Here is a 574,607-nt window from a genome sequence, read left to right as displayed (position 1 = left end):
CATTGAATAATCCTCCTTTCTCTTGCTATTTTAGATTTGACTGCCATTTTAGCAAAGCTGCATTGATTTTCTAAACCCTGTGCTTTTAATTTATGTTTTTTTTTTCTTCTTTTCATAGACATCTCATCATTAGAACTGCAATAAATTACCAGGGTTTGCCTCCACAACCCGTAATTTATTGGTTTCATTAGCCATTGGGCAAATAATCTGCCTTTCTGTCTTATTTTTTTCACTAAGAGTGGCTGAGTCATCAGTTCAACATTTGTGTATATATGTAACATTCTTTTCCCACAGGGCGGCAGCTTACAATCTTCAACAGCCAAACCACTATACAGATTGGGGGCTGGGAGCGAGACCGAAGTCGATCGTTTCAGGGCCAGCTTTCGGGCCTCTACTATAATGGCCTAAAGGTGTTCAACATGGCCGCAGAGGGCGATCCTAACATTAAGATCCAGGGCAGCGTGCGGCTCGTGGGGGAGTCGCCCTCCTCTATCACGCCACAGTCGAGCACCACAGCCAACCGCTCGGAGACGTCCACGTCCATCATGGAGATCACCACCACCACGGCGTCCAGCAGGCGAGTCAAGCAGACGACCCCACGAGAGCCCCAGCAGGTAAGATCATCTTGAAGCGCTTCCGCTTGGAAGCGACAGTCGCACGTGTCATTATCGTCTCCACTTGATCCGTTTGGAAATTGTTACAAAGCACAGCATGAAGTTAAGCACATCCTGGATTAACATAATACATTTGATCACCGGGCTCTTGAGGAATATATGCCTTAATTTATTGTGTCACATCTTTCTCCTCCTTGAGTTTTCTGACACAAAATCCGAAGAAGAATAAATCCATTGTTCCACAGATATAAGAAGCAGCACAGCGCACAGCTGAGCATTTTCACCCCACATATGGCACCACCGTGGCCTGTGCAGCAGCGGCGTATTACTTCGCCAACGTCACAATGTGCGACTAGACAATGCAAAACAAATTGTGTGTCCTATCAAATGAAATGGTCATCAGACCATTTCTCATACAGTCTCTGCCAGAACAGAAGACATGTCTTCCAACACAACAGCAGACATGGATTTACAATCCAAAATTGTTTCCATAAGGATTAATCACTATGCCATTCACAAATATCTTTGTGTCTTAAACTAATTCAAAGTAAAACAGTAGTAGAATTTATTCCGCTGAGTTCTTGAGTTTCTCACAGTAGAAATGTGAATCGAAGAGTTTTCTTTTTCACTTCCTGGAATTCGCAAACAAACCAGTGTCTTTATTTACCGGCAACAAGCATTGCTGACAGAACCTCATTAGAATCGAGGATTACCTGCGCACTGAACAAAAGATAGTATTGACTCATTTAGGTCACTAAGAAGAATAGTTTCTTTCAATTGTTTTTTTTTTATTTTTTCATCACAACCAATATAATAATAGTCAGAAAATTAGAAAAGGCCTCCATGAGATGTTGGTACGCAACAAAAATAGAAGCATCACGACCCACAGGAAGTGTCCATCCTGTGCAAACAATCAAAAAGCAGCCTCATTGATAACTGAGAGACGTTCTTCAGTTGTTATGGAGCCATAGATCCTCTGTGGTAGCAGAATTGAACACACATACAAAGTTATACATTTAACTCATTCTGGATTAATCGGATTGGGAAAAGGAAGATCATATCATCTCCGGGTGGGGGCGGGTTTATGACTTCATATTGAAAAATATACACGGCATCAAAATTATTTGATTTTAATTCCTTTTTGACTTTTCTTGTATTTATAGTCTCTCCAGAACAACTCTCACATCTGTTTATTTTAAAGATTTTAGAAGGAAAAAAAGTAATTCTGTGTTGATTGGTTTCGTTCTCCAGAAGTAACGCCCATTGAAACCAGTATAAATATATAATGGATCTAATGAAAGCATTGAATAGTCAGGAACCATGAATGCTGATGTGTCTACGGAGTCAGATTTCATGTGCCCTCAGTATGCTTCTTTGGATAGTTTGTCATATACCTTTTTGTGCAGTTGAAAGTTATGCAAAGTTACAAAGGCAAAAGTCCTTCTCTCCCACAGAAAATACTGCTCCTCAAGTGCCTGTAACACGTCACTCCTGCTTTTGTATTATGGAGCTTTTTAAAAGGATCAATTATATAATAATTATGATTATAATTGGGTTAAGCATATTGTTTAACGTACACCTCATATTATGATACGACAAACTCCCTCAGATTTCAGTTCAGCAGCAGTAACAACCCCACATTACTGGCTGTCCTCTACACTCCCTCTCTCCCTCTCGCTGACCTGAGACCATCATAACAGTTTGTGAAGGGGTCGGCAGATGCTGACAAATAATACAATCATAAATATCGATCCGGTGGAATGGTTATTCTCTCAGGCTCAGCATGGTTTCTGAACCGTTGCAGGAGCGTGTAATGCAGGCGAAATATCAGACGATAGACTATAATTATATCCCAGCTCCATGCACTGCTATAAATTGCCACCAGGGAACCAAGAGATTGGCAGGAAGAAACAGGCTGGACAAGATGGATGCCTGTCTTTTTCAGGTCTTTTCATCTGGAGAGAAATAAAGTAATATAAATGGCCGTGACGATTTACAAATAAAGTGTATTGCAGGGATATGCAATATGTGCATATTAATGCGCTTCTTTTGTGCTTTGGTTGTGATTTGATTTTTGGATATCAGCCTTCATGCGTATCAGATTTGGCTTGAATTGTTTCATCAGAAAGTGTTTGTTTTTTTGATGTAGGCAGTGTACAGTTAAATCTCAAGGGTTTATGGAGACTTCAGGGTCTACTTGTGCCTCTTGTTGTGAAAGTATTCAGGTGGTTTGTGTTGATGCGAGTTTACTGAAATGCATTTTGAGACAGGTGGTGTGCAGTCACATTATGTTTTAAAGTGGAACATAAAGGCCTGGGAGGAGGAGAATAGTCAAGGCTAACTGTCTTGGTTTAGGTGTTATCTAATGCATTCATGCAGACAAAAGGTCATTGGTTTAAAGAGTTGCTGTGCAATGTAGGCGGAGAGATGAATGAGGCATGCAAAAACGTGTGCGTTGGGAGATGTCAGTGCGTTCAGTTTGATTCAACGTGACACTCTTCCCACGGAGAGCTCCTGCGGTTCGACATCACTGTCTCAGGACACCGCGTTTAGAATGACAAGTCTGGACTGTGTAAAAAGAGATGGTGCGCTCACCGTCCTCTCCCTTGAATAGTCAGCATTTTAATCATTGTCCAGCTGTTCCACCTCCCCTCTGATGGCGACTGCAATCCAGTGGATGGTTTTATATCCTAAGAGCCTTCAAATACTGGGACATGCACGGCTTTATACTACGGCTGGCCTCCGTGAAAATGGAACGGCGACAGTAGTGCAGTAGGCCCCTAATCACTGAAGCTTGGTGAAAGTGGTGCTCAAGAAAATGTATCTCTGCCTGTCCAAGAGGGCAGCTGAGTTGAACATGAGAAGAAAGAAAGATCTTAGTCCTTTTGTTGCGCTGTCCTGTTGAAGTTACTCGTTGCTTTCAATATCACCCCTTACAGTAACGTTGAAATGGCAGTTAAAGCGCCTTTATCCTCCATAGTGTAAGATGTATCCAAGTGAAAAAAGGTTTGTGGGCCACATGTAATTAAAAGGATGATTTGATTCAAGCAAATTTGAATTGGATTGGAGCACTCAGATTTTGGAATGAAAAAAAAAACACATTCCTAAGACTTCCACCATCACCAGGAGAAGAACTTGTTCCTAATTATATCTTTCTGCTTGCTTAAACAACTCACCAGCTGACTATTTTTTACAATCTGGTTGGATCTACAGTAGATCAATCCAGTCAAAAATGTAATCTGACATTTTGACATTAACCAAAAGATAACTAAACATTAAAAAAGGTTATGTCCACAGCAATAGTGAGGGTATATATGTACATCTTTAATAATGTAATTTGTTCACTGATGAGTACACATGCTCCTATTCTGTGAATGCTGGTTTACCCTCCTCAAATTCTTGCTGTGCAAGAAAAATGGTCGAAATGGCAACACAATAAAAATCTTCCATGTGAAGCCGGCCCTATACGGGGTTTATCTATTTGCAATGGCCCACTTATTTCCTAGAGGGTATATAGTCAGTGCTAATCATCATTAGTATTAATGATTTTGAAGGGTCTGAGGGGAGTATGCCGTCTCAGGTGTCCCATCAAATAAGTTCTGGAAATGCTCGACTGGGATTATATTGTTATTGAATACTGCGAGCCTTGGCTTATGGGTAACATTACATTAATGTCATTCCTCTCAAAGCACTGGGTGTCCACTCATGCTTTATTAAGAAGGTTATCATCGTAGTGGATGCTGGCCTAATCAGTGAAGAAATGCACCATAGGGGGGAAAAAAAATCTGATAAGTCAGAATTGTTATATTAATAGTGGGTTGAAAAAGTTAATATGCTCAAGGGGTGATTAGGTTGATTAGATTTCAGGATTTTCAACCCACTCAAATACAGCTATAATAAGAAACAGCGACACTCGGGCCTTGATCGTACCTTTATTTTGATCAAATCGTAATGTTCACGGACTGAAACAATCTACACTTGGCTCAAATGTCCTCTGTAGTGGCTGTGTGCTTCTTGCCCTATGTGGGGGTGGTAGGTTTCTGTATGGGCCTCACTGTCATGCCTTAATGAAGTGTCTGCTCCCTGTAGCAGTGCCTGGTCACATCCAATTAAACCATAGAGCACTTGCATACGCCTCAACAAACAATGTACCCGCTGCTGTACATATACACCGAGACGTCATACTCACTCCTCTTGTCTGCTGATATGAATTGGACTTACTGCTTCCTGCAGCTTCATTTATATTTTGTCAAGGGAAATAAGTGATTCCCCCCATTGCACCTAAAGAAGCACGTTTTGTGCTAATTGGAGAGAAATTTGAGATATAGAGCACTGGATATGTGCTGATGTGAATTTGCAGCCCAAACTGCCAAGCCATACAGGTCTAATGGCAACGCTAGCTGCCAATGGTCGGGCACTTTCAGCATTTTGGTGAGCTAGCTCTCATTATTCTGCCTCTGTGGTCCCCAACAAAATGTATATATATATATATATATATATATATATATATATATATATATATATATACATATACAGTATGTATATATATATCAGTTTCAAATTCTAAAATACCTGGATATTAGGGGGTTAGGATATTGTGTTACGTATATTTTAAATATTACATAACATTTAACATATAGATAGATAGATAGATAGATAGATAGATAGATAGATAGATAGAAGTACTTTATTGATCCCAAACTTGGAAATTCCTGTGAAATTCCCATGATAGTAATCGGATATGATAATTATATCCACAAATATGCTTGTGATGTTTTGCAGTAAACACTGAAACATGGAAGCCAAAGCTTGGAGGGACAACAAAATGGACGGAAATGCCAAGCTGCAGACCGATAGCCTTTAATACCAGATGATGTTTAATCAAACCCCCACTCAAGGATATTAAATGGGGCCCCTGTGTAGCTGTTACCCTCCCAGAAAAAAATAAAGGAAAATAAAATCTTGAAAGCCTGCTATCTGGAAGAGCCATTGAGAGCTCTTGACAGTGATGGATCCTCATCTGCACTGCTCTGTATTATCAACCCTCGCCAGCACACATACAGTGTATAAATCTTACGAGTGGTCATAGTGTGAGGCTGTCATCCAGCACCAGGGCTGTCTGCAGGAGCCCCCTCTTAAGTAGGTGTTGGCTCCAGCGTCATGGAGAGACAAGGACACAATATTCCAGAAAGCAACCATAGTAAAGTACGGTGGCATGTGGTATACACTGGTGTTACTTGTGTTAAAAAAAACTTTTCAAGTGGTTTAAGAATAGAGGGTTTTGTTTTTTTTCAGCCTGTGTTAATAACCATTGTCCGAGTTTTAATAAGACAACATTAAGTATTTCTCTTGTTTGATACACACACAACAGTAATATCTGACTGTTTATGGTTGCTATGTTTCTTTTTTTATAGCTTGTTGCTGTTGGAAATTCCCAAAAATGCAGATTATAGCCTGTTCCTAGTGAGAATGAAGTGCCACTATGTCACATCATTGCCACCAAATAGCCAAGTGGCCCAACTATTCCTGAATTAACCTTAGGTGAGGCGGGTGTAACGACCGCTCAAGGGGAAACGAGGAACATTCAAAACACATTGTGCGGGGCCATTTCATTTGCACTCGCGGCACATGGTTCAGCTCCAGCTGAACTGGCTTGTAGTGGCTGTGTTTGTCTTGGTCCCTGAGACGAGGGGCAGAAACCTGGCCACTTTATAATTCGCAGGGATAATCGAATATTTGACATGCTGCACCGCTACGCCTTCAGTGCAGGGCTCGGCCGCCCCCCGTCCTCCCTCACTGGCCCTTACAAACACACTGTAATAAACTTAGTGTCACAGTAATCTTGCGGTGAAACATCTTCTGGAACTTAGCACCCAATACCTGTCCAGTCGGCAGCTTCTCTCCTTGTATTATCATCCATGCACTATTTCTCTTTATTGTATCCGGTACTACCTTAAGGGATCGTTGTGATTGTCCTGATACTGGTAGGGATTATTGTTTTACAAGCTAAGGCTGCCATAATTCTGCACAGCCTAGATTTAATACTAATCCTGCATTCATCAATATTCAGACCTGAGACTTATCTTGGGTATTAAGCACTCCTTAAGCAACTGCACACATGCAGTGCAGGTTCTTTAATTGTATTATATGATACCATTCTTGAGCTTAAAGATGTTTTGTCCCGCATTAAATCTGCAATGCATGATATCGGCTTTTCAATTTTGACATTGCCCCTCTGATCTTGAGGATAAATTAGACTGCGAGCAATTGTCTCTCAAAGCCAAATATACAACCATCATCATCCTGCAGCTTCATGCTGTAGATCTCACCTGCTAGTGGTGGATTTAAACTTGTATACATTTATGGTTAAGAGCTATGACAAGCTCTTTTTTTGCTTTTTAAATATGTTGCTCGTGTTACATTAGAGCCAGATCCGACTCATCTGGCTCCAGTCAGTGAACTATTTTTGTTGGTTCAGGTCACTGCAGTTTTTTTGTAGCTGTTTTCCACAGGAACATCATAACCTGTTATCCGAGGCCTCTAATAGCCTAAACTTGTGAGATGCAGTATAGTCTACATCCTGGACTCTGCCTTGTTTTATCCTTCTGTTTTACAAACAGTCTCATAGGGAGCGTACATTACCGTTCTGCGTAGACACTCTGTCAGTTTCCTAAACCACTATTTTACAGAATCGGCCATTTTGTTGTTGTTTCTGCATCTGCAAGTTTCTGTATCTCTAAGTTTCTGATTGTCTGAGATGGCCATCAGTCTCCCTGCATTTCAATTTCAGTTTTTACCAAGTTACTAAGCAACAGACCGCTCTCAACGGTACAGTAAGTTTTTGGATTGACAGGCAATTAGTCAAAAAGCTCTATTAAAAAAAATACAAGTATTTGAAAGGAAAGTGTATTTGTTAGATCTGCATTGTGAATTTGCAGGCAGTTAATGGTCCTGCTCAATTTATTGCAGGATGAAAAGCATAGGTTCACTTTGTTTGTTCATTCTGTGGTATTAGGAGTTGTACCCATCTGTGTTTGTGCCGCTGTGTAATCACGGCTCGTATACACTCCGCTCCCACTGCTGGATTACGTGAGAGCTGGTTTTTCTGTATGGGATTTTAGTTTGTTTGTTTGTTTTTTAAGTTGTCTTTTATTGCTTTTTGTTTTAGAGAGAGGAAAAATACCAGGATCTTGCAGCCGAATGATATGCAATTTGGCCACAAGTGAAAATGAAGTCTGACCTCCTCTTTCCCAGCAGATGTGGCAGTGATACACAAGTAAAACCACATCCTTTTAGAATGACATGAAATAAAAGGAAATTGTAAGGAGTTCCCTATAATATTAGTCCACTCCCCATCTTCCTTGATGTTTAAGATCAAATGTATTTCCTTCTCTTCAGTAGCATTTCTCCTTTGTGATTGATGCAGATCACAAAGAAATATTTTGATTGCGTTTGTGATGAAATACCATAATAGTAGTTTTTGTAGTTATACTTTTAAAAGTTATCCTTCGCTTGGATTCATCAAAGTAAGTGCTTCTTTTCCAATTACCTTGACGCAGAAATAGTGCACTTCTTTGTCAAAAAAACAACTGGGAGTCGTCTCAACACGCTTCCTTAAAAAGTGTAATACACACAGGTGTAACACAGACTGAAACATACAGTAGAAAGATGTTGAGTCTTTACACAGTGTAAACAGATACACTTTTGTACATTAGTATTCCTTCACTGTGTAGAGCAAAAAGGGAAATTGCTGATATGCAGAGGTGATTGTACTTTTTTTTCCCCTCTAGACTCCTTTTTCTTATTTGTGTTAATAGGAGCATTGCTTGTCACATTGTAAACCAAGTGGAACTGTTTCCCTCAACTCGTCTAGAGGCAGATCTTGTTGTAAGAAGATTTTTCCCTCTGTGTGTTCAGCAATTTAAAAGAAATCAGACACATGGATTAAGAAATAAGGAAGCATATGCTAACAGGGACAAGGTTTCATCTGCCAGGGTTCAGTCGTGTTGGGTGAGTCTCATTCGGGATATGCAACTGTTTAATGGACTCAAAGACATTCTGCAGTGTTCAGTGTCAGTACCCTGTGTGGTTGTGGTGCCTTCAATTATTCACAGAAAGAAAACATCCTTGGGATAAGATTTCCCCCTGCAATGCAGATGTATGGGCTTGTCCATCATGCTACTGAGACACTGTGAGCTTGAGGAGGAGGGGGGACCAAAGACTATCAAACAATTCACTTCAGTCACAGGTGCACTATTGATTTTTCAGGTTTTATTATATTTATTGTCTTTTATTCCCTTATGAAAACGCCTGGTGTCACCAGAAACAGAGAGGCCAGCGTGGATAATCCAATAGCCACATGACTGATAACAACAATCATTCAGTTTGAATCGCATGCACATGCAGACGGACCGCCCTCCCGAGCAGCAGTTGTGTGTCTCCCTGACCTCGCCGCCTTGCCCCTGAAGTTAGGTGTGTGTTTGTAGGTGGCCCTGGTGTGTGTCTGTGTGCTGCCCCAGCCCTGGTCATGGGTTTGTGCCCACCCAGTGCTGACAGATGGCAGTGGAGGTAACGCTGTAGACCTGCGGTGGCCCCGGGCCCGCCGCGTTCACTCCTGGCGACAGACCGTATCCATCATCTCGGCCTCACCGGGGGCCATTATGGAAACTGCCCTTCAACACAGAGCTCTGCTCACAGAGTCCACGTGTCTCGCTGATCCAGTCCACCTTGGCAGGGGTAAACACATTACATGCCAGTTCTTGTTGTCGTGCGTTCACATGACTTGACGAATGTTTTACTTTTATTTAATTCATGCTTTTGATTGCTGACAGCAGAAACAGGCTTGTGTTATTCGCCCATTGGGGCCCCAGGAGGCCTTGTCTTCCTTTCATGGTTTATTGTGTGCCCGCTTGTTTTAAAGGTTTAGAAATTCGCTGCAGCCCAGATCATCATACTTCCTGCTATTATTAGGCTAGTCGACAGAAAAAGCATCTTTGTTTGTGCAGGTTTCACACTGCTGGCAGCGTCACAGAGGACCACAGATTGTCCCACTAAGTCTGTTTGGATAACAACAATGAAGCCTACGCAGTGTGAATGTTTGTCTCTGTTGTTTTGTAAAGTGTTGGCTCTTGCGTGGAGGAGATACTGACACTGACAGCTTTACAGCATATTTTATAGACCATATTGTTGTCTCTCAGGACATTTGCTGTTATGATTTATTGAAACGGAAAATAGTCCTGGGCCAACTGTTGAACATGAGATACAATTTGTCCTCCGCTGCGGTGCTCCCACCTGCAAGATTGTGTGATCGGCTTGTTTATACATTACCGTACGTCCACGTGCACATCCCGTTTCCAACTGCTCATTGAGCTGTGTGCGCTCTATTTTTGAAAATGATTTGAAAAAAAATCTGGTAGATAGTTTCAGGCACATACTGGCACATGCATTGAAAATCCCCTTTATTAATGATAAAAAGCACTGCAAGTCAAATTTAACATTCACCGAAACGCTAATCATTTAATGTTTAATCCACAGATAAACTGAACTGCATATGGTTACCACTGCAGTATCTTGATTATCTTAATTCTATTTTTCTGTATCTTGAGAACCAGTGTGATAACTGGGTCTACATCTAGAGACAGCCTTAGATTGTGCTGTACACACATGGAGGTGGCTGGTTCTTGCAAGGAGCAGCCATCTTGATTTGGCAGACCCACAACATGATGGCCAGTTTAGGGATGCGGGGGGATAATTCAAAGTAACATCATTACCAGATAGATTTAATTAAGGTAAAAATGAATTTATGAAAGTCATGCTAGTCAAAGAAGCCTGTTAATTTGCCAAACAAGTGGACAGGAGAAAGGGAGTAACAGAGAAATGGCCTTTGTAGGAGAGTGGTAACGATCTTCTCCAACTCTTGGCAATGTTGTGTATTTATTTTTTCTCTATTTGCCAGGTTCATCGCTAAATGGCAAGTCAAAAATAGGAATGAAAACTGTCTGTACAGTTAATTAAGAGCAGATCAAGCCACGATTCCCCTGAACTCTGGCGTTAGCGCTGCTGGTGATTAAATTGTTTTAATTGAGAAACTTCATGAATGGTTCCGAATTCAGGCTTTCTACTAATTATTAGTTATTTTCATAATTTCCACCCTGAAATCCATCCACACGTCTTTTGTTTCCTCTCTGCTCATTATTTGATGGCGGTCACGCTCGGCTCTCTGTGAGTGACACATCTTCAGGACAGGAATCTGATTACGGTGGCGTTCTGAGGGAGCCACCGGCGACCTGGTCTGCTGGTGTAGGGCAAAGATGCTCTTCCTCTCTCTGCATGTCATGTTTTTGCAAACGTTACACTGGGGAATTAGACCCGAGTACATTCATCTCAGAAGTGATGGCATCTATATTAGGATGACAAATTTGCCCCTGTCACCCGATGAGGGACTGGGACTACATGTCAAGACACAGGTAAAGTCAGGAAGACAGTGATTTGTGGCCACGCTGCATATCTCCTCCTCTTCTGCTCTCGCTTTCATCAAAACACACACGGCCCCATGGTTAGATTTGTCATCTATTTTTAGATTTGTAGGGGAAGGGAACATGAAAATGAGGAATTACGCGGTTGCTTTGGATTGAGTCCAAATTATTTCCCCAAAAGGTGAAGTTGTATTTTAGAATTTTGAAAGAAAAAAGGCATGAGTACCAGGCATTCTCCAGTAATTGTTATTCCTCCCTCACTCCCCAGGTTATCCTTAGTGATATTCCTCCTGGGCAGTTCTCTGCTCTCAGGCCAGATTACTACCAAGACGAGCTACAGATGCGCGCAGAGCTCCAGATTCGATTTCAGATAACGAAAATATCAGGGCATCCAGAGGGGAAAATGCTTCAATGCCGACAGATTTCATTTATCTGAGAAGTGTGAAAGCGAGGATAAGGGGGAGGGACGAAGTCGACCATGTAATGCGGTACACTTCTTTGGAGCAGTGTTTATGCATAGGCGAGAGAGGGAAGAAATGAGAGAACAAGGGGGGGGGGGGGGGGGGGGGGGCGCGTAGGAGGTAGTAGGAGGCAGATAGTGTCTTATGAATTTCATATTAAGATTTTATCATTTAGACTATGTAGCTAACAGAAGGCATCCAGCCTTCTCCGCTGTAATCTGCTAGAAGCTGTATGCCTCGTGGCAGCCGCTCTCTCAGCTCTGCGAGGTGAGGGGACTGAAGCACTTGTCCATATTGTGCGCACATTATTTATGTGCGCACAATAATAAATAATAAGCACCATGCTTAATTAGCTATCAAAATATCAACAGATTATCATACGGCGCACAGAATGTCTTGAGTCTTGAGTTGTACGCGAGGACAAATTGGGCATCAGTCACACATGGTTCCCTCTGAGTCGCTGATTGACATGGCGACAGTGTGATGCCGACGCTGAATGGGAAATGGACTTTGTGTTTCCTCCTACGCAGCCAGACAACTTTTTCTGGTTGCCCCGGCGCCGGAGACGGAGCCGGATCATGATGCGCCGCAAGTGTTGAATTATCATTGAGGCCACGCGGGCGACTGTTCCTAGAGAATAAGTTGATGGAGGTCCTGAGGGGGACAGGAGGAGCATCTACAAAGCGGAGCAGCAGTGCCTTGAAGCAAGCACATTAAAGGAGTCCACACACAGCTCAGTGTTCCCAGGTCTCCAAGCGGGAGCGTGTTGTTACCAAGGGCATAGACGTGTACATTTCGAAGCCGCTCTACAATGACCTCATATCCACATCATCTGGTACAGCACACCCTAATACTCCTACATAAGTCCCTGCCTGTCCCATTGTGTTCCCCTCTTAATTGCAGCCTTTCGTTTTCCACAGTAGAAGCTTTTCGCGGCCTTGCAGCAGTTGACCTGTCACTTCTCATTGAGACGTGATGATGATGGTGTTTAACAGAAATAAATTCCTTTTTTTGTAAAGTAATTGTTTTCTATAATCTCTGTTCCTACTAAATGCATTTTACTCCTAATTTTGAAGTACAATGTATGGTTCAGGCTATAATACAAATGTCATCACCAGTCTGCTTGGGCGTGTATGTGTTTCTGTGTGAAACTATGCTTGTATGTTTTCACACTGTGCGCTGTGGGTGTACCAGGTGTGTGTGTGTGTGTGTGTGTGTGTGTGTGTGTGTGTGTGTGTGTGTGTGTGTGTGTGTGTGTGTGTGTGTGTGTGTGTGTGTGTGTGTGTGTGTGTGTGTGTGTGCGCGTGCCTCCCAGCACCTTGTTAGACTGTCTGGGGTGCGGTGACTTAAGCCTCGAGGAAGATGTATGGCAAGACAGAAACATGTGGGTACCAGGGGAGGAGATGCAGAGCCTCCGACCATTCTTTTTTTAATGACACTCTGATACTTAGCCTGAGGTCCAGTTGCAGCAACAGCTGCTTCGTTTTAAATAAAGCAAAGCCTTCCTCCCAACAGGGACAGTGTCTCGTAGCTGAGCAAATGAAAACAGCTGTCCAGCCACTGCCAGTTTTACACCATGGCATACACAAGCAGTCAAAACAGACAGAAGTAGATGCCAATTATTCGGCGATAATTGCCTTTGAGCTTTTTCGTATGAATTCTCCGTTGCTCTGAGGATTCACACGACCTGCAGAGTGCACTCGCTGCCCTGCTTAATGTCAATAATAATATAATCCATAACATAATGCCTCAGGTAAACTCTGGCAGCTCTAAATGCTGAATAAATATCTGATGTTCCTTAAACTACATCTTTGGAGCCATATAAACCAGGGTTGGTGTTTATCATTAAATTATGACATTCCTAATGCAATTCCGAAATGGATTTGGAAAGCTGTTCATCTCGACCATGACTATTATTTTCCCAAATTATATATTTATTGATGTATTTCTCTTTACTATTCATTGGAATAAGGCCGCAGCATATTAACTTCCAGACAGGTCAAAATCAAACGGTGTGACGTCAAGATGACTCGCGTGTTCCTCATCTGCTGTTAATTACGTGCAGATTTTGTTTAATAGCAGAACTTTGCTGTCGCGTCTGTGAACAAACGGCGCAGGAGCCATCTGTGCTCAGCGGAACACTCGTTTTACGTCCGACAGCATTTCAATAACATCCCAGCACTTCGTCTTTTCCTGAGAAAAGCCATGAAGCACCTGGTCTTGTTTGTGGCTCTTGTGTGTACATATTTTTAGTTTGTTCATTGACTGACGTGTTGTTTTTTTTGGCAGTGCCAGTCCTGAAGCCTCGTTGAATGCTTTGCTGAGAACTGCTGACGTTAATCCTCTTCAGTGAGGACATCTCCATTTCTTCTTTTTGAAACTGGCTGTTTGTTCATCTCCGCAGTCTCAGTGACACCATGCCGCCACACGTTAGAGCTTTTCTCTAACTGTTAACAAGCTCAGAGAATCCAGATGTTTTCAACATGTTGGCATCTCATTTGGATGACAAGTTCCCCACTCGCCATTCCCCATCTGGGCGATCTTGTGTTTCCCTTCTTCAAGCTTAGGTCCTTCACCAGAGGCCTAGCCATCACCATCAGTTTGGATCTGCAGGTCCCACGGGATTTTTAAAGGTCGTGAAATATATACACACACACTGTACTCACAAAAATCTGTTAGTGTTTGTTGCACAGCCGAGCTGTGATCTAATTCTAATGCTAATCCATTGTCTTCCAGCCCAGCTCAAATTTGTATGTCCATGATGTTAACAGCTTGGCAGACCAGCAGTAGGAAGAGTGTGGGTGAAGGCCAGGCAATACACTGAGCTGAACTCACAGTCTTAGAGGCCCACACGCCTTTATTATGCAGTTGGAATCTATTGAGCATCTGGGTCTAAATTATTCATCAACGTTGACCTAGTTCCAGGGTGCTAAGTTAGATACTTGGATGTCATCAGGCGTTCTGATAAGAGCTGCTGCTGCAGTGTGATGGCTGCCACGGCTAAACAGAGTCCCGTGGCAGCTCGGATCGTAAAGAGCACCGGCCACCATTTCGTTATTGTGGACTGTAGTTTTGTACATCAGAGCCTCTAGGTGCGCGGAGCTCAGTATAAGAACAGGGAGGCATTCTTCACCACGTGAGCCATCTCGATCTGCTCTCCCCGCCGCCTCCCTCCCTCACTCGCACTGGCACACTAATGATGTGTTGCTGCAGGAGTGAAGCTTAGGACAACAAACTCCTCCCAGTTAGTCTGTGCAGACTACAACTCTGCTCAGATCTGGACACCAGCAGGCCACTATCAGTGGAAATCAGTGGCAGCATGAGGAATAATGGCACACAGTCTGAGCAGGAGCCTGTGCAGAATACTGACTCCTCTGCCTTGAGAGCCATTTGGAGCTTTTGCTTGAGAGGCTGGTGCCAATTATGGACAAGCTATAAATAACATTTTTCAGCTTCAGTATTGGCCTTAAGTGGAGTCTTGAGTATACCCTTGATATGATTTATCCAGGATTATGATAAGATAATGGCAAAAGAAAAGAAAAAACATGAGCGCTATGCCAAGAACAGTATGAACAACCTTGTGGGGGACAGATTTTTCTTTTTTTTCAAACATTGCACTCATTGAGCTAATCATTTTCTCTGATATTTCAGCAAACACACTCACCATTATGCTGATGTTCCCTAAGCATCCCAATATTTTTCATTATTTCATTAAGTATTTCCTTCTGTGATTAAGGAAACCTTGCTCTGTTGGTATAAAAGCTGGTTATAGATGGGGACATAATTATTAAAACTGGAATAATAATTTTACAAGTAGTGTGGAGTTTTTCAAGATAGAAATATTCTGAGATTTTCATGCACATTAAGATCAATAATTGATTGGCGGATCAATATATTCAGAAAAGGTATTGGGATTTACACCAGATCTTAAGCAACAGATTTTGGACATTGAGTCAAAGTTATCGAGTTATTGTCGCCGATCAGCAGATGAAAAGAGAAATATCTTTTGCTAAACAAGAGCTTACTGTAAACGTGGACCAAAACAGTGCTTGCCAAAGAAAAAAGAGACAGAGAAAGTCGAAAGGCAAAAGAAAACAGCAAGCATCCTCAGAGGAATACATTACCGGGACAGCGGAGGCATGCTTCGTATAAAACCCTTCAGATGCCTCCGGTGTCCTTCTGACTTTCAGCACGTCTCCAAAGAGACATGTTGTGTGCCAGGGAGCATTCATCAAATTAGAACAGAGTGAAAACAATGTGAAAACCAAGAGGCTCTCCGCAGAGACATGCCGACAGGTTATCACAGAGAAGGTGTCTCATGCTCTCGAGCACCGGGGCCAGAAGCACACAGCATCCTCCCTGGAGAGCAGCACTCCCCTCCCTCCCGCTCCCTGCACAGCCCCGGATAAAGAGGGGAACACGTGCATTCAAGGGGGAAGTGTGCAAGTGTAGTGCATTACAGTACAGCCACATGCTCCATGCCGTGGTTATTAAAGAGTGGCATTGGGCAGCGTGTGGTTGGGCGATCGCGGGGGTGCAGACGCGTGTCTGTGGAGTTGTGGATCACCTGGTGTCCAGCAGAATGGGACTGCTGACCAAGCTTTGGAGAGCACGTGCGGACCAGCGCTTGGCCTGCACATCTCATTAAGGGGGCGCCGTTATCAATCCACAGAGATCGAAACCAGCATGACGGTGCTAAAGAAAAGCACCGGGGCAACTTAGGCTGAGTCAGGCTGGAATTTCCTGGTCCGCATCCCCTGTGATGTTTCAATCAGTTCATGAGTCAAGGTCAGTCGATAGCTTCATTTCACTATGAGGTACTGAGCTCAATTCATCTTTCTGTCTTTGTTAATACGTCTCCCCTGACACCCTACGTATTGGAATTGAGTCTGTTCTTGGAAACTATGAACATAGTTTAAACCTTTTGTATGAACACTAAATGCAGGGTTGTTGTTTTTTCCTGCAGATTTTCCTTCTCCGCTTTTTCGTGTGTCGTACTCCCAGCTGTCTCCGCAGTTCGTCTCATGCTCTCTGCAGCTCTGAGCAGAGGCAGATAAATGAGCTGTGTTGTAGGTTCACTGTGGCTCCTGCGCTTTACCGCTAGATTAATGATGCTTAACAAGCCTCTGAGCCTCTGCGTTTAGCATTTTAGAAGGTACATCTTGCTGATACGCTTATCTATTGGAGCGTCTTTCTTCGCATCAGTAACCCTGACTCTTCTGAGCTAATGAACCCTCCCGAAAACACATTCGTGGAAAACTTTGGGAAATACCATTCATGTGAGAAAAGCTTCTTTTTTCTTTTTCTTTTTTTGCGTTATTGAGGACGTCTCCCTTCGAAAAGATCTCCTGAGATTTCAGTGTGTTTTTTTCTGGCATCCCAGCCGCGCTACCTGTCAGTTTTCATCACTGTGGCTAAATTGCATGGTAAGCCCTTCGCACAGCCCACATAGAATCGTCACGGGTGAAAAAGAAGGCAAGTGTTGGAGGAGGACACCATGAATTGCTAATGTTATTGGATTTCAACCAGGTCATGACCACATCAAAATGTTGACCTACACACTAATCCTGGAAGGCAAACTGATGCCCAGTAACACATGAATTCATTTTAGTGTTGATTTAAGAAGGCTTACGTCCACAACACACACACACACACACACACACACAGGATTCATTTAGAGGTGTAGCATAGGGTTGATATTTTGATAAGACCATAGAAGGATTGGACTTTAAGGTGGCTTACAGGCACAATTGAGCTACAGTCACACAGAACTACACACAGCCTTTGTCCTTGGTGGGTGAAATGACTGACAATTTTTTATGGCACTGTTATGAAATTATATATCATGGTTCCCTGTCATTTATTTGAAAGTCTCAATCCAGCTGCAACCATACATTTACTCTGTTCCTTACAGTTATTGGTACAGTCATGAAATGTAGATTTTTAAAGGGCAGACCTGATGATATAATTTCCTAATTTTAAACTACATATCAATATATACTCTAAAATGTAGACAAACCATAGCTTGAACATGTACATGTATCTCATAAACAGCAATGTCTATACCTTTTATTATAAAATCAAGAGTTCTCTTGTGAAGAGGTAGACCAACATCTATATTCATAATTGGATTTCATTGTGATGACGGAGTTAGAGGCCTCACGCTGTAGTTTCCCAACCTGAATGAAAAGACAAGAAACATCTAAATGTGAACGGGCGTGCACCTCCGCTCACGTTGTTCTTCAGGGAGTTAACCCACATCTACTACACCCACATCACATTGCTTCCTCTCCTCCTCTTTCAAATAAATCTGAAGGACAGAGTTGAAGGGAGAGAGGGGAGGGATGTGAGAGGTAGAGAGAGGATGAGAGTGGTAAGGTGGGAAGAACAGAGAGGGAGTATTGATTCCTTGATTCTCGTACCTCTGCCAGTGAACGGAGAGTGTCAAGATCTCCCGCCAGGAAAAACAAATCACAAGGCAGAAGTGATGGATGTGGCACTCCTGGATCCGGCGGTTTTGCCATCTGGATGGCCGACACTGTATATCAGCCTCATGCACAGCAAATTAAATTTACATTTGGACGACTTCCCCAGGCCTCACCCGGCACAGATGCACCAAAAACAGCCCTCCACCACGACTCCCTTAATGGGTTTGATCTATCATTTCCAGGTCTATTATGTAAAGATGATGTTGGTCCATGTTCTGAATGTCAAAATGATTTTACAGTCACAATAGAATTACATTATGTGCTGCCAAATGGATGTTGAGCAAAATGACATCATCTTTAATTTCCTTCAGATGAGTCAATACTAATCCAACTTGCAGAAATATTTTGATGCACGGAAAAATAATAACACAAATTCAATAAAAGCCTAAATCCATCTTCATTTTGGGAAACTAATGCATTTCTTACCCTTGTTATTGTGTTATGGTTGTCGTACACATGCATACTGTATACCCTAGAGTATAAAATATTTAAGTTCAATGAATATTGTCGAGCATGCATTTTGGGGATTTAGAAATATTAGCATAAAAGGGATAAGTAGAGGTACAAGGCTAAATGTATAGCAGCAGGTTATTCTGCTTAGAGGGCCATAACCGAAAATCTAACGCAGCCCAAAAGAGGCTTCCATGCTTAAATGAAATGACCTTTAACGCAGAGCTGATCAAATGGCCTGAAGCAAGACTATAAAAGAACACTGCAGTATAATGTTTTACAGTGTGCTTTTTTTGTCTGGTCTTTTGTTTGCCCTTTCCCATTCTCTAAGAGTAAAATGTATTGTGTTTGGCAGGTGATGAAGTGCATGGGAATTGGTATTAGAGTAGAAGTGGCAGTAAAATAATGAAGCACCTCCATATATGTCATGGTTTTGTTGGATGCTTGTTTTGTAACGGAGATATTTATTTCGCATTGAAAGAAATAACATGAAATATTGATTCAAGCCTCCACTGCTCTGCCCTTCGCTCCCCAGTCTCTCCTCTTATCTTTCATGGCTGGTTGTCCTCTAAATGTCAGGGGTGTTTTGCGATGGCCCTAAACAATCGCTTGCAGGGCTATGCAAAGCCACACACTGCAGCACCAATTGAGCATGCGACTTGACAATCGTGCCTTGAACTTCAGCCTCCACTGTTCCTCAATAATCAGATCTCCTTTTTTTTTTGTAAGTTTAGTGTTGCCCGGGAAGCAGTGCAACAGCTGCTCCCACGGCGGGCGACGTGTGACCGTGTTGACAGATAGATCCAGCAGCCAAACAGTTTAGCTGTCTGGATTCACCAGACAACTCATCTGCCCCTGCTCTCCTTGACATCACCCTCTGGAAGCGCCACTATGCTGGATCTTACTCCATTGATGCAGCTAAGTATTTCACGGCCTCACCACTCCACTGTGTGCCTCTCTCTTTTCAGACCAGCGAGGACCCGCCGGTGGCATCAGCTGAGTGTCCAAGCGATGATGAGGACATTGATCCCTGTGAGCCGAGCTCAGGTGGGTTAGGTTAGTCATCTCTTTTTATTCTACTTCTCTCTGGGTGTGCCAGTGTGTCTCAGTGTGTCATAACCCACCCCCACCAAGACACCCTAGGCGAGCACAGTGTTTAAACGAGCAGATTGGAGTTTTAGTTGAAGCTCGAACACTTCTCAGAGGCAGAGCGACTCTTCTCTTGGCTACGACTGACTTCATGGTGCAGCAAGCTGGAGGCTCTCCATCAGTTCGGTCTGGGAAGCCTCCAATCTGCCAGAGTAGTTTTACTTGTTCTTATATTCCAGAGTCCCGAAGCGTCAGATGTAAATGCACTAAACATTTTACATTCATTCATGACCATAATATTCATGGTCTATTAATGTTAGCAGTTTACCCATCTACCTTATCTGGAAATCATTTAGGAAAATATGCTTATTCACTTTCTTGCTGCAGGTTAGATCAGGTCAGTGCCACTCTCATATCCGTTCACTACATGAAATCACAGCCAGCGTCTGGTTAGCTGAGCTGAACATACAGTACAGACTGAAGATTGGAGGAAAAAGCCGTCCTGAATCAGCACAAAATATGCCTGCTAGTACGACCACAATTAACATGATGTTTTCTTTGTTTAATTTACAAAAAAACTGAGTCTAAAAAGAAGTGCAGTGGCTTCCCTGTTCGTATTCTTTATGCTTTTAGCAAGAAAACTACAGGTGTTTTGTATGTGTCGGAGCGGCTGTTATCTATGTGTTTTAATTGTGCCCCTATTCGTCTTCATCGACTCGTGGCATTTGTCAATGCGCAAAGGCGGCTGTTCTCAGAAAGCCAGAGAAAATGCGAAAACGCAGAGTTGTAATTATCAGGTCCACATGACTCCAACACAGGATCAAGGAGGGTAAGCCCTGTGTGTGAGGGCTGATGTTAACTCATGTGTTTGTGTGGACATCCCCCATCGTTGTTAATTAAGTTCTGCAGTGTGCAGTGGAAGTTCATCCTGTTGTTTCTCAACTGCTATTATTGACGATATCGGCACGCAACAGCCCTCGGAGTTTACGATTGCAGCACATGTCAGCCGTTTCTCTTCATAAAACAGACATAAAACAAATCTATTTTGTTCTACAAGTTGTAACTGTGTGTTCAAGAGCCCTGATGAATTCAAAATAAAAAAGAAGCACTTCTTCTTTTCCCCTCCAACTGTTTGAAAATGCCTCTGCTTTATCAGCTTTTCTCTGACAAATTGGGATTGTAAATGTTTGTTCCCTTCAATGCCGCCAGACTTCTAATCTCTTACCTTGCCACACATGGAAGGCAATTTAGTCTGACCCTAGCGCCCGCCTATGAATAGAAGGATTTTCGAATGCGTTCTGAAGTGATGAGAAGCGCAGAGAACAATTAAATCCAGACCCAAGGCCCCCCAATCCATCTAGATGTGCTATCGATCAGTGTGTGGTCATAAAACCTTCACTAAATTAATGTCTGCCCCACAGCAAAGACTCTCAACTTTCAAGTCTGTCTCTCTTCCTGCTCCTTTGGCCTTGCAAGATTAGCATTTGCCACAGTTACTCTCTTCCCATAACTCTCACACTGCACGTTTGAGTGATATTCCCACTGGGCAGCGGCACAATAGGTGCTTCCAATGTACATCTGCTAACTCTGCTATATACCGTACACAGGAGATTGGTGCGCGTACTCATTCACACCAGCAGCTTGCATTATGATGTTTTTTGACAAGGGCATCTGCCAAAACATCCGCCGTGAACTGTGTGATGCTCAGGGACGCGCACTCTCAGAGCAGAGTTTCCCTCTCCCTCTGTGATCACTGAAGGGGATTTGACACCAGAGCTGCTGGCTCCCAGGGTGGCAGCTGTCTAACACCGCATCCTGATTAATATCTACATTCAGAGCCATTCACACGCCCTGCCGAGCACCCACCACGTCTCAGTGGAAGTTGCTGTGCACAAAGAGCTGGATCCACTGTTGCCCATAAAGGACCACTTCCTCGTATTACTCTTCAGCCGACTCCTTTTAATGACACAGGCAATATATCATTTCTCAAGCGACACCTTCCCAGTCTGCTCAGTCTGCCAACTCGACAGCAGAGGGCCAGATGCGTAAAACCTTTGATTTCTCTCTCGCTTTCTCCCTCTGACTTGGGCTCAGGCTCCACGGCACTTGTTTATACTGTAGTATAATGCTGGCCCATAAGTGATCCCAAGAGGTGAGCTTTGAAAAGGGACTATTACGTGAGCTTTGTATAGCCCGAGGTCAGCTCTAGATCGTCCTGTGTATCGCTGGTGTCTCGTCCCACAGCAGTGCCTATCAGCCGTTGAGTGACATCAAACGGGTAAACTCATTCATTGCCAATGCTTTATTTCTCTTACCTCTGGAAACCATGGAAAGCAAGCAGTACCAGCAGAGCTTTATCAACCGGCAAGGCTCAGATTAGATCATACTCAAGCAAATTGAATCCTTCCCCCTGGTTCTGGAAACCACAAAGGAATATACAGGCCCATGATGCTGTAATACATCTGATCAGTAATAGGAGGCTGATTCAGTGTGCATATAGGACTCGGCAGCTGAACACCACTGCGTCAGGCGCACATTAGTGCACCCGTGTTTGCTACGGGGGGCTGCACAGTGGTGTAGTGATTGGCGCTGTCGTCTCACAGCAAGAGGGTTCTGGCTTCAAGTATCCAAGCAGGGCCGTTGTGTGTGGAGTTTGCATGTTCTCCCCGTGTGTGCGTGAGTTCTCTCTGGGTACTCCGGCTTCCTCCCACAGTCCAAAGACATGCAGAATGGGGTTAGATTCATTGGAGATTTGAATTGACCGTAGGTGTGAGTGAGAGAGTGAATGGTTGTGTGTCTCTGTATGTTGGGCCTGCGATGTGCAAATACTCTGCTTAAAGCAGTTATAGCAAATGCTATTTAAATTATGGCATTCAGCTTAAATGAGTCCTGCAGTGTTTATACTGTATATACACCGGCCAATCAACTGGAGAAAATATAGATGTGGTCTTGGTTGTGTGAAAATTGTCTGGTGAACACCCCATCGAGAGGGTGTGGATTTTCCACCGGCAACCTCAGCTTTTGTGGTAAAAGTTAATGGAACGGGTTGCTGCAGAGCTGCAGGGAGTCAGATGGAACGGATATCTCTTACCTACCGCCTTCATCTCATGGGCGTCATGCAGGCCGTTGATGGAGGGCAGCTGCTGCACACCGGCACATATTCAAGGTTACATCCAGCACCTGCCTTTGTCCCTTGTCATTCTGTTTTTTTCTCCACCGAGCATTTAGCGTTGTGTCCTAGTGTTTTACTTACTGCATAGTTTGTTTACTTGCTTGTTTGTTTTAACCAATAATTCCACTCAAATATTAAGCATATTATTATTTCGCAACATTTTCGCGAAATATCTAACTATTCCTTGAATTACTTGGGTTAGTATGTTACTATGGCTAAGAGAGGTTGAGTAAATGCTCAGTTTAGAAATCTTTTATTGCTATATGACGATAAACTGTAGGAAATGGGCAGTGAAGTGACCAGAATATGATGTAAAATGTTAAAAATTAAATTAAAAATGTGCTCAGGGAGTGTTTCTTGCTCCTTCCCTTTAAACCTGCTGTCCTCTGATCTTTGCCTCCAAACTTTTTTCGTCGCAGAGTTCGCAAAAGCAGTGACATATCTTCACACATTATTGGATGCGTCTGTCGGATGTTGGTCTTTTATATGTTGGCAACTTTACCTTTTTCCACTATTCCACCGACTCTTATTATGTAGAATGAGGCCAAAAATGGACTAAGTTCCCACCAGCAGCCTGAGTGAGAGTTTTGATATAAGCAGCCTTCTTCATTTCACAAATAATCTCTCAGTGCCTTCTCAGCTCCAGCTGCCCTTCACTGTGGATTGCCCATAGGGAGGTTGAGGTTAATCATCTCTAGTTTCCACTTCTCTCTACGATCTCTCATCCTTCTCTGTCCTGAAGCATTCTGCAGTGACATTAGCAGCTACTAATGTGTTTGACATTTGTTTTAATAGATTTAATTTATGGCTGGGGAAACAATACATAGAGTAAACCAATAAATCAAACGGCAAATGAATGCTCTCTTTAACCCAATGGCAATAGCTGGAACGCACTCGGCTAGGAGGAGGGACAAAAAAAAATTAGAGTAAATTATTGTTTTAAAAGTAGCTGTGAGATTAATGAAACATCAAGAGCACTGTGCTGGCTTAAGAGGTCAGTGCCCACATTTAATAGGTTATTCAATCATACCCCGCTGGAGATCTGTGCGTGTTCATTGCTGAACACAGTGGCATGCACCTCGCATGCCAACACAGTGCCGCCAGAAGAGATGGTTTAACAAATGAAAAACCCTCCTGAATGTGATCAGAGCTCATGCCACTCAAAACACACTGACGACCTTCAAGCGTAATGCAAAACATATTGCAGTGGCTGTTGCAGACTTTGCCAATTTAAGCAGACAATCTCAGGGAATTTTGCCATTTTTGTTCTCCTGAAGTCTTTCAGGGAGGATTATGCCGTCCAAGTCTTCTCTCTACATCCTATTTTAAATGAAGTGTGTTCTGTGAGGAAACAGGCTTTCACACCCACTGTCAGTCTTTCTCTTTACTAATCCACCCATATTTATATTTTCAATTATTTTTATTTTTCCACCACACATCTTTGGCGTTTGCTGACATTGATGCTAACACAACGTGTCCTTTTATCGGTCTAAGTAGGGCATGAAAGACTTTGCGTTCCCAAGAAAAGAAACAACGCCCAGCCAAAGGTCAGCTATGATATTAGAATAAGTAAATTAAGGCTTGGAAATACTAAGCAACGATTCACAGTTGACCAAACATTCAGTCAATCAACTCTTTCTTCTAGCAACAGTAGGAAATATGTTTAATATCATAATACATTATGTGATGTTGGCCATTATGTTGCTGTGAGGATAAGAAATAGTCTCAGAAAAGAAAAACAAGCTTTAACTAAATATAATGTGAAATGTGTATTTTAAAGTCAAACTCTTGTTTTGTTATTCTCCTTCCCAAATACAATGAGCATAAAAACACCAGTGATTCACATGGATTAAAAGAATACATGTTTTTTGGATATAAGAACAGACATATAGGAATAAAAGAAAATCTGCATTCAAATTTCATAAACAGTTTGGGTCAGAATTTTTAAATAAGAGAAAGTGTTAGAATGTAGTTAATATGTGCGGCAGCATAGCAGCACAAGCAAAATAACTCAACAGCACATGGATGCATTTTCACCTAACGTGGGGGGATATGGAAATATAATCATCTGGAAGGGTTTCTCCGGATGAAAAGCTATGGAGCTGATAAGTCAAAGATCAAGGCCAACAATAACACATTCTCCAAGAAATTTTTCGCAAACAATTGGGCAAGAGAGACAATCTAAAGCTGATATTGGACAGACAATTATTCCCCTTTGTATCAGCGACATGATCGACACATCAATCTAACGATGAACTCATAAATTGAAAAACAATTTAACATCATATGAATAGAAGGACTTCATTGTGATGTCAACTTGAAGTCAGACAATGACACCATATGTGTCATGACAACATCATTATTAAATGGAATTATTACAGTATAAAAAAAGGTTGCACCGCCTAAATGGGTATATGCAGCATGCATGCAGGGTATGCATCGCCCCTGTATTGCTCAACATTACCTGCTTGCAGGTTTTGTGAGATCTTGTCGAGCCGTGTGCCTGTAAACCCTCTGTAAATGATACAAATATAGACCCTGAGAACGTGTAACCTGACTCAATCTGATCAAGAGATGAGCTCCAGACTCGTGGTGTTCAAGCTGAGTAAGCGTCGTCCTCTTCTTTCATCTCACCCTTTTTAGTGGAAACCCTCTGGGCAAGGGCTTAAACTGCACGATACCTTTTACTGGGCTAAATCCAACACCTCTTAATAATTCTCATTTGGACCTCATTTCATGCTCCCTCGGCTCTCTGTTCATCATCCACCATCAGCATGTGCAGAGCCACTTCAGACCCACACATGCATGCTGTCATCGGGCCCACTGCCAGCATGTCACAAGTACAGGATGGCTTGTATCACTTCATGAGGACACTCAGATAATTAAAGAGGGAAGAGGGATTTAATAAGTGCTCTAGCCCTGCTGCAGTAGATACAGGGTCCTGTCTGCAGACTGATCCCCAACTATATGATGGCTCAGACAGCTTGTGATTATGGGCGGATATGTGCAGTGAGAAGATGGTCTAACACTTATCTGGCTGAATTACAGCAATGTGTCAATCCTGGGTCGCTCAGAAGGCACCACAACACCACACCTCCTTGAGCCCTCGAAGATGCATGATGCACTGCTCACGTTTATCAGCCGCTTCAGGTTGAAGGGGGCGGCTCAAACACAAACAAAAAATCTCCTTTTATTACCATCTTACGAAATGCTATTCGAAGGGAATTCTTTCAATTATCCTGGGTGATAGATAAAGTGCCAAAGTGCGTCCATTTAACAAAAAGCAGTGTCCATATGTGCTCTGCATAACTCGCTCGACCTATTACCACCACCAGTTAATGAAAGGTCAAGCCCACTCTGCCCATTCAATATATCCTAAGTAGCGCGGGTTGCTCCATTAGCTTTCAACAATCCTCATGCACACCTGAAGTTACAACCCCCTCCTCTCTCTCTTTCATCCATGGCCCCCATCAACCTGCTCACCCTGTTACAAATTACCAAACAAATGAACCCTCTCGCTGGAGACAAATGAGGAGAAATGGTCTTTGAAGAGGCCCATTTATTCAAATCCCACCTGACAGTGTGGAATCTCTGATCCCGTTCCTCTCCTTGGGAGCACATGGCCAAAAGAAGTCAGGCAAAAATAAGGGGAATCACATCGGGCATTGTACAGGCTTTTTAAATGACAAGTTCCATTTCACAAGCTGTCCGAGGCGAAATCACACATCCATCCTGAATTCAGGTAGAATTAAGAGAAGAGATGCTATCATATAAACTCTGGCACACTGAAGCCAAACCAATCTCAGTGTTGATAGACTCCTGGTCAGGCCATTTCATTTTCTTCACTAACATTTGCTGCCTGGGTCTGGGTCACATGTAAGATCATTTATTCCTCCTTTTTTTCACGGTTTTCCTTCTGGGGAAATCTCAGCGAGGTTTGGTGAAAGCCAACGATTTGTGACGAAATGTTAACTGTTGCCCTTATGAATAAAACAGGACTTTATGATGTTCTGAAAGTGATACTGTAATTTAAGTCTTGCTGTGGGATGAAGCAGAGAGGAGAAAATTATTCTGGCAGCTTTTACATAACTGCAATCCCCCCCCCCCCATGAGTTTACATCTATCGCTTCATAAAAACCACCCCCACTATGCTGCCATGAAGCTAGATGCCCCTTTAAGGTCATCTTCCCCACGTCTAATTCTACCGTCGGGGACGCTTGAGTGGAGCGTATAAGAGCAGCCATCATTTTAAACACTTGTTTCAGGCGCTATTTCTCTCTCAGTTTATGTGCCTCCAGTCTGAGGTGATGGACTGCTACTGAACAGACTGGCAGATGCATTTTGACCGAGATCTTATGAGGCTCTCTCGTAGGCCCCCGTGTCTGCCATATTACTGTGCTGGAGCCCGACCGGAGGGCGAGCGGGGCAGAGAGCACAGCCAGGCTTATGGGTGACAAATGAGCCGCATCATCAAGTGCATCAGGTAATCTTGGGGGATACAAAGGATCCCTGCCTGCCATCAGGTGACTGTCTCACATACACTGCTGAGACCAAATGCAAACTAATGAGCTGTAATGAATGCTAATGTTTTTGGACAAAATGCGGCTGTTTCAGCACTTCGCTAAATGCAGTGTTAATGCGGTAATGAAAGAAAATTTGTGGTATGTTGATTAGGGTTTCCCAGGACTCGGTGTGAATGAAGCCTATTGGGAGCCAATCAACAGAACCAGGCAAGAGGAAATAACAACGCCAACAGCTTGATGTGTTAGATCGCTTAGAACGGTGCGCCATGGTGCTCTTATCACATGACTCACCTCTGATTGGGCAGTCTGAGACCGCCTGCCTTCAGAACTCCTCCAGCTCTGGCACCTCGCTGTAGGAGCCAGCCGGGGTCTCGTATACAAGCCCTCAGCTGCCACGTCCCGAGCGCCCTCCTCCGTCAACCTGCTCTGCTATCTACACTTTCGACTTTTTGACCCCAAACAAAGGATAGAGAGCGAATATGAAAGTAACTCACCGTTAATGCACGTGCAGTGGCCTGCCGGGGAAAAACCCCTGCCAACCGGTGGCTTTTGCCTACAAGGCAAGAGCATTCTTCACACCTGTCTGCAAGGATAAGTGGGCTTGTCACGAGCAGAGCTAATCTGTTGCAACGCTCAGTCACACCCGATCCCCCAGTGGTACTTTTACGCTTGTCCTTGAATGTCTACCGGCATTGGAAGCGTACTCAGGCTGCTGATCAGTCTAACCATGGTGGAAAATGTCAATGAACGGCTGCAGCATCTCCACTCTTGGCGGACAGCTTAAGAGAACTTTTCCCCTTTAGAGTTTACACTTTCCTTGCCCTTTAGTCTGGCATGAATGAGAGGTACCTAAAGTAGACATTTGGGCCATCTGTTTGGGTTATTAGCGAGTGTTCTGCCCTGCAAAGTGACGTTTGTGTGGCCATTAAGCTGTCACCCAAGAAGAGATATGAATGCAATAAAAAAAATTGCTTTATTTGACCATCAGTAATGAGTTAGACACAACAGAGAAAGAAAAAAAAGGAATCGTGAGAACTGAAGTGTTGCATTATAACTTGGACAGCATTCAGAATATGAAGTGGGCATGCTTATGTGCACTAACTCCCCTATTCACTGGTGGAAATTATTCCCAAAAGTGCTTTGTGCACTCAGTGTAACTGAACATTGAAAGTTAATTAAAAAAGGAGGTTATTATATAAACATGGGATAGTAACAATTGTTAAAATAATTGTTATTGTAAAATAGGTGTGAAATAAAGTATGGTAAGGGGTAAGTGTAATGTATACAAACTGTTGGGTGGCAAAATTTAGCTTTTAATCATGTAGAACTTTTGAATGCATGCTGTATGTTTAGTTTTAGAGTTTTAGATATAAACATTGATTTTCATTCACGCCGAGATGACTGGAAATTCAAATGGCAGGCCTCTTAAAACTGGAGTAAACAGCAAACATTAGGTCTGCATTTAATTTGATCAAAGAAGCAATATTCTGAATTCAAAATTAAAATTCAAGCATGTTTCAAGAGTCTGTTAATATTATAAAATTCTATCCAGCCAATGGAAGCCTGGAAATTGCTGTTTGAAAAAACTAAAATTAAAGGGTCAGCTTCGGCACAGCTTTTTATTTTTAAAAAAATGGAGTTGCAGTATCATTAATCTGAAGAACAGGCACACCTCCCCTGAAAGATCTCAGAAAACTTGAGTTTATTTTGTATTTGTTCAACATTGAGAAATTGCCACAAAGTATTGTGTAGCAATGGGGTTTGCTGTATCATCTAAATTCCGCCCGTCCTCCACGGATCAGGAAGAGACAACCTTTTCATTTCAACGAGAACAAGAACTTCCCTCTTTGCTCATGCTCAGGGAAGTTAGTCTGTCATGAAAAAATAATGTGACATGATAAGACAAGGTGATTATGACAAACTTCAATAGCAGCCAAATTTTGTTTTTCATGTCTTTTCCTTTTGATGTAAGATAGATAGTTGTTATGTACTGTGGATACGGGGTTCTAGCTAAGGAAGAGAGCTACTCGTGTGGAAATGTTACTGTGACTGACCAAGATCAAAGGATTGAATAATGAAGAGACAATGTCTCGGTTTCTGGTTAGAGAGGAGTTTCTTTGCCTTTTTTTAAAAAAAACTGGTTCAATATCAAAGCTGAAGAATGCAATTATTTTCGAAAACCAAAATGGTTTTGGAAAAAAGAAGAGTGAAAAGTGGGGCATCAGAATGGGAAAGTTTCAATAAATATCAAATACCCATGTTGTTGAAGTCTAAAAATGTTGACACCTGTCGTAGTAAATGAAAAATCAAATGATGCAAACATCTCATGACTTGCTCACATGAATATTAACGAAAATCCGTATGAATATTGTAGTAACGTGTATCCCAATAGGTTTCTGTTCATTTGCTCATATAGCCATGTCTCAGTGTTCATTAAATTGTTCAGTGTGCTGGGGAGTATAGCATCGCCTGGTGAATGTCACTTAAACTGATGGTTCATGAAATTTTTAATGTTATAGAGTGCAGTAGCTCAACTGTAAGAAAAGAAAAAATAACACTGTTGCCTTACAATATTTTCCCAAACTCTGAGGCCCAATACTGTACTTTTGCCATTCAACACCCTTAATCATATATAAATAACAATCTCTGACAATATTTAAAATTCTCTAAAAATATGTCTTTTTTTTAGCTACAAATCAACCTAAAACATTACAAATGAAGGAAATCTTACACATAAATAATCACCATGCTTTAACCCACTTAATATCACTGCAGTATACATTTCAAAAGTGCTTTAATAGTATGACACATACAGCAGCCTACTAGTATTGTATGTTTTGTAAATGAGGAGTTAAGAAATGTTAAGTGCACATCCAGGGCAGCAGAATTGCAACACATTAATTACCATATGCAGTTAAAAATAATAAGTATAATGTTATTCAATGTAAAACACGTATGCAATTAAATGCTGACATATTCTGCCGTTATCATCCAGTCGCTAAACAACACAAAATACTCTATTGTCCTTTGTTTGGAAGACATACACTTTTATGCATCAACACCTCCTGCCAACATTTCACTTTCAACATCTCTCAGCATGATTATGGTGGCCTTACCCCTTAAATGCCTACCTATTTTATGCCTTAAAATAACTAAGTCCCCATACGCTCGACCCTACTGTGGGTCATTTACAGGGAATAACAGGCGGAGCGGCAGCAAAGTGGAATACTGCAAAGCTTGTTCGAAGTGTTAAACATAACTGTCCAGTCAACATAGAGGAACTAATTCTTGACCTACATCACAACACAGTTCCTGTTGTTACTGTAAGTTTGTCCGGGGTAAATGCAAAGCGAAGCATAACATCCCCACGTCAATATAACTATGATCTGGACCAAGCTGTAAATGCCTCCAGTATCTTGTGCCCCAATCCAGTGGAACCAGAATGCTTTCATTTCCAAATGTTAGCGTTGCGTATTTGGATTTCAAAAATGCAACAAAGAGAGCTTAAGCAGAAATGATGACTCCTACAAAAAACACAGAGATGTGCCAGGAGGACTGAATAATATCAGGGGGGGGGGGGGCTGATGTGTTTTCAGAATATGCTCCATTGAATGGCACCTTTTCAGAACAGACGTGGGGACAGCCTTTGGCAAAATCTGCTGAGTCAATTGAAGAATTGTTTTTTCCTGAAAGATTTATTTTCACAGACTACGTGATGCAGTCACGCTGCTTGAATCCATAGCAAATTTTGGAATATGACATATTCATTCATGACTGTACTATACAACATGTAATGAGCAGGGACCTTTCCACTGTCTTCTTTAGTCTTCATGGCAGCTTCCCTTCTGAATTCTGCAAGTCTCTCTCACCTTCACTCTCCAGAATACCATCAATACAGTTCAATGAATGTCACCAGGACAATGTCATGCAGAAATGTAAATGCTCGGCACTAGATAAGGCAGGTAAAATGGCATGTATTTAAGGTAAAGGTCGAAACAAAAATGCTTCTTCGTTTATTTAAAAATAGATTCTTCATTTTTGTCACGGTGCTGTAGGATTGACTGGTATTTGAAAACAATTTTCAGAGTAATCATGGATTTTAAGACTGCCAAAGGATGTGTAATACAATCTTTTATTTGAAAATCGCCATAAGACTTTTGTGTGTTTTAACTGTGACGGTCAGTTTTGACAGTTTTAGCTGGTATTTAATTGGCTAGATTCTACTATTGTATTCATTTAATTGAGTTAGTCAGAAAGAACTTGAGTGGGAACCCCTCATCCTGACCTCTGTATGCAATTTCATTCCGGATCATGAATGATAGTCTTTGTTGGTCTTTGTCTCTACTCATTGTCTAATTGCACAGGTTTCTATAAAGCAGGAACTTCAATCCTATCATCCTACATTAATTTTTTTCGCCTCAACAACCTTTAGGGACGATGTCTATGCCATCACTTAATTTTAAACTGTGATATTGATCCACACATGCTGCCAGAAGTAATGCCTTCACTCACTTCCATAAATCTAGGTATACTAATAATGATCAAAATGTAGAAAACGGTGGGCGAGGTACATTTGTGCTTATCATATCTCTGTTTCCCTTGCAGCCAATCCTACTGGTTCTGGGCCAAAGAGTTTTCCAGGCACATCGGAGGTCTTCAGGGAGTCCAGCAGCACAACAGGGATGGTGGTTGGCATTGTAGCAGCAGCAGCACTGTGCATTCTGATCCTTCTCTATGCCATGTACAAATACCGCAACAGAGATGAAGGTTCGTACCACGTAGATGAGAGTCGCAACTACATCAGCAACTCCGCACAGTCCAACGGCACCGTAGTCAAAGAGAAGCCAGTGAACACTGCAAAGACAACTGGCAAGAACAAGAAGAACAAGGACAAGGAGTACTACGTGTGATGCTCAAACCTTTGGTCTTTGTCAGACCAACTAAAACATTTATCAAAAAGACAAATCAGGACATCAACATGTGTACAGTATAATAACAAAGATGAACATTATTTAGTCATTTTTCCTAAAAGACAATGCTCTGAAAAGTAAATATGAAAAATGAAAAAATAACTTTCTTTAGACTGAAGCACTGGCGATAGAAAACATATACAGTCCATGAAGAGAAAGATGGAACATTGGCCCTGGCAACCAGTTGAAAATGAACTAAAATCCTATCTAACATGTCAACCAAACAACATTAACCCATCTGTGACTTTCTTCCTTGGCCAGGATCATGTGAACTAACTCCCTTGTTTCAGGTAAACAAAGGAGCGCAGATGCACTTTGCCAAGAGAGGTTCAGCATTACAAACTCAATGTCTTCATTTACATTGCCTGTGTTTGTGTTGTTGAGACTTTTTCTAGGAAAAAAATGACACAATGCATAGTTAAATACTTACATAAACACGCCAAATATGTAATGTGGAGGAAGAGGGGGAAAAAATATCAGGGGACAGTGAACTCATAGAGAGAAAAATCCCAGATGGTTGACCGTTGGAATCAGCCAAAGTATTCACTGAAGAGGAAGTGATGGCCGGCAAAGACTAACACCTGGCTGACTGAGCTGCCACAGCACAAAAATGACAATGGATGGCACTTTCTCTGGAAAGACTATGATTTAAAAGAAGAATATGTCCATTGTGCCAGTAAGGAATCTGGAGGCCTTCGTTTTCACACCATGTGAACTCAAAGGTGAGAGTTTCCTCAGACTGCTGACGACGTCTCAAAAGTGATCATTCGGGAGCCATGCACGAAAAATTATCTTATTACAGTACATATGTTTATATACAGTACAACCACATCTATATGTGCTTTCTGGACTGTGACAAAGTGGTGTTTTATAGCCTGTTGTATAGATGATGCAAACTATAACTGCTCCTCTACCATTTTGGAATAAAACCAAAAAAATGGACAAAAAGAAGACATAAGTGTCAATAAGTGTTGCTAGTCATAGAATATTTTATGAAGACATCTGCATTTTTTTCAGTTGAATAATAATTTGATTTCTTCCCTGTTTTTACATGTGTTCCTACATAGTTTTTATACAAATGCCAACCAGAGATAGATGATCCCAGACCAGTAATAGCCTAACCATTCCTAAAAACTGTAAAAGAGTGGGTGGAAAAGTGTGACGTGACAACTGACGTGGATCTGTTAAGGTTACTGGTAGAATCACTGCCTTCCTTCTAACTTACATGAGTGAGAGTGAAGACCAAGAATGATGATGGATGATGACAATGATTAATATAATTTAACTTGCTGTGCGTGTTTCCAAGTGGTATTATAAGATTGTCCGATGTGTGCTTGGACTGATGCGAAACCAGAGGAGGAAAAGCTCAAACACGTCTCCATTTCAGCTGTTCTGTGTTTGTTCTGTCATTCTGTCCTTCAATTCTGCTTTCCAGAGACCTGTACTTTGACTGAGTATGAGGAACATGACCTTGAACTATAAATGATGATTATAAATTCTCTGTGTTTGCCCCTCTCTTATTTCCTCTTGAGTGTTTTGTTTTTTGTGTTCAATTGTTTCTCTAACTTCTTGTACTCCACATAAAAAAAACATTATAGAAAACTAGATTTGAAAAACCGAATGAACAAAATATTACCTGAGCGGGCTTAAACCAGTCTACTGGCAAAATGTATCAGAGTAACATGCATGTTTTATGATTTGCATTTAGCCTCGTACAGACACCCTTTTATTGGCCGATTTAGCAATGTCTGACTTGTGAATGTGATGGAACGATTAAAGTAGTGTTAGCATTCCCCGAGACTTAACAGATGTTCATGGGCGAGTTCTGCTTCAGAGCATTAATACTGACGTCTGTGCTTTTGAGCCAGTTCATTTTTCTTTTTGTTAAGTTTAGGCTCTTGATGTCACATTTTGCAATTCCATCCATTTATGCATTATGTCATTTGCTAAGAGAAAAGCTTTTCCAGACAGCCTAACATTTTAACTGCCTAAAATATGTTTCATTTATTTATATGATTTTGATTTTTTTTGTTTTAAATCATGTGTTTAGGCCCTAAACAGGCCTTTGTAGGCACCATATTTACTGCTTTTAAACATAGCTGACATTAAATCGAAGACACCTCTCCAGGCAAGATGTTAGTTTTTATCCCTAGATAAACTATGTGTACCCCATCAGATAAGATGTGTCCATACTCCCGTCTGGCTAAATTAACTTTTAGTACTGAGCTATTACTTGACTTTAAATTGAAGTTGCAAAGTCTGAATCTCGCAGTGGAGAATCTACCCAGAAATCTAGTAATGGTCTGACCGAGGATCCGATAGAGTATGCATCACTAAGCACATAGAGTATATCTCTACACGGGCGCAAATAGAGCCAAAGGTATGGAGGAAAGTTGTGCTTGAACTGTGGGCCCACTGTTGTTCAACAAAAGGTTTACATCCTACTTACTATAAGGACTTGGCTCGCTTTTTTAGGTAGTAGAGAAGGTGGACTGGAACAAAAGCATGAAGGTGTGACAGACTATGTGCAGGATTCAAACCCTTGCAGCAAACAGATGGTTCCTCAAGAGGATCTGTCACAGCTCTTCATCAGCTGCTCAAGCAGCTTTCTAATGTGATAACGTGTGACATGTTACTGATGTCCATATGGAAATTCATCTTTTCTGTTGGCTGAGTCTTGCTCAAGGATACTTTTGCAGGCTAGGCGCTCATTGACACAATATCAATATCACACATGAGGCCACGTTCATACAAAAAGGAACAAAGGCACCATGTTAAAATGCTCAGACCCATGCTGGTGTGGGCGTGGTGCAACAAGTGGCGGTGAGAAGATGAACTGCAATGCAGAAAGTCAACTGGCAAAATTTTTGATTGGCGCATCTGACATTTTCTTATCCATACTCATCAGAATTGCACAGACAGAAACACAACAGCATCTACCTTCAGGTCCTTTAAGTAATACATTCATGAGTTCAACGGCTTGTCACATGCCACAACACCGAACAGCACCTTATGAGATACCCGAATAACAAACAATACAATTGGCCTTACCAATGAAGTGTATTAACCCAATGGCACAAAGCTAAGTTTCAGCCTTCAGGTTTGTGTCAAAATGTAATCTTATTATGATGATCCAGATATTACCCTTTAAATGGAAGTTTGGGTATGTGTGTAAAATGAAAAAAGAACAGAAGAGTTGAGGTTGTGTTTTGTTTTTTAGTTAAAAAGGAGATTTAAGACTACAGCTGTTTTAAGTTAATCTAGAAAGATGCCTGTCTAAATCAGTGGTTAAAAATAAGACTCTGGGATTGTTTTCACTGCCACTAACAATCTTTTGTAAAGATCTGTTGTGTTTTTTTCCACATTCAGTCACCTCTGCCACATTGTCTTTTTAGCAGACAAATTTGCTTATTTTCCGAAGCATTCTTGTAATCCGTGATGTCTTTTTAATGTTCACAGGTGCCACAAAATTGAGAGCTGTTCATAATTTGTGATCGAAATGATTTATTTTCTCTTGGATCGATGTGCTTTCTTCATAGACAGGCTGGCAGAGCGCGAGGTTCAAGAACGTATTGACGGCAGATGGACCTAAAAAGCATCTTTTGATAAGACGCTTGTTTCATTCTTCATAAGTCCAGTGATGGCAATGTTAAAAAATAAACAGTTGTGATCTGATATATTTATGTGAACAATCATATTGATCACAGTATTCAGCCCTCTGGTGGAATCATATGCCAGTAAAAAGACTGCATGAGTCAATGAAATCCTTAGCCTTGCAGTCCAGGGGTAGATCAATATGTAAGTTGAACTCGCCAGTAATAAAAAATGCTGTCTTAGTGATATAGCGAAGTTCGAAGAATTCAAGCAGAAGTAAAGCTGTGTACTTTGGAGGGCAATTGACAGTGAGCAACAACACTGGAGTTTGACTCTCTAGAATAATAGCTTGGTACCTAAAGGATGAGAGGGTGTCAAAACTCTTACGATTGTATTTAAAAATATCTGAAATAATGGCGGCCAGTCCTCCACCTCGCGTCCCCTTGCGAATCGAATGATTAAATCTTTTTTTTTTCAGTCAGGAGAGAAGCTCCACCAGTATTCAGCCATGTTTCAGTGAAGAAAACAAAAAATAACTGGTGATCACTGATAAGATTTTTTTTTTTTAATCTTATCAGTTAGTGCCTGGATGTTTAATGGAGCTACACATATAGCTCCTTTTCATGCGTGATATTTTTAGATGAGGTGGGGTATTTCCGAGGTATCGGGATAAGATAAGAGTTTTGCATTTTTATTCTGATTTTTTGAAATTACATTTTTCAGTATTAATACATTGCAATTAATAGTTTCAGCGTCGTAGGGTTTTAGGAAATGAGCCGGTTAAAGTGTTGATACCAGGGGAGGACAGTAGGGGGGGCTATAGCGCTGGGAACACCGTCCTGAGGTGGAACGGGAGAAAAAACGGGAGAAGAAGAGGCAAATGCCGGGGCGAGTGTGTCACGTGTAAACAGTCCTGCGGAGAAGACTGCAGACCGTTAGCAGCTAGCATTCTTGAGCTCAAGTCAATCCCCAAAAAACTAACAACGTGAGCCCTTCAAGTGGACCGAGGTGTAGGGATTCTGCTGAAGCACCACTGTGGGAATGGGGCCAGAGATAACATCCTTACTGCTACAACAGCTAAAAGAAAAGACAATCCCATTTGGTCTCCTCCAGCTGTTGAAGAGCCCGTTGCCGGTTGTGGACGGTCGAGGCCGCGGGCTGCTGCAGGGAGAGGGGGGCGTCCTTTTCGGCCGGCGGGTTGTTCTCCGTGTCTCTGGGCAGGTGAGACCCAGAGCCGTCTAATGAGAGTCGCGACAACGGAAGTCCAAAATGCTTGCACGTCAGAGAGTTCCCGGAAGTTCTTGGCGCGCAATTCCAATCCGTTATTCAGAGCGACAGAACTGGGATTTTTGGTAAATAGTAGTCAATAAATGTATCTATTTACAATATAGCAGACCGACATGCCTCTAATGTCCAACTCGGACTGATAACGACTTCATATTAACTTCAGCTGAACTTTACCAAGCAATTTTTTTTTTTTTACACAAGGAGTAACAATGTACATATTGCTGTGAGAGAATTGTTTTAATGCAGACTTTGATTTTTAAAATAAATGTATGTGTAAGAAAAAAAAAAATTAAAATAAGAAAAACATAATTTAGAAGGAAATTTAGAAGCAATATTTCACCGGGATCTACATGACCCAATCTGCGCGAACATGTGACAAATAAATCCTTATAAATTACTTTATCCAGCTGATAGTTGTTTTTTTAATTATAAATAAATCATAAATGATCATGAATCAAACTGCTTTAATGCGCATGTTGATTTGATTCAGATGTGCTGATAATAATATGATGTAATAATAATAATAATATTTTTTATACAGCACCTTTCAGAAGTAGCTTCACAAAGTGCTTTTACAAAAACATACAAATCACAGACAATTGAAATCAGTATTCCAACAATAATACAGTTTTCAGGTCACATATATGTATATATATATATATATAATATTATATATCATATACTATGATATATAATATACAATCTGATTATTTTAAACGTCTTACCCTTCATAAGTGCAACACAGACGGTCCAATGATCCATTCTGCTGCTACTCTAATGCGATGCTGCTCACTTCCAGGAACTATTAAGAGGCTCCATGATCCGCTATGGCTGGAGAAAAAACAGGTCCATTGGCGTGAACAGAGTTGTCGCGACTCTCATAAGACGGCTCTGGTGAGACCTTCAGAACTACGCCCCATCACGGCCTCCTTCAACAGCCTGCGGCGAGAAGAACGGGAGGACCCGGCCGCTGGAAGGTGTGGAAGCTTCCCTCAAGCGGAGGAAACTCCTGCACATCCAGGATGCCAAACCTGTTGCCCAGCTGGAGGCCCAGAGGTGGAGGAGGGGGAGATGGGCGCTTTGAAGCCACCGGAGCTTTCAGCCAAGCGACGCCTTTCTTCATCTTTGAGATGGTAAGGCAAGATCCACACTCAGATCCCAACTCAACCACCATGCTAAAAGTTAGTCCGTAAAGATGCTAAAGGCTTAAAATATTCAGTATAATCCCTGAGAATGATTAAAATCCCACAAACGCGACAAACTAAGTTAGTGACAGGTAAAAACAAAAAACAAACATTAACCTGAAGCAAAACAGTCCAGTGGGCCACATCCAGCTGAATGTATCCATTTAAAAGGACTTAGATCATAAGATGACCAAGAGCTTTCACCATGTCAAATTGTTGAAAATGAAAACAACCAGGATCCAAAGGTGATTCATTTTGCCAATTGGTTATCAGCATCTCAGAATCTCCATGTCCAAACATGGCATTCCTCACACCTCTTTCAAAGCATCCGTATTTTCTGTTTTCTTCTGGCTGGAATCTTGTGTTGATGTGTTGTTTTATTATAAAAACACAAGAATGCTCTGCTTTCTGGTGATGTCTTTGTGTTTGCCCGGCCACACATGAAATATCCATGTTTTTTATTTTGCTGTGCCTTGACTCGCTGTTCCAAGAAGATTTGCACTTCCGGGCTTTTTGTGTGTGTGTGTGTGTGTATCTTGACCTCCACATGCAGCATCACAACTAAAGACTGCTGTTCCCTAGAGGTAGTTCAAAGCTCCCCTTCTTCCCTCCTCTGTGTTGCAGTGTTGTGCAGTGTACACCGGGAGACTACCGTACTTCTCTGTTGGCCCCAATGTTGTACTTTATGTGTTGAACAGGGCAAATACATTCGGCTACTCTGTCTTTGTTACACATGTAATGAATAATATGTGATAGTACATAATAATTGTGGTACGGCATGATTGGGCCCAGTGTTCACACATGTCCAATTTTAGAGGTGTAAGGACCTCCTACGTTGTGTCAACAGAGGTTAGTGTAGTGTATTGCAGTCCGCTTTTTTGAGCACAACAGTGCATCCTGATCCTCCTTTATCCAGCAGCATGATGGTGATATTCTGGTCCCCACTAATCGATGTCAGAGCCCTCCTCAGTTCAACGCTTGGCTTGCAAGGAGGTGATTTTTTTGCACTGGAAAAGGCTACAGAGACTGTTGACCCGCCTCTTCTTTGTTGTTGTTACAGGGAGCTGATTGTGTGGCAATGTTAAGATTTGCCGCTGGCACAATAAACTACTTGGTTGGTTCACACTCTGAGTGGTTCATTACCCGCTTTTCTCAATCCCTACTCTCTGCCCTTACACTGTCACTGGCTGGTGACAACAAAGGGCTGAACTTTTCTCTTCTAACCCAAGCTCTGTTGTGCTAAGTGTGCATGTTTAATGAACAGATATTGTACATTCGCTGTGATGTCAGTGGGGATTTATACTGGCAACATGGTGCAGTTGGCTGTTCCTGCGCTTTAGGGCATGAGAGATGATGTGGACCTGTCTCACTTTGCTTTTCACTGAGCATCCTACATCCTTTTATCGTGTATCCTGGGCATAAACTGTTTTAGGGTGAGACCAGAATGTCATCAGCTTGAATTGTTTAGATAACCAGGCTAGGGGCATGGCTGCAGGGTTTTGGCAATGTATTAAGGTGTATTAGTGGATTCACCAACTTGGTCTAGACTGAAATTTCTCAACAACTATTGCATGGATTAGAATGAAGTTTGGTATAAATATTTATGTTCAGCAGGAGATTAGGTTTGCTTTCCCCCCAATGTCACATGTTAGGTTTCAGGTTTTTTGATAATGTATTCCTGCACTAATCTCAGGGGTTAATATGCCACAATGTGTAACACTTCTCAGTCATTCAAGTCACAGAATGTGTAAATACACCTAAATACTGTACTCAAGAACATTGTTACATTACTAATAGGAGTATAAGCCTGACCACTTTTTCCTCAAGGTAATCATAAATTCATATAATTGTGCCACAGCTAGAATACTAGATGAAATAATGGGGTGAACAGTTGCCCACTTAAAGGGAATTAAATATCTGTCAGCAGGGGAGTACTATAGAATATTATATTTTCCTTGTGTGCCACACTATATTTATAACCTCCTGTAGATGTTGTAGGCAGAATAGATTTATTCACTTGTTCCACAACAAAACCAGCAAAGCTAGACAATACATACTTTCATGGTCCCCTTGTGTAAGTTACTATACGCTATTTTCTTAAGAATACACAACTTGAATCTGTTAGACAGTGTCTCAAGGCCGAACAGATCATGCTTAATCGATGTCCAGGCTCTGGGATGTTGGGAGGGAGCATCTCATGCCACAAGCATGGAGGAATCTCAGATAATATGATAAAAGCCTTTAGATTTTTAATATTATTATTTTTTATCTGGAAATATTTAAGACTGGGGAAATATTCCCTAAAAGAGAGCCCAAACTTTTTTTGCACTCCATATATCTCACCAAAATGAATTGTAACTAACTGATAAAACTTTCAAAAATAATTTTCTCAGCCTGCATTTTTTGCATCTAATTGAGACTGATGGATTTTTCATTTTTACAAAACAGTACTGCTTCCAACTGCTGATTGTATTGATGCTGTATTTGCTGCAATCAAAAGTACAAAAGTTGTTAGAAAGTGTCTCATCATAAGCTTGATGTTTGTCCATAAAATGGAACCGGACAGTTTTTCATGTTTTGATTGCATTAGAGATTCTTAATGACATAATTGTATTGCTGTTTTCTTAATTTGTTTGCAGTGGGTCGATTGTGCCCTTTTGTTATTTTCCTTTTCCCTCCTGGGACAAAATTCAACGAATAATGAAATAACAATAACAAGCTCACACAGCTTTATTTTGGCAACCATCGTCTACGCCAATAGCGGAAGAAAAAAAAACCTCATGGGGTGGTGAGGTATTTTTAGCAACATGTTTATCCTTTTCTCTCATCCTCCCTTGCATCTCTCACGCTCACACACAATGTATTTGTCCCTGTCTTTTGCATTCATCTAATGCCATTTCCCCTCTCTCACTCATGCTCTTTGCTTCTATCTCAGCTGGATATACCAGACGTCCCTTTAATTCGCCACACTAATGTAATTCGCCTTCTCTATAATCATCCATTTTCCCATTTTCATGCCCTCTCCCCGAACTTGAGACACGTCTTGTGGATTCTATTTCACAGCAGTACACCCGACTACATCGGTTTTCAATTAATTTATTCAGTATTTGTTTAGAAACCCCATGCTGGTCTGCTATGCATCGACATTGCTTAATAGGTACTACTCTCACTGACCAGGTTAAAGTATATATAATTACGCATGGATCTGAAACTATAATTTAATATTAATGTTCTGAAACAATTGAAAATGAATCGGGGGTTCATGCGGCTAAAATGTTAAGTCTTAGAAGATTACGGAGGCGCATTCATCTTACAATCTAAAACTGTGTGCTCGCTCTGAACGCTCAGTGCATCTGTAAGTGTGAGGCTGCCGAACCACAGAACAACTTCTAACTGTCTGTAATGCTTGGTTTGAAGCTATGTTCTGTGCTGGTACATGCATCATATTCTCTTTTTGTTATATCTAATTGTCGTGAGTTCCCTGCATTGCATTGTTCTTTGGACCTACATCACTGTCTAGTTTTTATTACAGCGAGGGATACCTTATTGTTTTCATGAATCTCTACTCATAATTCCATCTTACATATTTTTCTATTGCAAAGATGTGAGTCATTTCAAGTTACCATTGTGCACAATCCATTCTGCTTCATTTTGTAAACAACTACTTGAAACATCGTGGTTTGTTAAGTAGGGTCACATTGTGAATGTAATTGTCATACTATTATGTACTACATGTTACTGAATGGTATCTGAGGGCACACCAGACAGATCAGACCATATAGAGCTGTTGCATAATGTAAACAATTAACTTGGTGAAAAATGGTCTCAGTGGACCCGTAATAGACAAAAAATGTCTTAGAAGCTCAGTCGACTGATGACCTGTGGACAAAATATGCCACTAGCACCACCACCACTCTATTTTTCCAACATTATGTACTGTGCTAGGGTGACTCTGACCTGTGTCCATTTATGTTGGGTTTCCACACTGACCTCTTAAATGTTACTGATCTGTTTCCAGCTATTTTGACAAGCATGTGAAACACGGTACTGATGTTAATTTGGGTAATTTATTATGTTGTCTTTAACACTGTTCACCATACTTCCCCTACACTGTCCCTACCATTCATACACATATTCCATCTAATCCTCATGTAGTGTTGATTTCTGAGGATTTGCACAATAATGGGCACATGAACGCAGCTGTATCTCAGGCCAATGTAATTTTGATGTTCCAATGTGACCGCAGAAATACTTTGTGAGGCAGTGGAGGATTCTGGAGAGGAAATAGTAGAGCTCAAAGAAGCAAAGCATTGATGCAAGACACAAACGCTTGCTCCCAAAGCCACACATTAATATGAAACTAATTTTTCTTTATTGAGTTAAAAGTTTACGTCCAAATAGTTCTGTTCTTGTGCAGTTTTGCAAAATGAATGAGACAGAGTGAAGTCTCTAAACTACTCTACTTATGACACACTGTGTGTGCCCTTTGACAATACAGTGCAGAGTTTCAAAGATGAAAAGGAGCTGATTCCTCTATTGTATTACTTTACTCTCTTTATTTACTAATTCTTATTGTCGTGCATTTCATAACATTTTGCCATGGCAATGGTGCAGCATGAAGCATTTAATTTGCCCTACATGTTGCCTTACTTTATGACTTGTCTGACCTGAGATCATTATAGGATATAATCTGATAGCGGAACATATGTAGATTAAGTTAGCCTGTAATTGCATCATAGTATTATACATTACCATAAGTAGGTACACAATCACATGGATGGATGGATAGATGGATGGATGGATGGACCATCCTTTAGCTATATCACTCATCCTTGGAGGTGGTGGGCTGGAGCGGATCCCAGCAGACATTGGGTGAGAGGCAGGTGCACCCTGGTTCACCAGTCTATCACAGGGCAGACACTAAGACAAAGGACCATTCACATCCACAGTCACACCAATGGGCAATTTAGCATCACTGGAGAGTCACCAGATAGGCCCCTGCTGAACTGAGGTTTGAAACTAGAACCTTCACTGTGCCGCCTAGCAGGAAACTATTATTAGTATAAATAAATCCAATAGAACACTGTCAATTACATAGCAGGCCTTTGGTTTTATGTTATGTGGTGTCATGTCAAGCAAAACATGATCCTTCTACTGGGTCCCTCCTTTGAGGAATGATTATTTTCCTCTTCCACATGTTAACCACAGTGCAAATTAGAATAAGTGAGGCATTGTGAGTCAGAAGTCCTGGCAATCTCAGAGCCGCCTCCATCCTGTCAGTGCTTAGCGCTGAGTGGAGGGCTTAAGGTTGGACCTCCAGGCCAAACCCAGTAGTCGAGAGCCTGCCCTCAGGAGATGGAGTCAACATGGCAAGGGCACCAAACACATTCAGGATGCATAGGTGCCATTTATCATGGTTGACAACTGCACCTCTCAGTGCCATTTGGGTTTATTACTGGTACATTTCTCCCCACATAATGAGGTTTTCCTTAGCACTTGTCCTCTGTGACCAGCCTCAATGAAAAACTGCAGTGAAAACATCAAGGTGACAGTCCCCCCATCCCTCTTTTTCTCTTTTACATGAAGTTTGCTTCATGCAACTTCTTAGGACATAGAAATGAAACACAGAGGAAGTGGAGTCTCTTACTTTGGCTACAATTTTGATGATTTAGGCTGCAAATCAGTATCCATGTAGCATGGACTTAATACCTGGGAACATTGGCAGTAAGACTGCCCTCTTATTTGGTGAATCAAATCCAGGGAAGGTTTGGACTTGCCAAAATAGACGTGCTCGGAATGCACAGGAATTTTGACACAAAATAACCGATTTGAAAAGTTGTCATCAGCAAACATTGCAATGAAATCTTGTAATTGTCCTGAGAGCTGTAGCTACATCACTGATACACATCTGCTCCCTCTACTTCTTCTTCTTGTCTTTCACTGACTTACACTTTCTATTTATCTGCTGACTGTACGTAACATTTGTTCTTAAAAATTGATTACTCTGAAGATATTTTAAGAAAACATCTAAGCAGGTCTAGTTATACCAACATTCACCTGTATTGTCTACACAAGACAATATAAAAGGTTACAGTCAGTGAAATGATGGCAGCCTATAATATAACCAGTGTTCATCTTTTGAATATTTCTGCACAATGACAATGTCTGCAATTTGGTTATGGCTAGCTAATATTTTGACCAGCAAAGTCCCCCGAAGTAGCCCCAGAGAGTGTTCCTTGCTTTCATGCTGCTCTCCTGGGTAAAATCATTCTGGTACGTCAAGTCGTCCTTTCCACTTGGACCAAGAGTGAGGCTGAGTGAGGACAGCTGTCTGGTCAGACTCCAGGATAACGTTATCTCCTGCCCTCTGCAAGTGGTAAATTTACAGCTCACAGCAAAATAATGCCATATAGTCTTTGGCTTCTGTAAGATATCTTCTGTCTGCAAAAAACATTGTTGCACATTGTTTTCAACCCATTGTGTAGTTTAGCACACAACATAAATGTTCAAGTATTTGTACTGAACAACCAAATCTGATTTGACTAGAAAAAATGATTTCCTTATCTCAATATCATGTTAGTTATTTTTGGCTATCTGTTTTGAATCATGTGCCCAGGACTAGCAGGGAAACAGTATTGGTACCCTAAGTCGATTATGTTGGTGTTATAGAGTAAACTGAATTGACATTTTTATTTCATTGCATGTGTAGTCAAACTTGTCCTAAAATTCAGAATAAAAATATCTTTGTTCAACTAAAGTCTAGCTAGTGACTCATCCATTCAAACTTTAAACTCCTACTTCTTACCACAACACCATGAACCATCCATGACACAACAACATTTACACTATAAACATTTTAAAGGAAGCTTAAAACATACCACGATAAATCATTAATGGTAGCTCAAGCTAATCTAATGGTTGGCTGCCGAAAGCAAAACAAGTTGCTGATGTTGAAGGAATGTGTAAAATCCAGCAAAGACAGACTAAACTACATTATGTTGAACACCTTAATCTAATATTTTAATGCTTGAATAACTATTTTTTTCATACTTCCAATTTGTTAGAATACAATAAGCTGAGGTGCTTGTAGTCTGCACTAGTCAAAGTTAAAGAGTGTTTGCACATATCTGCTTTACCCAAAAAACTTTTCGAAACACAATTTGGATCCTCTCTCATTTGGAAGTGAGGGTAGAATTTTTCAAATGATTGCTGATGTTCTATGATTAGCAGCATAGGTCACAATGCAAATAGATTTAAGCCTGCATCTATTTTTTTTTAATCTGAAGAGTAAATGCACTTTATCTTTGTCAGCTAACTAATCGTCGCCTTAGAGGAAGGATCTCATTAGCACAAGTCATTCTCTTTGCCTGTGAGATGGTGCCGATCATTATCTTTGTTGTGGTGGTGATGAAAATGATGAAACAGCTGATTGATTTGTGCCAGCGGGTATGATCTTTGTTCACAGAATTATATATGCTCTTTCAAATGAAATTTATTTTCTGCTTCTGGAATCCATCATAATGCTGAAATCAATATTTAATATCCTTGAATCAACATTGAGTGAGGTTTTATTTTGCATTCATTCCGTCTGTACTCCAGAGTAATAATGTGAAATAGTGAAAGTTGACTAAAATGGCAGATTTTCTGAATTGCATTGCACCCATGTCAATGCTATGTTCATTTTCTTGGTATCACATGTTCAAGCAATTACTCATTTGGTTTTTGGGATGATTATACATTAATGCTGATTACAAAATAAATGTACAATAATGGTGTGCACTTTAAAAAAGAATAGAATATTAGAGTTGACCATTCACTAAACCCCATACATTGGCAAACGCAATTTGGCACAGACGGTTTGTGTGGGTTTTTCCACATGTCCAAACGCTGTTCATGTGGCTCAAAATCGGAGCAACAAATATACTTGGAAATCTTGTAAAGGCTTTTTAGCCTTTTCTTTTGGAGACCAAAAACACAAATTTGTGAGCGATTCAAATCTGCTCTATCATTTGCAAATTGCATTACCGACTAGTTAGCTTACTATCTAGACGGGTTCTAGATGAGAATGGAATTAGGTTTTTTAGCCAAAATGGGAATTAAAGTCCTTTAGAACCTTGTTGCTATATGAGTCATATGGAGACACAGAAGTCAGTGAAGGCCTAATGCAGCTTTGAGTGGTAAATCTGCCACAATTGCAGTGTGTGCATTGCTAGCTTGACAGGCATAGTAACAGTTAATAAACAGACACAATATATTGCTTGATGTTCAGATAAATGTGTTTTAGTCTCTCCTGTGTACAATAACATGTGTTACTGTAAAGGTGTTATGCGATGCTGCTTAGCATTGGAGGGCTGGAAGGAAACGGGTGGGGGTGGGTGAAGGATCAGTAATGTGCCCACAAGTTCAAATGAAATATAAGCCCTTGCATCCTGTAGTTTTTATAGTCCAAGACAAGGTCAGAATTTATTATTTATCTTGGGAAGGAAGTGCATTCTTGTGGTTGTTGCCTTATAATTGAGTCATCACTGCCTGAGAACATAAAGGCAAGGCCATTTTCTGTCCATGGTTTAATGGGATGCTCAGCTATACTCTCTGTCTTTAAAATAGGCAGAGCAAAGCGCAGACATGCTGTCAACGTTGCAATGAGTCACCATAATTATTGCAAGTCTCCCCTGTTCACAAGTGCATCCTCATGTAACTGCAGTCATCTTTGCCTCCATCAGCTGTGCAATATGTTGTAACAGATCAACAGCACGGTTTACAAATCACTTTTGTTTTATAAAAACAAGGCTAGCAGGTTATTGATTTTCAGCCCAGATACAGTATCTACATTTTCCACAGCTTTTTGGTTTGAACAACAGGTAAACTATGACTAAACACAATCCAAATTAGAATTTCCAAACAAAATGAGGGCAATGTAAACCAGAACAGCATACTTGTTTTAATTAAAATAAGACAAAGTCAAACTTGAAGCACACAGGAGCAACAATCTAATTATTTTTAAGTGAGTGAAAATTAGTTGGCAAGTGTGAACTCTTTCTTGAGAGTTTTCTCAGCATTGTATAATTGTTATTACTTAATTGCCAGTGTCCCGACTCAAGCAGCTCTATGTACTTCTGGCTGTTAAGGTAGTTAATCACTTATTCACTCTTTTTTTTCCAGGATAGAGTGCTCTTTCAAGATCACAGAAATATATGGGTGAATTTTTCCCAATGGAGTCACATTCATTCAAAGGCACTAATGTTCTCAGTTAGGACTACAGTGACACAAAATCTCCTTGTGATACCGCATAACTAAATTGGCCGACTTTGGCATGTGCACATCTGCAAGAACAACAACACAGTCTGATATTAAGCTGTGCCTGCTGAAACCTACAAAGACTGGAAGAACCTCACAAAGAGGTTGTTTCTAAAGGAGCATGACATTTTCGACTGAGTAAACAGTAAACAACACTAAACATTCAGTAGAAAACTGGATTTTAATAATATAGCAGCAGACAAAACCCTCCATATTCTGTGAGAACACCAATGGCCAAAACAGACTTTCAAACACAAAAACGGCAAGAGAAAGGCAAAGACACAATTTAACACAATGTCGTCACCCTTTATCCTCAGCTCTGACCGCTTTACAGTCTGTTGACTGTCCAATTCCATGGTACAACCACCAGGATTGGTTCATATTGTTTAAGCTCTTGAAGAAATGTTCTGTAGTTGATATGGTTGTGAACTGAAATTGTACCATATCCAAGAAGTATCACGTGAGGCTGAGACATTTGACTACAGACTGATAGCTGTGATCAGGGCAGAGTATTTACATTATTCTTTGATTTATAAGAATTTGATTTAATGCAATAGAATTTTAAACATAGCAAGGATATTGATAAAGAATCACAAAATAAGACTTACAATTAAGCCGACAGACAATAAATTAACTACAAAAAAAAACCATATGAACAAATGAGTTCATGGCCAAAATTAGGTATACTTCTGCTGGGAGTTGAACTGTCATCTTAGGTGCAGGAGAGTCAAAGCAACCACATTCATACAAGGAAGTAAAACAAGAAAAGCAACACAAAACATATGGCAGACAATTAAAAATAAAGAGCAGAAATGCCTATTTTTTAATTTTTATTCTCTGCACTTAGTGTCTGCAGACTCTACACCCGCGGTGGCTTTATGGATGTCGGTTACATTAGCCCGAGGCTAGAGGCTGTTTCAATGTAGACAGCTCATCAAGATGAGTGACAAGTGTGGGGGCGGGAACTTGACCAGCTGAGGGGGAGGAGGGCAGGACTAACAATATATTTTCTACCTCAAAGTGAAAACTTGCATATTGTAGCTATAACTTGGAATCCAATGTGTGTGAGAAAGAAAAAAAAAAAAAATCAAACTGCCTGGTGGAGCTCCAAAATAGGTGGCAGACCATGGCCAACAGTTGTTCCTTCAGTTTCTCAACTGTGTTATAGTCTCCTCATTTAAATTTTGTTCCATAAAAACATTGCTGGCATTTCTCTCCACAGATCTCACCCACATTTAAATCAGTCAGTAACTTTCATTAATGTCTCTGGTTAATGTACCTTTTTTCATCTCCGTCTGAGGAGATCCCTTGAATTGGCTGACTGACTGTACAGATGGAACAGAAAGCTGCAAGTCAGAGGATAACTGAAGTCAGTTACCTCACAAGACACAAGTTATTTGAGGAAAAGGCCAGTTGGATATTTTCTATCCTTTATTTTTCCAAGATCAATATCTTTGCAACAGATTTGTAAGACTTGCGACTGATCCACCACCTCCTCCCCTCATACTCTTGAGCTGGTTGCTCTTGGTGAGAGTCTGAAAAGCACAATGTACCTTGTTTCTTGGCTCAAGGACATTTTCTGGATTCCCCTGTTCTACTGTTGCAAGTCACAGCTACAATACAAAGGCATCATTGTAAAGGCAGTAAGGGCCTTGCATCACTGTGATATGTACAGTTGTCAGGGTTATTTGTGTTACTTCAGTACAACATGGTGCAGATATCATCTGTGCGGAATGGCTACCAGGGAATGCAGTCACTTCAGAGGTGTTTCAACAACGTTGTTATGTTCTTCAGAGAAGAATTTGTGTTCACATGGTGAAGGGAAACCTCGACTCATCCTCTCACTGCCTTTTTCGCAACATCACTTGATCTGAATGAATCCATATTGGCCTTACAGCCTCACCTTTAGACACACTTAGATCAGTAAGGTACCTCTCTTCTTGACCTACAGAGGTTGATAACTGCAGAGGAGCAACAAAAATCCTGTGTGCAGCAGCAACTTGTTTAGATCTGTTGGGTCTTCTGTGCTCTTTGGGGACAAAACTGCAATGTGTGTGTGTGTGTGTGTGTGTGTGTGTGTGTGTGTGTGTGTGTGTGTGTGTGTGTGTGTGTGTGTGTGTGTGTGTGTGTGTGTGTGTGTGTAATTGTAATTGTAATTGTATTACAATTGTAATTGTATTGGGGTCATTCTGCAATTCAGAAAGACACCAACTGCTTGCAAGAAAAAACAACAGAAAGGTTGAAAATGCTGTCTCAGCATGTTCCCATTGTTGTGCTTTACTTTTTTTTTGCCAAAACAGGAGAGCTGAGGATGTCAACAAGGCTGGCAACTGTTAGGCACAGGACACATTGACTGCATAAGATCTGTTGATAGGCATATTGACATGATGCTAGCAACAGTTCATGAAAGTGACACCTATCAATACATTTCAGTGTCTAGGATGAATGGCAGTACTTTTCGAATTCAGTAGAAAACCAAAAACAGGAGGGAGCAAGCTCTACATGTTATGCAGCATAATGCCAGAGGTTTAGTGTTAATTTGTTTAGGTATTTTAGCAGACTCAATTCAAAGGCTATGTAACCACTGCTAATGCATGTTTACATACATTTGTAAATTATAACGGCCACACACTCAGGGGTTGGACTGACATAGCTAAGTGGTATCAGACAATACCAAGGATGTATTTGCCGTAATAAGGGTGACATTAAGTAATGACTTAATTTTCAGATTATGTTGACCAAATGAAGCTGCATTCAAAACATTAAACCTGACGAGAAGTTGCAATGCAGGCCAAGGTCAAGCTCGTCTAACAGACTAGGCGATGAAACCGTAGCTAAGCTAGCTTTCATTTCCAGCATTGCGGAGGCAGCACAAGTTGTCCAAATTTAATAGGCTGGCTTTGTACTGTTTCGTTGCATACCTCTGCTAAGGCTAATGCATTTTCACCAAACACACGTTACTCGCACAAGTTTGGCCGCAACATCATTTGGGAATAAACAAAACACAACTTGCAAATATAAGCCGGTTCGCTTTTGGACGCAGACGTCAGTGACTTCAGGAGAATCTCAATGCTAATCGGCTTTTGCAACATCATGCCATATGGATATTCCGCTCAAGTTGAAATATTTGAACTTGAGCAAGCGAAGGGAATGACATGAATTTACAGCTTGCATCTTTGCGTAGCCTGGCAGGAGTGATGGAAAATTATTATTAATACAGTCTTTAAATTGTAATCTCACTGCGGGAAAAATTTGCTTCGTGTTTGGTGTGAACGCACCATAAGACCCTATTTCACCATATTAAAGACATTGAAAAGAGATCCTGGATATGCCAATTCATCCAGTTCCTCGGGTCATGCCACAAAATTTCACGGGAACCAGTTTGGTAGTTTTTGAGTAATCCTGTTGATTTACTGACAGACCGACATCTTTACTAGTTATTGTTAGTAGAAAAGAAATGTTTAATTCATCGTGCCACTTAAAGGCTACAAGTACAACACTGGAAAATTAAGGTGGTGTTACTCAATGCATGAGGTGATGGTATGAATCAACCAATACACTTTACATGTCAATATGACAACTCAGATGTTTGAATTACTGGCTCCTCTTGTGTGACTTTTGCTTTAGTTATGATTGGATCTTCGCTCAAATGGATATGAATTTCAACTGGATTATGTGAATTGCAAATATTCTGTTTTCTCACTTGGAGAAAAAATACGTAGTGCTGTGCTCTCTATTGCAGCACAGCACTTACTGTAAGATAACAGCCCTATATTTACAATATAGTGGAGTCCAAAATGTAATGGAGTGCTCTGTTTGCAAAGAGGACACAGTGGCACTAGCTTATTGCTCCTCATCATAGTGGTGCATTGCCGGACAATTAAAAAGCCATCAACTGACTCTCATCTAATTACCTACAGTGTCATCTAACCTTGTAGTTGATATTAAATAAAGTACTTGTCTGTAAAATGAGGTGAACGGAGTAAAAGCATATTCTCAGTTTGCTGGAGACTGGACCAGGAGCATATGCTGCTCTTTATTACAACGCAGCCATTACTGTGATATGTATTAACGATCAAGCAAAGAAAGAAGAAATGAGCCTGTGTGCCCACAGTACGTTTTGAAGTGAATGTTTCAGAGAGCATCACATGGCAGTAGTGGAGAGGAATATTGGGAGGAGATGGAGTGGGTCAGTGATGCATAATGCTGGTTCAGTTGTATAAATGAGATGTAATGGAAACAGACTTATGTCATTTCAGACATAGTACACATGAAAACAACAATCTTATTTTTCCATCATATAGGCATTGGTGTGGCCAATTATAATTAATCTCCTTCTGCAGTCTGCAGCAATAAAATCCTGCAATTAGATAAATAAGTTGTTTTTGGAATCAACCTCTGTAATACAATATCTTGGTTATTATCCAATCCTACAGCATATACCTCCCTCATCCCAAGATAAATTGTAGTCATAATTAGTCCTTTTGTGATTGAAAAAAATTATTAGTTGGAAGAATCTGTCAGGGTAAAAATCTTTTCAATAATTGGATTTTATCCGGGATGACAAAAACATCTAGTCACTGAAACTATGTGAAAATTCACATGATTGTTCATTCAAGAGGGAGTTACATTGCTGTGACTTTTTGTGCAATAATGGTTGAGGTGAAAGAGAAGTTTTGTGTGTTATGTTAAAAAAAAACACTGTTTTCGAGAACTAAATGTATTATCATTTTGAAAGGCGGGAGAATGGGTGAGTAGTACATTTATTAACAACGTGATATATTTTCTATTCATCTGTGACTTCAAAACAAACCTCGCTATGCTTTGGGTATTTCAGCAAATGTCAGACCTGGTTAGACAGATTAGAGCAGGACAGAGCCACTGGCCACTTCCACAGCGCTCAGAATTAATTTACTATGAGTTGGACTTCAAAGATCACTGTGTTGCTGTTCATGCCACCACATCACAGGTGACTGTTACCAGCTGTGAGACAACACTATTTTTTTCCTTTAACATAATTTTGTTGTTGCGTGTAGACTTGTTGTCTGCATAAACTCCTTGCCCAAAACATGATATGGGTTTTTATTTAGAACACTGGAATAAAAAATCCAGAGACACACCTAGAAACTGCAGTACTCTTTTGCAGTACTCTGCAGTACTCTTTATCCAAGTTCACTGCACTGCTTTTTTCCTCCCTCTGATGAGACCGTATTATTCCTCTTTATGTCACCACCTTTCAAAGTCCCTGTGCTCTTATCAGAGGCGGTGTGCTGATGGAGCAGCTGGGCTCCTCGCTGCTGTTGGGCAGCAGAATTAGTTTGGTTTCACTGAATAATGAAGTAGAATGTGTACCCAGTGTTCTAATTAAAACCCATGGTCATTCATCTATCTAATTGATACACTGCCTTGCAGTATAATTTTGTCCCAAATGTGCTATTGCAGTCTCTGTTCCCTGCTCTGTGAGACTCTGCTGAGCAGAAAGGCACCGTGCCAAACCTACGTGGGACGAGGCAAGAGCGACTTCTCATCACACTCTGTCTTAACCCACCCAAAAACATATGTGCACTTAACACACAAGCAAACAAGAGTTTACAACCAATTTACATAGCTAACATTTTTATGAGCTAGTTAGCTAGAGCTCATGAATTCTGTCACCAAGAGTTGACATTTCATCAACAAAATAGTTGGTTTTGGGCTAACTAAGAAGCCCACGTTGTTTACTTTTGAATAAAACTAAAGCCAGAATGTTTCAAAACATTTCTACAGATATTTTTTTTTGTCGACCACATAGTTCCTAATGAGACGCATTACAGTAGAAGATGTCTTAGGTATGCTGGGTTATGGTTTGCATTAATTATTAGAAAGGAAGACGGTGTATTTGTCTTTTCTATCTATACCAAATTTTATACAATATGTTACATTTGACAAAATACAAAGACTAGCAACACCGTTCAGTCCTGCTTTTACAACCCCAGAATTTTTTTTAATTATGACATATTGTCAGCACCGTGGTGAAAATATGAGCCTAAAGCTTCCCCGGAGAAAACATATCTAAAAATAGTCAAATAATTCAAAAGTCGGTGAATTCAAACAGCTGTTTTACAGTTTACGTTATATATATGTAACATACATGTAACGTAATGTATGTGTGTACGGATGGGTTCATGCACTTAATATGAACACCATTAAATTGGACATCTAGTGGACAGCTGCCCTCTCTGATAACATACAAACTCTTCGGAGACAGGTTGAGCCCATGTTTATGAATTATATATATATATATATATATATATATATATATATATATATATATATATATATATATATATATATATATATATATATATATATAATTATAACATGTTGATTATGTATTCTGAATGTGTAAAAAGCAGTAGAGTGGTAGGAAGGAGCTGACATCTTAAGTGGCATTTTGTGTCTGCTGTAATTAAGGATTCGGGATTATTCTGGTGGTTTTGAACATTTGTTTTTTCATTTTTATTATTTTTCTAGATTAATTTCTCTCCTTACACTAAACTGAGAGGAAATGTAACCTCTCTTGCACCAGCAGCAGAGTGTTTAAAAGCCCAGTCTTACACATTTTTGGTCTTATAAAGGAGCACATTGAGGTTGAGCATGCTTAAATTATATCTAACATAATTCTCATCTGAAACATGGTAATGAGGTACTGATGGATAATCGTGTCACAGTAAGATGTATTGTGCTAAAATTCAAGTCTCACTCTGACAAAAATAAACAAAACCAGTTGCTATAGGTTGAGGCAAATGAACAAGAGAAACCAGAAATGACAGAAAAACTTGAAGCATCACTGGCCCTGACTGTCAATGTGAGGCCAACATTGTGGATAATTGGGTTTATTTACAGTAAGCAAAGCTTGCTTTTGTGCTCCGTCTGCTACACTGAAATAAAGCCCCATTTGGATTGAGGTCCCCTCGTTCTTCATTTGATGAAACAATAAAGAAGGAATGCTGTCTGCCTCACTTTATGTAAAATAATAAAGCATAACAGATGTAAATGCAGTGACAGCTGTTAACATTTAAGTATCTATTTATTGAAAACCTTAGAGCTCCAGAATGACTAAATTGCACCTGTTTTTTCACAAGACTGGAATCTGTCTTAAATAATAATGAATAGTGAATTGGCGCAAAACTTGTTTGCATTATGTCACTATACACAGTATGTACAGCAATTGTTTCACATTTAAAACAATATAATAGGATGTAAGAAGTGTAATAATGCCATTAACTGCCTGAGACAGTGCTGCATTTTATAGCTTTACAATTGCACATGAAACAATTGGAGCAGGCTAAAATGGCATCACAGAGACTCGACTATTTTCCCTGAGGGACTCCGTGTTTCTGTTTCATAAGCAATGAAGTAACAAGGGCCACAGTTCCTACACGATTTCATTAGTAGGAACAAACTTTAAAAAGTCTCACTTGAGCTGCTGTACCTGCACATTCATGGCAGCAATTTAGTTTCATATTGTACATTTGGGGGGGGGGGGGGGAATCCAGCCACATTTTGAAGATTACAATAAAACTTGTCAAATTGCAGCTATTAGCTGTGGGGATATATATAGAACCTGTAATATAGTCCATTATTCAATTTTTTTCCTTTCTTCCTCGTGAAATAATACATTTGATCCACACACAAAAACTGATATCCCATTTTCTTACTTAGTAAGATGAATGCTTGCTTTTACATACATAGCAACAGCTCGAAAACAAAACACTATGACAAATATTTGCATTACAATCAAATATTACAGACAATCAGTTGTTACTTACTATTGCAATGGTCTCTTTTAAAGTAAAATAAATGATGTTCCTCATTTTGGATTACTGGTAATAACCACAGAACCTTAATGCCTTTTGCCTTAATGTAGAACTTCATTGATGAGTGTATTATTTTAATGTTTTATATATATGTTCTAGTATTACATTAAGTACATATAATACATATATTAAAATACATTTATATACTATGTTGCATATATTAATTGTGAAAAGTGCTGATTTATTGTGCTAAAATATATTGTATCTGCAAACTTGAGGATTTAATCAATAAATTGGTTGTGAGAATACTGATAAAATAATAAAGATTAAAGTAGTGGATGAATGACTAATGGAAGTTGGCACATGGTTAGATTTGCTAATTGTTCATTTACCAAGCAGTTAAAGTTATGAAGAGCTTGTTCACGTGTTAAAAAAATAAAGTTTTGGAATTGGTTTAATGTATGATTGCTCTTGCTTGTTTGATTCATCATTATGTCCAGCACCCCCAGCGGCTTGTCTTTTACTGGTCAATAAGGCGTACTTTGTGGGCATCAGCCAGACCAATTTATTTCTAATTATTTGTTCAGCCATGCTTGTATAAAATGGGGCAGCTGCTAGCTGGATAGATTTTAAGCATCACTTGAAATTCCAGGGATCCTCTTGCGATTATTGACATGCAGGCACACGTGAATAAGAGTATTCAACATATTGAAATTAGCATCTGTCAGTCATTTCAGGTTTTCAGGCATTGCCAATGTGTTGCCTACAGATGTCTCATAGTAAACAGTCTATGTTCAATTCCACTGTACAAACACTCAAATGTGCTCAATTGCCCATGATGCACATCTCGTCTCTTTCATCTTTTAAATGTCACTGTATTATAAGCAATGCTCATGTTGATGTGTGCTCATAAATCACTTGTAGCCAGAGGTGGCCTAAAAGCTAACATGCTGCTTTGGGGTTAGGTAGAAACTCATCCATAATTTCCCAGAATGCAGGGTGAGGGGTGTGGGCAAGGGAGGTTGCTCCTGCTAAAATGCCCCACGCTACGGGGGGCACATGTTTACTGACATCCCCACAGAGGCTGCGAACAATCACCTCCTATCACTCGTTCCTTTAGGGGCCTTGCTGTTACATTAATGCATTGAGCTTCATCTCATTATTCATAGCTGTTGACTCCAGGGGGAAACTGTTGGGATAGAGTCACTACAGTAGCAAATGGATACTGGGTCATCTTTAGCATTCCAGGTGGTATTAAGCCTAAGGGAACATGGCCCATAGAGAGAGCACTGTAGCTGCATGTCATGCAAAATTGAAAGCATGTTTAAATTTAGCCTAAAATGTACTGATTACAATATGATGAATATGCTCAGGGTTAATGAGCTTACCTAGTCCATTTGCCTTTATTGTCCTAAGGTAAAGAAAGTCCTTCAAGATACCAACTAATGCCAGAATTGTTTATGAATAAAAACCCGTAAATCAATAAATAAATGTAATTCAGGACCTCAAGGGCATTCATTTGTAAACCCTAGAAGGTCAATAGTTAGTCTTTCTCCAACAGTCTTGAAATGCAAATTAAATATTAATATGATATAGGTTCATACTACATCCATACTAATAAACTAGGTGTTAAATATTCTGATGTTATTTATTAGGTTTTCTGTCCATCTGTCTTGCGCTTGTCTGTTGGCTAATAATTGGCAGTAACAATAGTGTAAGTTTAAAATTCAATATTTAGAAGACTGGTGCTTTGACAAAGTCTTGTTTGGCTTGTTCACTAGCTATTAAAAGTGTGACTCAACTTAATTTTTGTGGGACATTTAAAAAACACACACATTCATAAATAAGTTTTACCAAAGTACTTGAGACATATATTTGGAGGGGTTAGTTGCAGTTACTTAAAGAAATAAGAATATAACTTGACAAGCAGATGAAGATAGTACTGCAGAACCACAAAGTCTTAAAATGCAATGTTTTCTTCAATTGCAATTCATTTATCAAATGAAAAAGATGAGGAGGCTTTGACCAAAGTGGACTACCGTTGACGACACAGTGGGGAAAACATGGAATTGTGTAAATAATAACAAGAATGTTGGCTAATCTATTTAGCAATGTCAGTTTCAGGGTCCTGGAATTGTGCATGCGAATTTACTGTCACTGTCATGGTTAATTCTGAATTGACACAGTGTTGACTGAATTGGAAGAAAAGGAACAAAAGTTGACCTGATTCCTGTCGCACCAGATGAAACAGTCTAAACACATCTGTGGTGTTTTGTAGTTGTAGCCATTCATTGATTAGTAAAAAAAAATGTACAAGTCAACATAGCTTTATGTAAAATTAGTTGAATGGATTGTATCATGTCCATTGATTCTTTTCACCAAGTGGGAGCCAACATTGCCGTTAGGAATTCCTGATATCTCTGACTCTTTATTAAAGTGTCAGGCTGACGTGATGGCTTTTTCTTACTCAACTGCTTGCAATTACAGTTTAAATAATTTGACATGAATGTGGCATCACTGTGATGTTTGAACAGAACTGAGACACTGTTAACTGTATTAATAACATCTGTACTTTTACTAATTTGACAAGTCTAAATTTCTGCTGTGAAAAAGGCCTTCTACATATGCTGTTGAAGAATTGCTTTATTCTCACTGAGAAATATGAGTGATTGGTCATTATTTTTTAAGTAATTTGCTAAACACAGCTTATGAATGTCAAACCCCTTTCTGAAAACTCACACGGCACAGTGCTATGGCTGAATTACTGAATGCTGCATCCCAGCGTGCGTCCTGAAAGAGTTCTTTCTCTGCAACTTCAAAGTGAAACGATTCAAAATAAGCTTATACAATGAAAAAAGAAACACAGGCGTAGAGAATCAGGTTAAATAAAGCTAATGTCCCTTCCCTCGAACTTCAGCTTTATTGATATTTCATGAGTGGAGAGAGGACTTCAAAGGGAAGCTGGGTCCGATCGATGAGACAGATTCCAGGGTATTATGTTGACTCTTGCAGCTGCCGTCAACAACTTAAAGGACGAAAGGAATGATTATTCCTTGCCTGCCTCCCTTACCTACCGAATATCGTACTCTTCATCCCTCACTTTTGGGTTCAAACACCACTGTCATCTTAAAATTCCTTTATCTTTTATCAGAGATGGTCACAGGGTGTTAGTGGAGCCCAATGAATCACTGCATAGGTATATAGAGTGTGTACTTATATATTTGTATGGTGGAGCATTGTTATTTTCCTTAACCCATTTGAAAATGAGCCCTACGCACTGTCTGCAAACACAGAGGTGGCTTTCACTTCTTTGTGGCAGAATTTAAAATATTCATAACTTATTCTCAGTACTTTCGACTCTGCAAGGGGAAGGCATGGAAACTGCATAATGGTCTATAGCTTCCTAAAAAGACAGTGTGAAATAGAAAAGTGATTCCACATCCTGAAATGATATTTATAAATCACAGCAGCATGTTGGCAGAAAATTCCAAAAGTGGATTGAATCAATCCGTGAGCTCTGCAGACGAAACATCCTCCACACACGGTACATGGCTTATACTGTAGGCAGTCATCAGCAGGGTACAATGTGATAAAATGTGATTATGTTCTTTAGAGAAAAAAAAATTGCTTAGTTTTTTTTCTCTTTACCTGCTTTTGGTTCCATCTGGAGTGAACATTCAAAATGAATTAGTGAGGTAGATAAAAAAAAATCCACTGGTTGAGTCTGACAAGAAAAAAAAATGTTTTTCTTTTAACCACATACCCTAAAAATTTCAATCAACTTTTTTTTTTATAACTGAAGATAGGCTCAAGTAAACAAATGAGCTGGCTTTTACATGAAGTTACAAATACTGCGTTTTCCTACTTCACAAATAAACACTCAAGGGCACACTGCACTTACAAGCCAGTGAGGAAATCCTAGTGGAGCTTCAAGCGAAAAGTTTCTGACAGGTTCATTGGGGGACCTGGATGTGAGCCCACGAGTTGCTAAGAACTGCTTAATACAAGATTGTTAGAGAAAGCGGGTGAACTCTTTTGACGCAGAGTGTGGAGCCAAGAAAGGCCCTGTGAGATAAGAACGGAGCCGAGTCACAGTGGTAAATATTCTTATCATTTCAAAATGATTCTTTTTATCAGTCTCTCTGCCTTTTTTACCTGTGGACAGAATCCATTTAGGAGGTGTACCTGCTAAAATTTCTTGATGGTATCAAAGTCAACATCTGTGCTAATGGCCAAGCTTGGCACAAAGTGCATCTCCCTGCTAAGGTATTCATCTGCCTTTTGTATGGTTGTTCTTCTCTTTAATAGTCCCTGTACTCCGTCTTTTGTCCTCTGAATTTAGAAGTGCATTGAAGGGCCCTTTTAGTCTCCAATATGAATACTGAATACAGTAGGCCAGGTGTGATGTTTAAGGTACATGGGCAATTAAAAGTCGTGACAGCAGAGCATATATTTACCTTAAAAATACCCTTAGAATTTATATTAAACAAGTCTTTTGGCTCATGGGTGTTCACTGAAGTTGTTGGTGTTGTTGCTTAAATTAGCGTTAAAAAGACATTCTATTTATGACCGAATATGTGTTTAAACAGGAAAACTGTATGAGGAATAGGCCCACTTGAGGAAAATAATGTAAAAGCAGGATCGAACAGTGACAAAGGAAGGATGAGTGAGAGAGGTCTACATTTTATAAAAAGAAATTAATAATAACTTTCTCCAGCTAATGTATATTTTTGCTATCGAATTGAGGCAACAGTTTCTAACCCAATAGTCTCTATTACTGGATAACTAGAGTCTTAAAAATGTTTTTGTTGCTGTTTAACTACATAGCTACAAAACCAGTAAAGTAAAAATAACAGCATTTAAGTACATTTGAACTAGTGTCTCTATGTTATGCTACTTTATACTACATTTCAAGAGGAGATATGTTTTTCTTTTTTTTTCTGAAATAAAATGTGTTTACTCTAAAACTAAAATACAAAATGCTGCTTACATAACAATGTATCACTGGTTAACATTTGTAATTTTACTTAAATAGAAGTTTGAATGCAGAACCTTCTCCTCTAATGAATATTGTTGCATTGCACCGCTGTAGAAAACAACACTATATTTAAATAAAATCCGAATGAACAAAGTCCAAATTTAGATGTGGTTGTTTTGAGGCCCCTCTGTGGCTGTGGAACATTGAGCGGCGGCTCCTTCGTTTGTTCATAGAAAGCACATGAGAATCATGGAAGGTTGTATGGAAGCCTGCCATTCATTTAAACCAACCTGTTATTTTTACAATACTCCACCATGAAGCTGGACATTGAAAGGATTTAAACTTAACGGATCCAAGCTTTAAGGAAGGTGAGGCATGCAAGGCCATCAGGCAGTAAACCATCATTTCAGTCTAAGCTGTAGAAAGTGAGAAAGCTTAGCAGATCAATACTACATTCCCTTTGTGCAGTGAATCAACAAATATGCCCAAAGGATCACAAAGGGACACTCGTCCACGGGCTTGTGCAGTGCAGTTCAGATGCCTAGTCCGTCAGGGACGATGGACACATACATCAACACTTCAACTATGTAGCTTCTGATGGCATGTCTGCGAAAAGTCAGCCAGTTTCCTTTTAAATACTGATTGAGTAAAAACCAGGAGAGACATGACTGCTGCCGAAGGAACACTTTAATGCTGCTGAACAGCCTCTGCAGGAGCAGGTAGCGTGTCTTGCGCTAATCTACTTCCACTGAGTAGTGTGGAAAAACTCATGAACAGACAGGTAGCAGCTATGGATTACTGTGTTGAATATGGTAAGTTATTTAAAAATATTAACTACCCCTCCTGTGAAGGATGTATTCATAGCCACACAATTGAAATAACATGGTAAAGTTCACTCTTTCTCACCACACTCAATATATAGATTCAAGATTTTTGGTTTATGGTTATGTGGTTATTATGCGATTCACATAATTATCACAAGCTTTGTTATTTTCTCTGCAGTCACTTAACCTGTGGTGTATTCCTACATTTTGACATAGTCGTGGCGTTCCTTACCTTGCGGTGCCTACGCGAAACATTTTCATATGGCGTAACATTCGCAAACGACTCTGATGTGGTACTGTTTTTGCTAAAAGGGGCGTCACTTCTTTCACTGACGTGTTGGCCGTACACTCGTCATGCAGCTGCCTTTGGTGCTTTTTCAAGCGCCGATACGTTGGTTGGTGGTGTTGCATCGGGAAGTAGCGACTGAATGCTTTGCACAACAACTTCTCTTGTTGCACATCTGTCGGCTCAAACCCGAAACACTCCCATACGTCAAACGTTGCTTCTGGCTCCGAGGAGGACACTTCACAAATGCAATGTTTTTCTTTGGTCCACCCGTTGATGGGCGTTGTTGTTGGTGGGCGTATACACAGTTGCCCTGGGCAACTTCTGATTGGTGAGAATGACTAGTACGTGTGCAGCAAATTCCGCTTAATCGATCAGCCCTACTGTGAATTACTTTTTTCAAATCAGTTTTTGAAAAGTAATCCTGTGCTTGTTTGTCCTTTTTACGGTCTGGGTGGGAGAAACATGGATCTGTAACGGATACAAATAAGAGAGGCTATCAAATATTCAGGTGTGATAATCTTCCAGGAAACTGCTGAAATTTAATTTTCCAATTCATCTGTCTCTTTCTTCACGTGTTTTGTAAGTTAGGCCATAAGTATCGCGCTTGTTAATCAGGTCATGTTTTTCCCTTTTCCCTGCTCAGCCAGTTATGAAAGAAATATGATCCAATATGTGAAAATGCTATTTAATGAACCTTTTCTCTGCCCAGTCCAGAAGACTAGGATGTAGATTACAGTAATGAATAAGAGGATAGTGCTTCCTTTGAGATGAACGTCGCCAAAATGCATATGATGTCTTGAAAGCTGTTAAAGTGAGTTTAATTTATCACGGTCTATTACAGCATGTACAAGCTTTCATGATCAAGGCAATGACCCGTTTTTCCAAACAACTACACAGCATGTGGTTTGAACACACTGTGGGAGTGAAAATGGATTGGGCTTGATTTATCAAGCAGAGTAGAAATATCAGTGAGCTCTAGTGTAAAAATATGTAATCTACATCCTGATCTACCACTTCACAATTTCAGTTTATGCTCAGTTATGCATTTCTATCCTTTCAGCAATATGTTTAAATGCATCATGGTATGCATGAACTGATATGTTGATATCATGGGGAGGGGATGATAAGGTGTATTCTGTGTGCTATTGCATGTTCTTGCTACAGTTGTGGCCTAATCGCTTTATTTTTTCTTTCTATTTTCTTTTCTTGTATTCTTTATCTTAACAATAATTTGCCTCAGTATAGCTAAAAACCTACGCTAATAACTAACAATAAATTGAGCAGGCAGGAAAAACATGCACAAATAGGCCTACATAAATCAATATCTATAATCCAAATCCATATCAGTCGTTTAAATATATCTACCCTTGCTGTTTATCGGCCATCATCAAAATTGCTCTTACACTACAGTACAGATTGCTGTCCTGTTCTTTATAGATTTTTGAAGTATTTAAGTAGATTTCCCCCCAAAATGATATCCTTCATGTATTGCAAAAGAGGGAAGAATAGTAAATTGATCCTAATGTAATAAAAGCTCTTGAAACCAATTCACAGTAATTCTGAACAGGAAGGGGATGCAGGGAATAATCATGCTGGCCGTGTCCTTAAAAGTCATTCACTGAAGTCTGCACATGATAATGTGTTTGACACGTGGGTTTGATTATTCTTCTATCACGTCATCCCTGCTTGATGGCTTTGATATGATGCTCAATTCTTTGGACTTGTATAAGGGATCTTTTGCTACTGGCTAATAATTATGTTTGTATCACTCTCGTCTGTTTGTAAGGTTTCTGAGAAGGAACTTTCATACACTTAAAAAAACACAATAATGTTCATTTTTTATGAAGCTGCCATGTGTTGGGCGTCGTTTCTCTCTTCTGTAACACAGCGTCGAAGGCAGAATTGCCTCTTTAGATGCAGCCTTAAAGCCCCCTGGGGTAACATTTTACGAGAAGTGCAGCTCCTCACAGTTTATCAAGGAATTTTACTCAAACGTCCTTTCTTGTGAGGTACTTAAGATTTTTTTTTATATATATATATATATATATATATATATATATATATATATATATATATATATATCTATACTGGAGGCCGGTCGATCCAGAGAAGACTCAAAGTCCCATCAGATCTGGAGCTTTGTGATGGCTCTGCAGAAAGGTTATTTTCATCTGTGCAGCCATAGTGCACTACATTTTCTATTTTAATTTGAAGTCTCCTTAGAATCTTTGGCACATTTGCAAAATGCCTACACTGGCTGGAAGCATAGGGTAGACTGGCAACTTCTTGAAGTAAACAAAGTCAAAACCCTCTGAGTGCAAGTAATTTACATGAGACAAGCCAGTGCCATGCATGTATGTTTATGTCATCCAACTCATTATGATTGGTTTAAGCTCATTTCCATAATGCAAGGCTGCAAAGCCTGCAGGGGTTTCTGTGTGGGAAATAAGAAATATGAATCGAAGATAAAATGAGAGAAAGCTAAAATGGCTTGCAAGAAGTAGATTATATGTCAAAACACTGTTGCTGACAGAAGAAAAGAAAACATTACTGATGTTTTAAATATCATATCATTATCTGTATTTACGCCTCTAGCACTGAAACTGTATTGGGTTAATATCTGATGTGCATGCTTTTGTCATTTGGTCCAATCCATTAGGTTGTTGAGCGGTTCAATGTGAAGTCTTTTGACAGTTATTGGAAGGATTACCATTAAATCTGAAACAGACATTTGTGAGGTCCAGATTGCTCTGGTACCACAATGGCAAAACCTTCCAAGTGTCCAATACCTTAATTCATGACTGGAAACATCTAAATGACCAAGTCTTGTCAACCACACGTTTGAGCTTAAGTTAGATTAAAGCATCCAAATGAAACACAGACCCTGTCAAACTGAGTCAGATATGTCAAGGTAACCGCAAAGTGGTGAAGAAATACTCTATGTTGTTTTCTCATTTGTGCTGAGCAGCACACCTCACGGGTGCTAGATAGGCTATCAACTTTTACTCTTAATTACAGATGATTTATTTTTTACAACATATTCACTTATATATCAAACTGTTTCCTCAATTATGTATGTATTGTAAATGGCTGTACTTGGCTACACTCATGCATAATCAATGATCTGTGCTAACACATTTGTTTCATGTCAGATACACAGCCTTACAAATGTGTAGTTTGAGCTGCCACCACATGCAAAACATGAACTTTAACATAGTGAGTAAGTCAAGTTTACTTTAAATGTCACTGCGCACCTTAATACTTTATTTTGCTCTCATTTTTGGATTAACTTTATAAAAAAACTATATCAGCTACTCTCTTATGGTGATGAAAATCTTCTTTTATTTTACTATAAAAAAAATGTTGTTTTCAAATCATTGCCCCAATACAGTAACTCTGTGCAATCAGGATTAAAATGTCACTTTCCATAAGTGAACCTTCACATTTCATTTACATTACATACATCATTAGGGAATTTGGATTAGGGATTATGCTTTCCTGTCAACTTTTTACCCGGGGCGCAACACATCCGGTCATCCACCCTCATGTGAACCCAAGGTTGACGATTCCGACAAGGTCAGTCTTTTTCTAGTTATTGATCACTCTGTAGATCAGTGCCAGCAGCCGATAAAATGTAGAGTCAAGGACTGCTAAATCCAATCACTGGAAGCCAAAAGGACTATATCACTCCCTGCGTCTAAGGACTTTATGATTTGGAACCAATAGACTCGTATGTGATGCTGTAAAACAAAGTGGGTTGTTCAGATATATTCAACATCAGGCCTTAAAGGGCCCATATTATGCCCCCTTTTACACAAGTTACATTGGTTTTCAGGTGTGTGCACTACATGTCTTTGCCATTCCATGTCAAAACACCTCAAGGATCAAGCCACACAGCACCCTCCTCTTTCTGTATAAACAGCCCTGTGAGACTACAGTCAATTCCAGCTCTTTCCTGCTCACTCTTCGCCCCCCTCCCTTCGTGTTCCGCAAAGCTCCTCCTCGCTCCTCCCCGGGTCTGCTGCCATGACAACAGTCGCACCTAACAAGGCACATACACGACGTAGAGACCTGGGAGGCCCAGAACACGTTCTCCATAATTACACACAGAGCACAAGGGGCTGGGCGATAGAACGTTAACGACATCCCGAGTCTAGCTCCGCCGGTAGCCGCAAGCCGGCAGCCGCGACCGAACGCCGGCAGCCGGGAACCGCGACCGACCGCCGGCAGCCGGGAGCCGGGAGCCGCGACCGACCGCCGCAAGCCGGGAGCCGCGACCGACCGCCGGCAGCCGCGACCGGCAGCCGCGACCTCCGCCGCAAGCCGGGAGCCGCAACCGACCGCCGGCAGCCGGGAGCCGCGACCGACCGCCGCAAGCCGGGAGCCGCGACCTCCGCCGCAGCCGCGACCGACCGATAATGGAAAAAAAAACCATGCTTAATTATGGTAATTTCGAAAACCGTTTCAGTTTTCAATATGTCTTTATAATTATAAAAACTGATAAGAAAACGGGAATTTTTTCCTGAAAGCATAAAGTGCGGATGTAGGAGCAAAGAGGAGAGAAAGAGACAACAAAAATAAACTTTTGTCAGAAAATGAAATTGTTGAAATCAGGAACTTGCTCAGCCAACAGAGACTTTGAGTTGCCTGGCTGACATGGAAAGTTGAGAGAGAGCAACAGTCTTTGTAAATTGCCTCAGTCTTTGTTGACTTGACAGCTGATCTTTTCAGGTTTGACAGCCTCCACAGTGCTGGAAACCATTTGATTTTTCACTTTAGGTCTTTCCCTGAATTGACTGTTTCATATGTTGTCATATGCTTTCATTGGGGTAATATTCGTTACTTAATATTTAATTCATATTTAGTCTTTTAAGTGTTCATGCAATATGTAAATGGTTTTATAGCAGTTGAAGTTATCAGATGTTGTCAATCATGATGCTGTGATGTCTCGAGACTGAAATGTCATTGCAACTATTAACTAGCCTAATGACTAGTAGGCTAGTTTTTAGTTATCATGACATTTATTATAAGTGCTATCATCAGGTCAAAATTTGTTGTTTATGAATAAATATTAGACTATAATATTAGACTACTTTCGTTTATGATCAAATAACTACAAAACTAGATCATTACATTCCCATCATCCTCAGCTGTGTATGGTACAAATTAGTAACTAACCCTGGTCCCAGAATGCAGAACTAAGGACCACAAACTTGCTTAAATTAGCAGTTGCATTGCACTTTTTTCTGAGTTAGGATTGTTCAGGCATTATTCCAGGGGTGATAAGCCCTACTGCTAATCTTGAAGTCTCCCCAGATAAACAGTCTAAAATTGTTGGGTTTTGTGTTATTTGCGGTTTGTTACAATACGAAACCACATACTTCAAACAAACGGCCCAGACGGGAATTTTTTACTATATTTCCACAGCAGCCATTTTTCTTCTGCCATCACGCTGGCCGCTGTTATCAAAAGGATAATGTCAAAGTAATTTTAAACCAGTCTACACTCAGCAGCCATCTTGGCAGAAGGCTAACAATAGGCCCTAAATTAATGAATTTAAATGGTGATTGCATGTATGCATGACATAAATACTGCCAGTTATCACCAGTTTAATCTGATTTAAACTAAGTTTTAAAGAAAATGAGTGGTTTGTCATTCTCCTATAACGTGTCATACTGCGTTTTTTATATAAACATAAGGAAATCTGAAAAATTGTCACCATTGTCAATTGTCACTGGGCCATATTTCAAGGATACAAAGTTTATAACCCATTACAGTAGCTACTGTTAGAAAAACAATAGCTAACTTAAGAGTTCAAACATTACAGTTTAACTGTGTCACATGATAGAATATAAAGCACATAAATTATTTTACAATATCAACGCATATCATGAATGTTATTGAGCTAAACTACAGGATAGGTTTTTCTTTACAAACATGTAATGAGAAAACGGATCTTTATATATCACTCATTACAACTACGGAGTAATTTTAAAACACATTGATAGATTTTCATGGTAAATACCTCATTCTGTCCTTCAGGACAGGAAGATAGTCAATCAGCAGTCCCAATTAGGATTCACAGAAAATACAGAGATTAATAATTTTTGTTACCATCAGGTTTTGTGTAAAAATGAAAGCCGTTTGCTTTACTGTATATACCGTGTATGAATTCAAAGGAAAATGTTCTGTTGACAGACTTGAAAGAATAAGGTATCAGTGAGTGTTTAAAAGGTTTTGTGACTGAAAAGTTTGTCACTGACTTGACAACAAGGTCACTCAAGATAACAGCTTAACGTGACCCATTATACTTGTGTCTGACAGGGGTTGGTAATCAACTGTCTATTAGCATCATGGTTGGCAAAATGGATAAAATACCCATCACATAGCCATCAGATAAATCAAACTGCCTGTCTCTCCCTAATTGATTTAATTGGTCCTCAGACTGTATTATGTCCTGTAGCACTGCCTTGTCTAAAAAAGAACAAAATAATATACATTACATTAGGGCAGGAAAATTCCACTTTGTTAATTTTAAGCTAAGCAAATACATTTCTAAACTGATTATTTTATTTTATTCATTATTTATCTGTATTATTTTTGGATAAATAAATAAACAAATGCAAAGGGTTCAGGAATTAGCAGGTGTGAAACATCTCTTACAAAAGCAATAACCAGCCCTGGGGTTGAGGAACCAAAGATGGGCCAGTCCTCCCAGGGTGCAGTTTCATCTCACAGGTATTGTTTGCACGGATAAGATCAATTGAAAACTTCTTTGCCATTTGCCTTCTTCCCAGTCTTAACATAGTTTGAGTCCTCAAGGGAAGACAACTGGCAGAGAGGATAAGCCTTTCAGTGTTGCAGATGAATTGTTGCCTTAGAGTGGGAGAAATCAGAAACCAGCCAGACTGTGACGAAGTGATGCAGTGGTACACAAAATAAAGCTGTTCCTCTTAGACTCTTGAGTAAATGGTGTGGGATTCTCTTTTTGAAAGTTAGGGCTGATAAAGATGATGGCTTTTAGGAACCGGACAAACACAAACCCGACCAATTGGAGTATAAAGTGTCACAATCTTGGTAAAGAATCGAAACAAAAACAAAACAAAACTGTCATGAAGCATTAAAAAAAAAAATATATATATATATATATATATATTCATTTTCACTGTGAACATTTTGAACACTAAGTTCGTCCTGCATTCAGGGTGTCCTAGATTTTAAAAGGAAAGCAAAAGGGTCCAGTGTGGTCACAATAAAATTATATTTACATTATAAATTCAAGTTTATGGAAAAAGACGGTATAATGATATTGTAAATGCCCTTGACAACTATGTCCCACAAGGAATTCTACTTGCCACGGAATCATCTAACAATTATATATATGGTCTACTTAATGAGCTGCAATTTTCCTTGCAAAATATCACATGCATATTTCATTACACATTTTCAGGAACATCTCTGCAGATTCAGTAATTTTTTGCAACAATAATCACAACAAAACTCTTGAGAAGCATAGGATACAGTAACATGAACACCTAATCCAATAGCCGTGCAATAAATGCTGCCTCAGTGAAGCTTATAATACTCAATTTGTGTTGACAGTGTGTCAGAAGTGCTGAATAATTAAGCCAAATGCTTCAGAAATGTGGCATTTATTGCAGGGTTATTATTTGCTGCTGCAGGTGTTCGTGTCATTGTCCAACCCCCTGCACGTGAACATGGAAACATCCTTATTATACAAGTTTGTTGGCAGAATGAAGAGCTGTAGAATGCTCAACTTCACTTCAGACAGGAAATTGATTCTTTACTAAAGTAAACTTGGTATGTTTAGTTGTAAGTGAAAAGCTCAGGGTGATTTTTCATTAAAAACAATGATAACACTGTTTTGTTTCCTCACAGAGAAACACAGCCTGCTCCATGAATGTGATTGCCTCATTGTCTCTTGGTGTTGTTTATACTGAGGTGGCATTCATGAGTCAAATTAATATTGCCACTTAGAGTCCATCACTTATAATGAGCAATATAATCAACCAATTACTTTTATAATAGTCTATGCTGATTTCAAATTTACTCACATGTAAATTCTTCCCCAGGTTTTGCAACGTTTGAGTGGGGGAGCTATCAGTTTATCAGATACCATGTGGATTCACCCCAAAAGTGATTCATATTTGAAAATATTGTATCTGTTAATCTCAAACAAGGAAAAATTACAAAACTGTAGGTCTGGTGCAAGACACCCTTACATCAAACAGCGTCCCCCACTGAGTACTTCCCCTCCGAGGAGTTCAGTGTAATATGTATAACCAAAGATTTTATTTTGTAAACATGCTGCTTTATCTGGCAGCCATCACATTAGGTGTGCCTCCACAGAGTGTTATCAAAAAGAGATTTGAGCATCCTTCCTCCTCCAATGAGGAAAAACGAGTTCAAAGCTGATGTTTATCACCTCAGCAAAAGGCAATGTATGTTGCCATAGGCAACACTCCACAGATAATGTGATTTCTTAACTTTCCATGTCCTTACTTTCCTGTTCAAATAATATCCATGTACAGTATGAGGAACTATAACTAAGGACTTCCTTACGAAGAGAATGATTGAAAACAAATAATTTGAATATGGTTGCATCACCGTGTACATTAACTACAACATCATTTTCTAATACAAAAAAGTTTAAATTTTAAGTTTATGTTCAACAATATAAATGTGGCTGTAAAAGTGTTAATGATATTACCATACATTATATTAGAACCTGGTTGTGTTTACAAACTCAAACAGTAATTTTTGTTTAAGTGTGTGTTCAAATGAAGGAGTTAATGCGTCTTAAAGTTCTCCTTAACTGGTTAAATACCCCAGTGATTTAAATTAGGGCATTTTATATAACTGAGAGATTTTGAGGAGAAACACATTTTTTCCCAATTCAAGACATGTGACCTCATTTTGCAGCACAACAGTAATTGATCATTGTGGATATTTATATTATAACAAGGTGCAACCATGGCAATGACATATACTGGATGGTCTCAGACATGGATAATACCCAACACACGTCTTAGAAACCCAGACTCAGAGGTTACACAATACAACTGTCTCTTAATGGTGGTTTGTGTCACTATATATTTTTTGTAGTTATATTGTGTCCTTGTACTGGTTTTATATATACAGTATTTTACTTGTTTTAAGTCTCCTTGTGGGTGTTTTGCATCTCTGCCTTAGGCTCCATCCATACAATGTTTTTCATTTTACAACAGCGTTTTAAAAGTGAAACTATGTCCGTCAAAACAAGCATATTTAGCTCTGTATCAGTGTTAGTGTCTGTCCTAACACACCTGAAATGCATGTGCTTGCCGGTGTAAACAGGAAGCAGATTGTCTAATCTGCATTTGGTTGCTAGAGTTACAGAACATACTACGAATGGGAAACAACAGTGGCAAAAGACGAGGGGTTTCTTTTCTTGTACTGATTACAACATCAGGCCTTAATGATTAAGATGTGAGATTCAGCAAAACAGCAGCTCTAGTTGATTATTACTGGATTAGGAAGATAATCCATATTTCATAAACAAGGGTGTTGGTGCTGAGTAGATTTTATGAGGCGTTCATTATTCTGTTCCTGAACAAATGTCTAGTCAGGAATCAATTGTAGACCCCCGCTTTAAATGTAAAACAAGCAAAGGAAATCAACCTTTAAACTGTTTTTTTTTTTTTGCACCTGGATAATGGAAAAAAAAACCATGCTTAATTATGGTAATTTCGAAAACCGTTTCAGTTTTCAATTTGTCTTTATAATTATAAAAACTGATAAGAAAACCTGTTTTTTTCCTGAAAGGATGAAGTGCAGATGTAGGAGCAAAGAGGAGAGAAAGGCGAGTTGTCACTGATAGGCACCAATCAGGAGGTGAATTCAGGTGTCTGCGTCATAGTTTCTATGATTTTGGCACTCAACAACTTCAGGGTAGTATGGACTCCGGCGTTATCATAGCAGCAGTGATGCATTTTAAACTGAACACGTGGATGTAACCATAACTGTATGACAAGAAATGTTGACAGTCACTCCAGATTCCCCCAAAACCTTGAGACCCTGGGCCTGAACCCAGTATGTACAGTTAATGTATGTTCATGCTTGACTAAGGTTAGGGGGAAATTGTTGTAAGTATTAATGAAAGGTAAACATTTATTGCATATCTGACACATCAATGTGTGCGGTGGACATTGAAATCCTGAAGTGCGAATTTGTCCATGATGGAAACAATTTCTAGGGATACTGGTCTGCTTATGTTTCCAGTTAGTGTAGACCACAATATTTCTTAACTTCAAAACCTACCATCAAAATGGAGATCATGCTAAAGTTGCTTGGAGCAAATATTTTAGTAAATGACTAAAAAAATACCCAGAATGCTAACTAACAAAACACTGACATATTATTCCCTCATAAGAATTGTATAGCAACCTTGCTTGCAAACAATTGCCCATTAAATGTCCAGCAAGCAAAGAGCAGCATTAGCATTAATTTGTAGTTACCTGGCAAATGGAAGTCCAACATTCACTCTTTTTTTAGCTCTGTTGTGGTCTCCTGTGGACAATATCAGGCTGTTTAGCTGCTAAATGCTCCACTTGGTTCACTAGCTAGTCAATAACTGTGGTTTCTTGCTGGGCAGGTTGAGCACAGTGGATTTATTAGAGCCTTTTCACTGAATTAAGCTGTCTGCTGCTTGGTAACAATGCTGATAAGAGCTTAAGTATTGAACCAAAAAAGTGAAGTTGCAGAAGAGACAATCAAAACAAAGAGCTAAAAGACGCTAAAAGATCTGGCAGAGCTGAAAGAGACTCTAGGGTTCAGTAATACTCCACAGTTTTGTCACTTTGAGCAACAGCTTTCACATCGCAATTAGGGTCTTAATCCATTGTGCATGTAAAAGCTTTAATTAGTTCAGAGTTAATTATTGAGGGGCAGATCGGAAAACATTCACATGGTTTCTTTTTGCACATGTTATGAATGCAACTGACAAACCAATGAATCAGTTTTTTAAGGTATTACAACAGTTCAAACCCTCATTGTATCAGAATACAATGTCAGAGTTACTGAGTGTAGAATTGTTCCAGAATACGTGACAATATTTTCCTTGCTGTCCAACACTTTGGCCATTTCTGTGTGAACACAATGCTGAGGAGATTTTTTTCAAAAGAGTCAAGAATAAGCTTCTGCAAGTCAAGCAGCCTCCCTGGGAGAGGAGGCGTTGGGACTGACAGTACAGTGAGAGGTGGTGTCAGGCCCACAGAGATTTAAAAAAAGTATATGCTGCAACAAATGTGACTTTTTTTTCCTGAATTCTTGGCTGACTCCGAAGAACATACATCACACATTTTCCTTTGTGCTGCTTGATTCTCTTCTCAGACCTCTGTATTGTGGAACACTTTGTTTGTTGGACATTTTCATGTTTCAGAGGAGACTCACAGAAATATACCCAAGATGTTCAGTTCTGTTGTAGATGCCTTGTGTATTTACATTTAATTGCCCACTACATTCATTACATTTAATCTGCACTCCATATCCTTTAAATTGCACGTTTTTAATTTATTTAGTTTCCTGTATATTAGACATACTGTATGTACAGTATTTCCTTTATTTTTTAAATTTTAAATTTCTTTAGCTTTTCTATCCTGTGTGGTTTTGCCTTACTCTTAGTTTTGCACTATTTAGAATTTATTTATTACTGGTTGACCATGGAGCTAATGTACAGACATACATATTAATGATATTACCTTAGGTCAAAGAGTCTTAATTTTACCTTAAAATTTTGGAAATGTTTTGGTGGACAGACATCAGGAACTGTGAGAAAATATCAATATTTCATGAAGGTTGCCCTCGCATTTTAAAAATATCTGTTGTGTGCTTTTTTACGGAGTTTAAACAATGTATTTGGTCTTCATGGGAAAATAAGCATACAATGTAAAAGATCAAATTGAAGGGTTCCATTTTCCGTGCTGTGTAACAAGAGGCATCTTAAATGCCCACAGCCCACGATTCTTCTTTGGAAGAATCATTTCCTTGTGTAGGCCTATTTGCAGAGAAAAAGTGTTATGACCAAGAGAAAATGAATAGACCTCGATAGATACACTCACATTTTCCTTTTGTCGACAGAGACAGTGGGCTTGTTGGCTGTAAATGGTTCTTTAGACCATTAAGAGAGGTTTCATTTATACTGCCTGTGGGTTTGCACAAGACCCAGATACGCTTAACGATATATACCCACACTGCACTCATGCTGTGAGTCTTAAAGCTTCCTCCGATGTGAAAATTTGGGGTTTTGTTGTTCCTCATGTCCTCATTCATGTACATCGTCCTGACCAGAGCAGCAGATGGAGGACAGCCATGAAATGGAGCATGATTTTGACAGGGCTAGAGGTGGTTAGGGGAGACCTTCAGGTTGGAGGGAGAGGAGGGGTGATGTAAATGATTCTGAAATTGGGTTAATGTTCTGCGAAATGTCCCCTGCACAACTTGTTGATTTGGTTGTGGGCAATGACATATAACTGAGGCAGGAAAGAGGAGCCGTCCCTCTGTGAACCTCTCTGCATGTCACACATAGAGACGGTCATTGTGACTCTGATTTTGGTTCATGGGGGCGATGCAGCAGTTTATAACTCTGACATGAATATAAATTAGTTTTCTGAAGGACCTCTGTAGAAAATGTTTACTGCCAGCTGCATTTTTTTTTTGTATGAAGGACAAACAATGACATAAGCATTAATAAATAGATAAATGTAGAAATAAATTATTGAAAACTAATGAAAAAATAAGACGATTTCTGTCTAAGTACCTTTATTTATTTCTACATTTATTTATTTATTTCTTCAATTATTCCTTTCTACATTTCTACAATCTATACTCTATTTCATACATCTATTTCTGTTTTCCTGTGACCATATTTTTATTAGGTAAGCAGGTTTAACTCAGTCTGAAGTGGGATTGGTTACACTGGTGTGATCATTGAATCTACTACTTTTGTCTCGACTTGGCCAGTACGAGGGAGCTTCCTTTAGCTCAGTATGAGGTCTGAGCAGGTCTGTGTTTGATACTGTGCATAAGGCCAGAGTTCAGCATGCTCTTCAATCATGTTAAAATGGTCAATAATTTACCAATCGCAAAGCTTCACCCTCCATAGTTACTGCTGTACTGGCCAATTTAATATAGATCACAATCATAACAGTGGCTGATTTACCACTTGAAATTCTTAATCTTTGTTTTTATTTTTAATTAAATGTGTCTCCGGTACCCACGTTGAGATCCAATTGTGATCTGATCACTGTGTCAAGCCCAAGTTACATACTGCTCTCATTTGCACAGGTCCAAAAACAACAACAGTAAAAAGATAGAAGAAGATGAATAGAAAGAAATGGTGGCCATCTGTTTACGCTGCGTTTGGTTGCGTTTCAATTGGTCTCATCTTCCATCCACAGGTGTCCTGAATAAAGTGAGGGCTGTGTTTACTGTTGTTAAACTCTATCTGATTGTAATCTGATCCCCAAAAATGCTACATTAGCCTAAACTCTAATAGCAGCCGGGACTGGAAATGCTACACAGTGGGTTGTGCAGGTCATGAAAGTTTTAAAACAACCTGCAAACCGCACAGGCTGTGTAGTTCATCAATAAGATGCTCCTATTGCCTTTGTAAGTAACTCATAATTGTATTTCCTGTTAAATCTGAAAAACGCCCGGTTTAATCCGATAAAATACAATCCAAATTATACATATACTGTGTGGTACAATATCTGGTATGTTGGCTTGCTCCGTACACATGTTTAACTGTTGTTGACAGACGAAGAACATGGCACCCATACATTTCTTCTATTAACTTGTTTTCTGGTGTCAAACATGGCATTGGACAAGTCTCTGGGTGCATTTAGATTTCTTGTTTTGATTTGAGTGTAGATTGATATTTTCATTATGATAACGGATGCATGGGACCTATAGGAACTTACCTGCTACTAAAGTCATATGTTGCCTCTGTTTGTTTTCTTAGATAAGAGAGAGTTTCACTCAGACTATGTTTAAAGTGTAATATCCCTTGATTGATGGCTTAGAAGTGTATCATTGACTGTGATTGGAGGGTTGACAATTGCAGACTGAGTCAACCACAGTGGGTCGGCTGGCCGAGGAAAAACAAAATCAGCCAGGTGAAATTCCAATTTCACAAAAAAAAAAAATTGCAGACAGATTTAGAGTATATCATAGATAGGTGTTTTGTGTACATGTTGTGTATTTTACAGATTACTTACAAAACTGACAACAGACTGCTTCTGCATACTAGGTTTGCCACGATCTCTGCTGTGAGAGTGTTTGATTGTAAGTGTTTGCGGACACAAGGATAATGATTCATCTCTGACTTCATTAAGTGCCAGTATAATGAGGCATCGCCCAGATAGTGTTTCCCAGATAAATCCATTTGCTAAATGTGGAATTAATTTATCAGGATGACGCCTCAATGTGGGTTACTGTAGATAACACTAATATTGTAAATAAGATAAGAATGCATTATCCTACATACAGTACATAACAGGAATCTCTATTTGAAGCAGTGCTACGTCCTTGAAAAGAGTACAATAAACAAAAAGTGTATTGCAACTTAAATATTACTCTATAAGCAGCCCATTGTAAGTAGACTTTCAGTAAGGATAAACATTGAGAGAGTCATTTGACTGCCTCCTTCAGATGTACTGTTTGATTGTGATGAACATATATTTCCAGTGTTTTATCATTTTAAAAAGTAAATTTAAACAGCTGGGGAACAGATGGTTTCTATTTTCTGCTAAATAGAAACTTGTTTTTTTATTGCACACGTTGAGAAATTCTAAATGCTTTTAGTGTGATTGCATGGTTCCGAGACAGTGTACGCCTCCACACATGTACAGTAAAAGCAGCATCAAACAAATGTTGTCCAGTACATTGCTACAAGATGAGTCTTGTCTTAATCTTTTCTAATCTTTTTATAATTTTTTAATAGTTTTTTAAAGGTATAAGCCATGTTTGTTGAATATATATAATTTGGGGGGAAGCATTCTATGCTTGTATTTGGTATAATAATCATTCATTTGTCAAGTGTGACAATTACACCATTTTTCAAAAGTAGAATTTATTGTCAGATAGTTTGATAGATAGATGTCCTTATTGATTCCCAAAAAAGGCCTATATACTTTATTTTATTTTTTGGTAGAGACACGTGGCTACACATCTAAACAACTTTTTCTCACATATTTCAGATACACATATTGCCAGACAAATTAGAGTTTCTTTCAAAAATGTATAAGTTTAGCATTCATTTGACTTGATGATATCAGATGTATTGGTATTCATCACAGCACACATTGTTGAATTGTGTGGTAGCGAGCATTTAATAAAACCATAATTGTAGTTTCTGAGATACAGACATTCCGTTTTAGTTATTAGTCACAAGAGGTTCCTATGATCACATGTTCAAAGCATATATGCACTTAGTTTCCAGATCTAATCAAATAACAATTCATTAGAAAAAATATTTTACAATGCACTTTTTGGGTGAAATCATGAGAAATATGACTCTGTGACCATTAATTTCCATGCATTTCTGTGGGATTCATGACTTCTTGATAACTGTGCAAAAGGTATCCTATGTTCAATTGTTTTTCAAAATATCTAACTTTTAAATTAAATAACAAATTGTGAAATTGCTTTTCTTGGTCATGGAGCTATATGTGGTCTATTTGGTCAATAATTGCATCATTGTTTTGAAAATGTGATCATAGAAACCTGTATTTCACTGCAGATTTCCTTTGGTTCCCAAGATTTGGAAAGAAAGGAATTTGGTTTAGAACTGGGCCCCTTATGATGCCTCACAAATAATTTCTGTGTTTGTACTTTGAACAAATGGACACACAACAGCACAGCATTGAAGCCTCCTTGTATTAGCCTACCTATTTTTCTCAACTGGAAAATCATATTGCCTTTGTGATGTGTCACTGAACCAGTAGAGTGAGGTCCTTTCTCTGAGGTCGTGCAAAGTCAGTGTGGGAACCGCAGGAAATCACTGACTGAATCAAAAGCATGTCAAACAGTTTGAGGAAAATAGAGTCACAGGAAAAAACTAAAGCACCACCACTGATGACTGAACTGAACAGTGTTAAGAGGATAAAAAAGGGGATGTTTCATATAATAGAGAAATGTAATTGAGTCATTGACCTTGGTGGAAAATAAGTGTTTCCACAGCTATAAAGTTTTAAACCTGGAACACAGGTCTACAGAAATGTGGTGTCTGACTCAAAGTAATGTCCCTTTACAATACAGTTTTAACGTGTTAAAAATTCAGCAAAGAATGTCTGAACGCCTGAAGCTTAGAAATTGCTCTAACTGACTTGGTTGTAATTTTAGCCTTGAAGTCATGACCAAAGGATGAAAAAGAGATGAAACCTACTGCCTTCAATTAATTATAACAAGCACACATGAACAGCATGGAGCTTCTAAATACATTCCCTTCACTAATTTATTCTCCTTATCGTCTTTATTGGGTGATCATGCTTGGGGGAATAAGAATGTTTGGTGTGCTCTTATGGTATAAAAGCCCCTATGTGTAGGATCTGAAATATTATCAGAAGTATTGTTGCTACAGAGAGAAATTCAGTTTTATCAGGATTGTCTTATTTTTCCCCAAAAAACAAACACTGCTTTTGTAATAATGAGAGAAGAGTTGTGTGTGTAACATAGTTACAGCTCTGTTGTAACAAACTTTTTCATTTAGGTCATGTCCAAATACACTTTTTTCAGGTCAAAGTGCAAAAGTGTGTTGTTCAAGAGGGCTTATTATTAATTAATCATGGGTTCATTTTTGGTGTTACATGAAATAAACCAATCAAAGAGCCATCTCCCATTCCCTTTAAAGATTGCTATTTAATGGTGGTATGCAGATTTTTTTGCCTGCATGCTCACTTTTCATCAGGCTTTTGTTAGTCAGCCACACAGTCGCTTTCCACTGCCTCAAGGCAGCAGTGTGCCTGAGCATTTTTAAGTCCAGCACGCCCATGGGTGCGCAGGTGGGCACAAGTGCATTTGCTATTTAAACAATGTGGGTGCAGGATGGGAAAATGACAACTGCGTCAGTCTGTCATGTGCAAAGACATTTCTGTTGAGCTTAGTGTTGCATGCCGTGTAAGATAGGGTCCTTAATGTATATCTCTCTATATCTATCCCTTTCTCTCTGTTTTGCTCTCTCTGTCCAGCTTGGTCGGTCTCGCTCCCTCTTATTCTGCTGCGGCCTCCCCCTGCTGGGTTGATAACAACCTCCACAAAATGCCCTGTAGAAAACACGTTGTCCTTGATCCGAGATTGCAGTATCCTCTCTGTTCAAAGGCATTGCTTCCTTTCTAGGAGAGTTGGTTACCAAAGACGGAAGAGAGATTACAGGGTGCTTTATTGATTCATTGACATAGCTTACGCAGTCCAACCTTGGATTTGTCTGAATTTGACGGTGGAGCGTCGCACTCCATGAAGACGCACTGTGGGTAGACCGTACCTGTTGCTAAAAGTGTTCACTGTGTCTGTTTCCATGGTGGATTCCTTTGGTAATTTTCTTTCTTTTTCTACGTGTCATGCACCATTATGTGCTCATCCTGCATGAGTTTCACGGGAAAAGAACAGCTACACACACGTCCACACATACCAGACTGTCAAAACCACCAAATTAGAACACAATCCTTCTCCTTAGACATAACACATGTAAAACGATGTTGGTGTATGTAACACAAAATGAGTAAAGCGATAGACACTTGGCTACATGCAAGAACATTTTCGTATTATTAGCCTAAAATTCTCCTTCATTTGTTTGTATTGTGAGTTCCATGAGTTGGAAAGCTAACATGCAAATCTTTCTTCGTGAAAGAGGTCTTGCCTCCTGAACAGATTCTGTTGATGTTCTCTCAAAGATGTTTGTCAAACCTGAAGTGTCTCACATAGGTTAGGGTCTCCGAGAGATTTTTCCCACATCCCAACTTGACAAGTGCTAAAGACAAGACACACAGGAGAGAAAGACAAACGTTCTCATCCCTGACAGGAAGGAAATGTGTTGATTTTATTTTCTTCTTGGAAAGCACTAAGATGAGAGCTATACTGACACTCCAGTGTTTTTAAATGAGAGGTACGGGAGACGGAAATGGACATGAACAGTGATGTCATCGTTCCTGCTCATTAGGAACTTTAGCCCCAAGATCATACTACCCACAGTGATATACAACACTATAACACCTTCTTTCTTAATCATTGTGTGATACAATAGATGTTTTACTTATTTACTTGTGACATGAAATGAAATGGTGGCATGTGAGTCCAAGCAACCCTCTCTCCTTTCACATCCCCACCCTCCTTCCCCGTCGGTGAAGGTGTCTTGAAGCTCTCTGGTGGCGGGATGCAATAAAAACTTCACTGCGGAGCACAGGTTTAAATTTTAGGAGATTAAAAAGTGATGATGCATAAACAGTGTATGTTTGGAAAATGCTGCACTGGCTGTGCCACCTGCGCATTGTTATTTATTCACAGTCACAGTGACACTCTCAGCAGAATAAGATATCAGCGGTGCAGGATACAATGATAGCAACACAATTACAATATGTCACTTCTGTTTTACAGAAAATAAATGGACCATTATTTATAGTGTTTCATTTCCACGATTTTTAAAAAAAAGTATAGTAAGTATCTAACCATCATTTTCCATCATTGCATAAAAGCTAAGCTGTTCAAAAATCGATGCAGTGAGCAACAAAATAGAGCAGTATTGCATTTTTGAAAACGTGTTTTAATGTAATGTATTGTAATAGGAAGGATATCGATTCATCCATCATCTGTAACGCTTATCCTTTGAGTGACCGGGGGCTGAGAGGTGGGGTACACCCTGGACAGGTCGCCAGCCCATCACAGAGCCAATATACACAGACAAACAATCATTTACACTCACATTCACACCTATGGTCAATTTAGAGTCTCCAATTCACCTTAGGTGCATGTCTTTAGATTGTGCGAGGAAGCCGGAGTACTTCCACGCAGACACGGTGGGAACATGCAAACTCCTCACAGAAGGGCCCCCGTCGTCCATCAGGTTTGAACCCAGAGCCTTCTTGCTGCCAGGAGACAGCGCTAATCACTGCACCGCCTTGCACAAAAATAAAAAAAATGATTTGAATAATTTTGCATCAGTCCTCAAATTGGAAACACATGAAACTACGCTGATGTGATTGTCAGGCGCTGTCAAGCAGAAAATATCCCGAGCACATCCCTCAGGAGGCTGGTAAGCTTCACTGAAACTTGTCCTCGATTGATATGAAATAATGTCTTGCAAATTACCACAACTTTCAAGCTGAAACCTGATTAAGAGGCATTTCCCAGTTCCGAAAGATTAAATGACTAAAATTGTGTGAAAATATCAACAGATCAAAGAAAGAGCTTTAGTTTGATGAGAGCTAGAAATGTCAGTTGTGGATGAGCCAATGGAGAAGGAAGAAAGTGAAACTCTTGCCAAAAAAAGGAAGAAGATATTTCTCAAAGAGTATGCATCAGATATTTTAAGAAGTCAGGAACTGCTGGTCTACATCTTATCATTGAAATAATACAATATTATTTACTGAACATTAAATAAATAAATATTTATTAAATATTTAAAACATGATCGTTGAACAACTTTTTTTTTTGCATTTTAATGTTTATGAAGAAATGAGACATATTCCACTCAATGTACTGTATTAGCTGAAGATGGTGTCTGGAGTCTTTAGATAGTCATCACCTGGGTCTCCCCTTCGAAGATCTTTGTTTATTTCCCCTGGTGAACCAAAAAGAATCAGTCCTTTCTACTTGTCAAGTCACATGTTATGCATTGTTGCATTCTTACCATATACCACATTCCCTGTCAAAACAACAGAATTTTCAATTGTTTGCGTGTTTATATGATGACGATAACATGTTTGCTGTGTTGATAGAAAGTGAATAGTAATTGTTGTTATTTTGTAACTCATTCAGTGTCATCACAACATTTTAGTGCTTTAGTATTAAGTATTATTAAGTTTAGTATTTTTCAATAAATCATGTTGAATTCAGAGATACTCATAACCCAGATTTCCAATTTGAACAATATGCCATCAGATCTTTGCTCTGCACTGCAGTATTGTTTTTTTTTTTCTCAGATTGTTTAATTTTAAGTCATTTTGAAGTCTGGAAGAGGCAGAAATATTCGGTATTCCTTGAGAAACGGGACAACAGCCTCATTAACACCTCTGCAAAATAAATGCTAACATTAGCATCCTATCATAGTCGCGATGACAGTGCTAATGTGTTGCTGTTTAGCAGGTATCGTCTTGCCAGGTTAGCATGCTGAGATTTGTTTATTTTAATTAGCACAAGCTGAGGTTGATGGAGATATAATCCTTTGTTCGTCCCACTGAAGGTAAATTTATTAATTATTATTAATTAATTACATCATGGCGTCAGTAGAGCGCACTAAAGCCAAATAATTGCAAATTTGTTGAGAAATCGACAAAAATTTCGACATTTCACAATGTTAAGGAAAGTGATATATAAGAAAAAAAAAATACTGAATCCAGTTCAGAACCAGATACCCCCCGGATGGGGTTAAACTTAAGTGTCTTTACTTGTCGGGGTTGTGGGTGATTCGCACGTAACATGCAACATTCAAATATCACAGCAAAGTTGTTTCAGAAGCCCCGGGGAGATATTAGCCTGTGAAGGCAGGAACATCTGTATCTCCGCCATACATCTTAAATGCTGATGCAACCATTTTAATAATCTGCTTACATTGTGGAAAAATAGCTCTGATTGTGGAGCTTTGCTACATATTTACAAAGGAAAACCTCTGTGTATTTAGGTTTGTGAGATATTTGTCGCTTGAACTCTCTGAACCATCCTCGCACTTTACTAGACGGTGAACTCTCCGACAGCAGCATGGCACTAATCTAGATGCCATTCCAAATGAGATATTAGAAATTAAATCCCCCTTTTCAACTTGTGTGTGCTAATCACAAGTCTTTGGCTTTGGGTGGGCCCACGACTGCGTTTGCCAAGCAAGTGAACAAATAGAGGAATTAGAGGAAGAAGAAAGGATATCCGAATAGCAGGATGTTACTTTGCTCTAGATAAATAGCAGGTTTTAATCTGAAAATCCTCCAGCAGCTCCTCAATCGTTTAAACAAACCTGAATCCATGTGCTACATGCACATATGCAATGACTCAGCTGCTGCCTGTCTGAACCCAAGCTTGAACCTGTAACGACAAGATCCTGTGAGTGTTTTACTAAATGGCCGGATACCCTTAAATTCACTGGCTACATTCGCTGTCCCAAACCGTCCTCTGCCTTCTCAGTACAGTTTGAATTCTGTGTCCTGGTCTGGAATTAACCTTTTTTTTTTTTTTTTTCTCCTCCGATGTAAAAAGGCTTCAGCCTCTATTGTCCTGTCAGCTGTGTTTTGCTATCTATCTGTCAAGGAGACAACTTCTTCCCTGAGACACTGTCATTGGTAATTATGGCCTGAGATAAACTCTGCTGGAACAGCTGGAGCAAGCTTCCAACTTAGTGCACCAAGGTCAAGCTCTGAAGGACACGCAACACAAATGGGCCACCTGAGGAAAACGGTCACAACAGTAACGCTGTGTGCCAAGATTTTTTTCCCCCCACCCATTCAGCTTTCAATTTTGCTTCATTAAAATATGTTTTTGCATTACTTTTGACAAACTACATTTTATTTTCAAACTTCCTGCTCATCCATTTCCAACACATCTCTGTTAGCTCTGTTCTAACGGCTTTATGAAGCTCCAGGTTAACAACTGTTTTATCCCAGCATCTGTGATGGAAGATGTTCGGCTCAGGACTGAGTCAGAGACTTTACAGTGCCGGGCTGGGCAGCGCTTAGAGTTGGGGTTGTAATTCTGCCTCCAGCTGACAGATAAAGTGAGCAGGTAGTAAATAATAAGAAGCTGTAGAAAGACCTTGGAGGTGGCCACTGAACTAAACTAATGTCCCTTCTTCAGAATTTAAATTAGTCTCTTATCCACAACTGCTTTTTTTTTCAAATCACAAAAATATGCTCCCAGTGCTGCGGCACTCCAGGGCTGAAGCACAATGTGTAGACCGGTAGTCACTGCTGCACGGCCCACTTTGCAAAGTAGGGAAAAAAGCAGGGAATAAGATACTCCATCACAGATTTTGATTCATTGGAAGAACCCTCACTAGTATTAAATATTTATGGAATGAGACTTTCTATCAATAACTACAAAAAAGTCTAAGCCATCAATCTTTGTCATTTATCAGACGGGTGCTCTCTTTCACTCTGTAGAAATGAGGAACTTGGGCATATAGATTTCTATCTGAAATCAGTAAGAGAGAAGTAGAAATCAATAACGAGGTTTGTTTCCAGCAACATTTAGAATAAAGAGTGAGTGGCACCAGCCAGACGTCCAGCAGAAAGAGAGACGGAGACAAATTATGAAAATAATCTGTCTCCTTCCGTTCATGTGTTTCTGTCTCCTTCATTTCAACACTACAGAAAAACATTTTAAACCGTTTCCCTTGGGATGGGGAACAAACCAGCTTTTCATTTAATTTTCTGGGAATATGACACAAGCAGCATATCAGCAGAAACTCTGTCCCGCTGTCCTACATCTGTCTGTTTCTTAAATACTAGAATTATTAATCAAATCCATACATAATTTGTAATATAATTTCTATGAGCATATTTCTAAATTTAGACTAATATACTCTAAATGCACAAATTAGTGGAAGCATGAGCATGAAATTAAATTCTAGACCTTCTGAACAAAATTAAAATTCTAAGAAATATGGAGTACAGAACAAAGCCCTGAGGGAGAGCATGAGATGTGGTTGAAATCGCAAGAAATACTTAGCAAGTGGTCCTTTAGCATTGAGTATGTTGTCGAACTTTGGCTTCTAGGCCGTGAGACGTGGCTGAAATAATCATATAAGCGGAGTATTTGGACCAGAAGCAAAGGGCCACTACACCAACTATATTTTTATAACATTGTTGTCTGTGAAAAGGTTGTATTCATCTGCGGCTCCTTGTAGTCCTAGAAAAGTTGCTCCAGCTTGGGTTTTGAGAAATGTTAAACAGAAAGTGTCGAAAGACTTGAAAGTGTGGAGTATAAAATTATTCACTACAGACAGGGAGGGTCTAATGAAATATGCTGTTGTGTTGCATTATGGGAATAGCAAGGTAGATCATTTTTAACCATTATTTATTTAATCGGTCTCCCGTAAGCCACCCCAACTTTCTGAAGTGCAATACCTAATTATTGGAGTTACACCCGACTCCCACCCTTTTGCCCTGTATAGATTTAATAACGCATAGCCAGGTTAAATGGATTCAACTTGTGGAGCATGAACACATCATGTCCTTAATGTATTGTGTTCACTCTGTTTGAATTTAAATGAGGGTAAATGGGCGAGGAACATGCTAACATCCACGAATAAAGAGGAACCAAGGTCATGCAATGAAAAATTTTTACCCCGACCAAAATGAACCCAGCTGGCATGAATCATGTAAAGCATTTGCGATTATTTTAGTTCTTTAATTGAAAGGCTATGGTCATGAGGAAACCAGCAGGAGCTACCACGATGAGCAGTGTTGGCTTTTGATGTCTGTTGATACAAAGGACAATGGCACGTAATGGGGTTGCAGTGGTGTTATCATGCAAATCGGGAAGGGCAAAGTAGGGTGAGCGTGGCAGAGAGCGCATTTCAAACGGCCCGTGGGGGGACAGCAAGAGGACAGGTGATGTTGGTATCCCAAGCCACCTGCTGCCTGCTGTGCAGCGAGGAGTCCAGCGGATCCCTCCGCTAATGAAATTTGACATAGTGGAGATGACAGGTGCCATGACAGCACTCTGCCAGGATACAGTGGAAGGGGAGGGGAACATGAATTCTTATAAGTTACCACACCTGTGCACCCCTGCTCTGCTGCTCCAAGGTGAGGGAGAGTGTGTGATGGAAGCGCTGGTGATTTCTAAGTCGACAGGTGATACATCATTCAGCAGTGGGTCCGCAGAGGTGTACTCTCAGCAGAATAATGACAGGTGTGATGACAGTCGCACATCTGAATAATCGTGTGGCATTAATGTATGAATGTTGAATGATCTTGACCTGAGGTAGTTTATACCTTGTAGATTTGAGTTTAAAATCATCCTCCCGACCACAGAGCTGCAGAGAACTGACAGCGCTGAGTTTGTGCAGTGCGTGTGTGCATGTGTGTGAGTGTATGCATCCGCGCTCACAGCGGTGTGTGTCTGATTTGAATGAGGTTCCTGTTTTTACACAATTTTGCGCTTCTGTTGTCAAGTCTGCCCTAATTAATTTACAGTCGGATTCTGTCTCAGTGAATCATTTATCCCCGCACTCATTTCACTCACAGATGCGTACCTCAGTTGCTGTCTTGGAATTGTCACCGCGTGCCGCTCGTGAGGATGACAGGTTTTTGACGTTTAATTTGATTTTGTCGTCTGTCTTTCTAATGTTCTCGCAGTTGGCCTGTTAATAAGCATCAGGTTTTTTTTGAAGTGAATTCAAAAGAAAAACTTTTTTTCCCAGAAGAGCAGGGATTTCTTCTAATTGACTGATGATGAGGTGGAACCAGTACTTAACATAAGTGTTTACAAAGTTTGCCTTCATCGCTGGTAGTAGCTTCATGACCGATGAGAAACGAATGCGGGTGACTTCATAATCATTTCCAAAAATCGCAATTTTTGCAGGGCCAGACCACAACACAGACCCGGCGTTTTTAAAAAAAACTAAAACAGGGTGAAAAGTGTTCCCAAACTTTTCTGTTTTAGGCGCTCGAAAGCTCCGGAATAGTGTGGAAGGAAGGCGTAACCATGGAAATAGTGATGCATTTAAAAAACTAAAATGTGAGTAACATGGATGTAGCCTAAGAATACCACAACAACAAGGCAACATTTTTACAAATTGTTGACACACTAGATTTTTAGAGTATAACATTCAGATCAGATGATAAATTACAAAGTTCAGGTTTTGGTATCTATCATGTGTTTGTGCGCACCCCATGAAATACGATCTCAAAAACCTTGACAATTGTTTAGAGGTTTTAATGATGAGGCACACAGACTTCCTTTTGTCAAGACAGACAAATAACTCATTAACTCAAATTCTTTATTGTGATATGCCAAAAAAATCTAATTGCAGGGACTGGAGAAGAAAAGAATGTTAGTAACACATGACTGTAACCAGTAAGGTGGAATAAAATGCTGCTTAAAAGACTCTCATACAAAATATTGACGCTATAGCCAAGAATATCTAAAATAACAGTAGAGCATGAATTAAACAAAACAAAACTGGATCAACCTGAGCTGAGGCCACTTGTGAGGAGGCAGACTGAGGAGCACAGCTCACCTCAAGTGCAGCACAGCAAACATCACGGCAAAAATGGTGCCGAGGCCATTTACATCCCAGTGCTTTTGCTCAAGTGTAGGGACCTCACCAGGGGTGCCCAGCCTCCCAGCAACATGGCCCTCAGCTGCACCGAAAGAAATAGGGCTAATCAAAAAGAAAGTAAACAACCCAGTTGATTGGACGGAAAGTGCAAAAGAGTAACCACCACACCACAATGATGACAAAACAGCAGCAGGTGAACTTCTGGGAATACGTTTTGATGTTGTGACCCTACTTATCACCTCTGACACGGGGCATCAACACACAGGTCACTCAGAAGTGGGCAGGACATAAACAGGGTTCAGATCAGAGCCAGAGTGGAGGCAGGGAGTTAAGAAGGTAGTATAAAAAATGTATTGTTTAATTATATATCTGTATCACCAAACACTGCCAGCCATGACGGAGACAGGACAGGACAGGAATAAAAAAAAAATTACACATGACAATGTGTGTGTGTGTGTGTGTGTGTGTGTGTGTGTGTGTGTGTGTGAATACATATATAGGGGGGAAAAAACTTTTTACATCCAGGCTCCTTGCTACTTGGGCATCTTCTCTCTTTGGTGTTGACGCGTAGGCCAGTGTATTTAGTAACCATGGTTACATCAGAGTCACTTTCAATCTCCATGATGTGCATATAATGACAATGTAGACATTGTATCAAGTCGTTTCATGCAAAGTGATGCACGGTCTGCTACCAAGGTCCTTGCACATGCTCATGTGAACATAATAAACTGTATGCATGAAAGAAATAATACAATTAAAATAGTTCAATAATCTTCAACATTTTGCACTGATGTCCTAATGAATTTGTCACAGTTAACAGCAAGCTCACAACAAGTGCTCGAGTTATTCTTCCGTGATGTGATTAGTGATATATCGGCTGCTTCATTTGTGAATCTAGCCGCCGCAGAAGATCAATGGCAGCTCCTCTAACGTCAGTCCCTTTTTTCCTATTCCACCACAGACAAGCTGGAAACTAGAGCCATTCTTCCTCATTCTAACACTGTTTTCGCTCCAGCTGCAGAAATTGCTTCATACATAATACATCCACATTTAGTTATTTATTCATAACAACTGTTAGCATCGTTAGAGAAACACACTTTTTATGCCGTCCTCATTCGTTCCTTTTTTCTATGCCATTGCTCTATGACACCAGTTTACTTGATTTTCACTTATTTTTTCTTCTGGTGTGACACGTTGATTTATCTATTTCAATTTAGACATCAGGCTCTCTGTCTGGTGAATGATGCACAGTGTTGTTTTTTCTTGCCGGTAAGGGAGAAATAAACATGTTAATAACATCACAAACACAGGCCCCAAATGGGGAAATGGTCGGAGTTCCTGTCAGCCCCCTAGTAAAATTTCTGTAAAATGTCAGAGTGAGCCCATGTGAGAATACAGAACAAACTCAACAGAAGATTCGCAGTGAGCGGATCAGCGATCGACGTGCCACCCATCGCCTAAATGTTCTGGAAATTTTCTTGCTTTCGTGAATGCCTCTGACTTGGACAATCTGCAATTCTTCATATTTGAAGCTAGTGGTCAGTTGCTCCACATCTATTGGATGGATTGCCATGATCCGATATTCATGGTGTCCAGAGGAGGAATCCTACTGACTCTGATGTGACCAAAGGGTCAAAATCTAGAGTTATGCAGTGGAATATCTCAACTGGTTCGATTGGTACAAAATTTTGTCCTTTCCTGTGGCAGAAGAATGACTTAAGCCCATTATATTTAATTTGTAGTTGATGATGTAACTGAGAAAAGGCACCATGGTGAGATAGTAATCGGAGCTATGATAATAACCATGAAACAAAACATTCAGAAGTTTTGCAGCTAATAAAAGAAATGCTGGATCGGAACGTTCCTGTGCAGCGTATCGGCCCACCTCTTATTGCTTTTATCATCTCTCATCCGGATTTCTGCAGCTTGCTCCTGACCACCCTCTTGAGATAACCTCGGCAGCTCTCGAGTCTTCTGCCTTCCCAAATTATTGAGTGCCTAAGGGTCTCCTGTCCATGGCGTGGTGCTGCAGTTCCTTTCACTATTATGGCCAACGCTACCGATCAGACTGAGCTCTCTCTGGTGCATCTCCAACCGCCTCACTCTGGCACCCCTTTGACTGCCAGGCAGTGTCAATATTTTATTTTGACAAATTTGTAATTCTCTTCTCCACAATAGCAAGCAGTTATTGCAACAAATTTTTGCTGCTACAAGCAATTATGGGTAAAGGGCTCCAAATGCCAGGCTTAGTGAACTATTGTTGGAAGCATCAATCCCTTCAAGAATATGAGATTGAATGCATGAGAGGTGAGACTTTTCATTCCACTCTACAGCAATGAAGCTTTGTCCGGTGTATTTGTTTGGGGTGAAGGTATTGTGTTTTCTGCCATGACAATTTATTCCTTGCCCACCTCATTTAAATTGTCCCAAAGATAACTTGCTTAACCATACAATGTCTTATTGCATTTTTGCTGAACATTTGCCGCTGTAAGGTGGATTTAGTTTTTCCGCAATTGTGTGCATTTCAGAGAAACAATGCTCGAATCGTGACCTCTATTTATTTTACATTTAGTTATCGTTGTGTTAGCAAAAAAATTTCAGAATTTCTGTAAAAAAGAAAAAGTGCAAAAAGTAAATCTTTCATGTTAAAGTCAACATTGGAAGGACCTCTGTGTATCCTCTGCAGGACAAAAAACTGCTGTGTGTTTTCAAAAGCACAGCAGATCATACTTTGTTCATCCCCGCCCCCCACCCTAGGCCTTGATGTGGGCATTAGTATACATTATATGGTATATGGCCATTGTCTGGCTCTGTATGGCCTTGGTAGATTACAGTAAAGATTACAGTTCTTATTTTCAACCCTACTGCTGAAACTGCCACTGGAGTGGAAGTGCTTCCTTTTTTCAGTTACTGAATGAAAACCCTGGATCTTGGACTCCACAGTGTTCAGGAGCAGATCATTAGGATCTGTGCATCTTCAGGGTCCAGTGGTCATGGTCCACTTTGAAATGAACAACACAATGGAACACTGCTACTCCATCTGCTACCCACTGGAAAAAAATGATCCTGGAGTGAGGGCTTTGGTGAGTCCAGAGACAAAAACTTCAGTTTCTTACAGTACATACACATTCAAATGGTCTGGTGTTATTAAGCGTTGCTTTTCCAGAAGCACTTGAGATGATAAGTGTTGCTTGGAAGGTTGGTGGTACTTTCACAGAGCTGGTTTAGCTATGGGGCAACTGGATGTTGCATTAATTTTGTATAAACACAAGCACAGTGTTGATTTTAGCTTTTAGAGTTAATTAACACAGATTCGTCTTTTAAAAAATACCATTTACTTTCAGTTCTCTTGATTTTAATACAAAAACTAGTGCCACTACTTGATGGCACAGCCAAAACACTAAGGGATTTTACATGGGTGGGTATGCCATTTGTCTATTCGTTCATTCACTTTCACTGGTATTTTATCTTCAATTCAGGGTCACAGATTTTGAAAGCCTACAGTACCAGAGGCTTTGAGAGGAAAGCAACCCCAGAGATTTTATACAGGGAACTGTAGATTGTAAAAGCAAGTTGTGGCATTTAAATGTGCACACATAGTATTTAATTGGCATTCAGCAGCATCATAAACACATACAATTCTACATTGTAATATATCTTATGTTTTGACTCCAAAGCTGTTCATTTAGGATATGTATAAATGAAAACAAATGTCTTGCGATAATAAGAAAATGTAATATATCCCTCACCATATCCTCACATATATTGCAGGCAGAAGTCTCAAATAAATTCACCAAAGCTACAAGAAACCATGAAAGCTTAATTCCCATTCCTTAATCTGCATTGTTGGTGACTATTTAAGGTCATGCATATTTATTAGAGTGAAAGTAATGAGAATGCCTTGCATTTATCTTGTTATTGTCACTTTACAATAAATGCCAATCTGGTCCCAGAGAGGAGAGGTAGTTTTACAACCGACCATGTTCCACTTAGTCACACGCATTTCAATCCAAACACCCTAAATAAAAGATAACTAATGTGTAAAATACTGATACAATGAAAAACAGCGGAATCAGATATTTGAGTTCCTACCAGTTGAATAGTGTACATATTAATAAAGTTTAAGCCTAGGTATGTTCTAAATGTGAATATAATTTGAAAGATCAGATCGTATCATAATGATAGAAATAATTCTTAAAGGAGGTACTGTTGTCATTGTTTACCTTATGGATTGTCAAGGGGCCAGTTTTCTTCTTCTCTTCAAGTGATTGATCAAGAAACGTCTTGGACAGTTTGATGGGAGCTTGAGTGATGAGCATCCCTGACCATATCCCAGCTGTCAGGGTGGAATGAATTGTCCATCCCATCAAAGATCACCTTTGGTCCTGCTGGTGGAGATAATGGAAAGGCACAAGTTGAAGACTCAGGTGTTGGGGGGGGGGGGGAAAGCATCAAATTATGTTACACCAGAGAAGAAAAAATAAACGGTGACTCCTACACCCTTTTTTCAGTCAATCTCATTCTATGGAATGCTCACTCTTCCAAGTCATTTCACATGTGGAGTTGATATGATATGGTTTAAATGTCTTTCACAACATTCTCACATGATATGTTTGTATTTGGACACGTTGAAAAGACGCCTGTCTGACTGACTCAAGCTATAATCAAAACCTTAACTAAGTAAACAGGGTTTGTGCAGATGTGTCAAATGTTAAATCAATCCAGAGTGAGCGTGACCTCTTCAACCTTCAAGTGTTGATCTGTAAATATGTAAGCAAACAGGACTTAAAGCTGTAATCTGTCATGGGAATTTAAGTTGCCAGGCAGACTTAAACATGATAATCCCAAAAACAAATGTTGCTTCTCATTGCAGAACCCGACTAACCCTCACTGCTTGCTAACAACAAACACAGGGAGTAGGATGAGCCTGGATGGCTGCCTTTCATACACAGAGCAGTGTTTGGAAGCCCTGATTGATAAGAGCTTCATGGCACTGCTTGAAAGAGAGAGGCAACAATGCATCTGGGTGGTGTAGAGGAAAAAAAAAACACTCACCCACTCTGCTGCAGGGACCTGGGTGCAGTCGCTGGCAGCCTCAGGGTGTAAAACAATAGACGTGGTGGGAGGCCAGCGAGGGATCCGATCCCGGTCACTGCTAGCATCTCATCCAGGGTTGACTCTCACTCCTACTGGGTTGGTATCGCTCTCCCAGTGCGGGTTTCTGTTGTGGCAGTTCAGGCCAATGGAATTGAATTTTTTAATACTATCAAAACCTCAAAGCTGACTGCAAGCCAGGCACTTTGTCATGCATGCTGCAGAAATCTGTTAGTGTAGCCTCACAGTTGGGTAATGGGATATTGAAAGAATCAATGACTTTTTCACAGAATTTTTAAAAAAAATCAACCAAATGCCCTATTTAATTGCCCATTCTATCTTTTTATTTGTTTTGTTTAGCCTCAAGTGTCGCCGATTTTGTCGGCATGGATGAAAGAGAACATTCACCAATTTGCCTATTTGTCTTTTGGTGACAACTCTTAACTCAAAACATTCATATTTATTGCCTCTTATAAAACAACAAAAAATGAACAATACATAATCCTCACAAACATAAAACATAGTTTCTTGAGCTAGACACTGCTTGAGCTAGACACTGATGCCAACTCAAGGTTCCAAACAATCTTGTGACAGCCAGGCTTCAATTTTTTGTGTGTACCGCACGTTCATGCACACGCACCTAATGTGTTTATACAGTAGCCACAGTTTGTGTTTAGCCATCAAAATATGGTCTTTGATATCGGCACTTCCACTGTGTGCGACCAAAAGTCGCAGTCCTCTTGCTGTGGGTACCGGGAACTTTGCAAAGGAATGAGTTAGCGTCCTGGAACTCTTTGGAAAACATAACTTTCTCTCCGCATGAAAGCGAACCACAAGCCTACTATCCTTGACAACAACACATTGATTCACTGACATACATCGAGACAAATCAGCGATGAACACGTGGTGCTTTGTTTATGTTTTCGTTATTGGTTTAGGTAATTAAAAGTCTGTCAAAACATGAATAACATCTATGTATGCATACCACTAATTGTTATTTTTATTGCGATGAAAGTTAATGTTAATGTCTTACAGATATTTTCTCATGACATTCAGTCTTACAGCATGTTACAATGTAAGCTTTAGTTCCTTAGCTTGTTGAAAGGAGAAAGTAACGCAAAGTAGCCTACTACAAAATCTGAAATCATTTAAACCCATTTGAAGAACATAGACTTTTTTTGTGGTGTGTCACAAAGTGCAAATCTTCCATTTCTCTTTTGATGAGAATCTATGAATAGCAAAGTTTTCACCAAGATTTTCCTCCTTTCAGCTCTTTAGTTTTGAGGTGGGTAAAATTGACCCCAATGTCCCTAGTTAACCTCAAGTCTTGTTCATGAATAGATCTACAGATTGACTTTTCGTTCAGATACAGCTACAGTATTATGGTTCAACATGCATTTCTGAGTAAATAGTAGTAATAGTAGCAGTAGTAGTTGTTGTTGGTTTTGGTCTTGTTGTTGTTGTTGTTGTTATTATTGTTGTTGTGGGAATTTTTGTTTTTCCTTGTCTTTGTCATTAACTTGTTGTTGTGAGCCTGCAAAGCCCTTTAAGACATATTGAATGTGATTCATGGGCAATACAAATAAATTTGACCTGACTGGCTTTGCTATTATCAGAGAATGGTGAGAAAGGTCTGCACATCTCTGTTGCTTGGATTGTTTCCAACCTACATGTCATATATAAATGCAATGCATTTATTCCTGCTACACAGTTATGCAAAGACCAAATGTGACATTTGTTTTAAAAACCATTTGTCACTGTCATTGCATATCATAATCAATATATGACCTACCAAGACCTTTAATGCCAAATTCGGCTCATCTGATTATTTGTGCCTGTTTTTGATTTCATTATTATTATAGGTAATCTATAGTCATTATAGTTAACCACAGCTATCATTTCTCATAAGCTTTTCATTGTCATTCCTGAATTTCATGGTCAGACTATGAGCTGGAATAACAGTCATGCTGTATATATAACATTGGAGGAGACTTGATGGTGTCTCCTTTGCCTCTATTTAATATTTTTAGGGGTTAAAATGCCCATAACCCATGTAACAAATAACCTGGATATCTTGTTATCGGAAATATGCATTGAAAGCATATTTTTACTCTCTTGAACAACATTGCATTTGTGGTGTTCCACGCATTTTATAGAGGCTTTGTATATTGTGAAATGTCCCTTTTTGTTGTAGCAAGGTTTGTTGGGGTTTGTAGTCGATTCAACTGGACCTGTTCTATCCAGCTAGGTCTTATACGTAGGAGTGCAAAACCATGTTCATGATTGATGACTTTCCAGCCAATAAAAAACTAAATCTGAAAAACCTTAAATGTCTGGCTATATTGCAATATAGACTGTTGAAACTGCTGCTGGTGGAAAAAACAGAACAGTGGCTCCTTGACCTGTTCATTGGATCGCTCCATGTATGACGGCTGCAATTGCTGAGCCGTCAGTGTAAGCTGGCAATTATAGAAAAAAAAATATTTTTTATGCTTTCTACTTACATCAAAACTGTATTACACATATTTGTACTTGACAGCTGATTCTGATATACTTTTCATATCTCCATGTGATGCAATGCCATTTAAATTTATGGAACAAAAAACCCATGCATTGTATACCACAAACGGCTGCAATTAAAAGTAGTCCCGGTGTCCTTCCTGAGGATCTAATATGTCCCACCATACATTTTGTATTTATCAATTCATCAATCAATGACTGCTCATAGACTTAAGTCTTGGTCATCTGTCACAGTCAACTGATGTGTTTACCAAGCACACAGTTCTGTCTCTACCAATTCCCCAGTGCAACGAGGCCACAGCAAGGGCTCGACCTCCATCGTCCCTCTTAAGCTGTCGTTTCTTCAGTCTCATGGTTCTGACCAACAGAAGGCGAAGGTAAAGACTAATGAATTAACTGTCCAATTATAGATACCGCAGTTGCACAGACATCCCCTTTTTTTTTCTTTCATTTGCACACCGGATTACCTTGATATCTCTGTTTGCCCTAACAAGAGCACATGCGGCACGTTTTTCAGAGAAAATGACACAGAAATAACAACATTCTGATGAAAACGAATCTTCTCAGGTGTTGCACACAGGTTGGTTGTGATTCCAAAGGTTGATAATTGTGTTATAAAAGATGTCGGAAATTGTCACATAGTCAGATTCTTGAATACAAGACATTAAATGCAGATGCTCTTATTTTATTTCATGTGCAGGTGTTGTGTGTGCATCTGTGGAGGCTGCTGAATTTTCTTTTGTTCTCCACTCTGACAGTTCAGACGGCATCTTGACTTTATTTCACACCACGGCAGCTTGTGTCTTCATATTTGTCCCAATAACTCCTTTTAAGTACCTGCCGCTATGTGTTGTTTTCCTCTAATTATAGGCAAATTACTGTCGTATCTTTGTTCATTGTGAAAAAGTGAACCTAATGCAGATCAGCAAACAGCCTGAGGCCCCTACACACTTGAGCCTGTCTTCCTGTCAATCACATATAATTGGATCAACAACAGAATGGACAACCTATGAATCATTTCAGGGGAAAAATGCGAAATCAAATTGACACACACACACACACACACTCATGCACACAGGGATGTCGATATACTGGCATGTGCACAACAAATGATGGAGAAGGTGTTGTATTTTAGAATATACTGTACCACTGGATATAATACATGTGAGAGAGGAAATAGCTTGACTACAAACCATTGAAATAATCGTGGGGTGCCATCCTTTCCCATGACTTCCAAAGCGTAAGGACACCTAAAATGCAGCAACAGTGTCCATCACTGAAAGCAAATATGAGTCTCAAACTGACAAAACCAGGACAAAACTGTAGTGAATGCTGTAAAAGTCTTGATGTGTAAACGTAACCCAGAGCTGGTGGTGAATCATCCCACTAAAACAAATTCAGAGTTGTAAACTGAATCGCTTTCTGGCAATTGCGAAAACACATTTAGAAATTGCTTACGATGTGTGCAGTTTCTTTGAGATAAACTCATGGGGGTAAGTGACAAGTGTAGTATGGTTTGGCATTTAAAGCTACTTTTATGTTTATAGTATACTAAAGTTGCAAAGTTATAGGACAGCGAAGCACATACACGATCTAAAATCAGCCGTGCAGTGGAACTTGAACAAGGGAGAATTACACCCTACTGGTAGCTCGTCAGGTATCTTCACATCTACGACGTATGTAAATCCTGGAAATGAAGCAGTGACTGTCACAGCTTTCAAAACACCATTCTGTAGAGACTTCTTTCAGTGCAGGAATGAAAAACACACCTTGCTTCGGTGCTCTGTTATTGTCATCTACTTTAATACACTGAGACCTGTCTAGCAGAATCAACACTTATTCATCATTCAGCTGTAACAAGTCCATCAGCGACATCCTACAAAATGAATTCTGTTTTATAACAGAATGTTGCATCAGCCAGCATCTGCTGTATTGCTTTTCTAGGTTTGAAAAACACAATTTAGGCATCTCAAGACATTGTAATGCTTTAAGGATGCTGTAAAACAGAGCCAGATGCTAACCTGTTTTTAGGTACACTCAGTTCCATATATCTTCCTGAACCACATCAAGGAGGCATTTTCTACCCATGGCTTTCATTCCCCTAGGTCTATTTTTAAGTGAAGAGTTTCCATGGTAACCCAAGGTGCAGGTATTGCTTGTTGAAAGTGTTTTTTGAGGTCTAGCCATGATTTTTGGAATTGAATAAAATAAGAAACAACAACCTTACCTTGTATTTTTTTCAACTTCTCAGTTCCATAGTTGGTGGTGACATGAGAAAGAAATGTTTGAACTAGTGTGAAGGAGAGGTGAGGGCACCAAACTGTTGCTTGATAAATGCAAGATGAGATCTTGGCAGCCTGTGTGAGTTAGATAGAAGCTTTGTCTTAATATCACTTTGTCTTCAGGGCGGTTTTCTGAGCTGGCCCAAATGTTCATCATGGTGTGCACAGACAACTCCGTGCTCTTAATTTGAAGGGCATTTCAAATTGACCCGGACACACGGGACAAATTAATAAGCATGTTGTGTTTAAGGCAGAAAAACTGAGAAATAATAGATTGATATTCATGCGCTGAAGTGCAGAGCAGCCAGTCTTTCTTTTCCAAAGCCTTCAGGATGAAAGAAATGATGACTCGGATGTCAAACGGCGTTTCTTGGGTGCTGTGACTGTGTTGCAAAACTGGTCAACAGAAAGGAAAGCTGCATTGATTATATTGACTGACAGCAGCAACAATGACGGGATGAAATTAATAGTCCTGGGAGTTATTCAATAATGAAATGAAAAGCCCCTGCACCTCAACTACATCATATAGACGGACTCCAAGTATCCTTCACTGATAGCTGTTTATGTGCAAGTATCCCTCACACCTTAGACTAAAAATCCATCCACATACAGTATGTTCACACACGTTTATATCAAACAGTAGCATGTGTCTTTAGATTTTTATTGTAACATGGATTTGATTTTTTTATGTAACACCCCCACAGTAGAAAAATTTCATGATTCTATGATATTGGAAAAAATAAAGGTTTGGACCTAAGTAGGAGAATAATATACAGCAAAATCCGTCAGTGTGACTTCCAAAAGCTCCAGTGGCCCGTGCAGACACTTGACTGTAATGCATTCAGACACAGATGACACGTAAGCAGTTCATGTTGGAGGTTGTAATGGTCCAGAAATATAAAAAAATTCAGTGTAGCTGCAACTATTACTAACGTAAAAGCCAGGATGTATGTGATGCTTCTGCAACCGACACACAGGCGTGTTGGTTGCTGGTGAGCTACAATAAAATCTTTTGCACTGACTTAAGGTGAAATAATTCAATGTGGAAGATGCAGCTTTCTATTGTGTCAAATATAGATAATCTATAAGCAGGCTGCCCAGGCTTGCTGAAAGGATACTGTATATACTGTAGATCAGTGCTTCTGCAGAAATCTAGTCTACCCTGGTTTTTCCCTCTGTTATATTTAGTCAAAGAGCATTATGAGTCATGGCCATTGTTTAGCGCATCGGTGCCTCTTGTGTTGCTAATCTGGCCGGCTGCTAAATCTCTGTGATTGTCCTGCTACAGTGAATCAGTCAGTTTCCAGGTATAGATTTCTAATGTTTTGTTCTTCTCGTGGTAATCTCATCTTCCCTCTTCTCCATTGCTTTCCTTTCCCCGCTCGTCTCCTCCACTCCTCACCAACCCCACAAAGGCGGGAGTATTAATCAAAAGAAATACGTCTCCCCATTCCCTCCTAATAAGTAGAGAGTGAATGCATGGCTGCCTCCATCACAAATAGCAAGGAGACCTTAGACTCCATTACCACAGGCCTGTTAATTCATAAAGTGGGTTTCTTCTTGCCACACACCCCCACCCCGAGGCACGGCCCTCACATGCCCTCTTATCTTATTCTCCTTGATTTCTGATATATTTTGTACCCTCACACATACACTCCTCTGGTGTCATCAGCTACTTGAGGCAGAAGAACATGGTTTTGTTTGCGAGCGCTTCCAGTGCAAACCATGTCCCACTTCATAATTCAACAGCATACAAGATACAAGTTATTTGTGGACATTCAAGGAAGAACAGATTTTGGGAAATATGCTTGCAAGGACGCTGGAAGCTGGGGTGTAACTGCAAAGGCAAAAGAAATGTATATTTTTTAAAGTTTTATTCCAATAACATTTTGGGAGTAGCCTATGTAGCCTTTTTATAATATTTGATTTGATTGCAGGACGTTCAGTCTATTTCCTGTGTAGCTCATGCACAAAGGTAGAACATGACGTAAGTAACGTTGAACCTTCAGTCCGCGTGTGAACTGTCCGTAGCTGAATGGTACTATGCTGTCTATTGTTTTTCTAAAATGTTCCAAAATATGGAGTAAGATGTTGTTGGAAATGAAAACTACATACTGCGCTGATGCTCTTCATTTAATATGACATCATTATATAAACTTTATCTCTAAGTCCCAGCTCTGACTGACTCCCAGCATGCCACCTATTTGCTCCTCTGCAGCTCAGTAATTAACATTTTATTTCTTTTTTTTCTTTTTTTTAATTTTCCAAAAATAGAAATGCAAAAATCATGCTGTCTATTTGTGAAGGGCGTTATGTGTTTATCGCACGTCTTGACCAGGTGCAGTAACTTCCTGGGGTTACCTGTGGAGGTGCTGGTAGGTGGCCTTTTGGTCAGGCTGGCTGTGTCCCACTGCCTTTAAAGCCATTGTGCCAGGCTAAGCTAACCAGGTAATAGCAGCGGCCCTATTTTGGGGCGAAGTATTTTTTACCAAAATGTCAAGACTGTGTCAAACGTTTTAAACCGCCCTTTAACCTTGGAACCTTAATCACCTCATATTTGTGTTGAGGGCATTACTCTAACTAAAATAGTTTTTTGTTTCGTAATATTCTTTTTTATGAATGCATTAATAAATATATAATTTTGCTATGTTGGTGACCGAGGCTACGGGTGTGGGCAAAGACTGTTTCATTTTCCTTGGACTGTTGAACCTGCTGCTCTTAATACAATTATATCTGCTACCTGCAGCCTCTGGCCATTGCGCCTGAGCCTTCTCCTGCTCTCTCGCTGACATAGATTGAGAGCCCCGGCGATATTTGCCGAGCTCATTTGGACTCTGTGTGGCACAAGAAATTGCCACTGAGTGCAATCTTGCAAGCTCTCAGTGTCCTCACATCGACAGTGCTTGTTAAAACCGCTATATGAATAAGTCCTGGGATAGGGACACGCACCTCATGGGACTCCGAGATGGCTAACAAGCACATTAGGTATGGCAACTATGTAGTGCACATTGTTTACAGCCACACTCAAGGCACACATCCACATGGACACCCAGGCTCGCACAAGCACATTCACCTCCAGCTGAAATGTTGGAGGGATCGAGAAAGGCCTGAACAGGAGTAAAATTAGCTTATTAAGCTAAACATTTCACACCGGCTTCAGCCTCCAAGTTGAGGATTGCACGCAGCAAAAGTGCCAACAAAAGATCAGGTAGTCAGGATAACGATTGTAAAGTAGTTTTGAGGTAACAGTAAGCTGTCAGCCGCTGCAATAAAAGCTGTTCATCTTGTCTGATAGTCTGTACCAAAAGAAAATCTTGTTCACACAGCCCCCCTCTCCACTTATATGCCTCCCCGCTCCTCCTCTGCACTCTGGTGCGTTGCCAGAAAATCAGATTTCTCACATGGGCAACTTTTCTCCTACTGAGAGATTATTTCAATAAAAAATAAACAGTCTTCCCCCGCAAGGCATGGTCGCAGGCCAAAAGATCCACTCCGAGAATGTGGCTTTAAAAATGAATAATGCATATGTTCACTGTTAAATTGTATCTAGCTTACAAGAAAAGGGGGGAAATATCTGTATCGCTGCCAATGTGAAATGTGTTGAACCATCAAGAAATTTTATAATATATTTTATTTCTGCTGCAGCTGAAATAAAACTAAATGTACAGTTAATACAGAGGAGGCTAAAGTAACATAATATAACAGTAAAAAAAAATACATCTCATATGCTCAGTCCTGCAGGCTTGTGTTTACGACCTATGTGCTTGTCCCTGTGGAGGCTCTATAGTTAAAAATGTAAGTAGTAAATGTCCATATAGACACACACATTTTGTTTTAAGGGCGTGTTGGATTATAACCAAAATAACCTTCATAAACTAAGTGTGGTGTCAATAAAGGATAATGGGTTCATTAAATATCTAAATGTACTTAAAAATGTTCCTCTGAGAAGCTTTTAACGGACACACATGAGCTACAATGCAGCGGGGGGAAAAAAATACATTTGAAGATTATATGGCCGCCTCCCTTATTCTCCCTGAGTCTTGATATATTTTGCACAGCTCGCACATTCGCTTCTCTCATTTCACTGTCATATTTGAGGCAGAAGAACAAGGTTTCATTTGGGAGTGCTTCCCGTCCAAACCATGTCCCACTTCATTATTCAGCAGCATACAAGGAACAAGTTATTTCTGGACATGCAGGGATAACAGGGGAGTAATCATGACACTTTGAGAGCTTTTTTACCTGATGATGGGCGTAAAAGACTCATTGTTTTTTTAAGATTCAAGTTCCCTGATGTCTTTTTTTAATCTCCAGAAAATATAGGTTTACAGAAAAGGGAGGATAGTCTTCCATTTTAAAGTTGACACAGTGGTCCTCCATTTGAAGACTATTCTTCATCCCTGACTCCTGGATCCCGGTGTTTTTAGATTAGCACCTGCACTCTTAACATATTGTGGCGTTTGCGGCCCGGCACTGCGGGGGCTGGCTAGTGGAATGATGAGGACACAGAGTGGCTGACGTTAAACCGGAGAACCGGGCTTTATTACCCTCCTGAACAGGCTTTCCCATTAATCCCCATTGAAATTTTGGCAGGTGAGGATAATTTGGCGCAGTCGCGGTCTGAATGGTAACAAGAAGGCGAACAAATTATTGTCACAAGCCATCACGAGGACTCAGGACTGGGATCATCGCACTCCAAGTGACATGTATATCACAGTATTTTAAAAACTCACAAGTGGAATATTTTGCAGTGAATGAAGTCCCTTTATTATACAATCAATTCATTTTACTTGATTACATATGAGCAGATTACACATGATGAATTAATAAGTAGTTTGACGGAGACATGCCTCTGAACTGTAGGCTGCTGCTTTTCTCATTTTCTCTTTCCACTAGTGTTGAATGCAGAATATGTGACCAGAAGGTGTGGAGACCATAAAACAGTGCTACAAAGCAATGTTGACAGATTCCAGCTGCATAATTAATGTAGCATGTAACTATGTAACATATACTATTCATCTAATAATATGTTGTAATTGATTGATATGAATAATTGATTCTGTTTTTCAACTAACGTCCCCAACACCGACTATCGACGTATCTCTGGCTTAGCTGTAATCATTCACAGTATCAATATTAGTAATCAAAAATAATACTAGTCATATTTTATTGTCACAATAGCAACAGCAAAAGAAGGCCCATGCAGAGATTCAGTTATGTTACCTAGTAGCTATTGTTCCCTCTGTTGATGCATTTCCTTGGGAAATAATTTCCAAATAGCCAAACTGCCACCAGTGTAAGTGGGGTGGGGTGGGGGACCAGCCAAGCTTCCTGCCAAAACAGACCATTAGCAACTCATACACTAATAAAAGCCAAATCCTCATTGTCTGAACCGGCCTCTCCATTTCTCATGCAGAGCCGTCAGAATTGTCATGCATATCTGCCATCTTTAAGCCACTCATCATTATTCAGCTGATCTGATTACGGCCTGCATCTTCAATTAATTCTACAATCTAGGAGGGGAGGGGTTGGGTGGGTGGGCTGGGGGGTTTGGAGAAAGAGAAGCTGATTTTCAGATTGAGTTAGAAATGTGCCGCGATTGTAAATGAAGTGAACGAGAGCTGGATGAATGGAAGAACGCCAGAGATGCTGCGGTCCACAGGCCAGGAGGAGCACATCTGGAGCCCCTCCAAGTGCCCTGGGGGGGGCATCGCTAAGAGGAACTCCACTCGCTGGCTCAGTCAGAAGCAGCGAGGGGAGAGAGAGTGAAAGCATTTAAGTAAATAAGAAGAAGAGGAGAGAGAGAGAGTGAGAGTTGGCTGGCAGGGTCTGATTTCTACTGTTGGGCAGCTGTTCTTTGCAGAGCTTCCTGTTTTATCAGCCCTCAAAGAGATACTTTGTCACACATCAACAATAGCTCACAGACATGTTGTTTATTCATACAGTGTTTATCTGTCGCTCTATCCCAAAATACTAACAACACTGAAGAGAAACTGATCATCTGACTTCAATTTAAGGAGATGGAGATCACCAAAAATCTGCACCTTTTTCAAAAAAAACACTAGGTCGGATTTTTTTGTTTGGATTTCTTTGAAAAACGTTCAAACAGATGGAGGGAGCAGCTCGTGAGGAAGAGCGAGTATTTGCAGAAATAGCGCCGAGCTCAGGGCACGCAGATCATCCTGTGTGTGCGAGAGGTGATGTGGAAAAAGGGTCTTTTTAGAGGCACAGAAGACGGCGCCTCATTTGGATGCAGTTAATTAGAAAGGTTGATTGATTTGATGGCACTGGCAGGGCGGGACAGCAAAGTGCACTGGTGTGTGAAGGAGTCCACGCTCAGGTCGATATTTACGCCTTCCAGGGAAGCTTTAATAACAACATTAAAGGTTCTATGGCAAGGACTCATCTCCTTATTTTTGTGTTTGTCTTCCCAGTCTCCACAAGATTGCAGGGATCCTTTTTGCGAATACATTTCTGTTTGCTCGCGCCACGACTCTGCTCCGAAGAGCTGGTGAAACACTGTCGTTTATAGTTTCTATCAAAGGGAATTGATTTTTATTTGAGAGACAGAGATAAGTAATTTTAATGAAATGCTGTTTATGGCACATGTTTGTTGTTTGTTCATGCTACATCTATTTATCACTTTGGGATTAGCCTGCATATTGAAGCCAGATTCCTGTGGAGCTGCTCTGACTCTATACATTATTTTCTTTACTTAGTTACAATTTAACCCCTCATGTATTTACATAATAAGTATAGAGCCAACTGTGAATACGGCTATTCCTGTGACATCTGGTTGTTACATTAGCCGACATAGACATACTGTACAGTGAATATTAGCCATAAGATTTGTCAATACTGTTGGATGAAAAACTCTGTGTTCATTCCTTTAAGTTGAGTGAAAGAATTGTGTGCCTTTCAACTATTTTTGAGCAAATTCTGCAGCCCTCAGGCTTCTCAGTGTTTCAAAACCAAGCACAGCAGCAAGCGACAATACAAGGCTTGTGCACATATTTTGGAAGGGCCCAGGTTAAATAATTGACACAAACACACCAGATCTAAGGAATCACGCACTACAAGAGCAATACACGTTATTGCTCTTGAAGGGAAAAGTGAAATGCCCTCGGGGGGTCTTGTACTGGAGACACGTGAGGCAGGGACAAGTTTTCAAATTTTGGACATGAATGTTTTTGCACAAGAAAATGTAATGTTCTGTCTGTCTTTCTATGATAAATACAGACAGATAGACAGAGACTAAGGTATATATATATATATATATATATACTATCTCCCTTTGTCTCGCTCTGGCTCTCTCTATCTCTCTCACACACACACATGCACACACACTCAAACAGTAAAAGTCAATCATTTTCATCTGACATCTAAATTAAAACTAAGCGTCCTCCAGAGGATTGTATTACCAGAGCAGTGTGTGCTCATGACAGCTCCATCACAGAAGTATGAAATGCAGACCAAGCCAGAGGGACACTATTGTTTACCCCCAAACCATTACCAACTATTCTATCGTATAAATCATTCCTTGCATTCTCTCAGCCTGTTTTGTTTTTTCATTTTTTTTCATTCTGTGTCTGGTGGTTTATTAGTACTTGCACCCTTCATGCTTGGATGAACGAGTTGAGTCCCAGACTTCTGGCCTCATCCATGCACCTTGTCATGCAGAATTGATTTTGCTTTGTTGCTTTTGGGCATCTACTGTCTGACAATGTTCAAAACTATTGGCAGATGCCTCATATGTGTGTACAGTGTAGTGTAACAGAGACAAATTTTCTGACTTTGATCCTGCTGCATTCATGCTCCACGTAATCAATATGAACACGTTTCTGCAACTCAGTCTCAGCCATTAGTTTCATGAACAAAGTTAAAAAATGTTTTTTTTTATGGTGACGGTTTAGTATTTTTTAAAGTCGATTCTGTTCTCATTTTCTCAATGTGCTAAATTGCATAGAGAATACATTTTTCTGTCAACATTCAATTTTCATGAAGCATTTTTATTTGGGTACATATTATTCCCATTTCTAAAAACAAAAAAAGAAGAAAAAAAAGTACATTCACATTTTTGCCTGATTTTACTCAATTTGACTACATGTGTAGAATATGTTTCCAGCTTGCCACCAAGACAGAAATGTCTGCATTAATTATAACTTATTTTTAAAAAAGAAGCTTGAACTAAGGTTAATGTGTTTTTTTTTAATGTAGATTAATTGTTATGCATGCAACTTTTGTTTCCTTTTTGTTTTTATGGCACAGGCAATAAAGCTATCATACTATGTGAACTTCAGATAATGTTAAATTTCCAGACAGGGCTTTTGTTATCTGCCATATGGGATCATAAAAAGGATCCTGAATTGCTGAGACTAAGAAAAGAGACTTTACAATAATGAGCCGCTCTTTGGTCAGGAGATAAAACTTGCCTGACATGAATCTCGAAACAACTGAATGTTTGCATGATCAATTAATTTCATCAATATCAGCAGCAATCAATACTGAGGTGGCAACATCAGTGTTTATTATTTGAGCAAAAAAAAGGAGCAAAACTGAAATTAAATCACATGTTATTTCTACATCGTGAGATTGTGAATTGAAAATAAAGATGTCAGGTCTGAAGCAGATGCTAGTGTTCCTGAAAGCACTCATCATTTATAAATTCATATATAATGCATCAGAAAATGTATGTGTCGACTTTTGTCTTAACTATAGTGCATTGTACATGTCCTAAAATAGTGGGAAGCCATGGTGGTGACTTGTAATCCCTATTGTTTATTTATGTGGTTATATTAAATCATATTTCTTCTGAATACACAGTGCAGCTTTGCAACCTTAAAGTGATTGACAACTTGAGTCTTTGTCTGGGAACTCTTCTTTCTTAAACGCTTTGTGTTTCTGAGATAACCCAAGCAGGTGAGAGCTAATGTCAGCATGATGACTGTTTGGGAGAATTGATGAGATATTGGCATTTTTTAAAGTCATGCATGTTGATTGGCTGTTTATTCTTGACGGCGCCTGTGACCTTTCCAGTCAATCAGAGAAGAATATGGGGAGGCCCTACATGATGCTCTGGGTTGTATTGACTGTTTTCAGCAGATGGTGAGAGCCATTTCAAAATCCCAGTGGAAGCAGGCCCTACACTGCCCTTTGTTCCCTAACACACTGTAGCACATACACACTTAAGTGCTGATGCAATAAAAATCAATCTTGCTGTGACAGTGCTTCCCCCAGCAACTAGGTGCCTAAATATATTGGTCTAAATCAGGATTTGACCCAACACCTTTCTCTCAGAGGAGACGGGAGGCAGTACAATTTGTAAATCAAACATCGGACAATAATGTTGGTAAAATGAAAATAAAATGTTCCCATTGGAGCAATATAATACTGACTGATGTGGAAACATGGCTATTTAATACAACCATTTCTGCCCTTTGAACTACATAATGGAACAGTTTATGTTTTTAGTTGTATATAGCAGTGCAGTGGCAGAGAGGGAGCATAAGGTTAGATGTTTGAGGTCAAGTAGATGGGGGCTGACCCAGGAGTCACTCTGCATACATGCATTAAAGTGACATGAATGTTATTTGGGCAGCTATGGGTAGCCAGTCGAGGTGAATAAGCACGGGAGTGCACTTGTAGGCTTATCAAAAAACCACTGCCACATTGTGGACCATATGAAAGGGTTTCGCTGTGCGTGAAGGGAGACCTCCTAGGAGGGCACTTTGCTAGTGAAGGCAAGCGATAACCACAGCCTTTACTAAGAGTTGGGTGGCCCACTCAGTCAGGTAAGGCCTGATATTTCTCATGTGGTAGCGCAAAGCTGCACAACCTGAAGAAAGGAGCAACATGGTCAGAGAAGAATAGTCGGTCATCAGTAATGAATCCCATGTTTCTTACAACTTTGATTGGGGTGAGTGACAAAGAGACAATTATGATGTTGATATTGTGATGGAGAGACTGATTGGCTGGGGTTGCCACAGAAAAGTCTTGAAGAGGTTTAGTTGAAGGTGGCATTCCATCATCCACTTGGATATGTCTGAGAGATAAGCCAAAATCTATACCAAGACCGGGGGTCATCTAGTGGGAATGACAGATATACTTGGGTATTATCTGCATGGCAGTGATATGAGAAGTCATTCAAGTGGATAATTTGACTCAAGGAGTTGGTGTATACTGCAAAGAGCAGGGGGCCCAGTGCAAAGCCCTGGGGCACCCCAGTGGGGAGGCAATGGGAAATATATATTTGTCCTTGCCGTGAGACATTCAAAGGGTGTTGAGGTAGGATTCAAATCAAGAATGTAGAATTTTCTCCAGATGCCCATATTAGAGAACATGGGAAGCAGGATGTGGTGGTTCACTGTGTCAAAGACTGCTGATAGGTCCAGCAAGACAAGAGCAGAGGACTGAGCTGCAGCTCTAGCTGCCCCCTTTGGGGTTTCTGTCACAGACAATGTAGCCATTTCAGTGGAGTGGCCAACAGATTTGGATCAAATAGGGCATTTCGCTAGAGGAGTTTTGAGACCTGTTTGAAAACCACCCTCTCGATAGCCTCAGTGAAAGCTTATTGAGCAGAGGTGTCGCTCAAGCCCGTTTGAATGCAGTTTGAAATGTTCCTGAAGCCAGTGTGAAGCACTTATCACACGTGATTGCTGGAACAGTAGTGGGAGATATGGCTTGAAGGAGGTTGGTAGGAATGGGGTCTAGTGCACATAGAGTATTGTGGCTACAGCTACAAGTCAGTAGTATGAGGGGGTAAATCAAGGAAGTGATGTTCCATTGATCAGGGCAGACAGAGAGGGACAGAGACTGCTGCACTCAGCCCAGAGAGTGAGGGAGGTGGTTGACCAGAGGCAGAGAATGTTATAGTGTCATTAATATAATACATACCATAGCACTTTGAAATTGTATTAGCAATGAAAAGTTCTCTATAAATGAAATCTATTATTATTATTATTATATAACATTGGACTTTATATTGGAAATACATTTTGAATTGTATTTCTCTTTATTTTGCTCATTATAATACACTATTTATTTTCTTGATGCACTCAAACCATATCAGAAAATGTTTAATGAAGGTGCTCAGCGGGGTGCCTGCATTCAAATGGTGTCCAGAGCTTCCTTTGTGGTGGCGAAAAGTGATCCACAATTGCTCAAATAGAAGGGTGTGCCGGAATCAGATCAAAACAAGCCTCCTTATTACAGCCTCCCGGCTGTCATCTCCGTCAAAGAAGCATCAAAAACTATTTGCCATCCCTCAGAATGCATCTAGTTAGGGCAGAGCTTGTGTGAATGTGTCCTGGATGAAAGATTTAAAGAGGTCCAAATAAAATATTTAGTTATTTGAAAAGGGCCAAATTAGGTCAACAAGACAATCTTCACACTATCCATTATTGTTGTTTATCTTTCTACTTCTCATGTAGGAGAAATCAAATGAAAGTAGATATTTGTTCCACTGTTTCTTCCTTAGATAACAGTTTTCTTGTCTTTGGTTTGTTATACATTGTTCCAATATAGTTTGGTTTATTTTAAGTAATATTTTTGTTAGAAAGAAAAGATACGGAGGTGGTAGACAATGAAGGAAGGAAAGCCCATTGGAAAGCTGACCAACTAGAATAAAGAAAAAGTTAAATATTGGTTTTTAAACACTTGTCACGCCAGTTCACGCCATTACATGTCATTCTAATAATGATAACGACTATGAACCATTATACAGACTTGACTGGATTCTGTATTATTTGTAAACATATGTTGTTGCTAATGTAACCAGGTGGTCTCTTTTGAAAATGATGGAATATCAGTGGAACTTTACTACTTAAGTAAAGGAACCTCAAGTTAAAGTTCCTTCCATTCAGTTTGCCTCATGTGTTTGACTATTGCTTCACCCATTTAATGTTCTTGCCACCATGCTGAGTTAATTTGTCCACTCTAGGTTGATATACTTGCAGTGAAAGCTGGTAACATTTCATTGCACTAATAGCATGATTCTTAATTGATCTCTGCAGGGAAATTGTAAGGTCAGATTTCAGGGAGAGCTTTAAACCCCCGTTCAAAGACACTGACGCACAAAAGCATGTTCAATTTTGTCAGTTTTTTTTAGTTCTTTTACTTTTAGGTATTTTTTAAAGTCACCTAATTGCAAGAGAGGTACAGTACTCATCTGTAGCACTATCACCTCGTATTTACATTTAATATCTCCCATCTCTCAAGGCCTCTCTCCCTGCATGAAATAGAATTGATAAATGGCAATGATTATAATGACAATAATAAATATATTCTGAAAAGCACTGTAAATACAAACAAGAGACTACCAAAGATCAAATTTAACAACTGTAGTACATTACTCTTCAAAGAAAAGAAAAGAAGAGAAAAGGATATTTTTCAGCTGTTGCTTATTCATAATGTTGTTAACTACAAGCCAAAGTCCAACTTGGGTCAGCATTAAAATTGTCCATTTATTTTCCCATTGAGTGACTGACGCTCCATTATTTTTACATAAATAACAACAATGTTTTCTTGTGCCCTCCTCACGTGGAAAGGCTGGTGCCCAGTGAGCCTGAATTGAATAAATGCTTCACTGGCCTCCTCACACCTGTACACCAGAATCATCACTCAGGCAAATCTTTCAATCTATACCCCCTGTAGGTCTAATTACGCCAATAATTCCAAACCTTCTCCATGTGTTTTCCTTCATTCAGCTGCAGTCTGCTGGTTTCCCAGCCCCTCAGAGTGGTGAGAGTGAGGAGAGACAGAAAATGCTGGATAAAAATATGATGAAGCAAGGTAAAAACACAGAGGGCCAGGTAATAGATGGCCTTAGACACTTGTTATGAAACATGTCATCGATATCACACGCTCACAGCCCGCCCCCTCAGGCTACCTTTGCCAGTTGCTCAGTAGGGGGCTGGAGGCGGTGAACTATTGCCAGTCCGTCGGATCCACAGATGACCAGTCAAGCACGAGGACCCCCAACAGGACTTTAGACAGTAAGAATGGAGTTAGGCACCCCGCCCTCTATCTTGCAGCGCGACTGCCACTGCCCTTGTCGTCTGAAACATGTATTAGATTCAAATATGTATCAGCACTTATTGGTAAGACAATCACTCTGCCTCTCCCTGTTTTCGATTTCTGAGTTTTCCTTTTCAGAAACACGAACGGATTCTCAGATCGCTCTGCATTGACATTTCAAGGGAAGGAGACGTATCAAGCCATTGGTATGATAGTGTGATAGCATGAATGGTATCCACTGCCAACAGCATCCCAGGATGGATCCAAGTTCAACAGGCCATGAAATATTCATCCATAATTCCAAAATGTCTGTCATGAATACTGTACAACACGGCCCCCTCCTGAATCCTGCAAGACAGAAAGAGCAGCACATTTCAATGGAGCCACATCAGTGTAAGATACACTTGACGTATGTGTTTTACACTGTTCAGGATGCAGGGCAGTCGTTTAGCAGTATGTGAGAATAGAGCATAAAGAAAGTCTCATTGCCTCAGCATCTTGTTTCCCGATAAGGCAGAGCTGTGACAGTCGCACACTTTGTCCAGCAACGTGTTTCTGTTGCACATACCTCTGAATTCAAGCCAAATCCCTCGACTACATGCCATCAGACATGCTACAGCTACTACATGCCGTAGATATCCGCTTCCTTAGTACCCATTAGCAAGCAGCCAAGGATTTATCACAAATGTCAGGGAGGCATTAGCAGACCTAATGAAATTTCACGTTGTTCTTCAAGCAATATTATCCCTGTGACCCCACTCTTTTCACTACAGCAAGGTTTAACTCATGAATGTCAAATAGCTGGCCAAGCCCGTGGCATCAAGCGTAGTTACGTATTTTTTCAGGTTTTTTTTATCTGTGCTCATTTGGATTTGTGCCACTCTCAGAATAATAGAAAATAATGAGTGTGTGTCGCCCCCCCCCCCCCCAGCCTCTTTCACTCTGAGGTGGGCTGCAAGTTAATGACGTCGGGCCATGTTGCACTTGGCTGCATCCCCACACATAATTATTGTCTGATTGTCACAAAAATCGCCGCTCACCACTACAGCTGCTGTAACCCCCCCCCCCCCCCCCCCCCCCCCCCCCCCCCCACTCAAGATTAATGAAAAGGCAAATTATCTTTAGTTTGCTGGGGCTCTAACCATAACTGCCCTGGAATGAGTAATTCAAATTTAGCTTCATAACGCTAGGTGCAGCCTGGAAATTAATAGCCATACCTAAAATACATATTCTTATATTGCACAAAATCAGCCACCACAGAGAAAAGGACAGTAGGTATTAGTAGTGAAAGTGGATTTACTGTATGTATATATATGATATCATAGTGTTTTTAACTGTGTGGGTGTATGAACGAGTGAGGAGAGAGGAGTGGGACCTGTAAACATGGCAATTTAACTGAATAGATTATACTTATAAGGATGTGAGTCCAGAATAGGCTGTTTGTTTCTTGTAGGCTTTTTATTGTTGGCTTTGTTCTAACTTTCAATAAAACACAATATATTTGCTGTTATTTTGTAATTTCAATTAGTTAATGTTATTGCCTAGAAACTTTTTCAATGAAGGACACAGCCGAGTCCATAGATTCTGACTGTGCACAGAGACGATAAAGTTTGCTTTGTTTTGCTCCTCCAAAGTAAAAAGCATTTTGAGAATAGACCTCCACTGTGGCCAACAGTAACAAAACCAACCACAGTAAACAAAACCAAATGAAGTCTTTTCTGGCCCTGCGTAACTTCTGATGGAGGCTGCTCTACCGGTGCATTTCTAACTGTGCCAGTTTTCCACTTTTGAAAAATCAGAGGTTGTAAATCAATTCCCAGGAAATGAGAAATTCAGCTGGATTTGCCACCAATGCAGGCAGTCTGAGGTTCAGAGTGGATACCTGATCACATTCTGGGTCAGGGCAACTCGAGTTCAGCCATATCAAAGACAATCCATTAAATGTGCGCCACACGGGGAGGTGTGGCGGCTAGTTGATGAGGGTGAGAGAACGCAGGGAAGCAGAGGTTTTTAATGAATAAACATTGTTTGGTGGGATTGGTGTGGCGGGTACAAAAGCAATTAAAACCCTAAAGCGGTTTTGTATTGAATATTTTTAGGTAGTGGTTTCCAGTTTCCCACTTGTTCTTCACTGTGTCTTAAATGGAGCCTCCCAGTGGAGCCACCATTGCACAACGCTGCGAAGACTTGTGTGTCATGAGAAGACACGTAGAGGACGTTGCAAACTGTGAAACCAGGACACTAACACACCTTCTTTTCCCGCCTCTCTCTCCTGCAGACCTCTCCTGGGACTTACCTGCCAAGTTCAGGTGGTTGGTCGTCATGGTAACTGCTGAGAGTGAAGGCTATTTGCATTGTTTCTGCTTTCATCTCCAAAACCACGTCATTATCCATACAGTACAGGTACCCTTGTTTATTTGTGTGCTCCAGTCTGCCTGATTGTCGGCCTACTTCTCTGTCTTCTTATCCGTCTCCGTCAGAGTCTGCCTGCCTTCTGTCTTTGTGTTCTCTCTGTGTCGATCGCAGCACGTCACCGATTTATTTACCATATCTGCCCTATCTGGTGCACAGCTGGAGCACTACATGTATCTGCACCTACTTTGTTCTGCACCTATTCTCCATTAATTATTCCCCCCCCCCCCCCCCAACACACATACTTAGAAAACCTCCACATTCAAATTACATATTTACACACCTGACAGCATCCATGTAAAAAAGCCAACCCCTGTATTGTGCCTGTACTACATTTACATTTACATATACATTTTGCAAGGAAACAAGCTTGATGACAATAATGTGATCTCAATGCTTTGAGCAACACCCTGGTTTTGAGGAGCACTTCTGACATCTGCTGGCCTAGATGTGAACATCACACAACTTAAAACAAATGGACCAAAGCTTGACGGTGGCAGGTAGAGGCAGAAATGGCAAATGTGGATGACTAACCGGCTAATTAATGCTCTGCAGAAAAGAGATCGACTACAATTTATCATTTTATAACATGCAAATATTGGAAAACAGCTATTATTTCCATATATTTCATCATATATTTACAAATGCAATTTAAAATTCAACAATGCAACAATGGAACTCGCATCTGCATCAAACTGTTATCAATCCTCAAACACACCAATACGTGAATAAAGACCCTAATTATGTATGCAGAATGTGTATACATTAACAATTTCTGCTTGAGGAGAAGCACATGGTGATTATGCTTGAATTCTGAACACTAAGACTACTTCCTGTGAAAGATCTTTCCCTTTAAAAAAAAAAGAAAGAAAGAAAACTGCTCCTCCACAGTCTCACTGCTGCACTAATTGGGGGGATTTATGAGCTTTCAAAATGAAAGCTATTTTTTCTGTCTGTTTCCGTTTCACTGCGTCCACTCTACATAAAGGAAACAGGTCGGTTTCAACATTAAAGTCCAATTATTTGGATGTGCAAATATCTGTCAGGAAAAAACTGGAGCAAACATCTCTCCCAGGACTTCATATGTTACAGCACAAATTTGAGAGACTAAGGCCTATGAGGCTGTTTTAATCTGTCCATATATTTGAGATGAACGTGAGAATACTCTGTGGACACTGGAGTCCACAGTGTTTTAATGTGCGTTTGGACATATGCCATATAGAGGACGAGCAGCTGGTTGCTCAATTCACATATCCATATCCAACTGCTCAGTGTTTTGTCGACACCTATTCCCACCTTGCCACAGCATGGTTCATTTCAGAATAGCGGGGCTTCATAAAGTCATTGCTGCTGGAAAAGTCAGTTTAACCTCTATATGTTTCTTCTTTTTCCAAGAGTAGCAAACTTATTGGACCTAAACACCATTCGCCAAGTTACGCTGTAAAACCAACATAATGAGCCATTTGGTTTACGTAGAACGTTATCTAATAATACATAGCTGCAAAATCAGATAAAGTAGCAATGGGCCTCTCAAATGATACGTTTTTTTTAACCTAAAACAAATAGAGTAAACATATGCCACACAAGCTCACAAGATATTACACATGCTGTCATTCTGTTCCAGTTATAAGCAGTCTAGCACATCTTTTAAGGTCCAGACTCACATTTTCACATAGTAACATGACTTCATTAAATATATCAACTTTAAAATGTAATATAATAGCATACAAAACCGTTAGGAGGTGAATGATGCACTGGTCAACGTCAACTGATTTGTTTGTCCAATTAGGGGCAGCGGTGCAGAAACGTTGTGCTTCTGTCTGCCTGGAGAAGCCAAGTCCAATATTCACTCTCGTTTTAGCTTTGTTTTGGTCTTCACCATCTCCTGAGGGGAATATCTGGCTCTTTAGCTGCTAAATGCTCCAACGGATGCTAATTTAAAAAACAGTCGCCTGTAGTGTTTAAAAAATGTCACTGCAGAGAGCAGTGAAACTTAAATATGCTAAAAAACCTCCACAGACCTGGAGAAGGGAACTACAGAGACGTGATAATTATCAGCAAGAACTAGTTAAGGTCTAAACATGAACATGAAGTAACTTTTGTTTTCTGTATATATATATACCTGTAAATATATTCCTTCCTCCCACTGAAATCGTCTATGATTCCTCTCATGTACTTCCGAAGCATTTCAGGCCACAGGAGCAGTGGACCCACAAAGAAAACTCATGGGAAAGTGAGTCATCGAGTGGACGCCGCAGACAGGATGTGAGGATATGATGGGCTGTGAAGAAACATGTGCCGGCAATGAGAGCTTAATCCGTCTTATCGATGACAGGTCAGTGTCTCCGTGGAAGTCTGCGATCGATGGCACTTGACCCCCTTTAAATATCAGATGTGCCGACATCCCTCTTGTCTACTCGTGTCGCCCAATCAGGATTGATTGCTGCACACTGACAAATGGCTGCCCTGATTTCATTTTTTCATGCAAATTTAGCAAGACCATTCTCCAGCGTGTTGTCAGGCTTCCTCGAAAAATCTGTCCCCGTCGAAACCTCTTGAAAATATGAAGCAGTTTTTAGATTGATGCTGAAAACAAACACCAAGGGCACATTAATAAAAACTAAATTTCTCAAAGATTGGGACATTTCTGGTTAATTATATTCTGGTTTTGATGAGTTGTCGGGTGGACACAGAGGGACTGTAAATTTCTTTCATCCCATCCATTCTTTTGATTTGACTTAAGAAGAAAAAAAAATAGCGCACATTCACAAACAACCAGGACCCTCACCAACCTGAACCACACAGTGTGGATGTTTTCATTGTTAGGCTTAAAAGTTGTTGGGTATTAGGAATTTACAATGATGCATTATTAAAATACATTTTTATCACAGATCTACCATCACATGATTTAAATTCTTCAAATTCTTAATAGTCTGCAGGACTGTGTAATTCAACTGATAGTGATGGTTTGCCCACACTCCTGTCCACTCATATTTATCCACATGAACAACATATGGCATTAGATGGAAATGCATCAAAGGCAACGGTACAGTGTAACTTACATTATGACTTGCGTCCCTTCTCTGTTATATTCATACACTTCTTCTATTTCGGATTTTAATCATCTACGTTCATGCATAGCACGTTAAATATTCCTGCCGCAATGAATTGTGGGGCGTCCATATCCCCTTTCCACTCGCAAGATCCAGTGTAGCTTATCCTAAAGGACATAGGCAAGAGAGCTGAAACACTTCTGGGTCTTTTCACTCTGTTAGGAACCTTCCTAAGCCAAATTGACAATTTGACCGCACCCCTGGACTTATTCACGGGTAGTGTTTGGGTTAGGGGAGGGGTTGTGATTAGCCAGTGAACCTATGAGTGAGGACAGACTGATTGGCTCACAGGCTAATCACCACAGTAGCAAATTCGAATATGCTGATCCTCACGTTTAAAGTTGAAGTGCCTCAGATCTTAGATTTGGTATAAACCGTGGTCGCTATTTTATCTTGCCGAGGAGTTGGAGCTGTGCAGTCAACTGTGACTGCCCTAGATACCTGTGGCCGGCGGCGCTTACCACCGTGACAAACACATTGTGTCTCCTGTGGGTGCCAATCCCAGCTTACATTGGTCAAAGGTGGGGGTCGCGGTACACCCTGGACAAGGGGCCAGAGCTGAGCTGCTCTCAGACATGCACCGAACTCCGGACAATGTCCTGAACTTCTCCGGAGGGCCTGTGTGTGAGAACACAGCTGTCCGCAGATGTTGCTCTGGACATTCTCCAGATTTTCCCCTGCCAGCCCCCTCATAAAATCTCTGGGGGATGTCCAAGTGAGCCCATGTTGAAAATAGAGGAGGAGTATCTCCTCTCCACAGTTATCGAACGAAAACCTCCTACATGCTGTGCCCAGACGCAATAACATGCTCAGGGGAATATCCTGCTGTTGTGGACGCAGCACGCAGCATACGTGGACTCGTATCCTACGTGAATGGCAAACTCCGAAGAATGTCCAGACCCAATTCTGACGACATTGTCCAGAGTTCATGTCTGAAAACAGCGGGAGAGACAAACAACCATTTACACCTAGGGGCATTTAAAACCAATTAACCTACGTTGCATGTCTTTGGACTGTGGAAGGAAGAATCTTCATGCTGTGAGGCAGCAGTGCTAGCCACTGCGCCACCATGCCGCCAAATCCCAAGATTTGAAACTCTCCTGACATGCCTTTCAACAAATGACAGTACATTACATCTTTTCTGACGTGGTTCGGGTGTTCTGACCTGAAAGACTTTCTGATCATTTTCCGAGTGCGGAGCAGCATGGCGTCTTTTAGTTTGTATTTGTCAAATAAAGAGCTCGTGTTCAGTGTCCTCACAGGGCCTCATAACAAAGTCATTGACCTTTTCTCTGACACCGACTGTATTTCAGTTGGCAGAATGCTCAAACAGCCAGCGCTGGAGCCCAGGAGATGTGGGTTGCGTGCCATGATTAACGCTCCGCTCTCCCAATCTCTGACAGGCACAAGGGCCACCCTGCCTGTGTGATACACTCCTTCCCAAATTGAATCCTCCCCTCTTTTTTCTTTTCCCTGATGTAATCGCACTTGGTGCGACCACTTCTCACAGGACACCTATCCACTTTTCATTTCCAGCAATAAAGTATTATGTGTGAGCCGACTTCGGCAGCAGCTCGCAAAATGCGTTTGGCGGGTTTTGAGGTCAACGCGGGTATTCATCAGCGGCGTTCCCTGCTGAGGTTGTAATGATCAAAGTTTGTGTACCACAGACATAGCACAATTTACAGCACCCCCAAGTGCCCTTGCCCATCACTCTGCATGGCACTAAGCTTATCATTGTTCAGACCAATTATATGACCCGGTGAGAAGAATACGATTGCTGTTCTGTACCAATGGCTCGCCAAATAAATAAGTGCTTAATGACCCTCTCACTCCCGCTTTTCAACTTAATTAGGTGGGGGGACAGATTTTCTGGATGGATGGCTCTACAGCAACAGACTGTGAATCTGAAGCAGAGGACTGCCAGCCTGTCTTTCCTAGTGTGTATTGGTCTGTTCTGCAGTTGTGTGATTGCTGCGCGGGCTACTAACGCTGACCGCCAGCAGAGCCTGCTGTGTGGCTGCAACACATCTGAGAAAACGGACAAGACGATCATGTAGCCAGTGCTGCAGGTTGTTCAACTGTGTCTCTCTGATTATGCGCGTGTGTGTGTGTGTGTGTGTGTGTGTGTGTGTGTGTTTGTGTGTGTGTGTGTGTGTGTGTGTGTGCGCGCGCACGCACGTGTCACTTATGGATTACATCCAAATATATTTGACAACAGGGGACAGTAAATGAAAGACTGCAGGCCTGTGGTTTTTACAGAGTTTACAGATGACATGTGAAATAAAAGAGCTCATAATTGGTCACATTTGTTGGTAAACGTGTCGATCAACGTGTATCCCAGGCTTTTAGACACAACAAGAAATGATAAATGACAATAAATTACATAAAGGCTCGACTTCCAAAACATTAACTCAAACAAAAGAATGACAGTGAGACAAGTGAATAAAAGTGGGGTCTTATACAAGAAAGACAGTTCTTTGCTCATAGCGTAAAATGTAAAAAAAAGTAAGTCCCCCAGTAAACAGTAATCCTCATAGTCGTTCACTTGGCCTTTAATCACTTGAGATCCTTTGAATATCAGCAGAACTGTGGATGATCATCATATATATATGTTAAAAATTCAACAGGGTCTGAGAAGAAATAGAACAACATTAGAGGACAGAGTGAAGATTTCTTCTCCTTTTTTTGTGCCAATTACTATTTAAATCTACACCAGCCGTTTGACGGACTTCTTTGATTTTCTGCATAGCTAGGAGCAAAGTCGTATGTTGTCTTGAACCACATGCTCCTCATGTCTTTATTTATTCTCATCGCAGTTCTTTCAGTCAAACTGCAAATGTGTTTGTAATGTTATTATCATGTATATATTACTGTATATATTGTATATATATTGTGTTTCTCTAGTTTGCTGACTTTTTTTCCCTAAATTCTCTGCCAACCCATCATCTGCACACAGGTGAGTCCACTCATTGTTCCTGATTGGAATCATTGCAGGAGTGTGTGATGGACCGACCGACCGATTCACATCAAACAATGTTTTGCTTTTTTCTGACTTCATCACCAAGTTCACAGTGAGGATATGAGAGGATATGAGGGCAGAGAAAGACGTGGAATGCGACACGACAGAGGTGGAGTCGTGGTGACATGGAGGACGGTCTGCTGAGCATCCCTCGACCCAGCTTCGACCTGCAGTGGAGGAGGTGTGCAAACCTTTTACTACAATGTTCATTTCTAACAGTGACCCAAGCTTTGTGTGTGTACCAAAAGAATTATGTCAGCAAATCCATAATGTAGGAAACAACATTATTGGTGACGGATCAACTTTAACATTTTACCCAAGTGGCAACCCAACGTGAGGTCACCCAGTTGTTTGTGAACTACCACTTTAATGCATCAAGTTTTGCATTTTTCGCCAGCTTCATTTTGGTGTTTTGAAATCAGATGAAAGCATATCACCATAAGCGGAGGGGTGGGCCTGACTCGTCCACTGCATTCAAACCTGCAACCTGCAACCATTGGCCAGTAATATCTGTCAATGTGGACTGTATTGAAGAAGCCTTGATACTATAGATTGAGACCATAAACTCCCTGGGAAAATGTTTACTGACGTTATGAATCAAGTGAGAAACAAAGTAATTTTATGCAACCAGTTCAGTCGCTCACTGCTGGTCATTCAAGGCCAAACTGGTTTCCGGCACTTCTGCATTAACATCGATGAAGTGAAAATTATGCATCATGGCAGATTGTGTTTTAATTCAGCGCCACAAAGAAATCCCTTTGAATGTAACAGAGGCCAAACAAACAGTAATTAACCTTTAGCTGATCACTCTACATTGTGCTTTGCCCAAATTATGTTTTGCGGGCTTAATGTTTTCCATGGGATGATTAAATGTCATATAATGATTCACATCTCATTATTGTAGCGCTTCTGATTTTCAATTTTTAATTAGCATATTTGGTTGCCACCAGGAGTCCCAGCTGCTTCTGTGTCTTGATGGGCGACACCAGCTGCTGGTGCAGCGTGCACGTGACTCTGTCTTATACACAGAGACGTGAGAAACAGTGTTTTCCTGCTTTATGGGCCATTCATGTTTAACTAGCAGCCAAATTATTTATATTGTGGTTGAAGACGGCACTGTATCTAAGACTGTGAAAGTCGATGAATGGAACAGATTTAACCATAATCTCTCTTGTCACATTTTGGCTGATGCAGAGTTCTCTGTCAGAGGTATTTGCTTATTATATGATTTATGATTTTCCGATAAAAATAAAGAGTAGACTGGTTAGATAAAAGCAGACCATTCCTTACAGCTATGAATCCAAGGTGCTAAATGTCCAGGGCCGGATTGTGCCCAGCAGGTACAGAGAGTGCTGTCCTCAGATGTCACCTAGAAAGTGAGTAGCCAGTGGACGGGTGGATCGGCCCGTCGAGCTGCCCAGCGGCGGACATATCTGTCCTTCGGAGCGAGATGTGTCCTCAGTGGACAACAACACCTCTTCTTCTGGATAAACGTCACAGCATCCACAGAAAAAGGTATGTTAAGATGTGTTTATCAACACAAATGTGCCAAGGGCTGGGCCTCAGTCCAAGTCTCCCCCTCTCTATCTAACACACACGCACACGCACACACACACACACACACACACACACACACACACTTAGCCAACCCCACTACTGACGCTGTAGTCCAGCTGGCACCGAAGTGGATGCTTTGATGTTGGTAGAGGCCAAAAGAAAATATGCTGGAATTGCATGAAGTGTAGAAGTTCTGATCGATTCAAACATATTTTAGCTGCTGTGCTGGAGATAATGTTGACACATTTGGAACAAAGGCATTTAAATGACTGCAATGGTGTGTGTGTGTGTGTGTGTGTGTGTGTGTGCGCGCGTGTGCGTGCGTGCGTGCTTGCGCGCGCGTGTGCGTGCGTGCGTGCGTGCGCGCGCGCGTGCGGCATTTTGACCGTCAGGGTGCAGACAGGACACTTTGTGTATTGTAGACTGATTACCACCCAAATAAAAGATTCAATATTGAGGACATTTGTATTTAATACACGCATTTGAATATTGAGCAGAACGGTCACAAAATGTTCTACCTAGAATTCTACCTCTTTTAATGAGTCTCAATGAGGCTTTCGGCAAACGTATAAAACTATCTACTATGTGACAACACTGATTATTCTTTAGCTCTGGATCAGAATGAATCTGTGATCAAAGACCAGCTGGCTTTTTTTACAGTAGGAACTCTGAGCTGGATCTCAGCTATGAAAGAGACATCTGTTGATCAGACTGAAGAACTGAAGCCCCTTCTGACGAGGGCTAAAGTAAGAGCATCAAACCGCACAGTGCATGTTTCAACATGGTGGAAGAGATCATGGTATATGAGAGGATGAGAGCTTTTTTTTTTAGCTCATGCAGTGATGTGGAACCCTGTTGTTACTCAAATACTCTTTGTTGTGAGTTTACGGTGGACAGGGTTCCTGTCCCGTCTGGTTGTGAACGGGTTAACTCTCTTAATGCGATATCTCTGTGATTTATTTCTGATTTGTCCAAGGACCCGTGAATTACTGCCCTGATAACCCGTCAGGAGCATTGCCCTGTCTACAAATTGTTAAGTTTGTGTGCGTGTGCATACGTATGTGATTGGGCAGTGCAGTAAGAGCGGACAGCCTCAAGGTCATAAGCCATTAAAAACAAGGCTGCATAAATTCCCTCTAATAATTCAGAATAATTCTGTTTGTTGGTTGCTTGTTTATCCCACGTTCATTAGCATGCCAGCCTCATGGTGCTCATACTGCAAAATGGCTTCTGAGTGGGAGTGATTAGAGGGCATATGGAAATGATTATAACCTGCTGAAGTGGAAGTATCGCAGATCCACAACACTCAAATACAAGCCCCTCATGAACGGCAAGGATTAAGACAGTAGATTAGTGTGTGTGTGTGTGTGTGTGTGTGTGTGTGTGTGTGTGTGTGTGTGCGCGTTCTCACTTGGCTCTGTTTCAGTCTCCTTGACTGTCACTTCCTTGTTGGAGATATGAGTCTTCTGTGGTGCCTTTGAGTGTAGAGCACGTGTCAAATTCAAGGCCCGCGGGCTGGATCCCGCCAGCCACTTCATTTTATGATTAAAAAACCCATTTTATGTGGCCCACGAGAGCTTAAAAGGCATATGTTTGTCTAAAAACCAAAGTCTATGCTGCTGTACAGTGACCATAAAATACATCTCCCACAATGCATGTTGACTTTGTGACCCGCAGTCAATTGGCTACTTGCACAACCATTTCCTGGTTCTACTTAGTACTGCTCGAGTGTTTCCAGTCCTGTTCAACAATGGCGCTGTTTCGTTAGCCGGTAACGAAGTGTCTGGTAGAGTTGGACAACAGTCGAATTTAGCTACTTCAATCTCTGTTGCTTTCTGTTTCACTGTCCATCCAAAGTTTTTTGTTTCCCTCTTCTCCTTTTCACAACACGGTTTCAGAATATCTTGTGCTGGGTGATCCTGATTATGGCCCTGTAAATGAATCCAGTAATTCAGTGAGAGCTGTTGATATCGCATTTCTCCCATTTCCACTTGTAATGTCGCTGTTGGTGTTGTTCTAAATGCACAATCTCTCAAGCCCGGATACTGAATAATATCTATAAATAAACAACCATAATCCAGTATTGATGTAATTAACCCATTGTATATTGCTTTCAGAGCTGTTCTGCCTGCCCCCCATTCGATTCCAACTAAACACCTCATTACATTTATTACTTTCATGCATTTGTCCACTATTTTCTGAATATGAACAGCCCATGAAAGTTTTTCATCCGACCACAACCCCAGAAACTTAAAGTGCTTCACTCTCTCCAATTCTTGATTATATAATTTTAGTTTTACCTCATTACCCGTTCTTTTTCTTGAGAAGAACATTGTCTCTGTTTTATCAACTGAATGTTTAAACCCATTTATATAACCACTCTTCTACTTTCCTAATGGCCCCCTTTACAGTAAAATCCCCATTTCTTCCCCTCTTCCAAATTGCCCCTTCATCCGCAAAAAAGAGAAAACCCCATCCCATTCTCTATTTCCATAAATACATCATTTATCATGATAGAAAACAATGAAGGGCTTCTATAAGGACTAAATACTTATTTTCCTATTCTGACTTGTATTGATCTTCCTTGTAGAAAGTCTTTAGTCCACCTATATATTCGACCTCTGATACCTAATTAACACCGTCTGATTAATAATCCTCATGTTTAGTAGGGCCTTGGTATCTTGTTCATGCTGTAGTCGTTTTTCACTCTCTGCAACTGTAGTTTCCCTTCCCCTTCCCTTCTTCACTAATATTGTCTGGAACTGTGAATTTTAAGAAAAGTCTTTGCCATTATCTCTGCTTTCTCCTCATTACTCACTGCTGTTATTTCACTCATTCAATCATTTAATACTGGGTACACATTCTCTTTTTTTAATCCAATTCATTCTTTTTATCATTCCCCACATTTTTTTCCAATTTCTGTCTTCCTTCCCACAGTTTTGAAATTTGCTCCAAAAGTCCTTCTTTGCAGTTTGTATGGTTCTCCTTACATTACCTTGCAACTTCTTATCCTCAATAATATTCTGGAAACTGTGCCTCAACTGTGAGTAACCAAACTCTGCAGCTTTACTGTACATAGTACTGTTGTCTACCATCTCATAAGTGTAAATGGTCTGTGGTACTTCACTGTCTTCTCAACTCTTCATGAACTTTTTTTTTTAGACATATTATGTCTAAAAAGTTTATTTCGAGATTCAATTACTTCAGTACATTCCTTTGTCCGCCATGGTACAATCTTACTTTTATGCTTACCTCCCTTCTTCGGCCCTGACGTCTTTGCTGCCTCTAGTATAGCCTTGCAAACAGAAACATTTAAATTATCAGCGTCTTCACTAGTATCAATTTTTAGCATTTCTGATACAAATATCAGCTGATGCCTGCAAATATCAGCACTGAATGATGAATACAGAACGTTACTATTAATGATGTCCAAAGTTTATTGCCTTAAATGTAATCCTGGCCATGCTTTTTACTCATTTAACAAATGTTTCCCCCCTTTTCTAAAACTGTGCCCCAGTCTGACACCCCCTCACTCCCTGTGCCCCCACTTCAAATCTTTCTAAGTCTGCTCATGCCACCTTATTAAAACAAACTGTTTCAAATGCAATTTAACCGTGTATTTATATAACAGTGTATTATACACAGTTTCCAAAGTTTCAGCGTTAGCTGTTCATGTATAAATCCAATGAAGCAGGCAAAGGGCTGTCTCCAGAAACACAGCTAATGCTTGAAGAGCCGCAGCAATCGAACAATCAGCTCAGTGCAGCAATTAGTATATTGTCGAGCATTCATGAAATTTTAATGTGATGTAACTCCAATCTTGAAGTTGTGTCATGTTTTGTTTTTTTTCTTGAATGTCACTCCCTGCTGCGCGTGACCTTTGAGGTGTGATGTGATTCACAGCATGGCGGTTCGTATGAAGACACAGGCTGATTCACAGAGGCCCCCTTAGTCTCTCTGTCCCTGTCAGTGTGGGTTTTTCTTTCTCCTACAGGGTTAAACACACTGGAACTTGACACTGTGAGATGCTGGCGAGGAGTCTGGGTAAACAGTAATGGGCAGTAACCTCTGCGGGGAAGTGCGTGCGTGCGTGCGTGCGTGCGTGTACTCCGCAGCAGTCAAAGGAAGGTGTTGCTGCTCTGTTGACTTGGGTCACAGTGGCACAGTATATATATAAATGGGGTCAGGGTCACTGAGAGCAGAGGACATTCAGCTCACAATGTTGGTGACAAGACACTTTGCCTCTGACAAACTGGTGTAAACGCGACCGCCGCTCGCGGTTGTGATGTCACCGGCAGTGTGACGTGTGTTGAGGTTGTGATGTAAAGCGTGCGTGTGCATTTTACAGCAGCGACGCTTTGTTTTTATTTGGGTTGTTGCTGTATTAAGCTGTTTTGTGGTTGGCCCACGCTGACAAGGCACCCTTGGGAAAAGGGTTGACCAGTGGAACAACAGAAAGAAGCATCCTGCTCAAGATTCATCTTCATCCATTCGATATGGTTAAATGAGGCCGTCGTGCCTTTTACTTAGTGCAGTCAGACAGACTCTGTTGTAACAATTAAATTAACTGTTGCACTTTCAAAGGATAAAAATCCACTGTCAGCAAGTAGATTTCAAACTGCCTCACATTTTTTTTTCACTTTTTAGTGTTACTCCCTATCTTCATATTAAGAGGCCAAAAGTAAAAATACAGTTGCAGCTTCAACAGCAGCATAATTTTTGATGAAAGGCTTCTTCTTGTGTTCTCTAACATCAGGTTTCATTGCTGTCATTTTGAATGGTTCACTTTGAAGTTTTTTTCCACTTTTAACTAGTATTTGTATTTATTTTTTTTTTCTTTTTGATAATTGTGCTTCCTTTTGGGGATATTTACACCCTCACTGGAATATGTGGGGTATGCTGCACTCAAGTGCACATTTGCTTTTCGAAATTTGTTTTTGCTTCGGGTGAATTATAATTTTTCCAACTAGTCCAACACCCTGAACAGCAGTGGGTCTCCTGTGTCAAAGTCTTGTGTTTCATCCACCCATCAATTCAATTTGAAAACTAATTTTGCTCTCTTCTCCAAATTTGGACATTCACTGTCCATCCATTGGTTTCCGTAATTTCCATATGAAATACATATATTTGTGCAGATATTTCAATCTACACTTAAACTAGATATACAATTATTATTTGACACAATTGGCCGTCTTACATGGTGTAGGAAGAACATATTCTTATTAAACAAAAGTACAATATGCAATTGAATGGATGTGAGTAAACATGTAAAGTCTGCGTGATTTATAGCTAAGGAGCAAAACATTTGCAAGCACATTGCTATGGAGAGTTGACAAATAATTTAAAAGGTTTTCTCCAGATGGCTTTTTGACTGTAAAATTATTGCCATATGGGTTTTTCAAAATATCTTTACCGATGGCACAGGCTGGTTATGTTCAGACCCTTATCTCTGTCATTTCAAATGAAGCCTTTTTGTCTGAAAGGTTTCTTAAATCTTCTTTTGAACTTTTTTCTTTCTTCCTGAATATTGTTGATCAGAATTTTATAATTAGTTGTATGTGGAGGCTATAATAAACAATATTTTATCCCGGGGATCTATACTAAAATATATTAAAAAAATGAAAGCCTCATTGGCAATACAAAAAAAAAGTGTCTCCCTGCCTTGGAGAAGTCATCTATTAAACACAAATATGAGGGAAACGTGACATCACCTCCACCCACTGAGCGTCACACCTCCGCAGCTCCGCTGTCAAAGACAGAGCTATGGTTGCGGCCGTGTTGTAGGGCCACAACAAGATAAGAGATAGCAATGTGATTGGTTGTACAGTAGATTTGTATTTTCATTGCCTCTGACAGTGGCAGATATTCAAAAATGCCGGACAAAAGTGAAAGAAGAGAATTACCCCAAGTTGACGCAATAACGATGATTTATTCTTGGAACCAATCAAAATGAAGGATATCTTCATTTTGATAGGTCATTAAAAAAAGTTTATCGCTTGCTGTTCGCTCTTGTCTGCAAAGACAATGAACCCTAACTCTAATCCGATTGGAGTTCAGCGCATCATTAAAATTAGTATCAAATCATAGAAAATGCATCGTCCGCCATCTTTAGAATTCCATGAGAAACGTGACAAAACGCATGTGCAAGCGGTGAACCAATGAACGACCTCATTCTTATCGCGTGGTACCGACCACCTGGTCTCGGCCTCCGACAGACCTCCAACGAAAGTTCCGCCCCTGTGTCACTTAGTTGCCGCTTCCCGGACGCAGCGCAAACAAACCTCTCGATTACGGCAGCACCTGAAGGCAGCACTGGATCCCGACACGCAGTGGAGCGTTTGAGCGCAGGTGGAGAAAAGAAACGCAAGATTATTTACTTTTGAACTTTGAGCAGATTTGACTGTTTCTTTTTCTTCTTCACACACATTCTTTTCTTCTCTTTTGGTCCAACACATGGCTCAGTGAGTGGGCCGGTGGCACACATGCCTCTCTGGGCGCTCTGCCTGCTGGTCGCCCTGTCCGGTGTCCTGGATGCGCGCTCCTGCTCGTCTTTTACCTGTCCGGCCATCTGCCGCTGCAGCGCGCACACTCTCCAGTGCAGCAGAGAGTCGCAGCTGGCCTCCCGGCCGGACAACGTGTCCGTGTCCACACTGTGAGTAACCGACCTCTGCAGCTTCACTGTGCATGGACTGTCGTGTTGTCTACCATCTAATGAGTGTCAATGGTCTGTGGTGCTTCACTGCCTTCTCAACTCATCAGTGGCTTTCTGCCACTTCATGGCCTTTTCTTTTCTCTCCTCTGGGACATGTTGTGTCTGTCTCTCTCTTAATCTATATTATATTATGGATCATCAATGTAACAGCTGTGGAAGGGTAAGCTTTTTATTTTATTTGACCTCTAGAGTGTAAATGTGGACTTAAGTTCATTTCTGATTGTCACAGATGGCTCCCTCATCTGCCCTTGACAGCAGTCCCCACTCATGCCTTCAAGGAGCTGATCAACATCACCCTCATGTAAGTCGCCATGATTGTTGATGCATTTGTGTTGAGGTGAATTAATGATGTATTAAGTTTATTAAGTTACACTGTGCATTTACCTAATCAACTCAGTTAAATGTATTGTTTATGCTGCCAGCCTTGAATCATGACAGAATTTGGGCATTAAACATTAACCACAAATATATTGTAAGTTTGAACAACCTTAAATAAATCTTTAAAAACATTCACAGAAATATTATCAATATTATAAATGTCAACAATATTATAATCTGCTTTGGTAAAGTGGAATGTCAATCCAGTGGAAATGTGATATGTATAGGGCAATGGAATAATAATGCGTGTGTGCGTGTGTGTGTGTGTGTGTGTGTGTGTGTGTGTGTGTGTGTCTCAGTGTGTATGTGGGTCAAATTGACAGGCGCACACGCACACACACACACACACACCCACAGTACATCTGCAACATAGTTACAATCCAGGCACCGAGAAGCTATCTGGCCCTGCCTTCCCGCATTCATTACCCTCCCTGCAGTGTGGGAATATGCACAACATTCTACACCTGAAACATTTCCTCGAAATTTCCAAAAGTGAATTAGACATTTTCACAGTTGTATTGGCATTGTTCCACACGTTCATCCCTACAATAGAAACACATGTCCTTTCAATCCCTTTTTTGGCATTTGTACAGTAAACGTATAAATACGTCCAAGGTCAAATTTGCTCTCTTGTATTGAGAAGAATGTTTGTACACATTGTTGGAATGACTTTGAATTTGCTTTGAACATCATTTGCATGACTTTATAATATACTTTATCATTGCATTTAGAAACAATGGATGCGTGATCATAGTAACAAGCTTTATTAATAATACCTATGGCTCGTTTTTGTAGAAAAACTATTAGATTCATGGCCGTTTTCAAGGTCGACCCCTACAATTCCATACAGTAAGTTATGTAGGCCAGTATAAGTGAGCAGTATATTATATGCAAGGCCTTAGAATTGAGTATATTCCTAGATTTATACAGGATTGCTATTGATTTTGAGATTTTTCCTTTAATATAATCAATATGTTCCATGTTATTTTATGATCATTCTCAACCCCCAGGTATTTTGTCTCAAAACTCTCTATTCCAGAATCAGGGATGTTTGATTTAATATCCATATCAATTTATTTTTGCCTGCCAAAAACCATACTTTTTTTCTTCTTAATATTAAGGGACAATTTATTAACATCAAACCAATTTTTAAGATTTTCAAGCTCCCTTTCAACAGCAAACAGATGTTCCTATAAATTTCGCCCAGAACTAAATCATTTTGTGTCATCTACAAAAATAACACATTTCAACAAGTCACTAACATCACAAATGTCATTAATATACAGGATAAACAGTTTTGGACCAATTACTGATCCTAGGGGTACTCCACAGGTGATCGTTCTAAATCCAGACACTACATCTTTAATTTGCACACACTGCTTTCTGTTCTGTATAAACTTTGCAGCCAAGAGTAGGCTATACCTCTTATCCCATACTTCTCCATTTTTTAAATAACTGGTTTGATCTATTGTATAAAAAGCTTTCTGTAGATCAATTGATTATCAAATTCCATCTCTATCTAAAAGTGGTTTTAGGTGCTAAAATGTTTAAATGAAGTGTCAGATCCTTGATATTTTTTTTTAAATTTTAAGCCCAGAGCAGCGTAGCATGATGAGCTGGCGTGGGGTTTGTCAGCTTCATGTGAAAAAGCTTTTCATAAGCTGTGAGTGTTAATTATGACACTCGACGCAGCGCAATCACAGGGGGTGATAAAATAAAAAATATATATAAGAGCTGTACTCTACAGATGGAGTCATTTAATTGTTTCTCACTTCGCAATGAAAGCACAAGGACCTCAACCCTAAAGTGTCGGCTGACTATTGCAGAGCTGGGGACTGAATCGGTGATTTAAGAAAAAAAAAGATGTTGTTTGACTCTGAACTGTTTTGTATGTCTTTATCAATCAACTTTTTCTCATTTCTGAAAAGGCAGTAAAGTAACTGGTGGAAATGAATCCTTAACAAGGACTTTTCTGCTCCTAGAATTTGTTTCACTAAAAATCCATATTTGCTGGCTGGATCTGAGAGAATTCAAGAGTCATTTGTTAATCTGTTGACTGATGTGGAGCCACTTCTTTGTTGTCACAGTGAGATTTCCATGAGCGACAGCATCACACGGATACAGAGACAAGCCTTCCTCTCCCTCCACAGCCTGGAGCAAATGTAAGTGACACGTACCTTCCACCACACATCATATTCAACTGCGATGAGAGCAATTATCAATTTCAACAGCTGCCGTGTGTTCATTTCATTTAAGTTTCACAAGATTCGTCTCCCAATTACACAGCGGCGTGTTTAATCCATGACTTTCAGAGCAGCTGATGGAGGCATGGCTTTGTTTGTTGTCAGCAGCGGAGACAACAATTGTAATTACTGATGTTTTTCCTCGTTTGTCTTCCTGCAGTTCAGTGCAGAACATCAACAGTTTGAGGGTCATTGAAAAAGCGGCCTTCACCGACCTGCCCAGACTGAAATATTTGTAAGTCATTTTGTTTTTACATTACTGTTAATTATCACCTATATATACTGTACACCCCACTGACCAGCCAGTGGGTTTGTCATTAGTACAATCTCATTATGAATTCATATGAAATGTAGTGGAGATCCTAAAGTTTCCAACATGTAGACTTTAAGGTTTTTTTTGGAGGCACCAGTACTTGAATAACACATTTTTATGTTGCTGGAGTTTTAGACGCCTCATCAATTCAAATATTTATAATAGAGTATAGGAATTAATCTTACCAAGCCCTCACCTGTATCATGATACACTGTGATGGTGAACATGGTTAAAGGGATAGTTCAGTGATTTTGAAGTGGGGTTGTATGAGTTAATTATGCGTCGTTTATATGTTACCTAATGGAGATGGTGATCAGCAATGTAATTTTTACGGAGATTGGAGGAGAAGTGGATGCAGCGAAAGTCGGAGTCCCACTGTTGCAGAGGCGCCCCATTTTTAAATGCTTTACCACCAGATTCCCAACGAAAATTTTAAAAATTACACTGTGGAGTTTAAATGAAAAAGTTGCCTCATGGGAACACTGTCAGTCTTGTGTCTTGAACTGTTAGTTAACTAGAATTTGAGATTGCAGATCTATGCCAAAAAAATACTCAATATGAAGATGGGTTTTTTTTATCTATCATTTATTGCTGCAAGTTAACTGTGGAAAAAAAGTTCTCAAAGGTTACAAGCATGGTGACATGAGATAAACCATATTTAACCGCAAACGTTTTCCAGAACTGGCTCCTGAAATTTTCCCCAACTGAGACTTGCGATTGTCTGCCTCTGCTGCTTGTCTCCACAGGAGGATCTCTAACACGGGACTGTTGAGCTTCCCAGACTTTACAAATGTCAATTCCTTGATGCCAAATATGATTATGTAAGTAATTCAATATAAAAACTACTGTTTCTAAACTGGATTAGTGTTTTTCTGCATGTTGCAAAGCTGCACGTTCTTGTTCTAACTTAAGTGGAACCCAAGTTGTTCTTCCTGAGGCCAGTTCCATGTTTTATCTATCAATGTCACGATGCCACCAACCCCACTGCAAATCCTCCTTTTCTCTATGTTTATACATCATTGTGTCTAACTGAGTGTTTAGCCAAACCATCTGAGGGAATTGTGGATGTTATCTCTTCCATGCGCAGAGAAGTGATGGACAACGTAAGGATCGTTTCCATTCCTGCCAATTCTTTCCAGGGTATCACAGAGGAGTATGTCGACATGTGAGTACAGGAGCCGGATTCTTTTCTTACAACACATTTTATTAGAGCTAGGAGCAACAATTTGTCACAATTGGTAAAGAATGTTTTGTGATGTGTCTTATGCTTATGTAATTGAATGTTCAGTTATCTGACCTTGGTGATAGATGCTTCTGTCAACAAACTAAAATTTAGAACAATGTGTCCTTGGCAGGACCCTGGTTGGAAACAGCATCAAGGAAATAAAAGCTCATGCGTTCAATGGAACCAAGCTCAACAAATTGTAAGCATTTTGGATCATCAAGATTTTTCCCTTATACAGTTAAGCTATAAGCAACAACATGAGTTGATACTGTGTGTTGCTGTTGAGTATGTTTTCAGATTTAGGGCTTTTCTCTTTCTAATCGTTAAAAACGGAATGTACCAGTAAACAAACATTATATAAGACTAAACAAAGATTGGATGCCCTGTTGTTTTCTCACTCTGCCGCCGTACTTCTGAATGTTGATGGGGATGAGATATGTGCAGACACTGTGCATTCTAAAAATAATGCTCATCTTCCTCCGTGTCAAATTGAGAAAACTAAAAGTAGCTGAAAAAGTGGTTTTGGGCTCTGTTGGCCATTCACATGTCATTTTACATTTTCATTTCATATTGCATGTTAACTGAAAGGCTACAGTTCTACAGTTGGGAGTGGAGGTCATTTGTTTGACTTTTGATGTCTTTTGTAGAGTTTTGAAAGATAACGGTCATCTCAGTGACATTCATGAAGATGCCTTTGAAGGAGCCATAGGACCGACTTCACTGTAAGTAACTAATTCAACTTGATAAAACCGAAGTGAACATCATGACTGTTTTTGTCTTTTGGAGTCTGTTTAAAAAATCAGTGTTGGAAGAAGAATTTTGTTTATTTAATACTGCCATAATCAACATTTTCATTTCAACAGAGGATCACATGACTACTTATATGTAGTGCTCCATATCTGTTGGAATATGTTAAACGGGAACTGCTAGATAATATGTTCTATCAACTTAACTTTCATGTATATTCTTTATATTGATTTTCCTTATTCTTTATATTTTTTGCACTTTGTATATTTATACATTTGTATGTAATACTTTATAGTGTATATTTTGTAAGGTGTGTTGTGTGATACCTGCTGAGCTTGGGATCAATTAGGTACCGATCTTATCTCATCATTTCTGCTGCCCCCAAGTGACCAAAGCAGTTACTTCATGTTTAAAATACTACATTTTTTCTAAAAGTTGTGCATTCAAAATGTTAACGGAAATGACACTATCATCAATTAGTTAAAGTGATTGTCAAACTAAATAACCCTTTTTAAAAGGTTATTATTTTTTACTCTCATTTAAAGACCCCCTCCTGTCAAGTATATCAAAATAATCTGCTATGCCTAATATTTTGTTTAACATTGTTTACCCCAAAACAATCTTTGGAATGGGGCTAGAAACCATCCACACTCTCTCCCTCACTGAGGAATTCTGAGACTATGAATATTAATGATATGCAAATGACACAGGCCGCGCCCCGCTCACCACAGCTGCTCGCGCTCGGTTGACCGGTGGAAGAATGTGCGCAATCAGACAACAACGGCGATATTCAGCCATAACACTCTCACAAACTGCTAATGCTAATGCTAACTGTCTGCTGACACAACTGCCCTCCTCTCGTGGACGCGCTGACTCTGCTGCACTGGAAGTTTCCAGTTTCTTTGCCACATTTGCATATTGAACAGCGATAGGTTTTCTGTATTTGTGACGTACCAAATCTAGCTTGCCCAGGATTCGATTGAATTTCAAATTTCAGAGAAGTGCACAGACTTCTACTACTCCAGGAGAGGAATGTGAAAACACCTCTATCGTGACATGTGTCTCTGATTCCAAGCTACCCCATTTTGTAGATATGAAATTTCCCATTATCTTGGTTATGAATTAGTGTTTGTGGTATTCACTGTATCCAAGTAGTATCCAATCAAGAGCAATGTAGAGCCTGAGGATTATTTTGCTTAGGATGAAATGAATTCAGTCCTTAGTAAATGGCAGTGTAATTACGACTTCCATTCTGTGATGAAACATTTTTGCAGTGAATGTGCATCTCCTTAGAAAAACATCATGATTTACTCATTGGCTTAATGAAGACGAAACACTGAATTAGGGCTTGGCTGCCAGTCACTAGGACTCGGTGAACACCTTTGGGAGATTTAGTAGATTTTGCCAGGAGCAGCATTTCTACCCACGGTTAACAAAACACCAAACGATGGCCCTTCTCGTGGGAAAGCCTGGATTTGTATTCCTCCAGCAGAGATGAAATTACACGAGATCAAAGACGTAATAGACGTAATCTGTCCTAGTGGCTTGTATCAAATTTTTGATATTGTATTTTTTGTTAGTCCTTTCTCATCTTCACTTCATGTATGTCTACATTCTGTGCGTATGTGATTCAGGGATGTTTCCTCTACAGCTCTGAGATCCCTCCCATCTAAAGGGTTGAAGCAGGTGAGGTTCCTGAAAGCCACCTCCGCCTTTGCACTGAAGACTCTCCCTCCACTGGAAAGCCTGACTGAACTGATGGACGCTGAGCTCACGTACTCCAGCCACTGCTGTGCCTTCCACAGTTGGCGTCAGAAAGAACGGTAATAACCAACAACTGCGCCCAGAAGCGCAACAAATGCTTTCACATCTGCATTTAAAAATGTCAAAAGCTCTGTCCGATGAATACAGATAATAAGTAGCTTGGTCATTATCAGTTGAGTTTATTGACATTATGTGGTCTAACCTTTTCCTTTGCTTTTTTTATTTAAAGGGAAAGGGCCTTAGAGAACTTACCAACGTTTTGTGATTTCTTCGATCCTGAATTGTAAGTTATATCACTGCCTCTGGGACTATACTGAACTATTGGGGTTGGGGGAGTGAATTTCATATTTCAATTTTTAGTCCCGACATAATCAGTATTTCTTCTTGACTAATCCATACAGGCAAATCCTACAAAAGGAGTGGAATTAAAAAATCTTGGAAAATAAAATATTCCAGGTTTCTGTATTTTAGAACCAAGCACACAAAATCAATGACACTTTATGTCACATGTTTAACTTTACTGTAGTTTTAAATAATTAACTGATTAATGGCTAATGAAAAAATTATCTAATACAGACAGAATTTCTTTTTTCAATCAATTGTTCTAAATATTTTATCTTTTTAATATTCAAATATAATGAATAAATCAATTTTATTTGTATAGCGCTAAATCACAACATACATCATCTCAAGGCACTTGACATAGTGAGGTCGAGACCTCATAATATAACAGAGAACAGTGCCGGCTCTAGCTATTTTGATGCCCTGGGCCAAATTATGACTAGGAGGGACTGTTTGCTGCTCGAAGAGATTATTTCCTGAGGATATTGTAATGGTTGAGAGCATTTTTCCTCAAATTTCTAAGACCACAATTCTGTCTGTATTATGATTTTCATTTATTTACCCAATCATACTATGTTTTGTGATCCTCATGAAATTAAGATAATTTCCAGCCATACATTTTATATATAGGGGCAGCAGAATGTAAATGTTCTCTGAGACATTTTACTGATCTTGCAAGAAAGCTGTCTGTTGTTTACAGGTCAAGAAAGTGCAGTGTTGAATTTGGACATAGTGATGACCATGATACATTTTTAATAAACAGCTGATCAGCACTCTGGAGCAGCTGCAGCTGGGACTCATCAATGAGAAACGTTGTCAATCACGACAAAGGCGTGTTGTTCTCCGGTTCACGGTTCTGTCTGAGTCGAACTCTGAATAACAGGGTGAACAGCTGAACTCTGAGGACTGAGTCCTGCATGGGGCGCGCTCCCCCCTGCGGATCCCACAACGCCTCCTCTCCCGTCCCTCGGTCCGTCGCCCCCCTCGCCGATCTGTGCAGCCTCACTGGGGATCGTCACTTCTCCCTCGGGTCTCTCTCCCCGCCCAGTCTTGCGCGTCCTAGTGCCGCTCCCCTGTTGTACTCCGGTAACAGGGGGAGCGCGGCGCACACTGGTCTCGCTCTCACTTGCTGCATGCGGACTTATGAAAAGGAAGAAAAAAGTCATCCTTGCGGCGCCCCCGGACATTCTGCGCCCTAGGCTGCCGCCCACGTCACCTATGCCAAGAACTGGCCCTGACAGAAGAAAGAAGAAAACTAACCATTCCCACAATGAGAAAAAACTCCCTTTTAACAGGAAGAAAACTCTAACAGAACCGGACCGGTCATACAATTCAAGAAAAACATTTACCCACCCCCCTCTCTGCCTCCCCTCACCCTACTTTTCATACCGTGGTTGAAGCAGATAGTTTTCCTTGATCAATTGGTAATCTGTGTATCAACTGTGTATCTTTCAGACAGCCCTCTACAGATGGCGTGGATTTTATTGATGACTTTGAATATGAGTATCCTGATCTGGAGTTGTATTGTCTCACTGTCAAAGACCCCTTCATCAAGTGCACCCCGAGGCCTGATGCCTTTAACCCCTGCGAGGACCTGCTGGGCTTCCCCTTCCTACGCGCTCTCACCTGGATAATTGTGGTTTTCGCTGTGACAGGTAACCTGGCTGTAATGGTTATTCTGCTTATTAGCTACCATAAGCTAACCATCTCCAGGTTTCTCATGTGTAACCTGGCGTTCGCTGACATGTGCATGGGGCTCTACCTGATGCTCATTGCCTTCATGGATCAGTACTCCCGTCACGAGTACTACAACCACGCTACGGACTGGCAGACGGGGCCGCTTTCATTATAGTCTGTTACTGTTACATATGCATATATCTGAGCGTTCGCAAACCAGAGCATTCGTCAACTCGTCACGGAGACACCAAGATCGCCAAACGCATGGCTGTGCTCATTTTCACTGACTTCATATGCACAGCGCCAATCTCCTTCTTCGCCATTTCTGCTGCCAGGCCAGCGTCGACTTCTACAGGTCACAGACTCTGTCCTCAAACCTCACCTGTACCCAAAGACGCCCACCAGAAAACCTCACTCACTTGGCTTCTATACCGATCACATCAGAAGTGTGATCAAATGCAAGTCATTGTTTTAGCTCATCAAAGATGAGTTTAAGTGCAATCAACTGGCACTGGATTAGGGCCAAAATGCATTTCTGATCTTTTGCTTTGCTATGAACCCCCCAGACCGCTCAGATCGTCCATGACTGGTCTGCTTTCTGTCCCCTAAACATGGAGAGGCAGTGTTGAGTTTTTATGCTCCACATATCTGCCGCTGCCTTTCGGTAAATATTATCTATGCATTTCTTATACTGCACTGTAACCTTTATCACCTGTCTTATTCTACTTTAACATGTTTTGATTTTCTCTTTTTAATCATTGTATTTTAATGTGATTTTATCTGTTTTTTCCCAATGCTTTTAATCTTTTGTGTAAAGCACTTTGAATTGCCTTGTTGTTGAAATGTGCTATACAAATAAACGTGCCTTGCCTTACTGGATTGTGTTACTCAGGAGACTCGAGAGACTGCAGACATGTCGGAGAACTCAGAGGAACTCAGTCAAAACTGGAGCCTGTTACTGCTGTTTAAAATGTCCTGGATTTTCACAATAAGACATTTGATTAACAATAAAACTGTGTTCAATTGTGTTAACTACATTTTCAATTTGTTTACCCTTTCAGAAACAGCTGTTGAGATACATAAAGATTCACATGCTAAACCTCCATTTCTTTTTTTTACCCTTTCCTCCAGAGAAACACTCATTCATCTCTGATATATATGATGATATATCATTGTATTACAAAGAATTAGTTATTTCAATGTGATGCATTATGTTTTCTAAAATAGTAATACAAAGCAGTGGATCCCAACCCCATTGGCTCGTGACCACGTATGGTCTACTTGTGAACTTGAGCCATCAATAGCCAAAGTGTTTTTCAAGAATCTTAATCGTTTTGTGACTTGGTAGTCAAACCCCCATCCACATTTGTTTCAAGCTGTAAGTAACGCTGCAATGCTGCAGGTTGTTCAACTGTGTCTCTCAGATGACGTGTGTGTGTGTGTGACACTGATGGATTACAACCAAATATATTTGACTGCAGGCCTGTGGTTTTTACAGGGTTTACAGATGACACGTGAAATAAAAGAGCTCATAATTGGTCACATTTGTTGGTAAACGTGTCGATCAACGTGTATCCCAGGCTTTTAGACACAACAAGAAATGATAAATGACAATAAATTACATATAGGCTCGACTTACAAAACATGAACTCAAATGCCAAAATTGAAAAACAAAAGAATGACAGTGAGACAAGTGAATCAATGTGGGGTCTTATACAAGAAAGACAGTTCTTCTAAAAAGTAAGTCCCCCAGTAAACCGTAATCCTCATAGTCGTTCACTTGGCCTTTAGTCACTTGAGATCCTTTGAATATCAGCAGAACTGTGGATGATCATCCTATGTATGTGTAAAATTCAACAGGGTCTGAGAAGAAATAGAACAAGATTAGAGGAGGAGTGAAGAGTTCTTCTCTCTTTTTGTGCCAATTACTATTTAAATCCACACCAGCCGTTTGACGGACTTCTTTGGGTTTCTGCATAGCTAGGAGCAAAGTCGTATTTTGTCTTGAACCACATGCTCCTCTTGTCTTGACGTCATTCAGTTTTTTCATCCCAGTTCTTTCATCAGAACTGCAAATGTATATAATGTTTTTATCATGTATATATTACTGTATATATTGTACACTTGTTTTCAGTATCTATCTAGATACTGTGTTCGTGGTGACCACCTCCCGATAGTCTGGGAATCTGCACGCCGACCACTCGCACCAACATTCTGTGAAACATGTTTGTTTTTTCCAGTATTTACAGTAAATGAGACTGATATCACATCAATACTTGCCGCTACCTGCTCAGCAACAACCATGGAAACAGGAGGGGCCTGAGCAATGAGACCAGAGACCTTATTCCAATGCAGACATTTTGACTTGCCTAAATGACCCAATTTACTTTTCTTTCTTTCTTTCCATCTCGCAACCGTTTGGTGCAAACCCTTTCTGTACCTTCTGCGTAATCCTGCCGACAAATAGACGAACAAGCAAACAGACCTATGCAGCAGAAGTAATGATTGACACGTGTTACTGTAGTCTGCAAATGAACTAGGTTTAGGCCGACTCTTTTTTTTTGTTTCAAAATCCTCTGCCAACCCATCATCTGCACACAGGTGAGTCCACTCATTGTTCCTGATTGGAATCATTGCAGGAGTGTGTGATGGACCGACCGACTGATTCACATCAAACAATGTTTTGCTTTTTTCTGACTTCATCACCAAGTTCACAGTGAGGATATGAGAGGATATGAGGGCAGAGAGAGACGTGGAATGAGACACGACAGAGGTGGAGTCGTGGTGACATGGAGGACGGTCTGCTGAGCATCCCTCGACCCAGCTTCGACCTGCAGGTGAGGAGGTGTGCAAACCTTTTACTACAATGTTCATTTCTAACTGTGACCCAAGCTTTGTGTGTGTGCCAAAAGAATTATGTCAGCAAATCCATAATCTAACAAGCAACATTGGTGACGGATCAATTATAACATTTTACCAAAGTGCCAACCCACCGTGACGTCACCCACTGGTCAGTGAACTGCTCCTTTGAAGCCTCAAGGTATTGATTTTGGCCAGCGTCGTGTTGTGAAACCAGCTGTCCTCTGAACACTCCACACGTCTTATACACAGAAACGTGATAAACAGTGTTTTCCTGCTTTATGGGCCATTCATGTTTAACTAGCAGCCAAATTATTTATATTGTGGTTGAAGACGGCACTGTATCAAAGACTGTGAAAGTCGATGAATGGAACAGATTTAACCATAATCTCTCTTGTCACATTTTGGCTGATGCAGAGTTCTCTGTCAGAGGTATTTGCTTATTATATGATTTATGATTTTCTGATAAAAATAAAGAGTAGACTGGTTAGATAATAGCAGACCATTCCTTACAGCTATGAATCCAAGGTGCTAAATGTCCAGGGCCGGATTGTGCCCAGCAGGTACAGAGAGTGCTGTCCTCAGATGTCACCTAGAAAGTGAGTAGCCAGTGGACGGGTGGATCGGCCCGTCGAGCTGCCCAGCGGCGGACATATCTGTCCTTCGGAGCGAGATGTGTCCTCAGTGGACAACAACACCTCTTCTTCTGGATAAACGTCACAGCATCCACAGAAAAAGGTATGTTAAGATGTGTTTATCAACACAAATGTGCCAAGGGCTGGGCCTCAGTCCAAGTCTCCCCCTCTCTATCTAACACACACACACATACACACACGCACACACACACACACACACACACACACACTTAGCCAACCCCACTACTGACGCTGTAGTCCAGCTGGCACCGAAGTGGATGCTTTGATGTTGGTAGAGGCCAAAAGAAAATATGCTGGAATTGCATGAAGTGTAGAAGTTCTGATCGATTCAAACATATTTTAGCTGCTGTGCTGGAGATAATGTTGACACATTTGGAACAATGGCATTTAAATGACTGCAATGGTGTGTGTGTGTGTGTGTGTGTGTGTGTGTGTGTGTGTGTGTGTGTGTGTGTGTGTGTGTGTGTGTGTGTGTGTGTGTGTGTGTGTGTGTGTGTGTGTGTGTGTGTGTGCGCGTGTGCGTGCGCGTGTGCGTGCGTGTGTGTGTGTGTGTGTGTCATTTTGACCGTCACGGTGCAGACAGGACACTATGTATTGTAGACTGATTACCACCCAGATAAAACATTTGTGGTATGGGTCAGAAAAACTAGTCAACTAAATCATTGGATCTATTTTCTGAGGTAGGGTGAGGGGAAATGTGCTCCAATAATCAGTTTTCTCTTTACACCACCTATATAAAATTACTAAATATTTTGTGCTGACTGGTTTTAGTCGTCCATACTGATTTCTGTACATCACTCTGTGAGTCTAGATTATAATTTGGGCTCACTGGCCTCCGCTGAGGTTGTAACCATGGGCTTGTGACAACACTGATTATTCTTTAGCCCTGGATCAGAATGAATCTGTGATCAAAGACCAGCTGGCTTTTTTTACAGTAGGAACTCTGAGCTGGATCTCAGCTATGAAAGAGACATCTGTTGATCAGACTGAAGAACTGAAGCCCCTTCTGACGAGGGCTATAGTAAGAGCATCAAACCGCACAGTGCATGTTTCAACATGGTGGAAGAGATCATGGTATATGAGAGGATGAGAGCTTTTTTTTTTAGCTCATGCAGTGATGTGGAACCCTGTTGTTACTCAAATACTCTTTGTTGTGAGTTTACGGTGGACACGGTTCCTGTCCCGTCTGCTTGTGAACGGGTTAACTCTCTTAATGCGATATCTCTGTGATTTATTTCTGATTTGTCCAAGGACCCGTGAATTACTGCCCTGATAACCCGTCAGGAGCATTGCCCTGTCTACAAATTGTTAAGTTTGTGTGCGTGTGCATACGTATGTGATTGGGCAGTGCAGTAAGAGCGGACAGCCTCAAGGTCATAAGCCATTAAAAACACGGCTGCATAAATTCCCTCTAATAATTCATAATAATGACTCCCCTGTTTGTTGGTTGCTTGTTTATCCCACGTTCAATAGCATGCCAGCCTCATGGTGCTCATACTGCAAAATGGCTTCTGAGTGGGAGTGATTAGAGGGCATATGGAAATGATTATAACCTGCTGAAGTGGAAGTATCGCAGATCCACAACACTCAAATATAAGCCCCTCATGAACGGCGAGGATTAAGACAGTAGATTAGAAAGTAAGTGCAAGTCCTCGTGTGTGTCTGTCTGTCTGTCTGTCTCTGTGTGTGTGTGTGTGTGTGTGTGTGTGTGTGTGTGTGTGTGTGTGTGTGTGTGTGTGTGTGTGTGTGTGTGTGTGTGTGTGTGTGTGTGTGTGTGTGTGTGTGTGTGTGTGTGTGTGTGCGCTTTTTTTCTTGGCTCTGTTTCAGTCTCCTTGACTGTCACTTCCTTGTTGGAGATATGAGTCTCCTTGAGTGTAGAGCCTTGATTTTGTCAAAGTTTTGAAGCCAGAACAGATTACTGTGGTCCTCACCGTTCTTCCTGATTATCATTTGGGCTCTTACGACATCATGAGTATGTTGAAGTTACAAATCACTGCAGAAGGATTTATTTAAATGTCACTGTACAGTGTGATGCAGTGTTTCATCAAGTTAGTGAAATAAATTACAATCTAAATTTAATAGTGAGCTCATTCATTTGACTTAGAGCAGGGATTTTCCTCAGAACACACTCAGTAGCCACGTTGCCAATTAACTCAAATACCACACCGATGTGTGCTCGCTCTTCAACTCGCTCCCTGAAAATGTCACTTCATGCGGAAATAAGCAAACAGCATTTGACACCAATTGCTGCCTCCAGCACTTTCAAGAAAGACTGTTGTGACTCTGAAGCCCTGATGTGCTTCACTGATGTTTGTGCTCCTTTGGTGTAACTGCATGTTGTGTTGCTTGTGTTCCACTGTTTCACGGTAGCCATGCTACGGCTGGGTTATGTACAGGGGCGATTCTAGGATCAGAGCTTAAGGGGTGCTGATGATCCAATGATCCAAAAATTGCCCTTTATTTTTATTTTTAAAAAACTGTACATTTTAACATAACTTTGGACTATCAAGATACACATACAGACAGTAACACCTTGGCTTTAATATCAACATGTGATAGCAATTGCGTGCGTGCGTGTGTGTTGTTTGTGTGCGTGGGGGGGGGCAGTGGAAAGGTGGGGATAGAGAAAGTGGACCAAACCATATACTGTCTGTGGTTTTGACCATCTTTAAGCTTGTCAAACATTGACTTGCGTTTAAACGATTAAACAACTTATTTTTTAGGGGTGCTGGGACTCAATTTAGGGGTGCTTGAGAATGTCATTCTGGGTTGTGTTATGCTTCTCATGCTCTCCCGGTGCGCTCTGACAACCAGCAGGATGCTGACGGGTCAACAGCCTCTCACCCAGAGGCAAGAAGCACCTTGTCCCTAAAAAAGGAATCTCTAACTACATACAGTAACAAAGCAAGTGAAGGCGACGCACACCAAGAGTCTGCTGTCAGGCCACATTCACACAGGTCTGACTGACTCCTCTGTCCTATAGCAATAATGAACTGTAGAAGTGATATTGCCGTCACTGTCGAGGGTGTTAATCTCACTTGCCTCAAACTAAATTGGAAGAGAAAGTGCGTTGTAAAAAGGACGAGGTTACGAAGAGACAAGAGCAACAAAACCAACCGAGCAAAAAGACCACAAGGAGACACAAAAGGAACAGAGAGAAAAAATTAGCTTGAATTTCTTTTTGAAACACACGTATCACAAAATAACCACAAGGACACATAATGACCACGAAGAGACAAAAAAATGACCATGATCTCATAATCTGCCCGCAGCTGCAGGCTGTCTGCAGTTACAAATATCAGCACTGAATGACGAGTACAGAACGTTACTATTAATGATGTCCAGAGTTTATTGCCTTAAATGTAATCCTGGCCATGCTTTTTACTCATTTAACAAATGTTTCCCCCCTTTTCTAAAACTGTGCCCCAGTCTGACACCCCCTCACCCCCTGTGCCCCCACTTCAAATCTTTCTAAGTCTGCTCATGCCACCTTATTAAAACGAACTGTTTCAAATGCAATTTAACCGTGTATTTATCTAACAGTGTATTTATTATACACAGTTTCCAAAGTGTCAGCGTTCGCTGTTCAAAGATAAATCCAATGAAGCAGGCGAAGGGCTGTCTCCCATAACACAGCCAGTGCTTGAAGAGCCGCAGCAATCGAACAATCAGCTCAGTGCGTTAGAATATTCTGTCCAGCATTCATGGAATTTTTATTGTCATCGTTGTCATCTCATAGCCCAGCCTAAGGAACCACAATAGCTGAAAGAAGCCTTTTTAACTTTCCGTCTGAAAGTTTCTTAACTCTTAGTTCTTCTTCTTTTGAACTTTTCTCCTTCGTCCTGAATATTGTTGATCAGAATTTCATAATTATTTGTATGTGGAGGCTATAATAAAATGCTATTTTATCCCTGAGATCTATAGCTACTAAAATATCAAAATGAAAGCCACATTTGGAAAGTCATTTATCAAACACGAATATGAGGGACAGCATGACTGTATGTTCGTGATCTCCACCCACCGAGCGTCACACCTCCGCAGTCGAAGACCTCTGAACACACACTTCTGAACACAGACCTCTGAACACACACTTCTGAACACACACTTCTGAACACACACCTCTGAACACACACCTCTGAACACAGACCGCCCCTGTGTCACTTAGTTGCCGCTTCCCGGACGCAGCGCAAACAAACCTCTCGATTACGGCAGCACCTGAAGGCAGCACTGGATCCCGACACGCAGGGGAGCGTTTGAGCGCAGGTGGAGAAAAGAAACGCAAGATTATTTACTTTTGAACTTTGAGCAGATTTGACTGTTTCTTTTTCTTCTTCACACACATTCTTTTCTTCTCTTTTGGTCCAACACATGGCTCAGTGAGTGGGCCGGTGGCACACATGCCTCTCTGGGCGCTCTGCCTGCTGGTCGCCCTGTCCGGTGTCCTGGATGCGCGCTCCTGCTCGTCTTTTACCTGTCCGGCCATCTGCCGCTGCAGCGCGCACACTCTCCAGTGCAGCAGAGAGTCGCAGCTGGCCTCCCGGCCGGACAACGTGTCCGTGTCCACACTGTGAGTAACCGACCTCTGCAGCTTCACTGTGCATGGACTGTCGTGTTGTCTACCATCTAATGAGTGTCAATGGTCTGTGGTGCTTCACTGCCTTCTCAACTCATCAGTGGCTTTCTGCCACTTCATGGCCTTTTCTTTTCTCTCCTCTGGGACATGTTGTGTCTGTCTCTCTCTTAATCTATATTATATTATGGATCATCAATGTAACGGCTGTGGAAGGGTAAGCTTTTTATTTTATTTGACCTCTAGAGTGTAAATGTGGACTTAAGTTCATTTCTGATTGTCACAGATGGCTCCCTCATCTGCCCTTGACAGCAGTCCCCACTCATGCCTTCAAGGAGCTGATCAACATCACCCTCATGTAAGTCGCCATGATTCTTGATGCATTTGTGTTGAGGTGAATTAATGAAGTATTAAGTTTGAATTGAACTGCTACATACATTCAGTCCTGCTGACACAGGACAATCAAAGGACTTCAAAGGAATTCAACCTTGAGCAAGGAATAAGATATTACATAAATTGTGCACTTACCTAATTAACTTAGTTAAATGTATGTTTTATGCTGCCAGTCTTGAATCATGACAGAATTTGGACATTAAACATTAACCACAAATATATTGAAAGTTTAAATAAACCTTTAAAAACATTCACAGAAATATTATCAATATTATAAATGTCATCAATATTATAATCTGTTTTGGTACACACCTAGTTGAAGTGTGATATGTATAGGGCAATGGAATAAAAAAAACCAAAAACTTTCCAATGTGACTGTTGCAAATTAACCTTCAAATACAGTAAGAGATATTTTCCGAGTAGCACCTTCCATTGGCCTGTGTGCAGAACATCACAATATCCACTTTGGAAAAAAAGGGTTGAATCAGGTCCTTTATTTAAATATGTAGAGCATTTCACAGCAGGAAATAAAGCAGGAATGTTTATTTGGAACATGTACAGACGTTTGCCATTCTCTCTCACCTCACATCAGAAGCCTGGAAATTCGTGGCCCAAATTTGGTCATATTTTAAAGTTGTATACAGTTCACTGTACAGTGAACTGTTATCAAATACAGAAAAGCTGATTTTCCCATCCATGTGATTTTGTGTCTATTAAAATGACTTCTTTCTATGTTAAAATATTTTATAAATACCATCTTTCCAGCAGTAATATGAGAACTATGTAATTTTCTTACAGCAGTACAAATTATTCTGTATCATCAGCCTTCAGACACTAGTCCCATTGTGTGGTCATGAAAGTGTACGTGTCTGTTACGTATGCCAGTTATTCCATTCCAAAAGGTGATTTACCTTTATTCATTCTAGTGCCTCGTCAAAAACAATCGTTTGAAAAAGCAGACAGCTGCAAAATAAAATATCTCATAGTGGTGAAACCGCGAAGGCCACCTATGTAAAAGCTGGATACGCTGCAGTCTAATTTTTTCATAACCAGCTGAATTGATAGTCCTAATAGTTTGACTTTATCTCAGCTGTTTCTTGGTTCAAATGGTTACCAGGCCAACATGTTTCAGCTAAATCTGAATACAACAGAATTACATATCTTACCCAAAAATATTGTCTTTCTAGGGTAAGTTGCTGATAAAAATGCCTCATCTTTATTAGGTTTCCAGCCACTAAATACTCTAGGCTTAAAGCCATAACATTATGCTGACTGGGTTCCACTAGTTACCAAAAGCAGATATGAAATGTTTGTTAGGCTGTGGTGAAATCTCCCTGCTCCTCAGGGACTTGTCTTATCAGATACTAAAACCCGTGTCGAGGTAGAATGACATGAGGAGCTGGCGTGTGGTTTGTCAGCTTCATCATGTCAAAAAGCTTTTCATGAGCTGCGAGTGGTAATTATGACACACGACGCAGCGCAATCACAGGGGGTGATAAAAGGAACTATATATATATAAGAGCTGTACTCTACAGATGGAGTCATTTAATTGTTTCTCACTTTGAAATGAAACAGAATGACCTCAACCCTAAAGTGTCAGCTGATTACTGCAGAGTGGGGGACTGAATCTGTGATTAAAGAAAAAAAAGATGGGAGAGCGGCTCAGTAAAAGCCAAGTCAGCCATCAGAAAACAAGTGTTCAAGGACAAATCAAGAACTCTTGTTGACTTTGTTTGACGCGTCACTTAGTCTTCCTGGCCCAGATGCATCTGTGAAGTATGTTCTGAGCTTTTTCAAACATGAGGTGAAGCGCTCGTGTGTGTGTGTGTGTGTGTGTGTGTGTGTGTGTGTGTGTGTGTGTGTGTGTGTGTGTGTGTGTGTGTGTGTGTGTGTGTGTGTGTGTGTGTGTGTGTGTGTGTGTGTGTGTGTGTGTGTGTGTGTGTGTGTGTGTGTGTGTGTGGTGCCCTACAAGTATGAATTGTCAATGGTATTTTATATATTTTAATATTTCCCTAACGGTTTTGTATCTCTCTTTACCTCTTTTAAAGGCAGTACATTAAAAAGTACGTGTGTGGAAATGAATCCTAACAAGCACTTTTCTGCTCCTAGAATTTATTTCACTAAAAATCCATATTTGCTGGCTGGATCTGAGAGAATTCTGTTGACTGATGTGGAGCCACTTCTTTGTTGTCACAGTGAGATTTCCATGAGCGACAGCATCACACGGATACAGAGACAAGCCTTCCTCTCCCTCCACAGCCTGGAGCAAATGTAAGTGACACGTACCTTCCACCACACATCATATTCAACTGCGATGAGAGCAATTATCAATTTCAACAGCTGCCGTGTGTTCATTTCATTTAAGTTTCACAAGATTCGTCTCCCAATTACACAGCGGCGTGTTTAATCCATGACTTTCGGATCAGCTGATGGAGGCATGGCTTTGTTTGTTGTCAGCAGCGGAGACAACAATTGTAATTACTGATGTTTTTCCTCGTTTGTCTTCCTGCAGTTCAGTGCAGAACATCAACAGTTTGAGGGTCATTGAAAAAGCGGCCTTCACCGACCTGCCCAGACTGAAATATTTGTAAGTCATTTTGTTTTTACATTACTGTTAATTATCACCTATATATACTGTACACGCCACTGACCAGCCAGTGGGTTTGTCATTAGTACAATCTCATTATGAATTCATATGAAATGTAGTGGAGATCCTAAAGTTTCCAACATGTAGACTTTAGGTTTTTTTTAAGAGCCACCAGTACTTGAATAACAAATTTTAATGTTGTTGGAGTTTTAGACGCCTCATCAATTCAAATATTTATTATAATGAGTATAGGAATTAACCTTACCAAGCCCTCATCTGTATCATGATACACTGTGATGGTGAACATGGTTAATATTACACCTGCATAACAGCATCATGTCATTAGCAGTTAGGCTCAAAGCATTAGCTCGTCTAAGTGCAGCCTCCCAGATCATGACTGTAGATTCTTAGTCTTGATATTTGTTATTGTTTGTGTTTTTTTCATGTTTGCCTGTTGAGTCATGTGTATTTTTTACAACGGCACATCTAGTGACCGATTTTGCAAACTAGTTATCGTGCATAAATGCTGTGGCATGTGGCAGTGGTCCATGCTATGTCCCTATGGAGATAAACATCAAATAGATAAACAATGACGGGTATGGAACAAGCCCATATGACGCTGTCACACAGAGTCGAAGATGAAACGGTGTAGATGGGAAACTGCAAAGGGGCAAACTGGATGTTCAGGGGCAGTAAAAGGTCACTGTAGCCACTGATATCATCAAACTTGTCCTGAATTAGACACCTGCCACTTGGCTGGTGGCATGGAGTGTGAAAAGTGAGTGCATTCAACTGGCAGGGAAGCTTAAATGAATAAGTTACATTATGGGAATAAAGGTTTTTTAGGCTTGACCTATATTAGGAACTAAAAGTCAGGATGTCTGCATGAATTTTCAGAGTTGTTTTTTAAATAGGTCAAATGGAAGTGTATTTTTCTCCATGCTGTAGTTAACTCTTATTTTTCAGTCAGTAAATTGTGTCAACTTCCTGTTGTTACCTAAAAACACTGTCAGTCTTGTGTCTTGAACTGTTAGTTAACTAGAATTTGAGATTGCAGATCAATTGAAAAAAAAATACTCAATATGAAGATGGGTTTTTTTTATCTAGCATTTATTGCTGCAATTTAACTGTGGAAAAAAAGTTCTCAAAGGTTACAAGCATGGTGACATGAGATAAACCATATTTAACAGCGAATGTTTTCCAGAACTGAAATTTTCCCCAACTGAGACTTGCGATTGTCTGCCTCTGCTGCTTGTCTCCACAGGAGGATCTCTAACACGGGACTGTTGAGCTTCCCAGACTTCACAAATGTCAATTCCTTGATGCCAAATATGATTATGTAAGTAATTCAATATAAAAACTACTGTTTCTAAACTGGATTAGTGTTTTTCTGCATGTTGCAAAGCTGCACGTTCTTGTTCTAACTTAAGTGGAACCCAAGTTGTTCTTCCTGAGGCCAGTTCCATGTTTTATCTATCAATGTCACGATGCCACCAACCCCACTGCAAATCCTCCTTTTCTCTATGTTTATACATCATGTGTCTAACTGAGTGTTTAGCCAAACCATCTGAGGGAATTGTGGATGTTATCTCTTCCATGCGCAGAGAAGTGATGGACAACGTAAGGATCGTTTCCATTCCTGCCAATTCTTTCCAGGGTATCACAGAGGAGTATGTCGACATGTGAGTACAGGAGCCAGATTCTTTTCTTACAACACATTTTATTAGAGCTAGGAGCAACAATTTGTCACAATTGGTAAAGAATGTTTTGTGATGTGTCTTATGCTTATGTAATTGAATGTTCAGTTATCTGTCCTTGGTGATAGATGCTTCTGTCAACAAACTAAAATTTAGAACAATGTGTCCTTGGCAGGACCCTGGTTGGAAACAGCATCAAGGAAATAAAAGCTCATGCGTTCAATGGAACCAAGCTCAACAAATTGTAAGCATTTTGGATCATCAAGATTTTTCCCTTATACAGTTAAGCTATAAGCAACAACATGAGTTGATACTGTGTGTTGCTGTTGAGTATGTTTTCAGATTTAGGGCTTTTCTCTTTCTAATCGTTAAAAACGGAATGTACCAGTAAACAAACATCATATAAGACTAAACAAAGATTGGATGCCCTGTTGTTTTCTCACTCTGCCGCCGTACTTCTGAATGTTGATGGGGATGAGATATGTGCAGACACTGTGCAGTCTAAAAATAATGCTCATCTTCCTCCGTGTGAAATTGAGAAAACTAAAAGTAGATGAAAGAAAGTGGTTTTGGGCTCTGTTGGCCATTCACATGTCATTTTACATTTTCATTTCATATTGCATGTTAACTGAAAGGCTACAGTTCTACAGTTGGGAGTGGAGGTCGTTTGTTTGACTTTTGATGTCTTTTGTAGAGTTTTGAAAGATAACGGTCATCTCAGTGACATTCATGAAGATGCCTTTGAAGGAGCCATAGGTCCGACTTCACTGTAAGTAACTAATTCAACTTGATAAAACCGAAGTAAATATCATGACTGTTTTTGAGGAGTCAGTTTAAAAAATCAGTGTTGGAAGAAGAATTTTGTTTATTTAATACTGCCATAATCAATATTTTCATTTCAACAGAGGATCACATGACTACTTATGTTAAAGTGCTCCATATCTGTTGGAATATGTGAGAAGGGAACTGCTAGCTAGTATGTTCTATCAACTTAACTTTCATGTAAATTCTTTATATTGATTTTCCTTATTCTTTATATTTTTTGCACTTTGTATATTTATACATTTGTATGTAATACTTTATAGTGTATATTTTGTAAGGTGTGTTGTGTGATACCTGCTGAGCTTGGGATCAATTAGGTACCGATCTTATCTCATCATTTCTGCTGCCCCCAAGTGGCCAAAAGAAGTTATTACATGTATAAAATACTACATTTCACATAAAAGTTGTGCATTCAAAATGTTAAAAAAAAAATGACAGTATCATAAGTTGGTTAAAATAATTGTCACACTAAATAGCCCTTTTTAGAAGGTTATTATTTTTCTACTTTCATTTAAGTATGTTTGGCCATTGACAATGTAAAGCAGAAAGTTGACAGGAAATTAGTGCACCTGTAATGTGTTAATTCATATCGTAAATTTAAAATAGTTTGAGGTTAAATATGTAAGAGGACAATCATATATTCTCTATCTGTATTTGTTTGAATTAACGAAATTAGAGTGATTACATGTGTACTGGGTCAGGCAAGAATATTCATAACTGTTTATCATTTTATTCTATAAACAGAGCAGTGACAGCCGGTCTGTGTAAACAACCAACAAGGCAGCCAGGACTGCTGAATACTGATCAGAGAGCAAACAGTCTGAGGAGCATGCGACTCGCAAGGTCTCTGATTCCAAGCTACCCCATTTTGTAGATATGAAATTTCCGATTATCTTGGTGATGAATTAGTGTTTGTGGTATTCACTGTATCCAAGTAGTATCCAATCAAGAGCAATGTAGAGCCTGAGGATTATTTTGCTTAGGATGAAATGAATTCAGTCCTTAGTAAATGGCAGCGTAATTACGACTTCCATTCTGTGATGAAACATTTTTGCAGTGAATGTGCATCTCTTTAGAAAAACATCATGATTTACTCATTGGCTTAATGAAAATGAAAACACTGAATTAGGGCTTGGCTGCCAGTCACTAGGACTCGGTGAACACCTTTGGGAGATTTAGTAGATTTTGCCAGGAACAGCATTTCTACCCACGGTTAACAAAACACCAAACGATGGCCCTTCTCGTGGGAAAGCCTGGATTTGTATTCCTCCAGCAGAGATGAAATTACACGAGATCAAAGACGTAATAGACGTAAACTGTCCTAGTGGCTTGTATCAAATTTTAGATATTGTATTTTTTGTTAGTCCTTTCTCATCTTCACTTCATGTATGTCTACGTTCTGTGCGTATGTGATTCAGGGATGTTTCCTCTACAGCTCTGAGATCCCTCCCATCTAAAGGGTTGAAGCAGGTGAGGTTCCTGAAAGCCACCTCCGCCTTTGCACTGAAGACTCTCCCTCCACTGGAAAGCCTGACTGAACTGATGGACGCTGAGCTCACGTACTCCAGCCACTGCTGTGCCTTCCACAGTTGGCGTCAGAAAGAACGGTAATAACCAACAACTGCGCCCAGAAGCGCAACAAATGCTTCAACATCTGCATTTAAAAATGTCAAAAGCTCTGTCCGATGAATACAGATAATAAGCAGCTTGGTCATTATCAGTTGAGTTTATTGACATTATGTGGTCTAACCTTTTCCTTTTTTTATTTAAAGGGAAAGGGCCTTAGAGAACTTACCAACGTTTTGTGATTTCTTCGATCCTGAATTGTAAGTTATATCACTGCCTCTGGGACTATACTGAACTATTGGGGTTGGGGGAGTGAATTTTATATTTCAATTTTTAGTTCCAACATAAAAAGTATTTCCTCTGGACCTTACCCTTAAGTCAAAAAAATATAACACCATTACAACATTACAGTGATGCAGCTCATTTTGACATTTCTAAAAATTACCTGAGAATTTGAAAAAGAGTACTAGGCATGGGCCCATATGAGATTTTGACGGAATGACAACCTTGGGCAGAAATATCACGATCTCACGGTATCGCGTACCTCTAAAATATCAGGGGAAAATAAAAATATTTGCACATTTTTTGCAAATTACCAAAATGTACTTTATTTTTAAACAATATATTAGTTAATGTTGTATATTAACATGTAGAACATTATTGAACTATTTTCTTGAAAAAAACCTTCTAGTTGAAATTAAAATGAATGCAGTCTCTTGAGTGTTGTTGATGGTGATTGTTTGACTGCTCTGCACAGCTCGTGTTGGAGACACTTGTTCCTCTGCAAACTACGCGACCTGGGGGACGCCACTGCACTTTTTGGTTCCTTAAGTAGGCTATCTGTGGTTCTGGCTGTCAGCTGGAGGACAGAGCCAGCTCGGCAGAGCAGTGCCTGGTGCATGATTAGCACTGATACGTCTTCTTTAAACTTATGGCGCTGCGGCATTTAATAGTGAGACAGACTGTAACCAGCACTGCACGTTAGCACATTAGCAAAACTAACGGCACGCTCGCTCACACAACACCGGGCAGGGCACAGGAATTAAAAGACAGTTCATACCTTCTGGGCGGTATGACAGGAAATGGTTTCGGAACCATGGCTTTTTGATACCGTGAAACCAGAAACTGACCCATGCAGGCAAATGGCACGAAGTAGTGGATTGGCAAAATCTTGTTGAATAAAATATTACATGTTTTTGTATTTTAGAACCAAGCACAGTCACTGTGTTAAGTAATTAACTAATGGCATTTAGATGATTTTAATGAGAAAAATAAACTAATAGACAGGATTTTTTTTTAACAATTGATCCAAATATTTTATCTTTTAAAATATTAAATAAAATTTTATTTGTATATCGCCAAATCACAACATACATTGTCTCAAGGCACTTGACATAGCGAGGTGGAGACCTCATAATATTACAGAGAAAACTCAACAGTTCCCACAATGGGCAAAAATTCCTTTTAACAGGAAGAAATCTCTAACAGAACCGGACCGGTCATACAATTCAAGAAAAACATTTACCCACCCCCCTCTCTGCCTCCCCTCACCCTACTTTTCATACCGTGGTTGAAGCAGATAGTTTGCCTTGATCAATCTGTGTATCAACTGTGTATCTTTCAGACTGCCCTCTACAGATGGCGTGGATTTTATTGATGACTTCAAATATGAGTATCCTGATCTGGAGTTGTATTGTCTCACTGTCAAAGACCCCTTCATCAAGTGCACCCCGAGGCCTGATGCCTTTAACCCCTGCGAGGACCTGCTGGGCTTCCCCTTCCTACGCGCTCTCACCTGGATAATTGCAGTTTTCGCTGTGACAGGTAACCTGGCTGTAATGGTTATTCTGCTTATTAGCTACCATAAGCTAACCATCTCCAGGTTTCTCATGTGTAACCTGGCGTTCGCTGACATGTGCATGGGGCTCTACCTGATGCTCATTGCCTTCATGGATCAGTACTCCCGTCACGAGTACTACAACCACGCCACGGACTGGCAGACGGGGCCGGGCTGTGGCATAGCGGGGTTTCTGACAGTGTTTGCCAGTGAGCTATCAGTGTATACACTGACTGTAATTAGTGTTGAACGCTGCCACACCATCACCAACGCCATGCATGTCAACAAGAGGCTGCGGATGCAGCATGTGACAGCCATGATGGGGGCAGGTTGGGGTTTCTCTCTGCTGGTTGCCCTCCTCCCTCTGGTGGGGGTCAGCAGTTACAGCAAAGTGAGCATCTGTCTGCCCATGGACATCGACAAGCTGGGCTCTCAGGTCTACGTGGTGGCTGTGCTCATCGTCAATGTTGGCGCTTTCATTTTAGTCTGTTACTGTTACATATGCATATATCTGAGCGTTCGCAAACCAGAGCATTCGTCAACTCGTCACGGAGACACCAAGATTGCCAAACGCATGGCTGTGCTCATTTTCACTGACTTCATATGCACAGCGCCAATCTCCTTCTTCGCCATTTCTGCTGCCCTGTATAGGCCCCTCATAACAGTGTCTCACTCAAAGATCCTGCTCATCCTTTTTTATCCCATCAACTCCCTCTGCAACCCTTTCTTATACACCATCTTCACACGGGCTTTCAGGAAGGACGTGTGTCTACTGCTGAGTCGCTGCAGCTGCTGCCAGGCCAGTGGCGACTTCTACAGGTCACAGACTCTGGCCTCAAACCTCACATGTAGCCAAAGACACTCACCAGAAAACCTCACTCACTTAGCTCCTATACCTGTCAATTCAAGATGAAGGGTTGCTTTTGTCAACAAGGGAACCACATGCCTATCAACATAGAGATTTTTTATGACCTTGCTAAAAATGTGCCATCTCTCAAGATTTTCGGTCAGATTGTGAGTTTTGTACATGTCAGACAACAGGTGCTGCAGCCTCCATTTCCCCACAGGTAATGTGGCACAAAGAAGCAGCTCAATGGAGCAGGAATGGGGAACAAATAAAACAGGCCAGTTTATTTGTAAAGCTAATGGGCACATGATTGATGGTCATGTACATAGGCGTGTCTAGCCCATTTTTAGGGGTGCTCAAGCAGTTGGTTTTTTTAAAAACACAAGTCAATGTTTGACAAGCTTGAAAATGGTCAAAACCATAGACAGTATATGGTTTGAGCCACAGCCCTGCAGTAGCCAGCGCACACACAGTACATCTAGTTCGACTGTGTGGTGCGGTGGTTCCAGTAAGTAGCTCAAACAACGATGTGTTACACATTTCTTTACTTTTACCACTCGATACCAATACGTTATAATCATCAGTCTCACAGATCACTATGTTGTTAGGTAGGGTGAGAGAAGCTAGCTGTTGTGCCATTGCTATCACGTGTCGATATTAAAGCCAAGATGTGTATGTCTGTATGTGTATCTTGATAGTCCAAAGTTATGTTAAAATGTACAGTTTAAAGAAAAATAATGGACAATTTTTTGGGAAGCTTTTTTTTTTAAGCTCTGATCCTAGAATTGCCCCTGGTCATGTTTTTAGATCAGATAGTTCTATTAAATGATGAATAAGTGGAAATTATTTATTCTGTCCTTAGAACGCTTGAGATTTTATGTTTAACTCCAATGTAGAAACTGTGATGCACGTCATTGTTTAAGTGCCATCTACTGGATTGTGTTACTCAGGAGACTCGAGAGACTGCAGACTTGAAAACTGGAGCCTGTTACTGCTGTTTAAAATGTCCTGGATTTTCTCAATAAGACATTTGATTAACAATAAAACTGTTAAACTACATTTTCAATTTGTTTACCCTTTCAGAAAAAGCTGTTGAGATACAAAGATTCACATGCTAAACCACCAGTTCTTTTTTTTACCCTTTCCTCCAGAGAAACACTCATTAATTTCCTATATGATATATCATTGTATTATAAAGAATTAGTTATTTCAATGTGATGCATTATGTCACTTAATATTTTGTTTTGTGACTCGTTAGTCAAACTACCCTCCACATTTGTTTCAAGCTGTAAGTAATGCCTTTGGTATCACAACCACAGCCAGAAATTAAAAAGCATCTGGCATTGCTGCTGGAGTTTTCCTGTTAATTCATAAATAGGAGGCAACAGGGACCTTTTTGATTTCAATTGCAAACTGAAAAAAACCTAATTGTGAAAGCTAATATGACAACGGCTTTGTACCGAGCTGCATGGGAAGAAACGAGCTCATCGACTCCACTACAACAGTTACAGCTGAGTATATTTGATTTGTGATCAAAAGGGAAAAACATTACAAGGCTAGAAAAGCAAACAGCAGGAGGCACCTTCAAAGACAACATTGTCATGACATTAGAAAAACAAACTCCGGGTCAAATAATGTTTGGCTCCTCTAAATAAGAAAACCATTTAACGAAAAATTACACAACATAAATTCATGCTGTTTGTCCCAGTAAATTGGCTTCACAAGCAACACTAAGAAATCTTTTGTAGCATCGTAAATGACTTGCAGGATTGCTCTGATAATTACATAACCTCTCCCCTCACAAAAAAAACAGGTGTCAGTAATTTTGCAGTTGTGTTTTAACGTACTGCTCTGTGAGCCAAATGAAACCACCAAGAGGTTATTATTATTATTGTCTTTCCCTTTTAAATCATTGTTTTCCCTCTTTCAACATGATTATCTGATGTGTTCAGGAGAAATAAAGCTCATTACCACTCAGCTTCCCCAACCGCTTTGGAGAACACGTAGTCCCTGCCAGCGTAACACATCACTCCATCTTTCAAATGAAACTTCCAGCGGTTCTTACTGCGGTGAATCTGCGATAGAAGGCACATTTTACAATGTGAACAGTCGATATGCAGCACTGGGCTTTGCGGAGACGTAAATAATGACCAGTGGGGAGCTGACATGTTCTTACTTTGTCGTACTGGCAAACGATTACGTTGTCGGTGTCAAAGAGATCCGGGATGTCCTGCTCAATCACATCATCGCCTGAATTCAAAGGATCCTCAGAAAACAGAAAGTGTGTTATGAGAAACAAATTGTTAAAATGTGCAATCAAATAAATGCAGTTGGGGAAACCGATGTGTGCTACCTGCAAACGTTACTGAGGCTCAAAGTTTAGCATGCAGAGCTGTTTTAGTGCAAAAAAGGACTTAATAATGATATGACTCTCGCTCACCTCCTCCTCTGCATTTTTATCTGCTCCCTCGCTGTCACTGCTTGAGATGCTGTTGCCGTCACTGCTCCCATCTCCTTCCTGCAGCACCTTTATGGCCTCTGCATTGATTATTCCCAGAAAGTCGTTTACTTCCAGGGGAACTCCATCGTCCACCTCGACGTCAGAGTTGTCTGCAGCACCATCCAGCTGAACGATGTCGGACAGTTCACTGTAACTGTAGTCCAGGTCCAGCTAAGCAGGAATTGCAACAAGAAGCGTTTAACAGTTGAGCCATGATAATGTTAAGACATTTGAACTTGGAATGGGACTAACTGCTTCAGTACAACTACTATTCTTTGAACAACTCATTTGCCCGCTTAAATAAGCTTCAGATGAAGATGAAGCTGGGACATCTTGACTTTTACTCCCTAGTATGGGTCAAACTCCATAAATATTATTGCCTTCACTTCCCACAGTGCAACAAGTCTTTCATCACAGCCTCTATCTGGTGAACACCCATGTCTTTTGAATGCCACAGCTACATCCTATAACACTGTTATTTACTAAAGGTCTTTTAAAAGAACTCTTGGCCAGTTCCTTGCCAAGAGTTGGAAAAAAACAGATCGATAGTAGTTCATTCCTGCCCAGTAAATATAAAGCTACAGCCAGATAGCGTAGCTTAGCATAACGCTATTGGTTTTGTTTGGGTCTTGTATTAATTAGTGCATTTTAGAGGTATTGTAAACCAGATCATGTAACCACTGGACAGAGCCAGACTGGCTGTTTCCGGCTGTATCATTATGCTATATAAGGATATGAGTTGTTAAGTCTGATCAGAGAGCTTTAATGGATGTTATGTTGATTGATATATGTTGATGATTTTACTATCGATACTGTCAATTTACACTTTCATGTAACTTCACTTCATTCCCCTTCTGTTTTATGATGCATTTGTTTTCCCTTTCCGTTAAGCACTTTGTAACTTAGTTAAGTGCTATATTTGTCCCTTAATTATATTTCCCAAAATGTAGAATTGTTCCCTAAACGACACATCTGCACCACAACATCTGGCCTGTACCTAATACTGTTTCTGGTGTTCTCTTCAAAAAAGGATTATTCCCATCAAATTACCCCGAGAACAGCTTCAGACTGATCCTGAGTCTTTGCCGGTGCCAGATTCCTTCTCCTTTCTGCTTTCTCTCGCTCCTCCTCAATCACTTCCTTCAGGATGTCATCGATGTCTCGGGTCTTCAGCTGTGCCGTCTGTGTCAAAGCCTCGTCTGTGCCGAGCGGGAAGTCTAATAACTGACCGCAGGGTGAGGTGGTCATACTGAAGTTCACTGGTTCAAGTTGGGCACTGGGCTCATTTTCTCCCATCGTGACCTCAGGCGGTGGAGGGTGGACCTCCTGAAGCTGCGAGGCGTTGGCAGCAGGGACTTGTGGCTGTTGAAGAGGGCTACTCTCCAGACGGGGGGGTAAATCCGGCTGCTGTGGCAGCTCTGTGTCAGAGGCAGCGTGAACAGGGGGTGGCTCCACCTGCTGGGGATAGATGGTATTTGGTGGGACTGCAGTTGGCTGAGGGGCAGGAGCTTTCTGTGTGGGCCGGGATACAGGTTGCTGACCAGCTGGGGCCTGAGTGACCACAACAGGAACATTGACCTTGTAAAGTTGACCTTAGTAAGATAAAGGAGAAGAGTTGAATGTTAATTTAAGTTAAGTTAGTTTAATGAAAACAATAAGAAATTTGGGTCCACAGCAGGTGAAGTCATTTCGTACCAGAGGCTGTTTGTAGAGTGACTCCTGCTGGTATCTGCACAGGGTACGCTAACCCAGCAGGGAGAGAAAAAGTAGCAAGTGTCTCCGAGTTGTTCTACAATCAAACATTGTGAGTAAAGGAGTTAAATATTTGACAATATTTGACAACCATCTAATTAAATATGTGTGGTTCAGATTCGGTTCTATCACATTTTTAAAAATATGGCTTTACAAACTGCTAGATTTCAGAGGAAGATTCAAGTCTCCAGTGCTTTAAGACATGATATCCAATTTGCTTGAATTTAATGTTCTGATATATTTCAAGCTATGGTTGCTAATATTAAATTGGTTAAATTCTGACACTAAAACATGAAGAAAATATTAGGACAAAACACTGTCAACACTGTGCATTCAGTAGTGATAAAAGTCAACATGCTTGTCAAATTAACATCATTAACAGCAATAGGAGGAGATGTACTGTAAACCTAGAGGACACTTGCCTTGAAGCTGTGGATATTCTGACTTGCAGGGATCACAACTGAGGCTGAGAGCAGTAACCAGAGCAGAGCAGGTGACACACACACACACACACACACACACACACACACACACACACACACACACACACACACACACACACACACACACACACACACACACACACACACACACACACACACACACACACACACACACACACACACACACACGAGCAACGGGATTTATGTACAAAAATGTCACAAATTATTGTTGTAACTTTACCCACACTGTGTCATTAAACTACTTTTAGTTTGACCAACTGCATTCATCATCTGGTGACGTCCGTTACCTGTGAGTTCTCGATCGGCCGACTGTCTGTAGTTGTCGGGGAGCTGGAGCACAAAGTTGGAGGAGCTGATGTTGTTTTTCCTGAAGTCTTCCATTGCTTTCGACTGCATCATCTTTGACTCCCAAAGCTGCATAGCAGAAGACACAGCAGTCTGTCTTCCTGCTATGGTGCATGCTCCCATACTACACTATCCAACTTTGCTGTAACTGACAACTTTAATGCAGATGTGTGGTATAGGTTGTTTTTATTTATTTATTTATTTTTTGGTTTTTTCCCAAAAGTGAAGCAGGGTTGTGTAGAAAAAAATACTGCAACTCACATGTCTTAAATCGTCCAGGACGCGATCTTCAAGCCCCTCGTCCAAGAAGAGCTCCCTCATACTCTCGATCACATCGTCAATTATGGACAAGTAGAGTTTGGCCTAGAGTTTGTTACACAAAAAACTGCAAGTCAGAAGCCGACGAGCTTCTCTGTGAGGATAAATCACTGTTACATTACATTCATTTTGCTGTGGTGACTTTCAATCACACATCAGATGCAGGCAGGTAGCATTAAGGGCCTTGCCCAAGGGCTCACACGGGATTTTATTTTATTTCAGACGAATTCCTGAACGGGAATCAAACCCCCGTCTTCTGTACCAGAGTCAGCGGCGTAACCCACTATACCAGCTGATGACATATAACCGTCACTCTTCATTTTGGCTCACATGTAATAAGTCAGTAGCCTAGAGTATTACTTTATTTGTTCCACTACATTTCAGGTGAGACTCACTCTGCGTTTCAACTCATCTCGACCGAACACCAAGTGTTGCGGACTCACCTGAGCGGACTCACCTGAGCGGACTCCTTAAAGAGCCAAACACACAGGCCAATGGTTACAGCTGGCGATGTACAAAGACATCGTTCGCAATTCTGAGATTTGGCTCTTGACAATAACATGATTTAAACTGCGCCGAGCTACAATAATTGAGTAGCCGGGGGCTAATTTCCCAGTTATGAGGCTTCCTCACGACCAGACTTCAGGGCCTTCGTGAAGTGACGACACCATTTGCAATTAGTCGGCCTGTAGCGGAGCTGGTGTAAAAAAGCCAGACTTACCACCGGGCCCGTGTTGGACAGCATGGCTCAAGGCGAAGCTGACTGCGGACCAGTGGGCTTCCATCAAAGTGGAAACACGTACAGCACAAAGTTAACGCTGAGAAAAGTCCGCGGGGTTTTCGGCCGCAGCAGCTTGACGGAGCGCGCGCACACGTGACACACGTGACACAGGTGCCCGTGATGAAGCTCCGCGCGGAGGCGTGGTCGCGGAGCCGGGGCGTTCGATGCTTTTTAACAATGCAACGTCCATAATTTAACAAGGCACGTCCATTATCTACCCAAATGAACGCTTGAAGCTTGCGTAAAATGTTTACTGACGTCGTCGATCAAGTGAGAAGAGCCATGTTCTCGTAGACTCCGAAGAAACTGACCTGTTTTTGCAATCTTTTTGGAGACGCCCTCTGCCGGTGATTCCAGAGAATGCAGGTTGTAGGCACTTCCGCATTGGCTTCTTCATTTCCAGACCCGGTGACCGTGTCTGTTTTTATTTACAGTCCGTGATGCTGTGCTCCAGTGAAATATGGCCCTCAACAATTGTCTGGTCATCTACTGTCTGCTGGTTTCGCTGCTACTTTGTCTGTCGTTTTTCTCGACAACCACTAATTTAAAAAAACAAAAAAACAATCACAGCGCGCGCTGCAGCTCCTTGGGTGCTTGGCAATACACCCGCCAAATTTGGATTAACGGTTGTTGAGAAAGTGAAATACTGAGAGAGATTTCTTTGAAAACTTCGGACATGCCTGCACACCTGGACATCTTACCTTCACCCACAACTTTCTTCAAATATATATATTTTTTTCACAGTAAAACCTGCACAAACAAAAAAATTACACAAACATCCTAATGCTGAATATGGTTTCAGTACCGTGGCAGTAGATACTCTCAGTTTAGAGAGGACTGTGGTCGCCCAATCCGTGAGAAATATTCCTGTCCAACAGAACATTTCCATCTTTGTGGGTTTCTTCCAACAGAGAGCTTTGCACAGCATTGCACTTTTCCACAGTCCTGGGGCCTCAGCATAAGTACAGTCCCCTGCTCCCATGAGCGCAGAGGGCCAGTTTTAAAAAAAATAGTTTAACCTTTACAAAACGCTTCGTTTTGAACTTGGTGATCAATAGATTTGTAGCGACCGCAGCAAGCCGTGACCCCCCGAGCCTCCTACGAGCATCTGTTTGGCAAAGCTGGCACTCTTTCAACACTGTGGGATGACTCCTCTCTGATGAGTATGAGAGCGCAGAGGCTGAAGAGCAGCAGCATCACACACTCTACTTGAAGTGTAAGAAGATGAAACTTCATTTAAAATATTATCCTCTCTAGGCCTGCTCAGAGCCTTTATGAATTGCAAGTATGGTCAATTTAGAGCCACAAACACAAATCCCTATTATGATCAGATATAACTAACTAAATGCTGTCATGGTTAATTATATAATGGTGATGAGTAGAGAAACAGTTGAAAACGATAGGGATTAAATATTTTGATACACACTGTATGGTTAATATTCTGTCTTTTTAATGTTTAAAGACCGGTTTTACACCTGATGCAGCACTTCAAGATGATAACCCTGTCCAGTGAGTAATCGCAATGTATTATTGTGGTGTTTCAGCATGTGCAGTATCTTCAGAATCATGGGGCCACAACTGGGGTTTTGTTCGGTCATTGTTTGGTTGTTGAAGGATTGCTTTCTGAGCATATCACTTCATAATACCCTGCCTGTATGTCACAGACGTTTCGTTTTTAGGTGTTTTCCACATGCCAAAACAGACTTAGTGAGGTATAAACTCAAATTCTTGTTCTATTTAAGTTTTAGTAGAGTGAGTACCAGAGAACAGGACATCTGCAAAGAAATACCACGAGTCATACAGGTCTAATTACATTTTTTATCTTGATGTACATAATATCCAGCTTGAGCCAGGTACCTCATACATACAAGTCATCATTGAACCATGCTCACCACAAAGCTTCACCACAAAGCTTTATCCCCCCCGCCCATTCAACCTATTCACAACCCAGACCCAGAAAGATCACATAATAAAGATTTGTTTAAATAACGTTTACAGTCCTCCAGAACACAACCTTGGTATTAAGTCAAAGGTCAGCTCGAGGTAAGCAACAAAAGTAATGAGTTGTAATCACGTGAAGAAAAGAGAAAAAAGGTGGGACCTACTGCAATAGGGTTAATTGGTCGTATTAATGTGGTTCACCAAAAATTGCAACTGCTATTTCACTTTGTAAGTGCACTTTGTGTTTGGCAAAAGCAAGAAAGTCACCCGTCAAAATATTTAATTATTTTGTAGCCACTTGTGAAGCAGGCTAAACAGTATGTAGTCACTTCAGACAAATGTTGCTCCGTGGGACTCGGCACCACGTGACCCACCTGAGAACCAACAGTTTTGTGTTACTATAATAATTACCACTTCCAAGAAGGTTATGTTTTCATTGTCGTCTGCTTGTCTGTCAAGGATTACTTGAAAATGGCTGAATTTCCATGAAATTTGGGGGAGGGGTGGGGCATGACCCAAAAAAGGGACCATTACATTTTTGCAGAGGACCCAGGTCTTTTTTTTCCCCCCCCCTTTAACTCAGTGAGATGGGGCATTAGCCTCGGCGGAGGTATGCGCTCTCGGAGTGCTCTGCTAGTTAAGTTACTGTGTGCGATACCTACAATGTATTGCGTCGTACCTGAATGAATCAATTTGAAGGTATGTGAAGTTTTAACATTGCAGGGCAACACAAAGGGCCTGACACTAAACATCTGCTGACAATCAGTTTTTCTCAAACAGTGAATATTGCTCATTACTTTTGCTGTTCATCTCATATGTATGCCCGTCTAGCACACACTTATTGCCAATCTTTCTGGGGAGCAGTGCAGTAGATGCAAATGTAAGCTTATAAACAGTACTCATATAAACTGTAATTTTACAATTAATAAATCTATTACATGTAAAGTGCTAGTTAAAATGACCATGTAAAAGTTTTGATTAGGTCTACACTAATTCAGTCTCAAAGGATACAAAATCGGTTACCAGGCTACAAGGCTACAAGGCTAATTGGATGAATTTGACACCAGAAAAAAGCAGAAAGTCCCTCATCGCCCTTGGTTTTGTTCATGTTTTCGCTGTTAAATAGATTTTGGCAAATGTCTTGGACCAAAGGTATAACGTCGTCTTCAGTTCCTTTAATCATCACTGTGTCATACAGCCAGATTGCCTTTCTGACTCCGTTTCAATCCACTTCTTCTCCACTTCAAGCTAAGAAAAACAAAAACCCACAACATAAGGTTAGTCCCAAAAATCGTTTCCCAATCCACAACTTAAAGTTGCCGGTTACGTTGAGCAACACATTATTACACCGATGAAACACCTCACCTGACAATGATAGCGCGTCCAACTAGTCGAATGTTTCTGCGGCTGGATGTCGTTCGCGGTGCCCAGAGACTTCACCCTGGTCTGTGACACGACAGAGCCCATTATTTCACATTCCATCGTGACGAAAGGGTACCAGTCATCTGGGATCTCTTGATCAGATCCCAGCTCTAGCTTGCAGGAAAATGAATGGGGATGATCCACTGCTGCAAAGGAGAAAACAAAGGTCACCTGTAGTGAGAGTGTTGCACCACTGAGTGGCAAACGTACTGTAAATATGCACAAGTAGCAAAGTTCCACAAGCTAATGAGAAACGTATGTGTTTATCTCTCACAAAAGTGTTACCCATATTTTTCGCGGGCAGCCTCTCAATCCTCCATACGATGGCCGAATATACATTCTCATACTTGACAGTGCCGATTGACACCTGCATGACAGGCTGGGAATTGGCGGTGCCGACAGAGCCCAAGCAGGCGTTTCTGTTCATACGGGCCTTCAGTGACTTCTGTCGCAGCAAGGCCACTGTCTGTGTCACTTTGACCCAGTCGCCTGGCACCGGCACCCGGATCACTACATTCTCACACACTGGGTACCTGTCGGACCCGCCCACCGACGAAAGGAAGGTTGCTGACATGTTGAGAAAGGCCTGGAGTTCCACGTAGGCACCTTGGACTGTGACCACAGCTTTTATCGAGAAAGGAATTTCGGTGCTACCCAAAGTTGTCGTCTTGTACCGCATCAGCTCCACTCTGCAGGCGTCAGGGGGTGAGAACTTAATCAGCCGGGACCTCTGGAACTCTGACTCGTTCACACATTTGTGAAAATGGCAGTCGGCAATCTCCATCCAGAGTTCACTGCCCTCTTCAGACCCGTAACTGGAGTCATAGCGCAGCAGCCCGAGATCATTGAGGGCAAGAAAACATTCCCCTAGTCCGTTCAGAAAAGCCAAACAGTGAATCTGGGTGAAGGCTGTCCGCTCTATGACTCCTCCAGATTTATCCAGTTGTACCCAGATGTGATCAGTGATCTGCAACGACAGCTCCTGCTCCTCGTAGTGCCGCCTCTGCTGATGGGGCATACACAGTCTAAAGATTTCCTCTTCCATGGAGACTACCAGGTCCTCCATGTCGTCGTGCACTGTGGAGCCAAACTTGAGCAGCTGATCCGCCTCTGCCTCATGACTGACCTCCAACTTCGGGTGATAGCGTTTCTTCTCTGTGAAGGAGAAATGCTCCACCCTGACCGTGAGGACTTTGCGAGGCTCGCCATAGCTTTCCAGTTTAAGATCAGAGAGCCTACATTGAGGGAGAAGCTGGAGCTCCTTATATGGCTTCTCCAGCCCTTTCTCATAGTACATCTGCAGCACACCTCCCGGCAACAGGCGGAGGTAGATCGGCCCCCACTGTCGCGAGGACATGCGGTTCTTTTTTTCAGGAATCCTGAGCATGACAGACCAGCCGTCTCTCTTCTGGCTACGGAACAGACCCCGGGGAACAAACTGAGACGCAACTTCGCTTAACACCTCATATTTGCACCCTAGACGCCTCTCCCCATCATGTTCTGTCGCTGTCTCAGGGTCCGTTTCTGTTTGTAGGCTTTCCAGTTTGTGGCAAACGTAGGAGAAGGTGTTCTGGAGTTGGTCACGTGGAGGCTCGCTGCCGTCTTTGGTCCGAATAAAGAAACGTGGTAGGCTGTTGTCACATTCTGAGTCTGAGGAGGAACTGTCCACATCAGCACCAAGTCCAGATCCATCCCAGAAAGGGTTATAATGTCCTGAGTTCCCCTGGAAAGAAGGGAAAGGGCTTGGTCCATCTGAGGTTTTATTTGGGGCCTCTGGTGCAGGAGAGGAAGCACAGCTGGTCGATGTGCTTGACAAACAGCGTAAGAAGTCGTTCTTTTCCCATGTGTTGGAGGGGACTGGGGTCACGCTGCTAGGTACCCCACTCAAAGGAGTGCTAAAGGGTGTGTTATATGGTGCACAAGAACTTCCACTAAGACCTGAGTGGCTTTGAGGGGATTCCAGGGAAGAACTGAAGCTCCAGGAAGTGTCTCTGATTGGAGGAAGCACTAATTTCAGACCGTTGGGACGTGGTACAGATGCTTTGATAAACCCTGGTGACTGCAGGGGCTTCTGAGGTGACGGGAGTGGTGTGTTGTCATCTTCAAATGTGACCCAGTTTGAATGATTGGTAGAACACATGGCTGCGGATTACTGATGTCCAGTCCAAACAAAACCACTTCCTGCTTTGCTGGATTAATTATCCCCCACTTCAAGACCCTCTCATCTGTAAGAAAACACATAAGAAGAATTATGAAACAATGAAATGACTGAAGATATTACAAATTTAACACATTTTCGACAGATCAGTTCTCAATCTGAAAGTATGAACAAGTCCACTTATCCTATAGGCAGAAAAGGAGCTCCTGGGCATATGAATAAAACATATTTCCTTAAAGTGGTCCATGAAAGCTAAATGAGGCTGACCTTGAAAACCTGGAACAAGTTCATATCTGTTTACACCACAATTAACTCAGGTTCATTTGATGCGAAAGCTGAAGCGAGCTCCGCAGTTCAGAGACACAGCAGGAGATTTTCCGCTGTCCGGCCACAGATAAGATCTTTAATTAATTAATTCAGTTTTTTGGGACAATCTTTCATGCAAACATTTATTAACTGAGCTGCGAGTTCACGATCAGAACAGTGTCAACGATCTTTAACAGAGTATCTTCTTTTTAGCTATAAAATGAGGAGATGAGGGCTCCTGGGAGTTTTTTTTTTAATTTTCACAAGTTTATTTTCCCCCGATTTTGTGGCAGTGTTTTAATACAGGCTGCAATTTATGCAAGTGTGATTATTCAACACCAATTTCAACTGCGAGGAACGAGGAGTACTATTCTTAATATCTTGATACATGGGCGAGAACAATAAAACACTACTGTTGTTCTTGTTGTGCAGTACAAAATCAGTTTTTCCCATTGAAGCCTATGAAAGTCAAAGATTGGCCCAAACTGTTTTACTGAACCAAATCTGCATAACAATTCTGACAAACACTCGCTCTCACTGCTTTGTGATATGCAGCAGTGATGTAGCTGAGGCATATTAAAAAAGCAGGGAGGGACAAACAAAAATGGTTTCAGAGAGAAGGAAATATTGCTGTTTTCAAAGGGAGGAGAAGTTCCTAAGTTCAAAGGTTGTGTAATGTAAATTGATGAGGTAAAAATGCTATATTTTATCCATATTGTGCTTTGAAATGAGCATAGTCTAAATATTTTATTGCATGGCTGCTCTAAAATGCCTGTGAGAGACTTTGGCCATGGCGGCAAAGATCCTGCCTCATTAATCAGCATGAAGTCGGCGGTGAGGGGCACGGAGCTTCACAAAGGTACAAAGCTAGCCGGGTAATAGTGTGATGGCATATATGGAAAATTTATGTTTAAGCCTGTCTGATACAAAAGATATTTCAATACAGATATTCCTTGCTGGAAAAAAAGGTGTGGGAATATTACGGAACACTAATGGGAATCGGGCTAATCTTCCAACCTTTATACAATCTCAAAGCATATTTCCCTGCTAGTCAATCACAATCTGTCTTCTGATGTGCTTTCACTAACATCCGCCTCCGAGACTTCAGAGAAGCCACTTTCAAAATGCTGAGGCCTCATGTCCCCATGAAACAGAAAAGGAAAAAATAAAATAATTGAAAGCAGAAAGCTTCAATTACAGCCTCCCTCCTCCCTCCAGGATCACAGCCATGTGATTGCATGAAGGACACATCCAGTGGCAAGTTGCTCCAAGCTATAAATAAACAGGGAAGTTGGGGGCTCTGGTTCAGGCTGGTGGATTGACAAGCCTTCAAACACTGGAGAACATCTTTGTAATGAGAGCATGTTTGCAGCGGCACACAGACATTTCCACAAGTTCATCCCTGCTCTCTCACTTATAGATTCCCTCAGCTTTGATTCAAAGAGGAGGGCACAGTGAAGTAGGAGTTCGTCATAGGGAGGTTACTGACTACCGAGTTTTTCAAACTCCTTTCCAGTCGGCCGTCTCTTCCCGGGGCTCCCTAGCAAGGAGTTCAGAAATGTGAAGCTGCTAAATCTACAGAGGACAAAAGAATACATTCCACACATTCCTCGGGGACAAGCAGCATTGCACACAGGAAATAGCAGCCTGCTATATCCGTGTGAACTGACAACAAATATTATCTTAATGTCATCTTATCACATTTCAAAAACGCACCAGATTTACAGGTCGCGAAATTGGGCCTCGTCTGGTTTGTTTATCGCTGTCAAACTTGACAAAACCGTGACAAGGAAGGAGCCTGGGGATTAGGATAGGTGTATCGATTGACTGGAATTGAAATGAATTAGGTACTTTATAAACATGAAGAACTACTTTTACAATTTCAACCTTATTTTTCATTGTTAGTATCATTTCAAGACTTAAGGTGTTAAGAGGTCTCACATGGTCACAAAAATTTTAATCCTCAGGCGCAACTTTGTTCAAGTTTCTCTTTGTCCCTAGTTAAATTGCAGAACTGCAATTAAGACAAACGCAGGCCTATGCCATGCAATGTCTCTGGTTTATGATCACTGATTGTTACTTTACTTAGGAAAAAAAAGACTACACTTTTACCACAAAATTGTAGGAAGGAAAATAACATACACACCTCATGGACAATTGCTTAAAGTTGCTGAAGTCACTTAATCATACTAATCATGGGATCAAACCGAGTCATAAGATGTTGCCGAATAGCGGCATTTGTCGGCTTTCAAAAGAGACAAGTCAGCACTTTGATATGCAAGCTCCTGAAAACTGCACCGTCAAACAGTCTGAAATATCATGAGAACTTATTACAGCGATCCACAAAGTGGAACAGCAGCCACAAGCCGAAACTAATCAGGATATGAGAAAACAAATCCTGCAACTTGGCACTGTCAGATATGACTTAGACCAAGGACTGGATCACTATCTTTTTGTTTTTGTTTTTTTAGAAATGACTGGGCTGAGAGCTGCTGAATTAAAAACACACACACACACACAAACACACACACACACACACACACACACACACACACACACACACACACACACACACACACACACACACACACACACACACACACACACACACTTTAACTCAGCAGACAGATGCTTCCTGATGAAACGGGATCAGTTCCTGTTGGATTCTCTGGATATTCCCTTTACGCACTCACACAATGCTGATTATTTATGTACTTCTCTAGGAAAAACAAAATAAGACATTTCCCATTTAGTTTGACAGGAGAGCACCACTGTTGTGACCACAATGACTATGTACTGTCGGCGCGGAGCGGAAAATCAGATGCAGCGTTCACAGTCTGCAAAGTGATATCTGTTCTCCCTCCAGACAAAACAGAGCAGAAATTATTTTTCTTGTTGTTGTTTGGTTTGGTCTCCTCACACTGAGCTAATCAATGTTGTGTTGGATAATCAGACCAGTTTAATTACAGGGGCCCCTGCAATGACTGTCGAGATATGATCCACTTCAGAGAAACACAAGACTGGGAAGAGAAGGAAAAAAAGCAAATGAGCAGCAATGAATGAGAGACGTGTGTGTGACAGACAACACTTCAAAAACACTCATCAACTATTTGCACGGGATGTGTTTTTCTCAAGTTGCGATCTCTTGTCACTCGGTCATGAACTAATTCACTTCGTGTGTAGTCGAGCTGGAGAAAAGTGTGCGAACACATCTGCTGTCGTCTCATTCTACCTGCTGGGTGATTGGTGCTAAACGTTGAGCTAACGTTAGCTGACCTCGGCTGTGACAGTTTGAACTACTTGATATCAAACAGTCCGAACACACACATGACGCGCTCTGTCTGTCTTTCACGTCAATTTTAAAAGCTGACCCCCCGAAAAAAAGGTCTTGTTTCCTGCCGAGCCCATTATGAAGGACACATGTTCGTGTATCGATTGGCAGGACGCGGGTCAACATACAGATGTGCGTGTTCAAATAAAGTGCCCCCTTCTTTGTTACATCACACACAATTTGGACAAACACACGACGACTTACCACATAACCCAGGGAAGTGTTTGTACACTCTGGAGAAAGAGAACAGTTCCCCGCGCGCTGTCACTCACGACAGAGCCGGGGCCCCGGTCCACGTCCCCGGGCACGGAGGCCCACTTCCTCCGGGAGACCCTCCGGGCCGCGCCATTGCTGTGATGCGAGGCCAGTTGTCAACCCCGCGTTACTTTGGTCGCACTCGTACTTTTTTTTTTTCTTTTCTTGCACACGTTTCACGGAGACTCGCCGTGGAGCCACTCGACTCCCGGGGTCCAACAAACCGAGTCAACGTTCACCAAAACAAGGGAGGGTTTTTGTTTGTTTTTCAAAAGTGTTTTTTTTCTAACGCGAACCTGAACTATCGACAGCTCACTCCTCCACCAACACCCGGGAGATACTCACAAGAGTCACAGTGGCAGCTCCGGGGTCCGGGTCATGACTTGTGTTCGTGTGAACTCCTGATGTCGGCCTGGTTCACATCAAAATGGCAGAGTGTAAATCCTGGGAGTTGGAACAGTGGAGCGGTTCCCGTTCCCCTCCCGACTTCAGACCGACTGTCCGCCCGCGGGACACTGCAGGAATGAACGCCGCGGTGCTGCGTTCACGACGGTAGGAAATGTCCGTATCCGGAGATGGGCGCGCTCAAAACAACACAGCACAGCCAACACACAAAAACAACACAAACCTACATTATTAAGATGATTGGCCTGTTGGTTTATGTTCCCATTGTTTGGAATAAACAAATGATGATCATGCTCTGATTTGCTGATTCATATGAATGCTACTGTGCTTGATGTAATAATTTTACAGTTCAGGTTTTGTGGGCTGCGATTAAAAGCTTTCCAAAAGAACAGGTCAAAAATTAGTTTTCGGTTCCGACGTCATAATTATGCTAAACAATAAGCAATATAGCCACCCAAGCAACTAATTTAGCATATCGCATAAACACGATAACTGTACATGTCCAGTATGTCCTCGTATTACGGGGTCGTGGCATTTAATGCCAACACCACAAGCTACATTTCATAGCCCAGTCTTCAACGATTCCAACTGTGTTTCTTATCACTCTACGACAAACCGCTAACTAACAAGCAGCCGAAGAAGAGAAAAAAAAGCGTTTATATCAAACAGCGACATAAATAATAATAATAATAATAATAATAATAATAATAATAATAATAATAATATATTTGATTTATAAAGCGCTTTTCATGTACCCAAAGCGCTGGTACAAAAAGAAAGAAATAAAATAAAAGTCTAACCTCTGACGTTTTGTCATTATAACTTGCGTTTTAATCCATAAATCGTGTCATCATTCTGATTGACCAATGGGCTGCTGAGCTTTAGGCCCGCATACAGTCTATGCTGATGCCGCACTACAAAGATCGCTTTTAGAGACAGATGAGCACACATGTTTGTTAAGAGGGTTGCATTAGATGTAACCGGATGTAACACACACTTACAGAGACATATAAGTTAAATTAAATGAGTGTCACTGTGAGAAACCTCACATTGGACAACAGATGTGCCAATTTGGAGAGTTCGTCTGATCACGTCCCTGCTCAGGCTTTAACAGTATGGTATGTGGCACAGATAATGGTTCAGTCGTTCTTCTATGGATTTCAAGAGGAATGGGCTTCATATGCCTTATTACATAGGGGATATTCACTCTGTAAACGTATTTATTTTTCAGTTGGCCATGAACTCTTTCATCTATGTTTCGTTCCGTCGTCCTTTACTCTGACCTAGTAACATCTATAATGAATTTTACACCTCTGTTAGATTATTCCTATAGACCTTGTAGTTGCAGAGATATATTCTTTTCATTTTGGGCACATCATTTTCAAGTGAAGACCTGCAAAATGGGGCGCGGGCTTAATAAACTATAACTTTTAACATGTAATTTACAGAATATTCAGGCCAATATATAGCATTCAATTACAACTTTCGCTTTAGGTCGAATCAAAGAACCTACAAGATTACACTGAATCATTAAGTGGGCCATATATTAAGAGGAATAAAAAGGAACCACCTGTTTTTTTATTTCATTATGTTGCCTTTTATACAAAAATATATTCGAACGAGACGTATATGGCAGGCCACCACCACCCTACATGTATATGTATTCATATTAATTCTGCAGCAACTGTCCTGTGCTTCTTTGGTTTAAATTTTTGTTAACTGTTTTGCTGTGGTCCATTTATCAGTATTCATGGGCAAATCTTTTGCATGTATAAACATGTTGCAGTTTTTGCTACTTTTTAGTTCTTTAGCGTCTTAAGTTGAAAACCAAAAGTACATAAAATATGACCAATTCTACTAAAATGACACTTGGCCTTCCGAAACAAAGTGACGACATCGCACTGTAATCGTCCCCTTCTCATATGTCCTGTTAAATGGTCCTGCCTCGATTCCCAGAGGTTAGGGTGTGCTACAGCCTGTCTTATTTTTTTATTATAGGCAATTTTAAAAATCCCAGTCCCCCCGCCACCTCCCAAAAATGTAGCGCGAAAAGTTAGGTCAGACAGTTGAAGGATCATTTCTGACCAGATTAAATCGAAATACATAACATTCAAGTGTTGAGCAAGCTCTTTATTTTGTTACACATATCTTCATGTGCTTTTCAACAGGTTACACTGAAAATACGAGCATTAATTCAAGGGGTGTTGGCAAATCTTTGCGATCAAAGGTCTGCTGGCAGGTGACGACTGGCAAACAAGAGGACTTGTTTAATCTTGATTACTTGAATAATCACTGCTAGGCTTCTCGGTCAAAAGTTTCGTGCTGCTACAAGCCGGAGACGTCCCAATTTACTGTAAACTTTAACTGCACTTTGCCATGACTCATGAATCGGGTTGCTAAGCACCAGTTACAGTATGTGCCGAACCCTTTACAACACCTCCCAGGAATCAGGCCATGTAGGAGACAAAGGACTAGCAGCAGATTTTGTTTTCCCAATTTTGTGTAAATTAAAAATTTTTAACCTCTGAATAAACACCTTTGTGTGTGTGTGTGTGTGTGTGTGTGTGTGTGTGTGTGTGTGTGTGTGTGTGTGTGTGTGTGTGTGTGTGTGTGTGTATATATTTTTTTTTTTTAAATTTAATTTATTTATTAATCTAATTTCTATTATACAGTCAAATTATTTCATGTTTTGAAATGGTGTATATTCATATCAACCCTTTTTATCCATACATATTACAACATGAATGTAGAGACTCTTGCCACACTGGTGCGCTTCCACACTTACTTTGGTGATAAAAATTACTTCACAGACACAGACCGACACCATTCTACGAGCTCCGACTTGTCCATCTCACCCTTGTCTCGGTAAACACAGTAAATCAGAGCTTAAAGGCAGAATTCTTTTTTTCCTGTTCTCCACTCCCAGAGGATTGACATTTTTTGAATTCACCTGTATCTTTGTTATCTGTTCGTTCAGGTTTTAAAGCCCTTCATGATATACGTGTGTCAGGGATGTATTTATGCTGTATGTTGACAAACAGGCCCTTGGAACCATTTGCATCAATAATCTCAAATTTGATTTTTACAAAAAAAATCTCAAGTGTAAAACATTACTCGCGTGTTGTCAAGCCCAGTGCCACATCACTCTGCACACATACAGCAACACCAACATTTGCTCTGTTCGACTGCTCCCACAGATGAGCAGTGAGGATGCAGCTTCCTTTCCTCGCTGAGCAGGAAAACAACACACACACACAGATCTACAGGGTTTGGTCTTCAAGTCTTGACTTCAGTGAGCATCACCGACTTCAACTGTTGTCAGCCGTTCATCTTCCTCATTTTTAGGGGGGAAAGCAGTCTCTCTCCCACCAGCCTTTGTCCAAAAAGTCGAGCAACAGCTTCTGGTACAGTTTCAGAAAACGTATTTTTTTTAGCAAATCACGTTGTTATAACTGGTGCCGTGACAGGGAAAGAGGGGGGGGGGGGGGGGGGGGGGGGGCTTTTTCAGTCAATCATGTTACATCCTCCATGCAGTTCATTTGTACTACCACTGTCTGACAGCAAAGGAATCCGAGGCTCGTGTAGCCGTCCTGTGGTTTGTGGACAGTGGTGGTGTTGGTACCAAGACGCTGCTGGGAGGCTCCGCAGTCCAGCTCAGCTCTCTCAAGCTGCCTTGATGCCAAATGGAGCCAGAGTTTTGAGGGCAGCTCTAGCGACCTTTGTTCTTTTTGGCATTTCCCTAAAGGAAACAAAAAAGACAACAACTTGGTTCTCATATGCAGGATTGGTACAAAATCCAAAGTACCGTGTTGCGTTTAAGTCCAGTAGGATGAGGGAGCACATATTTCATTTGCATTCAGTTTTAAAAAACTCGAGACACGCTGGGGCTCGTTTCTGGACTTCAAGAGAAAACTGCACCGATCGTGTTCCGTCCTGCAACTTCCCAACAGGCAACCACATGTGTGCATACATGCAGGAACACGCTCGCTTGAAACGGGCCTCTCCGTTTCTGCAGCGTGAACTTAACGACTTTTTCAGGTGGCTCCTGCAGGTGCTTATCCCATCAGACCCGCAAGCACAACCCCACAGCTGACCTCCACAGTTCAACTCATAACTGACAGGAACTTTACAATGTCACATTTCACTGCCAGACCTGAAACGATCCCTTTGTTTTATCGTCCCTCTTCAGAGATGGAGCTTTTAAGATTCATTTCTACAGAGAGTGAGAGTATGTGGCAGCTGAACACAAATTTGAGAGCAGGAACTTGAATTTAAAAGGGGGAACTTCACAGAAATCTTTCACAAAGTACCTTGCTGCTAAGTTTAAGTGTGTCGATTTCCTCTCTCTGCTTGCTCAAAGTCTCGTTCATGCTGCACAGGTGGTCGCTCATCATGCTGAGCTGGTCTTCGTAGCTCCTCTTAGTTGTAGTCAGCTCATCCTGAATGACAGAAACCACAGGTACAATATGGGCAGGGAGGAGGTAGGACTGGAAGCTCTTTAGTAAAGGGACGGCGGTTTTACCTGCAAGCGCGTGATGTTCTGATTGGCCACTTTGACCTCCTCGCTCAGAGTCTCCCGTGATGTTTCTGCAATGGCTAATCTCTTGGCCAAAGCTCGACACTAGGGAAAAGGGAAAAGGTAAAGTAAACATGTGCCATCCCCTAGATCAACATCTAGCACAGTTGTCAAGTCTGTTTGAAAAGCTGCAACAAATAATTCTTTAAGTAATGCATCCATTCAGCACGGTGTCAAGAGGCGAACACACAGAGTGGAAAAAGTGACAGTTTAATACCCGAGAAACTGACTCAAGATCAGCAGCGTTCCTATTGCTACGATACAAAATGAGGATGACTGACATGCCAGTTAGTGACGATGCTGCAGGAAGTCACTTAGACGAGTATCTAAAATCAGATCAAGCCTCAAAGCAATGATAAAAATATTAGGGCTCAGTTTCTCAGTAAAAAGGACAACTTGGTAATAATACAAGAATAATAATAACAAAGGAGAACCAAGGTTCACTTCAGCTTCAGTTTCTATACTCTCAAGCAAATTAAAGAGGCAGACAAAAGTGATTATATTTATAGCCTGGAACACATGAGGGAACGAGGCAAGAGGCTGCTCTGTAGTAAATGTTTAGTGGAGGTTATGAGAGTTTCCATATCTCTTCCCAGATGACAGGCAATATTATAAAGGCTTTGTGCTGCAGTTAGTGAGATAAACATTCTAGTGAGAGCTTCACCTCAGAGTGAAAGTGCACAGCTTTGCTGTCTGAGATCTGGAGCTGGGTGGTGAGTTCTCCCACTCTGGCCATGTAGTGAGTCTTTATCAGCTGCTCCCTGGACTCCTCGTCTCCCACCTGCACACACAGACACAACATCCACCAAGATAAGATGCTTTAAAAGAAACACCTTTTCGTATTTAGGAACTCTTCATTTCAAAGTGTACGCCAACTCACATGTTCAACTGTAGGTGTGGTGCACAACATGCCAACCTGGAAACGGGAGCATAAATCAGAGAAACATGTCAGAGACTGAATCATGGAGGAGATGTTCTAAAATCCACAGACAGGCCCCTAAAGCTGCTGGGACAAAACTAACCGTCCAAGAGAAGACAACATTAGGAGCTAATCCACAGGTAGTACAGAGGGAAGTGAGTCAAACTGCTCTGGGTGGGAGGCTTTGTGAACTCTGCACCAACTTGTACCAACAACCGCATTATTCCGTTCTGCCACATCAGCACATTGGAAGTCAGAGTTTTTATTTAGCAAAACTTGTGAAGCGGGGGGAGCTACAAGAAAAGAATGATAATACTCCCTTTGTTGAAGCAAATCAGACGCCAGTGACACGGACTGGAAATCTCCCCTGCAAGCGAAAAATGAACAACAGGCGGTGGTGGGACTGTACCAGGCTGGTGCACAGCGTAGAGCTTTCGGCTTTCTGCTCAGTCTCGGCCTCCTCGTGGCTCTGCGCGGGTGTGCCGGCTGCAGCCATGAGCAGCCGGCAGTTTGGACTTTCCCCGAGGGCCGCCGCGAGCTGCACTTCCAGGTCCGCAATGCGCTGGTTCTCCTTTTCCAACCGCACCTTCCCCAGCTGGGCCTCCAGGAGCCAGTGCTCCTTCTCCTGCTCCAGCCGAGCGATCTTCTCCTGGCTCTGCTGCACCTGCGGGAGGCCAGTGGGGAGAGGAGAGGAGTGGACAGTGAGCTCTTGGGAAGAGGGCTGAGCGGAGGTCAAGAAAAGTGAAGGGGCTACAGTGTGTTCAGGAGGGAATGGGGGGAAAACTATATAACAAATACAAATTTTACAAATTCAATCTGATCAATTACTTTAAATAACAGACACTAGATTTATGGGCTGTTATGAAGATGATTCTTCTCTTTAGACTGCTCCAAGATTAGGAGGCTCGAATGGCAAAAGTCCAAAAAGCTTTAATTTATAGATTAGTTTCAGGATTTTCTACTTGTAACAGTAAACTTGGTGCTGATATTTAATAAGCCTAATATCGACCAAAGGATACAATTACAAAAGAAAAATAAACAATAGACATTTGAAACTCGCTCAGGACAGAACATGAACAGCTTCTTCACGCCCGCTCCCTAAAGAGCAACTATCTGCACCTCATCTGAAATATCACATAACCGCGTTCTTTCACTTCTCAACAACCACTGGTGCTGTTGTTCTGCCGTTTCCAGTTTTTCTACAATAACAGCTTGCTCTTCAATCTTTATGTGACCAAATAACCATGCCACAAAAAAATATAATTGCATGTGGCACCATTTTTGTTTATACTTATCTCTGTGTTATTACACCGTTGCATTTAGGACTGGCACATTGGCTCATTCATGGTTATATTTTGCCCACATAACACTTACTGTGTTGCAGCTCTCAGACGGATGTAACCCCCTTTAAATCTTTGAAGCAAACATCTTTAAATGAATCCATTCTAAACAGAAATATTTCATAGGGAGAGTTTCTGAGTCGAGTGTCATACCTGTTGAGTCAGACCCTCTCTGCTCTCGGTGGAGCTGGTGAGTATGCGACGGTTGGACAGGGCTTCTCTGTATGGGACCGACTGTGGCCTGGGCTGAAGGAAGAAACAACACAAGCAGTTTAGTGGGAGAACAGGCATTTATTTATAAATTATTCATCACCTTAGTATAGATGTGACATAAAACCAGATGGAACATAAGACTTTTTCCACAAATTAATGTTTTAAGAGGCTATTTAAAAAATATATTACTGATGCTTTCTTTGTGACCTCATTGGGCAGTGGGAGTGCTCAGAACTCTGGGGGTTGTCATCAAGAGATCTTGGTAATATACCCGACAGGTTTCAGCAGATACTTACCTTTTTGACAGCATGAATATAGGCAGCTGCTTTCTTTTTGTTGGCCAGCATACTCTCTGCTTGCAAGGGGTTGAGGGCAAGTGTGCTGCCTCGTGGACTGTAGCCTGAGGATGTGAAGAAGTCCAGGTTGTTGCTGAAGAAAGTGGCAATCTGCAACAAGACAGTGATGATACTAAATCAGAAGCATTTTATAAACGTAGGATGAAATCCTTGAGCTGCTTCATATTGTTTTCGGGGGGGGGGGGTCCCAAACATTTACAAATAGGCAGAGCAATATAAGGAATACTACCGTTACAAAATGAGGACAAAATGAGTAGAAAACAGAAAACTAACTAAATAACAAAAGAGATAAAAAAAGAGAGGTTACAACCTTAGACTAGACAATCAGAAGGAAAGAATGATGATCAATCTATGAATAAATAAGAAATAAAGACAGTGGTAGCAAAACTGAAAGCATAGGCAATTTGTTTTGAGAGAACAAAACATTTTTGAATGAGACAAAAGAAGAACAGATATTTAAAGGGTCACTTAAACCAATCGGAACAAGCACGAACCATAAAAAGCTTTTTTTTTTAACCAATTTCTGTAAAAAATTGTTTAAGACAATGAGGAAAATTAAAGTTAATGCATTTTAAATATAAACTGATACTAATGAAATACATGTGTTGTGCTATAGGGAGCCACCTGAGTGTATCCAACATTGTGCAATGATGTGTACAAATAAATCTGCAGTCTGATCATAGCATAGTGCATTAGTGGTAATATAAGTTGGTAAACAAGTCTCCAGATCGGATACAGAGTACCAACACCGGGGTTTAATTTTTCATAACATCACCAATTTGTGGTTTAAAAGTGAATACAAAACTCATATACAAAGATATACATTTTTCTCCACTCTGAAGAGTCGCTGTCACATCATTCTAACAAACGAGAATGAAACACTAGTTCATTCTTACGTTCCTCTGTGCAGATTCACAGCATTCCTGTTCTGCCTGAAACTAACCAGTGTGTGTTTACAGCAGAGAGATGATTCCACCACAAAGTGTCCGTGGGAATAATTATCTGCGCTATTAAGCTTTCGCCTGCAGAGATGATCGCTCGCAAAATGTAAGCTCGCTCCACACATTGCGTGCCAGCGTGTCGTTCGGCGCCACAGCCCACCAGACTGTGCCTCCCGTCAGCACACGCACATCACCGCCAAACGGTTCACTTGATTCACATAGAGGAATCATTTAATCCCTTTACTCGGACTGGGGAGCAGCTGTACAAACTGTGATTTGGACAGTATCTTTGAACATCTCACCGCCGCCCACCTGAGTCCTGCCGTCCTGCGTTATCGCATCAGAGGCAAATTACCGACATAATCCACTTGCAGTGAAAATTCACCGCCATTTACAATTAAGCCTTTATGAATTACAGCTTTCAAAGAGCGTCCATCGGCTGAGCACGCATTGTGGGCAACATAAACCTGGCGGCTGCCTGCCCTCTGGCGGCTGTACCTTGCCAGTGCTGCTGGTCAGCGAGGCCAGAGATCCCAGCAGACACTCGGTGGTGGTGCGAAGCTTCTGGGTGATGGTGGGGAGCTCCTGCTCTAAGCCGGCCTTCTGGTTGTAGTGCTTTGACATCTCTGGACGCAAGGGGAGGAAACAGAAGAGCAGGAGAAGTATTAAAAATCTCTGTCACTTTCATGAGCCTCACATGACATGACACCCCCCCCCCCCCCCCCCTTTTTGTGTCACTCTTCTTCTGCACTGGACTGAGATGAAATTTGCACAGAAACACTATATTCAAAAATCTTACTAATACTGTTGTTGTTATTATTTGTTTCATGATTATATACAACTATGTTATATTATAATTATCAACATCATTAGTAGTAGGAATGGTATTACGTAATTAATTTTATATTCGTTCTTTCTGCCTTGCTCAGAATTGCTGCTACTTCCGACATTGCTCTACGAATCCTGTAAATTATATTCTATCTATTTGTTCTATATATTCTTTTTTATTGTAAACCATTTTATATTATTCTTATCCTATTATTATTCAAACCTGTACTCATTCTGTCTTTGGGCTGCTGTATTACCCGAATTTCCCCCACGGGGTTGAAAAAGGATTATCTGATCTAATCTTATCTTACATCTTGCAGTATTTTCATAGTTTAAAATGGCAGACTATCTGTATATTTGGCCACAATCACAAATAGACAATGGTAGTCATTAAATAAACATGAACCTAAATATGTTGACTATACAAATCGTCTCACTGGATATTTACTCTACAAGAAAAGGACTGGCGGTGTATTGTTGCGAGAACACAAAATGAGTGTGACTTTTAAGAACGGCAACAGCAGTTGGAGGGTTACATGAGGGAATGGCCCTGCGGGTCAAAAGTGGCTGACAGTGCTGCTCACCTTGAATGACATCGTGAAGACTGTGAAGGCAGGAAGCCAGCTGAGTAAAGACAGCGGAGGTGCTGCTCTGTGGCATGGCGTCCTGCTGAACACCTGAGACACGTCACACACAAAAACAAAAAACATGCATTTAAAATATTCTAATCTCGATGGAGCTTTGAGGCAAAAGGAGCTCAAATAGTAACATACTGGGTAAGGCCAAGAGGTTAAGGTAGCTCTTCAGTTTCTCAAACACTGAAGTGACTCTCTTCACGTCACTCTGCAGCTCCTGGTTTTTCGCCGTGAGGACCGCAGTACAAAGAGTTGCCTCACACTCTTCTTCCAGGCTGAAAGGAAAAGAGAAGACTGCCATCAGTACTCTCTCCTCCGCTGCATTCCTTTATCTCACACACACACACACACACACACACACACACACACACACACACACACACACACACACACACACACACACACACACACACACACACACACACACACACACACACACACACACACACACACACACACACACACACACACACACACACACACAGCTGACCTTTTCAGCTGGTAGGGAAGAATCTTTTGCAGAAAGTGGGTGTATGAGGAGAAATTATCAGCAAAGCTCTTCAGGTTGACCACAGTTTCCTTTAAATTAAACAAAAAAATAAACACAATCAGTGGTTATTTACAAACAAGCAACCCAATGTCCCTGTCTAAACCAAACACCCTCACCAATACTGTGACGGTGTCTTCTGTGATGCTTTGGTGTAGCTGCAGAAAGCTGTCCTCCAGGGGGCGGACATAGGCTGCGTTCTCATGAAGGTACTGAGAAAACTGGGTTGAGAGAAGAATAATGCTTTTAAGTTTTCCATAAATACCACTCCACATGTAGAAACAGACTTAACGTCATATTTGACAGGCTGCTTCTACGCCTTGTGAGGTATGGTTGCCTCACCTTCTGGTTAAGAGGGGAGATGGGCTCAATGGAGGAGTCCAATGGATAGATGTGTACTCTCTGCTCTGTGTAGGAGTGGAAGTTCAACAGAGCAGCAACCAGGTCCTGAATAAAGCCCAGCGCCTGACCTGCCACGTCCCGCGACTTGAGCTGTACGCACAGGAGGAACACACAATCCACACACCACTGTTTTAGCACCTTTGCAAAGGCATATAGTTGTATGAATTAACCTGTGACATGTGGCAAGTATCTATCTACAGTAAGTTGATATTACTACATTTATGAATACATGAGTACACAAAGGATTGTGGCTGGTCAAAAGCTTCAAATGATAACATTTTTCAGTCTGGGTATGGGAACAGAATCTCTGGGTTTTAAGGCCAAACAAAAAGAATAAATGTTAGAATTAGTGGGAAAATACAGAACTCCATCTTTAACTCTGTGTTAACAATTCAACCAGTAACACATTGGTCTGTTCCCTCACTTACCTGGTGCCGTCGATTGTGTGATGGAACATTGAGGCTGTTGTAGTCGCTAAGTTCTAGGGGATGAGAGAGAAGAGCATTCAAAATCAGAGTAGATGCTCAGTCCATGCACTGAACTTTATTGTCTCGACAAACATAAATGGTTTATGCTCCCTGCCTCCTTGTGTGCAATATCAGAGTGTGGTGTAGCATTACATGGTTTGCTCCTGGGCAGAATGTTTTTATGGTATCAGTGACATAGACATCAGCGTTCGCAAAGAGACGCCTGCTCCATAACAGATTGCATTTTGTCCAAGCGATACTCACTGGTGTCATTGAAGGGCACTTTCTCCTGGATAACACTGCTGCTTTGTTTCACCTGTTTGTTCAGCTCTGACTGACATCGCCTCAACTGCTGCTGGCTGCAGAGGGAGAGAGAGAGAGAGAAAAAGGGTGATGAATGGATTAAATTGCGCTTTTCAACAACTAATACATAACATATTGAGGTTTAATTCAGTCTGAGAGTCAAAGCTACAATGTGAACATCCAAGGCTTATGTTAAAAAATATATATAAGTCATAGTAAGTAAATCATAATCAGGTTCTTTAAAAATTAAAGGATACTGATCTCTTATCAATGTCATAAAGCTTCATTAGCAGATCCCCCTTTTGGATTCTTCCACCACATTGGTGGATTAAATAGTCCTCAAATTGTGAATAAAAAGTAGGTATACCACTCTTCTGTTCGCATTCTGCACTCTTTTGCTTCTCTCTCCAGAGTCTGTGCTTTCACCTATCAGATTAGAGGAAAATAAGCATTTTAATTTACTTCATTAAAACCGAACCATACTTCCTCCTCCCCTGGGTCATCCTCACCTCTAAACGTGCCTTGTCGCCCTGCAGCCGCTCAATCGTTTCCATGTACTTCGTGGTGAGTCCGTCCACAACAGCCTGGTGCTGCTCCGAGTCTTTCTCCACCTCGTCTAGTCGCGCCCTCAGGTCGGCCTCCTGCCTCCTGTGCTGCTCATCTGCTTCATAAAACTAATGAGTGTACAGGAGAAAACAGAGGCATCACATGCATGGCTGCCCCAGTGCATTAACTCTAAACACTGTATGCAGAATGTCTGTGGAGATTCTCACAGGTTACTTGCAGAACAACTACAGACCAATACAAACGCGACAAGGTTTCTTACTTGGATATGAAGTCGCTCATTTTCTTCTATCTTTTTCTGCAGGTCCTCATCGAAAACACTCTGTGTCTGCAGCCCATGCTGTGACGGAGAATCTACTTTACTCTGCAGGAATTAAGAGATACAAATAGGAGCTGTTAAACATGGTATTTTGGATCCACAAGCATTAGTGTCTAATCATGATCATTCCTGAGTTTGCAAATTTCATAGGCAATCTTAAAGCTTGTGTTTTTGCTATTGAAATGCATTTTATGTCCATTACAAAGCGACACAATACATCCTTTTCACCCTTTACCCAACTGAGCAGGCCCACCCTTTGTTTCCCCGCATGCTCACCTTCCCCTTTTTGCCCTTGGCTTCACTAGCAGCTAGCTCCTCTTGCAGCAGCTCCACCCTCTTGGCCAGCTGTTGGTTCCTGAAGCTGAGACTGTCCATCTCCTGCTCCTGCTTCCTCAGGCTCTGGTCCCTCTGCTTCAGCTGCTCCTGTTGAGAGAGAAAAATGTGTATCGTGACCAACACATGTTGCAAATAACATCGATGTCCATGTCTTCATGCTAATGATTTACATCAATTAAATCAAAACTTCGAAAAGCTATGCACAGAAATTGAGAGTACTTGCTTTGATTGAAAAAAAAAAGGTTCTCTTGCAACGATGGTAGTGTTTTGATTGTGCAAATATAACATAACTAACAGCATCATTGCAACAAGTACTAGTTGACCGTCTGAAGTTGTTTAACAGATATGATAATATAGGTGTTTACAGCACTTTCCGTTAACTCTGATCCTAATAATTATATCGTTTTTATATGTTACTCTACCTTAAACGAGGCAGAGTTGGCCTGTTCATCCACGACTGCCTTCTTCAACACCTGATTCTGGGCACGGAGCTGTGAAAAGACACATGGAATACATGTTGACACATAACACATAAAAATAAAAGGTCATCAGTGGTCAGGATTGAGATGCAAAGGCAGTTGTGGTATGTATGCTGCATCTTAAGAATGTATTTATATTGAAAATCTCAGTCAAATGCTTGTGTGTAATCGCTGTTGTTTTTCTTCTATTCTGCGCCAAAATGTGTAAAACTCAAGGCCCTTTGCTCTGTGGATATTAACCACAGTTGCAGGAGGTGTGACAGTGACACAGTCAGCACTTTCAGAGCAGGAAAGAGGTGCTTGGCTAACAGGGAGATCAGAGCAGAACAGGAAACTGTACACAGCACTGTCAGCTGTCAGCTGACACAAAAAACAAAAGGGCACACACAGCTCACAAGAGACAACACAGGCTTTACTGTTACTCATTGATAAATAACCCTATTGCACTAGAACGCAGTGTTCATCTGCAACCTGAAATGTGACCACACCGATGTATCACCAGTCGGACTAGTATTTACACAGTTTAAAACAATGTTTTAGTGATACGGTTTCTATATTTGGGTCCGGTGGGGAGAGATCGTTACACTTTATGATGATCTCTTGGGATTAAAATGCATGTACAGTTTACATATATTGAAATTTAGGAAAAAAAGTTATCATGATTAGCAAAATACCTTGAAATAACTGGTCAGTACATCAATATATGTACAGTCATATGTCTTACATCCTCCTAACACTACTGCAAAAACCATGTGATGAATCCCAACTTCATGCGGGCAATGTTATACTTATATATCAAAGGCTGAGTTTGTGGTGCACTATTTCTAATATTATTTTTCTTATATCTACTTTAGTTGACATAAGTCGAGTGGGATGTGTAATATTAACCACTCTGTGTAAAACAATGCAGTTAAACATCTAGTTGACCTCCGTGTCACAAATGACCACAACGTTTTATATATTAATCATGTCTTGGTGTACACCGACAGCTGAGAGCCTCTCTTTTATCTGATGTTTGAACAATACGTGTCACTGACTTCACATGCACGACAATGAAACATCGTCGAAATGAGGCTACGCTAACAACACGTTGGCGATTTCCGCCTTCCCTCTTCCTCGCGGCGTATCAATGACGGCTACCATCACTTTATCGACATCGACACGGGCAGCACGAGTGTTTGTACCTTGGAGTACTCCTGCGCCAGCTTGCTGTACTTCGTTTGCAGGTCCGTGACGTTAGCCATCGTCGCTGGGAGACGTCGTCCCGCCGGGGTTATCCGAAGTGGCCGCCCGTTAGCCGATGCGCGCTCGGGTTAGCTTGGCGCTCGAGATGTCGACGGCGGAGCCGGTGACACGGCTGGGCTAGCTTGTTCCGTTACTGGGTGGAACCGACCTCGGACACATTGCGACAGGGGCACGTCGATGAGCCCCGGAGAGAGGAGCGGTGGCCGGCCATCTGGTTGGCAGTAATTTCCGGGGCAGTGTTGTTATTCCTACTTGACTGCTTCTTTTTTTTCTTTTTTTTAAAGTTAGCACTACAGACACTGCTAGCTTACAGACGCGCTAATTAGCTAATTAGCTATGTAGCAAAACAAATCGCCGACATCGAGGGACGCATGTTAGCTAGCTCGGTGTTGTCTGACAGCAGCAGTGGGAACTCCGCCTCCGTGAACCCCATCGAGGGACGAGCGTAGTGGCCGCCGAGCTACTACAGCAGCTTCACTAACCGACTCATGTGCTGAAGGAAAGAACTGTCATTCTGTCTCTGACCCGCAAAATCCTCCTCAGGTGATGAGAGCCGAGCGGAGACGCAAGCACAGGGGTCAGAGGTCACACAACAGGAAAGGGGAGTCAGCAGAGCGCCGCCTAGCGGGTGCAGGTGAAAACACCGTTCTTGACCCTGGGAGGGATATTTTACTCATCGTGGTCAACAAATAAAATATGTATTTTTATTAAATTATCCAAGTAGTTAATGAATCAATGGTAATATTCCAATAAACACAACATTTGATAAAAAAAACATTTTAACACTTAACTCACACTGAGAGGGGCAATTCTGCATAATTAATATTTTTAATCCCTTTTTTTTGGGGGGGGGGGGGGGGGGGGGGGGGGGGGTAATAATTTCCAGTATGTACCTTTACTTCAGTAACAGTTGAATTGTAAGTAATTTCAAATTACAAAATTGCTATTTTACTAAGCTCTGGCATTAATCATTTTATTTAAGTCACCACTGTAGACCTGATCTGATCAAACCAGAATAATATTAATGTAAGAAAATCATATTAAAATTGAAAAATATTATAAAAAGAAAATGATATATTTGTACATTACCCTGTCAATACACTATGCCCTGAAAATGCACTGTAATACACTGTACCAATTGGATTTTGTATTGTGAAGGTAGGAAGGTCTGAATGTGATTTTAATGTGACACAAATGAAACACATACTACCGTTATTGTAACACACTTTCTTCTGCTTTTAGTTTTTTTTCCATTAAGAGACCTAATGTCATCCCAAATGAATGTGACGTGATGCAGATGATTAATTATTTACATGCTGACTTTAAGTGTGGTAGTGAGTGCATTAACATAAGGGTCAGAAAATAACAAGTGGGCTGTAGCTCCGTGAAGAATAGTCTCTGTGAGTTCCCTTTAACGCGCACATGACCTCGTTTAGACTAGAAGTGAAACGACATGTCGCTAATGCAGCCGTCACTGCTCAAATCCGACACGATTAATTTCACCTAATCCATAATAATCTCTTTATATTTTGACCAAAGAGTATCGCTGTTCCTCTAAAGAAATCGTGACTGTCCTGCCCCAATTCCATCAGCTGTTCAATATGTTGTTTCAATGTTTTTGCGCCAAAGAAAGACATTTCCTCTGCTGCTGCTGCTGCTGCTGCTGCTGCTGTTTCACCATTTCTGATCTTAAATGCATACAGGCAAAACACAAACTCTCTCTCTCACACACACACGCACACCACAGCCAGTGGCTCCAGCATTGTCTGGTTGCCTGGCAACTGTCGGCGTGGCGTGGTTGCTAGGGCCGTGCGGGAGGGGGAGGGTGTTGAGGGGGGGCTGATGCTGCTCTGATTTCCAGCTGAATTGAGGCAGTCAGTAGTGAGAAGCCCCCCTCTTCCAGTCGAAACACAGGACTCTATTGAACAATAGAGCTGTGCCAATGGGCCTGAGGCTAGTCAGACAAGCCCTTGTTCAGGGTCACACTGTGTTCATCCCACAGTCCTCCATGACTAATTAACTTACAGCGCAGAGTGTCGTAGAGGACATCTGATGATGCATCCATCACTGGCACAGTCCTGAAATCCACATTCATGCGAGGTGCAATTTTCTGGCAGCCTGCCACATTGGTGCATTCAAAAGACAAGCAGAAGAAGAAAAAAAAAGGGGGGAAAAAGTGCAGGGGAGGCGCCACACGTGGTGCTGAGCGCAGCTTGTGCAGTCAAAATGGCACTGAACTGCTGGACTTGGTGGGAAATGTTTGCCAGCTGTAACATGGTTATGTGAAACCGAGTGAAAAAGCAGCCACGCGGCGAGGCGACTATTCCACAGAATTGGCTTTATTAAGTAGAATGTGGCCTTCACAGCAGGTGGCAATGTTGATCAAAAATGTAGCTGGTGTCAACCTAATAATGTGAAGTGATGCCATTCTTCTGTTGTAGAGGAGAGTTTTGTCAAGTCTCATTTGCGGTGATCAAATGCTAAAGCGGAGCTACAGCTAAGACTCGGACATAATGAAGCTCACAGTGGTAACAAGAACAGGTTTTTATTAATATTTTGTAATACCATATATAATGCAATTGCATATCTTTGGCGAAAATAAATCTTATAAACATTTTATCAACAGAGGTTAGCATACAAAAACCAAAAGGTGTGTCGGTCTAGAAGACATGGCAGACAACTGACACAAACTGATACTGGGTTGGCAGCTTTTGTTTAAATGCGACAAAATGTTCATCATAGAAACTGAATTTAGTGAATCTCAAAATCAATTTTTTAAGTCACAGCTGCTGAGCGTTAAAGCAACCGGGTTTTAAGTCCTGCAACCCAAGAAGGTTTAGGTAGCTCCGTCCGCAGGTCAACTCACTGGTTCGCTTCTTTTGCATTTGACACAGAAAGAATGAGAGAGATTTCCCTTTACAAGTCTCTCGCACCATTTCCACGCGATTGTGGGTCTGAAACAACACCGCGGCAGCCTCGGAACTGACTTATTCTGATCCAGTTTTTAGAGATATTCATAACATTTCGACATTCCATAACAATACCTGGAAGCTTGAGTCATGTGTGGCAGTAATTTGTTTAGTTTTTTCTTGAAAGATTATTCTCTGTGATGAGATCAACTGCTAATCGGCAAATTGTGACTACTTAGTCATAATATCTAAACATAAACTATACGTGTGACGAATGTAAAAACAAAAAAAAATGATTCAATTCGTTTCAAAGAGCTTTTACAGTATATGGGGAAAGGGTCTGTCTTAAAACTCAAACCCCAGCTGTACATCAATTTTGGCAACAAATGGTTTCAGGATCAGTGTTATTTAACTTTTCTATCCAGCTTAACAAAAAGCAAAACAAAACATCAAGAAAACCTGGCAGTCATGGTTAAATTTGACCAAAAAACAAACTGACAAAAAAAAACACCCGCTCTATAGACAACAGACATTGGCATAATTAATCACTATAACATAGTGAAAGAAAAAAAAAAAGTGTATTGCTGTAAAACAAACGAGGAAAACTAAACAAAAACAAAAAGTTATTAAGGATTTCACAGAGGGAGAAAAATAAAATGTGCCCAGTCATTTGTTTCAAATGACCAGAGTATGATAGAGTATGCATTCAATAATCCCATAAATTAATGTCATAAATAAGGTGATGATTAATGAACAATAATTTGTTCTTTTTTTTCACAGCTAAACAAGACCAGTGTATGCAAGTATTACTTCTGAGAACTGAAGCTTACTCTGATAGGAACAGCTCCCACTCTAAAGCGACAAAAATAAACCAGGAGGTTGGTTAAGTCACTGTACTGACCAGAGTCCTCTCCCATTTCCTGTCGGGGTGATTCAGAAAAACTAGGGCATTGTTGCTCTAAATCACATTTACATTGTGGCAGCGTCGCAGCAGGGGACTACAGTGACCATGGCCCCGTTGAAGGTTTACATCAGTGGCACAGGAAAACATTTGGCACTGCCCATGCATGCTATTCTAACAGTCACTGTGACACAAAGTCATCTATTACTGTGGGTAGGGGAAAATATCCTTTTTCTTTTTTTGTTTGCCGGCCTTATGCAGTTCCATTCTACCTTGTAATGTGCGCTGCGAGTATGCAGCCTTTTTATAAAAAAAAAGCTCAAATGAGAATATTGGCCTTTTACACAAGTGGCTCGCAACTTCCCCTCAGTGAACTGCGTGCAATCAACTGACAACAAACACTCCATTTCACAGCTTGAGAAGAGAGCGTGCACTTCCTTATTTTGTTCTAGGAGGAAGAACGAAACACTGCTGGCCAGCCAGAACCGAGGGCACGACGCGAGAGGCATGAGCACGGCTCCTCGACTCTCCTGTGAGCGACACTTCTCTCTGGTCGTGACTGGTGTTGTCCCCTTCTCCTTCTTTGCACTTGATAAAATGCTCTACACCTCTTGATCTTTCATTTGTCTGAACCAAAACACACACACACCTTCCCTCAAGATGTTAGTAACTCGGCCACAGCATCGGCCGGCAGAAAATTAGAAAGTGAAAAAATTAAAACAAAAACATTTAAATCGAGGAGAACACAGAGGTATAATCAAACTGCAAGCCCAAATGATGGAGCAAGACGCCGCGGGAATTTACCGTTCGCTCCCGTTTCTAACCATTAACCAGCTCTGCGTATTCGCATTCATTGAAGTAAAAGGACAACTTTTTCAGTAAAAGAACAATTTCAAAAATTCTTTTCTGTCGTGACCGTCATCTCAGGTTTTGGCTGAAATCAACATGCACTATGATAAACACGCGCACACACACATACCCCCCGACACACAAAAATAAAATAAAATCTATGGAGGATAACCTATGAACACACAGTGAACATCTGGTAATAGCAGGTGTTCACTTTGCATAGGCCGTTACCAAACATGTGAGTATATGTTCTGTGTACGCACAATAAGAGTGAAAAACACGCTTATGATTTAAAGGATGAACGTACACAAAAAAAAAAAGACAGCTTTAATTCGTGAAGCACTGTCATGGCCGCGGAAAACTGAGCAAAATATTATAGCTAACTTTGCAACTAAATTTGGCAGTGGCAGGGTAATACTATTTCCACTTCTTGCAAATCCTGAAACGGAGCCAGAGCTCTGTGTTATAAGTTTATCGCATAACGAGATGATAATACTTCTCCATTCATTCTCAAAATTGTAAAGTTCAACTAGGAAAGTCAACTCTGAAAAATGCCACCATGAAATAATGTCAAAAGGTTAAGGTTGAGGATCAATTATTGCAACTCTCTTACAAGAGGACTCATAGAGCAAGAATTCCTTTCAAAACAGTGGCATTTGTTTTTTCTTTAGCACAAAAAGGAGAAACCGATAACAACAGGAGGTTAGATTTTGTCTGTTACAAACATGCACTCATTCGCTTCATAAATAGATTCACTTGGAAGAGGATACAGGTTTGAGGAGGAAGCATGCAACGCTTTGAGTTATAAAAGATTCCGCTTGTCCCACTTTGTCTCTCAGAGGGAAAAACAAAAAACAAAAAATCTTGAATCTCAATCTCCCAGTCCAACAGAAGCAGGCAGGTCATTTTGGATAGGTATCTTGATGGTTCTCCATAAAGCCCAAACACCCACCCCCAGCAGTTACCCCCGAGTTACAAAAGTCTCAATATGGCTTTGTTCTCCTGTGTGAACGATACTATTGCCATTTGTTTTGTTGGACAGGGATATTTCCAAACAAAAAAAGGCTCAAAATGGCCAATGAACGATCAGATAAGGAGAAGGAGGCACACTGGGACACACGATCAGGGGTCAGAGGTAAGGGTTCACAGGGTCCAGAGTCTGATGGGGGCAAAAAAAAAAAGAAGAGAAAAGAAAAATATCTTCATTTCCTGTTAAGTTTTGTGCTCTTGACAGTACGTTTGGAGCCTTCCATGCAGCTGCGTATACCAGCGAGGTGCAGCAAGGAGCCGGCGGCTTCCTTCAGCTCCTCATCCAGCTCCGGCTTGACCTCACGTCGTGCCCTCTTGACGACAGGCCACTTGATGGCAGGAGGACGGCGAGAAGTCTGTTGGACGCCCCTCTCTTCCCAGAGGTCGGAGTCGTCGTCGCTGTGGAAGCCCTCGCTGCCAGCGCGGTGGGACTGCCTGCGGTCGCAGCCCCCTTCGTCCAGGGAGGAAAGCGACGATGAGGAGGAACGGGAAGAGCAGCGCTGCAGAGCTACGCTGCTGTAGTTATGGTCCTGCTTTGGGTCACTGCTCACCAGAACCGAGTCAGGCCTGGAGAGGTCCAGCGGGCTGTCAGAATTGCCTGCAGAGAGCAGAGGATGGACAAGGACGTAAGTACATGCTCTCATGCAAAAAGCATATTCGACAAGTTTCTTACAGTATGACGAATGCTCCAAACATTGCATGTTATAGTCAAGACTTTGGCTGGGGAAGTGTATCTGAAAATAGATTGTGATAATATGTAAGTCCTCACGTAACTTTATAGTAAACTATTTATTGTTTTTCAATAGCTTTACTCAGAAGAAGAAAAAGCGGAAATCAGACAAAGCGAACCACACACTGCAGCTTTAGCTTGCTTTGTATACAAGTATAAAGCAGAACTAAGATTAGTCTCGGCCGAAAAGGGAAAACTTGTTTCAAAAATATCTTGTTGCATGCATGTTAATGTGGGAACAACAGAGGCTTGCAAATTACAACTATTAGAAAACCACAGACTTGATATAAAACAGTCCTTAAGGGGCTTCTGTAAAATGTAACAAATCAACTTATTGCAGGCTAAATACATTATAATCTCAAGTGTTACCATAACACAGGACATGAATTTAAGAAGTAGAAAGAAGATTCACTTTCACAAGACTTTCTGAATCTGCCTTTAGCTGCTCTAATTGAAATACAAGGGACAGTTCAACTTTTTTGCAAAACTTTCACCTTCGGTAGAGAATATTTGGAGCAGTAACATTTTGTGGGGCACATATCGCTTCCTCTGTAAATGTATGGAATAAACAAATAAACATATGACATTTTGCTTTGAGCTTGAGCTTTACAGATGTTCAGAGCCAGGCTAGCTGTTTCCCCTTGTCTCCGGTCTTTGTGCTAAGCTAACCACCTGCTGACTCTAGTATTTCCCACATTTATGGGGAAAATTGCACATTCAGTCAGGTACGAGAAATGTGCTTGAAACCTTTCCTGTGCAAGAATCAAACATTTCCATTTCAAAAACGAACTGGTGAGGTACACAAATCAAATTAAAGCACACAAAATAATAACGAGAAGATTTCAGCAATGACAGGGTGGTATGTGTGCGGTAAAAGACAGAGTTGGAAGAATAGGTGAAAGTATGGCTGCTGGTGGATTCTCTTACATGGGTCAACGTGGTGCCCGGGGGCAGAGTTTAAGAGCATCATGGCAGTGGCAGCATCAATGTCAGACTCTGGAAGAGGAGAGAACATGCATGATGATCAGTCCTAAGGTGTGAAAGCATGGTACCATGGTATCTCTGCTAGGACTGGGAGGACTGAGCTCCTTGAATGACTTTAAATCAGAGATATGGTGACCCGATCGGTCTTTACTGAATGGAGTGGGTATGCAGAAGATTCACGCAAACAAACGCAAAAGGATAATTTCTTGCCACTGATATTGAGAGAGTCATCCGATCTCCTCAGACCTGACAAAGTGTCTAGAAGCCTCGTAGCTTGCTTCTGGGGCTCTAAATAATTAATGATTACAGTGAGACTGAGTGCTCGACACTCAGCATCAGCAGAACCTCTGCCTGTCGTCAAGGTTACAAATCCGAGAGGCAGAGGGGGGAATGAGGAGGCAGAGACATCGACTGGGAGCTCACAACATTATGGTCTAACATGAGGCATCAATGACTGGAAAACAACAAATCAAAACAAGAGTTGAGCGTAAAAGCACAGTGATGCTGAATGTTCTGGGACTGAAATGTGCACAATCAAGATATTGCACGAACACAAGCTAAAAAAAAATACAAAAAAACTGCACTGACTGGAATCTCTAGACATCTGCAGATTCTTGCAGGGCAGGCAGCTTTTATTGTGCGTATCCAAACTTAAAAAGCGAGATAAGCTTTCCTTCGCTCTCACCTTTGAATGAGCAGCCTTGTAGAAAGAGATGGCGAGGGGGTGAGGAGGCACTGTGGAGGGCAAACACAAGACGTGTGCTCAGATGTTGAGATGTACAGAAAACTTTTGGATATTTAAAATGATAAAATGGTCAAATAAACAGAAATACAGACGCCCAGAATACATATTCGATAAGTTTGGTTAACAATGCAAAGACGATAGTGTTTATCTTTAACGCAGACAGAGCTGATGATGGTTTACCTGGGTGGGGAGGCGGGTGGTGTGCAGAAGGCATGTGCGGCAGGGAAGTGCTGCTTCTTAAGGGCTTGGATCAGGTTGGGGCGGTACTCTGGGTCAACACACCAGAGAGAACCTTTTCCATTGGCCTGTGGGAAAGAGCAGGTACAGTCACACTCCTGAAGTACGGAGACTGTGTGAGGACTTCTGAGTCACAGTAAATATTCTTCAATCGGAAAAGAAAATTCTTGAAGTTACAGAACATATGTTCAACTAGAAATTATTCTCATTGGTCCTCTGACTATAATCAAACAAAATCCCGAAGGAGTTTTCTTTTAAACAAACAAGTTAGGTTTAAGTACAGTATTTATGTTTCAGCGGCAAAGCAACATTTTTGATTATGTTGAATTTGGCATCTTTCATATACATGTCTGCTGGCTTGTGATCTTTTTCATTGCTTTAATGAGAAAACACCTATACTTCTATTTTTTTTCTTTAAAAACCTCTGTATCAATATTCTATATTTAATCATTTAAATGATACAAAGGTTGTTTTTGTGTAAGGTTTCCCATTCATATAATTCTCAGCTGACACAATGTATGATGGAGTAACCTAAAAATCAGCAAAGTGATGTGTTGCATTTCAATTTGACAATGTGTCTCATTTTGCACAAAACAGAGGAGAAAGAGAGAATATTCCTTGACAGTTTCAACAGAAAGAGGAAACAACTGCTGCAAGGCTTAGTGTGAGGAATGCGCTTTGTCTGTTTGTGATGTGTGCACGAGCGTGTTAACCGTCACTTTATCTGATGGTGGCGTATTCTTGCCCAGTCTGGGAGGGAGGGAGGAGTGAGGGAGGGGAATAACCTTGACTCAGATTACCAGCCAGCCCTGATGCAGGAAGAAGGAAATGTCTCCATGGCAACGGAAACCACCAGCCAGTGTGTCATGTGAAACTGGTGCTGGTCTCTCAGCAGACGAAGGGCTCACACTGTGCACCTGCACGCACGGCGGCCTGCACTGCACCATGTTGCCACTCACTGAGCGCTAACCGCCATCCCCTCCCACGGTGGGAAAAAATATATGAGGTCTTAGCCAGGCACAGCCTCGGCACCGCGGGCCCTACCGGTCACAAGTCTGAACTCCAACTACTGGAGCTCAACATGGCTACCGACGTGTCACTCCTCGGATTGGTTATAGTAACATGCAAATGTGGCTGCGTATACAGGTCGGGCACAGGTAGTGCTTTTGGGGATGTTTATGCCAGCGAAATTTTTTTTTTTTACAAAGTTTAACTTGTTTAAGCATCAAATATTATTGTTAAACAGAAATTTAAAAGCACGTTTTTCAGGGGCTTTAAAGTCAGTAGTGTTCCCAGACAAGCGCTACCTCCCTTCTCTTTTTCCTCACAACATTCTTCAACACAAGTAGAAGGCTGGAAAGCTCTAGTGGAAATTGCAACCATTAGGGAGTGAATTAACAATTTCACAACAAACGCTTCTATCACATGCTATTCATTTCGCAAGAATGTTTGTGCTGGATATGCAGGACGTGTTTAACCATTTCCCACAAACATGTGCATGTGAGGAGGCCAACTTCTCTATTTTTTCCCCCACCTCTTTCTATGTATGAACAAAACATTTTCTGCCAGAATCGGGCTGACAAAGATTTTTCCTACAAACGCATGTCTACCCTTCAGGTCATGTTGGCTTCCCTCTTCCCCCTCAAACAATGGGATGCCTCTCTCTACCTTGTAGTGCTTCGGCAGATAAGGTCCTATCTTAGCGTGCTGTGTTTGCATTTTCTCTGAAGGAGTTTGTGCGACCTTGACTGGATTCCACCCTCATTGCAGCAGAGTCAGAGGTTGCTGCGGCTGTGTTACAGTCCAGGACACTGTCACATGAGCCACACACTGCAGCTTCACACTGCAACACACTGTCCACAAACACTCTGTGTTTTTGTTTTGTTTTTTTAAGGAGACAAACTTTGGCCCATGGAGATTTTGATGTCATATCATCAAGATATATGGACGACAACAGTTTCAAGAGGCATATTTTAAATGGTGCAGTGTAAATATGAGTGACATGTACGACAGCTGGAACCTAACCTACCTTTCCCAAACTCCTCTCGACCTTGCGGAAGCATTTGTTCAGGGACAAGTTGTGACGAACTGAGTTCTTCCATCCAGTGGGAGCATTGGAGAAATAAGGGAAGTGCTCGAGAATCCAGCCGTAGATTTCCTTAACGGGCAAAGACTTGCTGGGAGACTGCTCAATGGCCATGTAGATGAGCAGAGAGAACGAGAAGGGGGGCTTTGACTTCAACGAGTCCCGCTCCCTGCCTCTGCTGTGCGACGAGGATGAGGAGGACGACGGGCCCTGGCTAGAGCCGTAGTCTCCCTCTATGTCGAAGAGGGGGCTGCCGCTGGGCTGGGCTTCGGGACCGCCCAGGGTGAAGTTCTGAAGCAGGTTCTCGTGGAGCCAGTTGAGGTTGGTGAGCTCCTCATCCTCGGCGCCTCCAGTGCGATCCACGCTGGTCGCCAGCGGACTGGACGCGCACTCCGCCTCCGGCAGTGTTCCTACGCCGCACACACCTCTGAGCCCCGTCCGCTCCTCTTGCATACCCGGAATTTCCGTTTTCTTATCTGGTGACATCCCAATGATTGGACCCATTAAATCAAAGAGGTCTGGAGAAAGAGAGAGAGAAAAAATGGTTTTAATGTTGAACTTGATTTCAGTTGAAATTAAATAACTTGGTGCGCTTCAATGCATTGACCTTCTTCTTTTAAGTTTTCCCTGAGGACACACCCCCTGTGACTGTGTCTGTCTGCCTGTATTGCACTTCCTGACCCTCTTGCTGCCTCTCTCCTCCACTCCTGGTGAGGCCCTTACCCCCCCCCCGCTCTTCACTCCAGCCAAGGAGCTTTGAGGACTTCCTCTCAAGCAACTGAACCGACTTAAGGCTGCGCTCCTTGACGCCCACCTCGTCTTCTGGTGGGCCGGCTGCTCGTTAAGTGTAAATGAGCATGAAACCATTCAGCAACTGCAGGAACGAGTGGAAGGCCTCCATCTTACAGAGTGGATGGCTCTTACACACTGATCTTCTGCAATCAGACAGGATCAAGTCTCAATTTGTCACATGCCAGATTAAGTACTGGGAAGAGGCTACAGCCTCAGTCAGTCGTTTAACAGCACTAGGAAATTCAATATTGCCATTAGCCCTGCGTCATTAAGAACCCTTATTAATAAGCCAATTTTTATGTGCTCAGCAGAAGCATGTCATCTTATACTACAGCTATAATCGTGTCAAAGTCGCAGTTGAACCTAATGAAGAGAAAGAGATATGCCAATGTATCATAGAATATTAACACCTGTATTGTTTAGCTTTTTTCCTGCACACTGGTTGGTGAGGCCAAAAGCACAAAGAGATCACTCTCTGACTCAGCTCACAACAAGCTTTATGTCCTGGGTGTAACCATGACAACCATGCAGCCCCTTCAATTAGGAGCAAAAATCCCACAAACAAGAGTCAACAGGAACAATAAGTAATCCATGCTGGCTGGCTCTGCCACAGACGACCGCTGGGCATCCACCCTGTAACACAGTCCTCCTGCTGCACTTTTGTGTGGACACCAGATGTCCCAGGTACTGGGGTGGTCCTGGACGCTGTGGATCCAGGCTGGGTAAGGAGTGGGGATAGGAAGGCAGGAGAGGTAAAGGCACGCAGAGCGTGGTGGATAGGCATCCTTTTTCATTTCTGCGATAAGATAAGAACTGGGTCAAACGCGAGTGTTTGCACGGTGGGTGAGACGAGAGAGGGAGTGTACACACACACTTATACACATAAATCACTTTGTCAAAGCCAGCGAGCGAGGACAGGAGGGGGAAGGAGGAGGCATTAGTGCATTTACAAAATGACCACTCAACTCTAAATGAGGGCAGAAACATACAGCGGACAAACAGTGCATTCGGAATCTAGGGTCTTGACTTCAGCAACCTAAAAAGCATAGTTTCTTTTTTCTATAGGTTACGTCCTGTTAGGTACATTGTGTCCTACATTCTGCACTTCAATCCACGATTGTCCGTCTTACTTTGCCAGCACCACTGAGATTTCCTTGTGTGCCGTGTGTAGTTTGGTAATTTTGATAACCAGCAAAAAAGGAAGTGAGACGAAAAAGCTTTCGGGCCAATGGGCAAAGGGACAGGCAGAGTGAACATAGGAAGAGACATAACAATAGGGAAATCCTTTTTACGCGAGGAGAGCAAGACAAAAACGGTGAAAGGGAAACCAAGAGACTGAGAGAAAGAGAGCCAGCTGAGACTCAGCTGGTAGCAAGGTAGGCTATGTAAGTTATCCTCAGACTAGGATGAATCACCGCTCTCAGCAAAGTAGAGCAATGAGTTATGTCAGGCAGTGAGAGAACTGCCTATTTGTGTTTAAAGAAAATCTCTGCTCAAGAGACCACAACACACACACACACACACACACACACACACACACACACACACACACACACACACACACACACACACACACACACACACACACACACACACACACACACACACACACACAAAAGATATTCCATCACATGACAGACTCGCACTCTGAACGAATTCACAAAGATAAGTACCGGTAGACAGTTTTGGACAAATGTATTCTTCCAAGGACCATTTCCGACTACATTTAACTTAGTTGGCTTTTTGATAATCAGATGTGGAAGTAAATGCAGCCGATTGACCAACTATGATGCCCTACTTTGGACTGGTCTGTTGAGGTTGAGTCTACATCCTTGACTGTGATACATGCTAAAGACAAATATTCAGATCACAGGTGTGGTATCAGGTCTTCCATTGACTAAAAGGGTGTGGCTCAAGTGTTTCTTCTAAAGCCAGAGTGAGCTGTTAACACTCCTTTCTTCTTCAACAGTCCACAAATGACTGCCTGGGAACTTGATTCAGCTCTGTGGCTGGGAAACGAAACAAAGTCGTGGTCTGGGTAAAGTGTCAGACCGCTGATTAACCTTAAAAGGAACACGAGAGCTTCACCTCGGTTCATCCTCACAGCCCTGACTCTTAGATACCAAGAGAGCGCTTATTCTCTTTTGAGTAGTTCCTCCAGAAGGCCGTTATTTGAATATCAACAGAGCCCGGGTGGACGGATGGGAGAGCTGCCTCGCGTGCAGCCGAACACAGTCAAATGTTTTACCGCGACTGCAGCTGGTCAATTACCACTGCCGTCGCCATGATCGCAGCTATCATTGCTCTCATGAAAAGGCATCAGAGAGAGGCGGCTGGCAATGCGATGAATGATTGGACGCTGGAGTGCAGAGAGGGGAGATGGAGCTAATAAACCGGACTGGCCTGTTGACTGCAGCTCATCCTTGAAAATACACCAAAGCTGTGCTGGTGCTGACCTGGTGGCTCATCTGCAAGTTAAAATAGCCCAGCGCACCGCCAGCCTCATCATATTCATGTGCAAACAGGCAGCCACTAACAGCAGGTGCCAAGGCACATCTCCCCCCCTTTCAAACTGCTCTTTTATCCTGTTAAGCACTTAGCCCATTCAAAAATACACAAAGACATATGGAGATAGCTTTAAGTGGCAAATCAAGCCGTTGATGTGTCAAATATGTACGGGGGAATGTAAAGGAGATGATGGCGGCTTCACCGAAAGTGAAGAGGTTCTGGTTTGAGATGTTTTTTACCCGGGAGCGAATCTCGCGATCGGGACTCAGTTGCCACGGCAGCCGATGTTGTAAGCGAAGCAATTGTGCTCATGTCTGTGCATGAAGAGAGAGCTAATGTGGGGAGATCAATATAGGCGGAAAGTGCTGAGGCCAGCAGTCTGCTGCCATTCTCCACAAACCTGTCTGACAAAGAGCAGCTAGGGAAAGACAACAGCCATCCTGGACGTCACGAGCGCCGCCGACTAAGTGGCATTAAGGCAAACTTTTAAAACACTTGCTCCGCGCGAAAAAGAAAAAGCTGTTTTGATTCAGTAAAAGATCACATACATTTTCATGTAAGGGAGAGAAAAAGATTTCGAGAGGTAACGTATTTGACTGCCTGTATATATACTCACGCCACACCCTTTTCACAAGACATAAACCACTTGACACAAATCAGTTACACCTCTGTAATAGATACACAAAGGTGTGTCGCTCAGCCCCATGGCAAAGGGCTGTTATTTGAAACCCTAACTGATATTTAGGTGACTACCCAGTCTGGCTGGAGCTCTAAAACTGTGAATGAGACAAAGGAGGGCTGAGTTAGAGTGGGAGAGACAGAGAGAGAGAGAGAGAGAGACAGAGAGAGAGAGAGAGAGGCTGTTCCAGAGCAAGGTAGCCAAGGGGCAGTCTTTTATTTTATGGGAGGGTCAACTTATGTCATAAAAAAAAAGCATCCGTTAATGTGAAGGCTAATTCACTATTAAAGCACATTTAAATCATTTTGGTTTGAACAAAACTATTGAGTGGATTAAAAACGATCTAATCGGTGTTGCGAAAAGAAAAAAAGCTCGCACAAAGCATTACAATTGGCCCCCACACTCGGCTCGTACAAAGGAGCAGTTGTTTTTGCTCTAGTCATGTTTCGGCAGTGCTCAGTATTCACCTCACAGCTTCAAACAGCGGAGCGGGAGGGGAGGAAACACCTCCTGCCTGTTGAGGAAGTTCATTTTCAGAAAACAAATTCAGACTTCACACGGAGACAGTTAGCGCTCGTTCTAGGCCAAAACAGTGGACCCGGGCGGCGAGGAGGCATTTATTGGAGCGGCGGGGTCCACCACGGCAATCTATGACTACCACCGCCACGTAGCTTACGGACGCCCGAGCTGATGCAATCACTTAACAGCTGAGGGGTGGAAAAAAACAAGCCAACAAAACAATGGATAATGATGTTCATCTGAGACATTGATTTCACACAGAGTTTTTCAAGCTCAAACACACAGTGCTGCACTTTGACTGTCAACAGAGACGAGGCCTTCCAAAGTACACGGCAGCCCCGAGCCAACACTGAAACCTTATCTCTTAGGTCATGTGGTTGTAAGTTCAGTGGGCAAACACTCGCCACCAATCAACACGAGCAACAAACTTGTATACTTTCAAATAACAAACAAAAAAAGTGCCAGATCATTTGCTTTCCGCCTGTGCACTGTCCAAATCCTTGTAATAAGTGACAGGAAAGGAGATTTTATTTCTTTATTTCTGGAGCTTAGCTGAAGTTTTAACATACTTGTAAGCCCCCCCCCCCCCCGGAATGTGCTCTGTAAGAGATTATGTCCCATGTAAATACTCCAAGTGTTTGCAAACTAAATGTTGTGTACAAGAAACACAGGAGCCACCAGTGAGGCCCTGCAGGGAAATCAAGTGACACACAAAACTTCATTTCTGACTTATAATAAACTCTAATGGAGTCTTTCATTGGTGTTCACAACAAATTTGGTGGGAGGAAAAATGGCTCCCACAAAAACCTAAAGGAAACAGCATGAAGACACCTTGCTTTCGATGACTGACACTTCTGAAGTGCATATACATGCAGTAAGTAACAGTAACAAGTCTTCAGCTCTACTATCTACATGTTACATTACAGCCTCTTATATTTATCTTTCACTTACTACTGTTCTACAACACAAACGGCTTCCATAAACATTCAATTTGTTGGATGTCAAGGAACAAGAATGTCAATAAAAAGCTGGTTATTGTAAACAAAGTTGTCATTTATCTTGTACTGTTTTTTGTTTGTGTATAATTTCTTTTTTTCAGCACCAAAATGCTTCCATTTTAGTGCCAAGTTTTTCTGTGTGTATTTTTTTCTACAAAAACATGTTCTTTCATTTCTACCATAATTACAGGAAGGGCTTCAATAAGCAAATACTACAAAAATAAACTGAGCTCTAATATCCAAGATTGACTTTTTTGACTAATTATACAAGAGTCCACAGAGGCTACAACAACTTGGTTGTAATAAACGTTGGGCAACTTGGTGAAATCGGAGGAACTTATGTTTAACGGCAATAAATCTGGGGATCTGATGAGGCTTGTAAAATTAACAAACCTCTAGACATAAGCTTTGTGCTTATTCATTAATTGTGCTGTTTAAAGAGAACTCAGTATAAAACTGGGCTCAGTATAAAAACAGTGTGTGATAAGTTACTTTCATGTTTACATTTGTTTCTGACGATATTGTTGGATTTGACTCTCTGTGGCTCCTCAGTTGGCGCTTGTTGCTAAATGAAAAAATTAGAAGTTCCATAAGTACAAAAAAATCCCATTCCTCCCCACGCATCCAAGAAGATCCTGATCATGCGCGCACAAGGTGGTCGGCCTGCGCTGTTGTTGTCATACTCTCATCAATTAAATAAATCCCGTTAATTCAGCCAGGGGCGACGAGACAAAGACCCATTGTGACACAGGACACAGCCGTGCTTCCGTCTTCCTTGCTCCCAATCAAGGAAACGCTCACATGACTGTTGCTTTCAATGAGGCGGGCCATAATGAGCTGCGTCTGGAGTCCGCCCCGTCAAGAAACGAGACAGGCACAGGACAGTCAGGGGGTTAGAGAGGGGAAGGGCAGAGGAGGAGGGGGCAGTGTAATCAAGAAGTATAAAACAATGACTGGGGTAGAGGGAAAGTCGCCACCACAGGAATATGGGCCATTACCCATGTGCAACTTCTGTAAATACACACATTCACACACACAGGCAGGTTTAAAGAGGAAAAACTGAGATAGAAATTCAAAACATGCCTCTTGAATAACCAACACGACCGATCGAGAGACGAAAAACAAAAGCTGGAAACATTCGCACTGTGTATCTCAAGACTTGCGGAATGTCTCAACCAATTCTGTCTTTTTGTTGATGTCATGATTAACTAGAATAATATGACCCCAGTTTGTAAAATTTGCGACAGCTTTTAAATGGAAAGCTTATGGGATAAAAATAGATGTAATTTAGCTCGACCCTGATCTCCCAGGAGACAATAAATGATGTGAAACATCACAAAAAAATTAGTTAACAGGACCAGGGAAACTAAAGAGGGGAGTCAGCACATGCCTCTAAAGGCGTTTACATTTGCATCTGAAATTCACTGCTACCACCTATGTTTGATGGGCAAAATGTCACAGACCAGAGACCACATAGTCCCGGGGACGTCCCCTCCTTCACAAACACACAGGGGCTGTGAACAGGTGACGAAACACACGTGGGCAGCTTCTATCACTCAGGCCAACCACCACAAAACTGCATGAGGCATCGACTCCACAAGCCCAACCAGCCAACATCAGCTCGAATGATCTCGGATAGATCTGTGACTGCTCAGTTTAACAATCTAGGCCTTCCTCATGTGAGGAGAAAGGATATGAAGAATATGAAGACTTCCTTTGGCTCATAATTTATTTACTACACTACACCTACAAAGTAGTAAAGCTTGTCTACTTTCACTTCAACCACAACAAACTGTACACTCACAGCGACATTATTATGAGAAAACAAGCAAACACTGTCAACTTCCCTGTCTTGACATTCATTGAATTATTCAACCTCTCCTACATTTCAGAACAGTCATTAATATCAGAGTCACAAATTACTTGGTTATTGCAGGTTTTTCAGAGAGCAGCAGGTTAAAAGGCTCTGAGCTCTTCTGTTCGACCAAACCATTGAGAAACCAGGTTTCAACTGCGTTGTGCAATTGCAAAAGTTTTTCATGCCACATGCTTTCGTAATGACAGTCACTCATATACCTACAAAGAACATGTTGGATTTCAGAGGACGCGGCCTCATTCTGGGTCAGAGTATACATTTCTGTGATAAGACTGATTGCATGGCAACGGCGCCATTTTGAACAGCAGATTCTGTGGCGCTCTCGCTTGGAAAGAGGATAAGAGCTTACATGCTGCAATCCAGGACCAAGCCATTTCCTTATAAAATGTTTTATACCTTATATTCAGTATGTTGTGACGACTGAACAGGATGATTGATAGTAACAGCTGTGCCGTGGTGGTCTCTTTAGTCATGTTGACTCATTGTCATCATACATCCCCGTTTTGTAATCAGTACAATAGAACCGAGCAACTTCTCGGAAAAAGTGACACCAGTGTGTTTACCAAGTTATAAAATTGAAGTGTGGCACACTCAAGGGCTGAAGTGGAGCTCAAGATATATTTGATAAAACAGTGCTTGGCTGGTGAAATAATGACAAAATAATGTGGAATATGAAGTATTTGAATGTCTGAGCATTACTGGAAAATGTTTTATTAAAATAAGAACACAAAGGTCTGGACTTTGATATAATCTAATTAAATTACATTAACAAGCAGGTCAACATCCTCAGGCTTTTACTTTCAGAATGACGCAACAAAAACACCAAATGATACTATGACTCATGGAAGCAATTGTCATGAAGACAACTTGTAAATTTCACTTTAGAGTTTTCATCAGTTAAAGCTAAACTCTCCATTCTGCCAGCTACTAAATATTTTGATGTGTGAGCTATCCCGTCGGAAAAATTTAATACACTACATGTATTCGAATATAATGCGGGACAGGTTGACCCCTATTTCACCTGTATGTCCCCTCTCACTGAGATAGAAAACCACAATGTCTTAGAGGCCTATTCCAGCACTTCAAATAACCTTATGCACTCACACACAACCAACAATAACTCAACACCTCTGACAATATCTCAGATCCTTACAGTTATCAAAACCATTCCACGTCAGCAATAACCACATCACCGGGTTAAGACAAGTCTTATTTATAGAATTGAGTGTCAGTATAGCGGACACTCGTCTATTCCGGGAGGCAAAAAAAGTACTTACCCTTGTGAGGCGTCTGTACATACCAACGTGTACATGAGCGGATACATGCCAGTGACGACAAACAACAGCAAAAGACAACAGATGGTTTGACCTACAATATGACCATGGAGATTCTGGCAATAAAATAATGGCAGGTCGACGGCATCTGTTTCTTTTTTGTCTCTTTCTGTCCCTTAAGCCCCCCGTCGCCTTTGTCTGTTATTTACCACCAGGGCTTTAACAACTGCCGAGCGAGATGAAAGAAAGAAAAAAGGAACAGTCAGTCTGCATTAATGTCATACCCTCAGAAAAAGGAGAAGAAGTGTTTCCATCACCCCCCCCCCAAAAAAAATATATATATATACACAGAGTCTCTTAAGAGCACACTTCAATTTTAGATGAAGTGTGCCCAGTAAATACCACAGACACACACACACACAGACACACACACACACAGACACACACATACAAACACACACACACACACACACACACAGACACACACACAAACACAGAGACACACACACAGACACACACACACAGACACACACACACACACAGACAGACACACACACAGACAGACACACACACACACACACACACACAGAGAGACAGACACACAGACACACACACACACAGAGAGACAGACACACAGACACACACACACACACACAGACACACACACACACACACAGAGACAGGCACACAGACACACACACACACACAGAGACAGACACACAGACACACACACAGCACACACACACACAGCAGGTAGGGAGACTACCAGTGCATACACGTGGAATAACACGAAAGTGTATGAGGGTCCACTGGATAATAATAAAATGTGAAGAACATCCAGCTGGATTAAACGGGAGATATATCCCCCCCCCCCTCCCAACACTCTGACATTGTTTGCAGAGCACTCAGTGTATCTGGGACAATCTTGTGATAATCCATTACATCATGTGCTCAGCTAGCCAGTGTAGCCTCCCGACCTCTGGTATCGCCGCCGACACGCGCCCCGAAATATTCAACTATTCATACACCGGAGCGGAAGATGCGTTTCCCAAAAATGGACCCAGAAAAACTTTCCATTAATTATTTTCCTTTTGTAAACATTTGATATCGCTGTACACGGCGCAACGTGAGAATGTGTGTGACAGGCAGAGGCATTTTATTCATGTAACGCCGCGACCGAGCGGAGTGGGAAACCGAAAGTGCTGTTAGCGGAGAAAACTAACATGTTGTGAAGCTAGCGCCACAGACACAATGAGGAAGACCAAGTTGACACGGAACGTGGCGGAGGAATTGCACAACTCTTCCACGCCGACACGAGTGGGGCTCGCGGCGGAGTGGGTCGTGTCCGAGCTCGGTCGGCTTACATGCGGGGTTTTTTTTTTATTTTTTTTTTGGGGGGGGCGGCTTTTTTAAAAGCACGAAGTAAGTTGAGGCAAGCCGTGACGTTAGCTCGCCCCCAGCGCAGAGTAGCGTCAGCGGTCGCCTCGGTGAGTCAGTGAGGGGGGGATCTCACCGCTAGCGCTAGCATAACATTTTTTTTTTTAACTCTCTGGATATATCACGCCACTTCGGCGTTCAAGTATCAAACGATAATCACACATCGGTGCTGTTCATACCCCCCCCCGGTCCACTGTTCGAGCCCCGGGTCCGGAGGACAGAGGGAAGTCAGGTTAACGTTAGCTAGCTGGCCGCATGCTGTCGCTTGATCTGCCATGCTGGCTGCTCTCAGCAAAGTCACTTGGCCACATTTACTTTTAGCTTGTTCGGAAACGCGAACCGACACAATCGATTTACAGGAATTTAAAAAGGGGAAGAAGACATGAAAAAAAATCCGATTAAATACTCACAATCATCCACGGCGTGCCTCGGTGCGGTGTGTGTTTAAAGACGCGTCTGTCTGCGCGCAGTTTATTCTGATGTCTGTCTCACACAATGTCAGAGATCAGACCAGCAGCTGCTTCCTCCATACACGCAGCGCGCAGATCACACACCGCACGGCAACGCTACCAAACCCCCTGCCGTCGCCATGGCAACAGGCCCACTTCAGCCAATCAAAACCCCTCCCCTCCTATCTCCCCTGGCAACTGCCGCAGCGCAGGAGCTCCGCGAACGCGCACGCCATCCTATTTTGCATCGTGCAATGTGCTTTCACTTCTTCCGCCAGCTGCTTGTAACGTAATGCGGACGAGGGTTATATGGGTTGTCTTGTGTTTGAAACGCATCGATTGAACAACGAGGCACTGCCGCGATGGTAAAATAATAGTGAGATCAAGTCCACATTAATGAAGTGTGTGAGTGATCCGGCCGGACAGGTCTCAAGAACACACACACACATTCCCGCGTTATTTGGGCTACACAAACACCTCGGGGCGGAGAGAGAGGATGTGTCACCACACCCAGCCTCGTGACGATAGTGGACCCTCAACAGGGCCCCTCCTAGAGTAAATGAGGATTCAAGGAGCTAACGTGACATGAAAACACACAACAGACACACGCTGGGTGATGCCTGAGCTTCTGCATATAGCAAAGAAAAAGAAATGGGTAGAGGAAACTTAAAAAAGCACTAGTGCACTTATTATTTTTTGCCAGAGGAGAAAACTCCTAATGCATCTGTGAAATAGCTTTTATTTACACGACTGGGAAAAGTGTACTCCAGCGAAGCCAGTGGGTCGGTTTTTGTGTCTCTTCCAGGATATCTGTTGGGAGCAGATTTTACTGGCCAACTGACTTCACACCAAACTGTAACTTTGACATAATGGCGATACCTAACTCATCTCAGCCACTCCATTTCATAAGCGTACACGAGTAGCTCTCCGTGGACTGATCTAATATCCTCTCTTGTTTGCCTTTGCTGTTAGAAAACCCCAAAACCTGCCGCGCAGCAGTGCTGTTGTAAATGCTTCTGTTCGGGCGTCGATGCACACCCTTGTTTTTCTCCTTCCTTCAACTGGACAAACAGGCTTTGCAGTGGCGCAATGGCAGTTTTGTGTCACAGTTAATGCCTGACTGATACTGTAGAAAGTATTTTTGTTGATCTGTGTCTTAGTACTTAACTGTAATTGTCTACTTCATTGCGTTCCTTTTTTAAATTGTGTGTTTGTTCAGGTACATTGGGAAGAATTGTATTTTTTATGTTTTCACAGAAGGTGAGAAATTCATTTTTACAACAACAAAAAAAAGTGTGAGGAGTGATTCATCAGCCCTCTGGATTACTTTATTGTCATCCATTCACTGATTAATTAATTCATTCATGTTTTTCCAACCCCTTGCTCAGGTTGCTTTGGCATCGGTCTTCTTGCACACTGAGCTATTCTTAGGGCCAGCAAGCAGCATAGACTCTGTCCCATTTTTCCTTCCAGCATCACTCCTAGGGATGATGAAGTTGCAAAGCTAGCAAATGAGAGAGGAGAACATGATGCATTAATCACCAGGGAAACAGTTGATTGAAGATGCCTTGAGAAGACAAATCCATTAGCCTGTGTGCCTGCAATGGTGCTAATCTGATTGTAAAACTGTTAGGCTAAAACAACATGCCCCACGGACCACCATCAGAGATGTTCATGATGCTACTTGAGCATTTCCTGGTCCATATAACATGCTGTCTTACCAAGGTGCTGATGAGGGGCAATACCCAAAACAATACCCCCCCAAAAACTCATTGTGACAGCTGTGTAAACTTTACAAAAGGTAAGAATAATCAAGTAAACAGCCCACTTTGTATCAAAGGGAGTGAGGTGAGGAATAGTAGGATCACAGACTATGAGAGGAGTTCATAGTCGTAGTTAAAGTGGTACTGATGGTGGGATGAACAATAAGGAAGCCGGCCTGTGATGGAGAGTGGTGACCGAGCATGAATGAGGGTGCAGTGTGTCTCAGCAGCCAGCCTATGGTGGCACGGCGGTCAGGAGGCCTGCTGCTTTAATGGTCCATAAATCTGTGTGGATGGGCTGGTCTGATGCCGCCCCAGTGAGACCCCCTCATGTGGAAAATGAATCAGACCATTTTTACGGAGCACAAGTGTGGATGCTCTCACCCTCCCCTATACTGCCAGCGAGCCGATAAGAGCTGCCGCACACGCACGGCACTCCATTTCAGCAGGTCTGGAGCTCATAAAAGTCTCTATTAGTGACAACCCTTGTTTATGCGCTGCCCCTCATTCAATCTCTCCTCTTGCCTTTGTTGTTCTCTTCCTGTTTTCCTTTGTCTCATTTCACCAAGCTTTGGCGTCTGGAGTGGGAACACAAACACTCACACCTTGGTACACAGCCGATAAAGTGGCGAAAACTGTAAAGATTCAATCACATTCAAAAAGAAACTAGCTGTTAAAACATTGAACACGCTCGCAATGCTACAGGTATTGTTAAATTCAAAATCTCTTTTTCTATCTCACACAGGTGCACTGAATAATTCATTCTGGGTTCCTTCATGACATAAGGGACAATGATGTTACCCAAAATAATGACGAGAAGGCACACCTTGGAAGTCTTCAGTCATTATTTACTCTGGGTAGTTTCACCTCAGTGTACCTTGGGCAAGGGACGACGTCATGGTGTGTACCATATAAAGTCACTGCCCTGGTCCTCTTGAAGGATTTAGATGGTGAAACATTCACCTGCAATAGTTAAGAGACTGAAGATCAACAGATGAGCAGCGCCCGGGGATAACAAATTTGAACCTCCTTTGAAATGCGAAATGGAGGCGCCACCGAGAGAATTGTGATGCGTGTAAAAGTGCGCTAACGCATACAAACGTGCACAGGTATACACGCAGACACGAGCAGACCTGCGCCGATGCTCTATGTTGTGTACTTTTCCTAGATGAGTAGGGTCGGAGTGGTTACCTGTTGAAAAGGTAGTCTGTGCATTCTCTCCAGGACGAGAATGAGCCAGAGGCCACCCGCTGTGTGAAGACCAGTCCAGACTTTAATTGCCCTACAAGGAGCAAACCACTGTTTAAGGAGAGAAAATTAAAGAAGCACCGCCGCTTTTTTTTTTTTTACCTTTTAGTGTTTCGTTTTAAATGCTCACAGGCTAGATTGAGTGTTTGCAGTGAAAAGAATGTCATGTGTAGGCCTACATGCCCTCTAACCGTCAGCAGAGAAGCCAGGCGCAGTCAGCTCGTTTCAAATGCAACGCCGTCTTTGTTCTTCAGGTTTGTTTCCCCCGGAGCTTTACTCACACTCTGCCTGCAGTTATCCTCAACTGAAGAGTGTGTTTGCCTACAGGAGCCTTTGTTTGACAATCCTCTCTGCTCACCAGGTCTCATGAATTGTGTCAGCAGTGTGCTGATTGTCTGTTATCTGTCAGCTGATAAGTGTCTCCTTTAATGCTCAGGCAATAAAATGCTCAACATGTTGGGCGGAGGAATGATCGTTTCAGCAGTCAGGCAAATATCCTGTAATTCGGTATTGATTCAGACTATTTGTCCAGGTAATAGTGGACAAATGCTTGTATAAACAGGCCCTAGTGTCAATCTGTTCCAGTGGAGGATTAGGCTTACCAGCATAAACTAAGGACAGTAAATACAATTTTATGAAGGCTTAGTGGAAAAAGAAGTGTACTGGGCACTGGACTGTGTAACTAACTACTTAGTATTTTTTTATATTGTCTTCTTCAGTAATCAGCGCTCAGTAAACGATGAGGTAAACAATCGTGTAGGCTACTTCTAATGAAGACAATAACTCATTCTAAGTAACAGAGACCGAACCAAAGGGGCTGGTTTTATTCATTTCAAAGGGCCAAACTGCAAGACGTGACACTGGACCCCCAAATGTATGTTCAAAGTTAGGAAGAAGGCATCTCTTCTTGTCTGAGAGAGTGACTCCTGAGCTGTTTTCAGACATGAAATTTGGGTCCGGAAATTTCACTTATGAAGAACGCAGCAGGAGATCGTCCGTTTCGGACGCACTCACAACAGCCGGAAAATTTCCAGAACATTCAGGTGAGGGGTGGCGACATGGTAGAGCGCCCATTTCCTCACTGTGTATCTTCTGGAGATTTTCCTGCTCACGTGGGCACTCTCAGACATTTTACTGGGGGGCTGGCAGGAAAAGTTCCGGAGCAACATTAGTGTTCTCACACACAGCCCCTCCGGAAAAGTCTGGGAAAATGTCCGGACTTCAGTACATGTCCAGGAGCAGCTTTGCTTTAAGCCTCCATCACACCACTAAATTTGATAAACATACATTATAAATGGGCCAGGCAGTAATGGACTACCTACAGTGTACTTAGAACCGGTCATGAAAGATGAAGGATGATGCATTGTCATAATCTGCAAAACGCTTTGACTGTATACAATAAGAGCAGATTCCCAAACTCGACTGTAACAAGTGAAGGACAGACTCATTCCCACTACAACACTTAGCACTGAACTTTGATCTTTGATATTTCATTGCCTTCAGTGCTGTTCTCTTCTCTCTTTATTGACCAGTATCTCTTTGCACTTTTAAACACACTAAAACTGCATGGCTCCCTTATAAAGGCCTTCAAATGGCCCTGCTATACAATACACCACATGCAGGGCCAATTGAATTAACCCATTGATCTCTGGCTGTTCTATTGCCAAGCTAAATTTTGTTATTCGACACTAACGACTTCTCCTCGTAGGCAATTGAACACTTGCTGTCAATTAACTGTGCAGCAGGAGGAGGATAAAGGAAAGACATCCCACTCCGACATGTACCTGCAATTGAAAAAGCGCCATCAGCGAGGTGGAGCCGTGACGTCTGTAGAAACATTCGACCGATGAATTCACTGTAAACAACAACACAACACCAAAAAGCCTTTGTTCTGCGACACTCCCTTATCTTTTCACAGCATTTGGTCCTCCCCGCCTTGCCTTGGTCACAGGCGCACTTTATCCTGTGGGACAATGGCAGTCTTGTGCCCAGCAGTGTTGTCTGGCACTACCAGCTCCATAGTAGGCTATGACATGTATGAGGGATCGCTAATGTTCCTCCAGAAGTATGAATACTTGTGTATTCAGTAAAATACCAGTCTTCCTCCTGATCATTTTTAAACTTTCATGAACAGTTTAAAGTGATCATAGCCCGATGCCAAAATGTGCACTCATAAATTCACAATCGAACAGCTGTGAAGTTCCAAGAAACCACACTTTGATGTAAAGTGGCACTGAAAGTATCTACGATCCCCAACCAGTGCTGCACTGATTTGAAAAAATGGGATCTTCCATTTGATTTTACAAGATACATCCACATGCTGAGTCAATCATAACATCTGAACAATGTGACAACCGTAAAGCAGGCAAGCGAGCAGAGACGTTTAGTTTGCTAAATGAGAACAGTTGGCTCAGAGGGAAGAATTAATGAAAATAGTTGAAATAGTGTATTAAGTGATAAATGGCATCATTATTAGTTTAACAGATTTTAAAATTAGCTCGAACAAACATGACTGGTGGTGTCAATGAATGAATGACTATTTGATTTCATCCGCAGGACTGTCTGAGGTTGGGACCCACTGCTTAGTATGATCCAAGTAGAGACCTCCCAGTGTTGTCTCTGCACCATGCATATAAAGTGAGTGTGACCCGATGCCCGAGGGGCAGTGTATACCCTGGCTGGGTGCACGGAGAGCCTGGCTGGCTGTGAGCGGGCACACGGCCGCAGTGTCGAGAAAGTGGTGCAGTGCCTCCCTGTGCATGGCTGAGCACTGGGTAATGAAGCGTGGCTTAGGAGAGAGGAAAGGAGTGTGTCTGCAGGGTAGGCATGGCCCTCGTGTTCCTATGCAACCGGGGCGGATGGCTAGGTGATGCAGGACCGCCTCTATTCCGCTTAGTTGTCATGCTGCTGCCACGCTTTCTTCCCCCTCGTTCTAGTTAGCTGTCCTCTTCTCCCTCCGCTCCCATCCTTGTTTTCTCTTGCAACACGTTAATGTGATGTCACAGTCATCATCCCCCAGTTTGCTCACTGTTTGCCCCCCCCCACCACCCCTAACATGGACAGCATGCAAAAGGTATCAAACCTAATCAACAAACATGAACTATTATGACAAATGAGAGAAAATTAGCATAAGTAAAGAGTCCAGTTTAAAATCAGATTAACACAACCATTCATAACTACTACACTAAAGTATTTATAGGCAACATTTTTCATTTTTTAAAATTTGACTCTCTTGTTTTCTCAATTGATTTCTCTTCCTTCCTGTCTGTGATTCAGTTGGCTGCGTTTGCCCTTTCAACCAGAGGTCTAGTGAGAGCAGATGTGCCATTGTTTCAGATGGTTTCAGGTGGTGTCATGGCTGAGATACTTTCCATATAGGAAGAAGTGCTTCACCTATTTTGGAACCCTTTTTTCCATTTGTGGAGGAAAACATTTAACAAACATGGCAGCCATTTTAAAGTTCAGTCACTTTAATGGGGGATGTCCAGATTATCAGAACAAGGGAGATTTTTAAAAAACCCAACATACTCCTATTTACATCAGAGTCATGTTTGGATTTCTGTGTGTGTTTGTGTAGGGAGTGTCTCATTGTAGAACTTCCCCATAGGGTTGACCAAATCATTGCCAGAAAGTGTTAATAAACTAAATAGCATCAAGAGAGAAGAAAGAGACAACCTGTCATTATCCTCAGTGAATGATTTTCATCCTAGAGACAGCATTACACTACTACAAAGACAAACTCTTAACATATTATCATCTATTGTGCAGCCACACATTTTCCGTGGGCAACAAGTGTGGATCTATTCTTAGCTGATGGCCTAGGCTGCAGCGCTTCCCTTCTTCTGATACGTTGGACAGGTTTAGGTGTGATTCAGTCCTGCCAGGTCCGACTGTGTCGGTGTAGCCCGTGTCCAGCTGTATAGACGGTGGGGCCCATTGACCATCTGTCCCCAAACCAGTAGATTCAAGTCTCTGTCCCCAGAGCGGGGAACGAGGGGGCGGGAGCGATATGAGGTCGGATGGGGGAATCAGCTTTGTATTGCCATAAAGCTGTCTTTCCTCTCTCCTAGCAACGGCCTCCCATTTCCTTGGTTTTGGGAGGCATGGTCCTGTTGGTCGGTGTGCAAGGCCCCCTCACTTACTCTCTCTCTCTGTCCTATTTATGGTAATGAGCCATCTGCCCTCTCTGTAACAGCCGCCCAAATAGAGGAGAGGCTGGGAGGGGGGTGTTTCTGACAGACAGGAGTCTGAGACAAAGACGCTTATCCTGTTGTGTCTGCCGCTGCACCAGTGGATGCCTTCAGATATGGATAGGACTCAGTGCGGCCAAGAGCGGAGACAAACCTGAAACACGTCAAGTCTTTTCATGGGAGAGTGTAAAGGACGGAGGTGTGTGTGTGTGTGTGTGTGTGTGTGAGTATGTATCTGATAAAGAGACAGAGAAAGTGACAGAGACAGAGAGTGCTACCACCTGCAGGTCAGTACATTAAGTCGTTCGACACAAAGAGCATTTGTAATATCAGTGCTTGGATGACCCCTCCCCAGTCACACTCACACACAACATTGACTCCTTAGTTGAATATTACACAAGCCCACCATCATGCAGAGCCACTGTATGGATGTGCCTCTGTGTCTTTAGTGACACAGGAGAGTGGTGGGCACACCAGCTAATACAGAGCCACCCAGCATTCAATAGACCTCTGTTGCCACTGGATACTAGATTGGTTACCAAGCCAACACATGTGCCTCACTGTCATATCTCCAACAGATTAGTGTTGAAAACAACAGATCTTGACAGTTAAGCTCTCCATGTTTCAGGCTTGAGTGTGTTTCAGGATATTTGTGTAAGTGGACTGGTGATTCTGTATGAAAAATGGAAGTAGAATGACTACACAAAAATAATGCATGAAAAAACAATATTCCCTATGGCCATGGACAAACATTATGTCATCAGCACAGGACCACAGCAAGTACGTTGTGAACTCAAAGGTAATTTTTGGCCGTTTGTCATGTACAACACCCCAGACAAAGGCCATTAGGCAAAAACTTGAAAAGGTCTTTGATAACTAGTTACACAACTACAGATATAACAATAGAAGATGTGAGACAAAAACTTAGTTATTAATGTTAGCAAAGGCCATTGTACAATACAATGTCCGATGCAAGGCTCTCAGCTGATTCCTCTCTTGAGGTCAATTGACATTGACCTCGACAGACAGACAGAAAAACTCACCGTTGGGTCAACGACTGCAGAGCGACAAATCACAGATGGTCCTGCTGAAGGGCCTCTCGTTAAGTGAAAGCTAAAATAAAATATGAAAGAAAAATAAACAAATGTATATATATATATATATATATATACACACACTATACCAAGAATGTGTATAAAAAATATTATTTCAGCAGTTGTGTGGACGCTGCCACCTAAAGGCAGTTGCAGGATAGGGTTAGGCTGTTCAGGTAGTCAATTAGTCAGTGGAACAGTTATTCATTTAGATCGGCCAAAAATACATCCTAATTAATTAGATAATTACTTACCATGTTGTCACCACAGGCACATATTGATCTCCTACAAGCAAATGTTTACATAAACGCAATGCTGAGCAATTGCTGTTGGAAAAAGGCCGGGCTTCACTCTATCAGACAGGAGGTAATTGTTCAGTGTATTTGGCACACAATCAGTATGACAAACATTATTGTTGTCATGGCAGCAGCAATAGGGCACGGGGGTCTGCAGAAAGAAAAACAAGAGCTCAGAGTGACCGACAGGAGCGAACACTCGAGAATGTATGTGAAAGAAAACAAAAACTGATATTAGAACAGCAGTGATAAGAAAACTTCACGAGGTGTGAGGCGTCATTGAGACAAAAGCAACAAAAAGACACAAGAGGTAAAGTATCATGTGATGCTCATTGTGCACACAGCGTGAAGTGAATCATCAGAGGTAGAGACGAGGAGACATCTAGTGGACAACCAGGACTGTGTGCAAGTAAGTCAGTGTAAAGATACGGTTTCTGTTGACTGTCTAGCAAACTGAGGAGACCCAAACCCAAACTTATGAACAAAACTGTTTTAAATGACACTGCACATATTCTCCAATATGTTGCAGGATTACCTTGTTCTGTCTCCGTTTCCTCAATCAACCTAAAACCCCCTTTTTTAAATATCTCAAGTAATAATGTTAGAATTTTTCAAAACATCTCAATTATTGTGTTTGGGCTAGACCTCAGATATACTGTGTAAACAAAATATACAGATCTATGTTATTTTCAGCATTATGTTTGTCAGCATTTCACCTACAATTTTTGGGAATATTCTATGAGGCAAGCACCCTATATAGATAACAATTTGGTGCATAGGTACAGTTCTTGGCGCACTATTGGTGATTTCTTACCAACACTCAGTCCGATATATTCAATGTTAGAATGCATTCACTTTACAATGTTGCGTCAAATCCCAAGGACTGTGAATAACAATCCAATAAACCACGTTCCCCTTCAGTCCTCAATAGTATGGAAGAAACTTGGCAAAATGTGCATTATCGTAACATTGTGCTGTTTTACATGATTTTCATTAAAGTTATAGTTATTGAGGACATGGTAAATATATGGTGTCCACTCACTTATAGTTATTGCGTGTATACTATGGATTCCAATGGGTCATCGTATTTGCAACAGGACAGAACACAAGAATTACTGGGCCGTGCGAAGGTTTGAATGTCTGTCTGAACAGGTCTGAAGCATAGAAGAGAAAAAATAACCAACCCTATCTGTTGTCAATGAAAAATCTTCCGTGCAGCAGAACCCGAGAAGACTAGATCATCTTCTGACTAACCTGTTTGCATAGAAATGGTCAATCCATTTCTTATTTGCTTATCCAGGTCCAGCCTGTACGATTGCGTGACAACTGCCATGAGCAGCTGGAGTGAAATAGTGTTGGTTTTGTTTTGCAATTTGCCATTGCCACATTATCAATATATTTTGGTATAAAGCTAATACAAAATACCCACACCCACCAGATACTTAATAATAGAACACGTTAAATGATTTTGAACTAACTTGTATCTTCTTGTGTTTGTCAAACAAAATGTAGGTTGGACCTTGGTAACTATTGATCGGCTGGAATAAATCTTTCAAAGGTATTGAGTGATTAGTGTGACATTCAGATTATAGCATGGCTGACACATGTTGTGTCTTTAGGTATTTTCAGTGTCACAGACAATGATGATAATAATAATAATAATAATAATAATAATAGGACCGCGTGTCAGATCCCTGCGTGTTGGAAGACCTGCTCGATCCTCGACCTTTGGAGGGCTGCTCTCCCCTCCCGCATGCTCCCGGGACGTCGACTGCTGCCGGGGCAAACCGCGGACTGTCCCACGAGGAGCGCAGCAGGGCGGTCAGTGTTGAAAAGGCCGCCGAGCGCAGGGCGAAGCGACGTGACGGCCGCGGGGTCCTCCCATGTGATGCGACCGAGGCCCGACGGACCGTGCCTGTGTGTTATGGCTCCTCCCGCTACAGTCGAACGGGACCAGACGTAACAACACCAGTGCGGGGCGAACGGGAATCAACACACCGCGACACGGTCTCCTGGAGCCACGGCGAGAAGCATGGCAGCGCCTGCAGTGTTGAAGAAGACGACGACGACGACGACGACATAAGACGATGTGCTCGGCGGCGCCTCCTCTGCTGTGAAGCCTTCGACGGTCCTTCAACATTACCGACACCGCAAATGAACTCCGTCAGAGCAAGCAACGTTAGCAGACGACCCAGGCGAGTGTCGAGGCCGCGCCCGGTGCAGCCGGAGAGGAATCACCAGGAAAGAGGTAAACGGTCGCTCGCGGTCGGGCAGGTCGAGGCCCGCGTTGGTCCTTCGAAGGGCTGGACGTCGTCCAATGTTGTTTTCCGGCCGTTTGGGGGCAACGCTGGTCGCGGAGACGAAACAGCAGGGAGCTAACGGCAGTCTCCTCCACCCAGGAAACACCGAGGCTTTTGTGCGTGCGCCTAGGGTTCAGGCCGCGCTTTGTTTTGCCCGTGTGTCTGCCCCGAGCCGGCCCCTCTTCTGCTCGCCCGACCTCGCGACAGCGCCGACGGTGACAGCCGACGTTACACTCGCGGCGAAACCGCCAAGCAGTCGACGGCGGTTTGCTCGGTTCGCGCGTGACGACCGCAGAGCAGCGGCACGCGAAGTGGTTTTGCCCGTTGTCGTAGCATGCTAACTGGACCTAGCCTGTGCTAGTTAGCTGTTATTATTAGCATGTTTGGCTAGCTATCCGCGTCCTGGCGTTTAAAAAAAAGAAGAAGAAGAAGATAATAATAAAAAAAAAACAACCCCAACACTCTTAACACTTTACAACGTTAACATGTCAACACAGTGATATAAAAAGCAAAGTTGTATATTTCTCCCGTGGGCGCTGTGGGACAACAAGCCAGTGTAACGCAAACGAAAATCGTCACTTCATATTGTTTTACTAACTAAACCGTATCGACGGATGCTCTTTGATCACAGTGGCTATGGCCGGACGCCGGTGCGAGAGATCCTTGCCACAGGGACATTAAAGATCAGGAGCTGAATCTGATTAGACGTCGTCAGGTGGACCGGTGACATGTTGTGATATTGGATCTCACAGCATCAGTTGCAGTCAGCAGCAGAGGCTCAACTCTTTCTTGCTGTTTCTCATACAAATGGATGTAAACATGAAGCACTTAACTAATAACTCGGTAACCTTGACAACACAATCTGGAGGGAAAATTAGATGTTGTGCTCATCTCAGCAATTACTTGTTTTTTTTCTCCCTGTCTCACGTCTTTTACTCAGGTATGACCGACCACGGTGCCTAATTCTCTGTGCTCATGTTTAAAGCAGAGCTCAGTTGTAATTGTAAAGTGACAGTAAAGTCAAATTCCCTGTCAACAATAGTATCTTTGCCCTTTTCACACAATGCCGTCTATGCACACACATTATTTCTCCAGACAAGTTGCTGTAATTGGCCCAGTTTGTCACACAGACAGTGTTTGTAGTGGTTACTGGCCCAGTAGCAGGGGAGAGTCATCCTGGCTACCAGAGCAACAAGCAGACAGGGTGTGCGTGTCCCACCTGGGGTAGCTGTCAACTCATCATGCCGTGGTGAATAGGTTTATATATAGATGTCAGGTTTAGCTCAGCATTAACGCTATTGTTGTACATTGTACATATGCAAGAAGAATTAAAGATTCATCATTGGGCAACTGTAAACTTAATTCGATCACTGTAAACATTCAGCAACAACTATTTACATACACGTTCTTTAATCTTTAATTTTCATAAATTAATGCATTTGAAGCAAATATCAGCCAATCATGTGGCAGAAACTTGCTTCAACTTGCTTCAAAGCAAATACCAGTTGATATATCGATAATATAATATATTTGAAATATGACAGAAACTTAATTAATTTAGGCGTTAAAAAAATAAGTAATAATTCTGGTTGCAATGACGTGAAAGTTTGAAAATTAACGATTCTTCATTTCAGTATTGTAAACTTCATTTGATCACGTTGAACATTCAGCAACAACTATTTACATGAATACATGTTGTACATCATCCTTAGTACACACACTTAGAATCACAATTTGATGAAAAAGGCCAAACTTCTAAAAATCTTCATTAAAAAAAGTTTGGAGTGAAGCTATAGGATTTTGCAAGGTCCAATGAATTTAATAAAAGTTTTTTTAAATAAATTCCTTTTCAAGAAAACCCATGACCTGAACTTGCAGGCCCTCATCGAGTTGGCATGAAATGACCCCATTGTATTACATTTTTACATATATATATATATATATATATATATATACATTTCTTTAATCACCATTTGTAGATGAGGACGTGCCTGCAGATATGGTTGCAGAAGAATCCGGTCCAGGAGCTCAGAATAGTCCCTACCAACTTAGAAGAAAGTCTCTACCCAAGAGAAAAGTGTGTCCGACGAAGACAAACATGGAGGTACTTCTACTAGACACACTGAAAACATTGTAGAAATATTCCCCATCTCTTTTGTAAAAACATACTAATCGATATTTATATATTTCCACAAAATGTTTTAATCTGCAGGATGCTTCCACTTCGACCACAGACAACTTTGGACACCGACCAAAGCGTCCCAGAGTTTCAGGAAAGTGTCAAGATTTACCAGGTACGTAGGAACGCGTTACTGGACTTGAAGTGTATCTTTCGAAAAGGTGCATTCGCCGTAGTGTTTCCCACGGCTTGCGAGGGGCATTTGTGGGAGCAATTTTAGTAGGCTTATGGATAAATTAGTTTTTCCTTCAATGCCATGATAGAAGTGTGAAAAAATGTACAGTTAGACCCTCGTGTTAGCTTGTAGTGGGCAGTTGTGCATCATACAATGTGTCATGTTGCATGTTATTTTTCTTAATACAGCTTCACATTCATTTTCATAATGAGAGGTCCGCGAACTGCACAGACGTTATTTATACAACATGATTTGTATGTATGGTGTCAAACTCTTGTGAGGTCAACTCTTTGGTAAAGACATGAAACGGCGCCACGAGTTTCACAAAGTGAGAAAATATAGCTATGTTATTTGTGGCATTTTGAGTCTTTCTCGGACTGTGTAGTACTCGCCAAAGCTGCCCATTTGTATATCATTTGGTTTTGGCTTTGCACTTAACGCACATGTCAAAGTGCATGGTCACAAAATCTGATCTCTGCAGACATGTGTGTTGCTATTGCGAATAAAGAAATGTCATGTGATCTTGATTCTAAATATGCTCGTATGGCTGCCGGAATCTAACCCCACCCAAAACCCTGTTCTTTGGAAATATGTTATTCTGATGTTATGTTTCCTCCTCCTCCCAGCAGCTCCGGCAGAGCAGTATTTGCAGGAGAAGCTCCCAGACGAGGTGGTGCTAAAGATCTTCTCGTACCTGTTGGAGCAGGACTTGTGCCGCGCCGCATGTGTGTGCAAGCGCTTCAGTGAGCTGGCCAACGACCCCATCCTCTGGTGAGACATGTTAGAGTAGATGGTTAGTGTTGGGAACATTTTCTCTACGTCATCACCTTGTGAATACCTGGTGAATGGTTTAACAGCAGGTTTTAGTTTTTTTTTAATCTTTTGAATATTCAAATCCGTACTTGGTTCAACTCTGCTTAGGACAGTTCCAGCAACAGTCCCATATGCTTAGCGTCATGTGCAACCTGATATGGTTTGATATTGTCTTTAATGTGTATTCTGTTTGGGTTGTGTATCCGATTTGACATCACAAACTCTGTTGTACAAGAGTTTCTGTACTGGCGACTATTTAAACTGCCACAAACGAGAGTAGGACGAAGTTAACCATCATTGTTATTTCATGTTTCAGGAAGAGGCTGTACATGGAAGTCTTTGAATACACGCGACCCATGATGCACCCCGAGGCAGGGAAGTTCTACCAGATAAACCCAGAGGACTATGAGCAGCCAAACCCGTGGAAGGAAAGTTTTCAGCAGCTGGTACGGAACCTCCTGTGGTCTGTGGTTCACTGCTGATTATATGAAAGTCTTCCACGATGTACTTTTCCCCCCCTCCTTTTTTGTCCTTTAACAAACATATTCCACCACCATAAAAGAGCCACCTGATTTCATCTTTTACCACAAAGCAAATTACACACTGGCACAGCTGTAGGAACAGATCATTACTCTTAATGATTATTATAGCTTTTGTAGAAGATATATGTAGTAGCACTGATTTTTCCATCTGTGCGACATTAAATCCTCTCGTGTACAGACAGCTAATGTCATGTGAAAGTGCAACACCACAAGCTATAATAGTGACATTCAGTGTGCAGGGCATGGAAGAGAACTATGCTTGTAATTGTTTTTTTTTATGATATATTGAAATTCTAAAGGCTATGTCAGTGCAATGTCTTGTACTGTGAATTAGTTAATTTTGAAATATTTGTTCCTGTCGGTTTCAGCATGTGAATAATCCTGTTAAAAAATGTTTTCACAGTATAAAGGAGCACACGTTAAACCAGGCTTTGCAGAACACTTCTACAGTAATCCTGCCAGATACAAAGGGAGAGATAACATGTTTGTAAGTGAACTTGTTTTTTAAAAAATTCTCCACTCCATTTCGAATGCCCCTGTCTTTTACCTGACTTGTGATGTTCCTCCAGTACTATGACACCATTGAGGATGCTCTCGGAGGGGGCCAGGAGCCTCACTTTGACGGCCTGATATTCGTCCACTCTGGTATTTACACAGACGAGTGGATCTACATCGAGTCGCCCATCACGATGATCGGAGCTGGTATGCGTGTCTCAAGTCACGATTACAGTTTAATTGTGCAATTGTTAAAGTCTCGTCTTGAGTCAAACCTTTACGCTCATTTTTCAGCTCCTGGAAAAGTGGCAGAGAAAGTCATCATTGAGAACACCAGAGACTCCACATTTGTATTCATGGAAGGCTCAGAAGATGCTTATGTTGGATACATGACCATCAGGGTTAGATGACCGTCAAAGGATGATACGCATGCTTGCTCGGTTTGTCATAAGTGCTGCTAACAGTTTTTTTTTCCCGCTGCAGTTCAATCCTGACGATAAATCCGCCCAGCACCACAATGCCCACCACTGCTTGGAGATCACAGTCAACTGCAGCCCCATCATCGACCACTGCATCATACGCAGCACATGCACGGGTAATAATCTTTTGGTGCAGCTTGAATCCACATTTTATCTAATGGATATGTTTGTGATGAAATTGTGTGGGTTTATTTTTTACATGTTTGTACAAATAAATCTCTATGTTGCTTGTTTTAGTGGGTTCAGCTGTCTGTGTCAGTGGCCAGGGTGCTTGTCCCACGATCAAGCACTGCAATATCAGTGACTGTGAAAATGTCGGTCTTTACATCACCGACCATGCACAGGTAACACGCAAACTTTCATCAACGTAGCATATTATGTTAATGCTTGTCGGCATGTGTCAGCATCTGTATCATAGCACAGTTTGTTATCTGGAGCGACATTGATAGTTAAACAATAGCAGGGCCCATCTCTCTCAATTCCTATATACTCCTGCCAAGTGAAACATCTGTTAAAGAAAACCTTACAGTGGACAGGGAAATGTTGAAAGCCTTTCACTTACTCAATATTAATCACTTTCAGGGAATATACGAAGACAACGAGATCTCAAATAATGCTCTGGCTGGGATCTGGGTGAAAAACCACGGAAATCCAATTATCAGACGGAATCACATCCACCACGGCAGAGACGTGGGCGTTTTTACATTTGACCACGGCATGGTAAGATACTACTGCAACTGCAATTAGTTGTGGTGTCAGACAGGAACTCATTTGAACACCTTTTGAGTAAAGTTATATAGTGTACGCAGTGTATGTATTGTGAAATTGTAAAAGGTTGGTTTCACAAGTTTCTTAATAATGGGACTGAAAGGTATTTTGTATTTCTCTGTCAATTTCCAGGGTTACTTTGAGAGCTGTAACATCCATAGGAACCGTATCGCCGGCTTCGAGGTGAAGGCATACGCCAATCCGACAGTGGTCCGCTGCGAGATCCACCATGGTCAGACGGGCGGCATCTACGTGCACGAAAAGGGCCGCGGCCAGTTCATTGAAAACAAGATCTATGCAAATAACTTTGCTGGGGTGTGGATCACATCCAACAGTGACCCCACAATAAGGTCAGTGTGGTTTGGCTTTCAAAGGTTATATGAAATCAACAGTATTTAAATGGTATCAATTTGGACATATGTATCATGTCATAAAATGTCTTGTTTTGTCAAAATAGGGGCAATGCCATTTTCAATGGCAATCAAGGTGGCGTTTACATTTTCGGTGATGGCCGAGGCCTCATCGAAGGAAATGACATCTACGGCAACGCCCTCGCAGGAATCCAGATCAGGACGAACAGCTGTCCCATTGTCAGACACAACAAAATCCACGATGGCCAGCATGGCGGCATATATGTGGTAAATGTTTCAAAAGCATTTGATGCTGCTATAAGACCCATGAAGTTACTCATGCAATTTTTTTGTTTTTTTAATTACTAAAATAGTCTTACATCTTGGAACATTTTCCCTTTTTTCCGCTATCAATTTTGAATCGTCAGTAATGTATAGGTTGTTTTGTATCACACAGCATGAAAAAGGACAAGGCGTCATTGAGGAGAACGAGGTGTACAGCAACACGCTGGCAGGAGTGTGGGTGACGACAGGCAGCACGCCAGTACTGAGGAGGAACAGGATACACAGCGGGAAGCAGGTAAGCTTACAGGACACGTTACAAATTTAATGTTGAGAAATACACGTCAAAGTCACAAACCAGAAACAGCCCAAACACAACCTGGATAAGGCGTATATTATCTATATATATATATATATATATACTATTATCATATATTACCGTAGTCACCTGATGCGATGTATTTGCTCACTGGCACTAGTGTCATAATTCTGTCATAGATGTGTTCATGTGAGACTGACTTACTTTTGTGTCTTATAAAAAAAAGCTCCATCAGATAGAAACAAGTTAATAAAATGCTTTTTATACTTTTAACAAGACCTAATATTTTTTTTCTCTACTGTCATTTTCAAAAGGTTGGGGTCTACTTCTATGACAATGGCCATGGTGTGCTCGAAGACAATGACATCTACAACCACATGTACTCTGGAGTTCAAATTAGGTGTGTGGAAAATGACATATACATAATTTGTCTCATTTGTTTTGGTTTGGATATGGAGATAAGGGATGAACGTCCCGGTGAAGCCAGCTACACTGATGTTTAGATGGTTAGTTAGGGAAGGAAATACATGGTGCCTTGGTGAAGCAGTGGATCAACAGTGTCTTGTGTTTTTTTTGACAGGACTGGCAGCAATCCTAAGATCAGGCGGAACAAGATCTGGGGAGGCCAGAACGGAGGCATTTTGGTTTACAATTCAGGTGAGAGGGCAAAGAAGTGTGTTCTGTGGTCACTTCCAGTCGACAGTTTGACCGATGTTATAACAGTTACGACAAAACCTAAATCTGTTTTTCAGGCCTGGGCTTTATCGAGGACAACGAGATCTTCGACAATGCCATGGCCGGAGTGTGGATCAAGACGGACAGCAACCCCACCCTGCGGAGAAACAAGATCCACGATGGCAGAGACGGTGGGATCTGTATATTCAACGGAGGAAGAGGTAACTAATTAATTTATTATTTTCAATCAGGCACTTTTTATTCAGTTCAATTTTTGTCAGTGATTTTTTTTTTTTGTGTGAGGGTGTAATTGAGAGTTTCTTTACTGTCTTTTAAGGTTTGTTGGAGGAAAACGACATCTTCAGAAATGCCCAAGCCGGAGTCCTCATTAGCACCAACAGCCACCCCGTCCTGCGGAAAAACAGGATATTTGACGGCTTTGCTGCCGGTGGGTAGAACCTGTTTACTGTCATTATCTGAAATTGTGATGAGGTGCTGGAGTGTTATTATCATGGCTTTTTAACATCCTTACAAATCTGTTCACTGTAATATGAAGTATTGTTGTTTTTTAACTACTAGGTATTGAGATCACCAATCATGCCACAGCAACCCTGGAGGGCAATCAGATCTTCAACAATCGCTTTGGAGGATTGTTTCTTGCATCTGGTGTCAACGTTACAATGAAAGGTACCGTGGCGGTTCACTAAGATCAACTTTACCTTTTCTCCACGAATCTTGAATGCAAGTGACCTGCACTTGACTAATTTCTGCAATCTTTCCTTGCAGATAATAAAATAATGAACAATCAAGATGCAATTGAAAAGGCTGTGAGCAGAGGTCAGTGCCTGTACAAGATTTCAAGTTACACCAGCTATCCAATGCACGATTTTTACAGGTAATGTACTTATACATACTTGCAGTCAAGGTGACCAGAATGTCCTCGACTGTTCCGTTTGTTTAGTGATTGTTAACAATCATACTGGTTTTCGCGCAGGTGTCACACCTGCAACACGACAGACCGCAACGCCATCTGCGTGAACTGTATCAAGAAGTGTCACCAAGGGCACGACGTGGAGTTCATCAGACACGACAGGTGAGTCTTGCATATCCGTATATCTCCAAGGGTCAATTCACCCAATTTGATGAAGGTGAAATGCCATCTTTAAGAATTTGGCTCCCACACAAATACAGTGGAGACTTTGGCAGATTAAGTTAGCTAACAAATGACCCGTCGAGAGCTTAGAGAAGTTAAAGAAGTATGGAATATGAACGACTTATTTGACTGAGAATTTGACTTAAATTGCGATCAGTAACGTCAAAACCTGGCAAGATTCATATAAGATGCATTTTTAAAAGAATTGCTCAATAAGCCTGTTTACAAAATCTAATTCTGAAATTTTTGTTCCATGTATGTATAAGTTACACAAGAAATACATTAGCAAAGGATTATCAGTTAAGTTTAATATATCAATTTGTCCAAAAACATGTTTATTTTTTTCTTCTTTGTGCCTTCTTAGAGTTTAATGAAATCAAATTGCTGCTCCTCCTCCCTCTCTACCTGCAGATTCTTCTGTGACTGTGGAGCAGGGACGCTGTCAAATCCATGCACATTAGCCGGAGAGCCGACTCACGACACAGACACACTGTATGACTCAGCTCCTCCTATAGAGTCCAATACACTGCAGCACAACTGAGCTCAAGAGCAGACGTCCCTTTGCGCTTCAGCAGTAAATGGACATGAGACACTTTATGTTGTGCAGTGGAGGAAATCCAAACTATAGTACAGATTCACTTTGACAGAGCATATACAGTTACTTTAATAATAAAAAAAGAGACTTGGACATGAATATAAGAGACATTTGGAAGAAAAAAAACAACTTAAAGTCTGATTAAGGATGCCTCGCTTTTCATCGGTTATTTTACAAAAAAAAAGTGACGGCAGAGCAGAAGAGCAGCTGACTCAGGGTTTGTGGGTATGTTGGTTCAGTCAAATTAAATGAAACCGATGAGATGGAAAAAAAAAAGCCACAAGCTCATCTGCGACAAAGAAGTGGAAGAGCGAGATACTGCGGTTCATGTACAGCCCCACCACCGACAGACTCGCTCCGTCAGAAGAGGCACAACTTTTCTCACGAGGCGAAAAGCCTCAAATACAACAATGCTTCCATCACTGGCCAACGACGTGCTCGTACGATGCGTACGGGAAAAATGACCTAGCACTTCAGCTTTTTTTTCCCTCCCTCCCACCTTAAGACAAACTGTTGAGATCTCATTTTAATGCTTTTTGTGTAGTTTTGTAATATCATGCAAAAATTTTACTGTACTTGAATGTCTTTATTTTATTAAATGTTATTTTTTTTGGTTATTATACCCTAGAATTGCTGTAATTATACTCATGTCGCAGTATCTAAAGTTCTTTCTATGAAAGAGATCAGAGAAAAGAGACAAAAACACTAAACATTTTCTCCAGCAACGTTGGCTCCTTCACATTTGCAATACAGTAAAATTGATTCTGAAATGTGCTTTTTCAAGACTTGTCGATGTTCGTCATCGTCTAAGGGAATTGAACAGTTCTTTTGTCAGTTTTACATAATCTATGCATATTTTCTGTTTGTCATACAAAACCCAATACACCGTAAAGTCTAATGAGGGCTACAGGTCAAAGCCCAGCATTTAAGGGATGTAGTTTCTAATTATGATATTGCCTCTGTTATTTACTGAATTCAAACTGGTTGGAGTTATGGTATTATGCATCTGTTGGGACATTTGAATGGTTGTACATTGAGTTATTGTCATTGATTTGTCAGTTGAGTAGATTAGAAAATCTATACCCTGTATTACAGTCCATGAACAGGCACAAATGCTGCTATTTGGCCAAGATATACAATTTCTCTAAAATAGGACAGGTTTCAGTTGTTCCTATGTTTAGAAGAAGAGATGAGTCTTGTGAAAGCGCAGCTAATTTGTTGGTTCCCTTATTGGTCAATGTTGCTGGAGAATTTAAAGGCTTTTTACTCTACTGAAGCTGGGACAAGTACCTATATACAGCGCTATATGGTTTCACCCCCCTTTCCCCCATATTCATGTGTACTGGTGATTGTGGGTTCTCATACAGACTGAAATGTATGCATGTATCATAACATCTAGACTTAATATATTGTGAAGTATTCAATAACTGTTATGTAGGCGCTAGCGTGAATTAAAAGGGTTTAATTTCCTAGATGAAACTGTCATTTTTTTTTAAAAATAAACTTTATTAGATCATGACAGTAGTGTTTTTTTCTCAAGTGCTGACCAAACAAAACTTCAGCAAGAACAAATTCTCTTTTACAAACTACAGGCTGTTGAGCATCTGAAGGAGTGAAGCAAAGTGTGTGTTGTCCCGTGTAGCATCCTCAGCAAACTGACAGAGCTTCCTGCAAGAGAGAAGGGGAGAGGTCATCAGAACAAAGATTTTAGTGACTGAGGATTACTGCTGTAACAGTAATGTGCTACAATATAAATACATACTTGAACAGTCTGAGGCAGATGGTGCTCTTCTCAAACTCTCTGGCCTTCCTGTGTCCCGACTGAATGACTTCCTCTGGCAGGCTGGCAAGTCGAGCAGCGTTGAAGCCGTAGCTCTTGGGACAAGCACCGGTGATGAATTTGTAGAGGAACGTGATGGTTTCTTGACTTGGATCCTCGCATTCGTTCTCCACCATGCACGCCTGAAAAGGGACAGAGCGCGGACGTAACACTTAAGCACCAGAGCGCTGCACGTGGTTCAGAATGCACAAGAGCAAGGAACAGATATTTCCCCGGACAATCATTTTGGTCACAGCTCTATCATCTGCTGTTTTTGCAGTATATGGCTTGTTTTGCACTGCAACACTCACCATGTGGCCCAACCGCACAGCGGGGTTGTTGGTGTAATCCTCCACCAGAGAGTGGTAATGTGTGGAGAAGAGGGTGCGACAGCAGATCTTCTCAGCGAGCTCCTTCACAACAGCACTGGCGATCGCTGTGCCGTCATATGTGGCTGTGCCCCTTCCTGCAGAGAGTTCACAGCAGAAAGGTCACACCCCACAAACATGCACAGCAACAACACAGTGCAGCAGAGACTGTCCATGATGCTCACCGTCACTGAATAAACCATAATGACCAAAATACGTACCTAATTCATCCAGGAGGACGAGTGAGTGAGTGGTGGCGTGGTGCAGGATGCTGGCAGTCTCGCTCAACTCCACAAAGAAGGTACTCTCTCCTGCAGAAGACGAGAGTTGGCGGTACACGTTTTTCACGGAGCTCAGATCATTGCGTAACATACTGCACATTGCTACAGGAATCTGTGATCGTACCAGCCATGATGTGATCTGAGGCTCCCAGGCGAGTGAAGACCCTGTCAACGGGTGTGAACCGCAGGGTTTCGGCGGGAACGTAGCAACCCAGCTGGGCGAGGATGATCACAAGCCCACACTGTACACAAAGAGAAGAGATGCATATGAATATGGGCCAACAGACACTTCAAATAAACCTGCACTGTCCATGCCAGTGTCTCTTTTTTACATACATACGTCCATATCTGACCCACCTGTCTCATGAGAGTGGACTTTCCGCCCATGTTTGGCCCCGTGACGAGTACACACAAGGCGTGACCTTTCTCATCACTGTTCTCACCACTGCCGGGGCAGCCAATGAAGACATCATTGGGAATGAAGTCGTCACCGAAAAAGGTCTTGGTGACACAGGGGTGGCGGGATCCGACGAGGTCGACGAAGGGCTCCACCTGGTCATACTCCTCTGGGAGCACCACCTGTGGCCTGGACATTGCTCCGTCTCCACCTTGACTGTAGCGTGACAAGGCCAGCAGTACATCTGAGAGGGGAAAGACAATAAACTGGTAGTAAACTTTAGGGGGAATTAAGCATCCATTGAACCTGTCGCCCTTAAAAATTAAATCTAGAAAATTATAATTTGCAACGCACCGTCTTAGTATTTCATCTCTGTTAAAACTAGAATAAATAAATACAAGCCTGTGGCTGAGGAACACATAAGTACAATATGTTTCTGAATGATCTCTCCCTCTGTCAGATGAGAACACCAGTCCACAGTTTCCACCACAGTAAAAAAAAATAACTAAACAAATTGGTGTCAACTAGTTTTAGATGGAATAGTTTGACTCAATGAGAGAAAGATTTTTAACAAGCACTCACATTCTGGAGATATATCGGTCACATCCGCAGGAAATGTATTCAGAGCAGACACCTGCAATGCCAACTTGTTTTTTTTGTGGTGTTTTTTGTTTCCCCCCCAAATTGTTATACTAAGATGGTGAGAGGAAGAACACTATTCTGTTTTAAAGTACTGCTTGAGCAATTTGACTGCCACATGCTGTGAAAAAAACAATGCTGATGAACAAGAATTAAAAAAAAGAAAAAAAGAAGTAAGATAATTACCAAGCACTGCCATGCACTCCACGCCAGTCTTCCAGTCTCTGTAGTCCTTGTCAAAGTTGAAGAAGAGCCTCCTCATGCAGTCCTTCAGGGCCGCATCCCTCTTCTCCTCAAATCCCTGCAGCTCTGAGAACAGTCGCTCAGTCTCCTGCGTCACATAGCGCTTCCATCCTTTCTTTGTGGACTTCACCTCATACTCTTCGGGAATATTCCTCTCGGAGAAGCTGTCGGGGACCTCCATCTGGTAGCGGTTCCGCCCCGTTCCCCAGTAGGCCATGCTCTTACAGCCGAGTCTCTTCTTCTGTCTGTCCAGGTAATCCTGCAGCGCTTGTTCACAGTTCTTCACCCCGGTCAGGGCCTGGTCGAACTCGGGGTCAAAGCCAGCCTTCGGGGTAATGACACCAGTGGTGCGGGCCTTCTGGTGGTCGAAAGCCGTCTCCCAGCGCCTGAGTTCCACAGAGAGGTCGGGAAAGAGGCCATCCTCCTCACTTTTAAGACTGACAATTTGACGAAGCAACGAGGAGCGAAATTCACCGGAAACTGGAGAGAGGACAGAAATAATCTCCTGCATAGTTTTGAAACCCTCCAGTGTGGAAAGGAAGTCTGCTATCTTGCGCTTGCTGTAGGTGACCTCCTCGTAGAGAACTGCCCTGCTGTCAGGGTGGTCCTGGCCCTTCAGGGGAGTACCGATGCTGTGGATTTTGCTCAGGAGACGCTCCAAATCTGGGAGTTTCTTCAGCAGGTCTGAAACCTCAGTAGCCTGGGCCTGAGCTCCCATCAGGTCCTCGACCGCGTCCAGTCTGTCCCTTATGGACGTGGGGTTACACAGCGGAGCGCAGAGCCACTGCTTCAGCAGCCTCTTGCCAAAGGGGGTCGAGCACGTGTCCAAACGCTCCATCAGCGTCCCCTCTGTTCCTCCTGCCCCGTTCTGAAAGATTTCCAAGTTTGCCAGCGTCACTCCATCAAGGACCATTCGCTGACTAGTCTTGGCAAAGAAACTGGCAGGTCCAGCGGCTTTCTCCATCTCGACATCAACGGGGACATATTCTTCAAAGTTGGCCATGGAGAGCAGCTCCATGTCTACCAGACATTTCTTCAGGTAGAAAATGCATCCGCCCAGTGCTGACAGTGCCAGCTCGCAGCCCTCCTTGGGAGTAAGGCACAGGGAATCACTCCCGGAGGTCATCTTCTTCAGAAGAGGGGGGAGAAAATGGCTCCCAGTTCCCTGCTCCTTGCCAGTGGTGTCTTTGAAGTAGTCTTCATCCGAGAGGGTTTTAAGAGTCTTCTGTGCATCCCAGAACTGTGTTCCTGCATTGAGTCCTTCCTGCAGAGCGGAGGACAGGGAGGCCTTGAGTATTTTGCGCGTTTCAACAGATGGGTTCCCCCTCTCAAAGAGCACCTCAACAGGGGCATAGTGTGAAATCAGGGTGCGCAGGCGTGAGCAGTGTCGATCGTCGGGGAACTGGCCAACGTGAAAATAACCCACGGAGGTATCCACGAAGCAGACTCCGTAGGTGCGGTGTTGACCAGAGCTTTCCTCTCCCGCCTTCTCCTTTAAACTCAGCAGGAACTTGCTCTGACTCTCTGAAGGTGCACCGTCCAACACACTGTAGGTTTGGGTACCGCGCGTGATGATCCGGCACACCTCTCTCCTCACCACACGGTCGAACTTTGTGGGCTTTAGCATGGTCTTACAGCGTGCTTCCATCATGTCTGGGGTCTCCGTCTGCTCCACTCGAGCCACCTTGTAGCCTTTCTGGACCAGTACATCTGAGAAACGTCCAAACCCGATCTCTGGAAAGCCTGAGTGCGCCCAGGCCCCCTTCATGAAAGTCAGCCCCAGCTCGTTGACTCCAATCACAGCATCGGAATGGTAGAGCTCATAAAACTTCCCCACCTTGTAGAAGATCACCGTGTCAAACATCTCAGACTTCAGCTGCCACCAGCGACGCATACCAGGACTACTCCTGTTTAGAAAGTCTTCAGGCACGTACAGGGTGGTGGGATCGTAGTCATCCTCCGTCTGTCGCCGCCTTCGGCTGTCTTTCCTCCTGCCTTCCTGCAACCACTCCAGTTTGTCATGGTCCCAAACTGTTGCGCCTCCACTGTCGCCCGAACCATTTGCCTGGCTCTCAAAGCTGTCGGGGGCAGAGAAGGCGGACAAGCGAGACTTGGTGTCGGCGGTGAGAGGTGCCGGAGCTCGTTTGGGCGCAGCAGGCGGGGGAGTGGCCACTTTGGCTTTTGTACTAGCAGACTTCTCCGCAGGACGTTTGCGCTTCGCAGGCTTGATGGGGCTTTCTACTTCGGACTCTTGTGTGCTCTCCCCTTCCTCCCCTTCACTACTCACCGCTGCTTCTTCCTCTTCATCGTCACTGCTGGACGCAGCATGCTCTGGCTTGAATTCCTCGCCCGAGTCGTCACTGTCTGAGGCAACGACAATGCGACGCCGCTTGGCATTGTTGCTCTTTTCTGTTAAAGCCCGGGATGAACGGCGACTGACTTTGGATGACTTCACTTCCTCATTTTTCTGGTCATCCTCATCACTGACCTCTTCATCAGACACAGACTTGTCAACCTGACAAAGCACAAAAACAAACAATTGTTGTTGACACATAACAACTCATTTAATATTTCGTTGAAATGCAGGCTTTTTAATGTACATATTTCCAACAAGCTAACTGAAATTTAAAGCAATGTCACCTCCATGTCTTCATCCTCATCTTCTTCCTCATCAGATGGATCTGTGCAGAGAGGCATCTTTAATCTTTTATCAGGGCTGTCAAACATGACTCCGTCAGCGAGCTCCATCGCGTGACGGATTACTGGCTTGCCGCTGAAGAACACCCCTCCGATTTTAGCATCACTGCTGTCAGAGCCTGAAACAACAGAGAACAAACTAATCATTCAGCAGAAACAACACAGCCAGAAACTTTGCAGAGGAGAGGACAATTATTTTATCATCATTATTATTATGGGAATAATTGTGACCAACCTTGGTACTCTCGGATAAATTTGATGCTGACCCATCCTCTCGTAGGGGGTTCATCAAAGAAATGGACATGTATGCGCTGTTTTCGACCACGGCCTCTCATCTGCTGTCCTGTCAGGGGTTGGGGTACCACCATGCAAGGCCACCAGGGGTGTCCCTCCAGTTTTGCCCACACAAGGGCACCGGCACTGAATGAGCATGTGGAGCTGCTGGAGTTAAGAAAAACAGAGAAATAATTTATTGACACCCTGTCATACTCTCAATTCTGAAAAGTTGTCAGTCATTTTGAATTCATTTTCAGTTGTCATAAAAGACAAATATTTATATGTACATGTGTATATATATATATATATAAATAAAACCGTGTACACGTGACTTAAAACTCTTTAGAGTTTATGGTGGGGGACGTTGGCCTTGCTATATATTCTCCTGCCTTCATTTAATACATGCTATTGCATTTTCAACTCAATTTTTAATATCTTCATGAACTCGATATTAATATAAAATCATATACAATTGTGTGTGTGTGGTCAACAAACAAGCACATGGTGTGGTACCAACTAAAGATAGACCATCACACAGTGTAATATAAAAGGCATCAGTAGCCAATGGTGAATGTCCCTTTAATCTCTGTGTTCCTGTTAAATTAGATGGACGACAGTGAATTAACCCTGGGAAACAGTGCTCAGTCAGCGGTGGGCCCAGTTTTCATCGGATCACCTGAGATTCAGATGTCAGGTCGGATTAATTGCACGAAATGAACATGGGGGGTAAGTAAGTGTAGCACACGATGATTGTCTGTTTTTAAATGACTTGGTTCATAGTTTGAAGTATTAGCTGGGCTTTGCAGACGGTCTGCAGCGGAGCCAAAGGTGGCTCCAGCAATTTACACCGCCCCCGGACACGTTCACTCACCTTTCTTTAGTCGTCGGGGCATTGTCGCCGAACAGTTTCTTGAATCCTCCTTTCGCAGACTTGGACTCGCTCTTCGGTTTGGCCTTGTTGGTCTTGGCCGCTTGTTGTTCCTGTGGCGTCTGTTTAGCTTGCTCCTTCGGGGAGGAGTTGGACTTCTCCACCGAGGAAGGCAGGTCTGCCTCGGCCGGAGAGGGACTCGGCTTCGGCTTCGGCTTGGACACCTGCGGCGGAGACTTGGAGAAAAAATTGAAAAGCGAGCTTTGCTTCGACATGTTTGCGAGTCTTCGGGTCCGTGTTGTCGTTTTGTACTCCAGAAGAGGGACAGGTCAACAGGTCTTCGACATCTGCCAGTCACACTGCGCGAGCGCGTTCCGTTCGCGGGAAAGATACGCACGAGGCCTCCGCCAATGACAAGCGAGTCCAGTAGTCACGTGGTCTCAACGCGACTTCCGTTGGGCGCCCGCAGGACTTCTTCTTCTCTCCTCTGAAAACGGTGCAACACCGTGCACGCTGTGGGACAGGGTTACAGTTCACAGTACTGTAGGAATCAAATATACTCAAATTATTAAAAGTATAATTACTCAAAGTATAGTTTGTTATTCTATATCTGTCACTCTTATACTATAATAAATTATAACATTAGATTATTATTATCCATTCATGTTAAAGCAGGGGTTTACTGTTACAGTTTTACAAGCTACATTTTAACTATCTCACCCAAAGCTGCAACTGATGATTATTACAATTATGGATTGATAAACTGATTATTTTTCAGTTAACTTATTGATTGTTGTTTGGTTTGCAAAGATTTGGAAAATAGTGAGAAAGGCCACCAAAGTGACACCATGACAATGGTTGTTTTCTCCGACCAACATTCTTAACATGAGATTAATAAAACAATAGATGAGGATAATAATTAGTTACACGTTGGACGTCTTTGCTTGAAATTTCACTTGAATGATGATCAGTCAGTCATGGTTTCAAAATTCTGGCTGAGCTTGTGTACTATTCTTTTCCCACCAGCAGAGTGCAGCAGAATACTGGACGCCTCAGGAGTAGACTGTCTTTACAGTTCTTACAGTTCAGCTGTGGGATGGCAGCAACAACTACTCCCGTTCCTTTGCAACATTGCCCGAGCTAGTTATTGACACAAAACTGAGCACTGAGCTTTCTTCACCCTGTTATCTTTTTTGTTAGCAAGTTACAGCGAGAAGGGCACACAAGCCTTGATTTGTGGCCATTTTTTTTCAGTATGTCAGTTACAGTTACATAACTTGATCAATTGGAATGAAAGAAGCTTCAGTTGAAATATTAGTCTGCCAGGAAATGCTCACAGTTGTGATGTATACAAAACATAAAACGAGTAACTGCATATACTTATGTTACTGCCAAGCAATAGTTTATTGACAGTACTAGACACCGCAGAAGGTTAACCTTGCAAATTCAAAACAACCAAACGTCCACCCACATATGTCGTTTTGGCATATGGTGTGTGGGTGATAGGAAGCATCTAATTAAAACAGCATTACTTTGCACAGCATTTGTTATGAGGAGCTGTTTTAATCCAGTGGGACTGAATTTAGACAATCACTAATCAATGAGTAAACATGATCAATACAGTATTTATCATGACATTGTCAAAGTGTGAAAGCCTTGGTGCGTATCGTACACATATATTGCAACAATATAAAACATACCACATCCAGAGAGCAATCAAAAGTGGTGAGTGCCTATACCTGTAAAAGTAATGATTAAACAAAAACATAATGTTAAAATGATTTGGATTAATGAGTCTGATGGATGGGTGTGTGTGTGTGTGTGTGTGTGTGTGTGTGGGGGGGGGGGGGGGGGGGGTATGTGTGTTAGACAAACAATATGGAATGTTTACTGTACCCTGTATATTTTGTATAAAATCACAATTATCAGAGTGACTTTTAGCAGAATGAATGCAGCTGTAGTTTTGTTTGAAGTTGCACATTATTAATTAAATGTTGTTTTCATTCCTTAAGTGACTTGGAATTGGTCTCCAGGACACAGAAATCTGCAAAGCAAGCAGCTAATTAAAAAAGCCCCATATTTCCAGACACAAATAGACCTTTTTTCGCTGCAGGCATTTTGACTTAGGAAAAGCACAGAGGTTACTAATAAAATTAAGGGTGACTCGATTTTAATTCAAGTGCCCCAGTAGGTCACGAAGGAGTGACAGTGAGGCAGTGGAACAATAACAGGACCTGGAAACTGAAACAGCCAAGTGGAATTAAGCCATAAATTCTTTTATTAATTATACCTGCGCTTTCCCTACTGTGACATGTTGAAATATCCCGTGTGAAGATTAACTATTTGGGAGGAATATTAGCAGTGGTCTCATAGAACAACAAAAAAGTGGACTAAATCTTTTTCCATGTGATTGAACTGAAGATTTGGAAATGCAACAAAAACAACTAAAAAAGCTAAACCAAAAGCAATTTTCGGACTAATTTTTCCTTCAAACGATTTGCACCCCCTTGTCTTTGCAAACGGCATTTTTCTTTTTTCCCCCTGCATTGCCCACAAATCCTCCTTCCTGTTGCATCTGTCATGTCCACGATGGTGGTTTGCCCTGCAGGCACACTAATAAGGCTGCTGTCAAGTGCTTCCTCACCTTTTTTAGTGCACTGCCCTGAGAGGAGCGTGTAAGACAGAGAGCACCATACACACTCAAACTCACAGTGTATTTGAATTCCAAGCCGTTTTATTCCAGAAGGTGCACTTAAAACACTCAATCTGAATGACATACATTTTCACAAGCTCGTTGGAGCCGCGCCGAGTGCTGTATGGAACAAAGTGGGTACGGACTACGGAGTCTGAAGGTACAGCCTTAGATTACATCATAAAATGCTTCATTTTGCTCTGCACTGCCTGATATGGCCATCGCCTGGCCAAGAAAGATTTATGTGTAAGAACACTTGAGGCTCATTCACTTCAACCATCGTGGCAGCAAAAGAGAATATCCTCCCAACCCACCTTACTTGGGAGCTGCCGATTAAAAAAAAAATCATGCACTGGGAACAGTCACTTCCACGTTAATGGGACCTTGTCAGCAGATAAATATTTTCAGTATCATATCACACAGGCTGGACTGTGCAATGGTCGATAAACCTGCCATTGAAGGAGTTTCCATTTATTGTTGCCGTCCCTGAGCCAGTGAACAAAAAGAGGCCGTTTAAGTCATGTTGATGTTGAAATACATCGAATATTTACTGTCCGTCAAGACTGTTATCTTCAGCTGGGGTCACAAGTAAACTTAGATATAATGGGAAAATAGCATTTTACTAATATTATATTAATTATCCTGTGTTGCTTTGTTTCCATAGGTTGAAAACACCATGTAGCAAGCCTGCGCCAGATACACGTCATTAACATATACATTATTGGTGGCTATTATGATCAGCAGTAATGACCTGCACCAGGGATGTGAAACACCACCTAAATATACTCCCGCTGAAGGAAGTGCAGGGATGTGTGTGTGTCAGCTCAGCAGGGCGCTGGTTTATTGTGGCTTTATTGAACGTAGTGATGAGGACATCTCTCAAACAGCAGCACCTCGGGTTGTCTGGATCCTGTGAGGTAGTGGTTTGCGCTGCACCAGTACCGTAAGTGTGGGAAAGGTTGAGAAGAATTGATAAGAACGAGTATTTTTAATACCATACTTTAATTTTTGCAACCGCCTTTATGAACATCTGTGTGGGGAACAGAGAAAGCAATAAAGCTGATGAGAGGACAGAGACTCTCTCTCTCTCTGCATATCCATTGTTCTTATCCCCATTTTTTCTTTGATGGGCTGCGACACGACCCCCTTACCTCTTATTTTCAGTGTTTTTATTTCCTGTTCCTCCTGGGTGTCTTTCGTTTCCTCCAACCTGGTGCAGTACCATTCGAAAGCGGCCTCCACGGGACTCCTATTAGCATAATGAGTGCACATCAGGCCCATGTAGAGGCTGATTCCTTGTGCACTGCTGGGACTGGATAGAGAAAGAAAACATGAACTACCAGCTCAGCCCTTCCTCTCTTCCTTCCTCCCCTCCTTCCGTGCCTCTCATCATGTCTTCCTCCGCTGTGCTGCTTAATAGGGTGGCCAGATAAACACAGGCTCTCTCTTTGTTGCTGCTCTCACTTTGCTCTGCGTAAGACCGATTTTGTGATCACAGGGGTTCATTTTTACTTTCAGTTCTGCGCAGTAAAACACGGAGACCAATTATAAGTCCTAATTCAAATGACTAATGACAGTTTGCCTCGTCGCAGGGATGCGTTCAGTGGTTTTCCCGTCCCTTCACACTTCTCTTCTGTCACCGAGCCTCACTGAAATATACTATGTAAGGTTCAGTCACATCTTTATTCAGCTGCCTCTGGGGGAGCAGGGGGGGGGGCAGACATTGATTGCCCCGTGATAGTGCAGTCAGCAGATTTAACACCAACTGCAGTATCTTTCTCTGGACAGAGGGAAGGAGAGAGTATTTGCGTAGATGAAAATGGGAAAAATGACGAAGACGATAGAGGGGAAAAGATATTACAACGTACGGCTCGGTCCTCTCGTTGGTGCAATATGAACAAATTTGTCCATATTCAGACGGATTTAGTCACTGATTCTTTGCAAATAAGGTTATTTCACACATTCACAGTAAAAGAAAACCTGCAATTTTGTCCATAACGGATAATAAAAGTCCCATCATCACTAGAATTTCTGCTGTCCTTGACATGCACCAAAGCTGTGCACACTGTTTCAAAAACAAAATAACCAACCATGTTTTTGAAAATTAAGTCATTTATTTATTTCAACAAGAGCCAAACCTTCAGATTCAAAAATGCTTTGTGCAGAGCTGCAAATGCTTCTCAGGGATGTGGAAGACTAGTCCAATCATTATTTGTGTGTAACTGCATCTATTTATCATACTTGCAATTTAAGGAAATCCTAATGATTCTCTTGGTTGAGTGGATGCGTTCTGTTAAAATTAGCCTCGGATCTGCACTTGATTTGAGTCACTGAGGTGTTCTAAGCTGAAAGGGTTTCTTCTCACCTCCGGCTTTCTTACTATTCGTCTAACTTTATCTGCGGTGAACTGTGTGGTTTATTGCATTGAAGCAGGCTGACACCGAGGGATTTCTGCAATAGTAAACGCCGCTGTATGCTAATCAGAATGAGAGGATCACATTGAACTTCATTAGCGGAATTGGTGGGTTTCTCTTATCTATTAACCCCTCGCTCCCCCTGTCTCTCCTCCCGCAGATGTTATGAGGTAATTGCCTCATCGCTCAGACTGCTCAGCCCCCTACACATTTTTTAAATTTCCTGTTTTCTCCGTGACTTTTGATTTTCACACTCTAACTTGAATTGAGTGGCTCGCGGTCTCTTCAGATAGCATTCGATTTGCCGCGGGCGGTTTCTGCAGCCTTCCCCATGTGCATCCCGAGCTGATGAATAAAACAGCGGACCCTTTTCACGGCACACGAAAGGCGTGTGTGTGAGAAGAGGTCGCCATGGGTTGAAAGTGATCCTTAATGTGACTAAATGCATTATAGCCCCAGGTTGAGACATGCATATAAAGAGTAAAGAGCCTGAGGCTATGGGAAGCAACCGAAGCAATTAACCCCATTATTACAGCGCTAATTTAAATGCCTAAATTAATACTGTCGACACATTAATCCCTTAGAGTCAAAGGTAAGTACTTTATCCCGTCTCTATTTTTCGAAGAGTGAGTCAATGTAGAGCCGTTTTTAGACAACATTATGCATTTCGGGATATCAGTATGCCTGCAGAGGATGTTCTGCTTTTTATCTGATCTTTGATCTGAAGCTGTAAATTCTCAGATAATGTTTTATTTATCTTGTTGTGCATCAAGCAAATTTTATTTGCTGCCTTATTTCTGATTAAAGGGAAAGACCTTTGATATTCTATGTTTTCGTATTGTCCACAAATCCGAAGAAAAGACCAAAACCAACACTGTATTAATCTATTAATACTCTGCTTTTCCCCTGCAGTACCTGTCGGTGGGTCTCAGTGTCTATAGCCCACTTGCTCCTCCTCAAGGTGTTTATCTTTAAAAAAAAATGGGCCGTACACTTTCAGTATTTGTAAAAGCTAAATGCCCGTAAAAAACAGCTGGGCACTGCAGTTTATAACACATTTCACTCTGACGGGAGGGAATAGTTTTGTTGAGGACTGTTTTCAGGTGCAGATTAAAACACACTCGATGCACTAATGAGGATTGATGGCACCAGTATGGTATATATGGAATTGATTCAAACAAAAGACAATGCCTCATATCATAATCACGTTTTTTGCAACAAAGGGAAATATAACGTAGTGGTCAGACCATGGGGAACGCACCATATCAGGTTTTGGATATACACAGGAAATATATCCATGATTGTTGGTTTCGTTCTATTTATGGGATCAATAATAGAAATATAGAATATCACCAGTTTCACGCGTTAGGGTGCATTACCTTTCCCTTTATTTGAAAAACATTGCTTCCTGCTTTATCATATCCTAAAAGTCAATTAATGTCAAAAACATATATAAGAAATCAAATAGTCTACGATCTTGCGAGATATTGGTATCTATTTACCGAAGGAAGCTCGGATATATCCGTTTACAGTGGTGATAGGGGGGTTCATATTGTGTTAACTGGAGTGGGGAGGAAACAGGAGAGCGGTGCAGAGAAAGAGTGCGAGCAGCACTTGACAAATGGCAGGGAATCAGAGGTTTCTGCCGCAGTGGAGGAATTGAGGAACATGTCTCTGACGGCTGGACCCAGAGGAGACACGTCAGCTTGCTGCTGCTGCTGGAGGTTTAACTGCAGTCCTGTCTCCCTGGGGAATAATCTTGCCGTTCACACTGTAACAGTGTGTGACATAAAGCTTTGTTTGCGTGCCAAGAGGGGGGAAAACCAAGAAAAGACACAAGCATTTGATTATTTCCTCCCGGTCTAAAATCAGAAAAGTCCTTTTGGGGGCTTGAAAGCTGAATCGGCTGCGCTGCAGTGGAGTTGAATTCCTTTCTGTGTGATTTATTGTGTCGAACAGAGGCTAGTTATTTTTGCACAAGTCTGGCAACATGCAGATATTCCAGCAAAACAATGACTCAAGTGATCCAAAGTGGTCCAGCGTACGAAGAGGGAGAGCTGCATCATCCTGGGTGGGTGTTAATTGCTCCCACAACAATAGCGGACTGTTTAACGTCTCTGCAAGCTGTAGAAAACAGCCGTCTTGCTAAACCGAAAATGACTGATGAGCGCAGACATTTCCTCTACACAGACTCCTCTTACCCCCTGTTCTGTGAGATAATGTATGTTGTTTTTCTGCATAATTTGCTGGGATCATAGGCATTTCAATAATGAATGCAATTACAGGCTCCCCCTTTATGACCAACATCCTGATCGACTTATTACTGACGAGCCACGCTGTTTCAAGGTCCTTTCGGCAAACTGTACGTGTCCTGGTCGTCTGAGAGAAATACGGGCTAGACAACGGAGAAGATAATTCATCAGTGACTTACTGAGAACCAACAGAGCATTCGTGACCACAATCAAAGATAGTGCTTTCAATAAAAGGCGGGATCAAACTGATGTGATGCTGAGACGCAGCAGCTCTATGTCTATCCTCCTCTGCTGGATTTAACTTGCAGGTACTTAACATTTCTTAAGTGCCAGTTAATCAGCTCCACTGCATTTTTGCACTTTTCTCCACGCAGCAACATGTTACAACGCATTTTCTGAGCATGTTGCCATGTTTAATCCAAAAGGTAAGACACTCTTCATGTGGTGGTTACATACTAATCTATTAATAATGGTTAATACATCACTATTGTCATAAATAAAAATAACTTTTGGGTAGCAAGTTTGTGTTTATAATATTTGGTAGCAAGTCAGTCATTAAAGGAATAGTTTGACATTTTGCGAAACACACTTTGTTTTTGCTGAGAGTTTTGATGAAAACGTTACTGCTGTCAAATCTGTGATCTACATTTAAAGCTACAGATAGCAGGTGATTAGCTTAGCATAAAACTGGTAAAAGCTAACCTGGCTGCGTCCATAAGTATTACAATACACCTTCCAGCACACCCTAAAGTTCAGTGCTTAATGTATGATTTTTTTGTTTGTTTGTGAAATCATAATATTGGAGTGATCAAGTTCCTGGCTTGTAAAAATGTCGACACCAAACTCATAATTACAACTGGCAAACTCTAAAAGGTCAGACTTTAACGGACACGGCTAAGAAGTCAAGCAAATACGGATGCCTCACTTCATCCCAAGTCGGTTTAACAATCTGTGAACATAATGGACATGCTATATTGCCCATAAAATTATATCATCAATAAACATTGAAATCGTAAGTCATTATTAGACAGCAGCAATTAAAAAACATCAGAGTGACATAATTGAATATCCGTGTTTAATGGAACGCCTCCTTTGTTTCATATAGGTTTTACTTTTAATTACATAAATATAAAAGTACAATCATTGGTATAAATGTGCAACTTGCAAACAGAATTCATTTGCATACATTAACTGGATGTTCAATCACAATGCAAGCAGCATGAGAGACACACACACACCAAGGTGAAGATGTCAGCATCGATGGAGGCAAAAGGTCAACATAGCTGTGGATTACAGGCACCTGAAGTAGCTGTTGAATTGACATGTGAATGTAGTTTGCGGCTCCAATACCATCAGTCTTCATGAAAAAACTATATGAAAAAACGAAGAAAAAACACCAGGAACAAGTGTCCTGTAGATTTGGAAATCAAGCTCCAGATCGAAGCTGACAGTGCGACTGTCGTTAAAGGATCAGGAGCAGCGGAGCAGAGCTGGAATACATCATTCTGTTACCGAGCCACTCAGCTGTTTGCCTGCCTGCTGGTAACAGCCATTTCCAATGTGCCCCGGCCGAATTAATGTGCATGCATTTTGTTCCTGACACCAACGGCGCTAACAGTCTCGGAATACGAAAGAGTTCACGCACTCTTCCTCAGAGGAAACGTGGAGAGCAGAGCACAGTGTCATGTGAACCGTGATGCCACAGGTGCCGCCAGCAGCCTTTAACATTGACACAAACGACATTTCCAGTCTCTGCCTTTTTCAAACAAATAGTTTTATTATGGGACATGTAACAGTTATGGAGCATGTCACTTTAACGGAGCTATTGCACAGTCACCGTGCGGTTGACTACAGATCAAATTTTCCAGTGTGAATACAGAACAATGTGCCGACTAGGAGAAACACACTGGCAGTGCTGATTTTTAAGAATTAAAGACTAAATTAACGCTGACAACTTCACTCTCTCCGAATCTCATCGCGCCCGGGATCCAGGTCTGCTATGTTCACCCAAGTTATGTACAAATAGTGAGGACCTTGAAATTTTGCATCACATCAATCTAATTTTCGTGTTCAACGAGAACATGAGAGAATTACTTACACTTAAAAATATGAATCAGCGATATCACGTTATGGAGGCATTTGCTGCTGATAACAAACGTACAGTAAAGACCACCTGCCTCCTCTTACAGAAGACGCAGGGGACAGCAGTGCAGTTAAAACCATTGCAATCAATGGAGATCAATTTTGCAAAATGCAAAAGGATTGGAAGGTACAACACACAAGCTCTAAACACTGAGATCTTTTTCAACAGGGAACCTTTTTTGTTATATGCAAGGACTAAAGTAAGGCAATTGATTTCAAGACACGCATGCATGTTAGGTGAGCAAACATGAAATACTCATATTCAATGTCTTCAAAGCTTGATGTGTTTCAGTCTTAAGGAAAATGTGTCCTAATGGATATTAATGTTGAGTAAAATACCTTTCACGGTGGTGGGGTTATATGTTTAGGGAAGCATTTCGAATACCATTCACAGTCCATTCATTTTCATGTTCATTCTTTTACACACTGGGTTGGACACACAAACGGACACACACATGCTCTTTGTCGAAAGCAAGGTTGTGGGGATGCACAAGGCAGACGGCCACAGAGCTGGTAAAAAAATCCCTTAGCAATCCTTAAACCTCTCCCACTGCGTCCGTAAAGCCTCAGAGGGGAAATGGTTCACATACTGTATAACATCAGTCATGAATCATTATCCCAGAGACACGTCAGCAAAACGTCCTCCCCCGTTTGTGACACATTGCAGCAGGGAAACAGCAGTATGCCATTTGCTACAGCATGGCCATACTCCTGCATTAATGTCACAGGGCCCGACACTTTTCCGCGTCTGCAATGACACAGTTAACAGCGTGGCAACACTCGAAGCCCCCCCGGCACTGCAAGCTCCGCATCACCAACATATGCTCACTGCGCCGTTCACGAGCCTTTCTACTGGGAAATGTTGACGAACAAAATGAAAATCTTTCGGAATTATGTGTATTGGTTATTACGAAGCTACAGCCGTCAGCTGGTCGGCTTAGCTTTGAATACAAAGAGGGTTCAATGCTAATCTTTACCTTCATAGTTACTGCAATTTTTTCTCATCTAACTCACAAAATTCTCAAATGAATCTTTAACACTTGGAAGAAACCTGTGTTGGTAAACTTAATTATATGTTAAGAGGGTAGGTGAGTTCTGAATGCTGCTTCTGATCAGCCCGTTGACCGACGGTGAAACACGACTCCCTCCAGTCATCCACACGTAGATATTTGAAAGCTATACTGGAAGTAGAAAAATAGACTTTAAAGAGTCCTCTGTTTTATATACATCTAACTTGTATGGCTTTACCATAATGGCATGCAGGAAAAAACTAAGACAAGCCTGAAGATTTAACTACCTGAGTCATTTTCTCTATTCTTGGTGAGACTGGGGAGTAAAGGAGATTATTCAGCTCTCTACGCTCTGAAATGATGAAATACAACAAAGGACAGATCCATGTCATGCCTTAGTGTAAGAGTGCTTTTTAAGATGTTCCAGTTTTTTAAATATATATATACACATTCATGACATGTCTCGTATTCACAGTGTCATGGTGATGAGCGTGAGGAGAGAGCCGGGATCTGCAAGAAAAAGGGAAGCAGGAGGGTTTTGGTGCAGTGTGTGTGAAGTGAATGCAGAGATAACAGGGAAAAGACTAAGTGAGCATCCTGCAAGGATATTAGACGATGAAGACAGATGCCAGGAAAATTTCATTTGAGAGGCCGATGCATCGGGTGTGAATTTGGATTTGATCCCGTCCAAGTTGTCGCCGTCTCCCTGACCTTTAACTATCAATCTCCCCCTCTGTTTTGCTGTTTACAAATATTAAACACCATCACTGATGTCTTGGAAGAGATAGCACAAGTCCGACATGGAAAACGAAGCCTGACAGTCAAGCACCGCATCGTCCGAAAAAACCCTCACAATCCATTCAATCTCAGCTACACGTTTACGCTGACACCAAGAGGTAAATCAGCCTCTGCAGGCTTTTGGATCATGCTTGGTTTTTACAGAGAGAGCAAAGTATCTGCAAAGTCTCCCTCAATGAAATCCGAAAAAGTTCCACGAAAGATAAATCAATGCAAGTTAGGGGAATCCTTCAGGGGTTTCGCGTTCCCAACGAGCAACTGAGATTGACCCGGCTACGCTCGATCTGCATCATTTAACATAATGCGCCTACGGGATGAAGCCATCCATATTTTTGCCTCCTTCTCCTCCCTTCCCCTCATGTTTCACTTCAAACTAAAATAAACTCACTTTTCATTTATTTTCCTTCGCAAATACATAGGTCTACATTTTTCACTCAAAGAGTAATTAATACATTGCACGCCTTTATCCTTTGTTTTCCTGGCAGATATCTGTGAGCTTGAAAAACAGTTTGGGAGCTGCCTTCTCTTACCCTTCAAGTCAAAGTCTAGGGCCGCCAGAGCATGTTTGGAGCTGATAAGGAGGCCAGTTCCCCTCTCAGGAGAAACGGATTTTCATTCTTCAGCTCCGCTCTTTTCTCCATCTCGAGCAGTGGCAAACGACTCTTTCTAGTCCCTTAATCTCTTTAAAACCTCCCCTCGCGACAGCCCTGACCAAATCATCTACATCACTGCCACGCTTAGAAACGCCTCTTTCCACACTCCCTTCCCCAGAAATGAAAGGAATCACCTGAGGGTAAACCTTGACCCGTGTCAAGAAAGAATGGCCATTGCACAATCAATACAGATGTAGGTGTAGAAATGGTGCAAAAAATGCATGGGAAATATAATGCATAGATCAGTATGTGCTAAATCGTTCAGTGATTACTTGTCATGTTCATGTCAGTATTAAATATGTACATTCAAACAAACTGGCAAACTCACCAAACAATAAAGATAACACTACATATTTCCCTTGGCTCCTTGACAGCAGAACATTTCAGTCACATACGTCTGATGTATTGATCATAACAGACTGGTATTTTAGAGATACTCAGTGGTTTGTTCTTGGTTGGGTTGGAGGTCGATGAAGTGGCAGACGGTCGGTCCCCGTGCTTCCCAGTCAACTTGGTGTTTTTCGTTGATTCTGTGGTTCTCTCTTCATGCCATCGTCACCAAAACCATCACCCCCATTACCTGTATTATCACCTCAGGCTTGTAATTCCAAAAGTATCCAAATCAAAAAAAATACAAAATCATATCATGCATAAAAAGTTCCACCGGTGATCCGTTTCAAAAGCCTTGCATTTTTTTCGTGTGGAGCTCAGCCTCGTGGTGTGTTACACAGTATATGACACTAAGAGCTCCCACACTTTGTTTTCCTGCCTCACTCAGTCGTCTACCTGGAGTTACTCGTCTCTGCCAGCCTGTTGTTCATGATGCCGAGGGCGCCGACCCCCCCGGAGAAGCCATTATGGCGTGAGCTGCCACACACCGTCCGGGGATATCCATTGGCTGACTCAGACAGCTGCTTCTGCATTAAAGCCAGCGACACCTTGTTGGAGGCTGCCAGGTCCTTCATCGAGATCATCTCCCCCGATAGTCTGCGTCCCTCAGTGTCACTATCACAAGGCTCCTCGGAGTCAGACGGCTGGCCGAAGCGAGCCTGGCGACCCTTGGAGCCCGGTCGGATGGCGTTGCGTCTGCCCAGCAAGGCGTTGGCCTTGTTGCAGCGCTGGCAAAACAGGCAGCTCATTTTCTCCAGGATCCAGTTGAGCACCTGCTTGATGACAATAGAGATGACGTTGAAGAGTGAGTAGATGCAGCACACACCCATCAGCATGAAGAAGAAGTTGGCCACCCTGTAGAGGCTTTGGTACTCATAGGCCGCACTCTGGCTGCTGACATAGTCCCCGAAGCCGATGGTGCTGAAGGTGACGAAGCAGAAGTAGAGCGAGTCCAAGTACGCCCAGCCCTCCACAGGCGTGTACATGGCGGACGCACAGCAGGAGATGGTGATGGCCGACAGGCCGAGAATCAGCATCACATGGTACACGGAGGGCTTCCAGCCAGGGAGGGAGTAGGCTGAGAAGTCATGGCGGATGCCTGGCGGCAGAAGACCACTGTTCCTGATTCTCCGCTCCCTCACCGCCTTCATCGCCACGGCCAGCAGTGTGATGATGCGCTCCAGGAAGAGGTTGAAGAAGAGGATGGTGGCCGCACAGCCCAGGAGACCGTAAAAGATCAGGAACACCTTGCCCGCAACTGTCACCGGCGTTGTCATCCCGAAACCTGCAGAGACAGAGGAGCGACATCAGACAGTTAGTTCCCCGAGTGAGGTTCAAAACAGATGTCTGCGGTTCCCTCGCAAGAAATCATGTCTCCGGTTCGAGATGAGGGAAGTGGTGCATGAAAGCAAAACAAGCTCAAATCTAAATCAATGTTTTAAATGAGGCTTAAATCTTATTTGTAAATATTTGTACCCGCGATGAAAAATATGGAGGAGCAGGGCTTGAGTGGAGTACACACAAGAGGTATGCAGAAAGCACCGGATGATTATTTGCGTTGAACAATTTGTGAAAGTCACAGTAATGAGCGGATGGTGTGTAAAAAAACAGACTGCAGGGTAATTTATAATGATAATGATGTAACATTTTTGCATTGCAAGTGAATATGCATGATGTGATATAAGAGAGAATTAGGAGAAATAGCAAAACAGGCACTCATGTGAAGCCAAAAGTCAACGTTTACCACCAGGAAAAACCTAAAAAGAAAAGTAATTATCTGCAATTTTCAACAGGTCAGTGGTTCAATCCCCGCTTCCCCCAGTCCATATGCCGGAGTGTCGTTGGGCAAGACACTCACTGTCGCCCTTGAATTGCCTCTGTCGCTATGCCGACAGTGTTCGAATGTGACGGGAAAAGCACAGTCAAGAGCAGCGCCGTACGAATGTGTGGGTGAATGTGACTTGTACTGTAAAGCACAAATAATAAGACTAGAAAAAGTGCTCTTTAAAATGCAGTCCATTGTGTACAGCCACACCATATTGTACGAACAATATATGTTTACATGGAGTGTTTACTACAGTGCCATTGCGGTTGATGGGATGGAAAACTCAAGGACACGGGTTTACATTGAGTGGAAGAGGGTGTCAGGAATAAGCTTAGGTAAGCCCTTTTTTTCTGGGCTGTGTGGTTTGGCTTCCTGCTATTTTGTGATTTCTCAGTCAATTTGAGTGAATGTTCAAGCTGAGGCAGGGGGTTATGAGAGGAGAGGGGAGGGGAGAAAGAGGAGAGGAGAGAAAGAGGAGAGGAGAGGAGGATGTTTATGGATTAATGCTGCACGTGGAATTAGCACTTCTCAATCTTGAAGAGTGTCACAGGTGCATCGTATGGGACCACTGTGAATCAGGAGGTAGAGAGGGTCGTCCACTACCCAGAGGGTCGATCCCCAGCTCCTCCAGTCCACATGCTGACGTGTCCTTGGGTAAGACACTCAACCCTGAAATATTGCCCCTGATAGTATGAATGTTGTGTGATAGAAAAAAACGTCCTGCGTGTGAATGTGACTTGTACTGAAAAGCACTTTGATGATGATAATAATTAAGACCATTTACCATCATGAATAAAAATATAAAAGTATTTCCAACCAAAGTGGGGACCGACCTGACCAACAGACCTATGTTGTCATTGCTAAACGTTATATTATATTTTTGTTCTTTTTCATCCCAGTTTTAGTTTTGTGACCTTTCAGATTTCTCCTGGGACACATTTGTTGGGTCTCATTCCAGGTTGGGAAACATTGGTTAATGGCATCATTGATTATATTTTTTTACAAAGGGATCAATATTTTAACTAAAAACATTTAATATATAGAAAATAATTTACATAGGCAGAAACCAAACACGTGCTTGTAGGAGAACTGTGCCCTACACTTGAGGATGATTATTTGATTTTTCATGTGCATTTTTTTCTGCTCTTATGTGTGCACATTATATGGTTGTTTGTTTGCACACATACACACTATGTACACAGTGCCCATGCTTGCATCCCAGGGCCAATGTGAGCACGCACGCACGCACGCACGCACTCTTAAACCCACACACAATGTCATACAACAAATAAAATCGTGCCGAAAGATCAACTAGTTCACTTCCAGGCCAAGGTTAATTGATTCTTTCATCATGGCAATCCTCCATTTCAGTCTTGTCGGAGCATTAGGGCAGCGCTCCCCCACCCCCTTAAACATGAGCCCGTCTGTAACCATCCTTGTCAGGTAATAAATGGTAATAAATGACATCAATATCGAGCCAATACTTCCTTTATGATGCCCAAAATGGCTTTTTCGGCCTTATCTCTCTCACTGAAAACCACTCTCGTGTGGGTTTGCTGTTGACATGCCGGGTCATTTAGATCAACACTGATTGATACAGATAGGTTTTAGAGACAGGAGGACATTCAAACCCACGTTTCAACACACCATATGGCCTTACACACACACACACACACACACACACACACACACACACAAAGATAAATTGACTTTTGTAGGTTTCCTACATCACAACAGACGTTGAATTATTCGGTGTTGTCAAAGACAGTGACATACAGGGGGTTTCAGTAACACGCAGCGAGACACCATCGGCAAGCAGGAAGGTGAGGGGCAGTGATTTACCCAAATTAAGCCCTTCAGTGAAATCCTATTTTCCTGTTTCATAGTTAATTAATTAGCCGACCGCGACTCTCCAACCCAACTGAATCAGAGGGAAAAACAGATTACATCTTTCCAGTGCGCGCGGAGACAGTCTTCTGCATCGTCTCTCATTACCAAGTAAATTACCTAGGAGAGGAAAAGGCACCGGGCATCGATTCAGTGTAGCATGTCAGAGCCATTACTCCAGACTACTGTGTCAAGACGGATTAGCGAAAACAGAACAATAATAGAAAGCAAAGGACAGGCGAAATGAAACCAAACCCTGTGCGACTTTATTCACCTAGAGTTTTTCATTGTACTTTAAAACTCTGTATTAAAGGTTACGACTGAAGTAACCGAGCGGTCCGGACCAATGATCCCGCTGAATGACCGACCTCAGTGAACACTTTGAATTTTCCACTCTGTCCGAGCCAGTATGATACATTTCACTCACGCAGAACTTGGTAAGGCAGGAAATCAAATGTGCGCTAATCCAATTCAATCAAAGCCCGGGGAGAATATATATTCATTAACATTAAATAAAGAACGCTCAACTCAACATTGAAAATGATGTTGTGATTTAATGGCTAATGATGCTTGCACACACAATTACACACCAGAGATTCAACCAGGAGGAAAGTGATGGAAACGGTGCCATTAGTATCCATTAATTACCATTTGACAGTTTCAAGCAGAGAAGAAGAAGACACTCTAATGGTTATCCGACTGTGGGGGAATGAAAAGAGGGGGAGACCCAGATACAGTAGATAGAGCGTTATTGGACTGTAGTGATTCCGGGGTTCAGGTCAGCTTTTATCGCCAGCAATCGAGTCGAAATCACATGTTCTGAGGCGCAATCGCAGAGTTGACACAACTTAGACTGAGCCGCAAGTCACAATGGCTCATTAGGACGGGTTGTAAAGTCGGGATCTAAAGAGCACCGATTACCGGGATTGTTGCTCGTAGATGTATTGATGGGCTTTGTGAATGCTCTTGCTTTTTTCATTTGCTACACTTAGTGGGCCGCTCGCCTCTAAACAGAAGTCGGTCATCAAATTTCGCACCAACGAACCACTCGGAGCGAAGCAGAACAGTGCAAAATCTGTCAAACGCAACAGGTATTTCATTATCTGGAGAGTGGGCAGCACAAAGGGGATAACAGCAGCTGTTGGATAGTCTAAAGTGCTCTGTTCAAACTCTCCTTACCTCGCGGAGTGTACAGTAATTTTACCCTGGCTTACTGTCAACTCACCCATTAAAGACAGTTAATAACAACAGGGTTGTGGTGTAAATTCTGCATACCTTTAAACAATAAGGCTGGTGATATTCGGTTTCTGTTTTTTGTCAACAACGTGTTCATCTATTTCTCTCGATACCACACAATTTTCTGAGTTTATATTTGGCTTTGAACCACAAACCCATTAGTTCCTGCTGAACGTGTCAATCTTTTAAGTTGCTATAACCAAACTTTTGATACCAACAATCAATCAAAATGATTGAATACTGTAAAAGGGGGTCCCTTGTGCAGTTGAACCCACAGCTCTCCTCCTCAGCTGTGGAACATTTAAGTGCCTATCGTTTTTGGTTTTCTGACCTATTGATTCCGTATTGTGATTTCTGGCCTGTTGAAAAGGCGTATTGGTTCATTGTACTGAAAAAAAAAGCCTCCCAAGGCCGAACATTAGAGAGCAAAGCACGTTTCAATTCAGTGCAAGAGAAGTCTTCATTTAGTGCAGAAGAATATGACGACCGTCAGAGTTTATCTCCGCAAGCTGCAGAAGTACAGCAGGGATAAACAAAAGAGCCAGTTCAACTGGGCCACAGCTCCTAATGGATAGACCCATGAGAGTAGAGGGTAACTAAAAGCACTCAGTCACATTTCTGCGTTTGAACGAAGGACACGCACTGTGTTCACTTGTCTCTCTGGCATTGCTTTGAGTCTGAAGGTTACCGGGTGTCAGGGACACATCCCCCCACGCAGCTCCCTGTAGCTCAGAACACGGACCCAAAGATTCATTGTGCGAAATGTTTTGCAAACCACAAATCAGATCTCTGCCTCGTATTGCCTCCCCGTGTTTCCCAATTAATGAGCTCAAGAACATGCTCCCTCGTCAATTGCTCCCCACTCGAGGGAACAGTCGCAAATTGGCCGGATAAGAGCGGTAGCAGAAAAACGCCACGCATGGCTGACACTCTGATGACCTGACGTGGGGGGGGGGGGTCCGCAGAGAGGACGGAAGGCTGAGGGAGCAGCAACAGGGACGGACCTGAGAAATCATCGCCACACCATCTGCTGGGGAGATGCTGGGGTCACTGGCATCGCCCCAGACCGGGTAATAATAGGAACATTCACACTATGCTGAGGTGAAGATGAAAGAATAGGTCACATGCGCACCAAGTTCAGTAGGAGACGTGTGCAATGTATGCCGAACTTAACAAAGGCTATCAAACACCCGACCACCGAAGTCTACACGTACAAGAATAAATCCTATGGGGCCCTCAAGCAAAACAATGTGGCTTTGAATTTCACAGAGCTCACCCACAATACAATACAGGCGATATATTAATGGCATGTGTTCTACATGTCAAAGCCTTGATAATGTGTGGTTGTGCTACACATGGCTGTGCAATAATTAAACATAATGGACTACGGTGAAATGTGTAGCTAAGAGTCATTAAAGCTCGTCAACACAGATGTAAATTACAGGAGCGACAGCTCCGACGAGGCGACGCGAAGCCAGTCAACGAACCACGAGCTAAAATACATTCTCCTTCTGATTTGGGGATTTGTTTGGCTCTTTCTGGACTGAATCGAATCCAGTGTTTTTTAAATTGTACCTCACCACTTAATTCCTTGGCATAGAGGACCTGGAGGATTGATTAGTTTGCTTCTGTCATTATTGATTTGCTGTCAACAAAAAATGCTGCACTGACTCTGGACCTGTGCCAAAGTTTGATCTTTTTTCTACCTCCCTTCCTTTTCGGAACAGTTTTTCATGTTCACATCATTGAAACAAACAGAGTCTTGTTTGTTTGAGAAGGTAAGACAGGGTTGAATAAGGACGATCAAAATTAAGAATCTCGTGGCCTTATTGTTCATCTGCAAATGGGAACAGAGATTTTTTTCCCCTTTCATGAGACTGGGGCGTCATTCTCTCATCAGATTTATCGCTTCTCCCTGATGGATCTGAAGGCTGCGTCCTTGTGTTTCCTATTATCTTGGACTGTATGCACAGTCAATGTTTGGATAAAAGCTTAGCTACATAAAGCCCTCTTGTATTATTCCCCAAAGTAAACACACCTGCTCTGGTGGAGCTTTTGAAACACTATCCCCCTCAGGTCAGTGCGATAAGCCTCCATGTTCAGCATCACAGATAATACAGATCTGGAGCTCATGCAGTATCATGGTAACGCCACATTAAATGTACTGTGTGTCTTTCATCCTGCTCCAGCTTCGGAGGCATCACTTGAAGACAGTGAGATCAGGTGCCAGCAGGAAATGGACGCTTGAGCTTTCGGCAGACTCTCGATTTAATGGTTTTCTCATTACCACAAGCGTGAAAAGCACAAGTCCCTGAAATTTAAGGCTGTGCAAAAACCCGCACAGTCCTGTCGGGGACCGCTAAGTCTCCGACAGCCGCAACGATGATCTGGGATCATGGAGACCGCAGCGGAGAAGTGATGAGGCAATGCTCTGGTACTCACAATTAAATTCTGTTTTACTTTCTATTAACTGAAAGAGCCCACTGCGAGTCTGAGACCGTCCGCCAGAGGCTGTCGGACTGGAGGTAGTCGAGTAATCTGCTGCCAGGAGGACAACGCAACACATTCAGCCACGTGTGATCCCGGTATTTTCCACGGACACAAGCGGATTCATCGTGGTGCTTATACCGCAAGAACATTATTCCCTAAGGATCAGGAGCAACGCTTCTTCTAATTCAAACAGATTACACGGAGAAATCGAACAGGAGTGGCTCACACTACACGTGTATCCGGCAGTTACTTATTCTTCAGCAGCTGCAGTGTTTAAATTGCGTGTAATTTGTCTCCATAGTAGACTTACGGTAATTGTGTATCACGCGATACCCATAACTCCTCACGGTACATGGTCCATGACCACAAGCTCCGGGGACGACACAGTGCTCTGTCATCGTGATCTAATCATGACCAACCATCTTTCTGATTCAAGGTCACGCTCTCAATTTGCTTGTGCCTCTTCTCTCGAGTTGCTCTGCTTTACTATTTGGGATCATTTTAATCACTCTAAAATCTGACATTCAGTCTGACTATTTCATATTTAAAACTGCACGTGTTTGCATTCAGCCACTTGAAAGACGTCCTATTGCAGCATGTCCTCCTGTCGCTCTCTGTCCGCTCTCACACGGGCGGCCCCTCCTTCACGCAGAGAGACAGATGGACAGCTGCCAGATAACAGCGTGCTATTGGCCAACTTGCTCTTAGGTTATTAACGCTGATAACTTATTATATTCCTGACGTAAGGATGCAGATAAATGTTCCGCCGGTGCAGAAGTGGAAAAGGTTACGCAGACTTTCTGCAACATGGCGACATTTTGCAGAGTGTCCGTTTGATTTCACTGCATCGGAAGGTTGTCAAACATCCAAGTGTTTCGGGAGAGGGACTTTTGTGCTTACGGCATCATCCGATCGGGTTTAGTGAAACCGATGATGGTCAAAATAGTACAAGCGGTATAAAATTCTAAATGTTTGTCCGAATGATCCGTGGTGGGAAGTGCAAAGAGCACACAAAGTTTATCCTCTCTTTGCCTTGCCAGTACAAAGAGCAGAATCAGTGAAATGCTAATGGGCTTGAGAAGAAGGAAGCACAGAAAATCTGCTGTGTCCTCTGAAATGATCTTGGCTTCGGCCGGCCGCGATGATTCGACTCCGTGAGTGACTGGTTGCAGGCGAGCACACGCCTTAGCATGTCGGGGCAGATTTATGACCCACTATGACAGAGCACACACACACACACAAATACACACCCACACACACACACATACACACCCACACACACACACATACACACCCACACACACACACATAAACTGGGAAGCAGTGTAGATGTGTGTTATCTGGAAAGGTTTTTTTTCTGTCTTTATTTTTGAATTTGGTCACTTTGATGGCCTTTCAATCTAACACAATCAGACAACCAGATGTGTAATTGTTCACATGTTTGCCGTGTACAATGCATGTTGGGATTATTCCACTATATTGCACACCACAGAACTCAGACCGTATAGAACTGCCGGTTTTGCTTTTTTTTAAAAATGAAAACAACATGGTGACACTGGAGGACATTAGCCTATGGTTACTTCTGAAATAACAGAGGAAAAAGCGATCGCCGCGCCATCGTCGATTATATTTGACATACAGCTCAACGATGTCGTGAGAATGTGCCCCTACACTGCCCCTGCCTTTCATGAGCTTATTGCATCTCGGCGACACATCACATTCATTTCCGAGGACACAACCAAAGCACCAAAGGGACGCAAGATACACGAGGTAGCCACGATGCATATGACTTTGCAGAGTTAAAAGGCAAGTCCTTAGCCTCAGCTATACTATACCAGTAATAAGCAAATGTGAGCATGCAAACCAACTCAACTGTTGCCAGGAGGTTGTGGCTTTCTGTGCGCAGTATGCATGTTCTGCACCTCACCTTCATACCACACTCGAGAGACATAAGGTTAAGCTGCTAAATTGCCCGTAGGTGTGAATGTCTCTGTACGTCAGCCCTGTCTCTCACCCAATGTCAGCCGAGGCGGCTTCCAGTCCCTCGCGACCCTCAAATCAGTATAGATAATGGAGGGATGGAGAGAAAAAGACCTCCAGATATCATTGGTTCTTTTAACATATTTCCTTAAAGTGGGAAAACTCTGTTCCCAGGTGCTGGGGAGCGCTACTGCGTATACAAATCAAAGGTTGTAGGAAGCGGTTTGTGAGTGACACCTCTGTGACATGATGTGAAGTCATTTATTTTTCCAATTTAAATTTGAAAATATGAAGTGCAGCTTTAAAGCAGAAATTAGGTATATTACACAACAACTAGATTCATTTAGACACTGTCTTATAGATCTCCTATGCAGCACTGGTGCAATTAAGCGTCTCTCATTCATTGGGGACTCACTCATTACGTTGAGCATCTGGACTGCACACAATCTAGAGAGACCCTCTCATCCTGCTTTCTTTTTCTCTTTCATTTCTGACAGTGACGTTTCCTCTGAATCCGAGCATCACTGAGCAGCCGCCGAGAACTAGGTAGAAAATAGAGTCACACTGACCAGCTCCAGCTTCACATGGTTTTACAAAGTGATCTTCGTCTCAATATATAATGTGCTGCTCATGGAATATGAGCAGCTTCTATTTTGTAACACCGTTACAATGCTGTCCCACGGAAACATGCCGCATAAAGTGTACAGGAGATCACGACTACAAAAGAGACGAGTTAGATTTGTGATTGGTGCAAAACGAGTCAAGACTGTGTGGGACAGTCTGAAGTGGGAAACAGAAGGCCAGAACAAGTCTGAGACGTCGCTGTGCACCAATGAATCTGCTTTCACAGATTGCAATCAGAATTCCCACCCACCTCCTGAAAGCACATTCATAACTTACACAGTGGCAACAACACAGATGGTTTTGTCCCAGCGAAGCAGCACCGAGCGGTTCATCTAAATAAGAACACGGCACCAAAAGCAGAAACACAGACTGCCTCGAGGAATCCACTGGAGTCGATCATGTGACATTTCACGCTGCTTAAATGCCAAATGCACGCTCCGCCAATCTGAGGTGACATTGTCTTGTAACCTCAGAGACACGTGAATCACGAGGCGCAGCGCCGTACAGTATAGAGGAGAAGTCTCTTCCAAATGCATTGGTTTTCGTCAGACAGGCGTGTAATAGTCACACAGGTGTGCCTCAATAAAGCCAAATCAGTAATTTTAAATTGGTACAAGAGGACAAAGAGGATAACGCCCGTTATCCCATTGTGTTTATTCACGCTAGAGAGTACGAATCGCGGGAGAGCGCGTAGGATATCGCAGATTTATTCTAAAACCTTCCTCGTGATCACGACATAACGAGCTTTTAGTTAACTTGAATAGTTAAGGAAAATATAATCTTCTTATCACACCACACTGATTTTCTTGTTTTTGTGTGATCTCCAATGATTACTTTTTGATCACAGCAGGACAACATCCAGATTACATTACAAATACAACATTTACAAATTAAGTCTTTCTGTATGTGACTCGTATATCTCCAGAACTGTTCATCTTATCAGCCTCTGGCATGTGTATTGGTAAAGGGCCCAAGGAAGTGCTGTGTCGAATTTGGTGTGATTTGGGACAATTGCTGGAATATTCATGAACTTTGAACAAACAGACGAACTGCGCTCTGCCTTCTGTGCAGTAGTGGGGGGCAGAGCAGGCTGCCGACCCAGTTGAACATGTCTTATCTCTAACGTCAGCATTTTTACCTTTATACACAGGCCGCCACTCATTTCGCAACAGTTCAAAACATGACAAAGGTTTCACGGATTGCGGCCAAGCTCAATTGAACTTTCCGTAAGTAATGAGAACTATCTGATAAGCTGCAAGACAGAAGTCAAGTTGGCTGTAAAAATCCAAACAATGAGCTGAACGAGGCACGGGACAATTGTGGGCGGGTTCATCCCTGTGGTTGACTCATTTCACATTGCACATAGTCCTTTGATATATATTGATATAGGAATGTTGATTAGTGCGTCTTCAGGCTAAATTTCAAAGGTGTGTTTCCGACGCACCCAATGCAACACCACAAACTGCGACACAGAAAGAAATTGCTGTAACACCTCTTTTACAGTGTCAGCACTGATTTACTCAGCAGGTTTCAATCATTTTGGTTCGTGATGGAAGTGATCACGCCCGCATGTCCTGGTGTATACAAAGTATACAGACGGAAAAGCGGAAAGCAGCATTTTTGCCGCAGCAAACCTCTGTACAGCCAAGGGTTTCATCCTCTCTAAACTCCACCCACCTCTGACATTTCTCCTCACTTTGCAACTTGTGAACGGCACTGAGGTTAAATCTGGCCTCATTTAAGGGGACAACTGTGTGAGGGTCTGCTTTCGACTGTTTCTTAAACTATCCTCTTTGCCTTTGACGGCCTTTGTGACTCCTCTGAGTGGGTGGATATGAGTGTGCTGGAGCAAGAAGCTGCAGTGGCTGCCAGGGGCACGAAGAGCCTCTATATCCCCAGGAATAAATAGCCCGGCACAGAATCCAAACCTGCGGTGGCCTCTTATGTTAAAAACTGCTGAGCAATTAATGTCCCTATTTGGTTTTTCCCCTTCAATCTCAACAAGTCAAAAGCCCTCACTTAGGACACTCGATTTTCAGACAAGCGTTTGCGCTGCTAGCGCTTCAAAACTGAAGTCTTTCACCAAAATGTCCCCGCAGCAAGTTACAGTGAGACATTAGGCAACTGAGAGCTGTCCTCATTCGCACACATCAGCTATCAATCAGCCTTGAGGCCAATAAATATTTACTTTTGATATTAATGGAAATTCTATTTAGAGAGCAGACTCTTGTTTATTTTTTAATGAGCAGGCGAACAGTGAAGCCGCGTCTGAGAATGTGGGGCAGGACAACACAACCAAGAGTTGGATGTTGGCAAAAACAAACTCAAACGCACGTGTCAACAAGATGAGACGGATGAAAAAACAGGACTGAGAGTCTACAGACGCGCCGGTGGCTCTGTGAGGCCGAACTCATTCACAGCGGTGCTGTGAATGAGATCCTAAGGTCAACAGGCTCTCAGAGGCATGTTGATGTTTACCTACGCATCTGTTATAGGAAGTGAATCTTGGACTCCAGGACAGTGTCCACTCACTCGTATGGAAATTGTTTGCCGTGCACAAAATAGAAAAAGGAAAATATTTTTTTCTGTTGCACCACCGCGTTTGGCAACAGAAAAAAAAACTGGCAGTAAATTTTTCTCCTCTGTTGAAACGTTCATCGCTCGTGTTTAGGGGCAATTAGCGAATATTCGCACGCAAACATGCTCAATTAGGGACGAGGTTAAAATGAATGTATAAGCAGAGCAGCAAATTTGCACTAGTGGCCACTGTGGTACCGCTCGGGGTTTAGTCTTCCAATCACAATCTGTATACCCCAAAATGTCTATATACACTCCGGTAAGAGTTATATGTGTGTGAAATAAGCTCGAATGCCGAATGAAGTGGAAAACGTACGCCGTCAGGAAATGCAAAAGCTAAGGTCGCCGGTGAAATGTCATCCTGCGGTGGCCAAACGCCTGTATAGTAAACGTGCACCATCAGTCAACCTTTTTTGGGGAGAAAGAGCTCAGAGTGGACGATCGTGTGAAGAAAACCATTAAGTGCACTCGTCACGGAACAAGTAAAGTACCTGAGAAACCAAGCAACATGGAGACATACTCTGACATGCCTTTACTTCATTCATTGAAATTATGGTTATGTCTAATATTTACATCCAACTCATTACACCATAATAGGTCCCCTTTGATTAAAAAGTTGCTATACAATTGTTTATGTTTCCTGCACTTATGGCCACTGAGTCCGGCTGAAACACCGAGTGAACAAGAGGGTAAACAAGTGCCTCAAGTGGCCGCGGCTGCTCTTAAATTTTTCAAAACAAGCGTCACCGCTGATTTGATGCCTCTGCCACAGCAGACGGAGTCAGAGGCGGGAAGTGCTTTGGAGGAGTATCTAGAGTGCGCAGGGGGGATGCCGCTCTGATAAAGAGTTGTGTGGGGAGGCCCACAGATCCCTTTTATATCTCCCGCACACACACGTGTGCAGAAAAAAGAAGCACAGGAGCTGGAGGGCGGGGGGCGGGGGGATCAAAGTGAGATGGATATCCAGGCAGCGATACAATTCATGTCTGCGAAAAGACAAATACCGTAGAGAGATCCAAGTCACCCCTTTTCTCCCCTCGAGCAGCTGACTCAGTTTACATGATTTGCTTTTCAGGGGGGGAAACGTTGCTGCTGCGTGACAAGTGGAGCACAAAGGATTTGGACCTGCCACAGACATGCACACAAACACAGTCGCCGCGGTTACTCCCCCCTGTCACCGGGTGGGCCGAGTGCACCGGCTCCCCGAGAGCTCTGCATTTATTCGTCTGTATGTGGGTGCAGACAGCGGAAGAGCCAGCAAAGCCCCCCCCCCCGGCAGTTCCAAAGTAAATGAAGTTCTGACAGGTTGTCTGCTCATGTGGATCCAATTCTCGCTGTGCAGCAGCCGTCGGTTTTCCTCATCACTCAACGTGCCACAGTGTAGAACACTCCAGGTAATAATTTGAGGGGTTGTCACCTCAGAGGCTGCTGCCGGGGGATACGGGTGGTGGTGGGGTTGTGAGTTCACCAGGCCATCAGACATGCAGTGCAGCACACCAAGTGTCCCTGCGAGGGACAGTTGCTCTTTACTGACCTATTGCACAGTAAATGTTAAACGAGGGGGGAGCAGACTGGGGGCTTCTCATTGACATTCGTGTTGGTTTGAATGGCAATGTGGCAAAAGGGAGAGAGACTGCACCCATGGGTGCTGTCCTATAGCCAGGGATGAGTGTGCCGTTCCAAATGGCAGGCGAGTCAGATGTCGCCCCCGTTGCCAAAGTCCCTCGCAGCCAAAATGTAACACATGACTGGAAAGAAGAAATGTTAATCTGCTATTCTGTATGTAAGCCAGAGGGAAGAAAGCAGCCTGAAGGGATGGCAGCTCCAGTGCATTTGACACCCAGACTGTCACTAATGATTATTTAACAAATCATCTACAATGTATTTATCTTGGATGGGGCTTCCTCAGGTCACGGGGTCCCAACTCTAATCATTATTCAGACTCCCGTTCCAACTAAAACATATGTCCAAATGGTTTGAGCCAATTACAAGGCATTTTTGGAGGTCATTTTGTATTCGTGTGAGGTCTAACGACAGGCTACAAGTGTTTAGAGGACAACATTGCAAACAAATGGACGCAAATGGTCCAGAGGACTCAAGTGCGTGGCGCACAGATCACCCACCTATAGTCGACACCACAGTTCCAACAAAATAAAAAGCCCCAGTAAAATCCCATCGTGGCCTCAGCGCGTCGGCCCGGATGCCCGCGGCGATGGCGGCCTCGTACTCCCGCAGGAAGGAGCTGAGGTCCCGCAGGCTGACGTTGAAGGTCTCGCTGAAGTTGAGCAGCGTCCCGTTCCAGCGGCCGTGAGCCCTCTGCTCCGAGGGCCGCTCGATGGCCGAGAAGACCGCGGCGCCGCACAGCAGGTAGAGCACGATGAGGAGGGCGAGCAGCACGAAGCGGCCGTTGTCCTCGTTGAGGTGCAGGGAGCGGCAGCCCTGCGCCCGCTGGTCAGGCATCATCCAAATTTCAGCACCACGCGCGCTCCGGACAGCGACCAGCTCCACATCAGAGGCGGCATCCACTCGTCCGCTGGAAGTCACTGTCCGCCACTTCTACAGCCCGCGGGCAGCATCTCCTCTGCTCGGCGCCCCACGCTGCCTCATTGTAGTTGTGGAGTGATGGTGTCCGTGGTCGGAACAGGTTTACGCATGAACAAAACTAACGAAACCCCGCCGCGCGTGTCGATTTTAAGCCTGTGGGTCCACGAAAGAGTTCAGGAGGAAAAGCAGCCGGCGCACAGTTTTCATAACAGACACGTTCTCTCTCTCTCTCTCTCTCTCTCTCTCTCTCTCTCTCTTTCTCAGTTGTGAGGCAATGCAGCTGGTGGGAAGTGGACTGCAGCTCGGATCCAACCAACGCGCGCTTCTGTGCGCAAATGCATGCAGCAGCAGAAGTATCCTCTGGGTCCCCTGCACCAAAACGTCTCTCCGCACAGGACCGCGATGACGCTCGAAATGTCTGCAAGTTGCAGATGTGTGTGTGTGCGTGTGCTTGTGTGTGTGTGTGTGTGCGTGTGCGCGTGTGTGTGCGTGTGCGTGTGTTAAGTGTGTGTGTGTGTGTGTGTGTGTGTGCGTGTGTGTGCGCGCGCCGCAGGGAAAGCCCGTTGTCAGATAAAGTCATTTATCCTCTGACTGCCTCGCTTGTTCTGGGGGAAAGTGTCGAGCTGCAGCCTCGAGTGGACGTTGCATCCCACGACCAGTGCACATATGCCGAGGCAAAATCCAGACAGCAGAGCAAATGGCACATTTGGGGGTCATAAAGAAAAGGAAAAGGATTATCCCCGAGAGTCCTCAGTTGAGATAGTCCTCGGAAGACAGGGTTCACACACGGTGCCTCGTGCCATGCGCACTGAGGTCCCTCTGCTCGACTGGAAACCGTTACTCACTTTCTGCACCGCGGGCACGAAAACAAGAATCGAAGACACACTGCGGAGTCCTGAGCTCCAAAAGTTTCTCACTGCTTCAACACGGAGTCACGAACACAACTCAGTAAAAGATCAAATGAAAAGAAGGTCGTGTGAAAGAAGTATTCAGATCAGATCATTATCAATAATCAATGTAGTAGACACAGCCACCACCGTTCAAAAAGAAAAAAAGCAGCCTATATTCATTGTGCAGCTGTTGGAATTACATTTTGGATGTATTGGATTTCCATTACTGATACATAAAGTGGAGCTCATTTGACCTATTCCATATCGATAATGTATTATCGATGTCTTGTATTTCGGGATGCGTTGATTTTCATTTCATTGATTTCAACAACAATCAAATAATCAATTCATCGCTTGGTCTATTAAATCAAAAAACCGACCCAGAGCCTAGAACTGTAAAAGATCTTCAGTTTACAGATTCTAACAAAACCAATGACAACCTGGAGCTGGTGGTGAAGCATGAAAAAGAAATATCGACCGAGGCTTCAAATGGCATCAGTTATCCGACTGAGCTGGAGGCAGTGATTCTCTGTCGCCAATGAAATGTCACTTTTAAAATATCAGAAGGGATGTTTTGTTGATTTAAAACCAACGAAACCATCAATGGTTGCTCCAAATGCTCCGTCGGTCTTCAGAGGAGACGATATCAGAGCTGTGGCAGGCAGCGCATACTGAGGTTTTCGAAGGAGAAGACAGTGGGGGCTGCATTAGGTGGCCCCGTATTGATTATGCTTTCTAATCTATCTAATTGCCTTACAAATATCAAGGCAGACTGTGGAGCAAGGGCGAACTCGGCACAGCTCCACACAGACTGTCCTTGTCAACTCTGATCGTGGCCCAGGACAGATGTAACAGGAGAAGACGTCGATGGAAACCAACAGTGTGTGTGTGGTACTGACAGGAGCTCTATCCATCTCCGTAAGTGAATGATGAGCATCTCAAGGGTATCAAAGTATGTTCATACAGCCCCTGGTCCTGGATCCATGTGCACTATGACTTACAGGGAGCGATCGGACGGGAACAAATACGCAGCGTCACCGACGGCGCGATGGAATTAGTGATGGGTTGAAATTAAGTGGAACACAACGTGTGCGCCCTCTCCGGTCATCTATGTTCTCCACCCACTAATGCCTCCTCAGGGTCATGCGGGGCTGCAGACTAGCCCAGCATTGCTCTGAGTGGGAGGCGGGGAGAGTCACCACAGACCTTCAGACATGTGCACAGACCTGCAGGCGAGGTGGAGTCTCCAGTCCACCCGACCTTGGGAGGAAAATGGCACAACTGAAGCAGAAACTAGTCCTGGGTCTATTTATCACTACTGCACTATCACCGATACACTTGATGCACATTTTGTAATACCTATATAGTCTATTATCTGATAATATGACAGCTCAACCTCCTATATTAAGCATTTAGTCGTACAAACTTAATAATAACACTGTATCAAATGAAAAGGCTACATATCTTTTAATGTACTCTAAAGAATTCGTTATCTATACATTGAAGTTATGAATATTGACAAAATGTATTGCTAATCACTCTAAATGTCCATATGCCAGCACACAGCCGCAATTTGGTCACTAATATTGTGATCACTTTTTATTACCTTTTTTATGTTCGGCCTATAAATGCTTAACGTTGCCTCTACAGCGATAGTTATTTATCAGTATCCTATGAAGCCAAGATTTCAAAAACTCTTATAGCAAGCGATGTGTTGATTATTTGTGATAATTAGCAGTTAACACGAATCACTCGTGTGCTGTTCTCTATCACGCGCTTTGAGTCTAAAGTTGATCAAAGTGAGCCACTGTGGCCAATATGGCGACGGTGGCAGGATGATGCTCCATGTGGAAACATGGCGTGAGTGGAGAGAAGAAATTCAGTCAGTAAACTGAGTCAATACGGTAAAAGCTATTCAAAACCTGAAAATATTTCCAAACATCATAAGCTGATGCTCGTACCAGAGGAGGCGAAAACCTCCTGAGTCTATCGCATTAAGCAAGGGTGTGTTTTATTGCACACAAAATATCACAATTTGATTTGTGAGCCGAAGAACAGATTGTTTCTATATTTATAGCTCTTTGAACAGGAAAAACATAAATCCTTTTTTTTGACAGAAAAGCAGCAGGCTTTTTACATTAGCACAGGTTAAGTGTAAAATAGTGAAAAGCACTCCAGCCACAGCTCCACACACACCTCAACTGGGAGCTACAGAGGACACGTGGCAAAGACAGAGGAGAGACAATCCTTCAGAGTGCAGCAACAAGAGCTCCGGCAGTGAATAAAGATGAGGAGACAAGGGAGGACACGCATCCACTGGCAGTGAAAAATGAAACGGGGAAGTGAGCGAGTGAGGGATTTCCCCTTTCATCCCGCTGTACAAAAGCGGGATGAAAGGCAGAGGCATCATTATTACAGAATATAATGCAGAAAGAAGGATGTGTATTGAAAATACATAAATAGATTCATCCAAATCTTAACCAAATTTAGCTACAAGCTCATTTCCCTTTGTAGTTCCCAGGCAGGTGAGATAAAACATTTGATCGCTGTCCTGAAAAATGTATATGAATCCTCAACCCATCTTATCATTTCCAGGTTCATGTGAAAATGCTACAGATTTTCAATTTGATCTCAGACTTTTGGACCCCGCTGTGTATACTCTACTGGCTGATAAATTGATATCAGAATTTTTTACATAGGCCCCAAGTATCGAGTGTGGGTCAGATAATTATTAACATTCTCACAAGGTTAGTGTAATCTGATGCTTTTCCGTACATTGTAGCATGTAAGCTTGACGTGAGCAGTAACAAGCACCCTAGCTAGTGTTCGGAGGAGTGGGGGAATATTGATTTGACGTCCGATTTGACATGTACAATTTGCCCAACACAGTCCTCTGAGATTTGAGAAGAACCATTCAGAAACCTCATTTGTCATGGGGGACTTAAAGTGAATGACTTGACGTAGCAACACCTGCACACCGTGTCAAAGGTCAGCAGAGTTCAATTTGTCGCCATGATTGTTCATAAAGACAATCAGAGTTAAGACAAAATTGGTTTAAACAAAGAGTAGAGTAAGTAAAACAAGCCAAGATGGTGAAACACCCATCTTCACCTTGTAGCTTTGTCCATAGCACTGATCTCATATACAGAATGCTGAATTACTGCTGCTTTAATAAGTTAATTTTTCAATTTGACTTTGCTAAAAGGATATATTTATCCACCTGGCTATGTCACTTCTCAGGAGTAGATAAATGTGAAAACTGTGCAACAGTGTATTTGTTTCTCGCCGTCTATTTGCAAATGTAGAAATGTTTGTTTGTGATAGCTCAAGAAGAATTACACTGCTTTGACTTGGCTTAATTTGACTTATATTCCGTTAGTACTTGGTTGGAAACAAGATTCTGATTGCCTCATCTTTTCCTGCCTCATGTCCACATGCCCCCTTGGCCCTTTCCTCAGTATCTGGTCTTATTCTTCAAGCTGCTTAAAGCCTTTATGCAGCTCAGGCACTTTGGTCATTCTGCAGCGTGCGACCCGCTTTTGTACGTGTCCTCTAAATCGAAGCCTTTCGATAGGATCCTCTCACGCAGAACATATTTCTCCCTCATAAGTCCAGTCCTGTCAAAACCTGGAGGTGGTTTCACACTAAGAGCTCTCCATGTTTTAAGTTTGACAGGGTTCTCCTGCATTGTTGTACCTTTTCAAATCATTTTCAGCGGGCTGCAGCTCCAAAGGGCAGCCGGAGCAGAACTACAAACTGACATATCATAACGGTCCGACAAGCTCAATGGGATGAGGAGGAGGGAAGCAGAGTTTTAAGCCCCTCAAGGGTATTTCAACTTAGAAAACATGCACAAGTCCTGCGTTGGATTCTTTTCTTCCTATAAAATGCTCATGTTAGTGTCTGCTGCAGTCTAGTGCTGCAATACTGTTGACTTTTTTTATATTAATCACGTATCTTTGTGTTTAAATTAGCAGTATGTGTTTAGCTGGAAGTAATTATAATAAGGTAATTCCCGACAGGGCACAGGGGGACACTGTGGTGTTTGTCTTTTCTGATTGTCTTTGTTCCTTAAAGGGCTGCCAAATGCTCATGTCAAACTTGGAAAAAAGATCAAGAGCAGGCTGAGATGTTAATTACTGGGAAAAGACTGACTGGACAGATCTAAACCCACGGGCTGCATCCCTGGCTGCGGTGAATCCCTTGAAGCGGCAAATGTCACGGTCTCATGGTTTCTCAGTAAACCGGGAGCTCTGGGATAAATCCAGTGTCTCCGAAGAGTCACGTTCCACACACTGTACGTTTGGTTTAGTTTTCTAATGGCAATCCTCAATGACAGAAGGAAAATAAATGAGTTGTGGTTAAAACAAGACTTTTAAGACTAGCTTGTCCAGATACAGATTCCTGTTCATGTTGTATTGGTAGATTTCATCTCAACTGGAATTACTTTTTTGGCCCATTGAAACAGTGGATGAAATCTAACTCTACCCAAGAATAATCTGTCATCCATCAGCATATATGTTTTCCTTGTCTCCATAGGCTCTATCTTTCTCTTTAACCACCACTTTTGATTCACATTTGCTGAGATAAAAGCACCGGAACATGATGAAAAAAAACCCCACAACCGCTTACTGCCACGTTGGCAGTATGTCTTTGGTATTATAAGGCCATCTGTCGGTATCTACATTGTGATGGGTTATAAAACACCTCCCTCTGGAGATTGGGGTGACATTTCCGTTCACTTTTCAAAATGCATTATGGTTTCCCTCACTTTTATAGTTTCAAGTCTCTCTAAAAAACATTGTCCTTATACTTTCCTGCCACCATAGATCAGACGAGGGAAGTTCGGAGTTGATAAAAGATGCTAGAATTGAACATCAGCTGAAGACGACACAGTAAAACACAGTGGTTTGTTTAGGTGCAATTACAACACCAGAACCAGGTTTCTATGAAGGAAATTAAGAAGGATTTTACGTAGGGTTAGTGCAACGAAAATACAGAGGTTAACACAGCCGTTGAAATGTCCATAGCAGGAAGACGAACACGATTCTAGTGGCAGTCGGGTTCCCTGGAGGTCGTTCCTTGTCACCTACACTCTGATCTTCCTACCGATCAAATCTCGGGCCACTGACTGAGCGAACGAGGGGAGTGAGTGATTGGGAGTGAGTTGCCGTCCCAAGCGGAGGAGTTCAAGTCTCGGAGTCTGGTTCACTAGCGAGGGCAAAAAAACGGAGCGTGCGGTCGACAGGCGGATTGGTGCGGTGCCAGCAGTAATGCGGGCATTGTGTCAGACTGCTGTGGTGAAGAAGGAACTCAGCCAGGAGGCAAAGCTTTCAATCTGTGTTCTAACTCTCTCCTACAATGGTCATCATGGGTATTGAGTATGAACGACTGGGCGAATAGAAGTGGCTAAAATTAGATAGGGTGAAGCTGCTGCTCCTGATAGGGTACTTATAGCGTATCTGATCAGGATTCCACCAGTGAGGCTTTCTCTGGGGGTTTTCAGGGCACGGCTAACTGATGGGAGAACCTCCATGGAGACTCAGAATATGCTAGGGGAGATTATGTGTCTCATTTGGCTTGCAAACACTTCTGGATCCCCCCCTGGAGGAGCTGGAAAATGTTGCTCAGGAGAGGGATGTTTTTTCGTCTTGCTCTCTCGCTGCCAGGACGTGTGAACCGGCCAAGAAAAACGCGGCAGAAAAAGTGTGGATGGATGCATACAGCACTTTTGGTTTTTTATGCCCGTCTCTGAAATCAAACCCACACGCTGACAAAATACAAACACTGTCAATCAGGATTTGCTCCTCCAGCAGGTTTTTCTAATGTGTTGTATGAAGGAATAGGAAGTAAAGGAGATAAACAGGGCTGCCCTTAGCGTCTTAGTTGCAGGGATTGACCATACAACCTAATAATAACAACAATAATAATAATAATAGGTTGTCAGAGCAGGACAGTGCTCAATAGTAATGTTGAGAGGTGATAAGGGAATTGTTCATTATGTTGTGCTGTTGTAGAGCAGAGACTAAAAGGATGGAAAGTGCTGTTGGGGTAGATATTTGAAAAGTGATTTGATAAGGCACCTTCGTCAGCCGATTGTGAATGGTCGGTGCAGCCCCACAATGCCGTTTATTAAAAAGGAATGGTTGCTAAACCTCTTTTTTCAGACTATGGGATGATTTTTTTCTTTTATGAAACTATGTGTTGATGCTTTTTACACGCAGACGCAATGGATCCAGCCACCCACAGGTCATGGTCAAGTGATGACCTGTGGGTACATCACACCCACACTTATCACAATTTATATTTTCTCCGCTAACATAAACCAGTGAGAGCCTTTCCCAGGACTTGTACTTGGATTAAAGAGAAGGAACCCTTTCGCATTTGTGGTTATTTATAAAACCATGAGCCACGCTCTTGACTGTGGAGTTCATCAAGTGTTAATTTAATATCTGTAAACTGCACCTTTGAAATTCATGTAAAAGCTATGAGGAGATGAGGAGATCATTTTCTACCTTCCAAAATCATCATCATATACATCAATCCGCCCCAAAGATTAAAACCACTGACAGGTAAAGTGGATGACAACGATGAGTTACAATGCAATGTTCTGCTGGGAAACCTCGGGTCCTAGCGTTCATTTGGCTGTTACTTTGACACAAACCACCCACCAGACCAGACACCAGGCAGACCCCCCTCCCACCCCCGCTGGCTGCAGTCTCACACAGCAGGACAAAGTGCTCAGAAAGGAGCAGCTGGAAGAACACGACAAAGAGCCCAAAGCTTTGACCAGGCCTCCGAACTCCCTAGATCCCAATCCGATCAAGCATGAAGGGATGCCCTGGAAAAAGCCAGATCCATGGAACCATAGGATCCACAGCCAATGTCCATTCCTTGACGGGTCAGGGCTGCTTTGGCAGCACGAGGGGGGACCTACACGATTTTATGCAGTTGGTTTTAATGTTGTGGCTGATTGGTGTAAATGATATTGTCAATCATAGCCTGGGGCTTTCAAACTGAATTGGCGCCAATGGGCACCAATTTAGATAACCCAGACATAAAGGTTCTACAGCCCTTTGCAATCATTATCAATGACCGTGTCTTCACTGGCACACATCCAGCATGCAATTCACTTTATGAGCCCTTTACTATAGAGCCGAACCACGTGCTCCTCTGCAGCCAGCTGAGTGGGGAGGTTACCGTGACAATACAGACACTAGAATGCGACCAGAAAATGCACAGATGTCATCTCACCCAAACACACAACGAATGGGAAATTCATGTTTGCTCCGGGGCAGAAGGTTGCGATTATGGCACAGTTGACTGATGATGCGTTCGCCCCTTTTCGGACATGATCAGATTACTGCTCCATTCTTCTGTAATGGCCCCACCTCCAGGAGGAATGACAGTTATTGGCACAGTCGCTTTTATCCTCTGCCACAAAACATTGTATTATCCCTGGTGATGAGGGGGCAAGTAGATAACCCTCCGTACGATTAACCAAAAGAAACTTCCCCTGGCCTTGCATTGTGGGGCCAGACCTGCAACTGCTCTTCCAGCTTGGCTTTATCAACCCCTATTCAAGGCTGCACTGTTATGGCCAGAGCAAGGACACACTGCAGACATTATAACACGCAAGAGTGATGTTTGTCTAATCACAATGTCAGCAACAGACGAGCCTCTCTGTTGTGACAGATGCCTGCTTGTATTCCAAAAACACGAAAGTGTGTCTAATTGGACTCATTCATGTCAGCGAGGAAAGTAATTGGAGCTCGCTTGATTCACGGAGATAAGTGACAAGTTTCAGCTCACTAGTTGTTATTATACAGCGCTGCTTTCCTCCTGTTTAATATTCACACACAAGCCATTATGTCTGCATAATAAAACTGTAAAACAGTGAGGGCCGCAATGCAAGATGCCAGAGTTTAGAAACAATGTCCTGAGTCCATCTCTCTTGTCCTCTGCACATGTCACTATGATTATTGTCTTCACAACGACCTGTCTGACTGAAATGCAAGTATTGCAGGATTTAAATGATTTTTTTAATACTTCAGGTTTCTCTTCACTCCTGGTTGATCTGGTGAGACGAGTGGTTTCTGTGGAACAGTATAATACCACAGAAAATATGTAGTATTATATTTATATCGGAAATTATAAATCAGTCAGTTGGAAATAGTTGCACAATGCAGCCACAATATGATCTAATGCTGTGCATGGTATCAGTTTTCCATGAAACAGCAGAACTGTTGGGACAAGAGCTAAATAAATGACATGTTTCTGTTTTTGCAGACACATTTTTGATGAATATTTGTAAACAATGAAAACCAACATGACAAATATATACACATAGCATTTCCTGTGTCTGCTTTACATGGAAGAGCCACCTTGACTTTGATATGAAACAGCAGTTGTAGGAAATGTTTGATGAATGATGCAATGGAGATGAAAATAAGACACACTGGATTAAATGAGTGCCTCAACCCAGCCCCCCAAAAAACAATATATAAACACAAAATATGTGCTCTGCAATATTGCATAGTTCAATAAAGTGATCAAAACCAGGTTGTCTTTGGAGATTTATTTTAGCCTCTGCAAAGAGATCAACACAGTGAAACAGCAGAACAGTGTCCGGTTCCATATTTAAACCTGACTTGCAAAAAGAGGATGTGGGTTTGTTGCTAGGGTGTAAGAGACAGTTTCAGATAAGGGAAGTGACAATTCCGTCTGGTGTGTAATGAAAAACAGTTTGACACCTGAGTGGGTTGAAAACAGTTTGACAAAACATGTACACGCATGGGTTAGGTTTACATTTTCCACAATAATAGTGATTAGCATTATGTAATAGTGAAAAGTGGATGTGAGCACTAATGAGCTGATTTAAGACTGGAAAAAAATATGCTGTGTTCATGCACCGAGGTGTTCGTGCCATCTGGATATACCAGTGGCTCTTACCAGGGAGAATGATGGGAACCCAAGTGTGCATGAGAAAATAATAGTGAGACCAGCCTTCTGGAAATATTAACCTTCTCACATAAAACATGCTCACCTATATGTACCATCCTACCCACAAGAGATGGTGAATCTTTTAACAGCTGAGGCCTTTGTAATGAACACCATCATTCTCATCAGACAAACAGAAATATGATCCATCCCAGGTGGGATCGCACAGAAACCTAAATAATCACCCGTATAAATTCTTAATACTCCAATGTTGAAATTCCCTTTTTGTTATTTCCAAATGTGTCATATTGACAAGGCAGCAAAACAAATTGTAGCAGTGGAGTTAATACCCCCAAAGAGCAAGACACATCTTTTTGTCCTTCCCACAGCAATTATAAAGAAAGTTATGATAAAATGACTAATGACAATAAAAAAAAGAGGAAAGGGCAAATAGCAAATATTTCCTCAGGATGGATCTGTAGTTCTTCATGAGTCCCAGCTGTGGGGGTTGTCTTGTAAAGGCTTCGGGCTGCAATTTAACTGCTTAACATTTGATGTTTGGGACCAGTTTTCATGACCACGAGAGACTCTGTCTCGTTGTTTGCTGTTTTCTGCGGTGAATCACATCTTTGACTTCACTGACAAGGTGAAAAGAATGCATGTTCACAGGTTTTTCAGTGAACTCCTTTTATTGTCTATGGCTCCTATGGCCATTTTTCAGATTTTACGCCCTCGTGGTTAAAGCTTGGTTCGGTGAAGGCAGCTGAGGTTATGGTTTCTTTGTCATGATGACAGACAGTCTTCCAGAATTACCATCCAAACTTCCTGCTTACAGTATGCCCCTTTAGTCACAACGGCCTGCTCTGACCGACCGACCACACTGTTCTTGTTTTGGATATTTTGAATAGTTCAGGTTCATTCAAACTTGTATTTTTGTCTTATTTTAGTAGGTTTTGGCCACTATTTTATACTTATTACTGTGACAAGTTTGACAAAGACACATTTTACAAGTTTGCAAGGTAACTTGCGAGCAAGAATGAACACGTGTCTATTAATAATAAACATAGCTTTTATCATACCAGGCTATAAATACACAGAAATGCACAAAACATGCCTCAAGATGTGTAGACATCCAGTATATAAATAGAACCAGAATATGTTAGTATTCACCAAAAAACTAAAAGTGGACAAAGATGCAACACCTTGACGTTTTCAGCTATAAATACTTACAAGGTGCAGAATCTGGAAATAATCCCCCAAGATTTAAGAATGAGCCTGCAAAACTGAGCAGTCACTCAGCCCGGTGGGCGGTTGTGAAGAAGCTGATACATTGTTTTTTCTTTTGCTACTGCATGCTGGCAACTTTATGAAGTAATGTTTTGGTTTAGCAGAGCCACTGCTCCCTTTTACTTATCATACATGTTAGTGCCGTCTCTTTAGGCTACAGTTAATTATCAGTTGATTATCAGTTTCAGATAGGACCAGTCCAATGAGGTAGACAGAGCTGCTTCTCTCCCTCGCTCTGCTTCGCCTCTCTTAACATGTGACACAAGGCCATGTGGTGGGTGTGTCGCGATCCGCAGGCGTAGCGCCCTCTGATGGATCCATCCTACACTTAAAACAGAGCCACAATCAAAATTCACCATGGAGATCACTGTCTCACAGTATCACCAGTCACAGACTTGGGGTCTGTGGTAGCAATGGATTATGTGTAATCAGGATAATCAGTTTACAGAAATAAGTAACTATGATCAGCTCAGATTACATTGGGGGGGGGGGGGGAAGTGTAATTTGACTAGAGTTGCATTGTCAAGGATTACATTATTATATTTTGACTAAATTTTTATAATATATGGAATTTTTAAAATCATCTTGTTTTTCTAATAACCAATATTAGTGTCTGGCATACAGGGTTAAGTGTTAACGTACAATACAGAACAAATCATGGATAGAATATTTGATCTTGAATATGTTTCCAAAAAATACAAAATTGTGGGGCTCAAAATGTTGCGGCTGCTTCGTATTTTACAATTAGGTACTATATTTTCAATGTTTAATTTCATAGGTTAAAAAGTTAAAAAGTTATTTTTTGTAATCCAATGGATTAAGTTTCCAATGATACAATTTCCATCTTTTGCATTTAGTAACTGATTAGATCTCAATTAATCTGATCCAATCGCAAATGACTCTCTGATTCAACTCTTTGATTGGTGTTTTCCTCAATATGTCATCCACAAAATATGTGTATGCATATGTTTATGTAGGTGATTTTTGGGGCACAAATGAATATGTGCACACCCGTCCTTGAATATATATATATGTGAGTCTATTGCATGTTTTCATCACACAATGTTTTTTATTTCAGGCACTGTTCAAAAGTTAGGACCTTTTGATTTTGATGGACTTTTTAGGCATTTTCCCTCAGCACACCTTCGTCATTGTGAGGTTGAGTGAAAAGGTGGTCAAATCACAATGTACATATCTGTTTTGGACATGACTTGAGAGTTGATGGCTGTGCACTTGGCTGTGCAGTCCTTATCCGCTTGCCAGTAAAAAATACATGCTGCACAAACTACATTTTTAACAGGCTCCTCTAGCTGGCACGCACTCACTGTGGCAGCAGGCCTGGGCACAAAACAACCAGATGATGACACCATGGGAGATGGGAAAGAGGCAAGAGTTGGTCAGTGCACCAGTCCTTAGTCATCAATCTGTGTCCCAAACAGTTGTTACCTCCACCTCAGCACAAGACATTTTTGAAGAGAGTATCACGCAAAACAGCGACTTTAAAGTAAAACTAAGTACGATTGTTTTTTTTTAGCATCAAACGGTTATATATTTACGTTTTAGTGTTTAAGGCCTTTGCATACACAACATATTACATCAGGCCAGGGAGGCAGACTGTTGGCGCTCTGGAGGATTTATCTCACAACTTAATAAAAGACAGGACAGGAAGGGAAGAAATGATGAGGAGACATTAGACATGGAGACGCTGTACCTTAGATGATCATTCCTTGAGCGGGAGATGTACCCAGGATCTGGTACACACACTGCGATGTGTCGTTTTTGGAGAGTATGAAAGAGCCTTGACATGCAACATCAAGAGATGAAGATCATCAATATTTAATTCGTTTTTGCCCTTTCTCTCAGGTGGCAGCAGCCAGTGCTGGTGGAAAAAAAAATAAACAACTTACCGTCTAATGTTTGCTCGGTCTTCAGGTTCTGCTGCAGACATGCTTTTAATTGGGTATCAATGGACTCCACTAGGGATTTGTAGCTTTCTTCGTATTGATCTGGTCTCTGAAGCCCACAGTGTTGTTAGCAGTGAGGTGCACATTACTCCCCCCTCAAACTTGCTATGGAGTCAACCCTGCAGGGAGGACCAGAGGACACAGATAAGATAACATTGCATGAATTAATAAGCCGTAAACACAAGAACTTTTAGGGGGATAACACTTGAAGACTGTTGGAGTATCCAGTCAGTAGCACAGAGATCGACACCGTCTCACCTCGCAGCAGAAAAAGCACAGATGTAGTTTTTAACCAACAACAATGGCTCTGTTCATTTCAAATGTCCCAGAAAGTGTGGAGAGCGTGACAGTGAAAAAGCATGCACAACACCAGCACCCGGAAACTGACGCTGCTAAATGAGATCCAGCCTTTATTCATTTGATCAATTACACCTGTGACTTTTCCTACAGTGTTGCATGAAAATTCCTTACATGAAAACTTTGGGATATAGATGCTGTTTCCACAAAATGTAGCCTGTCATGAAGAATAAAAAAAAGGATAAATGCACACAATATAATACACCTAATGTTTAAAGGCTGCAGTTTGTGTTACTGATTGGCTTGTACACAACATGGACTGAAATGATAGTGATCATATGATCGAGAACAGCTACTAAGTGGTGGAAATGAATTCCCAGCGGCTGCTTCCAAAGGCCAAGAATGACATCTGGGCAAACTCCGTCTGTTGACGAAGACCATGTTTTATAAATTAAAGCTCAAGAACAGTGGAACAAGGTGTTTCCGAGATCTAGAATGAACTTTGAGGTCACTTTAGTCACAACTCGTGAATATTCATTGTTTTAAAGTATTGCCATTTCAGCAGTCCTGGAATCATATGGGGGTGATTTTCCCAGCTTTGTATAAGTGCATTAAACTGTTTATCATAAGCTCCTTTAGAACTACATGGATGGAGTTATGAAACAAAGTTGCTTTTTACAAGTAGAAAAAAACTAACCTAAAATACAGCAGCCAATTCCCCCAGTTTTGGCCACATATCTCTGCTGCAGTTTATGCCTCCGGCTGAAGAATAAACTGCAGCATTGTATAAGGGAGCTTCATCACTCCATTAACCAGCCATCATTCATACCCACTGTTCCAGACACCCACCATAGATCAAAAGCCCTGCTGAGTTGTAAGCAGGAGAGTCAGAACGGTGAAAAGATGCAAATCACACTTCCATATCAGTCTTCGCTGTATTGTCTTGGGCCCAAATTGGCACGTCCTATAATCTGACATGACATGAGCAAAGTCTGACTCAGATATGTTTATTTCAGATATTTGCACATAGCTGCAGATCCTAAAGGAGGGAAAATACCATGCAGTTAAACCATGACTCACACCCACAGTGTGTTCCTCTGCCTGTTACGTTGCACATGGAGTTTATGAGTCATATGGGCAAACATACATTTTTAGATATGCACAGATAAAAGATTAATATAAAACACAGGGTCTCCACCACAGATAAACAGTCAACAAGAACACATGATCTTGTGATGTTACACTGAACTTTTTTATACTGTACCTAACAAATTGTCACCCACATCTGTTATTACCAAATTATTGCTGTCTCATGATGGACTTTTACAAAGATGATATATATGTTGGGCCTCAAATTGCTCCTCTCCTGCATGAAAAAATATTTTTTAAATATGATTCACTCTCACAAAAAAGATGGGGGCACTCATCATTCTTTTATGTTAAATATCCTGAAATCAAAGGCTGTTTTAGGAATTTATCTAGTTAGACTTTTTTCTGAGGTTTCAGCATTTGTATTTAACATCATTGAAATGATGAATCTTTGAACCCCCCCCCCCCACACACACAACAAAATATCAAACCTGATCATTACATTGATGAAAATAGCACAATTACTACACAGATTTTGCCTGGGTCCTTTCGGGTAAAGAATAAAGAGAAAACAATTACACCAAGTAATTAATAATAATACCAGCCATAATAGCACAAACAGTTGTAAATGCTATTTATGTAAGTCTGGTTTATTGTTCTTTGAACTGGCAAGCAAAGTCACAGTAAAAATATGCTTAGGCAGTGCCCTCTTCTGGTGAAGCAATGCTATTGTATTCACCTATTGTGTCCTTTTCTTTTTTGTTTGTGCAAAAGGGCAGGAGCTGTGTTAGCAAGTATATTTCTACAAGGAAATTATATAAATGTTCACTATAAGTGTGTCCCAAACTGGAGTGAAACAAACAAATCTGAAAAAAGATCAATAAGAAAAAATAAACACTCATGAAAAGCTATATTGTTGGTGGTGGTGTTGGTTCAGAGAACATCTAACGTTGTGCACATTTAAACGAAGGATCCAGAAGCCGTTCCAATTATTGAGATTGTAACAGGTGATTGTTGGAGGATTTTTTTCTATACAAAAACAAATGATACTAAAGTATATCGTTTTAGACTTACATCATTAATGCATCCAAAATATGGCATTGCACATTTTATCTCCATTCTCATGATTAAACTCATGAATCTAGTATAATGAAACACAAAACAATGTTAACATTGAAACAATATATACATATCGCTTCATTTTAGAATCTCAAGCAAAATAAAGGTTGGCAAAAGAACAACTGTGCCACATTCTCGTGTAAATCAATGTTTTGCAATGACGAAATAAAAACATTGTTTTTACTGATATAGTGACATCAGATAAATATGAATGTGTAATATAATTTGTTTTTCTAGTGATACAAACTGGCCTCAGCATCAAAAACTATGACATGTGTATATGGCTCGCTTTAATAGAAAAGTAAGAAAAGCACAACTTTATTCTAACCAGACTTTAATGTTCCTGTGGCCAGTAAAGTGTGTTTGTACTAACTGTAACTTCCACGGGAGGCGCTGTAGCCGATTTATTCCGGCCTGGCCCTTTAACTCTGACGTTTCAGATTTTCCTCCACGTTGGCCGCACATGCGCAGAGAGCCCGGTCACCTGCTGGGGATCAGACGCGAACAAGGAAGTCTGTCGCTGAATACTGGATGTCAGCCTGAACCAAATTAAAATTCACCTTCGTCGGATAGTTGCGATCCGCTCGCCGGCTCCTGGCTGCGTCGGCGCGACAAGATGTTCAAAAAGCTGAAGCAGAAGATCAACGAGGAGCAGTCACCGCAGAGGAATGCGCAGTCACCACAGCAGGCCCAGGTTGGTTGTGGTGTTGCTCTGAGCTAACCGGCTAAGCTAACAACTGTTTACACTGCTCAGTCAGGTCGACGAGGAAGAGGGTTTGTCCTTTCGCTGACCTAGTTCATGCCTCCATAATGATTTTACATCAATATCTCATCGACTTAATGAGATGTCAACTTTCCTCCACTTGTTTTGGCAATTGACCCTTCTTTTTTTTTTTAGGTTAGCACCATGCTAAGTCAGTTAGCTGTCAACAGCTAGTAAGGTGCGTTCAAGGAAATTTGTAACTGGCAACGCTAGTTGTCCCAGGTAGTTAAACACAAGAAGTAACACAAGGCAACCGTGAACTTCCTTGTAGGCAAAACTCTGGGCAGAAATAATGAAATATTCCACGGATGGGCGTGTCTGTGTATGTGTCTGCATGTAGATGTCAGCTGGCAGCTCTATGTGACACGCACAAGTCCTGCCGCTGTCAAACGCCTGCAAATATAAAAGATTGGAGAAACCAGTGCGCCGATTTTTTTTTTTTACGTGAATGTCAAAGTAAATACAGCTTCAACGCTGCGTACATCTGTATTTTGCAGTGCACTTTGTGTTTGTTGTATCCCGGTTTAACCGGTCCTTACTTCACTTATATCTATGCATATGTTTTTCTTAATTTTTAAACTATTGTCCCAGCTTTGAAACTATTGTGGCGTGAACACAGAACATTTGAACTCTTTAGAGCTCAAATCAAACATCAGCTGGCTGACTTTCACATGCAAAAAGCCTTTTTCTATTGTGTGTGGTATCTTTTTCTGCTTTTGTTTATATCTCGCGTTGCTTGCTGTGTGACATTACCTTTGTGCGGAGCAAACTGCCATTTGTTACTCAAATTTAGTTAGTTTTTGCAGTTCATGACACCCAGTGTCTTGCTGCCAAGCCAGCGGTAGGTTCACTGGGTGGGTTCAAAGGTAAAGATTGACAAACAGTGAGCTACAGTGACTAGAAGAGTACGTTTAAACAAAGAGTGTTATGCAAAAGTTGAATTCTCAAAGTGTCATTGCATTGAGGAAGAAGAACACACACACACACACACACACACACACACACACACACACACTAATTTATACTTATTTATTTGAACAGTTGGACTCTAGTGACCGGCGCAGCAGCCAAACCCCCCCGTGTCATCATGATGGATCCCCCTCTCCCAGTGACAGAGAGGTGAGCATGGTGTCAGCCTCTGTCGATATATGTTTCATATCTTTAAACTCAACTGCAGCCTGCAGAGATATCAATGCCCCCCCGCCCCCCAGCTTCTGTTCCTATTTTCAGTACAGAGTAATGTTTCTGTCAGTCCTCAAAAATGTGTCTTGTTTTTTGGGTTTCGCTACGCTTAATGTTCTCCCAATAACAAGCCAGCGCCTTTTGATTGCCGGGCCAGTGAAAGAAAAATGAGTCACCAAGTAGTGCTTCAGTTTACAAAGGGTGTAGGATACTGATCATTGTTATTGCTAATCCTCTGTTCCCTACTGATCACTCTTTGTAAATATAATGAAAGACACATATTAGTCCCTGAACTTATTCCAAAAGCATATTTTGTCAGTTGTAGCTGTTCTATTACTGTAGGTGACAGTGTCCTGATAATTTCATGAGAACACATGGACTGGAATTACCTTGTGATAATTGATTTTGTAGCTCAATCAGCTCTGTCATATCATTTTATACAGGTATGGTCTCTTAAGTCTTCACTTAATTTAATTGCATGTATTTACACCTTGGAGAATGAAACAAAAATTATATTTAATTCAGGGCCAATTTAATATTTTCTTAACACTTTTTGTAGCATACACAAATTATTACTGCATGAAATCAAAATATAATTTTAGTATGGCTCATTTACAAACACAACATAAGTAATGTTCCACAGTACTGTAACTGCTCACCAAAAAATACATTTTCATTTAGAAGCATTGGGAAGGACATTTTAATGGCGATGAGCAGACCATGTTTCAGTGAGTGTTTATGAATAATTGATGTATCCTCCCTCAGTGTTTTTTTTTTCCTCGGTGTGTTGTTGCACTATTTTTCCCCCGGTGGATGTGGACAGGTCTATGGAAGACTTCTTTTCGTTCGATTCGTTTGACAGGCGTCGACTGGCAGTGAGGTACTCACCACGACTGTAAGATGGATGATGCAACGTCTGGTTAATACATATTATCTTTCAGAGCTTAGATGTGGATGCTAACATTCTTAGCTGTTTGATCTTTAGATCAAAAAAGGGCTTGATTACTTATTCATGACAAGTTTCCTACATTGCAACACTGCAGACTACTGGAATAGTGTCCCTATTTGGTCAGGTTGAGTTAATCTACACCTCCTCCTATCTCCTTTGGAAGCGCAGGTGTGTAGGGGTAAACTTGGGGCTCACATGCCCTCATCTTAGCGGCTTCTTATCATTGCAGCTTCTTTTATTTCACTTCGCAAATCTTTAACACTTTGACACACTCTGAAAGTCTTTGTTTGATAACTGAAGGCAAATTTAGCCCATTTGTGACAAGACCGCAACCTAAGACTACGAGCAGAGATGTCAAACTGTTATTCATGACATTTAATGTTGATTGATGTTCACTATCACGTTTTTCTTATTTTCCTTCCTATTTCATGTAGTCTCTCTCCCTCCCTCCCTCTCTCTCTCTCTCTCTCTCTCTCTCTCTCTCACCACTCTTTGTCTTTTTTCCATCCATCTCAGTCTCTCTCATCCAGCCTCCTCTGGACAGTCTGGCTACACACTCCCTTCAGCGCTGTGTCACTCTCATGGTGTTGTTTTTTCTCATTGCTCTCTGTGTTCCTCCCCTTTTCCCACCTTTCGTCCCGTTATTGCACTGACGGGTTCAGATGCTGGCTGGGATGATAGCAGAGCCCGCTTTTCTCTCTGAGTATACTATCTTTGCTCTGGACCATTCAAAACGACCTCAAACGGCACAGGTAGCCAGTGTGGTGAGTTTGTCCTCACTTCCTGCCTCTTCCCGCTCCTCCTCCACCTCCTCCTCCTCTTGCCCTGTTCCTTCCTCCCATCTCCACACCTTTGGGGAATCGGTAGACAGCAGTGGCCTACGTAGGGACAGCTTGTTCCCTGCTCTCTGTCTCCTGTTTCCTTTGGATTTAGCAACAAGAAGGCATCTCATATCTAGGCTAACCCTGCTTCTAATGGGGTTAACATTGTGGGATAGAAGCTTTGTGTTGCTTTCTGCCGTATGTTGGTTTATTGCCTTACCTTTCAGTTATTATGATCCGTCATAGAATTTAATATCGCCCCTTGTCTTTAGGTATCCTTAGTTGCTTGCCGTGTAGACCCTCAACACCTTGTCATGTTGCCTGATGGCCTTTGTCCCTCCTCCCTTCAAGTCTGTTTATTTGGAGAGTTGACGTTTTTATTTTGCAACCCATGTGCAGCCCACCTGAAATGTTAAATTGCTTGTAACCCTTTCAAGTAAACAAACAGAGCTGCGTTCCTTTGCTCTTGTGGAGCTTTGAAAGTGGATGAATATCTGGACGATGATAACACTGTAACAACCTAATATTCATCATTTGTGATACAAACAACACAAATTTCATTAATGCACACATTCAGTTTGTGAACATGTTGTATGTCTGTTTTATGTCTAAGATATATTTAATTTATCACGCAATGTAAAATGTTTTCTTCACTTGAATAGCTAATTTTATTTAGCCTTTACTGTTTCATGCATAGGGAATATGGCTATCTATCTATCTATGTGTATTTTAACATTTAAATTTAATCCTGATTGAGGTTTGTTTACCCAAAATTCTCTATATAGGACAGTGTATGTTATTACTGCTCATTGATGTGAGTATTTTATATTTGGAAACAGTTTGACATTAATTGTAAGAACTATGATCTTCTTCTGGGGCCAATGGCCAAAGTGTTTTGAGTGCGTGAGTCTTGAGCTGTCGCCTTATGACTTAATTATATCCAGGCTTATTAGGATTGAAAAAGCTTCACTATACAGTATGTAACTGATTAGTCTATTACCTTTTATTGGACGGTTGGTTGGTCGAGATCAGTTTTGAGAGGTTGCAGCTACAGATGTGTTGCAGCTACAGATTGTGATTAACCATAAAAAGTCTTAAATCCATCACAATGTCTTTGCCATGCTCCATCTACATCTGGTCGAAATGTTATCAACATGTCCTTTACTCAATACTGACTCCCGAATACCATGATAGTCATCATATTCATATGAATTTCATTACATTTGCTGAATTTTGTTTCGTTTGGGGTTTTTTATTGAGCCAAAACTTAATTCAAGCAATCTTTCTAAATAATGTGCGTCTTGTACTTTATCAAGGTCGTGGTTGTGTGCATTGTGTGTAACAGGATTTTGGATTTGGTGTCTCATTTGTCCCTGTGAAAATTGGATGTGTGGTGTTGGAGCATGCAGTATAGAAATAGAAGTCAGTCAAGTCTTGGTTTACTGGAGATCTCCATGAACTACATCCCCAAGAGCCGTTTTCCAACCTGTAACAGTGACGAGCATCGAAGTTAAATAACACACTGAGCAAATTAGTGAAAGATTTCCAAGAAATAAATGCTCGAGCAAGCATGAGTTCAGTGTGCTGCAGAGACAGAGAGAGTTCCCTGTGGTGTTTTCTCGTAAAACAAACAAAAGTTCACCAAAACACATTCTGCGTGTCCTCGATTTCTAACAAAATGCACAGTGCATCATTCCACTTTCTCATAAAACCTTTGCAAAGAGGATTTTTTTTCAAAGCTTTGAGACCTTCAAACGTGCATGTTTGTCCTTGTGCGGGTGTAAGAGTACAAACAACACACACACACACACACACACACACACACACAATATGCACATTCAAGGCGTGTATTTACTTACATGCATCCTATAACATACATGTACTTATTTGGTTTAATGCTTAAGGTGCCCTGGAAAAGTAACTAGAATACTTTTCAAGCTGTACTCCCTTATTTATTTTAGGAGCGAGGCTTTAAACCCAGAGCCAACAGTCACTAGATAGATAGATAGATAGGATTTTTCTTTTTACCGACTCCTTTACCATTCAGATGATTTCCATAAGAAACAGGACATGAATGTTGAATGATTTGCACAGTAATCCAGAGAGCAGGAGTAGCTCAGAGCTGAAAAAAGGAAGTGAGATGATGTGCTTACTCTGATCCTGCTCCTAACAAGTCAACTAAACCGACTAAGCTGCTAGATGTTCCCTCACCTCAGGTGTGTTTCTGTGCTCTTGTAATACAGCTGCAAGCGCACTGCCAATCTTCAATTCATGTACCGGCTCTTCGACTTGACTTTTAACTGTCTGTTTGTTTTGTCCTCATGGCTGTTCTGTAGAGTCTCGTTTTAACCCTTTTTTGTTGAATGTACTGCAGAGATGCCTTCTTTTCTATGTGTATAACCCCTCTGTTTTTTTCCAAGTTGCATGAGGGTACCCATTGCCCCTGCATTGCTCCCAGCAATACTAATATTGCTCCCTCCAGAGTAATCAGGGAGAGCCATGCTGGGTGTGGATGACTAACTGGCCCAGGACAGGTCCACAGGCGCAGCCTTCCTTTCTCTCATTGTGTCTTTTTATCTGCAGGGAGCCTCTAAAGGACCAGCCAGGTCTCCCAGAGGTAGCATCAATGGCGAAGGAAGTGCTTCTCCTCATGTACGGTTTTTATCCAGTTTTTTTTATCTGCCTTATTTTGGAAGGCCAAGTTAATGGTTTAGTGTTGTTTCAAATTCTTTATTTTTATTCTTCATTAAACATCTCCAACATCCCGACAGAGAGAGGAGCCGCAGTCATTTGCCCAGAAACTGCAGTTAAAAGTTCCCTCGATGGAGTCGTTGATTCGCGTCGGTGCCAGTCGGGCGGAAAATCTGTTCCGTTCTCCCTCCAAAGAGAACCTGGTCCGAAGCTCATCGCGGGACTCCCTGACTCCTTTGGGAGAAAACGAGTCCCCGGGCGGCGCCACTACATATGATCCCCCCTCAGATATTGAGAGTGAGGCTGAGGAGCCACCAGGAAGTGCAGAGTCCCTTTCCAAAGAGCAGCTGTTGCACCGACTGCTTCAAGTGGAGAGGAGTCTGGGGAAGTACAGAGGAAAGTACTCAGAGGTGAGTGTCACACGGGTGTCAGAGAGATAAAAATGTGTAGCACACACATTGTGTAGAACATTGACGACTTTCTCTGTTTCCTTTTTCCTCGTCTTTATCGGGCAGCTGGTTACTACGTACCGAACAGTACAACGAGATAAAGAAAAAACACAGGTAAATTTTGCCAGCATTTTATTTTTTATATGATATCTTCCAAAAGAGTTTTCTCATTAGTCATTTTCAGAACAAATGTACCATCGTGAATTGATTGGATGTTGACTTCTGTTCTCCCTCTCCTCAGGCCATCCTCAGTCAGAGTCAAGACAAAGCTCTCCGCAGGATAGGGGAGCTGCGGGAGGTACAGCTGTTATGTTATGAATGTTGTTGTCTCTGTCTGTCAAGAACTGTTTTTCGTTTTTTTAAAGTTTTGAGTGAATGTACTCAATGATTTTTAGGAGCTTCAGATGGACCAGCAGGCCAAGAAACACCTACAGGAAGAGTTTGATGCTGCGCTAGAGGAGAAAGACCAGATGATCACTGTCCTCCAAACACAAGTAAGTATGTCGGTATGTGAATGAGAGAATACAGCAACATCTTTAGGATTTACATGTTACATAAATATGACTTAATATTGCACAGAATTACAGTATTTACCCATATGCTCCTTGAAAAATGTTAAAGTTTGAAGTAAGAAAATAAGATCCTTTACAAAAAATTAAGCCATACAATAAATGCTAAAAATTACATTTACAAAGTTAAGCACACAGGCATTAAAGCCTCCTCAAGTTTTTTTTTTATTCCTGTCAGGTTGCTCTGTTGAAGAAACGAGTCAAGGTGGTCTCTGACGTTGCTCTGCCACCTGAAGATGACGTACATCAGTCTGAAGATACAGAAGGCTATTCTTCTGCCACACAAAGTCCTTCCAAGCAAGACGTCGAGCCTGAGGCTGCTGAGGGTAAGCATACCTTTTATTTATCTGTAGTTATTGTCTATGAGATTAATGACTTTTTTTCAGAGGAGCACTTTAATGAGTGCAATTTATTCCCTGGGCAGGAGAGGGCAACAGTGATCCAACCAAACTCATGGAGGCTCTACAGAAGAGAGTGAAGAGGCAGGAAAACCTCCTGCAGAAGTGCAAAGAAGTGATGCGAACACACAAGGAGCGCAGCGCCCAGCTGGGCAGTGAGAATGAAACTCTGCAGGAGCAGCTGCAGGAAAGACTGCAGGAGCTCGAGAAGATGAAGGTATAGTTATGATATGATAGTTATTATACTTTAGTTTTTACCATGTTCGCACAGTAATATCAGGGGGGAATTTCAATTCATATTGATCCATAAAGTTATAACTGCTTATGACTAATAAGGTTTTTTCAAAAGCACAAAGCAGCTCGATATTTCAAAGCAATTTCATGGGAACAGCCTCTCACTCTGAATCGATGTGGCAGTAAACTGTAATTACAAAGAGGTTTGATTAAATTGGAGCCGGGCTGAGATGCTGCAAATGACTGAACTGTGTGTTCAGAGTAATTCATGTTGTGCTGCAAAATGTCTGCCAGAGTCTTTGCGGTCCACTGACGCCATTATCTCAGTGACAGAGTGGCTGCTGTGGTTCTCTGTGTCCGAACATCCGAAAATTCTCTGGCTGTTCTCCAGGACGAGGGTTCGTGTCATGTCAGCTTGACATGACTGAACCATTGTTTTCATTGATTTCAGACATTTTGTTTCAGCGGCATGACGGGCTTGTTAAGTTTGTCCAATCGCCGCTCTGATGTTTTGGAGCATCTGATAACAAATGTTTGGTGTCACAAAAACACTGTTTTGGCTGTATGTTCAATCGACTTGCTTTCATTCCACACAATCATTTGTATGTTGCACTCGGTTTGGGAGTGTGGCCTTGACGCCCGTGTCTGGAAAAGCATAGGTTAACAGGCGTTTAGCCCTCTTAAGCAGCATGAAGGCATCATGGAAGTGCTGGGCTGGGCTGTGCTCATCCCCTGCCTCAGACAAATATCCCATGAAACAAACCATCTGTCTGCGATTCGAGTCCCTCGGCACAAGGATGTTGAAAATCATTATTTACCGTCTGGATGACATGACCCTGGTCCTCTTTTTACTTTTTTATTTTTAATATTCATAGGAAAAATATAAATTTTTCATATTAGTTTTATAAAGTTTTGAACATCAGCTTCATAGAGACACTCATGCCTTGTGGCACAGACAGATCAAACAACTGAGAAACACATTCAATCCAGCATTTCCTGCTTGGTGACCTCTAGTTAAACTGCGGTGGCACAGAGACATAGCAACTACATGCCACTGCTGCTGAACTAGTCTATAATTTGGGTGGACATGTTGGTTTAGCGGGGCTTGTGTACACTCTCTGGTTGTTTGGCTTGTGGGCGAGGGATCCTGGGTGGTGCAGAAAACATCTAATTTTTACGTTAACTGACAAAAGCTGAAACAGAATATGAGCCTGGAAATCAGTAATGGCCCAGTGCAAAGTGGGATATTTATCAGTTGGAAATGGGATGAGATTCTCATCTGTAATTCTGTCTAATGTTTTGTGTTTAAAGGAACTGCACACAACAGAAAAGACTAAGTTGATCACTCAGCTGCGTGATGCCAAGAACCTCATTGAACAGCTGGAGCAGGACAAGGTGGGTGAAGAGGTTTTTAAGCCTTTAGTCTAATCTTGATTGAAGGTTCTGCAGATTCAGTTGTATCAGAAAACTAGACATGTTTTTTTACCCACTGAGTAAAGACACCTCATAGCCCCATGTTGTTTCTCTTAAACTTTGACCTCAGCAGCTCATGAGATTTCTGTGAAGGAGACTTAAAGCACTTTAAGTTTAAAACAACAGAGAAACTGGGGTTGAGATGGGGGTTTAAAATACATAAACAGTAGTTATCAAGTTATCAGCATCAATTTCAGTGTCCAATCGTTCGCTCAGATGGTTGATTTTCTTCTGTGGGTTGCTGGCTTTCAGGGAATGGTCATTGCGGAGACAAAGCGCCAGATGCACGAGACGTTGGAAATGAAAGAAGAGGAGATTGCTCAGCTACGCTCCAGGTTCCAGCAGGCTACTGTCCAGAAAGAAGAATTACAGGAACAGAAGGAAAAGGCTGAGAAATCAGGTGAGTGGAATCCACTTCTGTTAGTGTTCCGGAAAAATGTATTTTCTAAATATGTTAATGATGTTAATGTCATGTTTCCCAAAAGCATTTGAAGAACTTGAACGAGCACTGGGTGTAGCTCAGAGGGCGGAGGAGGCCCGGAAGCAGCTGCAGCTTCAGATGGAGGAGCAAATGAGAAATTTCCAAAGGGCCAGTGATGAAGAGAGGAAGATTCTGCAGAAGGAACTGACACGAGTCAAAGAGCAACTGGTCATTATCATGAAGGTCAGTGAGTGATGCCAGCAAAAATACTCACGTATTTATTTTCAAAATACAAAAAAGTACATTAACGTTATTGGCATTTTTACCCTGTGAGGAGGTTGTTGTTGTTGTTTCTTTGAACACGATATGTTAAAGTTACTCAATAGAAGCTAAATTCCTAAATTGACTCACCAGTTGAAGTATTAACATCATAAAACAGTAATGATAAATGGTAAGCGGCCCTAAACCATAATTGTATTTTTATTGACTTTTAATGTACTTTGATATTTACTGTGTGTGTTGGGTTGTAATGTGTCTTTGAGAACACAGAGGAGCACTATAAATCAGATGTGTTGTTATTTCTTTTAGAAATCTGCAGAGGAGACAGTGGCTGGTTTGGAAAGACTCCACAACGAAGCTCTGGCTGTTAAAGAAGCCGAGACCAGTGCCAGAATCAGCAAAGCTGTGGTAGGTGCCAAATGTTTTCATTCAGTCAATTTTGCAGTATAAACAAGTAAATCAGATGAAAAACAATTACTTTGATTTTTTTTTTCTGATTTGACATGATTGTGCTGCTTAGGAGGAATGCAAAGATGAGTTCACCCAGTTAGCCAAGGAGCAGGAGCAGCAGGCCTCTCTGGCTCTGGAGGACAAAGAGTTACAGAAGACCGCACTGAGGACTGAAGCTGATAACAAGGTTAAAGACATACAGCTGGAGCTGGAAACTGCAAGGACTGTGAGTTTATTTTAACTTTTGCTCCTTTTTAATGTGGTAATTAAGGGTTGGCTGTCCATTTCCATGTTGATTGATGAACAAAAACAATCTATACAATACTTATTTATATCTAATTCAATGTCTTTATTTGGCAAGTAAAGCAAAGTATACACGTGCCAAACAGCTACTCAATGTACATACTCAAGACTAATTTACTACCAAGCACAGCACATTTGGTGAAATTGCAATATAAAGTAAGTCAGCCAACCATCTGCACACACACATACCTTCTTAGATCTTTGGATATGTGGTGATAATTATCAACTGTAGTGACTTTATAAAATAATATAACCACCTGCGATGGATGTGATTGCAGAGAATACTGGAGCTGGAAAGCTCTCTGGAGAAGATCTCACAAGATGGACCAAGTCTGTCCCACGAACTTTCCAGTAGGTTGGAAGAGCTGCAAGATAAACACAAAGAGCAAATCTCTGCACACAGAGTCGAGGTGGAGACCCTTCTGAAGGACAAAGAGCTGCAGTTCCAAGCATACGTCGAAGACTTGAACCAGAAAACATTAGAGAAACTGGATGCAAAGCAGGCAGAACTAGAAGCTCTTTCCTCGGAACTGTCTGAGGCCATGGCGAGTAAACAGCTTCTGGAGGAGAAGTTGGTGGCTGCTGAAGATGCTCAAAGTTTGGCTCAAAAAGAGCATGAGGAGAAGTTTCATGACCAAGTGGCAAAGCACAATTTGGAGCTTACAAACATCAAACAGGAGCACGAGCAGTCCCTTAAAGGTATAGAGAAAACTCTGAAGGAGGAACTTAATGCGATGCAGATCTTACTGAGGGAAAAGGAGAAGGAAATTGAGGAACAAATCCTTCGAGAAAAAACACTACAAGAGGAATCACATTCCAATGTGCAAGAACTAAATGTTAAGGTTAAGGAACTGGAGCAGCTGCAACAAAGTTTATCACAATCCCAGTTGGAAAATGGCAGCCTAAAGGAGTCTAGTTCAAAGTTAAGTAAGCTCTTAGAGGATCTCGATCAATGTAAGAAAGATTTGGCAGATTTGGAGCATCAGCTGGAAGTGGCAAAGAATGATTGTCAAGAAAAAGAGAAGTCACTTCAAGAACTAGAAAACCAGTTACAAGAGACCAAAAAGGACCTGTCAGTGCAGGAGAAGTCATTTACCTCAGAAGTGAACAGTAACCAGGAGGAACAAGCACGCCTCAAGAAACAGCTGGATGATGAAAAAGCTGCCTTTGAGAAGAAGATGAAAAGCACTATAACTGAGATGGAAACTAAGCTGAAATCACAGGAAACAAAAATGGAAAGGTTCAAGCAGAAGGCCAAAGAAATGCAGGAGAATTTCAAGAAAAAGCTCCAGCAGAATGAAGAGACCATAAAGAAGGAACTTGCAAAGAAGGAGGCAGAGCTCCAAAAGAAAGAGCAACAAGTTCAAGAAAAAATTCTCGAGATGGCCCAAAAAAGCTCCCAAGGCCTCAGCACCGCGATGTCAGAGCTGCAGGCCAACCATAAGGAAGAAGTGGAGAAGCTGCGCGACAACCATAAGCGTGACGCAGAGGAGCTGGAGCGTCTATGGCGAGAGAAGTTTGGACAGCAGGAAGAGGAAATGATGGAAAAACACTCACTCGTACTACAGGAGAAGGCACAGGAACTGGAGGAATTATCTCAGCAACTTGGCAGAAGCAGAGAGGAGACTGAGCAAGTGAAAAACTTAAAGGAGGACCTGGCAATCCGAGAAACCACTGTGCAGAAGCTGCAAGAGGAGCTTAACGAAGCAGCGGTGAAGCTGGAAAGTTTGTCTCAGGGTGAGGCGTTGCTGAAAGAGCAAATGGAGTCAGTGGAGAGGAACCTTAACCAGGCAATGAATGAGAGAAATGCCCTCCAGGATAAACTGAACACGACAGAGGAAGAAAGCAGAGAGACGTTGAAGACTTTGTCAGACAAGTTGGAGGAAACGGAGAAGCAGCTCAAAGCGCTGGAAGGTTCCAGATGTGAGGAAAGTGAGGTCTTGCAGAATAAATGTGAGGAATCCGCCATTCAACTACGAGCCAAGGAAGCAGAGTTCCAACGGCAGTTAATAATGATCAGCAACCAAATGGAGCATTACTGTCAGGAGGTTCAGTCTAAAGTGGAGTGTGGATCTAATGAACTCCGTCAACGAGTCGAATGTCGGGTGGATGAGCTGAAAGATAGACTGCTGTGTAGTCAGAAAAAGGTAGGGCATCTCAAAAACACTGTCCTTGCTAAAATGGATAGAATTTGCACTTTAGAAGAGACTCTGCGCCAGCAGACGGAGCACAATAAGAATCTATGCATTTCATTAGAACAGATGACTGCTCAGGTAAATGCTCATATGGAGCATATCACAGCCTTAACACATGACAAAGAGAATCATGTTCAGTCTGTCAATGAAAAAGTTCAGAAACTCGAGGAGCTGAGCGAAGCAAACAGAATCATATCGGAGAGTATGAAAACAACCGAGGTGCATATCAGTGACTTGGAAAGCATCGTTAGTGACTTGAGAAACCAGCTAGAAAGTAGCATTAAAGAGAAGGAGGAAGCCATAAATCAGCTGAACCAGCAGTATACAGAGGAGAGACAACAAATGAAGGAGACCGTTGAGAGATTAGAGCAGGAGAGGAAGTCTGCATTGGAGCAGGCCGACACGCTCAGGAACAGTCAGTCTGAGTATGAGAACAAAGCGGAGACAAAGTTCATCCAGAATGACGACACCATTACATCTCTACAGACCAGGCTCGACGAGCTGGAGCGAGAAATCTCTGTAAAGAATGAAGCTCTGCAAAGCCTGACGGCGAGTGCTGACAATCAGTCCATCAGCAAGTCTGAGATGGACCAGGTGCTGAGCGAGAAAGAGCAGAAGGTCAGCGGACTTACCTCGGAGCTGGAGAGTTGCATCGCCCGACTCGACGAGCTCCAGGAGCAGTTGGCCTTAAAGACAAAAGAGTGTGAACAACTCGCCGCCGATCTAAAGCAGCAACATGGCGTCAGGGAGAGTGAAAAGAGAGAGCTGGTCGAGCAGCTGCAGAAGACACAGATGCAGTGCGCCCAGAATGGTAACGTAGAGCAGGAGATGGCAGGGAAATTGCTCTCCCTCAAGGAAGACAACCACAAGTGTAAACTCGAGCTTGAGAGTCAAAGGGAGGAATTTGAAAGGATGAGAGATGAGATTATCAAGAGCAAGGAGGAGAGTCTGAAGGCAACTGAGGATAAGTTATCTTCAGAGAGCGCTCGCAAAGTGTCAGAGCTGAAGAAGAAAGCTGAGCAGAAGATCGGCCAGATTAGAAAACAGCTGACATCGCAGCTCGAAGAAAAAGAGCAGGCGATCAAGGCTCTTCAGACCAGCCTGGAGGAAATCAAGAGCAGTGAAACATCCAGCAAACAACACATAGAAACGTTAAAAGAGAGGACAAAAACGCTGGAGGAAGCTCTCGTCAAACTAAAAGATGAGCAGGGGGAACAACTTGAGCAAATTCTTAGTAATGAAAGGCTTGAGAAGGAAAAGTCTCTGGTAGAATTGAAACACATGTACGAAGAGAAGTTGTCCTCAGTTATGGAAGATACAGCTCAACAAGGGGAACTCAAGGAAACCAGATCAGCTCTGCACGAAATCGAGGCTAAGTTAAACGAAGCAGAAGAGCAGAATCAAAACCTTCTTTCAGAAATAAACCAACTGAAAGAAGAAATGTGTGAGAAGGAAGCCAAGCTTAATCAACTCCAGGGAGCGATTAAACAACCAGGGGTTGAGGCTGAGATGAAGGTGGAATGTAGCAGCGTGCAGCAAACCATGAGCGTGATGGAAAACGAGGTTGAGAACCACTCAGCCACGCAAGAACCGGACGGCGATTCCCTGGATTCTCTCAAGAACAAACTGAGTCAGGTGGTGAGCGAGAAGGAGAAAATCCATAAGGACTTCACCAGGTTACAGAAAGACATCCGGCTACTGAGGAAGGAGCACGAACAGGACATAGAGTACATGAAGAAAGAGTTGTCAGAGGAGAATGAGAAAAGGCTCAAGTAAGTTCCTGATATCAAGATAATAAAAAACGTCCTACATTTGTAGAGAGGTCTCATTGACTTGCTTTGTTTGCAAATATTTTAACACGTCTTTGTGTCGTCCATACTGATTTAATGCATTTCCTTTACTTTCTGTTGCAACAGAATGGAGTTGGAAGATGTGGAAATGAAGCACAATTCTGCCATCAAGCATTTAATGAGAGAGGTCAACACACAAATGGCCTTAAAGGAGCGGGACCTTGATGCAGCAGTGAAGGAAGCCATTGGTGAGGCGGAAGAAAGAAACTCAGATTTACTGCTGTGATGTTAAGCATTGGAAATGAGTGTTTAAAAGAATTCTCTTTGTTGCGATGCAGTCATAAAGTAAGCACCCGCATATCTGTCAAAGTAAAGATGATTGACTTTCATGTAACAACAATGATTGGGTTGGAACAACATGGAAACATACATTATTTAATCTTGACACCAGGTGGAACAGAATTATTGTTGTACTTGAAACAGTGCTTCTCAATTGCCATACTTCCTAATTTCCTCCATGGTTTAATCCTGTTACATTCCAGATGGGATGTGGGTGAGCAGTTTTAATATGTATTTGGTTTTTTGTGTGCTTCTTTTCCACTTCCTCGACACAGCGAAGGCCCAGAGTGTGGAAGCAGAGCTCATCAATGTCCACCGTGACGAAGCCAGTCAGCTTAGGAAGATGATCGCCCAGAAGGAGGATGATTTGCACAGAACTGTTAAGAAATATGAGCAGATTATAGAGGTATTAAGATGAAGCTTAAGAACTTTATTCCTCAAATAAAAACCTTCCCTTTGACCAGTCAGATAAACTCAAGAACCTCTTCCCAGACACCACCTTTTTTTTTCAACTGATTGAACATTATTTAAGTATTAATAATACAAACGTTGATCTAATCGTGGGTGTTACAATAATTCTTCTCTTACAAGTGAGCTGTCATTGTTTGCATTTTTACAACCTACAGTGACAGAAGGTGGATTTTCAACCAGTTCTCCATTTACATTTAGCTGCATCAATCATTTATCCATCACTTATTGCTAATGGTTTCAACTGTTTTTATTTTTCAGCCAACTGTTTATTTGTTAACTATTTCAACCATTGATCCATTACCAATCAACATTACTTTTACATGAATTAATTATCCTAGTCTGTATTTGTAACCTGGTCAAATAATTATTTATGCTTGATGGTTAATGAAGAGTCAGCGGCTCAGATGAAATGTTCCTCCTTTACCGTCTCCAGGCATAATTCAAGAGGGAGGTCTGAAGTTGAGTTGTGATGCTTGAAGGAAACACAGGAATTGACTCAATGTTTTAGTCTAAAGTGGAGTGTGGATCTATATCATTGTTTTTAATTGATATTATTTTTTTTTCAGAGTCGAGAGGAGGAGATGGGAGACAGAGTGTGGCAGGTTCAGAAGGAACTGGAGGAGTTGCAGACAAGGAGTCATGGCACCTCTGAGGTACAAACTGGTCTGACACTACTGAACACATTCACCAGGTCATCAAACATCTCTGACTAGTGTTGTACTGGTTGATGTACTGGGACAATGGACCGTTTACACAGATGTAGAAATTCATACCCGCACCTATCAAAGTCCATTATATGAGAGCCTGGGGGTTAGGATTAAATTCATATACTGATTCTGATGAAGTCATAAGTCACTTGACAGTGGCTGCACGGAATAACAATGGCTGTATGAAATCACTTTTTTTCAGTTCCCTTCTGGGAAAGTCTGGAGTCTGACGGAAGCATTACTAGTCTTGAATGGCAGCTCTGATCCAGAGGCCCCTTCAGTTACCTTTATTATTCAAAAGTTCATATCCAGGATAATAGACTTAGCAGCCATCAGCTATCTTTTCCTTTGCCTTCTTTTCGTAATTGAAGGATTCATCTTAGAGCCGGGAGACATTTTGCTTACATAGTTTGCTCTGATCAGCGTCTCGCTCCAGTCGTGTGGCTGCTCTCCAACGAGCACCGGATGCTGCGGAGCTCGTTTGATTCACTCAGGAATGTTCTCCTCGGAAAACAGAGATTGCGAGGCAGCAGCTAGCCTCAATCCCTGTTCTCAATTATCATCATGCGAGCTGATTCTCTGCCTCGGATTTATACTACACCAACACTCACTCACATTCAAGATGTGCATACTGGCAAGTGGCCATATAGGACAAAAGGACTCCTGGGAGATGTTTAACGCAGGTGCTGAGGTGCCATGAGACCCGTGCATTGAGTTTTCTACCTTTACACACAAACAAAGAATTACGTTGCGCCCGCTGATGCATTTTTCCCTGGTGAGGTAATAATTTTTATGGGTGGATTGTATAGGTTTGCGCTCCGGGAGTCCTTTCTTTACCTCACAAACCATTCTTCATGTCGACATCGGGTCAGTGTGTCTCTCCATAGGGACGGCACTTTTTCAAAGGTCCAAGTCCGGTTTACAGTAATTTACAGATAAAGCAGATTTAAAAAATCGCATTAAATGACCATCTGTCTTACTTATTCCACCTGTGGCTCCCAAACAAATAAATAGTTTCTTTATTTTTTTAAACTCAAACAGCATGGCACTGTAGCTTTAGAAAACATTACTGAAAAGGACTAAATTTCTTGGCTGTAGGATTTCATCTGTGGATTCATACACATTTGGCCTTCTAATGAGGGTTGTGGATGTGGATCTGATTCAAAATAAACTACAGCGTCTGTGTCCATGGTAATGAGGGAGCATGTGACTCTGTGCAACTGTGTGGTTCTTGGATGTGTGATCGTTTCTGGATGATATTGGAGCTCGATGGCACAGAGGAATAAAAGCCATCAGGCTTTTCATAATTATCATTGGTTTTGGTGTTTTTTCGTGGTATTTGTTGACCATAAGAGAAATACAGAATAGTAGTACACGTCATTTTAAGATGAATTGTGCTGTTTATTTAAATGTCGTTAAGGAATAACTGACTGACTGTACATATTAATTATTAATCATTATTTCACTGTTACTACTCATGTTTTTTTAATCATTCAATTCTAACATACAGTATCTTCTCCTCTCTTCTCATTTATTCTGGCACAGATGAGCACAGAAGAACTACAGGTTTGATTGCTGGTTCCAGTATTACTCTTTGTAGGAGTCAGACCATAACCACTGTAAAACAGTTGATTAAGAAAACGTGCCTCTTTGATGAGCACGTACTATCAGTGTATTGCATTATTTGCTCCACCTCCCACTTCTCAATAACATTTATGTTCTGTACACTAACCTAGGCTCAGCTTGCTGAGAAGACTACCTTGCTGAGCGGGACTCGGCTGAAGGAGCAGGAATTTGTTGAGAAAGTGAGTGTCGGGGCCCTGTGTATGTGTGTGGTGTGTGTAGTGTGCATGTGTAGATGTGTAGTGTGTGTGCTTTTTGCAGGGACAAGTGAACAGAAAATCCTGTTCAGTGTATTCCCAGGACTCTGTGGCCTCCAGCGAGAGCAGCTACTGCTCTCCCGCTGCATCAACTTAATTACACAGCACATCTGTTTACATTTGGTTTAACCCTATAAACAATCAGAGCAACGCCTCCCACAGTTTTTCCTCACACACGTCGTCTTTTCTCACAGAGATGCCCAGAGGACGGCCACAACAAAATGTTTATATCACATGCAACAATTTGATCTAATGCATTGAATTGACCCAGTGGGGTCAGATTCTTCCCATTATTAATCTGTCCATGCTTGTGTGTTTCTCCACGGCAGATTCACTCGCTCGAGGACAAGATTAGATGCTTGAACCGAAAAACGGTTGTAACTCATCTCGGGAGCTCATTCAAAGGTAACGTTAACACAGTGGATCACTTAGTTCTGCTTTTTGAATCCAATTTTCTTTGAGATCAGCACATAAAAGATGCAGCACATACAGCTTGAACATGGTACAGCAGCATGGGAAAGTGTATCATAAATGACACTCACACCTAGGTGACCCCACGTTTGAATTGTAATGTGGATTTTTACACATAACATATATGGTATTGTGTCACCATATAATTCTATTGTTATTATATTAATTTTATAGTTGTTGTTTCAAGAGCGTAGCTGCTCTGTAAAATCTCAGCTGGTGTTTTTTTTCGTAATCTGCCAGCAACCAAATCACATTATGGAGTAGTGTCACTGTGCAGTCTGGTTTAAGTATGCTTTTGAGGACATTTTGTCCTGATATGTGTGGTTTTTGGCTTAACGGTTAAGATTAGAGCAGTGGTTTTAATTCATGTTTGGTTGGTGTTAGACATATAGCCATTGTTGTTGAGGTTTGGGTAAAGCATCTCAGTGCCGTATGCTCAAGTATATCATAAACCAAACGTATTGCGTGCTTGCGTGTGTGACAAACAGTGTTCTGAGAGTCGGAGTGAATTCTCCCTTCCTCTCAGACCTTCCCTGCTGGTGTAATAAAGAGGAGCTGCTGTCAGAAGGGGGGCGGTGAAGAAGCCATCCTCGGATTTAATGGGTTTAGCAGATCGCGGACTAATGTTTCCCACACAAGACCCTGCAGCACACAGACTCCTCAAATCATCCACATCCACTACACTCACACTATATCCAACCTAATGCCGACCACGTCCTGGGTTTCCTTAGGACTACGGTAGTTATCAGTGAAAGTGTCTTCCTCTCATTCTGTTGAGCCGACTTAACCCAGACGGGGCTGTGGTTTCAGGTAGAGGGGCTGCTAAGTGTTCTCAGGTCTGTAGCCAGCCTGGTGTAACACAGGGTCAGGAGGACAAAGGCTCAGAGGAAGATTTGTTGGTGACGCGGTACTTCACAGCAGAGATAAAAGAGTTGTTTGCACTTCTCATCACCTGTCTGTCCTCTAATCGCACTGGTCTCTTTCATGGCACATCCAGGTGTCATCTGAATGATAATTCCAGATAAGCAAGGGAGCAAGTGGGTGTTGTCCCATATCAAATACCTGTTTTCTCAGTTGTAGGAGCAGAAGCCTGTAAGTGTTACCAGCCCCGACCAAGTCGAAACACAGATTTTCTCATTCATAGTTTTTTAAAGGGATAATGGCGTTGTAGCTCTGGGGCTGAGAATTACAGTAAAAACCTTCATTCTTAGACTCTTGTGGTATTAAAATGCTCCTGCTGAGCCTCGCCAGTCTTTCCTGTGCTTGTTGTTGGTGCTTAATGTGAACCCATAGCTGTGCGTGAAGGGGCTCTGTGTTTGGTTGCTAGCACAAACACAATGGAGTCATGACTAACTGTGCTAGTCGTACTTTAAAAGGGGGGAGGAAAAATGGAAGCTGTGCATTTACAAACCAAATTTATTAAGATTTTAGATGAAGTATCCTAATTTTGATCTTATAGCAATGTTTTATATTTTATTCATTGTATTTAACTGAAAACTCTTTTGAGATTATCTCTTACAGACCTGGACAGAGTGGTAGTATAGAGTAATTCTACTACTACTACTACTACTACTTCTAATACTACTACTACTACTAATAATAATAACCTTCATGTATAGATAATCTTTAAAAATTCATATTACCAAGTACTTCACAAGTTAGCAATCCAAACAAATAAGATGCAGGTATTCACACACAGTCTCATAAAACTTGTTGTTATTTTACTGACTGTCTCATTTATTGATTCTTTAAAATCAGTTACATATATTCATGAAATATTATTTTAATATGACAGTTGATTTTTGCAATCTTAATGAAGTCTATAATGAAATGTTTGTACAGATCCTGTTTTCAGCAGCTCTGATGCCCTGTCGGAACCCGCTGAGATGGAGTACCTGAGGAAGGTGTTGTTTGAATACATGATGGGACGTGAAACAAAGGTATACTTCGTTTTTATTTTTTTTATCTCTTTATTTTTATACACTTAAAGTGATAAATTGATTGTTAATTTGGTTCACTCTTTTAGTTCTGTTTAAAGCCAGAATATCGCAAATTCTATCCGTCCCACCTTTTTCTTTCTTTTTTTTTAAGTGAGTGTGAGACCGTTCAGGAAGTCCTATAAAAGTCATGTTGTGTCCAGTCTTCTTGGGTAAAATTAACAGTGATCTCCCTAATTAACGGTGCCGTTGACATGGTCCTAAAGTCAGCGGGATTTTCCCAGCTCCTCAGCAAACAGTAAGTCTTTATGGCAACATAGCAGACCTCCCCAGTGTGGAGGATGTCCCCCGGCCTGCCTGCGAGCACATGCATCCTGCATGATGCAGAATTGCCATTTAAAGACATGCTGGCCTTGTTTAGTGTTAGTTGAGTGGTTAGGTTTCCTACACAGCAGCCCTGTTTCTGATTATCCCCGGTGTTTATGGGGAAATGCATGCTCCCTGGCAGATAGGCCTGGAATTGATTATGCAGATAATGTTTTTTCCCCCCACTCTTTTTTTGGTTCTGTTGGGCCTTAATTGTCTCAGAACAAGTTTACCTGATTGGATCATGGTGTCAAAGGCCAAGAGGTGTGTGTATCTGGTCTTTGTCAAAGGGATATTGAAATGAAAAATGAAGAATGTTTGAAACTCCTATGTTGAATATTGAGGGAGTTCAGAGTTTATTGTTTTAAATGCCAGCTACTGTCAAGCTTTTAATCTATTTGTTTATTTGTTTATTTTCTCCTCGTCTGCAGACAATGGCCAAAGTGATAACCTCCATGCTCAAGTTTTCTCCCGACCAAGCGCAAAAGGTTTTTGACAAAGAGGACTCGAAACCAACTGTAATTGACCTTGATGACCTCAATCGCTGAAGTCACCTCAGCTCCTTTGTCATTGAAAAAAAATAGAATGCAATTCTTCATTAACTGAATTAATGTCATATCTTTTCCCTTCACAGCCTTGGTTACGGTGAGTGTCTGAATAATTCGGATACTTTTGGATGAAAATATGCTCCTGCTGCTCCTGAAGGGGAAGACTGCCAGGGATTTGATCGAGCCCTTCTCCCTGCATTTTTAGTTTTTGTCATTTTTGTGTGTGTGCATGTGGCCGTGTCTGTGTGTGTGTGTTTGCGTGTGCGGTATGTATGACTTTCTGTAAAGGTTTGAGGGAATTAGGAGAGAATATGCCAGAAACACAAATCTTCCATGAATCCAGTTTTACGCTGAAATTGAGTTTGTTAATTTATACATTTTAGATGAAGATAAATGGGTTTCTCTTTTATTTAAGTGTGTTCATATGGATTGGCTTGTGCAATAAATAATATCGTTATCATGTATTGATTCTGACGGTCAGTTGATTAATAGGTTCCTGTGTTGTGCTGTTGTGTGAATCACTTCCTGTGTAAAACTGTCAACGACCCTTTAACTGTGCACTTGCACCAAGTTAAGACACTGGCCTCTGGACCTTGTTTGTTTTACGCAGCTTTTCTATACTTTATATCCTGTCACTGATGCTGACATAGAACCCAAAATCACAAAACTGTAAATTGTGCTATGATAATTTAAACTGTACCATAGGGCACTAAATGACTTGCTATACATTTTCAGATTAACAAATTAAATCTTATTTACAGAACACCCTTTGTCACTCCTTTTTATCTTACAGTGTCTTTAAATGTGAAATCCAATCCTTTATCTCAGGAGCTGTTTTTACATTGTTTGCCGTGTTAACAGAGGAAAAAGAATGATAGCAGCCTGCTGAGATGAGACATGTGGAATGCAGACATCACAACGAAAATGGGTTTTACAGATCCTCTTGATGGTGCGTGACCCCAACCTTAAGCAAGGGTAAGCCAGGACCAACAGGTGACCTTTGTTTGACCTTTTGTTTATTTCTTCCGCAACACTTAAACAATCGTTTTCTCACATAAAAGGCACATGCATGTATAAGACCATGGACACCCTCATTTAATAAGAATGAATAAATAATTAAACTTTAATGGATAAAGTACATTTACACAGAATTTCTGTTGCTCTCAAACTTTATGTGAGGATGCGAACGGACTGTATGATTAAATGAATACTGCATAGGTGAACTTTAACACTTAAAACCTCTCCAGACATGTTTGAAAAGACAGAAATACTCTGAAGTCAACATTTAGTTACAGATGAGTTTTTTTTGCAATGAAGAAGTTTGAAAATGACTCAAATCACAAATATTGTATATCAGAATTTATGAATATGCAGTTTTGTGGACTGTGGTACAGATACACAGTACTTGGTGAAATGGAATATTGTTTGAATTTAAGATTACTCCATATACAGAGGCGGTTTATATGCATACTGAAATGTTATATAGAGTGTACGCTGTAAACATTGTGCACATGGTTAATGTGTAACATTGTGTGTTTCCAAGAGGTCACCACACCCACAAGATATGGCAATATTTAAAGTGATGGATTGAAAAAACATTTTCTGCCTTTGTTAAAGTGATGATATTCAAATCGTTTTTAAAAAGTGCCTTTTATTATTACATTTTGTTGTTTTGTCAGGACTCCTAATGATTTAGGCTTCAATCGGCCTTTGGTTGATTAGTCACCACTGGTAGACCTGTGGCCTGAAACAGGAGTGTTGCAAGTGGACGATTCGTTTGAAGGGGGAAACAAACCAAACATTTTGGGGAACCGTCCGTTGCAATAATATATGATATAGTAAGATGATTATTTGACAGCATATCAGAGGTGTGAGTGGTATTTTCATTTTAAGATTTCGCAGCAACATCTCTGTATATGAAAACCCGCCTCCTCGTTTCCTCCCGATTTAACCTCGAACGATTCAATCAGGGAAACAAAAGCCTTTGTCCTGCTCGTTCCGAGTGGAAAACGTTAGGTGGCAGCAGTGCGCACTCGTTTCTCGCTCTCGGTGAGCTGAGCCCCTGAAAGCCCACGGGTGAAATGTGATGCTTTGCGCCTCTAAACCATTCGCGTCCCTCCACGACCGCGTCACCAGCGTCCGCGCGCCGCCACGAGAGCGCGCGCTCCGGCTCCGACCCTCCACATTAAAACGCTCGCTGCGCCCTCGAGCGTCGTGACGGCGGTTCATCGAGACCGCGGTGCTTTTATTTTTCAGCAGGATCTCTGCTCTGTTCGTTTGCCCTTTCCCCTGACTCCGGCGAACTTGACGCAGCTGACGGCGTTTATCTCCGCGACAGGGAGCCTGCGAGCCGCAACTCTCCGAGATTGACACAGAATGGAGAGAAGCTGACGCACCGTTATTTACCGGACCGTTAACTTTCCTCCCCAAGCCTTTCCTCATGCCATCGCAGACTACGTGTTGCGTTAGAGCAGGAAAGAATATCTGAAAGAAACATTTGCAGCTCTTAGTCCACTGAAGAACAAATTCCTCCACATATTTTTTCCCCCCTTTCTCCTTTTTTTGGACACTTTAACCGCGTTTTTACGCATGATGCGCAAAGGGATGGCTCCTCTTCGGAGACAAAAAACGGGACTACAAAATGTTTTTTATGTCTGCCTCTTCATTTCAGCTGCCCATTCTTACAATATAGACTTAGAACATCCTCTGGTGTTCCGCGGACCCAATTCTAGTTTTTTTGGCTACTCTGTGCTGGAGCATTATCATGACAACACACGCTGGTGAGTCCCATGTTGCACTGTTCCTGGAAATCATGTTATTTTCTATCGATGTTGCCATGAATTTGTACTTTTCGAAACAAACGTTTGTGTCTCCAGAACTCGCACTGTATCCACAGCCAATACATTTAAAAGAGCAGTGGGTAATGTTCCTCACGAAAAGCCATTTCTGTTTGTGATTTAACTTTTCCTGCTGCGGGAAGCGGATTTTCCTTTCTTTTCATCCAAAGGCTGCAGTGACAGAGTTAAAAGATACTGTGAGGTGTTTGGCGGGTGAAAACTCCACTGTGTCCCCCACCCACTCCCCTCTCCTCGTGTCTGCAGGGTAATAGTAGGAGCTCCGAGGGCAAACTCTACCTACAGTAGCTCTGTGCACTCTCCTGGAGCCGTGTACAAGTGTCGAGTTCACAGCAACCCGGAGCGCCGCTGCACAGAGATGGACCTGGGCAGAGGTCAGTCACCACAGCCCGCAGCATCACCACAGCAGCCCATAGTCCCCCCCCCCCACACACACACTCACACTCACACACACACTCACACACTCACTCACACACACACACACACACACACACTCTCACACTCACACACTCTCACACACACACACACATACACACACTCACACACACACTCACACACACACACACACACACACACACACACACATACACACACTCATACACACACACACACACACACACACACACACACTCACACACACACACACACACACAAACACACACACACACACACACACACACAACTTTTACAAACACAGAAAAGTTCACTATCTGGTGCTACAGTACGCACACACACACGTGTGCTTGGCTTTCCTGCTCCTTCTCTTGTCCACTCTCTGCATAAACTCCCCCAAGCATCTGTTTTGTTTTATCGGAGTAATGCAGCCTTATGCTCCTCTTGCTCCTCTCAACAGTGCGACATTTGTTCTGTTGGTTCTGAACCTGCAATATGGGGACATGCAGAGGACAAGAGGGTTCTGTGTGCGGAGGTGCATAAATATTTTGATGAATATGATTTATGCTTCCGCTAATATTTTCCAAGCACGTGAGCCAACGGAGGTTCAGTTCAGCTCCGCCCCGGCCCTGTCCTTGTGGTCAAGGAAGCCGGGGTTGCACGCATGGCTTTAATATTAACCCCGTGCTCTGTCAATGTATCACCGATGACAGAGAAAAGAAGTAACTGCAGTGATCACAGCGAGCGTGTGCCGCTTGGTGCCCAGTGACTCATGGGTCAGAGGAGCTGAACCCTGACGGGTCAAAGGAAACTAATAACGCACACAGACAGACGACCACATGGCCTTGTGTTTTCAAAAGAATGAACAATTGTTTGAAGATATGAGAATTTGCAGCTGGTCCTTGTCTTTGCATTATTGTGAATGGAGTTTTGGACTACTGCTGGAATTTAAGACATTTTTATTTGGCTCAAGGAAATTGTGATGGGCAGTTTTTTTCTGATGTTTAGTGAGGTGACAATCAGTCGATTGACTGAGAAAATAATTGTAAAGACACTCATTTGGGGATCATGATTAAAATATAATGACATCTACTTCAAACATCCAGGCTTCTGTTAGATGCCATAACAGATTTTTTCTTTTCTTTGAGCAACTGTGGACTATCTACAAAGCGTTTAGTTTGACAGCCACAGAGACGCACTGACTCCAGCCCAGCTAATGAAGAGCAGAGCTCAGAAAGCTGACAAACGGCCGACAAGTAACAAGTTGTTACTTGTAACAAGACAACCTCCGTCCGGATGACTCAACGTCAGCAAACGGCTCTCAATTGTCTTACAGGAAACAAGCCGAGAGAGTCGTGTGGGAAGACGTGCAAGGGAGACAGGGATGATGAGTGGATGGGAGTCAGCCTGGCCCGTCAGGACAGTGCCAACGGCAGGATACTGGTGAGTTCAGGGGCAAAACGCCGCAGTCGCTTTGGCAAAAACCGTTTAATGCGAACCATATACGCTCCTAAAAACCGGCCCGATTACAGCCACATCATTGTAACAAATGTCTTACCATGAACCACGCTGTTAAACCACAGCTGGTCTCAACATTACAACCCCTCTTTAGCAAAAAAAAAAAAAGGCCTTTCCTTCCAATCTGTGCCCACATGCTTACAAGCTTTTGAGTGGCACAAGTAAAAAACTGAATGTAAGTCGTGATTTTCGATCCTTTCTTTGCACATTCAAGAGCTGGAGTCACAGCCGAGGCCAGACAGAATTGGAAACTGCTGTGTGGTTACATAACACTGTGAAGCACTTACCTCGTGTTTGGAGCTGGACGAGTCTGTGGAACAGGGTTTGTCAAAAGTAGATTGTTGTTTATGAAAAAAAAAAAAAAAAAAAGATGAGGGCAGCATTTATTGAAATCAGAAGACTAAGTAGTGGAGCTAATCCAAGACGCTCATGGCTGGGTGTTTGCACAGAGATCATAGGGCAGCTGGCAGAGTTTGTTTAGGCTTCTGCCCCTCTGCGGTGGTCCCGTCTAAGGGCAGCCTTTCATTAGATGTTAACCCCGGTCTTCTGCGATTGAGGGACCTAGAAGCCTTCCAGGACCGTTTGAAGGTGGACCGGTGGACTGGGCAACTCTTGAAACAGTCATGACAGGTGTGAATGTGCTTGAAGGCCTGCTGCTGATTGACCTCCTCCTCTGGGAGTTCAGAAAAATCACAAGAATTCCTCTCTCTGAAGAGGCTGAGATAACTGTTTGGCCTGTCCAGCCTCTATTCCTTTCAATATGTTTGTCCTTGGTCCATTCCCCCCCCCCCCTTTTTTTTTTTACCTCATTGGAATGTGTTGGCATGATTTTCAAACCATTACCTTTGGCTTTACTTGTCAGTCAGTGGGATCAGAGCGTATACTGTAGAGTCATATAACAAGCTGTTAGCGGCACAACCTGTGACTGCCCCTAGAAAATAATGATAAATGAAGGGTCGTGGCTTGCCAGGGCCACATGTTGCTGTGCCTTTTTTTTCCTTTCTATTCAATCTCGTCTGAATGGACTCACGTTTCCGTGCAACGACGGGAGAAACGGCTGCTCTGCAGATGTGTGAAGTGGTGATTTCATCGTGCGAAGGCCCTGTTTGTGAGCGCGGAGCTCTTTAACAACTACATCTACATTGCTCCAGTGCAATACTCCAACCATGAAGGACTCCTGACAGAATCTATCCGCTGCGAGCCCCTTTTGCTATGTTTGCATTAGCGGATCGATCTTTTCTTTTCAAAGAACCAGCATCTGCTCGAGAGTTCATGGTGGTATTGTTACTACAGTTGGCCGAGCTGTCCTTTGTTTCCCAACCTAGCATCTTGCTTCCAGACAGTCATCTGACGCTCTGTGTGCTGTGCGCCCACAATCAGCCAAACTCTTCTATTCATTTAGATTGGCTGTGTGTGTGTTCATGCGGGAGGGAGACTGGGGGAGTTAAACAGCGCAGGGGGAAATGAAGTGTCCCCCAGAGCCACAGGAGCCCCCACCACCATCCCCCCGGGGCAGTAAATCATTACCAGATTCACACATATACTGTATTTGTGCGGGGTTTGAACTATAGTCTCCATTATCCTTGTTTGCTTTACTATCTGTGAAATGTTTTATTTTGAAAAACTCAGCTGCAAAATATTGCTTTAAGAATTAGTCCAAGAATAAGAAATGTAAACCCTGTTTTAGCAGCGGCACATTAAAGTCTGAACTTGTTCTCGTTCTGTTCTTTCCCTGCACTGTTCTTTGCCGCACCGAACCTTTGGCTTCCCCAGCTGCCTGTAAATCCCCGGAGGAGCTGTTTTGAAGTGAAAACGTTTAAAACACAAACGTTAATGTGAGGATTTTCTCGCTGCACATTAACTCCAGCTTGGGAAACGCAGCTCTCAGGCTGCAGCTGAGATATTCACACCACAGGCCATGGCTGTTATGGTCAGGATTTTGCATGGGCCTTAATTCCCCTCTCAATGACGATCGTTTGACAGCCACAGAGACGCGCTGACTGCAGCGCAGCGACGAAGGGGCTTAAACAGTCAATGTGGTCGAGGATGTTTGTGTTTACAGAGTGACCATGTGTCTGAATTTGTTTTTCGCTCCCGCGTTTCTCTCGCAGGCTTGCGCCCACCGCTGGAAAAACGTCTACTACGACACAGAGCATATCCTTCCACACGGATACTGCTCCGTTATTCCACCAACTCTACAGGGCAAGACGAAACCCCTCATCCCTTGTTATGAAGGTACAGTGCACGTCAACCAATAACAACTTCTCATATTACACAGAAATAGACACTCGGAAAGAGTGGTCTTGTCAATTTATTCCAGTGGCTCTCCTCATTCAAAATTAAAATCAAAACAAAGGTTATGAGAGTGCTGTTTCATCTTCAAGGCCTACAGATTAATTGTGTGAGACACATCGGGGGACACATCATTTTTGTTTAAAAAGACTTGAAAAAAGTGCATTTTGCATGATATATCTCCTTCAGAAATTAATAAGATTCCGTGTAAGTAAAAGAAGATGTGATAACAGATATGCAGGGTCCTCAGAGGATAAGTCCCAAGGATTTTGATGAGGCCCTTACTTTTCCCCTTTCGCAATTGGTCGAATTGCTATAAAGTTTGGCACATACATACACGTCCTCCTCGGGATGAACTAATCCCATTGGTGATCCTGAAACTTTTCATCATGAGGGCAAACCTTTTTTTTCTCCAGTCCATTGGCTCATGACCAAATATCTTCCGCACGAATGGCCTCAGCTGTGCTTTGGGTCGAGTGAAAATTGAAAAAGTGAAAAAAACAGTGAAAAAAACAGGTCTTGTTTATTTCATATCGCTTTAATCATCTTGGGACCACACAGATTTCTTTTGGGACCCTATGAGAGCTCCACAGCCCCCTGTTTTGGAACCACCACAGTTTAGTCTGTTTATCCTCCTCTGTGGGTATATATGATTCATAATGGCACATGATCTTTGCAGCCATCACATCTGCTCCTGGCTTCTGATTGTTGCTTTGGCACCGAGGAACAGTAGCACGAGAGCCTTGAAGTGTGAGCTCTCGTCCTCAGTCCAACACAGGTTCTCTGGCAGGACCCAGCTCCCACTGCTGAAGGACAAACAGTTCGTCAAGCCAAATATATGAACATATCATTTCTTTTTCAAGAGAAAAACATTCTTATTACAAAAGTGCAATTATAGCAACTTTGTCAGACAACAGTTTCATTAGATTTTCCAGAAGTCATGCATTTATAGGAAAAGATTTACTTGCAAAGTAGATATATCAGATTTTTTTTATGACTGTAACAAATCCAAACCATTTTGTGCTGCAGGTTGTTTTCCTTTGTGCACACTATAGGACAATAAAACGGAGTTCCATTTGGAAAATAATGCTCTGCATAGCATTTTGAGCTGACTCATGCAAATGTGTTCCTCATATGTTTTGATGTGACTCTGGGCTGTTTCTCAAAGGCTGCTTTACACCTTAATTGTGCTCCCAGGTCAGGATTTCACTTCCTTCCGTAACTCGTGTTGCCAGCAGTTGTGGAGGAGCCAGACAGGTTTTGCACGGGACGATATTTATGATGCATTTTGAGCAGGTCCAAACTCAATATTTTTGTAACCTGAGAGCACTGTCACCCCCCTCCTCAGAGTAAGAGGTCGTCTCAGTCAGCTTTCGGCCCCCGAGATTCCTCTTGGATGGGATGGGGACTTTGACTAGCTCCATATGGAATGCAGGGGGGGGAAAAACCCCAGTAAATGCTGGCCCAAGCACACAGTGAAATAATTTGTGGTTTGCTTTCTCTTTACAGACTATAAGCAGAAGTATGGGGAAGAGCACGGCTCGTGCCAAGCCGGGATAGCGGGAGTTTTCACTGAGGTCAGTAACATTGCTTGTTCATCTTCTTAATCCGCGTAATACTCCTTTCCTGTTGATTCTTTGTTATCCATCTCTGTTGTCTGGACACTCATGGAGCTCCATCAGTCAATTACTCTATTTGGTAAACGGAGCATTTGAATCACAGACATTCAATCGCACATCTTGCGTTCTTTGCATTTCCACCTTAAACATTAATAGACAATAGTGATGGTTCCCATATTCCTTTCTCTCTCTTTTCTTATCCAGGGACTTTTCTCAGTTGAAGAATGACGATTTTACCACTGTTAACAATACCACGTGCCTTAAGAACCTTTTTCCTTCACTCTTTGTTGATATTCAGAGATGTTATATATGGAGCTGAGCATTATTTAAAGATGTCTGATGATGTTGAAAATCAGAATTTTACAGTCAGATGTACATGTTAGTGGGCGCTCTGGTGACTAACATAGGCAGACAGGAAAGGCTACAGAGGCCTCGCTTGACCTCTTGTGTGATTCCACAAGATAAAATCAGAGTTTCCTTTCTCAACAGAAGAGACTCACTACTGTTCAAATATTCACTTATGGAACAACACCTTCTTGACACACCTTTCGGTCCCCCACATGTTTGTCTGCAAGCAGTCTAGACAGATGAAGTGGTAAGAGGAAGGTCAAACTGATTTATCTTGTAAAAGCGTTTTTGTGAATATATAGTTTGCCAGGAAACTATGTGCATTCAAGGAATTAATTAAAATTTGAAAAAAAGCAAATTAGATCATTTTTGACGTTTTGTTTTCTATGCATTTGCAATATAATGCATTCCTGATTCCAAATGATTCATTAAAAAAAAAAGTTTTTATTTAATTATTGTGTGGTACTTGAATGAATGTAAGATATGGGCACTAAAATGTAATTGTTATCAGGTTCAATCAATCAATAATAAAAATAACTGCTTGTTGCTACATTTACTTACTTTAACAAAGACACATGCATGACAGAAAAATACATTTTGCACACATGATCTGCCTGCTAACTTATTATTTGATGTGTTTGTTTCAGCACAGGGTCAAAGATCTTTGTTCAGGCGAAGAGCAGAGTAGGACGCCAAGTTTTGGGGATTGGTTTTGTTGCCTTACTAAGAACTCCAATGGGGAAAAAAACCCGCACGCTATTTAAGCGGAAAAATTCTGTGAGAAAGTGTAAAAGCTCTGTGTGGAAGGTGTGGAACCTCATCCAATGGTTCAGTCGCCAGGTGAAAGCTGTAAATAACACAAGACGTTTGGCTTCAGAAAAGAAAAGATTCTGGTAACGCTGGATGCCACAATGAACCTACTGTTTCAAAACCAAAGCGAAATCCCCCCCCCCCCCCCCCCCCGAAAGAATGCGGGGAATTTAAAGAAACGATGTCCAACTGTTAAACCTTATCCTTATCTGAACCATACGCCTGGTGGTGCCCAGGTGTTTGAATGCATCCTGCTGAGTCAGGGCTCCTCACTGTGTCGTTCACTTTTGTTTGTACATGAAGGGAGAGGAGCTGAAGGGTGATGAGCATGAACACGACACCTTCGAGTGGCTGCATCCGAAACAGGCCATCTTAATTCTCCTGCTCCGGCTCCGTTAAAAGCTGTGGACCATTACAGCCACGAACAGCTCATTTCTACAGCTGTCAATCAAGTGCTCGTCACATCAAAGCATCAACTGGCATGCAGTCTGGATATGTAGTTAAGAGCAGATAGCACAAACCAGCCTGTGGCCACTGGTTAACCAGGACCTCCACCCAGCAGTGTTTTTCTTCTTTCGTCTTTTTACTCTCCCTCTCTCTCTTCAGGAGGCTTCTGCGGGGCTGATGGAAGATGAAACAAAGTCAGAGTTGTCTCAATAAAATGTGGTGGTTTTCTTCTTCTTTTTTTCAGGAGCTGGTGGTAATGGGGGCACCAGGGTCATACTACTGGACCGGGACGATCAAGGTGTACAACCTGACCTCGGACTCTTTCTACAGCCCGAACAAAGAAGACGTCGACTCGCACAGATACAGCTACCTTGGTAGGAGTCTGTTACTGAGGACATTTGTGTTGGATGTCACACATATCAGTATACAAAGGGGCTGTAACAGATTACTGTCCGTGTCTCCAGGCTATGCTGTGACTGCGGGACACTTCTCCTCTCCTAATGTAATCGACATAGCTGCAGGGGCGCCTCAGCACAGCGGCAGCGGAAAAGTAGGGACCCGGGTCTTCTCGTCTCATTTCCAGCTGTCGAGCTCAAGTCCTCCTCTGTGGTTTGCTGCAGTGATTCTGTTTTTCTCTCGCACAGGTTTACATTTTCAAAATCGATGGTGTGTCTTTGGTGAAGAGTTTTCAAGCCTCAGGGAAAATGGTATGAGCTCCGATGTGGTCTCGTATTGTGCCAAAGGTCTCAGTGACAGTTCTGTATTTAATCATTGTGCAGCACATATTTTTGCTTTGGAGTTATTGTTATACTATAGTCTTGTTATACTAATCAGGAATTGTACAACAGCATTTAAAAAAAAACCGAATCAGCCTCTGGGATTATGTAGTCAACTCTTAACATACATTGCAGACACACTACTGTAATTGTTTTGTTGTCATAGCTGCTCTGTTTATATCTCGTTTAAGTGATAAAGACAGTAACAGCCAGTTAAAGAAGCAACACACTTGGCAGAAACCAAAGCCAGGGAGATAGCTGATGCATTTCATCCCGAGTAAATCAAATGAAATCAGGGTGACTTTAAGATAAGATGTATATATATAGATATGTATGAAAGGGGGAAAAAGTCAGTCAGTCATGTATAATGTATAACCTGAAGGAGACGTGTCTGTGATCTGACCCATTGCTCTGTGGCTCGGCTTGGTTCCAGATGGGCTCTTACTTTGGCTCCTCATTGTGTGCAGTTGATCTGAACCAGGACGGCCTGTCGGACCTGCTGGTGGGGGCACCCATGCACAGCCAGCTCCGGGACGAGGGCCAGGTGTCTGTGTACCTCAGCAAGGGCAATGTGAGTGGGACCTGCGGGTCAGTGGGAACATGAGACCAGAACTCACAGTTTTACTTGACCACAGACTCTCCGTCTATCTGACCCACACGTGTATATTTCTCTCCTGTTATCATTGTCCACACTGTTGATACTTGATTTATTCCTGACCTTATTTATTATGCTTACGGAATAAAACAGCGCAACAATGTGTAATGCAGCAGTGAGATTATATAAGCGACCAAGAATAGATCCCCTGTTTCTACAGTTTATATTTATGAGTAATCGTGAGGAAACTGGCTGTGTCTGTTTGGTTGTGGAATTGTTTAGATAAAAGCCAACTAACTGCAGCCGTGGCCAAATCATTTTATCTGAGAAAAGCAGCAGTAATTTTGCTGCTGTAGTAAACTATAGCACCTTTTATTCTTCCTTTCGCCAAATCTCTGTAATAAACTTGTCTTCTTCTGTTCTCAGGGGGTGATGGAGGAGGCCGGCGTTTTGACTGGTGACAATGCTTTCAATGCACACTTTGGAGAATGCATTGCTGCAATTGGAGACATAGATGACGATGGTTATCAAGGTCAGTAAAAAGTGACATGCTTGCCTGCTTTGACTTATTAAACTTTTTTTTGTACTACATGGTCAGAGAATAGTCTCCACTTACTTACAAACTTACGAACTGTAGCTGCTGCATTATTCTGAGCGTATTTGATACTTCTTGTCCATGTTTTCATAAGTTTAATTACACCATTGTGGGTTTTTTTACTGTCAACAAAATATGCTATATATTATTTTGAATATTTGATATTTGATTATTTTTTTATTTTAGAGTATTTAAGTCTTGATATGATAGAAAATGTGAATTTTTTCTCAAGTCTCAGAGATTAGAGTGTCCTTGAATGCACCAAAAAAAGGAAAGATTTGAATGCAAAACATTTGTAAGTATCTCTGGGCATATAAACTATTTTTAGCCACTGGTGAGAGGTCAGAATTAAGCTTGGGGCCATGTTTTATATGCACAAACCTTGTAATGGCTCTCCGGTGGTCTATGAAGCCATAACCCAATGGCAACCACTTTGTAACAGTATTCAGTGCTATTGTCCCGTAGTCATGCAACAAAACCATTTCCTCTGTCATCTGGTGAGTAATAAAGTTATACAGTTTATAGTCTTCACATCAGGCCACAGGCAAACGTTGGCTGGCTGAGTTGCTCAGTAGGTGCAGCGAAGTGCCGTCATTTTGTTTCGATTTCCCCGTGGCGAAGGGGGAACTGTAGGAAATGTTGGCCTCCCTCGCCCTCGTGTGCACCGATTCATCCAGATGCAATGCAAATTAGCCTCACACAGAGATCCACATTTACTCTGTCTGTTCCCCCCGTGGCTTGACTTGGCGTCCTCCGGCTTGAGGCTGGAACCCGCTGCCTGGTTTCATCTCCGTGTGAGATTTGCCTCAAGGCCTGCAGCCTGGCACAGTGTGTGTGTGTGTGTGTGTGTGTGTGTGTGTGTGTGTGTGTGTGTGTGTGTGTGTGTGTGTGTGTGTGTGTGTGTGTGTGTGTGTGTGTGTGTGTGTGTGTGTGTGTGTGTGTGTGTGTGTGTGTGTGTGTGTGTGTGTGTGTGTGTGTGTGTGTGTGTGCGCAGACAAAGATGGCAGCTGGGAAGTATAACTCATCTTGTAGCTCATCGCTCTGCGAGTGTCTTAAGTGCCAGACTCGCTCGCTGACTGAAAATGTTATTTACAGCTCAACTGCTGCCATTTAATTTGAAAGAACTACTGTGAAAATGACAATTCAACATTTGGTTTCACCAACAACGAAAGACTTGTATATTTCTACTTCTTCATAATGAGTCAATTACTGTGAGATATTTTCTGAACAAAATTCAATTCTTTCACCAGTTGTGCTTTGGTATGCTGCACCACACGGCGTTGAAGTGTTTTGGTTAATAAAAAAGAGCATTTATAAATGGACTTTGTGTGGAAATGGCATAAGGAGATGTTGTTTCAGTGCTCTCGCCAGCTCTTTATAGTCTTGTTTCCACTTTCTCAGAGGTTCGCACAGGTTTTTACGGCCACTAACAACACTTAATTGTCTATTAAGAGTCTTACTGTAACAGCTTGTTTCCCAGGCAGTGGCCCGGCAGAGGGTTAATGAAAGCCTTTTTTACACATCGAAAAACACACAGCCATTCATTTATGTCACATTCATTTTTCTATGCCAACGTTTCACAGAGACACTTTTTGTTCTTTATTTGTCACTTCAGATGTAGCCATCGGAGCCCCTAAGGAGGATGACTATGGAGGAGCTGTTTATATCTACCATGGGGATGCCACAGGAATCATCAGCAAATACTCCATGGTAAGAAAACTCCTGGTGTCATCGGCAAAGAAATATCGTAATGTCATTCTCTCTTATGCCCCAGCAAAACCAAAGCTTGTGTGATAAACATACAAGGTATAATGCATGAATTTGTGTCTGAGGTGTATTTTGGAGCCCTGGAGATCGCCATGCGAGCTGTTTACACTGCCGAATGCCAAGCTGCGATACCGCATGTGTTATTTATTACAAGTCTGTAAAAGCAAAGATTTACCTACGAAAAACAAAGGCAGAGCGAAAAACACATCACACGGTGTGCTCGTGTCCATGTTGGCTCACATGTTATTTGAGGGCGGGTGTTGTCTGTTACAGAAACTGTCTGGGCGCAGTGTAAACCCTGGTCTGCAGATGTTTGGCCAGTCGATCTCCGGCAACGTGGACATGGATGGCAATGGTTACACAGGTGAAGTCATACCAGACTGTGTGTGTGCATGTGTGTGAAAATGAAATAAAAATACATCGAATGGAAAAGGATGAGATTATTGAAAGTTTGGTTTTGCACCCTCATGGTTTTAGTCTCTCGTTCTCCTGAGTTCCAGACTCGTGATAGAGGCATCTTGTTTACTGCATTCCACAGCTGACATTCAGACTTAGCCAGCATGACAGTTAAAGACCTCTGTGCATTGTTTTGGATTTGCAGGTGTCAAGAGTGCTGTCAGCAGATGTTGCCTTCATATTATAACTTCTTTGTGTTTTTTCCCCCCTTTTTTTCTTTTAAATCAACCATGCTCGTGTTTTTCTTGTAGATGTCACTATTGGAGCTTTCATGGCAGACAGCGTGGTGCTGCTGAGGTGAGTAACTGGATGGATCTTTATTTCTACTTCCGAGTCATTTTGATGTCCCATCTCTCCAACACTCTGTTCCCTTATGGGCTGATGTGGTTGTAGGACCCGGCCTGTCATTACGGTGGATGTCTCCATCTTCCTCCCTGTCTCCATCAACATCTCTGTGCCACTGTGCCACGAGGGCAACCAGAACCTGAACTGCTTCAACGCCACGGTGTGCATGCGCTTCCGGGGAAGACAGCTGCCCGGACAGATAGGTGAGGAAAATCCCGACAAGAGAAACCTCACAGGAGTTGTCAGTCCACTATCGAAGAGCCTCGTGACCACCTGTAACATCTGAGATCTCACTGCTGTCACCCGCTGAAACAAAAATGTATAGAGAAGTTCGGTATTTGGGGAAATTTGCTCATTATGCTTATTATAGAGTGGGTGAGAAGATTGATTCCAGTCACGTCAAGGAGTTTAGTATGACGGTAGAGCCAAAAGGCACTTAGCATACAGACTGCAGGCTCAGGGAAATGGCAAGCATGGCTCTCTGCAAAGTTGAAAAATAATATCTGTAAAACATTAACATCTTGTATCTCATATATTCAGTCTGTCGAACCCTAAAGTAAAAACGACTAAGCACAGTGACTTTCTTGAGTCTTGACATTGAATTCGTGTGACTCTCAAAATCTCAGTAGGCATTTGTCATTGCCACACTTACGTAGTATGACGTATTATGCAGACGTGAAGTTCATACTCCGTTAATTTTTATGAGGGTCATTTAAATGAGGAAAATGCGTTGATTGCGATCAGACAGTCGGCGTGGTTTAGCCTTTGGCCTGTGGCTGACTGTGATGTGATGTGATGGCCGACGGTTTACACGTCAGCCTTTGCTCTTGGGTGCGGTGCGTGTTGAGCGCTCAGGTGCAGCCCTGTTCCAGTGTTTGGGTGTGGTCATTCCGAGCCCCCACCCCCAGGGGAGCAGCAGTCCTGTCGTTACGTAATGACTACATCCTGGCTCGCAGGAATAAAGCTTCTCTGTTTAGCCGTCTGGCGATCGCCGTGGAAAGTGCGGCACCATGTGTTTGGTGACTCCCATAATGAAACCTTCCTTCGCCTCCTCTGGAGTGAGCTCATGGCGTTCCCTCTGATGGACGGAGGAAACAGTAGGCTTTGGTCCGACTGGAGTGTGTGCGCGCCTCCCCTCCCACTGGTTTACCAGTATGACACCCTCTTGAAGCAATTACTACAGACTGAGGCTGATTCATTCAGATTCATGGATTTTAAATGACCAGAGCCCCGTATATGGCCCTCTCGGAAACATTAGTAATGTTTGACTTTCATGCTTATAATTTTTCAAAATAGATGTGAGGTGTCTCCGCGTCGCTAGAGCCAGGGGTGGAACCAGCAGGAATGTTATTATTGAAATGTTTTCTTTCACAGAAATACTAGTTCTGCCCTACCGGCTGGAAAATTAATTTCCTTTTTTTGTTAATCCTTGTCTGCCTACCTTAGGCTACCAAAATATCTGCACAAAAAGTCTGTTTTCATATAAAAGTTCAGAATGTCAGCCTTCATTCCAGCAGGTGCCAATGTTAATAAGAATAGCTCATTCTGCATCGCTTATCCTCACGTCTTTGTGGACGAAAGGTTGTCCAAAATGTTATAGGTTCTCTCTCTCTCAAAAATTGAAATTGAAATGCATGATTGTTTAAAGCCAATGCTAAATCAACATTCATCACATCAGCAAACCTATGGGAAAATTACATTAAATCTCCTGAAATCAATACTGATTTTATGAGGCAACACAGAACAAGAGGGCTCCTGTTAGGCTCAAGTAATATCAGAGGATTTGACCAAGAAATGTCCAACATGTTCCCGTTTTCCCTCTGTTTTTTTAAGATCATCTTTACTGATACAACCACCGTGGTCCGTTGATGTTGTGTGTGACGGTGCTTTCGTCTCTTCTCAGAGTTGCTGTACAACTTGACAGCCGACGTGGACAAGCGACAGAAGAGCCAGCCTGCGAGGGTTTACTTCATTCACAGCGGATCTCAGATCAGCCAGATGAGCCAGCAGCTCAGCCTGGACATCAACAGGGAGCAGTGCCAGCGCTACACCGCCTACGTGAAGGTACGTTCGCATCATTTGGGCCTTATGGCCGGTCACGTTTGTGTTGGTTTGTCCATGTGCTGCTCATGTCCTCAGCTGACCGCTCAGTTTTTTTTCCCATGACCTTGAGCACTCTGCAGGGTTTATTTGTTTGTGATATGAGATATTTGCTTATGTGGTCTGTTTTCTCTTCTATATTTATTCATGTTGTTTTTGTTTGGGGCCTCAGAGTCTTTATTTTGTTATCTAAAATGTTGACAAAGTAAAAAGAAAGTTCAACATGCCTCAAGGACCATCACGTATCTCATTGTGATGTAATAGCATTGGCTGCTGTAGCTGCAGGCGACAGATCACCAGGCATCTGCTGGGAAGCTATTTGTGTCACCCTGCTGGGTTGGGTTAAAGGTAACAGTCAGGCACTTGATGGTTCGTGAAACCAATGCTGCTCAAGTGTGAAGCGTCTGCAGAAACCGACAGGAACAGGAAACAGAGTCTCCTTTGTCATTGCATAGTCCCTCTATTGTGGTTCTCTGTGATTAGGTCATGTAGCCACAGAGGGTCCTCGTCCTGAGGTCACCATCTCTGTTTCACCTCCTGTAATGGAGGCCCTCTGCAGGCCTGTAAATTTCCCTGGCGTTCTTAACGGTGTTCTCCAGGCACTTTCACCGTGGGAGGCTGAGCTGCTCACTGAGGGGGGGCTGTCACCGCGGCGCCTGCCTCTCTTCCTTCAACCGTTCAGACTGTAATGAGTGCATATCACACAGAGCAGCATTAAGGTTTGCCCAGCGACGTCTGGCACGTGTTTATCCAGGCTCTTCATTAAAAAGTGAATAGCACATTTCAATTGTAATTTTCACTTCTCGTCGTCTAAATTTCAACGCACAGGACATTAACGGCAGGGGTAAGTCATGCTGGGTTGTGTTTCTGCCCAAAATAAATCTGACATTTCAACACTTGAACCAAATACCCTTGGGTTTGTGGGTGGGCGAATGAATTATCACCCGGTTGTACCTCGTAGCTGCCACATGTCTGTGGCATCTCTAGCTGTGAGATAAACACACTTATACTTTAAGTGCAATCCAACTGGCTTCAGTGACGAGCCGTGTTTTGCTGCTCTGCTGGTTAGTTGAGGCTATAATGTTGCTGGATGAAATTACACTTGGATGTTGTTAAAGGAAAAGGTCGTTTCTAGGGAAATTCTGGGAAATATACTTATTTGCTTTCATAATGAGGGTTAGAAAAGAAGATCGATGTCTCCCTCGTGTCTGTCTGTGCTTAATGAAGCTGAAGCCTGCGATGGTTAGATTGTGAAGAATGGAAACAGGAGAAATAGCTTCCTTGGCCCTGTCTAAAGGTAAAATAAATTCACCAATAAAGACCTCTAAAGTATTAAATGTTTATATGCTGCACTTTCTCTTGACTGGGTGTTGTAACTTCTACAAATTGTTATTTTAGAATATCTTTTTAAAATTGAGATTTAATCAGTGACCTTTAAAGGTCCGGGCAGCTGGATTTTTAGCCGTTTGAACCAATCCAGGCCATTTGGTTCCCCAAGTTTCCAGTCTTTACGCTAATCGAGGTTAGTTATCTCCTGTTAAAGAGGAGCAATCTTGTCATCAAAGTCTTTGCAAAAAGCAAATAAATGTATCATTACATTACATCTCCTGTAGGAATATTTGGATTGGCTCGACTGAGATGTGAAGTGCAGCGTGGTTTCCTTTGCAGCTGTGTGGATTATTTTTTACTGTATGTACTGTATATTCAAATTCCACCTGCTCAGCAGCTTAACACCGAAAAGTGAGATTCACAGAGTTACCACCCGCCACACAGGGTGGTGAAGGTGTGGTGCCCAAATGACAACCTTACCAGACTGTTTACAGGCTGAATGACTTGTATTTGTGGCGGAAAAAAAGTAATGATCTAGCGTGATACAACTGAAGAGAAGACGAATCACCATAATCAGAGATCAGATCCGTCTCTGCTCCGGGAGAGGGTCATGTCTGCTTGACCAGTTGCATCATCTATCATTGTCCTCATGTGTCTGCCCACATGAGCCAGTCCTCCCATTCCCTAGTAGAGGTATGCTAATGGAAACCAGCTGCTTGCCATCCTCTAGGGTGGGTGGTAGTGCGGGCGGGTTTGTACGCCCCCCACCTCCCTCCCCTCGGCAGAAAACATGCAGTGAAAACACAGGACTGCGGCCATGGCGTCACAGCAGGGGCGGTGGGTTGCTGTTGTGTCACGAGGGGCTGCATGCTGGCGCTGCTGATGGAAAACCCTCTCGTCAGGGTTGATTGCTCAAGCCCTGATGCGTGAGAGCCGGTGGAGGCAGGCCATGAGCTATTCTGAGCCACTCTCACGTTTGTAACCACGCTGACCATCTGCCGACCCCGTTTGTTGACTTTGTAAATTAAACACTTTTAAAGGACCTCGATGGACAGCAAGGTTTAATAATGGACCGTAAAAGTTGTTTTTGCTCCACATGATGTACCTGCAGCGGCAGCGCAGGAGTAGTTCATTGTTCTGAAATTAAGTAAAGAATCTGGACAAGGCCGCTCAGTAAATCATCTGCTGTTGAGAACGCAAAGAATTTAACGACAGCTATTCAAAGAGCCCAGAGTACAGAAGCTAAAAGTTCAATCCCAACATTTTTTTCCTGGAGTAATTCCTTCTGAAATTATGCAAGACTTTCACGTTGATCATTTGAAACATGTTTTCATTGGCATCGGCCAACAGCATACCAGCCCCTTCCAGATGGACTTTGTTTGGTTATTTTTAGCTAAACAAACTTTCTTTTACTTCAGTTGTGCCTCACGTTGGGGGGGGAAAGCAGTTCCTAGCAGTGATGACTGATGAATGATTAGGGCTCCGATGACCAGAGGTGCTGTGCGTGAGATGGAAATGAGTCATTTAACAAGAGACTCACCAACTTTTTAAGCGGAAATTCTTCAGTTGAGTGTGTTGTATTAAGTAAATTTGTACAGTTGGTATGCTACAGTGTGCCATGGTCTTTCATCTGGTTGTGCTGTGGGGAAATGGCTTGAAGGTTTGGAGTATTATTCATGTGCAAATGGAAGCTGGCTTTGTAATTGCACTTTTTTACAGTGGCAAGGACAGAAAAGTGGAACAGTGCAAAAATACTTCAGAATTCTTTCACTGAACTCCACCTACGGGCTTAGGATGAGTATGAGGAAAACACTATATTTGTTGGAGGAATGGAGGAATTGGTAAAGGCATCCACGGAGCTATAATATGTATTAAAACAACAAAATAGATGTGAAGTGACACACTATTCTGTAATTTATCTATATATGCCTACTATAGCGTGGAGTACATCAGTTGAGCGCAACAGGTGTAATGTCGACGTTAAGCATTCATTCTTCATCTTGCCACATACTATTTGGTTGTCGGCTGGCTTTTACTGCTCACTTGGCTTTGATTTCTGGCTTGTTTTAAGTATCCATCTGTTACATGTTCGGCACTTTTTTCTCCGTCACAACTCATGGCATGTTTACATTGTTGGCGATTCATCCAGTCGGCATACATACGCGTTTCTACTCCAGCGAGTCCCATCGCGCCGCACGTGAGCCTTGAAATCGTGCCAAGAGCCACTTCCATTTGTGGTCACGGGTGGTGTTATGCAGCGTTGTAGATGCGGCACAGTCTCCACGGAGGAGCTAAAACAGGCGTCTAGGAGCCCTGCCTGTAACAGTTGTCTGTTTAATTTAGCTCGTAAAGTATCCTGTTCACTTTCCTCTGGCCTACATCCCACTGAGTGTGTGTGCCCTATATATCTCAAGTCCCCCTAACATTTGCTCGGCACCAGCAGCGTATTTAAAGCTCCATCAAACTTTATTCTGAAGTCTGCTGTTGAGGCATCTGCAAGGATGAATGTCTATTTGTGAAGTTTAAATGAATTTAGACCCTCTCCAGTCGCATATGATGGCATGTTGGATTTGAACACTGGAGTGCATGAGGTTTTCAGACCGGGTAGATGGACGGATGATGGTGGATGAAGTTACAGAGGGAACCAGGCTAATTGTAGTATTACGTCTGAAAATTCAGTTGAAGGGCGGTAATGCCAAAGGTCAACGGCATTTGGCTCAATCGGGGGAAACCAATCCATCTTTTACCTGCTATGTCGGGTTAGAAAACACAGACTTTGTTGAAAATACTGAACAAACTGCAGCTTTAAATGAGAGGGTGTAAATCTGTGTCAGTGGGGTTTGTGTTCTGGTGCATTATCAGGTCCATTAATGTAGTTTCAGCTCCACTTATAAAACTGCTACTTGTTGTATTCAGCTATTAGAGCCCAACTCTGGGCCGATGCTGATAATGATATTAGGGAGTAAAACATATCCAATACCTATATATTGCCTGATATACTTGTTTTAAAATATGGCAAGGATTCCTAAGATGTCATAAGAACCCTTATGACAAAGGAATGTAATTGTGGCTTGATATTTTACAGTTTAACTATAAACATTTTTATAAATAACTAAAAAACTTCAAATTAAAAGAAAACACAAATACAACCAAATATATAGAACCTGAATAATTAAAAAAAAAAAAAAAATATATATATATATATAAACACAACTTTTCTGGATTATTTATTTTGTAAAATAAAAGTTTGCATATCGGCTAACATAACCAATAATGAAGGCTCATATCAGCCAATGCTATCGGCCAATGGATACATCAGTCGAGCACTTGCTATTATACTATGTAACATGCTGCATGTATCTATTACGTACTACCAAAATAGTAAAGCTACAACAGCCGATAGTAGAGATGATGTTCAGTTGTAAGTTAATATTTACGCAAAAATGCCAAATATTCACCAGTTGCAGCTTCTGGTGTGAGCTGGTTCTTGAAGTCTTCTCTGGTAAGACACTGACTTCCTTTGGGTTTTGGACTGTTGTGCAGACAAAAAGAGGCAGTTTGAACATGTCAGCTTGGAGTTTGGGAAAATGTGAAGGGTGCTTTTGACACAGTTCTCCGTGATTCTGTCAATCAAATGATTGATTGAGGAAAATAATAATTTTGATACAGTTGACAATGATGAAATATATTTGTTGTTTGCAGCTTTAGACAATGGTGGATCTGGGTCTGAAAAACCTATTTTAAAAGACTTTAAAACCTTTTTTTCCACCGATATTTTGCTGTATGTAGTGGCAGACGGTGAGTTGTGGCTCGCTCCACGCAACAAGATCTGTACAATCAAAGTCACTCACAGACGCAGTGATAAACTTATCAGTGATTGACAGCTTACATGACGAGTCTTTGAACTGGGTTATGCAGTTTATTCCACTAATCCGTTCCTCGAAGTAAGTCCAAACAAAGGTGAACAATCATTCACACTTACTGTTTGACCCAAGTCTGATCCTCCGCAGGCAAACAGGAAGCCCTGGAGAGTAAAGCAAAACGGGAGTTCCTGTCACTGCAAAACCCAAAGAGTCTCCAGTTAGACAGAGTCCCAGAGCCTCAGCAGTGTCTGGCCGCTGCCACACTGACGGCTTTGTTTGCCTCCTCACAGTTCAATAGAAACGTGCAATTCCCCTGATGCCGTTCCCCTGGTTTCATTTACCAACGGCCAAGAGAACTGATACAATGAAAGTACATAGCAGGAAGGTAATCAAACCCAGCTGTCTTCTATTACACATGGCAGCAAGTCAAGCACCTACAGTATTTACACAGAATACAATGGAAAAAAATCTGTGTTAAAATAATACTGGAGCAGTGTGCGGCGATAATAAATCAAATCGACGTGTCACTGCCATGCAGATAAGTTCGGGCGAAGGCTTTATTTTCTGCAGGTATTAGAGTTGATAGCATTAACTGAAAGAACAGCTATTCAGGTTAATTTTAGCTCTGGGTAATATTTTGGTCAGGATTTCCCTACATGGTCACGCCAGAGTGAACACGAGACAGTTCTCCGGGCTTGTTTTGGGAGCGCACAGACTCCAACAGACGTTTTGTTACAGTAAAACAAATCACATTTCGCATGGAGTTCATGAATGTGCAGTGTAGATACAAGTGAGGTATTATTTGTGGTATCGCCGCTCATTAGTCCCACTCTGTGTTGTTGCCATAGTAAATCCATCGCCGTTACCGACATCAAGACGGAGCAAAGGTTGGGCAGATTTGATGATTTGTTGATTCTGGCAGCTGAGCATTCTGGGCAGAATGTTTCCGCCGTGTTTTGGCCGCGTTGCTGCCACACAATGCCATTGCAAGGCAGCGTAATGGGTGGCCAAGTCTGACCACAATGAAGGAGTTTCTCCTGCCATGTTTCCTGCTTTCCACTGCAGAGGAAACATGTATGTATATACGGGCATTCGGTGTGTGTGTGTAGAGCCAGAATGGGCCTGTGCTTCACCTCACCGGGATAAGACAAAAGCTCTGCTTCATCTAGTGCCATCTTCATGACGCTTCCTTAAAAACCTGCAGTGACCATCATTTCCCTCTACTCATTTGTTGATATTAGTGTATATTCCTGGCGGGGTGGCGTCAGTGTCAGCATCAAATTCTGCTTCCTGTATAGATGGGCGACATCAGCCACGAAGGAAGTGGAACAAATACATACGGAGGACATTTGTTTATACTGTAGAAGGCAGTGACAGAAACTCGCCATCATCATGTGGATTTGACAAATTTGTGCCGCAGCTTTTTATCAGGGCTCTGTCTATAATGGCTCCAACAATAACAGTCGAGTAAAGTTCGCCCCCGATTTTGTGCACAGTGACGAAATCAGCTGCAGGAAGCATCTGGAGACCTCCTCTGTCACCAGGATTCAAACACCCCAGGACAGACTCAAACACCATCACAGACACACTGAACTCCCTTTAAAAACCTGCTCCCTTGCGCCTTGTTTCTCCTCTACCATGTAGGTTTTCTAACCGATATTGAAATACAAAATTTCAACAAAGGCCTGTCATTACGCTGTTGTATTTTTTTCAAAAGACAAGACGTGATGCAGAAATCAGCAGCTGTGAACTTTTGTAACGGAATCCTCATTCTTCCACTGTGCCTCTTTAATTGTTTGAATGAGAGTACAGATAACAAGCTTCCTGTTTATGCAGGAGGATTATTTATCAGGATGTTGATGGAAGTTAATCTCTCGAAGACAGGAAGTCCTCAAATGCTTGTTGTTCGTCCTAAATGGCGACACAATCGAGAAATGTAATTCTGATTCCTTTGGTTAATGTGTTTATGAGTAAAACCCGATAAAACCTTTATAATTTAGTGTGTAAAATTACTGTGAAAGCTCTTGTTATTAGTATTAATATTCTTCCCCACAACACAGACTTAAATGGTGTCTAAATCCACCTTGTTCCTATTTGATTCCCACTTCTCAAAGCACGGAGCTGCTTCCTTAAAAGGACCCCATCTGGATTCTTCTTCTTGTTTTCAGCAAATGGTCTGTTTTGCTTCTGAGAGACCCTCGCGTGTGTCCTTGCGGTGACTCCACACTCATCAGTCAGGTTACAATAGAGATCAGCGGGGGCTTAAGGGTAGATAGATGCGCCGCTGACGGGAGGCCTGGGTCAAGAATTTGGAAAATGAACAGGCTATTAAAACCGGACCTTCCAGACCAATTTACCCTCACTTCTGCTCCTGAATTTCCCAGAGCTCAACAAAGAGTGTAAAGCCTTGTGATGCTTCCACATGACATGCAGTAATAAATATAGCGCAGAAACAAATGCTGAGAATATCACAACCGAGGTATGAGGCAACACATCAGTGTATTTATAGGTGACCGGCTTGATTCCAGCTCCAGATATTACACTAACGCAGCCATAGTTCTCTTGGCGTTAAATCAAGTTGTTGTTGATAGAATGTAGCAAAAATAACATGCTGATGGATCTGGTACGTTTGCACCGTAAAACTATTCCATCTGCCAATTTCCACCGGGGGAAGTGAGGCACCTTTCTCTCCTCCTTTATAAATCCCAGCTGTGGTTTTAACTGTCCAAGGGTCAAATGTTGAATGCTTTCTTCATGATGCATGTGAGACCATAAAGGTTTCCTGCAATTTGTGTTTACGTGACCGTCGTTCTAAAAAGCGGTAAATTCGATACGCTCGGATTCTCCGAGGCGTAAGAGACGTAGATCTCCTTATCTGCGCCCCTGGGATCTTTATTGAGGGGAGAGTCATTTTGCTGACTGGAGTTTGAGCAGCAGGTAGAGTAGACTTCAGCAAATAAATGTTTTGCATGTGACAGTACAGATGGTATACGTTTCCTGTCAGTCACGTGATGCTGCTCCTCTGTTTTAGCCAGGAGGAAATATGTGTTTGCTCAGGGGAGACATTAGAGCACATGGCCGTGTCTAGCAACACTCAGTCTGCTATGGGTTAGAATTTGGTTGATTTATGTTGTCATGAAAACTGCAGCCCAAAATTGTATAAAGTTCTGCACTGCTCTGAAAAGAAACAGCAGCACAGCCTAACATGTCTTTCTGTGTTTCTTTGTGGCGGTGACATTAAGGGGACATTCTTAATCGAGGATTATTCCGATCAGGCAATAGCAACGACTGAAGATTGTCAAAAATGTTTCGTCAAACTCGACACAAATCTGGGAAGAAGTTGGGAAAAAAAGAGAAGAAAAAGAAATGTAGGGAAAGAATAAAGAACAAAATATTCTCCTTAAACGTCATGACCATGTGACAGACCCACACTCTCATCCTCAGAGAGGATGGGCCACGGAGATGAGTGAAAAGTCAGATGAGGTTTGCATTTTATTCTTGCAAAAGTTCGTGGTGGCCAAGGACACTCCTTATCACCACGAGTGACGACTGCTGCAAATCCTCACGCTTGTTTTCATTTTTCTAACTAAATTAACCTAATAAGCAGAACCAATCCCTGGATTAGCTCTCAGTAATAAGAACATATCTGCTTTTTGTACTCGACACACTGTTCCGCGAGCCCTGAGCTCTGCTGCGCTCCCGCCTGAAGTGCTCCGTCAGTGCAATTTGTTTTCTGGGCACCGTGTGGCTGTATGCACAACAGGTTGGCGGAGTGTGTGTGAAGTGTGTGATTTATCAAATGGGTGCCTGGAGCTGGACGGACATCTGAGAATCACTGTGTCTACGACTAACATCAGACAGACGGAAACATTTTCCAGTGGTCGGAGTAAACATGGCTCATGTTGAACGGGAACAGCTTTCAAAGGCATCCTGCATACGTTCGGTGTGACTGGCACTGCAGCATTTTTCATATTACTCAGAATTATTTGGGTTTGGACAGGATGAAGGTATTTAAGTGCATTTTTTGTCGACTTGTAACTCCTTTCCCAGACTTGCTATTCATAAAATAGTTATGTGTCACAGATTTGTGTAATTGTTTTGGACAAGACGTCTTGGCTTGATCTTTAGTTCCTTTTGGCCTTAAGGAGATTTATTGCGAGTTGCCGTTCATTGTTAAGCCTGACAGCCGCTTCCCTCTCTCCACTGTCGTTGCGTCTCTTTTGGCTGCAGCAGGCTGCTGTTTTCACCTGAAGGCCTGTACAAAACAATTTCTATCTGCTCAGCACCAGCCAGCAGTTAGATACAGTTAGCAACCAGATGATGAACACAGCGGAGCGTTAAGTTATTTCAGGGTTTTTTTGTCCTGCAAATGGAAAAAATCTGTTTCACAGCAGAGCAAACTGCGCATCATTGGACAGCAACAGTAACAGACATGGACATCTCATGAACATAAATCATTGGCAGACAGTGAAAAGGCCTTGTTGGTTTAGCGACGGGATGTCTTCTTAAGTGATGCTGTGGCTGCAGGTATCAGGCTTTTGCCGAAGTGGGCCCTGTTGCACCTCAAGGATCCGTACCTTTGTCCTGAAAGCATAATGGAAAAGTGGCAGTTGAGTGGGTGAGTGATGTCCTGTGCTATACCGATGTTGGATAATGGCCTTACCATTGAGCATCTATAAAATTAAGCAACTAAAGAGCCAGATCTTTTCCTCAGGAATTGGTGGTTATTATCCCACCACTGTGTTAACAGCATAGAACTGAGGAGCAGCTTAATCAAGTAAGAGGTAGACAAACCAAAAAATAGTAATAAAAAAACCAACCTAACCCTAATTGTGTTAAATATGAGGATGGGACATCTTCTGGTATAAGAATAGATACAGCAGCTTTCTTGTTTCAACAGGCTGCGGGTGCCAAAGCATGCGAAGACTCTGATCTTTCTTCCACAACGACACGTGACCAGAAAGATTTAGGAGCCCAGAGTGAAGCTGTTAATAGTTGACCTCTGCAAAAAGGTTTCTAGCTAAAACAATGGGATGATACTCATTCCTGCTCCTATACACAGTTTGTCATTCCCAGCCTCCCAACATCTGCTAACCTACTCAGAGCTGAGCAGATGCTGTAGTTTGACGTGTAGTCAATATAGTAGAGAGTTACACACTAAAGATCTCACATCTTGGCTTTTTTTTAAAAAAAGGACAATCTCTTAATGCTGCAGACATTAACCTAAATTCTTTTAATTTCGAGATGTCTCGTAATGCACACATCACCCCAACCTTTGACAGGCTGAATCCATTCATCACCTAACTTGAAAGCCGTTTCCATTTAAACTGAGATTCCCTGGAGTTTAGCCCTTGAATGAAATGGCCTCAACCTGCAAGTCATCCAAACCCCCATTTTCCTAAAAAGGAGTGCTGTGTGCACGTTTCCCTCACGAGTTAATAAAGACTTCCCACGACCGGGCTCAGGCTATACGCTTTGAGAGAAGGGTTTGGCAGAGAGACGGGCTCTTGTGCATTTCAGCCAAGCATGAGGCCTTTTAAACCGAGGATCAGAGCCTCTTGCAGCCTGACGTCATCCTCCCCTCACCCACCACGGTGGAGCTTCTCTGTGAGCACGAAGGGGGCAGCTTGGTGCGTTGCCATTTTCGTTGATCAGATTAACATGTGAGAATCAGAGCACTGGAGTATAACTCATGTACCGCTCAACTTGAGTTCAGGGTAAAATCTATAAAATATGTTCAACTAAGCCAGATTCATTCATACACCATCAGTGTGTATGTTGCCGAAACCATATGCGAGCGCCAAGTATAGATATGTAAGGGAAAAGTCATTCGTGTAGCAGAAAAAGGGAAATCGTGGGGAAAGAATGGGGCGAATTGTGCTACGCTGTATTAAATAAATGGGTCCTGAGTGTAAAGATAAACACAGAGATAGTATATTGGCAGAGACCTTGTTCCACAGAGTGGGGGTGTTGTAGGTGAAGGTTTGATTCCCAGTTGTTTTCTTTCAAAACATGCTGAGTGGCAAGCTGTCATCCATCGTGTGAGTTTACTATATGAATAAGTACACAGGGAGGAAGAGTTCGCATCAAGGCTGTCATTAAAGATCCCGACATGAAGATTTTTAATCCCATTGTTGAGAATTTGCAGTTTCCAAAGAGTGCTGGGAACCGGTGGAAAACAGCTGCTTCCCCGCTGAGTCTGCTGGCAGAGTAGCATGACTGGAAGCATTAATGAGTGATTTTGTCACTATGTGTAAAACGTTGTAGGTTTCAGACATGAACTCCGGAAAATGTCACGGCCCGCATATGACGGATATGATTCCTTCTGTCAGAGATTTTCCTGCTGTATTCTCACACGGGCTTTTTTTTTTACTAGGGGGCTTAGCAGGAAAAGCTCCAGAAAATGTATTGAGCAACATTTGCAGACGTTTGGGTTCGGACTTCAGTGCATGTCTGAAAGCAGCTCTACGGAAAAGCATGCCCCTGACCTGACGAATGAGGCTGAGAGAATCTTTTCAACTCCACATGGGACGTCATCACTGTAAACTCTGCCCACAAAGCTCAGATTCGGCAACTGTCTCTCATAGCAGCAGAAACAGTTTTATCGCTCATGAGTTAACTTTTATTTGAGAGGAAGAATGTCTTTATTTTTTTCACACATCATATACTATAAACCTGCTGTTCCATATGTCCACTCCCATTGTCATGGTCTTTAAAATAGCATGAATCCCAGCTTTGGCCTCTGTGATCTGGACACACACCCTCCAGCCTTCATGTCTGAATGTCTATTAACCCAGCCTTTGAGTAGAGAATGACCCTTGACAAGTTTTCTCTTGAGAACTTACCGTCATGTAAGTAGCAGTTGTTGGGTTTCTTTCCATAAAATTATGGGTAGCAGGCAGTAAACACTAGCCGGTGTCTGTCCCTCTCAGCTGGAGCTCAGGAATCCCTCTGTTCTATATATAAACTAAATAAAAGCAGGATCAGGAGGGAGTATATGAGCGGACCAGGGCATAAATGCGGGCGGGGCAATTGGCAGCATCGATCTGAAGATAATAAAAACTGAGGCCAAGTGTTACTGAACGGCCGCTGACACTTCAAGTGTAAGCTTTCCGTGAGTCTTGGGAGCTCTCCAGTTGGTTTGCAATCTGTATGCTTGGTGCTTCAACAAGAAAATCCCCCTGAATCTGCATAATAATAAATGCTCTGATACATAGTGTGGAAAACCCTCCATGTCCAACTAGTTTAATGGAAAGATTGGGCCCATTTGCTTGTCCATAAAAGTGACTCTTAAAGCATGAGATTTCATCGCGAGTCGTCATGCCCTCCGGTTCCCCTGTGGCTTGTGAGGCAGTGAGATAAGCGGTGGGAGTTTGGGGCCGGAGACCCGAGCAGCGAACTCCCAGGGGGTCGGTTCACTCAGAGGCCAGAGGACAGGGGCCATTTCAAGCATTCTGCTTTAATGGCTACTGAGGCTGAGCACTTTGCCAGTGCCTCACATTGTATACCACCGCCTGTCCAACACTGACTGCCACCATGTGTCATGTTACCTCCCAGCTGAGCCGACACACCACTAGAACAACACCACCTCTGTAAGTCCAATGAGGCATGAATTGCACTCCAGGGGTGGATGTGGGGTCAATGTCTTTTTAGGATCTGTGTTACCGAGCCTTATTTGACCACTACTCTTTTTTAATGGGCAGTGCTGGCCCAACATGAACATCCAAGCACTGTGTTTTTTTTAGTTTACACTGGTAAACCTCCACTGGCAAAAGGCTTTTAGCCTCCTCCCGTCCACTCGGCTTCAACTAACTAGAGCTGTTTTCAGAAGTGAACTGTGAAAATGCCTGGACATTTACCGGAGTTTGTCGTTCACATATGAAGTTTTTTAGTCAGACGCGTTCACAAGAGCAGGAACATTTCTGGAGATTTTCCTGCTGTATTCTCACATGGGCTCACTCTGAATATTTCGAGAAATTTACATGGGGGCTGGCAAGACAAGTTCTGGGAAATGTCCCGAGCAATAACATGCAGTGGCGGCACTTGCGTTCTCAAGTACAGCCCCTCTGGAAAATTTCAGGAAAATGTCTGGGCTTCAGTTTGTGTCTGAAACAGCGTAACTATCAGCCCTATATGTGAAAGCATAAATAGAGTTAAAAACTCACTGGAGTACGACAACGTTTAGCTTGAAGCGGTGAGGGAAGTGAGTCAGCTGGTGTTGATGATACCTGCTCAGCATCAGCATGTCAGTGCTGTCATTGGGAATATGTTAACATCATGATGTTAACATAAGGGTCAAAATACCGCTGTGCTCGGAGTTCAGCCCCACTGGCTTTGGACTCAAAATAGAATTTAAAACACTGATAAAATTGTCAAATATTAATTCTTGCTCTTTTTCTCTCAATGATACAAAGGTGAATGTCTTTAGGTGGTTTGAACTGATGGCTGCACAAATCAAGTTGGGCTCTGGGAATTTTTATAAATGAATGAATTAATTGATTAATCAAGAAAATCACAGATTAGTTGATAACGACAATGTGATTTGCAGGCCTATTTTCAGCAGCCAATATTATATAGACAAACAGATAATGTCAGAAAATCACTAAAAACTCTCTGATGTTATCAGCAACCCCATGTTTTTTATCTGTGTGCAGCACCATTTCCCAAACGAGCCCCAAATCTTCTGTTTTTGTCCGCTCATGTCCTGCACTAACAGCCGCTCTTTCCTGCTGTAGCTCTCTCACAGTTGATGAGTTGGGTGCGTTCCCCACGGCTGTTGCCTGATGTGTTCAAAGCCCAGACTGGCCCTGCCTGAGGAAAGAGGATGGGTGGAAAAAACACTGATAATGGACAAAAGAGAGAAAGGGCAAAAGGACGAGTGGCCACCAGAAAGCACAGGGAAGCCCTGTGTGTTTTCATTGTGGGTTGGGCTCCATGTTGGTTGACATCAGTCGGGCACAGGTTGCCTGTGTGGGCTGCCGCTTTTAGGCATCAATCACTCAGACCCACCAAGCAGCCTCCAAAGAGCTGAGTGCAGCTGTGGAATAGAAAAGAGTCGAAAGGGCAACATTAGTATCTGCTCTTCCCATGTCTTTATTTCAGCGCCGTCGTCTAATGAAGATATGGGATTTGATCACGTTTAGCTCGGTTTTTTCGTTTTGCCTGCATTGTTTCCAAGCCGGATGCCAAATCAAACACTTCTTCTGTGGTCTAAGATGGAGCCGCCAGAAATGCAAAGATAGCTCTCAGAGGCAGTGCCAGCAGAGTTTTTTCTTTTTTCTTTGAAAAGGTCCATGTGTTCGCCTTGCTGAGACCTTTCAGTGGTGGCCCCGGTTATTACTACTTTCAGCAAAATGACAAAAAATAAATAGTAATTGATGAGAGAGTTGTATCACACATCCATTAAAACCAGTTGAGATGATTTTGTGGTTTATCGTACACTTACATCTGCAATCAACCATGTGGATCTTTGGCTCAGCCACTATAGCGATAACATCATATCCAGACTGTATGATCTCCCCATAATCTGCTGTGCAATCGGTCTCTGCGCCCGGCGTCAATTGGAGAAAGATGTTAAATTGCTATAATCATCCAGGCTGTTACAAGTTATTGCTTTGAGGTTGAGATTAGTTTAAATAGTTCTGCGTCCATGGTGGGACAATTTTTTTGCAAAACCCTTTTTTTTTTGGTTCATGTTCCCCGTAGAAAGACGTGAAGGACGTGTTCACAGCCATCACGTTCGAGGTGGCGTACAGCCTGGGGAAGCATGTGCTGACCGGACACCAGGAGCAAGACCTGCCCGCGCTCACTCCAGTGCTGCGATGGAGGAAAGGAAACAAGATCGCAGCGAGGAATGAGGTAAAATACAGATCTGTATCACATAAATATACACAGTAAAATCCCTCCGAATGTGGCAACTGAAGGTTTCAGGGCTTCTCATTTTCATCCACGCCAAAGCAGGTGGTTTAAGAAAGCACATAGATATGAGTGATATTTCAAAATTAACCTTGAAAAATATATTTTGATCTTCATATTTGGATTCGTGAGTAAAGTAAACTCTATATCCCCCGATACTATGTTGATAATTTATTGTTCTATGCAAGGGAAATGGGCATCAGATAGGATTTCTTTCTCTTAGGTCAAAATGTAGTGTCACAAGATCATGATTGCTCAAGAACCGAAGCCCGTTTACTCAGATGCCCTATCATCCTGCATTTTCATAAAGATTTAGTTCATACAAGTTGAACCAGTGTTTGTTTTATGTGAATTTTCCTCTTGTATTAAGAGGATCACAGTTATTTTCTATCAGTGGAGACTCTGATGTAGTTTATATCCTCGGCTGATTCGACTGTAAGTGAAGTTCTCCCCACACCTGACATCAGGACCGCAGAAGGAATGAAGGAAATAGCTCAAATTGAGGTTATAATGATTTGGTGTTAGTTACAAGCTTATTATTGTCTGTGTTGGCTTTTCTTGAGTGGAATCCAAAAAGGCTGATTCATTTATTTTCTTTGCAACCACCTCTAACCTGCCCCACATGTGTTTCCCCACTGTCTGCACTACTGAGGGATTTGCGTCTTTCAGCATCTACACAATCCATTTATCTGAAACTCATCGAACTTTAACGCTTGACTTGGGTTTCCTCTCAGGATTAAGCCTCAAACCAAAGACCACCCTCTGACCAATTAAAAGAGAGATCAGACAGAGAGAAAAAAAAAGATTTAAGGCCTCTTCTTGGATAAAAAGGTTCTGGATGGCTCCTTCGACAAAACAACACTGCCCCCTAGTCTGAGCGTGGCGTCGGTGTGTTGAGTGCGCAGGCAGCATGAGGTCATATCAACTGTGTACTTTGCTGTTTCCTCTTCAGACTTGGTTTGAGAAGAACTGCCTGTCAGACGACTGCGCTGCAGACCTGAGGCTCCACGGGAAGCTGTTGCTCTCTGGGTAAAAAAAAACAAACCAACAACCTTCGACTTCACAGTTTAGATTCATTCTCTGCCTTTGTCTTTTCTTCCAGTATACTGGGGAAGCAGGCTGACGTCATAGGCCATGTGGGTGTGGGTAGTGGAAGCATGACACACGCTTGGAAGATATCCATATGTTTTTCCATCGTTAGGGAGTTCCCTTTCTTTTTATTGTGTATCATCTGCTCCCTGTGCATTTAGTAAAGGTTTACGTCTGTCATGGTAATGAGTTGTCATTTTGAAACCGATGTCCTCTGTTTTTCTGAAACACGCCAATACTCTATTTTAAGGGCACTCGTCTTTATTTATTTACATTTTACTACGATGATTTCAAAATTAAACAAACTTAGATCTCTTGCTAATGTAAATCGTTGCTTAACGTTCTCCTTGAACGTCCCACATCTGTTTATAAGAAGTTTCTTTACACTCTGAAACACGTTGTTTACTTTATGTCCCCAACAGGTTGCACAGCAAGCCCCATTTGGCCCTCGGAGGAGTGAGGAACGTCTCTCTGAACTTGACCATCTCAAATGCCGGAGACGACGCATACGACACCAACATCTACTTCAACTTCTCCAGAGAGGTTTTCTACATCAACTTTTGGCAGAAGGTCTGTCGTGGCTCTTGAAGAATCTGTTGTTTATTTTATCTTGGGTTCATGGTTTATATCCGAAACCTGATTGGCTGTCTTTTGTTTTTTTGTGTGAAAATGAAATGAAACACGTAACCAAAATTCACACATACATATCAGCTGAATATCATTAGTTTTCCACTGAGATGTACATTTCTTTTCAGAGATAGTTTATTTAAAAAAAGACTGATTATATGTCGGGAGCGCAGTCTAAACAGTGAAGCGTCCAAAAGGACAGATCATGGGAGAAGGCTGTGGTGCTTAAAGCTTTACCGGAGCCATAAAGGCCATAAAGGTACAGGCCTGTAGATGAAAGGGTGAGGAGCAGAGGGGGGGGGGGGGGGGGCAGCAGCAGCAGCAGCTGTCCCATCTCAGAACGCTGCTCCTCTGGCCGACCTGTCATATGCTTCCTGAATCATACAAGACAGACGCACCATGTCTGTAACATATGAGCCGTGTGCATGAGAACAAATCACAAAAGTCATATTACATCAAGCTTTGTTTATGCACTGTTCAAATTGCCTTATTCGTGTGAAAAAAAGCTCACAGGCATATTGAATGGGGTCTCTACAGGTTTGCAAAAGACAACAAATAGAGGTATTGATCTGACCTGCTCGTCACACTTTGCCCTCTAAAAAGAACACAATTTCAACATTCTGTTAAAGAAATATCGCCCCCCACCATCCCACATTAAAACTAATAGATTTTCCGTGCGACCACGCTGTATGCGGATGGATTTCCACCTCTGCCTCTGCCCACGTCTGTTTGCTCACTTGTTGCAAAGAAGGACGGCAGGTCCGCTCACAGCTGAGAGAGAGAGAGAGAGACGCCACGTCAGGCGGAACCCTGCGCCGGTTCAGTTGGCTTTTCAGATGCTGGAGGGGACAACATCCATCAGGAGAGCTCTTCCCCCTCATAATGGACCTCATGTTTATCCCTCAGCTGGGTTTTTCTTCCCCAGTGATGGATAGAACGATCTCTGTAAAGCACCAACCCCGTGACATGATTTAATACCCCCCAACAAAGCTGAAATTGAATTTATATAGAATACATGCTTCAGGCAAATATTACAATAACAGCGCTTCAGTTTCATAGTTAATCTGATTAACCACCCTGGCATTAAGTGTCGGGTTTCCAGCCGCCACAGAGGCTCATTTTGTTCTGGAAACTGATAAGTTGGGGCGGCCCGGTGCACAAAGGGGACAGGAAGAGAGAGAGTTGAAGAGATGACAAAGAGGCCACTGAGCAGATTTACTGCCGTGCACGTTTTAGACATTTCTAATCAGTGCAGGAGAAGCCTGAGGATGTGATAAGAAAGTTAGGGTCGGCTCTCAATACTCCCCCATGGCTTTTTCGCCAGTGAGCGAAGCGTAGGCTTGCACTCCTCTCGTGTTTAAGACTGGGGTGTGTTCACCCTCTGTTGTTCTTGCAACACAAGCTGTCAGGGAGCCGTGGAGGTGAATTGGTTTCAGGAGCGTGGCCTCTGCCTCTGCCTCTGCTCTCCTGGGACCCAGAGACGGCTGCGCCAGCTTCTGTGTTTTCATTTTTTATCACTGAAATATTTGAGTAGTCTGTTGTTTTAAGGGCCGAGCTGCGGCAGATGTTTGTACCATTGTATTTCTGGCAGAGGTTTATTCTATTCAGTGGGAGATCGTTGACTTTTTACCTCGCCACATTTACCTTTTACACACAAAATATGCATGCTACTAAATCATGATTTGTTAGACTAAAACACACAAACGCAATGTGTGAAGAGTTAGCTTCACCTCAACCATCTACAGTAAGAAAATACTGCTCACACGTTAATGCGGCAGTTGTGCTCTGTGATATTTGAAATCAATTTCATGATATTTGTGAGGGTTTTTCAGCAGTCAAAACTCTACACACATGGAAATCTAAAGCTTAAGTAACTGATTATAGTAGTTTTTAATTATAATTGCCTCAGAATCCTCAACTCAACTCAAGGATTATATTTAGATAGTGCTTATGTTTGCTTAAGTTCAATTTTGAACTCAGAATATTGACCTTTAAACAAATATTATTATGGTGTGGTATTACTGCTTGTACTTGAGATAAAGGTCTGAATATTTATTCTGCCGCTGTCTTATGGTGATTTATCAGTTGGAACAATTGAGCATTGTGGAAAAAAGCCCAGAAATGGGGAATGCAGCTGAGAAATATACCTGTATAGAGAGTTAAAAAGTAGAGGGGAGACTATGATTTGTAAAAGGTAGACCAAAGTAAAGCCAAATTTTGAAATACCAATGTCAAATGCGCAAAGTGGACGGAGCATAGACTGTAAATAAAGATTAGGGTCTTTATTTACAGTCTATGGGACGGAGCAGAACATGCAGAAGGCCTCCTGTGAATCGTCACAGACACTGACGGACTGCTCCAGTGGAGGCTTAGGCCAACAGTGGAGCAGGATAAACAGCCGCGGTGTTATTTAATGGTCCTGCCATTTCTGAAAATCGCAGCATGTATTTGTTCCTGATAGATAGAGAGATAGAGATAGATAGATAGATAGATAGATAGAGAGAGAGAGAGAGAGAGAGAGAGAGTTAGCACGAGGAAGAAAGTGAAGAGGTGCTGAACAAACAGACTTTGTCATTCGGGGGCCCGAGACACTACATGTCTTGAGTGCTCTGTTCTCTCTCAAGAGCTGCCAGGTGGGTGATGGGTAAACAGGCTGTCTTCCCCGATCCTGCCCTGCCCCATGCGACAGGCGCTGTTTGCACAGCAGCACGGAGGAATACAGGAAATTCCATCATTGCCAGTTGTGAGCAGTCACGTCAACCCCCTCGCCCCCCACAGCCGGAGGGGCTCGCTCCAGTCTCCATGCAAACTTGCCTATTCAATATGACTTAATGAAGATTGAGAGCATGGTCACACCATGAGCTGACACCTGGAATCTGCTGAATACGGGGAAAGGGGGAGTGTAGATGACAATGCGGATGGATGTGTACCTTCTCAGCACAGACAAGCTTCACACCTCTTCATTTCCCACATTTGGGAAGGTGTTATAAGCGCGGGCTCACACCGGGCTGCAGAACGAGCACGCAGATATGTCGTACGACTGACCTTCAGCCCGCCTGCTGAATCTTCCAGAAGCACTCTGTCTCGTCAAAGTCGTGAAGTATCGCTGCCCTCTTTCCCGCTCCCAGCACACGGGCTCAGCTGACAGACTCCCGGTGCACGCTCGCCAAAAGAATTCCTTCTCCTCAAAGGGTCAAGGCCCGGGTGTTTACACAGCGCAGCCGGTGAAGCTCCATATTGTTTAGACAATCGTCCAAACACACAGCCTGGAGGCCGGCCAATTACCCACCCGCCATGATGTGTGTGTGTGTGCGCCATCACTGCTTTGTACATTCTTCATTTAACCTCATTTGGAACTTCAACTAGATTTGAGAACCTATTCTTTTACATATAAAAGTCTGTATCTAACAATAAACTTGGCTTATGCTGTAAACGGTGGCAGGTGTGTGTCTGTGTTCATGTTTTGAAAGCTGCAGTAGAAGTTAAGACTCGAGAAACTTATCAGAACTGATTGTTCCCCGTTCCCGGTCTGCGTCTTGTCTACTGCGTCTTCCTCTGTATGTCTTCTGTCTCCACGAGTGTCACCCACGCTGTCTCCAGTCCGTCTGTCTGTCTTTATCACTCCCTTCTTACCATCATGTCTATCTGTCCTCTTTGCAGGAAGAGAAGGGTATTTCCTGTGAACTTGTTGATTTGGACTTCCTCAAATGCAGCGTGGGATTTCCCTTCATGAGAGCACAGACCAAGGTAGTAGCTCCAAACGACTTGGAACTTAATTCACAATGACTAAACTGCATGCAGTAGGCTCACCACTTTGTGAGGTTGTGATCCCAGTAAAGCACAATGCAATGTTGTCCTTGTGCCACCTGGTGATGGCACTTTTTGCATAAGAAAAACTGCAGCGAAGACATGGAAAACAGTTTCATGGTTGAGAGTGACTGTGAATAACCTCTGATTAATTCTGTCTTTTTCTCTTCAGTATCATTTTGCAGTGATTTTTGACACAAGTAAGCTCTCTGGGGAGAATGACACACTGCAGTTCTTAGTCCAAGCAAAAAGGTAAGAGGCATATTTGAGTTCATACCTAACATTGTTTTCCCCTATGATTAGGGTTTCCTTTGAATTAAAATGCTGATTTATTCCCGTAAATGTGCCCACCCTTATGTCCCATAGATTAAATAAGTTTCTTTTGTTTGTAAAATGTAATCCTGCACTTGAATTGGTTTACAAAAAAAAAAAGAATCACTTTGTTGTTGCTTGTTTTTTGTAGTGCCAATCCTGAGCACAAACTCTCCGACAACAGTTTGGATCTGTCCATCCCCCTGGTTCATGAGACCGACACAACTATTACTGGGTAAGAACAAAAATGTTTTCCAGTGGACACTTGAACCGGTCGGCCATCTGCTGGCTCTCGAGGTGAGAGGGAGGGCTTGTGTCAGGATGGAGCCCGTCAACTTGAAAAGCCTTATCTCTGTACGCTTTTATTATAGCTCAGCTTCATAGAGACGGGAGAAAGATGTAAAACAGCCCAAATCCGCCAGAACTGACATCTGATAAGGCCGCAGTGTGTGTCTTTATTGTGAGGGGAGGCTTTAGAGCAAAGCTGGACACATCTGACTCATATCTCAACCCCTTAGGGAAAATGCACGGTCCAGCTAATAACATGACTGAAGGTTTTTTAATAAGCTTTTTTAAATTTAAAATATTTTTTGATGTTAATGTATCATCTTGTATCTCACTCCTGTCGTCTGCAGCGTGGTGACACCAAGCTCCTTCGTGTACGGGAACTCCATCGACGCCTCGCGCTTCGTCCAGCTGGAGGACATGGAGTGCAACTTTCAGCCTCTTAATCTCACTTTCCAGGTACTGCTATCACAGAGCATATGGGATTTTCAGAATTTTTGACGGTCCCTTATATATAAATTCACTTCTCTTTTCCTTTCCCTGTCTCCGTGTGATGTGGTTCCAGGCCATAAACAAGGGGCCCAGCAGGCTGCCTGGCTCCACTGTGGACATCAGGATACCCAACCGGCTGGCTGGCAGCGGAGCTGACATGTTCCACATCATTGAAACACAGGTGGATGCCAACAGCAGTCTATCTACATTATTTATTTAGCCCAAATCCTTATTTATTAGTTTATTCACCTGCAGGCGGCCACTTTTTTTTTTTTTTTATTCAAGTCCATGCCTGTTGGTCTTGTTTCCATTCGTGGCACAGCTGCCTGTATCCGTAGAAAACTGCTAAACTCTTTTTTTTCATGGCGTGGGCAATTTGCTTAATGTGAGGCAACAGTGGGCCAGTGAAACTCCAAGTGAAAGTGTTGACTTTGCTACTGAAGCTTGGCAACCATTTTGTTTCACAACATTTTGCATTTAGATAAAGAAACGCAATACTCCCACTGGGTTTAGATGTTTTTTTAACCCTTTGCATTGCGCCCCCTTTCATATAGGTAGATCATGGGGGAGCTCAAGCTGTTAATTGTATTTGCTGTGAATGGGAGGACGGGGTAGACTGTATCCCACCCTCCTCGAGCCCATCTGGAATCACTTCCAGGGGATCAGACAGCTTGCACGAAAATGGGAATGGGACACCTGCAGAGCTGGCTACTGCCCCGTACCATCCCCAGCCTTGAACCACACATCATAAACACTGTTAACACTACGTCAAGCCCGTACACTCGGACAGTCGCACACTAGTATTTTATAGCCAGATATTCTTACATCCTATACAGACCTCCATTTGTTCAGACATGATATACAAGTTCCTCACCGTTGCTCCGTGAGGTCTAGTTTTTCTGCTGAAAATCCCTTATTCCTCGTTATTTACTGTTCTTGTGGGGGGTTTCACCAGGTCAAAGTCAGTGCAGCCCGTGACTCTTCACACCAACAATGGCAGCAGAGAGCAGGACATGAGAAAGTGTGGCAATTTAAGCTGAAGCGTTCTGGGTGGTAGCGGAGCAGACAATGAGGAAGGCCAGAGGAGATTTCCACCTCCAGAGCTTTCGCTCGGACTGAGAAGAGGGGAAAGGGGAAGTGTTCCCTGGGGGTTGGGCAGTAAAGCCGACACCTCTAAATCACTCCATATGGGAAATCTGTCTGGGAGGGGTACTGGCCTCTTGTTGAGGAGAACTTCCTGTGATCTCTGGAGGCTCATAACAATAGCGGGATTGGGCCAGTTTAGGCGACAAATGTGCTTGTGTCCACATTTTTACTGTCAAACTCAAATCCAAGCTGATCTCTGCGATATAAACAAAAGACAAAAGTCCTACTGTCCTATGCATTCATGCCACACATCCTGCTTTAACTCAACTCTGCCTTCATATTCGTTGTGATTTTACCCATTAAACACAACCACTGCCCTGTTTCAGGTGGCCGACGGTCGAGGAAACTGCACCCCTCACAGGAACCCAACGCCCTGCACCATCCCCCAGGACCGAGAGAGCATCTTCCACTCCATATTTGCCTTCTTCACCAAATCAGGACGCAAAGTCTTGGTAAAAATGCAGCACTCGCTTTTGCACTTTGACATCTCAGAGGTCACGGACGGTCACCCCTGAAGAATTCCTCTTCTTTTTTTTGGGCAGTACAACATCTGTTTATCACACATCCTTCTCTCTCCCACACACTTTCTCCTGCTCTCCCACACTATCTCTCTATCTTTCTCCCTCATCGTCTTCTTCTGTCTTTTTTTAAAAGGACTGTGACCGGCCTGGAAGAGCGTGTATGACAATCTCCTGCAGCCTGGGTCCACAGTTAAAAGAAGAAGCTTTGAGCATTGATGTAAAACTGCTGCTGAACACTGAAATTCTTAAGAGGGTAAGAACCGCATGTCACAAGATTGATGAATGTAGTTGCAGGGTGTTGTGACTATAAGAGCTACAGTGATGTGACTTCTCTCAACCCACAGGATAGTTCCTCCGTGATCCAGTTTGTGACGAGGGGCAGTGTGCAAGTGAACGACAGGACAGTGGAGGTGCCAAAAGGCCTGCCAGAGGACATTTCTGTGAGTATATCGTCAGTTAATGCATCTACCAACACTGACAATACGACTAATACTAATTATAGCATCCAAAGAATGACTGTATGTAAAATATGTTTTCTAACATGTTTGCCATGTCAAGTTTATAAGATGACAATGTGACAGCATTGCTCTGATAGGAATTTGGGTTGTGTTGCTCTAAACTACAGTTAAATTCCACCCTTTGCTGCTGCTGTTACTCTGAAAGATCCACCTGAAAGGCTGCGTTGTAACTGGTTCTTTAATAGATTAGTGTTCCATTAAAACTGTCCACTGCTCATCTCAAATCTAGACCCAAATAAGACCTAAATTAAATCCACTGAAGCTAAGTGAGTAATCATGTTTGTCTTTTTTGAGTGAACTGAACCTTTAAACTTCAGTCTAAATCGATCACTTTGACTTATTGTTTCCTTGCCAAGAGTCACAGGTCAAGTCACTGAGCAGAACCGCTGCACCTGGTGAGGCTGCTGTGTCTTGCCCAATGGCACTGTGGCAGGGACAGAGGCATGAGCCCAGGGACAGACTACTCACTACAAAAATACATCAATAAGCGTGTTAACTCTTATTTATTTTTATTCCGTCTATCATGCTGTGGTTAGACATTCCTCGAGCCGCTGACGTGCTTCACCGTGGTCATTAATGAAGGATGTGAGTCCGGGGAACAGCTGGGAGCTGGGGTGGGTATAATGTATGGTGGTACATGCAGGGGTCCTCAGCTGTGCTCAAGGACAGAGCCTGCCCCCACTGTTGTCTGCTGAGTGATTGAACGGCCCACCAGATCAGATGTGACGACTGTACCGAGCACCCAGCACGCTCTCGGTGGGATCCCGTAAGTGATTAGGGTGCCGACCGGGCCACGGCCCTGCTGACCCCGAGCCCCAGACATGCTCGGAAAATTCTGACCTACCGTGAATATGTCCGAGCCATGCCGATCTTTCAGCGCACAGTGAATGTGCTCATTCCAGTGATTATCTCAGTAAACACAGTTACCTTTTCCCCCAGGATCCCTGCTGGCTAGAAAACACACTGCAAAGTTTGATTTGTGGTCCCTGGCCGTGTCGCTCACAGCAAGCCCTACCGGCTGTAGGCAGAATAACACGCTGGCTCGCTCCTTATCACCCGTGACACGTAAACAAACCCATTTAAATCCATATGTTTTTTGCTGCGAGCGTGCAAGTTGCAAAACTGAACGTCACATTCAACCACACGTTCCAAGAATCCACCGATTTCCCAAGTGAAATGGGGAAAGTCAGAGTCAAAGAGCAACGACCAGTCGAGCTTTCTTGTCCTTTTGGACACGCAAGCCCTTTGGCATGCGTAGCAACATTTAGATTCCAGAGCTCGGCCTAAGGGGGGAGGTGTTAATGTGGGAAGCTATTCAACAGAGAGATTCATTTTCACTTGTCCACTTGGTTTTGTCCTGGCTCGCAGTTGGTGTTTGATGCCACATCTGTGTTCAAAGCCCATGCAGCAATGCACATGGTGCACATGGTCACAGAAGCAGTGAAGTTACTTGCTCTCTACTGAAAGTGTCCCACTACTGTTTTCCAGTAACAAAGTATTCAGGACTGTGTGACATTTTTTCGGAAAATACATATTATTCGCCTTTGTTTAAAATAAACACAACTATCTCATGACCCAAGTGGATGTGGAGCTTCCCGTCTTGCTGACATTTAAGAAGGCTAAGCTGTGGTGCTGAGTAACTTAATATTTCACTCACATCTAATCACTGTCAATTTGATCAGATCAAATAATGTTATCAGAGTAATTGTTTTGCAAATAGGCACACAAATATCAAAATAGCAAGGAACTTTGCTAATGTTTTGGAACAAATCCAACATGCGATTTTACTGCCTCACACAAAAACATAATGGTGATAATGAAAAAAAAAAGAAAAATTAAAAGTCAAAGCAGTGGTGCCAGAAAGTGTTTTAAAAATAATTGTGTTTGTGTAATTACATTTTGTCACTGCACACTACTTTGCTCCATTGCAGCTGAGCAGTACACTATCATGTGATCTGTCCGTGATGGATTAACCAGCAGGTCAGCGTCGACTCTTGTCATCGTGGGAAACAGCCGAAGCTGTTCTTATTTATTGTGGAATAGGGCTATTTTTTTAAAAGTTGCCCAGCCTCCCCGAGTGGACGAGATAACCCTCAGTAGCATTCTCGTTCTGGGCTTCGGCGAATCATTTATAAAGCATATCCAAAGTGAAGAAAGGGAGTGGATGATATATTATTTTGAACTCTTCATGTGAATACTTGGCTGTACATCATGAAACACTGATGGTCAAGTTCATTGACTAGTTCTATGCTGTTATTGATACCGGTGGAAAAAGTTGGATGTAATAAAATATCCAGACTACGAGTCCACAGCCGAGCCAGCAGCTCTGTGAGCTGAATGCTAACATCTTCATACTAATATGTGCACAGTGACAAAAAGCTGACATGCTGATGTTTTGCAGCTCACCAAGCTCATTATTGTTTATTTGGCTTTAAATCAATTAGCTGATTAGCTCTGAACTCAAACTGCTGCTGAGGCCGATGTCTGCTGTTTGGTATTTTTCCTAAACCAAAGTACAGGACAGATTCAAATGTATAACCTAGATAAAAAGTCAGCAGGATTCATCCTCTGGAGACCACGAGCATCCACACAAAATGTCACGGCATCCATTTTGTAGTTGTTGAGATATTTTAGTGGTGGACCATCGGACCCGTCCACAGAGCCATGCCTCTATTGTGGTGGAAAAACGATCCCTTATTATGTGAATAAAAAAAAAAATCTGTTTACAATTTGTGCTACTAGGAGTTATTGGCACCGAGTGTGTGTTGCGTGTGGAACCGATGTCATCACTGCTCCCTGGTCCCGACCCGGGTGTGTTAACGCATATGGACTTTCCTCAGAATTCATAAAAAATCTGTGTTTCAATGGGTTTTTCTTTGAAACGTGATACTTTACATTATTAACTGATAAGTTCTATATGCCATGAATTGCACTAGTTTCCAGCTTCCTGCTGTATGGTAGTTTCTTTTTTGGGGGGGGGTACATGTTCTCAAGCTCCTCTTGGATCAAACAAATGAAACAAGATGTGTTCTGGTTATTGTCATTGCACTACATTGCATCATTAGGGGCGCTTAAGTCGATGTGTACTTGTGTGTGCGTGTGTGTCCCTGCTTGTGTTTGTTGTATTAGAGTGTGACTCACTCACCGACTAAAGGGTTGCTGCGTTTCAGCTGGTGTTCGAGGCGCTGCACAGTCAGGAGCCAAGGGGTTACGTCGTTGGCTGGATCATTGCCATCAGTCTGCTGGTGGGAATCCTCATCTTTTTGCTGTTAGCTGTGCTACTATGGAAGGTAATCCAACATATGCAACACAGATTTATCAGCCCCCAACCTCGGTCGCAAAACTTACAACACTGCTTTTTTTTCCTAGTAAGAATTTGCTGAAGCTACAACAGTAAATAAGATGCAGTTGTCACAAACTCGATCAGACGTCAGCACAGTGTTCAGTTCTGCAGAGACAGCTGGAGGCAGGGGAAGAGGTGAGCCCCGGGGCTTTAACAACTGTGACAAAGACAAATCACAGAGTAGACTTTAATTCACACCATACCACTAACATGGAAGAAGAATCTAAAGGGGAAATGGCAATTACACTGATGTCCAGAGGCCCTGTAAGCACAAAAAAGTCTTGTCTTTTTCGCTGCCTCACTTTCCACCGGGAATACCACAACTAAACCTTGGAATGTTGGTCCTGGGATACATTCCCCCCCGAACCCCGGGCCTTGCCAAAATAAACCCCACTTACAAGAGCAGCACATGTCCTGTGTTGCTCTTTTCAGGAAATGCCTGAGGAGAGTACAGGTCTGTATCAATAAACTTTAGTAGCCAAATGCAGATAAACTAATGGAGTCTTAGTGAGAGAGGCGGCATCCCAGGGTGTCTGCTTTGTTTACACACACACACACACACACACGGCGCGCGCACACACCAAGGATCTTCATAGCACCTTTTTATGACACTTTGTAAATAAATGTTATAGGTCTGTAAAATGTAAATTACGCACAGTATTACTTTCCTATAGAAACAACACATTTCTACAGGGGGAGCGCTTGATTTGCTCCCTCCCATGCTGGTGCTTTTACAGGGTTCAGCCTGTTAACTCCAAACTGCTTTACGTTACTGCTTGTCATTTATCATGCCAGGCCATCGGGTTTTAAAGTCATGTCCTATCTCGCTTACAGTCGGTCTTTTCCATTTTTGGCACAGTGGGAGAAATTTCAACCCTGCATGCATATATTTCTAAACAGGATATTACTCAAGTTCTAGCTTAAGACTGAATCCATATCAGTGAGCTCTTTTAGTTATTACTTGTGTTTCCTCACAATGAAAACGAAAAAATGATTTGACAATAAAAAGAAGCTGAGTAGATATTTATAGCATCACCCAGCCAATACAGGAGTATTAGGCTAATACCAATAAAGCTGAGACGTCTAACAATACCCTGGATCAGACAATATGTTTTTGAATAATTAATGAATAAAATAATGATCCCATAAATCTGGTTGTTTTATTACAAAATCGACAATTGGGCAAATGTGCTTAATTGTTTTCTCGCAAAGTGTTAGGTGATTAATATGAAGCCTCGGTACGTACAGTTAATATTTAGCTACTGACTCTTTGCATTATCAGTTTTGTCTAAAAAATACAATGACCGTCTCAAGAGAGGAACACCAACCTAATGTAAAATATATATGTGATCTGTGCTTAATGAGGTGAAACATGAACTCCCCACGGTCAGATCTGAGCACAGATGCACCTCACCAACACCACAACTTCTTCTCATTCTTGAACAGATGGGTTTCTTCCGTCGACGGTACAGAGAGATCATCGAGGCTGAGAAGAACAGGAAGGACAGTGATGAAAGCTGGGACTGGATGGAAAAGAATCACTGAGCCTTGCAGTGGGGGGTCCCACGGGAGCCGATGCGATTAGGGATTGGGTCGGGAAGGATCCAATAGCATGGGGTCTCGCAGCCCAGCCGCCCCAGTGGCACCAGGCCCCTTCAGTCTTCCATATGTGGAAGAGAAGAATATTCTCCATATTTTCTGGAGACTTGATCATTTTTTTTGTGGGTGGGGGTCCAGGGAACAGGCTTCTGAGGTGACAGTGTGGCTTACCAGAGGACACTTGCTGTAGAATTCAGCTAATCTCTAAGGAGGTGACTCCCCGCCAGCGGAGCGTGGCTGTTGACGGAGACCCGCAACCGCGTGGAGACGTGGCGACGGCGTGAATACTGGTGCACAACAAAACCCTCAGGGCTGTGTTATATAGCAAATTTATTTTTATACATACACTTTAAGCCATATTGTATGAAACTGGGCTTTGAGGAGAGCTGGGGTGATGAAGGCCATTATAAACATACTTGCAGTATGTTTTCCTAAAAGCACTGATGTTTGATAAGAATGAATGCCTTGGCTCCTTAGCTTTAGTTTTTCATGCCAAAGATATGTCCTGTATAGTTTATGATTGGAGTGAAAGATTGTATCTTTTCTGTTTCCGGCTTATGGATATCTCTTTTACGCATCTGACTGCTCCTGCCTCCCGCAGACAATCAGCCCGAGCTAATGTCTTACACCCACACACTCAACGATTGACGCTGTGTCCTGACGTCCTCCGCCAGTGATTTCAGACTTGCCTCATGAGTACGAAGGCCCAGAAGAAGCGCCCTCTGAGGTCATCGGGACCTCGTTCAGGATGCGGTCATCAACAGTGCTCTGTTGTTATTGAGTTCTATGTTAACGCTTTATTTCCCACATTATTCACGCCTGAAATGCAGAAGAGGTTGTAAATTAAACCGGAAAAAGACGCCATTCACACTTCAAGCTTCACGACTCTCCATAAGCATTCCATTTGTTCTGGTCGTGCTTTTAAACCAAGTTGTCTGTAGGCGTTGAAGTGGATGTGACCTACGTGATTTTGACTGATTTACATTTTTAACCCCCTTACACTCGGCGTTGCTTTGAATTGAAAAATGCTTTGAGAGTGTTGAAGTGGAGTAGAGCAAATCATCTGAAGCTGCTTTTACGAAGAACTGTTGCCTCAAAAGTTTCCATGTTCAAATGAAGGTATCTTAGTTGATCCTGTAGGAAATGAGTCACTACATCTCAAGACAGAAGACCTGATCGTGGTTTATTCAAAAAAAACAAAAAACTTTCCAGACTTCACCTGACTGTTTAATATTACTATTATATTATTAGGCCTTGGGTTTTTAACGTGAAACATGAGCTACATTGCTCTCCACGGCCCGATGAAAGTCTGTGATGGGAGTCCACCTACAGTCATTTACAGGGGCCCGTGGCATGAGTAATGCCCTAAAAATAGGTGGGAATGTGCTGCACTCAATCACTACGCATAAACGAGCTCTTTGGGGCTCTTGGGAAAAAGCCCATTTTAAGTCAACATGGAGGAATGTCAGCGCCCTGAAAATCTGCCCACCACTTAAGTCCACGGCTCATCCGTGTTCAAATTTTCTATGATTCTTAAAGGCTGGGCTGGAATGTGGAAAAAAACATTTGCAGAACACAGTGAATTAAAAAAAAATTGTATTAAATGTCCAGAATATTAGAATAAGAATATTAACTACACCCTGACCCTAAATTGTAAAGAATTTATCAATGACCATCAGGTGTAAATTTAAGGTATTAAAATAGATATCAGTAAGTTAAGATGAAACAGTCTCATTTCGCATTTGTGTAATTGTGCAGTAGACCTGAGTCAGATTGAAATGTGCAATGCCAAAAAAACTAAAACTATATTTTAAGACTTTAGTGCTAAGTCACTTTATGGCTCACTATGATTGCTTTGCTCGATGTTGTGTTTGTATGAAACTTTCACTGATCCAGTACACTTTATTTCACCATTTAATTCCACTGGCATGATGGCATATACTGTACACACTCACGTCTTCCCTCTGCGTCTGTCAAACCGATGCGACACCCGTGTGCAGAGAAACCGACACTTGACATTTTGTTTTGGTAAATTTGAACTGTGATGGTTTTATTTTGTTTGTTATGTTTGTTTGTTCCCACCGTTATTTGGGGTTTCGTTCCGAGTATACTACTGTCACTGATTATCATTTCCATTATAGTGTGCTGTATGTTTTTAAAGTCATGTTTGAGCTGCATATTTATCTGTTGATAAATTTTCAGAGTGAAATTTCCTGGCTCTGTAGTTTCTTTGCGGAGTGGAGTGTGGTCGTCGGTCGGTTGGTTGGTTGGCTTATTTTTCTGAGGGTGTGTGGTGCTCTCTGCTGGCTGCTCTGCTGTAAATGTACAGAGAAAAAACTACTTCTTCAAAGCAGTGGGAAAACTCATTCAACTTCTTGAAAGTCCCACTTCTCAACTCGGAGAATTTGTCGCCGTCATATCATTATAAATTGAATATCAGTGGATTTTGAGCTGTGTCACTGCAGGTTTGCACGCAGAACAACATGTCAAGGAGAAAAGGCATTCGCTCCCTCTTTCAGGTCAGGTGACAGCTGTTGCTATGGCACACTGTCATCAAGCACAAGCTCCTCTGTAGTGTTCAATGAATTATTGAGTGAACTGCCGCACTGAATACAGCAGGGACACGGCAACAAATGGAGCTGCTCCCATTCTTTTTGACCTGAGAGAATCGGCCTGCAAACCATGTCCTGTCCTCTAGATCATGGCTTGATAAGGACTGCGGCGGTGGAGCGGGTGGTCGCACCGATCGCATGTCATTTATGCCATTTGGTGCTGCTGTGCGACAGCGCAGAGGAGCCGGAGCAGTTCCGCCACCTGGAGGAGGCGGCGCAGGCCGTGGCTAAAGCCACAGAGAACATGGCAGCAGTGGCCTCCAGGTACAGTTGCAGGTGCAGAGGATGTGAAAGTCACACACAACAATATGTAATCTCATTATTGAATGAACTTCATGACTGATGTGTGCGTGTTATCAGACAAACACCTGGCTCTTTACCTGCAGACGAATGCGTGAGACAGAGGAGGAGGTTTTGCAGATGGAGATGTCGTCCCTGTTGGAGTCGGTCACCGTGTCAGGACAGCATGTGCTCCTGGCGGCCCAGAAGCTCAGCATCCAGCCAACTGTGGCGGAACACAGAGAGGACCTCATCGCTGCGACACAAAACGTCTTCCTGGGAGTAGTCAAAGTACAGTGTGGCCTTTTTTCTTTACCCGGTTGAAAGGGGTCTGCGAATGTATTTCCAAATATCCCATATGTCAAAATATATACGACGCGTTTTAAAATAAACAGAGAGTCAGAAAGGAATGGCCGCCTCGCCCCAACGCCAGACAGTGACTGGTTAGTAGCACTGACAGGATCCAATAGATTCATCTTCAACAGCTGCATCTGCTTTCCTTTGCCTTTAATGGAAACGTTTTCCTAATGTTAGGTACTGATTGATGTCTTATATTGTCATGCCTGTGTACAGACTGTCCGTAATTTATGAAAGGGGGGAATACATCAGCTATTCCTTCTCAACTGGAAACAGGTCACAAGTCTACCTTGTTCCTGACACTATTAAAATCATGAGGGGGTCAGTGACAAATGTTTCTTTCTTCTCTTTGGTTTTGCTGAATGCCGTCTAGATCTGTTTCAGCACTCTGAAGTGATTTGTGGCGTTCCAACATTCCAACATTATCTGCAAACAGCAGCTTGCTGCACGAAGGCGCGGCAATGCATTGAAATAGATGCTGAAATCAGCATGCAAACCTGCTGATTTAGCATTTATGATGCTTACCATGTTTTACATCTTAGTTTTCTGTGTGCTAACTTTTTCTAATTAGCACTGAACCTAGCTGAGCTGAGGCAGATTGGAATGTCATCTGTTTTACACATATTTAATCTCTGGTCATAGGATTTGCCTAGTTAGAATTTTCACCTGATCTAAAATTCAGGGGGCATGAATGTCTTTACCAAACTTCATCCAACAGCATTGTCAAACCATTTCAAGAAACGTCCAAACCCTCATGGCGATCTTAGAAGTATTGTCAGGGGGTCAGAAGTCTTACCTGGGACCTAGAATGTCTATCTGCCTAGTTGTTGAAATATTTCCCAAAGTGGCTGAGTGCCTGACCGATCAATGACAGATGGAGCATGATTAAAAGAGCATAAGAAACAGTCCAGCAGCAGTAACATAGTGAGCTTATCTGTCTCTCTGCTCTCAGGTTCTGTTAGTGGACGACGATGCTACCGTCAGGAGAGTCGTAGCTGCCGCTGACCGGGTGTTGGAGAGCCTCTCCGAGCTTGGCTCTTCCCCAGACATCAAGTCTCTGCTCAGATCTTTCCAGGCGTTTTCTGACGCTCTGTTACTCCTCAACGGTCTGACCGTAGACAGAGCAAATTCCCTACAGGATCCCAGACAAACGAAACAGCTTCTCGATTCACTGGAGACCCTGAGGAGGTGCATGTCCATGCTGCACACGGCCATGTGCACAACCATCAAACACGCTGCGAACGAGCAGGCACGGGCGGCCAAGAGGTTCATTCTGGACAAGGTGCAGAGCACAGTGAGTGACATCATCATAACCCTTAATGGGGAATGCAATAAAGGATCTCTGGGTCCTTTTGGATATTACACAGGGAGAAGGACCAGATTGCTGCAAATACTTACTAGTTCCTCCCCCTCCTCAATCCGAAGCAGTGGCTTTGACAGCACGGTTAGAGATCTTGTGTTACACTGTATGGTTGTGGCAAACTCTTCTCGTAGTGGGTTTCAGCGAATGGTGGTCGGTCATTGTCGTCACATCCTGCAGTTCTGGTCTGTCATAAGAAGGATTTTAAAGTCCTCCGAGAATCTTGACGACCAGAGCCTTGAGAACACCTCAGCTTTGTTGGTGCAACAAATGCAAACGCTCGACAGAGATCTGATGACCGCTATTCTCTATCAAGTCCTGGACACATTCCTCACAGCGTCTTCTACACACGAGGATCTATTGAGTGTGTTGAGACAGATCCTGGAGGCAGATTCCACCACAAAGATTGATCTGAGCTTTATTCAGCCACTGGTTGAGGATTTCATTTCTTCCACTGACAGAATAACACAAGTGGCAAATTTGATCTCAGCTGTCGCCGTCGATGCGAAGAGTTTGGAGAGTGTGGAGAACTCACGAGCATGCCTTACACGACTCAGAGCTCGGATCGCACCTCTCTCACTGGAGCTGGCAGATGATTCAATGCAAACTGTTCAAAAGCTTCATGAGGTTTGTCAAAAATGGGAGGAGGAGACTGGTCAGCTTCAGGATGCTATCAGTGACGTAATGGATGTGAGGCACTTCACCAGTATCGCTATTAATGAGATGGTCAATGACCGGCACGGATGTGACGCAGCCTTCAGAGAGCAGAGCTACAAACTGTTCAGTGTAAATGCAACGCACCTCATTTGTCACATGAAGTTGGTGATTCACTCAGTGAAGAGGCATTTGGACCGAAGTGATAATCCCATCTACAGGAATGGCCTCCTGGTCTTGCTGAGACAGGTTCAGTCAACTCAGACCAAAGTGGGCGAGTCAGTCAGAGACATGCTGTTCGGTTCCTGCCTAAATGTGGAGGCATACTCCAGCTTTTCAGACAATGTTTCCACCGTCGTTCAGCATTTTAAAGTGCTAAGAGAAGGACTGGACGGCCAGCAGCATCCACCTCTCCTGAGCCCGCTGCGGGAGCGGGCACGTCAGCCTGAACTCTCACAGTTAGGTTCACCAGTGAAAGACACCTGTGAACTGAACATGGATCACATGAGAAAAGGCTCGGAATCTCCTGTTTCGGAGGTTATGCAGAGGGATTCCCATACTGAACATGAGGAGGAGCACTCAGATGAGGAAACCATAGAAGCGGAACTGTCTCATAAATATGACACTGATGATTTACAGATCCCAGCTGTCTCCAAAGAACCCAAACTGATCCACACGCCTCTTGAATTTGCCCTTTTGCCTCTCTTGTATGAAGTTGTGACCGTGACTAAAGAAAAAGATGTGACAGTGCTCAACCAGGCCTGCACTGGTGTTTTTGAGTTGTCAAATTGTTACGCCAAGGCTGCAAAGGAGGCTTTGGCCGTTGTTGACGCAGTCGATTGTCAAACGCTGGAAGGTTTTCGAGCGGAGCTGGTATCACTGACTCCACTGCTCGTCCAGACGGCCCAAGAAACAGCGATGAGCTCAGCGATGAGCACAGAGAGCATCTACAAACACAGCACGCAGTTTTCTGACCTTATTAACAACATCAGGAAGGTTTTGCTGCCAATTGCTGGAACTTGGTATCAAGCTGTTTACAGCGAGCTGCGAGGAAATCGTCCAACAGAGGCAGCTACTGGTGCACAGCAACTGAATGAAGTGATGCCTCTATGTGCCGACATGGTCCAGCTCTTGGCATCGTCTGATATAACCTCACAAAGTGACGGTCAAGAAACATTCAGCGCTTTACACAACAAGCTCAACAAAGCCCAGAACAACATGAGGTACGTGGTCGAGTTTTCCAACTCACCGGAAGGACAGGTCGATCAGCTGGAGGGACTCTGCATCCTCTGGGGTCTCTCTATTCAGATTTTGCTAAATTCTCTGGATAAGATTTTGGGAACATCCGCAGCAATGAACCAGCTGAGCCGCCAGAAGCAGCTGTCGGCTTTGTCTGAGAACTCGCTTCGGATCCAAGAGGCCGCAAGGATCACCAGCCTTCATTGTAAAAGTGCTTACAAATCAAAGCAGTTAACAGGATACCAGGATGAACTAAAAACACTGACTGACGCCTACCTTAAAGCGGCTGAGGAGCTCGGCTTAATGCCAAGTGTGATGCAACTTGCAAAATCTGAATTCCTTCAGAGACATCTTTTGATTAAAATTAGAGTCCTCTCTGGTCATTTAAGTAAAGCAAATAAGGGTTATGACACTGCACTTCAAAACATTGTCAGCATTGCCTATTTTTCAGCTGAACACTTCAGGGAGAACGACACAGAAGATACAGAACGGAAATTTGAAACCGCCGCAAAGAGCCTTTTTGAAAACGTTAAATCTGCGACCAAAAGAGTGGAGGACTCCCTAAACTACATCCATGACCCACGCACCCGTTCTAATCTGAGGTCAATCAACGACCACTTGTCTTTTCAGATTACGGATGTGATCAGCAGGGCAAGGCTCGTGGTGGAGACTCACTACATCTGTGACACACTCAGTCTGGATGTGCACATACAATGCTGGTCGGCTAAAGCCCACTATGTGGTTGAGGAGGTAAGGAGGCAAGACGGGATTCGCCAAGAGACTAAAGAGCACATCAGGACCGGTCTACAGGGCAGAACACCCGAGGATATCAAAGAAGTGTTGGCTACAAGTCCATCTAAAGTCAAAGAAGTGGAAGTTTACCCTGACCCAACAACGACGTCCTGGCAGAGAGGCAATACAGAAATTGCAAATGCTCCAGAGATAAATATGAGCATGGCAGCTGTGGCCAGATATGGACCTGGAAATATGGGAAAAGATGTCGGTATCTCATGATTGACAAGACTTTACAGATTAGCAATTCCTTTATGTCACAATGAATCAAGTCCTTATTTTTCTCGACAGGATGGTGCCAGGTCCGGTGCATACAAAGAAGCTTCTTCGCTGACCTACACCTCCCTGTTTCTGAAACAAGAAAGTGACTGCTGGGATCCCAAGGACAACAGAATTGTCCAGATGACCAGGAAGATGGCTGACACCATGTACTACATGACTCAGTACCTGAAGAAGAAAGGCCCAATACCAGTGAGGACCATCAGAGGTTACATCATCCAAACTACCTTTGACCTGATATTCACAGGCACAATAATCCACAACCGTTTTCTCTTTTTCAGAATAAAGAGGCATTTGTCACTGCAGCCAAAGACATGATCTCAAACTGCCACTCACTGACTCAGTTCATCAGAGTCATCGCCAACCACTGCTTAGATAAACAGTGCACGATTGAGCTGTCCCTCATTGTTGAGCAGATTCTCACCACCACCAGCCAGCTCAACATCATCTCCAGGTCAGAAAGCTTCAGACACACAATTACTCACTGAAAATAGCAAAGCAAGGTAATGGGGGAAAAAAAAGTATCTCGATGTTTATTTAGTGTTAACGCTGTAACGCCCGGTTCCAAGTCCTCTGATGAGATCCTGGTGAAGAACGCACAGAACCTCCTCCAGACGGTGCTGCGTGGGGTCCGTGCTGCAGAGACCGCCTGCATCACAGTAAATTTAACATCACCAACATAAACAACCTTTAAAATCTGTGAGCTCTTCTCTGTGATTCAGATTTTGTTACATGTTGTCCTGTTACTTGTTTCGTGAGTCGTATGCAGTTTCACTCTTATTCCAGGGTTTGAAGCAGCCCGAGCCAAACTCGGACGGCGCAGAGGCCACAGCTCTGTGTTTCCAGTGGAAGAGGAATCTGGAGATCCACCGAGCCCAGCAGACCTCTAACCCAGAGACCGATGAGCTGGGTCTGAGGAAGACCTCGTCCCACCCTGTAGCCCCCAGTCTTGCCCCACCAGTTAATGTACAAGATGGCTACAAATGACACGGGTAGAGTGTTTCGAGAACAACCTTTAACTTATTCTGATTGGATTTGTTTTTTGTTGACTTGTGACATGGGAGGTCCACTAAACAGATTGCAATGCTCAAATACAGTTCAGCAGTGTGAAAAACATGGAAACATGTTGCATAAGAGATAGTATTTGTTATTATATTGTAGGGCTGCAACTAATGATCATTTTCATAAACGATTAATCTGTCGATTATTTACTTGATAAATCAATTAGTTGTTTGGTCCATAAAATGGTGAAGAATTTTCGTTATATTTCCCAAAACCCCAAGATGTTTTGTTTTGTCCACACACCAAAGATATTTAGTTCACTGTCATAAAGGAGCAAATACACCAGAAAATATTCACATTTAAGAAGCTGAAATCGGAGTTGGCGATTAATTTAGTAGTCGATCAATCGATTAACTGTTGCAGCTCTATAATATTGGACATGCAACTCAACTTATGAGGTAACATTTTTGATGTTTTATCTCTTTTTATTTCAGACATTCATAACAAAATTCACTTAAATGTGACAGGCATACGTGTTGTTAAAATGTCATACAGTATTATCATAGCCACCATACTGACAGGAAGAAAAAAAGCATTTTTCATTAGACCACTCAGAAAACTGCACTTTATACGTGATACAAAATAGGCATTTACAATGTGAATTATGAAAACAATAAAAAAAGAGTAAATAGCTCAGTTTCAACCAAACGACAAGCTCACCTTCACAGACACAGGAACGCCGATCAAAACAATCTTCCAAATGATATGCCACCTCAGGTCTACAACATTCAACCTCAGTAACACACATTGTACCATAGAGTTCATCTACAGTCAACCCCCGAAAAAATTCAACAGTGAAAGTAGTCATAACTGTCATATTTATAACACATATACACATAACAGTATTTTTGTATAATACACATGGAATTATTTCTTTGCTGAATTTTGATTTTTTTTTTTAAAGAAGTGAAAGACATTTTAATAGCGACTTACAAGCTTGTCAAAGCAGTGGGTGGTCTGAGGAATGAAAATGATCAATCAAATTAAGTAACCGATATTAATTTATTCCATTAACTGTCAATAGTACTAGGTTAGTGAGTTTACAAAAGGCCACAGCAGTAATGTCCTGAAAGCATTTAGGCCTTTTAAAATGACAATGTTCAAGTTCCAACAATGTACAAAACTTGAAAATGAACAGGCTGCAATGTTGCAAAACGACAGATTTCTTCTCAGTTAAACAGGGAACTGTCTATTAAAACATGTTGCACAAAGAACTCTGAAAGAACTCGCTTCATTATAGACACTTAAATTGAAAAACTGTAAAAGGGAGCATCGATCAGTCATCGCTCCAGGGCGTGTGTGGTCAAAGAATGGAAATCATCCGTTGATTCATTATGAAAAAAGAATTCCTTATCATACAAGTGAGCGTGGACATGGACCTCATAATACTGAAGTGTCCTGCAATAAATATTTAGAGAGAATGGATTCATCTAATCTACATGGTGTAATGCCTGGAGCCAACCCAAAGTTTAGTGATCAACATATGGTTCAGTCCTTAGAGAAAACTAAACAAGTCAACCCGATTCCCTTTTTTCTAAATGTTTAGAACAAACGTGATCAAAAGACAATACCATACACATTTCAAAACACACAGCATGAATAGGACTTTGTTAAAAGGAACTATACACTGCGTCTGTGCACATGTCCGGCATTGTCTCCATACTGACAGACGTGTGGTGCACTAGATAAGATGTGATTCTTTACATTATCATTTATGTACAGAAATAAATAGATTTGTGTAAAGCTAAATAAAGATTAATAGACGTGTCCCATTGATATACAAATTGTATGCAACTCTTCCATATTTTCCAAACTGGAGTGTTCACTGACAGAAAGGGGAAGCAGTGGGATCGAAAGTCTTGAAGACATCTTTGAGTGTCCTGTCGTCTGTTTCCTCCTCTAGATCCTCCCGTTTCTGTTCTTCCTTCGAAGCCTCCTCCTCCTCCTCCTCCTCTTCCTGCTCCTTCTCCTTCTTGAGCTCGGCCTCTTCCTGTGCTACTGCGGAGCCCTGCCCTGCCTGTTTGGCCTGTCTGGGGTCAGTGTACTGGGGTCGGATCAGTCCGGCCAATGCCTGGATGGGGAGATTATGAACTGCAGGAGGTTTGGCAGGTGAGGCGGGAGGAACTGCGGCAGAGCTGGAAGGTGGCGACTGCTCTGAGGAAGGGACCTTGCTCGGGACCTCTTCGAAAGAGCCACTTCGTTGGGTTGGTGAGAGTGACTGAGGCGGAGCGCTGTCTCTCTTAGCAGGGTTTTTCAGAATCCCGGCCTTTTTAGGCGACTCTACTTGTTCCTTCTGAGCCTGCTCCGTTTGAGCGCGAGGATCATACAGACTGATGCCCCCAAGGATTGTGGTGGGACTCTCCATCCCTCCACCGGTAGATGCCAGACGAGGTGCGTATGGCGGCAGCCGCTCAGGCTCTGGCTTGGCAAGAGCAACTTGATGAGAGGAGCTGGAGCTGGCCTTCTGCAGCCTGGGGTCCACAACTCCTCCCCCAGAGGAGGGCTCTTTCTGAACCAGCAGCTTTGAGTCCAGACTTCCTGTACGCTTGAGTCTGGGGTCCAGAGTTTTTTGCTGGCGCGGGTCTGCAGGTCTCTCAACGGAGGATCGAGACTCAGAGGATCGATTCATACGTTCCTTCAAACGTGCAGCTATCAGTCTGGGGTCTGATAGTGGGGGGCTGGAGACCGGGGGGTGGTCGGGCAGGCTCGTTCTGTTCATCTGAGCATCGGCGATGAGGGGTGGCAGAGGAAGGTTGATGGAGTGTTCCTGTTTGGGTACCAGGGAAGGGATGAGGTCTTCAGGGGCCCAAACCACTGACTGAGCGAAGGCAGGCCGCTGGAGCAGAATGTCCACCCGGATGTGGCTAAACTGCTTCAACTGGCAGCGAGGGTCCCGCAGGACCACACCAGGGCTGGTATCCAGAGGGACGACGACAGCTCTGTCCCTGAGCTCCCTCTCCCCCTCGTCGTCCTCCTCTCCTGTGGGAGGCTTGTGGGGAACAGGGTTGCTCTGCTGGCGGTAGGAACCTTTGTCCATTGGTCTCACCTTCCTGGGGTCCCTGGAGAGACGTGGATCCGAAGCTCCGTCCGGATCTTTTTTCACATCAGGGGGTCGCTGTCGAGGGTCCGCCTTCACGCGCGGATCACTGGGCGGGGCCCTCTCCTTTACAAGCCGAGGGTCTCCCGGCACTGGGGCTGCCTGTGGGGGCTTGGACTGAGACTGCTGCATCTCATGCTGCTTTTTCAGAGTTTTAAGGATGGAGGCGACGCAGCTCCCGTCCTCCTCATCGCTCGAGTACCAGTTTGTAGTTTCATCTGCCAAAAAGAAGATGAAATCAAATTTAAAATGTTTCTTCTCTCAGAGCACTTTCGGGGAATTGTTGCGGGGTATTTGGATAATTTTCCTGGGTAACCCTTTTTACAAACTTTTTACTTCACAGATTTTTGTTTTACTGGGTTTGATTTTGTCCAAATGAATTCAGCGAACCTTCTCTTTGCTCTCGGGCACTTACCTCTGTTTGTGCTGTTCTCATCCTGAACCTCTGCCTGCTGTGGCTCGCTCCCCTGTGGCTGCGTCAGGTGTAGGAAGATGGCTTTCTGTACTGCTGGTGGTAAAGACTGCAACTGTGACTCTGCACCCATCTGCTGCTGGAGGTTCTGTATGAAGGCCTGACCAGGGTCCACTATGTTGACAATAAACAAAAGAAGAAAAGAGCATTTTCTAACCAGTAATGTTAAAAGGTAATAGACCTATTGGACAATCGTATTAATATAACACTGACCTCCTTGTTGACCCATGGCCTGGTTTTGGAGGTAGCCTCCAAAGAATTCCGCCTGGTTCTGACTCAACGATGGAAACGGGAAGAGACTCTGCAGCATCTGTAGATCTGGCATAGCAGAGAACGGAGGCCTCTGCAAATTCCCCTGGGGGTTGAGGTTCGGTCGGTTTCCGTGGAAGGGTGGCGGTGGACCAGAGGTGACTGGTGGCGGCATTGGGAATCCGTGTGGTGGTTGCAGTCCTGGGGGGCTCTGTGGCATAGGTGGTCCTGTGGGGTGACCCATGGGACCGGGTGATCCGGGGGGAGGAATAGGAGGAGCGGATGGGTTGGGAGGCACCATGCCTCCGCTCTGCGTGTCCTCTTCGCCCTGATTCTGCGAGTAGTTGGATCCGCTGAAAAAACAGAAATTCACAATTAGGGTTGAGGATGAAGTTCCAAGCGATTTTTAGAGTTTGATTAAAGATCATTTTGTTTACCTCAGGCTAATCTTTTGCGCCAAGTCGACGGTAGGTTGAACCTTGATTTCAAACAGAGAGGGGATCTTCTTTCCCGCATCTGTCGGACTGCTCTGCCCAGGAGTGGGCAGCAAACCCACGCCGGGGGGAGGCTTTGGAAGTGGGGCGATACCCTGCTTTCGCAGATCCTCCAGCTCCAGTTCGTCCTCGCGGGCGTTTTCCTCTTCAGTGTTGATTATCTGATAAATGAGTCCGAAAGCAGAGATAAGATAAATAAGGACTCTTGGCTTAAAAGTATGTTTTTCAAATCTCTTTTTTCTTTTTTGTCACACCTTATCAAGCAACTCTTTAGTCACATCATTCAGGGCTTCGTGGGAGAATTTGCAGTTGTCCCCTTGATAACATTTGGCTCCTGTATGAAAGAACTTGCACGGGTATTCATGTGCAATCACAGGTTAAGGAACAGGACTAATGAAAAGGTCGGAGGAGCTCGTTGTTAATAATGCAACACGATTACACAAATGTTATTAGAAACAGTTGCTGTCACCGGAGAAGGATATTGTGCATGTAAATGCAGTTGTCTCCTTTACTGCAGTATCCTTGGAGGTAAAATTTACAAAGTTCCTTTTTCTTATCTGGCACGACGAGCTCGTGTTCAAACTTGCACTGTTCCCCCTGGATGGAGACAAAATGATTTGATTTTAGGAAAGTCGTCATCTTTTCTGCTGTTAAGAGGTTTACATTGTTGAAACAAGAAAGAAAAGAAAAGACAAGAACATCGGTGCTACTACCTTGATACACCGGCCCTCCAGGAAATACTTGCAGATGTATCTCCCGTTGTGTTCCACTGTGTGCTGACTGATGAACTCCTTGCTCATGATTGGCCGTTTCTTCTGAAAACCACAATTCTTCCCTTCCTGTGACGCAAAAACAAAACGAAAGCATCTGGTCTCTGTTTTTTTCTTGTTCTGCCAACTCATTTGTTGATTTACAGTACAATCTACTTTTGCTTGATTCTCCATAACTACTGTAAAAAAAAAACAACGATATAAGTGCGCTAGATTTACCATAAGTAGAAGTAAATTACGAATACATAATTACACTTGCCATGTCGTCCATTCCCAGATCTCCCCCTCGACCGCGTCCACGTCCCCCCCAGGGTTTGCCCTTCAGCTTCTTGTTCTTGTTGAGCATCCCCCGTCCCCTGCCTGGTCCGCTCCCTCTGCCTCTTCCCCTCTGACCGACTGAAAACGACATTGTGGAATAAGTGATCAATCTCAAAAGCGTATCAGACGAATGTCTATATATGCACTGTGAAAAAGCCTTCATACACTGTTGGTGCTTCATCCCCCTCATACTGCCTCTCCTCATCATCTGGTCTTTAGCATGGCGCCCCCTGCCCTGACTCGGGGATGCTGAACCTTTCGACGGGTGATACTCGGACATGTCGTCGTCATAATCGTCTTCCTCTTCATCATAGTCGTCGCTGTATTCGCTGTATTTGTCGAAATCGCAGCCCTTGTGCGGCGGAGACTTCTGTGAGTTGCTGTGGCCTCCCTTCGACTCCCGTCCATGCTGGCAAAGAGATGAAAATGTTACACAATAATGCTCGTATGAATATTAAGTGTCAGCATGCCAGCGGAGCGTGAATCACCTGAGAGGGCTGGCCGTCAGACTCGCGGCTAGGTCCCTGGCTCTTCCTGTTTTTGGGCCTTTCTGGTCGATCGTAGTCGGAGTCATAGCTGTCCGAGCTGGAGCTGCTGGAGGGGGAGTGGTGCTGAGCAGAGGGCACAAGTGAATTTTCAGTTAGTCCATGTGGATAGATATAGAGATATATTTCGTTGTAACAAAGGGTCTAATGCCATCTTACTTTCTGCCTGTCACGTCTCCTCCTTTTGGACCTCCTCTTCTCTCTGGTCTTTTTGTATCTTTTCCGGGAGTGCCTGTGAGCCTTCTCTTCTTTCTCTTTGGCTTTCTCTTTCTCCTTCTCCCTCTCTTTCTCTTCACTCACCTCAGTGGCCTCTTTGTTTTCCTCCTCAATTCCAATCCCTTCATCATCAATTTCTCCATCTTCTAGTTCACCGTCCTCTCTACAAGGAGGAAAACAATCAAACAATGAGTTTAACTGTGAGTATTTATATGCAGGATTTTGTTGAACAAAACATGTGATGACCCTGAATAATCTTACAATAAATACAAATGAAATTATACTAAAAACTAAACTTCTTATGTCTTTTGCCATCAGTTGTAACATAGTACCACATATCATGCCAGACAGTTTCCAAATGCCCTTAGGTCGAATAAAATCCATCAAAATCTCTGTTAGAAGAAACAAGATCATTTACATAACTTTATATCAACCTGGAGTATGAAACAAATAGAGAATGATTTTGGCACTCAAACAATAACAAACATTATTAAAGTAAACTATTATTATCTTAATAGCAATATGACGTATACATTTAAAAGGAATCTCAACAAAAGGTATCTGGCTGAAAGGCCTGCACACGCCTAGAGACATAATCACAACAACTGGAAACTTCTAATAGTCAGTAAAATCATCTCCGAGTAGGAGCCGGAGTACACGGTGATCAAAGTGATGTTAATGTTTAAAGATTTTAACATCAATTATTTTAATGATTCGTGTTGGGCACACTTCTTTCTCTTAGTTCGCTTTGTGTCTGTGGAGGAGTTGTTACCAAAACTGCGTCACGTACCGACATGAAGCTTCTATAAGGCCGTCATGTTTCAGGTCAAATTATATGAGGCTGAATTTAATTGGTAGTTACGGCAAAAGCAATTCTTAAACACAAATTTAAAATGACAGTGATTCGAATATTTAAAATTGAAAAGAACACATACTGTGTTATATAGCAGGTGGCCAACAGCGATAGAAGTATTCAATGTAAAAGTATATCCTAAAACGTGTGTTTAGAGTACAAATTCCAAGCAAAGTACAATAACGGCATTGTTTTCATAACCTGTAATGTCGGCCGCTTCAAAAATTCAGTGGAAAGTGACACAGAATCACCATGAAATTGGAAATATGCCCACCAGCTGAACCAGTGCAGCTCAGGCTTCAAGCCAACAGCCAAAGCAACCATGACACTACCTCAACTTCCCTTTCAGTCCAGTTAAAGCTCAAGAGATGTACAGATCCAGTACAAAACATTTGCCAACTTAGCAACATTTTTGAAGATGATTAGGGGGAATAGTCCTCATAAAAACTACCATTTCCTGTATTCACATTTAACCACAATTACAACCAATGTAGACGATGAATGTAGACAAATACTACACAGATATTCAATACTTATAGAAACATTAATTTTCCAGCAATACCAGAGTGATACAACAATGTGCAATAAAACCAAAAACTCCTATTGAAACCCTACATGGCTTAACTTGCCCGTTCTAAGGACATAAATCAGAGGTCAAATCTGTAAGAGAAACAGGTGTTGCCGGGTTGAGGCGTGCACACTTGACCATCATGCCCCCGCCACCAAACCCAACACTACACCAGATGGTTCTTCTTCTTCTTTGGTTGAAGTCAGTGAAAACACCTGGTGTAGTCATGGGTGTTGGGACAGTCCCGTCGAGGACACATTGGCCCGGACCCGGCCGAGGGGCGCATCATCCTGCCTCGACAGTGCTGCCGTGTGACCGCTAGGTGGCGCAAAAGCGCGAGGATGGGCGTGGCGTTTACGTCGTTTGCACATTTGCAACAATTTCCTGCAGATGGCAACAATGACGCCATGAATCCATCCAGGTGACACAAAACACAAAGACATTCAAGATGAGGTCTGCAGTGACCATGAATGAATCGTGTCGACACGGTGATGGGAAAATCTGGTCTACTTGGACAAGCGGTATTCAAGTGCACCAAAGAAGGCATGCAAAGATTATTATTATTTTTGGAGGGGGGGAGGGGGGCGCGAACAAAACCGTGGACATTTGTCTCTCTGCCCTGAAATGAATGGTTAAAAGGAGAAAAGAAAAAAACAGCAACACAAGCATGTCGACCCACAGCACGGAAACGCACAGATGAGCGTATTAAGAATTGCACAAGAACGTTACTCGACCTTTCCTCCCCTGCACGCTCAGAGTCTGTCATGTTTTTGTCAAGAACGGGGGCAGGGGGACTGGAGACAAGGCTCACAGAAGCCATTGGAACACGGAGCTGCCTCAAGTCACTCGGACGAGTTGGTTTGTTGTTGTTGTTGTTGTTGTTGTGAGAGAGACGCTGAAGAAGATTTCAGACTGGAAAAAAACTCACGGTGTTACATGTCTCGACAGAGACAGTGAACAGACACCCTCCTCTCTCATATCAAATGGCGTTTTAACTCAGTGAGCACAGCTCGGTACCCCGCTTTGCTAATGTCCCGTCGGTTGACAGCTGCCGTAGTGCAATAGAGGAGACGGAGGGAGGAACAGACAGAAATGTAACCGTGCCCGTTGGATTCAGCATCTTCACGGGTTTTCTCAACAGGCACATCGTCTCAAAATGGCTTCTGCGGTTCTGCAGCACATTTCTCGGTCGTGTGTTCCTCCGTGGATATATAGTGCCACCCGGATCTATCTAACTTGTACGCGGCGGACGCTCGTCGCCGATTGGTGTGACGTCGCTCGGGTGCACAGAGCCGCGATTCCTATTGGTCAAAAAGTGACGTCAGTTATTTTTTCCAACATCTGCCTCGTCGGTGTCGTAATTCACAAACCGTGGACGTTAATGTGTCGTAGTTAACCGTCGTTATGCGACACTTATAAACACAGCGGCTGGCGTTAACTGTCTGTATCACTTTACTAGTAGCTTTTCTTTCCTTATTATCTAACGCTCGCGGGTTCGCGCACTCACGGACAAACATCCCCCCAAGCCACGCCCCCTCCCCCCACAAGTATTTTGTCTCATGCCATAAGTGATATAAACATATGGTAGTATTCATTAGTCACACAAGTCCTTTGCAAGTATATGGATATACTCAAATGAACAAAACACAAATATGCACATATTTAGACATATCTCGATGGCAGTGGTTCCACAATGAAATATTTATGCAACCTTTAGAAAGATTGTCATGACATTTCATGAGGACATTCATGTAGAGCTGCAACAGTTCATTGATTAATCGATTAGGAGGGCGATCACTAAATTAATAGCCAACTATTTTGATAATCGATTAATCGGATCAAGTACTTTTTGTGATTGATTTCAGCTTCTTAAATGTGAATATTTTCTGTTTTCTTTGCTCCTCTGTGACAGTAAACTAAATATATTTGGTGTGTGGACAAAACAAAACATCATTTGGTGGTTTGAGAAACACAATCAACACTTTTCACCATTATATGACATTTTATGGACCAAACAACTAATCGATTAAACAAGAAAATAATCAACAGATTAATCGATTATGAAAATAATCGTTAGTTGCAGTCCTGTATTTCATGACCCCAGTCAGTAAATCATATACAGACTTGAGAAGCCTTGGCTCATCTCTGGTGCCACAGTGAAGTTGAAATTTGAGTTTCAGAGAGGACCAGCCTATATCAAATATTAGATATTGTTGAATGTACAAACAAGAGCATCAGGAAAGCGCAGACCTGTGCGCAGCCATAGACGGTCTACTGCACAAACACAAGCATAAAAACCTTTTAAAAGATACACACAGGTACTCGTTAATAAGGTGCAGGCGTTGCAATGCAATCTCCATCAGTGTATTTGTGTCATGAAATGCTGAAGGAAACCTCAGTTCTAATGTAGATTGGTTCTCCGGCCACATGAAAATAACTATAAATCCTTCTCTTTAAAAAAAACAAAAAAACAAAAATGATTATCAAGATGTGAAGATCTGTGTGAAATTGAGTGTCTCAGACATACAGAGCAAGGACAGTTACCCTAAAGTCCACTGCCTCAGATTATCATCTTTATTCCTACAAAATAAAATCAGAGAACAAAAACACAGATGGCACACAGGTAGATAACAATAAAACAGTAGTGTGTGAATGTTTCTGCAGAGGGTCACATTAGGTCAGGAGTATGCAGCCATGTGAAGATCAGGCCACAGTAGAACACACTCGGTAAAAGCCTTAATGATACATTTATGAAGCATTTAATGACTCAGTCACAACAATGACCTCAACAAAAAAATATACCTCTAATTTATTCATGATCAAGAATGAGGTGAATCCTGACACCTAAAACTCTGACGCACACAGCCTCGTTGATAGTAACCATTGATATACTGTAGCCTGTCGTAGGTCAGGCGCCTCCCGCCAGATGCCACTAGATGTCGCTGCGGCTCCACACATCAGACCCCAAAAGACCCACACATACTGTGCAACTGTAAGGAGCCAACAATCAATATGGACGTCCAGCGTTGTGTCGTATGTTTGGTCAGTGGACTAGGCTCAAAATGGGTTTCCCCCTTTCTAGTTGGTTAGTTAGGTAGTTATTTAGTAAGTTAGTTAGATTCAGCCGATGACGTGTTTCGAAATGAACATTACTATATTGTGACAATTATTGTGGAGACAAAAGAGTTTGCAAGATAAATTCAACTTTGCCTTTGGCCATGTTCATTTGACTTTCTCGTGTATTTTGCAAGATGTAACCTGACTGACTTTGTAGGCTACTTCCTCGTCAGCAACATAGAGACGTGAAAAAGAAAAGAAAAGAAAAAAAAACAGGGCTTTAAAGTGTTTGGGTCCATCTCGGTGGGAGGGATCTTGGTGCTAGAAATGTAGGTGACGTGCAAGGGCTTTCAGGGGCTGAACTTTCCAAGAGCGCAGCCTCACAGACGAGAGCGCATCTCTTCCTCTTGACACCTGACGGGCGTCCTCCATTCTTCTTAGACCAGAGAGGAACGGATTTTTACAAGAGAGAAAGCACAGTAAATTAATAAAAAAAAAGAGAAGTCTGCTCAATCTCGGAGGACATCAACAGCGACAGGTATTGTGGATTTTGAAGAGATGGCACTGTCGTTTCAACGCAGGTGCCTGCTGTTGCTGTGTTTGACAGTCATCCAGAGTGGCCACGCTGCCGTCCAGGTAAGAGAACAGTCTCATTTACTCAACACCAGCTTGTGTACTGACAACTTGTCCAACGCATATTCAACTTTGACACTTGTCCAAGAGCATCTGGCGCCTGGAAACCTGGCTCAGTGAAGTGTGTGACCATATCAAATCTGACCAACCCCTGGAAATATGCATATAGACCTTTTTGAAAAGTAATTCATTTGGATATCTTTATCCTATTTTGCACAAAGTGTCACCACAACAAGCAATACAATAGTTGTCTCAGTGCTTCATCCAACTTCCATCTGTTGTCATTGTGTTATAGACCCACACGTGACATTTTTTAAGTTTTGCATGGTTTCCACTTGAGAAATCAGTTGGGCCTTATACCTTTTCATTGTTGCATCTGGATATGAATCATTTCTTGTCTTGTCAGCTTCTGGCATTTCCCCTTTGCCTGGGGCAGCTGAAATAGAACGGAGTCCTATCTAACTCTGTCTAACTCCTGCACAATGTGAATTTTGATGCATTGAAATGAGTTGTTACTGTACAAAACTCCCCCAAAATGCCTTGTAGAGGAATTTGAGGTATGCTTCACAGAGAAATTGTTCCAATGAGCATGTGATTAATAAACCCTGCTGAAAGGATTAGAGGCACATTCTTTTTCTGGGGAACTTTGTAATGGCTTGACAAGCTTTCTCCCTCAAGTAGCTGCTAGAGGCACCCATGCTGTTTTTGAGTCTGCCCGTTCGAGGTTTATCCACTGAGCATATGCTTTCCTGCCACCACGCAAAATATACAGAGGAACAGCATTTTGGACTTATGTCCCACTGACATCTGCCGGACAGCTTTTGTCCAGCTGTGTGTCAACAACTGGACTTGTGTTAGTAAGTGAACGGGGCTGAGAGGGATGGAGGAAGAGATGGGAGGCCTTGAATATCTCAAACGCGAGTGCAATTAAATGCAAAAGAGTGAAAGCTAAAGTTGATTTCAGTAAAAGACATCATGGTGAGTTATTGCAAGCACAATAAAAACATGTCACTAATAGGCCTAGTCAGTATTACATAACGTATTTTAATATCAATGAAAACAAATTTGTAACCTTATAATGGCCATTCGTCCACTAACAAGGTGGATTTTGTTTCAATGACATCATGCTCCACAGCTGCACATTAATGTTTATTGACCACTCATGTTTTAAATTTTTATGACTTTATTTAACTGAGGTAACCTTTATTTCTGTGCTTGTTTTTCCCATTGGAAAGTCGTGCATTCAGAAACATTTTTGCCAAGACTCTCTCACAGCTCCTCACAGTTGCTCACGCTCTGTTCACAGACGTGCATGGATAAGCACCAGGTGGTCGGGGTGCTCCGTCAGATGGAGAAGTTCCTGAAGGGCCAGGAGATGCGATTCACCGAGGGTCTCAGGATCATGAAGTCGAAGCTGGCGACGCTTCAGAACTCTGTCTCCAAGTTACCACAAGCGGACCAGTCAGCTGGTGAGTGATAAGCTGGTAACAACACACGGCACCACGTTTACCGTCATATTCATCGCCATGATCAATATCATTGTCATTCAACATGGGCCTTTTTCAACAGCGTAGCTCACCTTGAAAAAGCTGTGTTTTCAAGGTGAGCTACGCAGGGATTTACATAATCTCACACATTTCATACTTTCATACACATGTATTTATGAATTAATTTTAACACTGCAAAAGTGAAATTATTTGTCAATTTGACAATTTGATCTTTCATTTTACAATAAACTAGGTCATGGAATTTGACACAATTCATCTAATTTCTCAGGTAAATAAATGAATACACGTTTAATATTAATAGAAGTTAGAAACTCCTATTTGTTTACTTTTTTGACTTCTGCATGAATCAACATACAGAATAGATAGTCACACACAGCCCATGGTTGACTGCAAAACTATAAGTAGGGCATCATTTAATCTGTGGTGCTTTGGAATACTTTATGCATTATTTTCACAGAAAGAGCCCACCGAATGAGCAGTCATTTCATCTGCAGCCCATGCTGTATTAAGTTTCACGACTGAGGTTTTGTTCAGTAATTTGGTGGATTGCTGAGTTTAAGGCAACAGAAGGTTCCAAGGTATCGAATTTCCGGCATTTAAGGAACATTCAATTGTTTGAAGTTGCTCCTCAAACTGTTTTTTTCCCCCTTGTCAACCAGTGACAGTAGAGAGCCAGATATGGCTTCTTCTATTATGGGATTACAGATTCATCCAGCAGCACGAGGCCCATCTCAGTTACCAAGCTATGTGCCTGACAGGGGGAAGTGGATTCGCGGAGTTGTGTTTTTTGGCAACAGACACTGAGGGCAATTTGTTAGTGATGGACCAGTCCAGTCCATAACTCTGTGGAGAGTACTTGGCACGACAGGGAGAGGCTGATATTTTACATTTACTGCAATAAAGGCTCGACAAATTGAAAAGACAAATCATTTCACCCCCCGATTTAAATGCTTAGATCAGGATCAAATACAAATGGATTTTTGATTTAAGTTATTGTTATAATATGATGCATTTATTCCCCTTACAGTGAATTACATTTTGCACACTCCGTTTCCTTGCACACTATAGCCTAACCTAGGTCATAGATCTCATGTTGGTCTGCAAAACACCTGACACAAAAATTGGTCAGGGTTGTCATTATACTACGAATATGAGCTGGACAGGATTGAGGTCTGGCAACGCTGGTCCTGTATTACAGTATGTGAAATGTACTGTTTTTACTTGAAGTTGAAAGAATAAGAAATATTTTCCCACAATCTTCCAAGTTGGAGGAGGCATAAACATCTCATGAAAGTCAAAAAATGTGATCCACTCACAATGTTATGTTATTTGATTACATTATTTATTAAACAAGCATTAAACTTTAGAGAACATGCAACGTAGCATAGCATTTGGCTGCTGGCACAATTCTGACTCACAGGAAAGGCCCGTCCTCTGCTCGCTGACTGTAAATGAGGCATTTGAACGGTCGCTTCCCATGAAGGCTCTCCCGTGCCCAGTGACATGTGTATGTCCCCAGGCAGAGAATGCCAGAGGATGTCGGGAGGCTTACTCCACATGTGACCAGCCTTCCTCTCTCGTGCTCTCTCCCACAGCTTCCACCACCTCCTGCCCCTCCCTGGAGGCCCCGGCTCATGGAACCAAGTTTGGCTCAAAGTATCTTGTCGGACATGAGGTCCATTTTACTTGTTCTCAGGGCCACCATCTCGTCGGCACCCCCACGCGCGTTTGCCGGGACAATGGCACCTGGACCGGCACCAGTGCCACCTGTAAAGGTGAGTCCCACTGCCTTAACCGGCCTGAAAAACCTCAACTTCTGTCGTAAGTGTGGGTTTGATTTGGTTCGGGTGAAGCGTGCCGTCTCAGGATGTTTTCACCACAGGATTAGGAGTTTTTCGCCCGCATTATTTTCTCCACATACAAGCCAGAAAATCCCCATGCACACTCATGTCGGGCGACCTCTGCTCAGGAGTGTCTGAAAGCCAGGCTGAAAGGGACAGCAGCCCAGATAACAGGCGAAGAAAAGAGCCATTCTTCGGAGGGGCTGGAACTCCTCCGCATACTGAATGAAGGCCTCGTTAAAATGGCATTAAATGTCTCCGAACACAGAAAAACACCTGTACTGCATTCCACCGAGGGGTGCTTTCCCCTCCAGCTTCCTCCTCCTCATGAACAGTAATGGTTTGGCTACTGTAAGATAACGCCCTCCTTCCCTTGCTCATGTTTCCCCAGTCCTTTGACAGGAGTCCCACTGGACGGGGTCAGGTCCAGACATTCTGCCCACCGCCACGGTCTGATAGCACAGAAGTATGCCAAGCACGCTATTGATAGCCCCTTCAGCCTGCGCTGGTGGCGCGCTTCCAAAAATTCCGAGCGGCACACTCAGTTGAACATGTGCATGCGTTTATTGACATTCATGGTTAAACCAACAGGAGAGGTTCTCGACTCCGCACAGTATTATCCCTGTTCTTGTTTTTCAGCCCAGCATAAGAGGTCTAAATTTAGCCGTGCTTTAAAAGCAGCATTGACAGAGTGTGAAACCCCTAAAGTTTGGAAGGGTTTAAAAATATTTTGCAGAGTGAAGTGGGCTTTTTCATGTCACGGCTCCGTGTGTGGCCCCCGGAGGATGCCAAATAAATATTAAAGGGATCGGTTGTCATCCAGTGTAGAATGGCTTCAGCGCCGGAGCCCAAAGAGCAGCAGAGCACATCTGCACGACTCTCTGAGTTGACTTCCGAAAAACAAAGATCATGATGTATCATGTGTTTCCTACCACTGATTGACAGAACATGTATGAGAGCCATCGGCTCATTTCATTTTACCCTCTGTTGTTTGCAGTTTTTAGTATTTCTGTATTCATTGAGAGAATATTTCAAACAGGTATATCATTGTGTTGGACACTGCTTGATGATTAGTAGTTAGTAGTAGACATCTATATGTCACAGATAAGTGAATAAACCTAACCTTAGTGGGTGATATAAGGAATATGCACGTCACATTGTACATACAGGTTGAATTCAGTAGGTACAAGTAACGGTTACATCACTGTATTAGTCATTTCCAACACTTCTGTGATCTTACTCACATTCAAAGGCATTTACAGTAATATCACTTTGCACATGTTAAGGTGGCAGCCATAGAAAGCTTGAAATAGAGTTTGATTAATAAATAAAGATTGTGAACTTATTTAGAAGGTGTCGATTGAAAGGTATTCCTTAATAGTTTGTTAGGCTAAAAGAAAAAGGCTTCAAATCTTCTTTAAGCCTTCTCTCTTATACGTTTTATAACTGTACAAAGTTATGAGTTAAATATATAGCAACATGAGTCCAGATACAATAACACCAACAACTCAGACTTTAACTTTGAAGATGCAGATGGATTTTATTAAATTACACTTAATAATAATTATACCCATTCGATTTTCTGAATATAGCCGCTGCTTTTCCACAAATGGAACAAATAAAAGGGCATCGCTGGCTTACTGTTGACATGCTGTGCCCATAATGACAGTACCAGCTTCTCCTTCTGAGGTATCGTTTATCAAACTGGATGGACTTCTTCCCGCTCTATGGATGGATGGTAGACAGGAAAGACTTACAGAGGCTCTTTCATTTTTCTCCCTCTCTGTATTTCTTTACAAGTGATGTCACACTCTTTCTGCTCTTCACTGAAGCCTGAAGCTAATTCCTCTGGAGTGCACCTTTTATTCATATTCTTTCAACAGTGTTTCAAACTGGGACCTAATCGTACCACCCCTATGTCATTTGATTAATTGGACTGGAGACATGATTTTGGCCAAGTTTAGTTTTTTTTTTCCTTTTCATTTCAGGAGTATGCATTTCAGAGGGAAGTGGCTCTAAAGTGAACGGCCAAAATGGCAACTGTCGTGCCTTTGATCTGTATGCATCACTATGAAGATAAACGTGAGAACTTGGGAATTCAGATTGAAAATGAAAGTTGACCACACTTGATCTTCTCCTACCGCCCGCAGATATAAGTGAGTGTGCAAGTAACCCCTGCCAAAATGGAGGCACCTGTGTGGAAGTGGTCAACCAGTACAAATGCACCTGCCCCCAGAACTGGAGTGGCTCCCACTGCCAGCACCAAACTCAGACAGGTCAGTGAGCCCAAATGAATCCCTGAGACTCAAACTGAGATCTGCCACTGTACACGTTCACAGTGTATTCTGCTCTTTGAGGTCAAATGTGAGCAGAGGCCCTTTAATTTTCCTATGTTCTGCATGCAGCTCCGCCTGAGTGGAGCGTTATGAACGACCCGGCATTCAGCCGGAGGCCACGCTGTGCCCAAGTGAACCGAGCCCGACACTGCAGCTGCGATGCAGGCTTTCACATGAGTGGCACCTCTGACAACAGTATCTGTCAGGGTGAGCTGTAATTACGTGTTTCTTAATTGATGCCTGCAGGGAGACTCAGCTGCTTCTCCTCACAGGGAGGCCCAGGTCAGCTACAGAGCAGTTCCCCTGAGCTGCGTGCGCCCTGCTCAGCGACATCTCAGCTGGGCAGATGTTATGGGGACTCTGGTGCTGGAACGATCCCCGTATACGTGAATCTTTTACTCCATTAGAGATTCGTATGGTTACAATTGTTTGGAAATCTGCACAGTCAGTCTGTGACAAACAAAATAATCCCCTCGAGAGGTCAGAAACTGATTAGCTCTGAGGTCACAGTGCTGTTGTTTTTAAGATGTGATTGGTTGAGTAACATTTTGAAATGAGTGTTCATGCAGTCCATCCAAATCTGTTTATGTACAAGATGGTAGTCTAAAAGTGTAAAACGGTGGAACTTAAATCATTACAACAATTTTACATTTCCTACCTCCAGGTTACTTCTATAGTATATGCACAAAGCCTTATACTGGTCATGTGATGACATTTTCACGACTGACCTGTACTAGCGTTTCTTTCTCTGTTCCACGACAGATGTTAATGAGTGTGAAGTGTACCGGCTCGACCAAGGAGGGAAGCTCTGCGTCCACGAGTGTGTGAATGTCCCAGGCTCGTACCACTGCTCTTGCCCCAGCGGCTACAAGTTGCTCCCCGATGGGCGGAGCTGTGAGGGTGAGTGACAAGAGGCAACAGAGGACAATGGCTCATTCAGAAGGGCCCTGGCTGCAGATCTTGCTGGGTATGTAGCTCTAGAGAGGAATACCTGTGAATTAGAAAAGACGAGGAGTCTTCTAGTTTCTGCAGAGGTGTCCGTCAGCCATCGCAAACCCCGCTACTGCTTCCATTAGCACCCCTGAAGCTTCCAGAGCTTGCCAGTGGAATGAATGACCTCACCCTTTCCCAGCAGAAGGAATCTTTCGGACGTGAGGCGTTTGAATAAAACCAAATAAACAATCATTGCACTGCACCCCCTGCTCAGACTGTGGTAAGCAGGAAGCAGGGAGTCAGTCTGGCAAGTCTCTCGCCCCGCTTCTCATTCTTACATGCCTCTGCTGTTTTGTCTTCCAGATGTGGACGAATGTTTAAGCCAGCAGCACAACTGTAGCCGAGGGACAACTTGTATCAACACGGGGGGAGGCTTTCAGTGCGTCAACCCAGAGTGTCCCCGTTCTCATGGCAACATCAGCTATGTCAAGACGTCTCCCTTGTAAGTAGATGCAAAACCCAGAATCACATCTTCCGTCTTTCAGCAGTGAATCGTCATCAACTTTCAAATGACCCTCTACATACGGAACCAAGTCAAACCCAACTGTCAGACACTGATGGGTGTGATGCTGAGAAAATTCTGTGCATCTGGATAAGGTGTTACAGCCCCCAGTTGTCCAACAAAACTGCTTCAAGTTTTCACACATGTTGGATCCTATTTTGTTAGTTTTGGCCATCTTCGGTATTGGTAGAAATAACATTACAGTCGCCATGGTGACTGCGGCGATCTGGCAATGCAGCAACATCACCAACGGCCAAGTTGCCCAAACATGTGGAGGTGAAATTGTAGGCTGCTAATGAAACCATGACTAAAACGGTTGTAAACATCTGTCACAGTTTAGCCACCAGCCTCCTTGTTCAACTTTGAGTTGGTGCTGTTGTGCATTAACAGTTTCACTGTGCAGTTATAGATTATCACAAGCCATTCCTTCAAATAAAGTGGTTTAGATAATCTGGCTGAGATGTTGTTCAAACCATGTCCAACTGTCTGACAGCCTCAAACTTGCCCCATCTTCATAGTGATGTCCTGATGTTCAGAAATGATGACAGTAAAAAAAAGGAGCCATTGTTTCCCAGAACTACAGTGACGCAAATCATTCCTAACAGAGAACATGCATGCTTAGCAGAACTTCACTCCCAGACGTCATTGTTTTTGTTTTAGAACGTCTGTATCCAGGCCAAATGTTCGGTGACATTACACCTTCTTTACAAGTCATCAGCAAGATGCCTCATTTAAAGGCATGAAACAAAGCTCTGTCTGCTTCTAGTGAACCATCAATGTGGTGAAATGCGGCTCCGCTGCCAGCAAAGGGGATGGATAAATGTTTAGGAAAAGGCTTGTAACGAGGAAGACAGCAGGAAATCGAGTGAGCCAGTAGCTGTGTCCCAATTTCATGCGGAGTACTCGTGCTTCTGACCATTAAGTGTACTCACAGGTGTCAGTGAGTACACCAAGTCCCACAATGCAGTGCTCAAAGAAAAAAATCATATTTTTCTTTTTATAAAATATATTTTATTATATTTTTAATACTAACTGCAGATGATAACCTCTCTGTATTTAATTTGCCATATATTGTGTTATATTATTATGTGTTATGGAATTGAAAGCTAGACGAAGCTAGTGTATGTAGACTGGAAGTAAGATTGTGACCTGCAGGGTTTATATGCAGGTCACACAACAGAAAAGAGTTCACAGTTCTGATCCGATACTTCAGGCCATTGACCTCATACTGTACGTACTGTATGTTTGTCACTTCTCTTCAGTCACAAAGAAACAGTTATGAGCACTTTCCCACAGGAGATTACTATGTAATAACTGTTTAACACACATTTACCACGTTGTCCTGTCATGGTCCCTGATTAACAGTCGCTGCATTTCTGTCTTGTAGTCAGTGTGAGAGAAACCCCTGCCCCATGGACAGCCGCTCCTGCCACGTGGCTCCCAAGACCGTGTCCTTTCACTACCTATCCCTGCCCTCCAACCTGCAGACTCCCGCCACGCTCTTCCGCATGGCAACCGCGGCCGCCCCTGGGCGCACGGGGCCGGACAGCCTGCGTTTCGGTATAGTGGGCGGCAACTCCCGGGGCATCTTTGTCATGCAGCGTTCAGACAGACAGACGGGTGAGCTGATCCTGGTCCAGCAGCTGCGCGGGCCACAGGAGATCAACATTGATGTGGACATGTCCGAGTACAGCGACCGCACCTTTCAGGCCAAGCATGTGGCCAGGGTCCACATTCTGGTTTCGCCTTACAACTTCTGAGAGCGAGGTTTGAAAAGGAGGGAGACTAGAGACAGGATGGTGAAGAGCAACAACAGAGGGTGCGTAACAGGCACTGGTTTGACTGTTTCGTCATCACCTACCAGAAAGTGTATTTGTCTGAGCTGCCAGTCGCAGGCCAAACTAGAATGGTAGAGCACATACCTCCGCCAACGCCCAACAGTCCCCTAGAATTCAATCAAGCCGCACCAATTTGTACACACTCATAGATATCAGTCCCCTAAATATGCCTGATTTTTTTATTCCCTTTGAAAACAGTGAATATTTTAAAAAACAATTCCCTATCTCGCAATGTTAAAGAAAGTAATAAAAATACTCAGTTTTTACCATACCCATGCCAAAATATATTGGGTTCTCTCCTGGCCCATCCTTCCACCAAGTTTCGTGGAAATGTATTCTGTAGTTTTTGCGTATTCCTCCAAAAAATGATCCAACCAACCAACAGGGTGAAAACATCACCTCCTTGGCGGAGGTAATTCCTAGAAGAGTGAGAGAGTGACATGCCGATATTCAACAGTTATATTATGAATGTAAAAAAATATATGGCAAAACACATCATAGAAGCTTCTTTAAGTAATCGTCAGTATGAGCTATGACTGATGACGTTTGACTGAGTGAGTGTGAATGCATGAAAACTAGCAAAACAAAAGCATAATGAACGGGTTGGGAGGGATGGACGGCTCTTTTTGTCAACGCCGTTGCTTCGTGTTTGTATTTCTATGTTCATCACAGATCTGAGTAGCTCAGGGTCGGGCCCTGGGGATGATGCACTGCCCTGGCTTTATGATGATAAACCCCTGCAAGACTTTAGTGCTCCTGTGGCTCTAATTTATTAGAAATATTGTTGCTGGTCGTTGACATTGTAACATACTGTGTGCCACAAGTTTATCTTCAATTATATAGTGTATATTTGTTCTTGTTTCTTTTCTTTTCTTTGTACTTTAGGCCTCAGTCATTATACTAAGGGAGTTTTTTTTTGTTTTTTTTTTTACAGTAGATGCAGCATTGCACCAGGGCATATTTCTTCTATTACTCTGTATGTTACCCAGAAATAGTATCATATTCTCGTATTCTAAATCATAGATGATTTGGCGAGCCTGCCAACGCGCTACATAATTTATCTGGAATTTTAATTGTCTCTGCAAAAACCAAATAAAGCCGGTCCAACGTTTCAGCATTTGTCAAAACTACCTCACTTGATGCTGAACAGTGTGCTATTAAATGTTCCCGCGGCGGCGCTTGTTCTCATTTTACATCCGCTAAGAGTGAAGTTTAATGAGCCAAATGCAAACCAACACATAGTTGATAAATTAACGTTGAATGGCTGCACACAGTTCTCTGAACGAGCGGATGAAAGGTTGGGGAGGGAGAACTGTGTGTTTCATGAAACCACCCCTGGGCCGACGGTTCTCAGACAGGACAAGTCAAAGCAGCAATAAGGAGTCTCACAGTATCCCTGTTTGACTTGAACACAAGGACCTATCGCTGTCACATTTTGAAAACATACCTCAGTGTGTCTATTTGTTTCAGAAAGAAGAGACTAATGTTCACCACATGTGTTCTCTTAACTTCCCTCACTCCTCTGTCGTCTCCATCCAGGGGTTTACACTGCAATAAAAGGGGCCAGAAGAGCGTCATGCTTTCGGGAGGGAGTGGATGGTGAGAATCAAAACACATGCCCCGACGGCACGCATGGCTTTGGAAATGACAACGTGCCCTAATGGCGGGGCCTAATTTCCTCCGGTAACCAGACCAGGAGCGCTCACATTGCAGCCTTTGTTTTTCGGGCTTTTGCTCGGGCCGTTTGATGTTCACATGTTTCATCCATTCTCAGGCAGAGGGATATTGCCAGCGACGATTGGAGAGCGCTGAGCTACATAACACAAGCCATTTGGTGGAGGGTAATGATAAAAATATACAGCGAGAGCCTTGAGGCGAAGCCAGCACCGTGTGGTTTACACTCGTCTTTTTGTGGCAGTCTCAGAAACATGAGGACTCTCCTGCTCTGCTCTGCTCTTCCTCTCCACGCTTGTGGTGACTTCAGAGCATCATCATTAGAGGGTGGACAAAACACACACACAGTAGGTACAGACACAGATACAGTGAGGTAATTCAAGTTTTATGAAGCTTGTAATTTGTCTTTCGAACCACTGCTTCCCTTTGCCAATGAAAGGTTTCCTGTGCCCTGTTGATTGTCAACGCTGAACTGCTTGGTTGAACTGGGCACAAATACAGCAACAGTGTGGTAAGTGAGACAGTCTGGTGTTTAGCTGCAGGCCCATAGTGTGTATTTGTACTTTGATTTTAAGGCTCCTGCACCTTGTCACGAAAAAGGATGAAAACAATCTGAACATCAAAAAATTCTTCAAATTCCAAGGCCGGCAAAATGTTGAGCTACAGTGGCAGTGGTGGCCTCCTAAAAGCATCTCTCACATTTCTCCATTCAAGCACCAAACCATGAATCATTTTGAGGTGAGACGGAGGAAACATTTTCATTTTACGGATCTCCATCCTAAACGTTAAAAGAGGCACGTGTGTTGAGCACAGAATGATGTGGCACTGTGGAGGAATTTTGCTCCACTTTTATTATGCAGGAGAGGAGAGAGGTCGACTGTGGATCATCTTTCATGTGGGATAAGTGTTTGGAAGAGGTCCAGAAATATGGGACAGGAACAGGGAAGCAGAATGAAAGTCCCTCTGCTTTTGTCTCTTTGAAGTGGCATATTATCTACATTACAGGCCATAATGATGACATTTATTTTATGTTTGATACAAGTATCATACTTCAGCTAAGACATAGCACAGCATACATATTAACTTGGAAAACTGTTAAAATAATAATAATAAATGAATGGAGCAGGTTGCGCAGATGTAGCTCTGTCATAGTGGAACCAGGCCTCTCTTTCCACTTAGCTCTAATCAAAATGTTTTAATGTTTGTCTCAACAAAGACATAATGTCGGGGTTTTGGAGGGATTTCATAGGTAAAGTTAAATAATATGGATAGAATAACAGTTTGTCTCTGTCTTTGGAACCAAATACTATAGCAGATGGCTAAGGCAATTTCAGAGTCTTCTTTTATGGAGAAAGGTACAAATTCTGAAAGTGGTGTTTTAGCCCGACACCTGTTGTAAAGTGATCAAACCAGTAAGGAACTTGCAATGTTGGTAAGAGAAACTTTTCTAATGATTTTTCTAATATTTCATGTTGTTTAAGCCTTCTACCTCAAGCACATTAAGGGCTAATGGCTTGAGGAAAAAACAAGGGTTTATACTATGTTTTAGTCAATTGGACTTACAAACTTACCTCTCAATATTTCAGTCTAAGCATTTGATTGTCATGTATCATATATGTTCCTCACAATAGTCCTTTCATTCCACAGATTGAGCCTCTTGAAGTTAAAAAAAACAACTGGATTTGTTTAGCTCCATTGAAAAATATGTAGTGAGTTTTTATTGCCAAAACAATACTGAAAATCATAGATCAGGAAACAAAGATTCTCCTGTATTCATTTCCTATTTCATCTGAGTGTACAAACTTCCTGAGAAGGAAGGGAGAAGAAGACTGCTGGTATGACAAGTTTAAGCCCAGTTCTTCACGACACTCATGAAAATTAATAATAAAATGAAAGAAAGAAAAAGGTCACATTATCCAGACACTGCTCCACATCTGGAGTTACGAAACAACAGGAATGAGCCACAACCCATCTGAACAAATAATCAAAGGTCCACTGCAGGTGTCTGCGGTTTTATATAACCGAAGGACAGTGTGTCATCGTAAACACAATTGTTCCATGTTTCCAACCAGAGTTGGAAGTGACATTATAAACCCATTCAGACGATCAGCTTGTGCTGGAGCTGACCACAGATCTTTAAGGAGTGTATCATGACAAGTTATGGCCTGGACAAATGAACGGAAGTCACGTTTACTCGAGACAACAAAAATAAATTTGACGGCGACAGTGTTCCAACACCAAAACAACTTTGACATAAAAAATACCACGCCATTTTCTTTTTCAAAGGAACCCACAGAAAATAAACGTATTAAGACTTTCTGAAAGAACATGAATGTTATTAAAATGTCTCTGGAACACCACATTTTAGCGGCAAAGAAAACAAACACTGCAAGAAATAAGTAACAGGCTGACGTTTGCAGTCGTTGCCCAATACATCATGAGACCGTGCCGGATCCGAGTCATTAAAAAATGGAAGCACACATTGTAAACACACTTGTTTTAACACACGCTTTAACAACTTATAAGTACACTTGAAAAACAAATAAATAATTAAATGATTTCATCACCATACCAACACATATACAGTATATTGCTCCTTATTTCAGAGGACAAAAAAACCAGGCCACCCACACTTACATTAGATTCAAAACACGACGGGAAAACGCCACTTCCCAGCAACATTTCGATTAAAATTTAACAGCTGAGCCTCGTCCCTCGTCCCTCTCACAATCACTCGCACACCAATACTGGAGGATGCCGGGTAGTTTTCAATGTAAGACGTGAACAACACTTTTTTTATACATTTTACTCTCAGATTCCTGAACATATTAGGTCGGGTACAAGTACTACGTGTAGGCACAGTTTTGATCTTCAAAGTGCATAAGAGCAAATGTTCTATTCAAAGTTGTGTTAATTTTCACAATTTCCTTGGTGTCAAATTTCAGGTGCTGGCAACAACAACAAAAAAAATATGCTTCAGACAAAGTCACATGAAGGACACAGCGATTCTCTAACTTTTGCAAACTTAACTACTTATATATAAAGAAAGATCCTGTTTGAAATCAATCAGTCATCAATCATCCTTCTCTTTGTTAATTACTGAGAAAAAGGCCTTTTCATTATTTCACCCCATCATAGACATTTTTTTTTTGAAAAAGAAGGGACCCTCATAAAGACACTTAATGCATATTTAAAAGTTCTTCCATGCACGTGGTCCTCAATTCTCTGATAAAATAAATTCACATCGGAGTAACGGAAATAAATACAGCACGTTAAACAAAATTAAACATTCTCTTTGGAATGAAAGCCTCAAACTCATCTTATCAGGGAAACGGTGAACCAGTTGGTCAGTGAAAGGACGAGTCTTCCTCTGGTACAGTTCTTTGTTCTCGAGAGGTTGAGGAAATGAGCAGAGGTCCTCACGAATTGTGACCTGCACCACCCTGCGAAGCAGACATTCAGGAGGAGCCCCTGAAAAGCTAAATGGCACTGCACCACCACCACCGTCCGACTGGAGGAAACCTCAGTTTGGTTCAGCTGAAGCCTGGTAATGTTTTTCCTCACTCCAACTTTGACATCTCATACTTTGTCGTCATGATTTCCTGTGGGAAAATAAAATATCCAAAAAGTTTTAATTTTCACTTAAAAAAAACAAAACAGTGTTAATGCCTATTACTATTTAAACAGGAGAGGAGGCAATGTTTGCTAAGCTCTGCTCCCGTTAGCTAGGACTGTTACGCTTTTCAGCAGTTTAGCGTTCAAAAATTTATTTCCTCAATTTTAAATACAAGTGGAGACAAAAACTGGTCTCTCATTTCTAGCTGACGACCATCGACAGTGAGCAGATTTGATCAGCGAGGGTTAACAAACTGCCTGACAATGCAGTCTCCAACTGACTTATGTAAACTCGTTTTAAAAGAAGACTCTTGTAAGACCATGGGCACATACATGATGTCACACTAAAAGACTAAAAGCTGAAGCATTTCCCAAACAAAAAACTTCATCATCCTCACACGCTGATAGAATGAGGGGGAAAAAAGGAAAAACATTTTTCTTGGACTGTAGTGCGGAGCTAGTATAACGAGTAAAACATCACCCTCCAAACTCTTCTAAACTCCACTCTACATTTTGGATTGGGGGGAAAAAAACAGACTCAGTGGCCTCAAAGGGTTGAAAGGTATTCACAAAATTCATCATGGGTCCTGTCACCACGTCCTAAAGTCAGTCCCGATTTCACCACTGATACTTCAATTAATCACTATCAGTAGTGCTTTTTCTCTTACTGTGTCCTACTCACCTTCACATATCTAGACTAACTGTCTCTGCTAAAAGAAGTAACATTGTGTGTGTGAATCCCTGTTTTGTAGATTAAAAAGTAAACCATACCTCATCGGAGTCGAGCAGGACAGGTAGAGCTCTGCAGGGACAAAAAGGACCAAAGATACAGGTTAGAATCACACGTCTTGGGGGGAAGGAAAAGTTGGATTAATAAATATCAATGTGACACGATGCTTACACATCAGCCAGAGAGCTGGGAATGTTATCCTCCACCCACTTCAAATCATCCTCCTGGACAAGTAGAAACAGAATTTTAAAAAAGTAAACACTGCCATCTGCTGAAATATGGGACACTTAAACAGTTGTGTTTTTTTGAAAATCGTGGACAACTAGTCATCATAACATATGCCTAATATTCAAATATAACTGATTAATGCAGCACAGGGACAAACAAAGTGTGCAGTTGTGTAACTCACTGCGTTTGTTTCTGCAGCCTTCACTGTGCCATTTGTCTCACTTTTAGTTGCTCTCAACTTAATGCCATCAGCTGTGAATTAAAAAAAGGGGGCCGAAGACAATAAATACAGACTAGTAAAAGACTAGTAACGCAGTGTTTTTAGTTAAAAGTAAGACTTTTATGACGTTACTGTACCGATGTTTGTAGAGGCGATGAACTCCTCGATCTCCTCATCGTCGTCAGAGTCATCGATGAGAGGTGTGAAAGCGTACCTGAGGACAGTGAAATAAATGAATAATGAAGTACCGGCAAAGGAAAAGAAGACAACGTCTTCAATTAAGTTGTCGAACTCAACAGTCCGAATGTACTTCTTGCCTTTGGTTGTTGGCAGACGGTCTCCATAAGAACATTATGACGAGCAGAATGATGGAGAACAGGAACCTCCAAAAAGCATCTTCCACCCACAGCTCAATCCAATCCTAAACGAAAACACAGGTCCAGTTATCAATAGAATGTAAAAATCTTATTTATACTTTTTTACAATGAACATGACAAACTGTACTCACCGACTGGCAATCTGCTAGCCGAAATTTCTTTGCTGTCCAACCCATAAAAATGATGGAGGCTGAGGACAGCAGAGGGCAAAGTTTGAGACACAAATCTTCTTACAGGTTTTAAATGGATGAACATAAAATTAACCAGAAACCATTAGCTCTGGCACAGACTGAAGCATATTCTGTTATAATTGAAAGCGTAGTCGCACCACTCACCAATCACAGCAAATATCAGTGTGTTTGTAAAGTGCCTGTAGAGAGACAACTTGACCGGGTTTCTCCTCAGCTTCAAAGTCTTGATGGTTTGTGCCAGGCTGACGAAGATGTTAGTGGCAGTCAAGGGAAACATTTGGCAGACGTTGCACAGAAACCACTTGACCTTCTAACCTCTACATGTGACATATATACTGTAGATAATATCAATGTTTTGCATTTTTTCCTTTACACACTTTTATACAGTCCAATTTATTAGGTGTCTGCTTGTCAAAAACAACTCAGTCCTCAACAAACTGACTCACAAATGTTTTGTTTATGCTACAGAAAATGGAAAATGGATTAAAATTTGAATTTCATCTATCATCATCCATAATTCCTACCCCAGTGGCACCCATATTTATTTCATCTTGAAAACAGGACCACCTGTAAAGCGCGGTGGTTGGGCATGCAAATCAGTCACTTTTGCCATTTCACACCAAGACAATCCATTAATAGCAACAAAGCAATTGATTGTGCAGAAAAAAGAGAGAAACAGAACAGTTACACCACCAACCAGAAAAAATATAGTTATTGTTAAACTCTGGAAATGATGTATGATTAATGCAAGGCCATATATTCCAAAATGCAAACTTGCGTCACTTGCTAATTATCTGGGAAAGGATTAAGACGGCTGCAGGTCAAACTATCCTGCGCTAAATTTGGGCTCATGTGAAGGAGGTGAGGAGCACAAGGGAGCCACACGGGGATAGATTGTAGGTGCACTAAAGGATATCCACCAGCATAGAGAGGAGTCAAGCAGAGCCAGGGGAATGTTGGCCAGCAGGGCCAAGTCAGAGTCTTTCGCCTGGAAGGGAGAACGGAGCCGGACCAGAGGACACAAGGAAAGAGGAAACAGGTGTGGGTACAAAAATCACAGGCAGGATGGGTGATAAAAAAAGGGCAGCACAGAAAGTAAAATATAGAACCATCCGACAAAGTGCAAAGAAGAAAATAACCAATCATTCAATCAAGTACCTCAAGCAACCCAAAATTTTAAAAAAATCCTTTCACTTGTTGTGTGTTATTGTTGGTGCACACACTGGAAGGATATGAACCAGATGGCACAGGAGTCAAGCACAGCCAGACAAATTGCCGTAATGACAGCGGGGCCATTGTCTCTACCCTTGATTTTTGGCCCCCCAGCAAATAAAGAAAATACACAAACTGCCAGTTCAGGTTTACTTCAAAGACACAATCTGACAACAAAGCACAGAGCTAGAATACTGCTCATCCTTATTCCCTTTTCAATGAAAAAGTGGTGACCAAATGAGTAGATTAACAGAAACAAGTTCATATAAGAAAGTTTGTACTAACTATCAATACTGGTTACACCTTCTCAAATTAGAGAATGTGTTTCTTTTTCTTTGATTAAAAATTATTAATATCTTTGGGTTTTTATGAGCGAAATTTAAAGACTAAAACAAAAAACAAACTATTTACTTACCCCAGTTATCCTCAGGACACCTTCAATGCTGGCAAAGGCAAAGTAGAGGATACCGAGCCCCACAACTCTGTGCATCACAGTCCCAAGTCGAGGCCTAAAACAAAAGAGAGAAAAAATGTTTGTTGCCTGATTTTCAAAAAACAAACTATGTTGATAAATCTGTACAGATGTTTGCTGACATACTTTACAATGCCATAGCCCAGACTGACAATGATGACAAGCAATCGAGCCAAAGTCCTCTTGAGGGCAGAGACCAGCTCTGCAAAGATCAACAAGCCTGAAGCTAAAGGGCAACAGCAAAAAAAAAAACAAAGTCATCTTAGAACCAAGCATCCTAATATCTCATAAGAAAAAAGGTTCATATATTTTGTGACGATCCGTGGACGCTCACAAGCAGAGCCGACAATATTGGTGTTTTCATATTCGGCGCAGAAGACGGCCATCTCCACCATCCCGAGGAATATGACCCCCGCTATCCAGAACTGGATCCTCAGCAGATCCTTCCAGTAACACGCTGCCCAGACAAACCACAGCAGGGCGTACAGGATGTACATTATGCACATCACCATGTAGAACTACAAACACACAGGGAGGGATTAGTGCATAAACACATATGGGAGCAGTTGGCTTTCATTAGCTAGAAAACCAAATTCCTCAAAAAATGGACAGTTTTTCCAAAAACATATTTTCAGAGACTATTCATCCAGCTTCAGGAAGCTTTGCTGAGGTCTGGATCTGTTAACTGTAGCACACTTCCAAAATAGTGAAGCACAAAGGCTTTCCTTTTTTTAAAAGCTACTTTTCCAAACATATTTGAAAAGGCAGCAGTATCTTCTGTTCCCAAATGAAACAGCTGCACATGATAGCCCAGCAACATTCTGTCCTTTCGTGCTATGATAGATGGTGGGCACATTTTGTTCTCCACAGAAAAAAAAAATCCCAGACCCGATTTGGCCTTTTGTCAACAACATGAAAACAAGTTTTAGTTCCTAAAAATGCAAATGCAAGGAGAAGCTGCAAAAGACCCATTTTTACCACACAAGTTTTTTACTCTTACGTGTATGCATGGGGTCAGATGTTACTTTAAGATACGTGATCAGAGCTAGAATTGTGTGTATTGCTGTCTTTTTAGTTCACTGTCCCTTTAAAGCTTTGGGCACATGTTTTGATTCTGTATTGTTGAGTGTACAGTAAATAACCAGTTCATTTATAACATGCTCAAACCAATAACAGTACAATTCAATCCTCCTTAAGAGGCGCCAAAGAATCGTGGACAAATAATATCAGTGTACATACAGTATATTTAACAAATGGGTAATGATTCTGAAATAAATCACCAAAAGTCATCTACTTACAATCATGAGAGGCCATTCTGTGATAGAAATGTAGCCATGGCTGCCTTTCATCACCACATTAACTGAAAAAACAAAATGCAAACAGTGAACAAATGAAGTAGGACAGTGTTTCCCAACACATTAAGAATTTGTTTATGGGTGTGACAAGTGTCTGCCTCTTCGGTGTTGACTGCAAAACAGCTTTGCATCAACAAGCCAGCTTCTGATTAGGGAATTCATTTCTGCACATGAATGCACCACAATGATGAATTTTCAATCTGTGCATCTAACTGCATGTTCCTCTGTGTCAGTCACACAGGATATAAGATACATCTTTTATATAAGATAGATCTTATAACCAAACCTCACCTGTTAAATTCCAGTTAGCATCTTGTTTACTGGGCACGATCTTGACCACCAGCAGGTAAGGCCCGTCCTTCCATGTGGTGGCTATGATGTTTTCTTTGATATTTACACTGCGGTTCTTGGTGGTACTGCTGCTCTCATACTCCTCAGTAATCAATCTGGTTTCATTTTCATCCTGCAGCGTAACAAAAATAAAATAACGTTCATAAAAGTTTAATACTACGTATGCAGAAACCATCACACACAAAAACATCTTTTCAGTTTATCACTTCCTCAAATCAAAGAGCATATATGTTTTCTTACTGGCACTTTGCCCTCGACAGGTGGAATGACTGGACGAGGGTCTGCCTTGGCTTTCTGAAAAACAAAGGGTGTTACAGGATGTTATAATAAAGAAAATAGATAATAAAGAATAGATTTACAAGACTATGCTAGGGTGAGTTATGTAATAAAAACATACTTTTAGCATCGGGAAAGAGCGCAGCAAAGTGTTACATGTCACAGGACTGTGCTTGTGTTCGATGAACTCTCCTTGTCCCAGGGGATTTGGATCCAGACTCTCCCCGCGACTCAGAGGTGTTCTCTCGTACATTTCCTGCAGGCAAAGACAGTCACAGCTCAGCATTCATTAACATCAAAGTCTAGACAGACTGTCAGAATAATTAGTGTGCCATTAAGCATCTGTACTTACATCAATGTTGCTGAACTCATTATGACAGGGGTAGTATTTTAATAACCAGTGAATAGTGAAGGTCACCTCCTCAGGACAGCCAAAAGACACAACTGAAAGACGAGGACACAAGTGATGACAGACACACGGGGCAAAAGGGGGCAAACATTTGTGCGACGAATCAAGAGCACATTTTCCGTGTCTTACCTTTCAATTCAATATCAGTGTCTGTATACATGGATTTCCTTAACAGCAGTGGTCTTGAGGTCTGTGGAATATTACACACGGTTTGTGAATTAAATTAGACATTAACTGATTAACCATTTAGGCGGGATGGGGATCAGTGGTTAGTGTGTTTTCCGAATTCAAACTCAACCAGTCTGGGCCACTTCTGTGTATGTGAAGAGGGAAAAGGACGAGTGGATCAGGTGAAGTGGAAACTTTAGGACTGTCCATTGGTGTCTGTCTGTCTCTCTGTCTGTCTCTCTGTCTGTCTGTCTGTCTCTCTCACTGTCTCTCTGTCTGTCTGTCTCTCTGTCTCTCTCACTGTCTCTCTGTCTGTCTGTCTGTCTGTCTCTCTGTCTCTCTCACTGTCTCTCTGTCTGTCTCTCTCTCTCACTGTCTCTCTGTCTGTCTGTCTCTCTCACTGTCTCTCTGTCCGTCTGTCTGTCTCTCTCACTGTCTCTCTGTCCATCTGTCTGTCTGTCTGTCTGTCTGTCTCTCTGTCTGTCTGTCTGTCTCTCTCACTGTCTCTCTGTCTGTCTGTCTGTCTCTCTCACTGTCTCTCTGTCCATCTGTCTGTCTGTCTCTCTCTCTCTCTCTCTCTCTCTGTCTGTCTGTCTGTCTCACTGTCTGTCTGTCTGTCTGTCTGTCTGTCTCTCTGTCTGTCTGTCTGTCTCTCTCACTGTCTCACTGTCTCTCTGTCCATCTGTCTGTCTGTCTGTCTGTCTGTCTCTCTCTCTCTCTCTGTCTGTCTGTCTGTCTCACTGTCTCTCTGTCTGTCTGTGTGAGTTCAGTGACTGACGAACCAACTCTCCAGGTTGCACCCTGCCTCTCAACACACCTAATACTGCAACATAAAGGGAAAACTGAGACTCCTCAGCACTTAAATTATTGATCAAGGCTTTCTCGCTCTCTCCTTGGCCCAAGTCTGCTTACTCTGCCTTAATACGGATTAAACAACAGAGTCTGCAGTACAGGAGCGAATACTGCGACTTCCCATCATCTCACAGGGTGTGATTTCATGTGTTCATGTTCAATGAGAGGATGCATGTTGGTGACAAACGACATGAGGAAACACACTCAGTTCACAACCAGTTCAAACAAGGATGTGGCCTCGAGCGTTGGGTGGGATATAGTAACATGGTTTAAACACAGATATGCATCCACGTTTAAGTAGGGAGCCCAGCTGATTAGCAAACAACAATACATTACTAATTAGCCTACTGCGGACTTTGAAGCGCTCATTGGCTTTTCTTCTCAATGCTAACTGCTAATTGTCTAGCTTCACAACACACTTCACGAAGAACAGAACGTCTTATCGGTGAACGGTCACCGCGACACTGTTAATACAGGACATGTTACGTGACTGCTGCCCAGCTGATAGCGAGCTAGCATAACAAGGCTAACGTGGCTAGCGTTAGCTACCCGGCCGTCGCCGTGCTCGTCCAGCCGGCTGGCCGCTTCCAGTGACATACTCACATTTACAACGGTGATTCTCCACAGGCCAGTTTCTGGGGCGGCGTCGACTGCGTTCATGCTGCTGCAGACTAAAACGACGAACAGGACTCCGCACGGGAAGAGAACTCCTCTGCTCGGACGGCTCCACGTCCTCATCCTGACCGCAGCAGCCATGTTCGTTGTGGACTCGAAGAAGACTCTCCTGCGCGAGGCGCCGTGAACGCACCAGCTGGAGGAGGAACCTGAGTCTGGAGCGTCCCAGCATCATCAGCATGCTGTCACACGGACCTCTATTACAGAAGATGCTTACTCTGATCACGTATTTACTCATCACACTGACTTTTTCAGCAGCCTTCAGTATAGTGTGGTTTTGCAATTCAGAGAGCTGAAATAAAGGCCATGCTCTTTATCAGATGAACTTCCTGCTGCCTTCTTTTGAGTATGAAATTGCACAACTCGACTGTACATTCTCCACTTTATTCTAACACTGTTTTAGGTCGCACCTGAATATTTCCATTTTATGGCAGTTATGGCCGCTTTGAACGCCTATCTGACTCCTGCTACTATTTCTATTTCAGAGTTTATGGATCAATGCTGAAAAAAGGTGTTTTAAAAGGTGAGTATCTTTTTTTAAGACTTCTACTTTAATTAATCACAGTATATATATTAAAGCATTTCCTCATTGTCCTTATAATTTGAGCTCTTTTCGACCATTACAATTATCAGTGACCAAGGTGAGGGAATATTGGCAACATACATATAGCCCAGTTTAATTATCAATCTTCAAATGAGTCAGGAAATTAGTCTTTTATATTTTCATAGTATCACTTTATAAATGCTCTGTTCATTTCTGTATTTACATTGCAACACAATACAATACAGTAAACTATTTCACAGTTCAGTGTATTTCAAGCTTATCAGAACATGTGCGTGAACACATAGACAACATTCTTCACACTGACGCGCAGGCTGTCCATGTAAAGCATAAGCTGCTTCAATAACAACACCATAGAAAGTCCACACCTGGAAACGTCAAGTTGCTCCCAGTGTATCGAGGCAGCATGTTTAGTACTGATGCATCTAGGTGACAGTTTTATTACAGTTTAAATCTGCTGGGTACCGATCCTTACAACAGGAAAGACGTGTCACTTGAGCTGTGGTCCAACCCCGTCACATCAGTGACCATGTCTCCATTTGCTCGACTCAAAGCATCACTCGACAAAAGGGGAGTGTCCGCTGCAGGAGATCTCAGGGAAGGATCAGAGGAGATCACCACCACATAGCGATCATCGCCCTCATCGTCCTCGTCCTGCAGGCTCCCGTGAATGTCCACGGTAACCACTGCATTGTCTGCTGCCTGGTGGCTGCAGGAAGGGGAGGAGCTGAACACAGGGTGTTCCGCAGGAAGTGTTTCCCCATCGGGGTCCTCTTCAGGAAAGCTGGTGTTAATATAGATGATATCGTCCCTGCTGAAAGACTCTGGGAGCTTTTCCGTGATCTTTTCCAACATCTCTCGCAGTTGGAGAAAGAAAGGTCGGTCCAGTGGATCGGCCCTCCAGCAGCTGTACATGATCTCAAACCTAGATGCAGGTAAAAAAAAAAAAATCATTCAATTTTTTTTCAACCTTTGTTTTTTAATACAGCTAATTTAACTAGAGGCAGTGAAATTTATTAAAATGTCAACTTTTAAACACTTTTGCAAGTTGCGAATCCAGTTTCTACTTTCACTGCAGATGACAGTGTTAATCAAAGGCTTTCAGTTTCCATGGGTGAAGTGTTCTGAGACAAATTTTGTTTGCAGAACTGGATCAAAGTAAAAAACGAAAGAACTGGAAATATAATGCAGTGTATCTTAGTAGTGCAAGTACAAAACATCTTCCAGGTGCTCAAGTTTACCATGAAGTTTGCTACATACCAGGGGTTGTATAATCACCTGTATTCCTTTATTTAGATAAGAGTCCACTCTACTTTAACAGTCTTACTTAACTCTGTTACCTCCAAAACAATCCAACCCAAACTCAGTATATTGTGTCCAGAAGAGACAACACTCACAGCTCATCCAAACACTCTGCAGGTTGTTTCAGTCTGTGTCCTTCAACAAGGTAGTCATAAATCTCATGGTTTGGGATGCCAGGGTAGGGAGTCATGCCTCGTGTAGCGATCTCCCACATGGTGATGCCAAATGCCCACTGCAAGACACAGAATGTCCACTTTAGTTGATATTTCATCACTTTCAGTGAAATGTCACAAACGGTCTCTTTCAGATCTCATTTCCTGTTTCTTTCAGTCTTATGACACAGTTTAGGGAATAAACATATCAGGTGCATGGATTTGGCCTTTTATCAACAACATGAAAACAAGCATTTGTTTTCATGTCGGAGAAATTATGTGCCAAAGACTGTCAGAACAAAATATTTACCACGCCCTTAAAAAGGGAGGCTGAGTGAATAATTAGTGCTGACTAAATTCAGCTGACTGCTCTGAGTAAATCTCAGACTATACGGCTTTAATTTATAATATCAAATAATAATAATTACTATTATTTTAACAGCTCAAGTGAATGTATTAACTGAAAGAGAGATTTCAGATGAAGGGTCAGTTCTTCATTCAGTGACTGTTCATCTATTCCCACAGCAACTAAGTGGAACTTTTTATCTTGTGTTCAAATATTTTCATACCATGACCAAAGACTGACAGAACACACAGGAGAAAATGGAGGAGCTTACCACATCACTTTTCACAGTAAAAACTCTGTCTGCCAGACTCTCTACTGCGATCCATTTGACAGGCATTTTAGCTATTCTGCCTTGCCTGTAATAATCTCCACTGTAAATCTTCTTAGATAACCCAAAGTCCGCTACACACACTGTCATGTCATCACGCAGCCTGTAAGACAGAAAGGAAGAGAAAAATAAAATCTGATAAATAGACCCAGATAACGTTTGCCTTTAATATTAAAGTGGCTACTAAAACGTTTTTCTATCTGCAACCTACATGCAGTTGCGAGCCGCCAGGTCTCGATGTAGAAAGTTGCGCCCGCTGAGATACTCCATACCCAAAGCAATGTCAATCATGAACTTCAGGAGTGTCTGAGTGGGCAAGAACTGAGTAAAAAGAAAAAAATGATATGTTAATATTCATGATTCTATTAATAATATTCCATGCAATATATGTATTTCAGTGTTTGGCCGAAATCTTGCCATTGGACTCTCTCCCAGTCGTGAGCGCAGCAGGAAACTGTGCAGATCGCCATATTTCATGAATGGCAGAATGACCATGGGCTTGGTAAATTGTCCTGGGCCAACATCCAAGCATACACCTGAAGAGGACAAGTCAGTACACAAATAATGTGAGCACATGGAAATGAAAATGGACCGGGGAACAAGACAGAGTAGTGGGGCTCTACCCTAACACTCCTACCGAGCAGTCTGATGACGTTCGGATGGTTGAAATCTTTCATACAGGCCGCCTCATTCAGGAACTCTTCAATTTCCTTTTGAGAGAAGCTATCCACTGTTTGCATAAGAGACAGGAAAGTTAAATATTTGCAAGTCAACATGTATTATAGTTTAGAAATCATCAAAGGATGTATTTTAGCAACGGAAATCTCACATTTCATCGTCTTCACAGCAACTTTTTCTGATGTTCCATCTGGTTGTCTTAAGTGTCCCTCGACCACGGAGCCAAATTCGCCTGGTAAATTAAACCAAATCATTAATACTTCATACACATATCTACGGATACAGATTTCCCAATATAGAACTGTTCACTCACCTTCACCAAGGACCTTCCCTATCGAGAGCAAGATTCTCATGACCATCACGTCCTGAAGTTTGGCCTGGAGTTCATCACTAACACCAAGGTTCCCAACTGCGGACAGTTATTACCTCTGGTTATTTTTTTTAACCAGATAACATAAAGGTCTACATAGATATTAGTTCCCCTCAGAGTTACACACAAGTACATACGTGTGACTCCTATGGCCGATCGGTTGTAGGATCTCTGGGGTGTGTACTGAACGACAGGCTGCGGCTTTTCTCCACCACCAAACACCTGCCTGCAGGGGGAGACAGGGAAAAAGAAAAAAAGGGTAAAGCTGAACAGTGATCTAATTCTTTCACTAAAGCCTTTATAGCTCTGTAATCACACACACACACACAGACACATACATAGGCTGACATTTAGCTGAAGAGTTGGTCCTTGTGAGGAAGCCCTCAGTTGTTTCTTTCCTGAATGGGTTCTGATCGTGTTTTCCTATCTGAGCAGCAGCCTGTGACACATTCCTATCCATATCCTGAGCGGCAAGACTGAGTCACAGACTTCATGATAATGAATTCCACACATTTAACAGGTGGTCGTTTTACGTCTCTCCAGCTGCACAGTTGTTATTGGGGACAAGGGCGATTAAGAGGAAACCAAGGCAGTTAATCAACAATATCCCTTTTCCTTCTTCCTAAAAAAGTCCTTCTGTTGCTCAAGGATTACTCAACACCCCCACGTGCTAATGCCAAATGAGCAACAACATCAAATCTTTGCCGTTTTTGAATCAGAGTTCAGCAAGGTGGGTACTTCGATCTACGTTGTGTTTGCACAGAAGGTGAACGACTGAAGTCAGCATACCCGAACCAAGAGTCAGAAGTCCTGTTGTGTACACAGATCCCCCCCCAGAGGATGATCAGCAGGAGACAGAAGCCACACACCACGCCCAGCACGACGTAGACAGAGTCCGGGACCCCTGTGTCCGGGCTGGACGATGGGGACACGACTAATTCTGAGACAGACAGACGAAACCACAAGCACGATCAAAGTTTATACAAAAAAACATTCGGCAAACATGATGTCAAAAATCCAAAACTGAAGATTATTCATCTAAAATTTAAACAGAAAAGGGAATAATTCGTTGTAGTAATGTTTACCCATTTGGTGACAGTACATTTTGTTTACTAAAATCACTTAACATTTGTTTATTAGCTTGCATAAATCTGATAACTAACACAAGACAATTACATTACATCCGGAGGGAGGTGAATGTGTGTACCAAAGTACATGCTTATCCATCCTGCCAGTTGTTGAGACCTGGTCCAAAGCTTCTAATTGGCCCCCACTGCCAATCGATATAGCCACGCTGCTAGAGGTGTGGCAAAAGTACTGTATAACGCCTTAATAGGCATTCAAATATAGAACAAAACATCAGCTGAGCTACGTTGGCCAGTTTATAGAGCTGACAGAACCCAGATGAGGCGATAAATCAGTGGAGTAGCTTACTGTCTTCGGGCACAAACAGCCAGACTCGTGGACTGACCATGCCACTCCCTGCCTGAGTGCACGCAGCCACCTCCACACTGTAGGTTGTGTTGAATTCCTGCACAGGTATAAAGGCCATGGTGTTGTAACTGTGGATCTGAAATGACACAACAACAATAGACATTATTCAAATCTGTCCAGAACCATGCAACCGATGGATTCCCCGCGATGTGGAGTTGTGCACGCGGCCACTTTCTACTATGTCATCATTTAAATGTGGGTCGTGTCAAGTGTTAAAAATATTTTAAGATTATTCATTAACTTGGTGGAGATAAGAATTAAACCCTCTGATCTGTTTCTTCCTTCCCACTTGAAGCGCTTAAACAAATGAGCAAAATCACGTTGTCACTTAGACCTTTTTTTGGAAAATCCCTGTGAACTGTAAACTGGGAATTATTGTATATAATGAAACTACCTACAAAAAAAAGGGAAGGAGACAAACTTTCTGGATAAGTTCATGTGCTGCAATAGGAGGGAGCATGTGACAGACATGGTCCTGTATTTCACAACAGTGGCATCAGGGGTTCCTCTCCTTCACTAATGTGCTGACAGTCTGACGGGGGAAAGCTGAACCCATGATTAATGAACTGTCATGTCTGCGGTACCAAACAAAGAACGTACAACATGTGCTTGTACCATCTAACAACAGCAAATTCTCGGCATAAACCTAAATTTAAAAAGAAAAGAGATGATTGCACTACAACTTCTACTTTGAAACACAAAAATTACGAGAGGGTAAAAGTAGTGATAATTTCCTCTAATTCGCCTATTCTTGTAATTTATCTATCTTTTTTTCAGACTTCACTTTTTTTAAGAGGAGGCAAGGCTGAGGATTATACAAATTGCCTTTGTGCACATTTCCAGTCATTGCTGATATTACAATGTGTTTGTGGGTAATGACGTCAGCAACTGACTGGACAGCACATAAGGATATTTGGGTCTATGGTAGACATCCCGTTGTATTCATATTCCATTCATTCTGCGATGACTCAAGGCCATGTGCCAAATGCAGGAAAACACACATTGCCAGTTTTCACACCATCAGCTTCCTTTGACTATTACACAGCCAGGAAGGACGGGAAACACTCCATTGTACATAAGAGCACTAATGCAGTCACAGAAGTACGACTACGCACAAGCAGCATCATGGAATAATGCCACGGACAACTGATATAAACAGAAAAGGCTGTTATTAAATTCAACTTAGCCATCGCCTAGAAAGTGTATGTAAAAAAAAAAGGGCACTTCTTGTAAAATTACTTTCTCTGCCTTGGTGCTTCTTGAGAGGAGTGGAAAAACTGTTCACAGATTAATAGGAAAGTTGACCTCTAGTTCAGTAGGCAGGACAAAGGAAGCGTCGCATATCCCAAATATGAGTGACTCATTCTTTTCATATTTGTCATACGTTAGTAATGTTTTCAAAGAACTGAAAACGACAAAAAAACAACACCACGAGCATAGACAACATCATAACAACTGTTCATTTGACCTAATATACTATATAGCTGAGGGAGAACATACTAATATACATATAATCAGTATAAATAAATATAAAGAATGTGTCAGTTATCTTAAAGTTTAATCAACGCCTCTCAGAAAGTTTTTAACAAAAACTGAACATTTTAACCTTCACTGCAGGACTGTTGAATTAATATATGTATACATCATCTGAGGAAAGACTTACTCATTGCCCTAAACACCTAATTTTGCATGTGTCCATGTATCTCCAGTAAGTAGAGCAAATTTGGTGCAACTTAATCAATAGTCATTCAGTGTATTTCATTTGTGTAATTATCCCTTTATCTAGTAGTTTTCAATGTTGGTGCCTTCAATGCGCATACTGTAGGTAATTCAGCATTACTGTTTGCAAGTGTACCTCATTGTGCACCCTCTTTGCATCATATCCATATTTTGCCGATAATCAAAATTATTGGGACTGCGACATAAATCCTAAATTACTGTGATGCTGACAAACTCACCCTTTTCTCTTGTGTGCCGTGTCTGACAATAACATCGTAACCACGCAGGACGCCATTTATCTTATCATCTGGCGGAGGCTTCCACCTGATCACCAGCCACGACTCGTTCAGCTGTACGGTGACGTTTCGGGGATAAACTGATGGCACTGAGAAGAGAAATGCGACAAGGAATGAGAAGTAGGTGGATTTAGACATATTCAAAAAGACTTCATGAAAATGCCAACCCAAGAGAAACTAAATCTGCCCCTTCAATGAAATCTTTGATTACAGTTTGGAATGTAGTCTCTTCCTGGCACAGCATACCAAAAATCTTTCAACTAAAATATCCCCTGTGATGACTTAAGGAAGGAAATTGAAAGCTGTTCCACCCAGTAAGAACCTAATGTTTTCTCAGTGAGACCACTCCTATTTCCTATGTGACCCCCTCAGGAAAAACAACAGAGATTTAGAGGATAGGACTTTCTTCTGAAGGGGACGAGCTATGAGCAGAGCAGGTAGTTGTGCAACTTCCGTAAATTCCACTTATTATAGCCTGCTACTGCAAGGAGGCTTACAATAGGCACATTTTGCTTGGGAAAGAAGTAGGCTAATTACATAGTGCTACCTCCCTCAAACCCAAACATGGCTCTGCGATAATAAGAGGGAGGCAGGAGCACAACATAGCGGTTCTTCTAAAAAAGTAAATACACAAGATTGTTTTTAAGCCTCCTGAATGTGAAACTGTTCCGCGGTTCCTTGCATTGTCACACACCTCCCTCTGTCGTGTTGCTCTGGATCCACATGGTGACCGGAGAGGCCCCCACCTCATTGCTGCAGGACATGCTCATGTTGTACGGCGTCATGGCCTGGAGCCCGGGGAGCTCACACTGGAAGGGCGGCACTGTGACGTTGATGAACCTGGTCGTCATCACCTCCCCTTTCCGCCGACTCACCTCTTTAACCTTCGACAGAGCAAAGCACACGTGAGGATCAGTTGGAGGACTTAAAAAAACCCGACAGCGCTGCTTGTGGGGCTTACCCTGATGTGGCACTTGGTGAGTGGAGAGAAGCCATCGTGACCAGGGCTCCAGCTCAACATCAACTTGTTGGACTGGCTCTCCATCACAGTAACGTTAGACACGGGACTGGGGAGCACTACAAAACAGCATAAAAGCCCTTAGTAATTCGTATATGGAGGTATATGGTCAGCATACGCTGTCTATTGGCCCCACGGGGGAAACAGTTTTCACCTTTGATGTTGATATTTGCTTCTCTGGAGGTGGTGACACCCTTCGCGTTGTAGGCTTCACAGCTGAACTGAGTGTACTTGTCCACACCTGCAATGGACACAAAACAACCAGTCCTCAAGTTCACGAGAGCACTGAATGTTTTGGCAATTCAACCTCCACTCAGACTTTATTTTTACTCTGGGAAGAAAAAGTCGGGAAGACACATTCTTGTGCGGTTGTACATTTTGTACAAACTAACTGACTTCAAAAGTGCAACGTCAGCCTAAAAAGAGATGCAAGACTTAAACGATACAGAAAAGGGAAAGGTAGGGATGACTTACCCCTGTATTATATGTCAAAGGTTCACACAGCAGGGCCTCACACAGTAAGCTCAGATTGAGCCTCTCCACAGTGATGTACTGTCGTAACAATCCCTTTGGCTGGTCTGGACACACAATTCCCGTTTTTGAAAGGCCACAGATCTGCCCAGTTAGAATAGGACTGGGACAGCTGCTAAATAATGTCCCTTTTGTGCTCTGTTTTCGAGTGTCTCTATCTCGGAAACCTTTACAAAAGAGTCAAAACACAGCACAGCCTGTGAAAGACGACTGGAACCAAGTTTTTGCTTACATTTGCCTTCCTCTGCTCGGGTGCACTTTTCACTCCAAACACTGACCCCACTATGTTTGTTTGCACTAAGTTTGCCTTACTTAAAATAGGTCTGATTGCATCGATCATTTCAATTACTATATGTACTCATATACTCTCTTCATCTATCTGCCAACCCGTGCAAATGTAATTACCACATGCACTAACTCCTTTCAGACTGCATGGCCAACAGATGGTTGGGACACAAACTCCTGTCCCAAATCAAAAGTTGGCCTATATAATTTAAACAAAGAGCAAAAGGACAAGAGAGAAAAACTGGCAGCTTTACCTTAGTAAAATCCTAAGTAAAATTTCCAAAAATATGTCATTCGGATTTTTAATAACCGTCCGCCTCCACCCGGTTGAAACATTGCTCCACATAGTTTGTTGTTTTCCTGTTCTTTTTGTGGCCGTGGTCGTGTTAAAATGATGATGGGCACTATGGATTCCTGTGGCCACAAGTTTTAATGATGGAAAAAGTATCACAATGTCCCCAGGACACTTCTCCAACTACACCTGCAGCACAATCCACCTCCCTGCTGTCCACACAAATATATGATCAGTATTTTCCGCTCAGAATTTAGTTGAAATATGGCAAAATAAATCTACTTCTAAAGGAGTGTATAGTGTGTCTCAGTCTCGTGGCTCAGTTCTTTTTTTAAAGGAATAAACTTAAAGTCCTAATGTTTCTGCCTTTACTGTACTTGGCAAGTTAATGACAACAGAAAATAGAAATGAAAGAATAATAATAAAAGAAAAAGGAAAATAGATGGGTTGGCCTCTCAAATGGAAACATCACAAGCGATGGAGGGATTCAGTAAATGCAGCGTAGCGAATGTGCTGGAACAACCAAATGTATAATGTGGACGTTCTGCAGTGTAGATCCAGCGGCCTGTAATTATCAGGTTTGGGAGCGCTCCAACTTACTGAGCTGCCTGAAATATTCCACGTTACTTTTCCATTTAAATTTTTGGGCAGCAGATATAGCCACAGATTACTGCCGTCAGGTTGCAACTCAACCTAGGACTTTTCACTTGGCTCCATCCGCTTCTTTTATACTTTCTAGGGTAAAGTGCAAAACTCGTGTTCACCTTCCCACCATAAACCAGATCTCAGACGAAAATACTGAAACGTGGCTTTGATCAAAATCAAGGCCACATCAGCTTCTGCAACTCTTAATGTAGTGCCCTGATTTCAAGTTATATGAATGATAAATCCCAAAATAACACCAACAATCATTGACCCCTGTACATAACAAAAGCACTGCGATAATTTCCTCCAGCCTTAAGTGATAAAAAGGTCCCTACATACTCATAGTATGCACGAGGCGAGTATGCAGAGGAGTGGGTTTACACAGTTTTTATTGTGCCAGTATCTGGTTCTGCACAGAGCTCTGGTAGCCTCATACCCTGTGTCCAGCCCCTCCCCGTTGGCAAGTGGGCCGTTCAGTGAATGAGGCCTTTGTCCCTGGGGTCAACCCCCGAACAGGCTCTCTGTGCAGCCTTCCATCCTCACGCCAGGCCCAGGCCCTTGCACATGCAGGACCAAAGTGCGGCTCTGAACCTTTAACCCTCTCAGCTTTGGGCTGTAGCACCACTCGCTGACTACAGCAGCAGCGCTTAGCCTGCGGCAGGCCGAAGACGAAGGGTTAGAGCGCCGAGAGCAGGAAAGGTTACGCTTCTAATAACAAATGTTTGCTTTCAAGAAGCGGGCCGTTGAGGGAGATAAAGGGAGAGTTCACTGTGAAAAAAACAACAACCCCAAAACATTTTGACAACTATTCTTCTAGCATTTTCAAAAGTTAATGCTATATAATTTCAAGAAACTTATCTTGATCAATAGATAAGTAATCGCTAACAACGGATTAACTGTTAAATCAATGCATAAAATTCCTTGGTTCCAGCTTTTAAAACATGAATATTTGTTGAACTAAATATCTTTAGAATCCACACATTTATTGAGATCATCATTATGATTTGAATATGTAAAACCTGGGTTTGGGGGTAAAACTCTGCCCTATTTCAATTGCAGAAGTGTTACTTTGCTGTCTTTAAGTAAAACCAGTTGCACTTTCAGTTAGATATTTGACATACAGATCTGACAGAGGTATCAATCTTCTCATCTGACTTTCAGCAAGAAAGTTAGCCAGTTATACTTCCATAAATGAAGCACTGTTGCTTTAACCAGACGTTCAGCAAGAATAGTATTTCCACAAGATACTTATTCTCCACGTTTCACGCCCCCCCCCAAAAAAGCGGCACGGACTCTGTGTAAATGGCCGCTGTTAACCGTTCAGCAGTGGAGCAGGGGGCCCGTGACACTGACCGGGCTGATACATGCCGCTGCAGTAACCAGGCTACGGATGCTGAAGCAGCAGAGACGAGGCAGAATAGAAACCACCAACAAAGCAGTGCGAGCTGAGCGAGACCATCTCCGTGCTTCGTCACCAGTATCAAAGAGCCAAAACGCTGCTTTGCCTCTGCGGACGAATGTTTCTGCGTTCAATTGCGGAGGAAGTCAACCAAAGTGAAAGCAGTTAATTGCAGTTAAAAAGCTGCAGGGCCGCATTGTTTCCACTACACTTTACAACACTTTAACAAGACACTTCTTCTAGTAAAAAAACTAAACAAAACTCACTTTCACTTTCAAAAGAAACACTTTTAAATTAAACTAGGTCTTTTCAACAAGAGGAAATGATTTCTTCTGCTCCTCTGACCCCTTTTCTTTATCCGAGTGGGATAAACGACAAAGTATTTCATCAGCTTCTTTCTGTCGCTTATGTAAAGTCATATTCTGACCATCCGTTCACAATGTGTAACATTAGACTTCTCCTTTTTTTTCACTCAGTCAGGAGGAGCAGGAAAACAAGAGGGTGTCTCACCTGACACAGAGTAGCTGCTGGGAGAGTTATGAAAGTCACTATCAGGTAATCCATCACGGAGCCAGCGGATTTGAACAGGGTCCGGGGGTCCCACAGCCTCACATGACAGCGTGAACGGCGTGCCTCTTGTTACGTTCCTGTCCTCAGGCTGATGGATAAACGATGGTAGACCTGTGGACAGGTCCGAGAGCCGTGTGAGCAGCAGGAAGAATGAGCCAGAAGAAGCTCCCCAGTGTGGCCATCGCGTCAGAACTCACCATTCACGGCGACGACGATTGGCTGAGACTCCACCATCGTGGTGCCGATACTCAGTCTGCAGCGATACTCCCCTGCATCCGCTCTCTGCACATAGCTAATGCTGCAACACAGAGCATGAAGACACATCCCTCTGTACATGCAGCCTGTCATACATCCTTACTTTCTTACATTTCACCATTATGCTTCACGTACCTGACAGTGGAGAGGAGAGTCGTGACCCCGTCCGTGAAGGTGTGGAGCTCGTTGATCACCACCTGAACATTTGCTGCCAGGTCCTGGCCGTTCCTCAGCCAGATGATGGTGGGCTCCGCCCTGGCGTCTGGGATGTTGATGGAGCAGTTGAACTTGGACTCGTGGCCCTCTGAGAGCTGGATGAGGCCGACGGTTGGCTTGAAGTGCAGCTGTCGGAGCTGATCGGGGCTCAGATAAACCCTGGAAACACGGCCCGCTACCACAACGGGCTCCGAGGTCTGGGTTGGTCGGTGGACCCGCCTCCTAGAGGTCTGGGCTGTTTACAGAGGGAGACGTTAGGTTATGTTATACTAACAACAACACAACGAATGGAACATATGGTCTCTGCTTCATACAAAATAGCCAAATAAGATAAGATATGATAATTATATAGAATCAATAATATAGAAAAGTAAATTGAATCAAATATCGATTAAGAATGGAAGATCTTACGTCCAAAGTGAAGACTCACGTGTTCACATCTAATTCTCAAAACCACATAACGTAGCATTCAAAGATCATATCGTATGTTTCAATCAGGTTTCGAGCCAAAACTTTTAATAAATTAGATTAATCAGTTTGTCAGAAAAAAAAACAGAAAATGACTATTACATTCCACTTGTTTCTGTTTATTTAGTGAGCTAGAATTACAAAAAATTGTCAAAAGCTTTTGACATTCTTGTTGTTTTTTGATGAATTTATGCTTAAAACATAACACAAAGTATTAACTCACTACGAAAATATCAGTCGTTTAACTAATTAATTCTTCACTTCAGTGGGGTTTCATTTATCTTTCTTTTCTATAAAGGATTATTTGGTTTTTATTGAGAAGTGGAATGACAGAGAGAGATAGAAGCCAGAAAATCAAAAACAGACGATCCACGGAATGTTTGTGAAACGCTGCTCAGCATTTGTCACCACTGCTGAACCGACCGAGGCACATTTGACCCCTGTCACAAAGAGAAGTTATGAATTCACATCCAGCACTTGCCTTGTTTCCCCCCAGACGTGTGTGGGAAGGACATTCTGTGCGTCTGTAAATAAACCATCTCAACTCTGCATATGAATACATTTAAACTGATCTGCTCCAGCTGCAGAGAGCTGGTCCCCTGCTGTGCTCCAGGTCGCCTTAAGACCGAAAACAAACAACTCACCACTGACCGGACTCCCCGCGAGAATGGCGATGGTCGTCGCAGAGAGGAGAACTCCCAACCAGCCTGGAGTTGACTTCTGTGCCATGACCCGGGCTGTGCGCGCTGGACGCGTCCGCGTCGTTCCCTTCCACGCAGATGATAAACTCTGATCGAGCTCCGACGGAATCCAACATCCCCCACTCGAGTCGAGTGTCTGTCGAGGGTTGTCGAGGCGGGATCCCAGCTGACCCGAGGCGAGGAGGAGGGAAAATATCAAAGTTTACCTTAAAAACCGACGCGTCGCAGGAGGGGGCCCACGGAGAGGCGGGGCCAAGAGTGAGGAATGCGCCGAAACACTGCGGACCACCAGAACACACAGCAGTAAACTCACACACACGCACGCACACACACACACACACACGTGCACACACACACACACACACGCGCGCACACACACACACACGCACACGTGTACGCACGCGCGCGCGCACACACACGGCACAACTCTTTAAGCCTCACGTGACTTTGTTTCTTATTTTTATTTTTCATCATACTGACATCTTTCCCCCTACTATCTCGTTATCATATTCTATTTTTGAGACAAAACTGCTACCTCACAAATATGATCTAACAATAGGCATTACACATAGACTGCCACTGTACGTGATTTCATTTTCGAGATGTTTTCACAAGTTCTATTCGAAGTAAACAAACCAAAAGCCTGGCACAGAGCAGTTCATGTATCTGGTGCAACTCCTCCACCACGCGGTCAGCGTTTGACTGCAGTCGAACCAGCCCTCACTTCAGATATGAACGTCCGTTCAATTCATCAGCCAGGTGGTCAGTCAGCCTGGCATTCATTAATATACACTGAAATATACAAAGAAATGTAGAAATAAAACAAAATGACTGAATATGAAATAACAAATACTAAATTAAATGTCATACATGAGCCGTTTTCTTCCATTTTGATATTATTAAGAAATCTACTGTTTCCACACACCACGTTCACTTCAGGTTGACCTCACACTGTCACCACGGGCTGCATCCCTCTGACACGTCGTCCAAGAATGACATGGACATTTTTATAAAAGGTTGGAATTTTTTTTGCTGACGAAATAAATAGTGAAAGTTTTCCATCTACACTTCAACAAGCTTTTGCATCACTACATCTTGATATCAAGTTTGAATTCTGCTTCAGTGTTTCTTGGTTGCCTGTGTTGAGTAGGAACATGATCATTGAAAGAAGCATTGCATGGACTATATAGGAACCAATCATATACAGTGTTGAAAAATGGATTCATATTTGAGATGTATTTGCACTTCTCCACACTACATGTCAGGATCTGTGGGTAATATGAAAGTATCAGGGTTTTTGATCCATTAGGGTGAATAAATTAGTAATATTCATGTATGACACGGGCTGGTAATTTTTAGTATAGAAACATTTGAGACACTCCTACATGCACCGATCGTGTCCTTTTTGTGCTTTATGGACTAAATGTCTCCATGATTCCAGAAAAAAAAAATGTCAAGCACAAGACAAGATCAGATGTTATCAGTTCTGACATTTGTGAATTCAGGTGTGGAGTAAAATGAGGTTTGATTCCACTGTTTGTGGCGCCATGGGGACCTCAGGCTTTGAGACTCCCTCATTTAGTTTGTATACCGACCATTTCTTGGAATAAAAGTGCAAGCTTGGATGAAATCTGTAATCTTAATCAAATGTCTGAGTCAAGTCTGTACACTTCCATAAAATCTATATTTCTTCAAGCACATTTTTTTCTATTTTGAAAATTCAAACCACTCCAAGGTCTGTGCAAACTCGTTGATGCAGTTCTAAGCTTTGACCACTGGAGGGTGGTATCTCTCTGATGTATGAAAGGTATCAGCTGCAGTAAAACCTACACAATCTACTAACACTTCATAGTGCATCAAGATGGAAATGAAGAATCATCTTCAGTTTACAGACAGTTAAATAAGGGAAATGTGACTCAGACATGTGGATAAGAGTGAATTATTTTATTTTATTATTTTTATTTTTCAAGAAGGGTGGATGGATACATGTCTGCACGACAACTTAAAGGGAAGAAGTTGGTCTAGGTTTGGGGGTGAAATGAAAACAGGGTTTACTTCTTCCTCTTCTCCATCTTTTCCTCCTTCTCTCTCTTCTTCATGTCTTTCCTCTCTCTTCTCCTCATTGTGCAACATGTTAAATAATATGTTCTATAATATGTTATGACATATTTTATATAGTATATCTTTTAATATTATGACTTTATTTCTCAATAAACTACAACCTTACTCTTGACAATTATTTCTTCTTCAATATTGCTCTAATACTCTGAAAGTAAGCGATTTCTCCAAATCTTGACTAATGCCCCAGACTCCTCTGCATGTCCGGGAAATCATCTGCTTGTGACGTCAGGGACCATTCAGCCACTCAAGGTACATAAATCCTTAGTTTTAAATGTAATGTAATGTTCTTCTCTGTTGTCAGCTTGAGATTTAAATTTGAATAAAGTCATTGTGATCGGGTGTGTTTTCAGTGCCACCCTTTCCCTTTTGATTGTGTGTAAGTGCTCTGTATTCAGGGCTAATTACAAAAAATACTTTTCACTGACGTACACATAAAAAGCTAAGACAGTGACTGGGTGCCTCAGGAGGACAGTGTGACATAAATTCAAACGCCTCTCATAGCCGTATGTCTTTTGGCGCAAGTTATGTTGCTGATAAGGACAAGCAAAATTACATAGCCTTGACACACACACAATTTTATAACACATTTCATGCTGGTAGACCATCGATAATACCACAATATTCATATTATTTATCCTGGCTCTGTGCACCGTAGTTTTCTTGACTTTAGTTACCTTGACTTTGTGTTTGAACTGTATTTGATTTGATTTTATATGGTTGCTCATATTCATATTCGGTGTGTTTTCTTTTGTAAATATTTAGCAGGCACAATTTGATTTGAGGATGACACGTAATTTCGTTGTGTCTGCACCTCGATAATAAAGTTCTTAAAACTTGAATCTTGAATCTGTGTATTGTCGTGTCGTCCTTCCACCACTGGGTGGCGACAAAGCAACAAAAAAAGGCAGAGATCATAAACCAGAGGTCACACTGACCATTGACAGAGATCGAGAACGGGAGTTAAGTAAACTACATGAAACTGGTCAAAAGGCTACAACGAGGAAGGAAACGCTGGTATTTGAGAGAGAGATAATATCGATGTGTGCTTTATCTATTTATCTCTTCAAGCGTTAAAAGATTGATCGTAAAATATATAAAATCAGCAACTCTCTACCTGGTTTGTTTAAATAATTATTAAGTGTATGTTTTTGTTGTTGTTATAATTGAATTGATTGTTGTAATTGTTGCTGTTTTCTTTTGTGTGTGTGTGTGTGTGTGTGTGTGTGTCTGTGTGTGTGTGTGTGTGTGTGCGTTTTTGTTTCGTAATACCGTTTTTCCCGACAGCACTGAAAGGCAGCAACAGGAAGTAGTGCTGCTGAAGTCGTTCACGCGCGCTGCTGATCTGCGGTCAGTGTGTGACTGAACTCCGCGGGAGAGGGTCACGACAGTGGGTGCGGACAAACCGATTCCGGGCCAGCACTGAAAGAACGTATCGTACCGGAAGTCGAAGTCGCTCCTGCGACGAGCATAAAACTCGTAGTAGACACTAGTTAGTTAGTTAGTTAGTTGACGTACAGTAAGTAGAGTTATTGCACATAAACAACGACACCTGACTACACTGTCGTCCCGCCAGTTCGCCAGCCTGTAGTGATGGACAAGCTTCGTCGCGTGCTGAGCGGCCAGGAGGAGAACGAGGAGCTGGGGCTCACTCAGGTAGCCGCCGTGTGACACTTTACGATGCTAATGCTAACGTCGTGTCAATGGGTGAAACTTAGCGAAACAAAACGCTGTGGCAGTTTGGCAACGTGTCCGAGACGCACCGTCACCGCACCGGACGCCTGCTAGTGACGTCAGCGTGGTTGGGGTTCTTTTTGTAGTTTGTGGCTCGAAGTAAAAACAAACAAACAAATGTCTACGAGTGTGACAGCTAGCCAACCGTCAGCTAGCCAACCGCCAGCTAGCCAACCGCCAGCTAGCCAAACTGTGCCATGTTCATGTGCTGTTTTGCTTTTGTACTCGCAACGTTCGCCTGTTCGTATTTAATAGATGTCGTTCTCCTGTACATTATTCTTTCCACACGCGCTCAGGACGAGGAGGGGATGAGGTAAGCTGACGACTCGAGCCCTCTGTCTTGTGTGTTTCGTGCCGGTTCTCGTTCAAAGTTTCAACTCTGTTTGCACCAGAGGTGTCCAACGCTCTCGCAGCTGTGCATGTCTGTACAGAGTCTCCCGTCGCAGCCGAGTCGTGATCGGTGCCGGGAGACTCGAGTAGAGAAGCTGCTCGGTGTTTGTGCAGCTCACTGGTCTTGCCCTGTGACATCCTCTCATTGTTCTCACCAGGTCCTCGATGCCTCCACGCTCAGCTACAGCACCAGGGTCAAGTGGTTCGTCATATGCTTCGCCGGAGGCATCCTGTGCTCCATACTCGTGAGTGTCTCTGCATTCGCAGGGCGGCCGCCTGTATGTGTAGGCCGATTTGTCTGTGCTGACATTGGGAATGTGGAGAATGCCGAGGTCCAAGCGAGTTTCCCCTTGTGCTCTCTGCGTAGACACTATAAACTTTCAGAAAGGTTAACACCATTGCCGTCAAGGCTGAATTCCTTTTTCCTCTCTCTCCCCCATGACTTGCAGATTAAAGAGATTGACACATCGCTTGCACTGAATTGACACACACACACACACACACACACACACACACGCACGGGGTTTGCTTAATGTCACCGAAAGGTTCAGCGTGCAGTCTTGCAGTTGAGATGACAGGAAGCCGCTTGCCGATAACATCAAAGCCGCGAAATAGTTACGATTCACGGCGACAAAGCCTCAACGCGACCTCCCCGCGGAGGCCCGGTGGTGAGATTCACAGTGGGGAGATCTCTGTGCATCTGTCAACTAAACAACTCGTAATCTGACGCACTCTCAACGTCTCTCCCGTCCGTGCATTTTTTAAACATGACTTAAAACGTGTGTGTCACCACCACTCTCTCTCCTCTCTGAAAGTGATGCGAATAGTGAACGTGTTTGTAGCTCTTAATACAATCAAGGCATTGATTCTTTAACATGGTAACATGGCCTTGTGGTATTTTAACTCTAGGAGGAGCCCATTATATAACTTTATTTCAGTAAAAACAACCAGCGGTTTCTTTTTTTACAACAAAAATAAGAAAAGATGTAAGTCTTTATTATTATTGGTTAGGGATCCATTTAGCTACTTGGTACTTGACTATTTTCTTTGGTCTGTAACCCGTCCGTTAATGCGTGGTGACATTATTCCCCTACTTTGTTGTTTTAACAGGGGTCAGCATTGTTGTTCCTTCCAAATGGAATCAAGCTGTTCGCTGTCTTCTACACACTAGGGAACATCGCAGCTCTTTCCAGGTAAGTCCTGCAGAGGTGTGGCTGGTTCGAGCACTAACTTCATACTGTATTTGTCTCACCGTCATGGCGCACTGCCAGCAAAACAACAGGTAACACAGATACTTTGATATCATTTTGCCTTGATTGAGGCATTTGATCAAATTAGTATTAATTATTAATATTGCTTCAGTTTAATTTTGCACTTAGTAAACCTAAACATAAAGTCTCCTCACATAATAAAGGGCGTCACCCCAACTAAAACTGGGCATGCTAATAATGCCACAGCCACATGTAGCCGTATAGAGACTGTTTAAGCCTACGTGCAAAATACACATAGAGCTGCACTTACACTAGCAGGAAGTGTAAAGTGCAGCTGTATTCTTTCTTTTTTTTCTCTTTTTTTTTAGAAGCAGAGACTGCTCATCCCTGCATTGAATAAAAGATAATAGGTAGCCAGGCTTATCTCTGAGTAGCGATTGCACACTTTTGATGGAACCGCGCAGGCATGCACAAAGGGTGATTATGCACATTTTGATCTAGATTATTATAATGAGATTAACTCTGCTTAATTATATGTGGATTAAAAGAGATTGGGATAAAGACGCAACAGTCAATAGGATCAAACTGGCCGCCCGTGTCTCCTAAGTGTTTGCATTTTTGCCACCAGTCTCTATGAGTAGAGAAGACGTTTTATCATTAGATTTATTCAGCCAGGATCTGTAGGATCAGACTGCGTGCTACACTCACATTTGGACTCTTTGTTATCCCTACTGTTGATGGTTTTGTCTGCAGGGTTGTTAGATTTGACTGTTTTTTTCACCAGATATCAGCAGCTGACTGGATTTTAAAACATCACTGTGGATTTAATCTAGATAACGTCATGTCTCGGGCATGTGAACCATGTCGAGTTTGCTTTCAGATAGGGTGGTCTCTATTTTCAGATATCACCTGTCTAGCAGGTTTAGATGCATCAAGACGGTGAGTCACCCTCTGCTCTCACAGCCCAGGGTACTGATCCAAAGCAAGGGAGCATCATATCTGTAGGAGGTTAAATCATGTTTCACCTGTATGTGCTGATGACTACACAGAGACCAGGTGGAAGGTTATTTCAAAAATAGGAACATTGCAATGACAGAATAGAATTACAACATATCTCTGACATGTCTTGATTTTGTCAAAATCATGGCGCCCTTTGATTATCAATGTACGCATTTGGAAAAATGCCGGTTCCGGACCCCGACCGGCCAAATATAGATGACTGATTTCCTCCTCACTAATCAGCTGTAGCAGCGTGTCTGTGTGTGTGAGTGTGTGTGTGGATATAATTAGTGTCTCTGTAACACTGAGTTTGAAAAAAAAAAAAGCATCCTTCCCTCTTAAAGGACCAGGAGAAAGAGCCTGCGTCAACACGGACGCCTCTCGTGTCTCATCTGACAGATGTGACGCTCCACAGACTCCCACTGCCCACACGGCTCAGCTGAGCCCAGGGCTGCGTGCCTCGTCAGCGGGGAAAGCCTTTGTCTCGTCACATTTACTGACGTCGTACATGCATCATGTAGGAGGTTTTCAATGTGTCATTGTGGCGTTGGCCATGAAATATTTACCCCCCCCTAATAACCGCAACATGGAGTGTAACATTCATTATGGTGGTGGCCAGACAATCCTGATACTCAGAAGAGATTTTGTTTGCATACTTGTGTACATATAGTTTGTATGAGGATTATTCTGAAAACCATGATGGAAGTTTATTTACAGAATATTTTGGGGGATTAGACATTGTTGGTTTTTTTTACCCCAAATGTTAAGCAAATAAAGGGTGTTGATATATTTTATTTCTTTTCAAACCTTTGTAATCGACATGAATATAGAAGCCAAATGCTGAGACGTGACAAAACAAAGAGTCATCACATATTCACACAGCCTTGGCTGCACTCTTTAATAGGGTATTTCTGATTTCAGTAATGAAACGTTGATGTAAGATATATATATATATACAAAACATAATAATAATAATGATTTCCTGGATTGACATTTTATACAACACACATTAACTGATGTTTAAAAAGGGTCTCTTGTCTGTTTCTTCTAAAGCACCTGCTTCCTGATGGGACCACTGAAACAGCTGAGGCGCATGTTTGAACCAACAAGACTGATAGCCACCATTGTTATGCTGGTAAATACTTTGAGTTTTACTTTCACTTTGTATTGGAAAATATCTGAGGTCTTTACCTATTTCACAGTAAAGAAAAAACTTTGTTTACTCGAGGCAATGTTTTATTGACAGTAAACATGCTCTTACCTGCCACTGTCTGACTTTGTATTAAAAGGCCAGGTCCAACTAAAGGTCTTGTTGTAGTAGAGTACCAGAGACGATAAAGGGACTGAAATTGACACCACTGTCGTTGTTTTCTGTGAAACCATTTTGTGATTTCCGTTGTTAGAATTTTGTAAAACATCTGCAAGATCAGTTATCAGATGGCAGACATAATTTCTGCAAGCATACGAGGACATAATGCAACTGTTCCTTTCTTCTTCCACCAGCTCTGCCTTGTCTTAACACTTTGTGCAGTGTTTTGGGTAAGTTTATAATACATAGTTTTCTTGCCTGTTACTGTACAGCCTTTATTGTTTGAGTGCAGGGTTTTAAACTGTTGTGTTTTATTTCACAGTGGCACAAAAAGGGGCTGGCCATTATCTTCTGTATCCTACAGTTTTTGGCAATGACATGGTAAGTGTGACCCGAGAGTCTGAGCCATCTCTCTACTGTTCTACAGCTTGCAATTAATTGACCCAGCACTCACAACTACTCACATGAAGTTGCCTTTCCGTGATGGAGAACTTTGCTCCAGCTGTTTTGGCTCGTATTAAACATTTCGTGAGTTGAGATAATGACGCTGATGAGGCTTTAAGCTGATTTACCGCTGTGGGCACGTGCACTGCTAATCTATACATGGTTCCACTTATACAGTCATTGTCCCCCTGGGAAATAAGAAAAAATTGCTTCTTTTTTTAAACTCTCACTATGAAGAGTGAATGTCCTACCATATAAGTGTTGTATAATGATAATAAGAAGCACAGGCAGTCTAAAAAAAAAAAATACATGATTAGGTTGTTTTGCATCAGATTTGCCTTTAGATAGACATTGAGCAGTGGCGTTATAATAAGTCTTTAGGTAGGTCATGCCAGGTGCCATTGTAGGTCAGTATATTTTTGGCCGGTAGAGGTAGAGCTGTGGACCTACTTGTTCTGATTCACTTATGTAGAGATGGGCAGGTGTTTCGTTCTGTGTTGTTTACACACAAAGACATATATACAATTAAAGACCTGAACACTTTTTGTTAGAAAGTACAGAATGTTACGTGTTGAATTAATTTAATTTGTTTGATTAATTCACAAGATTTTATTATTTATATTAATTTTTGTTTAAATTTTTTCATTTCAACTGGTTTGCTGTGTCTGTTTTTTTATGCTTCCTAAAAAGATAAAAGATAACTCATTATTTGCTGGAATAGCCACCAATTCTCAGTTTGTGAGGATTTTATGCTTTTCTCTGTTTTATAAAATTGCAAGTAGAATATCTTTGGGTTTTGGACAGTTGGTGGAACAAGACAAAAGCCCTTTGTCTCTGGTTGACTGACCACCATTTCTGTCTATTGTCTGAAATGTGAATCAAGGTTAGTTGCAGCCTTAGTGTTAAAACTGCTTTTGAATTCAATTTTCAATTTAGCTTTTTGAATCCTGCAGATAACTTAGACTAGCTGTCAGAGAATAAAGACCCGGACATTAAATAATGGGGTCAGTGGGGTTAAGTTACAGCAGAGCAGTGAATGATGGGGCATTGGCATGTCAGCACTTGTATGTACATTCATTTGAGCGTATTTGCACAGCAGTAACAAAAAGAGTTCCAGTGTGTGAATGTGCCTGGAAACACAAACCGTAGAGACACTTTCAGTACATCAGTGAGCAGGATTGTGTCAGTGGCTCTACACTGACTTCACTGCGTTTGCACCTCCGTGTAGAACATTCGCTTCCGCTCTGCCTGCGTTCTCAGAGGCATCACCGTGGCAACCACAAGTCACACATCCCAGACTCATTCATAACAGACTGGGGGCATAGTGCACTCCCACACAGACAATCCGAGATCTCTGTGGGAGGCGGTTCTACTGTAATAAGCCAATGACCCACATATGAGCCTGTATAAAAGGTACAAACATAGAATAATTTGCCCCTTTTATACAGACACCTCCCTGATTTACTGTTAAGAGGATCACTCCCTCTGTCACCTTTACTTTTTAACACTGAACCAAACAAGTGGCTGTTGTCTTTTAATTCTGTTTTTGTTGCACCCCCTCCCCTGTGGTTAGGGTTTAGGATAAAGTAGGGCGATAAAATCTCAGTATAGAGCATGGCAGACAGTTGGAAATTTAATCGAACCGTGTTTTTGCTTTTACTTGTTTAATTTATTTGTGTAGTTTAGACATTCAGAACATTTACTTAAAACGTGGCACTTAATCAATCAGGCTCAGGAGGAACAGATGAGGGTATCCTGTGAACTGGTGGTCGATAAAGATGGCAGTCACGCTCAGACTGTGCCCCGCAGTTAATCATTCATCTGCTGTATAACATTCCTCACATATTTGACATATTTGGTGTCGGATCAGGTGGTATTTAAAAAAAAAAAAAAAATCTACACTTGAGCTGTGATTACTTCCAGTACAGGGTATTGTGTTTTTATTAGACATGGTGTCTGCCTACAATCATTAGTTCAAAAGATTAAAGCGTGTCCAGTCCATTCACGATCATGCCCGGTTAATCCTCTCGCTGAGCAGCATCAAAGACCCTTTGGTCCAGTGATTACTGCCTTGTGGAGCGTTTAAACACATTTTACATTTTGGTATGTCGCTCATGGAATGACCAAGTCATATTTTTTTGGGGTCTTGAATTCCATGTATGTAAAGTTTTTTTTCCTTTGCCTTTTAATCTGAAATCTCTTTGACATCACATCATCAAGAATCCATAGCATGCAGACCAGCATTATAATAACGGACGGAAATTTTGATTCAAGTAAATTTTTTTCTGCAATTTCCAAAGATACAATTCTATCATGTTGAATTGCAGAAAAATGCGTCCACAGTGATGGACTATCTATGAAATAAACACTAATGTATTTTAGTGTATTTTAAAAAAGCCTTTCTTTGACATACTCAGCACCATAATACAGAATATTGATACTGTAACTTGTCTTGAACATTAACGTTCATGTTTTGTATTTTCTCTTTCAGGTATAGCATCTCTTACATTCCATTTGCCAGGTAAGATGAGACACTTATGAGTTATGTTTTGTCTGCATTGACCTTAGTTGGTGAATTTGTCCTTCATATTACATTTATATTTATGTTTAGTTGTTTATGTTGCTTTCTGATTTAAAGTGGCGATTGTGCGAGAATTTGCCAACTGTCAAATTCCTACTCATAATAAATAGGGGGCAGCATATTATCAGAAAGTTTTGGCAATACACTGAGTTTCAACTCTCAACCTCGAGTTGAGCCAAAGTAAGCCTGATTAAATCTAACCTCGGCATACAGTAGGGCAGTTGTTGACATGTAACCCAAAACCTGCAAGGATTGGGGAATATTATCTTCCACACGGGTTTACCTTGCAATCTGATTATGTAACCGCTAAGCCGTTTCTGTCGGTTATTGTTCGACTGATGGCGACAATTTCCCACCTTGTCCGAGAGATTGAGAGATGTAATCGAGGGAGAGAAGTCGCAGGAACGGGGTCAATAGTTGATCTTAAAATATGAGGGGAGGACTGTTAACCAAGGCTGCATCCACATTTCTGAGTTTTCATATTAAAACGCATCACCGGTGCCACGTCTACACCTGCCGTCCACACTGCTGGTGTTTTCGAGCACCCTAAAACGGAGAGGTTTATAGCCGCTGCTCGCTGCCTACTTTTCACGACTGTTGTTTCTCGTTTTTTTTCTGCGACGAAAGCGACCAACTGCAGACTAGACAGTCTGCTCTCTGTTTACACTGGGGCGCACATGCTCCATGTACGTGAATGGTCACGTGATAGAAGTTTTCAGGTGTGTTAGTGTGGATGGAGATTATTGGACTATATGGTGACTCACTATCACCTCTTGAGCTACGAAGTGGTATTACGGGACGGGCTGGTAACATGCCAACTTCAGTAGTTATCTCTGCGACACAAAACACAGACGCCTTCAACAAACAGCTATTTCTTCACATTCTGATGATGATCTTAGATATGTACTTCAATGTTTGAAACTCTATTACTTACTGTACATATTACCTTTTAAATCTCTGTGTAGGAGTAGGCCTTTACACTGAGAAACTCCTTACTGTCATGAAATCTTACATAATTGTCATCTGCTATTTATATCTCGGTACTGCCCTGTCTACCAATGACACTTTGCCGCCACACAGAAAACGGGAGTGAACGATGGGCGACGCTTCAATGAAAACATGTTTTTATTTGCCTCTAAACACTGTTTGCCTCCACCATATGGCTGTAATCCCCCCCTCCGACTAGTGCAGGCTCTGCCTCAAACAAATGGCAGCTTGTTGTTTCTCACTCCTCTGCGGCGTAGCCCTGTGATGTTATTTGCTTCATCCTAAATGATACCTAAATGAAATCTTTTCTTTTGGAGTAATGCTCTTTCAGCCAGATTTACCAATAGCACCCCACCATGTAGCTTTTACATTAGTTGTTGATAGGCTTATGTTAAGCTCTATAGGGTTGTCGCACAATACAAAATTTTTATTAGATCTAGACCCAAATGGGTTGTCCTTCCAAAAACGATTCCAGCATAAAAAAATCTTTGTCACAGGTTGCTTTACTGTGGATCATTCTCAGTTCTGCGCCTGGTGGCCTTGAAATCGTACAGCTGATGGTTTGGGAAATTCTTCCAAGTGCACCACAGTGGCGAATTGTAAATGAAGACAAATACTCTATACCCAGGTATTCACTTCTCTAACCGTCCCATATGGCGTACCACCTCAGTGTTTTCCACGAGCCAAGCGTGAGGTGTGATGTTGTTTTGTCAGTCCAGCTGTAGAGCGGGGTTATGACTCATTTGGTGAGAGGTCCAGAGCCCCCATGCAGCCCCCACAAAGTGCCTTGTGTATTTAGGCAACCCTATAATCCTTTCTGACAGCTGAGAGACGTACTATAACAACCCCTGATCTGCCCCTCCCCCAACCCAAATGCTAACTGCAATACAAAGGCAAGACAAAGACCCTTTTCCCGTTCATTCCTCAAAAACCAAAATTCCTATGGAGAAATGCAAATTTGAGGGCTTGTTCTAGGTCTGACCAGTGATCACTTATTTATTATGTAGTCCTTTGTTATGATATTATCTTACTTTTTTTCATCAACATATTATCCTTCTTTCGCCTTAAGCTTCTTACTTTAAACCATTTTTTCATTTAATTTAGATTTTCTCATTTCACTCTCTTGTTTGCCATGTGGTGACAGAGCAGTCCCAGATTTAGATCTCAGGCCTCCACTGTATTTCTCTGGGTGACACGTAGAAGAGCATTACCCGTTGCCCTGCCCATCCCCTGTCTGTGGTCAAAGAAACTGTGATACCTGGCCGGTCTGGACTTGATCCTTTAATGTGTTTTACCGTGTTGCTTATTTATAGCCTCTCGTGCCAATGCCAATCCACAGTACTAAAACCTGCTGCATGCGCACTTCACACAGTGCTTTAAGGCTCCTGCTGATATTTAATCAGAATTTGGAGGAAGACTGATCGTTTATTCATGCAGTTTTTGTTTGAGGAAGCAAAAATAGCATCAATCCTCCAGTGAATATAAAAGAATAAAAAAAAAACCCTGTGTTGTATTCGAGGACAATACGCAGACACACTTGAGACTTTGATTTTGATTTAGACACCGATGGAACTAACCAGAGCATTTGAAGGAGCGAATCTCCTGTCTGCCCACCGACCTCCCCTCCTCCTCCCTGTCAGGCTGCGCCCCCCGCCATGTCCTTTTAACCTTGACGGGTTTCACACCTCCTCCACAGAAATTTGACTGTGGCTGCAGGCGAAGTCTGCATAGCAACACACTGATGGCAAGAGCAAACGGTGCGAAGGGAAACAAGAGTAGGCAATGGTCCGCGGTTGCCATGGCGATCGCTCGTATTGCATCATCCTGCAACGCAGACCACCTGGAGAGCGGGAGCTCCCCATCACTCTGAACATGTGGTGCTTCCCCGCCAAAACACGCTCACTTATTCATGACGCGCCCCACCCAAATCATCTCAACAAAGGGTGGAGGTTGCACCTTTTGTCGCTTTCAATTCTATATGCATGACCAAATTACGCCCCCACCGGATTTTGTTTTTTCTTGGTTAATTTTAGAGCCGCACTCAAACCGCACTCCTTCATTCCCTTTTTGTCTGTTTATTGATTTCATTGTTTAAACGTCTGGTTATTATTTTTCTAGACATTTTCTGCACTTTTTCCCCCCCCACAGGGACGCTGTGATGAAATGCTTCACAACCTGTCTGAGTTAGGACTCTGGAGTCCACAATTTCATTGGAAGACTGGTCCCAATATGCAAACTGCAAGAACAGTGGCTTTGTAAAATATACATCTACCTTGTTTATACTGTATTTCTCCAAATTTTTACTGTGGCTGTTTCGTACTGTGAATTTTTGCTTTTTGACCATTAATAACATGACTAATCAGTCTTCTGCTTCTGATGTGACAGAAAATATTGCCTTTGATGCTTAATATATTTAAAGATATTTCTATAAGGATTTTATACCAATTACATGCCGGGAAATGATTTAGATTTTTGCTATACATTGTATACCACAATTGCCTTACCATGGTGAGAACACACTTGTATGAAAAAAATGTGTTGACTTATTGACCAACCGTACATATTCACATCTTAATCATTTTTAAAGGCTGTTTTAACTTCTTACACATAAACATCAGATTTATGTCTGTGTATGAGCCACTGATGTTAAGAGGCTCTCACAAGCATGTTTATATATGATTATTTTCCCAGAGGCACGGCTTCTCTGATGATGCACTGGGATATGTGATAGCTCACAGCCATTTTAAGGTTGATGGGGGTTTTTTTTTTTGCAGCTGAAGAGCTAAAAAAAGAAAAGAAAAAAAAAAGCTGCTTCTGTCTAGTCTGATATTCTTCAATGTGCATTTTAAGACATCTGCCCCCTCCACTCCAGCCCCCGCTCAACAAATTGCATTAAAATTGTTTCTCATTTTTAAATTTGATTTACTGCCAGATGTAGCCATGACCCAGTTAATTACGCTTTTCTGAGCATTGTGATCTTGACGTGACCTAATAACCCAGTATGGCTCGCACAGGGTTCCCCGCATTGCTTCGGCATCATGGCGTAGCCTTTGAGGATGTGGTTGTCATGACAACCTCCTCCGGAAGATTCGTAACCTTTGTCTACCCCCACGTATGCTGTGCAGATGTTCACATTATGAGAAGGTATGTTTCATTTTGTAAATATATCACCATGTTTTTGGTTTAAACTGGGGAATAAAAAGAACTAAACCATTTTATACATCAGTCTGTGCATAAGAAAAAAATAATGCACCCTCCACCATCACCCCATACATCAGCTGTAGAATTTGCCCTCCCACATTCTTCATGGGAGTCTTTGTACTTCATGTGACTATACAAATGCATTTTTCTTCCTGTTGTGCAGCCCCCACATAGTTTCTTTAGACGCTTGTATAATGTGGTGCCGGATTAACATGGAAAAAATCTCCCTCCGGTACTACTTGTTCAACTTACTTGGCAGAGACCCAGCAAATCCCGCTCAAAGTAATCTTGGGGATAAAATAATTCAGTAGAATGAAGGGACTGCAGTTTGTTTTTCTGATCTGCATTCTTTACCCGCCGTTTTTGGATTACGCTGAAGTTTGAGGATGAAGGGGGACTAGCCTGACCTCGGCAATCTGTCAGTGTCCTAACTGTTGCCTCTTCATTACACATAATCCATTCTTATGTCAGAGAGAAGAGGGCTCCCACGCCACAACAACCACTCGAATCAAAATTTTGTATCCGGTTCAGCTTCATGATCTAGCTCATCTTGCAGAGATGAATAAAAGAACTTGGCGTTATGTTGCCGGGGGTAAATTCCATGTCACAAGTTATATTGTCGGCCTAAAGAGGAGAGGACTAATCATCTACATGAATATAATTCTGGTTAAAGCAACTGTTCTGATTCTTCAGTGTAATATCCCGTTGAAAATCTAATGTACATATATATATATATGTGTATATATATATATATGTATCATAAATGTGTAAGTTTAAACAGGCTCATGCGTATATGGTTTCTACTCTGTAATGGAAATGTAAAGATATGAAATGACACTTAAATCTCGTGTTGACATGGTAATGATGAGCACAACAAAGTCAGCTGCGTGACTAAATGGCAGAATGTAAAAAAAATGAGCATCCTCAGGCAATATCGAATAAACAGTCCGAAAACTATACATCTGCGAGCGGGTAATGATTTTGCCTTGTACACTACACTGAGCGAAACCCAATCACACTGAATCAATCGTGGAACTGTCTGGGTGAAAGTGCAGATAATGGCAGACAGGAAGAGAAATCAATATTGGGGACTATTTGTATATTTCCCCCCACAGGTCTGTAGGAACAACAATGGAGCATCTATACAACAGTTTATTGACATTTGAGACTTTATCGACTGACTGAAAGGATAAGAAGTGACCGTGTGTCATTGTGCCGGTGACACATGTTAGTTCAAGGACAGACGGAGTTATCTCCAAGCACCAAGGTCCACACAGCATATGGCCACGTCCATGTCAGATACAGGGAGGTGTTTTCTGCCTCATTTTTCCCAATTATTCATTTATTTGTTTAAAAAATTCACAATCTACTTCTCACAATCAGGCCAAAGTGACTTGGCTGTTTGGAAGAATTCTGCATCACACGAATGTCTGAGTGAGCGATGGGCGCAGCAGGGCGGTGCTGTGAGCACCGACGAGGGGCAGATGATGATGGTGGTGGTGGTGGATGTGTCTCATGGCTTCAGGAAGTTATTGGAAATTGTGAAATGACATCACCGCCGGTTTTTCTTCAGGGCTTTGTGTGGCGCGTCTCGTGACCACGCCCTCCCGCCGTCGCGCTCATAAAGCGGCCGCGCTGCGCGTGTGCGCACCAGTTGAGCTCAGGTGCACCGCAGCCTCGGTGCTGGATGATGTCCCCTTGCGCAGGGCTTCCTCGTTTGCACATTGAACACTTGCACGTTTTTATATCCTGATCACTTCCAGACTCAGCGACAAAGAAAGAAAGAAAGAAATGCCTTTTCCGCCCATCAGCCTCCCGCAGCGGATCTCCTCTCCTGGCAGGGATTTATTCGGGAAAAAGAAAGCCAACGGAGTGCCTGCTCACACTGAGCTCACCAGCAAACCCGGCGGAGACCGAGGAGGGTCCGATAAGGAGAAGCAGTCCACTTCCTGGACCTCGGCGAACCTAAGGAATTTGGGGCGAAAGGCCCCGCAGGACAAGAGTAAAAGCCCGGCTCAGAAGCCAGGCGCCGCTCAGGAGCCTCACGTCAAGTGCTCCTGGCTGACGGTGCCCAAACCTCAGGAGCCGTCCGAAGGAGTCCGGCGCTCCAGCTCCATGGACTCCGCCAGACTTCTCCACGGCAAGGACGCAGGGAAGAAGGAGATTCAGTTCTCCCTCAGTCTCACCCCCGAAGCCATCCTCGTCATCCAGAAACGCAACCTAGAGAAACAGATGATGGCCAAGCAGCAGAAATGCTGCGCGTCCGCGGACTTCCGGCACCGGCGAGTGTTCCCGTCCAAAAAGGCGCACGCGGGGTCCAAGGGCTGCGCGCCCGTCGCCAAGGCGGAGAGCGCCGAGCAGGACATCACCGCCATCGTCAAAATATCCCTGTTGAATGATCAGTACAAGTACGACGACGTGGAGTACGAAGAAGAGGACGGAGACGTGGACGAGACTGTTGTGAGGAAATGTAAAGAGTGGCTGAAGGGGGTCGAAAACGCCGCTGCTTTGGGAAAAGTCGAGAAACTTTCTGCGCTCCCGCACCTGAAAGGCTGCTGACACCTGACATTTCATCTTTTTTTTCCTCCTCTTTTCTTACTCACAGTGAAGAGGCGATGGACTCACGACGCAGGCCTGCTGCTGCTGTGGCATCCTAAAATACACTTGTGAATTGGACGTTTGTGAAAGGAGGGGCGGAAGGACATTATCCACCTGTCTCCGAAGGAATGTACTATTGTCTGAATTATTTCCTACAAAGATGTCACCACCTTAAAAACTTGTGTTTTCAGGAAAGTAGAAATAATTGGAATTAGAGAAGATTGGGCAAAATTGAACAAGAATCCTACATTAAATCTTCTTTACAGCCCCTGCTCGCCCTACTGTACTTGTTATGGTTCACGGGGACGTTGCTTTACGAGTCGGATGCCTATTCAATGTTTTGTTGAAGTTTGAATTTAATACCTTAATATTCTTGTCCTTTGCACATGGTTTCTGTGTTCAGTGGGCCGCCTGGAAGAGTGGTTTGCGTAAAGGGGACGCAGAACCGTTCCTTTGTGTTGGGGAACAATAAGCTGTCAACAACAGGGCTTTATGCTGCTGAAACCAAACTGGACTGTTTATTTTTCCTCTTGTTAGAGGGTTTTATCCTTTTCTGGGGATTTATCAGTGATGTACAGTATTTAATATTTACTAAATATTTGTACTGTCAAACGTTTTGTCAGCTGATGATTTCATGCCGATTTAAGTAAAAATGCTTCTTTTTTTTTTAAAGTGTCCCTGACCCTTTTACATCTTTGCCGAGTCTCGTGTGTGCCTCTTAAACAGTTCTGTGACATGACGCATGTTTGCAGTCAGGCAGATTTCTTTTTGCACCTCTGGCCAGTTCCCAGACAACATTTTTAAAGGCTCTTTTGTTGCCACTGTTGCCACCTGAGGCCATTTGGGCATTAGTGTCCTAAGCTTCTTAGATTTCCTGTTAAGCAGGGTGGATCAGTGTGTCGCCTACTGTATAGCCCAGGTGCATGATCCCATCAGGGAATGACCCCCAGTCTGCCTCTTTTGTCACATTCCAACAAATGTATGCAGCCACAAGAGACAAATAGTTCTGGTTCCAAACTGTGCCGGAAGTCCGCGCTATTCCAGCCGAGGTCTGCTCACTTTGACCTAAGAGCTTAATCCTGACATTTCCATACTCATGTGGTCACCAAGCAACAAAGGACCACGAGTCCAGTTCAGGGATAAGAAAGAAACCAGTTGAATACTGTTTTCAGCCAAACACCTCTTACAATAAAAAGAAATTAAGCGATAAAGACGCCTCTGGAATCTTTGTTGCCGCACTTCAGCTGCATTCATTGTATTGTACTGATCATTAAACCGCTCAAGGGAAGCTCTCAAGGAAACAGCAATCGCATGAAAATCTCTTGATTTAAAAAAAAATAGAGAACCTCCTCACTGTACATACAGTTCACCGTGTCACAAACATGGTGAACTGTATGTACAGTGAGGAGGTTCCCTGCAATAGACTTTAACCCGTCAGTATTGTTTTCTGTAACTTGGAAACCATGAGTTTTTATTTGAATGTGGTTCACTTTCAAAGCTCAATTACAGCTTGGGCAGAGAGGTGCAAGTGTTTAAGACGGCACGGTGCAATCGACAAGCTCACACACCAACAAACTGGTAAGCTATTTTTCAAAATTTACTTCTACTTTTATCCTCAGGTAACATTGTCGTTTTTGGGAATTTGGTGCCAAATAATTTTGTCATCCATAATGTGGATTTGTACTTTATTTCCATTTAGTTAGTCAAGTCTGTTTTCTCTCCAAGGCCTCGGTAGTGGATTTGCCATGAGACCTGAGCAAGAAGACCTTCATCAGTCACCCTCACTCCCCTCTACTCTGGATGGACACTTATTTCCTTTTGGTGTCAGAAAGACATTTTAATCAACCCACTCATTACATTTTATTCAGAAGCAGAGAAACGCACAAGTTTTTAAAATCAGGTGTGAAATATGTGTCCTAGTACAACTTTGTAAACTGGACCGTTCATGCCGTTGCAGGTTTTTTTCAACCGTGTCCTGTGAGTAAACAAACAAGTTGCTATAATACAGCATCTTTGTCCTGAATAGATGTTCCCACCCGGTGTCACAAGCCGGTTGTATTGTCGAACGTAGCAGACTGAGATCATGGCTGAGCCGGTACAGTTTGTACCAAGGGACGTTCGGTTGTCCGTGGCTCCTGTGGTGATAATTATGCTCGGCCTCGGTGACGGACAGTTGTGTAATCCTCATCTATTGTGTCATCTCTGTTGTGGCCTTGTTCGTGTGCCTCACTCTGGTATTCATTACTGTCTGATTCAGGCCTGAAGCAGAGCTATTCATGACTGTCCCGGGGGGGAGAGCTGCTTTACCGAGTCTGAAGCTGCTCAAATACTTGTGTTCAATGGGAAAAGTAGAATTTAAAGAAGCAGGAGCTGGCGACAGTTGGAACGGTCGGCTTGGTTACAAGAGGAAACACTTCCCCCCCAGAGGACTTTTTCATTTGAAGTTAGCAGCTCAATGCTGCAGGTCTCCCTATGTATTCCCCCTCTGCTGCAAACTGTTTCTGTTTGCTCCCACATGCATCGAATGACTTGTATGTCTCTCATCAGCCAGGAGTGAAATGGAAATGGCTGCAGGCTTGTGTCCACCTCACTGCGGTGTCATGATCACTGTCTGGAGGAGTGACGTGGTACAGCAGGACAGCTGCTTTATCCCCCACTGATCTATGGTGGCAGGGAACGCAGATGGATGCTGCCTCCATCCCGTCGCTGACACTTTGCACATAACAGAGAGAGAGCAAAAGAAAGTGCAGGTCCCTTTGCTGTGCCGCGAGACAGTATTACTGTGGCAACGGAACTGAAAAATCCCCGCGCGTCCCGCAGCTTTTGTGAGAAAAGACAAAACAGACACTTCCTGAACAGAGTCGGCCCATAAACTTTGCTAATGCGGTCATTCATTGGCGGCCTGTTAACAATGAGACATTTCCCAGGGACAGGGCGGCCCGGGAGAGAGGACAAATCAGAGAGTACAGTCCTCCCATGAAAGCTCAAGCATGTTTTATTCTTCACTCGAGGGTTGTAAAAGCGAACATGGAGCTCCATGTTTGTCTGTGAAGTTAATGTGCTTTGGCCTGCATGATGTAATTCCCATTAAGGCTTGCATTTTTTTTTTGTACCATGCTCAACTTGCCTTCTTTAATCTTCTCCTTTTACTCTCTGTCTTTGCTGGACGAGTCAATTCTTTGCTCTGATACTTAATACTGAAATTTTCCCCTAGAAGTTCCCTATGCAATATTTGTCGAATACCGTTGTTCATCGTACTCACTGTTGCCCAATACAGGGCAGATCAGGAAAGAAAAAGGTGAGGGATTAGTAGTAGAGGAGGTGGCCATATTCATTCTCTGTCATTCTCTCTCTCTCTCTGTTTGGGCATCACAGGAACACACAGTCAGGCTGTTGTGCGGGAGGATGCTCTTGACAGACCAGAGGGATTACCAAAAATGCATTCTTTTTTAATCTTCAGTCAGGCAAACTGACTGATAAATTCCCACAGCCACTAAATACGTTTTGTCTTCCTCCCACTCTTGATAGGCAGGGGATAAAGTGAGAGTGGCGCCCTGGAGGAGGAAGGTGATGCAAGGCAGCAGCCCAGACCCAGACCACGAGGCCACGGCCCGGCGTCAGGCTCAACTGGAGCAGGTTGACAAATGCTGCACTCAATGTTCATAAACACGGAGACGCTTATCCTGCAGCCAGTCATCACAGAGAGGGCCAAAATATAGTTTCATCATTTCTTTATCTGTAGTCAGCACTGACACTCTGCTCTCTGCCTCCATGCCCAGGTGGCGCCACCTTCCCATCTCATTCCACCCTCAGTTGACAGCCCCCATTGTCTTTGTTTGTCCTCCAGCGCCACCTAGAGACCTACAGGAACATGCATCGCCTCAGAGATGCTCTCCGTGACCGCTACGCTGCTCTGCTCAAAGACAAGGTCCACTCCCAGAGAGAACTGCTGCAGCAGAGAGACGAGACGACCAGGAGGGGGAAGTCACAGGACGAAACAAAGAAGGTCAATCTAAATGTCTTGTTGTTAAAAAAAACTAACCGTTATCTAGGTCTTGTGCATGTTTTGTAGAGCCCCTGACGTTCACATTTAATGGTTTCAAAGGTTTTTTCTTTGTAGTAGTATTTTTCTTTCCTCCTGTTTATTGTTTATTGCCCATAGAGAGTTATCACATCATCACTACACAAACCTACTTTGGATGCGTTTCCCATTATTATGACTAACAGACTTACAGGAGCTTATATTAATACTCACCTGGCAAAAAATGACTCGTGCACAAAGGTATGTTGGTGTGCACATTTGTGGTTTGCTCACCTCTCTTCACATGTTGGCAGTGTTGGATGAAACAAGGTCCTTTTTTATTAGGATTTACATTTGTGTAAACTGAAGGAAGTCTTTGAAGTGAACCATGACAGCGATATTTTTGCTGGACTGGCCGCTAACTCTGCACTCAACTTTATTTTGGCTTAAATACACAACCCTGTGTGTCAGAGACTCTGTTTTGACAAGAACCCCTTCACATTCTCTTTTAGTCCTGGAGTGAACACATGTCTGGGATCATGCGACTAAAGGAAAGTAATCTGACAGGACAGAACTCCAATTGATTGAAAGATTCTCCGCAGCAACAGTGATGCTCAAGTTTGATTTTAGTTTTATAAAATCATGAATGTTGATGTCTCAATTTAAAAAAAAAAAAAAAAAAAAGTAATTTGGGTTTGACTTGATTTTAGAATCCAGAAATGACTAAATTTTTCTTTTCTTTTTCTTTTTTACACTGGGGCCTTTAATCTTCTTTTGGATCTAAATTTGTGAACAATAAAAAATACTTAAAATCATGTTTTGTTCCCTCTGGAAGGTTGAAAGGCCCGGAGATCAAGTAACAAAAAATTAGAAAGAATATATCAATACTTTGATTTCAGTGGCATATGATGTGAGTATCGACGGCAAGTGTTTAGTAAAGTTTCTTACCAGATTCAAACCCTCATCTCCCTCCGCTATAGCTGCTGATTGACTTTGATTTTGACTGTGTTGTCTCTGTTCTAACTGGGTGTGAAAAGAGCAATAAGCTTCAGAGGGCGCCTACGTGGAGGAGGGGGTCTAACATGAGAGACTTCTTGCCTTATCTCCCCCTCCTATAAAAGCTGAGCCTCTTCAGGAGGATGTAATTGCCCCCCTCTAATGACTTGCACTTGGGGTGGGGGGGATAAAGGCAGCACAATAAAGGACTTTAGAGGGGAATCCTTTTTCTTCAAATTGCTGAGCAAATTTCCTTCACTGGGATGGAGGGGCTCTGTCCCAGACACGGAGGTGAGGCAAGACCAAAGCATCCAGAGGCAAGAACACCTGCTGGGGCCTAATTGGTCCCCGCTGCAGTTGAATGACTTCCTGTGGCTGCGTGTTTACTTCTCATTTGCTGTGTGTGCTCGGGTTCCCAGCCCCTGAAACAAGGGACGCTCACTTCAAATGTCTATTCCCACATGTCCCGTCTCTTCACTGTCCGTCTGCCTCCAGAAACAAAAGAAGCTGGCCTTCTCCAAGCTGCAGCACAATGACTCATACCTCAGGTCCCTCCCCAAAACCGGCTATTACCAGGTAGATCATGTCCCTGCACTGAAAATCATGACTTCATCTAAAAACTAAATTTGACTCCTGACCTTTTGATTTACATGTCACCTCTCACTATAAAAACCTGTTAAAGTCTTCTGTGGCCGTATCTCCTTTCTGAGGTGTTTGACCTCCAGAAGCAGCTGGTCGAGCGTGGACGTCTGAAAAGCCACCACGACCTGGAGGACTTCTACAGGAGCATTGAGTTTAACAGTCGCCCATCTGAGCTGCAGAGAAGTCTGCAGGATGTCAGGAAAACGAGTTAAGTTTCAGATCCGCACAGAATACTTCTCATATTCTTTTTCTTTATATGGAAGAACAGTACATGTGACTATGTATGTTGACCTGATGCTAACAGTGCTGGAGAGCAGGTCTGCAGCTGATTTGACTTCTGAGCAGCACAAGACCTCAGAAGAACACCCCTGCGCTGCTGAGGATAGAGGAGACGAGGATGACGTCAGCCATTCCAGGTAACGACTATACACTCCATTATGTCTCTAAGTATTGACCACCATCAAAACTCATCAAAGTTTCCTCCATATTTCATATTTCCCTCGGTACTTTTATAGGTCTACGAAAAAATTACAGCCAAAACTTCTATCAAACATTTTTTTCAAATCATCATCACCTCTGCTCCTTTGATCATACACAACCTATAAGTTCACGGTTTAGAAGAGTCCTAAATGCCCTCCTGGTGCCAACATGTTTGTCGGATTAAGTCGAAAGTTAATAGTATTTTCAGTGTATCTGAGGACCTACAGTATATCTGGGGGGGGGGTTTAATGTTTCAAAGTCAGAGGTGGTCTTGGTGGTGTGCAGGCAGAGAGAGACGGTACGCAGCTGCGGAGGCCTCTGGTCTAAACAGTGAGTGTGTTCTGGAACTTTGTTTGCGCTGCCTTCACGTGCAAACACTGGCTCCACTGGAGGCTTGTTGAGCACCGACCCTCCTGCAGGAGGGAGCTGATTACTCACACAGAAGTGAGATGACCAAACACTAATCTGACCCGTGTGCTGCGGAGACTCACCTCCTCGGACGGCCGCTCTCACTCATCCGGGGGGGCGGGGAGAAATGTCGCAATAATGTCCACTACAAAAGAGATATAGCAATTGGGCCGGTGGTGTCACTTCATGCCAGCACTGTGAGCAGATGCCGAAATGTTTGGAGAGTTGCTTCTCTTTCAAAGCTTTATTGGCTTCCAGGGCAAACAGTGCTCCGTTTACCAAAAGTGGCAGAGATAATGTGAGAGCCTGTTAGACTGTGAGTTGTATTGTGGTTCCACTCATCACTATTTCTATACTTTCAGTGTCAGTAGGTATTATGTAAACCATATCTTTTATTTTTAGGAACTTTATTGAAGATTTTGCCTACACTTAACTTAAATTTTTCTTTTAGTTTATACACTTGAAAAACCACTAATTTCTTTCAAGACTTAATTTTTCAACTAACATTTCAACTTCTCTCAGTGCTTGAACTTAAATTCTAACCTCGATCTCGCATAAACTCTCTTTTCTCTGAAATACCCTGAAATATTGATTCATATATATTTGACCAAAGAAAGCACCTTTTCCCCAGTTATGTGAGCTGTTTGCCATTATGTCTCCACGTTCTAACGCACAACAGCAGGCAATTGATGAAAGTGATTTAAGTTTGAAATAAAAAAAATCACAAATCATTCTGTACCACTGTATTTTGATTTTAACACAATGTAACTAAATTCCAAGGAAGGTTTTTTCAGATCCACTTTCCAAGTGTGCACCTGTTCATGTCACCGACTGTGTCCATTGTGTTTACATGCTGTGAATGTATAACAGAACAGTGTTATACTGTTAATTAGGGCTGAACTCTGTTTAGTAGGTGCATGTACGGTGTTAGGATGAGGCTGCCACTGTGAAACTGCACATTGGCTTGGGGACATTAGGGGCTTGGTAAGAAGGCGAGTGAAGACCTGCGCTGACAAGTCGTCCATCAGTGTGAAAATCTCGCCGCTCCACAGACAAACACGGAGACGGCCGCCCCTCTCCACCCTCTGCACGCCCAGCCCGCCTGCGCCATAGGCACATTCCCCGTGTGCACGAGAAATGCCCAAAATAAAATCAATTAGAGCCAAAGCCAAAATATAGAATTGGCAAAGTCCTTGGTGTACTAATGACTGAAATTATACAATCTGTTCTGCTTTGTGGCTATTTATATGTTGATTATTAGCTGCTGTGATTTATTGAACAGTCAAGGCAGTAATCTTCTATATTTGTGGCCATCTGGTCATAGTCTCTTCGACATGTTGAATTTCACAAGTATGAAGAAAAGATCAGCAAAGTTTAATTGACCAGAACGTACCATGTCTATTACTATAGATTGACCTCAATGAGCGGAAAATGTACAGGGCAGGTCCAGCTGTGTTCTTGTTTTGTACAGTAGGATCCTGCAGGGCAACACTTTTGATGAGTAGTTCATATTCACGCTTCTGCAGCATCACCTTCTGTGACCATGTCAGCACTGATATTGTAAATATATGAGAGCAAAGTTCCACATCCTCCACCTGCATCCTGCACAGCACATGGGGGGTTTGTATGGATCTGCTACCTGCTGCACTGTCCTGTGAGTAAACGCTGCCTTGCTCAGGAGTCCTCCCCGGAGCCAGTTTGCACCCAGCAAACAAAGTGTGTTGTCACCCGAGTGCGCAGTGTTATCGGGTGTGAGCCGCGCCACAATATGGCTACTCTTGAGAAGTAGCACACAGTTAGGAATACATTAACAACCCGACATAATTTTTTTTTGTGTCACATATCACGGCGGCAAGCCAGCTGATAAAGATGTTTTTACGCATTTGTGAAGGGCTGTCACAGTTTTCTTCAAAACATTTCAGGCTGTTGGAACAAGGGTCTGGTCCAGGGGAGCGATCGGCAGATCTGATCTCCGGTGGCAGCCAGGAGAAGGATGCAATTGAGCAAATGTTTCCCAAGGTTGGTGTCAAAACCACAGGAATCCCACTTGAGAGGCAAACCCACCTGGAGCAGTGATCACCCAACTGCCTCTTTAAACCCAGCCTGATCAGCAGTGAGATGGATTACTAGGGGATTAAGGATGTTTCTGACTTCCTGTTATCCTTAGGTTTTGGTAGGGCAGTGGTTAGCACTGTTGTCTTATCGCTACAAAGGCTCTGGATTCAAACCTGCCAGCTGATAGGGGGCCTTTCGTGTATAGTTTGTGCTGTGTTCCTGTGCATGTGTGTGATTTCTCTGGGTACTCTAGCGTTCTCCAAAAAGTACAAAAAATAAACGTAGGTTAATTGGAGACTCTAAATTGCTCATAGGTGTGAGTTTGAGTGACGATGGTTGTTTGTCTCTGTATAGCTGCTGCTTTCTGACATGCACTGAAGTTTTCCTGAAGAACATTTTCCCGATGTTCCCTCAAAGGATAAGGTCACATGCAAAAAAAGTTGGTACCACTCTCATCTCCGCGCAGTAAATATGAGTCTGGCAACAACAACCAGAACATTATTCCAAACCTTTGCAGAGGATGGCAGAGATCAGGGGAGAGGCTGGAAAAGAGAGAAGTAAGATGAAGGATGAGGTTATGCCCATGCAGGTGCTGAGATGAGCATTTACGGACGAGCACGCAGGACTCATTTTTTCTCTCACCTCTGTGTCAAGTTGGGCCTGAGCAAACAGAGGATGAGCCTGGCTGGAGGGAGAGCAGGGGAAGGCAAACAGTGGTCAGACGAGGCTGGTCAGAAGCATTACTCACTGCAGCTTTGAGTTGACATCTCAGATTCACCGCTGCCGGAGGCCGGAGAGGCCCGTCACCCCTACTGACACCATCGGGGCGTCAATCCGAGGTCCGGACTTGGTGTCCGGGTGTTTGTGAGGCATCTTTAGAACATAGTGTATGTTTTTGTGTGGAAATATTGGTGAAGTTAGGGAACTAGCATACTTTCGTCATGTACAGTATGCCCTGAGCTTTTTATGTCATAATTGTCCTGAGGCAGGCTGCCCCTTTAATTAGTTACTGAAAGAATACATTTAAAGTAAAAAACAAATTTTGAAAATCAAGATGATTAGTTGATGTTTGTATTAGGCCACTAGCGTGCTCTACTTCTTTTTCTTTTCTTACCATTAACTTATAAAGAAAGTAAACTTTGTTTACTCTGAAACAAACACTACCCTTTTTTTTTTATCTCTGTGGTTATTTTTATAACATTATGGCCTCATGGATTTCATTTATTCATTATTTATGTGAAAAGTTCATAAGAACAAGTGTTTCTGCATCTTTTCACCCATTTACTTTCTGATTATATTAATGTATTCCCAACTTGAACTTCAACCTGAAGGTTGCCGAACGACTTCCAGTTATTTCATTATGAAAATCAGCCATCAGCGACTTAAAATGTTCAATCACAATAAAGTATCTACCTATTTTGGCCAAAGGTGCTTTGTTGTCGAATAGAATATTTGAGATTTTGCAAATCAATCCAAACTACATTATCATGCAACAGTTTGTAGCGTTGACAAAAAACCTGCATGTTAGAAAATGTTTACCAGGAAAGTGAAGCGAGTTGTAGTAAATGGGTTAAAACATGTAAAACCTTTTATGGTCCTTTTAGCTTTACAAAGAAACAAAGTGAATGCAGGCTTGGATGTGTTTATTTGACTTGCACCTGCGTTTTCTCCTTTGAGGTTAGGGGGGGAATGGGCTCGGAGATCTGCAGCTACAATACAGAGCAATAAGGTTAATTCACAGTGCTGCAGTCTCTAATAAGGAAGTGGCCAAGTGTGACAGTTAGCGCTGGGTGGGGTGTCGGACAAGGAGAGAAAGGTGCCGAACGAGACACTGTGACTGTGGGAAATAGCACTGGCTGTGACACCTCTGACTTTTACACCATGGTTATCTCAGGCCGCACAAAGGGCCGGGGTTGTGTCCTTTTTAAATTGCTAAATGATTAATGGAAGGAAATTATAAATGAATGTAATATGTGCCACCCATAGATGAAAGTCCCCACATTTGCAACTCTGCAGCCAAACATTATGAGGCGCTTCCAAAGCAGGATGCCTGATTCGGTAGGTCAGCCATCAACGTCGCACTATTTTAGTTACAGCGTGTGGTCGCCAGGCACAGGAAGGCAGGAGACAATGCTCATCTCTTTCTTCTTCCTCAAACCAGACTACCCCTGAGATTCCTGAGAAGAGCAGGAAAGCAGAGATTTATTTGAGACGTCTGAGACAAATGCATCGTCTTTGCTTAACCAACATGGCTTTCTCCCAAAGGTCGGTAATGGGGAAAAGCAATACACTCACATTGAGGATTTAACCTTTTTTTTTTTTTTTTGAGGAGACGGAAGATCAGGAGTGTACTCAGAAAAAAATAATCTTTTAACTGAGTGGGGTTTGTTTTTCTCTGCTTGCTGTGAACTCTGGTCCAGACTGTTGGACAGGGAGACAGACTCGCCGTGCTGGCGGGAGGAAGAAGGCGTCCAAGATTTGGTTAGTAACACAAACCAGCCACAACACAACATAACACCACAGAGCTCTATGGAAGCTCACACGTAGCTGCAACACACTATCTGCCTTTTCATGGTTGTTGTTTTTTTGTTATTTTTGGAAGCCACCATGGAAACAGGTCACGCCAAATATAATAAACAGCATAGAGTGGTTTATTTGCATGGATGTAAATCAATTTATGTTCCATTTACTGAGTTTTTCCATCTTTGTTCTTCCATAGATGTTTCCAGGTGAAAACTCCGAACAAGGGAAGACGAATCAAACCAACCTGCCCCCTCTCATTGCTCTGAAACAGCCAACAAGTGTCCAGAAACACTCACGTCCCAGAAAGACCTCAGCCAGGTGCATGAAAATAAAAAGTATACATGTTTTGAAAGTTATTTTCTGTTTCTATTAGTTTGTTGGAGACAAATGAACTGATTGTCTCTTGATTGTCCCTGTATTTCATACGTGGGTATTTTCTTGACAGCCACCCACGTTTTAAGACTCTGGTTCGGGACACAGCAGAGTTGCCGTCGGGAAACGCCTGATCCCTTATCCATTGAAGATGTGTGTCGACAAAAGCACATACAGGTTAAAAAAAATCTCAGATTGAAGACAATTTTGCAAAGATTTAATTGTTTTTTAAAATTTATTTTATTCACTCTAGATCATTGACTGTGATCACTGAAGATATCGCCACCAAAGAACCTCTTCATCAGGAATATGTCCGGTGTTTTGTCCACGTCACAGTGGTTGACCTATATTATATTCACTTTTAAACTGACATATCAACATTTTACATGACAAAATGCTATTTATCTATTTATTTCAAATTGCTATTCGTCAATTATTCCATTGGTTTTATTTACATAAACAATAAAGGCCGGATACCTGCGTACATTTTCTGAAATAAAAATTATGATTTTAACAACAGATTAGAGTTGATGCCAGATGATGATTTATGGCCAACAGTGGGTTCTATTTAGTGACACTTACATAGCTGCTATTTTGTAAAAGCATATATATATATTATTTTAGTTTTAAGGCTGGAATGATGCTATATTTCTCTAGGAAAAGACCAAAATGCGTCAGTGCTCCTCCCGATTCTTTCTCACTTTGTTTCCCTGTCTGTGTGAAGACATGTAACTTTACAAACGGGTCTTCAAACAGCAAGGTACAGTAGATTTTAGCTAAATGTATTTACACAAACAGGAGTAAATAGTTTATTTGCTGTTGACAATTTTGACAATAGTGCGACTCCTAATAAACATGTTGATTTTTAAGGAAGGCTGATGTCACCCAGATGTGCTATTAATGATGTCGGGACAACATTGGAGCTTGTTAAGAAATAAACTAGATGGAGCTAAGTAAGAGACGAATCTAAGCAGCTCGTGGGACCGAGGACCAGCCACGCACAGCCAGACTACAGTGGGTTCGTTTTCTGCAGGTGTGGCTTTGAACCAAGTGTCAGTATTTACAGGTTGATGTAATAAAAGGTGGGCTAAACTGCTTTATTCAAAACGCTGCCATCCTGTGGACCTCAGCGCTATGGCCGCTCCGGGCCAATCGCTGACAAGCCCGCAAAGATCAAAGAGGAGATGAGCCAACCATGTCCGCTCCGGACGCCCGTCCCGAGATGGAGCGCCTCTTCAGCCTATATATGTGGGGGCTCCTCATGGGGCTCAGTGACCAGAGATTAAAACTCGAGAGGAAGAAGGAGACTAACTCAGGCACAGATTATTGTTTGTGTGTTTCTTTCCCCTCCTAGTAAGCCTTGTGATTACAAATATTTAGCCCTGGAGCTGTTGGACAGGATGGCCTCAGGCTCTGGTGAGTGCCCCGGGAGGACCAGTCTGCACCGGGTGGATCATCTCCTCAGTGCGGTGGAGAGTGAGCTGCAGGCCGGCAGCGAGAAGGGTGACCCCACGGAGAGGGAGCTGAAGGTGTCCCTGGATGAGCGCGAGCTTTGGCAACAATTTAAGGATCTAACAAACGAAATGATCGTCACAAAGACCGGCAGGTGAGCTCAACTGTGCGCCAAGAATACTTCACAAAGACAGATTCAACACAGCGCCTTTAAAGCTAACGCATGCATTTTTCTATTATTCTTTTCATCAAGGCGCATGTTTCCCGTGCTGAAAGTGAACGTGTCTGGGTTGGACCCGAACGCCATGTATTCCTTTTTGCTGGACTTCGTATCCGCGGACAACCACAGGTGGAAATATGTGAACGGGGAGTGGGTCCCCGGGGGGAAGCCCGAACCCCAAACCCCCAGCTGCGTGTACATCCACCCAGACTCTCCAAACTTCGGAGCGCACTGGATGAAAGCTCCAGTCTCCTTTAGTAAAGTCAAACTCACCAACAAACTCAACGGAGGAGGCCAGGTAGGGAGACGACTTGATCTTCGATGCCGTACTTTTCTTTTGTCTTTTCTTCAGAGGCGAGGTGTCTTTCTACCTATTTAGATTCACAAATCCATGCAGTCATTTCAAAATAAAATACAAAAAAAAAAGAAAAGTCGGGAATATGAAACTATTTTATCTGTGTCCTGATTTTTCGTTTTTCAGATCATGTTAAATTCCTTACACAAGTACGAGCCACGCATCCACATAGTGCGCGTGGGAGGCCCAAGGAGGATGATCACCAGCCACTCTTTCCCAGAGACACAGTTCATTGCAGTGACGGCATACCAAAACGAAGAGGTAGGCAATGAAATATTATTTTGAATAATACATAGAGTAAAAGTTAATTTTACTCAAAATAACATAACAATGGCGTTTTTTGTATGCGCGTAAAATGTGTGCGTAATTTACGCACGCTTTGGTTTATCGTAATAATTCCAAACACGAATCTAATTTGTTTGTTTTTCTTTTTTTGTAATTTGTGTTTGTGTTATAGATAACTGCTCTTAAAATAAAGCACAATCCTTTTGCCAAGGCCTTCCTAGATGCGAAGGACAGGTAAGACTACATGGAAAGTTGTATTTCACAACAACATTAAACAGATGTATGGAAGAAAAAGAATAAAAGAATAATTCCAACAATATGTCTTGTAATTAATATTTAAACAAGTATTTTTCTTGCAGAAGTGATCACAAAGACTTCAGAGAAGATGCCAATGAAAACCAACAATCAACCTACTCTCAATGTAAGTATACAATATAGTATTTATTTACAATTTGTCGAGAAACATCAGGCTCAACTAGTCCCATCATGGCTTTTCTCTTCTGTGGAGCCAGTAGGTGGTTGGTTTATTCCTGGCACAGGCTCCCTCTGCCCTCCTGCCAGTCCTCACAGCCAGTCCGGGGGTCCCATCTCCCTTTCGCCATCCCACGGCTGTGAGCGCTACTCCACCCTAAGGAACCACCGCTCCGCTCCCTACACCAGCCCGTACGCCCATCGGACAGACTCGCCCAGTGAGTGCCCTCATTCCACCTTTTACCTCCATACAGCCAGGAAAAGAAACACCACTTCCTCCCCAGCTATTAACAAGAAACGCAAACAAATGTTGCAGAGCGAGGAATGCTGTGCATTCCTCTGGCTTTTGTGTGAGTGGAGCCACAGAGCTGTAAACGGCTGGGTTTCAGACGAGGAATGTACGGGCAGAAGATTCACACCTGTAACCGGCATGGCTACTGATATAAGAGGTTCAAATCCTGAAATCACACTGTGAAAACAAAAGGGTTATGTGATACGGGATTTGATTTCTCACAGATGATACTGAGACCACCAGTGATCCGTGTGCCTCCTAAACCCCAGTGCTTCTGTTTGTAGCGGGTTACTCCGATAACTCTCCAGCTTGTCTGTCGATGCTCTCAAGCCATGACAACTGGTCCGGTCTGCAGATGCCTACGCACTCCAGCATGATGCCCATGGCCCACAATTCCACCTCTGGTACCAACTCTAGGTTTGTGTGATCTATATTTGCTTATTTTTTAAAATATTTTATCCATGCATCTATTCTGCTCAGAAATGTAACAAAGTGGATGGACACAGATAAAGGAACTCAATTGGAAAATGATTTTAATCTAAATGTCCGTCTCTCCACTAATATTTCTGCTTTCAACTTGTTTGCATACATTGGCTGAACATTCGTAATAGACAGTACCTTATATATATATATATATATATATATATATATATATATATATATATATATATATATATATATATATATATATATATATATATATATATATAACTGACAGACTTACACTGACACTTATGGATATAATCTGATCTTTTGGCTGCGATGTTTTCTGTCCATATCTCTTCTCTATGCAGTCAGTACACCAGCTTGTGGTCTGTGAGTAACTCACCGCTGACTCCCGTCTCCCAGAATGGAGGGATGAACAACAGCCTGAGCTCCCAGTTCCTGCGAGGGTCCAGCAGCCACTACCCGGGCCCGCCTCACTCGGCCACAGTGCCCTCTTCTGGCTCACCCCTGTACGATGGCGGCACGGCCGCAGACGTACACGACACGGCCCAGTATGACACCTCTCCACACGGGCGACTACCTTCTGCCTGGACCCCCGTGACGCCTCCGTCCCTCTGATGGAGGTGTCTCTGCAAGCTGGCGGAGCGACTACCATGGAACGCTGTCTGCAGGATGTTTGATCTGATGTGACCCGGTGGAGGAATCAACCCCGAATTGAACAGGTTTTTATTTGTTTACAAATCAAACTCCACCAGAAAACGACTGCTCTCAGTTTTCTTTAATTCAACATATTTACTATAGAAATATTCTTCACTTTTAAGTTGATACAAAAAAATCAATAGAGACTTTGAGCCGTTGAATTAATATTTCTATGATGACACATTGCTATGTTTTGTAACTGAGCAAAACAGGTCAAATGTTTATTTTTATTTTTGGTTGATCCTCCTTAAGTCCGTCAGATCTTTTTATTCACCCTAGCAGGAAAAAAAGAATATATTTTGATATTCTCTGACCAACAACCATTTTAACCTGCTTATATTAAGCATAAGTCCATGATATTCAAAGCATAAAGAAAAGAAAAGTACAGCTGCAGCTGTTAAATGTTGTTTATAGTGTAAATGAGAACGCTGTCAAGGATCTACATGTAAATAGACAAATCTTTTTGTACCACAGTGACGCTGTTTGAGCTATTGTGTTCTGGATTATTTTTGGAATGAAATGAAAGGGGAGAGCAAATGTCAATATTCTGCTATGCAGATGATACAGTGTGTTCCATGTCATTAAATACAATATGTCGAAGTCTGTCGTGCGGCTGTTTTTGAGACCATGTGTTTCACTTTCAGACCCAATCTTCCCGACATTTTCTGGATTTCATGTTTGACAACAGCTCAAGCAGTTCATATTGTCAGGTCCAGGGACCTCCTTCAAATTTAGGGAGGCGCAGTTTGATTTGAGGGTCCTTTGTTTGGGAAGTAAACCAAGTCAGTGGTCTAAATGGTCTTGATAAAAAATGTCCATAATTTCTGCAGAGATGACTGGAAGTCCAGAACCAGTTATGTTGAATATTCAACCTATATCTCCTTTTCCATACAAAATAAATATAAAAGTTCTCTAAAGAAAACCTCTAAAAATCATCCCAAAACATCAATTCTTGCCTTCCTGTGCTTAATTGTTGGGTTTATTTCTCTCTGTCATGTACAGTCAGCTGTTTGTGATCAAATGGACTGCACTGCTGTTGCTTTTCTCTCCCAATTAATGCAAAATATCATCGGTTATTTAATTTTCTTTGCATCGTTTAAAAATCTTATCTTAAGAGTTAAAGGGTTGGCTTACTCCTCCTGATCCCACGATCACTGTTTCAGAGTAGTGCAGGAGCATTTTGCACACATGGGTATGAAATTATGTGTGTGCGCGTGTGCGCGTGCATGTGCGTGCATGTGCGTGTGTGTGCGTGTCAGGGTGAGAAACATGAGGGCAGTTTTCTCCTGGAAAATATTGGTCACACATTATCATATCTGTGATATGTAAGGATATGATGATGGTTCCCATTGTATGTCCATACACTACTGGAAGCCCAATGTTCTCAAAGTTAAATCAAACATATCCCCCTGATATACAGTAAATACTATATTTAGTATCTTCCAGTGTTTTAAGTTGAAGTATCTAAAGTGTTTTAGTTACTTCAACTATCTTTTCCAGACATGTTTCAGGCATATTTTAAATATTGTGATCTTCATTAAGGTTAGGGTTTCATATAATTTTTATATTAAGTAAGATGTAAAGATTAAGTAAGATGTAAAAATGCTCTGCTTATTGAAATCATAGAACTGCAGTCTTTACTATCCCTTGAGCTTTTAGCACTGTCCTGTCACAGTGCAAGCTGAGACATGCATCTTGTCAAATAGGTGAGAGAAATGTATTAAGTCATGTCAGGGCAGGCATGACATGAAAATTAACTTAGGACACGCAACAGAGTGTTTTACCTACGTTATCAAACTGGAACCTCTGACGCATCTTCGAAGGTTTTTTTTACATCATTAATCTTAATTAAATTAATAACCAGCATCACAAATTCCAACGTATTCATTTTCTTCTCCCTGATGCCATATCTGCGTTTGTGAGGGTTGATATGGCTGTTCGATGCAAGAGTTCAGATTTTACAGATTAAACAACAACAAAAAGTAACAGAATATAGTTTTTAATTATATGATTTCTATAATTTTGGCTTCAAGTTATTTGTCTCCAAAGTTGTGACCAAGGGTTTTATCTCAGTAGAAAATAGTTATACGGCTTTGAGACTTTCTTTCACTGAATTGAGCCCTAGATTCTGAACCAAACTATAGCCCTAACACTCTCAACTAGATAGGCTACACCTAAATATGAGCACACCGCAGCTAAAGTAAACAAGATCAAAATAATCACTTATAGATTATTGACTCAATTAAGTCCTGGTTTGCTGTGTTGTCTCATCTCTCAAAGGAAGGACCACATGCAGTAGATGTGCATTTGTCACTGCAGTGCTGCTGATGGTGGATCTTATATGACCTAAAGGGAGACGCAGCGTCCTGTTCAGCAGCCGCTGGTGTGCCGTTGTTGATGATTAGGGACAATGCGTTTGAAGTAAATCAATGACCCTTTTACAGATAATCCATCTCCTTCTCTAAGAGAACATCATGATATGAGGTAACCCACGTGTGCCCTCTTTGTGAACCCCTTGTTACTGATGATGAAGCCCATCAGGATGGTATCATATAGATATTTAAACCGGTTTGAAGGGACGAGATGAACGTTTTTGTTGTATATTTGAAATTACTCTGGCAATCCCCTGACTTTTCATATAGTACCTCCACACGTCAACATTCCAGTCTGTCCAGGACTTTGTCATAGCACCAAATACTTGTAAAAAAATAAAAATGACTTTCCCATTAAGTTCGGCGAAACAGACAGAGTAAGCACAATGAGACATTTGTGTCAACTTTTTTCTTTGTGTTGGAATTTTTTTAATTTTCATCCCTCTGCATATAGTATTGCACAACATAAAGAAGAAACTCGGCAAAACAATAACATTTGCAGAGTATGTGGTATTTTTGAATATGATGCGCATGCTGTGAAAAAAGGGCAGAGCTGAGAGTTGAGCAGAGCAAGTGTGTACAGAGAGGGTGGATGGTTGAAGTGAAGCGAGGCCCCGTCCACAGCACAAGGGCCCATTCAGCCCTTGAAGATCAAGGTCAGAAGGACATCATGGCATCCTGCTCCTTACACAACCAACAGCCGCACACTGACAGGAAGGAACAGTAGTCTAATCCACCAAATCAAATACACAACTGATTGATTCACTCACGTCTCGCAGAATCTCACCGTCGACCCAACCCAAATGGTATCTGTCTGTACGGTGAATGTGTGTGTACAATTGTGTATGTGTTTGTCTCTGTACAGAGATATTTAAAGTAATTATTACAACACATCAGGGTCAAATAAATCAACAAAGACCAGGTGAGTAACGTGTCATGTAACCAGTGATACTCTTCATTTTTTGTGCAGTGTATAGGATATTAGGTATTATCTTTATCTTAACTGTGTATTATATTCATTACATCTGTATGTTTTAATAAGTTTCTGTGAGTTGGTTTTGGCTGTAACATATTACAAATGCAATTGCATCATATTGTGGAACGACATACAGCCATGCATCGCTTGTGATGCTGTAAGAACCAATTATATGTCTTATGTCTTTTTCTTATGATAAATAATTTAAAGCAAGAAAGGATACTGGGGCATCTACTAAAGATCTGAAAAGGGCACGAAGGCAGGGTATTTCTCTAAGCCTAATAATCCCATTATGATCACGCTGAAGAAAAAAAAAGCTCTCTGTCAAAGCAGGGAGCATTGACGCAAGCATGTCTTGACGTCAGTAGCTGCAGTGAATGTGAGATGGGAGGGGGGGAGTCGAGACGGAGAGGGGTGGGGGAGGGGGGGGGGGGGGGGGTGTTTGCCTTCAGAAAATACCACGAAATACCAGCGTCACTGGCATGAATGCAACTGGAGCTCTTTTACAAGAGAGACGCCGCGGATGTGCGCATGGATGAAAAAAAAAAGACATTTCAAACTATTGGCCCTGACATCCAAACATGCAAGAGACACGTCTTTTTTTGGGGGGGGTGGGGGGGGGGGGGGGTGCATAGTATGGGTGCATACACTGATAATCTAAACCAAATGTAGTGGATGGAATATGATCCCCTGACCCAGCAGTGTTCATAAATAAATCAGCAAATGAGATAATGAAGGCAGAAGAGAGAAGAAGAGGAGTCGAGGTGTTAGATGGAGCCTGCGCTCATGGTGTCAGGAAAATTAATGCGCTAAAGTAGAGGTTCGGATATCTTTTAATAGTGCCAAAGCACGCACGCACGCGCACACACACACACACACACACACAAACGCACGCACGCGCACACACACACACACACACACCCGGCCGGAGGGGAACACTACTATCAGGAACAAGAGCCAGACCGGTGGCGTCATCGTGTAGTATGGCTGCGCACAACACCACGAGTCTCCTGCTGCATTTATTCACTGCTTATTCTCAAGTTGGCCTGCGCGTGGCTCTCTCCCGCGCACCGCGTCCACGGCTGGTCCTCACAACGACATGCGTCTTTGTCCGCTTCGTGTCACTCTGGCACTTGGCACTGGCGGGTTCGCTGCGCAAGACGTGCCACAGACAAGTCGAGCTTCTCCTGCTCGCCGCCGGACCGATGGTGGTGTGAAAGAAAGGGCACTGTGCGGCGCACTCGCCCCGCGCCACATCTGTAGCGCACTGTCCAGCTCCGAGCTTCGCGCCGCGGACGGATGCTCGCAGATGTTGCCGGACTGCATTTTCTACCGGCAACTTTGTTGTGCAGCCCAGGGACACGCGCCTTGGCGAACTCACACCACGTCCTGATGATAATCTCCGTGTACACTGGCCTTTTGCCTACTTTCCAAGATACCCAAGAGTTCCCGTCGTGTCAGCTGTGCGTCATCCGTGCCTGATTAGACTTGAAGTCTGACGTCGCCGAGCACCATTCAAGAAAAAAACCAACCCAGCTCATACAACGTGCTATAAATTGTTCTGTTTTTTTTCTCCCAAAACCTATCCGGAGTGACGGAGACGAAAAGACGTGGATCAACAAGTTGCTCCAGTAATTTCCATCTAAGCTGGCTTCAAGCATAATCCGCCACACACGTGATCGACAAATCACTTCAGCTGCAAATATTTGGTGATTTGTCAAGAGAACTAAGCCCTGGACAGGACAGTCCGCGGAGACGCATCCTGTCCGACTACGGCGGGAACCGGGAGCTGACCGGCTCCAGCTCCATGCCTCGCTGCGTCTCCAGATGCTCCACTGGCCACCACATGGTAACTTTGCGCACACAGCATGCTGGAAAGATGACATAGAGAGAGAGAGAGAGAGAGCATCTGAATGAATGGGACTGAGATTTGTTCGCCTTTTCTCTCCTCGCCTCCCCCAGACTGTTGTATGTGTTGTATATCCTGCTGGTTGAAGGTGTCTCACGGTATCAGCAGATATCGATTCGGCGGTGGGTAGATCCATCACTCGGAACAGCGAGCAGCAAATGTCGAAGAAACGGAAAAGTCCCGACGGCCAGGGCTTCGAGGAATCTCCTCCTGCAGGATGCAGCGACCAAGGTAGGAGTCATGGTCAGAAACGACGAGTGTGAAAGTTGGACTGTCAGATACGTTATGTTCTCAGGGACTCCATCCTTCTGATAGTCCTACATTGCATTCATGAGCCGGACCCACAGTTTTATGGCAAAGTCAGTTGCACCAAGACCTGGCCAACTGCTGGTGTATTAGATCTGTGAACCTGTACAGTATTCAGCCTGTACAGTGACCATGTTGCCATGCACTCAACTGTCCTCATCGATCTTGTGTGTTGCTGCGGATTCCTTTTTTTTTTTTTTTTATAATGGCTTGTCAGTCCTCAGTGGAATCACATTTGTCTATATCACAGTAGGCTTGGCTGCAAAACACACTTTCATTTTCCAGCTTGGGGATGTTGATGGACGGTTCAGAGGGATAAAGTTACGGGTGGATCTACCATGGGGGCGCTCCACAAAACTGTTCTGCGTCTCTTTGTTGTTGTTTTGCATCTGTTTGTTTTACGTCTCTTTGTGTATTTGTGGTCGCATGATTGACATAGCAACTGTTAAAAGTCACAGAGAGGTTGAGTCCAGTTGTGCATGGTACACTCCGTCTATGATCTGCCACTCCTGACCTGACCCCCCCCCCAGTCTGGCCCCATGCCGTATTGGGTCTTGTTGTTTGATATGGATACAGGCGAGTTATTTTACACTGCTGCCCACTGACCTACTGCTCTGAGCATCATGTAAACTAACAACAAACACAAAACCAGGCCTCTTACTGTAACAATCTAGGTTCAATTTCCTTGACATTAAAAACCCCGAGGGCATGTAGAATAAGTATTCCAGTCATAGCTAACATCAATGACTTAGGTTCAAATATAAACACGGTGCATGATCATTGGATGGTAAACAAAAGCCGGAATGAACTCAAATCCATCCCGTTCTTAGGTATACTTTGCTTCCCTCAAAGTGTACGTGATCTCTCATGTAACCTACATCCGTCTCTGATGTTTAGCCTTTGTGTTGCATATTGATGATTTACATGGCTAAAGCCGTGTACAGCATGGGTTCGGTTTCCTCTACAGCGTTCCACGGTTGTGCTGCTGAACACGCCGGTTCGGCTCTTCCTTTCGTTTGAAACTTAAGCATTCCTCCTTTTCAAGAGGCGGCTTTTTAAATACCTCAATCGGCAGCATGGCCACTATTATGCTCGGACAAAACACGTGACAGGAGTTGTAAGTTCAAGGGCAGGAACAACATCACCTTCAAGCAGAGAGTCATGTCTGCTTGCATGAATGGAAATGGCTCACACGAGGGCGAGACCTGCGGTGTTCCCTTTGAATCCCATTATTTGAAATTCAGTATCATCTACAATCATGTACTGTACATTGTTTTATCTGTTTGTCTGTTACTTTTTCCTTCATCCCATTCTTCTTACATCTGAAACTTGCTGAATTAACCCTTGATTTGTGCCACATGACACCTTCAAAATGAATCTTTCACTTACGTCTTGTAATATCAAGGTATGCAGACGGTTATGCTTTTACTTGCCCGGGGTTTGAGATATCCATCTGGGAGATGTCTGCCTCCACCCATTACAATGGAGGTGAATGGAATTTGTTGTGCTTTGAAATTTGAAAGGAGTATTTCTTTGGTAGAACGTCATTTCTACCAATCAACAGCCCTCAGTATTTTAGCTGTGGGTTATCGTGAAAAACACTTTTTTTAATGCTGTGAACAGCAAAATCAATCAATCAATCTTTTCCCACATTGCGTTAGGGCGGAGGTAGAAATCTCACAAACGGACGTCTCAAAAGCTGAACAAATGAAACATTAATCTGCATGCGTGTCACCTCTGGATGTTGTAACTTGACAGAACTGATCCTATAAGACCTCAGTATAAACTTGTAGATGCGCTGCAGAACTTACAGTCATGACTCCCTCGGCCATGCAGACTTGTTTGTTTGCACCGAAGATGTGACCTGTTTGCATCACAGTGTTTGGCTCCGAACCCTGTTGGGCCCTCGCCCAAATCAGAGTTTCCCTTGGTTAACGCGAAAGGAGAGCCGGGCGCTTCCTTCCCCCGACTGTGCCTGGCATATGTGACTACTTGGGGGGTACACACCCACAGAAACCCTCCCACTCGAGATCTTGCCATGCGTGTGTTGATTTAGGCTCAGCGCGCTCTAGTACACAAAGTACAGGGATACATTGTCAAGGCATGTGGGGATTTTGAGCAAAATTCATAGAATAATTGATATCATTAAGAGAAAAGTTGACACATGAAGGAGCCAGAGAATTTACTGTACCTTTTTTACTACATTGGGCACTAATCACATATATAAACAACTGCTTTCAGTCAGCTAGATGCTGTAAACGATACACTATCTTAAAATAAAACGGACGTTAAACAGTTTCAGTCAAACGGTCGATTGTCGATACTAAGTGGCGGCTGTAACAAAAAGCAGACATATACAAAAAAAAAATCTATGATGTATTTGTGCTCAGTTAACAGAATCTGAAGGGTAGCACCAAGTCACTGTGCTGCTGCTGCTGTCACTGTTCCAGTCACTGTTGCCCTCTGAGTGCTCAAGCTTGTATTTTCTCATGGAGATCGTTTTTGTTCGCTCAGATATCCACGGCGAGGCCGGGAGAGGAGGTGTAGAAAACGGGGCATTGAGATTCATATCAGGACCACAAAGCGCTTTTTGTCTTGCCTCTCGCTGTGCAGCCTGAACCTGTCGTTTACAGGGGCCACTCCTTGGCCCCTCCACCACCGCCAACCACCAAAACAGCTTGTCAACAGCCCTCCGCTGTGCAAATGACCAGCGCTCTCTCTCTCTCTCTCTCTCATGACAGTAAGATACAGTAGAGAGAGAGGAGGCGTGGAGAGAAAGGGTTGCAATGTAATGAAGGTCCACCACTCAAATTGTCCACATTGCGGTTATATGGTATGTGTCTTTACTATTTAAGCTACCAGGGTTCCACAGCAATGTGACGAAAGTGAGCTGTAACAACCATTAAGGTGAAATATAATTCGGACGGGATCCAATGGAAATTAATATGCTATTACAATTGCTATTAGTTTTTCCTTGCATAAAACTACTGACCTTATATACTTGTTCTCAGCTAAACTGTCTTGCTAATACCGTGCAGTTTTTGCAGGCAAAGTGGAACAATATGTAATCACCATTTCACTCTGTTACAGTGAGTTGCCTGTTTACACAGTCAATAGATACAAAGCAGCGTTACTGTTCATGTCATCTTCCTGGCAGCCCAGTGAATGCTCGTCCAATATTCCCCCAACTTTTTGCTCCCCTTTTGGTCTCCACATTCTCCAAAGGGAAATGCATGGCTCTAAATGTGTCTGCTGCTGCTGATAGAAATAACTGTGATGAGAGTAGTGAGAAATAAGCAAAATAGTAACGTTGTGGTTTGTAAAATCAAAACTAATGTGCTGAAAAGAGACTGAAAGGCTTCACAGAGCTGTTTGGAAGTGCAGTGTTGGGCGATATTAATTGTGATAATTCATTCAATTTAGATTAATTCAGCTACAAGGATTTCCAAAATCCTGCTTGTGTAACAAGTATTCATATTAACTAGAATAGAGTAGGGTACATAATAGGTTCATGCAACTTTCAGCAAAAGTGTCCATAACACAGCTCAAGTTAAGCCAGAAGTTTTTATAGAAGTTTATGTGTTGGGCAGCGGGACAAACATTAGACTGTCGTCTTTGTTTTTCCTGAATATGAGCCTCCAGGAGCAAATGGTGGCCACATATCCTCCCCGCTGCAACAATGATGGCGCTCCCACCTCATTAAGAATACGTCAAGAAGAACGTTACGACACGGCCTTTACTCGCAGGAACAAAAAGGCACTGTTCCTACGAGACAGGATAGATCAGTGCAGTCAAGGTCAACTGAGTTTGGTTTTCTTTTTCATTTGGAATTTAAACTGCTGAGAGAGTTGTTCCAGATCTTGTGGATTGGTTTGTCCTCATAGATTAAACTGAGGAGCAGCTCGGCGTCACACACTGGCGTGGTCTTCCAGCGGTGCACCATGTGTGTCTCTTTAGCTTGGCTTGTTCCCACGGCGCTCGAAGACCGTGGAAGTGCGGCCGAGGCTCACAGGGCCATTTGCCATTCTCATGACGCCACACGGCCCTCAGTGTATAAACCGCATGTAACCTCACACACTCATATTCTTATCCTGTTCTGCTCAAACCCAATGTTGTGGAGCAAACTCACGGCTTCTGTCTTTGAGGCCTGAGCTGCAGACTGTTTGGAACGAGCTCCCCTTGTACTAGAATACCACTTAGTGGTCCTAGTGAGTATTGCAGGTCCCAACAGCGCACACAGATATTTTTTTTATAAAAATCTAGTTTCATACATAATCGTGTTTTTTTTTTTTTTTTTATGAATGCCAAATGTTGACCTTTGCCACCTCTCTTTAAATTGACAACAGTTGTTCAGTCTTCCACCAGCGTCTTCAGACAGACTGGTCAACAGACACTAGGTGGGGCTAGAGTATTAACCTGAGCGGTATCAGCGAAATTCACCACAGTGCAGAGAATTAGTAGAATTAAGAATTTATTAAAATTTTTTAATTGTTCTTGTTCTTTTTCTTCTTGTTCTTGTTCTTGTTCTTGTTCTTCTTGATCTTCTTCTTCTTCTTATCATTATTATTATTTGCAGACAGCTAAAAGCTTCCACAAATGTTTTGATTCATGTGATCATCTTGGGCCAGAAGAGGTTTCATTATCTTTTGTGTGTGTGTGTAGAAGGCAGAAAAAAAGAAATCATTCCGTTCCTTTTTTTGAATGTGAAATCATTGTTGTTACAATGTTATCAATTTCAAGTTTCAGTTTGACTGTATTGCTAAGTCTAATCACTGCAATGTTGGATAGAACTGTTAAATACAATAAATCAGGAGAGAAAAAAATTCACGTCTGCAAACGTCAGGCGTGAATATTGTGGTATAGTTTCACATTGAAGAGCGAGTAAAGGCAGAGGGTAGTGTGTGTGTGTGTGTGTGTGTGTGTGTGTGTGTGTGTGTGTGTGTGTGTGTGTGTGTGTGTGTGTGTGTGTGTGTGTGTGTGTGTGTGTGTGTGTGTGTGTGTGTGTGTGTGTGTGTGTGTGTGTGTGTGTGTGTGTGTGTGTGTGTGTGTGTGTGTGTGTGTTTAGTTTGTGAATGGATTGTGTCCATGTGTTATCAGTAAACAGGCAGACCTGACACCTGGCTGCTTGGCCGTCTTGGCCTGTTCTGATGTCTGCTGTGCAGATAGATTGACAGGCCTGTACGTCAGCACCCATATTTCTCACCTATGATTCATAGTGAGCTTATTTGGCTCCTGATGAGGGCTGCAGGCGGCCAGCTATCGCTCGTCACCCCCCGGCCACTCCCCAAATTCTTCGAGCTCAGTATGGAGCCGTCTCTTTCTCTCTCTCTCTCTCTCTCTCTCTCTCTGTTTTTAAAAGCATTTCTTTAATGAGGAATGAACCGATTTCTTCCAAATCATACAAATTAACTTTACATTGACAATCTGTTTCATTCTCGCATCAGCCACTGTGTTTTTTTCTCCCCATGTAGCTTTTGTTAACACTGGATGGATGTAATTAGGCATAAATTAAAAAAAAAAAGAATACTTTTAAGCATTTTACTTTGTATTATTTTTAATATAGAAATTGTGCCAAATAGATATTTACCGAAGGATGTAATTGCATACAAAAATTAAATGTTCAATGAAAAAATAAAGCACAACCGTGTTGTTGTGTTGGAAGATAATTTCCTTTCAGTGTGTCTGCATTGAATGCTTGCACAAGGAGCAGAGTCAGACAGTCAGTCGGCAGCACCTCACTGTGCACACACACCGTACACCGTCACAAGAAACACTGGCAGGCTGTGTGACATCACTCGGCTGTAAGAGCTGATGAGCGCACGCTGGCTAAAAGGCCCGTTTGACCAGGTCTTTGTTAGCATGCCAGTTCAGACATCAGCACCCGTGAGCAACGTACGAGCATTGTGTAGCACTGACGGAGGGTGTTTGCCTTTTGTAAAGCCAGTAACTCATCATTGTTTTGTGCGTGCGTGCGTGTGTGTGTGTGTGTGTAAGGTAGAGAGCAGAGTGAAGGTTTGATGGGGAGCTGATGAGGTCATGGCTCATGTCTCCTACTTGCGTCATCACCTATAGGAGGTGACTCCCGCCAGCAGAGTATTTTGTAGCTGCGGCAGGAGCACAAAAAAACAAAAAAACAACCAGAATATAAATCCTGATTCAGTCCACCTATCCTCACACTAGCTGAGCTGCGGTGGAAAGCAAAATGTCCTTGATGAAAATAGAGGAATTCATAATTTTACAATTTTAATTTTAGTTGGACACCATTCGCAGCTGTGTGTGTGTGTGTGTGTGTGTTTTTCTTGCTCAACACATGATGTCTTCATGTGCACTTCTGAAGGCACACACACCACGTTGACCTCCTGTTTTGCCTGCAGTTTTACAAGATTGCACAGTGAAGCGTTTTACACGACAGAGTGACGTCAGGAAAGCAAATGAGCACTGTTTGTTTTTTTGTTTGTTCTTTTTCTCCCCCTCCCTTCCCCCCAACAGACCTCTGACCACATGCTCATCATCACAATCATCCTCTACAATTACGGTTTCTGTGAATTATGTGATAATCTGGGTCAGAAGTGGTGCCAACAGAAACACTGCCCTTTAATCTAAATAACCAGGATTTGCATGTGTGTGTGCGTGTGTGTGTGAATATGTTTTTCTTGAATTCGTTTCCACATTTGTGAAAGCAACAAGGCTTTATTTCATCAGCCCTGTCCTAAATGTTTTTATTTTATTTTATTACCAGATACTAAAGTAAATCTGCATTTTGGGGGGTTTAAGTAAAGGTTCAAGTAAATGACTGAATCAATCTTCAGTAATATTATTTAATGCTGTAATAAAAAATATATAAATAGAGGGTGATATATATGGTATAATTCTGGACCGGTTGCTTTATCTGCAATGCATACTACTGAGAGAAGAAAGCCATTTGGCCATTAGGCTCTATGCTGCATTCATTTAAATACATAATACGTTAGCATGATGTTGAACAGCTTGGTGTTATATAAGGTGCAAAAAGAATGTAAGAATATGAGAAAACGTTTAAGTCTTCCTTTATTTTCGTAACAACATTTAAAAATATATATACAATGTATATAATATATATTATATATATTATATATATATAAATATATCTATGAGTGTGTGTACACATTAAGTGTGTGTGTGTGCGTGTATGCGTGTGTGTGCGTGTGTGTGCGTGCGTGCGTGCGTGTGTGTGTGTGTGTGTGTGTGTGTGTGTGTGTGTGCGTGTGTGTGTGCGTGCGTGTGTGTGTGTGTGTGTGTGTGTGTGTGTGTGTTAGTCAAACACTCAGGAAGGCATAATTTGTGCCAGCTCTGTGACGTAGAGGACATGAGGCCCAGGCGGGTGCTGTGAGTGGCAGTAACAGCATCTCCTGCTTGAGTCTGCCCCATCTCTGACTTCATTGGCTCCGGCTCTGACGCAGATACATCCACTAGCCCCTCCCCACCCCTGCACACTTCTTTCATCACTTTTTTTCCCCACCTATTTAAATGTTGGGGTGTTTCTTTTTTCATGTGCTTTCTGCAGTTCCCTCCAGTGCAGCACTCCACACAGCTCCACACCACATATCTTGCGCGACCTGTCCGCTGTGTGCTTTCTGAACGAGCTTTCTGTTTTCCCTCATGCATTGATAAGAACCTTATCAGCATTTCTTTCATTTGTTCTATCCAAGTTAATCCTCTTTTCTTTTGAATATAATTGTGCTGTTGAGGACTGAATCACAGTGAGCCACTGACAGTATTAGATTTGTCATATGGCCACACGGCCACATTAAAGGGGCAATGTCTGCATATAATCAGAAATTTCCGCTGTCACCCCCTACCATTAGAAACAAGGAAATGCACTCTTTGGTCCCTTTCCCTTCCATTGTGCCATAGTTGGACTGACCATCGGGAAAACCGGGAAAAATCCTGTTGGGCTGGTGGAACATTGAAATAAAAATCTATACATTTTTAAACTGGCCCTCTCTGTGTCCCTGTCATTCAGGGTGCTCCTGAGAGTGTGCTGCGTGTTCCGGTAATGGGCTTATACATTTAATTTGTTTTACAATGCATAATTTCTGCTACGTTTATGCCTTGCGTCTATGCAACCCTGGAGTTTGCCCCGAAAACAGAGATTTTGTAAATGCTGCTGGATCCGTTTCGACGGGCTTGCTTTTTTGTAAATAGACAGAAACTGAGACTTTTGGAAACAACGACGTTGACACCAACATTCACTTCCTGATTGGGTTCTATCAGTTATGACTCCAATACCAGCAGTGAAGGATAATGAACTACAAGCTTTGCTAACCCTTACTATCTGTCACCTTGTCATTGGTTTAAACAAAGAAATCCCTGATCTGACTTTATTTGAGCTTGAGGAATGAGTGGGTGATTGTCACTGAGAGAGGACGGCTACAAAACAGGTTTATCACCTACTCACAGTTACAACTAATTCTCATGATGGACTGAGGACTGACTGGACATACAGCGACTCGCTATCGCCCCCGGAGGCACAAAGTGGTATTTAAAGACAATAGAATATAATTAATGTAGCATGCTAGCAGTTATACAACCCATTACATATAATACACACACAATCCACAATATCAAATCTTCCCATTCTGTATATAATCGTAATATTTCTTAATGTTTTAGATTTAAATACTCACATATCGCCCTTTGAATTTGTCAGTATGTGGCACACGAGTGGAAAACGTCCTCCACTCTCTCAATCAACTGCTGCATTAAAACTGTTGGAATCTAAATTAGAAATATATTTATCCTCGATATGTACATCACTATGTTTTCTCCACCAACTGTATAGTGTAGTTTTTTTAATGTGCAGTCATGTAGCGAACACACTTAAAAACTAGGATGGCACTCAGTTGAGCGCATACCTCAACCAAGGCCTAACTGTCCCCTTAAATTCAATCTAGCTGCACCAAATTGTGCACACTCATAGATATCAGTCCCATTAATATTTCTATATTATTTTTATATTTTTTCATCAAGATGTATTATGTATTATTATCCATCCATCCATCCATTATCAGACGGGGCTGGAGCCAATCCCAGCTGACATGGGTGGGGAATGAGAATGACATCCATAAAAGGAAACTTTTACCAGATCAGCCTGTTTCCTGTTGCCTCTACTTCATCTCTCGCAGTCGGCATTGTGGGATGCAACATAAAATCCCTGCTGTGTAATCTACACAGTACTGTCACTGATGCGACAGTGCTATGACAAAAACACCAGCTTGTCTTTAATGGCTCCATACATGTGGGATCTGTGCAGGCCTCAAACTGTGGTTGTAGGACTACGTTTGTAGAGAAGATGTTGGTTTGATGGTCATAAGGACAGTTCATCTGCAGCTGGACAAAGCAGCTTCTACAGATTAGACTATTTGGGATAAAGCACTGAAAAAAGATAGATCTATACTGTAAACTCCAGAGTATTTAACATACATATTTGGATATCATTGGAAACTGGTCTCCAGATTGAACTTTATTGCAATCATGACCATGATCGCCATTGCCTGTGAGATTTGTTTATCTTGTCCACGATACGAGTCATTTAAAAGAGTGTCGAAGAGAGAAAAGTGAGTAGAGCAGGTAAATGCTGGTCTGACTTGATTGTGAATGTCTAAAACATATGGCCCCTCCAAAGTCTGGAACACTTGTTGAGTTGAACCAGAATATTTTTAATATTATAATGTGTGATACTTGAGGTCCATTGCTAAACAGAAGCTTTAATGCGTTTCTCCTTGTTGCAATAATCTCACACCCTGTGGATGGGCCAGTTTCAAAGACATGGGTGGTTTTATATGAAAGTCAAGACTTTGAAGGACTGTGTTGACATCATTCCAATTAATTTGCACCTAGACAAGTTGAGTTGAGAATAATCTTAGGAGACAGATCATTGCATTCAATATTCTCGTGTTGTTCCTTTTGGTTGTGGTTCTAATTTTATGAGACAACAGCAGTGAATTATTTGGCTAACAAGCTTCAGTTTAATGATACTTTAAAGCACTGGCGGCAGAAAAATAGTGAGCATATATATCTGACAAATATGAAAAAGTGGGGTGAGATTTGAGATTAAGTTGACTCCTGAAGCTCAGGATCATTTTTATAAGAACACAGCTAGGACGATGCAACACATATTGTATTTGGCTATGGATAAACTAACTATGTCACATAATTTGTCATAGACAGAAAAGGTAACAATGAGATTAATGGCTCTTATGTCCTAATGATGTCTTAGAAGAAGAAGAAGAAGAAGAAGAAAAACAAAAACAGAAAGAGGTTCAGAACATTGAGCGATAAACAAATATGTAATATTTTCTCCTGGGAGCATGAGGATGTCTGAGCGCGAGCAACAAACCTTTCCTCTGGGTACGTCTAATATACTGTAGTCTGACAACAGCTACTCTTAATGGCATTTATTAAGACGACAGAGGGCAGGTAATGATGTCCTGTGATTTGTTTCCATTAACCTAAATTATACACCTATCACACATTTGTCCTAATGGAATTGCAATGCAATGACGTCTATTGACGTCACATTTGAGATGATCCGCATTGCAGTCGCATGCAAATTTGTGCATGCCAGGCTTTGTGTAAACGTGGAGCTCCTTTTTTTTTTTTTAATTGTTGCATTTTCGTACAAAATAAGCCGGAGCACAGGCAGTAATATGCTCGCTGGTTGTTGAACTAGTTGCGAGCCAAGCTGTGAAGATGTGCATAACTCCCTCAGCCCCCCAGGGACCCTGTATTTTCATGGGCCTGCCTCTGACGTCAATGCTCCGGCTGTCCTGTGGATTGTCAGAACAGACTATTCAGTTGGGGGGAGGGGACTGGAAGTCTCTGTGGTGTGTGTCTGCCGCATGTGATGTGTGCGTGTGTGCGTGTGTACGTGTGTGCCTACTTAGATGTAAGTACGCTCCTGTGTCATGTTTGCGTGTGCTCGCATGTGATCTGTAAATGTTTCACTTACATCTGGGGCGTATGTGTGTGTGCAGTGTGCAAAAACCTTGTACAGTGCCTTGAATGAGAAATGTGCTTAAGTGGATGATGTCTGTAATGTGGGGGTAGGGGGTAAAGCTGTGTGTGTGTGTGTGTGTGTGTGTGTGTGTGTGTGTGTGTGTGTGTGTGTGTGTGTGTGTGTGTGTGTGTGTGTGTGTGTGTGTGTGTGTGTGTGTGTGTGTGTGTGTGTGTGTGTGTGTGTGTGTGTGTGTGTGTGTGTGTGTGTGAACAAGCGCACACACGTCTGAAGATGTGCAGCTCTTACGTTGGGAGACAGAGGCCGTAGTCATCAGGAGGAGGTTTGCTAAAAACAGCCGAGAGGGGAGAACAGTTAAGCACGGCTCTCGACCACTTCACTCCTCGGTCAGCTGTTGATCCCCGAGCGAACAATAGTAAAGCTAGACTTTCGCCAAACCGCCATAGGAACCCACTGCATGTGACCCACACATTCCATATTAAGACAGATGAGATTTCAGCTTCTTTCATCACCTTTTTGATTTCCATAAATCTCTCCTGTAGCACACATGCTATCCATTCACAGATGGATATGGGATTTGGTAGCAGGATAATGTTGACAGAGAAAAGAATGCACACTGCCTGTCCAAATTGATACAGATCAAGCCAGAGAAAGGCCCTGGCGGACATTTTGAGTTTTTTTGTGTTTTGTGGTGTTTAGTTCATTTAGTCCAGCTATATCCAAGCAAATAAAAAAGTACTGTGACGCACAGTAGCCACAAATCCATCTGTTGACCTGTCTGTCTGCCTGTGAGCTGGCCTTGTATTTTTTATATGATCTCAGTCCAGCACAATAAACGGGGACAAGCACATTTACTCATGTACTGTACTTATGTACAAATCTGAGGTACTACACTTAAGACAATTCCACATTATACTTATATTTGAAGGAAATATGCACTTTTTTACTCCAATTAGGTGACAGCTGCTTCTTTGCAAATTAATCTTTTAAACACAAAACAAATGACAATCTTATTAAATGTGATGCATTCTTAAAAATTAGATGATCCCACAATAAATAAATTATACCAGAAAGGATTCTGGCTGGCAAACTAATCAACAAATTAATCTTTAATGAAATTAATCATTGGTGAAGCCCTTTATAAAATAGTCAAAATTAGTTACAACCAACAGTAAAATGTTGCTTGCACATTAGTGCATCAGAAATGACAAAACTGTTCATACTTTATGTAAATTTCAACATCAACAATGCAGGGAGTGTATACATATATACTTTTAATTAAATAACCAATGTTAATACATTCTCCACCACAGCCCAGGACAAACTCTTTATTAGTTTTGATGTCAGGAACAACAGAATATATTGTGTTAACGTCAGTGGAAAAGCTATACTGTACTGCTACATTTCAAAAATAATTACTCGGAAACCACTTCACACAATCCCACAATGTCAGGGTCGGAGTAGCAATTCGGTAAACTAGTCATCTACTTACCCACCCGCGATGCCAACCAACTGTGTTCCTGACAAAACGCAGCTCGCTGAGTGTTCTTAAAATAGTCCAGGAAACATCTGACAGCTCAAGATTTGCTGGGATCATTCTGTTGCTTTTGTATCCTTTCCCAACCATTAGTCGAAAGTATGACCCCCGTGTGTCATATACAGTTTATACAAAACTAAAAATGTTCTCGTACAATTCATGATTGGCCTTTTTTTTGCGTTTGTATCATCGTTGGAGTTTGTAAGGTAATAGTTCTGAGCCTTGTCTTTAACCAAGTGGACTATTTTGAAATTTAAACATTGGTTTAATTTGACACATCAAGCTGGCCACTTACTTCCTGCTGTGTGATAATTATGCGATTGTTCTGCCACTCCGCAGAGCCGTGGATCAGATGGGTTCACTGGTGGGTTACAGACGGAGTTGTGGCATCCATTGTGATCTATCACATTTCCCCATAAGTTCCTCATCCATAACCGTCTCACATAAGCTCATAACCTTCCAGTCATGAACTTTGCTGGCAATGTCTTTAAAGCATTTGCTTTCTATCTAAATTTCCATGCATAAGCCGCTTGAGGTGCACAGAGGAGGCACAGAGGTGAGCTCGGTTATCAACTCAGAGCCTCTTTTGTGTGTGTGTGTGTGTGTGTGTGTGTGTGTGTGTGTGTGTGTGTGTGTGTGTGTGTGTGTGTGTGTGTGTGTTTTCTTGCTTTAACAACCTTTATTTATCATTATTAGTTTCATACTTAAGAATAGAATCTAACTAATGTTCAGAGTATTAATTCCATGGAAATAGTTGGTGGGTATTTTTTTCAGATCAAAATGACATCTAAAGAACTTGTATCTCTCCTGAAATGAAAGGCCGACAGGGTTGTGCACGTTACTGTCACAGAAATGGCAGAATTTTTTTCTCCCTCTGGCTTCAGCATCACCTGCACTCAACCTCCGAAATTCCCTGAGCATCAGATTAGTTTTCTTGTATTACGCAGCATCATACGCCCGAAATTAGCTGGTTTATCAGTCGCCTTGAGATGCAAGATGCGTGTACATATAAGGGCTTCTCTCACCAAGCTAAAACGGGGGAGAAAAAGCGAGGGTGTCAGACAGAATCCATTATGTTATACGTGACCTCTGAATGGACCAGCTGCTCCAGAGTGTAGGAATGCCAATGATTGATAGCGCACATGCTGACGTAACCCACAGCAGCCTCCACCTCTCCCTCTTTCTCTCTCTCTCTCTCGATATGATCAGAATGTAATGCAGTGGCCGTGGGGGGAGTCTGGCACACTTGATGCTGTATCATGTTGCCGACATAGAGCTGTTTAGGTGCTCTGAGAACACTGATAACACGAGCACACAACCACAAAGTGAAAGCAGCATAGGGAGCTCACTTCATTTGATGCGGGATCCCCCATTAAACTATTCAAACAGAAAGAAAACCCAAGATCAGTCATTCATACGGTGATTATTTACATGACTGTTGTGACGACTGTCGACATCTTGTAGCCTACACGTCATCTAAACCAAAATCTTTATGGGTATACTGTATATTATGTGTAAACTTTGTCGATTTATGGCGCAAAATTTGTTTCATGTCATGATTGTTTAGCTCTACCAGTGTCCTGTAAATGAATTATGTGTCTCTTTCTATATTCCTAATGGAAATATAAACATGAGCTGTGCATTCCCTTGACTAGTGTTGAGGCAAAAAAATGTGTGCAGTGTGACCTCAAAGACGTCAGAGGAAACTCAAACGGATACAGGAAACTGCTTCTTGCACTTTGACCTATCTGATCTAACGTTGGGTGTAATATTTAAATTTTCAATTTTCCAATTTGAACATTATAGTACATCTTTTAACTGTGCATCTATGTGTTTTCAGCTCCCATTGTTCTTTCTCCAGATTGTCTTCAGTCAGCGCACAGTGCAGAACATTCTTCTGGTTGACCTGAATTTGAGGCTAATAAGATTACTTTTTATTATCACTATGGGACTGGATATAATTATTATTGTCAAAGGATTTTAACTCTACTCCTCTATTCTAGTGACATCTAGTCTAAATATTTCACTTGCACCGCAGCTGTGCACTCTTTTTGTAGTGATTTGCAGATTTGGGCCTTTGCTTAAGGAATGTAGCCACTGACACAGACTGATTTATTTTATCGTGCCCATTCAATGTGATATTTACAATTCAAATTTATGTAAATGTACGACTCAGTTGGCCTGGTGAAATATATCTTTTGAATACATTCCCATTGTAAATTCAAGTCTCTGCAGATATCAGGAGCAGAGACGGGGGCTGAAATATCAACAGTGATTCGGGGGGTGGTCAGAAAGAAAAAATCTTGTTATATTTAAGAACCTTGTGCAAAATTTCAAGCTGTATAAGACACTGATGGACCTTGGGCCGGTTAGTGCCTGCTCACCCTCTCAAACTGCTCAGGTTCGGCCCTGGCATCCCAACAACTGGGGGTTAATCCAGTGCCTTGCTAACGGGCACATCGGCAAGGTGCGTTAAGCAATGTGCAGGTCATTTTTCAGTCAGTTCCATTGCTCTGACCGAGGTTGTCGCCGTCTCCTCCTTGACCGTGCGTCAGGAAACAACGAGGTCTCTCCGGACATAAAGTGGCTCGGCCCCTTTTACGCAGCCAAACCCAGGAACAGAAACAGCGGCTCAGCAGCGTCAAGAGTGCGTTTCCCAGACGCGTCAAGTGTCCCGTGACACCGGAAACAATGAGAATGTACCCTCCAGAGTAAAACAAATGCGTTGTATTGTTTAAAAAACCTTTAAAACATTGTCCATCAGTCAACTTTCCTCGAACATGGCCCAATGTGTAAGTGCCCCGTCACTACATGTTGTGTCGTACAGCCCCGAGTACAGCCTCTTGATAAAATATACAAATGTGTTCAATTCAGTTATTCTTACCGGGCACCTCACACAGCATTCGGAATGTGGGGGGCTTTTGCTTTGAAAAGTTGAGAGGAAGTTGTGCTTTATCGTTGTGGCTGACTTGATGTCGGCGCGCACCAGTCTCTCTCTCTCTCTCTCCGTGTGCGCGCGTGTGTGTGTGTGTGTGTGTGTGTGTGTGTGTGTGTGTGTGTGTGTGTGCGCGTGCGCGTGCTTACTCCCATTTCTCTGTGTCTATGCGGCGGCGTCGTCTCCGCTCCTCCAGTCTGCTGCTGAACGTCCACAGCGGAGCCACCACGCCGAGGAGGCGGACCGACCGTAGCGACACCTCGGCCAGCGGTGCTGGGTCCTAGCGGTGGTGGAGGAGGGGGGGTGGGGGCCGCGCACTGCTCGTCTCGCCCTTCCTAAAAGCCGTGCACAGCCTCGAGCGTTGAGGACACCATCACCTCAACGCGTCCTGGAATAGTTTTTGTTTTTTCTCCCCCCCTCGCCCAGACGCACCAAGTTGCTGCAGCAGAGGCGCACTTCTCTCCGCGGCTCCTCTCTCCCGGTGCGCTCTCAATCCGACATGGAAGATGGTCCGTCTTCAACAAGCTGTTTCAGAAGGTTAACGGACTGTTTCCTGGGCGCAAGTAGGTATTTCTCTGAGAAACATCTTTCATAAAACAAACAATCAGGCGAAAGAATATATATATGTATATATATAATATATGTACAGCTCGCATTGACTTGGAGTGACAAGGGAGTGGGTCGCAGGAACACGGTCATGGACACATTTTGTGGATGCGTTATTTGTGCCGGTCCTGCAGGCGGACGACATCTGCCCGTTTGTCTGCTCAACTTTATGAATGACCGATTGATAGTTGAATCAGATGGGTGGGGACTCCGTCGGAAGGGACCGGGCAGCTCGAAAATGAAGCGTGCGTCTCTCCTGTGTCTTCGTCTTCTTCGTCGTCTTCGTCTTCTTCTTCTTCTTCTTCTTCTTCAGTGTTTGATCGAGTAGATCGGTATAGATCGGATTGTCCGTGGATCCAGTCAGTCAGCAGTGCTGCAATAAGACATGTCACTCAAAAGCGAAGGCATATGATTGAAAGTATAAATACTGTGTAATCCTCGAGAAGAAAAAAACCGATCATACAAATATTCTTGAATGAACGCGAGTTCCGGGGGGTTAACATTCCGGTCATTGAAATAATTTTATTATAATCTCCGATAAACTCTGTAATATATTACCATAATAGAATCCGTGGGTTTTCTTATTCCGTAGCTTAGATAATTGTTTAGTTTTTTGTGTGTGCATATTTTGGAAGTTTTAGCACAGTATATTTATTTTAGACATACATTTAATATGAAGATGAATTGCTGAAAGCAAATAATTTGTAAATGCATTTTAATCATAATTTAAATTATACGTATATACATAAGTATATATATGTGCATATATATATATATATATATATATATATATATATATATATTACACTTGACATGTCTGTTGTGAATTTAGAGTCTCTGTGGCATATTTTGGCATTTTATCTGGTTTGGTGATATTGCTGCGTTCTACTTCTACCTCAGGACTTATTGTTCTGACTTGTGTACATTTGTAATTTCCGTGTTTCCATGATTTACCCTCTGTCCGTGGGGCAGTAGAATATTTCTGTCAGCGGTTGTAGTTGTTTCAGTGGCACCTCAAGTGACCTTTTCGCAGCAACCATGTCATTACACTTTGGTAGTTTTGGGGCCTGTGATGCGGAGTGATGCCAAAGTATGCACATAGCAGTAAACTGCAGTCATGGAATGCATTGTTGAGGTACAGTATGAAGGTATCCTGCCCCTCGTGCTGACCAAAAAAGGACAGGGATCTCAGATATTTTGCAAAAGCTTCCAAACTTTTTCAGTTTACAAAACAGCAGGGGCTGTGGGTGGCTGGTGAGCTGCACTACTCATCTGTTTGATTCTACTTTTTAATATTGCAAACATCTCGTCCATTAACCCACCCCATTGACCGCTCTGTCCACTTCATCCATAGTTGTGTGTTTGTGTGAGTATCATAGCTCACATTTATACAGCGCTCTCTCTCTCTCTCTCTCTCTCTCTCGGTCTCTCTCTCTTTTCAAATGTTGTACAGCTGTCTATTAATCTGGGCTGTATGAAGGATTAACTTGAGATACTGTTTGCCTTTTCCCTCTGATTGGTTTGTGACCAGGGAGTAATTTGATTATACTTTATCCTTGGCTTTTTGGCAGTGATTAAAAACACATACATTTTGTGATTCAAGTCATATGCCCTGCATGCTTGTACAGCATTGTTACTCGGACGGTTTTCTACATGTGGCAGACGTGATAGATGACTGAATGCACCCAGCAGATGGTAGAGAAGGGTGTTTTTTTGTGCCGTTTTTGTTTTCTAGCAGCTGATGGCATATATTATATGCTTCTATCATTGTTTGCCCTTCTGAAATGGAAGTGGTTGCTGGACTGTCCAGCGTTCCCTGCAGCAACAGACTCCAGTTTGTAAAGAAAACATGTTGGTGCTTTCACTCTCTGCTTGCTCACTTAATTCTCAGCAGTGAGTTAGTGAGTCCTGAGAATTTAGAACTGTTTGTAGCTTCATGTCGTGGGAATATATATATATATATTGTGTGTGTGTGTGTGTGTTGTATGTGTGTTTGTGTGCATTGTTCGCAGTCAGTGTCTGAGGTCAGTCTGGGTCACCCTAATGTGATTTCTCAGGCATTTTGAAACCCAACTGTTTGGGGGTAGGGTCGGGACCTGCACTACTGATTTTTTATTTTTTCTGATGAGCGCAAACCCGCATTTTGCCTCTTGCTGCCATAATTACACATGCCGTTCTACGGCTGCTCTTCGATATTTCTCCTCACGTGTCCACAAAATGAATGTATTATGCTTATTAGATCTTACAACTTTGTTTTACAGCAACATCATCAATGTATTATTATTTTGCTTGCCTGCGTCCTTCAAATTCTAATAATTTGTGCCAACAATAACATTCACTGGTGCTTAAAACTTTTGTTACTGAAACATTTCAACAAAGTAGCGCATCTTGAACATACAGGAGTGCAGGTGTTGCATCCCCCTGAGTGCATTCCTCATTTACCTTGGAATTAGACGTTTTTGCTGGCGTAACGTTACTCGTCCCACCTATGGGCTCTTCTGTGTAATTATACGGCAGCATAGCCGGGTGGCTATCAGGACGACCAGGGAAAATCCTGGAGGGCCACAGCATCAGTGGGCCAGTGGACCATAAAAAATCCATTACGTTTTTATCGGCCCTGTCATTCTCTCCACAACCCGTCAACCCAGAGCCCGCAGCTTGACCAGTTGTTTCTGTCATTATTGTGTCCATGAAATTGGGAGGCAGAGTTTTTATCAAGGGGCACTGAAGGAACGACTGTATTTGTTTGGTTACTGAGTTCAAATATCAACCATCTATCCAGAATCGCTCTCTCCTCCTTTAAGTCAGTGAAGAAGGCCGTATTGTCAAGCAGGAAGTGCTCACGCTGGACATTTCCTGTCCCACCACACACTCTCTCACTCCCAGGCTTTCTCTCAGCGCTGTCACTGAATATATATAGATACATTTAACACTTGATATGATGAATTAAAGTCAGATTGAAATTTGAAAGACTAAATAAATCCAGACCGGGCTGAGCGTATGCCAAATAGTTTCTCTTTGTGATTTGTCTTCAGTGTTTATTTAAATTTGCAGGAAAATTAAGCCAAAGAAAATGAGCTTGTTTGAGGTTTGAGCCCTTTTTTATATCGAGATCTTTTCCAGGACTGGATCAGGGCCAGGGTACAGTGCACGATCTGAGCGGGGGAAACAGATGACATTCTCCTCAAGGCGTCCGTTGACCCCCTCATCAGCTTGTTGTGGATCGGTATCTGAGGGGATGGGAAAAGGCCACATGCGTGTCGATTTCTTTACAACTTGTTCCCGTGTCAGGACTCATAAAAGAACTCGGCACTGGAGAAGGCACAAGGATCTGCGGTTCTAATTATCGGGTCCCAACTGGCCTCTCTGCAGAGCGGCTGCAGAGTTCACCATCAGTCCAGATGCAGAGCAGGGAACATGACCCCGGATTACTAATGTGGCTCTTGGGGGGGCGAGCATGCAAGGCCACATCAATCGGTCCGGGCAAGACGCTGTCCCTCTCAGGGACTCCAGCTTTACTGTTAAGGTTCGTTGTCAGCAGTGCTGTTGGCTGTGTGATCTTCAACCGCTGGCTGTCGTTCAGTTTCCTTTCACTTGGTAAAGTAAGCATACAAGAACTTTTTGACTTTTGAGTTGAAGGTTGACCTGCAATGTGTCTCTAACTGCAGTTAAATGGTTGCCGCTTGCCTGTGACCACAGTATTCAACTGCAGATCAAGGGGACATGCCTTATCTATATCTCGGTTTGCCATTTATAGCCCTTACCCTTTACGTCTAATGACCTGGACCATGGAGGTGGAAATAATGGAAATTACATTTCCATGGAAATCTCTCTCTCTCTCTCTCTCTCTCTCAAGGTGTGATCTTGCATGTTTGTGCAGCGGTGTTTGTTTTGTATTTACCATGTGGGGGCGTGTCTCTGAAAGTGAAGGGGACCGCAGTCCACGGTGGAAAAGCCATTTCTTAATTTGACACATTTTCACTGACTGGTGTATTGATTTATGCGCGCCGGTCACCTCACCCTTGGCTTTTGTGGAATGTGGGGTGTGTGTATATGTGTGTGCAGTATTCAACTGCATGCACACACAAGGCAGTTTCATGGGCATAGGCGCAATTAATAAGTGAGGTGAGCAGTGGGAGAGGAGTGCAAGCGTTTTTCGTCTTCGGTGTTTGCTCTTTTTTCCTCTTTGCCGCTCAATGGATGTCAGCCTATGATTCTGTGCTCCAGCCCTCACATAGAAAAGATAAGATAAGAACCACATGCTCTTCCCACCTCCTGGCATAGGGAGTCCCAGGCGGACCTGCTGACGCACGCACCTCGCTTCAAACCCCAACCCCCTTTCCTGCCTCAGCCTCATGTCAGGAGAGTGAAAAGTAGTACCATGGCAGCTTGCCCTTGACTCTGTGCCAGAAGGAGTGCACTTCTAGAGAAGTGGTCTTTTCCCTTTTTCTCTCATGTGCATCAATGTTTTGCAGAGGAGGAGCACCTTGCTCGCTAAACATTGGCACAGTCAGGATTGGCCTCCGCTGTCGACGTCATGGCTTAATATTGTCTGACAGCAGTGCTGGAGACACATAAACCCTAACCCTGTGTTGCTGCATTGTGTCACACAGATCGCTAACTGCTTCTTCGGAAATAGAGATGAGTGATGGAGATGGGAGTGGTGGACCTTCGTGTTGTTTTTAACAGCTCTCTAAATATTGATTTATCTGCATATATGTGCATATTGTTTCAGTTTGAGTTATGTTTTAGTTTCAGTACTTTGCTGTCCCACCAGGCATTTGTAATCCTATACAGCAAAAATAAAACAATTCAACCAATCCTCATATTTTATACTAATTATACATGCAATTCTGTCTAAAAAACATTTAATCATTGTACAGTTTGTTACTCTAAAGTAAAGGAAAAGCTGATGGTGTCTTGTGGGTTCACCCAGTTGTACTGAACTCAAGTCCACGGCAATGAGCATCTGAGCTAAAGAAGAATAGAAAGAGTTCGACCAATCATAGCACCACATTTGTTCCCCTCGTCTTCACCAAGTCCGTGCTGCCTTTCAATCCCTGTGTCCCTGCCTTAGCTCTCGGTTGAGGACTGAAGGAGTGACATGAAGCGCGGTGTTGCTTCAAGACAGTGACGGAGAGATTGTGCCAGCCTCAATCAAACAAATATAAATGTTAGAATAAGAACAGAGATGTGTATACAGACAGAGACGCGAGGCCTCTTGCTTCACATGGCTTTCTTTTCTTTTCCTGGAGGAGCTTCCCATCAAGAGATGTAGTGTCAGAAATCCTCTGGGGCTTTTTCCCCTCGTGTGCCATTTGATAAACGTTGACCTGCAAGTGTGTTATTATGTGTGTGTTTATGACTTGTGACTTGCATGTTTTATCCTGCCACAACTGATTTCAATTCGGATGCTTGTTTCAATACTTTATATTATATATATAAATATTTATTCCAAGCACATTTCACCATACGATGGAGTGATTTACTTACAGTTTACAGCATCTCCACCAGCCATTCACTTTTCCATATAAAATCAGAGCATGCCTAATTGATTTCCTTAATAAATAACAAAGCTCATAAACTTTGATTATTACTTCCAAGAATGTACTATTTTGAATGTTATTCGGGATGTTTTAGATGCCTGAATTTCCATACTCATACTCATACGACAAACTGGTGGCCAATTCTGTCTGCGAATGCATGTGCACATTGAAAGATGCAGACAGACTGAGACTTGGCTTGGCCTTCCCAGTCCCAGTCCCAGTCCCAATCCCAGGGTGTGGTGTGCTATACTCAAGATAAGTGTTATGCAACAATACCTCACTGCATGAACTCAGGCCTCGGTTTTTACACAGGAAGCCCGAATTTGAGTCAGGCACTAAAATCTCTGCCAACTGGGCATCAGCCACTCATAAACATGCTGCACAACAAACTACAGTATATTTCCCGCCTGTGCACTTGTCTGAACGAGCAACATCATTCTACTCAAACTCATTTAAGCTCAGAGATGGGGAGTAGTTGATACTCTGACAATTCTTAAACCAGTAGTTCCCAAACATTTTGGTTTGTATGACTTAGCTTTCCATTTTAAAACTCTTAGATGGTTCCATTAAAAAAAAAGTTTGAGGTGCAATATTTCACAAAAAGATGCAGAAACCCACCAGATTTGCTGGAGGGGGCCCGACCCCTGGGTTGGAAAACCACTTGACCTAACTCCAGTATGAACAGTCAGACAGAGTATTTAGTGTCGTAAACATGGGACAGTCTAACGGTTCATGGACTGGATCAAGATTTGTAAAGTTATATTGTTTGTACATTTTGGTTTGTGTTCGACAGACATTGTGTCCGTTCGAATCAGTGTCAGTGAATGAAAACCCTTTTTTTGGGGGGGGGTGTTTAATTTGATGACGCCATTGTCTTCAGCAGCACTGTGGGAAGAAAAATTTCACTGAGGTTTTGACGACAAAAAAGAAAAGGGGAAAAAACAACTCTGGTCAAACCAGTGACCAAGCCCTTGCTTCTTCTGCAGCAGTTTGTCTCTCCCCTGATTGAGTGAGCATGTGTGGTTCCCCGTGGGGTTAACCATTTTGGACCACAGCATGTGGGACAGATCTGGCTCCACCTTTGATTAGCCACCGTAGTCGCAAGCTCGGGACACTGACGCATTACCCACGGCTCTGAGTGTCACTGCGGTCACATTAGGTTGAGCTGCGGCTCTAAAAGAGTTGAGAGGGAACCAGAGGGAAAGCGTGTAAGGTCGTCACAAAGTAGCAGGAATGTTCGGGGGGAATGCCATCATTCGCCATCCCGCTGTAATATAGTGGCTGTCGGGTCACACCCGCCTTTTCTTCCAGACTCTTTTTTCCAGAGCACTTAAACAGAGATGAACGATATTTCCTTTTTTTTTCTTTTTCTTTTCAATAAGCAGTGATTTCTAAACTGATACAGATGAGTTCATTTATACATGTCAAGATGCCACCACTGGAGTTGATGCTTTGAGCAAATGCAGGCACATCTCTACCTCCCAGTTACAGATTGTTTTCCTGATTTCCATTTTGCACTTACTTTCTGACCTATTTTAACTTTTATTTTGACATATTTCATTTTCTCGTCTAGTTTTTTGTCCCTGCCCTTCTCATTCTACTTACAGAACTTGTTTCTAATCTATGTTATTATGCACCAAAACACCAATGCAAATCCCTTGTATGTGAACACCCTTTCACTGAAATAAATGTTGAAGTTGTTTCACCGAAATGATGCAACTTTGATTTGACCAACACCTTTGCTCTTTGTCTTAGAGGAAGTCAAACATCCAATGCTTTCCTGTCATGTGCACTGCCTTCTGTTAATCCATCATAATATTTTCTTATGTCTTACCAGTAAGCATTCAATTATGGCATTAAGATAATATATATAGATATATATCTATATATCTATATATCTATATATATATATATATATATATATATATATATATATATATATATATATTATATCACTGAGCTGCTGGATCACATCTTCCTGGTCCCTGTATAATTTATTTAGAGTCAATCCTAGAACACGGTCTGATGTTAGTCAAACTGATTTTGGTCGTACTTTGGGATTGAGATGTAAAAAACACAATGCAAAAACTCAGTTTTTCACAGCTTTCGCTCGTGTGGGCTTGTAGTTTCGAGCACAGGAGTGTACCCAGAACACCATTTTTATCAGCCATGATGTGCCTATTGCAAAGCTCTTATCACTGCTGTTTGTTTTTTGCCCCATGGAAATAGGACATTTGACTATTTTTGTTCATGTGCACACATATGATTGCTAAATATTTTTCTGAGCCCATCGACACAAAACTTGTATTCATAAATTCATAGTGCCTCCTTGTGTTTTCTTTTTTTTGTGGTGTCACTAATCACAGTGCCTTCTTTGTGTGTCCAATAGGACAAATTCGTAAGGGTGTTTTGCAGTGCTCCCATTTTACTCCTCTTTGTGAGTCTTTTTGTCCCCTGCAGCTCCCCCCCCCTTAACTTTCTCTCATTTATTAAGCCGTATTCTGCTGATGTGCGTCACAGCCTACCAGGAGTCTCGTGAGGCATTGTGGAGGGCGTCCTGTAGAGCCGTGTCTCGAGTCTGGACAGCGTCAGACCACAGCGCCCTCCACCTCCCAAACTTACCCCCACCGACGTTTGCCTTATTTGCCTGCAACCACAAGCTTACTTGCCCTCCCAAAGAACATACACACACACACACAATAAGCTGATGATCTATCCCCAGTGAAGATCAAGTGATTTGTTCTGGGGGAATAAAGCAAAGGTCATAGGTAGCTACTTAGTGTTTTTTACGAGAGACAGGAGCACTTTGATTCTCAAATTAAATCAAATTCAAACCAGTTCTCCTTAAAATGCTTCTTAAAAGTTTGAAACAAAAGGTTACCTGCAGCTTCTATCTCTTGCATCTGGTTTTACTTTGTCATCCGGCGCAGCGGTCAAGTCTGTGCTATCCTTCATGTACTGTTTGTCATATCTTTAGCCATTCGCTACCACGATATCATGCAGGATTTCAGACAGATGCCCGACTTAGTAATTTTTCTGTACCGTATGTTTGTGCGTGCATGTGTTTGTGTATGTCTGGCGGCAGAACACGTGCCTTCCAGCTGCATGTGCTCCTGTGATTCATACTTAAAGTCAGTCTACACAGATGCTGCTGATAACCAGACATTTCGTGAGGGAGCAGTCAAACCATCAGGGCTCTCTGAATGCAACAGTTATCTTGGCTACAACTGTCTGGTAACAGATACGAGTCCTGTGTACAACACCACAGAATGTAAACCCAGCACTGCCAATATATTGGATTTGTTTTCCTTTAGGTTTACTCTTGGCGACTCTGTGTGTAGGCCTTGGGTTCAATGATGAGATCACATCTCACGGCTGATTTTAAACAGCTACAAGACTTTGTTTTTAGACACACACTTTGCGTGAGTGACCAAAACACGATGGTTTGCCAGTGCATCATGACGGCCCCTCAGACGCCAGCGGGTATATTAAAAACAACTTTCCCTCAACCATGGTCTGGCAAATTGCTTTTTTCCTTGACAACAAAGACAGTAAACAGCAGCACTTAGCGAGCTCTCAAGAACCTAATTGCCTATTAAGCACAATCGAATCCTCCTTTATCCTGCTGCCTCTGTTGGGGGCTCCTATCCCTGGAGATGAAGCTTTACAGTAAACATAACTGAGTTAGCCGAGCTATCTGAGAGCTTTAGCCGGAAAATCGTCGCTCCTGCCACACTCACCTAACGGTAAAGCGAAAGTGAGATGACCTTCGGCTGTTTCTAGCCTGTGGATTTGTTTGTGCGGCTCTCGGGAACAGTGTGGGCCAGAATGACACGCTATTTCCATCCTCTTATATCTTAAATATTTCAGTTTTCCACACTATTTTCCATGATTTTGTGCAACATCTCCCTGCGTCTTTTTTCTCTCTCCACCGTTGGCTTGGTCACGGATAAAGTTGTGCAGTGCATGGACTAAAAAGACGTTCTGTTTCTGTGCACTTCAGGCTTGACAGATGAGAAAGTGAAGGCCTACCTCTCGCTGCACCCGCAGATGCTGGACGACTTTGTGTTGGAGAGTGTGAGTGCAGAGACGTTGGACAGATGGCTGAAGAGGAAGACCAGCAGCAGGCCTGCAGGTATACACACACACACACACAGACACACACACACACACACACACACACACACACACACACACACATACAGGGACAAACATGGAAATGGAACACACATGCTGCAGCTCTCTGGATCCCTCTGACATAATGATTGGATCAGCGGATTTCAGCGTATATTGACGCACAGTTGTAATTTTTGTAATATTTTGCTTTGGTTAAATGTTTGTACTTTTTAGCTCACATAATCCCGTGTAGTCAACCACAAATACAGGGCTGCCATGAGTGTCTGCAGCCATGTCAGTCGTTTACTTTTATTGCACCGAGAAACTAAAACCTTCTCTCCTGAAGATCCAGAGGATAACTCGAGCCGGGGCAGACTGTGCCTCTGCGGGTTCCATTTATTATCCCAGCCATTTGCAGTACAAATCACTCATCTACACGTGTTTCCTGAAATCGTCAGAGTGTGTGTGTGTGTGTGTGTGTGTGTGTGTGTGTGTGTGTGTGTGTGTGTGTGTGTGTGTGTGTGTGTGTGTGTGTGTGTGTGTGTGTGTGTGTGTGTGTGTGTGTGTGTGTGTGTGTGTGTGTGTGTGTGTGTGTGTGTGTGTGTGTGTGTGTGTGTGTGTGTGTGTGTGTGCGTGTGTGTGTGTGTGTGATAGACAGACAAGAGGGAGAGGGAACGGGCTTGTCGGGTGTTTACGGGTCATTAGGTGTGTTTGAGCGGGCCGAGTTGAGTCTGTGCCGTGCACTCCACACACAGCGGACTGTTTCTCAGACCAACCGCATCCATCAAGGGCCCACAGAGCTGGCACACTGCCCAGTCGAGCTGCTGACGTCAGAGGCGACCTCCCGAGACATGCAGCCGGCTGAAGGGGGCCCAGGGGAGGGGTGGGGATGGTGGTGGCGGTGAGGAGTTGTGCTGGCTCAGGGTGTGGGTGTGTTGAAGTGAATGGGGGAGCTGGCGGAGGATGGATTTGTCACATTTTGGAGCTGCTTTCTACATGAGGTTTACAGACAGTGGTGTTTATTGCTGCTATGAGACGATGGTTTCTCAGGTCGGAAACTGCATTTGTGTGTGTGTGTGTGTGTATGTGTGTGTGTGTGTGTGTGTGTGTGTGTGTGTGTGTGTGTGTGTGTGTGTGTGTGTGTGTGTGTGTGTGTGTGTGTGTGTGTGTGTGTGTGTGTGTGTGTGTGTGTGTGTGTGTGTGTGTGTGTGTGTGTGTGTGTGTGCGTGAACAATGACATGTAGAAATAAAGAGGCCCCAAATCATTCTTGTTGGTTCCAAGTAGGAATAACTAATTTCACTCATGCACATGCTGATTCAAAACATTTAATTGGCGGAGGGCAAAGATGTTACGTGTTTGTGTTTCTGTGCTTGAGTTTGATCAGTTTTTAGTTATTATATGATCTATGAAACTAAATTCGCCCATTGCAAAAGAAATGGAACTTTCCCATGCTCGCTCAATAACATAAAGAACCACTTTCTTTAATTTCAAATTGTATATGCACTGCATGACTGCTGTGGATTTAACATACATGTTGACCTCACTTCCATTCAGCCACTAGTTTCCTGTTTTATTTCCAATATGGTGGGAAAATCAGCCTGCAAGAAGTTAGCTCGAGCCCGTACAATCAGAGTGTACAAAGTTATCACTGAGAAGTGTGTGCTGCGTTACTGCGCAGGCGTAAACAAAACTTAACAAAAAACGCAGACAAGATAATACAAGCAGGTTTCAAGTTTCAGTCGATTCTCTTGTTTTCCAGAAAAGCGTGCCAACCAATGACTGCTGGACAAGTTGGTCTAGAGTGCTGTGACGTGCTTTTAAGAATGTAAACAACAATGTTTTTGAGTCCATAATATGCGTAAAGCTCCTGGTCAAATGGTTTACGTCAATTTGTTGGATAAGGAAACAGTACAGAGCCAGTGTTACAATACTGCATGAACTGATACAGAAGCGTCACAGTTTTTAAATAGAAAGGCACATAGCGCACATTCCTCCGCATAGTGTGAAGATTAGATGTGGAAAAAAGTTATATGAAGTCGTTTGTGGTGCAAAATATGATAAATTGCTTGAAGTGTCACTTGAGTGAGCGATGGCTGTGGCGAAAGTTTGAAAATGACAAAAATCTTTGCATGAGGCCAGTGGTTCGAGGCTGCTAATGGCATTAACACACCAGGATATGTGATATATCACCCAGTGATGAAATCATAAAATAATTCTCAGAATTATGAAAGAAAATGTATTCACAAAGCATCTCAGCCCTGAAAGGGGCAGTAAGCGATTCTAAAGCAACACACGTTTTGTATCTTTTACGAGTGCAGCAGCAGTAGTGGGACCTGTCATCATGTGATCGTCACTCCGATAACCGCTGCTTCCTGGAAGCTGTCCCTGCAGCCAGTCCCGTTCTCACTTATCATGTGATGGATAACATTGGATTACATAAATCAGTTTGTACACACACACACAAGTGTGTGTTTTGCAAAGGTTGTGTTACAGCCTGTAGTTCTGTAAAAAGCCACCCAATCTTCACACATGTTATTGCTGTTTAGAAAAGTGCCTTGTCATCTTAGCTGAATTACACTTTTTGTAGTGTAGTTTTGTTGTTTTTCTTTGTCACTAGTTGCACTTATGTATCAAGATTCAGCTCTCAAGTCAGATGGTGGTGTGCTTTAGCAGTGAGCCACAGAGCAGATCAGTCTTACAGCAGCCTGTGACTTCTTACAGTGAGCAGGACAGGATTTCCCAGAATCCCCATGGATATCATTTGACCATTGCGCCTCTCCTGACCACTGTCACACTGGCAATGTTTCCTTCACACCGCATGCTGCCATGGGATAATTAATGAATCCCAAACCTTCTGCTGCTCCCATGCAGATGCCCCTCCTTGTGTGCAATGTACACACACACACACACACACACACACACACAGACATATTCTTAACGTTGCAATTTTTGTCTGTGTATTTAATCAAAATTGTCCTTTTACTAGTAACTTCAGCACCAACAAAAATCTGTTAGCATTCTAATGAGAACATCATTCACAAGTCGGTGTGGCTGTCTGATTCCAAGAGGGAGAACCTTGTGGAAGATGTCTGAGTGAGTCTCCAGTCTCTTTCTTGCCTGGACTCCAGAGGGCAAGAATAAGGCCGAGCTGTTAAGCAGCTGATACTGTTTCTCAGATGTGTTTGGATAATAGTCGCAAGGAAACAAAGATGCGCTTGTGTAGCAGAAACTCATACCCCTCCACTGTGATACGATAGCTGTCTCACCTGCAGGGCTTTCTCTGGGGGGGGGGGTCACTATGCAGCGCTCAGTGCATGTGGCTTCAAATGCTAAAAAAAGAAAATTTCGATTTTCTGAGATGGAACTAAAGTGACTTTATATGTCAAACAAAAGATTTCTTTCTTTACACTTTGGGGCTGTCCCAAATACCAGGGGCTTCAGAGCTTGAGTGCAAAACACAGATTATTTAAAGGCACATTATATGAGAGCTGTTACGCACAAAACTATCACAAAGATTAGAGGTCCCTGTCTGAAAATAAGTAACGTAATAATTAATGTCGATGAATAATGTGGGATTACTATTTCTTATATTGAGGACTATTGGAATTTTCAGGGTAATGCATATACTGTATATTCATTCCGATTTTGTGTCGGGATTACCATGGCAATAGTCACAGCTTTTAAGTCTTTGCTAAACCAAAAGTTTCTTCCAAATGCCAGAAAAAAAACATTTGTTCGAAATTCACAACTACCTGACAGTTGATCCTTTTTTAAATCATGACGTATCTATTAAAGAAAGAGCTAACAAACAGATGACAGGGCGAGTGTGCAGGTGAAGAGAGCAGGGAGCAGGGCTGAGGAGAAGAAGAAGACTGCTGCTCTTGGCAGCTGCACGTCCTCCGTGGAGCAGGTCAATGCAGAACGACCACTAGGTCGACACATATTGAACGCTGAGTCACTGCTAGCTGCGCGTGCTGTGGTGGACTGTGTATCTGCGGCGGCAGATCAATAAAGCTCCCATAAAGTATTGTGCACATTAGACCCATCTGACCGAGGGAAAGGCCTCAGCTTCAGGGCTGATCTTCTGGGTTCTCCTTTAAATCATTTATCACCACATCTCATCCAACGCTTCAAGTAGAGACCTTAGTGCTTTAGATGTGAACTGTACGCTTTGTGTTGGTGCATGTACCTGGATAAAGGTGTAGGGCAAAGTCTGTGGTGTTTCTTCTGTGTTGCATAGCTGCGCGATTATGGCAGAAATTATAATCCAGATTATTCTTCTTTTTTTTTTCCTGTGCAGTATTTGTCATTTTAATCGCTTTATCAAATGATCAAGTATTTCTCAAAGTAAGAGCAATAGATCTTGATTTCTTTATTCCCACCATATCATACCACTGTGTTATGTGAATATGCAAATGATACACACAAACAAATGCAGGTTTTTCACAACTTTTACAGACTTCCACTTCAACTAATGAGTGATTTTGTCTGCTGCACAAATGTCCCGCAGTGACGCAAAAGCTCCCATTACACACCGTGAAATCAATATGTGCAAGTAATTTGCACAGATATTCCTGTTTGGTGTGAAAAGGCTTTCACCATGTTGATGTTGTTGTGGCGATGAAACTAGAATCATTTTTTCAGTGCAGACTCAGGAAGGGGGTTTCTCCTGTCCGATGTCATGATGATCGATATATTTTAACTTTGTTCTGTTTTTCTAAAAATGGTCTGTGAGTGGGCTTTTCTCTTTCCCACTGTAGCTGCCTGCTCCTCTGGTGCGAGGCAACTAGTGTATAGCAACCGGAACACAACTCAACATATGAATGACAAAAAGAATAACAAGATTGTAATGTACAAGTTGACCTCATAATCTTCAGGGGAGTTTTTCCCACTGAGCCTTGCCTTTCGAGGCAGAGAAGCATGTATCCAAAAGTGATACCTGCCAACTTAGAGCTGGACATCACAGTGCTGCACACCTGAAAAAGCTTTTGACTGAGGTTGTTCTTGTTCAGGAAACGTTTGAATGGAGTTACTAGACAAGGTCTGTTCAGCGTCTTAGTTTCTAGACAGTTGTGTTTATTGTTCAGTGCGTCGTGAACTGGCTGTACATTTTCTAAGAACATGTCGGCCCCTCTCCTCCTGTGTTTACGAAAAGCACAGCAGGTCCCTGAAAATATGGGATGGCATCAGACCAGGCTGCTGGTCTCTGTCCCCGTGCTAGTGGCTGACCACATCATACGGTGATAGAACACCACACGCGCCCATACACATTCCCTTCCTCTCTGCCCCCAGGGGTAGGTGTGTCAGTAGGGTTAATCCGCTGACACTTACCTGATGAAACAAAGATGTTATTGTTGCAAAACGGGACTGGCAGAGTGTCAGTTTGATATATTTATGTTAAAAGGGTCAGGCCACAGAAAAGGGAGCAGTCCACACATTTGCTTACCCACGTTGTTCTCCAAGGGCTTTGCCAAACATATAATATAGTAAATGCAAGCTTCTTCTTTTTTTCTGTTTTCAAGGAAAAACTGGAATATGAGAGCCATGCTGGCGCCCACCTTCTCAACGTGTGCATGCTTACTCTAAAGAAACTACTGGAAATTGACAAACCCGGCAACTTGTTCAGCACTGCAGATTTAAAGGCAACTTGCCTACGTATCTCTGGCACACAACGTGTCTGTTAGTTTTTGGCCCCTTACACATTTTCAGTGTGTGGACACAATGCTCAGTGCTTGCCCTGGGGATCCAATAGGATGGCTCGGCTCAAGATGCCCGCGGAGATGGTTTGCCAGGCTGTAATTGGACCTGCAACGGTACATGCAGTGCCTGGTGACCGTTTCCTCCAGGTGGAACACTGAGTATTGGCAGGATCCACACACACTGGCAGAAGGAATACCTCTGGGAACAGAGAGACTCATGTAGAGCTGAGACATGCGTCTGAAATGGTATAATATTGTGCAATATATGATTAATGCGACATGTATACAAAATCACATGTAAAGCTCGACCACACAATGTGGATTGCGTTCCACTGCTATGCAATCAACTTGACTCTTTATGTGTAATACAATGACCAATTTGATTTCATATGTTTCATATACATGTATATGAATGTGTGTGTGTGTGTGTATACATATGTAAATATATATATATATATATTTTTATTTTTATTTTGAATTGGCAAGAATTTTTAAGATTTTGTTTCCAACTCTTACGACAAAGAAATGTAATTTAGGCTTGATATTTCACAGTTTAACCATAAACTTTATTATAAATAAATATAAAAAAGAAAACACTAATACAAACAAATATATAGAACTTGAATTAAGAAAATCTTTTCTGCATTGTTTATTGTGTAAAATAAGAGTCTATAATCAGCACCTCTCCCGTGTGTGAGGACAGTGAGGGGTGGGGCAGTGCTGCCTGTCCGTGTGCCAGCCAAGTAGGTGAGGGGGGGGCCTGAGTGCTGAGAGTTCAGGTCATGGAGCAAGAGTGCAGTCGCCCAGGCATCTGTGCACACTTGCTTATCAAACACCACAGACACCGAGGCACTGCACATAAAGTATGAATTAAGTAATCGCAATCCAAATATGGAGTGAGTATTACATTTCCTGGTTTGTTTTTGTATAGTTCTTTTCTTCATCTCAGAGTTAAATGTGGTTTATTTACACAGCCCTCAATCTCAGGCATCTTGCGTTACATCATACTGTACATCCAACTGATACGTCAAAGAAAAGCAAACAAAAGTTCAAGCCATTTAAATGCGACATCTGCAGTTTGTCTCTCTTTCATATTCACTATAATTGGTGTTTCCTGTTACATCCAGTTCATGGATAGAATAAAGGGTATAATTAGGGAATTTCTGTCTTTCTTTATTTTATTTTACCAACATTTGGTGCAGTAATCAATGTGTATGTGTATGTTTGTATTAAAATGGGAGATGTCAAACTAACAAATGCAATCTATTTTCTAGCAGGCAATACTTAAAAAAATGTGTCCTTCAAATGTACACATTCAGATATTATCAGCCTTAACTAGTCTTTATAAAGATTATCTCTGAAAAATAGTTGCAGTATTCCTTTTTTTTTCCAAAGGGGTTTGCAGTCTTTTTCAAGTGCTGCTCTCTGTCCTCTGATTGACGTCATTCCCGGCTGGGGGTTTACTCTAAAATAGCTCTCATGGCTAAGTTAGGAAACTCATAGCGTTCTGGAGGAATGTTTAAATCAACAAACAGTGTCGCTGGCTGTAATTTCTTTCTTTGCATGTACAAAGAGGTTTGTTTCAAAAGAGGAGCAGCTTGTGCCGGCGCTCCAGTCGATGTCTCTCAAATCCGCCGGGCTTTTCGCATGGTTTGATCACATGAAAAAATATCACAGAGATCTGAGCAGTCACTGTTCTCGTGTGCCGCTGACCCCTGTGTAACGGAGAACGGCTCGGGCTGTGTGAATGGCCTTATTTTCATCGCAAGTAGCACTCCCACACTATAAGTCTAGAAAGTGTTTTGATTGGCCGAAGCTTTCGTTATTATCACATTCTTCAGTGACTACATCCAAAGACAATAGTCATATGTCAACTGTCTCTCCAGCCGTCTGAAATCACACCAAGAATTTGTGCTCTAGGCCACGAAATGTTGCACTTAAATGAATACCACTCTTAATTCTGTTTTAAAAGGAACGTCTTCCTGCATCAAAATTAGATGATATAGTCATCCATGATTTATGCCTGATACTTCATATTTAATAAACTGACTTATTGCCCATTTCCCTGACGACTGTTGTGAGGGCAACATCTGGTTTTGCTCACTTGCTGCTTGTAGTGCTGCGTCTCCTCAATCCACCCAGCATTCAAACAATCGCGCCAGATTTCCCTGTTGCTCTGCACCGATGATGGTTTTCACTTTTGAATGCAAAGAAGTCGGTTGTGCATGTATGTTCTTGTTCGCCAATGACTGTCTTCGCTTTTGCATACAGTTGAACAGACTTGACGTCTATCGTGAATGAAATAATGTGCTCAGCGGCCGCAAGAATGGAGCAGGTTTTCTCGGACGGCAGTATCAATTTGCCTCCTTCTATAATTGTTACACCAGTCTATTTACACAAATACAAACAAATCTCAAATCAAATGCTGTCCACTAAATATTGATAGAAGAAAGACTACTTTTTCCAAACAAATGCCATGCACTGTGAATGAAACATAAGCAGGTCAAAGAGTCCTAAACTGTGCAAACTGACTCAGTAATGTCTGTTACTGATCATAACAGACCAAGTATACAGTACCAGTGGCAAAGATCCTGACTGTGTTTAAGAATGTATTTCATCCAATTGTATTTCATTTTCATTCATAGAAGGATACGTGTTATATTTTTTTATTGTCTTGCTTAAGATATTTACTTGTTTTGAGTAGGCTGCAGAAGTAACAAACTAGCTACAATAATATGTCACAGCAAAAAGTAAAAGTTTCATTTGTTTTTTTCAATAATGTGATTTTTCTCTTTACAGAAGATACATCAGCTAAAGAAGTCAGCAGGGTAGGTCTTAACTTAATTCAATATCCAGATATTGTTGTGACAAGGTACATGAACCTTCATTTAAGTTTCACACATTCCAAATATTTTATTACTTTTCTTCTCAAATTAAAATTAGTGACTCATTGAGTTTGGATTCAGGAATGGACACTATGCCTTACTAAAAATCAATACTGTCCTTCAATAACTGCAAAAATGTCCTAGTGTGCTTGATTAAGATTTGTTTGATTTGATTAGATTAATGGTTTAGTTTGTACCTGTTCTTGCTTTCTTCAGAACAGCACCATTGTGACTTGTGTGGCTCATTTGCTTGAAAAAATATATGAAAATGCATGAAACAGTTTACAAACTCCGCAGTCTTTGGTGAGATGGAGCACAGTAGTGATGCTTGTGATGTGACCGCTGGAGTTGTCCAGAAAAGGCCGTGGCTCTGTGAGTTCAGGTCTGTTCAGGTCGGCATCAGATAGATAGTGAGAAACAACATGAACGTTTTGCTGCACTGTACACTCGCCATGTGTGAGACAGTCAGAAAGAGTAGATCCCCTGTGCTCCACATACAGTATGTAGGTCCACACCTTTATCAATGTGACACCTCCGTACCCCTAGGAGGCCAGGTGTCAGCACACAGCAGGGCTCTGGAGTTGGGTAGAAGGGACTTCACACACATACATACTCGGAGGGGGAGAACAAAAAAAAAGCAAGGGGCACTCGACCCCTCGGTGCGTCATCCATACGACTGTGCAAACAGGATGTGTGAGGACAGAAGGCGTCCCATAGGGAAGGCTCTCTAGTGCGCCACTCTCCTTGCCGTCCTGTCCTCACCCTGTCTGCAGGCGCAGAAATAGACAATTCTCTGGCCGCGTACAAGGCAGGAGGTCCGCCTCTTACATAACCACACTTTTAAGCTGAGCCTGAGCATCAGAGCTTGCCAGGGCTCTAATCAGAGCTGTGGGGCTCCCGTGGCCCCCTCTCGGGACTGGGGGGGATCCCTGGGCTAGAATACAGCAGAGAGTAAGGGTGGGCTGAAGGTTGATGTTGTTTAACGATGGCAGGGAGATAATCCCCTTTCATCCTGCTAAAATCTTGCTATTTGAGTTAGTAGATCTGCTGCGGTAACATTAGACCGGATGCGGTACAGAATGCAGGTTGTTGCCACGTTTTCTCTCGTATCAGAACTTGCTGAATTTTGAAATTCAATCTCCGTGTTCATGGGAGACTGTGGCGTTGCAATTTTCTGTGTGTCTTTTGTCCAGCAGTACCAGGACACAAATATGCAGGGTGTGGTGTACGAACTCTGCAGCTACATGGAGCAGCGCCTGGACACTGGAGGAGACAACAAACTCCTGCTCTATGAGTTGTGCAACATCATCAAAACAGGTAAAAGTAGAAGCTTCGGTTCAAATCACAAAAGTGATGCTGACAACATCTTTTTTATTTATTGTATTTTATTTTTTTAACAGAAAAAAATCCTATGACATATGAAGTGTGTATGAGTCTGGAGTCAGATCTATACAATTTGTATTCCAGTTGCAACTTTTTGGCAACCTAAAAAGTGGCTGCAAATTATATCAGTTTATATATCACTGATGTGCTGCCTTGTGCATCGTGTTAAACCCCACCCATATGCTGCTCTAATTGAATTTTTTCAAAGGAAAACAGATGAACAATCCCTCAGTGTTGTTTCATTTAATTTCATTAATTGTTAAAATTAAAATCCTTCATGCAATTAATATTTTTTGTATGTTACACGTGAATGTCTGTCTCCATCTGGATTAGTTGGTTGTCTATGAAAACATCAGGAACTATGATTGAAATGAGTCCATGATTTCAGTCCAAAATCTTGTACTCAATGAATGTATCGCAAAATACTAATCTAACCACAAAACAGTCACTTCACCAAAAGCACATGACTCATTAAATCCTTTATTATCTGTGTATTCACTGGCGATCGCACAGCCTCTCTCTGTTGTCACTTTGTATGATAACATGACCTATATATGGGTCAGAAATGGGACTGGAGAGGAGGATGGGGAATAAGAGGAACTGGATGGCACTCAGAGCCTTCGGTCAGGGTGCCCTTGTCGTTATGTGGGACATTGTTAATAGATTGTTATTAGATTGTGAGTGGACTATTGTCTCCTTGTCACATTTTCCCTCTTAGGCATACCTGCCATTTGCTGTTGGACATATCTCTGTATGATAATATAACGTGCACATACACTGACAGCTTAGGTCCGTTGTTACTGAGTTTTCTTAACTGTATTCAAAGCACTTGCCCTACACACCTGTGACCTGTGTCTCATGTGTCTACAGCAACAAGAGCTGATGGATTTGCACTTTACTTCTTGGGAGAATGCAACAATGTAAGTGTGGAAGATGTTTGTGGAAGACTTTTTTTATACAATAAAGCAAAAGCAGTCATATGCATATATTTGACACTTGTTTCTCTGTTTCTGTTTCCCTCTCTGTTCTCGTCTGTGCTTCTCAATAGAGTTTATGTTTGTTCACTCCAACGGGGGCCAAGGACGGGCCTCCAAGCCTCATCCCCTCCGGCCCCATCGCATTTGGGACAACCATTGCCGCTCATGTTGCCAAGACTCACAAAACACTGCTAGTAGAGGATATCATGGGGGTAAGGCTGTTTTCCTGCATCCAGTACAGTCGCCCATCGAAGAAATATGAACATTTCACTGCATAGCTGTGATGTTTGACCTCTGCATGTTTCATCAAATCATCCTTGTTCTTCATCACCTGGTCCGATGCACTCGGCACCCTCGAAGCAAAACTACAAAAATAAAAATATACTTTGAATTGTCGGTTGAATTTATGAAGGACTTGCCTGTTCAGCTCTGTGCCTTTGGCGGTGTTTTGCACTTGTGCACTGCAGTGTTTACTGCAGCTGTAATACAGGGCAGATAATAGATATTTGGGGACTTTTCCTAGTAGAGGACAGTGTCTTCATTTACACTTCATGCTCTGAACAAGAGCATGAAGTGCTGAAGAAAGACAAAGTGTCAAAAAAAGAAAAATGGTGAACAGAAATGTTAACCCTGCTGAGGGCAGATGTCTTGTCCACGTTGCCATCTATACTCGTTGTTGAACCAGCCACACTGACCTCCTCTGTTAACCTCTTGTGCAGTCCAGGTGATAATGATGTTCACCGGCCTTCTGTGTTGCAGGACGAGCGCTTCCCCGACGGCACAGGGCAGGACTCAGGGATCCATGTTCACTCTGTCCTGTGCCTCCCCATCCTCACTGCCATCGGGGACCTCATTGCCATCCTGGAGCTGCACCGGCACTGGGGCAAGGAGCCCTTCAACCTCAGCCACCTGGAGGTCAGTCTGACCCAGACAAAACACACCAAGAGTGGGAGGCTGGAGCAAGGCTCACAGAACGACAGTTAGCCTGGTATTCACCTTAATCTGGGTCTGTTTAAGATCTCTATTAACTTTGTGGGGTTCAGTGGGAACTTTTTAAGGATGTTTTAGTCTCTGAGGACTTCCGACGAGGTGCTAATGAAGTGCGTTCTGTAAAATGGCAGCGTAGTGAGCTAGAAAATTACTTAACATACAGGTTGCCCAAGAAAGTGTAGTTACAGATCATAAGCTTTGAAGATTCACATTTAAGACTGAAAACTTCTCTCCCGAGAATAAGCCATGTTTTAAATTACTGGTTTTGTTTTCATTTAAAATCTTACACATTAATCTCAAGCAGGTGTCACAAGGTGTCAAGCAGGTGTCAATGTATTTATCATATGAAAACATCTCTTGGTGCAGCTTCACCTTTGCATTTTCTTTTAAACCCATAATACCGAACAGCGTTACAGTTGTTAGTCATGTGCTCATGAGTGACTCTGAATCTCTAGGTTGAGTTGTGCCAAAGAGCATAAGTGATAAGAAAAGTTTAAACCTGAAGAATTTGTGTACATTTTTGAAACTAAGCTTCACTTTCTTCTCCAGGTTGCGACAGCTACCTTAGCGTGGGCGTCAGTTGCCATTCATCAAGTACAGGTGAGCGATCTTCCACCGAGGACGAGTCTGAATTTAAACTTGCAAATTGTGGCAGATGTACCGCACTTGAACGCTTAACTAAAGAGCTCTGAGGGTACAAGGTGAAACCTGCCCGTCCCACTTATTATGATCCTGGGTAACTTTGTTTGTTCTGGTTCTGCACTGGTGTTTTTAATGGGGAAATCCACTGTGTACAGGAACTGGGTTGTCACTCGGCCCAGTCCTATCAACTCAGCCACAGATTCAACAAACAGCTCCCCGAGGACGTCATTACGGCCCAGCGCTGTTTTCATACGAGCAGATAGCATAACACCTTAGAGGAGCCACGTCCCACTGCAGCCCTGTTAGCCTCTCGCTGCAAAACACTCTGTTGTTACTGACACACGTGAGGGTGGCACCCGGCCAAGTGTGTAGACAGCGAGTCAATTTGTTTATGGTACATGCAGGATGCTGGATGTGTTCTGTAGGAAATGTTTGATACCTCTGTGTGTCGGGTTGTGACCAATTTATCTTTTTTTTTTTCTTTTTCTTTTTTTCTTCCTAGGTGTGCAGAGGCCTCGCCAAACAGACTGAGCTCAATGATTTCCTACTAGATGTGTCAAAGTAAGAGCTGCTGATGGGAGAGTTTACATTTCACTATAAACTAATGCTGATTCCCCCCAAAAAACTTTTCATAATGCATTTACGTCATTTTCTCTAAGTCTAGTGAAAAAAAGTGAGTTGATATTTAGTCTTTTCTCTTGTCGACTCTAAGGTTAAAATAAAATTGATGTCTTGAATGTGAACGTCATCAGAGTTTCCATTTGTCAAACATCTCAATGCACCATTTCTTCTTTTTGCACAGAACATACTTTGATAATATTGTGGCAATAGATTCTCTACTTGAACATATTATGGTGAGTCTGATTTCTGCAAGTTTGAGTTCATTCACTTTGTCCCCCAGGTTACACATCCTGCGAGTGTGTGTTAAGTGGTGTGTGTTAAATAAAAGTAGTAAACCTGCTGTAATACACAGATACACACTTACACCTTGGGCGTGATACATGCTCGTGGGCATTAACAAAACAGACAAAAAGTGATGATAATAATTTTCATTATTATCCACAGTCAATATAGTAGATAACTTCTCAATACTGTACATGTTTAGACTCCGCACAGGCAAGTTTTCCATCTACCTTGTCTAAATCTCAAACAGATGTGGTCTGGATGCATGTAAAACATGATTTTCCTGTTTCTTTTACTAAAACCCACCTCTCTGTTTGTATGTATTTTGTTGCCTTGTGACTGTGGTGTCATCTGAAGTCATTCAAATCATCTGGTTTAAACACTAAAATAAACTGGAATGACCTGTAGTCATACTCTGTGTTTTCAATTGTCTATTCCATCCAACCGTTCCATCTAATAGAAACAATTAAAACCATAGTGATGAATCAAATTTAATGAAGTTGGACGTAATTTTTCATGGTGTCTTTTTTTTGTGTGTGTGTGTTTTTCACATCCTTAATTTGGTTAATAAGCACGTGTCCCTGGGGTTCTTTTGTAGATATATGCAAAAAACCTGGTGAATGCGGACAGGTGCGCACTCTTCCAGGTAGATCACAACAACAAAGAACTGTACTCTGACCTGTTCGATATTGGGGAAGAGAAAGAAGGCAAACCTGTCTTTAGGAAAACCAAAGAAATTAGGTGGGTGAGATTTACCTTTTTCTCTGACAGCATGCTCATGAGTACACTCATTTAACTTACAATAAGAAATGCCTCATACTTTCCATTATACACATATTTTCGCTGATAAATAATATTAAAGGATTAAGACACACCTGCGCTGCAGCGCAAAAAGAAAGAGGAGATTGTTCACCTCTGTGTACAGTACATTCCTTTTGACTTATAGTGAAATATAATGATGTTTACAATTTTTAATCATGCTGTAACATGGATTTTCATATTATTGAAGTATTGATTTTTTCTTTTCAAAGCAGATTTTCACACATGCACCCAGCACAGACTGACCGAGAAGCCTTGACACGCAGTCCACAAATTAAACTCCTCTCCACTTTCCCTCTAGGTTTTCTATAGACAAGGGAATAGCTGGCCAAGTGGCTCGGACAGGGGAAGTCTTAAATATCCCAGATGCCTATGCAGATCCACGGTTCAACCGGTAACATTTTTTCAATTATATGTGATTATTAACAATCCAATTAATGTTCTTGAAATTGTCCTGAACAATTGTTTGTACTTGTATGCCTTCTAACGTATACCACTTCTACTGTATGGTCAATACAAACTCACTAAACTCACAATGATGATTTTTTACAAAATTTTGCATATGTCTTCCTTAACAGAGAGGTGGACCTCAAAACCGGCTACACCACGCGGAACCTCCTGTGCATGCCCATCGTGAGCAGGGGGGCGGTTATAGGTGTGGTGCAGATGGTGAACAAGCTAAGCGGAAGTGCCTTCACTAAAACAGACGAGAACAACTTTAAGATGTTTGCTGTCTTTTGTGCTCTGGCCTTACACTGTGCAAATGTGAGTACACTAAATTAGTCTTATTATAAGTATGTAAGTGACAAACTGAAATCCTCCAACATGATCTATTCCCTCAATGTCTGTGCACAGGCCTCCTCTAAATTTCATGCCACGTAGGTACATAATGTGATGATTTTATAGTTCTCCATAGCGACGAATAGTCGATTCTGCCTTAATTACAGATAACTACACCTGACAGGGGTGGTAACAACAGCTCCTATCAAAAGTTTTCATAGCCTCGCGTGGTCTGTCTGTCACAAGCCTCTTCTCTGTTGGGCCTGACTCACCATCATCTTGTGCGACAGACTTACGCAGGTGCCGCGTCACAAAGTTTGGTTTTAAAATTGATGAGGCAAATTTAATATTTTAAGACAAGACCGCATCCGTCCACTGACAGGATTTATGTTTAGCTGTAATTTATTGCTCACGTCTCAAGGAAACAGACTCAGGCCAGCTCCTGATTTACGGTGATTTAAGGTGTAAGGCTTGGCGCCTGCACCTGACTGTCTTCTTCCTGTGTGTCTGGGAAGGGGACAGGGATACAAGCCAGATGTGGAGGAACACAGATAAAATATGATGCAGGACTGTTTCAGATATCTTAACTCTATTTGACCCTTTGGGAAATTCCAACAGTGATATATAAAGTGTTCAACAATAATAAGAGATACTGTCAATTTCATAATATTCATTCCTCTCCTCTCCTGACATTTTAAAGACTAATTCATGTTCTGTGCTTCCCATAGATGTACCACCGGATTCGGCACTCTGAATGCATTTACAGAGTGACAATGGAAAAACTGTCTTATCACAGCATCTGCACATCCGAGGAATGGAAGACCCTTACCCAGCTCAACCTCCCTACACCCATTTATAAAGAGATCGAAATGTGAGTGCCCTTCTCCGGTCCAGATTCAGAGCAGGTTTTGGTCCCTCGCCCTGCTGATGTACAGTATGAAACCCGTGACCCTGAGTGTAGTCGACCCAGAGCCCCATGTCTGTGTGAAGGAGTCCAGATCTGGATTGTGCAGGAGGCCTGGCAGTCCTCAGATGTCCCCTCATCTGGCTCTGCTCTCCTTCTCCCAGGTGTGCTGCACATGCTAATTTAAGACTCTCCTCCCATCTGTCTCCTTCCTCCAGGTTCCACTTTGACATTAGTCCGTTTGAGGAGATATGGCCTGCTGTCTTCATCTACATGGTTCACAACTCCTGTGGAAAGACCAGGTAAAGTGTCGCGGGGCCATGACTTTGTCAGCGTCAGCTTTCGTCATCAAAACTATCGTGAATCACTCTGTTTCCTTCGTACCGGTTGTAGCTTTGAGCTGGAGAAGCTGTGCCGGTTCACCATGTCCGTACGGAAGAACTATCGACGTGTGCCCTACCACAACTGGAAGCACGCAGTGACGGTGGCACACTGTATGTATGCCATCCTACAGAAAACCACTGGGATCTTCACAGAGCTAGAGGTTTGCTCCTTGTTGGGTCTTGGGTTCTAGCACTACCGAACAAAATGAATTCTAATTTGGAACAAGATTATCCTCTGAGGTTAACTGTGTAATTTCAAGTAGTTATCTTTAAAGGAAGAAAAAAAAAAATTGTATCCACCCACTCTGATTTACAGAAGAAGGGTCTGTTGATAGCCTGCCTGTGCCATGATCTGGACCATCGGGGGTACAGCAACTCATACCTGCAGAAGTTTGACCACCCGCTGGCTGCTCTGTACTCCAGCTCCACCATGGAGCAGCACCACTTCTCTCAGACCGTCTCCATCCTACAGGTAGAGCTCCCCTATGCAGAAATTAAGGCGAAATTAAAGTCGACATTTCTATCTATTCGTTGTATTTAAATGCTAATATCTAATATGAAATGATGTTCCTGACATGTCATGCTTTTAATTATTTTATAATCTTGCTTAAAGACTTGCAGGCAGTGGACAAAACAATGGGCATTTCAAAATAATCAAACATAGCAAGGAGAGGATGTGAAAAATGATGCCATGTGTGGACGAACTTAATTGACAAAATTCAGCGCATATAACAAGTTCAGGGACTCTGATGAAGACAGATGGCCACTTTAAAAATATAATTATCGATATTATTCTGATGAGCTTCAAAAACTCACATTTTCCATGAAGCTGACTTTTAGAGAGTTACCCATTCAAATAAAATTCGGCCTGAATTGAGTTCAAATTTAAGGTTTTAATTTTTTTATTCTTCACATTTCTAAATACATGTTACTTTCATCTTATTGGCACACGTGCATCCTGTGAAGACAGAAATGCTTGAAACTCACACCGTCAGTTGCAGACGGTGGATTGTACCGTGTATGTCCGAGTGCGGGCCTCTTCTGTGACGTCCGGGCGCCGCTGGAACGACTTGAACTTTTGATGGCCCGAGACGAATCTGAGAATACGACCTGTTGTAGTCTAGCTGAGCTGAACGCCTCATAAGTGGAGCTTTTGCTTTTTTATTGATCTCTTTGTTTCTCATAGCTGGAAGGGCACAATATTTTCTCCAACCTGAATTCCACTGAGTACGAGCAGGTGCTGGAGATCATCCGGAAGGCCATCATCGCCACAGACCTCGCCCTGTACTTCAACAACCACCAGCAGCTGTCAGAGATGCTGACCTTGGGGGGACTGGACTTAAACAACCACACTCACAGGTGAAGTGACAACTCGCACCTGTGCAAGGGATCGTCCCAGGCTTCTCGGCATCAGCCGGAGACATGTGAATGTGGTGCACATAAACGGCACATTGAGTTTCACCACATGGACATAACAAGGCTATGTTCCCCCCCAGGGACCGTGTGATTGGTCTGATGATGACAGCATGTGACCTGTGTTCTGTTACCAAGCAATGGCAAATCACACGACTCACAGCCAACGACATCTATGCCGAGTTCTGGTCTGAGGTATAGTGGGATACTGTTTGGGTTGAAACAGTTTTAGTGTCATGATCATGCCTCCAGTGTAACAGTGAGCCTTCTGTTAATACTTGTAAACGATGCTACACCTCCTGTAGCTATCGTACAATTTGTAAGGCAAAAAATTCTCTTGTCTTCTGGTCAAGAGATTTGCTGCGGTAAGTAAAGATAAAAGGAAATGTCTTATTTTTTTCTGCACAGGGAGATGAGATGAAAAAGATTGGGCTACAGCCGATCCCCATGATGGACAGAGACAAGAAGGACGAGGTTCCTCAAGGCCAAGTGAGACCAGCACTTTTGCTCATGTGTCTCTGACTGCACTCACTCTTTATTCATACACATGCTCGGAGAGTTTGAGATTTCATTCTAATGGTGTGGAATAACCACAAAAAGGAAGATAGTGATACGTTTAAACGTTTTGAGAAGAAAACGAGGAGAGGAAACCTCATTGTGGTGGACAAAGAACCAGAATAAAGTGCTCAGGTAGGATTAACAACAGATTAACAAAAACAACTTGAAATCAGAAAGTGTTCAATAACCAGTATCATTATGGACTGAGATGAAAATACATTAAGAAGTACTCGTAGTAGTACCATAAAGTGTAAGAAGCCCCCACAGAATAATATGGATAAATGTAGTAATAGGGATGAATTCTTTACTAGAACTAATGTTGATCCTGTGTTCCCATGAACATTTAATGAAATATCATGCCTACCAGTTATGATGCGTTAAGCAACAAAACATTTAAATAACACTTGATGTTGAGGCTCTACGCATCCATATTCCACACATAAGTGTTTTTTCACAGCGATGTGGACGTGAATCAAATAGATATCCCCCTTGTTTTACCTGAACTGTCATTTCAAATATATGATCTATAAGAACTTTTTTGTGGGGCATAAACCCACAGAGTCCTCTTCAAAAATAAGCTATTATCAACACATCACACAAAACAGAAAATTTTAATCATGAGATGTGTTGCATATCTGATTAATGTCATAACATAATTTGTCTGAAATAGTTTAGACAAAAAAAAACTTGACACGAACTTCCATCTACTGCCTAGTCATTTATTTTTGTTCACTTTTTTTGTTTTGTTTGTTTTTGCCTTTTTTTTGTTAGGTGGGATTCTACAATGCTGTTGCAATTCCATGTTACACAACACTAGCAGAGCTTTTCCCTCCATCCGATCCTCTTCTAAAAGCCTGCAAGTAAGTATTTAACGATACAGAGTATATGTGCGATAGTCTCTTTCTTTACTGTGTGCTTTGACAAAAAAACCTTTTGAGTTGACAGGGAATTATCAAGTGTATGTATTTGGGACAGAAAGTCAGAAACTAGTCAAAAAGTTTCTTCACACAATATGTAAGCTTTCGACCTTACTATGTAAAGTGCCTTGAGATAATGTAGGCTTTGATTTGGCTCTATACAAATGAAATGAATTGAAATATTGTCTGATATGGTCAATGACATGTGTGCTGGCCTGATCAAAATACACATGCTATTGTACTGATGTTTAACTTGTGCTCTAGCTTTTTGACATCATATTAAAGATTTCCAATATAGAAATCAGTGTACTCACAGGAAACTGTTGCTCTTCCTTAACTTTGTGCATCAGTGTGTGATGTGAAATTATGTGTCCGTGTATCATTCGATAAGAGTGCAAGAATGCATTATGTGTAATTTGTGGTGGATGAGCGGGATCATGTTGCACACTTGCCTGCCCTTGTGGGGTTAACCCGCTGTTTTTTGTTTTTTTTTAAATGTTGAGGAATGCAAACAAAGTGAGCATGGTAATATTTAAGCCCCGGCAGTACGTCAGCACTGGGCTCTGGGTGGGCAGCAGGCCTAGACCCCGCGGAGCCCGGCTGCTTGTTGTGGGATTCGCCACAGATGTGTAAACTGCATCAGGCTGGCTAATTGAAAGGAATGGCAGCAAAGGGCAGCACTTTTTGCACTCGTATGTCAGACTGGATTACAGCACGGGGAAGAGAGGAGGTTACATCCGTAGCAACAAGAACGGATGGGACTGCTGCTGCAGATGACGGATGAAGTGTAGTTGCTCCCTGGCTTCGATTTTTGTCTTAATATATAAATTCCGAGTGTAAATTAATTCAATATTGTTGTTTGATACAGTTTTGCTTTGTTGACTGTTTTATCCTCATATTTGTGACATCATTGCTGCAGTTGCATACATTTGACTTATTCTTCTCTTTAAAGTTCTCCAGTAACACTTTGTGTACAGTATACCATAGTTCAAATCAAATGCACACCCTTGTGGTAGCAAGGTGATATAATATTGTTTGTTGAATTAACAATTGTATTCACATTATTTGTTCACAATGTCATTGACACGATATCTCATTATATAATAATAGCGTAACTATTAAGTAATAATAACGGTCCTGATTGTTGACCCATTGTGTGCAGAGTCTGATCTGAGGTGTTCTGTGTCCGCAGGGAGAACCTGGGCCAGTGGGAGAAGATTGCGCGGGGAGAGGTGGAGGACGTAGTGCCCTGCCGACCTTCTGATTCAGGCCCTGTCAAGGTGGACAACTGACTACCAAAGGGGTCACTGGCCCACCAAAGGAAAACAACCTGAATCCTGCCACGGACCTGGAACTCTGTAGGGGGAAGAACCCGCATCTTGTGTTATAGCAGCAGACGGTTTCGCTGAAGGTGACTTGACTTTGAAAAAGAAAAAGAAAACAAACAACACACAGTTACCTCATTGGGTGACGGAGGTGTCAACACTGGCGGTTTCACCAATCCCAGAGACTGACAGAGCTGATGGGGATGAGGGACTTCAACCCATCACCCTGCGTCCACTCAGCTTGGGAATTCATTTGGTAGAATGGACCTGTGATGGTTTGGTTTCTTTTTGGTTGTTATACTTCTTTGGTTGTTTTTTTTTGGGGGGGGGGAGTTATCTCGCTGATTCTTTTATGGTCTTGTATTTGCAGAGGCCTTACTCTGAACCTTTCACAGGCTAGGATATGTGAAATCTTGTTGTCGGTTCAGGCTCTTTTTTTCTTTTTTTTAAAATGGTACTGTTTGCCTTCTGTGGTAGGTTTATCGTACGCGCACTACTTCAGCAAGGTGTTCCCAGAGACAGAAGGAATGTGTAGAGCAGATGTATGGTGTAATGCCACCTCATTGAGAAGGTGGACGTCAGAATGTTTTTGTTTTTTTTTTATCACTTTTTGAGCAAAAATCCTTTGCAGTACTTGAATAAAGTGATACAGCCTATTCTACGTGGAGGTTGCAGAAATCCCCCACGGCATATTCTACAAAATGTGGATGAAATGTGATTAGAGGAGTTAGATAATATCGACACTTGTCAACCCAGTCACAAGAGAGTCACAATGTTTCTCCCTGAGGTGGACCCCACAGCACTGCTCCCAGCTCCCCCTGACATTTAGGAACCTGCTTCACCAACTTTCCTCTGATCAACAGGACCTGTCTCCAGGCCAGCAGTCAAAATATTTGTAGGGGAGAGTTCACAAGATAAAAAGATGCACAAATAGCATCGCTTTTGATCATTTCTAGTACGACAAGACTGCGCACTACTGAATTTTCACTTTCATAACAGTTTTTCACACCACTATCTTGTCATGGATTATTTTACATGACAATCTGGTTCCTCTTTTTAATCAGCAATCACTTATACAACCGCAAATAAAATAGGATACGGCGCAAAGGTGGTTAGGACTCCCAGTAGATTATAAATAACAACTTTACCAGTTGAAAACTTGTATATGTTATGTCCAGACAGCACCCTAATCTACAAAATATGGTTTAAGTGTGATTTTTTCTTTTAAAGATTTAAATTGATTTAAGAGTGAAGGGTGGAATAAGTAGTAGCCTACACAGCCTCAGATCTTTTCTCTTTCTCACACAACCAGGTGTCCTTGCTGGTTGAAAGCCGTAGTAATGACACTGAACACTGTCATTTTGCTGTTGATTCAGGCCACAGCAGCTCAACGCTCAAGTCTCAGCTACTCTCAGCTTCATATTTTCCCATATTGTCAAACCCGTTCAGCTAAAGTGCACCGCATGTCTACGTCTGGACTGCAGAAAGTCGGTTGGAGTTTTACAGGCATGTATCAGAACTTCCCCTCGTGTCCACGACCTGCCGAGGGAAATAAATCTCCCCTTAACGCTTAGTGGCCAAAATCATCCAAGGGGGGAACGTCAAGATTCTTTCAAATCTTCCCTAGGTCTTCCAAAGGACAAATTCGTTTGTCCGAAACTGTCATTCCAGTGGACACCATCCCTCCAATAATGAAAGCACCGCTCAGATAATTAGTTTGACAACTGGTACTGTGCCCCCCACGACCCCCCTGCCCTAAATGGTGTGAATGTACATGTTGATGAATGTTCTGTCGATTGCAGTTCCTTGGTGGTGGCATGTGGGTTAGAGTGCGCCATCAGTTTCCACGATGTGCTCTGTCTTACTTAACAGAGTTGCTTCCAGTCAGCTTCAACCAAGAGCAACAATTAGCATGCACCTAAACTGAAGTTTATACATAGTTTTGCATATATGGTAATAGGTGTATACTGTGTACAATCTAGGAAATAGTTTGTACAGACTGAGTTGTTCGCTCCGATGGTGCTAAACTGAATGGCAGTTGTGTGTGCGTGCGTGCATGCGTGCGTGAGAGAGAGAGAGAGAGAGAGAGAGAGAGAGAGAATACTTTTGACTGTCTCTTTCCCCACTCCAACCCCACCGAGGACATTGTTAAGTCCATAACACTGCACTGTCCCTTCTACTTTTCAGCACCAGTTATATCCCATTGTCTGCACTAAGTTTAGCTTAAGATCTTTATCATTATTATTATTGATGATTATTATTATTATTGCTCTTATTACTATTGTTATTTTCTTAATTAGAGTTCAATTTAAATTAACTTATATTTTTTATACAAAGAAAAATAATGTTGGCCTTTTTGTTTTGTACAAAGTAAACATCGAGATAAACAAAACGGTCTAGACATGTTACTGTTACCCGGAATAATTGAGGAATGTCTCAACTGTAAATGTAAGAGCAGTAGCCCAAATGACTTTTATTAAATACCTTAAAAATACATGTGCCAGATCATTCTTTATTTGGTTTTTGAATTGTCTCTTTATTTGTATTTACTGTATTTAACTAATGCACATAGTTTTATTGATAGAGCTGCATGCATACTACAAATAGTTCTGTCGGAGAGTCTCATCTTCCTTAGCTGTTATCTCTCAGACAAACAATGAAACCTACTTATTTCCACAAGATGGCTGCCCACCACTACAGTTGAATAGCTGGCAACTGACATCGGCAGGCGTCCTTTGGGCTTTTCCAAATTTAAATGTCTTTGAAAGGATGGCTCATCATAACATGTTTCTTTATTTCATTGCTTTTTATTACAATTTTGAATTTTAAAATGTTCAAACAGTTCACTTCCAAACAGCAACTACGTGTGTCACATTTTCCACATTGCACAGAGTTGATCATTTTATAATTACGTTTAATTACTTATTGGAGAAATTACACGAGAGACGTTAAGTATTCTACAACTTTTATTTTTTTAAATATAATTTATAATACTACAAATGTTCACTTGCCAAGTAAATGATTCAACTCTTTAAGTATCCTCCAATGCATTCATTTTCTTTAAAATCATAATTACATCAAACTTAAATGGACAACACAAAAACGCAATGAATGCAAACTCCATCGTGTAGCCTGACTTGTTTCAATGAAGCATGACATGTTTCACTACCTCTTCCCTCCTGCTCAGCTATGCCATCTGGGTGATTTCCTATTCTGGCCATTCCAGGCCCGAGGCTGAGTTTCCCTCCCCTTCTTCCCCGCTTCCCTCTCTTTTGCGACGTAGGCTCCACTCATGACTGTGTGTTTACTCGCACACAAGAATCGAATCATTGTGAATAACCCGATAAAGATAATAGTCTGATTAAAGCATTTACAGGATTTTTGCAGTAACCAGATTGTTGCAGTTCCCTAACAACCAATGTTTACATGATTCATCTGGTAATTGGGTTACTGAGTGCAAGGATTTTACCATAGCCTGCAGGGGACACTTGAGTAGGCTATCACAAAATACAAAATCATGGGGGAATATGTTGGTCTAATTTATTCTATGTTAAAGAAATCACATAGCACATCTCTGTCATTTGCAGGGTTGGAAACCATTTTCACCCACTTGTCCCCAGTAAATTAAAACGATTGACACAATTCTACATTTGCTTATTGCGTAGCATGTCACTCCTGGTAATGAGCTTAAACCTTGTATTTGGGTCTGTCAGCCGACTCCCCAAAAGAAAAGAAAAGAACAGTCAGATGATCAGATGAACTCAATGGTATTGGCAGCAGCAGCAGCAACATTGATGATTCTGCTGACTTGTAGACTGGTTATGCAGTCCCAGAGAGAGAAAGAGAGAGAGACGGGTGGTACTAATAATGACATGTCTGATTAAGATGAAGCCTGGTGAATGAGTCATTGTAAGTTAGTCACTCAGTAGTTGACATCAGCTCCACATTTTTTTTCTTTTCTTTATTGTGTCAAGACACAGCCCTTGAACATAATGATCTACACAGGGTAGCGAAGTGGAATGAGTAAGAAATAGGCTCAAGTGAACTGGGAGTTGGCATTCAGTTGTCGAAAATAAGGAAGGAAAACAGGGAAATGAAACCACTTTTTTATCATTTAGTCACACTATATCCTACTTTCAAAACTTTCAGAATGAACTCCACCTTCTCTATTTTATTAAATTCTGCCTGATTTATCAATTATAGGGCTCTAATCATTCATATCAAATCATAAAGCTATTACAATATATATATTAATCATGTAAACCTTTATGAATTGGCTATCTATGTCAGCTGTAAGACGACTTTGATGTCCAAGTGAGGTCTAAGTCATGTACCTGAAAGCTCTTGGGTACGATTTTTATCAAGACTCCAAACGCATCGCGGGCCTTACGCGTTTCGGTCTCCATGGCGACCGGGTAAAAGACGGACCGTTGTGGACACGACGAAAGTTCGTCTCCAGTCGTGACTCCGCACTAAAGTACATTCAGCAAACAGGTGGGGTTATTATTTAGGTTTTCTGTTCGTCCGCTGTCTTTACATGCTTCAGCTGCTTATTAACAATATGTCACGTAAAATCAAAACTAACCACTAAGCACTTGTTGTTGCTCTGTGCTTGGTGCCTCACGAATACGGAAGCGCTCTCTGATTGGTTAGAGCACAGTGTGAATATTTGAAAATGTCACTTTCCCACAGTTTGTTTCCACAGAACGGTTTGATTGCAAAGTCATCCATCTGTTTTCATGTTGTTGTCAGCTAAATTCAGTTTATAGAAAAGTTATTGGTAACATCTCATATCTGCTGTATAATAGCCTATACGAAATGTACATTGAACAATTGAACAAGACGTGAGTGTTAGTAGATTTGACATTGCTTTTAATGTACTTATAATATAACAATATGCTTTGTGCCTTCATAGCCATGTCCAGCGGCAGTAGGCCAAAGCCTGGGTGCTTTGGGAGCGACATCCGCAGACTGCTGCTGGCGGCTGAAGCTGGTCAGAAGGCCGATATCCTGACCTACTCCTCGGGTCATCTGGGGCCCCGCGGCCTGAACCACAGAGCGCAGCACGTGGACTCAAAGCAGTCTTTCTGGAGGACGTCTCGGGGCCCAGAAGAAACCCCAAACCCTCTGACAGTCCGGCAGAGACGAACAAAGACCCTGACCCGTGAGTCTCCCTCTGCGCTCACCGCCAGCACCGCTTTGGTAGAGGCCGAGGTCTCGGACCCAGGACGAGACCAGGCTGCTGATCACTCATCACATGCAGACGGAAGAGGAGGTGTCCGTCTGCCCGAGGTGGTTCGTCGTTCCTCAAACTCTGTGCCGTCCCAGCAGAGAGCTATTTCAAAGAAGAAGCCCAACTCTTCATTTGTTCCGGAGGGGAAACAGCAATTGTGCTCGAGCCATTCTGACCAGGAAGGACAGAATAATGAAGACCAGCTAAAGACTAAACAATGGTTTGACAGGGAATTCATAGCCAAGCCGGGCCTGTGGGCTGGAAGAAATATTGCAGAGATGCATGAGAGGAAACTACAAAAGGTGAGACTGGTCATACAAACCATGGCAATTAATTAAAAAAAAAAAATTGTTTTAACTTTCAGGCTTTCTACTTTGTTCATTTTCAATAAGATGGTAATTCTGTAATGCCCCTCCCAATATTCTTGCAGAAGGTGCATGAATAAAGACAATCACAGACTCTCACACACATCCTCACTTTCTAACGATGCGTGTGCGTGTGCGTGTGCGTGTGTGTGTGTGTGTGTGTGTGTGTGTGTGTGTGTGTGTTCCTCTCACATCCAGGAGCTGAGGAAGCTGTCAGCGCAGAGCTGGCCCAGCAGAGACCGCCTTGCGGTGTTCAGTGACGTCTTTGATGATGTATGTGAAAGCTCGCCAGTATTTGGACGCATCCTGAGGGAAATTAAGGTTTTTCCATTTCCTCTGTACCCACTAGCACATTTTTAGCATGTGCCATCAGACGTAATAGCGCTAAGAGAGAGTGAGTCCCTGGTGTAGCATGTAGAAATGGAGCAACCGCTGGACCCCAGCCATGATGTGTCAGGGAGCAGGTCACCAGAGGTCAGCGGTTCGGTCACCTGGTCATCGATGTGACATGTCTCAGAGTGATACATAAACAAATGTGAAATGAATATGACACTGAAACATTTCATTTATTGTAATGAGTAGACTGATGGACAGTATTGTACAGTTATTATTTGACAGGATGACCAACTTGAAATGAGTCATTTTGATTACGCTAAACATGCATATTACAAATATACTAAGGACACATTTATTTAACTGTGGCTAAAATATTACAGTAACTTAGAAAATTTGCATTGTGTGTTAATGTAACTTGATAGCTGTAGCCCACATTCAAGTATGTGATAAATATCTCCTGTGAAGCCTGTATGTAATAATGATAAAGATATCTCTTTTTCTTTCAGACAGATTACGATTTGTATGTCAATCACATGATGGCTTCCCAGTCACCACCACATGACATGGTTAAGTACACTGCCCGTAATGTTTTCAATATACTGTTGATTTAACAGAAGAAGAAGAAGAAGACCCGAGACATGGGGTGTGACTTCATGGCCCAATTTCCTGTCAAAGACATTGATTCCAACTGTAGGTGTGAGCAAGTATAACTCAGGGAGTTTCAAAGTCTGTGGAAACTGACAGTTTATTACACAGTGATTGGAATCTGCACTGATGGTTCAGTCTCTGTTGGAAAGGTTAAAGATAGCACTTAAAACAGGGCCTGCCATTCATTTTCATGGCAAGTTTAGGCCACATGTCCATTGACTTAACCCAGGACTGCTAGCAGTAATATATTTCTGATTGAATTTCTGAGTAAAGAAGCAGAATACCTTCATGGTGTTACAGGAACGGGAGCAATGCACATTACAGAGAGTAAAGATGGAGCGTGAAATAGTTTTGCGGTAGTCACAGAGCAAACATTTTTCTTCGTGGCGAACGCTGAAAGTCTTAATATGTTGTTGTTCTTATGTTACAGGCGCCGAATACTTCACTTGAAGATCTTGGCAATGGCAAAGTAACGGAAATGGAGTTGGTAGATGCTGAAAGGGAGGTTCGCAGGCTGGAGCAGGAGGCCAGAAGAGCTCTGCAGGAGAATAGACGGTACTGCAAGGGTCTCTCTCGCGCTCTCTCTCTCTCTCTCTCTGTGTGCATGTGTGTGTGTGTGTATATATATATATATATATATATATATATATATACTAATAAGAGAGAACTAAATATATATATATATATATATATATATATATATATATATGTTATATATATATTGTCATATATATATTTAGTTCTCTCTTATTAGTTTAAATATAATTTTTTTTTTTTTAACCTCAGAGTCCGAAATGACTCACAGAATGTTCCAGCTATCGCGGGCCCAGAGGACAGTGACATGAAGAGTAAGTCTCAAGACTACACTGGTACATGTAACCCTTGGTAAACCCGATCTAAGCATTTCGCTGTACTGTGTTATTACCCTGCAGGGCAACAGCACATTTGTTCAGTCGATAGACTGAGCAAATAATCACTTTGTCATGTCATCGGGCATAAAGGCAGTGTTGTAGTGTCAGTGAGTCAGCTGTGACTTTATGTTGTCTGCAGGGGTGTGTGTATGTACATAGATGCAGATGTCCAGATGCATTAGTCACTATACAGTACATTCATACTTGGCTCCTCTGTGTTTGGACAAATGTATCTCTGTCAGGACTGCGTGACACTGGGACATCTACCAGCTACACCAACAGTGTCCAATTCAAGAGGCTCCAGGTGTTGAACATGTGGAGGGAGATCCAACAGCTGGAGGAGGAGATTAACGAAAAGCTGGTGTGCACTGTGACAACCACTGCCACTGAAAAACACATCAAAGTCCTAAAGGTGCTGGGAGATAAACTGCTTATCCTCTTATATATATTTTTATCCCATGTAGAATATGTCTGCCTTTGCCCTCTTTCATAAAAGTTAAAACAGGATGTTTGATTGCTAAAAAATGCAGATCGTTGCAATTTATATTTAACTTTTTTTTTCTTCTGTTTGCTTCCAGACAGAAGCGTTGAGACTGATAGCCTCAAGTGACCGTCTGAAGACCACCAACAAGGCAAGGGAGTTTGACCTTTTTCCTGTCATATCATTATGTTTGTTAAATTCATGGCACGTTTTAAATACTTAGACTAAAGTACACTGATAGTGATAGTGGGTCAAGTTCTTTACTGTGTATTTTTCCCACAAGGATCTGGAAAACAAAATCAACATAGTGCTGAATAGAGAGAAATCAAGCAAGACCATGAGACGGTAAATGTCATTTTGCTCTCGTGTCCCAATTGATGGGAGCACTCTGCGGCACCTTACAGGTATCAGGCGACTCTTTCTCAATGTCTGTTGCTTTCCTCTCTTTTCACCACCAGGACATTGTGGGACGAAATACAGTGCGATCTGAAGACTGAGAGTGAATAACTTCATCAACAAGTCAAACAGAGAATCGTTTCTTGGGATGAATATTTCAATGTCAGCTGGATAAAGTCCATAGGTAGAATACAATTATTTAAATCAAGTTTTTAACCTTTGTACTTATTTCTTATCTTTGACAAGTAGCAAATTAAATATGAGATTACCGTGTGGCCCGTCATAAGCCTTTCAGTTTAGTACTACAATAAAAGTGTAGATCATAGCTTAAAACTGCCACTAACAGCAAGCGAGCAATTATAACACAATGAGAAAACAATTATAAGAGTCCAGTTAAGAGTCCATTACAAGTCCACAAATGGTACTGATGCTGCTGATCTTAATTGTGTTTTGTTGTTGCAGTAGGTTGATGTGAAGATAGTATTTGCAACTTGATATACTGTTGGATAGTTTGATCTATAATTGTACAGTTTACTCTAAAAGATAATCATGTCTTTAATATGTAAAACCTTCATTTACATATTATCCAGTTGTCACATTTCATCCTATTTTTTATCTTGTGAACTACAGTTTGTTTAATTTGATTTATCCATAACAATATCACACTTGTTGCTTAAGCTTAAAGAATGTCATATAAATAAAATGTATTATTGTTGTTATGTAGTACCGAAGCTGTCAAACGTGAGAAGTGCAGTAAAAGAAAGTTAGAGAATCATTAAATGAAAATATTCGAAAAAGAACCAGAACAAATACCTCAAAACTGAACTCCCACATTACTGGTATGAGTAAAACCTCTCTTTGGACAGGAACACTAAAAAGGACCAGAAAAATAATCAATTTCCACATCACTGGGAGCATGTAACTGTTCAAACACTAGAGGGCAGCAGATACATGTGAGAACGTTCCCCTATGTAATGAAGACTGCACTGGAGCAAGTTGGTCTGAAAAATCAACTCCACAACCTCCTGCCAAATGAACAAGACAACATTTCATTGTTTCTGCGAATCCAGTGCTGAAGTGCCAGTGTGTGACCTTTATCCAAACCCAGTGACGATCGTTTGAAGTGTGCGATATCTTGATGAAGGTCACGGGCTGAAATGCCAGCATTCGATGTGCCGAGTGTTAAAGTGAATATGAAGAGGCTTTTTTTCCCCTCTGGGGCTCGAGCGCCGTGTGACTTTTGAGTCATAACATTCCAATTATAGCCTTGTGGATAAAGCGGCGTCCGTTCAATGTGTTCAAGAATCACAGAGAGTGAGTGAGTGAGTTTCTCTGGATTGATAATGGGGTGACCTTTGCCCCCGATATGAGAGATTGCCTTGCTGTCTACCGGGACCCAATCAGAGGTCAAAGTCTGCTCTCTGACTGACAGAGGCAGGAGTAGCGCAGAGTGTTTTTGCCCAGCACTGTCTAAGCTCCTCTCACCCTGTTAACAACACCTCACCCCGTGTAGAGCTTCCTCTGCCTGGACTGCCGCCAGCTCAGCACCATGCTGCATCGGACTGTGGTGCTGCTCCTCCTCTGTGTGTCCATGGGCACGTGTGCTACTTTGGGCAACTACCAGGCTCACGCACAGGAGGAGACGGAGGCCCCTGCTGTTAACTCAGCTGCTGTTGTTGACGGTGTCGTTGCAGCTGGCCCTGTCGATGCAGCTGAAGAAGATGCAGCTGCCGCAGCGGCCCGTGCGGCTGACGCACCAGCGGCTGAGGAACCTGTAGCCGATACCCTTCTTGGTAACACTCTGCTTGCAGTGGATAACCCAGCAACTGAAAAACCCGAGGTGGAGGTCCTGGCAGCAGATGGTGCCACCGCCGAAGAGCCAGGGCCAGAAGGTGACGGGCCTGATGGAAACAACGCTGCTATGGAAGCTGTTGCTGAAGAGGCCGTCACCCAGGAGCAGCCCTCTCCTGAGGAAGAGGGGAATGAGATCAGGCCGGTCGAGACGAACCAGTCCCTGGACAGACCCTTGGCTAATGAAGATAAAAACAGCTGGAGCTTTAACTCAATTAGAAATAGCTTCCAGACGATGCACGGATACTTTGACTCCCTGGTGGAGCTGGCGGGCGGACACAATGGCGTGTGTCAGTACCGCTGCAGATATGGTAAGAGTAAAAACTCTTGAATTATACTCTTGAGTGACAGAGAACAACAAATCTTCTGTGTCCTGGAGGTGGTAGTGATTCAGGGGACAGAGACACAGCAAGACAGTCAGAGCTGTTGTTAATGTGTTTCCACAGCAGGTTCTCAAATCATTACTATTGTTGTTTACATGCAATGCAACTCTCAGATTTAATCAATTTCTCTTGCTGTCACTCTGTCTTACCACCTACGTCTTGATTCAAGATAACGTAGACGGCCCTTAAAGCTGCTGATACTGAAACCTGACTACATTCTCTTTATCAGTCTGGGGGAGGCAGATGTACCTACGGTTACACAATCAGTTCTGATGTTCTCAAACAGAAGTGACATCTTATCTGTAGAAACGATGCACACCTAAGAACAGAGATATGGATCCCTGAAAGGGAGTACGTGATGACATTACCTTGTTCATGTGCCTTCATGTTACACATTCAGTTTGGTTCTTTGTTTTTCTTAGGAGAAGCTCCTCAGCCTCGTCTTGGCTACCAGCTCCCGGAGCCCAACGGCTGCAGCTCCTCTCTGGTGGGACTACAGGTGAATGGCGCTGTAGGTGGTCTGTTCGTAGCACCAACATCAGCTAGAACTACTTGGTGGATCTAATTGACCGCAGTTATCACGCTAGCCTCTGCACGGACCCAATACAGTTCTTTCTCTTTGACAGCTTGACCTCGGGGTCCCTGCGATGACAAAGTGCTGCGACCAGCTGGACACGTGCTATGACACCTGTGGCACAAGCAAGTACGACTGTGACTCCAAGTTTCGCTCGTGTCTGTACGGCATCTGCTCCGATCTGAAGACGAGCCTGGGCTTTGTGTCGCAGGTACAAGGTGAGGTATTCGCAAATAGTCGCTTCTTTAGCGGCCCTTTTTTTCTTGGAACCGGAAACGTCTCAAATACTTTATTAACCCACAACATTTTTTCTCTCTGTCTCCTCCTCTTAGCCTGTGACTCAATGGCAGACGTGCTGTACAACACAGTGTGGACTCTGGGTTGTAGGCCTTACATGAACAGCCAGAGGGCAGCGTGTGTCTGCGACGGAGAGGAGAGGGATGAACTGTGATACAGAAAACTATGAACAACCCCTGGACACTTTCACAGACAATAACAGAGTCATGAGTATCTCCACAGATTGTACTGTATATTTATAGGTTTCTCTGTCAAAAGGAGATTTTCACAGGAGCCATTTCAGGATTCAGGAGTTAAAAAAACAAAAAAAGACACTATATTTAAACATTTATTCATAGAAAGTACTAACAAATGTTAAGTATCGGAAAATGACTTTCACAATCTTAATTAATTGCTCATGCATATTATACTCTCCATACTTCATTGTCGTTTTAAGGCCATTTTTAGGCCTCGATGACTCCATTACCATAAATTACTCCAAACGCATTTCCTGATGGGAAGGATATTGTAGTTGGATTCTTTTGGTCGAGACAGACAGACACGTGATAATTACTCTGGGACACATTGTTGTTCGTTGTGCGCTAGTATTTAATGTTAAGCAGTTTGATCAAACCTTAAGTCTATGTCATGTAAAATCTTAAGTCAATTACAGCTACTGTGTTAATGTTTAATGTAAGTTATTTGTTATTATGTATGAGTAGATTCATGACTAATTGCAGCATAACTGACATGATTAATTCTAGATTAACTGTCAGAGAGATGAAGCAGTGATGTGCTTAATTGACAGGCACGGCACGCTGATATCTCTTTTCCACCACACTGTAATGTGTGACATTCTCCCCCAGCCATTAGTTATCTGAGAAAAATTTGTCAGTGTGGGTGGGTGTTTCACATGTATTTTTCAAGTCAGTGATGGAATGAAATATAAACCACTTCCATGAATCCACTTAATCTATAAGGCGTAATCAAGCCTGAGAAATGCCTAAAAGTGTGATCCAGAAAAACATCCTTCACGCTGCAGTTGTTACAAATGAACTGTGGGCCCCTCCGAATGATTTCGAATGGAAATGCCATTCACTCTAATGTCAGTAAATTGTGCTGCCGGCAAAGTGGCTAAGACGCACAAACGTGGACGCATTAACCAGAATTTGATTGATCTACAGCGAAGTGAGTGACACTGGAACTGGAGAAAAAAAGAAAAGGGTGTATACTATGCATCTACATGTATTTGTGTGTATGTGGGACTTTAGAAGAGACATCAGCACAATGGCATATTCTCTGTGTGTGTGTGTGTGTGTGTGTGTGTGTGTGTGTGTGTGTGTGTGTGTGTGTGTGTGTGTGTGTGTGTGTGTGTGTGTGTGTGTGTGTGTGTGTGTGTGTGCAGTATATACCTACTTTTGAAATACCAAATAAACTGAAATATAAACGTCAATCTGTATGATCATCATCATGACTAAGGCAGGATGAAGATGGGGCCTCCAGTCAGTGTGTGCTGCTCCTGAGGGTCACTGGCCCGCAGCTCCCGTCGGACTCGTCCTCGACAGCGCTGAGCACAGCGGGAGTCTCCTGCGCCGCATACTAACACCTGGCAGTGGAGGAAAACTTGCTGCAAACGGAGAAAACAAAGCTTATTTTAGGCAGTTGTGATCACATGTAAAGGTCAATGCTAATTCAGTTCTGCCTATTTCTACATGGTAGTGCTACACAGGCACACACCCACACACTCTCGCCAGCTGGCTCCCAGCATGCTTCTTCGACTCACTTGGTTGTCCTTGCCGATGAACTTGAAGACGGGGACCTGGTAGTGCTTAGAGAGCTGGTCCTTCGACGAGTACTGTGTCACTGCTTCATCGGAGATGCACCTGAGTAGGAAACCAAAGAGGGAATGCAGATGATATCTTAACACTGCCGCCAGTGACCCGTATATATTTCTAACAAGCCGCTTCATTAAGTTCAGCTGGCCCAAGGCCCTGAAACACTGCTGTATTTTAATAGGAAATCATGAAAATAGATGACAGCCCTGCTCTGTTGGTGTCCACAGAGCAGAGGAGGAACTCTCACTCTGGATTCAGTGAAAAAATGGTTTGCCAGAAGAAAGTGTTCCCCAGATTACAAGGCTGTTTTCAATTTTTCTACCCAAAACATTATTGTTTTTTTTCTCCACATTAATCAGAGTACAGGGGCAGTGGCAATTTTTATGTGACGTTTCCTTGAAGGAGTGGCGATATGCTGTCCTATAACTGTCAAGCCGCTGATGCTAAGGCTTTGTGGGAATGCCGCATCTCGGTCTCATCCAGTTGACATTTATTATGAGAATTATTAATGGTGCACGACTACAAGCAATTCTGGTGTTTATGAAGAAATATTAAAAAGTCAGAATTCAGCAGTTTTTAGTGTGCGCATAAGCAGGACACTTTATAGGGAAAGTTCATCCAAATTATGAAAATGCCCTTTTTCAGTACAATACCATGCATTTTATTTGCCCGGGCTAAAAAATACCATGTCACTGAGATTTCTGGCTCCACTATAAAACAATGGAGGTGGATGGAATTTCATCAGTGGAGCTCCAGAAATACTATCACTATGTCGGTGTCTGTAATAAGATCTAATTGTTGAATTGTTTCTATTGAAACATTCAACTCTCAATAAAAGTTGCAACTATGTCACCATCAGACAATTGATGACAGTACATGTGCTGTGAATAGTCCAGACTAACAGGGATTACAATTCTATCAGACTAACCATGCTAGAGGTATGGTATTTCAGAAAATACATTTCTAAAAATATAATATAATAAATCATTCATAATGAGGTTTTGTTTTAGGAAGACCTACCTGACAATTGCAAATAAGAACATTTCCATGGACTGGGTGTAGCTTGAATTACTTTTGTGGGAAGACCATTCATTTATATGAACTAATGGAGATGCTGTTTTCAAAGAGGCTGTTTTCTGATTCACCTGTGTTACGTCAGGTGGCATGAAGAAATGTGGTGTCAAAACAGACGTATTCACCCGTCTTTGATGAGGTAATACTTGAGAGCCTGGTCCGCTTTGGGGCCCGGGGTGGCGAAGCAGCTCTCCACCAGTGCGGAGAGGCCCTCCACTCTCTCCTTGGGCTCCACGCCGAAGAACAGGGAGTCATGCAGGCGCAGCTGGGGAGGGGTGCGGTAGGACTCGGAGAACTCTGCGTTCTTGAAGAGCTCCAGGGAGAAGGGGAAGATGCCCTCACTGTGGCCGGCCAGCTTCAGGGCTGAGCTGCGCAGGCTTGCCTGGTATCCGTCCGACACGTGGTATTCCCTGGGGAACTCACAGGTCACAGGGAGCACTAACTTGCTGGTGCGGACTATTAAGTCTCTGCTGCTACCTGGGCTGCTCCGGGGAAGGCCTGTCACCAGGTTGGTTCCCACAATCTTGTCATCTGTCACCTGAGGGTCAACATTTACCTCACTTTAATAGCTTTTTCATTGACAACCTCACAAAGCCCACTTTTGAAATATAATAAACTCAAAAACGAACGATTTCCCCAACTAGAGGCGTAACCCAGAGCACACTTAGTACACAAATGTTTTTAACTTAACGTCTCTGACCTCCACCACAGTGCCACAGGTCTTGAGGCTGAAGCTGAGATTGATGTGTGTGCCGTTGGAGACACCACGACAAGACGAGTTAGACAGGAAGAGCTCCAGTCCTCCTACAAGGTCCTTGGGGACTGACACTGTAATAGAGCTGGGATCACACTGGACTGGCACTGCAGGAGAGAAAAAAAAATGGCACTCATCATGAAACAGTGCATGGATACAATGACAAAGAGCGGCATGCAATCATCCCACACCCCTGTGATTAGATGAAAACATACCACAAAAATCTGATGACGGCTGAGTCATTAAAACCTGATAAGCAAATTGCTAACCACTGTTATTTGAGTTTGTTGATTTTTTGGTTTGTCAAGGAACGAGGTGTGCATTTACAACATTTCTGACTTTGTTGAAACCCAGTGGCACTATCAGTACTAAAATGATTTATCAATTATTTTTGAATCGATCAATGATTTCAGTCATATCTTGAGCAAAAATGACCAACTTTCACCAGCTCCAGCTCAAGTAATTGGCTTTTCTTTTTTTTAATCAAATGACTAAATGGACTGAAGACATCACATTCATTCCCCCAGGATTGTCTCATTTCACAATTTCGGTAGAAAAGTATTGTGTCAGTCCTGTTATCCACCACTGATATAATCCTCCCTGAAAACTAAATAATCCACCACTGTGTTAAAAATATCAGTGATGGCCTGAAGAAATGGATTTTGGGTTAAATCCCCACTATCTAGAATGTATTCTCAGATGAATAAAAGCATGGTCATGCAACTAGAGTGTCAAACTGCTCTGCTGTCTGATTGATTATCTAACCACGGTATCTACCTTTCTCTCACACACACATGCACACAGACACACGCTCACCCTGACACGTGCGTGTATCCTCCCCCAGCTCCAGTCCTCTGGGGCAGTGGCACTGATAGGAGTCCAGCAGCGACGAGCAGCCATGGCTGCAGCCTCCATTGTTAACGTGACAGCCTGCTATCTCTGCACGAGGCAACATGGAGAAAAGAAAAATCAATGAGGAACACAGTGTGCTTCTTTGATTGGTTTGACTATCTCAGCTGGTGTGTCATATAAATATAGTTGTACCTCTGCAGCGGCATCCATCCTCGCCCAGCACACGGCCTGGCCCACACTCACAGCGCCTGGAGCCTTTGGTGTTCACACACACCTCTGCGCAGCCACCATTGCCCTTCTCACACTCGTTCACATCTGAACATAGGACACACAACAATCCGGGGTCAGATATTATCATCAGATGAGTCTTGTTTTATTAATGGACTGAGTACCAGACGGATGGGGTTTATTACCACAAGGCAATTCACTTAGTGTTCCAGGGATGAGGATGATAAATCAAACATTGAAGGACTTTAAAACCCAGTTTATAATGCTGAGCAGAAATGGTAAAAGAAAAAAAAATCTGATGGATGCAATAAAAGGAGAGACAAAAGTGAGAGTGCAAGGCAGCATGGAAAAGGAGGGAGTGAGGATGGAGAAATGAGAAAGTCAGTTCCGAGACAGGGTGAGGAAGATTTGGTTGATGGGCGAATAATGAGGTAATGGCAGCTCTCAAGCTGGCCAGGTTCCCACTGCATGCATGTCACCCATCATTAGGTGTACCATCCAGTCCCCCAAACACACACACACAAACACACACACACACACACACACACACACACACACACACACACACACACATACACAAGTCACATATCCTGGATGGAGACTCAACTTGGACTTTCACTTATCTACTACACTACTGTGAGTAAGCAGGAAACAGACATGAGTAAAACCTCACACACACACACACACACACACACACATGCACGCATGCACGCATGCACACACACACACACACACACACACACACACACACACACACACACACACACCTTGAATGAAGTCAGCATACAGTGTACAAAAGACAATCTTTAATCTGACCATGTGAATGAATAAAATGCTTATTATACCTCATATAGTTAAGCTGTAGTAAATGTGAAAATACAGTTTATATTATTAGCTAAAACACCTAACCAGTGCTGTGGTTAAGACTAATTGGTCCAGCAGGAAGTTGAACATTGATCAACATAATGAATAAACAGTGAAGAGCTTAAAGTACCAGGGGAAAAAAAATATTTACTAAAACAGTTTGCTGAAGTAGTAGATAAATGCTTACAGAGGTATGAATGCTTACTTAACCATACCAATCTAAAAATTGTTCACAGTCCAACTGTATTACAGTAAAGGAACTTTTGTAGCTCATGCCATTATATCCACTTTTACACCATTAATAGTTAAATAATATCCATTTAAAAATCTATTCAAATAAATACGATGGATGACGCTGATGGTACTCGAGTCCATCTGACAGGGCTGCGGTCGTGTCGAAATAGGTGGGATTGGAATCCATGTGTGATCAAGTGGGTTGCTGGTTTGAATCCCTCACCATGGATGGAGTGATACCAATTCCAGTTGAAAGCTCCAGAAAAGCTGCAGTCCAAGCTGTCATTTAAATAGTTTTGTATTTATTTATGCACTTAGCTATTTGCCCTAACCGCTGGTTATCAATCTCAGGTAATATCCTATTGGCTTTTGTCTTTACCAAATATGGATATTTGCCTAAGAATAGCATGGAAACACATTTCCAGAACAGTGAATGTATTTGTCAAAACAATGGGTGACCATACTGCAAATCCATCCTCACTGACTTTTTTCTTTTTTTTGTTTTTAGGAAAAAAACACTTCCAGCCTATCCATCCCCGTGTTATCTTGCTTATCTTTGACTGTTGCACAACTTATCTGTCCCCTCTCTTCCTCCCTGTGTATCTGTCTCACCCAGGCATGTTTGTCTGTCTGGTCCCAGCACGGTCCCAGGGGCACAGCGGCAGTCAGACTCAGGACATCTGGGAGCCGCACAGTCCACCTCATCACAGATATCATAGAAATCTGTGAAACAGAAACATATTAATACAACAATATACAGGAAAATGACATGTAACGCAATAAGAGGATAAAGAAAAACAAACACTTTATTACAGATCAGACTCATTATAGCATATCATTACAGATGCTCACTCACGGCCACAGTAAACATGGAAGCAGACTGAGGGTCTCGGCAGACGGTAGACAAAGTATCCCCCAGTGCAGGCCTTCACATCAACACTGGCGTTCCACTGGCAGCAGTTGTCATTGAAGCTGGCGCACACAGGCAGGCTGACAATGCCTTCGTGGGAATGAGGGTGGCTGCCGTTGAGCCAGAGAGGAGCGTGGGTGCCACAGTGATTTTCAGAGACGCAGAAGGTGGGCATGGCATCCCCGGCCATGCCGGTGAAGCGGTACCATTCCCCAGACATGTGGCTGTCACACAGGGGTACGCCAGATGACTGGTTGACGTGGTAGTCTGTGTTCCTCCAGGGTTCGTTCAGGCTGATGTAGGCAGAGCACGGGTCCAAGGCTGATGCATGTGGGTGGGATGGCAAAAATGGACACGATATAAAATGACCATTCTGTAAATGTGTGTTTTAAAAGAAGGACAAGCTGGAGAGGAATGGCTGGGGAATGCACGGGACAGCAATAACGGCATGGTTATCAGGTCCTTTAAGATAGAGTCTGTACTTTTACTCAAGCAAAAGATTTCAATGCTTCCTTCATCCCTTTTGAAGGGTTTTTTCATTTCATCCAAATTGAAAATAAAAAAATGAATCCCTGAGTTCTCTGTATAATCTAGGTCTTACTGGGGTTTCAGATCCAGTGAAAACAGAGACATCTGAAATAAAAGTATCAGGAATACCATTGGTTAATTAGAGCAAGCTTCACATATCTGCTCAATCCATGGACGAGCAATAAATCTTTCATCCTGTTCTTTGTATTGTAGCATGGAGTGAACCTTTGGACCTCCATGATAAACCCTTACACGGGGTCAATTCTAATTGAACTAAAAGCCAACAAGCCATCCACAAAGGCCTCTTTATGGAGCAAGTCCTGTCGTCTGTGACTCTTCTCACTGCAGCCAGTTGTGCTGAATCAAGAGAACAACTGAACGAGCAGAGTAAACAAGGTGCAGCAAAACAATCAATGGCCTCTCGCTTCGTCACGCCCTGTCAACGGTGTAATTATAGGTGGATGTAAAACAAATAGAAGAGAAGAGGAGGACGTGAGTGATGATGGCGACGGGCAAAGTGGGCCAGAGCGAGGATCGCCTGGGATGAAGAAACAGCAGGAGGTTGATCAGCTCAGCAGTACAGCGTCTTCTGTGGCAGGCCAGAGCCAGGAAACATGACAGCAGACAACCAGCACATACAGTAACCACCACTGTTACCAGGGCTCTTGGCTCTCCGATTAGTTGTATTGCTCTGCTTCCATTACCTTGGATGAAAATAACTTTCTCTGTGACATCTAATGGACCGGAGCTACAGTGATAATAACTGCTCTTCTCCTCATAGCTGATAACACAAGCAAACATGAAAATTGCACAAACATTTATATTCCGAATGATGGTAAGAAAAACCAACTACTAGCACCTTGGATCTCGAAAGCTATGAATGCACATTTGCGTGTGATGGGACAAATTTTATGGCCATAAATGAATTCCATCCACTAATGGACCGTCCATCTTGTCACAACCTGCCTCTCCAGTAAAAGCAGAGGGATCAATGAAAGGCCTGAGCCCACTTTCAGAATAAATTACCAGTTTTGGAGACGTACAACTGAGGGGGCTGAGGACAGCTGACTCACGTGGGCGTATGTTAATAGAAGTGTTAAATCTTCAAGATTTGGCTTGAGCAGCTCAATATGGCTGTTAAGGGAACTTGGAGCAGCGTCTGATCTGTGTCAGACTCCTGCATCTTTTATGTTCACATGAAGATGAAGAAGCTGAACAGTGTCCAACCTTATTGTTCTAATAATTTTTGGGGGGATAAAAATGGCAATATTCTGTATTTTTTTCTCATCCTCAATGAATCGAAACAACAGAACCAACAAGGATTCTTCAAAATAGTTTTCCCCATATATCTGAATACTTTGTGCCATTGTCCCCAGTTTTTTTCCAAACACTATAAGGTGAGCCCCACTGGTGCACTGGCTGATGGGTTACTTGATTAAGATTAAATGGGGACAATTTTTACTGCACCAAATGTGTATTAATCCACAGCTGAAAATAGTCCAAAAGAAATATACTTTTTACCCTGGTTTTTCAGAATTGGCTCACAGCTAATTTAGGAAAAGTATTCATTTATTTAGACTTTTAAGAAAATGTAAGTATTTCTTGAAAATATATGTATATATTTTTTACATATTAAGTATAAATGAGTTGACTTGGTGACAGATTTTCTTATAAAAAACAAGAGGAAAAATGAGAAGAACTGTGGACACACAGATAAGTATCTTGTTATGGATGTAAACAACATAGGAAATGTTACACTCACCTCCACGTGCAACGGCAAAAAACTCCTGCAGCAGACTGGTGATTACCAAAATAATCATGATATGTTTTTCTAAAAATGTAGAAAGATCATACAAGCTCAGTGAATATGTTTGTGAAGTTGTTTGTGCAGCTCCTCTGGTTCATCCTGAGGGGAAGTGTGTCTTTAATAGGCACCTCTTATCTGTATGTGTCATACCGTCATGTCCCTTTTTCTCACCTTGACCCCTTGACCTTCTTCTTGACCAGTAACAGGACCATCCTCCTATTGTTCCAAATTGAACAGTCCTTTTTTTTTTCTTTTTTTTGTTGCTATGCTAAGAAAAAGTGTTTGGGTTTATGATACTTTTAAAATGTCTAGTCTTTCTCATCCGCTCTGATTTAAAAGCCATGGAAAGATGATCTGATCTCCAGCAGCATTAAACCAATCTTAATAATCTACTTAGCGCCGTGCTTGGAGCCCTCTTCACCTCGACAGCGGCAGGGTTTGCACACTACATACCACAGACTTGACGTAGTCCCTGAGCGAGGACACGGTGTGCTAGGAGAGGAGAATATGTTCTCATCTGGCTCATTACTTGACAAACCAGTAAAGGCCAGAAGAATTCTATAGCTTCATTCTGAAGTCGTCCAAACTAACCTGGCACGTGCAGCTTTTATTTCTTGTATGTAATTAAATCAATAGAAGCAGTAATATCCACAAGGCTGTTAGAATAAATGAGGTGGAACACGCAATTCTTCTTTTGTGATTACTCATGGAAATAAAACCCTGTTAGTTTTCATGGCCGCAAGCCTCTACAGCACAGGCGATCAGCAGCAGTAAAATCATAGTGTGTAACTTTGCAGATTCATATATTTAACAATTCCCTTATTAATTAATTTCAGTCTTCAGAGTAGGGGTTTTTAAATAAACTTTCATTTGTACACAGTTTAGGTTGATAATAATTTTGTTCAGTTGTGGTAAATTAATTTCTTTGAAATGTGTTGTTGTATTACCGTAAAAGATACTGGTAATTTTCTTTTTCTTTTTTTGCCAAGCTAGTGGCGTGACATAGACGGTGATGTTGATGTGTTGGTTCACCATTTGGATCCAGAGAGAAACAATTCAGTGACAACTTGATGGGTTTTGTATGAATTTTGTCCAGATATTCATTGTTCCCAGAGATTGAGGCATATGGCGATTTCTCTAAATTCCCTCTAGCGATAGATAGATAGATTTGGAACATATGCCACCCTCAGGATTTACTGTAAACTGTCATTTTGCTTAAAACCAAATACTAGAAAAATGAATCAATGAAATACGATATAAAGGGAAAGATCAGAGCCTTTTCATTGGATCCATTGTATTTTTTATAAACCGACTGTATACAAACAGGTCTATCTCATAGGATGTCCTGTGCAGGGAGAGCTGGAGGCCAAGGAGACACAGGAGGTGGTCAAGACCTTGAAAAGCCGCTTCTTGTAAATATCTGTAACTTGTCCATTAATCACTAAGTCTTCACTTCGACAACAGCAGAAAACTGCAACTGGACCACGGTCTCCAAAAACTGGATAAGGATTTTATTGATAATTGAATTACATTTCTCTTTTATACATATTTCATAAATGATACAGGATTTTACATTTTCTTTTTTTGCCAACATTACAGCATCATATGTCAACAGAAAAAGAAAAAAAAAGATGTGGAAAACAAAATAAAATAAGAGGTCAGGATGAGTACAAGATCATTTCAATCCGATATTCTGCTTCACTCTTTAGGCATTTTAAACATGTCTTATTGTAAGTGCACACAAACAAAGATATTCGAAACAGAACACACGTTCAAAACAGAATAACAATGTGATTTTGGAGAAACATAAGGTGAGGGTGAATGAAAGTGACAGGAGGAACAAGAACGGGTGGTGTTCCCCGATAAACTAAGAGTGCACCTGACACTTTTGCTTTGGACTCAGATCCAGGACAATAGTAACGGAGGTCAAGGGGTCATGAAGCGTTCACCCTCCATCCCTTGTGGAGGATGTTATTCCATTTACTGGGGAGTTTGTAATGCACGCAGAGGACAGGTTTAGGAGATTAAATAAGGTGAAGATGGGACTGGGCTTGGATGAGGTTTGAGCAGTTGGTTGGCTGGGATTAATTCAGATTTGGCAGGGCAGGTTCTAAAGACGCAGCCCTGTCCACTGCCCTTTATAACTAGGAGTCTCTACAAACAACGTTCTTAAATTATCTTTGCAGGTTGCTTTTTTTTTTGTTTTCGATAAATCATCTTTTTTTATTTTTCACATAATTTCCCTTGTAAACATACATTCATGCAACACCCTCTTTATAATAAAGTTTTCCCTATATTTGATATACTTTGTTTTTAAAAAATAAAAGTGAGAGAAAAACGAAGGCAATAAACGGTGGATGGCATGATGAAAAAAAAAGGAGGTGGTGATGATGGAGAGAAGTGTTGTGTAGAAACAGCAGAGGGGAGGATTGGACTGCAGAGAGAGGCCTCAACTCTCTCACCTCGCACAGCACGTCTCCAAGGAAACACTGTCACCACTTTGTGTGTATGTGTGTGCAAGTCACTGTGTGTGTGTGTGTGTGTGGGGGGGGGGGGGGGGGGGGGGGGGGGGGGGGGGGGGGGGGGGGAGTTTAAAGCTAATGACAGCTATGAAGTGGGATGAAGGCGGAATTGATTTCTTTACCACCATTGACAGGCAGGGATCAGGGGCAAAGAATTCATTAATATGCTGATCTGAACTTTGCCCCTAACCATTTGTCAACAGGCGGATTCAATAGGCGCACACTCACGCACACACAGCTACTGTAGTGAATTCCAGTTCAAATTCAACCCTCCTTTATATGAAGGTGTCTTTCCAAATAAGAGATTAACTTTGTCAGTGCTGCTCAGCCAACGGCACCATTTTCCCTCTGGCGATAAAGCACGCACGCACACACACAGCAACAGATCAGACCAAACCCTGCTTTGAGATCGACATGGCTAACTTCTGATTTGACCCCCGAAATCATGCATTTTGTTCATAAAATAAATCTACGGCTAAACACAAGGATCTCATCTGCAGGGTTCAGGCAACTGTTCACACACGAGAGGAGACGATCTCGAACTCGAGTCGGTGTGCAGGGACGTCGCGTCATTGTGCAGAGGGGATCTACGGCAGGTGAGAGTGAAAATAACTGGATAACTTTTTCTTTTTTTATGGAGACATAAATGGGACCAGAGAGAGAGCCATGGATGATCACCCTTAATAGAAAAACCAAGTGAAGCCAACAAAGGTTTATTCAGTGACCAACGACCCCCCCCTCAAAAGGATGGACAACACAAATATATGTTTTCTATAAGCTTTGATATGAACCGATCGGGGGGGTGAGACTTCAGCTAGATGTGGCAAAGAAAAGTGTCCAATTAAGTACAAAATTGCAATAATGCTCCTACACATTCACATATTTCTACTGAGGGCATACCACAGCATGCAGTCTACCCTGCCTTGCCATCAAGGGAGCAGGGGGGCATTACAGCAACAGTGGGAGGAGAAAGCTCTGGCTTTATTTTTAAGATGGAAAAGAAAATCCTCTATAAATCAACGCCATGATGATTTCCTCTTTTAGGTGTAGCCTTTATCTTTTTGTCTGTTAGCTTTAAATACAAGGAAAGGGAGATGTTGAACTGCTCCTCCTGTAAACTGCATATTTTCTTTTTTTTCTTCTTTTTCTTAAGCCATTCAGTTCCTCAAATATATTAAACAATGACGTGCCCGTAGGTTTCTCTGAGGCAGTGGTCTCAACATTTCAACCTTTTCATTATGTGGAGCATTAGGCAGCTATACAGACTGGTGACAAAATAAAGGAAACACCTGAAAAATGAGTGGAGAAACAGGACAAGAACGCCCCCATCCATCTGGCATGAGGGGTCATTGAATGGATTTAGGAGTAAGAAAATAACATGAGACTCATTATGCTGTGGCCTTCTCAGTCAGATCTCAGCCCAACTGGACAACTATCGGCCAAACGAGGGAACGACTTTTGGATTAATGGTGTTTGTCCCTCCATTAGAGCTCAGAGACTTGTAAAATCAATGCCAAGGTGCAACGAAGCTGTTCTGCCAATGCAATTGAATCCAGTTTCACCCTGATTTGGCTTCAATATTGTTCGCCCCCTGTGGCGGCCATGCAAAGGAGCCTTACGTCCAACCTGGACGTAGTTATTGTGAAACAAACTGTGAGTAGTCATAAAAAGATATGAAATAGCACACAGCATAATGCTCTTTTTAATTTATGTGGTAGCGAGGGTCATTCATGACAGGAGATGTTCAGAGGATTTAAATGAGTTTTCTCGCAACGAATGACGTTTGTAAGAGAGCTCCTCCCCCCACTTGAAATAAACTAGCCTCTGGTCATCTGTTTATTTGATTGTATACATATATATATTTATATTCTTTCATAACAAATATACTATGGCTTTCAAAATAAAAAGTGCCAAAATATTTTTTTTGGAATAAAAGAACACACAGTGATGTTGTTGTCGGTAGTACTCTCATACTTGCGCAAACGGGCCGCTACAGGACATCAACAGGAAGAGGAAACAAGGCGTCGTCATGCCTACATCCTGCGAGTCGAGACAAGCTCCTGACAAAGTTCACACGTGGAAGGACAGTTGTCCGTCACCTGTAGGCGGCATGGCCCAGGGAGGGAGAGGCAGCAGAGTTCCGCTCCAGGAAGATGAAGGTCTCCCTGATGGTGCAACTGCAGTAAGGACTTTCTTGTAAACTTTAACATGTGGGATAGAGAGTCTCCCTGGAGCCTGCCCCGACCAAGAGTAAGTGTGTGTGCTGAAAGTTTGACTGCTCAAGGAAGCAGGACTATACTGCTATGTCAATCCGCAGCTTGGGCAGGGTCGGTGTCCCAGTGTACCCTGAGAGTCCCCCACGCACACACACATACAAACACTCAACAATGCCCCTCTGTATGTCCTCTGTCCTGGAGCGTCTAAGAGGTGTGATGATTCCCGATTTTCCCCCTGGAGTTCCTTACAGGCTGTCCTTCTGAAGACGAAGAATATCCATAGTGCCCAGTTTTATTCCATTATCATCATCATCATCATCATCATCATCATCATCATCATCATCATCGTCCTTTTCATCATCCTCACCAACCTTCCCCTGTACAAGACTTCAGTTCCTGGTATTCTCATCATCCTTCTTTGTCATTTAGCGTTTTTTTTATTTTATTTTTTTACTTGCGATTCCAACTGGAGTTTTCAGTCAGGAAAGTAAAAAGAAAAACAAAAAAAAGAAACCAAAAAAAAAAGGAAAGAGAAAAAACTATCTCCCACAGTCGAGAAAGGGATGGGATTATTGGGTGTGGGAGGGATGGGGAGAGGGGGGGGAGTCTGAGAAATAGTTGGGGGTGAAAGAGGAGGGAGAAGGGTGTTGGACGGAAGTAGGGAAGAGAGAAGGGCTTGCAGGAGCTGAGAAAGGAGGGATTCACTCTTTCTATCAATTTTTACTGGTGGTGAGCTGCTGAACCGGGAGCTGGAGCTGGAGCGGGTCCCGAAGACGCTTCAGATCCAACTCCACCTGGAAAGGGTGGACAGGGAGAGAGGGGGAGGGTGAAAAAAACCTATGAGATGAAAGTGTGTGTGTGAGTGTGTGTAATGACATAAAAGTAGGTCTATACACAGCCATTACAAATCAAAGTGCTGTGCTGTAAAATATGTGAATCCAAAACATCCAGCTTTTAACCGAGCGACTGTACCTCGGCAACATCATCCTTCAGCTTGTTGTACTTCTCAATGTCGAAGCGTGTCCTCTTCACCCCCTTGTGGAAGAACAGCAGATACTGTCTGTCTCTAGCATCGGGGTAAATATACTCCTGCAGATTATAGAGAGACATAGATGGAGCACTTTGTAAGAGGAAGTTCATCAGATAGCCTCGGTTCTTGGGCCAAATCACACCGGTGACATACAGTATCAAACGTCAAAGGGTTATTTATAAATGTTGAATTCAATTTTCGTAAGGGCAAGAGAGTCACCAGATCAGCCACAACTGCTTCTTTCTCTGGTTGCTAAAAGAGTTTCTGAATAATTGTGCCCGCATGATCAATGATGTCACATTATTTGGCATCAAATACACAACCAGTTTGCTCACTAGCAACAAGGTTATTAATTAGATTGATCTGATGATAACATTCACAATTACTTAAAAGCACGTCAGAATTCCCCAGAGTCCAAGGTGATGTTGTCAAATCGTTTACTTTGACAGCTGAAAACCCAAACACATAATGCATGTTACTGTTAGCAAAGAATGTTTGGCCTTTTTCCTCGACGTTAATGATTAATAATTTATAAAGATTGTTGTTTTCTAAGAATGGTGTTATGCAACTATCATCATTTCAGCTGAACCACACCTGCACGTGCAGTATGCGTGATAGGAATGTGTTTCGTTGTGTCCTACCTGGCGTGTAAGCACAAAGTAGGCGTACATGGCCATGGCCGTGCCATAAGTGATGAAGTAGGTGACGGGTTCCATAATATCCCAGGAGTACTCCCACCAGGTGAGCCGGGCCAGGATGCCAAACTGGGTGGCCATGTACGCCATGCCTCCCCACAGCACCCAGGTGGTGCGCCGCTCTGCCTTCTTACTCAGCTCCACCTTCATCTACACAGAAGTCAATAAGAAGACGGACCAAACGAAAGAACAAAAGAAACACATTTTTACTGAGACTCTAGAGAGGAATAATGGCGATTACCTTACTTTTTATTTTTAAATAAAACCCACTGCAGCTGTTGAACCCTTGATTCCAGATAAGGACTTCGTTATAATGAGAATAACTGTTGTGTAGTGATCACAAATTGATTATGTCATTACAGGGATGGCAAATTCATTGTTTTGCCAATTTCAATAGCCCCTTAACTACCTCCCCAAACTCAACTGGCCAGGCTATCTGTAAGCAGAAAGGCCCCGTGGCTAAATAGAAACAATGCCTGATATCTTAAGCTAATGATATAATAAAATAATAATTTGCAGATAAGAGGATTGTAAACAGGCCTTCAACATTCAAAGCAACTACTCATTGAAAAGTATCCAGGAGCATGCAAATTATTTTATTGACACTTATTCATCTTTTATTGACCTTTTTGGCTAGGTAAGTAGTTATTTTGTATAAGCAACAAAAAAACACATCACTATTGTCAGTGGTCAGACCTTCTCTAGCGGACGGAGTTCAGAGTTGAGGTCCTCCAGTCGTCCAATCAGCTCACGCTCTTTGCTAAGTTGGTGCTCCTCGATGCGCAGGGTGGTGTAGAGCTGCTGCACCAGAAACTTGACATCATTCAGCCTCTCCGCCTCCTCGTGGGGCAGCAGCTCTGAAGCACAAATGCAAAAAAAAAATATATATATACAGGCTTTACTTTAATCCATTTGTTAAAGATAAAACAACTTAATCCTCTCATCGGTGGAGCCCCCAACTGTGAGTGTACAGCACAGGTCACCAGCGCTACTGCAACGGTCCTCACCTCTCCTTGGTGGCCGCACGAGGTGTGTGGTGTCGTTAATGACGAGTTTGAAATCATCCAGCAGCAGGATGTCTATACCCGTGGAGGAGGCCACCCTTGCTCCATCTGGACGGGGGGGGGACAGAAGGGAAGTGAGTCAGTAAGAGAGATGGAGCACTGATGGGCATCCACTTATTCAAACACCCTTCACCTCTCTCGATAATGAGGCTCAGTGCTGTCTGATTATTGTGAGAAATCAAAGCAAATGCACTTACACACCAAGAGTAAGATTTCAAGTACCAGTTGTTCCTGAATAATGAGCCCTCGGAGCAGAGTGATGGCCGAGAAATCATTTCATGGTGCATGCATTGGTATTAAAATTCTGGAAAAAACCCTCTGCTGCAGGAGCAACCTAATAGCCTCGAAATATAAAAACACTTGAAAGCATGTAAGGCCATGTATATGTATAACCTGCTGGGGTAAATGAATATAGTGTGTGTGGGAGAGTGCTTGTTCTTATGCGTGTGTGTCCGTGTGTGTGTGTGTGTGTGTGTGCATACCTATGGAGTAGATGGCTACCCGGTCGATGCCTCTGTCCTCTGCCTGGAGTTGTTGCAGGAAAACTCCCACACAGTCACTGAGAGGCTTGAGGGTGAACTGGCAGCGCTCTCGTCTGGAAGGCAAACTGACTGAGATCACCGGCAGCCCGTTCTGATACACCACCGTCACCTCTGTCAAAGGGGTCGCAGGCAGGAAAACAGGAGTCAAACCAATGTCACGAGAGCAAAAAAAAAAAAATTCAAATGACACCCTGAGGTCTCAACTGACCCGTGGAAATGTGTTTTCAGGAACCCTGCTCCCTCCCACTTACGTGAATGAGCATTTAATAAGAATGAACAGGCAGCAGGTTATTGTTTGTTTTGCTCAATCCTATTTTGTCTTGGCTTCGTCTTCTGGATTATTAGCTTTTGGATATATGCAGGATCATGAATGACAGGGAATATCAGCTGTTTGGAACATCAATGTGTCAAACCGAACATCTGCAATAGTGTCACCAGACCCAACACTGTCCACAAAAATGATCCAAAAGATTTTAGGTTCCACTTTTATATGCCGCTTATTCCTTGTGTGGGTGAGGGAACTGCAGTCAATCCCAGTTGACATTGGGCGAGAGGCGGGGAACACCCTGAACTGGTCACATGCATTACGTTGGACTGTGGGAGGGAGTCGGTGTACCCGCAGAAAATCCACACAGGAAGGACATACAAACAGAATGGCTTCGGCCCCCCTGCTAACCACTGCACCACCACCAATTTTCGTGCTAAACTCCAGAAACGTATTCAAGCCTTATTTGTGAATCCCGATGTGGTGCAGCTCCAAACAGCTGCTGACTGCTGTTTTGACAAAATAAGCCCTTGTGGGACTGTCGGACGCTGGGAATCAATACAGCCTATTGTTGCTAACCTTCTCTTCAAAGAGCAGGTACTTAGATACGCTGATGCTAACTATTGATATTTCAATAAGGCAAAAAAACAGAAAAAACACTAAATAATACTTGTGTGCTGGGTCTTGCAGACAAAAAGACCTTGAGCTACTCATCACGATCCATTCATTGCGTGAAAGGTTTTCGTGAGGAATCGGCGGAGGCCAAACCGAAAACATTCCCAACAAGTTTCAAGCTCATGGTGATTTGGAGCTTTCGTTTGTACGTTTTTAGCACTACCATAAGGATTGTCTTTATTGTACCAAACAGCTGAGCCTCTGTTTTGCTCAGGGACACAGTCACGTTTTTTCCTCACAAACTAACAATGATCTGTACCCCAGCTCTACAGGTCTGTTACCAAACAGGTTCTAACGATCCGCCGCAGCTTACACGGTTATCATGCTGAGTGGCCCCTGATGGCGGGGCCATGCATCAACGCAGTGGGCCGAGTGCCCACAGAGAAGGGAGTTCCAAGCTGCCTTGTTGCACCAACCACCTCTCCCTCCTGCTCAGGACCACTGCAGTGAATCAGCAGATCTCAGCTTGGGCTCGCACCAAGAAGTCATGGATCATCATTGTGGCACAGGCAGCACAAGCCACGCTTGGTTTCAGGAGAGTTCGAAGACAAAGAGGTGCAGACATTTCATTTCGCACAGACCTCTTCATTCATTCATTACAGTGACAATTTCAAACATTGCCCCAAGTGTCTGTGCCGTTCTCCTCCTGCACCTGCTCCCTTTGTCCTCCTTTGTACGGGGAACGGCTGGCACGGTGCGAAAGGTGTGAAAATCCCGAGCCTATCTCTGCTCCAATGCTACCGCTATTAAAGCTCCCTTTAAGAATCGAATCAGATTGTTCTGCGATGCGGCTGCCTCCTCCTTTCAATCCCCCCCCCCCACATTTCTCTTCCTCTAGCCATTCACGCTTCCCATGTCTCCTGCCTCTCACACAGACGAGCAGATGCTGCGCCGACACAGATCTCATATTAATGACTACTGGCTGTTCACTCCAAAAGAGCCTCTTCTGTCTGATCAATGCAATATTCCTTTGAGGTGCAAAACTAATTTTTCTTGGATGGGGACAGGGACTGGATTTGGGGTTTTGAAAAGGGAAACCCTCCTGTGGTCAGAAAGTATGAAGATATACTGTGAAGACTTACCTTCTGGAGCAGCGGAAGAACACAACAGTCTCTGGCCATGCCATGAGGGGCCGCCCCTCCAAACCTGCAGACAGGAAGAGAAGCCCGGTTATTCCACTTGTGCACAGCACCCTCTTATCTAACAGCTCTTTCGTGTCAGCCAGTGTGTGACACAGCAACATGACACCACCCGTATCTATGGCATTTTTTTTTGTTGAGAGGCTGACTAATTTACATGTAACAAAATGGCTTACTCGTTCCAGTTTCTAGAAATGTTCGCATATGCAGAGTGGACCCAGGCCCAAGAAGCGCAGATGAACAGATTCGACTGCAACTTCACAGTCATGGAAATATTCTGCGATTAGCTGATGCAGAAAGATCTAATATCCCATCTACATTCACCAGCATCCAAGAACAGACACCACAGCTGGAGACACAGAAAGAAGGCAGCCAAACGCAGCTGGAATAACAACAGTGTTTCGCTGTTTTCAGCAAAGTAGAAGTAGAAGTGTTCATGCACACGTTTCGAATTGCAGAGCTCGTCGTGTTTTCCGGTGATGCCGTGATCGAGCCTTTTAAGGCAGGAGACAGGCCGTCACATCTCCTCACACTTGCGCAGAGTGAGCGGGGGTGAGGATGAGACATCGGAAATCAAGCAAGAGAAAGTGCCAGGGGGACAAGAGCACAACTTTGTGGATTTAAGTTTTAGTTGTGCGCACATGCACAAACAAAATATGTCTCTGCTACACCACTACAAAAAAGAAAATATAGCTCTGTTCCTCTGCAGACTGGTCTACACTATTTAATAAGTAGGGCCTGGAGCCATGCGACACTGTAGTATTGTGACAGAGAAGTATATGAACTGGGTATGCAGACACAGAACGTTAAAGGCTCCGTCTCTGAAGGACTGGATTGGACTGCTCTCACTCTCGACAGACCTCACTGCATCCAGCACTCAGCCTGTGATGTAATATTAGATTTACAACATGCACACACGCCCTGACCCTGACCGAGCAGGAACACAACAGCAGAGATTCATAGCTCTCACGGCTTCACTTTTATGACGCACTGACATGGACTAAAAAGATAGAAGGTGTGTATGTGTGTGTGTGTATATGCTATTGCTGTCATTGCAACGGAGGCTTTTTCAATCTATATCACTGAGCTAAGCACAAACACTGTGGATACCCATCTATCAGTCGCAGCATTCATATGACGGACGGTCAGCAATGTATTGTGTCATTACTCAGGAGGAAGGATATCCTGGTTAAGTTCCAGTGTTCAGAATACACAAATTCTTTCCACTGCATGACTCATGAGATGGCCGGGAGACACACATTAAGACTGAGGGAGTACAGTGGCTTATGTTTCACAGTTCAGGACACGATTTCTCCACTATGCACTGAACTTTTTTGGTTTGTTTTAGCTTACATGGGCGATGTTTGTAACAGACTGAGTGTACAAATTTCAAATTTAAAGATTTTTTACTCAGAAGATTTTTTTTCCAGATTTGTGGTGAACTGAAAGCGGGATGATTAACTGCCATAGTTACTGTATACACCGTTAAAACATGGCACTGGGAAATAAATAATAAAAAACATATTTTTGTTGGAGGACAGTGGGACTCTCTCATATCATAGCATCGACCTGACAAACTCTGCTGCCAATCAACTGCTGCTCTGATGTAGTGTCCCGGCTGTCAATCAGGGTATGGGGCTGTCAATCAAATCTCCACAGTTGTCAAAATTTTCAGTCAGACCAGTCAGTGGAAGAGATAAATGTTTAGATAAAATATAGGGTGTGAACGTGTACCTGCAACATCAGGACTGTAAAAGTCGATGACCGATTGTTTTAGTAAATCTATTGTGTATGAGTGGGGGGTGCGTGCGTGTGTGTGCGTGTGTGCGTGCGTGTGTGTCCTAAATGAGAATGCTAATTACCGACCCGTGGTACCAAGACGAGTCGAAACAGTGATTAGGCTGCTGATCAGATGACATGCTGAGAGATGCGTTTTGGCTGGGCTGGAATAACTGCACAGTCTGCAGAGAGCGCTCCAACAAAGCTTGGCTCATTCATTAACTTCAGCTGCCTGAAGCCAGGAGGAAAGATTTCATCGAGTTGCGCACAACGTCACTGGCACCAGCCTTCACACCCAGACAAGGGGCACCATTACAAACATATGCAAATACAGCCCTTGAGTGTGTGTGTGTGTGTGTGTGTGTGTGTACATCCATCAGTGGAGTGACATGTACATGTGAATGCACCTCTGTGCGTTTGCAGGTGGCGGGTCTGTATGTGTGTGTGTGTGTGTGTGTGTGTGTGTGTGTGTGTGAGTCCACCCGTCTGTTCACCAGCCTGTTTGTCAGCGGTGGTTGCAGAGCGACTGGGTGAACACCCCTCTTCCTCCCTTCCTCCCTTCCTCCCTCGGCACACAGCCACTGAAACGCTGCCTGAAATATTTAACAGCGAAGCAGCAGTCAATAGCACAGCAACCTTGGAATCAATGTCACACGGCTAAGAGAGGGAGAAAAAGAAAGAAAGGGGGCATTGAGGATGGCTGGGTAGATGGACAGATGAGCGGGAGGAGAGAAAGAGGTGTGCAGCGACGGAGGAGGAGGGAAGAACGTGAGGATAAATGGAGGAGCAGCAGGGGAGCGATAGAGATAAATGAAGGCTGGAGTAAAAGGGTGTGAGTCACGAGTGCGCTTGTGTTTTTTAACCATGTGCTGCATATACTGTACCCTGCAGCAGACAATCCCTCCCCACTGAAACGTGACTATAGTGTGTGTGCGCGTGAGAGAGGGGGGGGGCGAAGGCAGGGAGAGAGAAGGAAGATGAAAAGAGAGAGCTATGAGTATGAGGGGAAAGCAAGGGGAGGGAGGAATGGAGCAGTAGACTTGCTGGGATTGAGGGGGGGGGGGGGGGACTGCTGATCACTGCAGTAAAGGAATCCCTGGTCTAGAAAGGGGGGTTGCCCCTCAACTTCCCCCCTCCCCTCCCTCCTCTGTCTTACTCCGAATGAATCCTGATGTGCTGGTTTTGATCTCGTCACAATTCTCATCTGCACTGCGCTTTAACTTCCACTGCATCCCATCCTACATCATGTGTGCATGTGTGCATATTCCTCTAATAAAAAAAAAAGAAAAAAAGAAAAAAAGAAAAAAAGAAAGAAACATGCCGCCGTTTAAAATCTCATTTTCAGCGTAGTAAATGCACTGCAAGCAGAGACCAAGTACATTATGTGGGGAATATTGTGAGATGAAAATAAATTGGATACACAAGAGAAAATATAAGACTTATTAGTGGCATCTCTTCCCTGCTCATACATAATAAAGCTGGAACACAATAGGAGGGATGAACGCCATTCTTCTTCACACAGATATTCCCTCATTTGGGGTTTTGATGGTGGTGGAGAGCACTGTCTAACACGCCAAATGTCCCACGGCTGTTCAATTAGGTTGAGATCTGGTGAAGATTCACATCACACTCGTGCCCTACGGACGGGGGCACTGTCATCATGTTTCGCCTTTCATTTTTCAGGTTTTCCCTTTCATCTGTCACCCGCCTGTGTATTGATCTGCAGTAACTATAAATCATCCCTATACATAAAGACTGCAACAATCTCACACAGACGCCCCAGTTTTGAGGAAAAGGGAAAAAGCAAAAAAAAACAACCTTACATTCGTTCAGTAGAGCCAGGGGAGGGAATCGGCACACAACCTTTGAAAGTGAAACTGCTACACCTATGTCTACTATCAATACATAATATCTTTTATGTAAGGTAAGATAATTGTCTCACTATGAAATTTGTTGTGTAACAGCAGCAGAGGGGATAGTAAAAATAGAAAAATGAATAAACATGTAATATAAACACAGAAATTTGAAATAATACAAGGTTAAGTGAATATATACGGTGAAACAGGATCGCACATAAGACATTGAAATTGCGTCGACAGAGAACGGGTTTTGCAACTGTTTCATATTTGTGGTGTTGAATTTTCGCATCATGATGACATTCTTGTCCTCATTTAAGTCCAGATTGTGTGTGTACTGTATGCAAGATTTAAGAGCCTCCTCCAGCACAGTCACATTAACTGAAAGCGGATCTGCTTTGATGCCAGTGTTGCTCAGCCAATGAAAAATTGAATAAGAAGAACCCATTACATTTTGGAGCGGATTCGGATTAACGGGCCAGTTTTTAACATGCCGTCTTTACATCGTTTTCGAAAATTTTTGAAAACGTTTGTATATCTGATGTGGGACCTGATCTCAACACACTGTGATAAGGGTTAGGCCATTCTCTCTTCTAGTGATCGAAAAATCAAAATGGCCCATGAAATAAGAAATAGAATTCCAATATTTTTCCTATTTTTCATGATTCATTCCAGGTTAATATTTAATTTTTCTCAGACAACAACATAAAATTGTGGTGGTAGTTTTGTTCATCACGTGATGCAGTCAAATTACTAGCACTGACACAGGGTAACGTGACCACATCATGACATGGGTTGTAAGTTTGAACAAGGATAGTCAAAAGCATCTGGAATAACTTCCACATTCGAAAAAGCTGACTGCCAGATATGTAAAAGGAAACAAATCTACAATGAGTTTGGAAAGCCCTATCTGCTCACTACTAGTTGTTACGCACTCTCACTGCAATATGTAATGTTCAGCGCACGGGCACACAAGTGGAAGCAATGGGTGACATAATTGAAATAATTCCCATTTCATGATGCCCTTCTCGGGAAGTGGAACCCTCTGTCTTTAATTTATACAATGACCACATCCATCTCTGTGGTAATGTGTTGTCCTGGGTCGTACGGTCATTTGTGAAATCATTCAAGGATACATAGGCTCCCAAACACATACACCAAGAGTGTATACTATACACCCAATTCTAGGCATGACTGCACACAGGCAGCTTAATTATCTTTTAATATTATGCCTACTTATCAGACATGCTTGACATCTCTTTTTTTTCTTCTTTTACTGGCAGAAGTCATAAAGTGTGGACTGATTTAGAATTGAAGGGTCTGAGGTCAATTCCCCAGTGGCTCAGTCGTAAGAGAGAGAGGCTGGTCGAGGAGCAGTTGGGTGCTCCATCATGCTACCATGACGGACAAAGCTGGGACAGGGGGGGTCAAGGTGGGGTCAGCGGGAGGTCACTGTGTGTAGAACGATTGAATTAATATGAAGTCAGTGTAAAGGACAGGACAGTGAAAGCATCCCGCCTTCGACCGAGCTTAAAAACCTGATGGCTGGAGGGAAACGTTTTCGAGACCATAACATCTTGCCACTACCAAAACCAATGATCTGCCTGCTCCTAAGGAACGCCGATGCGCTGGTGTTAAAACTGACAGTGCATTATATAACGCGGCCAATCAGAACAATGTTTACAGTAAATCACCAACAACTGGCTGTGACATCCTGCTGACTACACTCCGAAGACCAATTCCATGTGGATTGTCAGAGTCGGTGATTGAGGTTTATGAGCTATTAAATTGGAAATGCACTGCGTCGACCATCTCTTCAGCTGCTGGAGGGAATATGTGTGGATGACTCTCATTCATTAACCCAGCGAAATGTCTAAGCTTTTTTTGTATCCGTGTGTTTTATGAGCATATTAAGAGCCTGCTCCCTGTGGGAGTTGAAAAACTCCTTGCTCTACATGTACTCTAGTGATTAGCGGTATTTTCTTATTTTCATTGAGAAATAATAAAATTTCAATATAGGAAAGTACAATTTATTCAGATTGTATTGTTTACTTTAGACATAAGCATATATTCTACAGCTTTACAGACTACTGGAGGAAATTGACATTCCCTTAAATTTCCATTTGGATCGCCGTCTTGATAACTGAACACTGATTTGACGAACCGGACAAATGTGAAACTTGAAAGATTATATTTCATAACCAGTTCAATTTAACTGAAAATGTTTTCTTGTTTGTGTGAATAATTCATCATTCTGTCTGACTATACTATTTCTACATTACCTCAGGTATCATGTTGTGTTACGTTCTGTAAAAATAAAAGGTTTCATTTATCAGACAACATATGTCAGCCAATAGATATCAACCCACTGGTACATCAGTCGAGCTCTATTTTTGCATGTAAAATGCCATGAAGTTCAATCATCAATTTCCCAGAGGAAAAAACAAACAAACCAGCAAATTCTTAGACTTGTCACGTTGAAATCAGTTAATGGTTGGGCTTCTTTTCTTGATACCTAGATATTCATTGATTATGAAATAGTTGATTGATTTTCCTTCAACCGGCAAAGCGATTCATGGACTAAATGTGATCTCTTCCTGAATTCCCTCACGCTGAAAGGGAGAGCGCACTAAACAGGACAAATACGTGCTGGCTCTCAGCTGGTATGTAAAGGGCGTATTGCGTCGGTGTGGTAGAGCTGATGTGTCCAGTTTTACATCTCACTGTGCTTCACGTCGCCTCTTCTCTCTCTCTCTGCTCCAGGGCGAGGTCCTGTCCTCTCAGCCTCTTGCAGCCCACACGTCCCCATTGTGGGGGGACCAAGTTGAATAGCACAGCAGCAACCGTTCGGAGGCACTCACAATCCCTTGCACACACACACACGCGCACGCACACACACACACACACACACACACACACACACACAACCCGCATAAATACAGACAAAAGCACATATTCACCTAGATAAGGTGGGCACTCAGCAATAGCTATAGAAGAAAGTGGATTTAAGTACAGTGTGACTGTAATCACTCTGTCATTCCGTCTGCCTCGGCGCAGACAAGCTTATGTAACAAAAGAGAAAATGCTGCCATTTCTCTCGGGTGTGTTCCTTGCCTGGTAAAAGCCATTAAAAGATATGAAATCTGCAGCCACATTCTTCAACGCCACAGTATTAAGCAATCTCTGCTCACACACTGAGGGGGAAGCCGTGACAAAGCACAGTGCGCCCCACGAAAGCCCAAGCCAATCTGATCTCTCCACTGCAATGCAGAGTTGATAGTGAAAAAAACCTTCCCCTGATTAGGCAATTTCAAACATCAAACCCCCACACCAGTACATATACATTATTCCAGCTTAATCTCTCATTCCATTTCAATGAATTGCCTTTCAGACTATGGTCGTGCTTTGATTAATAAATGCCGGCTCATGGCACGCTTAATCCTCGGGATAAGATCTCATCTGTGAATGACTCTGTGTCCATGACACGGGGTTTACTTCAGAGGAGGCAGTTTGAGCCCTCATGCCCTCACCACCCTTGACAGGACCAACCCCCAACCCCTCCCTTAGAACCAGCGACACTGGAACCTGATGCATTATTAAACAGCAGTGCAGGCTTTCACGCCTGAGCTTACATGGCGGCCATCGTGCTTCACAGCGCTGATCCTCGAAAGGATATAATCCATCTGAGGAGCAGCATCTGCGTTTTCCAAATTCCCCAGGTCATATTTGTGATCAAATCGGTGCAGTGAGTAGATGAGTAGGAGTATATGTACCGTATGTGTGTGTGGTCAGTCTGCAGGCACAAAAAGACCCTCTTAGATTGTTCATACAGCAGGTGGCACTAGCTACTTGTGTCAGTTTTCATTTCAGTGCGGGTCACGCAATTCTCTGCCCCTCAACAACTGTAGCAGACTTTTATTTTTATTTTTCCTTCTTTTCTTTACTTCCTCTAGCATTATCAGTTTTTATTTTCTCTCTTGAAAGTTATTCTGACCCTGCTGACACTCAGACATACAGTACATCTAAGGAATACAGTGTTGAGCAACCCGTCGGGCCAAGTTGGGTATTTCACTCAATGTGTATGTGACATTTTTTGATCCTTTTGATTGAGTTGATTCCTGAATATTATCATTTGAACATTTCAGCCAACTCTGCATCCTATTCTCTTTTTAAAAGGTGCCATGGCCTGCCAGCCGTTTTGTTTGTCTAGCCTTGAACATTTGCATGTGCAGTGATTTAAAGTTAAAAGTGAGTTCTTGACGGTTCACACCTTGAAAAGTCAGCATACAAATACAGAGGTTACTGTTTTGCTAGTCCCAATTTTTTTTTTTATTCTGTAACTATAATAACTTTCTTCCAAGATGAACATAGTGGAACAAATTCATAACAGGCAGATTCCCTTTACACCTACAAATAAGGGTAAGCCTACAAAATGAGCGGCCTGGTGTTGTGCATGAACAGTGTGACCTGGGACAGAGTCAAATTCCCACCCTGCACCCTTGCTTCAGTCTGGCCGTGAAGGAATGCATGCAAATCCAGCCTTGCACATGTGCATACTATACAAACTAGCCATGATCCTGATGTATGCACAGGTGGAGGCCTGCAGCTCCTTCACATAACACACCAATCAATGCTGCTGAATAAGCGCTGATCAACTCTGATTACTCTCCCTTTCTTTCAAAAGCCTCTCTGTCCATCTATACTTCCCACAGTTATCTCTCTTCACAAGATTCCACGAGACATGTTTTGTGCCAAACCTCCCACTGTTTTTTGTTAGGATTAATTTTAGCGGAAGATAAAACCGCTTCACTGCTTGTCCTGCTGAAGGTGCTTTGGGCAACTGAGAAACACCAATATTCTTCCAAGGTTTTCTTCCTGGAGTTACATATAATTGGTCCATTAAAGCAGCAAAAAACTCAACCTTTTCAAAGGATTCTTTTGGCAAAAAAATTCCCTTCAGATTCAAAGTCCGTGATTGCTTTTATCCAAACCCACACTGAATAAAATATTATACTCAAAGCACATGCATCGGCACAAGGTCATCACCAATTTATCTCTCATCTGTGGTGCTGACGGGCACAAGATGCTCTACTTTCTCCCTGTCCAGCTTCATCTCTTGCCTTGCTGACAAAATGTGACCTCAACATCTCCTGTTATATTCAGGCAAAGGGACAAACACACAAACTGTGTACCTATAAAGACTGACATATAGCTATGGTAAATTAAATTATATATTCTATTTGCAAAAAAAGTTTCAACATACTGGGACGTTGCCTCCCAGTTTAAAAACCTCTGTTGTTGGTTAAAATAGTAAATTTGAAAAGTATTCAATAGACTGGTCAAAAATTAAAGTAATTGCTGGTAAACTCTAATGTAAATTTTAAGATAGTTCTACTACGTCCTTTCCATATTGCTTTGCAAAAGTTTACTTTATACAGGTTTCTTCAAATCGCAATCGACAGGGTTCACCTTCCACTTAATCTAAAGTTTCGAGTATTTGAAAAGGTACAAGAGGCACATAGCTAGTCTCTGGGCTCTAATTAACTGTCAGCTGAGACAAAACACGCGGTAAAACTCAATACTGAAAATGTCAATTTTGAAATTCAAGGCAGCTACACGACTATTAATCTTGATTGGGATGCTGGGGTTTTTTCTTTTGGCCCTTATTCTAAGCTTTTAGCGAACAATGAGGTGAAGTGAAATTTGAATGTGAAAAAATAGGCCAGACCAGTGGCAACACACTGCTTTAACCTGCAGGTATTTAAACCATCCACCTGGAAACAAAACAGGATGGATGGAGAGAAATTGATAAATTGTGGGATCAGCATGGGTGTATGCTCACAATTTAAGCAATGGCATAAATGTATCATTTGTACGAGCATCTTTACATAGAAAAATGATTGATGCATATTCACATTATACTGAAACCATTAGAGGTAGTTGCAATAGCCTGCACATTGTTAGTTAATATGACAGCTGCTACCATAAATGGTCAAAAGCACCTAGTAGAGTGCATGATTTACGGATATCCCCCTGATGCAGAGCTGACCGTGTTTGTCTCCGTCCTCTTGAGCATGCGAGGTGACATACAGAGCAGCGTACAGTATCTCACAGTCTGCTATGAAGCAGCAGATGTTATAAATGGAGAGGAGCCTGGGAAATGCTCCTTTTGAGGAACTTTGACATTGCCCTCTGACTCTCATCAACATGCATGTCCTCAGCCTCCCGCCCATGCTTTGAATATGACTTGGGACTGTAAAGGTGCACAGTCTAAAGCACGGCTACAGCAGGCCCAAAATATCAGTGCAAGATCCGAGAGAGCTCAGTGTTCCGCTTTCAGTCCGCAGCGTTAGCTGTCCAGCCACATGAGTGGATGGTCCACGGAGAGGAGTTGAAAGCCTGGAAAACCAAATCAACAACATTGTAACCCTCTGCCCTCTTGGCTCGCTGTGCATGTCAGCAAGTCTGTCCGAGTTTGACTTTGCTGTGGTCCTATGTGGACATATCGCAAGCCAACATGCCAGAACTAGAAGTGGGCCAATGAATGCGACACACACACACACACACACACACACACACACACACACACACACACACACACACACACACACACACACACACACACACACACACACACACACACACACACACACACACACACACACACACACACACACACACACACACACACACACACACACACACACACACACACTGAACCAGACACTGCTGAAGGAGCTGAAGGGAGGCTGCGGCCCAACGACTGACTCACACAGAGCATAGCAACGCACAGCTCTGGTCATTGTGGACATCTACTGTAGCAACACCATTGATTTTTTTTGATCCATTGATTCTCCGATTTTTTCTAACTATGATGATAATTTTCTAGTTTGGCGCTACAAGACGAAGCCACAGATTTTTTTTTTGTGAATATTTTTTTCCCCAGGCTGTATGCATGACTAGTCTCCTCCTGAACTTAGTTGTTGCCAGTTTGCACTGGGTACCACCATCACTTTCACATCCTGGTGAGTGTGTAGACCCACCATATGCTCCTTCTACGCAGCCATCAGCTGCTCCTTTGACCTGACAGCAAGGTGTTTCAGTGGGAGAGCATTTCACCACTTGTGTGCCTGGCAGCCCAGGCTATACCTGCTGAACTGAGGAGGCATGACATCCTGTCTACGTGCATGAATGATAAAGGGAGGATGGAATTAATACGGCTGAACTGGTGGCTGCTATTTAGAAAAAGAAAGAAACGTTTGTCTTTTTAAGAGTACAGCAGTATAATGGTTCCTTCACAGCAATATTAAATCAATAATTGCAGATCTGTCATACAGATGTAGTTAATTATATTATTTGTGCTACCTCACGGTGTAGAAGATCTTGACTTAAGACCTTGATATCAGATACTGACTGATCTCTATACAAAGAGAGACAGAGCCATCTATCTATGAACTAATATTTAATTTGTATGTTTGCTAGTATTTTCCGTGTATGTCTGAAAGCAGCTTATGAAATCATCTCTCAGTTAGAATTTCCAAAAGTGACTCAACGTGAAAGATACTGCATTCTTAGAAAGACAATAGGTCTTTCTACTTGCGCCCTGTTTGTCACATCGTTAATAATTAGAAAAGCCTCCCTCTAGGCCTTTCACAACAGGCATCAAGAATTCACAGATCCTGTGACGTGGGGCCATGTGGGAAGAGGCTTGCTCTCACACAGACTTCAGACAGTTTGCAGAAAGCTGGGCAGAGTCTGTGAACCGTGTATCATTGTGCCAACCTGCGTGGCCGAGGGAACAGAAGTCACCGCAGTCAAACAAGCAGACAGCCCGGCTTTCAGATCTCAAAGGGTTCCGCCAGCATCTCCTAACCTCCTGTTTTGTGTGCCATGCGACGCTCTCTGCTCCACAAGCTCTGAGACCCGTCGCAACCCACCGCCCCGACTCGCAGACCACACAAGACCGACCGACCATACCGAACGGTCTCAAATAAAGTCGACAAAATAAAGTCATTCTGACAATGGATCAGGCTGCACCAATGTGGATGACTTTGTTTGAGACCGTCCCCATCCTCTAATCTCGCCTCCAGCTCCTCCCCTCATCTCTGCCTTTTTATCTCCCCAAAGTGACATTGTGACCTAAAACTGAAGTGAGCCGGTCGGCCCCCGTAATGCTCTGACAATGATGCGTCTCCATATCTCTCTGTCCTCATGCCCCCATTCAAAATATCTTAATCCTCATCATCACTGTGCCGCCTTTCCTCATTGGTTCCGGTTTGAATGTGATTTGACTCTGCATCTTTCTCAAGGGCCTCATCCACCGCTCAACACCCACACTGCTATTGTTTCTGCCTATTTCTCCCTCACTGCAGGACTCGGTCTAGCTTGGCTGTTGGAGAATGAGCTCAGGCAAGGGCACCTAGGTCTCTCCAACGTTGATTCCCGCAGCAAACTAACGACTGCTGCTCTGTCTAGCCTCCCATGGATGTTACCAAGACTACTCAAGAGGTTCAGTTACCTTGAAGCTTCTTATTGCTTTTTTTGTACAAACTTTTAATAATGTGCATGTTAAATTAATCTCAAAGGACGACATACTACATTAAGCTTCAGTGTGATCACTGGCTTTCAGAGAGCAGCACCTTACAGCGTCACCTCTGGCAAGGTGTTGGACACAGCATGGCCGCATCAGCTCAAGTACCGATGTTAACTGGAGCGAAGAAAGCCTTTTGATGAACACATTTTTCACGAACATTTCATTTTTTTACATATTTTCCATGAAGACATAACCTTTAAACCCTGAGACTGCCATATAAGAGAGAACGATTGTAAATAATAGTAGAACATAGTGCACTAATGCCATTGGGCTTTGTGTGCATATACATAATATACAGTCAATAGCCTTTTTTTATCATCTCTGTGCACTGATAAATGCTATGTTGGCTAAAAAAGGTGCCAAACAGTTGGGCAGGGAATTTATTTCAATCAGTAACCATCTTTGTTAATTACTCAAACATTTTCGATATTCTTGGGCCTTTTTCTAATGCATAAAAACTTGACGTCAAACAAATAAACATTGATTTATACAACAGGACTGATGCTGTTAATGCTGTATATTTAATGACAGGTGCTTAATGACGGACAGTTTTATCTGCCAGGCTCTGAATTTTCTGAGTATCAGCACAAAATGTACAGGCAAGGTTTACAGCATCAGTTGTGTTGACCAAAATTAAAGCACATGCTGGTTGTATCACTGCAATACATCAGGACAAGATTAACAGTGTGGAAATACCGTCACAGATTCAACTGGAGAAAGTGGTAGTGGAAAGAAAAATCTTTGCTGTAGTGTGATCATCATCATTATCATCATCATCAACATTAATATCTTTCCCATCCCCACTGAACATCACACACAAGTTGAATTGTTGATTCCTGCTCGTGCTGTGCTTTCACAGTAAGACTAATATTAACTTTTAAAACAGGGATGACGTGTTGCAGGTTACAATCAATCGCGGGTCAAGTTATGAAAATCAATAGGTTTGTTCAAACAAAAAAGTTTGTCACAATCAGCTTCTCACCCCACCTCATCCTTTATATCCCAGCTTCACTGAGATGTTGATTACCAATATATTGAATTAGTCTGGGTACTTTGAATTTCCTTCCCCCTGCAAACGCTATGAACATGTCAAACAACAATACAGATCCTCTCACCGGAATTTCATTCATTCAAAATCTGTGAAAGGTACCAACATGCAGACAAGCACAAATAGATCAATATTTTAATTAGACACAGAGACGGTATCTGGATCCCACAGGTAGTTTTAAGCTTCACTAAGCCGAACTGTGGTGTCATGAAGGAATAGGCAGTTTTATTTGAAGGAAACCAACCCATGAATTTCTCAATGCGTTTTCCTTCACTGGGCATCACCTCACTGACATGGAAAATTGTTATATTCTCATATTAGCAGACAAACGTCACTTGAAATGAGCTGGTTAATTAAACATGAACAAGTTTGTGAGAGGGTTCTAGATGTTGACGTAGAACACAAGATTATTTATGTTTGCAGTGGGTGAATAAAATCCATCTGTTAACTGCTGTTGTGCGATTTTGTGTCAACTGTCTTTTTCCTCATTTATATCTCCTCCTCACCTCTTCTCTTTCCTTGACAGCCATACAAGATAAAGAAAACAAAAAGGTTTGAAAGAACACATTTATGCTCACTATTCCCCAAACCCCACTGGGAGAGTGAGAACAGTACAGAACAATCTATCCGTCCTTTGTTAGTTTATTAGATATGATTATTAGCCCCAGCTTGAGCCTCTGACATTAACTGTACACCACACAGCCTTTTTTTTTTTTTAATTTAAACAACACTGCCACAAGTACCAAATCAAATAGTGGGTGGATGTTGCACAACTTTTGATTGTTAATAACGTGAATGAATGTTAGGCTCGTCTGCAATGATAACCTTTCTGGGGTTAGGGAGGGAAAGGAGCTGTGTCGCAACTCAGATGCCGGATGAGGTTGAGGGTGTGTTTGTGTGTGACAGGGCACGGTTCTAATTACAATACAAAAGGTACAGCTGAGACGAGATAAAAAAACAGTCAGTCTAAACTAGGAGTCTTTCACGTCTGTCACTGTGGGCACTGAGTGACCTTTTTTTCCTATAATTTCGGGGGCTGATTTATAGATATGTATTCACAATCGACATCAGGGATATTGATGATATCACTAAGAAGTGTCAGGCACACTGAATCTAAAAATATTTGTATCGTGCCTGTGGGTTCCCATTTTAGTTGACAGAGTTATGACTATTTTTGACACAAACAGTGGTGATTAATGTCAAACATTATTCTTTTCTTCTCCTCCACTCTCCTGTGCCCCCCTCGAGAGGGGCGCCCTCACAAACTTCTTTTAAATCTTGAAAACCTGGTTGAATGAGTGTTACATGGCCCAAACAACAGGAAAATATATATTGATTTGTTCAAAGTGGGTATGTAAAACCAAAACAGCACCAACAGCTTGACTACAGACAGATTTTTTTTTTGGTATAGAGCTCCCGCCAAACTTCGTGGCCACATTATACAACTAAAAACGCCTTAGTCAGGTGTTATCCAACAAAGTTTATGGTCAATCAGTGTAAATGGAAGGCATGGCACAAACTCTTGCTGATTTGATACCATAAAAGGAGACGGAGCGATGCAACACAGACAGAGAGAGAGATGCACTAAAGGTTATGTTCCCGTGGGGGAAGGGGTGTTTGCTACTCCTGCTTGGGCAGTTCAATGTATCCTTTAAATAGAGCAACAGTTTTCGTGGCTCTCTTCATAACACACCTGCCTCCTGGAGAAAACTGCAGCCGTTCTTTTCACGAAAATTGGCCATTGTCCCACCTTCTCACCACACTGCCTATACATTGAGCTTTCTGAACAAAGTTGCTGCCTCTGCTCTTGAACTACATCCAAACTGCCAGAGACTGGACAATGTGTGATCGCCCAGGTGAGGGGTTTACTGACAAAATCGCCCTGCAAAGATGGAGAATAGAGCAATAAACACAACTGACCGAAACAAAGTTGTTTCTCTGCAAATTTGTATCTGTTCTGCCTTCAAGAGGAACATTACCAGTCAGGGTAGATTGGTGAAGACATGAGTCAGGGAACAGTTTCAAAGTGCTTGCTTAATACCTACTGCAGTTGCAACACGCCCTGCTCTGCCCTTCCCTTCAACTAAATGTTTACCAGCTCCCATGACACATTTCCCTTGATTTGTCCACTTCTTACCATCAATTAATCCACCGTACCTTGCATACTATTATACATGGAGTAACATGAACTGCATGAAATTCCAACGAGGAGCGAACATCTTGTTTCCCCCCATTTCGATCTCTCTCTCCATGTGTCAGCGTGACATTTGACAACTTCCCCACATTGCCACGGCTCCCATCTGTAGGAGCAGGGTCGCAGATGGGTCGAGAGGTCCATGCATGAACAGTGCTGCAGAGAACAGTGCTGGTGGTGAGCCTGAGTGTTTGGAGATGTGACCCATCAGGCCTCGTGGGAAGCTGCAGCTAAACTGATGGATGCCAAGGAACAACAGAGGGAGGAGGGAAGGGGAGGGAGTGCTGGCTTTTGCCAAGGAGGAGACAAGTGCCTACACTGCAGCAATATAGGAGCAAAGGGAGAGGGATGATAATGAAATGAAAAAAAGAAGAAGAAGAAAAGAAAGTGTTTAAAGAAAGCGAAGCAGTAAACAAATGTCAGACATCGCAGTAAGGCATGTTTAGTGCCAATGTTCTGTGACTAACAAGTCCATGCAACCTGATTTCTTGCAGAATTTCTGTTCGGTATCACTGCTCCTTCCGCTGTGGTTATGATGACAATATCATCCTCAGCCTACCCGGGCGCAGACAACAAGCCCTGGCAGAGCAAACACTCCCTGCTGAGCCTCCTATGTCCCCTCCCTCCCTTGCCCTTTGAACAAACAGCTCTCCCTCCGGAGGCTCTGTGGCGGGGACTGGGACACTCGTGACTATCGACTGGCTCTCAGCTCAGTTGTTTCATCCCCATGTAAACAAGGCCTTGCTAGTACAACCCGTGGCCGATGTTATTTTTACCTCCCAGCAGCGAAAGTAATGTATACATTTCCCCTACAACTCGTTCTCCAACCTTCCCCAGTGCCTTTCTGTGCGGCCCTGCTGCAGTAAAAATGTAAACACAGTCCGAGGGAAGCCTCTGCTCATTTTTCACTGTACAACCACCCCCACCCTGTGCAAACGAATGCCTGGCCTTCTCCATTTCACGTAGACCAATGACATAAATACACACGCACCAACACAATCAAAGCACAGCGAGCGCACACCGTGCTACCGTGCATGTAACGACACAAAACATGCACATATAAAAAGAAGCGGAGCTGAGCTAATGCACAGCAGAAGGATTGCAAGCACTCAAGGAACAAATATCCTGTTCTCATCATAAAATTTTCATCCCCAGCAGCAGGCTTGTTGGTGGGCCAAGCGCATTTCCTGGTGAAAAATATACACACTTAACCTTGAGCTGATCTTTTTAACATAATGCGTCTCCTTTATTGGATTCTAGCTGGACCTCACTCACAGGAATACCAAGTGCAAAGAGTTGTGGCCCGACAAAAAACAAGCTGGTGGCGGAGACGAAGGACGAAGCGACATCGCTGAGGAGTTATTCTGCCAGATCTTATGACTGGTCGTTATGTTCTATTTGAAGGACACTGATATGACACCTTGTGCTCAGAACATTGTGACTGTCTTGTACTAATCCTCAAGAGCAACCATGTAGGAAGAGGCTAGAATTCACGACTCTGACATTCATTCCTTTTTATATGCAGTCTATAATTTGTTCATATGTCCACTTTGATTACACTCTAAACAACTGCAAAATTAGCAACCCTCTTTTACTAGCTGCATAGGACAATATATGACACGATCATCTTCAGCAGACTGTAGAGAGTGAAACTCAACTTAAGTCGTCTGGGGGCAAAAAACATTTTTTAACACTCACATTTCCATGACAACCTCTTCATCATCTGCTGGTGAGGATTATGTGGTTTGATCAAAAGCACCTGAAGAGCCACTAAATGCACCATGTCAACTGCTACGTCAGGCCAAAAATGAACTATGAATCTCAATATCAGCACAAAGTCACTTTCAAAAGTTCTGAGCTCTATGGTCAATTTCATAGATTAGATTAGACTTTTCCAGTCTCATCGACCAGCCAAAGCGCTTGACAGTAGAAATAATATTCACACATCCATACACACATTTATACAGCACTTCTTCTATCAGACGTCATTCATACACTGCCAGCGCAGCCGTCAGGGGTAATGTAGGGTTAAGTGGCTTGCCCAAGGACACCTCGGCACGCAGACTGGAGGAACCTGGGATTGAACCACCGATGTTCTCGTTAGTGGACTGACCACCCTCTCTATACCCTGAGCCACAGCCAGTCATAAATCTACTATGACATATATGATTTGTCAATAATACTATGTTCATCTGATAGGTACCACACAAATGTTCAAACTGCATTTAAACTTTAAAAGCTTTATGGAAAGCAGCCATGACTTGCAATAATAATCTGTTGCAAGTCTGTTGATGCAACACACACACACACACACACACACACACACACACACACACACACACACACACACACACACACACACACACACACACACACACACACACACACACACACACACACACACACATACACATACACACACACACACACACACACAGTCAGTCATCCTTTATTTTGTCAGTCAACAAATTTCAGTCTGAAACAGCTGAAGGCCGGTGTGGCAAGTGTCTCAAGCCTCTGCTAGTCAATTAAGTATATTATGATACCTTAAATGATTCATATGCGCTGCTGTAAACTCTCTCACAAAAACTGACTTATAAAACTTTTTTTACGAACTCAAACAGCTGTAAACTTTCACACATACACAATGAAAAAACTTGCATTTGCGAAACTTGCCTGTTTCCATAATCCAAAAGCATATTTGTCAGAAGTGTTGATTTGCAGGCTGCATTATAAGGTTCAGCGGGGAGCTGGCTTCATATGGCAGCGCCCACTCCTTTATGTAAACAAAATTTGAATCAAGGCAGCGACACCCTGGTGGAGAGGTTGCTTTTGAACAGTGGGCTTCCTGAATACATTTGAATAGATTTCGCCCGGTAACGGCTTCATCAAAAGGCTGCCTTCCAGTGACCTCATCAACCTTCAAAGGATTCTGTTGCATATTAATCACTGGTAAACTGAAAATAATTGAAGCAAAAACAGATTACTCCCATTCAGAAAGGGAAGAGGCGAGGGATTATTGGGATTTGGAGGTTTCTATTAGGTAATTTCAATCCAAAAATACATCTGAACTGGGGCTGCCAACAAAAAATATCTAGCATTGAATGTGGGGTTTAGCACAGCTTCTTAAGGTACAATTGTGCGGGTTATACTGACAATATTCAGTTGGCTGATATTGATCTCATAACTACAACAGTCTAAAATTTTGGCTTTATAATGACCCAACAATTTCCCGATTTACCTTCCCAAAAGACTGCAATTGACCGATGAGGGCGTCAGAAAGTGCTGACGATGCTGATGCTCACTGCTGTCAATATATTCAGAAGCTCCTCTGGATTCATGTGCTGTGTCCACATCGATGAACCAGATACATACACACAACTCACCTGATGAATATGGATTTGGCTTTGAGGCCGTATGGCACAGAAAACAATAACGGACAAAATAAGACAATCAGATACACACTAACCTGTGGAGACAGGGCAGTGGGCGGCTGGGTGAAGAGTGTGGAGTGGGCTGATGACCGTAGGCCATGTGCTCTCCTGACAGTCTGGCGGCTGAGAGGAGCAGACAGTACGTCCTGCTGAAGAACAGACACGGACAAACACAAATGTCAGGTTGGGGAGCATCATCATTAGGTCAAAGTGGAAGCAAAGGTGTTTGGGATGATCGCAGTGCAAAATGGAAAAAAGCTAAGTTCACATCATTAGGTCAAAGTTGAAGCAAAGGTGTTTGGGATGATCACAGTGCAAAATGGAAAACAGCTAAGTTCATGCTATTTTCAAAACAGCCACCATCAGGACCTACAGTAAAGTATATTCCTATGAGCTAAAAAGGGGCTTACAATAATGAGGCGTGAAAGTAGTTATTGTGTTTTATTTTCTATTCCCCTCAAAAGGCAATTTTCGTCTGTGCAGCAATTCAAATGCACCCGTGCGGTCGTAGACCTCTGCGAGCGAGAGCGTACATATTTATGTGACCCTGCCGTGTTCACTGGGGAGATGTGTGTGAGGCAGACTCCGCTGCTGCGACTGTCAATCTCAGATGAAAGAGCTGACCAGCCTGCAGCTGCTCCACACCTAAACCAAGATTAGAAGTGAATTCTTGTTTCGCAACCAATAACCACTCCGCTATTTGGTTGCTTACATTCCGAAAGTTATCATGGTTGAGGAAAACCCAAAAAAATATGGTCGCTCTGAAGTCTGTGGATGTGAGCTTTTGTGTGTTTGTTTTAGTTGAGAGAGAAGTTTTCTTGTGTGTGTGTGTGTGTGTGTGTGTGTGTGTGTGTGTGTGTGTGTGTGTGTGCGTGTGCGTGTGTGTGTGCGCATGTGTGTGTGATTTAAGATTCGATGGAGATGAAGTAGAACACTCCTCCATTATAAACACTGAACATAAACCAGCGAGCCCCTTTAAAAAACTTCACATATTGTTACGTGAACTTGTTTAGCCTCTGGGACGGAGACGGTCTCCGTCTGATCCCAGACACTTTAATAATGCAAGATTTGTGCCAATACACTTCACAAACCCGTTGTCAGAGTTTTACAGTAAGGGATTACAACCACAAAGGTGGGGTCAGGTGTGTATTTTGAAAACCATTCACCTTTACCAGCAAATTTAAGAGGCAATGCTGACATATGAAACGGTTAGGACCAGATTTACTAGCAGGCAAAACGTGGTTACCCAAGTTTGACAGTGTGTGGAAGACGAACACAGCATGGTGGAAACATTAAAACTATTATTTTCTGCAGCTGCATTAAAACAACAAATGTATATATGTATAAAATAATATGTATTCAATACTTATACAGGGTATTAAAAAATTACATTCAATATTCAAACAATTAAGATTAAACAGTTCAACAAGCCTGCATGTGGACTTTTGGACTGTGGGAGGAAACCTGCACGGACAAGAGGAGAACATGCAAACTCCACACAGAGCGGCTCCATGTGGCTGCTGGGTTCCAGCTGTGCCACGACAGCGCTAACCACTGAGCCGCCGTGCTGCCGGTAAATGTGAGCTTTACATTAATTCATCAATAGTAATCATAGAAACAGCCTCGAATAAGAAGGCTGGCATGAGAAGCGGCAGTGATTCTCTTATGGCATGTCTGCTGCGTCCTTCCTGCTGTCAGGACTCCAATCCATGAATAGGTGCCTGCTTAATACCTTCTTCCTCCACATGTTATTACACGAACAATTACCTTTCTGTTAGCAGCTCTCAGCTTTGGTAAATTACGTTGCAAGCAAGGACATGACGTGGAGTTTTTGCCAGTGGTAGTAGGCGTTATGAATACATCTTCACAGATCTTCACGTCTGTAAATTAGGCCTGTATTTTTTCACTTTCATGGATTCATGGGAAATCCTTGCCTCTCAACATGCAGACCTGCAGAGGTTCAGGACCAGTGATCAGGCTCAAACGTGACGCAGTGTCGGAGAGGTGCACTCATGTGGAGGACAAATACTGTAACAGACTGTCCACTCTTCCTAATTATTTTTGACATGGTCTTTTCACCACAGAGTGGAGCCGCCTATTAGCCCCACAAGGCCTCCAATTTTAACAAGTGACCACACTCATAGTCCTACGTAAGAATGTGCACTCAAGCTCTGGCGAAGTGTAATATCACAGTAAGACTTCAACATTAAGATACAGGCAATGGACCTTGATACTCAGATAGCATGTAGCAACAAAGTTATTCCCTTTTCCTTATCTATGACAAGTCAGGCATCAGCTCATAGGAGGGGCCAGTGTTCAAGACTCCAGCAACTATAAAAAGTGTCCACAAGCTGCCTAGAGAATCTCCGTCCTCTGATCTGTTCCCGTGGAGGATTTGACGCCGTGATGTCGGATATTTACCGAGGCTTGGCCAAGCGACCAAACTCACTCATTTTCTGGCAGTGAATTCAAGCTGCAGCAATTCAGTTACAGAATAATACGCCTGTACGGGTCAATAAGCTCCCATTAAAATAAAAATAAAACAACAGTTTCATTTATTGTGAAATAACTTTGGGCCTAAGGTTTACAAAATAAATACCACAACTCTGGTAAGAAATCACATTCTGATTTTTAACTGATAAGGATCTAACGCTAGACCACTAACCAAAATAACGAGACCCCCACAGACCATGGGAAAAACAGAACAATGAAGTCCCCTCTGGGACAGGTGAGCTGTTTGGACCTGCCACACACACACACACACACACACACACACACACACACACACACACACACACACACACACACACACAGACTGTGTGAAAACTATGTTGCTATGCTGCCTCAGGAAATGATTAATTATGACTGGCATAAGCGTGAAATAAAAAAGAAAAACCTAGTTGTTCTTCTAAACACATCCTACCTTTGCACCAGCTTTTATGAGCTGCTTCTTAAAGAAGTAGCTGTGACCTCATCCCTGCACCACCAGGCCTGCGGCCCGCCGAGGGGAGGCCCTGACTATTTCCGTTGATTAGATTGCCACGGGGGAAAACAGCTGCTCTCACTAGATACCAGCTACAACTACAGACTGTATACACGCTCAGAGTACACCACTTTATTCTCCTGATACAAAAGGCCCCGGCTGGATATATCCTTGCTAACAGCCCCTTTTCTTTTGGATAAAACACACAGAAGCAACAGACAGGTGAGGAGACAGTCCAGAAACTTAAATGCAACAAAACAGATTCACAAATTGTTCCCCAGCCTGCAGCAAATTACAAGCGTTTCCAAGGATTCGCCAAGAGACACGAGTAGTTCTGAATAACTCAGAGCAGATCTGGGGAACAATAATTAGCACAATATTCTTTCTCAATTACAAAATGCAGTCAGCTCCTTCGATTTTAATAAAGTAAACAGGGATATTGTGCCAACACTAACCAGCGGACCAAATGATACACGCTCTGCAGCAAGAAGGCTGAAAACCCAAAGTGTAGGAGGATAAAGGCCGGTTCAGCCTGATAATCACATTGAACTGCCTTTGCCTAGTGGCGATTTTATTGTACTTGAATTATTGATGATGATTAAATCCGAGATGAGACCTGGAACCACCACCCATCAGGGTAGTACTAGTTCAGAAGGGGGGCATGCTGACGACACCACTAGAACAATGGGTATTGTCAGTTCAACAGGGAAAGTAGCAAAAACACACAGACTGAGCCAGTGGCATATTTCTTCTATTTCAGAGGATTTGTCAAGCATCAAAAGTTCAGCCACATCACGTGTGACACATTCAGGGCTCAGACAGAAAAGTGCTTCAAACTCCCTTGTCACAATGAGAAAATAAACAACGCTGGCTGTCGTGTATTGATCTGCTGATTGACTTATAGTGGGGTGTGCTATGAGCTCGCCGCTGCTCTGGGGCCAATCTCCACCGATCACAGACACATCAAAACTGCTCGCGGTGCTCTCAGCTTACTCCAATCACACCGACACTTTATCCGCCGGTGCCTCACGTCTGCAGTCTGCTGGATTGTTTTACATGAACTCCGAGCCAGGGTCAGACTCCGGCATCTTGTCACCCCTGCACATTTCCCAATGCCTGAACTGACGCGGTCCTCAGCAGCTTTAATTACTGGAAACGACTCATCAGCAAGAAGCCGGAGGACTCAGATGTCTCTTTAGGCACGATATCTCACAGCACAGACTGGCTAATGGTTAAACTTAGATGTCACAGATGCTAAGTAAAGTGGGCCTCCGTGTAATATTGTGCAACCGAATAGGCCTGTGGGTGTGCTCTGTAACGGCGCCGTCAGACTGGGTGTTTTCAGCACCATCTACCTAAGACCCAATTAGCCTCAACAATTTAATCATGAACACAATTCCCGACGTGGAAACAGTCGGTAATGTCTTGTAGACACTTGACAAGGTGAAGGTCCGACAAATAAAAGCACTGAGTCAAGTCTAAATACACGATATAGAAGGAGTGGGAATATCAAACGCCTGATACTTTATAAATGACTAAATGATCCAATAGTCTAAAAGCAATACCAAGCAGCAAAGTAAGTGACTCATCATAGAGTTTGTAACAGGAAATAACAAACAGTGGTTCCTCAGCGTGGCTTTTACAAGCTGCTGAGACAGAGAAACGAGACAGAACATGGCACGTGTGTGTGTGTGTGTGTGTGTGTGTGTGTGTGTGTGTGTGGGTTCACGCACCACATCATATCAACCCAGTGGAGGAGGACACAGCTGAGAGATAATTGCAGACAAATTAATGGGAACGCTATCTGTTCCCAGTTAAGTGAGTTTAACTACTACAGCAGATGGTAAATGGAGGACATCCTACAGAGAGTGGAGCTGGACCTTTTTTCGCCGACGTCACATCCTGCATCTTAAAATGTACACAGCTACTTAATATTGCATGTCGAGTACATATGTGGAGTCTGTTGTCTGTAGGCTTCATCTTTGCACTGTGTGTGAGGTCCTGCTGTCAGCAGGGGCTGCAAAGCTGCGACTTTTTATTGAATCTGCACCAAAGTGACCAACATTTATTGCACTGACTTATGTAATTCACATTCTGATCTGGCCATCTCTCTCCCCCATCTTCTTATCTTCTTCTCTCAGCTCCTCTTCCCCCCTTGCTCATTCACCCTCTCTGCATCTCCCTTGCACAAGAAATGCATTCAGGGGTAAGAGGAAGAGAACGTGGGGAGGCTGCAGGCAATCACTGGCCAACGAGAGGAGGGATGACGAGAGAGAGTGAGATGGAGGGGGGGAGAAGAGAGCTAAATGAGATTTCCAACACATTAAGCACACCCTGGTACCCAGTGCCTACACTTGCAGGCTAAAGAGGGGTGGGGCGCTGCTGGCCAATGATGGTGTTTTATAGCCAAGGAGAATTTACTCGGTTGCAGGGGTTCCCCCTGACGTTCCCAGATGATAGAAAGACAAACCTTAAAAAAGATAGATGCTCATAGATAGATGTCCAGGTAGGCGAGATAAAGGACTAATCACATCATAGGCACAGTCGCATTGCAAGTGAAGCCAACTGTCGGCCTCTTTTCTCAAGGACATTTGCACATTGCGCGTGTGTGTGTGTGTGTGTGTGTGTGTGTGGAGGTGGGAGCTTTGCTGCAGGGCTGGACAAAGGAATGACGCTTCCAGGTTCCGACAGAGCAATATAAACCAGACAGACAGAGGGAGGGCATCTCGGTCAGTGTTTGCCTTTACCATTAATCACCTGAGAGAAACGTGGACATCGACCCCCCACACGTATGTGATGCAAACACTTACTACGCATTTGCCATTTAGGCATCGATCATGTGGGATACACACTCACAATGCTCACAAACAGGGTCATGAAGGCGGGGAGTGCAGAGAGTGGGGTCGACAGCTTAGCGTCTCCTGCTGCAAGCAGAGATGAATGGGCGGGCTGAAAACTGCCTTCATCCATAATGGAGCACGGCAACAAAGCAGCTTCATCCCCAGGTGACTCGAGGACTGTACAGGCTGGACAACAGCCAAAGAGAGGAAAGAAAAGCAAAGTCCCACATCGACGACACAAATATTTTATTTTTGATTTACTGCCCCAGGTGTTGCCCACATAAAGTTTACGGGGCCAGAGAAAGGCAACACCACAACATTGCTGGCATTTTTGGAAAGTCGTAATGGCCTGGAAATGTCATTGCAAACACGACTGACTTTATTGCACTTTGAAAGCCCTGGCTGGGCCATCTAGCTTTTAAAGGGAGGACTTAAGGTCCTGCAATGAATTAAAAGTAAGAAGGGATAATAAAAAAAAGGATTTTTACAAAATGAATAGAGGGTTAACACGAACCGTTGTAAGGAATGTGCTGTTTGCTTTGTGTCACACAAAAGACAGACATCCTCCAAGCCATGGAGATAAAGCTGAGGGTCGGCTGCACAGAGAGTAGAAGCGTGGGCATGGGGGGGGGGGGGGGACACAGGCACATGAGAGAGAGAGAGTGAAGGAAGATCAGACAGGAGAGGAAAGACAGTAGTGCAGTAGTGTATGTCTCTTTATGTCTGTTGGTCTCTGCGTGTGTGTGTGGGTGAGAGCGTGTGTGCATTCACATCAGTGAAATCCACAAATAGAAAGTATGTGTTGGGTTGCAGTATCAAGATGGAAAATGAACATTTTCAATCTATAAAAAATGTGTCAGTCAATAAACCGACATTACCAGCCAAATGCTGTGCGTATTAAGTAAAGTGTGGCTTACACTCGATATTGGCAGGTTGCAAAACTCAGTGGCCCGAATTATACGAAGGAGGCAGGAATCAAACAAAAGATTCTTCGTCAGACAGCCACCATCACAAGTAGAGCAGAGGCAATACATAGACACACACACATTCATCACTCAAGTGCTTGCGATCTGCATGATTGAGGGTCGACCTGCTCTCTGCCTGGAGATGGTCTCATACTCCCATGTTGGGGACAGAGTGAGCCACTGTCAGCACACGGGCCCAAAACGGGTCCAGAACAACAAGATACAGTCAACATACAGTCAAATGTAGGTCATTAGTTAACATATCTGTAAACGTTCAAGGGTCGGTATGATTTCGTTGACCCTAATTGCACAAAGCCAGTACAAAATACTAGTGTCATTGCATTTGTGGGTTTGTGAACAGGAAGTTACAACAATCTGCTGTTGAATGAGCACAAAGGAACAATGGGTGTCACCACTTTGGGTCTCTGCAGGGTGATTCTCACTCAGGCAAAACAGCCATTAATCCAGGTCACTTTTCGAGCAACCCATACAACACTGCAGCTCAGCCTCGACTTCAAGTGGAGCCTGTGCTGTAACTCTGGACAAAAACATCAATCAAAATTTATGGGCCTGACTGTCATTTGTCTCCGCTGTTAACCGAGGCTAAAGTAGAATAGGGTTAGATGATTCCCCTAAGGACAAGTTTCTATGTACAAGATATTGCTACAGTATATTACAGGCACATGGCATGCTCTGCAGTATGAAAGGAGGCAAGGATTTCCTCCATTTTCTGACCAATTAATCTCGGCCCTTTTGCCTACAGCATACAAACACACGGAGATAACTAGTCAAATTTTAAATACAACTGTATTTCACAGATTGCTGTGTCTGTTCTACAAACCTGAATTACCCATATACAACTACAGTAATTGCAAGGAATGATTTTCATTCTAGCAGCACTGACTACCGTATGTGAAATACATCAAACTGGTTCTGATCTATAGGCTGTGATTTTCAAAACGCAGCATTTGAAGTATATCGTCAAGGTCACGAGTGACATCCCAACCTCAGTCCTGACTGCCAACACTAAATGTTAAATTGCTAAAAAATCTGGTATTATAATGTTTATAGGCAGATTGGGCACATCATTTACATTGTAGCTGTCTGATTTTGAAGGTCACAGGCGACAGGTCTCCCACCACTTCCTCCCACACTGTTTGACTCGAGACGAGAGCTTGTCCTCTCACCTTCGGTGTGTTCTTCATATACCAGGCTGTTATAGAACATTTCAACTGTGCACTGTCAAATCAGGAAGTGACCGCGCAGAGCTAAGATATTATTCTCCCGCTTAAGAGCTACTGTATATAAACACTCTTAATGCAAACGCAACACTTTGTGCTGCAGCTTCACATTTAAAGTGTTCCGTAAGCAAACCACGGCAAAACAGCTGTTACCGTGTCTTCCTGTGTATGAATCCATTGGTCCCATACTGAATGACTTTAATGAAGCTGCTGGCCCATGATTATTATTTGAATAATAAATAACAATTCAATCAATTTACATGGACATATTTATTTCTTACCTTTTGAATTTACAACTTTAAGAAAGCAATGTAAAAAAAGATGGATCCCAGGCTCTTCAACACAAAGAGCCATACGGCTTATCCCAGGTTATCAGTATCTGTATATAGAGACTGAAAAAGTGATATTGGTGCATCCCTATTCATGTCGTACGCCCAACCACCGCTGCCATGCGCACGTCACCAGTCTTGATCATGTGACAGACAGCACAGGTATCGCAGTTATTTCTCAAAATTTCGACACATCAGCCCAATCTTTTCAATTACAAAGGTAGCCTTGCAGCTTTCACTGCACCTGAATCATCAATAGACAAAGTCTGTTTCTGTGAGTATGTATGCAGGAACAAAATATGACTTACTCCCACTGCCTCAGAAATTCTACATTTCTGTTGGTCTGAAGGAAGAGTCAGATGTCAGGTGAGTGCAGAATTAGGACAAGAGTAATGAACCAAAATGGAAATGAAGAAACTGCAGAAATGAGACCTAATAAACTTTTCCCTGTAGGTTTTTGTGACAAATCAAAAATAAGCAAAGGAAAAGATAAAACTTGAGCAGTAACAAATCTCTTCAACTTATATTTGACAAAACAATAACTTACATTCAATTTCGTATCAAAGGAAGTATAAATTCGAAGGAACGGCTCACAGGCAAATCCATAATTCAGGAATGGAATGAAAACTGCCGATGCTTGTTCATCGTAGCGTTACATTTATTCTGAGGAAGCGGAGGAAATGGAAGGAGGTGAAGAGTGCAGGAGCCTGGTGTCTGACTTGTCAAGGCTTTCGACTAAGAAATGTCCTGTTGTACCCTGCTTGAGCGAGACGGTACTCTGCAAAAACAAAATAGCCTATAAGGCGTTTGTGCCAGAGAATTACGACTCAAAGTTATGTTTTATTGTTAGGATTCCTCTAGTGGCTGTACTTAATGTGACGGGAGGAAAGGAGGAAGCCGGGTGGCGTAGAATGAAGATTTCAAAACAAAACCAAGTCCCTTTTGTGTCAGCACCTGTAGGTGAACTATGTCAGGAGATGCTCCGATGGTTTGGATCAGAGGCTGGGGACAAACAGAAAACAAATGGCGTTGTTGAAGTTAGAGGACTCAGTATAAAAAATTGAGAAGCCATTTTTGCTAAAAGACGAAGCAGAAAACAGGAAACAATGTTATGGATAACCTTCAGTTCTCTGTTGGAAAAATAAAATTTTCAGTGAGCAAAGGGTTACCAGGGCAACAGCAGCACTGCAGCTTTTTCTTCAGAAATCTGTATATGCACTTATTTACTTGGATATTTACTTATCTTCTCACCTCAAAATCAGCCTTTCTTGACCTTCCCATCCAGTTCATGTCCGGGTTGGGATATCCCCAAGGTTCACCTCAGGACCTGGGTGGGTAAACTCAGACAGAGCGAGTTGGAAGCCAGCTGATCCGCTCTGATGCTAACATCAGCTCTTCTGCATCCTCACTGCTTAAATGCGTTCCGTGGGAAAACAACAGCCAGGCTGAATACCTGGTAACTGGTTGGCTGGATGAGGAGTAACCCACCAACCTTTCTCTTTGACAAGCAGCTCATTGTTTTCTCCCTTCATTGGAAAGTAATGTGGCTCATTTGCAGATGGCCCATAAACAGCAGGCAAAACACCACAGAAGATACACAAATACCAGGATCACAGAGATTTATATCAGCTGGAGTTTTTCCATATGCTCGGTGAAACAGCACTTTTTTTTTTTACTTTCTATTTTACTCCAGGTCCACAGGTACGGCCAACAGCCTCGCCCACTCTAAGATCAATACCCTGCAAAAAATATTCACACTCTGTTATGCACACTGGCACTACGAGGGAAACAGCTGAAGCAAAATAATTCAAATAATTTAAAATAGCTGCCACAGGCTGGACATGTGGCCACTTTTAAACACACATTCACATGCCTCAGGCAGGCTGCCAGTGGGTCAAGTGACTCCGGAGCAATGAAAACCCCTGAGATGCTCTGGTGTGTTAAAAAAAAGATTTTTATCTGTGTTAGTCCGTCTGTCCACACAAGACATTTTGCATGCATAAGGGGAAGAGGCAGTGCTCCATTTGCTTTGCATACTGTGTGAGTGTGTGTGTGTGCACGCATGTGGCTGAGTGGTGTAAGATCTATGAACACAATGATTTGCAGGAGCCTATTACATGTTATTGCCCAAGCAAAATGTAAATGCTGCGGCATTTGGGGTCAACTCAACCAGCCGAGAGGAACAAGTCTGTTTTAATTTGGATTTCCCGGACTGCAATGGAAACACTGTCCTGACAACTGGATATGGAATGTAAATACATACTTTTAGCTAAACTAGACCAGAATCCAGTCCTGCACAATGGGCTCATTGCCCGAGCCCAATGAAGACTGTCTCCATGGAAATGCATTCTCCAACAATGTCTCCTCTCCACCATCTCCACCAGTCTATTTATAGAATGGTGGCGCTAGCAAGCTGGCAAAGGATGAGTAACAGTATAGTGAGAATGGAAATGTCTAGTATCTCCACCCCTCCATGCTGCCTCTCCTCACGCTCACAGCTTCATTTCAAACCAAATGCTTTGAACAAGCGTTCACACAAAAACAGCTGACAAACAAACCCCCCTCTCTCGTGAGTGAAAGCAGGATTTTTTGTGTGTGAAGTTGTGTCAAGCTTGTGTGTGAAGTTGTGTCAGGCCGATGCAAGGCCTGCAAGGTATGCACATACACACGGCAGGTATCAGCGTGAAGGTTGTGGGACTCGGCGGCCCGCTGCTTTTTGACCTCCCCGTGCGGAATGAGGATGAGAAAACATGCTGGCATCTCGGGGGTCAACAACTTCTTCCTCACTCAACGAAATGGTGTGAAGCAAGTGTGTGCATTGCCAATCACATGCACCGAAATTTAATCAATAGAGATAGATATTTTCTTCATTCCCCTCACAGGTCTGCCATATCACAAAGAGCTGAACTTGCATGGCTACAGAATACCTGCAGCAAAGCCACAGCCTATTAATTGAGCAACCAAAAGACCTCCACCTCGGCGCACTCTCAAGTAACAGGCATGGGCTGAATACACTGTCAGAAGTCAAGGCGAACGTTTTCCCCAATCGTGCTTATTTCGGTAATTAGAATTGGGCTACATGAATGCAATGCTTACAAATGCCACACACTACAGTTGCACCACAGAGATGAGCTCCGACAAACAGCATGGCGTTAACTCAATGACCCGAGAACAACAATTATGGCTGTCGGATTTTATTAGCAAACGCACTCTCTCCTAACAAGTCGCCATCATTTTATTCAAACACTTCCACGTCTGTCCGTGCTGCTGCATTTATTATTGAATAACCAACTTAAATTGACGACCTGATACCACAGTGAGTTACAATTTTTGTGCTTTTTTTAATCCATAGAACAAGAGAAATTCAAAATATACAGTATATCACATCAGAAACCCTCATTGATGATTGATTAAAGCAGCAGAGCTTGTTTACATACGCCATTTAACTACTGTCCTGCCTGGAGGTGCCTTTGAGCAAAGATGAGATTGTATCTCTCACACATTGTCCCATTTAAGCCCTTACTGACACACAGAAGAAGACAGAGCACCACTTTTATAGGCTACATGGAAAATGGATGACACAGCAGATCCTTTTGCTCTAATGATGTATATCTGGTTTGTGGCAAAAAAAAAATGCATCTAAGATCGAGTCACTGCTTCCTATATAGTTCAAAACCATGATGATAATTTGGCAATATCTACAATGCCGTGCAACATTTGCACAGTACCCCTCTAATAGGATTATCTGGTCAAAATAAAATACCGCTGGTTGGTTTGAACGAGGCCCCATCGTGCTGAGGCAGCAAATCCACCAACGCCGCCCTACCAAACGTATGACCCCTCCCCACCTCTTCTCATGCCCATTCAAACTCCGCTCTGCTCTCGGCAACAGACCTGCTGTTTCTGTGTGTGTCTCCAGCCATTGATCCACTTGCGCTGATACAGGAGTTAATTAAAAGAAACAAGACTCAAAGCTCAGACCCCTGATTCATTTAAAACTGGCAGTTAAGTAGTCAGAGGAGACGGGCTCCATATCAACCGTTAAATAACCATTAGAATCAGACCTTGCAGAGAAGCAAAAAAAACTATAAACTCACTAAAAACGCATGAGCTTGAGTTACGACTGGGCTTGTTGTGACCTGCTTCAGCCACGTTTGGCTTGTGTCTCTGGTCCAGTTAATAATCACATATAGCACAATCGGGCTTGAGGGTTTAGAGTCCATTGTCAGACAAAGGTGTGCATCTTTGATTTCACCATGGTGAATCCCCAGTGTGTGTGTTTGTGTCTACCGTGGCACGGCTACATTCTGGGTAATTACAGTGCAAACAAACTGGGCGCCAGGCCGAAACCGAGAGTCTTGCTTTCTGGGGCTCATTGACTCCATGGATGTGCTCAGAGTCTGATCAATCTCAGTTAGGGCTCAGTTCTCGACTTCTGTTTGTGTAATAAGGTTGCCACAAGCATCATTCAGAAAATACTGACAGCTCATTTCAGACAGCGCGCAGGCCGTTATTGGAAAAGTAAAGAAGAACAAAACGGAAATAGTTTTGTGAGTCAGCATAAACGGGCCTTGAAGCTTCTGGATGCTGAATATTTTCATGCACAAAGTTGTTTGTGGGTGGCAGACCTGATCCTGTTCTCTGTCGTGACCTTTCAGACACAATTTCTCTGAGCAGCTGCCAGGCAACCCTTTGTTTCTGTGTGCCTCGTGAGATACATAGTTATTGTATGTTTAAAGGACCCTGTCACAAATAAAGCTGACATCATCATGGAAGCTGACACGCCTATCTTCCTTTTAGATAATGTAACATGTTTGATTGAATGGGAAACAGCATGAAACCATTACTTTAATTGTAATTTTGTGTGTGTATACACAATGCTACTTGGCAGAGTGAAAAAATTGTCCGTAATTTACATTTGTACAGAAAAAACGGGGGGGGAAAATTGTATCAACACATATTTCATTTTAGTACTACTTGGCATTTTATTTTGATCACAAGAATGTGTCACGTTGTGCTCTTGGGAAAAAGAGTGGAGTAGTAATATTTGTGTGGAAGGCTCTACTGTGATGGGTGTAACTAATGGGTGCCAGTGCCACTGGGGATAAAAGGAGCAAAGTAAACTGATATTAAAGAGAAAACAACACAGAGCAGCCTTCTTTGGCGAGGAGGAGAGATTATTCCCCTCAAGTCAAAGCACACTCCCAGTGGCCACACTGACCTCCACGCAAGGATGATGTGACGGCGCTCCATGCATCCTGTTTAACCATGACCAGCAAAGCCCTCATTTCCCTGGTAACACAACACTGCAGTGTTACGCTACACAGATAAACTCTCGTCTGCGTGGAGATTTCCTTCCAGCAGAGCGAGGCCCTCGTTTGTCCTCTGCAGCTCAGAGATCATCCTGCTCTCTCAGAGGAGACCCCCGGCCCGATCTCTCCAATCATCTGCACAAAAAGGTGTTACAGACTTGAAAATGTCAAGCTCTCTTGCCATTAACCCAGTGCATTGATCCAGCATTAACAAAAGGACTACTTATGAGCTTGTTTGTGTGTGTGTGTGTGTGGGGGGGGGGGGGGGGGGGGCTATTGGCCGAGTATAAGTTTGCAGGGGTCCCACTTATAAAATAATCTATTAAGTCATTTGTACATTTTAGTTGCCTTTCAATGCATGTCATATATTCTGTTTTGGTTAAACTGTAACCTAATGGAGCGAATTGTGTCCTTGAACCGCCAGAAATGTATTACTTGTTCCTCTAACTGAGTTTCTAATTGACCTGTGGGCATGCATAAATAATTTACAGAGTAATTATACACAAATCAGGGATCTTAACCGCTCTTACTTCACCAACATACAGGGTCTCAATTAGAACAGTTATTATATTTAGGAGAGAGCATCACAAGTTATGTTACCACTTGCCAGAAACAGTGTTATGGTGAATAAAACTCCAATTTCAAGGCAAAATGTTCAGAAGTTCGAGGTTTGGAAATATCCTTTCAGTTATGCTGGCAGTGACAGGGGACCGATAATGAGTGCAGCTTTGCTCGCTCAGTTTCTCTTCAGTGAAAGTGGTGAGCCCGAGGCTGGGGGGAATCCTCACATCACAAAAATCCAAACTTCCCAGCCACTCATCTAAGCAGTGAAACAGGACTCATTCACACATAGTGAGAAGCCAATTCCAATTAAGAGCTGCCTCTCTTGACAGCCAAGCAACTTTCTTCTCTCCTGCTGCCCATCTCACAGTGACGACTCTCTCTCGCTCTGCCCTGATATGATGGTTTTCTGCTTTTCACTGCACAATTGTAGTTTATGGTGCTGTCAGACTCAATACACTATATTGTTTTCAATTCAATACAGCAGCGCAATGTAGATAAGTGGGAGCACGATATGAACACTGGGGATTTTGAGACCAGAAAAGATGGTGTTTCCTTTGAGAGGGTAGGACAGACATGAATTGGCAAGCTGGAATCAACTGATGCAAGAAAGATGGAAAAAATTGTCACTACCCACTCAATGTCCCTGCACTCAGCCAGCATCCGTCCTACTCAGTTGCTTGTATCAATTCACAGTAAACTAGTATGAACAAAAACCAATATATTCCTGAAGGAGAGGTCAACCAAATTGTCGAATCTTGATATTTTGCAGGGCAAAGTTCTATCAAATTGAATTGAATTGAGTGAAAAGCAAAATATGTGGTAACAATAAGCGACAGGAAGCAGATGCATCTCGCCTCCTTTCTATCCAGAATGTGTGCGGAGTATGGGGTGTACCGATTCTCCAAATCTACAACTGTGCTCAGACATTTGAGCCACGCTTCAGTTCATATCTTGGTTTCACCTTGATTTCTAATAGAATAACAACTTACTTATTTTGATGTATTTTGGTATAATAAAATAATCAGTTTTTTAAACTCAACAGGCTACAATTACAGTGACGGCAGTGGGTCGCGATACAAGACTGACAACGCTTGTATCACGATATTGGTCTCAGTTTCAGAACCACTGCACCTCGAGAAAGGAGTGGATTTTGATTGAGAGCAGCCAGTGGGTGGACACCTCCAACAAAAGAAAGGTAGACAGACACATATGAGCAGACTCAGGTAACACATTAGCATATTCACACCATCACCATTTGCAATTAGGGCAGCTCTATTTTAAGGCTCTCTGGCCTGTAGATATAAAGGACTCTTTTCCCCTCATATTGTTCCTCCGCTGTTCTTTTGTTGCTCCAGTGTAATTTTAAACTTACCACGGTTTTATGCAAATAAAGATGTAAAAATGCAATAAATTAATATATAACAGAGTCAGACGAATCCCATAACAATACAGGTAGCACATAGCAGATTTAATACTCAGAGGATGTCCACAAACAGAATTCTATGAAACCGTTCAGATGCTGGCAGCAGAGTTACAATACCTTCACAACGGCAGTTAAACTGAAAGCAAATGTGTGCGAATTAACTAAATGACAGCAGCACACCTCAATCTGGAAAGGCTTTCACATAACTGTCACACATACGTCGACAAATGTGGGCACGGCTGACCTTAGTACAAGCTAAATCCTCCCGGTCAAATTTACAGTGTTTATTTGGACAGATTTGTTTGGCTGTCACAATAATGAGCCCAATCCGAGACCTAATGGCCTGAGAGGCTGGGCTGCCGGTGACCTTCAGGTTCGAGCCGCAGCCTCACCTACCCTCCTGGCAGAGGACGCCACCGTCTCCTCGTCCCAGGAATGAGAATGGGTAACCAAGCGTTGCTGCCATCCATCATCACATTACACACATTGGCCTAGTTAAATGTCCTTTGCAGACTTGACTAGAGACACGCTGGGCCACACAGAAACATGGGAAGCAGCTAATTAGTATATGCCAACAGCAGAGGTTCACCAGTCATTTACCACTTCAAGGGTGAAATCCCTTCCAGAGTACTAATGAGGACTTTGTCCATTACTCGAGTCTCATCCATAACAATGCCACAGCAGCATCTCCACAACGAACAGCAGATGCACGTGGCCCCTTAAAGGAAGGATTACAATAATAACTGCATATTCAAACAAACAAGGAGACAGATTGAAGGATGTTGCTAAATACGGAACACCATCTTCAGAAAGTGTCTATTGAACCATTTCACCTTCCAGGAAAGTTCTTTTGACCAGGGGGCAAACAGCTGGTGAGCGTGAGAGAGGTTACCGTGCCGAGCAAGTGCTGTAGTGTGATGCACTCAGAGAGCTCAGGGAAATTAGAAGAGGACAGCACTGGGGAAACAGGACATGCACCAGCATATGTCTGGAGGTAAGGGAGTTTTTTTTCTTTCTATCCCAGTGCATTGGCTGAAAAGACCTTGTTTAGAAAATTATCCAATAATATAGCTATGAAATTCACAGATGTTTAGGGGGCATGTGTCAAAGTACCTGCAGTAGAAGCTGCATTGCATATTGTGCGAACAGTACCACCTTCAGTGTCAGCAATACTCAAAGCAATTAATAAAACTGTTAAAATCATTAATGAGTGCCATGACTGTGATAATCACCTAGTAGAATACAACAACTGTAGCATAATGACCCACTTTAGTCAATTGGATGGAAGAAGAACTGCAAGACTATTATCTCCTCTGCTGAAGTCCATCTCAGGCTGTAACTCAAACATTTGACACACCGGTCAACCCAATTGTAATGGAAACAGTAAAAAGGATGAAAGGAACTTAGAATTAAAGTGTTATTAAAAAACGCACCAATCTCAGATCCAGCGTAGAACGCCTCCCAGGTCAGCCATACAACTTCCCAACCACAGCAGACTAGACACCATCAAGATATGGGATCACACCAGCCGTGACGCCCATCAACAACCGACGTTCTGAGCCCAAATACTTGCTAGTCTTTACTGCATTGACGGGCATCACAGCTAATGTGATGGTGTTTAGTTTTACCTAATGTCTTAGAGTGGATGGAAATGATTGAAACTGGGTTACAGAAATCAAACAAATGTGGGCCAGGGGCGTATATATTTGGGGGCGGGTCTTACTTTTTATATTATATCACTCTTTACAGCAAAATATTTCATAATTTTGGACGTTTCGTGTGCTTCCATACGGCACAGATTCAGACAGGATATTAGCATGCAGGCAGCATCAACATAGAGGGCAGTGAACTTGAAGAAGACCTGAATTCTGAACTGAAGAAAGACCTAGGACCATCCGAGAAAACGAGAAGCTCCCATCTAAAACAGGGGAAGCTACGTCTTTCACAATGACGTGGTTTGGGTATGAAAAGTCTGACATGAAACAGAAAACTGCACTTTGCACATTATGCCGCGAACCGATCCCCGTAACAGACCGCTAACCTCTTTTACCACCTACACAAGAATTACGTCAAACTGTACGGAGGGTCGATGAATGAGAACCACAAAAGTACAGTTGAGTGCTCCAAAAAAACCAACAAAAAAAACAGACTCAGACATTACAAGAGACTTTAGCCTGTGGCGCACCATATGGCAAAGCATCACAAAGATGGAAAGAGATGGCAACTTACATGTCCAAAGACAACACACACACACATACGCACACGCACACACACTACCACCCCACTTGCCAGGGTAATGGCCATCTGAGCTGACAGGGGCTCTGTCAGAAACACACCCACTACAGCCATCAGCATTTCATCACTGCGTTAAGATGCTTACACACACACGCTAATTTGTTTGGCAAGACAATCCATGGTATTTTCACTTCTCCCTTGAATTATTGCGAGTGATTAAATATGCATCTACAAACTGGCTTGGTTTATGAGTTACCCAATCTCATTATGGCCGAGTACAAGACGGGCTACTTCCCAATACTTTCCGAAAATCAACTGGCCAATAAAACATCAGATTTGTGTGCATCCAGTGGATACATGAGGTTGTTTCAAGTCAACTGTCTTTGTGTTTTTATTGGGGATGAGAAATGGAGAGAGATCATCCGTAAATATACTGCAACTATTTATATTGTGATAAATGCATATCTCACCCTTGAGTGAACACGCTGTTTTAATGTCAAGATGACAAATGTTAGATTTTCACTAACAAAATGAAACACTGAAGCAGGTTCTTGACTGAAGTTCCAATGTTTCTGAAATGCATATTATACTGGATACATTTGTTTAGGTACAGATACAGAGCATGCTATCTATAATACAATCCAGTCGTACTGTTCAGCCGTAAAGTCTAGTTTTATGATGCCTATGACACGGGTATGTGGAGAAAGTTTGAAAAAGTTGTTCGTTAAATTGGCTAAATCTCCCCTTCACCCCTCCCTTTTCTGTCAATGCAGCATATGGTTGCAATTCTACTTCTCACCTGACTTTCTGACATTAAGATGATAGGAATCGTGGATCTTTGAATATTTCTTTCTTTCTTGCATTATTCATTTAACTTGTCCATTCATTTTAAGTTCATAATTCACCTTATTATTTGCACCGATCCCCTGACCCCCATCACACAAACGCACGCACACACGCACACACACACACACAAAACGAGAGCAAACAGCAACATAAGGCACACTTCTTTACTACCAACACAGTAGAAACATAGCCTCATTTCTGAGAAACCAATCCCAATAGAAATAACACAAACACATCAGGGTCACCGCTTGTGACAAATTTCAGATTTTATCAGGCACTGGGGGCCTTTAGAAGGGCAAATGTTGTCATTTTTTATCTAGACATTGGTCTAACTAAGATTGGTTGCCACTGACGAAGAAAGGACTAACATGCCCGTCTGGCAATACAAGGTTGGTTGCTTCTCCTTTATTTCCTGTTAATTTCTCTGCAGCCCCTTGTCTAAAACTAATTCAAACAATGTTTGAGTGAGCACTCAACAGTGGACCAATTCTCCGTTCCTCCTACAGCCATTCACTGGGTATGTCAGCTTGGCGTAAAAAAAGATTTACAAAGAAATACTTCTGAATGATTGTTTATTAGTCTGGGACCAGATACCAAATTAACTAGCAATGTTTCATTCAACCTTATATTTTTTCTTAGTTCTTTTCAAGATTTTTTTCTTGTCCACATTAGTTCTTTGTGTCGTTCACTGTGAAGCTAAAAAAGTGCCTCATAAAGCAGTTTATTCTCATAGGCCTACTCCCAGTGAAGCCAAATCAGTCAATATTGTATGCTAATGTGGAAAGTGTCAGCATATAGAGCAGTAACATGGCATAGTATATGGACTGAATGGAATATCCAGGCTACAGATCAATCATTTGTGTAACTTATACCTTTGACTGACTGAAATTGTATCACATCACTTGGCCTCATATAGCCCAGCAAGAGCATATGATGCCCTGTAGGAAAACTCAAATCAATTTTCTTACTCACTAAAGAAAACCCTCTAGATTGCACTCCATGCCCATTAGAATTTGCCTCTGTGTACAGTTTGTAATCCAATATCACTGAATAGATGGAACAGTGCAGCTGCGCTACCCTTATGATACAATCTGAGGAAAGACCTGTAGGTCGTCATCATGAATCTCCAATGTCATGAATAGCCAATTTGACTTTAGTATTGAAATGCCATAAATTATTTTCCATACAGGAGAAGTCAACCTGCCTGTCAATCATCAGACTCCAGGGTGACGGAAAAAAATCATTCATTTGTTTATTCTGCATTAATAACAGCAACAACAAAAAAAGCACTCCATTCATCATTTTGTGTCAAATCTTTTTTAATCCATAGACTACTGAAAAATGTGAGATCATAAATGGCGTCAGAAATGAGGTTTCCAATATAAAGGACAGGATTAAATTGATGAAACTCCCTGTGTGGACAGGTTTATCAATCATTCAGCCTTCTTATCACCTTTAGCAGACAACAGCCACAAGAAGACGGTCGCTCTCTTATCACAGTAAGCCGGCTAACTTCAGCGGTGAGCCCGTCAAAACAGCAGGGAGAAATTAGTTTAGTCCCTACACTGATTGGATTTAACGCCAGGAGTGGGTTGAACTTCTGGCCCCAAAGACAAAAGCCACCAACTGCTCTGCTTTAATGAACATGTCGGCTTAAATGGAAATAAATAACTGAACAAAACATGATTCGATCGCTGGTTCTCTCCCCAAGTTCATCCTGGAGCCTTGAATTTTACACAGGGAAACGACTGAAAACTCCATTTAACATTTTACTGTTCATTTGCAATGACTCAACTCCTCTGCCACACACTTTAAGACAGCAGCATTTAATATGACTGCTGACTCAACAGTAATCTGCTGCAGGTTAAATGTGAGTCTGCTCTGCATCCACGGGGACGTGACCCATCGGGACTGCACCTTGTTTACCGAAGCATCAGTCAGTCTGAGCTGCTTACCGCTTGAAACTGGACCCTGGACGGCACATTTGTGTCTTTTGACGAACATGTCCTGCTAGATGGCAAACTCATTAGCATGTGCACCACTGCAGCTTTACAGACCCAAGTCTAGAAAAGTTGTCTCCACACTGCAGTGAAGGTCTCACAAATGAATACAGAGGTTTGGCTGTCACACAGTTACAGGCGAGCTGCAGCAGCAATGCTCCGATGGACGGAGACATAATATGACAGGCAAACAAAACTACAATCTGAGCAGCCTGAAATGAAATGTAAACCTATTAAGGCCAGCTCTGCAGAGATACAGCTCACCCTGTTAAATCACTTAAGGTTTTAATAGGCCAAGTTATTTTAGAAGAGGGGAGAATATTTCCACTCCACGGGGTAAATGTGTTCTGTTGTAATAGTTCACAGTAGGCAACAGCAACAGGGGCCAATGTGGGAATGTGCACCAAGTGGGTCTATTTTGACAGCTTCTGAACCTCCAACTGGCCTGTTTCACAGGAAGCAGAGCCTCCTTTGGTTTCACACGGCCTGTTGTAAGTGTGCAAGTGTTTGTTTAGTGGAGGAGTAAGAAAAGGGAAAAACACCAGAAGGAGAAAAAGGGTAACCACAGGACAAATAGAGATCAAGAAAAAAGAAAGACTTCAAGGGAGTGAGCGGTTTTGGCATAAGAAGATACCAAAAAATATCACAGCAGTGTTCGGAGACACATAGAATAGGTCATTCTCTCTTGGGCTGCGCTGACTTCCTCATTCTTTCGTATTCAGGTCCTTCCTGTGCTTCACCTCCCTCCTCGGGCAGCTGCTGTGAAAGGCTCAGACTTCAAGGTAACAAGGGAGTGGGTCACAGAGGCGGGAGCGGAAGCGGCGTGTGCAGCTATTGCACCGTAGTGACGGCTCTGTAAACCCAACCACCTTGCTGTTGTTGGGAGCATTTTAGAGGCCGCATCTACTGCTACAGTGGCTGTGTATGAAGAACCTGAACCTGAATTCGCTTGCAGGAACCCCCCCTCTGAATGGGGAAACACCCACAGGGAGGGGAGAAAGGGCAGGCTGGCTGGAGAGTCTGACATCATCCAAGTGTGGGTTTTCCATGGCTGTGAAGTCCCGTGTGTGTGTGTGTGTGTGTGTGTGTGTGTGTGTGTGTGTGTGTGTGTGTGTGTGTGTGTGTGTGTTGTTACATGCACAACTGTAGTTTCCCTCTCCAGCTCTCCTGGTCAGATATTCAACATTCTGAGTTTCTGCTGCGCTGCGCAACACACACACACACACACTCACTCACTCACGCGCACGCGCACGCTGCAGTTCAAAGCAGAGAGATGAGGGGAACCATCGGCCATGGACTGGTAACCGCAGCCCCCCCCCCCCCCCCCCCCCCCCCAAAAAAAGCTCACCCCAAACATCCGTATTGCAACAGTACAAATATAAAGCACCCATCCCAGATCCCTGATCCCCGTCCGTCGACCACCGAACCGATCCCATCAGCTACTGCAGACATAGTCCAACGCCTACAATGGGATCGCGTTCAAATTGCCACACAGCAATAGGAACATCAGTGTCTGAGGGGGGGGGGGGGGTGTAACCCCTGTAAAGTTGAAGGACGCGGGACAAAACGCCAGAGAAACGAGGCTCAGTGTGGCAGCAGTCTGAAGGCGAGTTGCAGCGAGCGGCCGGACAGCGCCAGTGGGCTGTTGATGGGTTTCAGCAAGCGCTCGGAAAAGAAAGAGAAAAAGATCTGCATTGCCCCTGTCGAAGCTCCGCGTCCCGCCGCGGATTGACATGACCACACGGCGCCGGGCTGGGACACGTCTCTTGACAATCTCAAGACGAGGAGGCATGAAGGGGGGGCGGCAGATCTTGAGGCTAGTTAGCTTTACTTCCTTAGCCAGCCGCTCTCCCCCCCCCCGGTCCAGCCCGCCCGCCCGGTCCCACGCCTCTCCCGGTGCGCGCACACACACACGCACGCACACACACACACACACACACACACGTCCTGGGACTTACCGGTCGTATGTGCTGGCGGTGTCGCTGTGTGGAGACGACGAGTGCGGGCAGGCTGCCGGCCGCCGCTCCGCTGCTCCGGGACAACAGGAGCACCGACCTGCACACTTTCGCAGCCATCTCTGTAGTGAACCGTCGCGGGGGAAGGAGACTGCTGCGGGCGGACCGAGACGCACCGAAGGGAAGAGGGAGGGTGGTGGGCGGGTTTTTTGCGGGGCTGGACTACGGCTTCTTCGCACACATGCCCAGTGTTGCAGCAGTATGCATAGAGATCCGACACACTTTCTGTGTAGGCAATTCCCAAACAAACATACACATATATATATATATATATATATATATATATATATATACACACACATTTATATACATACATATATATGTATATATTGCAGTCTGTGCATATATATATACATATAAATACATATACATACATTTATATACATACATATATGTATATATTGCAGTCTGTGCATATATATATATATATATATATATATATATATATATATGCAAAGACTGCAATTTGATACCTGTCACTCAGCTGCTCCTTTGAAGGTCACAAAAAAAGTGTCATATATAAGCACAGGTGTGTGCAAATGTGCCAGTTCACACACAATGTACTGTGATAGCACACAGCCTTTTTTTTTAGTTCCGAATAAATGAGGGGCAGAAAAATATACAATCACTCTCTGAACATGATCTCCGCTATAGTCTCTACTGACATGATCTCAGAGGAAGGGTACTGCAAGATTTAAGAGAATAAAAATATATATATATACTAATGGGAGAGAACATGTAGGTGGGAACAACAGGGATACAGGAGATTTTCTTTTTTTCCTTTCTTCAGTATTGGATGCCATACACAGAGCTGCCATTCCCAATAGTGAAAGGAATAAAAAGGAATATAGGATATTAAATCACCGCTATAAACTCTGCATTGAGTAATTGTTGTTGTGGGACTTTAAATTACACACACCACAAATCTGAAGAAATAGATCATGGGGTATATATATATTTTTTTTTAATCCCAGTTTTTAGTTTATTCACAACAGCCTACAACTATAGACAAATGGTATACATTGCCAACCTCCTTTGTTTTATCATTTGTTAATTTCCCATTGATAAATAAAAAAAGTTATCATTAGTTAAGGTGTCCATACCTGTCTGTAGATGTACAGTTTATACTGACTGGTTTAGCTATTACAACAGTGAAAGTTGGCACTTGGTGGACTTCAGTTCAAAGATGTGTCCAGCTTTTCGTAAAAGAGACAGACACATTTTAATTTGTCTCTTTCTCTGATGTCTGGCTGCATCTTGGCAGACTTGCAGACACTGGCCACACCATCCTTTATAACTTTGAGTCTATTATTAGTCTGTCCTTCAGCCACTCTTGTGACTATGTCCCTAAAAGAGAGACCTACAGGATGAAATCTAATTGAACTGATCTTCAATGACTTTTAAACTGCATGGGCTACTTCCTTATGTACAAGTATTTTAATGCATCTCTGTCCCAACCTGGCAGAACATAAGGGACAACAGTCAAGTATGAGGTGTTTTGTTTCCTCCAGATTAACTCAACCACTGCAAATGTAGGTAATAGGTGTGGTAATGGGTCTGGTTGGTCAATGAATGTCAAGGAGACTCCCCTTAGTGCAATGTAGCATGTTCCTCGTAATCTTTGACCAAACCTGTCATATAATACAGTTTGCAAAACCTCTGTTTGTCAAAGGTGAAACCAGATAGCCAGATAAAGTTGTAGCTTTCATTGTTGTAATCCATGTGATATAACGGCTCTGTATGATGGCTCCAACTTTAGAGAATAAAAAGCAGATAAATAAGGGGGAAAAAAGGCAAACAGTGATTTGTTTGTTTTGTTGTCGTAGATTGTGGTTGTCTGCTGTTTGTTTGTGAACTCCAGTAGTAATATGTCATTGCTCGTCTCAGTTCCTTCTGTACTTCTTCAGGTGCAGTGCATCGGCCTGTGGGGGCGATGCAATTTAAATGCAAATTCTCAGCCCCGGACAAGAACTGCTCAAGGCCTCGAGGCTGCTTTGATTCACAGGGGGAATCTTTGTGTGACGCCAAATACTACCAAGCACCGGCTCACATAAACCTTTACACTGCCACTGTAACTGTACCATGTGTAAGTGAAATGTGTCATTTGTCCAGGGTGAGTCAGTAGTGTAAACAAAGGAAGCTGTGATAAAGTGAAATCAATCAATCAATTGATCAGTTTAATCACTTAATCATAAGCAGAAGTTATAGTAATTACCATCACTTTTATCGTGTATCAGACCTCAATATCTGAGTTTGTTGAATAATATTGTGAGCTGGATGATAACAAGAGTGGGATTTACCTTATCTACCTATCCATTCATCATACTACTTTTTATGGGTATATTTAATATGATTCACGAAAAAAAAAGCTTTTATTTAAGTATTACAATAAAAGTATTTACACAAAGTGACACAAAAATCAACAGCAAAACTATTGTTAAAGATTAAAATGTCAAACCATCAAGTTCAAACCATGAAGATGGTTCAAAACTATACAGGTAGAAGATGACAAGATCAAGAACCAATGACATCACTGCTCTTAAAGGTTGTGAGTCCTGAAATATACAGTAATTATATACATCAACATGTTTGAGTTGTCACTCCAAAGTGAAAAAAATATACAAGAGGAATTCAGATTGATAGTCCAAAGCTTTTTTAAAAATTGAAAATCCAGGGATTCAAAATGAACATGAAAGTTTCAAGCAAAATCAAGATGTACTGTTTGCAACCAAAATGTAGTCTGTGCTGATACTAATCTGTCAGTCATCTGTCAATGAACGAAACTCTTTAACTGTGACAGATATTCTTTGAAAACTCCATGTAGCTATATCTCAAGGTCAACGATGGATGAATTGTGTGCGTGTGTGTGTGCCTGCATGTCTCTGCATGACTGAAACATCTCCAAAGCCGCATTCAAGATCCCCTCCCAAAAAGGGCATGCTGAAAGCAAGCATGCGTGGGTGTGCAACTTTTATTTCATCACACCACCAATCAGGCATTACATAATGCAAACACAATCCTAATTAGGCAGCAGACGGTGCCGTTCTTTTCATGCTTTCTCTTTACACATGAAGGCTCACAGACACCACACAGCAGTTTGACTGCTGAAACCGGAGCCTGCTTTTGTCTGCAAGTCTTCACCTGAGCCATCTTTCACCATTACAGTAAGGTGCAACATATGGATCAAATTTCACCATAGTTTTGTTTCTACGAAGCGGTTCAGCTGATACTTGTCTTGGGTGCACAAAAAATGCTAAAAAGCCCCACGCTCACCCAATGGATTTGTGTTCTCAGTGTGACACTGACACACAAGAGTGAGCCACCCCTTATAAAGCGAACACATGTCCCAGCAGTGGCAGCATATTCACGAACAACATCTGAGCTGAGGAGGCTCTTTTGCAGGCCTGTCTTATCTCTCCGCTCCACCTTTGCACTGCCACAATAGCAGGTTCGCTTTAATCACTGTGCACTGTGAATGTATAGATCGCTGTCACATTGCGACACAGAGTCTACAAGGTAAACACTCTTCTTGCATGCTTAACCGTGAACACAAATTAAGTCGGACTAATGACTACTAGAGTTAGAAAGTGGAAGCATGACATGTAGTTTGCTTTTAGGCTTTACACGGCTGTTAGCTGATCCTCACGGGTTGATGGGCCAGGACACAGAACCCTACACCATGACCAGATGCCTCAGACATGGCCACAGATCTAAAAACACTCTGGTCACAAGCTATTTAGCAGCTATTCCTTTCCAACTATGCCAGACGGAGAATTTGTGCATGACATTTCAATGTATCATTTGCATGTTGTGTGTACTAAAAGACATCTTGGTTTTTAGGAGCTTATTCATTCCAGGCTCCAAACCTACATATCTATTGTACAATTTGAAAATCCAAAGGTGTTATGCATGTGTATGAGAATAATAAAAGACTGACATGGTGTTTTTGATTGAGTGAAATCTCTTTGAATTGAACAAATTTCCTCTATCATCGTGGACACTTTGCCCATGCCTATCTTACTATTGTCGTGAAGCTATTCAAATTCAATAAGAAATTTCAATAGTCGGCACTCGCATACAGTGGGGTCCTTGTGATAAATTGCTTGCAGGCACAGTTAAATGGCCTTTCTTATTAAAAAGAGAGCAAGAGAGAGAGAGAGGGATGGTGGGTGTTTGAAAATTGCTTTAACAAAAGATGGTGGGAAAATGAAAAAGAGATTAGTATAAATAATAATTTGTAATAGAGAGAGGCAACCGTAGATATTAGTTGCAGTGTGTGTAGTGTTGATGAAGACAATAATGACCTCGACTTCCACACAACTTTACTCAGAACACTAACTCCTGGGTAGAATCAACTATAAACTATCAAACAAGCTCACAGTGACCTGCCCATGGCCCCTGACCTTGTTATTGTAATAGTTCTGTTGATAAAGCAATATATTGACAGAATGCCCAGATGCTAAGAATGCTCGGATTTTCGTCCCACGTAATGCATCACACCAAACAAACTGTCAAGAATTCGATAATCTGATTTACGCACGATTGGTGTTTTCACATTCTGTTAGTTTAACATAAGTTAATCTACCAAAGTAGAATTATGTAATTAAAAATGTGTTGTTGGCTGCACGGTGGTGTAGTGGTTAGCACCTTCGCCTCACAGCAAGAAGGTTCTGGGTTCGAATCCCGGTTCAACCAGGGCCTTTCTGTGTGGAGTTTGCATGTTCTCCTCGGAGTTTTGCATGTTCTCCGGCTTCCTCCCACAGTCCAAAGACATGCAGAATGGGGCCAGGTTCATTGGAGACTCTAAATTGACTGTAGGTGTGAATGTGAGAGTGAATGGTTGTTCGTATCTGTATGTGGCCCTGCGATAGGCTGGCGACCTGTCCAGGGTGTACCCCGCCTCTCGCCCAATGTTAGCTGGAATTGGCTCCAGCGACCCCCCGCGACCCTTAAATGGATAAAGCGGTAGACGATGAATGAAAGCAGTGCACAGTCTGATACACAAAGAACAGAGTGCTCAAAGAAGCAAACATGCCTCCTCCTACTTATGACAGAAATGGACATTTATTAGTTTGATTGATTGGCAGACTTCTTTGTGTCTCCTGGTGTCTCCAGTCATTTCACTTAGCGGTGAGCTAAGAGGTAATTATGATCAGATTATGGCTGACCATTGAGAATAAAAATTCCCATTGGCAACTTCTCAAATTATTTTTGTCAGTGACACAGGTATATTGTGTTTTACTGTTTTTAAGTTTTGAGTATGGATCTCATGTTTACGAGGAAACAGAAATCTACAAATTAATTTCATGATGATGATCGTTAGAGGGGGAGATTCCTGGGTCCCTTTTCAAGTAGCCAACTGGTGTTTGGACTCATAGTAACTGTCACTGCTGTGCAGCATTGTTTTGCAGTCTATCTTCACTTTATTCATAACCTCATTAACATTGATGTACAGTCACATGATGTGCAGAAGGCCGAAAATCTGACCTGCACTTTCACTGTAAGTGACAGGTCCCCAAAACTAGCAGTTATAGCAAACCCACAGCCAGCTCACCAGCTCCCCAGCTTTTCCTTTCAAATTAGAGATTCAGTCCAGAAAATGTATTCAAGGCAACAATTATAACTGGCACATTGCAAAATTGGTTATTTAGTTCTGATACTTTTTTTTCTGCTGGAGCTCTGTCAAGGCATGCAAACAGCAGAGACGCTCTACTTCCCAGTTTAATTCTGTGATGTTATTAAAATTAGTTTTTTTTTTATAAGAAGAACTGCCAAATATGTATTCGAAGCGTTTATATTTCAAAATGCACACATAACAGATCAAAATGAGATGCTAAATATGTCATATATGATCCCCTCCTGTACAATGAGTTTTAGTCATACTTATCCTGTTTAATATGTAAATAAAATTATGTATTTGCAACAAATACTGTAGAAATATTATTAGTCAATAATACCAGAGTGGACTGAGTTAGACTGATGTGCCTTTAGTGAACACAGGTCATTTTATAACAATAATAAATAGTTTTCTTCATATACAGCTGTTTTTTTCCCCCTTTTCCTTTTCACGATTACCAATGTAAGAGCTGTATAGTATACTGTATAGCTCTCATTCACAGTGTGAATCAGTGTGGTCACACCATGTTCCTAATCGACGGCATTACATCTAAAAAAACTGCTCATTTAATTGTCATTGTTATTTTTATGCTCTCCAGCGGTGGAGGGAGGAAAGCCGCCTGAACTGCACAGCGCAGCGCGAAAGGGGCGGGGGGTAAAGACGTGGCCCCGCCCCCTCTGCTGGTGAACACGGAACTGCTGCTCCATCCCTGCGGACTCAAGAGGAAAAGACGTACTCTACAGCGTCGAAGAAAAAAAACAACCTTTTTTTTTGGACTGACTGGCGTTTGTCTTGTCACCGATGTGAGTAACCGAGCCGCCTCCTCGCTAACACAGCTAACTAACCCAGCGGCGTGTGACCGACACGTCGCAGCTGTCACGGAGCTAACTGCCGGCGCTCATCCTGACGTCCACTGTTAGCTCGCTAGCTAGCTAGCCGACTAGCGTTAGCTGCCCTACGAACCACACTTTCCAACCGCTGGACTCGATGGTTGAGCCCGTCACACTGACAATAACAAGTGATGCAGGACACGTAGGTCATCACAGGGGAGCAGGGAGATAACTGCAGACGTCGTGTCAACGCAGACCGTTGTCATCGGGCTAAAAACAAAACATTGTGCGACGCATCATGAGAAAAAAGTTTGTCTGTTCACGTTTCCACGTCGACATGCCGAACATAACAATAACAGTGTTTTGATCGTCATGTTTTGTTTTTTATTTCCGATCATTTTCAACATGACGTTTAATGCTTACTTTTGACGACTGCACCTCATATGAGGAGGGCATGTCAGGTATCCTTGGAGACTTTTGTTGACGTTACGTTTGGATATACAGGTGAAAATTGGGAGAGTAGAGTTCTTTGACAGGTGATTGTCGAGCTAACTTCTGTTGAAACTAAACTTCACATTTTGCAAGGTAAACATTGCATGTGGACACTATAATCACGTTGGTTTATTAATTCGCGTCACCTTTGCTAAACTGTTGTACGAGCCTCGACCCCTGTGTGATCAGTTCACCTGCACTACATAAAGTAGCACTTGTGTTTATAAACGTGACATTCCAGTTGGGCAGGCAGAGGTGGCTAAATCTTCAACTACTATTGCCCATTGATTGTCCTGTGTGTTTTGTTTTATCCTGATTTAAACGTCTGGTAATAATGAACAGAGGGTTATTAGGCGTCGCTTACATTCAATGAATCGACGTGTTAGGAACCGGCTACAAGCCACAAGCAAGTTACAGACCTGCTCAGGGATCTATGCTCTGTTTATGCGTTTCCAAATTGGGCACTATTGTTTTGATGAGACACAGAGGGTGGGAGGTATTCACTTTTCTTCATCTGTGCTTCTGGGACTCCTGACAACTCCCATCTCTCTGTTTATATTTACTGCTTGAAGGCCAAAAAAACATCGTTATGCAACAGAGGAGCGGCAACATGTAGCAGCTTGGAACTGCCAAGTTAACTGGTATTCAATAATAATGCATCACTAGTCTTAACTGAGGACAGAACGTTCCAGCCTTCTACATCCATATGCTGAATAAGGATTCATGCCTTATTCTATCAAGAGGGCAGCATCATATTTAAAATGAATTCCTACTTGATGTAGGAGTTATCTTATGCTTTGGAGGACTCAACGATCCATCAGTTTTGTCCTTTTTAATTATTATTATTAGCAAAAGAAAATTTGTTTTCTTCACCCGAAAAAATATTGTCTGTACAAGCTCCAGGCCCTGCAACTGGGGATTTTACAGATCATCGGTACCTCTCACTTTGAAAATGATTCATTTAAACTCAGTAAACATATTTCAAAGGCCCGGCTGGACATTATTAAACTATCAAATTTGGCGATACTCAGTTGGCAGCCGATGCAAAGTGATCAAGGTAAACAAGTCATTGGGTGTTTGTACCTGTTCTGCTTGTGTATGATTAAGGCTTGTCTGGCATTTGTGTATATGCATTTGTTTCCTGGTTTTGTTGGGGCAGAGATCAAACAACTATTTCCAGTTCAACATAAAATGTCTGAATCTTTCATTTGAATCAGTTTGACAAGCTGTGTCTGGATTATTGATAGGATATTGACAGGTGTCAGCTTTTGGCCTCAGTGAGGTGAACTCCTCCGCCCCACAGTTTGAAACGTGCGCACACAGGAGCTACAGATGCACACCATCGCTTAATTGTTAATCGTCTTTCCGTGACGCTGATGAATTAAACAACAGTCTGGTTGAAAATGAAATTCTGGATCTTAGCTGCACTGGTGGCAATTAGTTTCACCCTTCCTTTCTGTTTATTTATCGAGATGTGTGAGGATTTTAAGTCATTAATGCTTTGACAGTCGAATGCGGAGTTTTGTCTAAAGTGCAGTATGAAGACAGATCCCAAGTCTGCTGTTGTTCTAAGGTTTGAGATTAGTATTAATTAGTTTTGGTCAAATTCTCCAAATCTCTCTAATGCTGAGAAAGTACTGTAACATGAGTATTGTATATAGTAATGTAAAATAAATATACATAAACATTGAAAAGCCAATGTGAAAATAACTTACAGTTGCAAATATGCAACTGTAGGCCAACCATTCATAAGTGAAATACATCTAATAGTGTAGAACAAACCACATTTCAAGCATGAGCATGAGTCGTCCAGAAGTAATGGCCTTTTAAGTTACACTTGTTTATTAGGGCCACAGCCCTTTAAAGCCTCCATATATCAGACATTTCTTGTTATACAATGTCATTGTATAACAAGAAGTCAACAAAGTATGAGGCTAATACAACATGGTCATTGGTCAGTCAGGAGCATCTGTTAATTTCATAGGATGTCATTTCTAAGTTTCACCATATCTTTACTCTTTTCTCAGTGCAGAATGTTCCGCTTGCGGGCATTGTCCGCAGTTTCGGTGGGGCTCGCGCAGTTGTCCCGGCGCTACCACAGTGGCGCAGCACGAGGGTCTGGACAGAGGAGGCTGATGCTGGCAGCCCTGGCTGGGGTAACTGGTGTCTCTGCCAGTGCTGGGCTCCTCTGGACAAGGTAGGTATCAGAACAGGACTACACCTTTGCACTTCAATGTACTATCTTGAAAATAATACTGCATGAATTTGTGATACTTAAATCAAATTCAGACATACTTTATTCATTATTCATTTGGCTTCGTGACAAGCTGGTTTGCCGCCATAACAAAACACTAACAATTTTGAGGGGTGGGTTGGTGGTTCAATCCCTGGCTTCTCCTGTCCTTATGTTGAAGTGTCCTTGGAGAAGACACCGCTCCTAATGTGCACAGTTGTTATTGGTGTGTGAGGATACATCCACACTCATTCATTAAACGATCTCAGTCAAGATGAAGTTTAAGTGAGGGGGTAACTATTGTGATTGCCCAGTGAACATGCCCCTGTCGGCGTTCTCATACACACCCAAATGACAGGCACATTGTGAGGGCAGGTACAATGCTGAAGTCTGCCTGTCTGCTCAGAACTGTATGCCTGTCACAGGAACATGTACATCTTAAGTGAAAGCTACTGAGGTTATGCCGAGTTCTGCTTGTCTGCCGGGGCCCATAAAAGCTAAATGGATTTTTGACGATCCACCAGCCCACCGACGTGGTAAGATTTCTCACGGTCAATGATAGGTCATTGTGTCTGTGTTCCTGCGTGCTGTGGGGCAAAATGAATGTTAAAATGATACTACCTTAGACATTTCTATTTTGAGAATAGTTAAAATATTTCAGTTTCATCTTGAAACTGTGATGTGACAACTTCAGCTGAGGTAATTCATCGAAAACTTTGTCTTTGATTGCCACTGACTTGCTAGTGTACTTTTCAGATTTTCATATAAACTACTTCTCTAAACCCCAAATATGGTGTTGGCTGCAATGGTGCCATATGAAAGTTTTAATTTCTCACATTGCTTTTGAGTTTCATTTTTCTAGTTCAAATATATTATATCAATTATATTCTCCTTGTACAACACACTGCTCTTTGGAGTACATCACCTTGTCTTACACCATGACTTGCAGACTTGTCTATATGGTGTGTTCACCATTACATTTACAGACCTTAAATCGCATTACGTTTGCAGTGCATTATTCAACAGTAGATCAACTCTTGAGCACGTCAGATTTTGATTCCCGGGCATTATGCAATTGTTGGTGAAGCCATCCTATGAAGTGGCTTACCTGTATTTCTGTTGACATTCCAAGCCACCACCCCAGGGGTATCACAATGTTTTTATGACTAGCCATTACTAAGGAGGCTGGTGTTTAGTTAAGGCAAAGTGGTGATGAGGGTGTTGACGTGAGAGCTCTATAGGGACACAGTGACTGTGCTGCAGTAGGCAGAGTGATGGATGGTTCCTCAGGGCATCTGAGACTGATGGGACGAGACTGTTCCCAGGACTTCACCCCAGGCTTCATTCTCTTTGTTTCTCATTAAACTGAATTAGTCAGCCTGCTCCTGACAGACCTAGCTATTCATTATTATTATTCCAATTTTGAATTTGTCCAGAAAAATTGTCAAGTGGGAGTATATCATGTTAAACCTCTGCGTATTGCACAGACAAGCAAAACAGAGTGCAGTACATAATCTCTCTCATTCCTCCTCGCTCTGTTTTATCTCTGCTTAGCATCATAGCCACAGCACACATACATAAAAAACATGGCTACATACTCCCCCTGTTCTACTTGTTACACAGCAAAACACAAAGACACAAAGCCATATTCAACTCTCTTGACAGTCAATATTGAACTCTTCCTAGGGTATTAATCTTTGCTTAATCTCTTTCATTTCAAAAAAAAAAAGGGCACATGCAGAAGCCGGACCTTCCGTTCAACACTCTGAACAACCAGGAGGAGAGGATGCTGATTTTATGAGGGATACAGACTCTGAGACGGAGTCAGAGAAATCGGTGGAGGCGAGCATTGGAGATAAGGAAGTGACGGATGAAGGGGGAGAGGGGAAAAAAAAGAAGCCACGCTCTGGATTCCGTGACCGCAAGGTAATCAATAAACAGTAAACACCCAGCCATTTAGACACTCCCCTACTTAATTCACATCGAGAACAGTATTTTAACGCCCTCCTAATCAATGCTGAATATGCACACGCCACGTATATTTTGACAGAATATTTCATGGAGACACACAAGTGTAATCAGCGTGCATTTCTCTTATCATAAATAACAGAAATGTACCACCCATAAGGTTTTATTGCTTTAATTAGGTGGCAGATGACAGAGGGCAAGCAGAGGAAACAAAGGCTTGCCAAGTTTGTAACAACATGGCTTGTAACTCTGCTTATTGTTGTTGGACAAAGAAGAATGGCGTTTAACATTGGTTCCCTTTTTTCTTATTTTCTTTTTTCAAACACATGGATAAATTGTGAAATCACTCTTGCGTCTGCAGCAGCCACACTCACTATGTCAAAGAAAGAGCTTGATGAAGCACATTGTCAGATGTAAATTCTGTGTTCATACATGTGCATGTCTGCTTCAGACTGAGAGTGTTGATAGACGTCAACAGTATGTGTGGTGGGAAGGAAGAATTAAACATCAGCTTGCCTTTAGAATATATTTTTTTTTGTTTTTGTTTTTCTATGTGTTTTTGTGGTAGAAACATTCAGAATATAATAATCTCCAATGCAGCAAGAGGGAATTTTCACTGTTTTAAAATTCAATGCTTTTCCTTTCTTACTTTTGAACTGATTTACCACCGTTGTGTCAGATGAATAAATAACCGGTGTGACGTTAAGTGGGCACCCCTACGCGCACACACCGTTGTGCAAATTGCAATTTTTGTAATGGAAAGAGCGAGCATGAAAGGCTGAAAGGTCAAAAGAATGAACTTGAGTCTCCATCAGTGTGGGTGATGCTGAGTTCAGTAGCCTGTAAATCTGAGGAGATGAGGGCTAGAGAGAGATGACAGCGTGTCCTGGGCTTTCCATCACTCATGCTCTACACATTTCCACATGACTGTCCTGTAACTTCTTGTCCATACACTGATATTGCTTCTTCAGTGGGACACACTTGAGGTGATTTCCCTTCAGACCAAATGATCTGCTAAAGTGAAGGAACCAACACTGAAGCACTTAATCATAGTTACAGACTCAAGAATACAATCTAGTTTGATCAAAGTCTGTGTATGTTTCTCTCGTTATTTCAGTTAAAAATTGAAGTGGATACCAGCATCAAAAAGTTAAAGCTATAAAATTAGTTTGACTATTCCACAGGGAGTTTGTTAAGGGGAACACAATCCTTCAATGTCACATGAAATAACCACCTGTGCAGACTGGGGCTGAGTGCGACTCTCAAACAGACATCCCTCCCGTTATGCTACATCTGTTTGAAACTTTATTATAAAGGGGGGTTGGCAGTTTTAAAACAAACATTGATGTGACTCATGTGTAACTACGCTGAATAAATTAGCTTTTTTGCATTTCCCAAAAAGTTGTCTCAGTATTAGTGGCTGAAAAAAAATCCAGAGTAGTGTCAATGCCAGACGTAAACATTGCAAAAGGTTTGCTTAGCAAGGTTTTGCTTTATTCAAAAAAAAGTTTTGAATAAACACATCCCTTTTATGGATGTAGCCACTAGACACAGCTGTGTACCTGTGATAACTCTCTCTTCCTTCATGTTAACAATGTTATCAGTCAAACTGACCCTACTATATTTCCTCTTGATTATGTGGTAGTTGAGTAGTTGAACTCTCCATCGGGGCTGACTACTTGTGTTCCTGCTGCCACCTTCTTCTTTATTCTGGTCACTCTTTTACTTCCTCTGCACTCTCTTAACTCTCACTCCGATGATTTACCTTACTGCTCACAGAATTGAAATAATACCTTTTCTTTGATTTTGTTCTGTAGGTAGAGCGTAGTCCAAATATTTGACCATTCTGTGGATCAAATGTGTATATTAGAGATATACTCATCCTGATGTGTGATATGTTCCTGTCTGGTTGGCAGGTGATGGAGTATGAGAACCGGATAAGGGCCTACTCGACCCCAGACAAGATTTTCCGCTACTTTGCCACGCTGAAGGTCATTGGCGAGCATGGAGACGCTGAGGTTTACATGACGCCCCAGGACTTCATACGCTCCATCACACCTAATGAGAAGCAGCCTGAGAGTCAGTTTCTCCTCTTTCCTTCGAGTACCTTTGTCTTTGTCTTCATCTGTGATTTCTTAACATCCACTTGCATGGTCCTATAGTTTTCTATCAGTTTCACTCCTTTTTCCTGAAATCCTTGAGAATCAAGTAAACGTTTTAGCTGATTTTGGGCCCAGATGCACCCAGGAGATACCTTGTCATAGTACATGCATGCAGATCATCACTGTCCAGGGTGAGATGTCGCCAGTCATAGGTGCTGACTGAGATCATATCACTCTGCTGGTGAAGCATTGCCCCTGCACAGCCCACTTGCGCAGTTATCACACACATCGCAGACTGGGACTAAATATAGTTGGGGGTATAACCATCCAACTGACTCTGTTCACGAATGTGAAGGAACGGGTTGGGGGGGGGTGGCTGGCGGTCCAATCACACAGAGTTGAGGGAATCACGACACAGCAGTTGGTGCATCAATTAACGGCTTCAAAACGGAGCAGACCTCTGGCGTCACACATGAAACCAGTGAGAGATATTTGATCTTCAGGCATGAGAACATTGGCATGGCAGGGAGCTTAAGTTTGCATACACATGTTTCAATTCCAGTCCAATTCCTATCTGTCATTATGTTGTTATTCAACACCAAAATCAGGTTAGATTTAGTTGACTTTTTATTATCTGTGAGAATATTTGCCTCTGTTGTTGAATGTTCCCTGTGTAAGAACCGTCTCATCCGGAGGATTCACAGTTGAGACAGCAGTTAGCACTTAATAAGGACTTAGCTCAGCCTGTCACATCTGCGCTGCTTTTCCCGCTCACCTCAGCACTTCCATCTGTTAACCATGATCAAGACTTGGCCCCCATTGACCTTCCATTCTAAGACCCAGCACCTTTCTTGCCCACTTCACGAGTCCCCAGCTCTTCATTTCTTTATCCTGTCTTTTGCCCTGCCAAACTGGAATTAAAGTAATGATGATCTGAGCTCTGTTTGATAAGAGAAGGTACAGTAAAGCAGATGAAAAAGCCAAGAGAGACTATAGTTTACTTAACATGCAGCCATTCCACCCTCTTTTAAATACCCCCAACCCAGGTGAAGTTAACTCAACAGACTCCCTGTTCAAGTTTAAACAGTAATGGACTCAGTTGCGTTTGTTGCTTAAATGCTCAGCAGATTTTCTCGCCGATAGGTAGGAATAACCCACAGCCCTGATAAATAACTTAAGAGTTTTATTTTGGAATTGTCTTTTTGGAACGGATTTGGAGATACAGAGATAACCTACACAAAGCATCCCGAAAACGTCCAGCCTCACAGGGAACAATATTCATGGTGCTTTCAGGTGGTTCTTATGCACTGTTGTTAAGCTGAAATGTAAATTTTATGACAAGGATGTAGCCCTTCTCAAAACACAGTGCAGAACAGTGAGGGATGCCGGGGATAGAGCAGCTGTGGCCTTTCATATCTGGGCAAAAGAAGGCTGCCTTTTTCAAATGAAACAACCTTTGAAAGAGGACAGACCTTATTGGCACAATATTCGATATAGAGATGTGGGTTTCAGCCCAGCATTCCAGAACCTACATTGGGAATCTCAGATCATTGTAGTTAAAGAGGAAGCTGGTAGCTGTTTGCAGAGGTCTTGGGTGTGATTCGTTTTACTGTATTGTTGATGAAGCCAATTAAAAAAACAAATAATGATATTCAGTTTATTAGCATTCATTTTAATGAGATTATACTCCAACTGTAATTAACCATCAAGCCTTTAGTTAGTCTTTATGACTCTCGGATTATATCCCTCTGTCGCTGAAATACTACATGTGGATTTAAGTATAGATCCATTTCACAGATGACAACTGCTGTGTCTCACAGTAGTTTAGAAAATAATCACCTCAATACGGTTTATTTACATTAGTTTTGAGGTATGATTGTCTTTTTGATTCAAATTTATTTTATTACGTTTAGTGAAATGTGGGGGAAATCACATTTCATATCTTCCTAGCAGGAAGCAAATTGTATATAGCTTAGAAAATGAATCCATGACATTTGCATAGAAAGACATGACACAGAAATAAACCCACAGTAAGACTGTGAAGAAGTAAACTAATAACTGATGATTAATGAAGTCAAAGCTGAATATGCTTTTGATTGTAAATATTATCCATCAAAATGAGAATGGGATGTTCATGACTATTGATAATCTCTAGCACAGTACGTGATTACTAGAGGTTCAGTAATGACAACAACTTAATACATTTGCTCTGCTTCATCTTGAGCGTTAATATTCAGGTCAACTAGTCTGCCTCTCATCTCATTTGTTATATTTGTCTCTGTTTATTCTCTCTCTCTTTTTCAGGTCTAGGCCTCGATCAGTTCATCGTGAAGCGATATGATGGGAAGGTAAGAAGTGGGCGTCGTGGTGGTAAAGAGGACAAAAGGTCAATTTATCAATCGTGGAGCAGTAGGGAGTTTTTATGATTTAGAAATGCTTAATCCCAAAGTAAAATAGGTATCGCATTTCCACAGAAACATCCCCAGTTCCCTTTTTCCCCCGTTGTTTCATTTCCCACTGAACAACTTTTAAGTCCACCACAGGGGTTCATAGCCCAGAATGGGGAATGTCAATTATGGCTGAAGAATCTATTTGTCAAATATACAAAAAACACAATTATCCCAATTACACATCGTGGTGTGTGGGACTTCTGTCACTACCATGATGTAATAGATTTGAATTTAACACCTAAAATGTAAAATTTTAAAAACAGTGCCATGTCTTCCCTGGGATTTTCCTTGGATTTTAAATATGCAAACCCAGGATGGAATTAGGAATTATAACTGAGGTTTTGGAAAGTATTGTTAATGAAATTGAGTGAAAATAAAATTCAGATATTATCTCCAAAGAAAAAACGTCTCAACTCAAAGATGACTGACTTCTAAGTCATTGCTTCTTAACACATTGGTAAATAGTGTGTCACTTCTGTTTAAATTCACTAAAATTGTTCAGAAAATAGTATGAAGCATATGTTCAAGTTTAAATGAACCTCAATTCCCATAAATGTTATAATACTACAAAATAGCATCATGAAATCCTTCTACATACAATATAAATCAATAAACTGCCACATTGATTCAGCCATGTCCCTGGCTGAAGTGAGATTTAAGAAAGTGGATGAATTAAAAAGAAACAATGTGTAAATTGAGGTGATAACTCAATGTCACAGAAATAAATAAATACTAATCAGGGGCAAAGGAGATACAGCAAAAACTAAATACATTAATAGAGGAAAAATGCAAATCATACACTTAGAAAACCAGCTATGAGAAAGTTTTCTTCTTTCTGTTTATTTTACTTTCTTTTTATCTGGAAATGTGTGTAAGCGGGTGTCACACTGAAAGACTTCCACTGCAGGCACCAAAAAATCAAAATCAAAATCAAATAATATAATGATTTTCATGGACTATATCCTCTTTAATATGTTTTTCTTTGTTTTATGTCTTTGCTTTAGCTCCTGCTTTACTGTTAGTTCCTCTAGTCAATTACTCTACGGTTAAAGTGATCAACTAGAGCCAATAATCAAAATATCTTGATTTCTAAATATTGGCAGAGCTCTAAAAGTTCTTGATCAAATCTGTGGTGGACTCAAATGGAAATGGAGCTCTGTATATTTATGGCCCTTGTGTGCTTATGTAAATGTTGCTCCTATCTTTGGGCCTCGTGTTTCTTTTAGTTGCCAGGCAAATCCCTGGACACATGGTTCTCTGATACTGTGTTTAGCTTTGGTTGTCCCCTGAGATTTCCCTGCCATGGTCAGAGCAGCCCGAGAGCTCCCCTCCCTCACAGGCTTCATCCAAACCCCCTCTTTGCCCAGAGACACGTGCCTGCTCTTCATTGGCCTAATGGGCACCTCCAGCTATTTGGAGGAATGAACCATTCTGGTTTCCTGCCAAGAAGCCATGTAATCCAGTTCACATGAAACTAAAAAATGCAATGAATCAGACCTAGATGAAATGGCTGTAGCAAGTAGAGTGGCGCAATCTCTGTAGTGTGTAAATCATGAAGTTGATGGAGGGTGTGGTGAAGTACAAGGGGAGTGTTTTAGCTCAGGGTAAACTGTGATGGAGGCTAAGGTTGACTGCAGAAAGGAGCACAGAATCGTGTGAGGGGTAACAAGAGAGCTCTCTTAAAAGACCTCTATGTCTCATTTGTCATTATTTTAAATTTAAAAATAGCAAGCCAAACTGAGGGATTTGTCACATGCCTACTGTTTGGCCGTAGTTGAGTGGAAGACAATAGTGTACATGTTATAAACCTCTCACAATATCCACCTCCCCGCCCTCTCCTGCTCACACTAATTTGTTCCAGGTTCAGTCTGTATGTAGGCAAACACTACATGCTGTTGTTTAACAACGGTTGTTCATATTAACTCAAGCTGTTGGTTTTATTTTTATTTTCGTTTCCATGGGAACACAGATATTTAAGGAGGCTTTAAATGGGATCACTTTGTTTGCTCAACCAGTTGTTTGACTGCATCTTTTCTCTGTTGTTAATTCACTCCATGTGATTTCTCCTCCCACCATGATCACGTGGGCGGGCTTTCAGCTGCCATAATCTTATGTTGACGTGACCTGACCTTGCCATTGTTAACTGTTCATTAATTTTTCATGTATCAGCCATTCTCTCTCATTCACATAACAAGTAATCCCTCCATTTTCTCTCTCTCCCCCTCCTCGTGAATAATCATCATCGCCAACTCCCCGCCTCCCAAAATCCCCCACTTTTTCCTCCTCTCCCAATCATTCCACCTACTGATCCCCAATTCTTTACCCACAAATTCCCCGATCTTCCTCATCTCCCCCTCTTCTCCTCCTCTTCTGTCTCCCTCCCTCATTCCCCATCTCCTCCCCCTGTTCTGCCCCTCCCTCTCTGCAGGACTTCTGGCAGGTATGGGGTGTGTTCTGAGCAGCATGTATGCACCTGAATGAAAAACTGCACTTCGTAGTCACGACCCACTTTCTCCCTCTCCTTTATACTTCTTCCGTCTCTCTGTTGTTTTTCAACTTTCTTTCTATAACTCACTCTTCTGTAGTATTATGGATGGTATAGCTATTCTGTTGTCAGTCCAGGGGAACAGCCAAGGAAGTAGTTTTTCTGTATTTACCACATCTCAACTCAAGCAAGTTTGAAATTGGAGACACAGCCTCAGTTATGGTGAAGGCCATGGTGGATTGGAATACACATCCAGCTTTTCTCTTACTACGGATACTTGCTGTAGGCATTGAACACAGCCAGAAGAAGGTAGTCAAGCTTTATCAGGGTGGAAGTAGAACAAATCCCCATCACTGCGTTGTATAATTTAATAAGGAGATTACATCATGACATAATGTTTATTGCATATACCAGAGTACTTGAATCTCTTATATCACTTACAAGTGTTGGGGTCTCAAAATCTGATACCACCTAAACTCATGTAAATATGTCTGAGCCTTTTCATTTCAGAATTAGCTTTCTCCTATTTTCCAGCTTTGCTCAAAAATGTTTCACCAGATTGCGGCGGAGAAACCTTTTGTGAATAAAATGTTGTGATATTCACATTCATGTTGCTGAGTGTAGATAAAGTCTCCTTGTCTTATAATCTTTATCTACCAAACCAAATTTGAAATTTAAGTTGGTCTGAAGGCCTCTGTCAGTCAAGATGATGTTAAGATAAGTCAAGCGCAGCAAAGGGCAGGTTACAACCTGTTCACAATATAATGACAGGGAGTGTCAGAAACTAACGTTTACATTCACCCCATGTGAGTGCACAAACATGCAAACGCAAACTCTATATTGTTACCAAACAATGGGTTGGACACTTCCCCGGTGCCCTTTGTATAGCTTGTTGGAGGCAGCTGCATGCCAATCCTTCTCTGTTGAATTATTAACAGCGATGACTGTACACTTTACTTGCAGAGGGATTATTAAACACTGCAGCAACGCTAATGCACATATTAATCAGTAAAAGCTCACTTGCATTTTTGGTGGA

General features: G+C 42.4%; 27 protein-coding genes and 4 long non-coding RNA genes across 108 annotated transcripts in view; 16 read left to right on the top strand and 15 right to left on the bottom strand.

Moving 5' to 3' along the window:
• The window catches only part of LOC118283604 (neurexin-1a), a 231,974-nt gene extending 198,231 nt beyond the window's left edge, over positions 1-33,743 (top strand). For 21 of the 31 annotated variants that reach the window (XM_035605752.2, XM_035605794.2, XM_035605776.2 and 18 more), the window contains 3 exons: positions 295-614; positions 19,457-19,544; positions 31,878-33,743. In XM_035605752.2, coding sequence (XP_035461645.1) covers positions 295-614; positions 19,457-19,544; positions 31,878-32,182 — 713 coding nt within the window. In that variant the 3' untranslated portion in view covers positions 32,183-33,743. The remainder of the gene's footprint in view (positions 1-294; positions 615-19,456; positions 19,545-31,877) is intronic. The other 10 variants (XM_035605767.2, XM_035605760.2, XM_035605778.2 and 7 more) reach the window with 1 other exon arrangement.
• Positions 33,744-112,162: 78,419 nt separating this feature from the next.
• Positions 112,163-136,421, top strand: LOC118283414 (lutropin-choriogonadotropic hormone receptor-like). Of its 12 annotated transcripts, none has more exons than XM_035605326.2 (14): positions 112,163-112,287; positions 114,481-114,631; positions 126,239-126,336; positions 126,451-126,640; positions 126,930-127,001; positions 129,166-129,240; positions 129,482-129,556; positions 130,381-130,455; positions 130,722-130,799; positions 130,990-131,058; positions 131,507-131,581; positions 133,241-133,429; positions 133,600-133,653; positions 135,168-136,421. In XM_035605326.2, exons 2-14 carry the CDS (start codon positions 114,570-114,572, stop codon positions 135,562-135,564), a joined length of 1,509 nt encoding a protein of 502 aa, XP_035461219.1. In that variant the 5' UTR covers positions 112,163-112,287; positions 114,481-114,569; the 3' UTR covers positions 135,565-136,421. The 12 variants fall into 12 exon arrangements, 10 of the variants coding, with proteins under 10 accessions (XP_035461219.1, XP_035461217.1, XP_035461216.1 ...); XM_035605324.2 differs by having other exon boundaries at positions 126,433-126,640; XM_035605323.2 differs by lacking the exons at positions 112,163-112,287; positions 114,481-114,631 and adding exons at positions 118,472-118,612; positions 119,769-119,946 and having other exon boundaries at positions 126,433-126,640.
• Positions 136,422-138,808: 2,387 nt separating this feature from the next.
• LOC118283412 (lutropin-choriogonadotropic hormone receptor) lies at positions 138,809-154,282 on the top strand. The gene is given in 15 exon segments (XM_047334916.1): positions 138,809-138,986; positions 143,070-143,167; positions 143,264-143,471; positions 143,761-143,832; positions 146,064-146,138; positions 146,380-146,454; positions 147,719-147,793; positions 148,059-148,136; positions 148,327-148,395; positions 148,846-148,920; positions 149,718-149,816; positions 150,392-150,580; positions 150,746-150,799; positions 152,164-153,227; positions 153,230-154,282. Coding segments are annotated over 15 exon segments (2,514 nt in total). The 5' UTR covers positions 138,809-138,921; the 3' UTR covers positions 153,448-154,282.
• LOC118283418 lies at positions 142,069-143,167 on the bottom strand. Its single transcript, XR_004784549.2, has 2 exons — positions 143,024-143,167; positions 142,069-142,981 (listed from the first exon to the last, which is right to left on the bottom strand). It is a non-coding gene; the product is annotated as an uncharacterized LOC118283418 (long non-coding RNA).
• A 441-nt stretch (positions 154,283-154,723) lies between the features above and the next one.
• On the bottom strand, positions 154,724-159,681 carry gtf2a1l (general transcription factor IIA, 1-like). Of its 2 annotated transcripts, none has more exons than XR_004784547.2 (9): positions 159,324-159,681; positions 158,546-158,647; positions 158,227-158,353; positions 157,898-157,941; positions 157,419-157,512; positions 156,774-157,315; positions 155,664-155,894; positions 155,400-155,473; positions 154,724-155,298 (listed from the first exon to the last, which is right to left on the bottom strand). XR_004784547.2 is itself a non-coding variant. In XM_035605329.2 (9 exons), the coding sequence occupies exons 1-9, from the start codon at positions 159,345-159,347 to the stop codon at positions 155,191-155,193; spliced, it is 1,362 nt and encodes a 453-aa protein (XP_035461222.1). In that variant the 5' UTR covers positions 159,348-159,677; the 3' UTR covers positions 154,724-155,190. The 2 variants fall into 2 exon arrangements, 1 of the variants encoding a protein (XP_035461222.1); XM_035605329.2 differs by having other exon boundaries at positions 155,400-155,489; positions 159,324-159,677.
• A 1,506-nt stretch (positions 159,682-161,187) lies between these two features.
• Positions 161,188-169,329, bottom strand: LOC118283413 (stonin-1). 2 transcript variants are annotated; one of them, XM_035605321.2, is made up of 4 exons: positions 169,142-169,329; positions 163,032-164,971; positions 162,690-162,892; positions 161,188-162,572 (listed from the first exon to the last, which is right to left on the bottom strand). In XM_035605321.2, exons 2-4 carry the CDS (start codon positions 164,884-164,886, stop codon positions 162,507-162,509), a joined length of 2,124 nt encoding a protein of 707 aa, XP_035461214.2. In that variant the 5' UTR covers positions 164,887-164,971; positions 169,142-169,329; the 3' UTR covers positions 161,188-162,506. The 2 variants fall into 2 exon arrangements, with proteins under 2 accessions (XP_035461214.2, XP_047190873.1); XM_047334917.1 differs by lacking the exon at positions 169,142-169,329 and adding an exon at positions 168,746-169,087.
• Positions 169,330-171,310: 1,981 nt separating this feature from the next.
• ppp1r21 (protein phosphatase 1, regulatory subunit 21) lies at positions 171,311-184,260 on the bottom strand. The gene is made up of 22 exons (XM_035606299.2): positions 183,611-184,260; positions 182,370-182,438; positions 181,888-182,034; positions 181,555-181,656; positions 181,238-181,402; positions 181,096-181,154; positions 180,690-180,784; positions 180,387-180,439; positions 179,899-180,048; positions 179,676-179,777; positions 179,500-179,588; positions 179,148-179,284; positions 178,959-179,051; positions 178,045-178,172; positions 176,546-176,695; positions 176,190-176,282; positions 175,106-175,360; positions 174,658-174,693; positions 174,442-174,558; positions 173,724-173,822; positions 173,512-173,640; positions 171,311-172,940 (listed from the first exon to the last, which is right to left on the bottom strand). The coding sequence occupies exons 1-22, from the start codon at positions 183,668-183,670 to the stop codon at positions 172,911-172,913; spliced, it is 2,358 nt and encodes a 785-aa protein (XP_035462192.2). The 5' UTR covers positions 183,671-184,260; the 3' UTR covers positions 171,311-172,910.
• A 1,940-nt stretch (positions 184,261-186,200) lies between these two features.
• foxn2a (forkhead box N2a) lies at positions 186,201-204,803 on the bottom strand. 2 transcript variants are annotated; one of them, XM_035606300.2, is made up of 6 exons: positions 204,635-204,803; positions 194,085-194,659; positions 191,999-192,123; positions 191,759-191,808; positions 191,017-191,085; positions 186,201-189,957 (listed from the first exon to the last, which is right to left on the bottom strand). In XM_035606300.2, the coding sequence occupies exons 2-6, from the start codon at positions 194,643-194,645 to the stop codon at positions 189,533-189,535; spliced, it is 1,230 nt and encodes a 409-aa protein (XP_035462193.1). In that variant the 5' UTR covers positions 194,646-194,659; positions 204,635-204,803; the 3' UTR covers positions 186,201-189,532. The 2 variants fall into 2 exon arrangements, with proteins under 2 accessions (XP_035462193.1, XP_035462194.1); XM_035606301.2 differs by lacking the exon at positions 204,635-204,803 and adding an exon at positions 202,791-203,045.
• Positions 204,804-205,979: 1,176 nt separating this feature from the next.
• On the bottom strand, positions 205,980-208,451 carry LOC118283881. 6 transcript variants are annotated; one of them, XR_004784693.2, is made up of 4 exons: positions 207,876-208,451; positions 207,628-207,718; positions 207,238-207,399; positions 205,980-206,177 (listed from the first exon to the last, which is right to left on the bottom strand). It is a non-coding gene; the product is annotated as an uncharacterized LOC118283881 (long non-coding RNA). The 6 variants fall into 6 exon arrangements; XR_004784696.2 differs by having other exon boundaries at positions 207,314-207,399; positions 207,876-208,448; XR_004784691.2 differs by having other exon boundaries at positions 207,263-207,399; positions 207,876-208,444.
• A 2,519-nt stretch (positions 208,452-210,970) lies between these two features.
• On the bottom strand, positions 210,971-214,826 carry LOC124850743. The gene is made up of 3 exons (XR_007031557.1): positions 213,223-214,826; positions 212,918-212,987; positions 210,971-212,028 (listed from the first exon to the last, which is right to left on the bottom strand). It is a non-coding gene; the product is annotated as an uncharacterized LOC124850743 (long non-coding RNA).
• A 252-nt stretch (positions 214,827-215,078) lies between these two features.
• Positions 215,079-225,908, top strand: fbxo11a (F-box protein 11a). Of its 3 annotated transcripts, none has more exons than XR_004784690.2 (22): positions 215,079-215,512; positions 217,544-217,668; positions 217,777-217,858; positions 218,545-218,689; positions 219,048-219,177; positions 219,677-219,760; positions 219,843-219,975; positions 220,063-220,169; positions 220,252-220,363; positions 220,485-220,591; positions 220,830-220,967; positions 221,148-221,365; positions 221,473-221,653; positions 221,823-221,945; positions 222,281-222,366; positions 222,547-222,623; positions 222,719-222,862; positions 222,979-223,089; positions 223,221-223,328; positions 223,428-223,478; positions 223,636-223,734; positions 224,206-224,342. XR_004784690.2 is itself a non-coding variant. In XM_035606296.2 (22 exons), exons 1-22 carry the CDS (start codon positions 215,419-215,421, stop codon positions 224,333-224,335), a joined length of 2,643 nt encoding a protein of 880 aa, XP_035462189.1. In that variant the 5' UTR covers positions 215,086-215,418; the 3' UTR covers positions 224,336-225,908. The 3 variants fall into 3 exon arrangements, 2 of the variants coding, with proteins under 2 accessions (XP_035462189.1, XP_035462190.1); XM_035606296.2 differs by having other exon boundaries at positions 215,086-215,512; positions 223,428-223,536; positions 224,206-225,908; XM_035606297.2 differs by having other exon boundaries at positions 215,088-215,512; positions 218,548-218,689; positions 223,428-223,536; positions 224,206-225,908.
• Positions 225,875-232,392, bottom strand: msh6 (mutS homolog 6 (E. coli)). Of its 2 annotated transcripts, none has more exons than XM_035606295.2 (10): positions 231,981-232,392; positions 231,069-231,274; positions 230,777-230,952; positions 228,080-230,651; positions 227,215-227,498; positions 226,982-227,099; positions 226,798-226,887; positions 226,520-226,674; positions 226,152-226,351; positions 225,875-226,057 (listed from the first exon to the last, which is right to left on the bottom strand). In XM_035606295.2, the coding sequence occupies exons 1-10, from the start codon at positions 232,250-232,252 to the stop codon at positions 225,976-225,978; spliced, it is 4,155 nt and encodes a 1,384-aa protein (XP_035462188.2). In that variant the 5' UTR covers positions 232,253-232,392; the 3' UTR covers positions 225,875-225,975. The 2 variants fall into 2 exon arrangements, with proteins under 2 accessions (XP_035462188.2, XP_047190993.1); XM_047335037.1 differs by having other exon boundaries at positions 231,069-231,271.
• Positions 232,393-241,088: 8,696 nt separating this feature from the next.
• kcnk12 (potassium channel, subfamily K, member 12) lies at positions 241,089-259,994 on the bottom strand. Its single transcript, XM_035605149.2, has 2 exons — positions 259,071-259,994; positions 241,089-245,613 (listed from the first exon to the last, which is right to left on the bottom strand). Exons 1-2 carry the CDS (start codon positions 259,408-259,410, stop codon positions 244,721-244,723), a joined length of 1,233 nt encoding a protein of 410 aa, XP_035461042.1. The 5' UTR covers positions 259,411-259,994; the 3' UTR covers positions 241,089-244,720.
• Positions 259,995-271,841: 11,847 nt separating this feature from the next.
• LOC118283313 lies at positions 271,842-273,228 on the bottom strand. The gene is made up of 3 exons (XR_004784504.2): positions 273,044-273,228; positions 272,516-272,691; positions 271,842-272,406 (listed from the first exon to the last, which is right to left on the bottom strand). It is a non-coding gene; the product is annotated as an uncharacterized LOC118283313 (long non-coding RNA).
• A 2,311-nt stretch (positions 273,229-275,539) lies between these two features.
• golga4 (golgin A4) lies at positions 275,540-297,526 on the top strand. 3 transcript variants are annotated; one of them, XM_035605145.2, is made up of 25 exons: positions 275,540-275,771; positions 276,882-276,959; positions 278,634-278,735; positions 281,376-281,444; positions 281,564-281,893; positions 281,999-282,046; positions 282,174-282,230; positions 282,328-282,426; positions 282,680-282,827; positions 282,926-283,116; positions 284,445-284,528; positions 284,859-285,006; positions 285,092-285,270; positions 285,616-285,714; positions 285,827-285,982; positions 286,338-290,026; positions 290,171-290,292; positions 290,659-290,789; positions 291,421-291,507; positions 293,107-293,127; positions 293,298-293,366; positions 293,771-293,846; positions 295,755-295,852; positions 296,647-296,703; positions 296,850-297,526. In XM_035605145.2, the coding sequence occupies exons 1-25, from the start codon at positions 275,694-275,696 to the stop codon at positions 296,862-296,864; spliced, it is 6,231 nt and encodes a 2,076-aa protein (XP_035461038.2). In that variant the 5' UTR covers positions 275,540-275,693; the 3' UTR covers positions 296,865-297,526. The 3 variants fall into 3 exon arrangements, with proteins under 3 accessions (XP_035461038.2, XP_035461037.2, XP_035461040.2); XM_035605144.2 differs by having other exon boundaries at positions 275,541-275,771; positions 296,647-296,733; XM_035605147.2 differs by lacking the exon at positions 278,634-278,735 and having other exon boundaries at positions 275,541-275,771; positions 296,647-296,733.
• An 851-nt stretch (positions 297,527-298,377) lies between these two features.
• Positions 298,378-344,734, top strand: itga9 (integrin, alpha 9). The gene is made up of 28 exons (XM_035605148.2): positions 298,378-299,543; positions 299,865-299,992; positions 301,348-301,454; positions 303,641-303,764; positions 305,331-305,398; positions 307,290-307,419; positions 307,510-307,595; positions 307,690-307,752; positions 308,255-308,392; positions 308,843-308,948; positions 310,627-310,721; positions 311,052-311,142; positions 311,486-311,531; positions 311,628-311,782; positions 313,483-313,643; positions 328,577-328,729; positions 329,739-329,815; positions 330,298-330,445; positions 334,163-334,249; positions 334,482-334,561; positions 334,773-334,856; positions 335,257-335,365; positions 335,472-335,579; positions 336,871-336,996; positions 337,199-337,318; positions 337,410-337,505; positions 340,754-340,873; positions 342,373-344,734. The coding sequence occupies exons 1-28, from the start codon at positions 299,353-299,355 to the stop codon at positions 342,469-342,471; spliced, it is 3,096 nt and encodes a 1,031-aa protein (XP_035461041.1). The 5' UTR covers positions 298,378-299,352; the 3' UTR covers positions 342,472-344,734.
• A 405-nt stretch (positions 344,735-345,139) lies between these two features.
• Positions 345,140-351,319, top strand: LOC118284289. The gene is made up of 6 exons (XM_035607066.2): positions 345,140-345,401; positions 345,524-345,707; positions 346,726-350,025; positions 350,110-350,289; positions 350,379-350,551; positions 350,639-351,319. Exons 1-6 carry the CDS (start codon positions 345,208-345,210, stop codon positions 350,778-350,780), a joined length of 4,173 nt encoding a protein of 1,390 aa, XP_035462959.2. The 5' UTR covers positions 345,140-345,207; the 3' UTR covers positions 350,781-351,319.
• A 244-nt stretch (positions 351,320-351,563) lies between these two features.
• LOC118283917 (zinc finger CCCH domain-containing protein 6) lies at positions 351,564-359,945 on the bottom strand. Of its 3 annotated transcripts, none has more exons than XM_035606361.2 (12): positions 359,476-359,945; positions 357,264-357,483; positions 357,048-357,170; positions 356,725-356,968; positions 356,495-356,637; positions 356,185-356,310; positions 355,954-356,068; positions 355,726-355,835; positions 355,415-355,632; positions 354,942-355,330; positions 354,672-354,842; positions 351,564-354,474 (listed from the first exon to the last, which is right to left on the bottom strand). In XM_035606361.2, exons 1-12 carry the CDS (start codon positions 359,559-359,561, stop codon positions 352,982-352,984), a joined length of 3,438 nt encoding a protein of 1,145 aa, XP_035462254.2. In that variant the 5' UTR covers positions 359,562-359,945; the 3' UTR covers positions 351,564-352,981. The 3 variants fall into 3 exon arrangements, with proteins under 3 accessions (XP_035462254.2, XP_035462255.2, XP_035462256.2); XM_035606362.2 differs by having other exon boundaries at positions 356,501-356,637; XM_035606363.2 differs by having other exon boundaries at positions 359,670-359,945.
• Positions 359,946-361,808: 1,863 nt separating this feature from the next.
• LOC118284078 (fibulin-7) lies at positions 361,809-372,563 on the top strand. Of its 2 annotated transcripts, XM_035606701.2 has the most exons (8): positions 361,817-362,434; positions 363,738-363,900; positions 365,535-365,714; positions 367,931-368,056; positions 368,186-368,323; positions 368,879-369,016; positions 369,413-369,551; positions 370,999-372,563. In XM_035606701.2, the coding sequence occupies exons 1-8, from the start codon at positions 362,357-362,359 to the stop codon at positions 371,369-371,371; spliced, it is 1,335 nt and encodes a 444-aa protein (XP_035462594.2). In that variant the 5' UTR covers positions 361,817-362,356; the 3' UTR covers positions 371,372-372,563. The 2 variants fall into 2 exon arrangements, with proteins under 2 accessions (XP_035462595.2, XP_035462594.2); XM_035606702.2 differs by lacking the exon at positions 368,186-368,323 and having other exon boundaries at positions 361,809-362,434.
• A 2,251-nt stretch (positions 372,564-374,814) lies between these two features.
• tmem87b (transmembrane protein 87B) lies at positions 374,815-384,371 on the bottom strand. Of its 2 annotated transcripts, none has more exons than XM_035606700.2 (19): positions 384,183-384,371; positions 382,689-382,749; positions 382,503-382,594; positions 382,272-382,406; positions 382,115-382,168; positions 381,815-381,986; positions 381,467-381,528; positions 380,503-380,686; positions 380,295-380,394; positions 380,112-380,205; positions 379,719-379,790; positions 378,629-378,737; positions 378,425-378,483; positions 378,234-378,337; positions 378,054-378,130; positions 377,878-377,948; positions 377,640-377,692; positions 377,510-377,540; positions 374,815-376,725 (listed from the first exon to the last, which is right to left on the bottom strand). In XM_035606700.2, the coding sequence occupies exons 1-19, from the start codon at positions 384,333-384,335 to the stop codon at positions 376,684-376,686; spliced, it is 1,725 nt and encodes a 574-aa protein (XP_035462593.1). In that variant the 5' UTR covers positions 384,336-384,371; the 3' UTR covers positions 374,815-376,683. The 2 variants fall into 2 exon arrangements, with proteins under 2 accessions (XP_035462593.1, XP_035462592.1); XM_035606699.2 differs by lacking the exon at positions 379,719-379,790 and adding an exon at positions 379,401-379,472 and having other exon boundaries at positions 384,183-384,370.
• A 596-nt stretch (positions 384,372-384,967) lies between these two features.
• mertka (c-mer proto-oncogene tyrosine kinase a) lies at positions 384,968-401,123 on the bottom strand. 2 transcript variants are annotated; one of them, XM_035606696.2, is made up of 20 exons: positions 398,518-401,123; positions 397,832-398,047; positions 396,632-396,947; positions 396,439-396,539; positions 396,182-396,352; positions 392,674-392,760; positions 392,463-392,578; positions 392,196-392,385; positions 391,445-391,590; positions 389,427-389,562; positions 388,782-388,932; positions 388,130-388,218; positions 387,936-388,031; positions 387,774-387,854; positions 387,582-387,674; positions 387,362-387,480; positions 387,156-387,265; positions 386,888-387,047; positions 386,214-386,350; positions 384,968-385,741 (listed from the first exon to the last, which is right to left on the bottom strand). In XM_035606696.2, the coding sequence occupies exons 2-20, from the start codon at positions 397,995-397,997 to the stop codon at positions 385,288-385,290; spliced, it is 2,919 nt and encodes a 972-aa protein (XP_035462589.1). In that variant the 5' UTR covers positions 397,998-398,047; positions 398,518-401,123; the 3' UTR covers positions 384,968-385,287. The 2 variants fall into 2 exon arrangements, with proteins under 2 accessions (XP_035462589.1, XP_035462590.1); XM_035606697.2 differs by lacking the exon at positions 398,518-401,123 and having other exon boundaries at positions 397,825-398,195.
• A 140-nt stretch (positions 401,124-401,263) lies between these two features.
• On the top strand, positions 401,264-412,872 carry sft2d1 (SFT2 domain containing 1). Its single transcript, XM_035606711.2, has 8 exons — positions 401,264-401,655; positions 402,282-402,368; positions 403,234-403,316; positions 405,387-405,468; positions 405,837-405,872; positions 405,965-406,023; positions 408,578-408,607; positions 411,803-412,872. The coding sequence occupies exons 1-8, from the start codon at positions 401,593-401,595 to the stop codon at positions 411,840-411,842; spliced, it is 480 nt and encodes a 159-aa protein (XP_035462604.1). The 5' UTR covers positions 401,264-401,592; the 3' UTR covers positions 411,843-412,872.
• A 143-nt stretch (positions 412,873-413,015) lies between these two features.
• Positions 413,016-416,128, top strand: prr18 (proline rich 18). Its single transcript, XM_035606710.2, has one exon. The coding sequence runs from the start codon at positions 414,647-414,649 to the stop codon at positions 415,412-415,414; it is 768 nt and encodes a 255-aa protein (XP_035462603.1). The 5' UTR covers positions 413,016-414,646; the 3' UTR covers positions 415,415-416,128.
• Positions 416,129-416,790: 662 nt separating this feature from the next.
• On the top strand, positions 416,791-427,819 carry si:ch211-130h14.4. Of its 3 annotated transcripts, none has more exons than XM_035606708.2 (12): positions 416,791-419,089; positions 419,301-419,459; positions 420,966-421,046; positions 421,181-421,319; positions 421,417-421,528; positions 423,923-424,019; positions 426,042-426,113; positions 426,217-426,320; positions 426,476-426,536; positions 426,775-426,896; positions 427,024-427,127; positions 427,204-427,819. In XM_035606708.2, the coding sequence occupies exons 1-11, from the start codon at positions 419,024-419,026 to the stop codon at positions 427,082-427,084; spliced, it is 1,074 nt and encodes a 357-aa protein (XP_035462601.2). In that variant the 5' UTR covers positions 416,791-419,023; the 3' UTR covers positions 427,085-427,127; positions 427,204-427,819. The 3 variants fall into 3 exon arrangements, with proteins under 3 accessions (XP_035462601.2, XP_035462598.2, XP_047191118.1); XM_035606705.2 differs by having other exon boundaries at positions 426,775-426,913; XM_047335162.1 differs by having other exon boundaries at positions 426,775-426,913; positions 427,024-427,819.
• A 143-nt stretch (positions 427,820-427,962) lies between these two features.
• On the top strand, positions 427,963-431,771 carry tbxtb (T-box transcription factor Tb). Of its 2 annotated transcripts, none has more exons than XM_035606703.2 (8): positions 427,963-428,556; positions 428,656-428,920; positions 429,104-429,238; positions 429,435-429,496; positions 429,622-429,683; positions 429,775-429,951; positions 430,310-430,442; positions 430,820-431,771. In XM_035606703.2, the coding sequence occupies exons 1-8, from the start codon at positions 428,351-428,353 to the stop codon at positions 431,088-431,090; spliced, it is 1,311 nt and encodes a 436-aa protein (XP_035462596.1). In that variant the 5' UTR covers positions 427,963-428,350; the 3' UTR covers positions 431,091-431,771. The 2 variants fall into 2 exon arrangements, with proteins under 2 accessions (XP_035462596.1, XP_035462597.1); XM_035606704.2 differs by having other exon boundaries at positions 430,875-431,036.
• Positions 431,772-435,476: 3,705 nt separating this feature from the next.
• pde10a (phosphodiesterase 10A) lies at positions 435,477-485,543 on the top strand. Of its 5 annotated transcripts, none has more exons than XM_035606592.2 (23): positions 435,477-436,368; positions 436,537-436,659; positions 462,358-462,489; positions 470,970-470,998; positions 472,249-472,372; positions 473,309-473,358; positions 473,487-473,627; positions 474,175-474,330; positions 474,955-475,005; positions 475,550-475,608; positions 475,850-475,901; positions 476,549-476,691; positions 477,071-477,163; positions 477,348-477,534; positions 478,278-478,420; positions 478,672-478,755; positions 478,847-478,997; positions 479,153-479,308; positions 480,026-480,195; positions 480,333-480,444; positions 480,658-480,738; positions 481,579-481,667; positions 482,917-485,543. In XM_035606592.2, exons 1-23 carry the CDS (start codon positions 436,347-436,349, stop codon positions 483,014-483,016), a joined length of 2,448 nt encoding a protein of 815 aa, XP_035462485.1. In that variant the 5' UTR covers positions 435,477-436,346; the 3' UTR covers positions 483,017-485,543. The 5 variants fall into 5 exon arrangements, with proteins under 5 accessions (XP_035462485.1, XP_035462484.1, XP_035462486.1 ...); XM_035606591.2 differs by having other exon boundaries at positions 435,478-436,368; positions 480,023-480,195; XM_035606593.2 differs by having other exon boundaries at positions 435,479-436,368; positions 436,482-436,659; positions 480,023-480,195.
• A 1,770-nt stretch (positions 485,544-487,313) lies between these two features.
• LOC118283377 (uncharacterized protein C6orf118) lies at positions 487,314-493,248 on the top strand. 6 transcript variants are annotated; one of them, XR_004784527.2, is made up of 11 exons: positions 487,315-487,543; positions 487,965-488,584; positions 488,846-488,968; positions 489,490-489,549; positions 490,062-490,186; positions 490,418-490,479; positions 490,785-490,954; positions 491,121-491,174; positions 491,307-491,368; positions 491,482-491,603; positions 493,114-493,248. XR_004784527.2 is itself a non-coding variant. In XM_047334768.1 (10 exons), exons 1-10 carry the CDS (start codon positions 487,378-487,380, stop codon positions 491,528-491,530), a joined length of 1,443 nt encoding a protein of 480 aa, XP_047190724.1. In that variant the 5' UTR covers positions 487,314-487,377; the 3' UTR covers positions 491,531-492,219. The 6 variants fall into 6 exon arrangements, 4 of the variants coding, with proteins under 4 accessions (XP_047190724.1, XP_047190726.1, XP_047190725.1 ...); XR_004784528.2 differs by lacking the exon at positions 493,114-493,248 and adding an exon at positions 492,286-492,541; XM_047334768.1 differs by lacking the exon at positions 493,114-493,248 and having other exon boundaries at positions 487,314-487,543; positions 488,846-488,920; positions 491,482-492,219.
• On the top strand, positions 492,659-495,956 carry pla2g12b (phospholipase A2, group XIIB). Of its 2 annotated transcripts, none has more exons than XM_035605266.2 (4): positions 492,659-493,581; positions 494,076-494,164; positions 494,280-494,445; positions 494,560-495,956. In XM_035605266.2, the coding sequence occupies exons 1-4, from the start codon at positions 492,969-492,971 to the stop codon at positions 494,676-494,678; spliced, it is 987 nt and encodes a 328-aa protein (XP_035461159.1). In that variant the 5' UTR covers positions 492,659-492,968; the 3' UTR covers positions 494,679-495,956. The 2 variants fall into 2 exon arrangements, with proteins under 2 accessions (XP_035461159.1, XP_035461160.1); XM_035605267.2 differs by having other exon boundaries at positions 492,698-493,581; positions 494,076-494,152.
• On the bottom strand, positions 494,840-503,706 carry oit3 (oncoprotein induced transcript 3). Its single transcript, XM_035605260.2, has 9 exons — positions 503,545-503,706; positions 501,201-501,575; positions 500,957-501,067; positions 499,211-499,333; positions 498,983-499,105; positions 498,113-498,273; positions 497,538-497,950; positions 496,287-496,386; positions 494,840-496,130 (listed from the first exon to the last, which is right to left on the bottom strand). The coding sequence occupies exons 1-9, from the start codon at positions 503,600-503,602 to the stop codon at positions 495,978-495,980; spliced, it is 1,617 nt and encodes a 538-aa protein (XP_035461153.2). The 5' UTR covers positions 503,603-503,706; the 3' UTR covers positions 494,840-495,977.
• Positions 503,707-505,079: 1,373 nt separating this feature from the next.
• mcu (mitochondrial calcium uniporter) lies at positions 505,080-555,538 on the bottom strand. Of its 2 annotated transcripts, none has more exons than XM_035605264.2 (9): positions 555,338-555,538; positions 532,677-532,787; positions 513,681-513,744; positions 511,599-511,769; positions 511,060-511,164; positions 510,749-510,909; positions 509,999-510,202; positions 509,300-509,416; positions 505,080-509,121 (listed from the first exon to the last, which is right to left on the bottom strand). In XM_035605264.2, exons 1-9 carry the CDS (start codon positions 555,452-555,454, stop codon positions 509,041-509,043), a joined length of 1,131 nt encoding a protein of 376 aa, XP_035461157.1. In that variant the 5' UTR covers positions 555,455-555,538; the 3' UTR covers positions 505,080-509,040. The 2 variants fall into 2 exon arrangements, with proteins under 2 accessions (XP_035461157.1, XP_035461156.1); XM_035605263.2 differs by having other exon boundaries at positions 532,677-532,790; positions 555,338-555,537.
• Positions 555,539-561,654: 6,116 nt separating this feature from the next.
• Positions 561,655-574,607, top strand: part of micu1 (mitochondrial calcium uptake 1) — a 26,444-nt gene continuing 13,491 nt past the window's right edge. For 2 of the 5 annotated variants that reach the window (XM_035606194.2, XM_035606192.2), the window contains exons 1-6: positions 561,655-561,814; positions 564,361-564,530; positions 566,297-566,492; positions 568,451-568,613; positions 570,941-570,984; positions 573,515-573,526. In XM_035606194.2, the coding sequence (XP_035462087.2) occupies positions 564,367-564,530; positions 566,297-566,492; positions 568,451-568,613; positions 570,941-570,984; positions 573,515-573,526 (579 nt within the window). In that variant the 5' untranslated portion in view covers positions 561,655-561,814; positions 564,361-564,366. The remainder of the gene's footprint in view (positions 561,815-564,360; positions 564,531-566,296; positions 566,493-568,450; positions 568,614-570,940; positions 570,985-573,514; positions 573,527-574,607) is intronic. The other 3 variants (XM_035606196.2, XM_035606195.2, XM_035606193.2) reach the window with 2 other exon arrangements.

Source organism: Scophthalmus maximus, chromosome 10 (assembly GCF_022379125.1).
Source record: "Scophthalmus maximus strain ysfricsl-2021 chromosome 10, ASM2237912v1, whole genome shotgun sequence".
NCBI lineage: Eukaryota > Metazoa > Chordata > Actinopteri > Pleuronectiformes > Scophthalmidae > Scophthalmus > Scophthalmus maximus.
Note: the sequence above shows the minus strand (reverse complement) of the source record. Positions and strands in the feature narration are given on the sequence as shown.

What these genes read in the sequence shown, in the direction of transcription:
- LOC118283414 (XM_047335243.1), top strand. Translation starts at nt 126,147, where the DNA reads ATGAACGACCTCATTCTTATCGCGTGGTACCGACCACCTGGTCTCGGC. An exon ending in CTGCCCAGACTGAAATATTT is followed by an intron (nt 129,557 to 130,380) that starts GTAAGTCATTTT and finishes TTGTCTCCACAG; the next exon opens with GAGGATCTCTAACACGGGAC. An exon ending in GATTTCTTCGATCCTGAATT is followed by an intron (nt 133,654 to 135,167) that starts GTAAGTTATATC and finishes TGTATCTTTCAG; the next exon opens with ACAGCCCTCTACAGATGGCG.
- gtf2a1l (XM_035605329.2), bottom strand. Translation starts at nt 159,347, where the DNA reads ATGCTGTCCAACACGGGCCCGGTG. An exon ending in AGAATATCCACAGCTTCAAG is followed by an intron (nt 157,513 to 157,897) that starts GCAAGTGTCCTC and finishes GTTTGATTGTAG; the next exon opens with AACAACTCGGAGACACTTGC. An exon ending in ATAAAAATGCAGAGGAGGAG is followed by an intron (nt 155,490 to 155,663) that starts GTGAGCGAGAGT and finishes CTGTTTTCTGAG; the next exon opens with GATCCTTTGAATTCAGGCGA.
- LOC118283413 (XM_035605321.2), bottom strand. Translation starts at nt 164,886, where the DNA reads ATGTGTTCTACCAATCATTCAAACTGGGTCACATTTGAAGATGACAAC. An exon ending in GCTGCCCGCGAAAAATATGG is followed by an intron (nt 162,893 to 163,031) that starts GTAACACTTTTG and finishes TCTCCTTTGCAG; the next exon opens with CAGTGGATCATCCCCATTCA. An exon ending in GGACGCGCTATCATTGTCAG is followed by an intron (nt 162,573 to 162,689) that starts GTGAGGTGTTTC and finishes TGTTTTTCTTAG; the next exon opens with CTTGAAGTGGAGAAGAAGTG.
- ppp1r21 (XM_035606299.2), bottom strand. Translation starts at nt 183,670, where the DNA reads ATGGCTAACGTCACGGACCTGCAAACGAAGTACAGCAAGCTGGCGCAG. An exon ending in GCGACAAGGCACGTTTAGAG is followed by an intron (nt 181,155 to 181,237) that starts GTGAGGATGACC and finishes CTAATCTGATAG; the next exon opens with GTGAAAGCACAGACTCTGGA. An exon ending in AGAATGCGAACAGAAGAGTG is followed by an intron (nt 180,785 to 181,095) that starts GTATACCTACTT and finishes CTCCCTCTGCAG; the next exon opens with CCAGCAGCAGTTGAGGCGAT.
- foxn2a (XM_035606300.2), bottom strand. Translation starts at nt 194,645, where the DNA reads ATGGGTCCAATCATTGGGATGTCACCAGATAAGAAAACGGAAATTCCG. An exon ending in ACAAGGCTGCTCATTCAAAG is followed by an intron (nt 191,086 to 191,758) that starts GTGAGAGCGAAG and finishes CTCCTCTTCCAG; the next exon opens with AGTCTGACATTGATGCTGCC. An exon ending in CGGGCACCACGTTGACCCAT is followed by an intron (nt 189,958 to 191,016) that starts GTAAGAGAATCC and finishes TGCTCTCTGCAG; the next exon opens with GCAATTCTGACAGCCCGCTG.
- fbxo11a (XM_035606296.2), top strand. Translation starts at nt 215,419, where the DNA reads ATGAACTCCGTCAGAGCAAGCAACGTTAGCAGACGACCCAGGCGAGTG. An exon ending in GAGGAATCACCAGGAAAGAG is followed by an intron (nt 215,513 to 217,543) that starts GTAAACGGTCGC and finishes CACCATTTGTAG; the next exon opens with ATGAGGACGTGCCTGCAGAT. An exon ending in TTACATTTGACCACGGCATG is followed by an intron (nt 220,968 to 221,147) that starts GTAAGATACTAC and finishes GTCAATTTCCAG; the next exon opens with GGTTACTTTGAGAGCTGTAA.
- msh6 (XM_035606295.2), bottom strand. Translation starts at nt 232,252, where the DNA reads ATGTCGAAGCAAAGCTCGCTTTTCAATTTTTTCTCCAAGTCTCCGCCG. An exon ending in ATGAGGATGAAGACATGGAG is followed by an intron (nt 230,652 to 230,776) that starts GTGACATTGCTT and finishes GTGCTTTGTCAG; the next exon opens with GTTGACAAGTCTGTGTCTGA. An exon ending in CTCAGATCACATCATGGCTG is followed by an intron (nt 226,888 to 226,981) that starts GTACGATCACAG and finishes CGTCTTCTGCAG; the next exon opens with GAGAGAGTACCTTCTTTGTG.
- kcnk12 (XM_035605149.2), bottom strand. Translation starts at nt 259,410, where the DNA reads ATGATGCCTGACCAGCGGGCGCAGGGCTGCCGCTCCCTGCACCTCAAC. An exon ending in AACTGTGGTGTCGACTATAG is followed by an intron (nt 245,614 to 259,070) that starts GTGGGTGATCTG and finishes CTGTCTCTGCAG; the next exon opens with GTTTCGGGATGACAACGCCG.
- golga4 (XM_035605144.2), top strand. Translation starts at nt 275,694, where the DNA reads ATGTTCAAAAAGCTGAAGCAGAAGATCAACGAGGAGCAGTCACCGCAG. An exon ending in AGTCACCACAGCAGGCCCAG is followed by an intron (nt 275,772 to 276,881) that starts GTTGGTTGTGGT and finishes TTATTTGAACAG; the next exon opens with TTGGACTCTAGTGACCGGCG. An exon ending in CCAGAATCAGCAAAGCTGTG is followed by an intron (nt 285,715 to 285,826) that starts GTAGGTGCCAAA and finishes TGTGCTGCTTAG; the next exon opens with GAGGAATGCAAAGATGAGTT.
- itga9 (XM_035605148.2), top strand. Translation starts at nt 299,353, where the DNA reads ATGATGCGCAAAGGGATGGCTCCTCTTCGGAGACAAAAAACGGGACTA. An exon ending in ACATCAACTTTTGGCAGAAG is followed by an intron (nt 330,446 to 334,162) that starts GTCTGTCGTGGC and finishes TCCTCTTTGCAG; the next exon opens with GAAGAGAAGGGTATTTCCTG. An exon ending in TAGCTGTGCTACTATGGAAG is followed by an intron (nt 340,874 to 342,372) that starts GTAATCCAACAT and finishes ATTCTTGAACAG; the next exon opens with ATGGGTTTCTTCCGTCGACG.
- LOC118284289 (XM_035607066.2), top strand. Translation starts at nt 345,208, where the DNA reads ATGTCCTGTCCTCTAGATCATGGCTTGATAAGGACTGCGGCGGTGGAG. An exon ending in ATGGCAGCAGTGGCCTCCAG is followed by an intron (nt 345,402 to 345,523) that starts GTACAGTTGCAG and finishes CTTTACCTGCAG; the next exon opens with ACGAATGCGTGAGACAGAGG. An exon ending in CTGGAAATATGGGAAAAGAT is followed by an intron (nt 350,026 to 350,109) that starts GTCGGTATCTCA and finishes TTTTCTCGACAG; the next exon opens with GATGGTGCCAGGTCCGGTGC.
- LOC118283917 (XM_035606361.2), bottom strand. Translation starts at nt 359,561, where the DNA reads ATGGCTTCTGTGAGCCTTGTCTCCAGTCCCCCTGCCCCCGTTCTTGAC. An exon ending in GGAGACGTGACAGGCAGAAA is followed by an intron (nt 357,171 to 357,263) that starts GTAAGATGGCAT and finishes CCCTCTGCTCAG; the next exon opens with CACCACTCCCCCTCCAGCAG. An exon ending in TGGAGGGCCGGTGTATCAAG is followed by an intron (nt 356,069 to 356,184) that starts GTAGTAGCACCG and finishes GTCTCCATCCAG; the next exon opens with GGGGAACAGTGCAAGTTTGA.
- LOC118284078 (XM_035606701.2), top strand. Translation starts at nt 362,357, where the DNA reads ATGGCACTGTCGTTTCAACGCAGGTGCCTGCTGTTGCTGTGTTTGACA. An exon ending in TGACAACAGTATCTGTCAGG is followed by an intron (nt 368,324 to 368,878) that starts GTGAGCTGTAAT and finishes GTTCCACGACAG; the next exon opens with ATGTTAATGAGTGTGAAGTG. An exon ending in TATGTCAAGACGTCTCCCTT is followed by an intron (nt 369,552 to 370,998) that starts GTAAGTAGATGC and finishes TCTGTCTTGTAG; the next exon opens with TCAGTGTGAGAGAAACCCCT.
- tmem87b (XM_035606700.2), bottom strand. Translation starts at nt 384,335, where the DNA reads ATGGCTGCTGCGGTCAGGATGAGGACGTGGAGCCGTCCGAGCAGAGGA. An exon ending in GCTCTTTCCCGATGCTAAAA is followed by an intron (nt 382,169 to 382,271) that starts GTATGTTTTTAT and finishes TTTGTTTTTCAG; the next exon opens with AAAGCCAAGGCAGACCCTCG. An exon ending in CTGGGCTATGGCATTGTAAA is followed by an intron (nt 380,206 to 380,294) that starts GTATGTCAGCAA and finishes CTTTTGTTTTAG; the next exon opens with GCCTCGACTTGGGACTGTGA.
- mertka (XM_035606696.2), bottom strand. Translation starts at nt 397,997, where the DNA reads ATGTTGGATTCCGTCGGAGCTCGATCAGAGTTTATCATCTGCGTGGAA. An exon ending in CCATTCTCGCGGGGAGTCCG is followed by an intron (nt 396,948 to 397,831) that starts GTCAGTGGTGAG and finishes CTCTGTAAACAG; the next exon opens with CCCAGACCTCTAGGAGGCGG. An exon ending in AGCAAATATCAACATCAAAG is followed by an intron (nt 392,579 to 392,673) that starts GTGAAAACTGTT and finishes GCTGTTTTGTAG; the next exon opens with TGCTCCCCAGTCCCGTGTCT.
- sft2d1 (XM_035606711.2), top strand. Translation starts at nt 401,593, where the DNA reads ATGGACAAGCTTCGTCGCGTGCTGAGCGGCCAGGAGGAGAACGAGGAG. An exon ending in TAGCCACCATTGTTATGCTG is followed by an intron (nt 405,469 to 405,836) that starts GTAAATACTTTG and finishes TTCTTCCACCAG; the next exon opens with CTCTGCCTTGTCTTAACACT. An exon ending in CACTTTGTGCAGTGTTTTGG is followed by an intron (nt 405,873 to 405,964) that starts GTAAGTTTATAA and finishes TTTATTTCACAG; the next exon opens with TGGCACAAAAAGGGGCTGGC.
- prr18 (XM_035606710.2), top strand. Translation starts at nt 414,647, where the DNA reads ATGCCTTTTCCGCCCATCAGCCTCCCGCAGCGGATCTCCTCTCCTGGC.
- si:ch211-130h14.4 (XM_047335162.1), top strand. Translation starts at nt 419,024, where the DNA reads ATGCAAGGCAGCAGCCCAGACCCAGACCACGAGGCCACGGCCCGGCGT. An exon ending in CCAAAACCGGCTATTACCAG is followed by an intron (nt 421,047 to 421,180) that starts GTAGATCATGTC and finishes CTCCTTTCTGAG; the next exon opens with GTGTTTGACCTCCAGAAGCA. An exon ending in TTGAGCAAATGTTTCCCAAG is followed by an intron (nt 424,020 to 426,041) that starts GTTGGTGTCAAA and finishes TGCCACCCATAG; the next exon opens with ATGAAAGTCCCCACATTTGC.
- tbxtb (XM_035606703.2), top strand. Translation starts at nt 428,351, where the DNA reads ATGGCCTCAGGCTCTGGTGAGTGCCCCGGGAGGACCAGTCTGCACCGG. An exon ending in AACTCAACGGAGGAGGCCAG is followed by an intron (nt 428,921 to 429,103) that starts GTAGGGAGACGA and finishes TTCGTTTTTCAG; the next exon opens with ATCATGTTAAATTCCTTACA. An exon ending in CCATCGGACAGACTCGCCCA is followed by an intron (nt 429,952 to 430,309) that starts GTGAGTGCCCTC and finishes TTCTGTTTGTAG; the next exon opens with CGGGTTACTCCGATAACTCT.
- pde10a (XM_035606591.2), top strand. Translation starts at nt 436,347, where the DNA reads ATGCTCCACTGGCCACCACATG. An exon ending in TTAAACAACCACACTCACAG is followed by an intron (nt 480,196 to 480,332) that starts GTGAAGTGACAA and finishes GTTCCCCCCCAG; the next exon opens with GGACCGTGTGATTGGTCTGA. An exon ending in ACGAGGTTCCTCAAGGCCAA is followed by an intron (nt 480,739 to 481,578) that starts GTGAGACCAGCA and finishes TTTTTTTGTTAG; the next exon opens with GTGGGATTCTACAATGCTGT.
- LOC118283377 (XM_035605261.2), top strand. Translation starts at nt 487,378, where the DNA reads ATGTACCTGAAAGCTCTTGGGTACGATTTTTATCAAGACTCCAAACGC. An exon ending in AACACATCAAAGTCCTAAAG is followed by an intron (nt 490,955 to 491,120) that starts GTGCTGGGAGAT and finishes GTTTGCTTCCAG; the next exon opens with ACAGAAGCGTTGAGACTGAT. An exon ending in TCAAGCAAGACCATGAGACG is followed by an intron (nt 491,369 to 491,481) that starts GTAAATGTCATT and finishes TTTCACCACCAG; the next exon opens with GACATTGTGGGACGAAATAC.
- pla2g12b (XM_035605266.2), top strand. Translation starts at nt 492,969, where the DNA reads ATGCTGCATCGGACTGTGGTGCTGCTCCTCCTCTGTGTGTCCATGGGC. An exon ending in TCAGTACCGCTGCAGATATG is followed by an intron (nt 493,582 to 494,075) that starts GTAAGAGTAAAA and finishes TGTTTTTCTTAG; the next exon opens with GAGAAGCTCCTCAGCCTCGT. An exon ending in GACTACAGGTGAATGGCGCT is followed by an intron (nt 494,165 to 494,279) that starts GTAGGTGGTCTG and finishes TCTCTTTGACAG; the next exon opens with CTTGACCTCGGGGTCCCTGC.
- oit3 (XM_035605260.2), bottom strand. Translation starts at nt 503,602, where the DNA reads ATGATTATTTTGGTAATCACCAGTCTGCTGCAGGAGTTTTTTGCCGTT. An exon ending in CTTCCATGTTTACTGTGGCC is followed by an intron (nt 501,068 to 501,200) that starts GTGAGTGAGCAT and finishes TCTGTTTCACAG; the next exon opens with ATTTCTATGATATCTGTGAT. An exon ending in TATTACCTCATCAAAGACGG is followed by an intron (nt 496,387 to 497,537) that starts GTGAATACGTCT and finishes TTTCCTACTCAG; the next exon opens with GTGCATCTCCGATGAAGCAG.
- mcu (XM_035605263.2), bottom strand. Translation starts at nt 555,454, where the DNA reads ATGGCTGCGAAAGTGTGCAGGTCGGTGCTCCTGTTGTCCCGGAGCAGC. An exon ending in GGTAGCCATCTACTCCATAG is followed by an intron (nt 511,165 to 511,598) that starts GTATGCACACAC and finishes CCCCCCGTCCAG; the next exon opens with ATGGAGCAAGGGTGGCCTCC. An exon ending in AACTCCGTCCGCTAGAGAAG is followed by an intron (nt 510,203 to 510,748) that starts GTCTGACCACTG and finishes ACTTCTGTGTAG; the next exon opens with ATGAAGGTGGAGCTGAGTAA.